The sequence below is a fragment of the Oryctolagus cuniculus genome, chromosome 4 (genome assembly GCF_051225735.1).
Source record: "Oryctolagus cuniculus isolate XC-2025 breed Fujian yellow rabbit chromosome 4, ASM5122573v1, whole genome shotgun sequence".
Lineage (NCBI taxonomy): Eukaryota > Metazoa > Chordata > Mammalia > Lagomorpha > Leporidae > Oryctolagus > Oryctolagus cuniculus.
The window spans coordinates 108,744,364-109,321,079 of NC_142870.1; the positions used below are offsets into that span (position 1 = coordinate 108,744,364).

The window sequence follows — 576,716 nt, forward strand, 5'->3', positions numbered from 1 at the left end:
GGAGCCTGTCTCTTTGTCATTGCCAGGGGCTCAGTCTTCTCTCTGAATATCCCTTTTCTCTTTCATTTCCCCAAATCACTCCATGGTTATTTGTCTATCTAAATATAGTCAAGTCTCTGTCATCCAAAAGAGACTTCATTTCTTGAGCCTATGCCCATCCTCAAGTATGTCCTGATGTCTTTCATCTTCCCAGCCAGACTCTGAGGATACTATTTCTGGAAAAAAGTTTCAAAGTCATCATCAGGCTCTTACCCCTTCACTCCCAAGAAAGACTTTTTAAAACAAAACAAAACCAAAAAAACCTCTCTTCTTGACACCATTTTCCTGGGAAATCCTTTCTATTCTTATGGCTTCAGTTTTCCTCCCTGTGCTGCTTAATCCCGATCCCTCTTTTGGGTTTCTTGGATTTCCAACTGCACAGGGAATTCAAACAGAACTTAGGCAGAACTTGTTACTCCCCCAAGCTGTGACTCATTTTCTGTCTTACTGAATCACACAAACCCTTCTCCATTGTCCAAGGCTAAGATCAGAAGGCATGATAGACTGTTCTCACACGTGCTCTCTATATCCAACCAGAACCAAGTGCCGCACAGCTCTGCTTTCTGGATATTTGTCCTATCTGCATGTTTTATCTCCATGGTGACCACCCTCATCCAGATGGCTGGGCGGCTGCAACTACCTTGTAATCAGCCCCTCTGCTTCCAGTCTTGCTCCTTGCAAGTCCATTCACCATCCTACAGACAACCATAATCTCTCTCATACACAAATCACCGGTGAAAAACCCATGAATCGTTTGCTGTTCTTAGGATAAAGTCCAAATGCTGATATGGTCAACTTGTCCCTTGGCCACTTGTCTACCTCTCCAGACCCATCCTGAGCCCTTAGTTGTTTGTAACTTAATACTCCAAACAAAAGGAACTTATTTCAAGGCCTCAAATGAGCCACATAATCTACTACCTTTCAGTCTTTTCATATCCTATTTTCTCCGCCTACTCATTCAAATCAACCACTGTCTTAGAGATTATCTGAGATATACTTCTTTGATGAGAGTAACGTATGCTACACAATAATAAGACAAAGCTGTCATAATACATAGTAAATGTTCCTTATGATATGTGTTGTGTGGTGTGTTAATTGTTATAGGAATAACATATATTCATCATACAAAATTTAGAAAAAGCAAGTATGCATGTAGCATGGGTATGTGTTATGTTAGTATTCATCTGTATGTAATATGAGCTTATAAAATACAAAGTAACATATCTTGTATGTAAATGGAAAGGATATGGTCATCTTATACATATTGCTTTTTAAAAACCAAACACAGGGGCCATTGTTGTGACATAGCAGCTTGAGCCACTGCTTGTGATGCTGCAAGCTGTATAGGAGTGCCTTTTGAGACCTGGCCACTCTGCTTCCCAATCCAGCTCCCTGGTAATTCACCCGGGAAGGTGGCAAAAGATGGCCCAAGAACTTGGGTCCTTACCACCCATGTGGGAGACCAGGATGGTGTGTCTGGCTCCTGGCTTTGGCCTGACCTAGAACTGGCAGATATGGCCATCTGGGGAGTGAATTAATGGATGGAAGATCCTCTATCTCTCCCTCTCCTTCTCCTTCTCCTTCTCCCTCTCTTTCTCTCTTCTTCTCTCTGACTTTCTAGTAAACAACTCTTTTTAAAAAAGATTTTTTATTTATTTGAAACTCAAAGCTACACAGAGAGAAGGAGAAGCAGAGAGAAAGAGAGAGAGAGGTCTTCCATCCAATGGTTCACTCCCCAAATGGCCGTAACAGCCAGAACTGCACTGATCTGAAACCAGGAGCCAGGAGCTTCTTCTGGGTCTCCCACGTGGATGCCAGGGGCCCAAGGACTTGGGCCATCTTCTACTGCTTTCTGAGGCCATAGCAGAGCTGGATTGGAAGTGGAGCAGCCGGGACTTGAACCAGCGCCCATATGGGATGCCGGCACTGCAGGCGGCAGCTTTCCCTGCTATGGCACAGCATTGGCCCCATAAACAACTCTTAAAAAATGAAAAATAAAAACCAAACACTTATTCTCGCAGTAAAAAATTCAGTAAACACTTAGTAATGCATATCCATGGTAATTCAAGCAGTCACAAAGTGTAGGAAATCACCACGGCTTCACCTGAAAATTATTTTTGACTTTACTCAGAACTTCCTACAGCCTGGCAGCCTTTTTATTTTGATGAAATATACATAAGAATCTAATATTTTAACCCTTCCTAAGTGAATGGTTCTGTGGCGTTAGGTACATTCACAATGTTACTACCTATTTCCAGGACTAACTTACTGTCACAAACAGAGACTCTGTACCCATTAAATAATAATTCCTGGGGTGGCCATTGAGACTAGTGGTTAAGATGCTAGTTAAGAAATCTGTCCCATGTCTGAGTACCTGGATTAAATCTTAGGCCCTGGCTCCTGATTCTGATTCTGGCCTCCTGTAATGCAGACCCTGGGAGGCAGGGAGAGGGTGTTTCTCTCTCTCAATCAATCAATCTCTCTCTCTCCCCCCTGTCTTTTAATAAAGAATGTTGTAAGAATAATAACTCCCTACTCCTCCCAGCCCCTGATAACCTCTGAGTACACATACTGTTTTGTAATTTTTTCACTTACTTTTCTAATACCTTTATTGTCTCACGTAATTTTTAATGGTTGCAAAGTTGCTGGTGTTACATTGTCATTTATTTAACTGAGCTCCTGTGTTTGGACATTTCGTTTAAGGCCAATTTCTAAATTTTCACTCTGAAAAACAATGCTACACATTATTTCCTTACTTTATTGTTTTGAAGCAGGTTGGGGTAGTTGGGGAGGTCAAAACTGATCATGTTAGCTCTGTATTAAGGGTGGAACTAGAGATCAAGGAGGTTATGGTTTGTCCCACGTTGCAGGGCTGGGGCTGGAGACCAGTCTCCCCCTTCCGTACTACTGTCTATCCCCTCCCGGCCACTTGCCTTCTTTCTCAGCTTAGCAGAAGATGGCAGCTGGGGCAGGAAGGAGGATCTGGGGATCATAGCCCTCATGGACAGATGACCACAGAGAGCTCCATGCCCGGTGATGTGGGAAGGCTGCAGCCTTCAGAATGGACTCGCCACTTGTGAACCACTCATGGCAGATTGGGACGTCACAATCAAAAAGGACGAGGCGCGCTGAAGCCAGGGCTGCTAACAAGCTGTGAGGGCCCTGCGTAGCTAGGTCCCAGTGGTGGGCACAGCGCCGCCTCCTGTCTCCAAAACGTCGTCCTTCGGGTGAAGAACTTGCCAGCGTAGAGTTTGTAGCCTCTGGAGTCCCCCACGGGTGTACTCAGACCAGTGTGCTGAACAACACTGTGCAGAATCAGATTCCGGACATCTGATGATTTGGGAAATCATGCTTTGAACATGTCTAATGGGACACACACATTTAGCCATGAGACTTTAAGTTAGTTAAAACTCCAGTTTCCTTTGCTTTGGTCATTTGAGGAGGGAACAAATGGATGCAAGATCTGACTTGCTCGCGCTCTCTCTCTCTGGTGTCCTTCTCTTTCCATCACCCTGCCTTTCAAGTAAATAAGTAAATCTCAAAAAAGTAATAATCTGGTCATGAAAAGGCATCAAGGACTCCTTCAGTTGAATGCTAACCATCAATATAGTAAAATGTATTAAAAAGGAAATATGAACAAAAGAAAAATCTGTGTGAAGAATTGAGGGGACATGAAGCTAAAGTCTAAAAGGTTGCACAGGAGCACTGGGGACTTCAGGTAGAGCCTTAGCCTTGGAATTAAGAATTCTATTATCAGCTCACTTTTGCTGAGCACCTGCCTGAGTAAGACACCATCCCATTTAGCCCGCATGATAATACCACCAAGTAGGTGCTGTTGTTATCCCCATTTTTCTAAATAATTTTTTAAAGATTTTATTTATTTATTTATTTGAGTTACAGACAGTGAGAGGGAGAGACAGAGAGAAATGTCTTCCATCCACTGGTTCACTCCCCAAATGGCCGCAACAGCCAGAGCTGTGCTGATCTGAAGCCAGGAACCAGGAGCTTCTTCCAGGCCTCCCATGTGGGTGCAGGGGCCCAAGGACTTGGGCCATCTTCTACTGCTTTCCCAGGCCATAGCAGAGAGCTGGATTGGAAGAGGAGCAGCTGGGACTAGAACTGACGCCCATGTGGGATGCCAGCACCACAGGCAGAGGATTAACCTACTGTGCTACAGCGCCGGCCCCTCTAAATAATTTTTTTTAATCTAATACTTAGAAGGCCTTCATCACACAACTAGAAGAGGTGATGTCACAGTGCAAACCCAAATCTGTCCAAATCCAAGCCTTTTGCTCTCTAAGGACAAGGGGTTGCCAATGAGGTGGGCTGGGGTTGGGGAGGGGATGGGGGATGAAGAGGGAGCTGAATCTTGAGGAGGACTGGGGTTAGGTGGCAGATATTCCCTTAGATGGCCTCATCCAGGGCTGTACGGTGCATCCCTCCTGACCTCATTCTCACTGTGGACAGCAACGCCAGGGACGCCATCTACAGAGAAGACACTGAGAAGGGCCACAAGCAGCTGCCGGTCTCCATCCAGTGTAAGTGGCAGCACAGGCTTGCTTACAATAAGAGTGAAAGGTGGGAGCGCCGGCGCCGCGGCTCACTAGGCTAATCCTCTGCCTTGCAGCACCGGCACACCAGGTTCTAGTCCCGGTTGGGGCGCCGGATTCTGTCCCGGTTGCCCCTCTTCCAGGCCAGCTCTCTGCTGTGGCTAGGGAGTGCAGTGGAGGATGGCCTGGGTGCTTGGGCCCTGCACCTCATGGGAGACCAGGAGAAGCACCTGGCTCCTGCCATCAGATCAGCACGGTGCGCCAGCCGCATTGCGCCGGCCGTGGCGGCCATTGGAGGGTGAACCAATGGCAAAGGAAGACCTTTCTCTCTGTCTCTGTCTCTCTCTCTCTCTCTCTCTCTCACTGTCCACTCTCTCTGCCTGTCAAAAAAAAAAAAAAAAAGTGAAATGTGGGTGTGGTGGGGGCTACTGGGAAAAGAAATGGAAGCCACTGTTGGAGAACAGGATAAGGAATGCACTAGAGATAAAGAAAGATCAGGTGCCAGCATTAGTTGAGGTCAGGAGCAAAGACAGAAAGGGGGTTGGGTCATCAGAAAGGAAAGGAAAAGATAGTTCCCACGCTGGACACATCAGGAAGGGGTGGTCCGCAGTGACAAAGAATCCCTTTGGTGTCCCAGGGCTTAGAAGACCTAGGAGGGGGTTGGGAATTCTGTGAGGTAGGAGAAGGAAGAGATGAAAAGAAGCCACAGAAAAATGTTCCCTATCTCACACTTTCACCGAAGACTCCCCCTGAGTTGTTTTTGCTGTCAGGGCTGGGGAGCCTCTGGCCCTCCAGCGGTATAAGGGCTGGTCCTGCCAAGGCGACTGTGGGCGGGGCTTGAAATTGAATATATCTATAGCAGGCTAACTTTTACATTCACAATTGGTGTGGCCTGCAAATGATCTTATAAATATCGAAATGGCCCTTGGCAGAAAAAAGGCTCCCCTGCTCTCTGATGGTGCAGATGGAAAAGAACACGGTTAGTGACTACATAACGACAGTTTTGACGATTAAGTAACCGAGTGATACTGTTCTTGAAGAGGGAAGCGTACAAGGAGAATGTTTTTGTAGTTGTTCCTTGCACTAATTTTTTTGGGGGGAAAAATTACCAATAGGAACATTTTTCTGCCTAGGAAAGATATACAGATGGCATTCAGTGTGTGGGGGACTCGGTTCTATGACCTTCCTGTGATATGGAAATCTGAGGATGTGGAAATCCCTTACCTAAAGTGGTGTAGTGTCCACATATAGCCCATATACTTTACCTCATCTCTACAGTATTTATAATTCTTAATACAATGTGAATGCTAAGTAGTTGCTATACTGTGTTGTTTCAGGAGTTACAAGAAAACAAAATCCATATGCATTCATTATACTCACAGTTTGTGTGTTCTGAATTTTTTTTTTTTTTTTTTTTTTTTTTTTTTTTTGACAGGCAGAGTTAGACAGTGAGAGAGAGAGAGACAGGGAGAAAGCTCTTCCTTTTTCTGTTGGTTCACCCCACAAGTGGCCGCTACGGCCAGGCGCGCTGCGCCGATCCGAATCCAGAAGCCAGGTGCTTCCTCCTGGTCTCCTATGTGGGTGCAGGGCCCAAGCACTTGGGCCATCCTCCACTGCACTCCTGGGCCACAGCAGAGAGCTGGACTGGAAGAGGAGCAACCGGGACAGAATCCGGCGCCCCGACCAGGACTAGAACCCTGGGGTGCTGGCGCCGCAGGCGGAGCATTAGCCTAGTGAGCCGCATTGCCGGCCCTGTTCTGAATATTTTCTATCTGCTGTTGGTGGAATCTGGTGATTTGGAAATCACAGGCAGGAGGGCTTCCATTAGTGAATGGAAGGTGGTATTTCTGTCTACAAGTCACCTTGGCAATGACACACTAGATTTCCTCTTTGATTTTGGACAGCAACCTTGAGATGTTTCCATAGTTCCTGAAGGCCGTTTTCCAGCTATACTCACTAGGCATGTGTGGTCAGACTTGCTCTCCTACCTTGCTGAATGAATCACTCCCAGGCAGGACCATGCTCACCCTGCAAGGTATGAAGATCCAGTTCTCAACTCAGGTTCTGATAGCATTTTTAATTAGTTACTTTTTAAATTAATTAATTGATTTGAAAGGCGGAGTTACAGAGAGAGAAAGAGAAAGAGAGAATCTTCCATCCACTGGTCCACTGGTTCACTTCTCAGATAGCTGCAATAGCCAGGACTGGGCCCAGACCAAAGTTAGGAGCCAGGAGCTTCTCCCAGGTCTCCCATGTGGGTACAGGGGCCCAATTTGGGCCCATCTTCAGCTGCTTTTCTCAAGCCATTGGCACAGAACTGGATCAGAAGTGAAGCAGCTGGGACATGAACTGACACCCACATAGGATGCCAGCATTGCCAGCGGTGGTTTGGCTTGCTACACCACAACACCAGCTCCCATTTTTAATTATCAGAAGCCCAGTAGTCATATCTGAAATTTCTCAGAAATTCTAAATTAGCTTTTTTAAAAAATGGAAATGGAAGGTGGACCAATTCAAATACATTTGAGAACATGTATTCATGGTAGCAAAAGCTACAATTATATATTTAATAGTATGTTAATAATTAAATATTAAAAAAATGCATTAAGACCCTATCCTTTAAATAGAGTTTTCAAATCTAAACTAATGCCCAGAACCACTTGAGGGCCAGCAGTCTCTCTCAGGTGTTGAAATATGCCTCCAAGGTTGTGGATTGATTGTAGCCAAGATTTTTTCAAAAATTGTATTTGAATAGTGGAGAGAAGTGGAGAGACAGAGATGGAGATATCTTTCATCTTTTTTTTTTTTCACTTCCCAAATGCCTGTAGTTGCCAGGGCTGGGCCAAAACAAATGTAGCAAAGATTTTTAAAGACAGAAATTGTATACTCTATTGCCACATAGTAATCACACTAACACTTTTATCCAAATAATGCTTAACCAATAGCACAGTTGTTCTACATGCATCTTCTTATTCATCTCTCACAGAATAGTAGATATTACTATATTCCTTTTATAGGTGTGGAAACAGAAGGCTAGTGAAATGCAGTGGTTTTCAAACATTTTCGCAGCTTAAGCAAATTTTTATGAAGAGTCAGACACACAAAACTGATATATATAAAGATTCTTTTTGCCTCCACACTGCTGGAGCCACTCCCTGGAGGTTGTCTTAGGCACCATTTGAAGACCACTAGTGTAATCTGAGACAAAGCACAAGTTTTAGATTTACAAGCCTCACGTTAAACCCTGGTTGAACATTTATAAATTGACTATTACTTTGGATGCATTTTATTTAACCTCTCTAATTCTCAGATTTCAAATTTGTAAAATGGAGAGGATAATATTGTAGAGTTTCTTGCATTATAAGTTCCTAACCTGAACCCTCTCTTTGGCTCCATGAAGGGCTCTTAAATGTTTACGCAAAATATTGACCTAGTAATTTGCAGAATCTAGGCCTTCTGCCACCGAATCAATGGCTTTTCCCATCATGTGTCATGGAGTATGTTCCCTCCAAGTCTGGAGGCTTTGGCAGTTCCCAGCGTCCCCTCCTCAGGAGCCGAGGCCGTGTGGATGCCCTGGAGACAGTGCCTTCTTGTGTGGGAAGAGCACCCGAGTGACAAATTGGGAAGAACCATTTAAAATGTGTGTTCCCGAGCCGGCGCCGAGGCTCACTAGGCTAATCCTCTGCCTGCACCCCGGGTGCTAGTCCCAGTCGGGGCGCCGGATTCTGTCCCGGTTGCTCCTCTTCCAGTCCAGCTCTCTGCTGTGGCCTGGGAAGGCAGTGGAGGATTGCCCAGGTCCTTGGGCCCTGCACCCCATGGGAGACCAGGAGAAGCACCTGGCTCCTGGCTTCGGATCAGTGCAGCGCACCGGCCGCAGTGGCCACTTGGGGGGTGAACCAACGGAAAAAGGAAGGCCTTTCTCTCTGTCTCTCTCTTTCTCTCATTGTCTAACACTGCCTGTTTAAAAGAAAAAGAAAGAAAAGAAAAAGAAAAAAATAAAATGTGTGTTCCTGGGCCGGTGCTGTGGCATAGCAGGTAAAGCCAACGCCTGCAGTGCTGGCATCTCATATGGGTGCCAGTTCAAGTTCTGGCTGCTCCTCTTCTGATCCAGCTCTCTGGTATGGCCTGGGAAGCAGTGGAAAATGGCCCAAGTCCTTGGGCCCCTGCACCTGCATGGGATTCCCGGAAGAGGCTCCTGGCTCCTGGCTTCGGATCGTCCAGCTCCGGCCATTGCGGCCAATTGGGGAGTGAACCAGCAGATGGAAGACCTCTCTCTCTCTCTCTTTCTCTCTCTCTCTCTCTCTCTCTGCCTCTCCTCTTTCTGTGTAACTGTGACTTTCAAGTAAAATAAATAAATCTTTTTTAAAAAAAAATGTGTTCCTAACCCAGACCCTAGCCCCTGGAGCAGACTTTGTGTCCTCCATGAATCCCTCTGTGATTACAAAAAATTTTAGATGTGTGTAGATGTGTATTTTTCTGGAGTTCATAGCTTCCAAATTATTCAAAGTGTCAACAAAACAAGAAAAGGTCGGAATCAGGGTTAAGGAGTCAGTGCCATGACAAAAAGAGAGGTCGTTAATCAGCTCCTCCAATCTCTGTCCAAGGGACCTGGGATTCCCAAACTTTGGCAAATTGAAGAATAATCTGAAGATAGCAACCAAATGCAAGTATGGCTAATAGGTGATATTTAGGACTCATTGGGATTTTTGTTAGGTACTATTAAAGAAAACTTTTCCAATAATTTAATTATGAACATAGGTGTCATAAAACTGTACCATGAAACTTTGGTATCATGCAAGGAAAGAGACGGCTAGAAGGTCCATTCAAAGATTTGTTGTTTCATTTTATGGAAAAAGGATTTGGGAAGCTAGTCACTATAGAACAGATTTCAAATGAAAGAATGTGTAAAGGTTACTTCACCCTTGAGTGGCAGCTAGTTGGGTGGGTCAGTAACTGCTTCCCAGAATAAGCCTTAATCCTATTGATGTTTATTTAAAAATTTAAAAAAATTTATCATAAGTGCAAATTTTTTTGCAAAAGGTTGTTATACACTGTATACACACTATACCAAAATGTCTGTCTTTAACCTGATTTGGGATAATTTTGCCTTTTAAGTGTGACAGTTGCATTGTGGTTATCCTGTCCCTCTATTTCTTTTTTTTTTTTTTTTTTGACAGGCAGAGTGGACAGTGAGAGAGAGAGACAGAAAGGTCTTCCTTTGCCATTGGTTCACCCTCCAATGGCTGCCACGCCCGGCGCGATGCGGCCGGCGCACTGCGCTGATCCGATGGCAGGAGCCGGGTATTTATCCTGGTCTCCCATGGGGTGCAGGGCCCAAGCACTTGGGCCATCCTCCACTGCACTCCCTGGCCACAGCAGAGAGCTGGCCTGGAAGAGGGGCAACCGGGACAGAATCCGGCGCCCCGACCGGGACTAGAACCCGGTGTGCTGGTGCCGCTAGGTGGAGGATTAGCCTAGTGAGCCGTGGCGCCGGCCAGCTGTCCCTCTATTTTTAAAATAATAAACTTAAAACAAATCTTGAATATTGAAAAGTGGCAAAGATAGTACAGAATTGCTATATTGTTCATACTAATTTCCCCCTATGGAGAACGTCTTACATGACCCCGGTACGTTTGTCACAACTAAAGAACCAATAGTCTATATTACTATCAAGTGTGTATGCAGGTTCCGCTAGCACCTTTCTCCTCACATCATATTGGGGGTGCACCCTTTCAACATGACCTTTCTGATGATGTTAACCTGACCGCCTGGCTAAGGGAGTAGATGCTGTTTGCTAGGTTTCTCTGCTCTAAGGCAATTGGCATCAACCCCCCCCCCCTTTTCCATATGTCTTGAAAGCACGTCCCTAAGCATGGCTCACACTCAAGGCCCTCCCCCTTTACTGAGATGCATACTGAAATATTTAGAGGCAAAATAACATGAAGTTAAAGACTTGTTTTAAAATAGTTTGAAAAGAAAAAAATGCATGGAGAAGGGAGATAAAAATAAATATGGTGACAGGCTGATGGCTGTTGAAGCTAGTGGTATACACAGGGAAGTTGCATATTCTCTACTTTTCCATATGATTGGAATTGTCAAATAAGACTTAAAAAAATAAAAGAGGAATTTTCTTCCCAAATTGCAGAAGGCTTTCAGACTAGGATTTCAACTCCCAGCACATATCCATCAGAGAACAAAATAACTGCCAGGTATGGCATGAGAACGGACTGATTTGTGTCAGCTGATAGAAGGACTAACCAGGGCCGGCACTGTGGCACCGGCCTGCAGTGCCAGCATCCCATATGGGCACTGGTTTGAGGGTGTTGTGGCAATTTAGGAAGCGAACCAGTGGATGGAAGACCTTTCTCTCTCTCTCTCTCTCTCTCTCTCTCTCTCTCTCTCTCTCGTAACTCTGCCTTTCAAATAAATAAAATAAATCTTAAAAAAAAAAAAAGGACTAACTAAAATGGTCCCAACAGAATGGGCTTAGTCCCCCACTTTTTTTTTTTTTTTTTTTTTTTTTTTTTGCCATTCTATGAGTAGAAGGCAGCATAGTTTCAACTTACAAATGTTCCACATTCTCAGTGGCATGTCGCAGGCAGAAGGTTCTGGTACGGCTTAAAAGGATAAAATAAAGGGAAGCCTACTTGCTGTTGAAGAGTCAAGAAATCTACTACCTCCCCAGAACACGGTTGATCTGTTGCTTTGGCTGAGCCAGGCTGCTACAACAAAAATACTATAAACAGGATGAATGTAAACAACAGAAATTTATTTCTCACAGTTCTGGAGGCTGAAATTCCCAAGACCAAGCTATCTGCAGGTATATTGTCTGGTGCGGGTCTGCTTCCATGTAGACAGTGCCTTCTTGCTGTGTCCTCATGTGGTAGAAGGGTCTTCTTTTATTTTTGTTATTGTTAAAAAAAAAAAAAGCGGCTTACTTGAAAGGCAGAGTGAGAGAGAGAGAGGGAGTGACTGGTAGAGAGAGATCTTCCATCTGCTGGGTGTCTCCCCAGCTATCCATAACAGCCAGGGCTGGGCCAGGCTGAAACCAAGAGCCAGGAATTACATCCATGTATTCCACATGGGTGGCAGGAATCCAAGCACTAGAACCATCATCTGCTGCCTTCCAGGCACATTAGCAGGTAGCTGGATCGGAAGTGGAGCAGCAAGGACTCAAATCAGCCCTCGGGTATGGGGTGTAGGCATCATCAAAATGCATGGCCCAGAAGGGGAATTTTGCTTTTTAAAGATTTATTTATTTGAAAAGCAGAGTTACAAAGATGCAGAGAGAGGAAGAGAGACAGAAGTCTTCCATCTGCTTGTTCACTTCCCAAATGGTTGCAACAGCTTGAGTGGGCCAATCTGAAGCCAGGAGCCAGGAGCTTCTTTCAGGTCTCCCACGTGGGTGCAGGGACCCAAGGTCTTTGGGCTTTCTTCTAGTGATTTCCCAGAACATAGTGGAGAGTTGGATTGGAAATGGAGCAGCTGGGTCTTGAACCAGCATCCATATGGGATGCCAGCACAGCAGGCTGTGTCTTTACCCACTTTACCAACACAGTACTGGCCCTGAGAAGGGGCATTTTTCATAAGGGCACTAATCTCTCTCATAAGGGCTCTGCTCTCACAACCTGATAACCTCCTACTACTGTCATCTTGCAGATTGGGATTTCAATGGTAGAATCTGAGTGGGACACAAACATTCAAGCCATAGTACTGCACGACAGAATCAGCCTTTTGTCTGGTTCTCTTACTTAGAGCTTCCAGGTCCGCCAGGCTGCTTCCATTGTAAGTGACAAAAACTTCTAATCAGTTTTTCATAGTCTTCATTAATAAAGGCTCACCAACATCTACAGAAGTCCAGAATGTGTGTCCAACCAGCTATATGAGCCTGTTTTTCTTCCATGACCTGAGCTCTGCTCCTGAATTCCTTCCAGCCCCTCACAGCCTCCACTGCACTTGGACCTAAGTTTCATTATGGTTATTAGAAGATTGGCTTTGTTACTCTCGATCAAACATAAAGTCCTTGCTCACCATAAGCACTCAATAAATGTTTGAGAATGAGATGAAAACCTACTGCAGGATACTTGTTCCAAAGTGAAGATTCCTGAGCCCCACCTCCCAATATCCTGAGTATACACATGTTCGTCAACCCTAACACCTCCTCCCCCACTTTTGATGTAAGTGTGCCATGGATGACAGTTTCAGAAACACTGACTAAATTGTAAGGGCAGAAGCCACCTTGATGATCCCTGTATGCAACGCATGCTTTTGATGAGTAGTTACGTGAATGAGTGAACAAATTTACATTCTTTGTAAATGGATGAGGAAGTTGGATCTTTAAGTGGTTTTGATGATCAGTTTTTGACAGTTTAGCCAGGAGATTATTGCTTTATCCTCAGAATCAGCTAGTCATGCTTAATCACAACAAATATGAAATGTGGGCCCTGAACAGGACTTAAAAGACCTGTACAGAATTTTCTGGCTTTAAGGTGGCTAGTTCTGCCCATCCAGACTTCCTCTACTGATAGATCGATTCATCTTTAAATAAGTATCACTTCCATTGCAGGTGCTTATAAAAGAATTCAACATGGCAGGTGTCTTGCTAGGCCCTAGAGAAATAGAGCTGAGTCAGTAAAGACCCTTGCAGTCAACAACTCCAAGGTAGAAGAGAAAACCAACAACGACAATACACTGTCTTGAGTGCTAGAAGAGAGAGAACTAATTTTCCAGCACATACCTTAGAATTCATGTATGTAATCATATAATGAGACTATGGTAATTCCCTGAAAAGGATTGGCCTCTACCTTCTTTAGCTAATGAACCCAACCTCTTGGTTGCTCGCTTTGTTTCCTGGTTCTCTTTCTTTAAGGACCCACTCAGGCTCCATTTTTTGGTGCTTTATCCCACACTGGAGGCAGTACAAGGCATGGCAAACAGAATCCAGTTGCTTGGAGCTCTCAGGCAGCCCATGCCCGCAGGGAAAAATGGCCAGTTATATACTTACTTTACAGTTTCCTTAAGATAAACAGCACAATGCAAGTGGATAGCACTTTAAATGTCTGGGGCACAATATGGTGGGTCAGCAAGCTGGTGGCGGAACATTAGTGACAAACACAGCCTCGCCTTTGTTCCCCACAAAGCCCTTTCCTGTGCGCACTCAGTGACACTGAGCAAGTCACAGTGTCTCTGGACCTTGCTTTCCTTATCTGGAAAATAAGGGGTTTGGACTCTGTTATCTATAGGTCCCTTCCAGCTTTAAATGCTTGATAAAAAAAAAAAAAAAGCCCTATATCTACCCTATGACATCATGTATGGATCCAGTTAGGACACCTTTCCCTTCCCTCAGCTCTGGGTAACCTGTGGCGTTATGCCATTCAAATATAGGGATATGAAATGCAAAAGATTGAAAACTATTTTTTCCAACAGTAGGCTAAGAGGAACTTTGAATCTAAAATTCAACAGGACATGGTTCTGTATTATGTGGAAAGGTAGAAACAAAGAGATAGCCAGCAGGGAGCAAAGCACCAGAAGCTTTTGATACAGCCTGGACTGGCCCTGGTGGTCAAAATAAATGTTCTTTCATCATTTCCATTACAGTGTGTTTGGTCATTGACCAGACATGTATGGAATGCTTACTGTTGCTGTAGGTCAGGCCCTAAAAATATTGAGGGAAAAGCAAATAGAAAATTCCATTATTTTGCCAGAGTACAATTCAATTGAAAACCATTTTAGGATTCATGGAGATAAAGCGACTTCCAAAAAATCATAAACAATTAAACTTTTATAATAAATGTTGAAGGATTACAGCTGCATATTAAAATTTCTATGCATATTTGTTAGGAAGTTCAGAAATAATGAAAGCAGAAAATACTGTTTTGAAAATGCTTGCCAATTTTTTTAGTAAAAATGGTTTTCTGTCTTTAGGAAAAGTGTAATACTGGTATTTTAGATAAAGTGTTGTGTTTGGGCTGACATAGTGCTAGATAATTAAGAAAAATGCTTCAAACCCATTTAATACAAAAGAAATGTAGTCATTTGACATTATTATTATTAAAAGGATAACTAGGATTTTCTAAAAAGACTATCTATGGAAAATAGGCTTGAAGATAAGTTTATTTGGCTATAAAATTTTTTTAAATCCATGCATATTTTTCATAAACACATGTTTTCAACAAACCTTTTGAAAACTTCTTTATGCATGAATTTCAAAAATGTTTCACAGCAAAGTAAATTCATCTTTCAATCCCATTTTCCAAGAACTTTTGGAAGTATGCCTTATCTATTCGAAACAAAAAATGAGTACAATAAAGCAAGTGTTTTTTGTTTTGTTTTGTTTTCTATTTTGGGACTTAACCTTGGACAGTCCAGGGCCAGACGCCATGCTATTCACTTCAGACCACACTACATGCGCTACAGAATATTGAACTTCAGGCTTCTTAACACGTTGGGGTCCAGCATGGAAAACAGAAGGAAGAAAGAGTAGTAGGGCAAACCAATCTGAAAATAATAAAGAAAGCCGCCAAGGGACAGAATAGGAGTCTCTGGGAGGCAGAAAGCCTGATCATGTCAGTGAAGGCTACCAGGAAGCTAGGACAGGGTGAGTAATGAGACAAGGAGAAATTGAAGATGTTTATTTTCTAAAGAAGGTGATGATAAATTTCTGGTTGTTCCCCTGATCATAAGTGAAAAACAAAGATTCTAGTGAGACTGTCCAAGAATTGTGAACTATGTAATTGGAAAGGTTGTTACATGAATGTTCAAATCTCCTAATAACTGTGGTCTGAGGATGTGGTATGTATAATTTCTGCTTTTAGGAAACTATCAAACCATTTTATCAGTTTTCTCTGGGAGATGTGAAAAACACATATATTCTTAATTTCCTGTAGTAGATTTGCTTTGTTTTTCCACACTCTGAGAGCTTTTGTCTTCTAATAAGGAAATTTAAATATTTCTCCCAACTCATACGTTTGTGGATATGCCTGCTTCATAATTCTTTGGTTGCAAGTAATTCAGAAACCAGCTCTGGTTACCATGGGCAAAAGGGCGGGGGCCTGAGGACAGAGAACTGATAGAAAGGCTTGAAGACGGCAGTAGGGTTTAGTTTCCAAAAATACTGCAATAATACTCCCTGTCCCACACCCTGCTCTTGAACGTGACTTAGATACTCCCACTGAGAGTCGGGCTTGATTCTTCCTCATGAATTGGGGTAGACTCGTGACGATGTTAGGCTAAGTCACTTTGCTTCTGAGGCTGGATCACAAAAGCTACTGCAGCTTCTACCCTCTTTCTCCCGAGATGTTGGTCCACACTCACATGCCACTCAGACACTGTGCCCTGACAGCCCATGGCAGAAGGAACTGTAGCCCCCAGCCATCAGCCCTGGCTGCACACTTCTCATGGGTGCTTACCTTCACCCTTGCAAGGCGTGTGAGTGAGCTGTGTTGGAAGTGGGTCCTCCATCCCTAGTTGCCGCTCCATGGAGCAAATGAGCCTTCCCCACCGGATGGTGGCCCAGATTGCAGATATTGCACTAGAGAAGTAATTGGGATTGCTTCAAGGAACAGACTTTTGAAGTGACTTATTGCACGGCAATACAGAGCATGCAGAACCAGACCTGGAACTGAGCAGGAAACACAGCCTCCCTCTCTGAGGACTAGGAAGCAGCATTGGAGCCTCATGGATGAGGCGTGGCCCTGGAATGAATTCATTCGCCATTTTCATTATACGCTTGTTGAGTTCCAGGTTTCAGTGAAAGGGTGAAGGGGCCTTCCACTGCCCCAGTCCCCTCACCCTTTGGCTACCAATATGTGGAAAACCTGAGTGATAGCCCCAATAACCTGTAATCAAGGGATGTGGGACAATTAATCAAAGGGAAATATGGATACAGGGAGTCTCTATTTTTTTTTTTTATCAGTACTGTGACAAATTATCTCAAACATAGTGGCTTTAAACAACACAGATTTATTACCTTTCTTGACTGTAGTTCAGACATTCAAAGTGGGCCTCACTGGGCAAAATTCAAGGTGTCAGCAGGACTGCATTCCTTTTGGAGGCTTGAGGAAGAATCTATTTCCTTGCCCTTTACAGCTTCCCACGGCGTATGGAGCCCTTTATTTCAAAGCCAGCGATGCTGGACTTCTCTGTGAGTTCTCCACAGCACATCTTCCTCTCACTCCTTTTCTGCAGTCCTCTTCCAGTTCTAAGGACACTTGTGATTATGCAGAAAACCAGATTGATCTCCCCATCTCAAATTCCTTGATTTAATTGCATCTGTAAAGTCCCTGTTGCCTTGTGATAACCTGATTGCAGGCTCCAGGTATTGGGAGCTAGATAATTTTGAGGGGCCAATATCCTGCCTACCACCACACACAAAAGCAGAATGGCTGCTGGTAGGTCCCACACCCTAACAGCATATCCTTGACATTCAACAATATGGTTTGTACCTTGAACATTCAATTTATATTCATTTATCTGGTGATTTTTTTAAAAAAAAGATTTATTTATTTATTTGAAAGGCTGAGCTACAGAGGATAGAGAGAGAGAGAGAGTAGAGAGAGAGAGAGAGAGAGAATCTTTCATCCATTGGTTCACTGCCCAAATGGCCACAATTGTCTGGGCCTGGCTGAGTCAGGAGCCAGGAGCTTCTTTGGGGTCTTCCATGTGGATGCAGGGGCCCAGGGACTTGGGCCATCTCCCACTGCTTTCCCAGATGGGGAAAGCAGGGAGCTGGATTGGAAGTAGAGGTGCTGGGACTTGAAGCGGCGCGCATGTGGGATGCCAGCACTGTAGGCCATGGCTTTAACCTGCTGCACCACAGTACTGGCTCCCCTGATTCTTCTATTTATTATGCATAATTGGCATACTTTTTGTGTGTTAGAGGTAGTAGCAATAGTTTTATCTTCAGGATATGATCATTTTATTTATAAATTATGATTATTTGTTTTTATGAATAGCAATGGTGAAGACCTAATTAAAACTTTTAATTAGCTGCAAATAACAGAACATTCAACTAAATGTGGTTCAAATAATGTGAAAAACTTATGTCACATGAAAGGAAATTCAAAGTTAGGTCGTTTCTGGGTTGATTTAGTAGTTCAATGATGTTATGAAGGACTCATGTACTTTTTTTTTGGAAAGATTTATTTATTTATTTGAAAGTCAGAGTTACACAGAGAGAGAAGGAGAGGCGCGGGGTGGTGGTGGTGGTGGTGGTGGTCTTCCAATTGCCGGTTCACTCCCTAATTGGCTGCAATGGCTGGAGCTGAGCCAATCTGAAGCCAGGAGCCAGGAGCTTCTTCCCGGTCTCCCATATGGGTGCAGGGGCCCAAGGACTTGGGCCATCTTCTACTGCTTTCCCAGGCCATACCAGAGAGTGGGATCAGAAGTGGAGCAGCTGGGACTTGAACTGGCAACCATATGGGATGCCAGCACTGCAGGCAGTGGCTTTACCTGCTGTGCCACAGTGCCGGCCCCTCATGTACTTTTCTTCCTTTTGCTTTTTTTTCCCTTCAAAATCTTCTTGTCCTGGTAGGAAGACAGCTGCTATATATACTTACAGAGTCCTGTCTGAAAACAGTGTATTAGCTCTTACTGAACAGCCAATCAAGCGGCATAAAACAACAGTAAGTTCTTATCTCTCCTGTTTTCTGTGGGGTGAGGATTTGGGAGCAGCCTGGTTGGGTGGTTCCAGCTCAGAATGTCTCCTGTGGTTACGTCAGTGACAGCTGGTTCTGTAGCCATCCAAAGGCTTGCTTGGAGCTAGAGGATTCATTTCAAGGGGACTCACTCACATGGCTGGGAGCCACATGCGTATCTATATGACCTATTGGCTGGCTTCTCCTAGAGTATTGGTTCTCAATAGGGGTGATTTTATCCCTAAGGAGACATTTAGCAATGTCTGGTGACACTTTGGGTTGTCATAACTGGGAAAGTGCTATCTGGTGGCATTTAGTGGATAGGGGCCAGGGACACTGTTAAACTTCCTACTTTGCACAGAAGAACTCCCCCAAATACTATCAGGCCTAAGATGTCGGGATATCCTAAAATAGTGCTAAGGTTGAGAAGCGCCGTTTCAGAGCAAGTGAGGCCAGAGAGCAAGGTCAGCGCTGCGAGGCAGCTGTGGCGTCTCTGTGTTCCATGTTGGAGGGATCTAGGATGTGAATGTCAGGCAGCGAGGCTCCCTGGCAGCCATCTTGGGGACAGCGACCATATATAGGAAGTTTCTCCTGAGCCACTTATTTCCTCTTCCCTCTTGTCCCTCTCCCTCTCCTGTCTTTTCCCTATTTTCAATTTTCAAAGAAGAAAAACATTCCGATAGCCCCCGCCAGACTTCCTTTTGCTCCTAGTTAGTCAGTGTTGCACGGTATGCTTATGTCTAAACCACTCACTACGAGACCACTTAACATACACCTTGTCCTTGGAGAATGGGGAGAGCCTATATGCTTTTATAACACACAGATGGTAAATTCTAAAAAGCAGGGTTGGGGCCGGTGCTGTGGCATAGCAGGTGAAGCCGCCGCCTGCAGTGTTGGCATCCCATATGGAAGCCGGTTCGAGTCCTAGCTGCTCTGCTTCCAATCCAGGTCTCTGCTATGGCCTGGGAAAGCAGTAGAAGATGGCCCAAGTCCTTGGGCCCCTGAACCCACATGGGAGACCTGGAGGAAGCTCCTGGCTCCTGGCTTCGGATCAGCACAGCTCCGGCCATTGTGGCCAACAGGGAGTGAACCATCGGATGGAAGACCTCTCTCTCTCTCTCTCTCTCTCTCTCTCTACTTCTCCTCTCCTTTCTCTGTGTAACTCTTTCAAGTAAATAAATAAATCTTTTTTAAAAATGGCAGTCCAGTGTAGGATGGTGCCATCTCAGGCGGTGGCTTAACCTGCTGTCCCATAATTCTGGCCCTGGAATACAATTTCTAATAATAATTTTGGAGATGATCCACTATCCGAATCCTTATTTGTCTGAAGACATCTATTGTTATTTGTTCTCTCTTAAATGTTAATTTAGTTGGGCAGAGAATTCTTGGTTAAAAAATTTCCAATTCCTTCCATTGTCTAGTAGCATCCATTGCTGCTGATGAGAAGTAGGTAATCTAGTTAGAATTTCCTTTTTATCCTTGATGCTCTGGAATTCCATCGTGATGTGTTCAAGGTGGTATTTTTACTTTTGACTTATGCATTTGGCTCAGAACTAAATGAGAGCTTTTAACTTGAAACTATTGGAACATTTTAAAATAATTTCTGTTGACAATTTCTTCCGTCTACTCTCTAGAATGATCCTTTTAATAGATGAGTGTTGAAACTTCTGAGTTTATGTTCCATGTTACTTAAATTTCTCTTGTTTTATCCTTTCTCCTGCAATCTGGGAGAAAGCTGGACCCAATCTCCTATCTCACTAATTCACCCTTCGGTTCAACCTGCGTCTGTTTAGCATGGTGACTAAGTATGGGTTTAAGCTCTGTTTCAGCTACTTAGTACTTTCTTACTTGAGTAAGTAATTAACTTTTCTTTAGTCTACTCATCTGTGTAATGGATAAGCTAACATTGCTTACTTTATAAGATTATAATAAGATTAAATATGTAAACACACAGATAATATCCTAGTCCACTCATGACGCTATACCAAAATACCTTAGGCTGGGTTTTTATAAACAGTATGTATTTACTTATTCATTTATTTTTCTTTCCTCACTCCTGATGCCCCAGCACGTTGTGACTGCCATATTACTCTTCACTTCTGCATTCAGCTTTTCCCAATTTCACATAAAAGTGAGATCAAGTAATACTTGTCTTTCTGTGCCGGGCTTACTTCACTTAATACGATGTCCTCTATTGTATGGTCTTGTTTTTTGGGTGGAATAGTATTCATTTTGGGTGGTCATCTCTTTTGGGCTGGATAGTATTACACTGTGTGTGTGTATTATATTTTTTTTATTTTTATGTTGAAGGCCACTGAGGTTAGGGTCCATCTCTTGACTGTTGTGAATAATATAGTGCAAGGAACATTAGAATGCAGATATCTCCTTGACACACTGATTTTATATCTTTGGGATAGATACTCAGAATTGGGGGTTCTGATCTGTGGTAATTTTATTAAGAAACCTCCATATTCTTATTCCATAAGTGTTGGTTTACATTCCCACCAACATGTACAAAGGTTTCCTTTTCTCTAAATCTTTGCCAACATGTGTTGTCTTTTGGCATTTTTTAAAAAAAACTTATTTATTTATTTGAAAGCAGAGTTACAGAGAGGCAGAGGCAGAGAGAGGTCTTCCATTTGCTGTCTCACCCCCCAGATGGCCTCAACGGCTGATCTGAAGCCAGGAGCTTCTTCCAGGTCTCCCACGCAGGTGCAGGGGCCCAAGGACTTGGGCCATCTTCTATGGCTTTCCTAGGCCATAGCAGAGAGCTGGGTCGGAAGTGTAGCAGCGGGACTTGAACCAGCATCCGTATGGGATGCCGACACTTCAAGGTGGCATCTTTACCTGCTACACCACAGCGCCGGCCCCATCTTTTGTCATTTTTATAATAGCCATTCTAACAGATGTGAAGTGATACCTGATTGTGATTTCGATTTGCATTCTCTTGATGATTCATTATAATAAGCATGTTTTCATGTATTTGTTGACAATTTTATGTTTTATTTGAGAACTATCTATTCATATCCTTTGCTCATTAAAAATTCTTACATGTATTTTCAACTGACATGTAGTAACTATACATATTTATGGTGTACAGAGTGGAATGTCAATACATGTACACAGTATGTAATGAACAGATCAGGGTAATTGGCATATCTATCACCTCAGACATTTATCTTTTCTCTGTGTTAACATTCAAAATTCAATTAGCTATTCTGAAGTATTCTTGGTAGGTATTTGGCATAGTAGCTGAGACGTCACATGGGTTGCCCCACCCCATAGCAGAGTGTCTGGGTTCAAGTTCTAGCTCTGCTTCTGATTGCAGCTTCCTGCTAATGCACACCTTGGGAAACAGTGGGTAATGGCTCAAGAACAAAGACCTGGATTGAGTTTGGGTACCTAGCTTCAGCCTGGCCCAACTCTGGCTTTCGTGAGCATTTGGAAGAGTGAATGAGCAGATGGAAGATCTCTCTTTCTCTCTCCTTCTCTTTCAAATAAAATTAAAGTAAATAAATTTAAATTTTAAAAAAATTATTTTCAGTCATAGTTATACTATTGTGCTGTAGAATATTAGAAGTTATTCCTGGGGTAGGCATTTATCCTTGTTGCTAAGATGCTTACATCCTGTATCAGAGTACATGAAGTTCATGCCTGGCTCTGGTTCCTGATTCCAGTTTCCTGCTAACGCAGACTCTGGCAGGAACTGATGATGGCTCAAGTAATTGGGTTCCTGCCATTCATGTGGGAGGCCTGGATTGAATTCCTGGCTGCCAGATTTGGACCTGGCCCAATCCTAGCCATTGTAAGCATTTGGGGGAATAAACAGGTAGAGTGGAACTCTATCTTTCTCTCTTTGCCTCAGAAAGGAAGGAAGGAAGGGATGGGAGGAGTGTTTTTCTCCTATCCAACTCATTAACCATCCTCTCTCCATCCCTCCCTTCTCCATACTCTTCCCAGGCTCTGGTAACCATTATTCCAATCTCTACTTCTTTGATATCAATTTTAGCTTCCACACATAAGTGACAACATGTGATATTTATCTTTTTGTGCCTGGCTTATTTCACTAAAGATAATGTCTCCAAGTTTTATCCATATGGCTCCAAATGACAGAATTTCATTATTTATTTATGACCGAATAATATTCCATTGTGTGTGTGTGTAAAATATTTTCTTTGCCCGTTATCTATTGGCAGACACCTAGGATGATTCTATCTCTTGGCTATGGTGGAAGACATGAGTGCAGATGTCCCCTCAACATACTGACTCTAATTTCTTTGGATATATACTCAGTACTTTGGATCGCTAGATCTCATGCAAGTTGTGTTTCCAATTTCTTGAGAAACCTCCACACTGTTTTCCACAATGGCTATACTGTTTTATATTCTCCCCAACACTGTATAAGAGCTTTCTTTTCTCTGCATCCTTGACAGCATTTATTATACATTTTTTGCGTTTTTAATAATATTCATTCTATCTGGGTAAGACTTCTCACTGTAGTCTTGACTTGCATGACCTTGATGATTAGTGATGCTGAGCATTTTTTCATATAGCTGCACACATTCTTTTGAGAAATGTCTATCCAGCAAATTCATCTGCTTTTAAGCTGGATTCTTTGGTTGGTTTTGTTTTCAGTTGAGCTATTTGAGTTATATTCACTTTTGTTGCCTATAGTTTTGAGATCGTATGCAAAAGAAATCTTTGCCCAGACCAATGTCTTGAAGTATTTCCCTTATAGTTTCCTTTAGTAGTTTGAAAGTTTTGAGTTTTAGGTTTAAGGCTTTGGTTCATTTTCAGTTGACTTTTGTATATGTGAGAGATAAGTATGTATATGTGTGAGAGAGTTTCATTCTTCTGTATATAGATACACATTTTCTCACCCTTTATCGAAGAACCTTTCCTTTCTCATTTACGTACATATATATGTAGATATTTACACGTACATATACTTGCTGCCTTCATCAAAAGCTAATTGCCTGCAACTACCTGGATTTGTTTCTAGGGTTCTTTGTTCTGTTCTGTTGGCCTAGGTTTTTGTTTTTATGCTAGCTTTGCTTGTTTTCAAATCAGGTTGTATGTTTCTTACTATTTTGTTGTTTGAGTTCCCTATATATTTGGGTGTGAGCCCTTCACCAGATGTGTGATTGGCAGTTATTGTCTCCCATTCTTTAGGCTGCTCTGTTGATTGTTTCCTTGGATGTACAGAAACTTGTTAGTTTGATAAAATCCCATTTGTCTGTTTCTGCTTTTGTTAACTATGCTTTTAGGGTCATACACAAGAAAAAAAATCATTTCCCAAATCAATGTTAGGACCTTTCCTCTGTTTCCTTCTAATAGTTTTTCAGTTTCAGGTCTTATGTTTAAGTCTTTAATATGTTTTAAGTCGCTTTTTGTATCTGGTGTGAGATAAGGCTCTAATTTCATCCTTCTGCATGTGAATATCGAGTTGTCTCCACAGGATTTATTGAAATGATTGTCCTTTCCTCATGGTATGTCCCTACCACCTTTGTTTAAAATCAATTGTCCGTAAATGCATGAATTCATTTCTGGGCTCTCTGTCCTGTTCCATTGGTTCACGTGTCTATCTCGATGCCAGTACCGCGTGCTTTGATTATGATCCTCTGTAGCATATTAGGTGTAGAGTAGTGTGATTCCTTTGTTTTTGTCCTTTGTGCTGAAAGTTAGTTTTGCTAGTTGTGCTTCCATACACATTTTTGAATTTTTTTTTTATTTCTGTGGAAAAAAATTTTTTTTTTTTTGACAGGCAGAGTGGACAGTGAGAGAGAGAGACAGAGAGAAAGGTCTTCCTTTGCCGTTGGTTCACCCTCCAATGGCTGCCGCGGCCGGCGCATCGCGCTGATCTGAAGCCAGGAACCAGGTGCTTCTCCTGGTCTCCCATATGGGTACAGGGCCCAAGCACTTGGGCCATCCTCCACTGCACTCCCAGGCCATAGCAGAGAGCTGGCCTGGAAGAAGAGCAACTGGGACAGAATCCGGTGCCCCGACCGGGACTAGAACCCGGTGTGCTGGCACCCCAGGTGGAGGATTAGCCTATTGAGCCGCGCCGCTGGCGAAAAATGTTGTTGAAACAACAGAAGCTCACTGCTCAGGGTTCTAGAGGCTGGAAAGGCCAAGATCAAGGCACAGGAGTAGGTGTCTGGCCTTTGCAGTTTAGCTGCCTGCATCCCGTGTCAGACCATCTGATCTGATACCCAACGCTGGCTCCTGAATTCAGCTTCCTCCTAATGCAGAATGTGCCAGGCAGCAGTGATAGGCCAAGTATCTGGGTTTATGCCATCCATGTGGGACACTTGGATTGAGTTTCCATCCCCTTGCATTGCCCTAGTCCAGCTCCTGCTGTTGCAGGTATTTGAAGAATGAACCAGTGGATAGGAGTGTGACTCTTTCTGCCTCTCAAATTTAAAAAACAACAACAACAACAACAACAAACCACAAAAAACCCACAAGGCACCACCAGAGTTGGTGTCTGTGTCTGATAAGGGTCCATTTGTCGTGAAAGATATCTTCGCTGTGTCATGTGGGAGGTGCACAGCCTCCTTAGAGGCTCCTCTTCTTCCTTCTCCTCCCATTCTTCTTCCTTTTCAAAGATTTATTTATTTGAAGGGCAGAGTTACGCAGAGAAAGGGAGAAACACACACACATACACAGACACACACAGACACACACACAGACACACACACACGCAGACAGAGACCGAGAGAAACAGATCTGCTACCCACTAATTCATTCCCAATTGGTCACAACAGCTGGGGCTGGGGTAGGGCTAGGCTGAAGCCAGCAGCCTGGAGCTTCGTCCAGGTTTCCCACATGGGTGGCAGGAGTGCGTGGGCCATCTTCTGCTGCTTCCCAGGTGCATCAGCACAGACGTGGACTGGAACTGGAGCCGCTGGAACTTCAACAGGATACTGCCGTTGCAGATGGTAGCTTAACCAAAGGCGCCACAAGGCTGGCCCCTCTAAAGACTCTATTATGAGGGCATCCATTCCACTCATGTGGATGAAGTGAACATGTCCCATTTTTCACTACCATCAGCATGGGGCTCAGCTTCCAATGTATGATTTCGCACACAAACATACAGAACACAGCAAATGACTAGAAGAATATCTGCAGCACAGCATTTATTTATTTGTTTTTTATTCTGATAATGATATTCTTAATTAGTTCTCCAGCTGGTTTATTTTTGTAATGACTTGGTTGCTTTATGGATGCAGGCTCCTTTGCTATCTCTCTGAGGATAAAAAATACATTACGAAGTTCCACTTTGCTCTATTAATAATAAGCTTTTCCCCTCTGATTTGGAACAAGACAAGGCTGTCCACTTTCGCCACTCTATTCAATACAGTACTGGAAGTTTTAGTGAGAGCAATTAGGGAGGAGAAAGAAATAAAGGGCACTGAAATTGGAACAGAAGTCACATTATCCATGTTTGCATATGGCATGATGTTGTACATGGAAAAACCAAAACACGCCACCCAAAAGCTGTTAGAATTGATAAAACAATTCAATGAAGTTGTAGGTTACAAAATAAACATACAAAAAACAGCAGCTTGTGTATGCTACTGGTGAACTAATAGAGAAAGAAATCCTATTAGTAATAGCCAAACACACACAAAAATAAAATATTTAGGAATAAATTTAACCAAAGAAGTGAAAGGTCTCTATAATGAAAGTTATTAAACATTGGTGAAAGACATCGTCAAGGACACACACAAAAAAATGGAAGAATGATAAATTTAGGCATTGATCCTGCGTGTTGAGTGAAGTTGGGGCCTCTCTTACACAGTAATAGAGTTCCATCATCAGTTGGCGATTCTGGATTGCTTGCTCTTTAGTGCTTGGAACTCTCATTTGCCTGTGGGGCCAGTAGTAATTATGACTGCTTGCTCTGCTGACTGCGGTGGGAAGGGGGCCAGGACGGGTCTTGGTGCAGGGCAGGACTCACTGTGTGTGTAGTCCCAATCCTCCTGGCAATTGGTGAGCAGCTCCTTGTGGTTCCATCCTGATTCCTTGGCCCAAGCACCTACGCTCACAGAGTGTGTGCTGGGGTTGTGGGTTGTCATGTTCACCAGCTCAGTCTCATTACCTTGCTTAATTATTTTTTTGGAAGCAGGTATTACTGTGTATATAAAATAATCTCAGGAACTGATTATTTATTTGCAAACTTACTGTTTGTATCAGCAAATGCAAGGACTTTGTGCTAACAAGCCTTTATCTCCAGGGCCTAGTATTGAGTCTTGCCCAGAATAAACAACCAATATGTTTGTGAAATGAATGAAAGAAGGAATGAATGAATGCCTTTCTTTGGTTGTTCCCTATAATAAATGTGCCTTCTCCTTATGGCCATGGCCTTGGAGTCTGAAGCTGCTTAAACTTTTACCCCTTAGAGTTCTGGTTTGTGGCTCAACCGGCAAACCAGTCCTGCCTGCTTTATATAATCTAGGAAGTTATCTGGATCTCTGGCCCATTGATGTTGCTTTTTTTTTAGGGCTCTAATGAATATTTAAAAAAATTTTAGTAATATGTAGAGATTTGTAGTGACAGAGATATGTGGAGTGTGCATTTTGAAGCTCCACAAGCAGTGTTTCTGCTTTCCAGAGTGATTTTAATTAGTATGCAGTGACATTAAATAATATTGAATTTAATGGGAACATAATCCTTTTTAGCATTTTTAATAAATATTTTTGTAAGACAAAAATTTTCAAGTATACAAATAGAAAACAATGTAAAGGATCTTCATTATTAACCACCCTGATTTAATAATTCCCAATATTTAGCAATATGAGCATTTAAAAAAAATCAATGTGGTACCATTGTTGGAGCCCCCTTCTCTTCCATCTCCTTGGCTACTACACAGAGGCCGATCTATGGGCTTCCTGCTCCTGTCCGTGCTTCCCATAGTTTATTAGAGAGTTGGGCAGACCTAGGCAACACATTGTATTGTTCTTCAGGCTTTCAAACTGCACACCAGTAGTGCCAATTCTCCCAGTTCTTCAGACTGTGCCAACAATAAAATCTCACCTTGGTCAAGTTGTTGAAGCCTTTCCTGACATTTGCTATTCTGATATTTATTTATTTTTTAAATTGTTGCTCATAAATTTTTATTTATTTAAAAGGCAGAGAGGTGGAGAGAGACAGAGATTTCTTATTTGCAGGTTCATTCTCCATAGGCCAGCAGCCAGAGAAGGGCCCTGCCAAACCAGTAGCTAGGAACTCAATCCTGTTTTCCAGTGTGGGTGGCAGGGATTCAACCAGTTTGGCCACCACCTGCTGCCTCCCAAGGTGTACGTTACAGGAAGTTGGCATGACCAGAGCCGGGACTTGAACCCAGGCCCCCCAATGTGGGATGTGAATACCCCAAATGGCAGCTTAACCATTAGGCCAAATGCCTGTATCTTGCTATTCTCCCTTTTAAGAAGCTAAGCACAGGACTGAGGCTAGAAATCTGATTTGGGCAATGGTAGCTAGCTAGAATTTAATAACACTGCTTTATTACCATTATATTTATTTTAGTAGCCTCTTTCCTTTTTACTTTGAAGCAAGTAATGCTAGCTTTCCACTTGCAGTAGTAATTTGCTTTTTCTTAAATTAAATATAACAAAAAGAGAAAATGTGTTGATTTAAAGAAAAAAATGTTAACCAAGTAGTAATAGTACAGGCAGTATGTGGACAAGGGGAAAAATTAAGAAGTTTGCACTGAAACATTTGAAACTTGATACTCACTTGACCTAAGGCAAAAGTTGAAGTTCATGGGCTTGCAAAGCTGTTGTCTGGGATAACCTCTGCCGCCTTCTCCAGTGGGAACAGTCCCCCTTGTTACTTCAGCCCCAGCGGCCTGGGTCTTCTCCTCTTCACCTTCCCTTTCCAGCTGGAGTGTCTTGGCTATTGCAATCCTTCCTTTTACTGTACTTCCGGTGGCCAGCCCTCCCGCCTTCCCCTGGCTCTCTCTTGCTCTCCCAAGCATTCCTCTGCGTGGTCCCTATCACGGACCTGCATCTACAATTTTCTAACCTAATTCTAAACCCAGGGGGTAGAATTGGATGCCAGTATCATGGCCCTCTCCTGGCCTGAACAGCTTGCTGTCATCACAAGACTCCATCTGTTTGTGATATTTCAAGTAAAACCTGGGCTATAAAGTGAAGATTTTCCATGGGAAAAAAATGTAGGTTTTCATATGTCTGAAGTTACAAACTGTAGTTGTTTATAAATATCAGTACCTGATTTGCTTTTCCTTCACCATTAAGACAATACATTAATCTGTTATCTAGCTAGAGTGTAAGAAAAGCAGGAGTAGAAGGAAAAACAAGGGTGATGATGGGCAATGACAGTATTTTTATGTCATCTTGACATCAGTTGGTGGCTTAGCGCACTGTCGTTTAGTGCATGGAACTAGAAGATTTTATTGGAAATGAGAAGTAAAATGTTTGCCATATAGCAGGTTTAAACGTTTGGCGTATAACGTTAAAAGCCAAAGCACCCAAACCGTTGCGATATTGAGTCGATTTGCAGGTTTCGGGGTGTATGATCCACAAGGCACTTCATCAGCACAGTATTATGAACACACACAGTGAAGCGTACACCGACTGTTGTTTCAAAGTCCTCTGATGCATGCAGGCAGGCGAGATGCACTAGCTGCACTGGTTTGCTTTCATTCATTCATTCATTCATTCGCCTTATTCTGAGGCTCATATTCACACTACATGACTTAGAATGGCTCAGCGCACTTGGCCAGAAGCGAATTCCTGCCTTAACAGAGGGGCTAGGAACGCTCGCGACGCCTCTGCTGTATTTAAAGGGGGCGGGGGAGAGCAAGTCAGTTTTCAACGATTTCTTGCGATGCATTTCCCGTGGCTCGGGCCGGAGAGGAAGGCTGCGCGGCGAGGGAGGCGATTTGGCACTCCCGATGACAGAATGTCACGTTCGCCACCGTAAACATCCCACCTCTGAACGAGAAAGTGGGTGCGGTGAACGCGCGCTCGCCCGCCCATCTGGCATCTCATCCGCGGGTCAAACTTTCGCCATCCACTGGGGTGGATCCCCGCGGAAACGCGGCCGGGAAGAGAAACGCCGTGGCCGCGGGCGGCGAGCTTGGCTTAAGCAGCATTGGCTTTGGAGTTACCTGATGGCTTGGAAGCTATTGCGCCCGGAGAACGAGCTTCTACGTTCCGATTCGTAGGGAACTGCGGCACGAGCTGGTCCTGGGTGTGGCGATCCGAAAGGGAGCTCTGATTCCCTAGCTTTCCCGCAGAGGGACCGGCAACTTGGGACCGGCGCAGTCCGGCATATCGGTTACTAAGGGTGGACCCGACCCCCGGGCCGCTGCAGATTACAGAAGCGCCAGGCCGGACGCGCCGTGCGTGCGCGCTTCTCCCGGGCTCGTTCCACGCCTGGAGGCGGATCCCCTTCCCTGCACACAAGTCCTTATATGCACCGGTTGCACCAGCCCGCCTTACTCGAGCCCCACAAATAATTAATGGGGGAGGGAGGGCGTCGCTGTCTTTTTTTTTTTCCCCTTTCTGCCCCCCCCCCCCCCCAGCTCTAGAGCATTTGAATCCCACCGAGAAAACCCAAGAGGCGAGGAAAGAGCCATTTTGCTGCAATGCCCGAGTTGGACACAGAAAAATAGAGCTTGAGCCCCCGCGATAAGCCCGGCAAGGGTCAGGGACTGCCCCGCCGATCCGCCCCGATTAGTCCGCAGGAGCCTGGGCGGGAGGGTGCGCGCCCCTCCCCCATCCACGCTGGTGTCGAGGGACCGGGTCAGGAAGCGCGGCCTCTCCCCAGTCGGAGACCACGCCTCCTCCGCCTCCCCCCTTTACTCCTCCCAGGAAGCGGTGATAGACAGTTCTGTGTGGTTCTCCACCCCCACCCCCCAGCTGAGTGGAGGAGTTGATGTGTCTCATTATAACAGCCAATGCAGCCGCCATCCACGCACAAGCAAAGAAGCATGTCCCATTTAAATACACCCACGCAGCTCCAGCGCCCTTAGCCGATCGGGGCGCGCAGCCCACACGCACCGCGGCTCCGGGCTTGGAGATCCGCGCAGGTTGGGCTCCCGGACCCGGCGGACCGGCGCACGGAGGCTCGAGATCGGGCGCTGAGGGGCCGGGGTGGGCGGGGGAGGCTGGGCCCGGGGCCTCTGGCTAGACACCCGCAGGAGGACGCGAGTGAAACAGACCAAGGTGGAATTTCCAAGGGAGAAGCTTTGGGGTGGCTTTGGTCCATTTCTCGGGCGAAGAAGTAGACATGGCGAGCGACTCCCCGGCTCGCAGCCTGGATGAAATCGATCTCTCGGCTCTGAGGGTGAGCAGAACGCGTTTTTCGCATTTCTTCCCAGGGGTTTGGGTCCGGGGGGCGGGGTTGGGGTGGGTGGGTGGGGGAGAATGGGGTCGGTGTGTGGTCTGGGGGCTGACGGGCAGCTGCGGGAGAATGCGACGGGGACCGACCCCGGATTCGCGCTTGGATTCGGGGTTGCCGAGGCGCTCCGGGCTGAGCCTCTATGGCAAGGGTTGTGCGGAACGTGTCCCCCCCGTTGGCTGTGGCCGACGATCCCCCGAAACAGCTCGTGGAGCTTATGGCAGTTTCATCTTAGAGCAGTGTAAGAGCATTAGAACGCGAGCCTCTGTGTGTGTGTGTGTGCGCGCGTGTGTGCGTGTGTGAGCGCGCGCGCGCGTGTGTGCACGCTCCGGGCGGTCGTCTCGTGCCAGGGCGCGGGACCCGACTGTCCCTTGCTGCAGAAACTAGAGCAGCGCGCATACAGGCGCTGGCCCCTCACGTTCGCCAGCTACCTGCGAGATGACACCCTGAGCCTGGCCGGCCCGGCGAGGCCGAGCCTGCTGCTCCACGGGGGCAGTTATTGCTATGCGGGTCTCATAGATGGCAGCGGCCGCCCCTTCCCCCCGCCCCCGCCTGGCGCGCCCGGGCTCCGGCTCCGCGCCTCCTTCCACGCCAGCCTGCCACTCACCTTTATTTATGGCTTTAACCCAGCCCTGCCTGTGCTTTCCGACTTTGTGGCTGTGGCATGTCAGCTTTATGGCTGAACTTGGGCAGGTGAAAGGGATGGGTTTGCCGCTGCTCGCAGTCGGACCGGAACTCCCTGGAGTGTGTGTGTTTTCCCCGCGTCTGCGGCCGGTCCTTTGTGGAGCACCTCCCGCCCGCAGCCCGCGGCTTGGCGTTGAACCTCCGCGTGCATTACCTCAGACGCCGTGGCATGCTGTCGACTGAGATATCGGCGATATAGAATCCATTTTGCTGTTGTTTGGAGACCACAGTTCCAGGGCAGCCTCGACGCCTCCCCCTCCCCAACCCCCAATCTCAGCACACTCCTGGGGGGGAGGGTAGGGGAGCAGAGCTTTCTTCTTGCCATTTTAATTAGATGCTGCGGGCCAGGGAGGGGTGAGGGGTGGGTGGGAAGCTGCTGGCAATCGAGGGGGCCTGAGAAGGATTGGACGCCCATTTAAGGTCCGTTTGTTCGTCTTCCGAACCAAAAATACAATTGGAGAAGAATAGCAAGTGCACGTACTTGCGTGGCCAGATAGGGTCAGGCGTGCAAGTTCACACGCCCTCCTGAGGAACACATTGTTAGGTGGATGCTACATCTCCGGCCAGGTACCTGAATCCCTAGTACGTCGGACATGGCCTCTTCCAACACGGGTATTTTTGAGAGTTCCCTCTGTGATCAAAGTGGCACTTGGGTCTCCTTGTCCCTCCCTTTCCCTACCTCTTCCCCTCCCCCCTCCTGTCCCCCGAGTCCCTGAGGTGAGGTTTCAGGGGGATGCTCTTGGAAACAGGCTGTAGCGGTAGTTAGGCAGCCACAGCTCGGGCATGCATTAGTGCACTCAGCTGCCTCTCTGGAGCTGAGAAGCCACAGGCAGGGCTTTCTGCCCCTTGGGCAGTGGGGGTGGGGACCGGGAACCGGGTGGGTGCTTGGACCCGGGCTGTGGCTTCCTGCTTTGCGGACTGTGTGTTCTGTTCCTTTGCCCTACTTTCTGCACTGGGAGTTGCTGCCAGCGAGTTAATCAGGTGGATGAATGAGGAGACCCTGGGAGGGGCCCGCCGCAAAGGAGAAAGGCATCTGAACAATGGGCCAGGCTGGGGAGCCCAAATCTTGACATTGCTCTCCTAATGGAAAATGCTCTGCTGGGATTTGAAGTTGGGTTCGGATTTGTTTCCTAGTGAAGGTTTTCTGAGATCCTGAGCCCTCCAGCTCGGAGCCTGCGGGCGAGGGAGCCACCATGAGGGCTCCCCCCGGGGGCTGATTCGCAGGGCCCCTCACACTCTGGGGAGACCCGTGCAGGTGCAATCTGGCTTCGAAAAGGAGAATTTTGCATGATTTACTGAAATTGCTCTTTGTGGCCTGGACAGCCAGCTTAGTGCTCTCTGCTTCTGTTTTTCTGCCTGCCGGAGGTATGGAAAGAGGGAGGGGAGCAGCTCTGGCTGGTGACTGGGGAGCTGCTGGCCACAGGAAGTGAATGCACAGGTGGAGACAGCTGCATCCCCAGAGGATGGGGGTCTTTGGCCAGCCTTGGGGTGGCTGAGGGGTGCTGGCCAGACTGGGTCCAGAGGCTGCAGAGGTCATCGCCACAAATCAGAGTGCAGATCAGCTCTGCCTTCCCAAATTGAGAGAGGTGGGCTCATGGACAGAAGTCTCACTTGCTCCTCTGCTCTTAGGAAAGCCTGCCTGCTGAGCGCTCCCTGGGGAATGCCTGACCCCTGAAATGCAACCAAGGTCAGTGGCTTCCAGGAGAATTTGCTGCAGCTTTACCAGTCTTTGGCTGTTTCTGTGGCTCTTTAATGTACACAATTCAAGGCTCTTTTTGTAAACCAGGGCTCAGTGCATTAAAAGCAGATCCTGTCTGGAGAGGCCTTTCTCCTTCTCACTTTGGGGGCCTATTGTTCTCAGCCAGTGATCCCAGACTGGACCCAGTCTAAGATTTCCCCAAATAGCAGCAATGCATAATTTAAACCAGAACCACCAGTGACGGTACTGATCGTTTCAGTTATACAAGGTTTGGATGGTTTCAGAAAGTAAGAGGAAGCAGGATTTTATTTGGTGAGGAAATAGGTAATCAGAATCCAGTTTATTTAGTCCTGAGTTTTAGAGTGCAAGAAGATAAATGGGATTCTGGGGGTGGGGAGGAGGTGGTTTTGTAGATTACATCTGGAAGGGGATTGTGGAACACCAAGCCACCCCTTTCACTTAACACACAGGAAGCAGAAGCCCAGAGCGGTGAAGTCCATTGCCCAAGGTCACCTTCCAAGAAGGTGGTTGGAGGAAAGAATCTGGGTTTCCTGACTCTTGATCCAGTGCTCTCTTCTCTAAGTCACATTGCCCGTGTCTGACTTAGAAATCAGTAATACCTTTTTTGCCAGAGCACAAACAAACAAACAAAAAATGGCAGAGAAGAATAATTTCAGCAAGGTCATGGGATTTTATATACTGAGAGTGAGGCAAATGCTTCATGCAAGTAAGCTCATGATACACAAAACTAAGGAGTTCTCAGGGACCTCTGGGTTCACTTTGTCCAGCTTCCCTTGAATGCCCACTTTGCAGGCAGATGGGTGAATCACGGAGGACAGATGGCTGGCCTGCACGGGTAACCTCTTTGGGTAACCCATCTCCATCTGAACCTGTCCCAGGAGATCAGTCTAGACACGCACGCTACTCAGACATCTCTGCATGTGAGGTTTATAGGGTTCTGTGGATGGTTTGTATCATCTATGTGAATGTATGGATGGAAACCCTGTCCATGTGGGTGTATGAAATGTGTATATACATACTTAGGCTACAGCAAACAATTTAGTCATTCAAGTCCAGGCCTTGAGTCATTCTTGCTTCAAGACATCACAATATTAAAAGATGAAACTTGCCACTAGCAGGCCTTATTGCATCTGAGTGAGCTCAGCTCAGAAAGCTTTTTGGAGATTAGCAGATTTCTGAACCTGAGCACCTTGGCTGTCCTTAGCTTGGCCCACAGGGTGAGGCATTCAAGGCCAGGATTTGGCCAACGCTGACCTCATGCTCTGAGCTCCTGCCAGGACTCGCACACACATTTTATTTGAGCAGAATTAGATGACCTACACTTGTCTTTTTCCTTACCAGTCACTCCACTGCTCTCTGCATCAAAACCCAGACTTGAGGATTGATTTCATCGGGAAGCCTTGCACACCTCTTTTCGTGGATGTGTTATCCTTGGCGTGTGGTCTTCTTTCGGCCTCACCAAACTGTGGGCTTCCCTGCCGTAGAGGCCAGACCTTAATTATCTTTTAGTTCAGAGTCCTCATTAGTTGAATGAGGGAATGAATGCATGAATGTATGAACATGTGAATGAACGGAGTGAATGAGCATTGGTTCCTGCGTTCTGTGTCCATGGCTTCTTAGCTCTGGGATTTGGGGGGTGCCATTTAAGTGTTGGGAATGATTACAACAATTAGCCTTCCTTACACACTGGCTGCCAAAATCGAAGTACATACGGAAATGCTTGGAAAATCATAAAGCACTATAGAAATATGCTATTCTGTGATTATCTAGCATTTTATGGGAAACCTGATTCTATCATTTGGTCCCAGTGATTGCACCTAATAGAACACTACCCTGGGGAAAAGGTAATAGAAGATCCTGCCTCTTTAATATAGAATTTTTACTTATTATGGCATGGGAGCATTGCATTTCCATCTATCAGTTCACTCCCCAAATGTGTGCAATGACTTGGCCTGGGCCAGGAACAATTCAAGAGCTGGGAAGTAGATTCAAGTCTCCTATGTGAACATTAGGGATCTGACTTCTTGAGTCATCACCTGCTGCCTCCCAGGGTGCGTGTTTAGCAGGAAGCCGGAACCAGGGGCCTGAGCCAGTTACTGCGATGGGGGAGTCGAGCATCTCAACTGCTAGGCTAAATGCCTGCTCCCTATTGTCTTTGCAGTAGGCCCTCAACAGACCTTGGCCGCCTTTCCACTTTTCTGTGTCACTGTGATCTTCTGTGTTTCTCTGATGGCCTGAGTTGAGCTTTGCTCCAGTATCAGCATTCATTACATATGAGATAAGCTTAGCCAGGAAACTTTTTGAAGATTGTCATGTTTATAAGCCAGTATCAGCTATTAGCATTATTCATTAACACTTTCCATTTTCCTTTTCTGTTTTTTTTTTTAACTTTTTCTCTTCCCTAATGGATCTCCCGTAATGGTTGATGTTTATTCAAATAGAAGCATATTCAGTGTGCGTGTGCCCTTTCACATTTTTTTAGGTGGGCTGAGCACCTAAAATAATACACAAATAGTCCAGTATTTAAAACTTTCTGGTCAGAATCTAATGGGTCTTTAAAAAAATCTTGAAACATTATTTATCCATTACTCCATACAACTTAATTAAATTTGATATAACATGAAATTTTAGTAAAATCGTAGGAATTGATAACAGAATTCTAAAATGACCATAGCATGGGAGTTTTCTCATTAGATACATTTGTTGTTTTTCAGAGATATTAAGCAGGTGTGTTCTTTGCAATGACATTGCATCATAGTAAGATAGGGTGTACTGCTGGTTATCAGAACATCAGAGAAATATGCATAGTCATTTTCGGTATTCATGATTAACAGGAATAATCTTTGGTACAAAAGCTAATATAAGTTATGGTTTGCTGTTTGCGTAATTATCTACTTAGGAGGCCATGGACTATTTTGTCCAACACTCTTCATGGAAATATCACAGTTGCCCCTTGATCTGGAAGGCACTTTGGAATCTTGTAGTTTTGAGTCTTACTGATTGGCCTTTTCTTCTTTCTGTATCTCTGCCCTAGAATTAATTTTATGTGCCCTTCTTGCTTCCAAATCATTCCTTCTTTCTGTGCTGGTGGCTTCAAAGTCCACCCAGCCTGGACCGACTGGGATTGAACCATGGTGGTCGTGTCCATTTCTGGTTGCATTTGGGATAACCCAAGTCTGAAAGATGCATTACTATCAAATTGATTTTTCCATTTCTGAGGGCTGATGGGGGGCGAGGGGGAAGAGTCACCTTCTGAGAATAGGGCTTGAGTGAGCGGTAAGCAGTGTGCTGAGAATTCTAAGAAAATCCCAACGGCAGTTTTTGAATGAAATGTTTTTCTGCGCATATAAATATAAGGCTCCTTGTGGAGGGAGAGGGAGGACTTAAGTAGAAAATGTTGGATGAATCCTGCTTGTAATTTCTTCTATTTTGGTGGGAAGTTCATTTCCCTCTAGAGAAAGATGATTCTATCTACTCCTTTTTACATACTGGGATTATCTCCATTTGTCTCTAGGAGATGTCCTTAAATGACCAAAATATGTTTTATTTTACTCCAAACTTAAGGTCTCCCGTTAATATCTCTAGCGTGAATCCCCTTCTCTCTCCCTTCCTCCCTGTGACAGCTGTAGTTACTCTTCCCTGGGCAGTACCCCTCTTTGGTCTCCACCATCAGCCTGCTCCTGCTCCTTATCAGTCTTTTTGGTGGACTGTGGCCACGTTGGTGCTGCTGTAACACAATTTCCATCTGGTGGTTTCTTATCGGGGCCAACTTTCCTCAATATACAAAGCAAAGACTCAATAGTTTAGGCCGGTGTCAAGCCCAGATGTAATTCCACTGGGCCTCCACCAGGCTCTATACCTCTGAGGGTCACTCCTCCATAGCCACAGGGAACAACTTCCTTCTAGTGGAGGCTCTCGAGGGGGCACCTGACCCTTTCTCCATTCCCACACCTGGGAGCCTAGCATGAAGCGTCACCCGCCCCCTTTCCCACACTCTTGTCCCACACTTCCTCTTGCAGAGGCTCTCACAAGTGACCTGACAGCCCTTTCCTTGTGTTCAGAGTCATCTCTCTTGGGTTATATTCACAGCTAGCTTCACAGTGTGTATATTTGGATTTTTTAGGGATCCCCACCAGTTTTTTTTTTACACAGCAGGTGTTCAATAAAGAAAAATTGAATTGATGATATATATGATGTAGAGCTCTTTTAGACAGGTAGAGGGGGTGCTGCATAGAGGGCAGATAGAAACTCCAGAAAGTGGGGGTCAGTGCTGACCATATCGCAATTCCAGGGAACATGGGTATATTGTATTCCATGTTGCAGGACTCCAGGGAACACCTTCTATGTAGAGTACACCTCCACTGGTTACTGATTATGGCAAATACAATTCCAGGGGCACTGATTATGAGAAATATAATGCCTGCTCCTGTGTAGCGATCTCTGCTTCTAGAATTTCCTTGCCATGGAAATTGCCTCTGTTTTTTCCATATTCTAAGTTTTGAGAGGTTTTAACTACCATTTTTAGAATTCCAAGGCCAGTGTGTGTGTGTGTGTGTGTGTGTGTGTGCATGTGTGCACTTGCAGGATGTTGTGATCTAATATCCTCAATGTTTATTGCTATTGTTTTTATTAAATAATAGAAGTGCGGAAGGGGTTGTGCTTCTTGGCTTGCTCACTGGAAGATGACACTGAATTTCTGTCTGGATATTGCTGGTGGTGAATGGAGAGAGTGGGAGATGGCGAGTCTGAAGGAAGAGGCTCCAACTAGGATTTAGGTGTCCAGACTCACGGTGCTGGTTCTGACACCTCACTCTGGAGCCTCCGTTCATTCACATGAAAGATGAGTGGTTTGAACTAGAACATGCTGGAAATGACCTCCAACACCGCCGATCCCCTGTGATAAATCCTGATTATGTACGGGAACTAGAGGCAGGACTAGGGGTACTTACACGGGCGTGCATTCTGACTGTAGGTCTTGGAGACACCAAGGTATTCCGAATTAAGGACCAAATTAAGTGAGCAGGGAGGTGCTGTTCAAAGTAATAGCTTCTCCTCAGTTTTAGATGAGTTTTTCCCCCAACCCTCGGGTTCTGATTTATAATCTAAAATGTGGTTTTAGGTTTTGAAGATGGAGCAATTGGATTAAGAGCTGATGGTTACTTGTGCTGGGTCCTACTTTGTGCCATTGCTGCTGGATGGATACCCTGCTATAGAATCTGAAGTAAGGGCTTCCAGGGGCTGGTTTTTAATCAGAGTCATTAGAACCTTGGTAGCAAGATATGAATATATGCTATTTATTTGATTAGAGTAATAGGGAGTACAATTTGGGTGTGGTATAAATGGGGTGTGGTCTAACATGATAGTATTTTGTGAAATGTGATTAACTATAGGGGAAGAAGCGCATATGGTATCTACATTGATTCCTCCATTCATTCTTGTATTTGTTCATCCCTCACATGCTTATTGGATGCTTCTAGTTGCTAGGGCATGGTTCCCACATCATGGCCCGATGCAGAAAGTGGTCTTACACCACTGTTCGCCTCCCTCCCTGCACTCCAGCCTCACTGGTCTTTTATGAATATCCAGGTTCCTCCTTGTTAAGTCTCCATGTCAGAAATCCTACCACCAGATTTTCTTGTGGAGGGCTGCATCTTAGAATTGAGGTCATAGGTTAAGATGTGTCATATCCTATCTATTGTTGCACAAAAAATCACCCCCACATTCAGTAACTTAAAGCAACAATAACCATTGTCTTTTATAGTTTCTGTGGGTCAGGAATTAGGAACTGGTTTGCTGGGTGGGTTGGCTTGAGGGCTCTCCTGAGGCGACAGCAAGATACTGCCAAGGTCAGCTGTCTCCTGAAGGCCTTCTTGGGGCCATGTCTTCCCTCAGTGGTTCACTCATGTGTGCCCGAGCTTGGCAGGAGCCTCAGTTCCTCCCTGTGGAGGCCTCTCCATGGGTTGCTTGAACATCCTCGTGCCATGGTGCTGGCTATCTCTGGGTAGGGCAATCCAAGAGAACGAGGCGGAACCCATCACTTGAGTCATCACCTGCTGCTTCCTAGGCTGCATTGGCAGGAAGTTGGAGTCAGGAGCTGGAGCTGGGCATTGAATTCAGGCACTGCAATGTGGGACACAGGTGTTTTACGCAGCATTTTATCTGCTACTCCCTTATTTACTTATTATACTTAATCCTCCACTCCCCAGTGAGTAGCACCAATAAAAAGGTACAAGTGGGATGGAGTCACAAAGTTACCAAGATAAGGGTAAAATAAAAAACAAAAGTGGATTCAATTTGCATGTCTGTCAATATATTTATCTATCCATCTGTCAGATCTAATAGGGTTTAGTGATCCACCTGACATCTTCTGCAGGTGGAAATTGGGGCCCAAAGAAGTCCCTTGTCTTGACTGAAGGCAAACCCCCAAATGCAGAGCTCAGCTCCATTATGCCATGCCACTTAATTGGGTTCCTGACAACCTGTACATCTTAGTGAATCATTTATTCCCACCAGACAAAAATAGACTTAACAAAGAATGGGTATGAAGATGATTATCAAGTTGCCTGCATGCACAGAACACAAAGACAGTCTGTGGTCTGTTGTGAAGTGGCCAGATCCATTTAATTAGCAGAGGAGGGCACAGTTAGGTTAAGCAGCGTAGATAATTAGCAGTGTCGTAGAGGTAGAAAATAAATAGATAAGATTCTGTATGCAAAGATTGCTCAACTGTAGGAAGTTTGTGCAGGATCCTAACTTGATTGAGGAACCAAGATGACCCTTGTGTCTCCAGGGTCTAGAAGATGCAGACTAAATGGGAGTAAAGAGTGCTGAATTGTTAAAACATTGTTTAACTGAAAGCTTTTTCTTTTTCTCATTATAAAAACAGTGCGTGGTTATTGCAGAAAATTTTGAAAATGGAAAAAATTAAAAAGAATTCCCAAACCATCCATATTCATGATTCTTTTTAAAAAGATTTATTTAATTATTTGAAAGGCAGAGTGATACACATGCAGAAAGAGAGAGGGGGGGGGGAGAGAGAGAGAGAAAGGAGAGAGATGGATAGAGATAGAGACAGAGATAGAGAGAGAGATCCATCTTCCATCTTCTGGTTTACTCTCCAAATGGTGGCAGATGGCCACAATGGCTGGGGCTGGGCCAGGCCTGGGCTGGGCCTAAACCAGAGCCAGGAGCTTCATCTGGGTCTCCCACATGGGTGCCAGAGGCCTAAAAACCTGGACCATATTCTGCCGCTTTCCCAGGCTCATTAGTAGGAAGCTGGATTAGAAGTGGAGCAGCTGGGACTCAAACTGGCGCCCATATGGGATGGTGGCACTGCAGGTGGTGGCTTTATCTGCTATGCCACACCACTGGTTCATATTCAGATTTTTATGCTAACCATATATATATACTTTGATATGTGGCTTTGGTAGTTGTTTTTTCTATGTGTCAATAGATAGCTTAAAGAATTAAGATCATATGGTATACATTATCTGCAAACTATTTTTTGAATTTAATAATCAGTCTTCCCATATTATCAATGTTTTTCTGTGGCATGATTTCAAAATTGTTTAGATGAGGGATTTACAATTTTTGTAAAAGTGGACAATATTGCAAGGCTCATACATTATTGGTGGGAATGTAGAATGATACAGAAATTTTGGAGAACAGTTTGTCAGTTCCTCAACATGGTAAAATAGATATGGTCATATGTGACCCAGTAATTCCACCTCTAGGTATATAGCAAGAGAACTGAAAAAGTACATTCATGCCAAAACTGGTACATGAGTATTTGCAGTAGCCTCCAGGAGGAAACAGTCCAAAAGCCCACCACGTGGTCAGGAATGAATAAATGAAATATAGTACATCCATAAGATAGAAAATGGTTTGGTAATCAAAGGAAGTACAGATACACCTCACATCCAGCATGAACGGTATGCTAAGTGGAAGAAGCAGACAGCCACAGCCACAGGTTGTGTGATTTCATCGATAGGTAGTTCACAACAAGCAAATTGTGGAGATGGGAAGTAGGCTAAGGGGCACTGCAAGTGGAGAGTGACTGCTGATGGCCCGACACGAGACTGTTGGGGTGGCCGCACAACTCTGAATATACTGCAGATGCTTTGTGCACTTCAAAAGAGTGAATTGTACAGACTGAATTAAATCTCCATTCAACTCTGTAAAAAAGTGGACTTCCCCTTAACAATGACCCCTTCATGACCAATCTACGTCCCTTTATACTCCTGCCCTTTCCCTCCCCCGTATGAGTATGATTTGGAAGCATTATACCATTTTATTTATATATATCTCAATATACACCTAAGAAATACTTTCTCACAAGTGCTAGAAGCATGCTTACTGAAGTTAATGTGTACTAAAATATTCAGTTAGTGTTCAGATTTCTATCACGTTTGTAGATAGCTTAACATTTTATTGTGAGGGTCTATCATAATTTCTTTAACCAGTTCCCAGTGATGGAGTTTGAGGTTATTCCCAGCCTTTCAACTCTTCTGAATGGTGCTTCAGTCCTGTCCCCCTGTGTGAGTGCTTGTGTGCCCTGTTTCCTTAGGAGAACTTCCTCTAAGTGGGATTGAGAGCACCAAGAGAGAGGAGTAAGTCCCAGCGTTCCACAGCACAGTGGGGTGACGGCAGTTCACAGTGACAAACTATATATGACACGAAGAATTGGAAGACAGGAGTGCACTAGCTCCATACACAAGGAAATGATAAGCGGAGGGAAATGCCAACTTCCTTAATTTGATCAGCACATGCTTAATACATGTCTTGAATATCATGTTCTAGGCTGGCGCCACGGCTCAATAGGCTAATCCTCCGCCTTGTGGCGCCAGCACCCTGGGTTCTAGTCCCGGTCGGGGCGCCGGATTCTGTCCTGGTTGCCCTTCTTCCAGGCCAGCTCTCTGCTGTGGCCAGTGAGTGCAGTGGAGGCTGGCCCAAGTACTTGGGCCCTGCACCCCATGGGAGACCAGGAGAAGCACCTGGCTCCTGCCTTCGGATCAGCGCGGTGCACCGGCCACAGCGTGCTGGCCGGAGGGTGAACCAATGGCAAAGGAAGACCTTTCTCTCTGTCTCTCTCTCACTGTGCACTCTGCCTGTAAAAAAAAAAAAAAAAAAAAAAAAAAAGAAATATCATGTTCTATTCTACATATGTGTATACTTATTATATGTTAATCAAAAAATTAAAATTCATGTTCATTTGAACAATACATTAATTTGTCCATAAAAATATAATAGCATAGATAATGATAACTAGGTAATTTCTACTTATTTCTTGTGTTATATTTCAAGGTCTTGGAAATATATTTAGAGGTTAAAGTTTATTTTTAATTCTTGTATTTCTTGTATTTCTTTTTTAAAAGATTTATTTACTTATTTGAAAGGCAGAGTTACAGAGAGAGTGGGAGAAGCAGAGGCAGAGAGAGAGCTTCCATCTACTGGTTCACTTTCCAGATGGCTGAAATGACCAGGGCTGGTATCCAAGCACCATCCATGTCTCCTACGTGGATGCAGAGGCTCAAATACTAGGACCATCGTTGCTTTCCCAGACACATTAGGGAGCTGGATTGGAAGTGGAGCAGTGGTGATTCCAACAAATGCCTTTATGGGATGCTGGTGCCACAGGCGGCAGTTTAACTTGCTATGCCATAGCACAGTGCCCATTCTTACACTTCTGAGAAAGTGTAAATAATTAGTAATACTGCTTAGTAGTATATATAAATATAATTGTATACAAATAATAACAAAGATTTATACAGCTATCTAGGAAAATGTAGATTCTATATGCAAGCAATTTAGAATTTTGAGAAAAATGTACAGAATAAAAGAAGTGGAATTTAGAATGAAAGTGTATGACACTTGACATTGACAAATTACCTTCAAATTTCTTGTAATGTAGGGATGTATCATTTACAGATGAATACAGAAGGCTTAGAAAATCAACTAATTTACCAAAGAACGTCATTTGACTGAACATCATTTGACTTAGGGCCCTTGTTATGACATTAGGATGAGCTGATGTGCTATCAACTAGACTTCACAGTTTCTTTACAAGACTGGCTTGGGACTTTGATGAGCTCAGTGGAATTTTAAGAGTTGTTTCAAAGATATTTCTTCCTTGTGATTTTGTTTTCTACATAATCAATGTCAGCATAGAAGGTGCTACTTTTTTTTTTCTTGCCTAAAACATAAACTATGGACTATTCTGTGATCAACAGTGATATTCTTTTTCATGTGTACAATGGATATTTGCAAGGGAAGAGGGATTGATCATCCAGCAAGTGTGTTTGGAAGATACGTGGAATCAGTCCCAAAGATTCCCATTTTTTAAGAACTGGAGATCACTGAACTTGTGATTACTACAGAAAACAAAATGACACGATGAGCCAGAAACTGATGCAGCAGGGGCCGTTCTGAAACCTTTATATGCCAGATAATTATTAAATTCAAAATTCTGAGTTCCAATTTAAGCTTTGTGCAGGGATACAGATCTTTTCAGAGCACAATGGAGGAAATAGAAGGTGAAGCTCGGGACTAAAAGAGCCCTGTGTTTTAGGCCCCAGTCTACTCTCTGCCTGGTTTCTAAGTAAGAAACTGACAAGCCCTCCCGCTCTCTGATTGGCAGCCAGGAGGAGACTGACTGCCTTGCTTTACTAGACTTTACAACCTAACCCTCCATTTAAAATGTCTATAAATTATTCATGCCTAGGGTAAAAATTCAGAAATTCACAGGGACAAGGTTTCATCATTTTTACCTCTAGGTAGTTTTTTAACTGTCTGTAATCAAATTACAAGCCGTGTGGTGGGTGGGATAAGTTGTAAGCAATAATTGCAAACTATATTTAAATAATAATAATATTTAGCATTTATAGGCACTTTATATCTTCAAAGTACTTGTAAACATTATCCAATTAAATACTCTCTCTGATTATAATCTGGATAAAAATGCACTTAAATCCAGAACAAGGTCATGCGGAAAAGAATGCCATTTGAAAGTTAATGCTCCCTGTGCTTTAAAAACCTATGCAGTGATGGGAAAGATAAGAATTTGAGATCCTGTTGGCTGTGTTTGCATTTTGGTTCAGCTTGATGGTGGGATTGGATTTTTTGGATCCCTAAGGACTGAATGTGGATCATTACTCCGGTCCTTAGAAATGCTAAAATATAAACAACAAGAATAGGCTTCATAATGGGCTCCCTCCCTACACTTCTTGGCCTGGTCTGAAAGGAAATGCTTCTTAGTGAGGGAGATGAAGTGGGTTGGTGCAGGGGAGAGTGGCTCCACACTGTGGTTTGGTATTTCTGAGAATCGGAGAAATGAAATGTCATTAGATGGACTGTACTGGCAAGTGCTTGCTGTTTTGGACATGTGTCTGTGTATCGTCCCCTGGCTCGCGTACTCTGAGATGCGGGACCTACGTGGTGTCCCAGCAAGGACCCATGTTGCTTACCCCGTAAGTAGTGGTAGGTTCTGCAGCTGACTAATTAATTCTCAGTGCTAGCTGTAAGGTGTCCGGCGCGTAACAGATCTTCCCAGGCAGACGAATCGATTAATTCACAGGCTTTTATTGGGGTTCCGCTCCCGGGCCAGGTTCCCTGGTCCCAACATAGCAACAGAGCAGGGGCCTGAGAAGTTGAGCGTCAGAGATTGGGAGAGCTCCTTTTATAGATTCAGGGCATGGGGGTTAAAGGTTGAGGTGGGTCTGATCCTCATTGTTTGACCTTTAGGCACCCGCAGGGACCTTGACAAGGACTTTCTTCCCCGGAAGTAGGCCTCTCCATTCCCGGAAGTGTAGGCCTTCCCTCCTTGCAGATCCCAAAGCCTGTGCCTTCTGGTTTCCAATTTCACTCTCTAAATCAGTGAAAGGTCCCAGGGCCAGCAGTTTAGGATCATGGTCATCTCTAGTTCCTAGTGCTCTGACCTGCCTAGTCGGAAACTCTGGGTGAGGGGTCCAAGCATCCTGTGCGTTAAGAAGCACTCCTGGTAATGAAATCGGACATGACCCCCTAAAATCCTGTGTGCCTTCTACTTCAGTAATACAGGTGCACATTAGAGACTCGGAATCATTGGCCTGTCTAAGAGATGTTTTTTTTTTTTTTTTTTTTCCTGTGTTCCTTTCATGCTGGCTCATTCATTAACTCAATAAATATTGAGCATCTGCTATGTGACTGATGCTGAGCTAGATGCTGAATGGAGAAATGTACCTTGAAAAAAATAATCATAAGAATGTAGTACTAGGGGCGGGTTCTGTGGTGTAGTGGGTAAAGCTGATGCCTGCAATACCAGCATCCCCTATGGCCACTGGTTCAAGTCCCGGCTTCTCCACTTTCAATCCAGCTCCTTATTATTGTGCCTGGGAAAGCAGCAGAAGATGGCCAAATCCTTGGGCCACTGCACCCACATGGGAGACCTGGAAGAAGCTCTGGCTCTGCTGGCTTCAGACTGGCCCAGCTTTGGCCATTTGGGGAGTCAACCAGTGGATGAAGGTCTCCTTTCTCTCTCTAACTCTGCCTATCAAATAAATAAATACATCTTTAAAAAAAGAGAATGATGTACTAAATACAGATTGCTTTTGGAAAAAAACACAGAATATATCCAGAGATATTTGAGTGTGCCTGAAAAGGTTGTATGGTAGGAAACTAATTTGTAGAAGGTGACGGAAACATTTTTTTTTTTTGTTTTTCTGAGTGGATGGCCTCAAAAAAATTCAGCACATAGCTTTAGGAATATGGAGCTTAAAAGCTCATGTTAATACGATATGTATTTGAATTTTTTGTAATAAAGCTTGAGTTACCTGAAATGGAGACTGTCTACAACTTTCAGTGGGTAATCCCAGACTCTTCTTTGCATCCTGGGTTTTTTGGTGCGTCCTTCTGATGTTAATTTCCTGTTTTCCCCCAGTGGCCTATAGTGATTCAATTGAAAGCCCCAGGAGGTGTTGCTTCCTGCTTGGAAGCTGTAAGAAAGAAGTTATATGCACCAACTCTTTGAGCCCTACTTTGGTGGGAAGCCTAAAATCCTTGGGTTGTTTATTTTTGGAGACCTAGGAAATGGAATGGATATTTGGAATCTAGACAGCAGGTTAAAGGATTTCCTTACTGAGAAATCCCACAAAATTTCTTTGTAATAACAACCCATAAACATCTCTTACTTTGCCACAAGAATGTCCCATGTCGCTATTTAATCCACAGTTCTTAGGTGAGTACACTGCTTATATCATGTGTCTACTTACTTGGGGGGGGAGGGATGTTGAGTATGGTTGTCATAGCAACTGTGTGTACAGCTTGCTAATGAGCATGTACAAGAATTCTATTTCATACTCACTGCTGGGGAGAATGCTGTGAAGAGTGAGTTCAAAGATCCCCCATCTTGGCAGACTTATTATAAAAGGAGCAGAAATGGTTAGATCATCATCCTGAGGCTAGATGTACACAGTATTGAGTTAAAGATGATCAGCTTTGTCTCAGTATTGACAACTGGAGGAGGCAGATCCAACTTGCATGGCATTCATGGGTCAGGGAGTGGCTCAGGTATTTTAGTGAGGGCTGGGACCGGGAATCGCATTCACAGTTCTGTCTGGGACTGAGTTTCAAGGTTTCTCACTGCTCTGGGTAGCATCACAGGCTCTGTCCAAGGAAGCTGTGAATTGGAAAGGCTGTCTTGGTAGCCGTTCCACTGGTGCGATGATTTACACTGCCATTTGTGGGGTCCTCTGAGTTTGGGAGGGCTGCGGTTTTCCAGTTGTGTTCTTGCAACTCTCAGAGCGCAGACATTCCGGGTGGAAGGGGAGCCCGTGATCCTGGAGCTGCTGTCTTGCCAGGAAGGAGCTGGTGAGATCCAAGCCAAGCGTTTGTGTCACAGGAAGTGACCCGCTGAGGCGGGTTGCCTTTCCTAAGGGCCATCCCTCTCCTGCTTTAAACTGGAAGCGCCAGCACCAGTTAGAGCTTTCCATGCAAATACGCAAAAGCTCTAGAACGCTGTCCTTGAGCCAATACCGGTGCTGCCGGAGGCAGGGATGCCGTGCACACACCCCTTCGTCTGCACAGGATGAAGGTGCTTTGTGAGTATTTTAAAGATGGGACTCGCTCCAGTATTGTAGTCATCATTTCTTGACTATAAACAGCTTTTATTTTGGGAGAGCAGATGTGAAAGTGTGAAGTCTACGCATGTTGGGGGAAGGGAAAAGAGAAAGGGAGCAGTGTTTCTTGGACATCATGGCCACCCAGTCTGAGTTACTCCTTTGTTTTCCTTCAGAGACTGAAAACTAGCAGGGGACATTTCCTGGAACTGGACCAGCTCCGTACTTGAACCTTTCTTTGAGCACACCAGAAACAGTACTGTTGGGTAATAGTACTAGGTCCTCCTAGCTCAGAGCGGGAGGAGCTCTATCCAGGAGCAGGACTGTGTGAAGAGAGGAGATGCCCTGTGATAGCTAAAGTCAAATCTCCGATTGGAAGCGTGTCTGAGCGGCTTTAAAGCTTGGTGTCCCTTTGGCTTTTCTGAACCAAAGCTTTTCCCAGTTCTCCCACTCATGGCTTGACTCTGCCTTACCTATTTGTCAGAGGCACCTGGGGTTTTCACAGGAGCAGGGACATTCCTGTGACTGTTACATTCTCTGTCCCCTGAGGCCAGTTTTTTTTCCCCTTTTCTGGAAGCAGGGTCTCTGTTTTCTGTCTCCTCACCTGACACAAAGCACATTGCATCAGCTTTAAAGAAATGGTCCTCTGACCTTGCTTCCTGCACGGTGCCTTCTGTAATTTGCTGCTGGTTTGCAGGATTCACAATTAGAATGTTGTCCCCATGGAGATGCTGTGTAGTGTGGCAGGCACGTTGTCATTTGTCTTGCTTGGTTTCTTGTTAATTTGACAAATGTTTCAGCCAAGTTGCCTATAACCATGAAGTTTATTTGGTTGTTTGATATTACATTTTGATATTAAATGATTTCAAAGATTTTTTAATGGATATCGCTGATTTTTTTGAAAGATTTAAGTGAAATTTGGAATGTCAATGCATTCTAAGTCCACATGAACTCCATAATTCGCAGACCTGCTAGTTAAAGCTTTATCCAGATTGCTTCATCTGCAATATGTAAATGTGAATCTGAGTTTAAAAATATACCTGGGGATGTGGGTGAACTGCAGCCTCTAAGCAGTCATAGTGGAACTGGAAAGTGCTTCCAACAGTCTGGCTCTTTCTGAGAAGGATGAACATAAATTTACTAGCCATTCCGCTTCTGAGTGTCTACCCAACAGAAACGAAAGCTTGTGCTCATACAACACTCGTACAGGACACTTGTAGCTGCATTAGTCACCACGGCCAAGGAGAGGACAGGGCCCAGGTATCTATCCTCTGGTGGGCAGGGAAGCATGTGGGCGCTCCGTGGTGCAGAATACTATTCAGCAAGGAAAAGGAGCAAAGGCTTGATACCTGCTGCAACAGGGGTGGGCCTCCAAACTGCCGTGCTGGGGCAAGTGAGCCGCTCGCACATGGTAGGATTCCATACCTGTGGACTGTGCAGAGGAGCAAACCTATGGAGACAGAGGTGCAGGAACGGTTGGCTAAGACTGGATATGCGAATGTGGGGTGACTGTGTGCATGTGTTTGTGTTCTTGAGGTGATGGAAGTACTCACAAACTGGGTGGTGGTGACGTGGATTTTGTGGCATGTAAATTACACCTCCATTGAAGTGCTGTCATACATGTACATGAGGTACCACCTCAAGGCTGGACCAGCCCCATGCACCAACGGGCAAAGTCTCCAGCCAGGTCACTCTGAGGTGTTTCTAGGAAGTCTTACCTCTTTAGTACCTGTAGGGAGGGGCCCCTGGTCCTGTCCTCAGCTTTTTACTTACCCCATGCCATCCTGTGTCCTGAAGAGCGGTCATATTCTACAAACATCATCATCATAATTTTCCTCAAGATAAAGGGGCCCACTAACCGATCTCCCCTCGAGAAAAAGGAGGGCTTTGGAGCCTGGACTGGCACAGCTGTGCTTGTCCACACCGTTCCCCACTGCCCGCTCCTCCCGCGGGTCCATGGTTCTCCTCACTCTGCGCTGGTCTGCGTTCTGGTCCCGCTGTCTGGAGCTCTTCTCCAGCCCCTGTCCTAACAGGCCATTGTTAACAGGTAATTTGTTTGTCTCCCTCCCTCCACATGCTGCCCCCTAAGCCTCCTGCCCAGGAGACTGTAAGCCCCTCACAGGCAGGATCTGGCTTTTGTCTGTGCTCGTAGCCGTGCACTAATGAAACAAGGGACTGAGTGATTGACAGTGGAAGGCCAGGCTCCTTAACTCAGCAGCGCCTTCTATGACTTCGCTGTTTTCTTACAATATCAGCAGCTATCCCCCACTTCCCTTTATACATTTTTTTTTCAAGTTGTAATGACTTGTGGAGTGAGTTTAATGTTTTGTCATCTGCTTTTGGGAAAAAAAATCTGGATACAATAGAGAAATGTCATCACTCTCATATGGTATAGGGGTGTGTATGAGGTCACAAGGTAGAATATGTTTCTTACAGAGTATGGGAGCTAAATGTTTGAAGGTCACTGCTCTAGCCCCGTCTAAAGGGCTGCATAAAGACTCAGAGAATCTTAATTTTCAAATTTGAATCCAGTCAATTAAATCTGAGGCCCACCAAACTGCCTCTGCAGGTAAGGAACTAATTTAGGCCTCTGGTTCACTTATCAAACATCTGCTACAGGGCCGGCGCCGCAGCTAACTTGGCTAATCCTCCGCCTGCGGCACCAGCACCCCAGGTTCTAGTCCCGGTTGGGATGCTGGATTCTGTCCCGGTTGCTTCTCTTTCAGTCCAGCTCTCTGCTGTGGCCCGGGAGGGCAGTGGAGGATGGCCCAAGTGCTTGGGCCCTGTACCTGCATGGGAGGCCAGGAGGAAGCGCCTGGCTCCTGGCTTCAGATCGGCGCAGCGTGCCGGCCGTATTGGCCACTTGAGGGGTGAACCAACAGAAGGAAGACCTTTCTCTGTTTTTCTCTCTCTAAATTGTCTAAATCTGCCTGTCAAAAAAACAAAAACAAAAACAAAAACAAACCAAAAACCTACTACAAGCCAGGTGCAATGCAAGGGCCCTAGGGGCAGCTGTGAACACATGACAGTGCCCGACTGGAAGACACACCGGTGCGGCTGTCGCTCCAGCTGTTGGGAACCCCTGCACTCCCATGCTCGCTGCTGCGGCTCCATGGAGCGCAGCATTCGTCCTGCAGAATCTGACATGTCTTCTGCTGCTGTTTACAAACTTCCACGGCATTGGGTATCTGTATGGAGAATCCAGGAGGATGAGATGCTACAGGGAGCTCTGACCACTTGAGAGGAGAAATTCTGCAGCTTTGTGGGAGCAGAAAAGCCAAGCCGTGGGGAAAGTAGTGGAGTAGAGAAAGGGCAGGAGTCATAGCGGAGCGAGTGGCTGGAAACTGGAACCAGCAGGAGTGCCGCAGCCGCGAAAGCTCTCTGCGAAGTGAGGAAGGAAGTGGCTTGGGCGGCTTCCAGGACAGCTACTGCAACTGGAAGGGGGCTCAGCACCAGTTAGCCTTGTGGTCGTTCTCCAGGCTGGCGTGGTCTTGGCTGTCATCAGAAACAGAGACGAACTGTGGAGTCTGTCCTATTAGGTACCGGAAAGCCGCCAGCGAACACCCTGCAGGCTTCTACGCTGTGCCTTCGTGAGGGGGAGGTGACCTTCCCCAGGGGGCAGCTGAGAGACAGGGTGGAAGGTTCATGAAACCCGTGGAGACTCAGCCCCTGCTTAGCTTGTGGGGGTCGATTGTGCCGGATGCTGGTAGGCAAATGGTGCAGGCTGGGGGCTCACGATGACCTTGGTCAGGGAAGAGCGTTCAGGGCCAACTCACAGCCCAGGATTTGGTCCTCAGCCTTGCATTTCCCAGAATGGCCCCGTACAGAGTCTCAGGTCACAGCAACACCTGGATGTACCTGCTACACATCCACGATGATAATAAGATTAAGCTGTATCTTTAACCACCACTTGCCATGAGTCAGAAACAGGGCTCGTTATTTTCGTAAGGGTCCTTAACATGAATACAGCCATGTTTTGTGATGGATACTCTTTGCTTTTGTAGATGTGGAAGCCAAAGCTTAGGTCAATTGACTTATTGAAAATGATGGAGCCTGTTTTTTAAACCTAGGTTAGTCTGGATTGTAAGATGTATGAGATGCAAGCATTTCCCAGTTTCTGATTAAATAGCAGAGTGCCTTTTTAGTGGTAGACCTACTGTCTGCTTTCCAAGGACGTGCATCCCTGATTTTGGACTCTGAAATTGTGCTCAGAAAGGTCCTTGGGTGGGGCTCGCCGGAGGCTGGGATTGAGCCTGGAACTTGAGGTCAGGGTAGGGATCCTGTCATACCAGGTTCTTACCAGGGCTGGATAAATCCCTCACTCTCCCCTCTGTGATTCGGTTCAACCCATGAAACTGAGACACTTTGTTATGAAAAGCGTGTCCTTATAGTTGGTTCCCTATCTAGATCTCCTCATTAATGTAAATCTCTTCTCCGGCTGGTTTGTTCATACTTTGTGTCACCTGCATCTCTGTTTCATTTTACAATTATGTGTTCAGACATCCTTTAAATTAGAAGCTGCCTAAGGATGGGCGCTTGAGACACATCTTCAGTGTCTTGCCCACACCGTTTCCCATAGCAGGCTTAGCAGAAAATTCACTGTGAGGTGCCTTCTTGCACTCGTCTTTCTGCTACGTGCTGTGTGGGTAGGGGACTGTCAGTTTCGTGTGTCTTTAGCCTCCAAGAGGCGGGATTGTGGTACTGGGACATCAAACCTTAAGAAAGCACAGGGACTCCTGCGAAATGGAAGGACCTGTGTCACAGGCAGCTGTGGGTCTTGATGTCGGCGTTTTCAAACCTCCTAGGTCTTATGACGTTCAATGGGAAGAAGCAGAAGGGGACCCTGAGATGGTGAATTGGTCTTTTCATCTCCCCTTTGGACTTTGGAGTGGCCCATTAACACTGCAGACTATAAACCTGTTTATGGAGGTGCAGCTCTGCATATGAGACCCGGGTCAGCTTTTACTGGTGACATGTCCCTGCGAAGGTGCCACAGTTGTGGTCCCTTCTCTGTTCCATGGAGCAGCTTCCCCAGTGGTGGCTCACGGTGTGCAGAGCAGCACCTGTCATTACTGGCACAGGGTAGGCTCTCAGATTTCTGTGGAATGACGTCATCTGGAACCTTCCAAGTTTGTTTTTGAGAATTACATGAAAGAGAAAAGTGCTCTCTCCCTAAAACAGGGCCTCAAATAAAATTCAAAGATGGCCCCGAGGTGGGGGTATGGGGGGGGCGGGGGCAGATGACAGGTGGGTTTCAGTCACCTAATAGGAGTTGGAATGACAAGCTCAGCATGGTGGCAGGCTCCGTCTCGTCTCCCGACTGCTGGGTGAGAGGGGCTTGCGCTGACCGAAGGGAAGGACTGAGAGGTTCTTCAGAAGTCAGAGTGCTCAAGCCCGCCACGTCCCGCGCTGGAAACCCAGGAGCATCTGAGAAGCGGTCGCAGGCATTAGACTGGAGAGAAGAGTTCTTGGGGGCCCAGGTAAAAGCCTCTTTCCTCTGTCTGTGCTGACATCGGTCTGTTCCTTTGCTTTATTTTTAGCTCCTCAATATTGATGTGCTTTAGGGAGTGCTCACTGGCTCCTGCGGTCTCCTTTCAGCCTGGTGAGGAGAAGGCCCAGGGCGGTTAAAAGGCATCCCAGGAACACAGCAAGGCGAGGGGAGCTTTTCTCATCAGGTCTGCGACAAAGGCTAGCATCAAGTCTCCCCTGCCCCCGGCTAGGGAGCTCCTGTTGGGTTCAGCTACTTCTTTCTCTTCAGTGCAGTGGTGTGGTAGGTTAAACCTCCTTCTGGTATCCCATATGGGCACCAGTTCAAGTCCAGGCTGTTCCACTTCCCATCTAGCTCCTGCTGATGGCCCGGGAAAACAGCAGAAGATGACCCAAATGCTTGGGCCCCTGTGCCCACCCATGTCAGGGACCCAGAAGAAGCTCCTGGCTCCTGGCTCCAGGTCCAAGAGTGAACCAGCAGATGGAAGATCTCTATCTCTGTCTCTCCCTCTCTCTCTCTGTAACTCTGTCTCAAATAAATACGTAGACAAATAAATATTTTAAAAAATAAAAACTAATGCAGGCATTTGCACTTCACACTTGCTGATAGGAATGTAATGGACGATGGCTTCCTTGGATAGGATCTTTCAAAACCAGTGCATTACATTGGCTCATCCCTTTTTGGGGTAATAAGGAGCAGAAATTGCAGCTATAACCATAGAATTGATTTCAAGCTTTTCTGGGTTGTAGCTCTTTAATAAAGAGGAGGGGGGAGCTGGCACAAATGCAGCTGCACTTGGTCTCATTCTTTTGCAGTGTTGAGATTCTAGCCAACCTGGCCAAGTGATCCCGAGGGGCCAAATGCTCGTGGGCTCTGCCTGAGGGTGCGGAGGCAGCCACCCTGCCACTGCTGATGGAGCTTTTTGCTGAAATGTTCAAATCTTCCACCTGTTCTCCGCCCTTTCAGAAGCAAGGAGTGCAAATGAATGATGATGGCCTCTGGCGACTGGTTAGCATTCTCCAGATGATATCTGGGCAGTGAATCCGGCCAGAGCATTTTTTTTTTTTTTTTGGCAGTTCCACAGAGAGTAACCTGGATGAGAGGTGACCGTGAAATAATTTGGTCTCATTTGTGAGCTTGTGGAGCATCTCATTTGTTTTCAGAGTCACAGAAAGCAGAAGGACTTAGAAGCTGTGTCAGCGGTCAGGCTCTCTGGACTTGAGTCCTGGTACCCCTGCTCGCTGGCTCTGCAGCTTGGGACCAGTTAGAGCGCTGGGCTTTTCTACACCTGTGAAAGGGAGCTGATAGGAACAGTGCGTGCAGGGCAGGTGTGGACATTAAAAAGACATTTTATATCAGGTTCTTGGGACAGTGATTGCATGTTATAGATACACAATAAATGCTTTGTACATCCAACACCAGCATCACTTTCTCAAACAGTTTGAGAGGCCCCCTGCATCTGGTACAGTGCAAGGGACGGACTGTCTGTACACTTATAAGGTTTTAGGTTCTGCCCTCAAGAAGCTCGGGGAGTAGTGGCAGAGACAGACAAAATAAATAGAAATATTCAATAAGGGGGGCTGGCGCCGTGGCGCAGTAGGTTAATCCTCCGCCTGTGGCGCTGGCATTCCATATGGGCGCCGGTTCTAGTCCTGGCTGCCCCTCTTCCAATCCAGCTCTCTGCTATGGCCTGGGAAAGCAGTAGAAGATGGCTCAAATGCTTGGGCCCTGCACCCGCATGAGAGACCAGGAAGAAGCGCCTGGCTCCTGGCTTCGCATTGGCACAGCTCTGGCTATTGCAGCCATTTGGGGAGTGAACCAATGGAAAGAAGACCTCTCTCTATGTCTCTCCCTCTCACTGTCTGTAACTCTAACTCTCAAATAAAAATCTTAAAAAAAAAAAAAAAGAAATATTCAGTAACAGCACCAGGCTAGCTGGCTAACTGTATAAAAGTGCCAGGGATGTGGGCAGGTGAACAAGGTAGGGTGTGGGGTGTGTCAGTGGGGTGTTCAGGTAAGTTAAGGCAGTTCTCAGCTATTCTCAGTGATGTGCTGGGAGCATTATACTGATGGGGATCCAGTATGAGTTGTCCTTTCTTGAGATGTAGCTTTGCCTCTCTCTTGTTCTGTCCTGCTCTGCCACCCATCTAGAACATACCAAATCACTCCATATCTGGATTGTTTTTTGTCTCTCCCACCTGCCATTGGCTGCAGTTTTACAGGAAGTGTTATTAATAAGCAACAATGTGAGTATCCTCCCTTGTATAAGAAAGTATAAAAATTGACAATGGTGAAAATCTGAAAGCCCAGAAAATGCTGTTTCAGCACCCTTGTTTCTGTATTAGGAAGTCTGTTTCCTGATATAGCACATTAGTAGGACAAAGGATGTTAACTCTGGAGTCATTTCAGTGGATGTCAGAAGGCATTGGTAAAATTGAGCAGTCCTTACTGATTAAAACAACAGAAATCAACAAAAACTGCTGTTAACAGACTACGGGCCTTCTTTCTTAACTGATAGAAAATGTGTTTAATGCTAATTGTCAGCCCCATACCTAATCTTTAGATGTCTGCGTCTCTCTGGAGTGGACTGGTTCCTCACTTATCCATCGTCCTGGTGCCCTGTCTAGCTGGCTATACCCTGCATTTATTTTGGTGTTCATCTTACCACAGTCTCACGGGAAATCAGCCCTTCCCCTCCCCCCAGCCCCAGCATTAAGGAAAGATGGAATGGATTTGACCACTTATTGGGAGTCCACTTTTCTAGTTGATGATTGGCTTAAATGGGTCATGTGACATGACCTGTCCAAGGTCAGGGGTCAGAGGGAACCTTACTGAAAGCTCCAGGGAAGATTTTTCTCCCTTTTACAAGTGGATTTTAAAAAACTGACTCACCCTGTTCCAGCCTGGGGTTTTGTCTCTAGGACTGTGAGACTTGGATTTGCTGCAGCATCTGGGAACCAGGAGAGGAAAGCCTCCAGCACCAGGTCCCTTTGCTGTTCACCCATTGAATTCACCAGCTCTGGAACTGACCAGTCACCAGCCTTCACTGTATGATGGAGGAGGCCTCTTTGCCCCAAGCCTTGGAGCTCCACAGTGAACTTGGAATATTCATATCACAATGAGGGGTCATGACAATGATAAGGAAGAACTATGAAAATGTGCAATTGCACTCTATGGCTGCTTCTGGTTGAGTCTATGGACACTTTCTACTCAACTGAAGATTCGTGTGCTTCTCCAGTTAATGATGTGGGCTAAAAGTATGCAAACAGCAGGCTTTGCTGGCGTTGTAACTGTAGAGTGCTCTGAGCATCTTCCATTCAGGTGAGGAGGCAGCCACACAGAAGGAATCCTTCAAGTTAGAAGATGACTCAGGCTGCTTGCTCTCCTGCCTGGTAGGAAAAGTGCTCTTAGAGAGAGGGAGAGAGATTTTTCCATCTGCTAGTTCGTTCCCCAGTTGGCCACAATAGCCAGGGCTGGACAAGGCAGGAACCTAGAACTCCTCTGGGTCTCCCACGTGGGTGGCAGTTGCCCAAGCACTTGGGCCATCTTCCACTACTTTCCCAGATACATTAGCAGGGAGCTGGATCAGAAGTGGACCTGCGGGGACTTCAGTGCATACTCCTATGGGATGCCAGCTTTGCAGGCAGCTGCCTAACCCATGGTGCCACAACACCAGCCCTGAGTGCTCGTTATTGAGTGAGGGCAGGGAAATATGACCAGGAGTGGGACTGGGTACTCTCAGGTTCAGTTTCCATCCCGTGAGAATGCTGGGGCAGACACTGGGCTCGGGATTTTATTTGCAGGTCTTCTGGAAGCAGTTCCTACTGGGTACCAAGGGATGTCCTGGCTGAGGACACCGGTGCTTGAGGTAACCTGGCACACTCCTGTCCATGAAGGTCTTGCCTAGCCCATGTCTAGAAAGTGGCTTGCCTGCAAGTGGTACAGAGATCCCAACCCAGATTTTAGCACTTGGGAAGACATTTTCATAGCATTTTCCTTAAAAGACTCATTCCAGTTTAGATAGCAAGAACATTCTGGAACAGGAACTGCCTCCCTAAAGAACAGACCTTTAGATAGTAATCTACTGGAACATCTTCCTTCCTTCCTTCCTTCCTTCCTTCCTTCCTTCCTTCCTTCCTCTCTCTCTCTCTCTCTCTCTTTTTCTCTCTTTCTTTTTTGTGACAGGCAGAGTGGACAGTGAGAGAGAGAGACAGAGAGAAAGGTCTTCCTTTGCCGTTGGTTCACCCTCCAATGGCCGCTGCGGCTGGCGCGCTGCAGCCGGCGCACCACGCTGATCCGAAGGCAGGAGCCAGGTGCTTTTCCTGGTCTCCCATGCAGGTACAGGACCCAAGGACTTGGGCCATCCTCCACTCACTCCCGGGCCACAGCAGAGAGCTGGACTGGAACATCTTTCTTGCTTTTAAGAAACAATGTCTTGCCTTATCTTAGAAATATACAGAACATTGTCACAACCTGTAAACTGCAATTACTGCCCAGGGAATGCCCCTTCACCTTAGCTACTAACCTATTTAACCCCAGCAAAATGCCTGATTTGCCAGATAATTGTGTCAATTTAACTATGTTGCATTGGCTGTCAACAGAGTGGTTTCCAGGCTCATAATGTATTATTACTTCATTATGTTTTATAAGCTCCCTTTTGTTCATGAATTAGTGGATATTTGCCTTACTAAAAATAATAGACGTTGTACATTTTGTAGACAGATCCATGTGTTAGAAAAAAGTAGCCACCAGAGTTGAGTGGCTGTGCCACCTTTACGTTGATAGCAGCAGTGCAACAAGGTTGATTCTTCCCAATGCTTGTTTCTGTCTTCAATTTGAAGTTATAGTCTATTCTAGATAAAAGTCCTGTACAAAAAAAAATTATGGAGGATAATATAATTTTCACATTGTGTAAGCTGTTGTAACATCCTGGATGATGTTATTAATTTTAAAGGATGATGCGAGGGTGTCAGGGTTAAGATAAAGACCAATAATAGGGGCTGGCACTGTGGTGTAGTGGGTTAAAGCCCCAACCTGCAGTGCCGGCATCCCATATGGGTGCCAGTTTGAGTTCTGGCTGCCCCACTTCCGATCAAGCTCTCTGCTATGGCCTGGGAGAGCAGTGGAAGAGGGACCAAATCCTTGGGTCCCTGTACCCATGTGGGAGACCCAGAAGAGGCTCTTGGCTCCTGGCTTTGGATCAGCTCAGCTCCAGCCGTTGCGGCCATTGGGGAATGAACCAGCAGAGGGAAGACCTCTCTCTCTGTCTCTACCTTTCTCTGTAACTCTATCTTTCAAATAAATAAAATAAATCTTAAAAAAAAAAGACCAATAATGATATGAAATGTTCTGAAACTTTAGTCATTAAAAAAAGCAAGACATACATAGGAGAACGTAGAATTATAAATATCCAATGACAAGGACAGCGTTGTCATTTTTTATAGATGATACTTTCAAACCTTAAGAGATTCAATGAAAAAACTTAATAGAACAATAGTAATTCAGTTATGTGGCTATATAAAAATATCAAGCAGGAATCAGTGTTAGAATCTGACAAAGTAACTCTAGATCCCAGGTGGAAGTATTATTGAACAAAGATAACATTCTAATCTTCTGTTGTGATTTCTGTTTTTATCATTTGTATGTGTGTGTGTATGTATGTGAGAGAGAGAGAGAGAGGAGTCTATGTTGTAACATTTACTGCATAAAAGCCTTAGGAGTTATTACTTTGTAGTAGATGCTATTTTTCATTCATATAAATACACTCTGTCTCAGGTAATGGATTTTTCTAGGAATTATGTTTGGTTTTATAAGACTGTTATGTTTATTATATTTTGTGTTGGCTGAAAATCTTTGATCTTCCTTTTATTTTTAAATTTCATCCAAATTTGTTTCTGCCATATTTCTGGAAAGCAGCATATATTTAACCATTTGGTTTTAGTGCCATAAATAATAGGCATACTCTTCTGTCATTTTGTTTATTTCCCTTTCCTTAGTGTTTCCTTTGTTTTTCTGATTAGACTGCTTTCAAAAATCCAACTTGAATTGTATTTGAATCTTTAATTCTGTAATTCTGCAAATTAATAATAAAATGCTGTCTTTTAATGTCCCCATTGCAAAATAAAAAGTTGAAAAAAACTACTTGTGCTAACTGGGTGTCATGCTTCTCCTGCACTTCCCAGGGTGTATGAATTCAGTCTGATGATATAGATTAGACATCATTTGGGAAGGTGTTTGGCCTCGTGATTGAGATGTTGGTTAAAATATTTGCATTCCACGTCCAAGTACTTGGATTTCATCTTCCCCTTCCAGCTTGGTGCTAATGTGCACCCTGAAAGGCAGGGTGATCAGGCTCCTGCCACCCACACAGGAGGCCTGGTTGGAGTTCCTAGCTCCTGGCTTCCCTCTGGTCCTACCCCAGCCATTGTGGGTATTTGGGGAATGAAGCAATGGATGGTAGCACATTTTCTCTCTCTCTTTCTCTGCACTTCTCAAATAAATGAATTTTTAAAAATTAAAAGAAGTTATTTGATATCAATTTAATAATATACTTTTAAAAATATTTATTTTATTTATTTGAAAGAGAGTTACAGAGAGAGGTAGAGACAGAGAGAGAGGTCTTCCATTTGCTGGTTCACTCCCTAGATGGCTGCAATGGGTGGAGCTGTGCAGATCCGAAGCCAGGAGCCAGGAGCCTCCTTCGGGTCTCCCACACGGGTGTAGGAGCCCAAGGACCCAGGCCATCATCCACTGCTATCCCAGGCCACAGCAGAAGGCAGGATCGGAAGAGGAGCAGCCGGGACTAGAACTGGCGCCCATATGGGATGCCGGTGCCTCAAGCCAGGGCTTCAACCCACTGCACCACAGCGCCGGCCCCAATATTATATACTTTTAAAAGATTGTTTTATCTTAAAATTTAAATATATTAAACATAATACATTGTTTCCATAATTCTTTTTGCCTTTTGTATTAAATTGGTTATTATGCAATATTAGTCACTTGCTACTCTACTCTTGAGTCTGCTATTTTGATTTTTCTTACAATCAACTGGAATGTATATTTTGAAATTTTGAATTTTGTGGGAATATTATGTATGTGTCATGTTTAATGAGTTCTTGCAGAACAAAGTTTTTTTTTTTCCTTTTCATGAACAGTAATTTGTATTGTGATATTTAAATATTGTAAAAGAGGTTTATTGATAGTTTGATCTTTATTACCCTGTGGTTAACCTAATTTTCTGCCAATTGTATGAGTTTTTTAAAAATTACTTTTGTGGGGCAAAGGTAGGGCTTGTTTTCCATCATTTTGTTGAGAATGAAATGTATTTTTGCTCCTGGAAACTGGTTCCACATAGGAACATTTACCTTTGTTACTGTTGGTGTTAATTCCTTTCTTCATTATTGAGTTTCTTCCTGTTAAGTATGATGCTGCTAAGTTGGGTCTCCGTATTTGCTGTTTATCAACTTTTCTGTCTTCAATTCTGTACTTTTTTATTTTTAAATTTTTTTAGTATTTACTCATTTATTTGAAAGGCAAAGTTAGAGAGAGAGGGAGAGAGAGAGATCTTCCACCCACTGGTTTACTCCCCAAATGGCCACAAAGGCTGGAGCTGGGCCAGTCAGGAGCCAGGAGCTTCTTCCAGGTCTCCCACTTGGGTGCAGGGGCCCAAGCACTTGGGCCATCTTCCATTGCTTTGTCAGGCACATTTTAGCAGGGAGCTGGATTGGAAGTGGAGCAGCCAGGACCCAAATAGTGCAGACCCCTATATCTGTCTTTTAAACCTGCATCTGGGAAAGCATTTCCTGTTGCTCTTTGTCAGCATGGATATTATTTCCTATCCTATACTGTCAATTCTGTTTAGGGCCTTCAGTTTTCCTTTATTGCATTTTAGGTTTCCTTGTGTTCTTTTTTTATACTGTTTCTCACCTCAGTCTTTTCTTCCCGTTTGACTCTGTGCTGTAATTTTGAGGAGGCCATCTTCTTTTATAGTTCTTTTGAGGAGAGACAGACAGACAGACACACACACACACACACACACACACACACAGAGTCTTCCATTCACTGGCTCACTTTCCAAATGGCTACAACAGCCATGGCTGGTCTAGGCAGAAGCCAGGAGCCAGGAACTCCATCCTGGTCTCAGACACGGGTGAAAGAAACCCACGCAGCTGGGCCATTTTCCACTGCTTTCCCAGGTGCAGGAAGGTGGATCAGATGCAGAGAAGCTGAGTCTTGAACCAGTTCTGGGATATGGGATGTGGGCATTCCAAGTGGTGGCTTAATCTACTGCACCACAGTGGCCTGCAGAGTTAGTTGGTTTTTTTTGTTTGTTTGTTTTTTGTTTTTTAACCAAGGTGATGCTGATGCTGCTGACCTCTGAACCACGCTTTGAGAATCCTTGTTCTAAGTTACATAGAGTGCTGTAAGCACAGTAACTTGAGGGTGTTCAGAGGGGGGAATTCTGGAAGCCAGTCTTGGTTGGAGTGTGTGTGACTGGTTGTGACTGGTTGTGACTGGCTTCTGGGCATTGAGCAGGACCTTGCTGAGTAGGCAGCACACGGTACAGGAGAGGAGCGAGGAGAGACGGCACAATGGAGGGGATGCACGAGACATGCACAGGGTGGAGAAGTCTGGAAGGAGGAAGGAGTTACTACTGCACGGTGGTGGGGGATAAGGTTGGGTAGGCCTGTTGAGACTGGCTTTTTGAAGGTCTTTAATAAGGAGTTGTACTAAGAGTTTGCCTAGGAAAGGGCATGGTTAGGGGCAGCAGGGAGGTGGTGGTATGATACATCACAATTTTGGAGGAGAAAAGTTTATTTAAAAGAAAAGCAAAAAGTGCTAAAATCAGACCCTACCTCTAATATTCTCTCTCTCCCTCCCCCTCCCCTTCTCTTTATATCCTCTTTATCAATTTCTGAAGGCAATGTGTGATGGATTAGATGAGTGTATGATTAAATGAATGTTCTGGAAAATCCAGCCGGTGGCAACATCAATGGCATTCAGTGTAGTGGTTAAGATACCCACCTTCCTTAGTGGAGCACCGGGATTCGAGTTCCAGTTGTGGCTTCATAGTCCAGCTTCCTGTTAATGCGTGCCCTGAGAAGCAGCAGATCATGGCCCAAATACTTGAATCCTTGCCACCCATGTGGGAGACCTGGATTGACTTCCCATCTCCCGGTTCCAGCCTGGCCCGTCCCCACCTGTTGCAGACACTTGGGGAGTGAATCAGCAGATGGATGATCTGTGTCTGTCTCTCTGTCCTTCAGTACATTAAAAAAAAGAAAAGAAAGTTCTCTGTGTCCTTCAGTAGATTAAAAAAAAAAGAAAAGAAAGTAAAAGAAGATTGACAAGAAAAAGAGAAATATGAGCGGAATGATCACAGCCATAGTGAATGAGGATGTCAAGTTGTGTTTCTGCAAAGAGAATTTGAGGAGGGAGCAGTTGGGCCATGCCAGATGTTGCAGCAGAGAATTGCAGCTACTGGGTTGTGTCACTGGGAGGTCCTCTTTCCCCCCAGGTGTGGTGCTTAGAGGGGAAGGAGAGGTACCGTTTGTAGTGGAGTGAGGGGAGATTCCTTGAAGAAATGAAGGCCGTCCTTACAGAGCACTGTTCAGGAAATTCAGTGTCAAACACTGGGAGAGATTAGCACTGCAGAAGGCTCACATGCTTCCTCTTCTCTTCTTAAAGTGAGAACGACCTTTGGCCCGTTGACCACAGGAGGCAGGAAGCCATGGTGGGGGAGAGATAAAGATATCGCGCTGCAGTCTTGCACATCACTGTAGTCTTGCACATCTCAGACAAGAACCGCATCATCCTTGGGAGGCGCCTTCAGCCTCCCGCTTTGTCAGCGCTGCTCAGTGGGTTCAGCAGGAAGTCCATTGGTCTGGATAGTTCCTTGAAAAATATATCCATACTCCAGCTCCTTCTCACTTCTGCTGCTCTCCGCCAGGCACTGCGCTCTTTCAGCTGAATTACTGAAGTAGCCTCCTAACTGATCTCCTTCCTCCTTCCTTGACCTTGAGTCTGTTCTCAACACCATGTCTAGAGCAATCCTACTAAAGCTCTAGTTGTGCCAGTGTCACAAAATCCACTGACTCAGTGTAGATGGTGAACTCCTCGGAGTGACCTCGGAGGCTCTCTTGGGTCTGACCTGAAGCCTCCTGCTCACCCCCAGGTCCTCCTCACTCCTCAGCGGCTCCAGGGTGCTTCTGCCTCAGCCCCCAGGAATGCTGTTCTCAAAATATGGATCTGGTGTTCTCCTCCTTTGGGTCTTTGCTCACATGTTATTTTGTAAGCGAGGCCTTCCAGGACATGTTTTATAGGTTACAGGTCTCTAGGGCTTAGTACCCTGTAATTCTATGTAATTAAAGTATTTTAGTGCTTGTTCCTGCCTACTAGACTATAAACTCCATGAGGGTAAGAATTTCGCCCTTGATTTTGTAAATTGCTCTAATCCGCGTGTTCAGTATACCTATAGAAAGTTGGCTGTAAATGAATTTCCAGTGTGAGAGAAAATGGGCTTGGTAACTGAGGGAGAAACAAGCCTTAGAGGGTGATGGTATCTACTAAGAGGTTACTTGAAGCAGTTTTTGTAAAAAAGTGGAATTAAAAAGTATGAGGTTATTTTGGTGCAAATTTTTTTCATTATATATGTGGAAATATGGTATTAAGAAAAAATGAGTGATTTCAGAAATGTTTTCCTCCATATTTTTAATTCTACTTTCCGTGAGCTTTTTAAAACACCCTGGTATTTGTCAAGCACCCTACTCTGGGGCAGACTCCTCCATCTGTTATCTTACTTAAATCTAACAACTGCCTCGCACCATCAGCAATCGCCTCCATTTTACAGCTAAGGACACTGAGTACTGGGGAGGGTAAAGCGTTCACAAGGCTATAGACTCGTGTAAGCTCTTAGATTATGGACACAGTGCAACAAAAAGGGGATCGAGGCCGAGGATTTCAGTTGGATACCAGGAAGCATTTGTAGGAAGGAAGGAAGGGAAGAAACACAGGCGCTGAGAATGGAAGGAGAATATATGGGGAATCCCTTTTTAGGTGATGTTGATTTTTCTAGTGACGAGGGAAGCTGGCTGTTAGGTTGGATGGAGAGGAGGTGATGTGATTCTAGGAAGGCAGGAAAGCATAGCATGACTTCAGGAGCCTGCTGGAGCCCCTGGGAGGAGGTGAGCAGTAGGGTTCCTGAGATGTGTCCAGGGCCCAGGCAGAATAATGAATCCACTCACAAAAGCGTGGTAGTGATGGATGGGGTCTTTGAGATTATTTAATCCAGCCCCTAAATCTTCTGCTTTGTCAGTCTGCATCCCTTGTGTCTGTCACTGACCATGACTCTGGTCATGTGCACTGGTCTTTGCAGATGTTATACCTGTTTCTGGTTTAATCGTCTTTGCCATTCTTGAGTGGATTGTGTGTCCAGGTAGATGGCCATTCAACACCTGGGTCTGACTTGTCAATGGCCTCCCTAACTCTAGGGACCATCCCCTCTCCCCTCCTCAGTCATGCATGTCTGTGGCCAGACTTCAGGAGTCTCTGGCCTCACCAGGAAAGCCATGAAGAGTTGACAGAAAGGGATGCAGTGAAAAGAGGTCAGGGATGGGTGCCAAGAGGGAGGAAGCTGTGGAAGGCGTAGGGCAGAGAAGCTCCAGTTCCAGGAGAGAGAGGATTCGGGCACTAGGCTTGTGAAACTCACTCCTGTTTAGAATAGTTTTATGCTGAAGGTTCTTCAGAAAGTTTGTGGACAATGGAGCTAAAGGATAAGTTAATTTTGGTGCAAAAATTTTTGAAATCCATGTGTGTGTTTCCCCTTTTTTGTGTATTTTTAAAAAAGATTTATTTATTTATTTGAAAGGCAGAGTTGCAGAGAGAGAAGAAGAGGCAGAGAGAGAGAGAGAGGTCGATCTCCCGTCCACTGGTTCACTCCCCAGTTGGCCGAAACGGCCGATCCGAAGCCAGAATGTAGGAGCCAGGAGCTTCTTCCACGTCTCCCACACAGGTGCAGGGGCCCAGGAACTTGGGCCATCTTCCACTGCTTTCCCAGGCCGTATCAGAGAGCTAGATTGGAATTGGAGCAGCTGGGACCCTAACCGGTGCCCATATGGGATGCTGGCACTGCAGGCGGAGGCTTTACCCGCTGTGTTACAGCGCCGGCCCCCCTTTTTTTGGTGTATTTTAAAACCTTTTATTTTCACATATTAAGTGCACATATTTATGTGCTACAGTGTAAAGTTTTGATGCATGAATATTTTGTGCAATGATTTTGACTACTATATACTTATAAGGGTCAGAGGTAGGGATCTTACAATTCTGCCTTTCAAGTAAATAAATCTAATAATAAATTACCTCTCATTTAGTATGTGACTTGATAATGTGAAATTCTTAACAAAATATTTTGGTCCCTGTTGATATTTTGTTTAACTCTCATTTTCTAACACCACTTTATTATACATTTTTTTAAAAAAAAGATTTTATTTATTTATTTGAGAGGTAGAGTTACAGGAAGAGAGAGGAAAAGACAGAGAGAGAGGTCTTCTATCTGCTGATTCACTCTTCAGATGGCTGCTATGTCTGGAACTGAGCCAATCTGAAGCCAGGAGCCAGGAGCTTCTACTGGGTCTCCCATGTGGGTGCAGGGGCCCAAGCACTTGGGCCATCTTCTACTGCTTTCCCAGGCCATCAGCAGGGAGCTGGATCAGAAGAGGAGCAGCTGAGACATGAACTCATGCCTATATGGGATGCCAGTGCCACAGGTGGAGGCTTAGCCTACTATGCCACAGTGCCAGTCCCTTATTATACATTTTTTATAACCACTTGGTCAAGTTCATGATTTTTATAAAAAATTTTCAAAAAAAATCCTGGCTATTTTTTGTTTGTTTTTACATATGTATTTTTATTCTACTTGAAAGTGGGAGAGGGAGAGAGAGAGAGAGAGAGGGAGAGAGAGAGAATCTTCCATCCACTGGTTCATTTCCCAAATGCCACAACAGCCAGGGTTGGGCCAGTCCAAAGCCAGGAGCCCGGAACTCCATCTGGTCTCCCATGTGCTTGGGCCATCATCTGCTTCCCTCTTAGACACATTAGCAGGAAGCTGGATCAGAAGCAGGGTAGCTGGGACTCAAACTGACACAACAATATTGGATGTGGGTGTCCCAGGCAGCTGCCTAACCAGCTGTGCCACAATGCCCACCCGGAAAGCATGTATTTTTACATTAATGGTGCCGTCATTTCTCCTCCTCTTCTCCCCACCCCCCTTCTTCTTTTCTTCTTCCTTCTTTTTTGACAAACAAAACTCATATTGTTCATGGTAAGTTTTTTTTAATATGGAAATTATTGTCAATAGGATGTTTGCTACATAGAGTTAAGGGTAAATAGCATGAAGTATGGGTAACAAATACAAATTATTAAAATTAGAATTTGTAGAGAGTCTAATTATGCAAACTTTTATTTATATGTACTCAAAGTGATCCTTATGGAGTTGGCCTTCCTGCTGATGGGTACTAATGCTACTACTTATGACAGGACTGGTGTCTTGCTGGGAGTTGTTTGTTTGGATACCAGTCTTTCAGTATTTGGCAAGTTGTTTTCATTGTGTTTTGTAAAGTTAGTACGTGTGTGTGTGTGTGTATGTGTGTGTATTAAAGGTTTTATTTATTTATTTGAGAGGTAGAGTCACAGTGAGAGGGAGAGGCAGAGAGAAAGGTCTTCCATCTGCTGGTTCGCTCCCTAATGGCTGGAGCTGAGCTGATCAGGAGCCAGGAGCTTCTTCTGTGTCTCCCACAGGGGTGCAGAGACCCAAGGTCTTGGGGCACCTTCGCTGCCTTCCCAGGCCATAGCAGAGAGCTGGAACAGAAGAGGAGCAGTCGGGACTAGAACTGGTACCCATATGGGATGCCGGTGCCCTAGGCAGAGGATTAACCTACTGCTCCATAGGGCCAGCCTGGTATATCTATATTTAAAAAGCTAATTTTATTGCTGTCTTCTGAAACACATATGTTAATCATATGTCAATGAATGGGAGTGTACATGGATGCCATGTGAATGCATTTATGTGAACTTGATTTTTTTAATATAAAGAGTTTGATATTAAACAGTTCAGGTAATTGAATTCATTTCCTTCATCAAGTAGCATATGCCCAAGCTGATATAGCTGTGACAATGAATATCTGTTCATATCTTGACACACTTTGACTCACTTGTATGTTGGCTAAAATGTCTGTAACTTCTGCATGGAATTGTACAAAAATGGGGGCTTACAATGGCGATTAGAGTCATGTATTTTCCTTGGAGAAGGGATGGGACAGGCTGTACATTCCAACTTTCTCATTTCTTATTTGTACAGGAGGTGAGTCCAAGGTTACAAAGACTTCTGTGGCCCAGAGCCACTGAAACTCTTAGAGCACCAAGGAAAATCTATTCCTTTAGATCAATGAAGAGAATTAGTTGATTAATTAAAAAAATTATTATCACAGTTTTAGTGGACTGTGAGTTCTTCAATTATCAGGGCTAATGTAGGGTCCCCTTATCATTTTTGAGTGCATAGCACAGTTCCCAGCAGACTTTAACAATTTGATGCATACGTGATTTCCTAAAATAAGTTTGTTTCCCCTTTCTGAAAGCATTTATTAAAAAAAGCTTTAAAAAAGGAAAAAGTAGAGTTTTTAAACAAAATTAATTGCGTTAAGACTGAAGTCATTAGTTTTAAAAACTATATAAATACTGACTTTATATTCTACTAATTCTCACAAGTAAACAGCCCATATGAAAACAGTATATATTTAAGTGCAGAATTGTGTGTGAATATTAGTGTAGGAATATTAGTAGGGAATATTAGTTGGGAATTTTGTATTTTGTTTGTGTGTCTTTTACTACTTTATTATTAATATATGTTATCTTTTACTTAACAGTTCCAGAGAATGACTTAAAGTCAATGTCCTCTAAGACTGGTAAAAAGTGTTCACTCAATGGTTCAGTCAAAGGAACTTCATAGAATGTCCTAAAGTTGACTGACACTGTGCTAGGTTCTCCTATATTAATCATGCTGTTTTAATTCAGTATCACCATAACATCGTTAGTTATTTTTATTCACAGACACAACACAAAAAAGTTGTCTTTCTCAAGAAAATGCCGCTACCAATCAGGAACAGAGCTGGATTTTCTGATTCAAGGCCCTGCTTCTATTCAGCATGCCAGGCTGTCTCCAAGCTTATAATCTTCATATGGGATGCAGTGAATGCGGTTGGGGTACAGCTGGGGATGAAGATGAACAAGTTTCAGGAATATATCCCTTTAAGGAGCTGTAGGCTGTAGAGCACCACTGTAGGCACCCAAAAGGGCTGTTGGTACTCTAGCCTCAGAAGAAAGGTTGCATCAGAGTTTGAGTCTTAGCATCCCTTACAGGCGCAGTACATGTGAGAGGTGTGTGTTTTCTAGATGCTAAGCCAATGTTGCCTATCCATTCGGAAGTTGATGGACGTTGGTCTCTCATCCTCATCCTCCCACTCCCAACTTTAAGCTACCACTAAACAGCTTTCTATCTCTATAGATTGCCCTGTTGTGAACATTTCAGAGGAGTGAAATAATACAATTTGTGAGTTTGTGACTGGCCTTTTTCATTTAGCAGTGTTATCAGGGTTCATCCATGTGGTCGTATGTATCAGTACTTCATCTGTCTTGATGGCTGAATAATATTTCATCATGTGGAGCTAGTAAAATCTGCTTATGCATTTATTAGTTGATAGACATTTGAGTTGTGTCCACCTTTTAACTATTATCAATGAATGATGCTACTATGAACAGTTGTGTACAACCTAATCTGTGTATATAAGTATTTCTAGAAGTGGAATTGCTGGTTTGGGTTATACTTTATTTATTTATTTTTAAAATTTTATCTTCCAATTGTTTCAAAACAAAACAAAACAAAACAAAACAAAACCACAATTGTTTCTTCCTATGAACTTCAATTTTAAAAATATTTTATTTAAGGGGCCAATAATGTGCCATAGTGGGTTAAGCTGCCACCTTCAGCGCCGACATCCCATATGGGCACTGGTTTGAGTGCTGGGTGCCCCATTTTTGATCTAGCTCCCTGCTAATGCGCCTGGGAAAGCAGTGGGAGATGGCCCAGGTGTTCGAGTCCCTGCACTCATGTGGGAGACACGGATGCAGCTCCTGGCTCCTTGCTTTGGCCTGGCCTATCCCTGGCCATTGCGGCCATTTGGGGAAGTGAACCAGGGGCTGGAAGATATCTCTCTCTCTCTTTCTCTCTGCCTCTCTATAACTCTGCCTTTCAAATAAATAAATAAATCTTTAAAAATTATTTGAAAGGCAGAGAGAGAGAGAGAGAGAGAGAGAGGAAGAGAGACAGAGAGCTCACATTTGCTGGTTCACTCTCCAAATGCCCTAACAGCCCCGCTGGCCAGGACCCAGGATGACAGCTGGAAACTCAATGTAGTTTTCCCATGTGGGGTAATTGGAGTTATCACCACTACTTTTCCCAGCTTCTGCATTAGCGTGCCATGGGATTCAGAAGCCAGAGCTGGGACTCAGACCCAGGCCCCATAGTGTGGGATGTGGGCTTTGAACCACTGGGCCATGTTTTAATCTCTCAGGTTTTCTCTGGGAGTTGCCAGACCATGCAAAATACACTGTGTAGCAAAAGACTGAAGAATTACCTAAGAGCTGATGCTCAGTTTTTGACATCTGATAATCATGCCTCTCCATCCACCCAGCGTAGAAATACTCCATGGGATTCTAGAACCTTAGAGCTGGAGGGCAAGGGAGAGGCGACCTAGCCCAGCCGCTTTATTTTCAAGGGAGAAGCCAGAGTTCCAGGCTGACTGCCTTGGCTAACCTGAGCAGCTGGCAGCGGCTGCGCTCAGCCCGAGCGTGTGATCGCTGGCTCAGGCAGTGCTTTCGGCTGGCCTCTCAGAGAGGAGGCTGTTCCTGGAAGTGAGGCGCAGTGGCTGAAATAACGGTGCTTCATATATTGGTCGCCACTGGCTGAAATCCATCTGGAGTGACATTCTAGAACTAGGTCAGGCAGTTCTTTGGGATATGTTCTGTGGCCTTAGAGGACACTTGCCTTTCAAAGCACTTTGATTATAGGCAAGAGGTGGAATGAGGCCCCAGCCAAGGGAGTGATCTTGGGGATTGTCATGTAAGAGTCTAACTATTAAAGAAGCTGAATAGCTGAAATTTGGTGAGCAGAGTGATTTCCATAGAGTAGAATGTGAATGTCTCAGAGCCCAGATGATCCCAGACACTGAGAAACGTCAAAATTCAGAAATGGGAATGGAAATTGAAAAAGCAAAGTATGAGATGAAAAGCAGCAAGTTAAATGGTTTCTAAATGCTGTAATAATTTTCACAATGCTGGAATCAGCTCAATAAGTTCTAAAGAAATAATCAGCTATAAAAATTGTCATTGAAGAGGGCCAGTGTAGATGCGGTTGGCACAGGTGAAAAAGTGTGTATAAATCATGATGCAGGAATGATCGGCCAAGGCACCAAGGGAATAAGCCTTGGTAGCAGAGATAGATAAGAGTATTCAAAAGACCTTTCTAGGGGCTGGTGCTGTGGCAGAGCAGGTAAAGCTGCTGCCTGCAGTCTGCAGTGCCATCATCCCTTATGGGCACTGGTTCGAGTCCCGGCTGCTCCACTTCTGATCCAGCTCTCTGCTATGACCTGGGAAAGCAGTAGAAGTCCTTGGGCCCCTGCACCCGTGTGGGAGACCCGAAAGAAGTGCCTGGCTCCTGGCTTCAGATCAGCACAGCTCCAGCTGTTGCAGCCACTTGAGGAGTGAACCAGCATATGGAAGACCTCTATCTCTGCCTCTGCTTCTTTGTAACTCTTTCAAATGAATAAATAAATCTTAAAAAAAAGACCTTACTAAAGGCTCTCCATGCCATGTCAGCCCAATGTAAGGTATGATGCGGATTCACTTACCGAACTTTTTAATACACGGGTAGAACATCTTGATTTTCCAATTTCTTTAAAAAAGATATTTTTGAGATGTGAACAGTAGATTTTTTAAAAAAAGATTTATCTATTTATTTGAAAGGCAAAGTGACAGAGAGAGAGGGAGAGACAGATGTTCCATCTGGTTCACTCCCCAAATGATCGTGGTGCTTGGGGCTGGGCCAAGCCAAAGCCAGTAGCCAGGATTCCATCTGAGTCTCCCATGTGGTGGCTGGGGTTCAGATACTCGGGTCACCTCCAGCTGCCTTCCCTGGTGCATTAGCAAGGAGCTGGATCAGAACCAGAGCACTCAGGACTTGAACTGCTGCTTGGATACAGGATCCAGAGTTGCAGGTGGCAGCTTAACCCTCTGTACCACTACACGGGCCCAGTGTAGATTTATTTTTGAACATTTCATGAAATGTAAATGAGACTTGGCAATTGAATCAAAGTTGCAAAATGTGAGAGATGTATTAGCTCTTCCATACATTTTATAATGCAGAGGGAGTCAAGATTGTTTAAAAAATCAAGAAAATAAATGGTGTTATTTGGTCTAAATTAAAGTATAGTAATTTAAAAAATTCAACAGCCATTTATGAGCTGTGTACTCTGTGTGAGCCTTTGTGTTAGCCTCTTAGGAATGCAAAGATGAATGAGGTATTTCTTCTATTGTCAAGAAATTAATAATTTAGTATTTCATACGAACTAAATATATATATATATATATGTGTGTGTGTGTGTGTGTGTGTGTGTGTAAGAGAGGGAATATGAATAAGAAGCTCAAAAAGACAGGCTTAGGAAATATAGTTTTCATAATTATCTTGTGAATAAGGATTGATAGACTCTGTCTCTTTCCATGGCCTGTTGAATTCAGGTTGCAGCCTTACTGTGATGAGATGTGTGTAACTGGAAAAGGACATGATATGCATGTGGAAAATGCACAATGATTACTTGTAGTGCTGAGTAATGATGTATTGGACCTTGGCTTTCAATGCTGTAGAGTAGTTGGGTGTAGGTGCCGAAGCTTTGTAAACTCTCCAGGCTGTAGTCAGCTTCCTCCAGTTTCTCAGTTTTGTAGCCCCTCCCTGCCTCATCCAGGACCCAGTTAGATGTTTTTTTTTTTGTTTGTTGTTTGTTTTAACTTAGAAGAGTTCTCCTTTTCTTTTTTGCTTTCTGGCATTGATATTCTGTGACGCGTCCTGGCTAGTTTTTTGTAAATGTCTTACCTTTTCGATTGTGATGCTTTCCTTGTGATTATGTTCAGGTGAAATGTTTGTAGCAAGAATATCTGGTGCTGATGTTGAGTAGTTACTGTATGAGATCAGGGCACATAATGTCAAATTCTTCTCCCAAGGAATGATGCTAACTTACTATCACATACGCAAAAATCCAGGAAATTACTCAGCCCTTCTTTCCAAAATGATGGTTTAGGTTATCTGTTATTGGTTTTCCACTTACCCTGAGGCATGTGGTAGAATTGTCCTCGCTTGTGGGTGGGAAAGGCGTGTTGATCCTCAATTTTTTTCTCATCAACTAGGCGTTTGCTCCAGTGATGTACGGAACCTATTTTAACAATTATTTGAGTTATGGTTTTTCTGGTCCCAGGGATTTTTGTTCTGTGTCTCACCCATGTGTCGATTTTTTTTTTTTTTTTTTTTTTTTTTTGCATTTGTGCTAGCTGTGATGCTTGTTTTTGCTCATTTGGTTTTATGGATAAGAATCTTTTCAGGGCCGGTGCTGTGGCTCACTTGGTTAATCCTCCGCCTGTGGGGCCGGCATCCCGGATGGGCGCCGGGTTCTAGTCCCGGCTGCTCCTCTTCCAGTCCAGCTCTCTGCTGTTGCCCGGGAGGGCAGTGGAGGATGGCCTAGGTGCTTGGGCCCCTGCACCCTCATGGGAGACCAGGAGGAAGCACCTGGCTCCTGGCTTCAGATTGGCACAGTACGCTGGTCGTGGCGGCCATTTGGGGGGTGAACCAACAGAAGGAAGACCTTTCTCTCTGTCTTTCTCTCACTGTCTAACTCTGCCTGTCAAATAATAAAAAAAAGAATCTTTTCAAATTGGAGAGAGCAGAGGTTTTGAACATGGAAATTCATAGGTTGCATTTGTTCACTTAACAGGTTATTTATTGAAACTTCCTATTGTTGGGCATTATTCTAAGCGCTAGGGATACAGCAGTGTAGATTCCAAAGCCCTGCCTTTACAGAACTTGCCTTCTTGCATGGAGACTAGTTATAAACAGGTTGAAATTTATAAAATGCCAAGTAGTGATAAATATAATGATGAAACATCAAGGAACATGGTTACAGAGGGTGTGGAGTTTGTTGATGAGAAATGATGGGGGCCGGCGCCGCGGCTCAATAGGCTAATCCTCCACCTAGCGGCGCCGGCACACCGGGTTCTAGTCCTGGTCGGAGCGCCGGATTCTGTCCAGGTTGCCCCTCTTCCAGGCCAGCTCTCTGCTGTGGCCCAGGAGTGCAGTGGAGGATGGCCCAAGTCCTTGGGCCCTGCACCCCATGGGAGACCAGGAGAAGCACCTGGCTCCTGCCATCGGATCAGCGCAGTGGGCCGGCCACAGTGTGCTGGCCGTGGCAGCCATTGGAGGGTGAACCAACGGCAAAGGAAGACCTTTCTCTCTGTCTCTCTCTCTTTCACTGTCCACTCTGCCTGTAAAAAAAAAAAAAAAAAAATGGGTAGAAGGCCTTTGTAAGCAGCTAAATATTTGTGCAGAAATGTGAGCAAAGGAAGGGAGCAGGCCACACACTGGAACAGCCCATGAACAGAACGTACTCTGTGTGACCAAAGGGGCCACGTCAGGCTGCAGGACAGTGAGGGAGCCTGCTAGAACGCTGGACGCAAGACAAGTGTTCACGTGCAGTGCAAGCTAAGCACGGTAGTGGGGAATCCCAGTCGACTGGAGCTGCTTACTCTTCCTTGACTTCAAGGAAAACCGCTATGAAAGACTCTGCAAACGGCTAGTGTAAAAATAGACCTTCACCTGTGGCCTTTCATTTAGTCTCACGTAGTATAGAACAGGAGTAAATACCACTTGCCAGATTTGCATCACATTTGTAACGACGAGATGATACTACAAGTACTTCAGCCAAAATATAAATTAGCAGTGGATTCTGCTCTTGCCAGCTGAGTTTCTCTTTGTAAAGATGTGCACATGTGGTGTAACAGGAGCACTGAAACAGGGTTGGGAGACCTGAACCAACAGTCTGGCATGTGTGTGAGAGAGAGAGAGCTCTTGTATCTTCTGCGGCCTGAGTGTTCCCGTTTATCACAGTGAGATAAGCCCTCTGGCTGGCGGGCGGGCGGAGCGTGGAAAGGATGGGCCAGCACCATGATGGGAATGCACTTTATAAACTGTGATGCGCTCCACGAGGCTAAGGTATTGTTACCATTTAGACCTTTATTATAGTTTTGCTAAACACAGGCAGTCTATTGTCTGCCTCTCATTGGAAAGGGGAGTGACGGATAGTTACTTCAAGGTAAAATGCTTCCTAAAGAGCACAATCTGATCAGTGCCTCTGAAAGGACCTGATGAATTATTCAGCTGTTCCTGAGACCAACCTCGCAGAACTAAGGGAATGATCACTTTCCACTCCCATCCCAGACTCCTAGAAATCAGCATGCTCTGTGTGAGACCCTATCTGGGGACTCTTCTTGAGCTTCAATGCCAGATTAAGAAGCTAGAAAAGCTTTGCGCTTCTTGAAGAAATAAAAATTTGAGAAGGATTGGTGCATCTAAATTAGGCGGTTGGTGAAGTTTCACTGTGTCTCTAATGTGGATGGATGGGTGGATGGGTGTAAAGGTAGATAGATTAGATAGTTGTTGCTGTGGGGGATAAAAAATGGGTGATAAATGGATATGGATAATAATTATAGCTGACATTGTTGAGCCCTTTATATGTCCCCAAAACCATGTGAGATAATTACGATTACTATTCCACTGCATGGAGGAAGAAAATGCTATTTAGAGGGGTTAAGTAGCTTACGTAGGGTCAGATAGCTAGAAGACAGCACAGCTGGGATTTGACTGCAGATCTGCCTGACTGTAAACCTATACCCTTAACCATATGCTCTCTCAAGCTGTATCCAGATACAGGGAGCTAAGATGCTTTTTCTCTAAGCAGAGTTCTACCCCAGTAATAGCTTGTTATCTTTAAATGCAGTGAAAAGAAAAAAGGCAATAAACATGGGAATTTAGAGGAAAAAAGGATGGATTCCTGGGGTCTGAATTGGTCAAAGGAGGTTTGTTGGAAGAGGAGTTCCTTAGCAGTAGTGTCTTGCAGGATCAGTAGGTGAGAGTGAGCTAGCACAATGGGGGACTTGAAAAAATCCAGGGCAAATGGAATTAAAAGACCTATCAATATGGTGCAAAAATTTTTTTTGAAATTCCTTCAAATAAAGGGTCTTCAAAAAGTTAGTGGAAAATATATAGTAAGAAAAAACTGTGTGTATTTCAAAATTCTTTTTGTACCAAAATCATGAACGTTCTGAAGTACCCTTGGATACGTTCAGGGACAAGTGGGCTGAAGGACCTTGTCTTTTGTAGAAGGAGAATTGCTAATGGGGGGTGTGTGTGAGATAGGATTAGAATGGAAGCCTGAATCTGTTGCAAGGTGAAGCAGGGCAGAAGGAAGAGACTGGATTTTATCTAAGGCATTGAAGAGCCTTAGAGGGCACTGGAGGCAGCTGGCGATTTAATCAGAGCTGTGTCTGAAGAGGACTCAATTTCCTGTCAGACTGAAGGACCTATTGGAGTTGGGAAAGATTGACTCTTAGTAAAAAATATGTATGCATGCATGCTATTATCATATATTTGTGTATCTCTAGGCAAAAGAAAATGTACGTTGATGCCTTAAGTTATGAACACAACTAGAAACTCTCTGAGACTTTTGCCCTGGGTTTAAAGCAGAATCAAGCCTTTGGAGAAGAGAGCCTGGCTGGGGTGCAGTTCTCCTGCTGGGCCGGGGATGGCTGTGCACATTCCTAACGTCAGGTTTCTGTCTCATTCTCCTGGTTCATTTTTGTTAGCTTGGCCTTGTTCCCCCTGCATACCAAAAATAGCTGCTGTTTATTGGGAACCTAGATCCTGGGGGTTCACAGCAGTGGGGAGAATTAGGTAGTATTTTATCCTTATCTTACTAGCAAGGAAACTGACGCTCAGAAAGGACTACAACCAAAATCACAGAAGTGGCACGGTCACTGGTGGAGTCAGGATTAGAAGGCAGCCATGCCTGGGTAAGAAACCCCTCTCCGTCGACACTGCATGGGAGGTAAGGGTTAAGAGTATCTGAAAAGTCACTTCAGTTTGTGCATATTAATTTAAAACCTCTAATTAGCTGTCTTTTTTTTTTCCCTGGGATTTTCTTAACCCGGTTTCCAAGTTGATGCTTTTCACCTTCTTCCTTGTTCTCTGTGCATCAGCGGTGATTGTCACCTGCTGCTCTGGGTTAGACCCCGGATACCTAAGATGGGGAAAGCCAGGAGGATGCTGACATCTACCTCATTGTCATTCTTTTCTTTTTTTTTTTTTTAAGATTTATTTATTTATTTGAAAGTCAGAGTTACACAGAGAGAGGAGAGGCAGAGAGAGAGAGAGAGAGAGAGAGAGAGAGAGAGAGAGAGAAAGAGAGAGAGAAGTCTTCCATCCACTGGTTCACTCCCCAGTTGGCTGCAGCAGCCAGAGCTGCACTGATCTGAAGCCAGGGGTCAGGAGCCAGGAGCTTCTTCTGGGCAGGCGGTGGCTTTACCTGCCATGCCACAGGGCCAGCCCTCCTCACTATGATTCTTGACTTGTCCTCACCAGGGAGGAACTGGATTACTGGACCTACCCTGCCTTTGACCTTGAGGGGCAAGGACAACTCAAGAAGGATGGTTTGAGATCCCACAGTGGAGTTGAAGCAGCCTGTTAGAAAACCAGGCAGCCTAGGCAGAAAAGCCACCTACTTCTTGCAGCTCTCAGGAAGTGGAAGAGAGGATGGAGAAACAATTCTCATGAGTTTAATAGTCTCCTTAAATGGGAAACTCCTCACTTTGTCCTTTGTGTGTTCTTCTAGGGCTAGAACACCAGAGACGCTCATTAACGAGTCGCTGGTGCGGATCAGCTCCTGTGTAATTGCCAACTTGGCCTTTCTAGGACTTACTCCTACCTTGCTTGCCCTTAACGAGCAATTGTATATGCAGATATATTCTCCAGTGCCAGCAGTATTGATTTCTGCTTCTAATTTAAAATAACCTGATGTTTTCCTGCTCATCCAAATGAATATTCACAACAGGACTTCAAACACAAGTTTACATTGCTAATGTTCTGAAAATCCGTGAGTCCAGCACTGCATAATTACCCATTTGTTTCCACTTGGAAGACTAGAGCAATAAAACAAGATGAGCAGTGAAGTCTTTTAATGAAATAAATTTGAAATTAAGCCTATGGTACCTCCATGAAAATTCTAATGGCATTTTTTTTTCACCCAGAAGACATTACAATTCATGGGCAAGAAATCTGTAAATTTGATGAGTACCAGTGATCAGAGCCACCTGTTTTATTTCTGTTTTTTCCCTAATAACTTCCTCCCTCTTAGAGGTTGGCAGTGGCATGAGAACTACCTGAATAACTAACTACATGCTTGACCAGCACCTCTTTCTACGTTCTGACATGACGCCTATCATGTCCAAGGGCAGTGGCATCTACATGTGAGCAGATCCGACCCACTGGGCTCTCTCTGCCCCTGGCTTTGTGTTTGTGATGAGACCATGCCAGGCCACCTGAGCGCAGTGTATAATGCCGGCTGGGAATCCACTTTTCCTGTTGAGAGGTGGGTCCCTACCTCCATCTACAGCGTGGCATGGGGAGTCTCGCTCAGTTGTCTGGGTAAAGTCTGTAAGAGCCTGGCGCCTTCACTTCTGTGCTCTGGGAGAAGCCAGCTGCCCCATGGGAGTCTGGCTACTCCGAGCCCGCCACGCTGGGAGGAAGCTCCAGAGCCCCGTGTGCAAAGATTGCACAGAGAGCGATGCCAGCCAAGCTTCTCAGGAAGGTGCCGGGCAGTGGGAAAGCCTTCGGATGACACCAGTGTCAGCTGTGGAGTGAGAACCCCCAGAACTGTGGAAGATAATAAGATTGCTGTCCTAAGCAACTAGGTTTTGAAGTGGGTTGTTTTTAGCATTAGCTGCTTTCGACTACTAAGAATTGCATATTTCAACTTCTATAGCCCTGAATACATTACTGCTTGCTATCTCAATTCTAATGTTTCTTTAACTTTGCTTGTTTGTACTAAGTTGTGGTGAATAAAAATTTCCATTTCTCCAGCAAAGATAGTATTCCATAGACCACAAGAAACACTGCAGGGGGGCCCAGCACAGTGGTGTAGCGGGTAAAGCCTCCACCTGCAATGCCAGCATCCCATATGGGTGCCAGTTCGAGTCCTGGCTGCTCCACTTCTGATCCAGCTCTCTGCTGTGGCCTGGGAAATCAGCAGAAGATGGCCCAAGTCCTTGGGCCCCTGCACCCATGTGTCAGACCTGGAAGAAGCTCCTGGCTCCTGGCTTTGGCTTGGCTCAGGTCTGGCTGTTGAGGCCAACTGGGGAATGAAACAGTGGATGGAAGACCTCTCTCTCTCTCTCTCTCTGCCTCTCTTTCTCTCTGTGTAACTCTGACTTTTAAATAAATAAATCTTAAAAAAAAAAAAAAAACAAGAGAAAGAGAAAGAGAGACACTGGGATAGATAAGAAGGAAGAATGTGTAGGTTGGTAGAAAGGAGCCAGTGAAGATGATTAGATGAGGAATAGAACAGTGACCAGGAATACACTGCTTGTAGTAAAAATGGAGACAGAGAGAAAGCCATGGAGTTTTTGGTCTGTTATCTAACGTGTGGCATACTGTATGAGAAGGCAGTGCAAAGTGGCCATGTGCCTGGTGTCCCTCCGATGGTCTGCACAGTGTATAGTGACTGCAGAGGGCAGGACAAGGTCCCATTCCGGGTATCATCAGTGTCTACCACACTTGTCATCCCCTCAACCACACTGGTAATGGGGGTTATGGAGACCTTTGTTTGGTATGATTCCCTCATTTATTTGTTCTTATTTGTGAGGCAGAGAGACAGAGAAAGACTTGTGGACAGACATGGAGAGAAATCCTCCCTCCGCTTGTTCACTCCCCACATCCCTTGCAATGACTTGGGCTAGGCCAGACCTCAGTTACAAGCTGGGAACTTCATCCATGCCTGCTCCATGGGTGGAAAGGACCCAACTATTTGAGCCACCACTTGCTGCCTTCCAGAGTGCACATTAGCAGGGAGCTGGAATTGGGAGTACAGCTGGGACTGCCACCCAGACATTGAGACATGGCATGTGAGTGTCCCAAGCAGCATAGTAACTGCTACACCAAATGTCCATGCCAGATCTTTTTACATTAAACAATTTGGAGTTGATGGGGCAGGTGCCGTGGCATAGCAGGTTAAGGCTCTGCCTGCATTGTTTGTATCCTATATGGGTGCCCACTCATGTCCTGGATGCTCCTCTTCCCATCCAGCTCTCTGCTTAAGGCCTGAGAAAGCAATGGATGGTGGCCCAAGTGTTTGGGCTCCCGAACCCATGTGGGAGGCCTGGAGGAAGCTCTTGGCTCCTGGCTTCGGATCAGCCCAGCTCTGATGGTTGCAGCCATTTGGGGAGTGAACCAGTGGATGGAAGACCACTCTCTCTGTCTCTGTCGCTGTCTCTCTCTCTGTAACTCTACCTCTCAAATAAATAAATAAATAAATATCTTAAAAAAAAAGAAAACCATATATACCTATGCATTAGTCCCCTCTTATCTGTGCAGCATATGTTCCAAGACCTCTAGTAGAAGTCTGAGATTGTGGATACTACTGAACCCCTATATATATTATATTTGTTTTGCTGCACATATATACTATAAATACATACCCATGATAAAGTTTAACTTATAAATTAGGTGCAGTAAGAGATGAAGGAGAGTAACTACTAAGCAATAATACCAATATACTGTAATGAAAGCTATTTAAGACTTATGAATTGTTTCTTTCTGGAATTTGCCATGTAATATGTTTGGACTGTGATTGACCACAGGCAACTGAACCATGGAAAGGGAAACTGAGGATAAGGGGGTGGGGATAAGTGCTGTCATGTACCCGTGCCTCTTCTACAGTCCAGCTCAGTCATTGCAAACAGACAGGAGCTAGAATAATAGTCACCTTTGAGATGGTGCTTTCTTCATCCTTTCATGAATGGGCAGTGATTGACAGATCGTTTATCAGGTGCCTTCCTTGTAGCCAGCTCTCCCAGATGTTGAGACTTCTAAGGCACGTTTCACCCCAGGGGAGCTCACAGGACTTTTGTCCTTGCTGAATTTCTTTCTTTTTTCCTAAGTATATGACCAAATCGGCAATTGTTTTCCAAATGGGCAAATCTTTTTGAATCTTTGATGCAAAGCTAAGCCAATGCCAAGTTGCTTGCTGCTAATAAGTGTCTTTAGCATTTCAAATTCTGGTTTTCTCAAATTTTGCCCTAGGATATAAGCACAGAAAGAGAAATATGAATTAAATGAGCAAAATGAAAAGGAAAATAACCATAAAGCATAGTTTAGTGTCCCTCAGGGGACCCTGCTATACGTGTATAGCAACGTTTAGCAGGAAACAGCTGGGCTAGAAGGAAACTTGCCTGAGAGATAGATGCCTTTTAGTCCTGTGCGGGGAATGAGGAGTACCGGTGAGGGCTAACCACTGCTGCTTCCTGCCGCTTGTGTGCTGACTGAGTGTGAAAACACTCGTTCACCCTCTGCAGCTTGCTGTCCAGGGCTGTGGTGTTTAGAGAAGCGTCCTTGCTGAAATTTTGCCCTAGGGCTGGGGCGGTGGAGGAGGAGGAGGTGGTGGTGGAGCAGAGGAGGGGGAGGGTGGATATGAGATGTATGTCCGGTGTGTGCTACAGCCTTCAACAGGTCACTGTGCCCCTGGGCAGGTACCTCATTCTCATCTGGCAGTGTGGGAGCTGGGGCTCAGGGAGAGGAAGTGATGTGGCTAAAGCAGTGCATGAGGGCCAGCACCCGATTTGGAGCCTGAGCTGTCTGCTTGCTGGTGCCTTCGTCCCAAGAGCAGAGACTCTCCGTCCTCCGACCCCATGGAAGGGTCGTTCACCGCACAGTGAATCTGTGTGCCTTGCTGCAGCCACCTGAGACGGGGCCCTTCCAGGACAATCTTGGCCTTGGCCCTTGTTACCGCTTCACTTTGTGGTAGGATGAGCTGCTGTGGTCTTTCACTTCGTAAGGATAAACGTAGGACTTCTGTAAATAAATGATCCCGTTGTGCAACATTTCCCGAATTGAGTGGGAGAAAGCGTCCTACTGTGGTATTTTAGGTCTCTGTGTAGACCCTTCCCCTCCCTTGGACTTCCTGAAGACATGGCATTGGTACAAGGCACAGGCACAGAGCAGGAGCATCAATGTGAGAGATACTAGGTTGGCGTGGGGGCCTTTTTAGAAGAAGCTGCCACCAAAGCGATTTTTCTGGCAATTGTGTCTTGTTATAATTCCCGTTTTACCGTGTTGTGATGTTTTCTTGTATCTTCAGCCTGTAATGGACGTTATTACATCAGGATGGGTGCCCCAGAGTAGAGGTACACTCACTGAGGGTTATGAAAGCTGCCTCGGAAGCGCGATTCTTGAAGGGACTGGAGACGGGAAGAGCCAGAAGGCACCTGCTCCCCTCCTTCCCGAACTGTTAAGTGATGCTTCTGCCTCCAGGGAGCCTGATGAGCTAGAAGGGCACCGTTGGCAACTCTAGACTCCCATGTGCATTTCACAGTGGGAGGTTCTGATGTGTCACTGTATAAACTTAGGGAAAACTGGCATGCAGCAAGAACCTCACAGTTCTCATTAGATAATAATGAACTAATTAATCACTTTGAGAGGCAGAGAGGAATGGAGAGGGAGAGACAGAGACAGAGATAGAGACAGAAAGAGAGATCTCCCATCTAGTGGTTCACACTCCAGATGTTGCAACGGCCAGGGCTGGGCCAGGCCAAAGCCAGGGGCCAGGAACTCCATCCAGGTCTCCCACCTGGCAGACACCCAAGTACTTGAACCATCAGCTGCTGCCTCCCAGAAAACTGGATTTGAGAGATGAACCAAGACGTGAAACCAGGCACTCCTATGCAGGGTGCAGGTGTCTCAAGCAGTGCCTTAATATCTTAGTCAAATGTCCCCTCCAGATTACACTTGAAGTCATTGAACTTCTGGATGCTGCTGTTCTGCTGGGAGATGGAGCTGTAAGTTTTGTTGTCCCCTCAAGGGCATTCGCCCACTGCCAATTTGCAAAGCGCAGAGGCCGTCTCATCGCTGCCTTTTCCTGCCTTGCCATCTTAGGGAGAGGGAGCATGTCTACCTCCAGACTGCCTACGGTGCTACGATGGGTAGACATTTGGCCTAGAGGTCAAGAAGCACCTTGGGACACTCAAATCCAAATCAGAGTGCCTGGGCTTAAGTCTTGGCTCTGCTCCCAATTCCAGCTTCCTGTTCGTGCACACCTTGGAAGGCAGCAGTTGATGGCTCAGGTTGTTGGGTCCCTGCCACCTATGTGAGAGACCTGGGTTGAGTTCCCAGCTCCTGGCTTTAGCCTTGGCCATTGAAGGCAATTGAGGAGACAACCAGTGGGTGCACTTCTTCTTGGCCTGTCTCTCTGCCTCTCAAATAAAGAAAATAAGTAAAAATTAAAGTGCTGTGAATCCAGTGAAAGCATGTTGGCTTAATAGTGGTGGCCAGTTGTCGTTCAACCCCACTCCATTTGAGATGAGAAGAAATGGACCAAGCGACAAGGCGGTTTCCACTTTACGAATAAAGGGGTTTCTAGATTTGGAAGCGGTAACTCTGGAAAGTTGCTGGACTCACAAACGTTGCAGGTCATCCAGCTGGAGGCTCACACTCTCTACGACATTTCCTGAGATTGTCATCGCTCTGTGGGTGCTCACTCTGCCCCCATTTCCGGCACAACCATCGCAGAGGGCTTCCCTGTTCCTCTTGTACTTCCTGCCTCCACCTCCTTCAGTTCACCAGCTTCTTCTCCTTTCCCTGCCTGCCGCATTCACTAATCACGCACCAGTGCCCAGTCCTGAGTTCCCTGGAGACTCTTCCTGACCTGTCATCCCCTGACTGCTTAGGGAGGGGCCTCTTCCTATCTCATTCCCTCTCTCCCTACTCCCTCCACCCGAAGCCAGCACCAGGGTAGGGCCCATTCCTCCCTTTTCCTGTTCTTCCCTTCTTTCCTCTTTCCTCTGGTAGGGTCTCACAGAATCTGTCACAGTCTTTGTCAGCAAACCACTGTGTCACCTTAGGCATTCGAGATTGACTTCGTGATTTCAGGAATGCCATACTTCTGGAAGCTTCTATCTGTGCCATCTGTCCAACGGGGACATGGCTTCTTACTTCTGGCCCGCTGATTCTGGGACCTTTACCAGGGAGTCTTTGCACACCGTGTTTGCTGTCAGTGGAGTGCTCTGCTTCAGGCTGCCTGAGCTCTGAGTTCTTTTCAATCTGACTCTGTTGATTTGGCTCTAGGGCGCCCTGCCAGGGAGCTTCTCCTGGTTTCTGTAGCATCCAGTGTCCACCATCTGGTGAGGCAGTGCTGTGAAATGGCCGTAGGGCTTTGTGATGAAGCGGTATCTTCCTGCAGTAGGCATTGCCACTGAACTTAGAACAAGCTTGTTTTTATTCTAGCCTTCTTTGGCCCTTGATCAGTGGGTATCTTAATGGGAACTTGACTCTGTGTTTGTGGTTTTGGTCCTATAGATCCAAGTGTGCCTATCGGGAGTGGGCATTGTGGTGCAGTGGATAAATCACAGCTTGGTATACCCCCATCCCATAGTGGACTGCTGGTTGGAGTCCTGGCTGTTCTTCCAGTCCAGCTTCCTGCTAATGTGCCTGGGAGGCAGCAGATGATGACTTAAGTACTTGAGTTCTTCCCACCCATGTGGGAGACCCAGTTGGAGTTCTGGGCCCCTGGCTTCAGCCTGACCCAGCCCTGGGTCTTGCAGGTATTTGGGGAGTGAACCGACATGAAATATTTCTGTCTCTGCCTCTGTGTCACTGTCTGTCATCTGCATATCAAATAAATAAAAATGAATTAATAAAACTTTTTTCAAGGTAGAACTTAGCATGCTCCGTGTAGATTTTAGAGGAGAAAATGTGCCAGTTCGGCACTGGCTGTTGCTCACAAGCCCTTCGGTCTGCCATATAGTGTAGAAGAGAGTCAGTAGCTCTGATTCTGCTTTGAAGTTGTTTGAACAAAAGTCTATCTTCTCCAGACTGTTGTTTTATTCAGTGTGTCCCCTCTATTATTTTTGTTGTGATCTTCTACCAAATTGGTATTTGGGAATTATTTGTTTATTTACTTGTGGGTTTTTTAAAAAAGATTTATTTGCTTGAAAGGCAGAGTGAAAGAGAGAGAGAGAGAGAGAGTTTCTATCCACTACACAAATGCCTACAACAGCTGAGCTGGGCCAGGCTAGGGCCAGGAGCCAGGAACTCCATCTGGGTCTCTTATGTGGGTGACAGGAATGCTAGTACTTGAGCCATCATCGGCTGCCTCCTGGGGTACACATTGGCAGAAAGCTAGATTGGAGGCAGAGTGGCCGGGACTCAAACCAGGAACTCCAATGTGGTATCTGGGCATCCCAAGTGTGGCTTAATCCTCTGTGGCACAATGCCTGCCCCTACTCTGGATTTCAAGACATAAATGAAGAGTAGAAAAATTGTAAGTCTTTTATGTTATCCATAGAAGATATCAAGAATCTTAATTTGCTTTGCCTTGTTTCCATGGAAGTATTATTATTAGATTAGAAAATTGATACCTTGTTAAATGCCCATTCCTTGAGTAATTGAAATACTGCTCAGTTTGACAAAAGGCCAGTTACTTTCATGTTCCTGCATTGGGAGGTTGCCTTTACATATCAACAAAAGAGTTATATGACAGACACTGATTTAAATGTTATTTACAGAGCTCAAAAGTACATTCCATTGTCTATCAAAAGCATTCCAATCTACCAATTTTGCAGATGAGTTTCTTTAAATTAAATCATTGGAAGTTTCCCTTACTGAGTTAGACTGCTTGCCTCCAAATTCAAATTCCCATTCTTGCCAGCCTGTGACCTTGAGAAACACATTTTTTCACCTTTCTCTGCCTCTGTTTGCTCATCTGTAGAATGGGATGATGATTGTTCTACCTCAGAAAACCTTGGGAGGGTCAAGGAAGTCCACCTGTGTCAAACACTTGGACTGCTTTATTGATTTTCAAATTGTGCCATTTTGAGGGCCATCCTATCTGACCTACTGATTTTAAGATAAAGGTGCAGGCTTTCAAATTTATAATTATTGTGTTGGAGACTTGAATTAAGCTGCTTGGCATAGATAAGATCGTATCTAGAAGGAATTTTATAGCTGAGTGAAGAAACTGCCAGACTGGCAACCAGAAATTGTGGATTGAACTCCAAGTACTGTCAATCATGAGCTTGAGGGAAAAAAAATCACTTAATTGCTCCGAGTTTTAGAATTGCTGTCTGTGAAAATGGAGAAAATAAGACTTTCTTTGCCAAGATGGCAGGACTCTTACGAGAATTAATTAGCATAATCAATGAGAATATATATATATATGAGTTTTTTTAATTATTATTAAACCACCCACTCTGCAGTTGTGAAACAGGAGTCTGACTGAAGGCTGGCACGAGTGTCAGATGCCTGAAATTTTCTCTGGTTTAGTTTTTTTTTTTTTTTTATTTAAACTCAAGGCACAAACTATCTTTAGTAACAGCAGACATTTGTAGGATCAGATTGCTTGTGATTTCTGAACGAATGTGTTAGGAAGATTCACTACACTAATGAACTGCAGGAGCCCAGTTGCAGCGCTAGGGAAAGAGTTGACAAGAGTTCATCTTTGAGTGTCTCACTTAATCCTCACAGTGGTTCTCAGTCGGGGTAGGGGCTTTTTTTTTTTTTTTTTTTTTTTTTTTTTTTTTTTTTTTTGACAGGCAGAGTGGACAGTGTGAGAGAGACAGAGAGAAAGGTCTTCCTTTGCTGTTGGTTCACCCTCCAATGGCCGCCGCCACCGGCGCGTTGTGGCCGGCGCACCGCGCTGATCCGATGGCAGGAGCCAGGAGCCAGGTGCTTCTCCTGGTCTCCCACGGGGTGCAGGGCCCAAGCACCTGGGCCATCCTCCACTGCACTCCCTGGCCACAGCAGAGGGCTGGCCTGGAAGAGGGGCAACTGGGACAGAATCCGGCGCCCCGACCGGGACTAGAACCCGGTGTGCCGGCGCCGCTAAGTGGAGGATTAGCCTAGTGAGCCGCGGCGCCGGCCCGGGGTAGGGGCTTTTGTCAATGTGAGGAGTGGGGAGACTTGATTGCCACAGTGACTAGAGAGTCACATTGGCATTTGGTGGGTGGCCAGGGACCCTAACACTTCTGAAATACAGAAGGCAGTGCAGCTGTGGGAAGGGTTACCCTGCTCAGAATTCTCATAGCGCCGCCATCCAAAGCGACTGTTGCCACGGTCGATTTCTATACATGCACCTACCTCTCACTGCAGGTGCATAGCCATACTGCTTGTATGGAGAACGAGGGGCTGTACTTTGTGTTTTGATAAATTGAAAAAGTTTCTTCCACTTCTCTCATCTGCACTGATTCCATTTTCAAGCCCCATCCTGCAGCCTCTTTGCCTTTGATTCTGAGGATGTGAACGGAACAGAAAGCAGGTGGAGGTTAACAGTTGCTGCTGTGAAAAGAACAAGTAAAGCTGCGGGCCTATCGCTATTAATAGGAAACAAAATCCTTTTATTGTTCTTAGAATTTACTTCCTTTTGTTCATTTTCGAATAGGCAGTGCCTCATATGGTTCAGAAATTAAAACATTAAATGTATTCAGACTGTCCTTGGACTGCGATTGGTCCCACTCATGATTTTTCCACTTTATGATGGTGTGAAAGGAATGCACAGTCCATGGAAACTGTATTTTGAGTTTGAATTTGACCTTCTCTTGGGCTACTGATATGGAAGAGCCATTCTGTTTTTCACTTTCAGTGCAGTGCAATTCAATAAATTATGTGAGATTTTCAATGCTTTGTTATGATAAAATGGACTTTTGCCCAACAGTAGATGAACTGTTTTGAGCATTTGGAGAGTAGGCTTAGCTATGATGTTCAGTAGGTTAGGTCTTTTAAATGCCTTTTGGATTTTGGGCATTTTCAAGTTAATGATGGGCTTACTGGTTTATATCTTGTGGGAAGTGGAAGAGCACCTGTAGTTAAAAATCCTCACATCTATTCTTTTTATTTAAGATTTATTTATTTTATTTATTTGAAAGACAGAGAGAGAGCAAGGGATGGAGAGAGAAAGAGAACTCGCATCTGCTGGTTCACTCCCCTAAATAATCACAATAACAGAGCTGCAGCTAGGAAGCTAGGAGCCTGGAGCTCCCTCGTGGGCCGAGGGACCCAAGCACTTGGGCCATCCTCCACTGCTTTCCCAGACACATTAGCAGGGAGCTGGATCAGAAGCACGGTGGTTGGACTCAGACCAGCGCTTTGATAAGGGATGTCCGTGTTGCAGGTGCACCGTGCCAGTCCCCTCACACCCTGTATTGCCCCATCTACTTACTTCTGCCTTCTATAAGCAGCTGTGCTATTAGTTTCATAGATTTGTTTCCTTGTGCAAGCAGATGGAGCTATTCGATTCACTCCCGCCCCTTGCTGACAACAAAGCTCTTACTTGTTTCTCTGTGTACTTTATTCTGTGCTCATCACTCTTTCCCAGGTGCACAGCCCTCTCACAATGTCTGTAGCAACTGCGGCTTTTTGTCTGTTTCACTGGCTTGCAGTCTTCTCTTCTGGAGCCCCTGATTAGCTCCGGTGGGAACCCCCTGTGCCCTAGGTTGGCCAAACTGGGGTTTGCTAGCTCTGTATCATCCTTTGTCACTTTTGTGTTGGCTTCTGTTTCCTGGATCCCTTATCTCCTCTTTCATTGGTTGCTTCCACATTTTCAGAAAGCCCATCTTTTAGCAGCTTTCAGAGAAGGGGTGGAAGGTTGTAGACACTACATTTCTGAACATGTCTTCAACAGGTTCTCAATATGTTCTTAGTAGCTTTGTTAGAGAATTATAGGTTGGAAGGTAAATGAGAATACTTCAAACAGTTCATGCAAAATGGAATTAAAGAGTACATTTCTTTCAGTGCCCAGAATTTCAAAATCCATGCATATGAGGGATCTTAAAATGGTTCCTGGGAAATACATACAAAAAAGCTATGTGTGGAGCTCAAAAAAATTTTTTTGCACCAAAATAAACTAATATTTGAATATCGTTTTCCCAAAGACTTTTGGAAGTACCCTTGTACTTTTTTTGTAGATGAATAATCACATAGTTCATTGTATAAGTATTTGAATTAATTTCCTCTGAAAGATGGGAACATTAATTCATTTGTACTATACATATCTCAAAATGATCTAGCTATTTTGGAACAAAATGGACTAATAAGTCATATAGAAAAAGAATCCTGGATTTTGGAGAGCTACTCTGATTCTGGGACTTTCTCTCTTCTATTAGAAATTAAGAGTGTTTTTAAAAGAGAGACAGGAGATATATTTTAGGTGATTGAGCTTTGCTATATGGATGATACGATAGTGTTCACTTACATCACTATCAATTTATGAAGAAAACATTTTCAATATAGCTTCAATAATAGCAAAACCAGTGTTTCCCTTAGTTTTGGAAGTGGTGAATTATGCTCACTCTGTCTTTCCCTGCCTTCATTGCCAGATGGCTCTCAGCTCAATTTGAGACCCACAGCTAGTATGGCTATTTGTTTCAGTACAACACCCCAAAGTGATTGGAGGTGTTGATGCAGAACCCCCAAATCCAGGTGCATTTGCCTGGTGTGCAGAAAGCCAATCACTGACATCATGGCGGTGGAAAGAAGTAGGTATTTATTGCAAAGCGCAGAGCAAGGACTGGACAACTCTTGCTTCATTCCCTGGGCTCTCTGAAGAGTTGTATGTGAAGGTTCTTGTAGATTGAAGTTGGGGCTGAGAAGTGCGTGGTCAGCTCACGTACAACTTCCTGGTTGGTCAGTGGTGCCCGTGATCTTCTTTGATTGGTCAGTGATGATGTGCTCTGTAGGGAATTGATGCTGGCCAGGTGGGCTCCAGTTGGCCTTGGGAAGGGGGAGGGGTACTTGCAAGTGGCCCAGACCTGGAATTCCCCTGCCTCAACCTGGAGTTCTCTTAAACAAAGCGCTCTGGACAATACTGGCCAACGAGGTATCAACTGTTGGAGAAGCAGATGACTTCTTCAGTCTGGTGATCAGATTCCTGTAGGGCCAGGTGAATTCCTTTTGGTAAAGGACAGGCAAGGACACCTTGGGCTAAAGGAGACAGGCAAGAGGGTGGAACATGCCATTACAGTCTAGGGTTTCAGTCTCAAATTCGTGTCCCTTAAGCACTAAGTACATTTTCCCTACGTTTTCTACGCTTTAGTTTTCCCTGGTGTTTGCCTGCTTTCCTAATTTTGTTCTGCACGTGTCTGCCAACCTCCCCAAGTCCCTTTTGGATGAGGTAGGGGCAGCAGTTCAGGCTCAGAATGTCTTACCCAGAAACACACGGGCGTGGGATTTCTAAAGTCAGCACAATTTCTCCTTCTATTTCTTTGTAGCCTTTTGTTTTTACTATATTTAGAGTAAAAATGGCACCAGCTATCTATAGTCATTACCACAAGAACGCTCAACCAGTAGCTATTCAAAGGTGAGCGAATGGAAACATATAGAAATATCTGGTCAATAGCATCTGTTGTTTGAGGGGTTTAACACCCTCCACAGCTTGTGAATTTTCCTCTGTTAATTGAAGAACAACTGCTGACTCCTATATTATAGGTCCCTGTTGTGCTCACTGCGCTTGGTTCCAGAAATAAACAAAAACAGCGGTCGCAGCTGTGACAATAGCAACTCACACGTATTGAGCGCTTACTTTGTGTCAGAGCCTGGGCCGTGTTTAAGTGTGTTATTTAATTCTTCCAGCGGCCCTGTGAGGTTGATGCTAAATTGCTTCCTTGCTCTTAGGTGCCGGTTCCCCTTGCGACTCACGCGTGTAGGTTCGGCCGAGCACCTGCTTCCCGATTGCGCTCTGCTGCTGAGGATTGCTGCTCTCCACCGTGCGCCTCGGTGCTCCTGGACGCTCCATCCAGGGACAGAGCCCCCGCGGCCCTGTCTGTGCAACTCCAGAGACTGTTCCTGACCTCACTGCTTTCTCTCTGGGCTTCCTGGTTGACAGAACCTTGAACCCTCTCCTTCCTCACTTCCTTCTCCTACGTCTAAGAAAGTTTTTCCTCCTACTCTCCATTCTTCCTCATGATTCTTAACCAGCACTCGGCATTGGCATCACCTGGGAACTTTTGCATATTTAAAATTATTTTAAAGTATATTTATTTGTATTTGAAAAGGAGGGGGAGAGAGAGGCTCCGACCTTTCATTTGCTGGTTCATTCCCTAAAGGCCAAAGCCAGGAGTTAGGAAATCAAACCAGGTCTCCCACGTGGGTGGCAGGGATCCTAGTACTTGAGTGGTCACCTGCTGCCTCCCAGGTATGCATAGAAGGACGCTGGATTGGAAGCAGAGCAGCTGGGACTCTGGTATGAGATGGGGCGTCCTAAGCAGTGGCTTAACTCGCTGTGCCACAGCAGCAGCCCCAACTGGGAACTTTTAGCAGCCACTGTGCCTGGAGGCGAGGGCTGGGCAGGTTTGTTGTGGATGTCCAGCCTGTGATGGTTGGCCTATCACCTCGGGAGAGGCCAGTGGGCCTCCTGGGTCCCATTCCAGAAGCCAGAGTTCCTCCGTTGCTCCAGGCCGGGTTCTCATTCCCAGCCCTCCCGGTTCTAGACCTGCCCCACCACTCCGCCCTTCTTTCCTGAGTCTGCGGGGACCCCCTGCACCCTGTGTCCTCACTGAGGCTCCAAATACGGACTCGGAATCTTCTCCTGACCCTGGAGCCCTGCTGGCCTCGTTCTCCTGCGGTTCTCCGAGGGGCCCCTTCACAAAGTGCTTGTTACATCTTCCCTCTGTTACTGAGGCTTCGTCCTCTGGAGCCCCTCTGGGGAGGACCCTCAGGAGGATGCCCTGGGGTGTCTCCTGTTTGCATCCTGCCAGCAGGCCATGCGCAACAAAATAGGTTTTTGCTATATTTACAAAAAAGGAGAACGTGGAAGAATATTGTTGGGAAGACCACGTCTTTCTGGCAGGGATTGGGATCCAGCATATTCGGAGAGGCAAATGAGGACAGGAGGGGATGAGTTTGACATGATTTCCTAAAACCCCTGAAAATCAAATTCAGGAAGCCAGGTTTAGGTCTTAGGTATTGTCTTAGAATGATAGGGGGATTGTGGGTCCAGGGTATGGTTTCCACTTGCTTAAAAAAACCTGCTGGCTGGGTCTTTGGCAAGTAGTTAAAATGCTGCCTGGGATGCTTGTCTCCCACATCAGAGTGCCCACATTTGAGTCCTGGATCTGTTTTTCATTCCAGCCTCCTGGGAGACAGGAGGTGATGGTTCAAATAGTTGGGTCCCTGCCACCCACATGGGAAACCTGTGTGGAGTTCCTGGCTTCAGCCTGGCCCAGCTGTGGCTGTTGCAGGCATTTGGGGAGTGAACCAATGGATGGGAGATCTCTATTTGTCTCTGTCCCTCTGCTTTTTGAATAGAATGAAAATAAATAAAAATTTAGAAAAGAAAACAAAATAAAACCCATAAATCTGTAGATCTTCTTTGAGCCTAGTAAACTTCCTGGAAGCTAGGTCAAGTTTAGGGCCCCCTGATGTGTGTCCTATTGCTGATGTGTCCTGTGACCCTGACAATGGACTCCCTTCCCAGAATCTAAGTTGACAGCTATGTGCAGCCCAGAGCACTTAGAAACTCTTTACTTCTTTCTATTTTAATTTTTAAAATTCCTCCCCTTCTCCCTTTCATATAAAAGTAGAAAACCTGGAAAATATTGAAAATGAATATAGCCTAATAAATTTTTTATTGCCCACTAGTCCATCACTCTGATATAGACACCACCAAACATCTTGGTCTATTTCCTTCCAGTCTTCTTACTTAAGCACTCACCCTTGTTTTTGTAAGTAAAATTTGGATTAAACTGTATATAGTGTTGTTTATTCAGTATTGGCTTTTTTAGGGTAATGATCTCTTATGTCATGAAAAAATCCTCATCAACGTGATTTTTTTTTGGCCGGTCTTCTAAACATGGAGATATCCATCATTTATTTAACTAATCCCCTGTTGTTGAATACGTAGACTGTTTCCAATTTGTGCCCTGATAAATAAATTATACATTTAATAGCATTGAACAAGATTGCTTGTGCATTGCTGATTATTTCTTTAGAACATATTTTGATATGCTGAATGGTGCTGGCTTTCAGGGGGAGACCAGCATTTTGGGATTGATGGGCCTCTAGCTAAAGCAGCCTATACCGGGAAGGAAGGCTCAGGGGCCAAGCGATTTGCCTGCTGCTGTTGGCATCTGCTTGAGCTCTAGACTGCATGGTGGATTTCAGCCGATGTGTTTAAAGCCTTCTGTAAGTGGGAAGCCCTGCCACAGGTGAAACTGAGCACACACCCTTCACATTCATTCTGTCTTTGATAGAGGCTGGGTCTGAATTTTCTCTGTTCTCTTCATGCTTTGGCCGAGTTCTGAATTAGCTGAAAGAGCAGCAGTGGAACACCCACTGTCAGGCATTCTGCTCACCTCTAGAGATACAAAAGTAAACCAGCCTCCGAGGGCTCATCTGCAGTGTGGGAGACAGACAGGAAGTCTTACTGTGGATGAACCATGTATGTGGGTCCATAGAAGGGAGTCCCCAATATTGGGGCTCAGGGGAAGCAGAACACCTGTGTTGCCAAGGTGATGTCTGAGCTTTGAAAACAAGGCAGGGACACAGTGCGTCAGGGGAGGGAGTAGCATGTGGACAACCATGGAATTGTGCTGGTTTTGATTTGTCAGGGGGACTGTGAATGTATTCCTGTAGGTGGCATCTATGCGGAAGTGTCCCTCCTCTGTGCCAGGTCTGCATAGACGGTGGCCCCCTGAGTTCTCATTTGAGCCCCTAGGCCCTGGGCAGATTTATCCATTTGCCCCAGTGTGCCCAAGTTCAGGTGTCATGACCTGGGGGCGTGGCTGGAGGATAATGGAGCTGAGCTGGGTAGTTGAACTGGGTGCAAGTGGTGAAGAGTTGAGTGGGCCATAGAATGAGGACCTCTTTGGCAGTTATGGAACAATGGTCCAGACTGCTTTTCCAGACTACTGCAGCGTTACAAGATAGAGGTCCCTAAGTTTCTTACAAATACGCTAAGCTAGTGTTCTTTGTGCTAGCCAAGCAATTCCACAGCATGCATTTGCCCCCCTAAATAACAATTTGATGCTATTAGCTCTGCAAGCTGACCTGTTCACACCTCTTTGGGGAAAATATTGCCATGTTGGAACTACCCAGTGAAAGCTTGCAGCTGTGAAGTCTGCAAAAGGTGACAGTCGAAGGAGGAATGATTTGAAAAGTGCTAATAGTAAAACATCATCAGTTATTTTAGTATCACCAAAAATTCTGTGCTATTTACTGTGACTAGTGTGAAAAGAATCAGTAAGTGGGAAAATTGTATTTTGGCCAACATAAGTTAAACCCCCTCATATCACCAGTGTGTTGTATTTTTTTTCCCCAGTGTTTCCTATTTATTACATCTCATTTCATTTCATATCTGAGGTCTAAGAATTCCTCAGCCATGCAGTGAAGAAAAAATGAAAATGTTTGGTTTCCTAATAGGAAATTAGGCAGAGATCTGCATTACTACTTGTTTTGTTTTTGTTTTGGTGACTATTGTAAATCTAGACCTTAAATGTAAGTGAAAAAGATAAATGTGTTTAAACTCTATATGCTGGTGTGTGTTGTATTTGAATTGTCTGAATGTATTTGAAACATATAAGTCTTTGTATATGTATTTTCTTTTACATACAAGTATCTTATATCTTTGTGTTTCAAGGGTAAACATTAATTTTGACAGGTTGTCGTTTTGCAAGTTCAGCTCTTATTACAAAGAAATATTCTACTTTTTCTCTCTGTTCTTAGCTAATTGCATGACAAAGTTAGGGGAATCTGGAGTTCATGTGGCCAGCCGAGCTGTCAGCTTCTGTTCATGGCAATCACCAAGGGGTGTTGAGAATTCTGCTTCCAGGGACCCAACCCACATCCCTCTGAGGGCTGATGCAACCTGAGTCAAAGACACGATTTCCATCCTAAAATTCATAGGCATGTCTGTGTTGGCTAACTTCTTATTACCCTCAACATGGTTAGCGTGAAGGGAACTCATGTACTCCTTGGTCTGTCACCTCACTCTGTCCATCATTCTTTCTGGGGCAAACAAAAGAGGAGAGCAACAGAGCGTGGAAAACAAGGCAGGCGTTCAGTAGGGAACTCAGAGGCAGCGGCCTGAGCATCTGGTAGCAAAGGCCTCGGAGTCAGACGCGTCAGACGTGCAGAGATTTGTGAGGGTGCGAATGGATTTCCAGAAGCCCCTGTCTGAGGCCCTCGGGTGAAGCTTCTGCACCTTCCTCTCTTCCTACCTCCCCTTGCCTACATGCTCTTGATGTCAGCATGTCCTTGGAAATGCAGACTCTTGGTGGGAAGTCGATTTCTTTTAATTTTTTATCAACATACATGCTAGAAATCATTGGTCTGGAAAAAGATTGTGGCCCAGGGGTTGATGTTTCTGCAGGTCATCAATATGGGTCCACTTTTATCTTCCACCTTTAGTAAGGTCATCACTGGAGCTGCCATTCAGAAACATTGTGGACTGTGTCTACATGAAAAATACTGTAATAATAGCATTCCTACAGTCAAAGGAGCCAACTGAAAATGGCCAGGAAGTGGGGGAAACTTGATGCTACCAAGTCCACCCCTATTAGTGCTACTAGCTTTCTTTAACTGCAGAATTTCAATCCCTACGAGATGGTCTCTGCACACAAATGGGTAATTGACAAGAAACCATCTATAAGGGCGATGGAGAATTGCTGTGGGCTTTGAGGGTCTTGATTGAATGGTTGGGTTAGCACCACAGCGCATTAGTGTACTTCTGTCTTTCTGTCTTCTGGGAATCAGTGTATTACTGGTGAGTTCACTTCCTCAAAAGATTAAACAAAGTTAGCACAAAACTGAGCAATTCCACTCCTGGGTATGCGCTCAAGAGAAATGAATGCATATGTAGATATAGAGTCCTAGACTAATTTTCATAAAGTGTTACTCATAATAGCCAAAAAGGTAGAAGCAGTCCAAAAGTCCATCAACTGACAAATACAATTTGATATTTCCAAATAGTGGAATATAACTTGGCCACAAAAAAAAAAAAAAAAAAATGAAGTGCTGTTCCATGCTATAACATGAATGAACTCTGAAAACATTATGCCATGTGAAGGAAGCCAGCCACAAAATGTAACATATTGTATGATTTCATTGGTGTGTAATTTTCAGAGTAGGGAAATCTGCAGAAGGTAGACGAGTGGTTGATTAGGGCTGGCAGGTAGGGAGAATGGCAAAATAGGAGAGTGATAGGCGATGGGGTTTTTAAAGGGTGTAGAGTTTTTCCTTGGGGTGATGACATGTTCTAAAACTGATTGTGGTGATGTTTGCATTTTCCAACATATCTTGAGTGTCTGTGTACATTCTCAGCACCCTGTGTAATGAAATGGGCCACATAGTAGTAATATTTTGGCCGTTTATTGAGGACCTGTTCAATGCCAGGTGCTGTTAGAGGAGCTTTGAACACAATCTTTGCCTTAATTCCTATAATGACCCTCTGAGATGTGTCTCATAATCCCTACTTTACTGATGACATAACTAAAGCTTGGAGAGATTAAATGAAGTGTTTGGAATCAAAGCGCTGGTTAGTAAGGGATAGAAGAGGAATTTCTCCCCACGTCTGTTTCATACCAGTGTCTGTGTTCTTAACGATTATGACTTACTAGCCTGTACTATACCTGTGTACTAACGCCCAGGCCTCTCTTTGCTAAACTTCATGAAAATATCACTTCTCCTTCCCATCTCTGAATCACACGCTTCCTTCTTTCTCCAGGAGTCACAATCACCTTGTCCAACCTTAGAGTCTTTAATTTGTAATGGAGAGACTGTGTGTGCATCAGGTGTGAAATTATACCGAATATGTGTTTCCAAGTGATGCATTTCCCATGGAGTTCTAGACGTGTTGTTCTGTCTCCCCCTGTCACGTACACACACCTTGGGAATCTTAATAAGCACTAGAAGTTTTGCCAGTCTGAAAATCCATTTTCAGAAAGGTATTTCATAGTAGAAAGCCGTATTTGATCAGGTAGCTTTCACTGGAGCATAAAAAACAGAATTGTAGGGGCCAGCGCTGTGGCACAGTGGGTTAACACCCTGGCCTGAATGCTGACATCCGTTATGGGTGCCGGTTCTAATCCTGGCTGCTCCTCTTCCAATCCAGCTCTCTGCTATGGCTTGGGAGGGCAGTAGAAGATGGCCCAAGTCCTTGGGCCCCTGCACCCGTGTGGGAGACCTGGAAGAAGCTCCTAGCTCCTGGCTTCAGATCGGTGCAGCTCCAGCCATTGTGGCCATCTGGGGAGTGTCCCAGCAGATGGAAGACCTCTCTCTCTGTCTCTACCTCTCTCTGTAATTCTGTCTTTCAAATAAATAAAAATAAATTAAAAAAAAACCCAGAATTGTATAATGGAAGGGAACTTAGGAACCATTAGTCCAGAATTCTCATTTTTTGGACAAGAGGGACCTGAGATTTAAGAGTTATCAATAAGAAGTGAAATCCTATCTTTAGAATCCAGGTAGGCCGGCGCTGCGGCTCACTAGGCTAATCCTCCGCCTAGCGGCGCCGGCACACCGGGTTCTAGTCCCGGTCGGGGCGCCGGATTCTGTCCCGGTTGCCCCTCTTCCAGGCCAGCTCTCTGCTGTGGCCAGGGAGTGCAGTGGAGGATGGCCCAGGTGCTTGGGCCCTGCACCCCATGGGAGACCAGGAAAAGCACTTGGCTCCTGGCTCCTGCCATCGGATCAGCGCGGTGCGCCGGTCGCAGCGCGCTGGCCGCGGCAGCCATTGGAGGGTGAACCAACGGCAAAGGAAGACCTTTCTCTCTGTCTCTCTCTCTCACTGTCCACTCTGCCTGTCAAAAAAAAAAAAAAAAAAAAAAAAAAAAAAAAAAAAAAAGAATCCAGGTATTTTATGGGCAGAGGAGGAGAATGTCACAATGTGCAGTCATCTGTCCTTTCATAATTGTGTCTAAGATCTCCAACTACCTGCCAGGTAGTGTCCCTGGGACTTTACTTCAACCACATACATGTTATGGGGCTCGTGGGCTGTTAGGGAAGATACAGGGCCCCCAGTCAGAGCTGCACAGTGCTAAAACAAAGCAGGGGACATGGTGGGACTGCAACTATGGGCATTTACTCTAACCTTGAGGGTGGGTATCAGAGAGAGATTTCAGGTAGTTGATGTTAGGGCTAAATCTTGACAGTTGTGTTGCGTTGAAAGAAACTTGGTATATTGAGGAACGTGTTCAGCATTCTGTAGGAGGCAAGGAGAGAGGATGCCGCAGATGTAGGCCTGGGCATGTCATGAAGGGCCTCTTACTCCAAGCCTGCCCAATGGCTGGTCTAAACACATGGCCAGATTTACCCTGCAGAGGTGCTGTAGTGGTGGTGTTCAAGGATGCCGGGGAGAGAGAAGGAGAATTATAGGGAAAAGCTGGCTCTACCCAGTTGGGAAAGTATTGAGGATTTCCTGCTTGGCATGTGCAACTGATTTTAAGATGTAGGAAGCCAGTACCTTAATTGTTAGATGCACCCCAATTCTGAAACTGTTAAAGTGTGAGAAAAGTAATACATTTTAGAATTCATGCACTGCGGTCAGTACTTACATATTTGCCCAGAGAATGAATGAATCAGTCGTTTCTACCAGGGCCCTGTGTAGATTTGGATAGAACCCACACCTGAGAAATGAATGTTACATGTGATTCCTAAACTGTGTAGGCTCCCTTAGTTTGACACATTGAACTTCTGGGAGAAGCCACAGATTATTTTTCTTGAACACTTGTCCTTTCATGGGTGCCGCAATCTCTCTTGATAGAAAGAAGTTTGGGGAAAGACGATTTGAGAAATGGCTAAATGAGGAAGCTGCCTGTGGAAGGGAGACCTTATTCCCTTTGGCTTTCAGGTCAAATATTGGATGCTGGGTTTTAGAACCCAGTGACTGCCTGTGGGCCCATCAGTTGGTTCAAGAGGTAGGGTTTAAAAATCAGTGATAAAGGGGCCGGTGTTATGGCATAGTGGGCTAAGCCACCATCTGCAACACCAGTTTCCCATATCAGAGCACTGGGTCAAGTCTCGCCTGCAGTTCTTCTGATCCAGTTCCCAGATAATGCACCTGGGAAAGCAGCAGAAGATGGCCTAAGCACTTTAGCCCCTACCACCCATGAGGAAGACCAGAATGGAGTTCCTGGCTCCTAGTTTCAGCCTGGCCCAACTCTGGCTGTTGTGGTCATTTGGGATGGCCAGTGGATGGAAGATCTCTCTTTCTCCTCTCTTTCACTCTGCCTTTCAATACGTAAAACAATTAAGAAAAATCATTTCGAGGTCTGTGCTAGGGGACACTCCTGGATGATAATTGCTTATTTTTGCAGAGTGCTCCCTCCCCTAACAGGGGTATTTTCCTGAACCTCTTGTCTACTCTTCCCCCATGTTTGCTCAGTGGGATTCTAGCCAGCAATGTCTAAGAGACAAGGGCAGCTGACCTCAAAACTGGGGCTGTTTTGCTTCAGTTCACACCATGTGGGGGCACTTCTCCAGGCAGAATGCAGCAGGCTCTGCCAAAGTCAGATACATTCTTTGCATTCTCCATGTGTTTGTACTTGTGCAATGAGAGAGAGAGAGAGAGAGAGAGTGAGCAAGAGAGGCATTGTGTCTTTTTATTCTGGTTCTTAGAAGTGTGAATTAAATGGGCATGCATTGTGAAGGTTGAAGGGAGAAGGCATAGTACTTGTTTTTCTTAGAAAATGTTACCAAAAGTTTGTGGAACTTCCTTCTATGGGGTAAACTATGATAGTTATTCTTTCTGGTGCCCAGTAACATAGTTGAAACTTTCCATTCTTAGGGGACCATAGTATTCATTGAAAAGATCCTTGAGCATGAAGGCTATATTTTTAAAAGTTTATTATGAAAGTTTATTTACAAAATAGACAGATTACAATGAGAAAAATAGAGAAATGATGTTAATTATTTCTCAAAAACTACAGTTGCCCAGATGTACTTACTAAAATGTATTACCTAAATTGCCCTTGGCTTTACTCATTTGCTTTTAGACACTTAATATTTATCTTCATATTTCTTTATATATCTAGGGTTTGGTAAGAAAATACAAAATTTAAAATTCATAATGCCAATGAGAGACTTTCTTTTCTAGCTAACACTAAGCAATGTGTAGATGTCCAGCAATTCCATGAAACAATCTCATTGAATTTGCATATACATGGACATGTCCATAGATAAAAAATGCAGTCAAGTTGTATTTTCTTTATATTTATATTTATATTTCTGAAAACTGAAGGTTGCTTTGTGTCAGTTGACCTCAGTTATCATAATACACTCTATGGAAGGAAAACCTTCTTTGTCCTTTACCATTTTAGGTTTAGTACCTGTGCAAATTAAACCGCAATAAAGAAAATTAACTAGCAGAAAGAACAAATTTAATCACATGCATGTTCAGGGGAGTTCAAAAGAAAAATAACTCAAGGAAATGGTTGGAATTTGGGGCTTGTAACGCATCATAGCGAAGAATGGTGCTTTGTAGAGCTGTGATAAGAAGAAGGGCCGGTAAACTCTAGGACACTAATGGAAGGTATGCGTTACACTGTGAGGTTTCCTTATGCAGATTCAAGTTGGTGCCATCTCCCATGGCAAGAATTCTCTCTACTTCTTGGTTTTAGAGAGGAATATGGGAGACACCTTCACAAAGAGAAATGTATGTCCCACTTGTAGCACAGGGGGCGGATAGTGATCTTTCTTTCCGTATGCTGATTCTCGGTTGCTTTTAGATCAAAATAATCCTTATTTCAAAGGGAGTATGTTTTGGAGTGGCAAATTCTGATCCCCTTCATTGCAAACTTGCCATTTCTATAAGACACACACACACACACACACACACACACACACACTCTACAGGTTGATAGGGTATACAGGGCAGATGAAAGACAAGAGAGCCTAGTCTCTAATAAAGCACACATGCACCAAACAGGGAATCTGATTTGTAGAGATTCAGACACCTGTAGGGCCAGGATAAGAACTACTGGGTCAAACAGAGCTACGGCCCCGGTGCAGAGTAAGCCAGCACACTCACCTTGTGAGCGGTGTGAGGTTCACGAGCACCCTCTCAGCTATCCAGGGGAGTAGGTGGATGGTCTTGAACGTCTCTGAAAGCTAATGTGGAAGAGATGGGATCACCACCACCATTCAGCAACGTGTTCTTGCTCTGCAAGCAAATGCTAACCACCACGGCAGTTTGTTGGCAGCTTCTGTGAGGTTGACCAAGGCATTTAGTTCCATTATTTGGGCAACTATGTGAGTGATCCAGTGTAATGAGGGTGCTTCAGAGAGGTTTGCAAACAATTCTGGCTCAGTCCACCAGGGAACCATGGTCACACTGGAAGACCCAGAAAAGAAGAGGACAGGCAGTTACTGTTTCAAAAGGCACAAAATGAGGTCCTAATCGTGCACCATTATTATGCATTATCCACTTTCACTCCTATTTGCGCTTTCACAAATGGTATGGCAGTGCTAACACTTGAGTGGAGGTCTGCAAGAGCATATTCCGTTGGGTGGCACTTTAATAGCTCAACTAGAGTCTTGAGGGCGGTTACTCAGGACCTCTACTATGCGGTTGATGTGTGCTGGAGTTTTTGGACAGAAAGAGACCTGTTGCTTCCCCTTGGTCAGTCAGTGCCAGGAAGACCTAGAGATCCTCTCCCATGTTGCCTGACAAAGGCTTTGCAGCTGATGATGCACAAGACCCACCCTGGTGCACACCTGCAGGGGTGTCTTCAGAGCGTGGTGTTGTGTGTGAATGACGCCTTGTGGGGTTGGCAGGTTGTCAGTGTCGCCCTAGAGTCGATGGGATGTTGGACACAAAGGGCTTCTCTAGGGGGAAGTTGGTGCGGCATTTGTGGTAAAGTCTGCATGATCAATGGCCTTTATGTCTCGACTCTCACGGCTTTGCTAGGTGAGAGCCATATTACCATTTCATTGGACCTGATCAGTGCCATAAGTACTCACTGGAAGGAGGCCACCTGTGGGCCGCTCCTCAATTCCAACACGAACGTTGGCGAACGGGGGACGTGACCTTCCACAAAGAGCCCTCCGTGGCCACATACAAGGCACAGAAGAGGCTGCTTATGTTCTGTTAAATGGTTTGTGGGTTCCTAATGGTGGGCTTAGTGGGTGTGCCACATCTGCCCGTGAAGAATATGTATTCTGGGGACACTCCTAAGTTGCTGTGGCAGCCACTCCAGAGACACTGGGACTGCGTGGTGTCTGCTCCTGGAGGCTGAGATTGTGACAGTACCCAGTACAGAACTCATGTAGAGCAGGAATTCAGAAAACGTTTAGGGAATAATGAATATGTGATTGAAGGAACTGCCTATGAGTGCTGATGTGGAATTTGGTGGAATGAACTCTTTGTATCAAACTTCCCAAGTACAGTGTTCACCAGCACCAGTGGACCTAGTTAGTCTCTGATACTTCTGTTAATAAAGTCACACTCCCATTACTGCTTGAGCAGAAGGAAGGAAGATGGCAATTTAGAGGATCTAGTAAGTGCCCAGGGGCTGGTGCTGTGGCATAGTGGGTAAAGCCGCTGTCTGCAGTGCTGGCATCCCATATGGGCACCGATTTGAGTCCCAGCTGCTCCACTTTCAATCCAGCTCTCTGCTATGGCCTGGGAAAGCAGTACAAGATGGCGCAAAGCCTTGGGCCCCTGCACGCACGTGGGAGACCTGGAAGAAGCTCCTGGCTCCTGGCTTCAAATTGGCGCAGCTCTGGCTGTTGCGGCCATTGGGGAGTGAACCATCAGATGGAAGACTTTTCTCTCTCTCTCTGCCTCTGCTCTCTCTGTAACTCTGCCTTTCAAATAAATAATTCTTTAAAAAAAAATGCCAGGTGTTGTGATAGATCCTTTGTTGGCCTATCGGAGGTCTGTGGATCCTGACTTAATCATTTATTTGCTATGTTTGGGCCCTGGGTTTTCCACATATAAAATTGCAATGTTAATGTCCACTTTGTAGAGTTTTTGTCAAGGTTCCAGATAATGCATACACTGCATACTGAGTGCCCAAGAAATGAACACTGCTCTTATTAATGCATGCATTCCTTTAACACTTACTGAGAACCTACTATGAGTGCTGGTGGTATTAGAAACGAGAGACACCAACTGTAGGTACTTGAAGTACCCCCTCAGTCTAGAGGGGGAGTCAGATACTTAAAAGCACAATTATGAATACATGGCAAGTGCCAGCCATTTTCTAGAACAAATACATGGAGAACACAGGCAAGGAATGATGACACTGTGCTGGGGAGATGGTAGTAAGTTGTAGGAAGGGCTTAGCCAACTTAATGCTCAATCTGATGTGAAGGTAGAAGGCAGTTGCGCATGAACAGACAGCACAGTGGAGCAGGGGTGGTGTGAGAATGAGGGTGTGTGTGTGAGCACAGAGTGGTAGCTGAGAAATCCCCCTATGAGAGATCCACCTCATTCCCAGGATGTGTTGGAACTCAACAGGGTAGAATCACATAGCTCTTGAGTGGCAGGGCCCGCATTTTGAACTGAAATGATTTCTGCAGTGCCAGTGTTCCTTCCACCTCTTTATGCTTTACTAAAAAAAAGTTCACGTTCCTACATTTTAAAGATTTTTTTTTAATCCATTTATAATTTGAAAGGCAGAGTTACACAGAGGGAGAGAGAGAGAGAAATCTTCTATACACTGGTTGACTCCCCAAATGACCACAAAAGCCAGGGCTGGGAGAGGCTGAAGGCAGGATCCTGGAACTCAGTCTGGGTCCCCCATGTGGAGTGGCTGGGGCCCAAGCACTTGGGCCATTTGCTGCTGCTTTCCCGGCAGGGAACTGGATTGGAAGTGGAGCAGCCAGGACTCACTGGTGCTTGTATGGGATGTTGGCTTCGGAAGCAGCAGCTTCGATGCACCTACTGCACCACAGCACTGGCCCCTTTAGTATGCTTTATATTGCTTTTTGGATCCTGAACCTTTCTAGAAGGGAAGTATCCTTAGGTAATAATGGGTGTCCACGGGAAGCTGTCTTGTGTTACAGAAGTGAGGTTCTGGGCCAGGCCTTTCAGCAGCAGGTGTTTTACATAAAGTGAGATCTATTTTCTCCAGCAAGATTAGAGACCTTTGCAAGCAGGAAAGGATTCCCCTGGCCTTCTGGTCAGGAGGAATGTGGTGGCACCAGGAACCATAGGCTGAGGGCAGATCTACCAGCCCTGCCTGGCTAGTGTCTGCATTGAGTACTTAAGGGGTTATAGAAAACACCAAAATGCAAAGGGCCTGGTAATCATTTTCTGTTATTCCTAGAGATGGTTAAAGTGGAAAAAAAAAAGGAAGAAGGATTCATGATCTAGGCAGTAATTCACTGGCAGGACCTTTGGACAGATCTGCACCTGCTCACCCTGTCACTGAGCTGCGTCTGTGCGAGTGCCATTATAACTGGAACTCTCTGCCGTCGGCAGCTTAGGATCTCTGAACTCGCCTTTAGGCCACTGTCAGGGGGAGAACTGGCATTCTGGTGCCAGGACTAATCAGAAACTACACTGGACTGTACCCAAAGTGCTTTGTTCTCATGGTCCTTTAGGTGGTTTTGATATGAGCCAAGTGGTTCCAATCAAGGGGAGACATTTCATGAGACAGCTTTTCCACTGCAGTTGTTGTCATTATTCCGAGTTCATTAACTTGATAATCAGCTGCATAAAATCCCAACTCTTCCTAACGGCATCTCCAGCTACTGTCTCCTCATGCTGCACGCCCTGAACATGGATGGGAGAACAGTAGCTGAGAAGGGCTGTATAAGACGGGCACGCGACTGAACTCCCCCAGATAGACGTGGAACCAAGTGGGAGCCGTGCGAGCCGATCCCAGGTTTGAGGAGGTGGCCGTCGGCTCGTCTTGGTCACTTAGTTCTTGGCAGACATAGTCATCTCAATGGACGAGATACTCTACCTACATGCATTATACGCTTTCATTGCGATGAATCGCTGCAGTACGGGCTGGAATTCAGTAAGGGCACTGTAACAAAAGACACCGACCCACTGGGTGTTAGGGAAGCCTTCATTACTGAAGGCGCTGAAACACTCTTGGGCAAGGGGCTGACATTTCAGTGGTTGGGTTGCTCATGCCTATTTCCTCATTCTTTGACATCAAAGCTCCCCTCTTACTGGTTCAATTAGTTCCCGAACCTTTTAATTGCGAAATATATACTGGAGAGTCCACAGAACAAACATGTTCAGCTCATTCTAGTGGCTCCGGTGTGACCATTTCTCTACTCAAGAGAGCATGGGTCTATGGACACACATCAAGGAACAACCTCGCTAATCCAGAGAATGGGGAGGCAGAGGGGGTGTTGCATATTGGTGACGGGAAGACTCACTGTGAATCTGCAAAGAGTCTTCTTCCCTTTTAGGTTAGACAGTAACAGAAATCCTGGGATGGCAAAGCCTGGGGAGCACTGCGGTTAGCAGGGAAGACCTGCTTTAGTAGATTTCTGATTGCAGTTAACAAGCAGTTGGATGTGATTGGTGCTTGACTGGTTGAAAAACTTTAAAAAATAAATATTCCTTTTCTTGTCTATTTCTAAAACATCACTTTTTAAAACAGATATATTTATTTATCTAAAAGGCAGAGCTGCAGAGAGGCAGAGACACCCACACACACAGCCCCCCCACCCCCCACCCCCACACAGAGAAAGGTGGGGGGGCTTCCATCTGCTGGCTCACTCCCCAATTGGCCGCAATGGCCGGAGCTGAGCCAAGCCAAAGCCAGGAGCTAGAAGCTTCCTCTGGGTCTCCCACGTGGGTGCAGGGGCCCAAGGACTTGGGCCATCTTCTACTGCTTTCCTAGACCACAGCAGAGAGCTGGATAGGAAGTGGAGCAGCTGGGACGTGAAACAGCACCCATATGGGATGTTGGCACTGCAGGCAGTGACTTTACCCGCTATGCCACAGTGCCAGCCACCAAACATTACTTTTCTTAAAAATCCATTCTGTATGGGCAATAGAAAATTAAGCTACTTCCTAGCTTTAATTTCATTAATTTCGAGTTCTGATTGGTTAGTAGAGAAATAAAGAGCATTTACTACCTTTGAAAGTTAGGAATATAAATGGTATAGGTGGAGAATTTACTTCTGAATTTTTTTTTAAAGCCAAAACATTTCCACTGGTGCGTGCAGCCTGATGGCACCTTTTAGCCAGTCAGGATGCGGTTCTGCACGGTGATACACCTGTCCGCTAGTTAGAGCAGGGATCCCGGATGCTGTCCCTTCTCCCTTCCTGAGCAGGGCTCTGGAGGATGCATCCGAGCAAGTCCTCAGCAGTTGCTCCGTCCTTGCCCCACGTCAGGGTGGCTGCCCCACGGCTCCATCCAGCCTCAGCCTGCCGCGCTGGCAGCCCGGAGCGCCCTTCCCGGTTCTCTCTTAGGCTCCGGAGCCGAGAGGGCCCAGGTCTGCGATGAATTCCCCTTCTGTGGTACCCAGGTTGGCCTCCCCTACCTAGGCCATTCCCCAACATTTTCCGAGCAGTAGATGCCTCCAGTCCTTGCCTTTCCTTGTCGGGTGACTGGGACGGCAGAGCTGGTGACCCCTTTAGCTCATCTTCATTCCTTCCCTCTAAACTCCATCCTCAAATCCCCAAATGGGGTAAGGCTGAACCTTATTCTGCAGTGGCCGCCATGTGCCCTTTTGTCCTCCGTGTCCTTCAAGGGGAGTCACCCCTGAGCGTGGTTCAGCTTCTGCTCGGCACATTGCAGTTCATGGTAATTACTGAAACTCACTCATCGCTTTGTTTTTGGCAAAATTCTGTCATCCTTTTGGCCTTTTTGTATCCGTAGCATAACTCTGGGACGCAGGCAGTCTTCTTATGTTCTTCTTGCTGCTTCATAGGAAAGAAACCAAAGGCTGGACTATTTCAGTGCATTTGCTTAATGTCACAAAAATGATAAGCAGTGGAGTCCATTTCAGCATAGGATCTTCTAAACCACAATCTTTTCACTCCTCTTCCTTTGTACGGGCTTTCTACAAATCTTTCCTCTGCCAGGTAGATTTTACCGATACCTTCTGAAACATCATAGGCGTTTGAATCATCCGGGGGTCTTCTTCCAGTGGTTATGGTGAGTCCGTAGGTCTTGGCCACCTGGTGTCTGCATTCTTAACAAGGTTCCCAGGTGACACCGTGCTGCTCAGTACAGACAGTACCATGAGTAGGGGCCTGTTGAGGGGTGAAGAAACTGTGGCTCCAAGAGCTGAAGTTCTCTCTTAGAGATCTCACACCTGAACGTGGGAAGGCCCCATGCAACCCTTGCTCTTGCTTCCTGGGGAGTTTCTTGCAGGGAAGGAAGGAGGACACAGTCAGGTACTTTAATGGCAAGTTTACTCTACTGCAATGTCACAGGAGGAAGCCTGCTAGGAAATACTGACTCAACTCGGACCTCGAGGGACTGGTGGGACTTTGACAAAGATGAGACCAGGGGACTTTCTGGGTAGCAGGGACAACAACAGCAACAAACACCTGCTGACTATAGGTGAAACACGAGAAGAGGTGCACGCTCTCCTTAAAGACAGACTGCAGTTGGGTGGTAGAGTAGAGTAGGCAGGGGGAGTGTCTGGCAGGTGTGGAGTAGGGGTCTACAGTAGCACACTGTAGGTGCCCTGAAATGAGCATCAGTAGGTGGAATGTAGTCTGGTTCCTAAAGGATCCATTGCCCACATTGTACTGCTGGCCTTGCCATAGGATTCTGTGGTCTGCAAGCAGAGAATTCCTCCATGATGACCCTTAAGGTTATTTGTAGAAGACCTGAATTCATAAAGTCTCATTGCTTGTGGCAATAAAGGCCTTATTACTTTTGCCTCTCTTTCTCGATTTTTCCAGGCTAAAAAAATGCTGTTGCTCCACGGGTCAGTAATAAATATTCTTAAAAGAAGCGTTGTTCTTCCAGTAGCAACTCACAGTGGGGAAAGTGGGATAGATACAAAGTGCAATGCTGGTCTAAATGGAGACTGGTTTTTCTTTGTGTGAGTAACCAACATTCCAGTCGGGTTGCCACGGTGATGCTGAGATTATAACTGTTCATGCCAGCAGTCGGAGAATGTTGCCAATTAGTTATTCTCAGCTGCTAGGTTACCTTGACAGTGGCTCAGAAAGCAGGTTTTGAGTTCAAAGACACTGAAATGAGCAGTCAGGGGACTTACAGTTCTGCTACCCACACTGGGGTATAAGGACTACAAGTCCCAGCATGCTCTGGTTTGGGTCATGTAGGGATATTGTCAGCCACGTGAAAGCAGGTGCCATTTTAAAATTCTGGTCTCTTTAATTTTCTGCCGGTAAAAAAAGGTTTGCAGGATTCCTGTGTCCTCAGCCAGCTTTGTCAGGGCATTCATGGTTTCCAGGGCGGCCTCAGATGCTGCAGGTTGACGGCAGAGGGGTCCATGTGCCTCCTGGCCTTGGACATGGATCTGAGGGAGGTTATTTAGCTTCAGCTTTTTCTTTTGTGAACAGTCGACCCCTCAGGACTGACGTGGAGATGAAATAGAAAACCTTTGTAAAATGCCATGCATTCTGTCTGGAGCATGGGAGATACAAGATACAGTGAAAAAGTGGCTCTTTTCCAATGTTGTTTCAGAAACCATAAAAGCATTACACAGGGTGGTGATTCTTATCACCATCGTTTGGTTACTGCTCTTCTGTCAGTTAGAATAGGTCAGGGTATGCTGAGGTAACAAATGACTGTAGAGATTTACCCAACTAAAGTTTATGACTTGACCACGTCACCGGCCCACCCAGAGTGGGTCAGGTGGAGGCCACAGATCAATGCAGGCATTGTGTTCATGCGTGCTTCCATGGGCATCAGAGGAATTTGAACTGGAAATCAGACACTCCAGCTGGACTCTTCCATTCACATCCATTGGCCGGAGTATATCAATGGCCACATCCAACTTCAAGAGAGACAGGGAAGTGTCAGCCTAGAGTGTGCCAACAGGGAAGACCTGGGATGTTTGCTGACCAGCTATCATGACCACCACCTCTCTCATGGACCAGAAGGCTGGCGGGGAAGAGTAGTCTAAAGAAGGATAGGAAATTAAATGGAAATAAGCAAAGTTAGCTGGCCATTAAACTTCAAAGTGAATCAATTAGAACGCTGCTGCATTGAATAGAAAGCCCCCAGTGTTACTAGCTTATGGAAAATACAAGTTTATTTCTCTCTCATGATAAAGAAACCCATAGATAGGCATTTCTATGGTGGTGTGGTAGTTACATGGTTATCAGAGGTTTAGGATCATTTTATTGGTGTGCTATAACAATCCTAAGCCTTCCATTCTTAAATTTGTCTCAGGATCTGAAATGACTTCAGGGTTCCAGTCATCACATGTGCATTCCATGTAGCAGGAAAGAGGAGGGGAGAGAACAAAAGGATCCTTTTTTCCAGCCAAGTCAACTCCCTTTGCGCAATCCTTCTGCATGCTTGCATATCATTGGTGAGAACTTGGTTACATATTCACTCCTAGATTCAGTGGGGCTATGGCAGGTAGCTTTGGAGCTAGGTACATTGCCTCTCTAGTAGAATTGGGGGTTTTGTTCCTAAGGAGCAAGGGAATAATGGACATTAGATGACATTAAGCAGTTCCCACTACCTTCATCTAAGAGGTACACTTTAGTAAAGGACGAATGACAAGGGACAGATTGCTCCATATGCTGTCGCTCCCCAACCTTTGCTTCACAAACCACAGTGCTTAGAAACAGGTCTGGGAGGTGTGGAAGGCTGTGCCCTCTTGGATATTCACAGGGTTCATTAACACATTAAAAGCTCCAACAAAGGGCCAGTGCTTTGGTGCAGGGGTTAATGCCCTGGCCTGAAGCGCCAGCATTCCATATGGGCATTGGTTCCACTTTGGATCCAGCTCTCTGCTATGGCCTGGGAAAGCAGTAGAAGGTGGCCTAAGTCCTTGGGCCCCTGCACCCATGTGGGAGACCTGGAAGAAGCTCCTGGCTCCTGGCGTCGGATCGGTGCAGCCCTGGACGTTGTGGCCATCTGGGGAGTGAACCATCGATGGAAAGCCTCTCTCTCTCTCTTTCTCTCTGCCTCTCCTCTCTCTCTCTGTAACTCTGACTTTCAAATAAATAAATAAATCTTTAAAAACAAACAAACAAAAAACAAAAAAAGTTCCACCAGGCCCTGCTGGAAACAAACCTCAAACCTGTTAATCTTCTGAACACAGTGTTCCCAAATTTATTAGACAGCAGAAATCCAACACCCATGGAAGCCTGGAGGGACGCAGGGATATTTAGCTTTAGCTTCTTGAATCTCCCCCAGAACTATTTAGATCCTTAAACAGATGGAATGAAGCCCCCACTCCAAAAACTATCTGTCTTCCAAGAGAAACAAATCAATAAACAAACCAACAAACTGGTATATCCTGCATGCTAGCCTGGCCATAGGGACAGAAGCCTTGGGGGAAAAAAAATAGAGCAGATGCCAATGAAGCCCTGTTATCAGCAATGTGAATAAGAGTAGTTATTAACGATCCATCTGTACCGTGAGTGGTGACACCAGGTGATGGACTGGGATTGGCTTATTCCTCTGTCTGCCAGATGACAGCCCATGGCCTAGAAAGCTGTCGATGGGCTCCTAGCTGTTCCTACATGGCTTTGGGCCATCACAGCTCTGGCCTGAACCAGAGGGAGGGGCCTGAACCCCTGGCCAACAGGCAGTGACACTGTCTCTTCCAGTGCCCTCGTTGGTGGTTTCCTGTACAAAAAGGCAAAGAAGAGAGGTCCTTGTGTGTTGGGGAGAGAGTTAGGGGTAGCCAGGCATCCAGTTAAGGGTAATCCTTAATTAGACTTAGAGTAGAGTTGGATCTCTTTAATTAGAGTAGAATTGAATCTCTTTTAGCAGTTTTACTTTTTATTTTTTTTTAAACTTGTCATCAAGTGCCCGGCTGCTTGTCGGTGTAGGAAGAACTGCTAAAAATGCTTTCAAGCAAGCACGCGTGTCGTGGGTCTGTTGTAAGCAGGTGGCAAAGGAGTAGCTCTCAGAGGAAGGTCCTGTTAAGGCTCTTTCCAAAATAGAAGCTTGGATGGTCTCCTGGTCTTTCTTCCTTAATTATTTAGGTAATCAGTTCTTGTCTTTTAAGTCCATCTGCTGCAGTTGCTATCTTTTTTCATCTAAGCATCTTTGAAAAGGCAAAGCGCCAGAATCTTTGCTAGTCTGGTTCCCATCATTTTGACCTCGTGTTGCTGGAAATACTGGAAAGTTACCCTGTCCTGACAAGTCCAGCGGCATCCAGCGCTTGCCAATCTCTGCAAACCGTGTGAGACATTGCCCCAAACAGCTGCATCATCTCGGCAGCAACCTGCTGATGAGGGGGCCCAGGACAGGGGGCCTCTGTGTACATACTGATCCTTAGAGCAACTTGCACATGACCTTGCACAGACTGTGGGCAAGTTGAGGAAAGTGCCAGATGGTGGAGATAGCCTGCACTGTCTGAAAGCTGACTTGTGGTTTCTTGTCCTGAAGAGGTTTTTTAGGCTGCTTTCTGGAGTTGGTGCTTCTTTCCTTGAGTGTAGACGTGTTGGGAACCAGCCTCTGCACACAGAGGTGGCGCTGCTGTGTTCCACGTGTGCACAGGCAGGTTTGTGGGCAAGGCTGTCAGGAAGCGTGAGACGGGCTGGCCGGGGAATCCGGCAGCTCACAATGGGTTAATGTGGTTATGCATCAGGGTCAGAAGAAAAGGCTCAAGTTGGCGTCGTCCGTTTGTTCTTCTTGAGTTGTTCTTGGGATTTCATCTTCTTCCTTGCATAGGACCATTTTACCAAGGCAAGCCAGTGGACAGCAGCTAGTTGATGTAGAATTCTTTGTTTCTGTCTGTAAGGATTCACTCTGAGGATGGATATGCAAAGTCTCATGGGTCCTCTATGTTGGTGCATACGCGTGATCTACCAAATGGACTGAATGATATCAAAGTGGCCATGTGGGATAAGTCTTGCTACATCAGCTCTGGGCATGAATAAAATCTATTTCTCAAGCACAGGGTCTGGACTTTACAACTGAATACCAACGTCTCCCATCCTCCCCTCTGCCCCTGCTTCTTTCCCTTTCAGGCCCACTGTGTAGAAGGTAGTACGTGATTCTTTGGGTCTCTCAAAGGATTTGTGGAACATACGAAAAATTTAAAGGTCCAAAGACTTGGAGTCTTGACCCTAAACTCAGCCACAAACTCTGTAACTAGGTTAGACCTTGGACAAGTCACCTGAAGTCTCTTCTTGGGAAAATCTGTGATTTTACAAGCATACAGAGCATAAATGGGCCTCATTTTGCTCTTTTGTAAAATGAGGAGAAATATCTTATTGATGAGGCCTCAGAAATCCCAGCTCTAAATGTCAAAGATCTTTCTGCATTGTGGTCATTGGTAGCAGAACTGATGACTTGGGAATTTCATTCATTCAGGCAATAGTAACTGGGAATATATAATGTCCCAGTCATGGTCTAGGCTCTAGGGACAATGCATTGGGTAAAACCATAGACTTATTCCTTCTTAAATAATTTTTAGAAAGCACTTTTTGAGTACTTACAACTTTGCCAGCTATTGCTTTCAATGTTTTCTATCCATTAATGATTTTGTTAAATACTCCTATGATGTGGATACTACTATTGCTGTTTTACAGTTGAGGAGACTGAGGCATAGAGATTAAATAACAAGGTCGCATAGCTAGTAAATGATAAAGCTGGGATCTGAATAAGGTTTTTGGGCTACAGAATCTGCAGTCTTGACTACTATGCTATACTGCTTCTCACAGTCAATCAATAGGTTAATTCAAAGTAATTCATGTCCATTCTGTGGGGAGCAATCCGGACTGGACTGAGTTACTGGAATTAAGACTTATTCTATGCATCTGCTCTCCCACAATATGGCGCTGGGAGAGAAGTAAACAGCTTTTACACAGCTGCCTCCAGTTCAACCAATAAACTGTAGGACTTGCTCCTGATTGGAGAGCAGCGTACTCGGCGTGTGGGTAGCCGAGTTGGGATTGGCAGAGGAGGACTATAAAGGAGGAGAGAGACGGCATGCACCGGGAACATCTAAGGGGAACATCTAGCTGAAGGAACACCTGTGCAGCCCCCGAGAAAGCCGGCCGGCGGTGTGCCGCTCCCCTGCGGAAGTGGGGAATGTGGCCAGGGGGAACTGCCCTTCCACGGAGGTGGAAGGGACAGTAGCCAACCCGGGAAGAACCAGCAGCAAACCCGGGGAGGGCCGAGCAGACGAAAGAACAGCGCAGGGTTTAGTGTCGTTCCTCCACGAAGAGGGGGAGCGACACATTCTACCTGGTGGCAAAGCAGGAAAAAAAAAAAAATGAAACTAGCTTCAGGTTGAAATGGGAGTGCCTGCTTGATCTCCATCCCTGGAACTCCAGGCAGTGATGAGAGACAGGGACAGAGCTACAGCTTCTGGGTTCCCAGCCATCTGGCTGCTTGGGGATCCTTGGCTCAAGGTCATCGCCCCTTCTCTGGCTCCTGTGCTAAAGCACAAGGCCTTCACCATCCTCACCAACACAAGTCAATTTCAGCATCAGTCAGTTGCAGACAGTTAATAATAATGGACTTGGATTCAAAATATCTGGATTTGAATCTTGGCTGTACTACCGATCCATGCTTTCAGCACCTTAGGGAACTTTTAATAAAAACCAGCAGCAAAAAATGATATGGCAGTAGCTATTGTTTATTAAGCACGGCTGTGCCTTGTGCTAAATGCTTTCTATAAGTTATTTCTGATCCTCAGTCCTCTGTGGGAGGTATTTTTATCCTCACCTTACATCCTCCTCTAAATACTATCTCTACAGCTTGCTACTTAACCTTGGACGAGTTACGTGATTCCTTGAAGCCTTAGTTTCATCATTAGAAAGTTGGGGTTAGTAGTATCTATTTCCCAGGGTGCCACAAAGATTAAACATGGAGCTGTGTATAAGTCACTTAGGCCATGCCTAGCCCAACGGCAGCAATAATGTCCATCGTAGCTTCTTATCTATCTTGAAGGTCTGGGAGCTATTAATCCGAGGACCTGGGTTTCAAGTGCAGTTCCAAAGGCTGCCTTTGTGAGGAGAGGCCTGAGCTATGAGGTGCTGAGTGAATCAGGGGAGTAGGACCAGGGCCTTTGGAAAGCTCTTTCATTCCTGGCTTCTGCAGGTGATCAGGTGGCATGAAACAGATAGTAAACCAAACACAAAGTGAGGAGTCCCCATGTGCCTGTCCTGAGAGCTCAAAGCCAAGTTGTAAGCTGCCAGGCTCGTCTGTGACTATGCCAGGAACATGCGGGTTATCAAGGAGCCAGGCTTGGTCCAAGGACACCAGTACCAGCCCCGTGCAGCTATACGGGGGCAGATGGGACTTGCCCTTCCCAGAAGATGTTGGAGCTGGGGAGGTGCCTAGCACATTCACACACAGGTTGCAGCCTCACAAAGAAGGCAGGCGGAGTGATATTATCCCATTGTACACAGGAGAGAGCCAGAATAGGAGCCGTCAGATAACACTGGCAAAAGAACAGGATCCAGACCTGAACTCTACCAATTGTGACCCAATCCTGATAGGTCTTCATTGTTCAATTTAGCCTACGCAGGAGGTCAAGTGAGAAAAATTCAATGTTGAGTGGCTTTTCTTCATTTCTATGTCCTATGTTTTTACTTGAATCCTCTATTCCACTTGAGATGTGAGGATTAACTATATCCTATAGTGGAAGGAAGTCCTTTAACCCCTTAGGTCCCCACCACATTGGAAGGCAAATAAAAGATTCCCTCCAGGGGACTCCGCCTGTGAGCGCAGCACGTGTGAGAATCCGGGGATGTTGAGTCAGCACAATGTTTCCTGGTGTGAACTTAACTTGGGAAGGATGACGGTATGGTATTGAAAGGCTGAAGGCTCAAGATAAATAGGGAGAGTTCTCCTACTGTTCCTGTTTTCTTTGTTCTGTTTTGCTTTTGTAAGCATATGCTTGTCAGTTCGGGCTGAAATGGAGCAAAACAGCTGCTAAATGTGGTTCTAGGAGAAATAACATTTTGGTCTGTTTAAGGCCGGTAGGTTTGGAGTAAGCGCTAGAGTAAGCACAGTCGTTTGGCAGATGTCAGTGGGGAATCCGAGGGTGGACATTCTGGGAGCCCTGTCAGCCATCCGTTTTCCGTGGGGGCTCTTTTCACCCTGCCAAAGGACTGGCGGCCTCAAGTAGAAGATTCTGTCCCAGAATGGCTACATCTTTCAGAGGAGCTTGGGAGAAGGGGTGTATGGAATCTGTTTAGGCCACTGTTCGTTCCTTCCTTCCTTCCTCCCTCCCTCCCTCCCTCCCTTCCTCCCTCCCTCCCTCCCTCCCCTTCCCTTCCTTTTCCTTTCCCTTCCTTCCTTCTTTTCTTGATTTATTTATTTAAGAGGCAGAGTTACAGACACAGAAAGAAGTCTTTCCTCCACTGGTTCACTCCCCAAATGGCCTCAATGGGGCTGGACTTGGGTTGATCTGAAGCCAGGAGTCAGGAGTCAGGAGCTTCTTCCGGGTCTCCTATGTGGATACAGGGGCCCAAACACTTAGGCCATCTTCCACTGCTTTCCCAAGCCATAGCAGAGAGCTGGATGGGGAGTGGAGCAGCCGGGACTCGAACAGGTGCCCATATGGAATGACAGTGCCACAGGCAGAGACTTAACCTGCTACTACGCCACAGTGCCCACCCAAGGGCCGCTGTTCTTGATCTCCCCAAACCCTCCCTTAAGTTCATTTTCAAAGAAGGGGGTGGAGTTGGGAAGAAGACGTAGCATCTTTTTTGATGTTCAGGAGGTTGCCATCCTAGTTATGGATTTTAGCTGGCCTTGTTCAGTCTTTGGGATTCAGTCCCGAGATGTTATTTAATGTCGATGCACTCAGTATCATTCAGGGATCTGGAAGATTGAAGTATAATTCAGTCACTGGGAATATTAGTCCCTAGATCTTACATTTCTCCACCCTGCTGTGAGTCAGCCAAGGTTGTCCAGATTCCATCAGCTGACAGGAAGAACATTTAATCCAGCTTCCCAGGAGCCTGAGCAAGTTAATGTATTGGCCGGTCAATTGTCTCGGTTATTCCTAAAGACATCTGCCAGTCCATAAACACCTAACGATGTTTGCAAAGTGTGGGGTGATATTGTTGGTTGAAAAGCGATAGGTTTTCTGTTATGGCTTTATTAGTTTTATTTTTTTTAGTTGAAAATCTATGAAATACAGACTGAATTTTACTGCTGCATGTCCCTCATTTTTTTTTTTTTTTTCAAATGAACTCTTTTCATAGAGGAACAAAAGGAAAGGCAGGAAGGAGATGAATAATTGCTGCAGTCCTCTTAGTTTTCAGGCCTGGAGCTGGTCTGGCCACCTTGAGGTCTTGTCCATGACCGTGGAGAAGGGTAATGTTGCTTCCACTTAAAGATGAAGGCGCTGAGGCTCAGAGCAGTTGAGGAGCTTGTTCGTGGTTGGAGAGCTAGCCATACCTCGAGGGCTGGGGGATTCTGACTCCATGAAGGTGGTGGTGTTGTGGTGAAGGTCTCAGAGTTTGGAATCTGTCCAGCCTGCTGTATATCCCGGCTCTGCCACTTGACGGTGGTATGGCCGTGACCAAGTGTTTAATCTCTCTGTGCCTCAGTTTCCTTACCTGTGAAACAATGGTAATAATAGCATCCACTTGATAGAGCTGTGATAATTAAATGAGCTATTCACAGCAGATGCTTAGAATCACCCATGGCACCGGGAGTGCTCGTGCTGTATAGGCTGCCATTGCGATTTTTGCTATCATAACTAATCAAATATGCTTTTACCAGCAGTAGCTGTAAAGTAACATTTTCTTTCTGGGAACAGCCTGCCTTTTGATATGTAGTTATTATATTTCATTACAAAATAATGTAAACTACTGTACCTTAGAATTTAATTCTCTTCTCAGCCTCCCAGCAAAGGTTAAGATCTGAATAAAGGTGTGTATAGCCAACAGGGATTCTTGACTTTGGTAAATGTCAATGATTTGCTCTTTTCTCCTTGGTGTATGTAACCTCCTTCCAGGCTGTCCGTCCTGGCTTTAAGAGCAGCTAAGCAAACACGAGAGGAAGAATTAAGCTGATTCTGTCTCTTAGCTTTCCTGTCTTTGTGACATGATTATTAGGTACAGCATCCTGTCTGTGTTGCGCAGTGTGTAGCCATGTCCTGACAGCCTGACTGCTCCATGCACAAGGGGCGAAGCTTACAGCAATGGGCTTTATGGATAGTTTTGCAGCTGGGAATACTGTAGGGGCTTAGGCGTGTGACAGCTTTGTGTATCTGGGCTTGGGGAAAGGGGAAGGAGAGGACAGTGACTGAAACAACTTGTCTAGATCGAAAAGAAACGATGCCAGTTTGCTAGACCTTTGGCTCTGTATTGTGATACCAATTTTTTTCAACCTCCTCTATGCATGTGGAGAATTGGGAATAGAATGGCATCAGCCTGATTCAGTAAATAGTACGGCTAGCAGTTACATGTTGGCTGCCCTGCTAAGTGCTGGGAAATACCAAGATAAATGTGTCACATTCCCTGCTCTCGGGTGTCTGTAATTCATCAAGGGAGAGAAATGTACGAGGGGCTCTAGCACTATGCAAAAGCTGTCATCCTAGAACCAGGCACAGCATGCTGTGGGTACAGGGAGAGAGATTTCACGGAGAAGGTTGCACTCCGGGTTCTCAAGGATGAGCTTGCTGAGAAAGAGTGACAGAAGGAATGACCTTGGCACATAAGCACCCTGATCTGAGTGTGGTGTATCCGAGTGTGATGTATCCAGGAGAGGAAAGCGGTTTGATGTGGTTGGTAACAACAGAAAGATGGAAGACAAGCCTGGCAATGAAAGGTGGGCCTAAAGGTGACAGGACCTTGACTTTAAATTTCAACCACATCTTACAAGATTTGAAGTCACAGGGTATCATGATTAAAACTGCCTGTTGGGGCCGGTGCTTTGGTGCACTGAATAAAGCTACCATGTGCAGTGCTGACATCTGATATGGGTGCCACCTGTTCAAGTCTCAGCTGCTCTGCTTCTGATCCAGCACCCTGCTAATATGCCTGGAAAAGCAGCAGAGGATGGCCAAAGTCCTTGGGCTCCTGCACCCACCTGGGAAACCCAGAAGAGGCTCCTGGCTCCTGGCTCAGGCCTGGCCTAGCCCTGGCTGTTATGGCCATCTGGGGAGACAAGGTCATTAGTACTTAGGGAACAAAATGGGGGTGGTGGCCAAGGATGGAACCTTGGGGGAAGCCTAGCATGATGGCCTGGGCAGAAGAAATGGAATCTGTGAGAGAGGCTAGGAGGTATGGTGGATGATGGCGGAGGGGGTATATTGCCAACAAGAGTGGTGCCCAGCAGTGTAACATCCTTCAAAGGGGACAATTAAGGACTAAAAAGAGACTCCTACACTCAAGAAATTGAGGTCATGCACAGCCCTGGGGGGGTGGGGATTACTTTAGAGGGCCTGTCAGCGTGGAGACGGTAGCCGAATGCTTGTTCTGTCCACGCTCTATCAATGTTCTGAGAGCGTAATTAGCAATGATTGGCACTGGTCTAATGGGATCACCACACACATCTAGCTCTCCAGGTACTTGGATCTAGGAACTTGGGTTGGAGGAAAGAGAAAACAGAGCTTAGGGTCCATACTGTCTTGCGCTTTCAGGGTCTCAGAGAGCCCGCTCCTTGAAAACGCCCTAATGCTAATGCTGTTCTGTCTTACTACTGTCAGTATGTTCTAGAATGTGGGTGCTTAAGGCCTTCTTTCCTTATTTCTAACCATGCTCGTGGTGGATGCTCTGGTGAGTTCCTCTCCGCTCTGAGACACCCGGTGTCCCCTGGCTGTGAGCGTAATGATAGCAGCTCTTACTGGGTATTGTCCTCAGCTGAGATCGTGACCTCTAGGATGGGGATATGGGAAGCCCCGTGCAATGACTCACCGATGGAGGCGGGGTGCAGCGGACCCTCCTTCAAGGTGTGATCATTTTGAAAGGTCACCCCAGCTCCCGAGCTCCCATGGGGTTGGGTGAAGTTTTTGTTCCCACTGCGTTCTTTCAGCTCTTCCCTCTGCCTACTCCTTCACTCCCCTGGCCTTGATTCCCGGGCAGGCCCTCATAAATTCACCCTGTATAAGTCTGTGAGCGCCTGAGTCTGTTCCCCAGGGAACCAGCCTGACACAGTGATTGTTTCCAGTGCTTTGTCTGCCCAAGGCCAGTTGCCTGTGGAACTTTTCAGTTTGTTTTCTTGTGAGCCCCAGCAAAAAGTCTCTCCCAGTAGCTGGGACTGAAGTCTTTATAGGGAGCCTCCTTGTCTGTGACTGGCTGGGCCATAAATGATAGAAGGAGAGAAAGCCTTAGAAATAACCCTTCTGAGACCCGAAGTGGGAGACCCCAAGAGGCAGAAGGTGCTCCTGCTCCTGCCTTCCCTTACACCCTGACGGACAGCCAGGCTCCTAAGGCAGCCAACAGTCGCCATGTTCTTATTCTTTCCAGTCAAGGGAAACGAATGTTGAAAATACAATTGAGGTATTTCAAGCAAATGTAGAACCTTTCTCCAAACATGTTGCAGAAACACCACTGAGCAAACGAACTACTTGGGAATCACAGCTTCGAGACAAACAGCAGCTGCCACCATTTATGGGCTTCCCTCCTCCCACTTCGGATTTCTTTCTCATTCTGTTTATAATACAACCTGCTGTTCTAATGGCCTAGGAGTTTAACAAACACAATTTTTCTTTCCCATCCTGAGGCCTCCAAGGTGGCCTTGACATTGTCATGTAGCCACGGGTATTGGTCAGCTTAGAGCTCTAGCCCCTTAATCTTGCTGCCTGTCTCATGCTCTCTCTGGAATATCCTCCGTCTCTGCCTGGACCAGGTGGGGAACAGCTAGAACTTGTAGACTTCTTGATTTGTTTTTAGGACACAGGCCTGAAATGCGATTTTTTTTTTTTTTTTTTTTTGCTCTCTGGCTCTGTATGAGTAGATAATGGTAACTCTAGTCTTTGCAGTGACTGAGTGTTTAATCTGGAGTTGTTTTTGTTTTCATTTTGCTGCTTTTCTTTGTGGAATCTTCAAAGTCACATAGCCAAGGGCTTTTTTTTGGGGGGGAGGTCTCATTTACTAAGGACTGTAACTTTAAGGAATACTAACTTGCCATGTCCCCTTGCGTGGCTGAGTAGTTGCTTCTCTTGGAGTTAGGTCTCCCCTCCCCTCATTTCAATGCCTCTTCGTGGTGTGGAATTCCTCAGTTTAAAAGGGATTACTATCAGGTGTAAATACATTACACCCTATGTGTGAGGCCTTGTGCAAGTTTCTCACAAGAGCCCTGCAAGGTTAGAAGCTCATTCCTGTCTTGTAGTCTCAGTGTTGCTCTCCCAGGATCACCCAGCCAGTCAAGGCAAAGCTGGTATTTAAAGCAGTTCTGTCTCAATCTAAAGTCAAGGCTTAGTCCCTTTGGCCTCTGAGCACCCAGTATTTGTCAGTGTTTTCATATAAATGCGACCACATTTCCGGGCAAAAGACACAGTCTTTGCTTATTTGTCACTCAGATGATTTTTTTTTAAATCAAGTATCCAACAGTTGAACTTGTAGAGATCTCACATGAAATAAAATGTTCCGTTTTCTCAAACAGTCCTTTGGCCTGGCAGTATTGTGCTTGTGTGTTGCAGGGATATAATTGGCCCCAGCTGGATAACTGCCTGGCCCCACCCTCCCAAACACACACACCTGAGCCCATGGTTTGCCCTAGGCTCCAGCTGGGCCACTGGACTTGACTGGCCTCTGCAGGTTTTTAAGTTTGTGACCCTTGCTCTCTGCTATGAAGAAATTGGCTCTAGTCTGGTTAGGAATCTGAAGGGATAGGAGTCGATTTCTGTTTCTGTTTGAGTTTTATGGGCTTTGATATATTTTTTTCTTCAACTTTTTGGAGTAGTAAGTAGTGATAGCAGTAACCACTGGACATTTTTTGAGCACTGTAACATTTCACTGACTGGAAGGTTTAGTAGACACCTGTTTGGTGGTAAGAACGCGCATAATTCTCTAATTTAGTTTTTATTCTAAGTCCTGCAATGATCCTGCAGGTATTGCAGAGGTCTATCTTGCAGTCGCAGCATTACAGAGTAGAGGTGACTCTGAAGAACATATTCAGAGAGAGGTAGCTAGGGGATTCCATTTTCTCTTGGAAACTGTTGACTTTGAGAGGTGAGATTGCCCTGCAATGCAGGAACACCCTTGACCGCCAGGTTTAACTCGGCAGCGCAGAAACTTCGAAGTACCCTACAAAGATGAGAATTTCCTCAGGATGAGCAGTGCTTCTTTTTACCTTGATGTACCTGCAAGCCTGTTCCCTTTGGAGAAATGTGTCAGTTCTTTTACATTGTTTCAGTTGAAACCTATGTTTCTGATATAAGCACATTTTACGGAGATGTAAAAATGGAAACAAGATGGGCTTTCGTAGCTGCAGGTGAATTACGTTTTGAAGTGTTGGTTGTATTTAGTATTAAACCTGAGAGTTCCGAAAGGTAAAGCCTTATATTTGCTTATTTGAAATACGTATTTGCTTTGGAGTAAGACAATGCCTGGACTGTTGTTTTGAATTTTCATTGTTTGTTTTCTTGCAGGACCCAGCAGGGATCTTTGAATTGGTGGAACTTGTTGGAAACGGGACATATGGGCAAGTTTATAAGGTCAGTGCATTGAGTCAGAGCATGGCTTCTGTGCGGTTTTGGTTCATAAATGCTGAAGAACATTGCTTTCTGTCCGTGCTCGTGCGTGCCTCATAATGGATTTCAAATGAAATAATGTGCCTGTTAATTGACTTGCCATCTTTTAAAACATTTCTGTAGTCACATTGCCGGAACTGTATATTTCTCTTCATTGTTTGCCACAGAGTTTCTCTGACACCTGAATTCTGGTTTGTGAAGCTTTTCAAATGTTTGGTTTCTGTTACTTTAAGCTCAGCCAGAACTGGCTTTCAAAGGATCCCGTTTACTTCAGAACTTTACGCTATTAAACTACTGCAGCTGGAAAAGTAGATTGGTTACTGGCGTAGGGCATGAATTCAATGAATTGGGTGAATAGTATTAGGAGAAACCTGGCTCCTTCACACAGCAAAGCCCTAACGACTATGATGAATTTTACAAATTGAGTTGAGACTGAGCTGAGGAATAAGCCCTCTTGCCCTTTAATAATTTTTATTTTCAAATTCATCCCCAAAAATGTCTTCAGAAGGTATTTTCCACTAATAAATGGTCTTAAAAATGGTTCTTTGAAAGTATGAGTTGATTCTTCTGTTTATCAAAAGGAAATGGGGATGAAGAGTTTTTGAATCAAAACTTGGAGGGTTTTGGTGAGTGAGCTATTAAAGAATTATATTACTGTTTCCTCATTATTTCTAGGGAAATCACCATTTTCCCTAATGGTAGTGATATGGGATGGTATTTCCATTATGAATTACCTGCCCCCCCCCTTTTTAATTCTGAGGCAAAAACTTCTCTCAATTGATTAAAATTATTGTAGAAATCATCTCCTTTAACATTTTTAATTCGGTAGAAGTCATCCAGTTTGTAACAGTTTTAATTCCATAGGAGTATGTCTACAGAGTGTTTTTGAGAATCAGGTTTTCAAGCACACTTGTAATAGCTACACATTTATCCCTTTACCTACCAGGAGTTATCTTTTGGGGCCACTCTAGGGGGAGAATCTCTCCCCTGCAAAAGTAGTATTTCCTGAAATGTCAGCCCTGTACAGTTGGACAGAATTTAGTCTACTCAAACTGTCACTTGATGTCGATCTCCTCTGACACAGAAAGAAATGGGTCTCAGCAAATGCTTCTAAACACTTGGACTTTCAATGAAGATAATTAGGTAGGAAGATTGTGTTACTGCATTTTGCGAAATTGGATTGAACTTGTGCAGTAACGTGGCTAATGAATTAAGCTCTGGTTTAGGTAGAAAATTACTTCTGACTTGCTGTCAGTGTGGAGGAGAAATGCCGTGGCCTGCTGTTGGTTTTATGGTGACATTTCTTCGAGCTCTTCTCCTGTAGTGTGCTTCCTGCCCATAGAGCACACATTTGGGAGAAAATTCACAGCTTCATATGCTAATCCAAGAAGTGCCACTGTACACTCTCTCCAGAGGAGATAAAGGGATGCAGTCAAGGGTGAGAATGTTTGGGAAGCTGGAATTATCCCTGGTGTCTTGTCCCCTGAAAAGGGACACGATGGCAAGAGGCCTCAGATTGTTTTTAGAGAGGGGAGGTATTTAGCCACTAGGTCATTGTCATCAGGATTCTGCAGGACTCTGTTCTCTTAGTGGTTGATACTTAGATACCTTCCAAGTCCAGGGGACAGTATATTCGTACATTGGGAAGTGTATTAGAAATACCGCATTTAAAGAATTCTAACTCCCTCCCCAGTTAAGTTTGGTTTCTAGGTGACCAGATGGTGTCAGGTGACCCTGCTTATGAAATGTCACCTTTGTTTCCCTAAACTATTAATTCAGTCCTGCTGTCTCCCTGAGTTCTGGTGGATTAACATTTAATAAAGTACCAAATTGGAACTTAGATATGTAAGCCTAAAGAAAATTAAATTAGGAAGTGACTTTTTGCATGACGTCTTATAACTTTTTATGGAATAGGTATGTTTTGAAAATATTGTAGTCTTAAATAGAAATTTTATTGCTCCAGGAGGAGGTCCTTGTACAGTAAACTTCTACAGTAAATATTTTCTTTCCATTAAGTATAAAACCATAAAATCTTAGTGTTCATGGTTCTCATAAAGTGAAGTATAATTTTATGATGTATGGATATAGCCTTTATTTTATGGGAAATTTATGAGTTTATAAGTTGCCCTAGGAAAGCCATAATAAACTTTTATTTACAAATAGTTTTTTTAAGAAACACTAATAAATAAAAACTGAATGTATGTATTCAGAGATCATTTTCTGAAGTACATCTGCAGGTGAGCCAGATGCTACATCTCGATGTAGAAATATAAATGTTCCATATAAAGGTTGTTTCATAATGTTTAGCTTTTCCAAGTTGATTCTTGTCTTACTCCTCAGTCTCACTCATGGTTACAGGTTCTTTATTATGAAAATAGTCAAGGGGCAGAGCGACAGAAAGGACGCCCTTCCTCTGATCCATTCCCTAAGTGCTCCAAGACTCAATCCAGGTGTCCCATATGGGCGCCAGGAACCCAACCCTGGAGCCATCATCAGTGCGCCCCACGGCCTGTATTTACAGGAAACTAGAATTGGAGCCAGAAGCAGAAACTGAACCCCAACATGCTGACGTTGAATATGGGTGTCTTAACCACTAGGCCAAGTGCCCACCATGGTTACTTGTTCCTCATAATGTATTTTGCTTACCTTTAGTAGAGTGATCTCAGTAGCAGTTTAATATCTTTGTTTTTACTTTATGTCCTGGACACAAGATGTAGATGGTAAAGAATGATGACTCTGTCAGAGCTTCTTCAAGCAAGTTTTAACTTGAATTAACACATAATAATTGCAAATTTTTATGAGGTACAACATGACATTTCTGTCTCATGTATGCAATGTGTACTGCATCAGGACTGTTAATGAGCAAACCACTTCCCTTGCCTGAGAACCATTAGAATATAAACCTGTAGAAGTCCACATACCTGTTGATAAAAGTCTTGGCTGTTTGTTGGCATGCCACCACCTATTTGGAACTTAATAGCATCCAAGCACATTGGTTAAAATAGAATACTTATTGGAATAAGTTGAAACAGTTACTTAATGACTATTTTAATACCACTTCAAATTAGCCACAGAGTTCAAATAGATGTTGGCCTATCCTGTTTCTTAATATGCTCGTTTGAAATAAATATCATAAAGATGAAGACCTATTTTATCCCAAGGAGACAACGTGAGTTGGGAATTAGATACCTCAGCATTTCTTAGTTTCTTAAGGTTGGGAAGTGTAGGGGCTGGCGCTGTGGCATAGTGGGTAAAGCCGCCGCCTGCAGTGCTGGCATCCCATGTGAGTGCCAGCTCAAGACCCAGCTGCCCCACTTCCCGAGTCCTTGGGCCCCTGTACCTGCGTGAGAGACCCAGAAGACGTTCCTGGCTTCAGATTGACAGTTCTGGATGTTACAGCCAATTGGGGAGTGAACCAATGGATGAAAGGCCCTCCCTCCCTGCCTTTCCTTCTCGCATATGCATATGTCTTCTAGTCTGACCATTTTTTGGCCAGCTGGCTGGGGAATTCATCCTTGAGCACCTTTAGTCATGTGGAACTCATTATCTCTCAGTCCATCCATTGGAATGTTTGTGTAACTGAGTGGAGGTTTCTGCCTTCTGAAAATGTCTGTCACTTCAACCTTGCTTTGCACCTCCAGTTATTTAAAACGTACAATTGTCCTCTTCCGCAAGAGCGTAGTCCTTCGGGTGTTTGAACAAGGTGTCCCCCTCCTTTTCCTGAGCATGTAAGGGTCCTTAGGAAAGGTCATAGAAAATGCATATTGTGAAAAAACTGCCTGAATTTTTAAACTTCTTTGCCAAAGTAAACCTCTCCTTTGATTCCATTTTCCAAAAATATTTGAAGTACTCTCATGCACATCTCCAGGCTGTATCGCCTCAGTTGCCTAATTCTTCATGTGACATAGATTGGCGCCCTTTCATCATCCCGGTTTCTGTCCTAAACTCATTCTCATGCATTACTAAATATTTTTTTACTTGGCCAAAGTTTTATGTTTCATGATATCTTTGTATATAGTATTCTATATTTCATGATACCTTTGTTTATATTCTATATTTCATGATATATTTGTATATCTTATTTCATGTCCTATTGAATGTCTATCATAACTTCATGAACACCTTGTTCTCAAGGTCTTCATGGTTATGGCTCCCTCTGCCTGGAGCACTCTCCCTCGCTCTCTCATGATCAGCCTCTTCTGCAGATCTCGGCAGTTTCCACCTCCTGCACAAAGCCACTCTCATCCCTGTTTCTACTACAGGCAGCCGCTGCTTCTGGGTCTGCCATAGACTTTATCACAGCAACCTGTTGTCTTGTCTGCAAGATGGCATTGCCACTCTGCATCTTTTTTTTTTCCCATGATTTTTTATTTACTTGAAAGAGTTAAAGAGGGAGAGACAGCAAAATAAATTTTTTATCCATTGATTCACTCTCCAAATGGCCACAATAGGAAGGGTTAGGCCAGAGCCAGGAGCTTCTTCCCAGTCTCCCATGTGGGTGAAGTGGCCCAAGCACTTGGGCCATCCTCCGCTGCTTTCCTGGGCACACTAGTAGGGAGTTGGATAGGAAGTGGAGCAGCCAGGACTCGACCTGGCACCCATATGAGATGCTGGCATTGCAGGCAGTGACTTTACCCGTTATGCCACAGCACCAGCCCCTGTCTGCATTGTCTTATGTTTATGTGTATGTTAAACAATATAAATCCATAAATGGAAAATCGGATCAGAGTTCGTCTTGTTCCTCACTGTGTTCTTAGAGGGCTGGCACATAAGTGAAGTTGACAGTTGTGGGCCCAGATTTGAGCTCCTTTCCCCTGTATAATTCCTTTTATATTGCTTCCGAGTTCTTTCAACATTTCCCATAACCAGTGGTCTACTTTGGTAAAACATTTTTGCACAAAAGTAATAAACAGAAAGGTGTACTTGCTCTTCTGCTGGGAGGTATATGTGAATTTTGTGTTAAGTGACTTGTCAGTGTATGGATGTCAACCATGCTAGAAATTCATAAAATGCACCAAATTGTGGCAAAAATAAAAAAATTCCGAGGCACAGTCTCCTGGCAGAGGTTCTCAAACTTCAATATGCAGAACGAACATTGAGGAAAGCATTACAAATATTTCCAAGCCCCAATTTTCCAATCCCTGAAATTTTCATTTAGTAGATCTGGGGCTATGGCTCAGAAATTTTTATTAATTGTGTGCATTCATTCTAATGTTCAAGGCCCTCCAGAAACTGCAGAATTAACTGTAAATGATCCTGATGTGGGATTGCTTGAGTGAATGCTAAGTCTAATACTTTCTGTAATCATTTACTTTAGGATTTCCTGGCTGACTCAAACTTGCATAAGCTGAGGAAAAAAACATACATAAAGATCTTGACCTCTGAGATGTGATACCAACCAGTTTTGACTTAGTCATTCAGATTTGACTTCCAATGTTTTTCTTTGCTATGATTTACAGTTTCAGGTTATTCCTGAATAATTCTGCTCAAGACCTGAGAATCAAATTGTCAACCCTGCCCTTGTATAAGGGGATCTGAGCTTGGTGTCTGAGATTTTCTCAGCTCTGTATGTTGTGATCTCTTCATTAAGTTTTCATTAAAAGAAAATACTTTAATAGCTTATCAGTAGTCTTGATTCTGTGACGTTACCAGGGTGCAATGTAGCTTTCACAGTCTCTTGCAAAGAATGATGCATTATACTGTTTGCTTCTTATTTGGCGAGGAGGGAGTATGGGAGAATGTTGTGTTTCTAAGATAATAGTGGTATTTGTTCTTTTTTCATCAAGAATCTCCAATAGAAAGAATACATTATTTCGCAGTTGTTGAGTGCCAGTGACAAAGCCCTGTGCTTTGTGTGGGAATAATACGAGGCTGACTGAGGTGGCTCTTTAAGGAGTATGCGATCTGATGGTCTGACCGGGGCCTGACGCTCACTGTGTTTTAAGGGTTTTCATAGACAGGGTCTGAGTTACTCATTACAGTGGTGATGGGCCGCTTTCCAGGGAGTAAGCACATTCATTTGGTCACGTGCTCATTCTAGGTAGGGTTCTTCCAGCTTGGCAACATTGAGATTTGGGATGACAACGCTTTGTTGCAGAGGCTCTGGGATGTGCTGTAGACATGTTAGCTCTGTGGAGCTGAGAACCATTGCTTTACCAATAAGACAAAAATGGCACAACTCCTAAAAGCCAGGTGCAAGCAGAGGCAATGGGTGTGTTGAATTTGGAGCAGCTAATGCTGTGGGAGCTGACTGTGCTGTGGCAGGGAGTTGGGTGGCGGTGGGGGGGAACCTTAGAGGTCTTGGCAAATACACTATATCTGGGAATGTAATTAGCATTTTCATAAGTGGGAAGGAGTGTAATAAAAGGACTTTAGAACTGGACTGAGGTGTCTGGCTCTGCCTCATTCCAGTTGCATAAAGATAGCCACCCTACTTGCCAAGTCTGAGTTTCTTCATCGGGCATTAGAGCAGGGTTGCTCTAGAAATTCACATGGAAAATATGTGAAAGCTCTCAGTGCCTGACACTTAGTAGGTACTTAATAACCTTTCCTTCTTCTGAGGACGCGTGCCAGTTCTGCTCATGGTCTTGTTTGTGTAAACGCTTTATTTGAAGGAAGCGATTGTTGGTGAATGAAGTCAAACACACAACTCTCTGCTTCACCTTCCACTTGGGATTTCTTGGTTTTTATGTATGCTCAGAATGGCACCATATGCATTAACTCCAATCCTCGATATTTCTTGAATGGCACTTGAGGATGTAATTGCCATTTTAAGACCATAGTTGGTCTTAAGTATTAAAAGAATGTCAATTTCTCTATAGTTGATAACGACAAGATAGATTACTGGATGAAATAAGCATTGGTTGAGGCACTCTGGTAGATTGACAGTGATTTTTTTTTTAAACTGTATTGTACAAATCGGGGGGCAGACAACGGTAATGTAAGAGCTAAGTAGAGCCTTTATTGTGGCATTAGTGGAGGAGTGTGGGGTATTGAAGATCTGCTGATAGTTTTGGTTCTACCTCTAGCTTGTCTTAGCTCTGCGTTTGCCATAGCTCTACTTGGGGCTTTGGTGATCCTCTGAGAATAAAAAGCTCTCTTTTTTGGATAGATCTCACCAGGTTGAGATCTCACCACGTAGAAGAGAAGTAATGCCTACGAAAGTACTGTCCAATATAAACTGCGCTGTACATGTATGGTTTGATTGTTACCGCTGTTCATTATAAGCAGGTGCCAGGTGCTGTTACAGCAGGGGACAGGGCAGGTTAGTCCTGTGGTGTTCTTTCTCTTCATCTGCAGGCTCACTATGCTGTGTGTTACCAAGTAAATGACCAGCTCTTCTGGATAGCTTGATGCCACCCACAGACCCGTTCTTCAGTCCCTTCTCTTGCCTGCGTCGGGGACTTCAGGCAAATGATGGTTATTGGATGGAGTCGGGTCTCTCAGCCTTTGCCTCTGCCTGACTTCTGGCAGCTGCTTGGAGATGTTTCCCAAAGCATGCCCAGTGGAACCCCAAGAGAAACTCTGTAAACAAAGCATCATAGCATTGACCACTCTGCCCTCTCGAAGGAAGACAGCGTTTGTATTGCTTTGTCTTACCTAGTATCTTCCAATTTATTTTTATTTTTATTTTCCATGGAATCCCTTCTCTTTTCACCACAAGCAACCCCTGCTAAGGCCTCTGGATATACTCCACTAGACATCAGGATGACTTGTTCCCCTGTACCACAGAAGTGTGGGGTCTCTGTTGCTGCAGCCTCCCTGTCATCCTATCCCTCTGGGTCCAGGGGCTGCCTTTTCTGTTGGCTCATCAGCCAGCTGTTGGGCCAGGTCTGATATGTTCACCTCCTTCACAGATAGGTTTTATACTATTTATAGTAACATATTGACTATTAACGTAAGTTAATGATATGGTCAAGGAAACTAGTTGGTTTCATTCAATTAAGGGAAAAAGTTGCAGCTGTCAAAATATCAAGCATTGTTTTTATACGAGTGTAGAAACTGATTTTTAACATCAAATAGACATTTATTTACAAAACAGCTCCAAGGTGTATAGTAAATGTGAAGCATTGTTCTTAGTCATACATTTCTTTGACTTGTAGCCAAGCTTTTGGAAGATCTAATTATTTATTATTAGTCTCAGCATGTATTTTGATTATAGTTGACAGATTATAGGTAACAGTTTCACTGCTGCTCTTATGTAGAAGGATCATTTGCTTTTGAAATGTGTTGGCCTGATGAGTTCACATCTCCAGGGTCTTTCAGCTCATTGATTGTTACAGTCTTATTTGATTCGAGACCATGCCAGCTCATGCTGTGTCTAGAAGGTTGCCGTGTGAGGATTTAGGGCAGGGTCTTTGTGAGTACCTATGTGCTGGGTGCCATATGGAAGAGTCCCCACAGTTGCCACCAAAACTTGCTAGGGGGAACCATGTGGATTTCTTGTTAGTGCTGGTTGCTCTCAGCCCCCACTGTGCATAGAAATCTACTGGATAGCTTTGAAAAACTAAGTGTCTGGATCCTTCCCTATGAATTAATTTGGTTTTGGTGGATCTGAATTAGGTTATTTTCTCCCAAACTTCCCAGATGCAGCCAGGATTGAGAGCCGCTGGGCTCAGTATGGCTTCTCAGGTGGTATACATGCTCTTTTGGGTGTCTGCCTTTAGAGATGAGACACAACCACTCTTCTCTCTGCCCTGGGATTTTGTTTACTTTTGCTTCTGTATTTAGTGTCAGCCTTCATAATCAACTAGTATCTGCTTGGCCTTGCCTTCAGGGTGTACTTATAGATAAGCATGTGGCATAACCCCAGCCCTCACATCTTTGGGTACCAAGACATGTAAATTAATCGCTTCAATAGTGTCTCACAGGTACCATAAGAGTGTACAGAGCAGAGCTAATTCTGTGGGGGTTGTGGGAAGACCAAGAAAGGCCTCATAAAGGAGCTGACTCCTGAGTTGAGTCTTGAAAGATGAACAGATGTGTGCAAAGTTAAAAGTTAAAACATTCGGAGTTGGGGGTGGAGAGTGGTGTTAGCCAAGATTCGTCCATTGTTGATATCCTGGGTCAGAGTGGATGACCTTGGGAGAAGCAGAGCTTGGAAGCAGGTAGGATTTGTGCTACACAAACAAGGACTGATGGCCCTTCTGGCTTTAAGTCTTGGCCTTGTGATTCATTAGTTGCGTGAGCTTAAGCAAGTCAATTAGCATGTCTTGGTCTTGGTTTCATGTACAGCTGATCTGATTTATGATTTTTCAACTTTATGTTGGTACAAAAGTATACCCATACAAGCATTCTGTTCTTCATTTTCAGTATAAAATTGAACAAGTTACATGAGATAACTTTGCTATAGTTATAAAATGGGTTTTATGTTAGATGATTTTGCCCAAATATAGGCTACTGTAAGTGATCTGAGCATGTTTAAGGTAGGCTAGACTAAGAGGTGATGATCCGTAGGTTAAATCTACTAAGTGCGTTTTCAACTTTTTTTTTTTTTTTTTTTTTTTTTTTGACAGGCAGAGTGGACAGTGAGAGAGAGAGACAGAGAGAGAAAGGTCTTCCTTTGCCGTTGGTTCACCCTCCAATGGCCGCCGCTGCAGCCGGCGCACCGCGCTGATCCTGGCAGGAGCCAGGAGCCAGGTGCTTTTCCTGGTCTCCCATGGGGTGCAGGGCCCAAGCACCTGGGCCATCCTCCACTGCACTCCCTGGCCATAGCAGAGAGCTGGCCTGGAAGAGGGGCAACCGGGACAGAATCCGGCGCCCCAACCGGGACTAGAACCCGGTGTGCCGGCGCCGCAAGGTGGAGGATTAGCCTATTGAGCCACGGCGCCGGCTCGTTTTCAACTTCTGATGAGTTTGTTGGAATGTATCGCATAGTAGGTGGAGGAACAGCTATATAATGAAGGGGTTGGGCATGCTCATCTTGAGGACCTGCACAAGTTGCTTGCTTGAAGCCATTGATGGCTTGTGCTTTCCCAACTGTGAAACTCTGGACAGAAATATTCCAAACCATCAGCAAGATGATTTATTTGGAATACTCGCAAATGTGACTTGATACCTGTTTGGCTGGGTGGCTTTGATGTGTCTCTGTGCTGAAGGTTGTAGATAGGTGAGCATTTTCTACCAGTTTCTCATTAACCAGACACAAGATTTTGGCAGATTCTTGCTGACTCAATGGATGATAATATAAACTTAAAAAAACCACACACACACACACACACAAAACAAAACACAAAGACTTACTTATTTGAAAGAGCATGAGAGAGTGAATGAGAAAGGGAGATCTTCCATCCACTGGTTCATTCACTAAATAAATGCAGCAAGTGGATCTAGGCCAGGCCAAAGCCAGGAGCCAGGAATTCTGCCCGGGTCCTCAGTGTGGGTGGCAGGCATCCAAGTACTTGGACCATCTTCCACTGCCTTCTGAGATGCCTTAGCAGGAAGTTGGGTGAGAAGCGGAGTAGCCTGGATTTGAATGGGCGCTCTGATATGGAATGCTGACATCATAAGTGGTAGCGTAACCCACTGGACCACAACTTCCCCGAGAAGACATATTCTTTCTAATACTGGATGACAAGGTGGCAAGATGTGGCCTGCCACTCATGTGTCTACTTCTGATTAGAAGAACTTTAGATTGCTTTAGTTCAAATGACTTTCATTCCATCTCATATCAATGAATTGTCGAATAACTTGATGCACAGCATCCTCGTGACTTGTAGGGTTTAGATCTCCTAACACCCGTAATGACTTGGTGATTATAAGGCACTTTCAAGTAATTAAGCAATCAATAGTTACTATGTAATTACCATTATTCTGGGGTTATTTGTAAGTCGTACACGGAGCCTTGCCAGGATTACAGATCCACAATTTGGGCTGCCTCACATTTTTAACTGTTTTGCACATGGGAAACATTTGAGCCCATTTAAAAAGAATAATCAGTTGGGACTTGAAGACTGAATTTCTTATCTCTGGCTTAACCTTAATTTTATTAAACCCTCTTGGATATTGTATATGAGTAAACACACACACACACACACACACACACACACACGTGTCTGCTATTTTACAAGAAGATACAGAACTCTACTAAGTAGGAGCCTTGCCTGGTGGGGAGGGTCTAAAGTGAGGGGGGAAGCCTTGCCAGGACCTGCAAGTAGGGCTGTGTATGACTCGAGTGCTGTGGCCTTGAGCATTGTTTCAGACCTTGGACCTGTCCACTTTCTGAGGCAATGCCCAGAACTTCTGTGTCTGTTCTGTTCCCAACTACAACACGAAGAAAAGGGTTGCGGCTGGCTCAGAGAGAACTCTAAATACAGAATAGTTAGCGCAGCAGTCATGGTCAGGAGGGCCTTAGTTTTGTAGACTGCAGGGAAGGGTAGAGATCGGTGGCCTTTGGCGAGAAAGCTCCGTATTGTTTTAGATGACTTGCCGTAGTTGTTTACTGTCACCCATTGGGACATAAGGTTGGAGCTGATACTTCAAAGTATTTCTGGAGAAATTCTATTTGATCCGTACATTGTACTTCTGGAAGCTGTATGAGGCTTCTAGAGGGATTTATCTTATTGGAAACTACTGTTTTTGAGTTGGGCTTCTCTCTCATTATAATAAGAAATGCATATAATAAAATTATCACTTTAGCGAGTTTAAATGCACAGTCCAGTGGCATTCAGTACACTCACAGTGCTGTGTGGCCATTACCACTATCCATATCCAAGACTTTGCCATCCCATTAAACACTAACTCATTCCCAGCTTCCCACACCAAGACCCGAGTTTTTGATCTCTTAAGAAATTCCCAGTATAAGTATGTGCAGAGATGATTGGTGCATGGATACCGTCTTGTAGCACGGGGTTTCTAACGAGCCCAGAATGGGTCTGCACCTCCATCTGTCCCTGGGTGGCCATTTTCCAGGTGACTCACAGGCAGCCCACTTCATCCTGAACCCTTGGCGCCACAGGGTTGCATTGTGTTCCTGGAAGCTGGAACTGGCTGAAACCCTTCATTTTCCTACCTGGCTTATATAGAAATAACGTGATCCCTCTCGGGTAGAAGTCAACGAGAAATGTCCCAGGATTTTGTATAAATCCTGAAAGAATGGTGTGCATATTTTCCATGTGAAAATTTTTTTGGGGTTGAGTTTTTTTTTTTTTTTTTTACCATTTTTTCCAGTGAGAGATATTTACCTTTATATCAATTATTTTTGTCTTGAGCGGTGAAGCATTCTTCCCACAGAAATGGAAATATTTTATACAAAAGCAGGATATTCTGGATATAAAATGGTTGGTCTAGCATATGCACCGATCTCCTTCCAACACACAGCTCCTGGCACTCCATGTCCTTGTCTGTGAGGAGGGTCTCCTGACTTGGGTTGAATCCAAGACTCGGGGAGCACACTTCTGTGCCCCTAATCCCAGATTCTCCTTGAGTGACCTCTGCCTCCCCCTCTAACCTCATCTCTGGCTCATCCTGATCCCCACTGTGGGGTGCAGGGAGCACATGGTTTTTTGTGCTCTCCTCTTCCTCGTCCCCAGCTTCTCTGGGCTAGCACCAGCATATCCCTGCCACATCCCTGACTAAACGAGTTTGAAGGCCTTCTCTGTACCGTGTGGCTCTCATCATTTTGTAACGTCCAGTCTGACCGTCTCTTATGCTGAACCCTGAGTTTTTTGAGATCTGGGACATCACCTTACAAGGTAGCTGGTTAAAAATATCAGCTTAAGGGGAAAGGAGGCGTGCCACTCACACTTTGCTGAATTTGGAATGCCCAGTCTCAATAGGATATGGGAGCTTTTGCTTACTTTCAGCTCTTGATATATATGAGTGTACTTCAAAAATTCATAGAAAAATGAGCTCAAAAGATTATTTGGTATTTAAGAAAATTTAATCTATGTATCATTTCTGAGCTGTGTATAGATTTTTATGAGCTTTTTGAAGATGCCTTTATATTAATCAGACTGACACTAAATGCAAAATTTAACAGCCAACAGCAATATAAGTAAAAACAGTGTTCTTCACTTGTCATCCAATACAACACATGAGGATAGGATAAAGAAAAAACTCCCCCTTCTTTCTAAAACTGTGGCTAAGCAAGAGCCACAGCTGACTTGAAGTTTTAAAGACCCTGTTACACACTTCAGGTAACAGGTGGATTTTTTTCAGACTGTTTTCCTTCACCGATGCTTTTGGACTATAAAGTCAAATATCAATATTGAAGACTGGAATTGTTTTCATAAAGGGTTCATTGTTCTGATATTTATTTGATTCATTTGAGGGAGAGAGAAATCTTCCATCTGCTAGGTTACTCTGCGAATGCCTGCAATGGCTAAGACTGGGCCACGACCAAGCCAAAAGCTGGGAGCTCCACCTGGGCTTCCTGTGGCGGTGACGGTGATCCGAGCTCTTGAGCCGTCACCTACTGCCTCCCAGAGTGGGTGTTGGCAAGAAACTGGAATTGGGATGTGGGTTTCGCCCCTGTTGATCATTTCATTTGTTTGTCACAGGTTGTGAGAGGTATGATTGTCCCTATCTCCCCAATGAAGAAACTGACGCCTCAGAGTACATAAATGATTTTCCCAAAGCCCCCAAGTATGTGACAGAGCCTCCCCAGATGAGTTAGCCTAAATTTTCTTGGCTCCATTCAAAAGTTTTCTACGAGGAAATGTGTGTTTAAAAACAAAACAAAACAAAACCTCCTTAAATGTTTGGCAAAGATCGCTTTGCCTTTCCCTTGCATTACAGGATTAGAATTCATTTCAAATAGATCTGATAATTCCAAACTTAAAATATACAGCTGTGATGCCACAACTTGTTTTAATGTATGATTCTTCTAATCTGTATATCCAGAATAATGAAGGATGATTGATGGCTAGGAATTAATTGCTAATTTCTTAATGGAAGAAAACATTGTCTTTATACAATGTACAAGAAAGATCAGAAGGGAACCCTTGTCCATCTACTGAAAGGAACTGGCATGTCTTGGGCTAGTGGCCTTTGACAATAGGAAGTTGCTCTGTGCTGACTGTTTGAGGGAGCTGGTTATTTTTTTCCTCATTTGCTTTTGGTGGGAGTGGTAAAGGAAAAGAATGAGTCTAGTCGTCTTCAAATAATCCACTCCCATAGCCAAGTGCATGATTTTTTCCCCCCAGAAAGAGTGCAGTCAGACTAGAACATAATAAATGTTTGTGGAATTAAATTGATTTATTCTCTCAGCTGTAGTTAGGTACTTCTGTGGAAAATAAAAATGGATGAATCTAACTGTTCTGGAGACCAGACAGTATTTGCCAGGTGCATAATTTATGCTTCTTTGTTCCAGGCAGGGGAAGGCCAGTTCTCTGTAAGCTGATGTTTTTGCCAGGTGCTTATTTTTTGATTTTACGTGGCTTCTTCTGAGGGGCTGTCTGGGTTTGTTTGGTTTTGAGGGTGGAGAGGAATGATGAGACCAAGGGTGGAGGGAAGGCAGTCTGGGTGGCGCACCTGACCTGGCTACCATATCGGCACCCAGATCAGTCTTTGGATCATTAGTGTGATGCGTGGTAGGAATACCTATGCAGAGACCATCCATTTCTGTCTTAACTGAGGGCCACATTCTTCAGAAATGTAGCATCAGGGACCCAGGAACACTGGAGAAGCCTCCAAAGGCTATTGTGAGATGTATCACTGGCGAATGCTGCCCACAGTCATCTCATTCTTTCTCTTTGTGAGTTGCGTCAGTGACAGTTACAGAAGCATGGGACAGTGCGTCCTCTTCTCTGGATGGAGGCAGAGTTGGCTGTCTAGTCTCATAAAAGGAGTTTTAAATTGGAGAGATTCTGATTTCTCCCAGTAAACATTCTTGTTGATTTCAGCTGGAGCGAGGTGGGGAATGTTTTGTGACCTAAGCGTTTGGTACATCTTATTCTGCTATCTTGTACACACTTATGTACACACTTGGAGAGGTACTTCCGAACTTTCATATCCTTTATTGCCCAAAGAAACCTACTACAGAGCCAATCCTCAAGCCTCCTTCTCTATGGGAATGCACCCCTGTGTGAGTGCCCTGGGGGAAGAGGCCCTGGGTACCAAGTCCTCCAAGTTACCAGGGCCTCCGTGATGTGCAGCAGGATGGGGCCGTGGAACATGCAGACTGATGAGGAGCCACTGCTGCCCTTCTCCATGGGCTCCAGTGTACCTGCTGCTCAGGACAACACTTGCCTGAACAGAACGAATGCCCACAGTCGATCATCTGGGTGAATGTGTCATACGTTACGGTGTAGCCAAGAAACAGCCTTGATAGGGGAGGGGGGAAAACACAAAACAGAAAGAGAACACACACACGCCTGCCAGCAGATCCCAAACACAACAGCCTCTAAAACAAAAAGCTCTTTGTCTGCATGCTGTTTTCCAGTCTGGGAGCATAGATTTCTAAATACCTGGTTAAGTTGATGAGTAACACCATGGTCAAATGTGCTCTTTGAAATTCGGCCTAAATCCTGTGCATTATGGTGCCAACATTCATTGCAACCCCTATTTTTGGGAGTAGAAGTAAGACACTTCTTGATAGTGTTGCTCTTTAGACCCCAGTCGCCACTTAGGTCATTTCTCTGAGCAGTCTGCAGTGTGTGTTAACAGTATTAGTCTGTGCATCAGTTGCTAGGGAGTATCTTTGTATTTCTCGCAGTCACATCTGGAGATTAGGTGGGATTTTGATCTCCATTTGCTGACTGAACAATGAATATCAGGTTTCAAAGTCTTATTCGGGATCTTGCTCCTCAATAAGCCAAAGGGTAACAACTTGGAGAACTCCTACGTTATCAGTCTTGTTCTTACCCAGTCCTGCTATGAGCTGTGCTTCGGTTCTCTTGAGGTCCTGCTTGAAACGAAGAGCGTTTTTCTTTACAAATTTCCTTGAGGAAATTTGGCTAACCCAGGTGCTCACATTCCAGTATGAGTATGTGGCACTCAGGTCAACAGTTGCTCTGTGGCTATGCGGGAGGAATCCCTGTCTTCACAGTCAGTGTTTTGGGTTAGAGCAGAAGTAGTGAAACTGCCTAATGCTGAATATCAGTAAAAGTAAATTACAAGGGTGGGGTGCAGCACTGGGGTACAGCATCGAGCTGCTGCTTGCAAGCTGCCATCCCTATCTGTGAGCTGGCTCAAGTCTTGGCTGTTCTACTCTGATCCAGCTTCCTGTGGGAGCACCTGGGAAGGCAGTGGAGGATGGTCAAGTGCGTGGGCCCCTGCCACTCATATAGGGGAGACTGAGTTGGTGTTCCTAGCTCCGGGCTTCATCCTGGCTTAGACTTAACTGTTGCAGTCATTTTGGGAGTAAACCAGTAGATGGAAGATTCTCTCTCTCTCTCTCTCTCTCTCTGCCCTCTCACTATATCACAGTGCCTTTCTAGAGGGAAAAAAAATGTAGATATACAATGTATACTTCCATTTTGTATTTATTCTGAGTTCTATACTTTATTGTTACTGAATTTCTCACTAAGATAGTAGAAGTTCAAGACAATTCTTTTCTTCGTGGCCCAAGGTCACCCCAGGATAGAAATGTGGGCTTAAAAGTTGACTTTGCTACAACAGTGGCATCTTACACTAACATTCACTTTTTGGGAGGATTTGGAAGGGAGATATTTACAAAAAATTCTCCAGAACAAAAATTCAAAGAAACAGCAAATATCAACTCTGAGGAAGAAGCAGAATTACAGACAGTACTGTCTGTTTTTACTAAGAGAAGAGAAAATGTTAACTTTTGAACCCAAGCCCAACGAGGAGCCTGAGGCCCAGGAACTGACTTGCAAGCAGAGCATGGCCCACACTGAGGGGCGTGCCCTGGGGGAAGACTGGGACTGTGTCTCAGGACTTGACCCTCAAAGGTAAGGATGAGTTCTGACCTCGTGTTCTGGTTTGTTCAACAGCCATCTCTTTGTGCTTTTTGTCCCGGGTCACCTTTGGTGGTTAGACATTTTATGGATTTTAATATGTGCTTTGGATGACAGCTGTTGACTTTTCTTCTGACCTGTGGCTCATGTGTGTCTTTAAAACTCAAGGGCTGACTTTTGTCCTGTGAACAATTAAGCAGCACTCCTATGGGAATGTGTATGTGCGGTATATGTATGAAATGCACCTGCCCATTACGTGAAAGGCTCTTTACTGGGCTTCCATTCCATAACATTGGAACGTCAATACTTCTTACGCTGCTTAATGGGTAAAGAGTCTGAACCATAGTGAGTTTGAGTTGCCCTAGGTCACGCTGACAGCCAGTGGCTCAACCCAGAGTTGAACCCACAGCCCTTTGACATTAGTGACTTAAATAGACATAACTCACTGGCATAATGAAAGCATGGCAGGACCAACTGCTCAGCTTCAATGTGTTCAGTGATCTGACCTTTAATTCAGAATTTTCTAGTTTAACAGAAAACTACTGTCTTTTTGTTCTTGGGGTCCCTTTTTAAAACAAAGCCACACTGGCCACTTTCCTTTAGTATTATTTCCATGCTTTATTGCTCTCTGGCCATTTAAAAAAGATGTACAAAAAAAGGCATCCTGCTGCTCACCAGTGACCTCGTAGTTTGACAATATGTTGAAACAAGCATTCTTCAAAATATCCCATTCAACAGAATAGGTGACTTAAAAGTAAGCACTCAGCCAAAATATGTTGCTATTCTTTAAGTTTCTTTGGCTTGGGTCAATCAAGTAACCTTGACACCACTTCTGCATTTCTGAGTACATTGAAACCTCATTAATTTTCCGAGAGGTTTAAGCTGAACTTGACCTTTTTAAAGTGCCTTGGAAGGAAGAACTTACCAACCAATTTAAGAGTCTAAACAGAAGTTGAAGTTTGTGAAAAGCCTCTGTCCTCAAGTACCCTCTGGTATCCTAAAAGGACTGCTTGTTTATTCTTATTGATATGCTAATCACAAGTCACTCTTCAATATTAAAGCCTCTCCTCCAAGGAATTTGTACATAACCTTAAGTCGGGTTACTGTAGGAACTTGGTCCATGAAACCGAACAGTGAAATAGTTCCTTATTTACAAAATGGTACCAACCCTTGCATCCAAAGCAGCCTGCTGTAGGGATTTTGCCAAGTATTAAACCTATTAGTGTCAAGGACTCCACACTGTGAAGGATTTGGTGAAATCATTAGTTCATTTGGGTAAATGAACACAAGAAAGCTTGTGGCTAAGTCTCAGAAGGGGTTCCTTTTAATTGTATGTATGGAATAGTTGTCTTCCTCCTTCCATGAAGTGAGGTAGCCTTGTGGAATCCAAAGCCTTAAAAAGTGAATAGGTGATTCTGAGGCTTGTCTAGCATTTTTAATGCCACTTGAAGATATAATGACCCTGAACTCAAACCCAAACACATACTTTTGTCTGAAGCTGTTTGACATTTGCCTAAGACCATTGTTCCTCCAGGAGGAGTAGCCTGTTGTCCAGCAGTTTGACAGTCGCCATGTGTGGAGTTGTTAGAAATGAAAACTCTCAGGCCCTCCCAAACCTACCAAATCTTGTTGCCAAGAACCCCTAGGTGAGCTGCATGCTTGCTTAAATTGTGACATGAGAGCCTGTCTTTGGTCCTGAGGACTAAAGATTGCTTAACCAGTGAAATGCTTTTGTTAGATGAAGAGACCACGGATCGAGGGTTCAGGTTGAGCAAAAAGTCCCAGCCGGACCATATTACCTTTGCATGAATGATTTGCCTGGGAACTGAGGACATGTGGCATGCAAGAGCTTGATGCCCAATGCTGGTTGGCTTGTCACACTCCACAGAGGTAAATCGCACAATCAGATAAGTGAAGAAGAAAAGGCGCAAGTTCTCAGTTCTGGCATGAATGGGGGTACATGGCGTAGGGTCCTAACACCTGAGTGGAGAGTACGTACAGTTCTGAGGCCTTCGGTCTGTACTGTGCATTGGAAATGTTCTTCCCCACCCTTAGAAGGTCACTGCTAAGCTCTGTCCTCCAGGATGTTTCCGTTTTCTGTGGTTAATATTTTTATTTCACATAATAGTGCAAAAACGAATGAGACTCAAAGAATAAGTGAATTCTGTTCTCAGAAATAAGATCCAGTAATGCTCCTCATGAAAATATGAGCAGGTCCTTGTTGTGACTGACCACATGGACTCTCTGACGGCTTTCCATCAGGGCTTTAGAGACTTGCCAAGTGTGTTTACAGGGTGCGATGGAAGACCGGTGCATTCTTATACTCATCCCTAAGCCTGTATCTGCATGCACTCAGACACACATATGAGTACACAGATTCCTGACTGGGAATAGTGAGTAAGATAGTGTGCATAAAGGATAAGTGGGACTGATTAAAGTGATCGTTTTGGGAAGAAATAGCCAAATGGTTCAGAACATATGCTTTGGAGTTGCATCCCTTGGGCCAGAATCTCGGCTTTACCACTCACTGGTCGTCTCACCTAGGGTTAATTGCTTCACCTCTCTGTACCTCGAATTTCCCTTCTGAAAACTGGAAGTAATAATAGAAGTGTTAGCTAGTGTTTAATGTAGGCTCTCGCTGTCTGGAGTCCAGTTAGGGACTGGGTTTTCCAAAAAGCAATGGGACTTTAAGCTTTTTTGTACGCAAAACTTTAACTTCCTCTTAATTATCTAATTGTTAGTAGTTCCTTTTCCTCCTCTAATTGAATTTCAACAAGGCATAGAATTAACAGAAAACATTTGCATATGACATTATTAGGTGTAGTCCTCCTGTTTGTTGAGATCTCTCGGCTAGCTCCAGGAACACTTCAGAATCCTGGGATCAAACAACTGACCAAATCTAAAGATTCAACAAGCGTGTGTTGGCCACTAGCTTTGTTCCAGGCACAGTTCTAATAAAGAGGTTAAGAGTGTGGGTTTGGATCTGAGCAGACCTGAATAATATCCCGATTCTGCTGATTACCAGCTGCAGTGTTTTGTGCAAATATTAAGTAAGGACAGTGGTATTGCCAATGGCAGAGGGGAATGAACTAATTGAGAGTCTTTGGCACCTTCCTCAAAAATGTTGACTTTTGTAACTGCCGTGATTTGAATGTTTGCGCCCTGTCTTGTGTTCGTAATTAAGTTTACCAGCATTTAGAGCTGGGCCTTCAGAGGTGACAAGTTATGAAGGTGGGATCTTCAAGTATAAGATTAGCAGCTTTATTAAAAAAAAATGCTAGAGGGAGCCAGCAAGGTCCCCTATGCCCGTGTGCTCCTTCTACCATGTGATGCCACCTAGACAGTACAACTTTGAGGAATGGGCATTCACTAGACACTGTGCCTGCAGTGTGTTTGTGTGTTTAAGGTTTGAGAGGCAGAGGTGGGTCTTCCATCTGCTGGTTCACTCCCCAAATGGCCACAATGGCCAGAGCTGGGCTGATCTGAAGCCAGGAGCTTGTTCCAGGTCTTCCAAGTGGGTATGGGGGCCCAAGCACCTGGGCCATTTGCGACTACTTTCCCAGGCCGTTAGCAGGGAGCTGGATCAGAAGAGGAGGAGCCAAGATATGAACCTGTGCCCATATGGGATGCCAGTGCCGCAGGTAGAGACTTAGCCCACTATGCCACAGTGCCGGCCCCTCCTACTGCGTCTGGACCTTGGATTTCCCAGTTTCTGGAGCTGTGACGAAGTTCTGTTTATAAGTTGCCCATCCGCAGGTATATTGTTACAGCAGTGCAAATAAACATGACAATGTCTTACTTGTCTTGTAATCCTTTTAAATGTTCTTAAGAAATATAGAGTGTTTGTTTTTGGCTGACCCGTCTTCCAGCCCTCTGGGACAGATATCAATGACTTTTAAAAACTCCAAAAGACCTCTTTGCTTTAGGAGTAGGTGTGGGGAGCAACCCGGACTAGACTGAGTTACTGGAATTAAGACTTATTCTATGCATCTGCTCTCCCACAATATGGCGCTGGGAGAGAAGAAAACAGCTTCTACACAGGTGCCTCCAGTTCAGCCAATAAACTGTAGGACTCGCTCCTGATTGGAGGAGAGCAGCGTGCTCGGCGTGTGGGCAGCCGAGTTGGGATTGGCAGAGGAGGACTATAAAGGAGGAGAGAGACGGCATGCACCAGGAACATCTAAGGGGAACATCTAAGGGGAACACCTGTGCAGCCCCCGAGAGAGCCGGCCGGCGGTGTGCCGCTCCCCTGCGGAAGTGGGGAGTGTGGCCAGGGGGAACCGCCCTTCCACGGAGGTGGAAGGGACAGTAGCCAACCCGGGAAGAACCAGCAGCACACCCGGGGAGGGCCGAGCAGACGAAAGAACAGCGCAGGGTCCTGTGTCGTTCCTCCACGAAGAGGGGGAGCGACATAATGGTGCCGTGACTCGGATAGGAAACCTAGGACGGATAGGAAACCCAGGACGGATAGGAAACCTAGGAGGGAAGAAGTGGAAAATACCAGAGAGAGAGACTAGCAAACAGCCTAGGGAAAAGCCGGACGAAAAAGGTGCCGGAAGAAGCTATTGAAAGCCTAGGCATAGACTCGGATATGGACTGTGGGAAAGAAGTTAGGATTGAAAGCGAAAGTGAAAGCTTTCATAGACTCGGATGCGGACTATGGCGGGGAAGCTAGGAGATTGAAAGCGAAAGTGAAACCTGGAGGAGGCTTGGACTCGGATACGGACTGTGGGGAGAAGCCAGGAGAAAGGAGAGGAATATTGTTGGAAGAAAATTTAAGGAAACATACCGGGTAGAGAAAAATGTTAGGGAGGATGAAGCCGCGAGTGCAGGCCAAGGCGGAAACATAAGCCACCTTGGAATTCTTCAAGTCACCCCGGGGAGCAAGAGGCGAAGATCTGGAACCAGAGGCAGAGACGTGGGCCGCCAGGTTGAAATTTGCCAGGTTAGTCCGGGGAACTTGGACTGAATGCCGGTGGTGGCGGAAACATTCGCGGAAGCCGCTGCGTGCAGAGAGAGCACGGGGCGTGAATAGATAGGGAACGCGGGGCTGGCGCGAGGCCGTGGTGCGGGCGCAAAGTGCGTGGAGACCGCGGAGCGTGCGCGCAGAGCCGGGAACCCGCCGGCGGGGCGAGGCACCGGGAAGCCGCGCAGAGCCGTGAAGCTGCCGCGGGGCGAGGTGCCGAGAAGCAGCCTCGGGGCGAGCGCCGCCGGGAAGCCGCAGGGATAAGAGAAACAGAAGCTTAGAAGTAAAATGAGAGAAATGGGAATGCTGGAAGATGGAAGTAGAATGGGAGAAATAGGAATGCCCGGACATAGAGAAATAGAGAAATAGAAAGGCCTCCCCACAACATGGCAATGAGAAAGCTTGGATTCGGTCTGCCCGATTAGTGAGGCGATAAGCACCTGCGGTGGCTAGCAGCTTATGCGCCGCAGGTCACCGAAGACAGGCACGAATTAACATCAGTAAGGCCTCCCCACAACACTGCAATGTGAGAGCTTGGATTCGGTCTGCCTGATTAAGTGAGGCGATGAGCACCTGTGGGCGGCTAGCAGCTTATGCACCGCAGGTCACCGAAGACAGGCACGAATTAACATCAGTAAGGCCTCCCCACAATACAACAATTAGGAGGCTTGGATTCGGTCTGCCTGATTAAGGCGGTAAGCACCAGCAAGCGGCTCGACCAGAGTGTGAGCTGCAGGTCACCAAACACAGGCACGCATCAGTGCCTAAAAACCTCCTCACAACATGGCGAAGAGAGGGCCCGGATTCGGTTTGCCTGATTGATAGGACTTGTAAGAACCTGTGGCAACTCTAGCAAGTAGAGCAGAGTGTGTGCTGCGGGACACCGAAGACAGGCGTGTATCAACGCCAAAAAATAAAAAGAAAGGGGGATCTGTGGGCAGCAACCCGGACTAGACTGAGTTACTGGAATTAAGACTTATTCTATGCATCTGCTCTCCCACAATATGGCGCTGGGAGAGAAGAAAACAGCTTCTACACAGGTGCCTCCAGTTCAGCCAATAAACTGTAGGACTCGCTCCTGATTGGAGGAGAGCAGCGTGCTCGGCGTGTGGGCAGCCGAGTTGGGATTGGCAGAGGAGGACTATAAAGGAGGAGAGAGACGGCATGCACCAGGAACATCTAAGGGGAACATCTAAGGGGAACACCTGTGCAGCCCCCGAGAGAGCCGGCCGGCGGTGTGCCGCTCCCCTGCGGAAGTGGGGAGTGTGGCCAGGGGGAACCGCCCTTCCACGGAGGTGGAAGGGACAGTAGCCAACCCGGGAAGAACCAGCAGCACACCCGGGGAGGGCCGAGCAGACGAAAGAACAGCGCAGGGTCCTGTGTCGTTCCTCCACGAAGAGGGGGAGCGACAGTAGGTAGACCAGTTCTCTCTTGGTTAACAACTCTAGACATCAAAGAAGGAAAACAAAATTCCTTGAATATTACTTATAGGAGATTCTGGATAATACTGGCTACTTCTCTCTCTCTCTCTCTCTCTCTCTCTTTTTTTTTTTTTTTTTTTTTTTTTAAGGAAAAGGGTTTATTGGGGAACACCCTACAGACCGGAGTGAAGGGGCGGCAAAGGAAAAAGAGAGAAAGAGAATATAAGAGAGAAACAGAGAGGAGAGGAGCTAGCAAGGAGTGAAGATAAAGCAGAGAAGAGGAGAGCAGAGCCAAGAGAGAAGAACCAAGAGCCAAGAGACCAGAGGAGGAGGCTAGAGAGAGGAACCGGGAGAGAGCAGGAGAGAAGGGCCAAGAGTGTTCAGGAACAGGCCCTCTTAAAACTTTGCCTGAGGGCGGGCAGGGAAGCAGGAGCAGCGAATCCCATTATGATGGGGGTGGAGCCTGGCTCAGGTAGCTGGGCCATGTGGCTACCTGGGCTAAAACTGTGTATAGGAGATCCTGGATAATACTGCTACTTCTCATTCAACAAAGAATCTGTCTTCTAGGGAGCTAAAGCATGCAGGAATGGATTGCTTTCAACTATTAGTGGGGAAAGTATCCTTCCCTAATCCAGAACCGGGCCAACATGGACTGATTATAGGCTTTGCAGAAATACCTGGCCAGAAAATTATTCTCACTCTCCATTGCCCTATTTTGATATGACCCCAGATGGGCAATTTTGGGAAAATGTGTCAGATTGGCAGAGTCTGGGTGAGCAATCTACACGCTTGACACCATCTCTTGTGATTCAGGAGTCGGATTCCTCTAGACCCTCAGCTGATTAGTTTAGGCCATGAGGCTGCCTGACCCGTGCAAGATTATTCCAGCTGGTGGGACTGGACTTACTGATCTCACTTGTGTGTGAATGTTTTATTCTTGTGGGGATTCTTTATCAATTATTTGCCTCCATCCGTACAATGCAAGAGTTATTCTCATGGGCTAATGAAAGGAGATGTCTTGTCCCAAGCAATGAATATCTTACTCCCTTAACAGAATAAACCACTAATTCTGAAAAATAATAATGAAAATCATGACATATGGCTTAAAATAGTGAAGGAATCAGAACATTATCCAAAAAACTAATTTTTTCCCAGTAGATTTATGATGGAGATACTAGCAATATTTTACCATCATCCTTCAAAATGAAAGTACTAAAGAATTATATGGAAGCTTTTTTGGGTGTTTTAACTAATTTTTTTAAAGATTTATATATTTATTTGAAAGTCAGACTTACATGGAGAGAGGAAAGGCAGAGAGAGAGAGAGAGAGGTCTTCCATCTGCTGGTTCACTCCCCAATTGGCCGCAACGGCCAGAGCTGAGTTGATCAGGAGCCAGGAGCTTCCTCCAGGTCTCCCACATGGGTGCAGGGGCCCAAGGCTTTGGGCTATCTTCTACTACTTTCCCAGGCCATAGCACAGCGCTGGATCAGAAGTGGAGCAGCTGGGTCTTGAACTGGCACCCATATGGAATGTTGGCACTTCAGGCCAGGGTTTGACCCTCTGTGCCACAGCACCAGCCCCTAGCTAATCGTAATATTTATCAAGCTTTAGCCATTCTCATTTTTTTTCCTGCCAGTTTTTCTAGGACCTAATAATATTTTTACTTGATATTTTTCATGATTTTACTTTTTTTTCAAAAGGGAAATATTGGTACTATAAACTGGAAACCTATTACTTTCAGCTACACTTTTATAAAATTAAAGTACACACTATATTTTAAAGATTTACTTATTTGAAAGGCAGATTTAGAGAGGCAGAGGCAGAGAGAGACAGTTCTTCCATCTGCTGGTTCACTCCTTAAATGGACACAATGGCTGGAGCTGGGCTGATCTGGGTCTCTCAGGTGCAGAGGCCCAAGGACTTGGGCCATCTTTCACTGCTTTCCCAGGCCATAGCAGAGAGCTAGATTGGAAGTGGAGCGGCCAGGACTTACACTGGTGCCCTTATGGGATGCTGGCCCTGCAGGCGGTGGATTTACCCTCTATGCCACAGCCCTGGCCCTTGCTTTTCAAATTAAAACATTTGCCTTGTCTCACCAAATCAGGGTGGTATTGGGACCACTGTATCTTAGGAAATATCAGTGTTACCTGTCTTCTGAGGTTTGCTAGCACAGCAGAGGAGAGAAATTAATCAGGGCTATATTATAAATTTTATGGGCTCTCAGCACTTTTTCCTCTAAATAATGCATCCACATATTTTATATGAATGGAGAAGAACAAGTCAATAGCTCAAAGCATCAGAATATAATTAGAAGAGCAATTAGAGTAAATCTTTGGACTTTCTAATGAAACCTGTGTTCCATAGCCGAATATTCCTCACAACTCATGAGGGTGGGGAAGGGGGAGAGGGAGGATAGGAGGGGAGGACACATTTGTTTTTATGGCTCTCTTCCTCCAGAGCAAAATTACATTAAAATTTGGATTTTGTGACTTCTGTATAAGATGAATATACTTATACTACATTTAAAAATATTTTCTTTGACCTAAGTTAATTTTTTCTTGGATTTTTAAAATTCATCGGACATTTTCATTGGCTTCACAAAGCCCTGTGGCCCTAGGCCCTGGGCCCACTGTACCTAGCAGGCAGGTCAGTTGGGAGCTACCTGATCCTCTTGGAGCTACCTAGGGGCCTCGTTGGGGTGGCTGGTAGTGAGCCAGTACATTCGCAGAAGTGAAATGTACTTGAAATCTTGTGTTTTTGTCTTAAGATCCAAATTTACTTCTATACCAGGAAATAATCATTGTTGTTTCAGTGTAAAACATGTTAATGTATTTCCTACAGAGGATAGACTTCAGAGAGAATTCTGTGGTTTCTTACTGCTTCTTGGCATAGAACTGCATACCTTGGGGAATAAATGAACTCTGCTTTAGCGGCACAGGCATGCGGCATAAAAGGCGTGGGAAGCGGTTATTATTGTTGGGATATTTTTTAACCTGTGCTCAAGGGGAGGCATTGTGTTGATGATTTTACTTGCTGTTACACAGGTGGGCGATCTTGTGATGACCGAAGTCCACTGGGGTTCTTAGAGCATAGAAGAATTCATCCAGCACTGTGTGGTTTCACGCTCACTGATAAATGTCTCTGTTCGTAGGGCCTAGTTGAGTGGTTAAACTCTCCTGGCTATTTCCAGCCAAGAAGAGCAGTCACTTGGATGACGAGAAAATCCAGCTTTTCACCTCCTTTTGAAGGAGCCACTTCCCTACGGTCTCCTTGGCATTGGGAGGATGGCTTTCCTCCCCATCCTCTCATTACTGCCTTCTCTGGGACAGGCTATTATAAAAGCTTTTTGTTTGTGAGATCAGTCCTCTGATTTCCAGCTTCCCCTCTCAAACCTAAATACCACGCTTGAAGTTCTCCCAAATTGCCATCTGCAGATGGCTGCTGGGTATTGTATGCTAAATTAGGTACCTTGCTCTCTTGAAAAGTCAGTCCTAATGAGTCATCCAATTTGCTGATTTTTTTTTTTTTTTTGGTAGGTGTGACCAGCTAAGTGCCATGAGAGAGAGGGTCTGAAACAGAAGTCATTAGGACCAGGAGTTCATTTATCCTGAGTTTCTTGTACTTGCTTTTTTGATACACTTCTCACCAAGGGTTAGCTCTGCAGGCACTTAGGACTTGCCTACTCCGGATCCAGATACCATTTAGCAGCAGAATGGCTGTTGCAGAGAGCAGAGATGCCCTGCTCTGCATGTTTGTGCCTGAGCTAGGGTGCCGTGTCCTCTTTTTTCCAGCAAATGAAGAAATGAATGAAAGGTGTTCTTAGGACTCCAGAAACGAAGTAGGAGTCCTTTATGACATGATCATCTGCTGTATCTAAATCCATCACTAAGCCTGGCTGGCTGTTTCCCAAGTGGTTCTTGAGTTCCTTCTTCTGCTTTTTGTCTCTGTCACTGTCCTTGTCCAGGTAACGGGTGCCTCTCGTGTGGGTTGTCCCCTGATGTCATCCCTGCAGCTCTGCATTCAGACGGTGGAGCTGGTGATGTCAAAATGTTTATTGGTCACGTCGCTTTCCTGCCTCAAACCTTTCAGATGGCTTCCGATTTGATCAAGAGAAGACTTGGCCCTACGTGGTCTGGCACAGTCTGACCAGAGGCTGCTTCTGCAGGCTTGTCTTGATGCTAATGTCTGTGGGACCCACACACGCTGCTTTCTTGTAACACAGTTCTATTGCACTTTCCCAACTTCCTGGAATGTTTCTTGTCTCAACTCCATGTCACTTTCTCACAAAAGCTTTCCTTAAGCCCTGTTAGGAACTCCCACAGTCCATGGCATATTCCTTCAGGATGCTAAACTCGAATCATAGTGCTGCATATTGGTTGACAAGTGCTCACATCAGACTGTAAATTCTACGAGGGCGTGGATTCTTCCACGTGGTTCCACACAGGATTCTTAGTAACTAGCACAGAGCTTAGCAAGGATGAGAAGTTCAATAAGTGAATAAGTAGAGGGTGGTGCATGGGTGACATACTTAATGTGTCTGTGGATAAATAAAAGTTGATAAATATTTCCTGATCAGTTGGATATGTAACTATGGGTCTAATCTCTATCAGAGTAGAAGGTTATGTAACACTTTCTACTACTTGTCTTCAGAAATTATAAAATAGATGTTTTGGAGCTTAGAGGGGAACATACGTACCTACTGTCACTCAGTTCTTGCAATGTTAAGCTTTTGGAGTAACTCAAACAACGAACCCTGTCAGGCACAGTCTGTCCCATCTGCCTGGAGCTGTCTTCACCAGACACCCCCAGTGCTTGACCTCTGCAGGCTCCCAGACCTGTGATCAGTGTGTGTGCTTCCCCAAGCACTTAGGTGACACCTTGCCCACCAGGTCTCCCCTCCCCTGTTCCCCTTGCCATGCTGCCTCTTCCCCCATTGTGCTTGCTACCATCTTCGATTGATTGATTGATTCATTCATTCATTCACTCATTCCCTGTCCTTTTCCACTAGATGCCCCTTGAGAATAATGGTTCCATTTCTACTTTGTCCCCCGCACCTAGAGCAATGTTAAATGCTTCGATAACCCTAGAAGCATTTTGTTTTTTGCATGTGTGAATGATCATCTTGAAGAAACACCCAATATTTTATTCTTTTGGCCCCTAAAGAATAAAGGAAAAAATAAGTTTACTTTTACCTTTTTACCTCTTCTCACCCTTCACCAAAAATTGGGTTCCTTGGTGTTTTCTCTCCTGCTGGTACAGGGCAAGCAGCTTGGGGGCAGAAGGCGTGAAGGCTGGGTTCCTCCCTTCCAGAGTGTGTGCTGTATACGAGCTCTTGACTGCCAATTAGAAATCCATGACTCTGGGCTACTTCTGCTTCTACTTTTGCTTCCGGGGCTTTCATTGTGAGCCTAAGACTTACCTACAAATACCTAGTTTGTTAGGTGGCAAAAGTTGGGGGGGTGGGGCCCAACTTAAGTTGTTTAACCTAAAAATAGCATCTGGCTCTTGGTTAAGTAGCAGCCTACTGCCTGCTCTTGCATTCAGTCCTCCTCCAGCCAAGATGTCATATAACAAAGGAAGAGGCTGGTGGTCAGAAGCCAGGACATTGCAGGGCTCATTAATTACTTGGAAAATGCTGCCTGGGTTGCAGCCAGAATCCCAGACAAAGAAAGGAAATAGCTCCTGTTCCTCAATTGACAAGTTGATGAGTGAGGTGGAATGAAAATCACTTGGGTAAGTGAAAGGGGGAAGAAATCAAATGGAAGCAGTAGTTTTGTTCAAGAACAACTATACAATTAAGACATATTCCCAGCCCTAAGGGGGTTGATTCCTTTCAGTTGAGACCATGGAAATCACTATCTGCTCCCAGCCGTGAGATGAATTCATTATCTCTAATAAAAGGATTGGGAACACCAATTTAGGAAGTGTTGATAGTGTTGGAGCCTGGGCCAAAATACATGATATGTGTACGAATGAGTTATTCATCTCAACAGCTCCCATATTGCTTGGACCTTATAACAACTGTGTGGTGAATATACAGAAGGCTAAACCTTGTCTAGAAATTAAAATCCATAGTTTTGGCCAACCTAAAAAGTCGTAAGTCATTTTAGCGAACTTTATGTATTAAACGAGGTTAGTTTCAAACAGGAAGTCAGTTAATAAAAACAAGAATTTTAATGTTGATGTGAAAAGAGATAACGTAAGAAAAAATATACTTAGTTGAATAAAGCCCTGATTAATCTCGGCATGGCTATATTTTAGGACAGAAAGTTCCCAAAACTCAGCATGTGACTTTCATGATACTGAGCTGTGCTAAATACTTAGAGAGGCCTGATCATGTAACACTTAGCTAAAATGAAGCCATCAGTAATTGCTTTCCTGTGTGAGATTTATGTTTTCAGTACCCGAGTGGCCATATGTCTCTGCCATTTAAAAACTGCATTAGGGAAAAAGGAGAGTGCAAACACACATGCTCCCTACTGCTATCCCAATAAACCTGTGTGTCAAAGAAGAAAGATGTATTGATGGCTATTCAAATAGAGAGTACTGTAAAGGGGTAGTCTGGAATTGACGATCTCAAGATGGAGCCATGTCCTTTGGGGAAGAGGTAATCAGATCTGCCCATTGAGGATTGTGTGTGTATATCTTTCCAGATGTGTGAATGCAAACTATAGTTACAGAGAGAACTGCAAGCAGAGGCAAGATCTGGACTAAAAGGAAAGCTTTTATTTTTGTTTTTATTGGAGGAGGGCATGGAGAAGATGAGGAATAAAATGGAAATAGTTCCAGGAAAAGACAGAGATGAACTGAATATAGTAATGGAGGGAGGGAAGGAAGAAACACATTCACTTGGAAATGCTGATTTCTGCTCCCAGCAGATGTGTTCAAGGCTTGGTTTGTATAAATTGGTCGAGAGGGGGTCGTGTGAAAAAGGGGCTGCCCTTTATTTTTGTTGAAGCAAGTGGGTGAGGCATCAAATTGACATGTGCGTTTTGGGTAAACCACCAAACAACTCTTTAATAATCTCAGTTGTGATGGTATCCTGGGCCTCAGGTAAAAGAATGATTAGAGAAACACCAGAACCCTGATTTTGGTATGCGACCCTAGGGGACATTTGGGGAAGGAAAAAAATGAGCTGTGGTACAAGTAATCTCTGTACAGAAACCATGCTGCGTGCTCAGGCACCGTGCCTACCAGCATCAGTTGACTCCCGAGAATCTTGAAGACCAAGGTTCCCTTTGAAACAGATTGAGAGCAGGTGCTGGGATGGTCATTAGCACTGTCCATCGAGTCATGGTGTGCTCCCTGCATTCCAGGCACATGGTGGGATCACATGTCCTTATCTCCCGGGGGTCTGTGGGGCTATGTGACTACTGAAAGCCAGTGAGTTGTAAGTCCAAGTGCTGGAGTGGGGCATTTGATGGCTGTTCCGCATCTTTCAGTCCTCTCTCTCCCTCAGTGACAGTGACCCACAGCCTGACAGATGAAGGGCTGACCAGTGAACCTAGATGTGTGTATTGCTTTGATGCATGATACTTGGTTTGGATTCCCTTTTTTTATTGTCCTTTTTCTCTTACTGGGTACCATCCAGCTACCATACTCCATTTAGTTTTCAAGTCTCCTTAGGCACCTCTTGGTAACAATAATGTCTCAGACTTTCTTTGCTTTTGATAACCATGAAAGTTTTGAGGAATCCTTATTGGGTATTTTATAGGCTGCTCCTCAATAATTAGATTTTTTTCATGATTAGACTGGTGTGTTTTTATCTTTTTCTTGGAGGGGGAGGAGGAAGACCACAGGTACAACACCATTTTCATTATATCCTGTTGAGGGTATGTATCATCAGCACCATCAACCCTGTTGACATTCACCTTGGTCCCCTGGTGGAGGCAGGACTTGCCAGTGAGGATAGTTTGCTTCCACTATAAATGTGCTCACCTGTTCTTTCTACAGTATATTCTTCGGAAGGAACCTCTATGCCCAACCCCATTGATGGAGTAGGGAGTTAGATTGGTCCTTGAGTTTTGGCCTGAATTTTCTCTGTATAGGAAATCTGGTCTCCTCCCCCATTTATTTATTCAGACCTTTCTTGAAATGTTTGCCAAAATAGGATAGTTGAGTGAATATTACCAAGCTGCTTGGATTAATATTTCAGTCTTAGTAAATATGCTTGGTGTGTGCATTCATAGTTTTAAAAATCTTGTACATTGAGTTGGACTCCTAAGATGGCCTTATTTACTTTGGTGTTCAAATTGTCCTAGCTTTGCCTGCCATGTCTCTTGGCTACAGAAGACACCCTGCCTGCCCAGTCCATTTTTGTTTGTTTTGAGCAATCCTTACCTTTGTTTTTCACTTTTATTTAATAGATATAAATTTCCAAAGTACAGTTTATGGATTACAATGGCTCCCCCCCATAACTTCCCTCCCACCTGCAACCCTCCCATCTCCTGCTCCCTCTCCTATTCCATTCACATCAAGATTAATTTTTGATTATCTTTATATACAGAAGATCAATTTAGTATATATTAAGTAAAGATTTCATCAGTTTGTCCACACACAGAACACAAAGTGCCAAATACTGTTTGAGCACTAGTCATATCATTAATTCACATTGAACTACACATTAAGGAAAGAGATCCTACATGGGGAGTAAGTGCACAGTGACTCCTGTTGTTGACTTAACAAATTGACACTCTTGTTTAAGGCGTCAGCAATCTCCCCAGGCTCTTGTCATGAGTTGCTAAGGCCATGGAAGCCCCCTGAGCTTGCCGACTTTGATCTTATTTCAAATGGAAGTTCTCTCCTCCCTTCAGAGAAAGGTACCTCCTTTGATGGCTTGTTCTTTCCACTGGAATCTCACTGGCAGAGATCTTTCATTTAAGTGTTTTTTTTTTTTTTTGCCAGGGTGTCTTGGCTTTCCATGCCTAAAATACTCTCATGGGCTCTTCAGCCAGATCTGAATGCCTTAAGGGTTATTTCTGAGGCTAGAGTGCTGTTTAGGACATCTGCCATTCTATGAGTCTGCTGTGTATCCTGCTTCCCATGTTGGATCGTTCTCTCCCTTTTTGATTCTATCAGTTAGTATTAGCTGACACTAGTCTTGTTTGTGTGATCCCTTTGACTCTTAGACCTATCAGTGTGATCAATTGTGAACTGAAATTGATGACTTGGACTAGTGAGATGGCATTGGTACATGCCACCTTGATGGGATTGAATTGGAATCCCCTGGCACATTTCTAAGTCCACCATTTGGGGCAAGTCAGCTTGAGCATGTCCCAAATCGTACATCCCCTCCCTCTCTTATTCCTGCTCTTATATTTAACAGGGATCACTTTTCAGTTAACTTTAAACACCTAAGAATAATTGTGTGTTAATTACATAGCTCAACCAATGGTATTAAGTAGAACAAACAAAAATACTAAAAGGGATAAAGTATTAAATTGTACATCAACAGTGTGCCAAGGGCTGATCAAGTCATTGTTTCTCATAGTGTCCATTTCACTTCACCAGGTTTCCTTTTTGTTTTGAGCAATCCTTACCTTTTGCCACTATGAGAAATTCCTGAACCCTGGGCTCTGAGAGATTGTGACAACAGTACCTTCCTCCCAATACAGCAGGAACTTTGTTCTAATGGGGTGAAACTCTGGTGAGCAGCCGAGCTTTTGGAGTTGTTTCTACATAGTTACTACTGGTTACTTGGTTCTCAAAGTCTGTGCCTGGGTCCAGGAGCGCATTCCTCTCCCATCCCTTTCATTACGGTGACAGAAAGATCTAATTTTGTACCAAGATGCCCTACAAATTCAGAAATAAGCCATCTCTGAGGCGTAGAACATCATTCCGAGAGCATGGGTGAAGACAGCTATTTGAGAAGCAGGTGGGGCTAGGTCTGGTATCTCACCAGCCCAGGGTATTATCAAACTGAGGGAACAAGCTCAGAAGCTTACGAATTCAGATCATGCTGCAGTGGTTCCAAGAGCTCAAGTTGACTTCCTTCATCATAACCTCTCCCTGGTCCTACCTCAACCCTACACCACTGAATGTCCTCTGTCCACTGACTTGGCAGTGAAGCATCTCCTATCGGAGTGCTGGTTACAGCCCTGGCTGCTCTTCTTCCAGTCTATCTCCCTGCTAATGTGCCAGGGAAGCAGCAGATGGTGGGTCAAATACTTGAATCTTTGCCACCCATGTAGGGGGCCTGGATGGAGTTCCAGACTCCTGGCTTCAGCTAGGCCCAGCCTTAGCTGTTGTGGCCATTTGGGGAGTCAAACAGTAGGTGGATCTCTGTCACTCTGCCTTTGAAACTAATTTTTTTAGACAGGAGAGGGACTTCAAAAGTTTGTTTTGAGAGCTGGAGAGACAGGTTGACATCTACTGGTTCACTCCCCTAGATGCCCATGATGGCTGGGGCTGGGCCACTGCTGAAGCTGGGAACCGAGAACCTAAGCCATGTTAGAACCTGACCTAATACATGGTGGCAGGGACCCAATTACTTGAGTCATCACCGCTGCTTCCTAGGGACTGCACAAGTGGGGGACTAGAATTGGGAGCCAGAGATGGCCATTGAACTTGGGCATTCTGATATCAGATGTGTGTCTTAACAATTAGGTCAGATGCCTGCTCCTTGGGAATGACCTTTTTGACCTTAGAAGAGATCAATTCTATAGGGTTGCCCGTTTGTTCCAGAATAACTTTGGAAGAAGCTGACTGCCTTGGAACCAGTTTGGCTCACTCCAAGAATTAATCTCCTCAGTAGGCATCTGTGGTCCTCCAGTCTCGTGCAGGGTTGTGTTAGGCACTCGAGGGATATCCTTAGGGAGCTAGCTAGAGCCTTGTGGGAGAAATGAATAAAGCCCATAAATAAGTGAATTAACAAGGCATGGTGTAGGGTCTTCCAGGAGACTTGAGCCATGTTCCATGTGATCAGGCTCCCTTTTAAGCTGTGGGCCTAGTCACTGCGTTGAAATAAAATGAGAGTAGCTTAAAAGTAAAGTTATGTTCATCTTGAATTTTAAATCAGGCTTCCTGATAACCATTGGCTAGTGACAGAGATCCTAATGGCCAAAAAACTTGAGGTAAGCCAGGCATAGTCATATCTGCTTTAGGAACATGTTGACAATATGGTGTGTACTAGTTTTTCTAATATTAAAGTAATATATACTTATTCTGGAAAACTTGAAATATGCAGAAAAATATAAATGAAGAAGCTTAATCGCCCTCAATTTAACTACCTAGAGACTGTTGATGGTCTTTTTAAAAAATACATTTTTCCCAATGTTAGAATCAATAAAAGTAGTCTGTTAACTTTTAAAATATAACTTTTTCTAACATCATTAAGTATTACTTAGGATATCTTCATGGCAGAATTAATGCTTGTTATGTTAAGTATATACCATACGTCACATAGCAGTTTTATTCATCCCAGTTTCTTGCTATCACATCTTTGAACCTAAAACTATATAAATTCTATATAATTTTAATATACTTGCATGAAAATATCTTCTAGATATAGCGAGACAAAGGTCAGTCAGCATGGCCAAGCAAGGCAGGCTAGGAGGGGCTGGAAACCTCCCATTAGCTGGTGGGTACCAACAAACACCTTGCAGGTAATACCAGAGGCCTGCAGCTGAACATGCCTGCATCACACTGGCTTCTGGTAGTTACTTGTCAGCAGGGACCACGGAGCTTGTGGAATATCCCAAGAATTTTGGTTAGATGGTTTTAAGACTGGGCAAAAATGGTGTGACGTACCCACAAGTCTAGAGAGAAGCAGCTTGACCATCAGCCAGTCTGAGATTGAGCTGATGGACTTCAGTCTATTCCACTGGCAAATGCTGAAGGCCTACTGTGTGCCAGGTGCCATACTGAAAGGTTGTCCTACAAAGAAATAGGCACGTGTCTCTGTCCTCGTGGAGCTTTCCTTCTAATGAGGGGCATCTTCTATGGATGGGGACCTACAAAAGCAAGGCGGACCCTCACCCTAGAGGAACTGGGTGTTAGGTGTATTCCAAGACGGACCCAAGAACAGGGAAACAAGGAGAGCCAGCCATTAGAACTGGTTTCTCTAAGGTGCTGATGGAAAGCTCAGGAACAGAGCTGTCAGACAGGCACAAAGTCAGCAAACTCCTAGCGAGAGTGACTTATCACCAAGGTTTGGAGTGGAGCGTAGAAGTGTGTCTTTCTGGTCTCAGCCAATGTTGTTTGAGGACTTGCCTCAGCCTACAGAATAAGGGATTCAAGGCTGGTACCCGGATGCTGATTCCTGGGTGTGTGAGATGGGAGGACATTTAATGCTAATGACTGAAATGGAAAAGCCAGGAATGTGTACATAGCCTCCTGTCCAGCATGGATTATAGTAGACTTCAATAGAGATTAGTGGATGAATGCATGAATTTAAAAGGGAAAGATACGTGTTATGGATTAGATGGGAGAGAGCAAAAAGTTAAGACTATGGATACAACATAGTCTTTTTGAACTTGGGCAGAGGCAGACCATTCCAGGATCAAATCTTAGCTCTTTCATTGTCTTTGTGACCTTGGACAGGATACTTAAAATCTCTGAGCCTTAGCTTCCTCACCTGTAAATGGGGCTATTCTAGTACCGACGATACTTCAGGGTGGTTTGTGCCAGGCAGTGGGCTTGGCTCTTGATTAAAAATTGCCATAGTAAGCATTCAATAGAAATTAATAGAATTAATAATTTAAATGTATGGTTTCCTGAGGGGGTATTACTAACATGCAACATGCTGTGGTGAGGCCCAGCTTTCTTTTTTATCAATATCATGACTAGATAGAAATGTTACTGCTTTCATAGAGAAGATGGAATTTTACATGCAGCAGCGATACAGGTCACCTGTTTTCTTACTGAAATAAGGGCTTAAAATGAAGCTAGAAAGAGTAGAAGGGTTAGCGTATGTAATAGAATAGTTTTTTGTTGACTAAGGATAAAAAACTTTGGGGGGGAGCTACATGATGAATAAAAGTTTTCAAACAATTCATGGAAAATGTTATAAAAAACTGCATGGCTTTCACAATTATTTTACATCAAAATAGAATTATTCTCAAAATTCCACTTCTTGAAGTCTTCTTGTATCTATCTTCCATTACCATAATAGTTACTGAAAAATAGATCCATTTAGCAGAATCTCATATAGTTAGGTCTGTGGTTGAGATTGAGATATTAAATAGCTTTATCCTCACCCCTTGTAGAAACAGCTTCTCCCCACTTATGCTCTCGCCAGTGTGGCATAGAGACATCGAAGACCCAGAGCTGGGGCTCGCTGTCCATTTCCTAATGTTTTGGCTTCTGCTCGCAGACACGATGTTGATCCCAAGGGCATTGTGATGGTCTCCCTTTGGGGAGCGTCTGGGAATCTTCTCTGGCTGCAGAAGCTCAGTTGCTTGCATGGTAGATGTTGAAGCTTCTTGTAGAAGTGACTCCTGTGTTCAGACATTGCCGTTGGGAGGATGGTCTTCCGCCTTCCTGCATGGTGGAACTCGGGCCTGGATAATGATCTGTGAAAAGAGATGCAGTCACAAAGGATACACTCAGGTGGTGAGGAAGGTATGTGGTGGATGTGGGCTTTGAGGGATAGGGAGTGTTAAGTAGTAATAAGGGAACTGAAGTTTCAAAGTCTTGCCTTCTCCAGACTCCAGAAAGAACTATGGCATAGGATATGTATCTGCCCAGATAAGATGCTCAGGACTGAGCTGTAAGAGCAGGTGTTCCTGTGTCCAGCATTACTCTTCCTTTATCATTTTGGCCTTTATGTCCCTTCCTCATCTTTGCTGGTTAGGTCCTTGGAGTTCTCCATGCATAAAACCTATTCCCTATTTGCCTTCCTATGCCTTCCGTGGTCTAGGTAGCAGGCACTGTCGCTCTGTTCGCACTGTGAGGCTCTTGTCCTCTGGGCTCGGAGGGGTATTCATGTCTGTCTGTCTTCACAGGAACTTTCTGCCTTGACATGAGATTGTTGGGAGCTCCTTGGAAGTCAGGCTTTCCTGTGAGCTGTCCTGTGTTCTCCTGGAGCGATGCCCCTCTGTGTGGAACATTCTTGGGTCCTCTTTCATGTTTGAATGGCACAAGGGCTCCGAGCTGGGCAGTGTGTCCTGTAGGACCCTCATGCTATAGAGGAGGACTCTGGCTTGCAGGGGTGAGATGCTAGCCCTGTGGGGAGGGGTGGGGCTCCCACATGCGGGAGAGGAGGCCTCCTGGTTTCATCTTGGTGATGGTCTCAGTGAGAGGCTCTGCACCCAGGGGAGTTGTGCTGTTGAAATGAACAAGCTGGGAACTCGTTTTCGGGCACTGTTTTGGATCGCTGACATACTCCTGCCCCAACTTGCTGGCCTTAAACATGACCATACTGACTTGGTATCATTTGTAGCTGAGCTGTGCAAGTGGAAAAGCTGGCGCCTCTAAGGATCCATCAGAGCTGGCTGGCTAGGTCTCCAAGAACATTCTGGTATGTCTGAAAATGCTGATAGATGTTCTCCTCAGATTCTACAGTCACCTTGACTGACTACCTGGCTTTCAAGCAGAACTGTGACCTAGAAATAAGCCAGAAAACATGTCACCAGGTCCTTCACAGGAAACGGTGGGCCTTGTTCTTAGAGAGGCTTTCAGGCCTGAACTGGGAACCTCACAGAGGCTGGGCCAGCTGGTCCTACAGCCAGGTACTGTGACTTATGGGTGGGCCATTTTAGGTAAGCCCAGAGACAACTGCCAATAGTCACGGGTAGTATGCTCTGTCATTGCAGCACAAATCAGATTTTTTGAATAAAAAGTCTTAGGTTAGCAGGAAAATGGTGAACTGTTAAAAACCTTAAGGAGTCAAAGAAGCATGAATCACTTTTGGAATTTTCCATGAAGAATGAAGGAAAATGCAATCTGTCAGCCTCAGTTGACAAGGTTACTTATATGAATATTAGTCAAAAAGGTGTTGGACAAGCCCAAAGGAGATAGACTACGCCCTGTGAGTATGATAATATCAAGTGTTGGCAATGATAATGAAGCAACTGGAATACTTATGCATTACTGGTAGGGATGTAAGAGGACACAGCCACCTTGGAAAACAATTTGATCATTCTTTATGAAGTTATTCACACATTTAGCATATGACCTGGCAAACCTACTTGTAGGTATCTACCCAGAAGAAACAAAACATGGGCCAACATGAAGATCTATGTGTGAATGTTCTCAGCAGCTTTAGTTGTAAAAGTCAAAGTTTGCAAATGATCCACATATCTGTCAGTTGGAGAATGGGAAAATACCAAATCTTGGTATATCTACAATTAAATGCTCTTCAGCTGTAAAAAAAAAAAAAGAATAAAATAAAAGAGCCACTGACACATACAAAAACATGGACAGATCTCAAAATCATTACATGGATCTCAAAATCATTATTCCAAGTTTGAAAGATGCCAGATCCTCAAAAAGTTCTGTGATTCCATTCACATTCCATTCTAGAAAAGGCAGGATTTATATGATCTCTGGACTAGGATTCTTCGAAGGGAATTTCACTACAAAGGGGCATGAGAGAATTAAGGTTGATTGTGGTAGTGCTGGTTACGTGACCATATACCTTTATCAAAATGCATCAAACCATACATTTGGAAAAATGGAATCTATCACAACAAATTATACCTTGATTTTTAAAATTCAAAGTTTTTAAATTGCATTGCTAAATTAATAAGCAACTTATGCATTTTCTTTCATTTGTCTAACCTGTAAGCAAACTTTTCTTGTCTTCCAGCAGTAGGCTAAGGCCTGTGCTCGACCCCAGGAATAGAAATATGAAAATTGGAGCCCCATTGTGGTCACTTCTAGTTCCAGACCCTTTTGTGTTTGAAAGATTCTCCAGTTCTAACCAAGCTAATACAGGGATGCAGCGGCTTTATTTTTTTGGATTTATTTTTAAGATTTTTTTATTTGAAAGGCAGAGTTATGGGACGGGAAGTGTGGAGAGGTTTACTCCTTGCATGTCCACAACAGCCTAGACTGGGCCAAGCTGAAGCCAGGAGCCAGGAACTCCTTCAGGGTCTCCTGTGTTGGTGGTAGGGGCCCAAGCATTTTATTTTTTATTTATTTGAGAAGTACAATTACAGATAGAGGGGAGGGAGAGATAAAGGGACAGGTCTTCCATCCACTGGCTGCAAGGGCCGGAGCTGTGCTGAACCGGAGCCAGGAGCTTCTTGCAGGTCTCCCACGCCAATGGAGGGAGAAAGCAACTTCTACTGCTTTCCCAGGCCATAGCAGAGAGCTGGATTGGAAGTGGAGCATCCAGAAGTCAAACCGGTGCCCAAATGGGATGCCAGCATTACAGGCAGTGGTTTACCCACTATGCTGCATTACCAACCTCTGTTAATTTGTTTTTAAGGAGGAGAAATTTTATTTTATTTTTTGGGGGCGGGAGAGGAGGGTGCAATGCTAATGATGTGTATAAGGAAAAAGACCCTGAAAGTCACTTCCAATGACAGTGATCTGTCATGAGCACCAGCAGAGTAATAGATTCTGTCATCAAGAATCTACAAGAATGCTACAGTTTACGGTAAGAAGTAGCTTATCTGCAAATATCAACTGTACAGGATTCAGGTTTTAAAATTTAATACAATCTATTCCCCTATCATACTTTGCTTTTCCCTAAGGAAACTGGCAGAGCACTGGAGGCCCAGAAACTTGCGGTTTTCCCTAGAAATATTTGGTGATGTCAGACGGGTCCGTGCACGGCACTGTTCAAAGCTTCACATACTGGTTTCTGTCCCTACTCTCACTGGCACAGCCAATGGGTGGTTAATCTTTAAAAGAAGGAAAAGAAATGGGCTGAGAGGTAGCTTGATTCAAGGCCATTTTCAGAAGGCTCTTCCACAGTGATCCTGAGTACCATTTTTAAAATCCTTGCAGGGCAAGGCCGTGTCTGGATGCTGTGGTGTGGCCACGGGATCAGGCTTAGGGGCTGATAAATCTCCAGTGCTCACAGGTCCTGCCCGAAATGGACTGTTGCAGGGCTGCCCTCTCTTCTTTGTCATTTGCCTTCACCTCCCCGTGCTCCTTTGCCAACCTTCTTTTCTCACCCTGCTTTCGCAGGGAGCGGGCATCCATCTCCTTCCGCCGCGGGGTGTGCGTGCACGTGTGCTTGGAGAGAGGGAGAGAGGGACTGTGAGAGAGTCAGCCAGTCCTCAAACAGCAAAGAGGCTGCGTGGGTAATCTTCCTAAAATCTGACAGTGTTTGCCCCGGTTCTCAAAATGCTTCTTTCCATTTCTGCTCGTGCATGGGGTAAAACCCAGGCGCCCTGCCATGAGACACGCGGTCCGTGTGGTCCGCCCCAGCTGTTTCCCCTTTCTGCCCCCTCACAGAGTTGGTCTGTTCCTGAAGCCACACCTCTTGTCTTTTCTCAGAAGCCCCGCAGGCACGTGACGCTTCCTCCAGGTTTGTTTTTGTGCACACAGGTGCTTCTGTTTACGAGGCCTCTCTTCTGTTTGTCTCCTGGGCGAATTTCCGGACGGTCTTCAAAATGTTCAGCTTCAGTCTCTGCTTTCCCTCCCAGATCTCTTGCCCTCTTGCACGTGGAGCCGTCGTGTCCATTCTCGGCTTTGTCTGCTGAGCTCCATGCTGTCTTTGAATGGGATTTGTTAGATGAAGTGCTAGGAGTGTTTTTATATGCTATGCTCTGTCACTTGTCTTGAATGTGTGTGTGTGTGTGTGTGTTTCCCCTTGGTATCCATGCACCTAGCATATTCTGGGTGTGTTACTCAGTAAGTCCATGAGTACAATGATAAAAGAAATACTCGGGTGATACCAGAAATTATAGGAAGGTGTTAGCAGTAACCCAGGTCCAGAGGCAGGTAAGGTGATTGGTATTTGTTTTTCTAGGTACAGCTGTGGAGGCAGGCAAATGTTACAGTGAGTGCAGAGGCAGCAATAGCACTATTAACTAGCTTCACATTGGGCTGTCCTTCTCCTGCCTTTCAGAACCCAGGAACAGCTTTCCCATTCAGGGTCTGGGTTGTACGTCTTGGGAAGAACGTCTTGTTGTCCCTACTTGGCAAACGAGGAACCTGGGACTAAAAGGGACAAGGTGACAGATGGGAGGATCCTGTAATATCTGTGTTCTTGGCAGGGCCCTTTTACTTTTTTTAAAGGCTTATTTTATTTGAAAGATAGTTACAGAGAGAGGGGGAGAGAGAGAAAGAGAGGTCTTCCATTTGCTGGTTCACTCCCAAAGGACTACAACAACCAAAGCTGGCCCAGGCTGAAAGCAGGAGGAGCCTGGATCTCAATCTGTGTGTGGGTCCCAAGTGCTGGGGCCATCTTCTGCTTCCCCAGCAGACTGTAGGGAGCTGGACTGGAAGTAAAGCAGCTGGGACTCGAACCCGCACTTCGATGGGCAGGCGGCGGCTTAGACCGCTTCATCACAGTGCTGGCCCAGTACAGGCTCCTTAATGTTCGTTAAGTGTTCTCTTTTTCTTGTCTCCATGCTTCCTGGAAGGTGTTTGTTTCAGGGTTTCTGACGGACTTTGGGAATTCTCTAGTTTGCGCTGGGGATTCTTTGGTGGGGTGTCTGTGGTGGTGATGGCGTTGGGGAAGAAACAGAGCATTGGCCCCAGGAAGAGGACTCCTGGGTTGTCCAAGGCGGGAGAGGAGATGGTGATTGACAAGCACACTGCTGCAGGGGGAAAGCCATCCCGGTAGCAGGGACTCTCCGGGCTGTCTCTCCAGCAGCTGAGCATGGTGGGGAACGTACTAGATGGGGCCCTGTTGGAACTAAAAGCAAAGTTGTTATTGATAGACACCTGTACTTGTATGTGTTGATTAGTTAGTGATATTTCCATCCATAGGAGCAGTGTGACGTGATCGAGTCAGGGTAATGAGCACTTTCTTCGTGTCTTTGTGTCGGGAACATTCAATGTCCTCTGCTGGCCTTTGAAATGAACAATAAAGTTTTGTTAATTCTAGTCACTCTGTTATGCTATAGCACACTGAACCTGTTCCTCCCGCCATTTTATACCCAGTAACCAACTGCTCTGAAGCCTGCCTCTTCCCACCCCACCCACCCACCCACCTCTACACTTCCCAGCCCCTGGTATCCACTCCTCCCTCAGCTTCCATGCATGAGTAAGCACCTAGAGCACTTGTTATGTGCCTGACTGCTGTTAGTATTAGGTTCACCAGGGTTGTCCTCATTCACAAGTGGCAGGGTTTTGTCCCTTTCTAATGATGACGGTTGAATAGTATTTTGTTATATGTGTATGTGTGCATATATATAAACATATAAAATCTCCTTCTCTTTATCCATCCATCAAGTGATACTCAGGTTGAGTCCATATCTTGGCTATCCTGAACAGTCTTGCAGTTAACATGGGAGTACAGGTGTCTCTTTGACAGACTGGTGTCATTTCCTTTTGATATTTACCCACTAGTGGGACTGCTGGATCATGTGCTAAATTTGGTTTTCTGAGGGACTTCCATACTATTTCCTTAATGTTGATGCAGTTTACATTTCCACCAACAGTGACTGCTAGAATTTTCTCAGTCTGTGGAGTTGGGAACATCTTTGAAAGACACTGCCACAGATGGAGGTTACAAATGTGGATGCCTCTGGGGCCAGGCAGGTGATGTTAATGAGTGCCACTGGCCCCTAGAAGATAAACATCATATGTTTCCCCTGATCTGTGGTAACTAATAGAGTACAAAAAATGTAATGTATGTGAGCAAAATTGGCACTTTGAGATTCAATGATGTTTACAGCCCTTGCATCTACTGTTTATTCCTTCTTACTGTTTGTTGAATTCTTTACTTAATGGGGGGGGGTTAAGCTTAGGATTACAAAATAAACTGAAAGTAGGCATGGTAAAAATTAAGAGGAAAAAGGAAGAGGGAGGGTAGAGTGGGAAGTATCACTACGCTCCAAATCTGTATATATATGAAATACATGAAATTTGTTCACCTTCTATAAATAAAAAAAAATTAAAAAGTGCAGCTGACTAGCTTACTTGGTTCAGGGGCCAGCCTCTACTCATTCCCCACCAGTTGTGGTCTTCAGAATTGGGGACCTCTGTGTTGCCAGGCCTTGGGCTTTTATTTTCGCAGAAGCCAGCTTTTATGTAAAATTCCCAAATTATTAAACTTGAACTTAATAGACACCAAAAGCAAACACTGTTGGGATTAAACCAGATATCTTCAAGCAGAATTTATTCTGAAGGCTATCAGTTGGGGCCTCTGCCATGGGAGTTATAAATGCGATAGCAAAGGCTGTCACTGTTCCATTCTTCTTTGAATGGAACTTGCGTTTACGCCATGGATTTCTAGTATTTCCACCTCCCAGCCTTACCTAGTATTACCTTCCATGTCCTTTACCCCTACCATGACCCTAACCATCCTGGGAAATAAAAATGCTCCCAAATTTGCAAATAACAAATAACTCCTAGGGAAACAACATTGGTACTCTGATCTGAGGTTTTTCCAGTACCAATATGGACAAGATTCAAGTGTGTCTGTGTTCCCATTGCTGGGAATAATCTTGGGCCAACATGACATCTCTAAGTCATGGTAAAACCTTTGTCTCCACCATCCTGCCTCCTACTCTGATTTCGGTGGCTTTGTTTTTGGGTAAATGCACCTGGCCTTGGCCTCTAGCAGGACCAGGAGGTGGCTGGTTGGCAGAAGGATCACTTGCAGCCATGACTATATCTCACGTTTCTTTGATGACAGCAGCCCTGACTCAGGGCAGGTATTGTGCCCCAAGGCTATTCCCAGGAAGTGCCACAATGTGCTAAACTGGCAGCACTCCAGCTGCTTTGGAAGGTTGTCATATAGGACAGTGCTTGAAGCCGAGCTTGGTGAGGCGTGCTCTTCAAGAGAAGGTTAATTTTCTGGAGAGTGGTTGGGCTGTATCTAACACTGCTCATCTGAGGCGGGGATTATGGCACAGTGTGGCTAGCCAGTTGATGCTGCCTGCATCCTACACTGCAGTGTCACTTTCAGACCGGTCTACTCTACTTCTCATGTAGTTCCTGCTGATGCAGCCGGGGAGGCAGCAGGTGATGCCTAGGGGCCGGCGCTGTGGCGTTATAGGCTGAGCCTCTGCCTGCAATGCTGGCTTCCAAGATAGGTGCCAGTTCGAGTCCCAGCTGCTCCACTTCCTATCCAGCTCTCTGCTATGGCCTGGGAAAGCAGTGGAGGATGACCCAGGTCCCTGGGCCCCTGCACCTACGTTGGGGACCAGGAAGAAGCTCCTTTCTCCTGGCTTTGGATCAGCTCAGCTCCAGCTGTTGGGGGCAGTTTGGGGAGTGAACCAGCAGATAGATGGAAGACCTGTCTGTATCTCTCCCTTTCTCTGTAACTCTACCTCTCAAAAAAAAAAAAAATGTATATATAAAAAAAAAATGATTGGGCCCCTGCCACGAACAGGGGAGACCCTGAGGGAGTTCCAGGCTCTTGGCTTCAGCTTGGCCCAGTCCAGGCCATTGTGGACATGTAAGAGTAAACCAGTCAATGGATGATAACCTCTCACTGTCACTCTGCCTTTTAAGTAGATGAAGGTAATAATTTAAAAACTTAAATAGCCCTCTCTCTCTGAGGACAATATCAGAAGTATGGAAATGCTTTGTGCAGTTAGATTATTTGTAGAACTAATTCCAATAGCCAAGAGCAGTAAAAAAGTTAATGTTCCATGGTAGGAGAATGATTAAGCAATTTTGGAGCTAGCTAGTTGATATGATAAGTGACCCTTAAAGTTTATGAAGACTTTTTCATGAGAAAACAACATATTAATTGGCAACAACATAAATACACAGCATTATAGTTACTTGTAAGCCTATTTTTGTAGTTTTTTTTCTTTTTTAAACATTTTGTTTTCATTTTATTAGACTGATCTACCTTCCATCTGCAGGTTCACTCCCCCAGTTTCCTGCGGCAGCAGGGCTGGGCCAGGTCAAAGCAAAGGACCTGGAGCTCAATCCAGTTCTCCCATGTGGTTGGCAGGAACACAAGAACTTGATTCTTTATCTTCTGCCTTTCAAGGGTGTGCATCAGCTGGATTGAAAGTAGAGGAGCCTGGGCTTGAACCTAGCACTTTGAGACACCCCCATCTCATATTAAACAGTGTCTCAACTACTGTGCAATGACACCTGCCCCTGCTTTGTTCCTGCTTACATTTTCCTATACTTTTCCAAATATTCTACACTATAAAATGAGTATTACCTTTAGGAACATGGACTTCTTATTTTCAAATAGCTTTAGATTAAAAAAATTGCAAAAGATAGTAGAGTTCCTGTGTACCTCACCCAGATACCCCTATATTTATGTTACTTTCAAAAATTAAAATAAGTTATTCTTAATATAAGCTAGAGAACTATGTTTATCACATGATGACTTCTCATAATTGTATAGATTTATTTTCAAGGAGGTTTTCAAAGGCAAAACTATGTTCTTTATAAAAATGGGTTTTCGTGACTTGTACCATCACTTATTTATTCAAAATGCTACATTTAACTGAGATCCTGAATGTTTCACATTTCCTGGAAGGAACAGTCAAAAACCCTCTTTAATTTTCCTGTTTGTCCTAAAATGATCTAAATGGATCTGTTGATCATCAGGATTTTACTTTTGGGTTTGGCTTTGAGTTAGGCTGTGTTAAAGACAAGGAAGTTACTCATCCTTCCTCTGGTGCTCAGTATTCATGATCCCTTCTTAAACTTCCTTAGCCACATAAAAGTCAGTTTTATGGGAGTCTATAATGGATCTGAGTTTAAAATGCAGTCAGCTGAAATTGAATTTACCAAGTAGATGCTATTTTTGTCCTCTATTTTGACTGATCAACTCACCAACGCTGGGAGCCAAAAATAATAAACCCTGTCATTTTCGCAAGTCAAGCCATCAAAAGAAATATTAAGAAATGGCAGCAATTGGTAATTAGGGGTTTCTGCACTACGTTGTTCCTGACTGGGAGCCCTTTGGAGAAGCGGCCATTGAGTGGCTGTGTCTCTGGAGTGCAGGATGGCTTGTTTTTGAATTTGTGCTGTGTTGGCCTCTTCCTTCCCACAGTGAGAAGAGCTGGCTCAGCAAAGGGGTAAGAACTCCCTAATGCCCTCCCTTTCCCTGACATATAGGGTAACATGTCACAAAATCATCTTCACGTCACTAGTTCAGACCACACGTCTTTAGCTTTGACCTTTTACAATGAGTGCAAACAGGCCAGCCCCGTCCTTGGTAGTGGCTCTTCTTTGGCCAGGGGCCCCTGTGGGTGGTGGTCAGTCCTAGCTCTGTAGGTAAGGGTGAGAGTGGCATACCCGACTGTGATTTGGATGACAGATCTGAAGGAAAGAGCAGTGGTTGTCATGTGAGTTTAGTTGGAAGAATGTGGTGGGAACATAGGGATCATGTGTAAGGTTGACCCACGTAGGTTTTGTCCCCTAGGGTTGCCATCAACCTGGTGAAGACTCCTCCCACAATAAAACATCCCAGCCCCCTCCAGTTTACAAGGCAGCACTTCCAGGGTGTGGAGAACAAACAGGCCAGTGTTCTACTGCTGGAATGCTGTGGCCTTCCGAGCTTAACTAAGGGAAATCTATACAGTCTACTTCTAGAAGGCCAGCCAGGGAGGGAGAAGACAGGAAAATGAAGAGACGATTCGGTGACCATTAATCCTTGGATAGCCCTGTGGCAAAATGGACCTGCTTTCTCCTGTCTTTGTTAGCAGCAGATTAAGTTGGTTAAAGAATCCCATCGTCCTCGAGAGAAAAGCCAGTGGCCTTTACGGAGATAGTCCAAAGCGACTGAAGATATTCTTTCCTTCGGCAATTTTTGCTAAGATTCAATGGCACACAACTGATTTGGGGTCAGTCCATAAGCACGTTGGCTGTCCCCAAAAGAAAGCCAGCACAGCCAGGCCTTCTCCACAGTCCACAGGTCAGCATATCTACCGGTGCTTTGCAGGAAGGGAGCTCATTTAGAATCGTTTTCTTATTTATTTGAAAGTCAGAGTTACAGAGGAAAGGCAGAGAGAGAAAGAGGTCTTCCATCAATGGTTCACTCCCCAACTGACCGCAACGGCTGGAGCTATGCCGATCCGAACCCAGGAGCTTCCTCCGGGTCCCTCACGCGGGTGCAGGGGCCCAAGGACTTGGGCCATCTTCCACTGCTTTCCCAGGCCAATAGCAGAGAGCTGGATCAGAAGAGGAGCAGCCGGGACTAGAACCGAAGCCCTTATGGGATGCTGGTGCTTCAGGCCAGGGCGTTAACTCGCCGTGCCACAGCGCTGGCCCCCAGAATCTTATTTTCACAAGGCTTCAAATGCTGAGATCTGACTCAACTCTTTAGTGCATAGCCTCATGGAGGCTGCATAGCTGAGTAGAATTAAAAACTGCTTTCCTTCACGTCTTCCTCTCCATCCTTCTTCCTGCAACAACCTTTGACCGCGTATTGATTTTTGAAAGTCGCACTGTAAGATTAGAGCCAGGGGTCTCTCCAAGGATGCTTGTACCCGAAAATCTGTTTTCTTATTCCTCAAAGCTGAAAGCCGTAAAGAAAAGAACATTCTCGTAATGAGCAGTCTAGCAGATTCAGCTCCTCGCAGTTTGAGTAGTTCATGTGAATTAGAAGCAGCCGAAAGTAGGTCATGTTGTAGGGATGAATTAGGCTTCACTGCACATGTTACTGACTTTCCTAGGCTTTTTTCATCCCGAGCAGCTGATTGGTAGCTAATGACTGGCATAAATAAAGAGGCATTGATTCTCTTATTTATTTTGCCATCCTATTCCTTTAGAATATCAGGGAGGCCCAGTATGTGCTCCAGGGTGGTGTGTGTGTGTGTGTGTGTGTGTGTGTGATCCGCACAACAACCTTGAAAGTTGGGGTGATTATCCTCATTTTAGATATGTGGGAACTGGAGTTCATAGAGTCTCGGGTACATGGCCCAAGGACACACAGCTCTTTAGTAAAGGATCTGAGATTTGGACGCATCTCTCTCTGGCAGCCCTAGTGTTTTTGGCCACATTCTCCTGATTTAATCACTTGAAATTCTTTGAAATGGATTAGTGGGAAGCAAATTGAAGTAACATTGTAAAACCTTAGTGCCTCATAAAACAATGAAAATTACTTACCATGATATTAAACACTTTTAAGATTTATTTTTATTTTGAAAGAGTTAAGGAGGAGAGAGAAAGAACTCTTCTATCCACTGTTTCACTCACCAGGGTGAGTGCAACAGCCAGTGCTGGGCCAGGCTGAAGCCAGGAACCAGAAGTTACAACTGGGTCAGCCACATGAGTGGCAGAGACCCAAACCCTTGGGCCATTTTGGGCTTCTTTTCCCCAGCTGTTGGCAGGAAGGTGGATTGGAAGTGGGACAGCTGGGATGAGAAATGACACTGGATGCGTCACAGGCAACAGTGTTATTGCTATGCCACAATGCTGACCCTGACGTTCAGCAATATTTAGAAAAGAACAGTAACACCTGATATTCATTTGATTTTAGTGCTTAGGAAGGACTAGGCGTTATGAATGGGAGAAAGCAATAATACATAAACAAGTGATATTTTACATGTCATAGTGAACCCACTACAGAAGAAAATAAGGCGTAAGGAGGGAGGTGTGTTGGGGGGGCAAGGTATTTCCTAGAGAAGCCTCATTAAGAGGGTGACATTTGGGCAGAGACATAAGGGAAATGCAGGGGCAAGGCTTTCAAATTTTCTGGAGGAATGCTGCAGAACAGGTAGCAAGTGCAAAAGCCCTGAGGTGGGGTGCTTTCCCGGATTTGAGGAAACAAGGAAGTGACCATCTGGACAGGCCCTCAGATGGGGCTTCCCCATGCCTTCCTGCTACAGCCAGGTCTGCCCTGTGGTTGCCTTCATCCTTAAGCGGCACAGAGACCCCTAAACGGGGAGTGGGGAGGGCAGGCAGAGCTGCTATAGAGCGAGCTGCAGAGAGAGCGGGGATCCAGACCATTTGCATATTTAAAGAGCTCCCTCACATGCAATAAAACTCAAATCATTTTAATTGAACATTTAAATCCTTCTCACTGATAGGTATTTTAGGCGTTCGGCTTTATGCCAATTATTGCATCATCTTAAAAGAGAAGCTTTTAAATTAATTAAACCTATTACACTTGAATATTTGATTCCTGTGAATACATCATTTAAAATCTTCACTTCAAAAATAATTTGAGGGACTAGTAAACTTTGCCAGGTGCATAGGTTAGGACATTTTGCTAAGTGGCCTCTTGAAGGGGGCTTTCCAGCATAGCCCCAGGCAAGCAGATGTGCAGGGTCTTCATCCATTTGCACCGCAAGCCTCCGGGTTCCCCAAGTTGTGTGGCTTAGACAACAGACGCTTACCTGTCACCATTCTGAAGGCCGGGGAATCCACGGTGCCTGGTGAGGACCTGCTTTCTGGTTCATAGTCCTCCTGCTGGGTTCTCTTCTATAAGCTCGCTGATCGCCTTCGTTCAAGCTCGGCCCCGTGACCTACTGGTCTCCCCCCTCCTCAACACAGGAATCTGCCGACACTGGCTCCATTACATGTGGCCTGGCTTCCTGCGGCGAGTCTGCCGGAGTGGGGCTTTGGGGTTCTTGATGAGCCAGGTTTGGGAGCCCCTGATCTGGGGCAGAGAGGATGTAGATGGAGTGGAGCCTCACTCTGATCTGGCTCAGATGATAAGGATGCCCTTCTTCTACCTGCTCACTGTTATTGTGACAGTTAAGGAAGGTAAGGCTTTGCCGTAGTGACTCAGCCCTGCCAGCCCCAGTGGTTTAGTGCTGGGCAGTCTGTCTGTCTCTTAGGCCAAATTCCAGGGCCAATGATCTGGCTGGGCAGCAGCTTTTCTCCGGTTAGTGCCACAGACATCCTGGTGAGTTTCATCCAGTCACACTGTGTTCCCCTCGCACCTCCGCAGAGATCCTGCAAAGTCAGCCCCAGAGAGGATCCATCTGGGTAGGTTGTTTTAGGGGCCAGAGCTAGCTGTATTGCACTGGGTAACACTAGTCTCTTGGTCCCTCCTAGATGCAAGGAGATCAGAAGAGGTAGCTCTCCTCTGTGCTTCGGAGGCAAAAACAGTACTTGGGAAACACACAGCATTGGCTTTCTGATCAGAATTCATGACGGACTCTCTGGGGCAATTTTCTGTAGGTTCCCAGTGGTTTTCTACCAGGTCCGCCCCATACTTCAAGGTACTCCATACTCGGGATTACTTACCAGTCTGCCTTCAATTCTAGTTCAGCTTAGCATGAGGAAGAAACCAGTCTGGTCACATAGCAGACCCCCTCACCATCCCCATAATTATTTTAGCTTAAAGTTAGAAGTCTCATCCCAAGAATAACAGCTTTTTTGCCCTCCCCCTTACCATATTCTCTAAAATTTTCACATTTTTGCAAAGCTTGTTCTGTTGTTGCCAGCATGGGTTTTAGTGGCCACAGGAGTGGAGGATCCTAGTGTTTGATCTGGGGACTTCTGGACAGTCTATAAGCAGACAAGATACAACTCCTAAGAGAGAAACACTCGGGGTTGGTGCTTTGGTGTAGCAGGTTAAGCTGCCACCTGCAATGCCAGCATCCCATATGGGTACCAGTTCAAGTCCTGGCTGGTCTCCTTCTGATTCAGCTCACTGCCTGATACTCTTGGTAAGGCAGTGGAAGATGGCCCAAGTGATTGGGCCATGCACCCACCTGGGAGACCTAGACGAAGCTCCTGGCTCCTGATTTCAGTCTGGCCCATTTCCCACCGTTGTGGCAATTTGGGGAGTGAACCATTGGATGGAAGATCTTTGTCTCTTCCTCTTTCCTGCTCTTTGTAACTCTGCCATTCATATATAAAATAAGACTTAAAAAACACACACACACACACACACCTGAAGGCAGAAGCAGTTGCCTCTGATGGGATGCAGCAATCTGTTGTTTGACAGTCCACCAGGTGGTTTTCAAAAATTGAGAGGGGAAGAAAGTTTGGAGGAAAAAAATGAGAGCGTTCTCATCAGCTGGTTCACTCCCCAAATACTCACAGTGGCCATGAAGCCAAAGCCAGGAGCCAGGGACTCATTCCAGATCTCTCCAGGTGGATGCAGGAATCAAACTACTTGAGCCATCACGTGACTTCCCAGGTTCTGTACAAGTCGGAAGCTAAAGTCGGGAGCCAGAGCTGGGAATCAAATGTAGCTACTCTAACGTGGGACCTGGGCGCTCACCTGTGCTGGGTGATTTTGATGTACACCGATGATTGAGAATGACTGACATGGATTTCCTCTCCTGATGATAGGTTTGTGTATTCCCAAGTCACTAGGGAACCTGGAATGATAATGTTTTTTTCTTGTTAGAGAAAGATCTGGATATAGCCTCTTGGGGTACTTGCTAAGGAAAACTACGATTTGTTTAGATTGGATGCCAGCTTCTTGTGTATGTGTGTTTACTCTGTAGTGAGAATCGATATCTAGAAAGCTGACCTGAGGCAGGTCAGTGTCCAAGATTGCTAGTTATTCTTCACGTGCACTATACAATACGCTGAAGAAATGGACTAACAAATCTCAAAAGCATTTTGAAGCAGTGGTTGATTGAAATGCTTTTATAGTTTGGCAGATTCTTTTTGGCCACTCTCCTCTGTGTACAGAGCTCTGGGCAGTTTGATGTTTTAGAGGCCTGAGTTGTATAATCCTAATATTAGAAACAATGCCCACTTTCCCCATAGCTCGCTATCTTAGTGAACAGTGCTAAACCAATGAAACCGGTGGGGACCAGCAGGTAGTATTAGGAACCTCACTTATGATGTTTGGAAGCTGGAGGAAGAGGGGCTTGGGAACAGAGGGGCTCAACCCCGAAGGGCTCTGGGACTTGATTTCTGTCAATAGTCCCTGAGGTGATCAAGGTTTTGTTTTGTTTTTGTTTTTTTCAAAGTGATGGAAGCATGTTCCCCTGAGTGCTCAACTTCCCAGCCCTTTTGCAAACATCAACTAATGAATCGAGCCCTAAATAAATCCCTTGCAAGCTGATCTTCTGCCATATCCAGCAGTGTTCTCTGCTCCCCAAATTCCATTTCTAGAATTTTATTTTACTTGAAATGCAGAGTCAAACAGACCTCTCATCTGCTAGTTGACTCCCCAAATGCTCAGAATGGCCAGTGTTGAGGTAGACCCAAACCAGGAGCTGGGAGCTCGGTCCAGGTCTCCCAGGTGGGTGGCGGGGACATAGTACTTGAGCCAACACCTGCCTCCCAGGGTGTGCCTCCTGTTCAGCTTCCTGCTGAGTAGCTGGAGCTCTAACCAGGCCCTCAGATATGGGCTGTAGGCTTCCCTCATGTCAGTTTAACTGCTGTAGGCCTCCCCTTGCCCAGATTCTTAAAATGTCACCAGCCTTGACTGTTCAGTTAATTTTACCTGGAAACTTTTGTTAAAACTAAGTTTAGGGGCCCGGCGCTGTGGCACAGTGGCTTAACGCCCTGGCCTGAAGCGCCGGCATCCCATATGGGCTTCGGTTCTACTCCCGGCTGCTCCTCTTCTGATCCAGCTCTCTACTATGGTCTGGGGTAGCTGTAGAAGATGGCCCAAGTCCGTGGGCCTCTGCACCCATGTGGGAGACCTGGAGGAAGCTCCTGGCTTTGGATCGGTGCAGCTCCAGCCATTGTGGACATTTGGGGAGTGAACCATTGGATGGAGGACCTCTTTTTCCCTCTCTCTCTCTCTCCCTCTCTCTCTTTGCTTCTCCTCTCTCTGTGTAGCTCTGACTTTCAAATAAATAAGTCTTTTAAAAAAAAACAACCCTGAGTTTAAATTACAGCTAAACAACAAATAGCATGGTAGGAGAAAAATGACTTTGGACTGTTAAGTATGTAATATTTGAATATACAATAAGTATAAAATCCCAGCAAGATGAACAGGGTAATTTTTAATTTATTTTTATTTTTAAAGATGGATTTATTTATAGAGTAACAGAGAGAGGGGGAGAGACACACATACAGAGAGATATTCCATCTATTGGTTTACTTTGCCAGTGACTATAATGGTCAGGGCTGGGCCATTCTGAAGTCAGGAGCCTGGAACTCCATCTGGGTCTCCCGCATGGGTGGCAGGGGCCCAGGCATTTGGGCGTCTTCTGTTGCCTTTCAGGTACATTAGCAGGGAGTTGGTTCACAAGTGGAGCAGCTGGGTCTCAAACTGGAGCCCATGTGAGATGCCAGCATTGCAGGCAGCGACTTAACTTGCTATGCCACAGTGCCAGTCTCCAGGCTAACTTTTTATTATAAGTCTATTTCATATCACATAATCTTATGATATATGAAGTTAGTTTATCTGAAAGTTAAATTTCACTGGGCATCGTGAAGTTCTGTCCAGTAACTTACTAGTCATAGCTCATTAGGACTGGCAAAGTGACACTCGGAGGCCATGAAGATGTCCAGGGCTGCTTAATCCACGGAGGTCGCCACGAATCGGCACAGGCAGTGTTTATTAAGCATTCCTGGCTTTGTTTCCAAGCTGGCTTGGGCCACTCTCTCCTCTTGTCATTCTCTTTCTGCTCTCAGCCCTTTCGTCTCTCAGCAACAACACCATCCAATCCGAGTTCTTCTCCTTCCCTACTGGCCTCTCCCTGAAGATTACGTGTATCTTTCCATTTTGGAGTCAAAAAACCTGGCATTTCTGACAAACAGCTTAGCCAACTGCAATCCTCCTGTGGAAGCTTTTTATCTTTGGGAGTTGGAGAGCGGTTTCGTGATTTACCAGAGTTCTTTGTGTAGGTAACTGTGGCTCATCTCATTAGCAACAATTAGATGAATGGGAACACCTGACCTCCACCAGCTTGGCTCTAATGAGAAGAAGGGAGCAGCCGGTGTCAGGTACAAGTAGGGGAAGGAAGCAAGCTCCCTTGGCTTCTGTGAAACGAACAGGAGCCTGGCAGCAGCAGGGGAAAGTCATTTTGTTCTTGCTGTCCTAGATTCCAGTTGTGGCCTACGGAGACCTTTTATGCTTGTTTAGTTCTCTAGGAAATCAACAGGAACATGGGACGCCGAGGCAGCCTGTCAGAGTGAGAGGAGATGACCCAATCTGAATATCCTCACTGTGCAGTTCTCAGATGGCGTTCAAGGCTTCAACACACAGGGCTTGGACGTTGACAGAGCTTCAGCCACACCCCCTATGCAGGGGGCGTGCCAAAGATGGTGGAAATCGTGCCCCTTTGCTTCTCAGGTGTATCAAAACCATAATGTTAGTTTTATGTGGGCAAAGCTCTGATTGGGAATGACCAGCTGTCACTGCCTGTGGCCACTGGGAACACATTGTACAGAGAGCTGGGTTGGTGTTCTGCTCTGTTTTGACCTGCCAATGGATGGGGTACCAGATGTGCTGTAGACACTGGTGGTCTCCGTTCTGTTTGCCATGGAGGGCTCTTGGCTGTTAGGGGTTTGATTAGAAACTTAGAATGTGAGATTTAAACTGTTAGCACTGTGCACCCTCAATAGATATGGTTTGAGAGCCCATCTTTATCAGAGGCCAGCGTTCTTTCGCTCTGAATCATGGCTTAGAAATGATCAAGTTGAAGGACGCAGGATGATGAGGCTGTGGTCATATCTTCCATTGCCACATATTTTGCCGTATCAATATGCTTCATTTCTTAAGACTTTTCCATTGATGACAGTGAAATTACTTAACCTGTCTAATCCTATCCCACTCCTCGGACCTAGTTCAGGCCCCTGATGTATGCTTTCCTGGGTTCTCACAATGGGAAGAATACCCTGGGCTGGGGGTGCTGGCGGCAAGAGATGGGCTGTCTCCATTTCCGTAACACACTGATAGATGTCCGTGGCTGTCCGTGCTCACTGGATAGATGAATGAAGTAGACTCTTGAGCATGAAATGCGTATCACCCAAAGGTCAGTAGCAGATCCTAGGGGTTCCTGGAGGTCTAAAGAAGAAGCTGGGATAAGTTACCTGTTGGTTGGATTATGTTCAGAGACCCTTTCTGGCCATGTCCCCCACATACCTCCTGTCATCCTCACCTGCTGAAAGTTGTGTCCACGTGGAATGTAAAGAAAGGTCTTGCGAGTCAGAGACCGGGGAAATAAGTACCATGTGCTAGAACAGGAGTTGGCCAGAGGAGAAGTGGTTAGGTCTTTGTCACAACTATTCAAGTGTGCCCTTGAAAAGCTGAAGCAGCTGGAGGCAGTAGGCAAGGGAAGGGACTTGACCATGTTTCCATAACACTTCATTGATGGACACAGACGTGTGCATTTCAGATAACTTGACCATATTGTGAAATGCTATTTAATACACGACGTCTCCCAAACATTTGACACAGTAAGGAAATTCTTCACTCGCTGGCTGTACAAACATCAGGTGAAGCACCAGACTTGGTCTGTTGGTTCAGTTTGGCGAGGCTTGTGCTGGAAAAGCACTCTCCTTACAGCTGGTGAAAGGGGCAGTTCGGCTTTATCTGCCTTGCAGCTTCCCTAAGCACAGAAATGAGGGACAAAGGACCTTTCCTTAGTGGCTTATCTCGACGCCAGGCTGTGTTTATGTGTAATTTGCCCTTGTGTGTCTTGTGTGTCTGTGTGCATGGTAGAACTGGGACCACAGGTTCAAGCTGCATTTGGTCTGCTTTCTTAGAAATCTGGAATGATGAGAGGGAATCGTAGAGAACCAAGTTAAAAAGCCCAGTATAGGAAAACATGATGCAGTTTATATGTGCTTCTAAAAAAGACTTTCTGGAAGGTGTTGCCTGACTGGTAACCATGGTTACCCATGAGCTTCAGGAGTAGGATTGTTAAAGGGAGGAGGTGCTTGCCTCTTCTGTGAACTATGTGATGATTTTAAAGGAGAATGATTCTGACATTAGTTGTGGACTTAAAATTAGTGGAGTATTTAATTAAAAAAGACATTCATTAAGAAGAATACAGTGAGCCTGCTTGTGTCAATCTGCAAACACGGTTCATGTGTGGTTTAACTGATGTTGTGATCTTTTCATTTTGACACTTAGTGAAATACAGCTTTTGGGAAATCCCATCCCAGGGAGAGAATTGACAAACAGACATGTTTTAGGTTTTGTAGGGGTAAGAATATGTTCTCCAGGGAGGTTTATATTTAAAATAATATGTACTTAAAATCCAGCAGTCTAAATCCAATCCACATACCCAGAGTTTGAGAATCCATTTCTCATTAAAATACAAGAAGACCTTGCAAGGCAGGTGGGGTGTTCCCAGATTCCAACGTGTTTTAATAAGTCTCCACCAGATTCTCTGTGCTTCAATTGAAAGTTCCTGCTAGATTGCTGGAGTTCAAAGTGAAACAGGTAAAACTGAATTACGGTGGGCTCCAAATGATGTTTGTTTTTAAAATGGTGGCTCTGAAAAGTCTTTGGTTCCATGCTTCAGTTATTTCCTATCTTGCGGCTTCTATCGCTGCCTCCCTGCCTGGTGCCTAATCTGGTAATCTGAAATCTATTTGTCTGCCTGGAATTCGATAGGCCATTTTGCTGTCGTCCATCTGTCTCCTACAGGAGGTGAAAGTACTTTTCAGAAATGGCTTGGGTTGATATTATTAATCTTTATAAGCAGAGAAATTCCTTGAATAATTTAAGAGCCAAATGGCATGAGGGGAACTTGGTACGAAAGTGAATTTTCCTGTCCGCTTTAACTACCACGGCATGGCCCGCCTCTGATCCACACCACTCACGTATCAAAGCATGGAATGTTGGTGTTCTTTTATACAGGTTTCTCTGTTGTGTACCACCAAAGGCAGTGAGCTAACATCTGGAAAATTCTTATTTACTTTTTCCTTTGTTTTTTTTTTAAAGTCACCCACGATGAGCTACTATCGAAAAGAAAGCCCTTCTTGTTCTGTGAAACAACAGATGCTGCCTTTGACCTTGTGGGTTCAGGGCAAACCCATCCTTGTTTACATGTCTTGAATTACCGGGATTTGCCAGTATGAAGGCAGCAGTTGGAATTGAGTGCTTTCGAAAGTACATGAATGATTTTTTTCCCCCCAAGACTGGTCTGCACAGCTGTTGCTAAAAAACTTTATTATCCTGCCTTTTTCCAGTTCACCAAAAGGTAGTCTTTACAAAATTCTCATGGTTTTGGTTTTCCTCTGACGTTTAATTGGAATTCCCCAAGTTAGGGGTGTCCCAGCTTCTGGGTGTCTGGTCTTCTATCCACACCGTACTTCATCTTGAGGGTGCCTGGGTTGGGGCAGGGTGTGTATTGTATTTGCATAAGTCAATGGTTTCTCTGGTTGGGGTAAGGAAAGGCAGCCAGTGTTGTGTTAGGTGAGTTGGCCCGAGTGGAAATATTGATATCCAACTGTGTTTGCTTTTTCTCGTTGCTACAACCTCTTTATAATGTTTGCAATTGGAAAGTTGTGAAGGTAGCAATAGCTTTCTAGGAAATGTCAGGGCTGAGGTGGGCATTGTGGCACAGCAGGTTGAGCTACGACCTAGGACACCCACCCACGTCCCATTTCAGAGTGCCTGGGCTGGGACCCAGTTCCATCTCGCCATCCAGCTTCCTGCTAATGCACTGGGAAGGCAGCAGATGATGGCCAAAGTGCTGGGGCCCCTGCTAGCCATGTGGGAGACCCAAATGGGATTTCTGGCTCTAAGCTTCAGCCTCCACACCTCTTGGCTCTTATGGTCATTTGGGAAATGACCCAGCAGATGGAAGATTATTTACTCTGTGTCCCTCTCCCTCTCAGCCTTTCAAATAAATAAGTAGGTAAGAGAGCAAAATGAAATTACCTTGCCTAGGAGTGGGTGCTTGGCACAGGCTGCAGACGCTGATTGGTATGCCCAAGTCCCATATCACTGAGCCTGGTTCAAGCCCTGGCTCCTCTCCCAAGTCCAGCTTCCTGCTCATGTGCACCCTGGAGAGGTAGATGATGATGACTCAAGTACTTGGCTCTCTGACTCATGTGAGAGTCCTGGGCTCTTGGCTTTGCCTCAGTCCAGCCCTGGCTTTGTGGGGTATTTGGGAATCAAACCAGCAGACAGAACTTTCTCTGTCTCTGGCTCTTTCTCTCTGTAGCTTTAAATTTTTTAAAAAATTAAATAGATACCATTCTTCATAAAGTAGAACCCTTTAGATATCACAAAGTACAATGGCATTTCTTCCCACATGACATCTCCAATCTGAGCAAGTTGACAGTGAGCTGATCAACTGAGTTTGTTTCCCTTCATAGGTAATTTTACTGTGTTTTTTCTTATCTTCTGGATGTAATGGGGTAAGTGTGGATCATTATAGTGAAGCTCCCTAGTAACAGTTCACATAATTTGAGTCAAGTTAGAGGCAAAAGACAGACATTCAAATGTCATCCTGGGTACTTAACAAATTTAAATCAAAACATCTTTGTTCTACATTAGCTATGCCTGCTAATTAAAGAATAGGTAAGTTGCTCAGGTTTATAATGAGTCAATGTAGAAGAAACCAGAAGGCTTACGGCAGCCCCTTTTCCCTTGATGTGATCAGCAATAAGAGAAATTAGCCCCCAGGCCGGCCAGCTTCCTCCAGGAATGTGTCCCTGTGCAAGCGCGAGCAGCTAAGGGTTTACTGCATCGCAGGAGCTGAATGTCCTCTCTTGATTCCTCCAAGGTCATCCTCCAGAGTGCTTTCAGGGCCCCTCTGAGATTTGGTGAGAGCTGATGTTTTCAATTTCAGTGTTTAGAGACTGACCCTCCCTCTCAGGAAGTAGTTATCTTGCCTTCCGTGAATACTTCTGGAAGGCATCATTGGAATACCATTGTGTTGCTTGGATATAGAACAAGATGATGATAATCTTTTGAAGAAAAATTTTCCTTATTAATTTCTGATACTTAGGTTCCAGTGCTTTCAGATAAATGCTTCGAGAAACGAAGGCTATATAGAAGTTTTCTTAAGCTTGTTTTTTTGTTAGTTGACTGCTCATAAATACCTTTGTTGGTTCAAATATCTAAGATAGATGTTTGAAATTTGTTTGTTCAGTCAACCAGTTACCCAATCAGCTAGCCAACCAACCAGACAACCAAACAACATGCCTGAATGCCTTGCTCTGGAATTCTTCTTTTCCTAAAACATTCACAAAGTGTTTTCAGAATATCAAGTAGAATGGTAAGGGCATGCTTTATAAACTGTAACAGTTAAATCTGTTAACTTATCAGATAAGGCAAAACAGCCTTCTCTGTTGTTTTAAATCCGTCTTCATAATACATTGCTCCCAGACTATAGTTGGAACTTTGTGGAATGTTTGTCCAGTAGTAGGAAGTAGCAATTTCTATAAAGTTATGGGAAGTTGCCCATTCTGGAAAACTCTAAATGAAAAGGAGAAAACATTCCTCATGGTGCAGTTGCATTCCTGATATTTTTGCTTGTAAGTTTAATGCTGTGGGGCTAATCTTTTTTACGCACTAGGGTATTTGTGGGTACATTGTGAATCTTTGGAGGCCACTGGAAAGATAGAGATTGCATTAGTCTTGGACTTTTTTTTTTTTAATTTGAGAGTTGATAAAGTTTAACCTTAATGCATTTTGGAAGTTGTTCTAATCAATTTCTTTTTTAAAAAAAAATTTGCTCTTTGGGCAAAACGATAAGGCCATAGGCCTTGTGAACATCTTCAGTTTAAAAAATTAGCCTTTGAAGACTTATTCTCTTTGTAAGAACATTCTGGAGCATTTTAGAGACTAGTTGAACAGAAGATTGCAATGTTTCCTATTGAGAGTTAGATTATACACAAAATAGGAGTTGACTTTTAAAAATTTTTGCTTTGGATTTCTCAATTTCTGAGCATCCAGGCTTCTTTAAATAAAAGTTTATCTGTAACTGCACAGCTACCTATATTTTGGAAAATGATTACTTGGACCTGACATTTGGGATGTGTTTTTGCATGTGTTTTATGCTTGTCTTTTGAGTGGGCATTAGATAATTGAAAGACTCACAGTAAATAATGATGGTGGATTGTCTATCTTAAAAGCCACAAACCAAAGATAGCAGCAAACCAAAGAGATTTCAGTCCTTTGACAAGGTTCAGACAGACTTGTATAGTAGGTCACTCCTCTGCACAGTGAAGTGTGTGGGAAAACCTCGGCATACAGAGGCCGATCTAGGCCAGTTGCAGGCCTCCTGTTTATTAGCGATCTAACTTGATGTGGGTTAGGTAAGCCCCCTGATCATTAAGACTTAGATGCTTCCTAAATGCCAGACTACATCCTAGGAATAAGCAGACGCTGCTCCTGTCCCGTGGGAGTCTCAAAGGCTGGATTTCGGTCCGGATGATGGCAATGCTCAACTCCAGAGAGCATGTTCCAGGTGCAGTGGAGTAGGGGTACTCCTGCCTGGCAGCACACCCTCGTTGGACACCTGACTCTGTCCTAGGACTTGGATCCCTGTGTGCGTAGAAAAATCAGCCCTGACCTTTCAGGTGTTTGAGTCTGAGTAAGAAAGAGACGACTGGAGGCGCGAGGTTCTGGGGCTGCCGTACAGTGCTCACAAGGATGAAATGGGCTTCCTTTCTCCTTCATGCCTTCTTCATCCTGCCCACTCAGGCTGTCTCTGAACACCCAGCCTCCTTATCGCCTAAGCAGGTACTGAGTTAGCTGTGTTTCTGGGTGAGCACTTCCATGGAATGGAATGAATTTATGTGCAGGTGGATGGCTGAGGGCTTCTTCCTAAGAATGTTTGCATTAAAGCTGAAGACACCAGGAGCCATCAGGGCCACCACGAATACCTCTCCATCGGGCTGAGCCTCAGCACCGAGTAGACCGCCGTGCGTAGCTGGATGTGCATCTGTGTGTTTCAGGGCTGGTGTAAAGATGCCTGTTCCTATCCAGCTGTGCAGGGGGAATAGTGGGAGCCCTGGTACTTCCTGGCAGGGAGAACAGGTGTTCATGTTGTTGACTTTAGACTTCTTAGACGTAAATCAAGACTGAAGACTCTGGCCTGACCCAGAAGTTAGCAAGCTTTGTTACAGGGGAAAGTCTTCCTTAATACCGTGGTGGTTAACACATCTTCTGCAGGGCTTTAGCCTCCAGGTTCTTCTCCCAGAAGAGAGTTAGGACCTGTGACATTGTCCTATTGAGGTACTCCTCTGATGTGATCTCTTAATTACCAAAAATATATAATTATGTATTTGAATTATATAAGGTGGTCACATGTGTTCCTCAACTGAATAAAGGATAGTTGTTGCCTAGGTAAATATAAAATACTCATACCCCTTATAGTAACCTAAGAACTACCTCTTAGGCAGTCGAACAAAGAGGGACTGCCTGCATAAACCATTTTTTCTTTATATTTTCCTTTTGAAACTCAGATAGGATCACTAATTTCCCTTCCCAACAAAGTTCATTGACTTCTAAAAGAACTCGGAATAGCTGAGTCCATTGGCCCCTGTGAGTTACCTGTCTTCCTCGTTTTCATCCAAAGGGTTTTACATCCCTTTAGGTCCTTTTGCTCCAGCTCAACTGATCTATTAACTGTTCCCCAAAGACCCTACTTTGTATTCCCAGGCCTTAGCTCGTACTGTGTATTCAGCAGGGAATAAATTTTGCTCCTTATTCACTTGTCAAATCCTACTGATTCTACAAGACTGAGTTCAAATAGCTCCTCTTCTATGAAACCTTCCATATTCCTACTAATCAGAATCAATTTCTTCCTCTCTCCCTCATTGTTGGCCTGTCGTGTGTACTCCTATTATCTGGATAGGCTCTTCTCATTCCTGCTCGTATCTGGTTGATTCATTCATCTATCCATACATTCACTCAACAATCATTTTCTGAAAGCTTTATCCCAGGCATTGTGCAAGAAGGTGGGGATATTATGGGGAGCCCAAAAAAAGCACACACAAAGCTGGTGTGTGAGCTCTGGGAAATTGAAGCCTTCTGTAGAAGCGGGGGACAGATACATTCAAAAAGCTACAACTTCAGCTGTGGCAAGAGCAAAGGAGACACTGTGCCTCCCTCTAGACGTAAACTCGATGCCAGTGAGAGCTTCTTGCTTGGCAGTCAAGGCAGTTGGACATACTAGCTATGACCAGAGATGATGCAATGCGCAGCATGGCTTCCGTTGAGACTTGACTTGTTCGCTCCATCCCCAAGAATATGTGGCTGTCCTAAAATGACTGTCAAGACTAAGGGAAAGGGAAGGCGGTTGTTGGAGTGAAAGATCTGCTCTTTGGGTGTGCTTTTCTTGCTGTTTAAATGTTGATCTGGGCTGGCACCATGGCTCAATAGGCTAATCCTCTGCCTTGCGGCGCAGGCACACCGGGTTCTAGCCCTGGTTGGGGCGCCAGATTCTGTCCCGGTTGCTCCTCTTACAGTCCAGCTCTCTGCTGTGTGCAGTGGAGGATGGCCCAACTCCTTGGGCCCTGCACCCGCATGGAAGACCAGGAGAAGCACCTGGCTCCTGGCTTCAGATCAGCGCGGTGCGCCAGCCGCAGTGGCCACTGGGGGGTGAACCAACAGCAAAGGAAGACCTTTCTCTCTGTCTCTCTCTCTCACTGTCCACTCTGCCTGTCAAAAAAAAAAAAAAAAAAAAAAAGTTGATCCTTGTTCTCCAACCTGTCACCCAAACAAGAACCTAGCTCTGAGGAAATATAGTCATGTGTTTTTTAAAACATTCATACATTATGAAATAACAATCGTACGTGACCTTCACATGTTAAAATTATTTCATCATAACTGAATTTCTTACTGGTGGAATTGTTTTCTACTTGTAAGAATGTTCTGTTGGGGCGATGTTGTGGTATAGTAGGTTAAGCTGCTGCTTGGAGTGGCAATCCAAGTCCTGGCAGCTCTTCTTACATCCGGTCCCCTACTAATGAGCCTGAGATGCAGTAGATGAAGGCCTGAGTACTTTGGACCCTGCCACCCACATGGGAGACTTGGATGGAGTTCTGGGCTTTTGGTTTCAGCCATGTGGCCGTTAAGGAGAGTGAATCAGCAGGTAGAAGATTGAATCTCTTTCACTCTGCTTTTCGAATTAATAAAAATCCTAAAAAAACAAAAGTGAACGTTCTTTCATAGCCATATCTAATAACGAAGGGAGCAGTTAGACTGCTTTCCAGGCCTGACAGGTAAGGAAGACAGCCCAGTGTTTCTGGGGCCCTTCACCCCTGATCACCTCCCCCATTACTCTGAGTCCTCCATGGAGTCGCCTAAACTTAACACTCACCGTTTCCCTCATTGTAAGATGGACAGGCTGAAGTTGAGGGTATTTAAATTTCCCCCCAGATCTGTATAATCCTAGCTATGTGTAATTCTAGAGCCCCTTTTCAAGATGAAAGTGAGTAAACTGTACCACGAATAACGACAAGGGTAATTTTTGCATAATAGGACAAGCTGGGTCCTTAGAGGTTTTTGAATTTATAAAGGACCTGCTGATAAAGCTCTTGAGTCTTTTCTAAACATTGGTGTTCTGACTTCATTTTCAAAATACTAGCTCCACGACTGTGAAATGATTCCTCAGCGGTGTAATCTCTCATCGGCCATAGCATGCTGGGAAGATGCGGGGCCCACGTGGAGAAGTTAAGCACACATAGATCTTGAAGGTCAGAGGCGCAGTTGATGGCACTTTATGTGGTTCAGTACCCTCCTCTTTAAATTGCTGTGACCAGTCAAGGAGCTACCCCACGTGGGAACTGCTGGGCTGGGGCGCAAACAGAATGCGGGAATATGCGTCTTGTGAAAACCAAGGTAGTTAGCTCTGTCAGACACACAGGTGACACCACTGGCTTAATGAGCTGGGTAGTGTGCCATTCCTGCCGAAGAGGGAGGCAGTTCATTACATTTCACCCCAAGAGAGGAAGGAAGCTGATGAATTCCCTGGATATATTTTGGTAACCTGGAAGTTGATGATGAAACCATCATTCTCTAGATGCTTGGCTCAAAAAGTTGAAAGTGCTCTGTGAAATACATTGGCTGACCCCTTGGATACCCACCACGAGGAAAGCGGTTTGGGCAAGCACTTGCAAAGTGGCTTTGGTAGCTGGAAGTGAAAACCTCAGTGTTGCTGTAGTCTCTGGACCTGTGGATAACAGTTGTTGGATACGCAGGCTGCTGTCGTCTTGTTCAACTACTTCAAAGGAAATATTTTAGATAATATACTATCATTTACATAGACATTTTTCTTATAAAATCATAATGTTTTGATTATTTTGGAAGAAGTAGGCACACACGGGAGGTGATTACAATTGATCATCCCACTATTCAGAGAGAACTTCTATGAAACTTTCATGGTGTATTTCTTCCTAGGCTGTTGATTTCCCCCAGGTTTTAAACATAGCACATGTGCAGTTGTGCAACTTGTTTGTAAAATCGGACATGTCAGCCAGCACCTCATGTTTTCTTGATCTGGAGCTGTTGGCTGGGGGCAGCTGAGGGAGTGCAGATCCATGTGTCCCCCGCCGCCTTTTCCTCCTCTTCATTTCTCTGCAGTGCAGAGGCCTGATGCCAGGGACAGCTGAGTGGGTGTGTCTCTGGGGAAGGCACATCAACTCCTGCGGGATTTGGCACTTCCTCACCTTGCAAAGCCATTCCCTGCCCTGCCAGTCCAGTTCTAAGAATTTAGGTGATTGAGTTTTACATGACTCATAGCAAAATTGATGGCAAAAGAGAAAAAATAGTAACAGTGGAATTTCTTCTTTAAACTTCTTTAAAGAAAAATCTTTGCCCTAATAGACCTCATTAAAATAGTGGGAAAGTTGTGGGACAAGTGCATGGAGAATTTAATTAGTACTTCTGGGGCTGCTGGGCTCAGATGATAGGCTGGCTTTTTGGGAAGGTTCTTGTAGACCAAGGGATTGCTTCCAGGAGGAAGGCAACATCCCGTGTCCTGGAGTCAGGCTGGAATTAAGTTGCTTCCTTACCCTCTTCTGTGTGGTCATGAGTGAGCGTCTGTAAGCGTCCGTGTCCTCCTCTGGACACAGGGGTGATGTACATTCCCCACGTGTTTAGGGAATGTCTGGAAATGTAGCACTTAGTGCTCATAAGTGTGTTCCTTCTGCTTTCCACAGCAGTACAGAAGGAATTCATCAGTGAGTCAGTGAATGATGATAATGATATGCTAATATTTACCCAGATAAACACTTTGCGCAGAACTATTTGTTTAATGTTAATCAGTGGGAAAGGTTCTCATCATACATTATGATTTGAATTTTTCTTCCCTCTTATTAACAAGATTTGAGTAAGAGAAATTGCTGCGTGGAAAAATGCTTCTTGCTTTGCTGTGGGGACATGCTTTGATATTTTCAAATAAATCTTGCAATGGACGTCTTTATTCGCACCACCCCAAAGAATTTTGGTGAGTAGGAGGGGTGAATGACCGGGTGTACACATTTGAGGAACAAATCATGATCTTAAGTAACTGAGTATCACACTTCCCCTTCTCTCTGCCTTCAGATCTAAGATTTTAACAGTCCCCATATTCATTGATTCAGTTATTGACCACCTTTTCTGTGCTAGTTTTGGGAAGGACAAAACTACATAGATCTCACAATGTTGGATGGGTGAAATTCTGTAAGTAAGAATCTGCCATCTACAGCTCTACTGGGGGCAGTGTTGGAGCAATATGAGCCCATCCCTCGGACTACACAGAGAAGATGTGGGTCAGACACAGCCCATGGCTTCAACCATGACGTCTGGTTTGCTGCACACACAGCTATGGGACAGACATAGGAGAGGCAGTGACGTGCATCATTTGTGATGGATCACTTCAATTCTTTCCAAGTGGGTGGGTTGTAAGTAATTATGAAAATGAGTAAGGACTGGAAGATGATGACCATGGTGGGAATCAATAGGCAAGAAAGGCTGTGATCATGGGCCTCAGTGCATGGCCCTGACCATGGGATTTCAGACCAGGGATTTCTTTGCCAAAGCAGAACAGAGGAATGGTGGATGCTGATGCAAGCCTTCTCACCGGGAGACGTGGGAAACTCAACTCCAGAAAGGAAAAGCGCAGGCTGCTGGAAGGAGTTGGGGATGGCTAGGACTCTGCTGTGTTGAGAGAAGTTTAAGGATGTCTAAGTGTTTAACTTTATGAACACCAGGCGGCTTGTGTGACGCCCTGTTAGGAAGTTATCTAGTAAGATTTGAATGAAAGGTCTTTATAAAAATTATTTACTCAAAAGGCAGAGAGGGAGAAGGAGAGTACTCCTTCACTTTCTAGTTCACTCCCCAAGTGCCCACAATGGCCAAGCGTGAAACTAGGGGCCAGGCATTCAGAGTCTTCTACATGGATGGTTGGAATCCAACTACTTGAATCATCACTGCTGCCTCCCAGGGTCTCCATTCGCACCAGGAATCGAACCCGGGTACTCTGAGCTAGGATCTGGACGTCTTAACTGCTAGGCTATTATAGCTCTTAATAAGATTCCTACTCCATACCCCTTATAAAATTTTTTTCCCAGAACTTCTTTACATTCTTAAAAGAAATGAGGGCTCCAATAAGCTTTTGCTTATGTGGGTTATATCTGTCAGGGTATGGTCCAATACCAATAGATGGGAACTTATTAAATGCAATGAAGAAAGTTTTAACTATGAGAATACATCAACACAGTTCCTTCCAGAGGCATGTGTCCTCTGGAAACCTCCACTGTATGGTTGTAGGGGATGAAGGTGTGAAAAGCATGAAACATAACATTATTACAGAGTCAGTTTGACCCCATGGGCCCACTGAAGGGCTGTCAGGACCCTCAGCCACCAAACCACTTTGAGAACCATTCTAGACCATTGATACAGATCTGGTTATACTTGGTTGGGTGATGGTGCTGATCTTTTTCACTCAGTAAACTCATTCACATCTTTTTCTCCCCAGGATGGATGAGTTTGCCCAAATGCCTGATTAAAAATAAAGGATGGTAAACTTCATAAACTGGTTGTGCTCTGGAATGGTACTGTGAGTTTTAAAAGTGAAAGAAATCTCAACAGCAACCCCAACAAAAGAGAATATTCAATTCTGATTTTTCTGTAAATTTTCTAGTTTTACTGTCATGATGTCAAAACATACCAGGTTGAAGTTATGAGTCAAATGAGTGAAGAGAATGTGTTTTAATTGTGTATCTTATAAAGAATTTCCTAACCCTTTGGAATAAACAGACATGAGTTGTGTGTGTAGTCTCCAAACTTGGAGACATTTAAGAGGCCTTCCCTTAAAATCAGTCCACGTGGGTGAGCCTGGATGTGGAGTTTGAATTTGATAACCACGGCCCTGGCGTGACTTCCAGCTCTGGAAGTTCTGTCCAGAGTGATAGCACAGAATAGCGACTCTGCCATAGCCAGCTTGTTCTCATTCCCCATCCCGCTGAAACTTAATAGAAAAGAATTAAATAGAAAACTGGTCTAGGCAACGTGGAGAGAGGACAGTGTGGTGCTGGGGTGGTTGTCTCCAAACAATCGGCCCTTTTTCCTGGTGTTAGGGCCGATCATTAGGGGGCAACCGTCCCTTTTCCCGTTGCCCCTGACCGTGGCCGTGAACCCTTTGTCTGAATCTTGTTCCTGAAGCCGCATCATGGACGTGCCTCCCTGAACCATGCAGCCTGGTGCTGATGTCCTGCCAGGGCCGGTGCCGGCCACGGCTGACTCCTTCCTTCCCAGCGCCCCCTCACAGCAGCAGAGCCTGTTTGCTTTCTCTCCCTAGCAGAGTTATTTCAGGCAGAGCCGAACAAGGCATTGCTGGGAATCGCCGCTGCTTCTGACCACCCAGCCCATTTTCCCTACCGGCTGTTTTTCTTGCCTGCTTCCTGGGGTTTTCATGGTGTTTGTATTTAGGCCCTGCCATTTCACTCTGTCATGAACATCCATTGGATTGAGATGCTTGACATCCAAATATAACTTTTTGTTATTCAAAGTGAGTCCCAGTGTTCCACAGGCTCACCACTGGTCCTTGAAATAGAAAAATTAAAAGAGTTCATTTTCTTGGTTTTTCTGCTGGAAGTCTGGGAAGAAGGCATTGTGTAAGGAGCACACTGGCCTCCACAGCTCGTCTCGTTGGTGGAAGGTGGTCGTACGTTCCGCATTTTCAGACCGGTGATGCCAAGTTGGTGAAAGAGTTCCAAATGGATTTCCGAGTGAAATCTTTTTCTTTACGGAGTGAAGAATGCTTTGAATTTACTTGTGCTCAGCATAGCCTTTTCCTTGCTGGTCTGGTTGAGGAGAAAGAAAGACAGCAAATAAGTGGCGTGTGCTGTGTAGTGGCCACATTGAAGCCTGGTTTTGCTTTGGCTGTCTGGGTTACTACTGCTGCTAAGCAGGTGTTCACTCGCATCATCCTTGAGCCCCTTTCTTATTAAAGCTTGCCCACAGACAGCCCCGTGTTTCTTAGTAGCGTCCTCATCATGACATTTTCTCTGCTTTCCTGGTGAGCTTTCCTATTACTGGCACCTGCAGCCTGGCAGCAGGTGTTCAACTCGCATCATATTGGGGTCACTCACTTTCCTGTGGACATTTCTTCTTCCTTTTTCATAAATCTGCCTGCCTCTGTGTCTCCTGCCTCCTGGTCGGTGTCAGGTTCCTCCCTGGGGCCTTTCTCAACTGATGTGGGTCTGTGTCCACCGCCTACCTGTCCATCTGCTCGGCACACTCCATGCAGTTCTTCCTCACCATAGATTGTCTTGCATGAGTTGGCTTCATGATGTCAGTTCTGGGTTGTCTTCTTTGAGGACAGGACAACGGGCTAGCAATGATGTTTTCCTTACACCAGCAGAATACTCATATGGAGGCAGGGTACCATGCATGGAGCGTTCATCCACATGTGCCAGCTTTTGAAGAAATGATCTTAGAATGAACATGTGCGTTTGAAGATGCAAAGGAAAAATGTGTGTGTTGAACCTTGGGGTGCCTTGTTTTAGACTTTGTAGGTGAAGGGTCATGCCATAGAATCTCCCAAAATCCTGCTGGAAAGCCAATCATTTGGTGATATAATCTGAATGTTTTAAAAGGTAATATTCAATTTATATACATGTATATGTAATATCTGTTTAGAAAAATAAAGGTGTGTGTAGGCTGTCCAAAAATATTTTTACTTATGTGAATCCAGAATCCAGTACTAGAACTGTTTCAAAAGGTCAAAGTTGGAATATGGAAATACCAGAGGTAATTTAAATAATGTTTACCATATATTAAACCATATAAGTCCAGAATTTGAAGTGAGAGGTTGGAAGTGCATGCTCAGATTCTCTGGAGTGTGGAAGGAGGGAGGACTAATCCCGAATTCAAGATTTTTCCCACTGGTAACTGCCTATAGATTTTGCACTATAATTGAGGGCTAAAGGAAAGGAGAAAGTCATTTTGATCCTATCTAACTTTAGCAAAAATAGTAATATTGAGCTATCTGATAAACAGAAGCTTTATTAAGTTTGGGTGTGCATTTTGTGCTGCTCAGAATTCGTTCCACCTCCTTTGTTACAAGGCATCTGTTCTAGTGCTATCACTAGACAACCTGTAAAGGGAATCTGACTTTGCATCCCATTGACACAACTGGTGGAAAGGTTGCTTGATAATGTTAGGGAATGCAGATGACGTGAGCAAGCGGGACTTGGGCTGGATGTGAAACAGATGGTGGAGGAAATAGTGACTCTCACGTGGAACCAGTTCAGTGTGTTCCACAGGTGCAAAGGGCAGACTAAGAGGGCACTGAGAGTGGAGGGGGGTTGACCCTTGAGTTCTCATTGCTTTCTGTACGTAGGACAGCTTTTGATTTATCTGTTTTGATACCCAAAGATTATTTATGAAGAACTCATGCCTTTTTTTTAAAACCTATCATCAGATTCATTCATACAGGGACTTCTGCCAGAATTTTAAGGCTGGTGCTCTTTATTCAGCAGAAAACTCATAATTCCAAAAAAAATGTTGATCTAATGCTTGACTTTCACCGGCATCAGGATCCAGTTACAACGATGCATGTGCAGGGTTGTAGGTACACTCAGATTGTGCCCATAGGTGCTGACACTGCCCCTGGAGTCTCTCATTGAGCATTTCATAGTACTTCCATCATAGATTTTGTGCTAGTTTTCATAGACCTACATAACAAACAAGAAGTTGTTTTCTAAAGCATACTTCTTTTAAGCCTGTGGGTACAGGAGAACATATGACTATCTCTGAGCATGGCCGTTGAAGCATCTTGACCCATTGCAAAATAGGAATGCACTTCCTGGACCATCCTGTCATTCTGAGGCGGCCAAGAACACGGGCTTCACCCAGCGGCCCCTCAGCATTGCTGTCCTCCATGACCCACCACTGTAACTTGAGCTGGAGCAGCTGCCAGTTTCCACACCCCATTTTTTTAATGGAATGTTTCAAATTAAGAGTTGTAAGTAGGGCAGTGCACTTCTGTCTTCATTGTCCAATTGTGGACATTCCTCCTTGTGTGCTTCGTGTCTTCCCACCTGTTTGTATGTAGGTGCTTCCATTTTTCTCCTGAATCATTTGAAAGTAAATTGCAGGCTTCCTGCTATTTCTGCCCTATGTACTTTAGCATTTTCACTTAAGAATGAAGCATTGGCCCTGCATAATCACGAAACAGTGAGTATGCAGGAATTTGACACCAATGCAATGTGCCATTTACTGTATAATCTCCATTGAGATTTCCTCAGGTCAGATAATTACGTGTACAGCTTCTTGTTTTGACCAAGGATACGGCATTCCTGTTATTTGTATGCTCTCCTCGGTCTTCTGTATTCTAGAATAGTCCCACATGGTTTGCCTGTACAGCAGTGCAGTGTGGTTGAGAGTCCAGACCTGTTGTTTGATACAGTATCCCGCAGTCTGAACTTGGTTGCTCCATTGTGCTTAGACTCTAATTCATTGTCTTTATAATTTCTTACAAAATATGATATATAAATATATAACTTAAAATGTCTTTTTAATTAGTCCAAGCCAGAGCTGTTAGGACATCAGGTTATTTCCCTCAAAATAGCACAGATGTTGGAGTGCCGCACCGGCAGCCGCCGTGGTTTTCACCAGCATGTGGCGTTTCTTCCATCCCCAGCATTCACGTTGGAAGCACAGATTTTTGCTCATAATTCGGTGCCCAGAATCATCTTTAAAACAGCATATTTCCAAGTCCTATAAGGAAATAATGTTCTGTCTTCCAGAAATAACGTCAGATGTAATATATTTTTTCCCTTTCGTCTGCCTTGAAACCATGCAAATATATTCTGATGGTTTTTACCCTCCAGAGGACATTCATACACTAGAGAGGAGCCAAGCCTACCACGAGTCTCCATGGTGCCCTGTGGCATGGCTGGGCCAGACAGTCGCCAGCAGAGAAATCCCTGTGTGGTCACGCTAACTGGGAAGCCCAGTAGGTCTACTGGTTACAGAGTTACCATTGGTCTGCTCACATCCAAAGACTTGGGGGCCAGGGTGTATTTCTACTGCTCATTGACCAGTCGGAAATGTTGCCGAACTTGGAGAACTTTTGGTTTAAGTTTAAAGGTGAAATTCCAGAGGCTGGCATTGTGGTGTAGCAGGGAAAGCCATCATCTGCAATGCCAGCATCCCATATGGGCGCCAGTTTGTGTGCTAGCTGCTCTACTTCCATTCGAGCTCTCTGCTAATGACCTGGGAAAAGCAGCGGAAGATGGCCGAAGTGTTTAGGTCCCTGCAACGCATGTGGACAACCCAGATGAAACTCCTGGCTTCGGCCTAGCCCAGCAGTAGCTGTTGCAGCCATCTGGAGAGTGAACCCAGCAGACAGAAGATTGCTCTGTCTCTCCCTTTGTAACTCTGACTTTCCAATAAAAATAAATCGTTTTAAAAAAATGAAGTGTAAATAATCTTTGTAATCTTTGTCACACAATTCCTGATGTTTAGTACTCTGTAAACATTTGTGTGCCATTTATATAAACATTTAGGAGATTTAGCATTAACATCACTATGGCTTACTTAGTTGGAAAGAAACTGTTCATGCTTGTGGTCGTGTTCCCGATTCACTGTAATTCCTGAAATGTGAACTGCCACGCGTTGTCTCTGTAAGGTAGTCTACTGACTTTTCTCTTACTGGGTCTTGGGTCCCATTGGGGTCTACAGCCATCACTCAGCACATCTCAGACTCTCTCACCAGCTGGTGCCACCAGGTATCTGAAGTGAGGCCTGGGATGTTGGAGCCTCCTCAGGTTTGTAAGCCTGCTGCTAGCTTTATTAATACGTTGAAGCCACTAAAGTGATGGAAAATCAACCTGACGTGGTGGCTCTTCACATGAAAGTTACGGTCCTACCTGGAGTCCCGTTTCCTTCCTTCAAGCGGAAGAAAGATAGCCCAGCATGGAACCATCAGGCTGGGGCAGCAGCAGGAAGCATCACCTTTGACTGTGTCCAGTGGTCAAGCAGTCCCCCAGCAGCAGTGTGGAGCAAAAGGAGAGCTACCAGGTTGCCTCTCCACGCTTCCATAGGTTTGTTGAGTAGGATGACAACAAGCCCAGATGAATGTATTGCTTCCATAGACCAGGAAAGTCACATCGTGTGTTCTTAACTCCCTGCCTCCTCAGTCCCCGGCACAAGGAAGACACCAAAGCAGAAAGACCACAAGACTGGTGACATCAGAGGTAGGTTCTTCTGCCCTACGGGAACCACCTCTAAAAACACAGCTGAGTTACCTTATAGACTCAGAAACCTGAAGCTGTGCCTTAACAGAAAGGGGGCTACAAGGTAGAGAGCTGTGCTCCACTGAGACGAGAAAGATGGGTGGGGAAGGTCTCAGGACAGCAGGGGTAGATGAGAAGCGGCCGTCTCCCCTCCTTTAGGGAGGAAGTGCAGGGATCTGCCCAAGACTCGGGTCAGACTGAGTGAGCCTTGCCTGTGTGGCCTCATTGAAGACGTGCCGGGGTGCCATGTCAAAGCCGTATTCTCCTCCTCCTGGTCCACCAGGATGGAACCGACTGGTGGAAATTTTGAGGGCGTTTGGACTGTTGTGTTCTTCAGGGAAGGATAAGTGTGCTGTAGGAGCAAAGAACCCTGTGTACTAGTGGCTTTAGACAGAAAGGTTGCCAAGGTTTCTTCCTTGGTCACTGTCTATCCCGCGAGAGTTGGTGGGGGTGGTGGTCTCCACACCGGGAGCCAGGCTGATGGCAGCTGTAACATCTGTGACTCCTGGCCCTCTTGGTTTACCATGACAAGAGAAGACACAGCCAGGAGATCATGTGCCAGCTCTCCTATGTTTGGTCCTGAGAGTGACAGAAGTTACCTTCTACCTACAGTATGTTGGTGAGAACTGTCACATGACCATCCTAACTGCAAGGGGCTGGGAAGTGTGAGGACACAGATGGAATGTAGAGCAAGCATCATTGTCTTTGCCATGAGTATCTATTTTCTCGAAGTCAGTCTCTCTCTGGCTTACTACTTTTTTTTTTACAAGTATATATTTAAAAAGTTTCCATTGCGAATGCTTTATATTTTGCAGTGTGCTTTTAGAATAGTTGCTCTTATAGGCAAACAAGTAGACTTGTAGAGGAAGGGGCTTGCCCAAGGCCAGTGTTCCAGACCTGAGGAACTGTAGTTGGTCCACGTATACCACTTGAATGGAAACCAAAACTCGCTTTAGCCTGTATTAATTTTGGTGGAGGCTGAAAAGATCATTTTGTGCTTGTTCATATTGAATGAAAGTCAATTGGCAGTTGGAACACCATCCGAAGTCATCAGTGTCACTGCTGTTGTTGAAACAGTTTGTATCTACTCTTGTGACCCATAGTCTCTGTGCAGTTGGGGGTAACGAAATGGTGTCAATAATGCAGGTGAAGATTTTAGTTCTCACATACATCTAAGTAGAGGTTTAGCTGCTGCTCTGTGGAAGTGCAAAAACAAGAGAATGTAATAGACTTGTCATATATGTAGATGCTGTTATTAACCAGTTTTAAATATATTTTAAGTTTGGCATAAATTTTGTTTAAAATTGATTTCTTTTTTTACACTTAGGATATATAAAAATAACAGCTCCATTGTAAGTTAGCTGATGAAGACATGAAAAATTAATGAAAACATGCAAATTATATATAATGAGTCTGAAAGATGTAGAGGAAAACAGTTTCTGGACTTTACATGATCTGTCATAAAAGATACATCCATATTTTGTATAGGATTTAAAGTGGATGATCTGGGGGGATAGCTTTTTAACAGCCTTTCCCCAGCCCATGAAGTTTTGGTGTTATCACAGGGATTGCCAGTAAGCGAGTTATGTTAATGTAACTTGGGCGGAGCCAGGAGCTTGTGCAGGCACTGTTGGACATCTAGCAGGAAGTCAGTTCTTCTCGATGCGCTACTTTATTGTGAAGGTTGGGGTGTAGGTGCTAAAGAAAAGTATAAGAGTACTTGAGAAAATTTGTGCCCGGACAGGTGTTATGGTGCAGCAGGTTCAGCCACTGCTTAGGATGCCTGCATCCCATATTGGAGTGCTGGGTCTAGTCTTGGATAATCCACTTCCAATCCAGTTTCCTGCTGATGCAGAGGTGCAGGAAGATTCTAGAGGCCACACATGTCTAAGTCAAGATTTGCTTGCTACTCTTGCTGTTCTTTTTTAATGTCGGAGATCAGGACAGAGTTTCTGACTCCTGGCTTGGGCCTGGCCCAGATCTGGCTGTTGCAGCCATTTGGGGAATAAACCAACAGATGAAAGAGCCCACTCCACTCCCACTCCCGCTCCTTCTCCCCTGATGCTCGGCCTTTCAAATAGGGTTTTTTATTTTTTTTGAAGAAAGTCAATTTAAAATGGAACTAAATATAAATTGAGTGCAAAGGTTTTTTTGAAATCATGTATACAGGGGGTCTTCAAAACTTTCATGGGAAATCCATATTATCAAAAAACTGCATGAATTTCAAAAATGTTTTGCACCTAAAGAAGCTTATCTTCGAATTCCATTTTTTCCATGACCTTTTTGAAGTCCCCCCGTAGGTACTGAGCCCAACACATTGCATTGTTTGTCTTCACTGTCCATGAGCATGGCAGCTGCGGTTTTGAAGAGTCAGCAGGGAGAAGAACAGTTGTGTTGATGCTTGCAATGGAAGACAGGCCATTCCCCACCCTGCTCCCGGCCTCGCCCCTTTCAGAAAGGGGAGGTATTGAGGGACTGGAATCTCGAATGAACACTGAAAATGACACCAAGTTATACCTGTGCCAAGTGTAAAGGACCTTACCTGGCATGTAGCAGGCTGGGACTACAGTAAAGTATGTTTCAGGAAATTTGATTTCTTAGGTTGGAACAGCTGAGGTCTAGAAAAGGGAAAATAAGTTCTTCCTGTTATGATTAACACGTGAGTCCAGAAAAACCGAGAGAAAATGTTCTATATAGCTGAAAATAGAATTGGATAAAATTTCCAGTGTGTTTCAGCCACTTATCTCTGAGAGGAGGAAGTTGGTTTGTGAATTGAGACCATGGAAAATTAATCTTGATAATGATAAATGCCATTCAAGATTTTCTTGTGGAAAATTTCAAACAAACATAGCAGTAGAATGAATTGTATCCGTCTTTGGGAATCCTCACTCTTTGACTATTCTGGGCTATCTCGGCTTCTTTTTTTACCACTCTTTTATTCAGTTGGAGAATTTTACAGCCAGCCTTCAACATCATGAAAGGTAATTTGCCCCAAATCTTAAGGTGGTTAATCAAGATTCAAATTCTGTAGGAATCTGGGCTCTGTGGGAATAGGACAGTGCAGCTGAGGGGGAAGGCCATCTAGGTGAACTTGTCTTAAAATTTTGATTTATTATTTGCATTCATTTTATGTGAAACACATGGAGGCAGAGAGCTTCCATGTACTGGTTCATTCCCCCAGATATCTGAAACTGCCAGGGCTGGGCCAGTTAGGAGCCTAAAACTCAGTCTGTGTCTTCCATGTGCGTAGCAGCAAACCAAGTACTTGAGCCGTCACCTGGTGCCTCTCAAGATGGGCATTAATAAGAAGCCAGACCAGAACTGGAGGAGCCGGGTCCTGAATCCAGGCACTCTGAGGTGGGTTTCAGAGATCCCCAGTGGCAACTTAAGGGCTGCTGCATTTAACGCCTGTCCTGTAGTTCTGTTCCCCTCTTTCCTCACTCTATGTTCCTAGTTAAGAATTCCACATTATGGGATACTGACAACCCTGCTTTTAAGAAAAATATACTATGAATGCATATAATATTTGCATATGAAGCAAATATGGCAAAATGTAAAAACTATTAAATCTAAACAAAGTAATTAAAAAAAAAAAAGCAGTGTAAACTAGCATACAAACACTTTAGGGGGGAGGAGGGCAGGTGGTCTCTGCTGAAAACTCTTAGAATGCAGGCATTCTACTTCATCAAGTGTGAGTGTGGGGTGCTTGGTCCAGTATCAGAAGCATTGCACTGATCCACTCATGAAACACTGGTTGTTGCAGGCGCTGCTGCTCTGCTGTTACATATTTATAGAATTTATTATCTGCCTACAGTTCAGGAACTTAAAATAGTGGGGGTCAAGCACAGGTCACGGTTGAGTGAAGGTTTGAGTCCAAGGGTATCTTCCACTGTGCTCAAAGTGTGAGGAGTTGACTCTTTAATTAGAGCATTTTAGGAATGACTGAAGATTTGGCACTTACTGTCTGTGACTTTAAAGATACACTTTTTAGAGAGTACATTGAACACAATTTGAATGACTGCTAATGTCTCAGTGGTTACTGAATCAGTCATTTGAATTCAGTTCAGTTACATCGATTCAGCCCAAGCCTAGGACCGAGACGCTGCGTTAGGTCCTCTGTAACCTCCAGAGATCACAGGTCCTGGGGAGAGATGGGTCCTGTTCTTAAAAAGACATTGTAGAAGTGGAGCTGCAGGTGCTGCGTGTGGCTGGAACAGATTCAGAAGGGCTATGTGGACTTCAGGAAGCCACCAAGTGAAATGATCTTAATTTCCCTGGGGGAAAGAGGGAAGCGTTTTCCATTAAAATTAGCACTGGTTACTTTTTCAAGTCAGCTAATTGAGCTCTCAGAAAGCAAAGACTTTGTGGAGAAGGTGAGAGGCAGGATTAATAAGTTTTGATTACAAAACTGCTAGGAAGAAAAGGGCATTTGGGGACAGGAAACTTGGAGCTGCAACTTGGAGGGAGACATTCCTGTGTGGGAAGTTGACTGAAATGGATTGACTGTCTCAGAGCTGCCTGCCTGTCTCTAATTCTTGGGTGGAGGCCTAAGCAGAGGGCTGGAAGGCAGGCATGCAGGAAAGATGTTGCCTGTACCAAGAAGGTATCGGAGATGTGGGTTCTCTAAACCTTTCATGCGGTGTCCTGAACTCCTTGCTCACAGAAACTCAAAACTCATTCTCCTGGGCTCAGGGCTAGAGGCACTTTCCTGGCCTGCTTCACAGGTAAATGTGGCCACAGACTGAGTTTCAGCTGGTGGAATGATTCGAAGAGCAAAGCTTGTTGCAAAAATCCGTGCACTCTGGCTGCCATTCTTCTTTTCCTCTGCTGGCCAGACATGATCCAAGTGGTCTTGGAATCTCTGTTGAAGAAGGCAGAGACTTTGTATCCTTGAAGTGCCTGAATGAACACAAGGCAACCTACCACAGGTAGAAACACTCAGATGGTGTGATTGACATTTTCATAAGCAAGAAATAAACTCTGTCGTGTTGAGCTGCTGAGATTTGGGATGGCTATATACCTTTTGCACCAACTAGGACTGCGCACTACAAATCGTTTCCCCATTCTTTTCTGTTTATGACTTACACTGTCATTTTCTGAAATCTATTTTTATGAACTTTGGTTTTTGTGAATTAAAGTAAACTTCATAGCACAAATGAAAATCAGTATCACTACAAATAGAAGATAGCTAAAAATAGGGTGAAAACAAAAGGATGTTACTTGTTTCTAGCCACTTTTGCTTTTACCTGCTGGCTCTATGCAGAAAGCGGGAAATGATCCGCTGTTAGGAAGGTGTTAAAGGCATATTAGCCCCAAACTGAGATGTATTCCTTGACAAAATCAGAAGAGTTAACAATAGCTTTCCACGAGTATGATCCAATGCTACTTAATGTTGCATCTCAGCCACCTGCAGTTTGCACTTGGAAAACGAAGATTTACGAAGTTGAGACCCGATGTGAATGAAGGCTTGACGATGAATTGAAATGAATGATGCGGATGCTTACTTGACATAGTAGATGCAATGCGTCTCCTGTAGGGGTTCAGCAAAGAGAGACTCCTGTAGGTCCAAATTTGGCAACTGATAATTAACCGCTTAAAGTTTGAATCTTGAGTAATATATACAAGGGGTCCTCAGAAATTCGTGGAAGATGTACATTATGAAAACTATACATGGATTTCAAAATTATTTTGCACCAAAACAAACTTATGTTTTAATCCTATTTTCCATGAACTTTTTGAAGTATTCTTGTAAATATAATCAAGATATATGTGGTTTCTGCTTGTAGTATGATAGAGTAACTTTGGAACACAGCTAACTTTTCCTTAGATAACAGCTGTAAACTTGGGACAAAATAGAAAAGGAGCTCCCTAAAGGTTTCTTTTGTTTTGTTTTACATTTTTTTGAAAGGGCTACAGTGAGAAAAGGAGATGCAGAGAGACAGATCTTCATCCATCGGTTCACTCCCCAAATGGCTCCAGTGGCCAGGCTGAGGAGGCCAAAACTGGAAGCCTAAAGCTCTGGCCTGATCTCCCATGTGCATGGTAGGAGCCAAAGTACTTGAGGCCTCTTCCATTGCTTTCCCAAGTGCATTATCGGGGCACTTGATCGGACAACATTAATTGTTGCTAAACATCACATTATCTGGAGAAATAGAATAGGATCTAGAGTCTCCACAACAGGGTATTTACAATGTTCAGGATACAATGCAGAATTACCCAACCTATGAAGAACCTGGAGAGTATGACCTGTTCTCAAGGGAAAATGCATAGAAACCAACCCATAGATGATCCAGGCATTCTAAAGCTACCATTATAATTGAGATAAAGGAAAATATTTGTGTAAAACTGAATGAAGATACTGGGAATTTCAGCAGGAAGGGAGAAAATTTCAAAGATAAAAAGGAAATGTTCAGAACTAAACAGAATATCTGGAGAAAAAATCCTTTGTATGGACTTTATAGCAGAACAGGGGAAGGAGTCAGTAAACCTAAACATGTCATGAGAGAAGATCCCTGACCTAAAGGAGGAGGAAAAGGATTTTAAAAAGTGCACAATTTCATCACCTGTGGGACACAATTAGAATCTAATGCGTGTTTAGTTTTTTCAGAAGGAAGAGAGGGAATGGAAGAATAGAAATATTGGAGAGAGAATGGCAAAAATTTTCTGAATTTCATGAAACTTCACAGGCTTAAAGCTCAATGAAACTGGAAAACACAATGAAAGCCTTTGCAAGGCACACTGTAGTTCAGTTGCTAAACATTAGAGAAAGCTCCTGAGTATTCAGAGGGAAATAGCAGACTGCATCCAGGGTAACGGAGTCAAATGGCCGTGCACTTCCCACCTGAAGCTGTGAGAGCAAGAGGAGAGTTGTGTTACCCTTAACATTCTAGAAGGGAGAAAAAGAACTCAAAGACCAGATATCTCTCATCCAGTGGAAATATTGTTTGAGGATAGAAAGATACGTTAAAAAGAAACATGAAATGTCAAGGCCATCAGATCTGCACTCGCAGAAATGCTAAAGAAAGTTCTCTAAGCTGTAGGGGGAGACTATGAAGCCTGGACATTCTCCAGTACAGAACGGAGAGCAGCATTAGTAATGGTAGATATCTGTATAAATACATTAATTAATGAAAGATTGAGTCTTCTCAGTGTGTTAAAAAATAGATGATTTTACAGCAAAAAGCATGACACTACCCTGTGGGGTGTTTTATGTATGTGGACGTAACTTACATGACAACCATAGCATAAAGGACAATGTGGGGAAGGAGAGAGGACTTTCAGTGAGATGTGTGGTTGTGAGCTTAGTGCGCGTTCTGTGGATTGGTACTCCTGTTACAAATTCAGGTGGTATGTTAGATTGTTGGGAGCAGTACTGAAGAATAGTGCCAAGAGGCATAACTAGAAAGACAACGGATAAAGAATTCTAAAGATAGAGTGTTTATGGTTTGGATAGACTAACACAGTAGGAAAGCTGATCTTTTTTGATTATGGAATTCATCCTATCTGTTATACTGTTCATTTCTCCCCACTTCTCTGGCTTTTTTCCTTGAACGAGCTCTTCTATAGTGTCCACTGTACTTTGTTGAACTGTTTTCCTGTCCTCCAATGTGTGAGCATCACACTGATAGTGCTGTCCCTGCAACAGCTGTTTAGAAGTGTCAGAGAAAAACATTGAATACCTATCCTCTGTAGAGACTCCTTACCTAAATAGCAGGTTCTGGCAAATTACATGGCAAAGATTACTGTAGGAGGCTTAAAGGTAGCCCTAATATCATTAGTAGTGGATCAATGGGATTTGATGTTCTGCCTATTTGAGTTTTCTTAAGAAAATCTATTTTTGGTATGTTGTCACGGCCATTTCTCCCATACCTGTTATGTGCTGGGCACTCTATTGGGCCCTGTCTGTCATATTTCATACCCAAAGTAGTTCAATGAAAACTGATCATTTCTCTTTTTCACCATGTGGCCAAGCGAGTTGCCTTGGGTTGGGTAACTTAGACCATGACACCGTGACATGAATGAGGGCAGGAGGATTCAAATCCAGCTTGGCGTGGATTTGAACCCTTTCCCACACACTGCAGTTCCTCCTGTTTGAAGTCTGCCATATTTAAATGTTGACACCTGCTTTGCCATCATCGTTTATCCATAGATATTTGTGAGCACCAGGGAATAACAAGCTGCAGCAGGAATACTGGACCCAGTTTTATGCCTTGCCAAGAACCCAAAGAACTAGAGAAGCTTTTTGGCCCCAGCATCCTCTACTTCTGTCTTAGAAGCATCAGTCTTTTGAAATCTGACAGCATTTGCCAACATGATGTGTTATTTTCCACTGTATAGAGTACATTGCAGAATGGTATTGGATAAGCTAGGTGTGAAGTCCTATGTCTGGGACCCAGACTAAACTGAGTTCTCCCTTACACTCTAAATCTGAATCTCTAGTCTAGAGGTAGAGCGGTAAAGCCATGTTTTTTGAAGTGTTCCAGAACTGAGCTGGCTCCTGGCAGTCGGGCTAGTGAGAGGATGGGAATAGAATATTCAGAAGCAGTCACATTTTCCCCTGTCTCATGTCTGGAATGTTGTGGCAGGATGTCAAATCAGTAGTGACATTTATAGGAGACTGAAGATTTTTTAACTGGAAAGAGAGTTCTATTTGTGTATTTATTTTTAAAAGATAAATTATCTATTTGAAAGATAGTGATGTCAATTTTCTAGCCTCGGGTTCACTCCTCAAATGGCTACAGGTTGAAGCCAGGAACCTGAAGCTCCATCTGGGTCCCCCATATGGGTGGCAGGGGCCCATGCACTTGGGCTGTTTTCCACTGGTCAGGCACAGTACCAGGAAGCTGGATCGGAAGCAGAGCAGTGAGGAACTCAAACCAGCACTCTAATGTGGGATGCTGGTGAGGCAGCAGCTTCACCTGCTCTGTACCACAATGCTGGCCCAGACGAAGAGTTTTAAAGATTTCACTAAGACCAGTCTTCAAGTCTAATTAAAGTCCTAGCCTTTTGAAGGAGTCTTGAACACCATTTTCATATTCTCTCTTCACAGGTGCTTTCAGAGCCCAAGAGGTTTCGTGTCTGCTTTGGAGGCCGGGGCTCCTAATTAGTCATCCTAGAAGCAGGTGCCCCGACTTCTAGTTTGGGGCGTTCCTTGCCACATTGATTTCTCACTTTCCCTTCGCCTACTTCTTCAGAAACTGTGGCTTTCCTTTGCCTCTTGAACTCTTCTTGAAGGGTGCTTAGAATGAAAATGCGTAATTTAAATTGTTAGCAGTCACGGAACAAGTTATCATTTGAAGGCTGCTAATGAACTTGAAAGGGGGAGGAAAAGCAAAGGAGAAAGTTCACTGACTTTGCTAATCTTCGTTTTGTCAGTACTGTGGAAACTGACCTTGAATAGAATACTAAACAGCAGTCCAGACCTTATTTGACCTGCTGTTGCACTGGATTAGATTGGAATCAAAACTTAGAATCTTTTAAAGCTGTATCACTATGAAATACAGTAAAATCCCCAGTAAAGTTCCAAAATACATGACCTAACATTACTTAGTGGAAACTTTTAGAAGAGGTCAAAGCCATTATTCCAAGGTGAAGTCCCAAGGCACGGGAATCGTGGGGTCAGGTTATATACAACGGGGTGGCTTTCTTAGATGTTCCGGAGTTTACGTTAAAGTCTAAGCTGCAATGACAATTGATCACGTATATAGCTAAGACTGTATTTTCAGTATGTTGAATTTGGAAAGAATGATAAAAATAGTATTTGGCACCATGTACTAACACAAGAATATTTTTCAACAATGAAAAGGAGAAGTTTTGCCCAGTTCCTGAGCTGGGATAGGAAAAAGCGCATTTGCAATAGTCTGTAGTACCCGGGATCATCTGTACCTGCCTCAAGAGCCATAGGTAATGTCCTGCTTTTCTGGAAACAACACCACAAAGTGACATTTTAACAAAACAGGTGTGTTTTGCTGTGAGAGCAAGATTGTGACTGCAGCAGCATTTCTGACCAGGCTTGGCATCGTGTAAACTGCCTTACCGACAACGACCCCTGAAACCGGACGTGAATACTCAGAGTGAAATTCCAGTGTCGTGAAGCTCCTACAGCAATAGGTTGTTCTAAGACATTCCCATGACAAGGAAGTTGTACACAGAGCTCTTCAAACCACAATGCTGTGTCGTAAGCGAGATGATGTGGATGGCAGTGCATAGCAAGACCCTGGCTTGGCTTTGGTACCAGTTAATCTTAATTGTATCTGAACAAATATGAGATATCTATAAACTCTCCAAGGGGATAGTTCTGCCTCTGAAATCTTGTTTTAATTTTCGACCTATACTCTTGCATTCTAGCACTATGATGGAATGGGCTAAACAGTGGAGAAGTCCTACAAGACCTAGGCTTCCTCCAGAGGTATCTGAATAGGACCTCCTCCACCTGGCTTTGAATTTGCTCCGCCCTGATTTCCTTGTAATGAGTCAAGGCACTTGTGAACTGTCCTGTTTTCAGCTTGCGTTGTGTCTGTTGTATGTGTTTTAGTGGTGGGAGGAGGGAGGAAGAGCAGGGTTTTTTTTCCTTCCTTCCTTTTTTTAAGAATAAATACCCATCTTCACTCCCTCCTTCTATCCCTTTCTCCCTTTTGGTTGATTCACATGTGCTGTTTCAGGGACTGCTCATCAGATACCATCCCTCTGTCCCCAGCGGTATCGGGGAATACGTGTTGAAGTGGGCACTTTTTTCTCCCTCATAACCACAGGGTCTGTTACCCTCCTCCCAGGAGGGCTAGGATGGGCTGAGGCTCTGTGCTACTCCTGATCTTCAGGATGGAGCCAGGCCAGTCCCCAAACGACCTCCCAGAGGAACAACCACTTTGCCTCAAATCGAAGTTCAGCGGGAGTCCTCTTGGAATAGTGTTTCTCATCCTCTCTGTGCACCAGAATCGCCAAAGCCTGGAGCCCACCCCCAGACGTGGGATCCTGTAGCTCTGTGGCTAGAGATGTTTGGTTTTCAACTCTTCAAGTGATTGTAATATTCTTCCAGCCAGGGTAGTGAACCACTAGGCTGGAGCCTGCCTTTCTGCCCTGTAGTAGAGGAATATTTTAACTTTATTAAAATCTAATGAATAGATTGGAAATAAAAATGGGTTCTGTCTAATGCTAATATTTATCCATCTAACAGACGTTGTGCACACCCAAGGACCTTTAAACATTCATTTTATGAGTGACAAGAACTAGCCCGAAGTGTCGGGTTAGCCATGATCATAGAACCGCTGCTGTGTGAATGCAGCTCTGCTTTCCACAGTCACATCACCTCTACACTCTCACCTTTGAACAAATGCAGTCAAAGGCAGGCTGACATATATTACCACTGCTTACATGTTCAGCCTGAGCATCGCTGAGGAATTCTAATGGCTGATGTTTGTCCCAGGCTTAGGGAGAAATGCTGCATTAATCAACGGCATAGAAAGAAAACAATTTTAACCAAAACTATCCACTTGAATAATAGGTGATTCCTATAGCTGATGGAAGATGGTCTGTATGTATCCTTTAAGTAACTTAAGGTGTATTTCTTGCTGGTATTCTGTGTTTGCTTATGTCTTTCATTTAAAAAATCTGATGTTTTAAAGCAGGGCTTTTACTTTAGTTCTCAAGGAAAGGTTTAAATAATTTCCTCTGCTCCTGCTTCTCTTTACTGTAAGCATGTGGCAGTGTCTTGGCATCTGCTCAGAATAAAGGTTCCATCCTTCTGTCTTGCAGCCAATGCCTGTTTTATCTGTTCCCCTCCTCCCCACCCTTTGGTAATCTACAGGAAAACAGACCCTTACTAATTTGAGCGCTTGCTCCCAGAATTACTTCTTCTTGTATTCATGAGTATTCCTGAGAGCTTGTGGAAGAGCTGCATTGCTCTAGGTATTATTAAAAAAAAAAAAGGTATAAAAGACAAGCCCCTTAAATGATGTGCCCTTTTGAGAGGCACTGCAAAGGGACTGGCTACTGGCAATTGATCACTCATTTCAAAATGCTGCTTGTGAGCGGGCACTGTCTGCAGAGGAGAACTGAATACGATAAGGTGGGAAAGGAAACTTACTGTGGTCCCGGAAGGCTTCTTCTGTCGTGGCACCTGTGTGCCCGACACCCGGATGCTGTTATCAAGACTAGTTGTTCATACAGCTGTGAGCTCCAGGTTGCTGCATGGTTCTCACACCTGAGTTTGTACCAGAGTCCCAGGAGGGTTTGAGACACAAATTGCTGGGCCCCTCCCCCAAGGTTTCAGATTCATAGGTCAGGGTCGGGGCAGAGAATTTGCACGCATGAACAAGTTTCCAGGTGGATGCTGATGTTTCTCGACTGGACAATAAGCAAAATGGTGGTGAAAGCCAGACCATTTGGGTTTCAGAGATCAGCTGCCCATTTAGCCTGTCTGCATAAAATCGCGTGCTGTGTTTAACCTTGTCTTGTGAGTCACTATGGCTCCGAGGGAAGCTTCTGGAGCTGTGAGACTGGAAGGTGGTGGAGATCTAGAGCCTTGGGGGTGGGGTAGGAGTGGGGGTTGTCCTACTTCTGCTTTCATGCAATGGCGGCTTGCCTGGCTCCCTCTGTGAATTCTCTAGGAACCAGTGGCAAAGCCCCTGCAGTTGATGCTGCCTTCCAGGACTCTTTGGGATGTGGGGGATGGGAATTCCTGTTCTTCCCCTTGCCCTCCCTTACAGCCCTGAGTTGATGAGGTTTCCCCCTGCATACGTGGAATTCTATTCTCCTTGGCTGGCAGGGCAGGAGCTGTGGATTTTCCTGACTGGCACTGAATGGCGGTCAGAGAGCCTTGCTTATGCAGAGCCCCTGACTGGTTGTCAGCCAGGCTCAAGTCCTCAGCTCCTTATGAGATGCAGCATTCGGTGATGGCGATAGGAATTATTTGGAAGCTTTAGCACCAAAGTTGGAAATTCTCTCCTGTGAGTGATTCGGGGAATCTCTGTCCCCAAGTGATGCACTTGGCTTTCTCATGTGTTCATTCAGGTTGCCAAATCTATGTAAGCCTCATCCTGCCTCGAAAAAGAAAAAAAAAAAAAAGGTAGTTCTATTTTTAACAAGAAGAAGAATCCAGGAAACATTTCTGAGGATTATGGTTCTTAGCTCCTTTTGATACGTAAGAATTTCAAGGAGAGTTTGGTCAGTTGCTAATATGAGACTTTTTAGGTTAGTACAGAATTGAACTTCTGTGCTGTCCCCCAAGAACTGTTGATAAATACCCAGTTTATGCAATTGAAGTGAAAGAGTTATTTTATAAAGGCTGTGTTTTCTTATCCTTAAGAGTTTTCACAGGAACATAGTAGACAGGTTCCTATCTGTGTACCTCCTCCCTGTGCTGGGTCCCACACTGTGCAGGTGGCAGAAGCTGGGCCCCAGCCTTGCAGGGCCAGCCTGTGTCATTCTACCTCGGTAACCAAGACCAGTAACTGTCCTCTCCTGTTGTAATATTAGGGCTCTGTCCCCCACTTCCTTGCAGTTTTGTGTTCTGGAGTTTTTCTTTGAATCTTAAGAAAATAGCTTTCATTCTCTTGAGACTCTACATCACTTATTCGTGAATTTCAGAGAATAATTCAGACTAAATGTTCTTGCTACTCTAATTTTTTTTTCATTTTCACTTGTTTTAAAAAGCTTCAAGATACTATTAGGAGGATCCACGGATAGCTCCTTTGGCAGAGAAGCTGGTTACAAAAATCCTTTGGCCATGCTCCAAGTCAGTGACCTATAAATACTCCATGCTGGCTTTTCTTTTTCCTCTTTGTGACTCACTGGAATAGAGATCTTGGACCAGTGCCTTGAGGAAAATGTTATTTTGATGATCACCAAGGATTCTAATCTGTAGTAAAATGGATGACACTGATTATGGACTGGAGAATTTCTTCTAGTCCCAAACTCACTCTGTAGATCACAGTGCCAAGTCTGTGCCATGAGAAGGGGGAGGATGGCCCATCCACATAATCAAAGGCTTTGAGGTGTGCTATTCACTCGTTGACCTTCAGGTATGGCAAGATCCAGGGGATGGTCTGAGGAGTATATAGAAGGGGTGGATGTGTGTGTGAGAGAGCAAAATGGTGCATGCTCAGAAGCTTTACTGTTACCTGTGGGGATGTCAGATGTTGGTGACATTTGGAATGTGCTGCTTATTCGTCCTGGGTGAGATTCCTTTACCCACTACATGTGCACTACCTGACTGCATCCCTCCAACAGCCCGGGGAGGTAGACTCTGCTGCTGGCCCTATTTGCAAGTGAAGAAATTGAGACTTTAAGAAAATGAGTGATTTGCTTGCCATTTCACAACTGATCAGTAGCTGCCCTAGAGTTTGTGTGTCTATGTATCTAGCTTGGAAGCAAAACTCTCATACCCCTGGGCACCTGGAGGAAACTTCTAGTTGCAGATTTGTGACTGAGTCTGGTAAGAATTTGGTCATGCCACTGCTCCTGCGGCCAAGACTGGATCTTCCCCAGGAGGAGCTGGGAGGTTTTCACCCACGCTTCTTCCCGTCCAGTCCAGTGCTTCCCCTTCAGGTTGCCTTGTTGGTTGGTTTCTAAGGCACATAGGATATAGAAGAGTACCGGGTACCTCCTATCCAAATACAATTTGGTGACTCTAGAGCTAGTCCATCTCAATTTGATCAGAATATTTCCCAGTATAACAGACATGAAAGTGCGTTTCCTCCTCTGCCATTCTGTAGGAACATTGTCGCTTTGTGGCTTCTTCAAGGGGATAGTTCCTGGAAGCCTGGCTGAGACTGTGTGTTCAGGAGGTTCCCAAGCAGCATCTGCTTTACTGCCTGTTCTGGATGCTGTCAGGTCGTTCCTATAGAGCCACAGTCAGCATTGCGATAACGTAATAGTATACATACAGAAACACACAGCAACAGATCCTTCTCTACTGTTATAGGAATATTGCACACTTAATGGTTCTAATTAATACCATTTTAACAACCCATGTCAATGTTAACAAGGACTATGTTGATATTGCTAACATATTAAGTGACAAGTAATAAAGTATTAGCTCTGATGTGTAGTAAGAGCATAGGCCTAAAGCCCATAGATGTGACATGAAGAGACTTCCATATATTACGTGAATTTGATTCCTCTTAAGATGTTTTTATTTCATTTTTTGGTCTATCTTTGAAGGGCTTTTTAAATTATGCTTTTAAAAAAAATTTTTTTTTTGATAAGCAAGATTTACTTACTTGAAAGGCAGAGTTAGAGAGAGGGAGAGACAGAGAGGTTTTAGATCCACTGATTCACTCTTCAAGTGGCTGCAATAGCTGAGGCTGGGCCAGGCTGCAGCCAGTAGCTTCTTCCAGGTCTCCCACATAGGGGACAGGGACCCAGCACTCATGTCATCTTCCGTTGCTTTCTAGTTCCATTAGCAGGGAGCTAGATTGGAAGTGGAGCAGCTGGGACTCAAGCAGACACTCAGATATGAGATGCCTGTAGGCAACGGCTTAACCCACTGTGCTACTATGCTACTACACTGGCCCCCGATTTTTGCCTCCTATTAGCTTTGTAGGTTTGGGCAGTTTACATGAGCTCTGTCTCAGCTCTTTCATCTTAAAATGGAGGTGATTCTAACATTCCTTATAAGTTGTTTTGTCAATTAAAAGAAATAATACATGTGAAATACTTAGAACAAAGATGTTCTTCTAAATGATTGTAGCTGTGTTTGCCATAATAGTCCTCCCCCTCCTCATTATTGCTGTTGTTAAAGATGGTAAGTGCATTTAACAGTTGCCTTGAATAGCTCAGGCAAAGCCATGAGCAAGCTGTTGGACCATTTTGAGAGCCGTTAAAACAGCAATATTGGAAGTGGATGCCAGAAGCCAGAGCTGGCACAGACATGGCATTTGTGACAGTCAGCTTCTAGCTTTGAGAGGGAAAATGACCATTCTTGTGAGGCTACTTAGGAGATCTGTTAGAAGAAATCCTAAAGTTACAAACTCTCTAATCTAGCAGTTCTGCCTCTAGAAACAATTTAATGAATGTCCAAACTGTATACAATGATATTTATGGAACATATTATCATAAGCTAAATGACAAAAAGCAAGCCAAAGACCCTGTGTGTAGGAGACTTGTTAAAATTAGATGTCTCTGCTCAAGCTGACTTGCCCCAAATGGTAGAGTTAGAAACATACCAGGGGACTCCAATTCAATCCCATCAAGGTGGCATGTACCAATGCCATCTCACTAGTCCCAGTGATCAATTTCTGTTCACAATTGATCATAATGATAGGACTAAGAACCAAAGGGATCACATAAACAAGAATAGTGTCTGCAAATACTAGCTGATAGAATAAAAAAGGGAGAGAACTATCCAACATGGGAAGCGAGATACACAGCAGACTCATAGAATGGCAGATGTCCTAAACAGCACTCTGGCCTCAGAATCAGTCCTTAAGGCATGTGGATCCGGCTGAAAAGCCCATGAGAGTATTTCAGGCATGGAAAGCCAAGACACTCTGGGGAAAAAAAAAAAAACCTAAATGAAAGATCTCTGTGAGTGAGATCCCAGTGGAAAGAACAGGTCATCAAAGAAGGAGGTACCTTTTTCTGAAGGGAGGAGAGAACTTCCACTTTGACTATGACCTTGTCTAAATATGATAAGAGTCGATGAACTCAAAAGGCTTTCATAGCCTTGGAAATTCATGACTGGAGCCTAGGGTGATTACTGATGCCATAAACAGGAGTGTCAATTTGTTAAGTCAACAACAGGAGTCACTGTGCACTTACTCCTCATGTAGGATCTCTGTCCTTAATGTGCTGTACATTAAGATTTAATGCTATAACTAGTACTCAAACAGTATTTTTCACTTTGTGTTTCCATGTGGGTGCGAACTGTTGAAATCTTTACTTAATATATGCTAAACTGATCTTCTGTATATAAAGAGAATTGAAAATGAAGCTTGATGTGAATGGAAGGGGAGAGGGAGAGGGAAAGGGGAAGGTTGCGGGTGGGAGGGAAGTTGTTGGGGGGGAAGCCATTGTAATCCATAAGCTGTACTTTGGAAATTTATATTCATTAAATAAAATTTAAAAAAAATTAGATGTCTCAATAGATACCATCAGTTGAGTTTCTTTTTTGGTTTATTTAAATCCAGGGATAGTAGGGTTACATCTACTTTCAATACTTGTTTAGGGTGGGCACTTGGCCTAGCTGTTGGAATGCTTACATCTCCTATTAGAGTGCCTGGGTTCAATTCCCTTTGCCAACTCTGAATTTCAGTTTCCTGCTAGTGCAGACCTTGGCAGGCAGCTGTGGTGGCTCAAGCAATTGGGCTCTTGACACTGACATAGGAGACCTGGATTGAGTTCCTGGTTTCTGGCTTTGGCACCCAGCCTGTTGCTGGCATTTGAGAGTAGACTAGCAGATGGGAGTATGCACTCAAATTTTTGCTTACATTTTGTATTTTTCTTTTGCTATTTGTACATGGCTTTGTCCATTTATGGCTACATATAAACTTTTCATGCAAATACTGAGAACTATGATATCCTGCTAGAAGCTTATTTCTGCCTCAACAGGAAGATTGTGTCCCACTACCTTCCTCATCAACATGCCTCAAGTGTACAATAGGCTCCCATTAAGAATAGTGCCCAGGATTCTGTCCTGGGAAAATATACTTAAACTCATCTTCCACCCTGAAATTTTGATACTACCCCAAAAGGCATGACCCTATACCCTCTACCATCCCATGTCCATTGAGAATCACAGATACGGAACAGAGGTTTTTGTCACAGCATATGTTCTTTTGAAGGGCAAGTGGGTTTTATGCAGAAAGGCCTCCTAAGAATTAGTTAATATGCTTCTGTTGATTCTGAATACAAAGCTTGAGCAGAGTCAGCCCCTGTCATTGGGAGGCTACTGCTGTTGTATTTAATGGTTTCCTTGGCAGACCATTCTTCCTTTCCTATTTGCTCTTCCTGCAAATTGGATTTACCTGCAGGCATTATGGCAATTTAAAGGATTGTGATGAGAAAGGCCAAAAACATGACATTCAGACTAGTGTGTCTTGTTTTTGTGCGTATGTGTGTTTTTAAACAAGTATCTGTTAATACTAGTCTTTGGCCTAAAATTCTGAGTGCGTCTGTTGGTTGATGTCAGTCAACTTCATTCTAATGCCCGTGAAATGCATGCAGAAATTCATCTTTACGTGAGCATGCAAAGGTTGCTCTTCTTTCTTGACAAGTAACGTGCAGAATGTAGCAATGAAAATACAAGTGCTAGATTCTTCCTGTCATCTGAAAGGTCAGGAGAATTACAATGTAAGGACGAATCCTTGTGTGACTGTATAGTGGAGACAGATCTTAGCTGTACCTTTTACACTTCCCAAATGAGCGAGCATTGCGCACCATATCTTGGGGCATGTTGTGTCCATTTCCATCAGGTAAGCAGCCTCCAACTTTGAAACTGGTTCTTCTATAAAGATCAACTTGACTGCAGGTACTATTTTCCTAGAAAAATCAGTGTTACAAATCAGGGATCATTAAATAGCCAAAGAGTAAATGTGTTAATTTTGTGGGCTGTTTTTGCAACTACTCAACTCTATTGTTACAGCAAAAAGCAATCCTAGACAATGGGTAAACAGATGGGTGCAACTGTGTTCCAATAAAACTTTATTTAAAAAACAGGCAGTAACCAGATTGAGTTTGTCAATCTCTGCTATAATTTTTCTTGAGCAGCCCATAGAAACTTACTTAACTGGTAAGTTGCTGATACACTGTATACTTAGAATATTATTTTACCATCTATTAATTTTTAAATCAAATTACATTAGGACATGTCTAAATGCAACAGATTCCTACTTAACATTTCCCGGGTGTGTTCCCTACAAGCTGCTACTACTTTTGTGTTTTAGCTCTTTGTTCTGGATATTGTCTTCAAATCTCAATGTAATAGGCTTCTGTTGTTGTTTCCTGATTGATGAGTTTTAGACACCTGTTGACATTCTGCTGAGATAGATGGTTGAAAATTTAATTCCCTGATACCCTCACATGCCCATTCCTTGCAATCAAATGGTATTATTATGTTTTGTTTTTCTACTGATTACTGAAATAAACATTCATAATAAGCTTACTACTTAAGCTTAGAACTTGATGAGTTTGATAAATATTTTAATAGACATGTATCTTAGATTCTCTACTTTGTAAAATTAAGCTTTTTTTTTTCTACCTCTTTTCACTATTGTATGAGAAGAGTCATAACACATTTTATTCTGGAACAGCATGTAAGTCTTTAGTGCATTGTGGAAGGATTGATTCTAAAAATGGAATTTCAATAAATAATATGTGCAACATACTATTTACAGTGGAGTTAGTGATCACCGTAATTCATTTTCATGTTTGTGTAGCTTTCTATTGTAATTTCCAAATTTCATTCTCTTTCTGCCTTCTTGGTTCTTAAATGACAACCCTAGTTTTTGACTCTTCCACACTCCTAACTCGTGCCCTTGTCTCCACGCCTTCCTTCCCAGGTGGGTCCCTATGTCTTCTGACTGCCTGGATCTGCAGCGCACCTGTCATTTAGGAAATTTCCTCTTTCGGACCCACTGATTCTCAAAAACCACCCTACCTTCATTCTACAGGCACTCCCTCATTTTGGTCGTACATACATTCAATTATCTTCCTAAGAAAGGATGGAGGGCACGAACTTTCTTAAGTCTTTGAATGTCTGAAAATGCTTACATTCTCCTCTCATACCGGATTGATGAATAGGACGACTATAGACTTCCAGGATGAAACTTTTTCCCGGAGGCCCCATTGTTAGAAGTGCGGAGGGTGAAGCGGTGGGGATGGGGTAGAAGGCCAGAGTCACTTTGCAGGAAGAGCTGTATTTGTTATCAGTCTTCCAGGCCTGCTCTTGCAGTTCTGATGCCGTTCTGCTTCCTGTTCCTTCACAGAGGACTAGCTTTTCTCTTTTTATATGGGAGCACATTTTGTGGTGACTTCAAAATTTAAGATCACATCATGACCTTGAGATATGAGAATCTTGCCTAATTTATGCTCCCATTAATTTTTAACTTTGAAGATAAATTTCAATTACCAGAACTTTTTTCTAGCTTACGAATTTTTCCTTTTTTTTTTTTTTTTTCAGAGCATTTTCTTCTTGTTGTATAGATGTAATATTTTCTTGGCTCTTTTGAGAATTCTTTGAAATTCTTTTCTATTGCCTATCTGATTTGTATCTCCTCCAGGACTGTTTATCTTGTTTATGCTCTTTCTTGTGGGCAGTTTTCCTCCTATGTCATATTTTGTAACCCATGATTGTCCATTCATAGTTAAAAATGAGGCTGTTAACCAGCTGCTTTGTGACTCTCTGTAGAAATTGTGTCATGATAATTGAATGGGTTGCATCCTGAACGTGGCATCATTTTCTTTAAGGTCTTTAATTTTCTTTAATAAAGAGTCCTTCAACTTTTTATTTTTGGAGAGGGTATCTGGGCAGAGAGAGATGATCAGGTGACACAATAGATGGGGGCGTGGGGATGGGGTCACTGGTGGGTTGCTCCTGAATTCAGATCATTTCTCTTCCCTGCCCTATCTTTCCTGCTAGCCCCTCTCTTTCTAGGAATCTCACGTGCTGCCCAGTTCAAGGCCAGATAGGTCCAATGTGGTGGAATGAGAAGACCATGCCAAGATGGCCGCTGGCAAGCGAGCATCAGTTACTCAGGAATGGCTTTGATACCCACCTGGCAATGGAGCCTGCCTGGCAACAGGCTGTGATTGGGTGGCTTTGAAACCCACATGGCAAATGGAGCCTGCCTGGCAAAAGGCTGTGATGGGATGGCTTTGAAACCCACATGGCAACAGAGCCTGCCTGGCAACAGGCTGTGATTGGATGGCTTTGGAAACTGCCTGGCAACAGGCGTGATTGGTTGGGGCATAGACCGCCCCTTGACTGGATTGGCTGGTCTTGACTATATAAGCTGTTGTACTAACCGAAATAAACGAGTCTGCAGGCTGCTTGCCTCAAGCCTGCTTTCACCTGACTCCCAGGGTCTGTGTGGTGACTCTGTGCCTCTTGCCCCCACCGTGCGCCTCCTCTCAGAAACAAATCCACTGCAACCTTGTTGAGAAATCAACTGCAACAGTCCTGCCTATGGATTTCCACATTTTTGGCTCTTCTTCCCTTGCCATTAATTGCTACCTTTCTGTCTTCTCTTTGACTTCAAGAGAAAGATTTCTTTGGACCTCCTCAGAGCCCCTTCCATGTTGGGCTTATTTTTAAAAAAATATGTTGAGTTGATGTCATTTTCAGTCTCTTAACTCTCACTTTATTATGGTCAATGGAGAGAGAAGATTACCTTGTGCGGTTAACTTAGAGTCAAACATTATTTTTGTGCCTATATTTTGAATTATTAGACTACATTTTATTTTGGTGTCCATTTTCCAACCATGCGTGGGTTTGCCTGCCAACGTAACCTTCATCTATATGAGAAATAATTGAAATTCAGGATGCTTGGGTCATATTTCCATCCTACATTTTACAGCGTTCTCACTACTGCTGTTAGTGTGATGCTTGGTGGAGACTCAGGGCATGAGGAGGGTAGCTCCCTGGTCATTAAGTGGCCAAGAGCTGTAAGTGGCTTTGGAAATGAGTTCGTGTCCTTTTGGAAGATCTCGACATTAAAAAGTTATTTGTAGACTTCTGTTTTCTCAAAGTTAGCGTTTTCCAAGCCATCTCTCAGCCGCAGAAGCAGTCAGACCTGAGACTCCCATGCCGCGGCCTCTCTGGAGTCTTGGGGGTGGCGTTTCACGTGGAAGTTGAGGCTCCTTCTGATCTCAGGAGCCCACTCCTTTGTGTGTGAGTGTGGATTGCTCATTTCTCATCTGCATCCCTGTTCTTACAGTAGCGCCATCCTGCATCCCCTGCTCAGTGCCTGTGGGTTTTCCTGGAAACTTATCCAGCCTAGACTTCAGAAACCTGGACCATATTTGCAGTTAGGAAAGAGTATCTGTTGGGGACCTGGGCCAATGTGTGATAATGCTCAGTTAGCCAGGACACTTCTCTGGGATAGGAGAGTCTCTGAGCTCTGAATATGCTATATGAAACCAAAGTACAACAGGAAATAGGTGCATGGTTAAAAGGGAGACGGCAGTTTTCAAACCAAAGTATTCTTAATTGTGTTGACCACAACCTTATCCCTGTCTTGTGATCTAGCACTCAGATATTAGAACGCTCCTGTCTCCTGTCTGCCCCAACACACAGCTTCCTGTGGCAGTCCTGGCCTTAGTAGTCCCACCTTAACAGTGAGTACCTAAACTCATATGTGGACTTGGAAGAGGGACCTTCAGACTTCTAAGTAAGAACTACTCCTAATGAAAATCTCAGTGTCTGGAAAATGCCTTTTTCCATGTATTTCCATGCACATTCTACATTGTTCTGCCAACAATAAGGTGGCACAGGGTGGGATGTCGTGGGTAGCTTAGCTGTGGGTCCCCACCACTACCCTTTAGTTCACTGATTAGCTAGTACTCTAGGCAAGACAGGTTAGGAAAATAGCTTTATAGAGTACAAATATAACAATGTTGACATTGTAACAATTATATAGAATTTAATATAGTACAAATATGATTATATAATTTCAATAGGGTGTGGACTGGGACATGCTTAAATTTGAGTAGACTCCATTTATTACTACTACTTTCTCACAATTACATTAAAAATATAAACTGGATTTTTAATAAGTTTGGCACCATCCAAAATATGACCTTTAAATACTTTGAGACTTCTATCACATGAAAATGATACAGATAGAGTTAAGATGTGTATTATTGCTTGATTTGTTTTTAGCTGTCACTCAGTATGAGTAGCTGTCCATGTGCACAAGTATCAATGTGAGTTAATTGTAAAGAACACTTTATATAATCAGCAGAGCATGGGTCATCACTCTGACTCCCTTGACCTTCTCAGAATCTTTGCTAATTTCTACTTCTCATTATCATCTCGAGTAGTCAACTTGAAAACAAAATAATAACAATAAAAAACTCTTTGTGAATGCACAAAATGCCAATCAAGATGAACAGAATGTGTTATGTAATAATTGCTTCTCAATGCTTCTTTACCATTTGCCTGGAAACTGCAAGGTTTTTCCAGAGATCCACAATCCCCAATAGGGACCCCAGGTCTTGCCAAATGTACTAGTTACCTCTAGCTACTAAAACAAATGCTCAAACTAATGAATACTAAGTTGGATCATAAATGGTAATTTTTTTTTCCTAGTATAAGGTCCCAAACAAGTGTGTGTTATAGCTTCTCATGGGACAAACAGATTTCCTTCAGTGACTCAGGAACCGGAACTTCCATCTTGTGCCTCTTCCATCTTTAAAAAACATCTTGCAACTGGTTTAATTCTGTAATTATCACACAGTTATTCTTAAGTGTTGAAAAGTAACTGAAATGTGATCCCTGTTAAACATAAGAGTGGGAATAAGAGAGGGAAGAGATGTATAATTTGGGGCATGCTCGGGCTGACTTGCCCCAATTGGTAGAGTTGGAAACATACCAGGGGATTCCAGTTCAATCCCATCAAGGTAGCATGTGCCAATGCCATCTCACTATTCTAAGTGATCAATTTCAGTTCACAATTGATCATAATGAAAGGACTAAGAGTCAAAGGGAGCACATAAGCAAGTCTAGTACCTGCTAACACTAACCGATAGAATAAATAAAGGGGAGAGTGATCCAACATGGGAAGTGAGATACTCAGCAGACTCATAGAATGGCGGATGTCCTAAATAGCACTCTGGCCTCAGAATCAGCCCTAAAGGTACTCGGATCTGGCTGAAAAGCCCATGAGAGTATTTCAGGCATAGAAAGCCAAGACACTCTGGCAAAAAGATCTCTGTGAGTGAGATCCCAGTGGAAAGAACAGGTCTTCAAAGAGGGAGGTGCCTTTCTCTGAAGGGAGGAGAGAACCTCCACTTTGACTATGACCTTGTCTAAACAAGATAAGAATCGGAGAACTCAAGGGGCTTCCATAGCCTTGGAAACTCATGACTGGAGCATAGGGAAATTACTGATGCCATAGACAGGAGTGTCAATTGGTAAAGTCAACAACAGGAGTCACTGTGCACTTACTCCTCATGTAGGATCTCTGTCCTTAATGTGCTGTACATTGAGGCTTAATGCTATAACGAGTACTCAAACAGTATATTTCACTCTGTGTTTCTATGGGGGTGCAAACGATTGAAATCTTTACTTAATGTACACTAAACTGATCTTCTGGAAAAAAAAAAAAAGAAATTATCAATTCCCAACTTGACTCTCACTGGGATTAAACATGACAATAGGTCTGATCTGATTTTATCATCATTTAAAAAAAATCATCTATTATTTTTCACTTTATGTTTCTGTGTGGGAGCAAACTGTTGAAATCCTTACTTAAGGTATACTAAGCTGATCTTCTGTATATTAAGATAATCGAAAATGAATCTTGATGTGAATGGAAGGGGAGAGGGAGTGGGAAAGGGGAGGGTTGTGGGTGGGAGGGACGGTATGGGGGGGGGAAGCCATTGTAACCCATGAGTCGTACTTTGGAAATTTATATTCATTAAATAAAAGATTAAAAAAAATTAAAAAAAAAAACATCTTGCAATACTTGTCGTCATTAAGATAGAGGAAGAGAAAAAAATACGGTGGGGTAGAGGAAACCAGATTGGTGGATGTTATTGGCTGAGCTTGGAAGTGTCGCACATTTCTTCTATTCACATTTGATTTGTCAGAGATATGTGTCCATGTCTTCCAACAAGGAGGTAGGGTGCTGCAGGCTAGCGCCTCTTGGTCTCATCAAGTCTGTGTGTTTTCAGGCTGCACAGAGCAAAGTAGATGGCTTTGAAGGTTTTGGTATTAATTCACAGCTGGCTCCCACCTCAAACTTCCTCTTCCTTTGGAATTTAGGTATGTGTGGTATAAATGTAGGCTGTCTTCTGAAATAAAAATAGAACTTCATAATACCATCAAAGGTTGTGCTAAAAGAGAATCCGTTGCTGGTGTGGGCCCTCTGATAATTGCTGCCAGTCCTTCACTGGCCTTGGACTGCTGTGGATAGCTGGGTTTTCTGAAGTCCGCTGCGACCACCTTGAGATGACTGTTTGCATCTCTTCCCAACTAGAGTTTCTTGACAGGGTATGGGCCATGGTGATTGTGTCTACACCACAGGCACTAGCACCAGAGGTGTTTTCCCCAGAAAACCCCTTGTTACCATTTACCATCACCCCCCTGGATACTTATCACCCATTGCCTCCTGGTTTGAGGCAGAGCTGGAATGGGGAAAGGACACTTTACCAAAGAGTGAAAGACCAACAAGAAACAAAATTGAAAAATATAAACTCAGGGTATAAAGCAAGAAAATTGTCTGAGTTTCCCCTCTTTATCCTGGGAAGAACTATTTCAGGGACTGCCCATCCTGGCTCCCTGGCTGTCACCACGTGCAGTGGCTATCTTGGAGAAACTCCTTAGCAACTCATCGCTGGAGAGATCTAACTCAAGACAGATGTGGAAATCTCTTTGACACCTGCTGAAGGCCTGGCTTCTGGGTTCTAGATTTTTCCAGAGAGCGACACTGCAATTACCTTCTCTGTTAGCGAATGTCTTGGTACCCCTACACCTCGCCCTACGGGCACTGGCAGTCGGACTTCAGCAGTCTCAACTCCAGTCCTGCCTCAGCAGGGAGAGATGGGAGAAAGTCAAGTACAGTCCGGGAGGTGTGTTGCCATGGTAACCAGAGCGCTGCAAAGGGAACTAGATGATCCCTTCCTTCTCGTGTGGTATTCCTACCATCACCAGGCAGTAGCTGTGATCCTGTGAACCCCCTTTTTTTCCATCTAATTTCCCAAACTTCCCACAGAGAAATAATTCAATTAAATTTAACAAATGTTTTTGGATGCCTGTTACGGGCAGGATGCTTTAGGGCTTATGTAGAGATACCGTGAGGCTTATAATTGAACAGCGAGGTATAGGCAAATATCTTAAATCTGACAATGAAACTTAATTGAAACTTAATTAAAATAAATTTAAATTTGCTGGTAAACAGATGTGAGTCCTGGCATCCATGTTGTTGATTAAATTTTTGTCAACTCAGTTTAAAAAATGATGTACAGTAATTATGGAGGCCTGCTCTAGGCACTTCTGTGTAAGGTGTGTCTTGAGACCATGTGGAAGGTTGAGCTTAATTTTGCAATGTATATTATGGTAGCTTTTTCTCCACATCCTTGCCAGAAAAGAACTTTTGTGGGGGAGATGGCATTGGGATTTGATCTTGACAAATGAATAAGATTTTATAGGTAAGCATGGCTACGGGTTCAGATTCTGCCCAGGCTCAGAAACGGGAGGTGCAAGGTATCTGGAGGGGGCTCTAGGCAGGTCATGGCAAATGGTGCTGAAAAGATCAGTCAGGATCTTGTTGTAAAGGCATCTAAGTGGCAAGAAAGGGAGCTTGAACTTTGTATTGCTGACCCTGGTGTGAAGCCAATAATTATTTTCTTTTTTTGATAAGAATATTCAGACTGAGTCTTAGATGATTCAGACAACAATGTAAGGGGATAAAGAAGGCAGTTAGATGCTGCGAATCATACCCAAGTAGGAAAGGTGGGATTTGGAAGGCGAACTGTTAAAAGATATGAGGACGGAGGCTTTGAATCCAGGCACAAGTTGCCCTTAGCAGAGGTGAGAACCGAAATTCTCCCCTATCAGTGAGCCTCTACTGTGTACCAGGCACTAGGTTCAAAACCATGCAGGCTTAGCGAGAAACAGTCTCTGAATTCAGCTTAATACCAGACAGAAGGATGAACAGAAGCACATTGTGTTAAGGGCATTTGCAGGGTTCAGCTGCGGGTTATAATAACAGGAAGGATGCCCATCACTTGAAATCTGCACATTATGTGAGAGATTCTGTTATCACTCTTTTCCATCTCTTCACTCATTCGACCTTCCCAGCCTCCTTTTGAAGCAGGAACTTTTATTATCCCTATTATGTAGATAAACTGAGGCACTGAATGTGAAGCAAGTGCCCCAGGACCACCCACCTAGGCAGTGCCAGCAATGGGATTCAAACCAGAATCCAAGCTATAACCACTCCACTTGTCAGGAGCCAGTTGGGGCATGTTTTATGGAGTGACTATTTTACAATGAGACAGAAATGGTATTTTGACTATACTTGCCCCACCCCCAGTTGATGGTATTGCGATGGATCTGTTTTGAGTGGTATCGCTGAATGAAAGCTGTCCAAGGAAATTCAATATGAAGGCGGGGGAACATTGTTGATGTATGTTGGCTGAAGTACTAAACACTCCAATATTACATCAATATACAATTTGTATGGTTACAAATATTATTGGCATAAATAATTCATGCTGGTGCTTTGTATTCACTTGATTAGCAGCGTCTTTGTCGTTTTTATCAGTCATGATGCCATTGCAATCTTGTGCATTGTGCGTGAAGAATACTCGGGGAAATGTTTCAACTGTGTCTGGATGGTATAATGTATTTATTCATTTAGTCAGATGAAATGAAATAGTGTTTAATATGCATGTCCGCATTACACTAGATACTCTCTAAATAAATTACAGACAGTATTACTCCCTTTCATTGTGACAAAAATTATAGTTTGCTGTTTTTCCCCCAAGGAGCCCAAATGCAGCCATTTTGTACTTTTAATTACAATTTTTTGAGGTTTTTCAGAGGCATTTTGAATAATCCTGAGCATTTTTGTATTGAGACATCAATATGAAAACGTTGCTGACTTGAATGAGCTGTATCGAATGAGAGTTGAACTACTCGGGAAAATAGAGTGGAACAGGCCCTGTTTATGGGGTAGAGGTGCTTGTGGAGGCTCTGGGTTGCCGTGACATAGCCACCACGCCTTTATGTTTGCATCTCTCTGAGTAGCAGTTGTTGTTTTGGCTATGGATGCCCTTCTGAGAGCAGTGGATAGAACTTGACCCCCACAGTGTGTTTTTGCCCTTCCTTTTGTCCTCTTTTCTTACTTCTGGGAGCTGAGACCTGGAGCCTGTGCAATGTCTCCCTTGTAGCACGTCACCCAGGTCTTAGGTCTTTAACTTCCCCTCCCCTTATTGCACCCCCAAACCCCAGTTCTTTCCACAGCTGGTCTCTGCTGGAAGTGAGATCCCATGGGGCGATGGAAGTGGTTTATGCTCAGGCTTAGATGAGTGTTTTCAAGGAAACCAGGGCTAGATGGGTAATAGTGCTGTTCAGGAACATTATTGTCAGGGAAAAGACTTCAGTTCAGAACTGGACTGAATTCAGAATAAAAGGGGGAACAGCAGGGATTCATAGCCAAAGAGTCGCGAGGGAGGTCAGTGGATAGAAAATGACCACTGGAGTAGGGGGAGTCTTGCTAACTGGCTTAGCAGGATTCCCCCTGGAGGCACCTAGGGTGAATACATATTACCTGGCATTAGTTACGGGTGGCCAGATATCGAGTGTGGGGGATTCTTAACAACTTGGAAGGGCTCTTGCTAAAATTGGGTGATGCAGAGACCAACATGGAAATCCAGCAATCAAGGTCTGCTTAGGAGGAGGATTCAGAGGAACCTGGCTTGAGTTGGGTCAAGACTCTGTCACTGGCAAGAATAATATTGGATTCCAAGAGTGGAGCAGGGCCTCTATTTTAAATGAGCAGCAAATCCACTCCAATTCAGGCTCGAGTTTGAGACAGTCTCCTGGGAGGTTTCCTTTGGTGGAATCATGTTGTAGTGCTGTAGAAGGGTTGGGTTGCCATGGAAACCATGCTAGGTTTCTTCCAATGACTAGGGAGAGGGAACAGGCCATCATCAAGGTTTGGAACTGGCAGAGAGGGGATGTGCTTTCAGTGTTTTTGCATACTGTTCAATCCTTGGTACAGAGCCTGGCATAAAGAGTGAGAACTCCATAAACTCAGCGAATGAATGAATGTCACAGGGAAAACACACACAGTGAGGCTGGGCAGTTTTGCTCTATTCCTTTTCATGTATCAGGTTAAAAATTTCCTTAGTTTTCACTATAGAGATACTGCTAAGTGTTATCTTCATTGAATTATACTCCTTACATCATAATATACCCTTCTTTCCTGATTTTGTGATCTTTGTCATGATTTCCACATTATATGATATTGGCATATCCATTCCTGCTTTCAAGAAAACTTTGCGTCTGTAAAGAAGCAAATATGGAAAGAAGTTAAAAATTGTTAAATCTGTGTGTGCTCATTAAACTCTCCTTTGTGCTTTCCCGTATTTTTTGAAATATCTTGTTGAAAAGATAAAGTAATTACCTTTATTTTTCTTGCCCAGTCTAAGGTTATGCCCACAAGATAATTGCCACTTCTTTACTCATGGAGTAAAGAAGTAAAAATGGTTTTATAAATGATGGAATATTACTGGTAGGATGACTCCCATATATGTGTATCATCTCTAGAATTGGAAAGATGAGGACAAGGCCCACTGCTGTCACTGGAGCATGTTGTCGCACAGTGAATTGCCACGCTCATGTCCGTCTCCCATCACTGAAACATTGGATTGTGAACCAGTGGCCAATGGTGAGAGCAGTGGGTTAGGTGTGGGAGTGTCTGTTCCGAGTAAGCTGTCTGCAGCTCTTGGTGCTGCTTTTCTAAACTGGGTATCCTCCCTTACTGGGATGTAGTTCATTTTTGGAAGAGGTTGGCCCCAGCTTACGCTCGGAACCTGCTGAGCCAGGCATTCTTTGGTTTTGTTTTGAACAAAGCCAGGTGAGGTCAGCAGCCCCTGCCTGCCCCAGCAACCTTGGCTGGGTTTCTGGGAACCTTTTGGCTCCTCTTCGATAGATGTCAGTTCTATATTTAGCACTTCTCACATCATGACTCTTGTCAGCTACATTGGGCAAATACTGCTATCACACTAAGATGGTTTGATCCAAAACTTCAATTTATACACTGAATTTTATATACATATATATTTACTATTCCATAAAAATGTATAGTTAGATGCATCCCAGTAGAACATGGATTCCTTTGTGAGCTTATCGCTAGAAAAAATCTAGTGAAGCTGAAAATGCCATTTGTCTTATCTAGACTTCTCTATATATGAGAGCTATTTTATACAGGCAGCTGAGAGTGAAATGTTTTTGGATTGTGCATTGGCCAGGCTGTTCGTAACAGACTTGGAGTGAGGGTAGTCAAATGTAATAGTCATCTGCTTTGGAGAACAGAAGGAAGCCAGTTGAACGTAAGCTGGACTGATTTTTCAACTTGGCCAACATTGGCTTCCGTTTTCTCAAGAATGACCAGAGAAACAAAGTGTTTTCAGGGCACTCTGCAGTTTCCTAAAGTTTGTTTTTCCAAATTTCTGTTTGGTTCCCTTTGTGTAAAATGTCCTCTCTTTCTGCTGAGGCACAGGTTTTCCAATGGAAGCATCCAGATTTCACAACTCGGTTGGATTAGATGTTTGGCAAATCTCACAGAAGGCTGGTGAAGCCAGGGCTGCATTCTAATCAGCAGGATGACATCGTGATGGGGACTAAGAGCCTGAAATAGGCACTTCAAAGACAGAGGGACCCAGCCCTGCTCAGGGGACAGAGCCTGGGGGGCCATGCTAAGGCACCCTCCTCCCTACTGTGGGAGAAGATGAAAGGAAACCAAGAAGTGATGCCTCCACAAACTTTATTTTTAAAAAAAACTCTAAGTGTTAGACCCTGATGTAGGCTTTTTTTGCATTAAAAAAAAAAAAAAGCCCACTCAGAGCCTTTTATCTCCTGAGCAGTTACCCATCTCTTGGAAGGCTGCTGAAGCAAGGGTTCCTGGAAATTTTGGTAGCTTATGGTACCTTTGTATTTCACCTGCTAAGGTGTGTGTTCAGGATCCCCATCAACAGTGATCTCAACTGTGGAATTAGGGGCCCTTCCTTTCCTGCACTCCCCTCTCCTTTCTCCCACCCTCTCTCCATCCTCTCCTCCTCCTAGCTTGTTCTTTCCTCTCTCCTCTTCCGTTTTCTTCCAATCCTGCCAGCTGTCTGGGCTCAGGCCTCCGTTTCCTTTGCCATCTCCTGACTCTACACTGTATCTGGTGGTCTTCTGGGCCCAGACGTTTGGCTGAATTTGAGCTGCCAGGAAAGGTTGGGTGCCTCCGGGGGCCCCAGGAGCTGCAGGTAACTCAACAGGCCGCTGTAGATTCTCACCTGGTGATTCTTGCCCTTCTTATGACTTTGCAAAGGAAAAGATGCCTATTTCAAGCAGGTACTAGTGACTAAGGCCAGTCTGTTTTTCAGGTTCCCTGTTCCTCCTGTGTCTCCAGAAACTTTGATTAAATATTGGCATATGATGTCATTGGTATGAAAATGATTTGAGTTACCTTTTTTTTTTTTGCAACCTTTAACCATTCTTACATATGTATTTGTTAGAAGCATCTGCTTGAATTGAAAATGCAAACACTTAAAACACTTAATGGGTGGCCTTCATCCACAAATTGTTTTTTCCCCTCCACTTGTTTTGAAATTTGTGTCTCCCAGAGTGAATGCAGGTCCCAGACTACACAGTTTGTGAAATACTTGTTATTCATTAAAGGCAAAAGAATCAAGTTGCACTGAGAAAGGTCTTCTAGCCTCTGGCTTTTCTGAAAAGAAGTTCATGTAGGTCTTCAAAGTGAGCATCCATGCATCCTTATTTTAATTTGAAAGTCAGTGCTATGGGAGGTGCTGGGAGAGGTCTTCCATTCACTGGTTGACTCCCCAGGAGGCTGCAATGGCTAGGACTGAGCCAGGCCGAAGCCAGGAGCTTCTTCTGGGTCTCCCATGTGGGTGCAGGGGCCAAAACACTTGGGACATCTTCTTCTTTTCCCAAGTCATTAGCAGGATCAGGAGTGGAGTGGCTGGGATTTAATGGTGCCTATACGGATGCTGGCGTCACAGGTGGCTTTATGCACTAAGCCATAGCACCAGTACCTCCATGCCTCTTTTTAAGCTGAACATTATCTGCTAAAAAATCATATCCAAACTGGTCCATGTCACAATCCTGTAGATTTTCTTCCATCATTTGAAATATTTTCAGTTTTTGGTTCTTTAAGTGGCAGGCAGCTGTGCCAGTTTTCTTGTATTTTTGACTTTTGATGGCTTTTTCTTATGAAAATATACTTCATGTACCATATTCAACTACTTAATACCGATGTGTAGAGAATACCTGAGCTCATGTTCATATTCTGAAGTCACGTGAGAAATGGCAGTAGAATTGGAACTTCCTCCAAGAAGTACTTAGCAGGCCCCATTGTTGGATAACATGCCATGCCAAGCACTTGTTTCCCTGGCTTTGTGGCACTTGTGGTCAAGGTGTCTGATAATGTGAGGGAGACTGTTCTCGGGAGTTGGTTGTCTGTCAGGCCTCACTCAACAGTCTCTGGAGGGGTCCCCACACCATCACCCGAAAAGCAGCTCCCTTTTCTCATAGCCGGGGGTGAACTTGGGGAGCATTGTGCAACATGTCCCCCAGCATCTTCTGTGACTGTGGCCTATGGCCTTTGTGTTAAGGGAAATTATCCTTCCAATACAATTGTACTTTAAGCTCAGCTTGTTCTTTGATTGTACAGTTGTCCCTCGGTATCCAGAGAGGCTTGGTTCCAGGAGCCCTGAAAATAGCTCAGATCTGCAGATGCTTGAGTCCCTAATATAAAACAGGGTAGAATTTGCATAGAACTCACACACACCTTCCTGCGCACTCTACATCACCTCTAGATTACTTACAATACCTAATGCAGTGCCAGTGTTATGTGAAGCGTCATTATACTATATTTAGGGAATAAAAAAGAAGGAAGTCTGTGCATGTTTGGTAGAGATGCAATTTTTAAAACTTTTAAAATATTTACTTATTTGAAAGGCAGAGTTACAGAGAGTCAGAGACAGAGATAGATAAGTCTTCCGTCCTCTGGTTCACTCCCCAAATGGCCACAATGGCCGGAGCTGGGCCTATCAGAAGCCAGGAGCTTCTTCTGGGTCTCCCATGTGGGTGCAGGGACCACCTTGGGCCGTCTTCTACTGATTTCCCAAGCCATAGCAGAGAGCTGGATCAGAAGTGAAGCAGCCAGGACTTGAACTGGCACCCATATGGGATGCTGGCACTGCTGGCAGTGGCTTTACCCACTATGCCACAGTGCCGTCCCTGAGATGTAATTTTTTTAAAAAATTTTTTGATCTGTGGTTGTAGCTGAGCTTTGTTAAATGGCAGAAGCAGAACCCATGGATACAGAGCGCTGGCTCTCTAAGCATAGTCTCTGTAGAAGGTGAGGGAACCGAGGGTGGGGCCTTGGAAATGGGAGGTTGGGGAATCTTCTTTTCTTAAAATTTATTTTTTATTTATTTGAAAGATAGTTACAGAGAGGCAGAGAGAGAGAGAGAGAGAGAGAGAAAGAGAGGTCTTCCATCTGCTGGTTCACTCCCCAAATGACTGTGATAGCTGGAGCTGAGCTGATCCGCAGCCAGGAGCCAGGAGCTTCTTCCAGGTCTCCCACACAGGTGCAGGGGCCTAAGGACTTGGGCCATCTTCCAGTGCTTTCCCAGGCCATAGCAGAGAGCTGGATAGGAAGTGGAGCAGCCAGGTCTAGAACTGGTGCTCATGTAGGATGCCGGCGCTTCAGGCCAGGGCTTTAACCCACTGTACCACAGCGCCGGCCCCATCTCCTTTTCTTTGTGATAGTGTTTCCAAGTACCAGCAAAAGCTCACAGACTCCTAGGGAGTCTGGCCCAGGTTTTTGCCGCCTCAGCCTCTCAGCTCCTTGCCTGGAACCCAGTGTTGACCCTTACTAAAGCAATTGTGTTTTCCTCGTGTGCTATGCCTGCTCCCACCCCACCCCCTTCGAGTCTCAGCCTAGTGTGGCCTCCAACACGAAGCCTTCCTTGGGTCACCTGCTGCAGTTCCTGTTACCTCACCTCAGGACTCACTCGGGCTGTCTTCTCATGGTGGGAAGTGTCGGAAATACTGTGATAGCTTCTCACTCCCTGTGACCTTCACGGCTCTGTTCACCCTGGAGGATGGCAACTGTGCATTTTCTATGCCATTATGTGTAAACAGGCATTGCCTGCCAAAGAGTAAGTGATCCACAAATACTTGGGAGTGGCTGAAGGAAAAGTTAATGTTATTAGAATTATTTTGAAATCCTTAAGACTTGAAAGCCCTCTTGCTGCTTTTGATTTCAGAGGTCTTCCTCTGTTAGCAGAGGCACAGTTAGTATAAACCTCATGCTTATCCCAGCAAATGCCCTTCCTCAACCTCATTGGATGATTGATTCCTTCTAGAAGTTAAATGTGAACGCATCTAGGCATAGAAAGCCTAGTTCATATCCTGCTGTGAGCAGGCACCACTAACCTCCCCACCACACACACACACACACGAGTCTCTTGTCAACCAGCAGTTTTATAGTCAACACTGGCTCTGTGATTAAAGTGTGCCTCAGTGAGTCTCTTATGCTGGTTGAGCTGGAAAGGAGCTTAAAGTAGATGTGTCCCGACTTGAGTTACTCACAGGGTTGGGGATGGTATGGTGACTTTTCAAGGTGATGGAAGTTATCTGCTACCTTTTTTTTAAAAAAAAGATTTATTTATTTGAAAGTGTTAGAGGTCTTCCATCTGCTGGTTCACTCCCCAAATGATTGCAATGCCTGGAATTGGGCTGATCCAAAGTCATGGGCCAGGAACTTCTGGGTCTCCCATGCAGACGCAGGGGCCCAAGGACTTGAGCCATCTTCCACTGCTTTCCCAGGCTGTAGGAGAGAGCTGGATTGGAAGTGGAGCAGCTGGGACTAGAATTGGCACCCATACAGGATGCCGGCGCTGCAGGCCAGGGCTTTAACCCACTGCTCCAAGTGCTGGCCCTGTTAGCTTGTCTCGAGACTGCCTTACCAGGACCTGTGGCATGGCTGGCTGAGCTCCATGAGTCAGATGCAGGTGTGATAATGCCTAGCACCGTGCAAGGGGCTGTCTCTTTCTATGGTATCTTTTTTTCTTTTAATTCACAAGGAAGCTCTCCTAGAAGGCCTCTGGCAGGTTTTACCTCTTCTTTTATCAGATAGAATGAGTTCCACCTGCGCTTAAACCAGTTGCCCGCAAGAGGGTTGAGACTGTTGGGGTAGGTCGGGATTAATAACAGAGCTGAGAATGGCGTCATTTCATGGAAGGATGGATACTAGAATAAAGCTGAGGTTCCCTTTTTGAGGAAGGAGAAAATAATTATTGGAAGGCAATTGACTGTCTTGTAGCAAAAGAACTTGAATTCCATTGCATTATAGTTTAATGCTCTTTTTAAAAAATTATTTATTTCAAAGGCAAAGTGATAGAGAAGGGGGTAGGGGTCAGGGAGAGAGTTTCGTTTTGCTGGTTCTCTCCCTAAATGGCCACAATGACTGGGGTTGTTCCTGGCCAAAGCCAGGAGCTCAGAGCTCCATCTAGGTCTCCCATGAAGGTGATGGGGGATCAAGTACTTGGGCTATCCTCTGCTGTCTTCCCAGGCATATAAGCAGGGAGCTGGATTGGAAGCAGAGCAGCAGCTGTGACAAGAACTGGCACTGTAATGCTGGTGTTGTAGGTGAAAGCTTAGCTGTGCCATAACACTGGCCCCAGTGTATAATGCTTGCAATAGTACTTTTTTTTTTTTAAGCATTATTTGGAAGAGACACAGAAAAAGAGTCCCTGTCACTGGTTCACTCCCCAAATAATTGCTATAGACAGGGCTGGGACAACCCAAAGCAGAGAGCTCAATCTGGGTCTCCCACATGGGTGGCAGAGTACTGGAGCCATCACCTGCTGCCTCCCAGGGTGCATGTTTGCAGGAAACTGGAACCGGGAACAGAGCCAGGACTTGAACTCTGATGCTCCAATTCAGGTTTGGCCGTTTGAGGCAGCATCGTAATCAGTAAGCCACACACACACCACCATGGCACTCTAATCCTGAAGCTTTGCAAGTGTGGCTTACCTTGGGGAAACAAGGGAAGTGACACTCTGGTTAGGAGTGGGTGGCGTCCATTCTCGACTGTTTGTTGTTTCCTGAATGCCTGAGAGCAGTTGCTTCCAGTCATTGATCTTTCATCTCCCGGAGTATTTTTAGGAGCTGTGAGAAGTTTTTCTTATTTATGGGCTCTAGGGGTGCAAGTAGGTAAATTGAGATGTGAAACACCAGCTTTTGTTCTTGCTGTCAATGTCCAGATGAAAGTGATGGAGAATGACATTCAGGTTCATTTCCGAGAAGAGGTAGGGTGGGGCAAGGCATGGTGGGAGGGGCACAGAGGGAGCTAAATCTGGTTGTTTTACTAAAAGGTCAGTGAAATCAAACAGCAACACAGTTTTTCTAAATGGGACTACGGAAAGGTAAGCCTCTAGGTCAGTCTGCTCTTGCTGTGGGAAGGTTAATTGGTGAGGTCACTTAAAGTACCTTAGAAAGCTCAGTGGGGGCCGGTGCCGCAGCTCACTAGGCTAATCCTCTGCCTGCAGCACCGGCACCCCAGGTTCTAGTCCCGGTCGGGGCGCTGGATTCTGTCCTGGTTGTCCCTCTTCCAGGCCAGCTCTCTGCTGTGGCCCCGGGAGTGCAGTGGAGGATGGCCCAGATCCTTGGGCCCTGCACCTTCATGGGAGACCAGAAGGAAGCACCTGGCTCCTGGCTTCGGATCAGCACAGCAGCTGGCTGTAGCGGCCACTTGCAGGGTGAACCAACAGAAAAAGGAAGACCTTTCTCTCTGTCACTCTCACTAACTCTGCCTGTCAAAAAAAAAAAAAAAAAAAAAAAAAAAAAAAAAAAAAAAAAGAAGAAAAAGCTCGGTGGGGGAACAGAGCTTGCCTTTTCCCAGGGACCCCCAGAGTGATCCATCACTGCCCCCCCCCCCCCAGTTCAGGTTAGGATTGAAAAGCTGTGTATGGCAGGACTCATATCTGACTCCCATTGCTTGTGCAACCTGACACCTTGTTTCCCAGGAATTGGCCCAATTGCTATTCCCAGAGTTTTTTCTACCCAAACCAGTCTGCAGTTCTGTGACTCCTTCGCCCAGACCATCATGCCTTCATATTTTGAGTCAAAAAAATGTTTTATTTTCTGAATGTAAACTATGGAAATGTCCTTTATTTGTGTACTCATTTAAATCTCATTAGAAGATCGGTCTTATCTGCCTTACCCACTGCTGTAGCCTGTCGCTCCCCCTCTTCATGGAGGAACGACACAGGACCCTGCGCTGTTCTTTCGTCTGCTCGGCCCTCCCCGGGTTTGCTGCTGGTTCTTCCCGGGTTGGCTACCGTCCCTTCCACCTCCGTGGAAGGGCAGTTCCCCCTGCCACTTTCCCCACTTCCGCAGGGGAGCGGCACACCGCCGGCCGGCTCTCTCGGGGGCTGCACAGGTGTTCCTTCAGATAGATGTTCCTGGTGCATGTTGTCTCTCTCCTCCTTTATAGTCCTCTTCCGCCAATCCCAACTCGGCTGCCCACACGCCGAGTACGCTGCTCTCCTCCAATCAGGAGCAGGATCAGCTCCTGGAGGTCATCACTCAAGTTGGCAAGAGGCAGCTGCGTAGAAGCTGTTTTCTCCTCTCCCAGCGCCATATTGTGGGAGAGCAGATGCATAGAATAAGTCTTAATTCCAGTAACTCAGTCCAGTCGAGTTGCTCCCCACAGTAGCCCAACACCTAGAACAATGAGTGGTAGAATAGGTGCTCAATTGTTGAAGGAGCCACACTTTATACAAATGAGACAGGAAACTAATAAAGATTTCTTTACACTTGGAAATGTGACATGGCCACTTTCCTTGATTTTAGGATATTCACTTATCTATTCATCCAATTAATTTAAGCAATTGTTATTGATTTAACAAGTTACAATGCTTGCATCTTCTAGTTCACTCTACAAATACCTGCAACAGCTGGGGCTGAATCACTCTGAAGTTGGCAGCCAGGGACTCGGTCAAGGTCTCCCATGTCAGTGTCAGGAACCCAATTGCTTGAGCTATCACTGTTGCCTCCAAGGGTAGGCATTAGCAGAAAGCTGGAGTGAGGAACTGGAGCTAGGAATCTAACTCTGAGAGGGGAAGGGATATGAGTGTTTTAATAACTACATGCTCACTCCCAACAAACATGCTTTTGATTAATTACCAGGAATTATCATTGGTTCTGGCAATCTCTACTAGAAAGCAGGTTGACATTTAGTAGGGGGACAGACAAGTAAATAAGTAAGTGTGAAGATACCATGATTAAAATTGTCCTGCTAAGGAAAGGAAGAAATGTCAAAGTCTTGTACACAGAAAGTAATGATTGGGCTGAATTGTTGGGGGTGGGGAGATATGGCTGTTGAGCAGTAAAAAAAAAAGTGGCAGGGGTCCAGGGGAAGCAGTCCTGGAAGGGAAATAAGCATGAGCAGAGGTGTGAGATGTGCCATATCATGGAATGGAGGGAGAAATGCTGTGGTCACAAATGGCCAGCAAGTGGCCTTGGAAAGGTGAAGGGTATATGTTTGTGCTACCAAAGCTGAGACTGGAAACCAGGAAAAGACCCCTTGGAGAGAGCTTTGTATTTGACCCTAAGGATTTTGACATTTTTGTGTAGAGTAACAAGAGCTATTAAGAAACTTTAGACAGTGTTCTATCAGTGTTGTTTTGGAGACATCATTAACGAAAATATGCTGGGTAGATGAGACCAGAGCTAGCTTGATTCATGACTTCTCACACACAGTCCTGTGTTGATTTATGGGCCATCATCCATCTGGTAGGAGGTTTCCAATGGCAGCTGTCCACTTCTTTAGTGCCTTTGATGAAGACATTGGGGTCCTAAGTATGGAATTTATAAATGACACTGAAATGGTAGAGATCACTAATCTATGGGTTGACAGCATCAAAATGATCTTCATGGTGTGGAAGAAAAATGAAGCAAGGTGACATTACACAAGGAAAGATAACACACTGAAACCCACTGAGCAAGCTACATACAGGAGAAAGGCAGCAACTCTCCTGATTGCCTTGTGCCATCCAGCTCAGGGGAGGGCTGCCTCTGTCCAGCACTAAGGTTGGCTTTGGGTCCAAACCGTTGCAGGAATATAGACCACATGTGGTAGTAATTTCCATGGTGGGAAATGCATGAAATGAAGAACCTTGACTCTTTCGATGTACAAGTAATAGCTATAGAAACTTGGAGTAATTATCTCGGAAAAAGAGATCTTATCTGAAACATGAGAGAAATCTTGAAGTGTTTGAATGGATGTCGGGAGGAAGAGCTTCGTAAAGAGTTAGGATGGCTCGGTGAGGCCATAGAAATGCATCAAGTGTCTGCTTGTGTCTGGTGTTCTGCTTTAGAGATGGGTGAGAATTGTCCTCTCGTGTTAAGGGACCTTATAACTATGTGGTGGTTGTTGGGGATATCAGTGGATTTCCTAGTGTCAAGGAAGGAGGTAAATGGAGATGAGAGAGGACAAACACTGGGACCACATTATATGTCTCATTATGTCACGGTGAAAGATAATCCCAAATGCCTCATATTCCACTCTCATAAATTAAGATTCCTTTGAGTGTCTACTTTTTTTTTTTACATTTTTTTATTTAGTAAATATAAATTTCCAAAGTACAGTTTACGGATTACAATGGCTCCCCCCCCATAATTTCCCTCCTACTTGCACCCCTCCCATCTCCCGCTCCCTCTCGCATTCCATTCACATCAAGGTTCATTTTCAATTATCCTTATATACAGAAGATTGATTTAGTAAATATTAAGTAAAGATTTCATCAGTTTGCACCCTGAATGTCTACTTTTGAGTGGAGTCTCACTCAGTGGGGTACTGGCAATGGGTCGAGGAACTCAGCGTTGGGAAGCAGTGTTCTATGGCTCCATAGTGCCATCCTATATTTGACATTTGTGGTATCTTCAGGTGACATTCCCTGTTGAGTGGGAAATGCAACTATTAGTGACTTCCTCATCCTCTTATTGTTAAATAGCCCCTGATTGAGACTTTGCAGTTGGAAATGATGCTGGAGGAAACACTTAATTATTTGTGATATAAGACCTTACCAGTATTTGCTGCAGAGATGGAATTCTATTTTGGTATTTGAGAGTATTTCAGAAAGGTCTAGATAATGCTTAATGTGAAAAGAAAACACAGATTCCAGAAGCTTTATCACCAAAATAAGCATCATTTAATTCTATTTTCCATGAACTTTTTGATGTTCTCTTGTATCTCTAGTCTTAGATTATGCATAAGAGATGATGTGGAAAGCTCTGGTAGTTTGCTGCTTTGTGCAAGGGTTTGTTTGTATCAGTGTTGGATGTCTCCAATATGGGTATGCTTGTTTACATATACAAGGTGAGAAAATGAAGGATTCGTTTACTCTGGATTAATTGGGTCACAAGAATAATATGTGTTTTTTGCCTAGGATAACCATGCTGCCTTTGCTACATCTAAAATCAACTAACCAACCAAAAACCTACCATTAGGCAAAATTGCCACAATTAGAAACAAATGTGGGGGGCTTTGGTAGAGTTGGTAATCATTGTGTACTTATATAACAGCTAACTTCTATAACATCTCCCTAAAATGCCCATGTCACTATCCTGGGCCCATTCTGTGTCTATACATTTCATGAATGCAGAATCCTTGAGAAATACATATAGTCATATAGATAGGATCAAGTGTTAAAGTGATCATATAAATAGAAGTAAGTGTTTGGTAATAATAATAGAATTAAAAGAGTGAATGTGCCAACATGGGAAGCAGTCCATACACCAGACTCATAGAATGATGACCACCTTAAGTAGCACTCTGACCTTAGAATCATTCCTTAAGGCATTCTAGTCTGGCTGAAAAGCCCAGGGGAGCATTTCAGGCATGGAAAGCCAAGACACTGTTGAAAAAAAAAAAAAAATTCTATATGAAGGATCTCTGTGGGTGAGACGCTAGTGGAAAGAAGTGGCCACCAAAGAAGGATGTACTTTTTTCTGAAGGGAGGAGAGAACTTCCACTTTGCTTATAGCCTTATCCAAATACCAAAGAAGTTTGTGGATCCAAAAGACTTTCATAGCCTAGGCAGCTCATGTCAAGAGCCTCAAGTGATTACTGATGTCCTACATGAGAGTGTCATTTGTTAAATAAGCAACAGGAGTCACTGTGTGCTAACTTCCCATGCAGGACCTCTGACCTCAAAGGGTTGTATTATGAGACTTAATAGTAAAACTTGTTCTCAAGGAATTACTTTGTTTTAGTGTATTAAGTGGAGGATAGTCTTATGTCTCATAAGTTATAGTTATGCGCAAGTGTTTGCAAATGCATCATTCTTGGATTCTTTAAAGATAATTAGGTTTCTTGAAAGTTAAATTACCTTCAAGATACAATGACTTTGAATGGCCCTTATCTGGTCTGTTGAGGAACAGTTTTTATTTATTTTTCTTCATACAAAGTGTTGAACTCTTTACCTAGAATAGTTAATCTTTTGTGTATAAAATTAAATGAAATTCAGATCTGGCTGAAAAGCCCATGAGAGCATTTTGGGCATGGAAAGTCAAGACACTGTGGCAAAAAATGGCCTACATGAAAGATCTCTGAGTGAGTCCCAGTGGAAAGAACGGGCCTTCAAAGGAGGAGGTACCTTTCTCTGAAGGGAGGAGAGAACTTCCACTTTAATTATGGCCCTGTCTAAATAATGATGGATTCAAAAGGCTTCCATAGCCTTGGCAGCTCATGACAAGAGCCTCAGGTGATCACTGATGTCATAAATAAGAGTGTCAATTGTCAAATCAAAAATGGGAGTTACTGTGCACTTGCTCCCCATGTAGGATCTCTGTCCTTAATGAGTTGTACTATGAGAATTAACAGTAAAATTTATCTTCAAACAGTGCTTTATACTTTGTGTGTCTGTGTGGGTGCAAACTGTTGAAATCTTTACTTAGTATAAAGTTGATCTTCTGTATACAAAGATAATTAAAAGTGAATCTTAATGAAGAATGGGATGGGAGGGGGGAAGTAGGAGGTGGGACGGGAGTGGGGGTTGGATGGTGGGTATGGGGCGAAAAACCACTATATTCCAAAAGCTGTACCGAGGAAATTTATTAAATAAAAGCTTTCTATAAATAAATCACAATAAATTTTTAAAAAATATGGAAAATAAATGAAAATAGATCTTGGTAAAAAAATAAGACTGGGAACAGGAGAAGGAAGAGGAGTAAGAGTGTGGGGGCGGGGCGGGTATGGTGGGAAGAATTACTGAGTTCCTAAAGTTGCATTTGTGATTTGCATGCAAATAAATAGTCACATTAAAAAATAACATGGAAATCTCTGCCATATCCAAATACCAAGCAAATCCTATTAGTTCATGTCTATGCTTTACCTTAAACATCAGTCCATAACATATCAACTCTTGCATTCTTGTTTTAAACGAGATCCTAAATAGAGAAACAAAAAAGATTATGTATATATGTGTGTGTGTGTGTGTGTGTATATGTTTATATTTATATGAGAGAGGGAGATGAGATGAGGATCTGAGGCTTGCAGTGGTGTAATGTCCCAGGGCCACAGGGCTTAGTAACTGGCAGACGAGGGATTTAACCCAAATCTGGGACTTCAGAGCCTTTTTAAAAAAAAAAATATTTCCAATGAAGAAAGTTTTAGGGATGTAACTATGAAGATAGACATCACAGATGGACCTATTCGGGATTCTTGGGGGTTTTAATGTTAGTGAAAAGAACAGAATTATATTCTAGAATTTCATAATTACCTACGTCTGTTCTTTGAATTATCATCCTTTTATTTATTTGACAGATAGAAAGTGAAAGAGAGACAAAGAGAAAGGTCTTCCTTCTGTTGGTTCACTCCTCAAATGGCCGCTACGGCCGGCGCTGCGCCGTTCCGAAGCCAGGAGTCAGGTGCTTCTTCCTGGTCTCCCATGGGGTGCAGGCTCCAAGCACTTGGGCCATCCTCCACTGCACTCCCGGGCCACAGCAGACTGGAAGAGGAGCAACTGGGACTAGAACCGGCGCAGCAGGCAGAGGATTAACCAAGGGAGCCACGGCGCAGGCCCGAGTTAGCATCCTTTGAAAGAGAGAAATAGATGAGTACACTAGTTCTTCCTTCCATATCTGAGGATTTCCCTTTTGTGGTTTCTTACCTGTGGTCAGTCACAGCCCAAAAAGATTTAGTGGAAGTTATAGTATTTGTCCTAGTTGTTCTATTTTAGTATTTGTTATTGCTGCTGATCTCTTACTGTGCCTAATTTATAAGCTGAATCATAGGTATGTGTGTAAAGGAAAAACCACAGTGTATATAAGGTTTGGCGCTATCTTAGGTTTCAGGCATCCATTGGGGGGTCTTGAAACATACGGCTGTGGATACAGTGGGGACCACTGTAGACAGACTTACTACATAGATGGCAGGCCCATGGATGGGTTGATGTTGAGATGGCTAAACTAATGAAGAGTTGTCCATATTAGCATTTTTAGAATGTGAAAATAAGGATAAAATTATATATGCTATCAGCCAAGCTTTGCCACTATCATTATTTCTCTTAAGCACTGGGTGAAAGGAAATTTGTGAAAAGGCTTCAACTTTTTTTGCACAGCCTGCATTCTTCTGTGGGGCTGTGTAATTAAGACATTTTTACTTAAGTCCCCTCCCTGATCCTTTATGTAATATGGTAGGCTGAGGGGCATGCTGATCATCTCCATGCAATTTTCCTTCAAAATGGTGGCATTGAGGACAGTGGTAGTAACTGATTTCCGATTCTCGGTTAAGTCGCACAACGATCCACAGGAAAGACTTGGCTTACCTTTGGCCAGTCAGTGGGCTGCATGAAGACTTACCGGTGACTGCCAAGACCCCAGACGAGGCTCTGATGCCTGGGGCTCCACTTGCTCTTCCACACCACAGTGTGGAAAGGGACAGCGTCTTCACTGCTCTGTCATCACACTTCACACCGTGCCCTGCAAATGGTGGGCTTTGGTGGAGGAAGAAAAAGCAGACAAAATCTTATATGCTTTTAAATCTATTACTAGTGGTCCTAAATTTTTATTAAAGACCTAATGTAAAATAATCCCTTAGTCTGGGAAAAGATGAAAATTAAAATCTAGTTTTCTGTAGAGAACTTATTCACAGTAACGTCTTTGAACAGTTGGCTTTGGAAAAACGAATCCATTTGACTCAAAGGAATTTTGTAAAGCATTTTAGCCATGAAAGGAAAGTTCTATTGAGCTTTTAAATGGGCTGTGTGAGCCCATTTGTGTAAACGCTGAAGTGTCTTAGGTTTTAATGAATCTAACTGAAAATTTAGCTAAAAACAACTCATTGGAAACCAGATGGTGCAGTCACCATTGTGAGCAGAGCTCAACTCTCATGTTTTCTGTAGTACATGTCAACGTAGCGCCACAGAGTTCATAGACAGCACAAAGGTGCCGTTAATTCTGGGAGTCTGTTCTCCCAGCCACCCCCCTTGCCCATCCTGGCCAAATCTACACACCTGTCTCCTCTTGGGAATGAATGTTTTCAGTAAATGTGTGTGTGTGTGTGTGTGTGTGTGCTTTGAGCAGGAGGTGAGGGGCAGGAAAGCTAAAGAAAGAGCCATTCAGTGACACTGGTGACAGTGTGGTAGGACAGCCTTTACTTGGGACCACTGCAGTGAGGTCTTCTAGTGGGGAGAGAGTTGAGCACAACTCCAAGTACAGCTTGGATAAGTGACCAGGGTAGGCATCAGTGAAAGGAAACTAATAGGAAACACCAAGGTTAAGGGAGATTCTGGGGGCTGGCGCTGTGGCACAAGTGGGTTAACGCCCTGGCCTGAAGTGCTGGCATCCCATATGGCTGCCAGTTCAAGTTCTGGCTGCTCCACTTCCTATCCAGCTCTCTGCTATGGCCTGGGAAAGCAGTGGAAGATGGCCCAAGTCCTTGGGCCCCTGCACCTGCGTGGGAGACCTGGAGGGGGCTCCTGGCTTTGGATCGGCACAGCTATGGCCATTGTGGCCAATTGGGGAGTGAACCATCAGATGGAAGACCTCTCTCTCTCTCTCTTTCTCTCTCTACCTCTCCCTCCCTCTCTCTATATCTCTCCTCTTTGTGTATAACTCTTTCAAATAAATAAATCTTTAAAAAATATATTTATAAAAAAAGGGAGATTCTGGCCAAACTGACCCGGCAGGATTCTTGCTGAAGACAGGCCAGCAGGATCAGATATTACCTAAGGGGTTGGGGATGATGGGGAATGAGGAGGATGATCAGACATTGAGGATGGGAGTTCTGGCTAACATGACTTATTAGTAGTTCTTTAGTTAAACCTGGGTTTTACAAAGAAGTACACAGATGGGTCTAGGAAAAGGTTCAAAAGGCTAACTGAAGTTTGACCAAGCAAAGAATCCTTGTCACAACCTCTTACATGGCATGAGACAGCCAAGCTCCACTCTGCACAGTAACACCTTGAGGGCTTGAGTTAATGAGGGCAAGAAGCAAGATGTAAGGTCCATCAGGAATGCGAGGCAATTCACGACTTGACTGCATCTCTCCAGTGCCCTGGGTGAGGGGCAGGGCAATGAAACCATGTCAGAGATCAGAGCTACAAGGATTCCACGCTGTTACAAGGAGAGCCTGGCTCACCACTATGAAGGCCAGTCTTTGTCCATTGTAGATACCAGTTTCCAGTTTTTCCTTAATTCCTGTGGTTCTTGACATTTAGCCATCAAGTCAGGGAATTGGTTCTCCTCTAATTATCTGTTAATCTGGTGGGTCATGGGTACTTGGGCATTTCTGGCACACGTGTGAAGCAACCTGTAAGGCACAAGAGGTCTGTCGCTCTCCTCACTGTCTGAGGCCCCGCACATCTTCAGTGCTCTTGGTTGGACTCCTGCGAAGGTTCAGCTTCTAGACTACCAGGAAGGGTTGTTTATTAACAACCACTCATTGCTTCTTAATCTTAACACTTGAGTCCTGTCCAGTCAGTCATGGGATGGGCTCCTACTGGTGCCCTCTGAGAAACTAGTATGGCTGCCTCATGATTAAATGCTATGGTTGAATGCTAGGTCTGCTATAATCTGGTGCCAGCACTCTGCCTGGGCCTAGAGATTATCCCCCACACATTTATTAAGCACCCACTATGTACCAGGTACATACACATATGCATGAGTATAGACACACACACACACACACACACACACACACATACATCCTAATATAAAACACATGGCCACTGATTTGGGGAGACATAGCTATGCATATGATAATCACAAACAATCATTACAATGCATTGCAAGGCTGACAGACCCATGGACATTTACAGGGAGAAATAAAAAATGATTGTGTGTGTGTGTGTGTGAAAGAGAGGTACATGGGGAGCTCCTCTGAGCAGTCCAATAAATGGGGCAATTAGTTGCTGAAAGTGTAATGAGATAGCCATCATTGAATTTTCACAGCTGATACTTCACCAGGAAGATAAACCCCACTCCCATAGTTTCGGAGAGGGTCAGGTGAACAGAAAGGCAAATCGTGGGAACCAGCCTGAACGGGCAAAGGGGGACAGGTCCAGGCCTGGTCTCCTGGAAGAGATTCAGAGGAGCCCTAAATTGGGCCTGACTTGGAAGAGCTTCCCTTTCATCTGTGGTAAATTGGAACTTGGCTGACCCTCACCAGAAGGTGTCAGGGCGTGGCTGTGGTTCTGGGCAGCCTGTGTGGTCACTGTGGGTAGTTGTTAGGAGTAGTTGCTGGGACCCTGTTGGCTCTTGTTTCTTTTGACTGACAGGAGCATTGGAAATAGGTGAGGGGAATTGGAAAACAGCTAGAGGCAGAAGCAAATGAGTCATCCTGTTGGCTCTTAAGCCTTATTACTTGCATCTTTTCTGAGTGTTGATTCGGGTCGGTAGGGAAATCATTAGTTGGAGAGTGTAGCTCTTTAAGGGCTCCTGATTTATTGATGCTGAAGGCTCTTAGGAATGTGCACTTGCTTTGTTCTGTTCCTCCACAGTGGTGGGAGCTCCAGATAAAATATCAATCGTGAAGTTTCTTTATCATCTCCAGTTCCACAGATATTCAGGATTAAGGCCGCCAACCTGGGCACAGCTGTAGTTTACTGCCCACGTGTCTGCCCAGCAATGACATGTGTGCTTTTCATTTCATTGCCATTATTTCTCATGGGTTCCCAGGGCATCAGTCACCGCTGTGGTAGAGGAATGAAGACTGGGAGAAAAGCTCCATTCTGCATGCACGAGACGGTATGTTTGTCTGCAGTGGCGAGGGGCAGTCTCTGGATGCAGGGACCAAACGTGGGTCTGTGACTGGTGTCCCGAGAATGAGATTCGTCAGCAAAGAACCCAGACCCCCAACCAGCAGTTGGCATTGCGTGGCACCCAGCACGTATGGAATACCATCCCCCTTGCCATGTAACACAGTCACAATCTGGGCTGGATGAAGTGGTAGGGGTGCCTGCCCTCCTGAATGTTGCGTCAAGCACTGCTTAGTTTATGGCAACGGGGAGCAGGGTGTTAATTCCCTGAGAAGAGGTGTCCCACCAGCTGGTCTCCCAGGCCTTTAGTTGTCAGAGGGAACCCTGGCTGGCTTTGCGAGGGGCATGGGTGCTCACCTGGCGTGCTTACTAAGGGGTCAGAGCACAAGGATGGGGTGCTGTGATGAGCATAAGTAAGATTCGGCGGAGCCACAGAGGTGGCGATTGTGTCACGAGCACCTGCTTTGTGTTGTACACGGACTTCCTCCCACGTGGCCATGTTCAGATGAGGAGATTGAGACCAAACATGGTTGTGGTGTCAGACACCTACCTGGCTGATGGGGGAGCTGGCATTTGGATTCCTGCAATGCTAAGTAGATCTACCTGCCACCATCCTCTAAACCTCTACTTCTGGGAAGAATGAATGCCCCCTCTAGAGCAGCACCTGCCCTGGTCATTCCAGCAGGACCCCTTGCTTCTGCCAACACCCCAGGACCTCAGCAGGGCCCCATGCCCTGCTGAGTACAGCCTGTCTTGAGGTGAAACCAGCCCAAGCTGTCTCCTTTCCAACTTGGTGCTTCCTGTGGCAGCCATCCCTGTGTAGTCCCTGGCCAAGTCAGCTCTGCTCTAGAGCTACACTGTTCCTGATGGCTCTGTCCAGCTGTAAAGGAATGGGAAAACAATGTTAAGACCTGGCAAAGGAGATGAGTCTATCTTGTTCTGGGTGCTTTTACAGCAAGCTGAAAACAGACTCCCATTCTCACCCCTGGGAAGTGTAGGGGATTCTCTCCCCGGGGAGGAGATCAAAGTTAGTGTTGTGTGTTCAGTGAACGTCTAGTTTGTTTTGTTCCCTGGCCTGGGGCTCCAGTTGTCTTCCCAACTAGGCTGCTTCCCAAAACCCCTCTGGAGTCACCAGGATGCCCAGTCATCAGGTGGGGGCAATTTGGAGCCGTTCGTTCCCACCGGGGATGATGAATGAGTTTTCTCTCAGGTCAGTAGCAAGTCAAGCAGATGAGCCCTCGGCTGTTCACCCTCTCTGAAGTTCTGTCTGACCCTGGAGCTTAGAGGAAATGGGCTGGAGGAGAAGAGACTATTTCCTGAAGTGTCAGTCAAGGAGTGCCCCGGGATTCTTCACGGCCAGATCTTCGTCCTTCGTGCCTGTGGCTTGGTTTCTTTGTGTGTTCATGAAATACTGCAGGAGAGAGTTCACCCAAACATCCCACACGCTCGAGAAGATAGTCTCCCCCATTGGACAACCTGTCTATTTCCCAGCCAAGGTTTCTGCCTCTCCCAACTCTGCCACATAGGCTAATCTCTTTAGAGATCTTCCTTCTCCTTATTTTTATTCTCTGCTGCTATTTCAATCGGCCCTGGGCCTTGCGATCTATAGAGTCATTTGTGGAACTTCTGGCAGCATGAGAATTTCTGATAGTTTGATGTCTGTTCTCATGCATAGTGAAGTAGGCTTTGGAGGCAGAGAAAATAGTAGAGGAAGAAAGCAGGACTTGAGAGAGTTCCAAAACAACAGCCATGCTCAAATGAGGCAAGGCAATGAGGCAGTGGATTCTTTTTCTGTCTGCCTTATTGGGAGTTACATTTTCCTTCTTTGCGCTCTGCGTGGCAGAGTTGTAAATGGCTGTCTAATTGGATGCCCAGAGTACTTCGTTGTCTGATTCTACCTACTCCTTTCTGTGGTTGCAGAGACCTGTCTTCCTTCTGGCCCCTCCTGGAAAACTGGATCCTGGCCCACCCCTCACCACCACCATTACCCATTCCCACCGTGACTAGGAACCCAAGGAGAAGGGCTGATTTCAAAACCACAGGACCTTAGAAAGTACAAACTCTCGTTGTAGTTACTGTTTGAGCGTCCTTCCAGTAGAAGAATCCCAACACCTGAGCAGTAGCACACCAAAAAGTGGGAGCAGATACTGCAAAAAATGCATGGAGAAATGGAATGAAAGATACATATTTTAGTGGCAAATATTTTGAAATCTGTTTTTTCATAAAATACATTTTTACAGTTAATTTCATTTATTTAAAGGCAGAGTGATGGAAAGATGGAGGGAGAGACACACAAAGATCTTCCATTCATTGGATTGATCCCCAAATGCCTGCTATGGCCAGGACTACCCCTCTTCAAAGCCAGGAGCGTGGAACTCCATCTGGGTCTCCCAAGATGGAGTCTCTCCAAGGGCCCAAGAACTTGGGTCCTCATGTGCTGCTTTCTCAGGTGTAATAGCAGGGACTCCAGCCAGTGCTGATATGGGATGTCAGATGCTGCATGCTGTGCCACCATGCCTGTCCATAGAATGCATTTGTAGTATACTTTTCAGACCTGTTGTGTGCATGGATTTCAAAATGTTTTGGTACCAAAATAAATTTACCCTTAATTCTTTTTTTTTAACTATTTTTTTTTGACAGGCAGAGTGGACAGTGAGAGAGAGAGACAGAGAGAAAGGTCTTCCTTTGCCGTTGGTCCACCCTCCAATGGCTGCTGCGGCCGGTGCACCGCGCTGATCCGATGGCAGGAGCCAGGTACTTCTCCTGGTCTCCCATGGGGTACAGGGCCCAAGCACTTGGGCCATCCTCCACTGCACTCCCTGGCCACAGCAGAGAGCTGGCCTGGAAGAGGGGCAACCGGGACAGAATCTGGTGCCCCGACTGGGACTAGAACCCGGTGTGCCGGCGCAGCAAGGCGGAGGATTAGCCTAGTGAGCCGCGGCGCCGGCCTAATTTACCCTTAATTCTATTTACTTTGGACCTTTTGCAGTACTCTAGTAGGAGCCATGACACCTAAGAATGCACCACAAAATTGGCTGCCTGCAGTGCGAAACATTTCTTGATCCACGATCAGACACCTTGCTTTATTCATCTGGTCTCCTGCCCAGACAACGTTGTACTTCTCTCTGCTGCTTTTGAAGGGGCAGTGTAGTGCATAAGTACGTAGGTTACCTGCAAAGACCTTTTCTAGAAGTTGGCCTCTGCAGGATGTTTTAAAATCCATTGAAGAGCAGGTGTGACATCTAGGTAGTGAATAGAAAAATAGCTAAAGCTCACATCCGGGGTTTGCAAAACAGGGCACTTTCAGAATGATTTGTAGCTCTGTTCTGAACGCCTCTCAGCTCCAGCTAAGCTGGGGAGCATCACTGGCGACCAGACAGCATTTGTCACCCAGACAGCTTTAGAAAAATCTACAGTTTGCTCATGGGGAACAAGGGGCAGATCTTGAGGAATCTCTTTGGTTTATTTGAACTTGGGTTTTTCCTAACCCAAAGTGATGATTGATGATTTCTTTGCCCATATCAGGTTTTGTTGGCCAGATGTTTCTTTCAAGAGCTTTGCTTCTTTATTTTCTAAATTAGTTCAGCATCAAGTAAAACACATGGTAACCTCAAAATCACTCACAATCCAGTAGAAAAGGATATGGTTTTGAACCAAAGTGCGATAATGAGGCTGGGATGGGATGGCAACTGCAAGGTCTAAGTCATTTCCAGATACGTTAAAAACGGCTTTCTCGTTTTGAATCTTTAGATTAACCACATTGTCTTTCCAAACACCGAATCCCTTTTTATTTTGCTTCTCAGAACACAATTCCCAAATCCATTATCATCCTCCAAATGAGAGCAGATTTATCTTGCTTATTTGAAAACAGTGAAAAGGCGGATGATGCTTTCTGCAAATGACTTTTCGGCATTTATATTTTGCATAGCACTTCTTTCTGATTAAGTAAGCTTAGCAGGATGTTCTGTTGTGTTGCCTGCCCACAAACTTTTTCACACAGTGATGAATAAATAAACCCTTGTAAATCAAGATTTGCATTTAGTCCGTAAATATTAGTTGTAAATGGATGAGTGGAAACACAAGGTGTCTTCAAAGTATTCATGGAAAATGTGGTTATGAAAAAACTATGCATGGATTTTAGATAATTTTTATATGAGAATAACCTTACCTTTTAAATCCCACTTCCACAGACTTCTTGAAGTCCCTGCATGTGTGTTCTCTGGCATCTGGAAATCTTTTTTGTGTAATGGTAATTTGATCAGTAATCATATCATTGTCCCAAACCTTTTGGTTGAAAACAGGCATGTGGTGCAACAGTTAATTCACCTGCTGGGACACCCACGTCCACTATTAGAGTGCCTTCCTTCTAATGCACACCCTGGGAGATAGTAAGTGATAGCTCAAGTATGTGAGCCCTTATCGCTGGTGTGGGGTTCCTGTACAGGTTCCTGGCTTCTGTATCGCCCATCCCTGGCTGTTGTAGGCATCTTGGAAGTTAAGCAATGGATGGAAGATCTCTGTCTCTCTGAATCTCTCTGCCTTTCAAATAAAATGAAAATACTTTTTGAAAGAAAAACTTATCAGAGTAGGAATTCCAACACAGTGCAAACAAATCTGGATAATATTATATTTGCTTTGATGATATATACTCAGAAACTAGAGTTACCTTTGCAGGTAAGAGATCTTGATTTACATATGAGCCTTCGTAGTTTGTATGGCGATGAGTGAGCAAATGTTGAAACCCTGAGAACTGAGTGTCCAGTAGCATAGTTGAAGCCTGAAATCCTACAAATGAGTTCAACCTCCCTGCATCTTGTGGTGGCCTGATGAGGAAGAGTTTGGAGTGGTCCTTGGGGTCAGAGGAATTCAAGTTGGTTGATCTTCCTAAGAACATGTTAGCATTTTTTTCCCTGCCTTTATGAGCTATGGGAAGTCTTTGTTAGGTTGTCCTGTAAGTTCTAGAAGTGACTATCATTTCTTGCTGAAATGAACATGTCCTTATGAAAGGGGAAAATGAAACAGAAGTTATAGTCATTTGCACTTAGGCATGAATTGGATTTAAGACCAGGTTTTTTATAACACTGAAATGCAAACAGGAGTTTAGCTGGCTGGTTGTCTGAGCCATGCCCAGAAAACCATCCCAAAAAGATAATACCCAACTCTGGCAGCTGTATGTTTCCATTTAAACTCTGGAAGACCAGCTAGTCACATTCCTTGTTCTAGTGACTTCTCAAGAGGTACTAATGCATACAATAAAGACATTTCCTCCTGTTTTCCAATCTTCAAAGACTAATGTTAACTTAATTTTATCAGTTTTGTTTAAGGAAGAGATGGACAGATTTGGTTGTTGAAGTTCCTTTGGGTCAGGCTGGTAAAGAAGGTGATATATTAGTTACTTGAGTTTACCCAAGGGCTGCTGGTTCAGGCAGCCTAAACTACTTCTTAGCTGTGACATTGCAGAGAATTTTGTATCTTCAAATAATTCTTGAAATCAGCTCTGAGAATGCAGATTAACTCAGCTGTTTCATCTCAAGCTGCAAGTGAGCGTTGAGGTGACAGAGGAGCTAGTGGAGGTCTCATCACAGCTTTTGCTCTGTAGCTGGATTTCCCATGCCAACCAAACCTGAAGGTGGACGAAGGGAGCCAGAACGAGGTGCTTGAAATCGTAGACCATCCCCCACTTGGGCTGCCAGAGGCACCCATTTGAAGTTGTGTTATGATATTCCTACCTATTCTACTCATTTCTCAAAATTGGGTAAGAGTAACTTATTTTTGTCCACTATGAATTCTAAAATATCTGAAATGCTTCTTTATGCTCCACCCTGTCGCTCCCCCACTCGCGGAGGAAGGACACCGGACCCTGCGCTGTTCTCTTTCCCCGGCCCTTCCCGGGTTTGCTGCCCCCCCCCCCCCAGCCTCTGCGGAGGGGTGGCACACCGCCGGCCAGCTCTCTCAGGGGTTCCTCTGATGTTCCTGGTGCATGTTGTCTCTCTCCTCCTTTATAGTCCTCTTCCACCAATCCCAACTCTGCTGGGGTTCTCTCCCCAGGCACTGAGCACGCTGCTCTCCTCCAATCAGGAGCAGGATCAGCTCCTGCAGCTTGTTAGTCGAATTGGTGAGGCAGCTGTGTGGAAGTTGTTTATTCCCTCTCAGCGCCATATGGTGGGAGATCAGATGCATAGAATGAGTCCTAGCAGTTCCAGTAATTTAGTCTAGTCTTGGTTGCTCCCCACACCAGCCCACTTAAATTTTCTGAAATGCCCCCCCTTTTTTTTTCCTGTGTTGGCAAAATCCTAGCTACTGATCTTCATGTCCTTTGGATCTAGATGGTGTCACAGGGACCTACTACTCTCTCCATTGCACCGTCCCTGTCCCTTTATTGCTTTTTGATGAGACCTGGGTGAATGAGTCTTTGCCTGATAAAGAGAACTAACCTGGCTACTTTCTTCCATCAACAGTATATCATGAATGTCAAAGAAGCAATTCTATGCAATGGTGTAAAATATTGCTCTATTGTTCTCACCAGCAGGCCACATGCTTGTTCTAATATTTGTACTTTAATATGCATGCTACCTGTCTTGAATTATCAGAGGAAAGTTTCTTAGTGCCTTAAAATGGAAATTTAGGACCTGTTCAGGTATGGTGTTGTGCACAAAGTGCCAGTTCTTTTGGTGACTGTGTCACATCCTCTCGCCCCCTCTGATTTTAATTATACCTGCCTACAGATGAATATGTAGATATGTTAATTTCCCACCCAGATCTTTCTGGTTTCTTAGTTTTTGTGTTCAGGACACTTATCTAGATTTATGTTTTAAAATGTAATTTATGGCGCTGGTGCCGCGGCTCAATAGGCTAATCCTCCGCCTTGCAGCACTGGCACACCGGGTTCTAGTCCCGGTCGGGGTGCTGGATTCTGTCCCGGTTGCCCCTCTTCCAGGCCAGCTCTCTGCTGTGGCCAGGGAGTGCAGTGGAGGATGGCCCAAGTGCTTGGGCCCTGCACCCCATGGGAGACCAGGAGAAGCACCTGGCTCCTGCCATCAGATCAGTGCGGTGTGCCAGCTGCAGCGCGCTGGCCACGGCGGCCATTGGAGGGTGAACCAACGGCAAAGGAAGACCTTTCTTTCTGTCTCTCTCTCTCACTGTCCACTCTGCCTGTCAAAAAAAATTTAAAAAAATGTAATTTATGGCTTACTTTGTAGTTACTATATGCCCAACACTAGGCTGAGACAACTGCTGAGCACAGGAAGTGTAGAGGCATTCTCTCCCACAGGCTGCGTGTGGTACAGATGTGCAAGGTACGTCAGAATGCTCATGGAAAATGGAACTGAAAGATAGGTTTATTACGGTGCAAAAAATTTAAACCCTTGCAATTTTCCCACAATTTGCATTTTCATGAACTTTTTGAAGACTCTTCGTAGGCATGTGTTTCAGATTTTTTGCACCAAAAGAAACCTTGCATTTCCAGTTTCCATGAACTCTTGTAGTATCCACATAGTTATGAAGGAATAAAAGAAAGGAGAAAACACACACACACACACATATCAGAATTTGTATAAATGAACGTCCTTTCCTTAAAAGTGGAGAATTGCACTTATAGGTACTTCTTTTAAATATAATTTTCCTACATAGTTGGCAACTACCTTCTTTTGGTACAAAACAAAACTACAGCGTTGCTTTGTAGACTCTTATTTTGAATTTCCAACACTGTTATCCAATATGATTTTTTCTTCTTCCTTTCTGGTATAGAATGATGGTAATTGCAAAAAAAAAAAAATCAAATATACTCTCTGACAAAGATGGGCCCTAAATCTTTTATAATATGAAAAGAGATGTGATAAAGCCAATTTCAAAAATGATTTAAATGTCAATAGCATTAGTGTCTAGAGATAAAATCTATTTTGAGTTCGAGTCTTGGAAGTTAAATAAAATCAGATTGTATGTGTGTGTGTGTGTGTGTGTAAGAGAGAGAGGGAGAGAATGCAACAGATTTATTTGTGAATGATACGTAGAGAAATAGATTGATTGATTCATGTTCTTGGTGATCTAGGCCTCAGTTCAGTTAAGTGCTCACACCCCATGGGTTTGACAGGAACATCTGCAAGAGTCTCACAGTGTCCTTCTTGGGCTGGACAAAAGCATCCCAAGACCACGGCAAGCTGCGTATAACTATCACAGCATTACCTGTTTCTCAGGTCTGGCCCTGGCTGTCAGCTCATGCCATCCCTGGTCAATCTCTAAACTTGTTCAAATGTTGTCTTGAGCCCCTACTGCCTCCAGGGTCCAGCCTCATTCTCAAACATACCAAACAAGTCCTGGTACTCTCGAAGTCCTCTTTGAATGGACTCCTCACTTCGTCCATCCTCGGCGAGTGTCTGCATGCGTGCCCTGATCTCTGCAAGTTGGTCTAGGTCTCCCCCGACTCTGCATGGTTTCTGGCTTGTGCTTTAGTTTAGTCTCATCCCCAAGAAGCTGTTGCCTACCTTTAAACCTCCTGGCGGCTGACGTAAACAGAAGCTATCATTTTGGGGGTTACAGTGGTGTTCTTGGGTTTAGATGAGCTTTGTGCATTCTTTGATCACAGGTACTTTCAGATGTACCTCAATATGTTCCGTTCATAACCATTTGTTACCCGGTGCCTTTGAACAGCCAATACCATGTTTGACAATGATCTTGGCACCATCCTTTCATGAGTGCCACAGCAGAGATGGTAAGAAAAAAAAAAATCTCTGCCACGGGAGTCAGAAATCCCAAATGAAGAGTCCTAATGGAAATTGAATGAAATTTTGGAGTGTTATACATTTTCCAAAACTTGTACATGCTAGCAGGTTATTCTTTAAGTATTATCTGTGGTTTTACTGATAGAATCCGAGACTCAGATTTGCATGATCTGTGTATGGATACAAAGCTTGTAGGTGATGGAGCCTGGTGAAGAACTGAGGGCCCCTGACAGCTGGTGTGGCAATTTCCCACCTTCCCTGGCTCCAGGAGTTGGAATCCTTGCATTCCTCTGAGTTAGTGTGCATGGCCCAGAGGAGCAGAGTGGGAGGGGTTAATATTGGTGGGTATGATGGTCTCTAACAGCCCTAAGAGTCTTTGTGTCCAGTCTTTCAAGTTCACCAGGTCTGGGCACAGGAGATTGATACAAAGGTATAATTCTGATTTCTAGCAATCCCTGCCCTTCAGCACCATGCCAGGGTTTGGATTCTGTCTTAGGATTTCTAAGGTGCTGAAGCTGTGTACCCAGCCCCACTTCTGTGAAGAAGCTGCCTCAGCCATCAACTCCAGTGTCCCTGGAGCACAAGAGCAGTTGGTCTCCTGAGGCCTGTCCGCAGGAGTGTTACAGGGTGCTGATGCTACTTCCTGAACACGTGACATCCCAGCTAGAGAGGAAGTTGGCTGCCATTTGAATGGGGAAGTAACAAGGGCAGAACCACGTGGGCAAGGCCAGCTCTGTGACTTTGTGGCTGTGCCTAGTTCTCCTCCTGGGTACGTGCCTACCTCACATGGGTGAAGTGATGAGATCCAATAGGAACCTGTGCCGGATCTTAGCTTACCAAATACATACACAAGTCAAATCCATCAAGCTGTTGGTCGCTAGGTCAGTGAGAAGCCAGAGTCGTGAGGATAGATGTTGGGTCTTGGAGGTTTGGGTGGGCCCCAGTTCGCAGAGGAGACCCTGCCTGCCTCAGGAGTAGGTCAGATCAAGAGCAATGAAGTAACTGTGTGAGACTGGGGGAAGAACCTGCTTTTCTGCAGACTCCTTATTAATACATAGTAAAGGGCAGCCATCACTAATGTCATAGGTAGCAAACTTGACATTTTTTATTTGCCTTTTTGCAGTGTGTTTTGAGGTGGGGTTATGCTGATGTGCCTCTACACCTATAGTGTCCTAAGGGCTGCCCAAGACAGGGTTAGCAGGAATGAACTGCAGTAGGCAACGCATTGGGCACCCCATCCTGTCCCCATAGATCGGCAGCAGGTACTCTGTCTTGTCTGATAATGGTAATGGAGACCCAGGGTGACTCTTAATTAAAAAAAAATGATGGCTTCATTTACATTTGAATGAATTGGATATTCACATCTGGGCGCATGTCTACACATATCTGGGTTGAAAAATGTGTAGTCTAAGCTTTCTTCATCTTCCTAAATTATTCTGCTGCAGCCTTGTATTTGATAGATGGAGAGATGCAGTAGAGAAATAATGATGGAGATGCCACTTCATGCTATATTTGTTTTATGAGATAAAATGTTTCTTAATGATTTCTGTTGCCATGTTAGATAGCTAGCTACTTTTAATGCTTCTATAATAAAATACTATGCAAAGATACATTTTAACAGAATTTTGAAAGCTTCTACACTATAGGTAATAACCAGAATACTGGGAATAAAACTGTCACTTTCAATTGCATTGTAAGTCAGGTTTATAGCTAGCTCTCATTTATGACTTGGCCCTCAAATGAAAGCAAAATCACCATTTTATTATTTCTTATTCGAAGGTTGGAAGAAAAGGTACTAAGTGATAAGATTTGATATGAAAAGATCGTAAGACTTGGCAGCAGAGTTTGGACTGAAATCTCAGTTTTGCCACCAGCTAGCTGTGACTTTGAGCAAGTCAGCTAATCTTCGACTTTTTTTTTTTTTGTCCATCCTGGAGCATTGATGCTATGGTTGCATTGCTATTACCTGGAATGACTCCTCACTCCTGTAACCTCATGCTCTGGACTTAGCATGACCCAGGTCTGTTCTGCCTTTAAGATCTTTTATTTGCAACATCCTAATCTCAGACTGCAGCCTTTGATTCTTGTAGTTTATACACCTTCGTCACCCGCACACCTGCTCTTTGATGGTGAATAAGCCCTCTGGTCTCTTTTGTCACTTCCTGTCCCTATGAAACTTTAATAACTTGTCTTTTCTTCCTTGGGCCCACGATTCCTTGATCGAATCGTTTTTAGCCCACATGCTACATGGCTTTGCCCTTTGTTCTTCCATAATATCTACCTTACAGACTCCTTACCTAAGATCAGTCTAGCCCATTGATTTCCTTTCGTGCATTTGGGCTGCACAACTCAACTTGGCACTCCTTAATCTACCTTCTGTATCCGCTCAGCTGTTCCTTCCATTTCCTGAAATAGTTACCCCAAAACTTCACATGTTCCTGAGAAATCCCTTCCTTCATTGCTGTCCATGGGTGACCTTCTTCTATGCCTTGTAGAAATGAGGAGGCATTGGACAGTATTCCACACTGAACAGACACCTCTCTACCTCTCCCACTCATGTCCTTTCCCTCCACGTGCAAGGAGTCCCTCTTCCCTCCTGTTCCTGGTGTCTCCTCCCATGCTCCCCTAGTGCTTCTCTCCTCTCAACATTCAGACCTCTGCAGTGAGAACTCAGTACCAGTTCTCTTTCCAGAACAAGCACTTTTGTTCCACCCTTTGTTTCCACCCACTTCTCCCTTCTCTCTGTACAATCTGACTTCTGTTCTCATGTTGGACTCTATGACCCCAGGGGCCAGATCGAATGAGTTCCTTCCAGTCCTTCTGCCAATGCCTCCTCCCCATTATTTGTAATTCCCCTTTCTGTAGTTTCTGGAAAATTCTAGAAGTAAACAATTGGTAATCTTTAAGTAACTTGTGTTAGAGTATGTTGTCATAATTGTTCAGTTTTTATTAGTTTTTGTTGTGAATCTTTAAGTGCCTGATTTCTAAAACTAGTTATAGGCCTGTGTGTTAAGGTAGAAAAGCATAGTAAGTATAGGATTTGGTTCTAATCACCATTTCAGGCCTGCACTGGAGGTCTTGGAACATGTCCCCTGCAGATGAGGGGAGATGATGGTATTTCATTTGGGTCTTCTATAGCATCTGACCCTGACCACACTCTCCTTTCTTAATGCCTCTTTCTGCTTGATTTTCAGTGACTTTGCTACTTTTCCCTTTGCCAGCCTTCATGTCCTGTGGCTCCTTTTGTCTTCATAACTGTAGCATGACCCCTGAGCCTTGTGGGCAGCAGGCAGCCCGGTGGAGAGGGCCATCTGTCTGGATGTCTGTCGGACCCATGGGAGGCGTGTGTGTCCTAAACTGAAGCCACCTCCTCCCCACTTCCTGTTATTTTTTATTTCTCCCTGAATTGTATGTCTGAACAAATGGTACCTTCTCTTATCCATCCAGATTACACACCCAACAAACATCTTCCTACAGTTACCTGTTTTCTGACAGCCCATCCACAGTTTGAGATACCAAGTGGTTTTGTAGTCTCTAAATCTTCATGGCAGGTGGCTAACCTGCAGCCCTGGAAGGCAGTGGGTGTGGAAGTGGGGATGGATGAGGGGATGGTGACTAGACGATCTTTCTGGAGTCCAGTCTGTCCCTCGACTCCCTCTAATGCCATGCACCTTAGCATGATGCAGGAAGCTCTTCACTGTGGGGGTCTGGTCTGCTTCTCCATCTTTAGTTCCTGCTGTTGGCTCCACCTTGTGAGGTCAGGGCCCTGCAGAGATCCAGACCTTTCCTGATGCATTGACTGGAGCCCAGCACCTGGACCCTTTCACTCAGTGCCTTGAAGCTCCCTCCCCATCTCCTCCTGAGCACTTCTGGTCACTGAGGACACAGGAAATTCTCACCTTTCTACCATTCCTGTCCCGCCCAGTCTGAACTGGCTACTCCAGCTCGGAGTCCTCTGTCCATCCTAATGTCAGTGCTGCAAGCTGTGAATTCATTTCTGAAGAACTGCTTGAGAAATCACAGCTGAAAACTCTAGATCTTGAGTGAGGAGCTAGTGCTAGAAAGACTACACTGTAAATAAACTTCTGAAAATATTTCCAATCAGATGAATGTCCAGGGAAATTTTTTGTTACTAAAATGAAGCAATAAAGAAAAAAACATAAAAAGTGAAATGGACATCAATGAGATGCTATCTATGTGTAACAATGGATATTTTGGACAAGTTGGCATCTTTGTGCCTTCGTTTCCAGATCTGTAAAGTGAAGATGATATTAACAGCTATTCAGTTTTCTATGATGAGTTAACATGTAAAATGCTCAGAAGGGGCCCTGACACATAAGAACTACTAGTAATTTTTATTAGCTGATTGCTACAGTTTATTTACAACATCCCTATTTTTAATGAGATGACTAGAATCTTCTTTAAAAGCATGTTGAACATACTTTTTTTTTTAAACTGGGTCTCTACCCAAGTGTTCAGCGAGGTCTTTTTATTACACATAGTTGTTGAATCATCTCCGTTTCCACTGTACCTTTTTATTTAACTTGGAAAGAACTTGGAGATGATGTTTATCTAAGTTCAGCTCAGGGAATTAGGTGGAACAATCTAATCTGGCTGCATTGACCTCTCTCTATTCATTCTTTGTCCTTCTACCTGAAGTTGCACAATCCAAGTTTTTCTCGCGTGTTTCTGAGGTGGCTTTCTCCAAACTTTTGCTTTGGTTCCTCTCCTACTCCTCACTCCCACTCTCTTTTTCTTACTGTTTCCAGCATGACTTGGTGTCCACTTACTTAAAATATTCATAATATCAAAAATGGTTAATGAAAGATAGCCATGACTGTAAGTTCCGGAAGAGCAAGAAATAAGATTTCATTCACATTTGCTTTGGAACTGGCATTCAGAATTTGGAAGGAATCCCTGGACAGCAGAAAGTTAATCAGAAACAAATCAGATGATCTACAGAATAGAAATGCATAAATCATGAAAATCGCTACACAAATCTTTAAAATCAAGTCTGTTTCTCTTCCACCTTGCATCACTATAGCACCTTCATCATATCAAAATGGAGAATCTAACTTTGCTTTTCTGAATTTCTTACAAGAATGTCCCAACCTTCCTAGATAATTCTCTCTATATTTGTGATGATAATTAAAGAGTAAGTTTAAATTTTTAAATTATGGTTTGAATCTATTTTTCTTAACAATTCCAGCAATTTAATGTCTATTTTCCTATTTTTCCTTCAATATATTCCTGAGGCAGTAATAACATCATTATATTTACCAAATAGCTCTGTTTAGTAAAAATTTCAACTCCCTCTCCCAATATCCTTGAAATTCTCTAATGAATTGTGAAGTTTGGGTTCATTACATCCTGAGAAAAGCACAGTGTTGAAGAGTCAAGTGCAAAGTCTTCATCTTGTAGGCCTCCGGTCCTTCCAGAGTCAGCTGCTGGACACACAATGGAAGTAGAAGTTCAACCTCCAGGAACTACTGTCCCCTTTTACAAAAAGGCAACTTCCATGCCCAAATCATTTCCAATAATACCATCTGAGAGTAATCCAAAACGTTTGTTGGAAATGGAATTAAAAGTAAGTTTATTTAGATGCCAAAACATTTGAAATTCATGTATAGGTTTTTCAAAATATGCATTTTTCTGTGAACTTCTTGAAGACCCCTTTTAGTTCCAGAGAACATCTTAGCTTATTGGCAGTCTACAAAGAAATTGTTCATAAATAATTATTAGTATACCTGAATGCCAAATAGTTAGGTAGTTGTTTTTTACTAAGTTTTTTTTTTTTTTTTTTTTTTTTTTTTTTTTTTAAGATTTATTTATTTGAAAGGCAGAGATGGAAAGAAAAGGAGACAGAGGTCTTCCACCCACTGGCACACTCTCCAAATGGCCCCAGTGGTCAAGGCTGGCCCAGGCTGAAGGCAGGAGCTAAGAGCATCATCCAGGCCTCCCACCTGGGTGCAGGGACCCAAGGACCTGAACCATTTCCCACTGCTTTTCCAGGCACATCCGCAGGACGATGGATCAGAAATGGAGCAGCCGGGACTTGAACCAGCACCCATGTGGGATGCCGACACTGCAGGCGGAAGTTTAGCCTTCTATGCCTTAGCACCAGCCCTTTTTACTAAATTTTAACAAGTCTTACTGCTTCCTTGTTCCTAATTCCATGGTAATTTCAGGTCTCTTTTTGTAAATCTAGACCAGCTCCTATTATAGATATAGGGGGGGAAAACACAGTATGGTATCATCATCTCACAATTGAATTGATGTTTTTAGTAAGTGAAGTGGGTCAAATATATGTCAATTGATGAAATACAATAATGAGGTTCATTTCCATATGAGCTTTGTAATTTAGAGGCCAGTAGATTAAACTTCAAAATGCAAAGTATGAGGATTTTCTCAGTAGTAGCTTCACCTGATGCTGTGGGAGAGGTAGTATATGACCAGACTGAAGGACGATTTTTGTGCTGCTCATATGAACTGGAATGTAGGAAGTCCCTTTTTTGGCTATCGTTTATTAAACTCTTTGAGACCAAAAATATCCTATAGGATAAATATGTATATCTGAGATGTATTAGAATGGTGACTATTTGAGGAAAAAGAGTATCTTTGTTGAAAATGGTATAACACAAAGCTTAAATTTTATCATGACCATAAAAACACAGCTTGTCCTTAAAATCTTAATCTTTTTTGATTGTTGCCTGCAATTCAATTTTTGAAAAATCTTATAAAGCACATTAGGAAGGAATATAATGGATCTGATAACAATGGTTCTTTCTCAACAAGATAATATAATAAGGTAGATTTCTTTCTTGCTGTTTTTCTTTGAGGTCACCATGATGTCTCATAAAGAACTCACATAATAGAGATTTTTAAAAAATTACTAGAGGTCCCACTTGCTGATTCACTCCCTAGATGCCCACAAATTTGAGTCAGGAACACAATCCAGGTCTCCCACATTGGAACCAGGGACCCAATGCCTGAACCATCACCGCTGCCTATCTGGGCCCAAATAAACAGACAGCTGTAATCATGAGCAGAGCTGCTAAGCACTCCAATATGGGAAACTGGTGTCCCAACCAGAGACTTAACTGCTGCCTCATGTGTAGACCCCAGAAAGCAGTGGCGAATGGCCCAAGTGCTTGGGCCCCTGTACCTGCATGGGAGACACAAAAGAAGCTCCTGGCTTTGGATTGGCCCAGCTCTAGCCGTTGTAGCCATTTGGGAAGTAAAGCAGTGGATGGAAGACCTTTCTGTCTCTCCCTTTCTCTGTAACTCTACCTCTTATATAAATAATAAAATGTTAAAAAATGCTTTTTTTGTTTAGGTATACTCCAAAGATTTTCTTTTTCATGGTACCACAATGAGATGTCACAGTTTGATGTTAGTTGTGATTGATTTTAAGAAAGCATCTAAAATTGGAATAGGAAAAGATAAAAACACTTATTTTTTTTATAAACCTTACTTTAGGAGTAAAAGCTATTAAAATGAAATTCCTTGTAGAAGAAATCTAAATAATTTTTTTTTGAGGTTCATTATGGTTTTTTTTTTTTAACTTTTATTTAATGCATATAATTTTCCAAAGTACGACTTATGGATTACAATGGCTTCCCCCCCATACCGTCCCTCCCACCCACAACCCTCCCCTTTCCCACTCCCTCTCCCCTTCCATTCACATCATGATTCATTTTCGATTATCTTAATATACAGAAGATCAGCTTAGTATACATTAAGTATGGATTTCAACAGTTTGCTCCCACACAGAAACATAAAGTGAAAAATAATAGATGATTTTTTTAAATGATGATGAAATCAGAGCAGACCTATTGTCATGTTTAATCCCAGTGAGAGTCAAGTTGGGAATTGATAATTTCTTTTTTTTTTCTTTTTTTTTTTTCTTTTTTTTACAGAGGATCAGTTTAGTATGCATTAAGTAAGGATTTCAACAGTTTGCACCCCCATAGAAACACAAAGTGAAATATATTGTTTGAGTACTCGTTATAGCATTAAATCTCAATGTACAGCACATTAAGGATAGAGATCCTACATGAGGAGTAAGTGCACAGTGACTCCTGTTGTTGACTTTACCAATTGACACTCCTGTCTATGGCATCAGTAATCTCCCTATGCTCCAGTCATGAGTTTCCAAGGCTATGGAAGCCCTCTGAGTTCTCCGACTCTTATCTTGTTTAGACAAGGTCATAGTCAAAGTGGAGGTTCTCTCCTCCCTTCAGAGAAAGGTACCTCCCTCTTTGATGACCTGTTCTTTCCACTGGGATCTCACTCGCAGAGATCTTTTGCCAGAGTGTCTTGGCTTTCCATGCCTGAAATACTCTCATGAGCTTTTCAGCCAGCTCCGAATGCCTTTAGGGCTGATTCTGAGGCCAGAGTGCTATTTAGGACATCTGCCATTCTATGAGTCTGCTGAGTATCTCACTTCCCATGTTGGATCACTCTCCCCTTTATTTACTCCATCGGTTAGCGTTAGCAGGTACTAGACTTGTTTATGTGTTCCCTTTGACTCCCAGTCCCTTCACCATGACCAACTGTGAACTGAAACTGATCACCTGGAACAGTGAGATGGCATTGGCACATGCCACCTCGATGGGATTGAATTGGAATCCCCTGGTATGCCTCCAACTCCACCACTTGGGGCAAGTCAGCCTGAGCATGTCCCAAATTATACATCTCTTCCCTCTCCCATTCCCACCACCATGTTCAACAGGGATCACATTTCAGTTAATTTTCAACACTTAAGAATAACTGTGCATCAATTACAGATCTAAACCAGTCATATTAAGTAGAACAGATAAAAAAAAACTACTAAGAGGGATAATGTATAATTTTAAGAATAGTTTTAGGCTTATGATTCAGACCCTCAGATATGAATTGAATATAATGGGTGCTCAGTAAGTAGTCTGTGAGTTCAAACTTGATTGACAGGACTGCCAGCAGGTTGTCAAACTCCAGGAGGTGCCACTCAAGTAGAAAAGACAGTCATGTAACAGTGTGGCTTGTGACTGGGCTAAGAAAGTGGGTTTTCCTTTCAATTCACTGTAAGTATTATGTTCACTTAATGTGAAATTAATATTTTCTTCCTAAGACCTTTCTTGGTAAAATTTGACCACATTCCAAATTGCACTGAAATCCATTTCCATCTGTAGAAATGATGCCCTTTTTGGAAAGGTTGTTGTTGTTGACTGGCATTTTCCTTCACAGTGTAGTAGTGTGCTGCTTGTATGTGGTATGTTGTGAATTCCCTGGCAGGAGGTGCCAGGACTAGTTAGACAGCCCCATTGGATGCTGCAAAACTGGAATGTGGGCTCCATACAGTGAGTTGCAAGAACTCACTCTTTCTGCTGGTTGCCCTGTTTGCATTGCAGCACTATAGGAAACACAGGCATAGCAAGTACTTCTGTTTTCCTTTTTTATAAAATCCACAGAAAAGTTGAGTAGATTTGCCTAAAACTTGAAAACTGATCAAATTCTGAATATAGGATATGTATTTTTGCTCCTTCAGCTCTACTACATGTGTTATCTTCTAAAGCTTTTTCATGCCTTCTGAATTTGTTCTCTAAAATGTATTTGTAAGAACATTTTTAAAAATGTATAAGTAGAAATATGAGTAATGGGTTTAATACAAGTAATCCCATCTTTTAAAGTATAATTGGTGTAATTGCTACAATTTTTCAATATTCAAGTCCATAAAGTGTTGAGTATTCATCAGCGGTTAATAAATCAATGTATTATTTCTGGTGTTCAATTACTATCACATAAGAGTTTATTACATCTAAGCAGATTTTCTGGTTAGAAGTTCTAGGATATCATTGGTTCTATTTGAATAATTAGAGACCCACAGTTGAGTTGTTTTGCTGAAATAAGCACCATTTTTATTGTTTCTCCTGAAGACAGATGCCACCAGTGAAATACACCACTGATATTGTGAACACAAGATTGCTGGGTCAAATGCTAAGGAAAATGCAGATTTGATCTTACGAATTGTAAGCAAGCATCTAAGGCCCAGAGTGATCGACATCTGGTCCTGGTAATGGGGCTGAAATTAGACTTGATATTTTCAAATAAGATTCCATTAGAGGGGGTTCTGTTTTTTCTTTTACTTTTTTTTTTTTTTTTTTAAAAGATTGATTTTATTTGAAAGGCAGAGTTAGAGAGGTCTTTCATCCGCTGGTTCACTCCCCCAGATGGCTGCAACAGCCATCAGAGCTGAGCTGATTTGAAGCCAGGAGCCAGGAGTTTCTTCTGGGTGCAGGGGCCCAAGGACTTGGTCCATCTTCCACTGCTTTCCCAGGCCACAGCAGAGAGCTGGATCGGAAGTGGAGCCCGCATGGGATGCTGGCACTGCAGGCGGCGGCTTTACCGTTATGCCACGGCGCCAGCTGTCTGTTTTTGACTCTTTGACCATAGGTACCCCCACCCACTCCACAGTTAGGGCTGAGGAAGAGGAGGAAGAAAAGGTAATTCTTCACGCTTCTGTGCAATCAGACCTTAGCTGATTGAGGTCTGGAAGATTTGGGCCAAGTTGCTAACTCTAGTTCTTTACCATTGTTTCAAGGAAAGGTTATCTTTGGCTTGGGAAGCACAGCTTCATCCTTAATTGCTACCTATAAAGTTGATGTGTTGGCTGCTGCTAGCAGACATACAATTGGGAAATGCAGTCACCTCTACTTTTATACTATAGCTTTTTAATATCCATGTTGCTAATATTTAAGTAAAAACAATCACACAAATCTTCCTGCGTGTAATATATTTTGTTTACCAAACACTTGTGTTTATAGCTCTGCCCTGTGTGCTTTGGAAAATATTTAGGATAATGATTCAGAAAAGAGAAATAGGGAAGAGGAGGGGAAGACAGAGCCCAGTCGGGTGACTGACAGGTACCACACACAGGTACATAGGAGGAATCCGTTTGCTGCTCGGCAGACCAGCAAGATGATGATAGTTCACGATAATTTAGGACTTGCTTTGTAAAGATCTAGAGGAGAGGAGTTTGAAAGTTCCCAACACAAAGGAATAATAAATGTTTAAGAAGATGGAAACTAATTACACCCTGATTTGATCATTACACATTGAACATGAATTAAATTCCACTGTATCTCCTAAATAGAAACAATTAGGTCAAAACAGAGGGCTACAGTACCTTCCGATTTCATTTACTTATACTCAAGGCCACCATGAGAAGAAAATAGGATCTGCAAAGAAACTTGCTTTTTTGGGCCTTGGATTTCTGATAACATCCGGTGTTCTATCAGAGTTGTCGTGCCCTTGAGTAGGAAAAGCTGTGATTTGTTAAAAAGGGAACAGAGGGAGTGTAGATGCAGAGCTCACTCCCACAGCACATTTTTTTTTTTTTAGATTGATTAATTTATGTGAAAGGCAGAGTTAGATCTTCCATCCGCTGGTTCACTCCCCAGATGCCCACAACACCCAGGGCTGGGCCGGGGGGAAGCCAAGAGCCTCTTCCAGGTCTCCCACATAGGTGCAGGGGCCCAAGCGCTTGGGCCATCTTCCTCCTGCTTTCCCAAGCACATTAGCAGGGAGCTGGATCAGAAGTGAGACAGCCAGGACTCGAACCACCGCCCATATGGGATGCCAGCACCACAGATGGAGCTTAGCCAGTTATACCACAGTGCCAGCTCCCAGGGTGCATCTTGTTTGCATGTCTACCTGTGGGCTACTACAGATGGAGCAGTGAACAAGACAACTTCCATCCTAGAGCAGGAAGTGCCGGGTACAGATGACAAGTACCTAAAGCGGGAAAGGAGCCGAGCAAGAGGGTGTTGAAGTTTTAGGTGCGGTGGAGGAATCAAGCCCGGTAGAAGAAAGGGCAGTGGACAGGCCCTGGGGCACACAGGAGGAGAGGGAGCAGGACCGTGGATCTGGGCTGTGTCAAGAACGAGGCGGTAGGGATAGCAGAAGAGACCAGAAATAGAACCTCATAGTAACATTCAGCCACTGCAGTATCCTTACCGTCTGCCCAGGCGCTCCACCAAGTGCTTCCACACGTATTAAACTTCCCCACAGCCTAGAGAGCGACTTATCTATCGTGAACGGAGGGAAACTGTAGAGCAAAAGTAACTGCAGACCCAGGGCATCCCCTACCTCCCCAGAGCCTTTTCTGCTCTCTCGGGGCCCGCCATGCTCAAGCTGCAGTTGGTGGGTCATCTCCTACCCGGGGTGCAACTGCTGTTCCGGAAGACAAGATAGTCCAGGTCGTCAGCAAGATGCCTCCTGCCCTCCCACCATCCTTGCTGCATCACCCCACGCCAGAGGCACGATAGGTGGTCACGGAGGAAGGAAGTTTACTGGGATCAGGAAAGCCCCACCTGCCTGGAGAGGATGCTCCCTGGCAAGCCCCAGGCCGACGGCAGCTAAGTATAGCCGCACATCCAGGCTCTGCCAGCCGGTCAGCTGCCCTCCCATCCAGGCCTGCCCAGAGCCTGAGAGCGCAGGTTCTTTCTCAGGATGTCATCATTTTCCACCCGCCTCCCCTCCCCTAAGACCTTAGCATGACTGTTTGTTCTTGGAGGGGAGGGACAGGTCGGTGAGGCCCCTGAATACCTCTCCCCAGCAACCAGCTTCCCAGGCCGGATGTGTTTGCTGGCAAACTGCTGTGGTCTGCGGTGGCCCTCGCTTCGAGAGAGTCTCAACCCAGAAGAGCCATCCTTTGTGTACAGAGCGATTCTCGGTTCTCTGATGTCCTCGGTGTCCCCTCGGCCTCCCACCCAGAGAGCAGCATGTAGGTCTTGGCTCAGATCGGAACAGTCGCTCATGCCAACAGGCAAGACTTGTCTGTCGGGAGCTGAGATGGACTCGGGCTGCTCTTGCAGGTGGAACCATTCACATGTCAACATCACTCATTCCCTAGCGGCCGAATGTTATTCTTTGATCATCTCCAAGAAATTTGAGGCCTTTAATCCTTAAAGTAGTTAAAAGATGGTGAGTGGCTATCAAATTAATAGGATAATGTTGTTCATCTTACTTTTCCAAAAAAAAGACAGAGTTTTACTTTCCTTATTTCTTGGAAATAGATCATTTTCAGCCATTCCCATATCCCTGCAATGAAGAACTTATGTTATCCTCTTATAATTGATGGCTATACTTTAAGCTTAAAAGTTCACTATGATTTATATTTTCATCGAACAAAACAATGTATTCCTGCATCAAGCTGCCCAGCGTTAAAAACCAACTTTGAGAAGGAAAGAATGCACATACAAGTTCTGAACATTTATCAAGAAGATCTAAATATTGTTGGAAAGTGAAAAATAGGACTTTTTCGAAAAGTAATATAATTAGCAAAAAATTATACCTCTGTCGTTAGACATTGTATGCATGCATTGAAATGTCACATTCTCTTCATAAATTGTACAAATATGTGTCAACTCATAAAGGCTTAGAGGGAAAAAATTCTCTCTTTGACCAGATGTCATAAATCCAACTTCATTTAGTCCTGCTACGAATATGCTGCTTACTAAGACAGTGAAGATCTTGGCGTGGGGTTCTTAATCCAGATAATAGTCTGATGCAAAGTGCTCTCAGGCCATTGGGCAGGAGAGTCTAAGGACCACAGGTGTTTTGAATTTGAGCAGCCTTCCCTTCATCAGAGAGGGTTCATTTGTAAAATTCTAAGCGAAGAACAAAATATCACCTCGATGTGCCCTGCCTGTTCCTAAAAGCAAGGCCTCATCTTTTGATCTTTTAGCAAATTAGTACCTAGTGGGGAAACTGACATTTCATGGAATTTGACATCCACTAGGCACCTATTAAATGTAGGATTCTTTTAAAATGGGGTTCCCCACCCTGGCCCGACTGACGTGTGAGGGCCAATGATTCCTAGCTGGGGGAAGCTCTGGTAGCATCTCTAGATCGCAGCAGTGGCAGGTGTGCCAATCATAAATCCTAACCACAGACATCTGCAGGCTTGGTCAGAAGTCCCTGGGGGACACAGCTGTCCTGTTGAAAAGCATCGCAGAAAGGGTGGAAGGCGGAGAGTTGGCGTACCTTTCAGATTGGGGGTAAAAATCTACTTTTTAAATCCCCTCGCCTGTCCTTCCATATATGTAATGCAGATATAACACACATGCATGTATACACAGACACACACGTTCTTCCCAAGGAGACATTTGGTAGGGAGCGCTGGCTGTTTTCTTTTTTTCTAACGTGGGAATCATTTTGACTCCAGTAAATTGCTCACTAAATCTCGTCTGTCGCCCGCGTTCCTGCTCAGATACAACTAAAGCCTATTGAAATTGATTTTTGTGTCAGCAACAGAGCAGAGATTCAGTAAGAACATGAAAGCTTCCCTTTCATTACTGTCTCTTTCTCCCCCTTGTACCTTGAGCTTTGGTGGGCCCTAATTATATTCCAGCGCGCTCTCCACCGACGTTTCTTTTGTTTTAATGAACACTGCTGGAGGTTTGAGGACGCTGTGGGGGAGGTTTATTCATCCACAGCCCCAGGAAGGAGGCAAGTGGGTCCCCACGGCTGTTCTCGGCCCAGGAACCGGAGCCAGGAGCGCTGGGGGCCTTGCTCTTTCTGAACAGCACTCACGCGCGGGTGTTGCTCGTGCTGCTACCGCGCAGTGCCGTGCTACGGCTCGGGCGGCCCCGGGGGCGGCCTGGCTTCCTCTGAAGCCATACATCTTCCTCTTTTATTATTCCTACCTATGCCTGTGATGCTTTGTGGTCCAGAGCCAGGCCGAGGTCAGCCAGACATTGGTGGGCAAGGCAGAGGTGCCCGCTAAACTGGCACGCGGACAGGGAGCGTGGACGGGAAATCTTTGAAAATGAGTGCTGTTCTCCAGGAACCCAGGGGTCCTACTCCTCCAGTTAGTGCCCTGTCTTGGGGCAAGAGGAGGCCGGAGAGGGGGCTGCGACAGGTGGCCTCTGAGGCCTTGGTGTTCACTTGGGGCTCTCTTCTCTTCCCGGACCCCTTCCCCAGGGAGTTCTGGGAGGTTATGCAGTGTGGAATGCCAATTCCTGCTCCTGCCTCCAGGGTCCCTGTCGGGTGACCTGCTCCTACTCGCTGGGTTAACACTAGGGAAAGGAAAGAGAACGGAGCCTGATGGAGACGGAGGCCGCCTGGCCTCCTGTGGCTTTTGCCTCCCGCGGCAGTGATACGCACGGGCGGTTGAGTGGCCCCTTATCCTTAGGACAAAGGCTGTGCGGCCCTCCCTCGGGGTTTCTCCCATATCAAGCCCCTGCTCTGCTCGATGGCTGTAGACCCTGTTCCTTGGGGTCTGGGGCAGTTTAGAAGCTTCACGAGGCCCAGCTCAAGCAGCTGTCTGAGCAAGGTCAGAGGGCTGAGCAGCCATTGGGCAGTTTCTGCTGTTCAGGAACTTTCTGTGGCCCTAGGGCAGTGCACCTCTGGGCCCAAAGGCTTCGGGGCCTCAAGGAACTTGGGAGAGAGCCCTTGGCTCCCAGGGGGTCTCCCGGGCCATTGTGGCTGTTACAGGCTGTGTCACACTGTCCTTCATAGCAACAGGGAAGAGAACAGTGGATGTTTGTGTCTTAGTGTTGGCTCTACATCTGAGTTTTGGAACCTGCTCCTTGGACTCTTAGATTTCATGGAATATTAAAAATTCACCTGGTCACCTGTTGCAAAAACAAAACACAACACAACAGCCACTGGGAACCAATCTAATGTTAACTTTCAAGTTTCTAAAAATTAAGGACATTTTGTTAAGGGACGTATTAGTATTCAAAAATTCTTACAAATGAAGAATCCTTAAGTTGAATACCTCATTTCCAAAAGAAAGAATTCACTGCAGAGTCCATTTCTCGTGTTACCACAGCTGGGTGCAGGTTCCAGGGCTTCTAAAGGCTGTGTAAATGCCTGTGTCCGGCCCTGCCTCAGCAGATGGGGACAGCTCTTGTGCAGGAGGGAATGGGGGACACCTGGGGAGGTGACATGTTTGGCTGCAGGTGCATGTTTGCTCTCTGCCCTCTGAACCCCATGTCTGGGCTGAGGGGTCCAGTCTCCCCAGAAATGAAGGTACAAGAGCCATGGGTGCTGTTAGCAGTGCCTGTGCTGTACATTAGAGGAGAGCTACTTGCTTTTGTGCTGGTTTTCTGGGTCGAGAGGTTACCGGGAAATGCGTTCCTGGCTCGAGGCCATGGCCCATTGACTGGGTCTGCTGCCTACTGAGCTCTCGCCACCCCTCAGCCTGTCTGCCCCATCACTGCTGTCACTTCAGCTGTGCTGCCTTCCCGGGTATAGGCTTTAGGCTCACTGCCACAGAATCTGCATACATTAACTATTGTCTGCTAAAAACTGTGACTATTGGATTTTTTCCCCCCGTAAGCATTTATTTTGATTTATCAACTGAGCTAAGCTGGCAGCCATGAAGACTGAGACATCGTAGTTTCTAACAAAGAAAAATGCAACCTGGTTTCCTCCTCCTCCTCCCCTCTGCGCTCTCAGCAAGCCTCTGCTCTCAGTCGGCCCCTCCCTGACTAGTCTAGAAAATGCTGTTGTGTGCGATGCAGAGCAATTCGTAGTGGGTGAGGCCGAGATGGAGCGCAGATGCCGGGGAACCGTGGGTAGCACCCGGCTGATACCTTGCTTCACCCTGGCCATGTGTCTGAGTAGCCGGCTCACTGAATGGCGGCTTGGAGTCTTGCAGGTGTGCTGAGTAGGGCTTTTCAGCTGCTAATGAAAACCACAGGCAGGCGGGGAGACAGAGAGGCTTGCTCTGCTTAACCTGGGGAAACCTTGGTGTGACACTGAGCCAAGGACCTGCCATGAATGTTCCTTGATCCTAAGGGTCTTTGGAGTCTGTGCCCACCTCCCTGCCGTATCCGAAGCGTAGTGTTCCTGAGGCCAGCACCAAGGCCTCTTCGTGAGGCCTTCCTCTTGTCCCACGGTGGAAACCAGAGCTCACCTTTGGCTTCCAGGCAAGGCTACAACCAGTTTCTAGTTTCTCTGTGATCTATGGAAAAGGGAAATAAATTGACTTCTCTATAGAATTTAAGAGACTCATCTGCTAAATTCACCTTCCAGCATCTCATTGATGAGCGAAGTGACTGTAACTCCTGCTTGCACCCCGCTCTATCTGGTCTCGTGCACTGTGGGGCTGGATAGCAATGTCGAGGGGGAGGGAAACTGATGTGGATGTGTGGTGGTACCAAGACCTTGAATTCAAGTCTCCCTCCCCTTGGTCCACTACTTAGCCAGTTTTTACTGAGTCCCTGCTATGCCAGGTGCCAGGGGCTATGCAGGGGACAGATGTACCCAGTCTGGTCTCAAGTCCTGCTGACTTGGCTTCCTGAATGTCCCTTGACGCTGGCCACCTCTCACGTCCTCTACCACTTCCATCCTCATCTGAGTAGCCGGCGTGTCTGAGGGTGCCTGGCCTCAGGTGACGTGGACCTTTGGGGAAAGTTCCCAGAGAGGGGCCTGGGTGAGAGATGTTAGGCTTCAGCCTATAAGAGATCAACTAGGAAGCGTTCCGCTGTACTGTGGCATCAGGGACAGATGGGTGGATGAGTGGGCTGGTGGGTGCCCGGAGGGATGGACAGATAGACAATACTAAAATAGTTGATTCACGAAACAGCAGCTGTACTTACTACATGTTCTATACTCTGACATTATTTCTGCTTGCTATATTTCCATAGTTGTCTTACAGTACATTTTGAAAAAAAAAAATCGGGGTTGGCTGTGGTCACTGGGGTTAGCATAGGATGCTTTGGAAACACAGAGGTAGGACACTCCTTTGCAACTAGAAAATTGAGTAAGCCTTTCTCCACAAATGCGAGATGGATTGTAAGCTACAGATGAAGGAGAATAAGCCAGTCTGCTCACGTATGAGGGTGTGTGTGTGGAAGGATGGAAGGGAAGAAGAGATGTACCTGGGTTTTCAACAACCCTGGTTTGCTTGCTGGAAACAAATGTATTTCCATGACCCAGAAATGAAAGACCTGTCTCTTCCAGGCTAGCCTCGGGCTGGCAGCTCCAGAGGTGTCCGGCTCTTCCTTAGAAGATGCCAGTGAGAACAGGGCAGGAGTAGGAGGCTATTTTACACAAAACCGCGTTTCCTCTTGTATGCGTTTTAGGAAGGCGGTGAAGAGGCGGGTAAAATACAGTAGTCATTGAGTGATTTGGATGTCACCTTGATGTTGAGTGATTTCACGTGGAACAGAATCAGCATCGTTGTTTATCTCAGAGTGAGGTGGCAGGAAGGATGGTCCCAGGAGCAGAAAGGGGTATGTAGCGTGAGGACCAGGTGACCCCTTGCCCTCTGCCCCAAGCGACCCCATACTCTTTGCCCTCCCCACTGTGATTCGTTGCTTCCTCCTCTCTGTGGACAGCTTGTCATGATTTAAGGATATCCTGTAACTTCAGGCTTTGGGCTCTACCAGGATATCAATTTTATTTCTCTAGATTTAGCCTGCTCACTAGCTTTTGTGAGTGTTGGTTGCTTCAGTGAAAAAAAGAACTTCTGGTTCATTCTTTTATGAAGAAATGACTCAGCAGCTACAACCTCACAGCACATTGTCTCATTTTTGTAGAGCATTTTCTAAAACTCTTTTGTCTCCTTTTAGAAGATTTTTCTCTTCAGAATTTGATTTTTAGTCCTTGGCTGAACATGCATTTTAGATCCAAAATTAGATGGCATCTATATTTATATTTTTACTTTCTCTTACAAGTGGAAATAAATTAAAACTGGAAGGAATATTAAATTTTTTACTTTCAGATTCTCTTGTGATAATAACATTATCCCTCATTGCCCTGCCCAGAAATGAAGAAAGATGAATTTAAAAAAAAAAGTGGAGAAAAGTTTTTAAGAATCCATTTTGCTTCATTTTTTAAAGTCTTATGTGAAGCAGTGACAAATAGTTCCAAGTTTAACTAAAAGCAAAATATCAAAGGGTTTGTTTAAAAAGTGATTATCAGGGTGAACATTTGGCCCAGGGGTGAGGATACCGGTGAGGATGGATTATATCCCTTAAGAGAGTACCGGGGTTCAATTCCAGACATCAACTCCTGGCTCAGCCTCGTGCTAATGTAGACCCTGGGAGGCTGCAGCTGGTGACTCGGATAATTGGGTCGCTGCCATCCACGTGGGAGACTTGGATGGAGTTCTTGGCTCCTGGCTTTGGCTGGTCCCAGCCCCAATGTCACGGACATTTGGCAAACAAACCAGCAGGTGGGAGCTCTCTCTCTTTTTCTCTCTGCCTCTCAAATAAATAATAAATACATTTTTAAAAAAAATTAAAAAGCATTTGTTATGGTTTAGTGACAGGAACATGCAGCCGAGGGGCTGAAGTCAGATGGAAGCGAATGCATCCTAGGCTAAGGCTGTCTTCAGCTGTGAGATTCCGGCCTTCTCACTAAAGAGGATGGGCTTCCGCACCTCACAGCCTCTTCAGCTCCACTTGTGTGCCATTGTGCGAAGCTGCCTCTGTCAAAGCTGCCTTCGGCACGGCTGTGCTCCTGTTTGCAGGGATCTGTAGGTCAGCTGACTCCTCACAATTCCCGGAAGGTCGGCTTAATCTGGATGCTGATTGGGTTTGACATCCTCTGGTGATGTAAAAGGCAACTCCTGCTGGGCAGGTGCCTCTGTGGCCTCCCCTGCTCCGCCGTGCTTGACAGCTCAGCAGCCTTCCTGGTGCAAAGTGCGGAGAAACCTTTGGGACTGGGCTGAGGCTGCTAATTGTTCTGCAGCCAGAATCTCAGACTGCCATCCTAAGGTGCATTATTCAGGCATCTGTCGAGCCCTTCGAGAACTGTTATTTCAGCTTGCAAGTGAAATTTAAGAGGAAAAAATAGGTTATTTTTCTTTTCCAATGTTACCTTCAGGGACAGTGATAGCATTATTTCAAAAAACAAAATATATATCCTGAGTCCAAAAAAAAATGTGGCAGACATTTTATTTCAGACCAGTAACTGCCCGGCGCCCTGTGCTCTGAGAATGTAACATGTCCTGTCTCCTGTCTGGCCTTGGCTCAGCACCATGGGCTTGGTCGGCTCAGCCCTAGGCTGCTGATGAAAAGAATTAGGTGTTGAGGTGTCTTTGGGACAAGTTACTCATTTAACAAAAGCTCCTTGCTTTCTTAAGAGCTAAAGATCTAGTGCAAAATTCCCTAAATGGCTCTGGTGGCAGAGGTGCCTTGGGGACTCCCATGGAGAATAGGGGAATGGGGGAGGGGAGCAGACTAGACTTGGATAGCGGAGCCCCTGCCTGGACTGGGGTGGGGAGTGGAGTCGGGGGAGGCGTGGGAGAGGGAGAGTTCCAGGTAAGGTTTTATTCAAGGAAAAGTTGTGCTGCAAATGAAGCCAGAAAGGAAGAGAAGAGTTGGAAATCACTGATCCTTTGAGCTCAATGCAATAATAGAAACATTTGTTGTGTTCCTTGGTAGGGTAGAGGTGACTGACAGTGAGGTATCAGAAGAGGCGATACTTGGGTTGAATCTAGAGTTTATTGGGGAGTCAGGAAGGCAGGGGGATAGCCCAGACCAAGAAAACACCTCCAGAAAAGCAGAAACAACACAGTACATTAGAGACCTGCAAGCAGTTTTGTCTACAGAGGAAGACCAGGTGGGAGCCTAGGTAATGTGGAAGGAGAATCAGCTTATAGGGGATCCTATAAGCGCTATGCCAGAGTTAGCTTTCATGATATCATTAAAAGAATTTCAAAGTAAGTCAGCTATGGAAGATTGAGCATTAGGTCTCCTGTATTTGTCAACAGTTCCCCTGCTCTTTCAATGCTTTAGTAGAGGAGCAGATATTGTTTAAGGTATGATTTATGTTCTTTAAGCTATTGATTGCAAAGCTATCGATTGCTTTGCAGAGCTCCTCATGATAGCACCACAGACTCTGCCAGGTCCCACATGACTCTGGAGGTCACTCAGTGTTGATCAACAAGGCAGCTTAGCACAGATGGGCCCCTGCGGATGCTCATTGGCTTTACAGGGCTGTAAAGCTATGTGCTGTCAGTGGAGACCCAGTATCTTGAGTTTTGATCTTTCCCAGCCTGGCAGTATGTGGTGTGATGGTATCTCGTGCTGGGCAGTGCCTGGCTAGCCACTCGGTCACATCAGGGAGCGACCCTAGTCTACAGTGTGCTGTGTTGCTAAGCTCGGATGTTCAGCAGGTTAGGTGGATTGTATGCATCTTTATTCACTTCTTGGCCTTTTGGCTAAGATCAAGCATAAAAGCATTTTTGATTTACCGTGTTTTTAACTGATGTTGGGTTTATTGGGAGGTAACCCCATTATAAGTCAAATGAACATCTGTGTTTTTGGTCCTGGGTGCTACCAAGCAGTAACACTGCTCTCCTCAGTCATTGTGAAAACAGTTTCCAAGTGTTCCTTGGGATGGAAAGAGTTGATGCTGATGCATGCTCCTCTCTCACCTCCCAACTATTGGCCCTGGCTCCCCCCATTTTGTGGATGGGGAAGCTAGTGCCTCCTGAGCCCAGATAGATGTAAGGTATAGAGTCGGAGACTGGACAAGAATCGAGCCTCTGGTCTTCTACCCCAGGGCTCTTTGCTCACTAATGCACCCAACCCCTTCCCTCAATTTTATGAAAGTTGAGGTGGGTATAAGGGGCTGAGTCTGTGACTGTGTTTGATCAGTGATTTAATGCCTCATTCCTTGTGCTCTTTCCTGAGGGAGGAGGAAGGAAGGAGAGCAGGATAGGGGCTGAAGGTGAGGGGGACGCTCCCAGAATCAGACCAAATAGGTGTTGAAAGCTGAGGGTATGAGAAGGGAAGGGACAAGCGCTGGACAAAAGTTAAGGGGTCAGGAAGAGGGGAGAATTAAGGCAGGAGGGGGAGAGAAGTAGCAGAGAAAGGGGAAGGATTCAGGAGCTTGAAGATTACAAAATCAGTCCAACACTGCTTTTTTTTTTTAATTAACTCCAATTTAAAAAATTTAAAAAATTGGGCCCAACCAAGCTACCACGTCTTCCCCCAATTCAATCTGAATCTAAATTGCAGCAAAGCAATCCCCTCTTCTTAATCTCAAGTACTGAAGTGATTGAGAAACTTACCACAGCTCCTATTCTGGGCCCTGGAAATACAACAGTGAGAGATGGATCTTGCCTTCAAGAAACAGAGCCTAGTAGGGAAGACAATATTGAATCATAAGGTAGGGCCATAAATAAATATGGCCAGTATCAGCTGACAGCACATCAGTGCCAGGCACATTGGTGGAGCATCTCTCATTTCAGCCTCGTCTCATTCTCACTGCTATCCTGAGAGCTGGGTATTCTTCTTGCTATTTTCAGATGAGGAAACTGAAGCTTAAAAGGTTAAGAGAGTTGCCTGAGGTCATGCAGCTGGCGGTTATGTTATACTGTCTGGTAGCAGCAGCAGCAGTGGTAGATCAGATGTATTTTTTTTTTTTTTTTTACAGGCAGAGTTGTACAGTGAGAGAGACAGAGAGAAAGGTCTTCCTTTTTCTGTTGGTTCACCCCGCAAGTGGCTGCCATGGCCAGTGCTGCACCAATCCGAAGCCAGGAGCCAGGTGCTTCCTCCTGGTCTCCCATGCGGGTGCAGGGCCCAAGCACTTGGGCCATCCTCCACTGCACTCCCGGGCCACAACAGAGAGCTGGACTGGAAGAGGAGCAACTAGGACAGAACTGGCGCCCCAACCGGGACTAGAACCCGGGGTGCCGGCACTGCAGGCAGAGGATTAGCCTAGTGAGCTGCGGCGCCGGCAGGACAGATGTATTTTGAAAGCCATATATAAAATGCATTTGGAAGTCCTGGGTATGACCATCTTTGCTGCTCAGAGTCGGATGCGGACATTAAGTTTTCTCAAGGAGCAAGCAAAGAATCAAGGACATTAAGGTGCCTTCACCTACCCAGTGTTTTCTGCAGAGATATGTCTGTGTCTCTTCCTTCCTGGCCTAGATCCCCTTCCACATAAATCCACCTCTCACACAAGCTGTCCCTATCGCCTTGGAGACGCAGTAGGACCACACTGTTCAACCTGCTGCTTTTTTTTTTTTTTCTAACAAGACGCCCAGTGGAAAATAAATCACAAAAATAAAGCAGTGGGAATTGTCTTACCAAACCAGCCATCATTAGAAAGGGATGTTCGGGAATGGGTGTTTGGTACAGTGGTTAAGACACCTATTAGGGTCTTGCATCCCAGATCTGAGTGTTTGGGTTTGAGCTTGACTCCACTCCTGATTCCAGCTTCCAGGGCCTGTGCACCCTGGGAGTCAGCAGGTGACGGCTGCACATGGGAAACCTGCATTGATTTCTAGCCTCCTGGCTCTAGCCTGGCCCAGTCCTGCTGTTGTGGATGTTTGGGGAGTGAACCAGATGATGAGATCTCAATCTCGCTTGCCCTCTGCCTTTCAAATAGGTAAACAAAAAATTGTACAAAGATTTTCAAAACATTTAAGGTTTCTCTGGCGTGTCTGTCTTCCCCATTGACATACTCTAACTTTGATGTGTCTAGGCATGCATTATGTATAGTGGGAACTGAATGCTAATATTGCTCATCAGAAATAAATCCCTTTTTATTATATTTTCTTTATAGGGTCGTCATGTCAAAACCGGCCAGCTTGCAGCCATTAAGGTTATGGACGTCACAGGGGTAACGTATCTTTTTCTTACCATCTTGAAAGCTATGTATTTGTAATAGGGAAGTTAGTGCTAGAAAAAATGTCTTCTTCCATAAAAAATAATCTTGCTAAATGTCTAAGCCTTTTTCTCCACTGTGCATAACATAAAGAAGCAAGAATATGCAACTGCTGAGAGGAGAATGGATAAATCATTCATTAAACTTGACACCTCTGTACTTCCTTATGTGGTTAGAGTGAATCATATGTGCCAATAATTTACATAAAACAAATATTTGCATATGAAGACAGAACAAGGATTTTAAGGTATTAGAAGAATAATACTGAGATTACATAGCAGAGAGAGGTCTTAACGGTTTCCCAGAGGTCTACCTAACACTGGAGCAGACAAGAGGATGGCAGCTCTAAAATTCCAGTAGAGTATTTAACATGAATATTTCCCCAAAACATTATGGACCAAATAATCACAATAACCATAGGTCCTTGTTATAGTAGAGCAACACTGAAACAAAATTTCTGCCTGGATGATCAAAAGCAATCTGAGGAGTAGACTTCATTTTGATTGTAAAAATCTAATGCCTTCAGTCCTTCCCTGGGTCTCTTTAAAATATTTTAATGCCTTTGCAAGAGTACAGGGCAAAAATCAGACTTGAAAGGATTCACTGGACATCAAAAGCATGTTAATAATTTTCTGTTATCTGGGGGATTTTTCTAAGATGCCTGTCCTCTGTACATGAAAGCTAAAAGACCAAAGTCTTCCATTCGGCCCGGAAGTGGATTACTCAGTGTAAATAGACATAGAATGAATGACTTACACAAAAATATCAATAATGGGTACACAAATAAGAAAGACACCCAGTAAATCTGTATGCCAAGCTTCACTTTATACTGTTTTGGATCCAGTTTGTTAGTTTTGATAAGCATATGTTTCAATGTAATTACCTACTATAGTAGCAGTTTCACTAGTTTTCATTTGTACCACACTTTGTACTATCTTTCCTTATTAATTATTTATCTGAATTCCTCTTATATTTTTTAAATACAAGTAAAAATATAATTATGGTTTAAAAAGTGTTATGTTTATTACCATGTGGATAAAGTACTATTTGTCTTAAATACATTATTGGAATTTCAGAGGTTGCAAACCAGTTCAAATATGTAATCCCAATTAGTTTGTTAGTTTACTGACCTTTTCTCCATAAGAAACTGTGCATAGATTATCTTATAGTTTAGCTTTGCCATTTGAAAGAGAAAACTCAAAATAACACAGGAATGAGCATGATAAAACTATCTTACTCTCATATTAAAGGGATCTAAGAGTCGGTAATACAGAGATTTGTGACAGTGCTATGATAAAGGATATTTTTAGCTGTCCGCCCCACTATTCTAATAAGCAGTTCAAGATGCATGTTGGATTTTCACCCATCACACTCCAGGAAGGCAAAAAAGGAAGGATATGAGCAAAAGTCTGGAGAAGGGTCTCTCACTGTGAAACCTTCTGCTTTCATACAGGATTTGTACTTGGGCTTTCATTGGCTAGCTCCAGGTGCAAGGAAAGCTGGGAAATAGCCTTTTATTCTTCCAGTGTGTCTGGTTAAGAATCTAGTTACTAATATTCAGAAATGGAGGGTGGGTATTGGCATGGGCAATTAGCAGGGACTTACACAAAACTCAAAACCAGATAATATCAGTTTCTACATAGAAACCCACTATAAAGCTCCAACACTGGAACAAATCACAATTTGTTTTGCAATTCTGCTGAACTCATACTACTTGTGTTTTCCTTGGAATGAATACAATCTCTACATAATGGGATGCACTTAGCAGTTTCACAATGAATGGTTGTGGCTGGAGTCCAGGACATTGGTACTGTAAGTTCAGTCCTGTTGTGTGGTTCCAGTTGAGTTCCACTGACATGACAAATATCAGTGCCTAAAGTTGTATGTCGTTTGCACAAGGCATGATGTGCAACATTGGTATTTTCTAGTTTCTGATTCTACTTGTGAGGCTTTACACTGTTTAGAGAACCATTCTTTCTAGACCACTTTTCTTGGAATCAAAAGTTAGTTATTTATTGGAGAGTCTATGTTCAGTTTAAGGAATGCCATTTAATCTTTCTAAACTGGGTTTTATTAAGCAACTAAGCCTTGCAGAAACAATGACCTGAGACTATTTTCTCAATTCTTCCAAGGATAGCACAGAGTTAATGTCATCTGATATGCATAGAACAGTCAGTGCATTATGTACAATGGGTGCTTTGTAGTGTTTAGGCTTAATTCTTGTGGGGAACCCCTGTTGAGAAGGGCTGGTTGGTTTTTGTGATTTAGTCACATCATTTACTACTATTTAGCCACTGACTTTTTTTTTAAGGTTTATTTTATTTTATTTGAAAGAGTTACAGAGAGAAGGGAGAGAGAGAAAGAGAAAGAGAGAAAGAGGTCTTCCACTTAGTGGTTCACTCCCCAAATAGCTGCAATGGCTGTGATGTCGGAATTTGGCCCCCTAAAATATATATGAAATATGGCCTCTTAAAGTTCCCCAAAAGTCCCACCTGGGGTACCACATGATATCGGACTTTGGGGTGCCATACGATATCATCGTATGCTTATTAATAAATCCACAATATTAATAAGCCCATGTGGGTTCTTGCCTAGTATTCAGAGAAGAATTCTGAATACCGGCATAAATGAATGAGGCAGCATGGTACATTTTAAGCTTTATTTAGTGCAAAAGATGCATAGGAGAGTGAGGCTTTATCTAAGAGAGAGGGGTAGATCTGGGTTCATACCAAGTACCAGGAACCAGCCACGTGGAAGAACATCTAGGCCAGGAAGCAAAGGGTGGGTTGGCCTGAAGGCCATGTGCCCTGGAGGCTCAGGGCTGCAGCCAGCCCCCTCCTGGCAAGAGGCCAGAGAAGGAAGGGAGGGAAAAAAAGGGCTGGACACACCATGCCCCAGGCTTTGAATCCACTTTTAAAGGGGAGTGGTTAATTAACCTGATTGGCCAGTGGGCACTCAGGTGTGGCCAGGTAGGGGCATGAGGTCACATAGGGGCGTGGCAAAGGTGTTGTCTTCCATCTCACAAACCTAATAAATTTTAGCCTGATGCCTGTCTACTTCAGCTGGAGCTAAGTCGATCCCAAGCCAGGAGCTTCTTCCTGATGTCTCACTTGGGTGCAGAGGCCCAAGGAATTGGGCCATCCTCTGCTGCTTTCCCAGGCACATTAGCAGGGAGCTGGATCGGAAGTGGAGCAGCCGGGACTTGAACCAGTACCCATATAAGATGCCGGCCATGTGGGTCGGGGCTTTAACCTGCTGTTAAACCTGCTGGCCTGGTAACCACTGACTCTTAGAACAGGCAAAACATGGCTACCTGTACGAAATGGGTTTCTCATTTCTATGGTTTGTATCATCCCCTCATACCACGGTCAGCATGAGATTTCCTTTGTGAAGCTCATGTGGCGCTTTCTGAAAAGAACCCGTTCCACTTTGCCATGTTGTCTTTTGTGTATTTTGGAATGCCAAAATAGCTTCTTACCAATTATTATAATTGTGCTCATTATAGCTGCTCTGTGAAGAATTGCAATGAATTCTCAGAGGTCGTCTTTGTTAATTGTACGCTATGACCTACTGCAAAGTTACTGCAGTTTATTGTAATGAAATTCATGGAATCATAAGCTTGAAATCAATTTTTAATTATTGTTTTTGTCCTAGACCACTTCCTTTTTACAGCAAATAGCCACAGAAAGAACCGTATGTAATGCTTCTCTCCTTCCGGTTTTCGAGCCGAGATGCGTCCAGATTTGCAGACACACGCTTCAGAATGAGTGCTTAAACTCAGCCTTTGAAGTTCTTTTAGCTCCCAAAATCATTATGGAAATTTCCCCATTTCACTGCTTTCTGGGGATTTCTTCCCAGCTGGGTTTGGGTACTCTGGATGTACCTAGAACCTCTAAGAGGAATTGAACTCTCTAGGGAAGAGTTTCTCACAGAGGACTGCCAGGGGCTGTGGGCCATCAGCACCCCTGTGGGGCTCAGGAGAAATGCAGATTCCCGGGCCAGTGGCAACCTACCTGTTCCCAAGCTCCTCAAGAGCCTCACATACACAAGTCAGAGGACCACTTTTCTAGGCCTTGTCGTTATTCTTCTCTGGTCCGCATGTGTGAAAGGGCCATGGTTCTTTTGTCGCCATGTAAAGAATCCTGCTTTCCTATGGAAAAAATTCCTGAGATGAACTAGTCCCTTTGCAGTGATACCCTAAAGTGAATGTGGGACTTAGTGAAATAATAAAAATAAAAAGACCATGTGTCTTTATGACGACTAGTTGTGATGCCATTACTCAGGACGCTAGTAGAGGCTGAGAAGGGAACTTCTGACTTGTGTGAATTAAACTTGGGAAGCCACGTGTTCTGCTTAGGAGTTTTGTCTGACCTCATCTCTGAGCTGTGCATTTTCCCCACCAGCTTCTCTAGGCTTGTGTTCTAATAACCCCGTTACCATTAGTCCTAGCAGAAGTGCTGCTCCAAACATCAGTGGCTAGGCTTGGGTCTTGGACGTGTCCCAAGTCTCTAAACTGACCCCTGAGTTTCTTCAGCCACGTCTAGGTTAGAGGCCTGCCTGGGGAATCTAACGGTAGGGGAGGGTTGATCTGCAAAGGAGAACCTCTCACAGAAAGAGATGGGGAAGGATGCTGGGTAGGCAGGAACAGAATTCTGTGACCATATCATGTCTTTATAGCGAGTGTGTCTAAAACTGATTTGCTCCTGGAGCAAAGTGCCTCTCTGGTTCTATTCCAGCCCATAATAATAATAATGGCAGCTGACATTGGAGTCGTGATCATGTGCCAAAACACCTTTGAAAACTTTGTCAATTTCTTTGATCCCTTTCTACAGCCTACAAAAGAGATTCCATTATTAGTGCATTGTAGAGATGTGAAAACTTAGCATCTTAAATATTTTGCTCAATATAGCAAGGTTATTGGGGGTGGAGTGACTAATTCAGCCTCAACAACTTAATCCCCTCTGTGGAGTCCATTCTCCTGGCCACATTACTGTAGGTCTTCAATGTGGAAGGGTGTTTGAGTGCTGAATTCAGCATGGTTCTTTTTTTAATTGATTTAACAAATGTCTTCTAAACACCTGCTTTATGACAGGCACTGGAAATAAAAATGAAGAATGCTCCTTTGCCTGAAGAGGAGGTTATGATAATACCACCTCCCTCTAACTATTTACAAATAAAGGTTACACATTTTTATAATGTGGTCATAAAATTCAAGATAAAGTTACTTGTGAGGTTTGGTGGGTCAGTGGGGGCTGGTTCCCCCTGACTGAGGCCAGAACATTTGTGGCCGGTGATATGGCGTGTGCCAGGGCTTGGAGGCTAAGAGTGTACTCTGAGCACTGTGCAGTTTCAAGGCTGAAAAGTTCCAAGAAGGATCGATGTAAGAGGACTCTGGACCAACCAGGGCCAGGCAGTGAAGGACCTGAATATCTGGACGAGGAGTTTATGGGATTTTCAAATGTTTAATTTTCCCAGTAAACACTTTGTTCAAATAATCTTAGGGAGAACCCCCCAATGTGAAAGGGATACAGTAGTCCCCCCATTTCTCTCATCCTCACCTTCTGTGGTCTCTGTTACCTCCAGCCAATTGTGTTCTGGAGATTTAAAATGAAATTCCAGAAATAATTCCCAAGTATTAGTTTGTGCACCTTCCTGAGTAGTGTGGTGAAAATCTCATGCTATTCCATTTTTATTATAGCACAGTTATAATCATTCTATTTTATTATTAAACTCTGCCTCATTTTCTAGGTTATAAATTAAACTTTATCATAGCTATATGTAGATAGGAAAAATAGCTAGTATATGTAGGTATGTAGGGTGTGGTACTACCTACAGTTTTGGGCATTCACTGGGGATATGATGCTTGTACGGTAGCCCCGGCTCTTGGATAAGGACAGGATACCATATAAGGAGATTTGCTTTGTTCACGGGGAGTGTGAGACTGTAAGTCCTGGCCCCTGGCCCCAAACCACCACCAGCACCAATGGTGGAGCCAGAAGTTGAACAGGAGAGTAGCATGTTGGGATTTGCCTGCTAGAAGGACTCAGTTAAGCCCAGCCTTACTGAATTCCTGTTTCTTTCTTGCTGAATTCTGGTAGGTGAAGCTTATGAGTGGTCTCTGTCTCTTCAAAAGCATAAGGAAGTGGTCCCTTGATAGCCGCTGGTAGAATGCTTTGCTAAAATTGGACAGAAAGAAAAAATCTTTCCATCTCGGTATGATTGGAAGAGTCAGGGGGACATCCTCCTCTCAGAAGGAGATGGTTTCTGGATACAGTGTATAATGACAATGACAAGGCCTTAACATCAGTACCAAAGTGCACTAACTCGTGTAATTCCTAAACCACCTTCTGTCAGGGGAGCACTGCTGTTACACTCATTTTACAAATGAGGACTTGCAAGCACAGAGAGCCTAAGTGACTTGCTCAGCCCCAGACAGGACGTGGTGAGGCTGGAGTTGAAATCCAGCTGGTGAGGTACACCCACACGGCCCACAGCCATCTTCTAGGGAGAGAGATGAGGGCGGGAGTATTGCCTGGGCATGGTATTCTGACTTGGATAGAGCTGGGTTCATGGCACATTCCTCTCCTTACTGATAGTGACCTTGAGCAAATTTCTTAACCATTCTGAGCCTCAGTTTTCTTTTTCCATTAGATGGGTACATAAATGTTGCCAACTTGCTTTGAGGCTGAAATGGAGTATAATATCCAATACCTGATATAGGACATGTTCTCAGTGCCTGGTTTTAATGATCAGTTCTGGGACAATACAATGAATGAGTAAATGGGACAGATAATGGGAATGAAAAGATTTCAGAGTGTATATTGAAACTCTGTGCCTGGGCTGTTAACCCGTCCTGTGACCCAGGTTCCATGCTGCTGTTGGTTTCCTTCACCACCTGTTGGAGTTGTTGCTGGTGGCCTGGAGAGTGTTCACCTGTTAAAATGGTATGCTGGAGCAAGATCCAAGTGAGGTAGAAGCTTAAGGCTCAAGTCACACAGCTCATTCATGCATAGTGAACGTGCCATGCTCTGGGTGATAGCATCCAGCAAGACCGTTATGGGCACCATCTTCCGCAGTCTTGCTCTCCAGCAGGTGTGAAAGCCCTGAACTGTTACACAGTAGCTTAACTATACTTTGGATCAGCTAAGGGTGTTCAGATTGTTTGGAGGGAAACTACAAAGAAACTCGCCTAGTTGAGTGCCCAGACCGTGTTCTCAGTAAGGGATCCACAGCCTGAGTAGACCTCGGTTATCAGGGGAGCAGATAGGTGAGGGACTGTCAGATCAGGGAGCCTGACCCTTGGGTAGGTTCAGCAGAGCCGGGAGTACCCCCCCACCCCCCGCACCAGAGGCCCCTCTGCCTCAGAGACCATTCTGGACATCAGGACTTTTCCTTGGGGCCTGTTAAGTCAATGTCTTTAGCAGACAGAACAGCCTGATAAAGCACATGGTGTTTTTACTTCTCAGAGAAAAGATGAACAGTTGTGTGTGTGTGTGTGTGTGTGTGTGTGTCTCCATCTCCATAACACCCTCCACCTTTGAGGCTATTTCCAGTGCCTCCATTCTGTATGCGGTACAGCCTGTAGAACTTGGAAAGCATCTAGAGTTCTAAAAATGAACCCACTGAGCTGCCCACCCCACGCACACTTCAGCATCTGTCTTTGTCTTCCATGCAGACGGCACCACTTCGGGTACCTTCTGTGTGTCTGGGTCCCTGCACATGTTTACACATGCAGGGTGTATGACCTGTCTGATGGGCTTGTCATGTATGGATGTGCATATGTTAGAAAGATGGTCAAAGGGCCAAAAATGGACACGGGAACTTCTGCTTATATGTCCAAATTAATAAACATGAGCACTAATTTGAATTTTTTTAAACTTTTGTTTATTTGAAAGAGAACGAGAACTCTCCCATCTGCTGTTTTACTCCCCAGATGCCTGCAAAGGCAAGAGCTGGGCAAGGCCAAGCATTTTTATATCCTAATAGTTTGTGTACAGTGGTACCTTTCATTTGTGGACCTTGTAGCATTTGATCACAATTATAATTGGTTCTATTAGCCACCTGGTGAGATTGAGACACTTATAGATGAAGGAGTAGACTGCTTGGAATCATTGACTGGGCTATTCAAACCCAGATTTGCAGGTGGGTGCCTCAACAGTAGACCACAGGGTCCCCTGTAGTATATCCTCCCCACTTTGCACTGCCACAGTTCTGTCCTTTGGCCTTTGCTAGGTTCTCACTTGTTGAACTCCATTGCTCTTTTGTAGCTAGACATCCTCATTCATATTTTGACTTTCTTCTTAAATGCCTTTTTTTTCTGCTAACCAAGCCAAAAGGGGAGATATTATTGATAACACTGTTTATAACCCCAGAAAAGATGACTCAATCTGACTTCTGGGGCTGTTACCTAAATCAAAGGTCCAGGATCCCTGAGGATATAAGCCCCCGGTCTGTGGTAGCCGCATCCCTGCTCATGTTAGAACTAGCTTCTGGCTCCCTTGAGTTTGGGTCCTCCTCTTTCGTACATGGGTTTTTGGGAGTTGAACCTCGGGCTGTGCAGGCTTGTGTATGAGAAAGCTGCACGTGGGACTCTCACTGTCTGCTCCTCTGAGGGGCCTCACTTCCTGCCCACCCTAATGCCAGCAGGTCAGCCTAACAGTACAGAAAAGCTCCACAACTGGTCCATCTTGTCTGGGGCATATCCTCACTATGACTCTCTCACCCTGGGCATATAGCTTTGCCTTCCTCATTCCACTGCTATAAATGTGGCTAATCCACTTTGACTGGTGGGGTTAATGTGAAAACTAAACATTTACTTACTTACAAGCATTTGAGAGCAGTATGTAGAACATGGTGCTTATCATGTGCTACTGTTGCAGGGTCTCTTACAGACAAGCTTGCAATTTTTTTCCCCCATGGCAACATTGAGTGCCCTGAGACAACATACATTACCCCCTCCAGCCACGGAGCCTTGTAAATTCCATTTCCCTGCCAGGAAAATTACTCCCTTCCTAATCACACCACATCATACTTTCTCTTTCTCACTCCCCAACTGGATACATTTCATGTGACCTTTAGAACTCAGCTCAGACTTGGATTTCTTGGGGCTAATTAGATCAGCTATTACATGCCATGGTAGTAATTTTGCATATATCTGTGTCATTCAGCTTGTATCTGTTATGCTCATTGTTGTTATTATTAGCATTTGGCAATATGCTTGGGATATAGCAGGTACTTCATAAATATGGATTTGTTGAATGAATTCATTTAGCTTGAACTAACATATATAGCAAATCCAGGTGCTACCTGCAGAATGGCATGGCAAAGTCCAATTCATGCTGCAGTGAAGATGTGGGATTCAGGGACTCACTGACCCACTCTGAACTGTTGCCTTAGATCTGTTAAAAAAAAAAAAAATATATATATATATATATATATATATATATATATATATATATATATATAGGTCATAGGTGCATAACCTCACCTTGAGATAATATTAGGTGATTCACAATGCTTATTTCTCATTGACTTTTTAAGAAATTTTAATATTTAATAAACCATGGTTTTAAAAAGACTTCAAACTAAGTTCCATACCAACTTTGAAAATACTAGAAAATGCAGCCTCTTAAATTTGTACTGTCAGGTTACCCCATTCATTTACAGAATGTTTTCTAGTATGAAGAGCTCACTGAAATTTCAAAGCGAGTAACTTAGGAAAGTTATTTAAATTCTCTGAGACTCGCTGTCCTCATTTGTAATATGGCATCATTGAAAACGCCTACTTCATAGGGCTGGTTTGAATAATACAGTGCACACTCAGCCCCTGGTACATAGTGAACATTACACATAATTAGCATTGGCTGTATTTCATGACCACGGTCATGAGCATGTATAATCCAGCCAAAGCTAACCTTATGTGATATCAAAGTTTGTCAATGGCTTAAACAGCATTGTCTCGAACCATCCACTTCATTGCATTTGAAAACTGCTATCTCTTTGCAGGGTTTCTTATCTCCCTCAAGTTGCTTCTTGCATGACTGTGGGTGAAAGCATTCTGTGCAAACACTTGCAGAGGACCAGTCCCTAGGCCCTTGCTGTGTCATGTTTGCTGATGTCCCATTGGCCAAAGCAAGTCATGTAGCCAAACTTTCCAAGTTGGTGACAACTTGGAACTATTACCTTTTCATTATGACCCAGTAGCCATTAGTTCTCCGTGAGCTTGATCCTCGTGCTTGATATTTAAGATATAAGAATAATACAAGGTAGATGTTTGGCGTAGCAGTTAAATCACCACTTGGGACACCCATATCTCATGTCAGAGTGCCAGGTACAAATCCGGTTGCTCTAATTCTGATGCATTTTCCTGCTAGTGCTCACCCTGGGAGGCAGCAGACCATAGTTCAAGCAGTTAATCCTTGCCACCCACATGGGAGACCCCAGTAGAATTCCAGGCTCCTGGCTTTAAATTAGCCCAAGACACACAACATTTGTGGAATGAACCAACAAATGGAGGATCTTCCTTGGTCTGTCTTGCCTACATTTAAAATGAAATGGCAATATAAAAAAAAACTTTAGACAGAGAACATCCCTGTCATAACTGCTTAGTCTAATTCTATCCTGTTATTCTCTTGGTCTTTCTGAAAGTGGTGTACCACCTCTCCTCTGGGGGTCATTGTGAGAGGCGGGACTGATTGTGGCATGATTATGTGAGCTCTTGTCATGGGCGGAGTTTATTTCACCAAATATCTGATTGCCCTCTGAACCCAAGTCTAAAATTCTGAGCAATAGTAAGTCCCTGAAGTCCTGGTGAATCACACACTCACAAGGCCATGTGACCAAGATCAAGGTTGCATATCAGACCTACAGAAAATAATTATGGCCAATGGTGGTTTCATAATTGTAGTTGGAAACGGGGTAATTTAAACCTAAAACGCAAAGGACTTACATCCCTAATCTCCTAGCCTTGTTATTGGGTTCAGAAAATTCATATAGCATTTACTTTGTATTACACTTTATAACTTTCACATACCTCGTTTAATTATTAATGGCATGTTGGGAATTACAGTATCTGTATCTCACTGTTGATGAGAAAACTTGGGTTCCCAAAAGTTAGATTTCTTGCCTTAGATCCTCCAGGCAGAAATGGGTGAAACTGTAACTCTGCACACACCTCTCCTACCTGTCCCCACTTTGCTGGCCTCAAACTCCATGCGTCGTCAACATTGGCTCCGTTTCCTTTTGCAGAGTGAGGGAGAACGTGCTGCCTTACTCCTGGCCTCCAGTACCATTTAGCCTACATTTAATTTCATACTGAATTATGCTGGTGTTGAGCTGTTTCCTAAGCTCTTACTTTCTTAATGGTATGGTTAGCTTTGGTTAAGCAGAGCTCCCACCCCCTGCCTTTCTCCCACATCACCCACCATCCTGGGGAGAGCCCAGGAGGCCGACAGTGAACACCGTAGAAACAGCTGCCTTCTCCCTGCCAACAGCTGGAGCAAAGATGGCCTATTGCAGCTGGAAACTGACCTGCGTCTTTTCTCATTGTACATGGCTGCCGTGTTAGTCGGCCAGTAGCCCATGCCCTGCTACCCACAGAAACCCTCAGACTGGTTTTATCCCCTATCTGTATACACTTCCCTCACAGTACACCTGCTTACAACGCCCAGGCAGCCACAGTTATTTAGCTCCTATGGGCAAGTGTAAAATACCTAGTAGGTCCCGTAGTCCCACCTGAGGTGCCCTGCAGGTCTCCTTGATCCAGTTGGAGGTTTGTGAAGGTCATTCTCGCCACAGGCCCATGTGAAGCCGTGGAGAGTTTCCCATGGCTGTGGGGCAGAAGGCCTGGGTCCATGTGCTGTGCCCCTGCCTCAAACCTGTCTGAGCCCCTCAACACCAACCCACCACATATACATACACACACCCACACCCACACACATTCCCTCACTGCTGTGCTCTGAGCTCAGCATGCCCATCCTATGTATGGCCTATTTGGAGATTACCTAGTCTTCAGCTTAGTTAAGTATATGTGATGTGTACTATGCTTTAGTTCTCCTAGGCTTGCAAATTCCCATTACCCCCCCCCCCCAGTTCTTTTATGTGCGGTCAGGAAATGTCATCGATTCTCCACCCTCCTCATCCTATTCTTGCCATTCCTTCTAACAGCACCAGTGCCCTCTAGGCCTTGGGACCTTTGCAAATATTTATCCTGGCACTTACGTTGATTAGTGCTGTGGGTGTTACAGAGAACAAAAGCAAGCTGGGAGCCCGTGTTCTGGACACATAGAGAAGAACGTTTTTGAGGGAATGATGAATTTGGATGCCAGTCTGAGACGTCACACGTCGGGGCTGCAGAAGGGCCCTGCAATGCAGGCCTCCTCGGTGGAAGCCATCCAGCAGAGAAGACGGGGGGGACAGAGGGGTGCTGCTCATCACGGGGCAGCAGGTCCGATAGAGCTCCTCAGGGCCAGCCTGGGGAGCTCAGGGGCCAAGTGGGATGATGAGTGTCGGCGGCAAAGGAGCCACACTAGAGCCGGGAGATCAGTCATGACTTTATTGGGAAGGGAAGAGCTTTTATAGACACAGAAAGGGCCCTTGTCCAGGGCACGAGGGAACTGAGCCAACCAGCTGAAAGGTAAGGCAGGACACGAGCCGGGCACGCTCTCAAGGGCCTATCACAGCCGAGGACACATACTGTCCACGAATACAGAAGTCTCCTGTCAGGCTAGGTGCCTCCCCCAGGGGCCATCTTGGATTGTTGGAAACGCTGAGTCACTGGGATGTGGAAGTGGGGCAAACTCAAGCAAAGGCTCAATGGCCTTGTTGAGGGAAGGCTTAGCAACTTTGTTTCCTTTTGGATTGGAGTCCCCCCACACCCCCAGCGCAGAGGGGGACACACTGTGGGTGGTCTTTCAGGTCATGGTAATGTAAACTTGTATACTCAGGGACAGTCTGTGCTTATTGGTGTGTCTAAGACAATTATCCTGGGGTAGAAACTTCCCCCACCAGCCTCAAAAATAAAACACTATTTTGCAGTCCAAAGGACGTGGACACACAGATCAAATAGTGAAGGGAGAGCACACGGCCCACCAGTTGTGGCCCAAGTGGGCAGACTACAAATTGAAACTCAGAATGAATAAAATCTGAATATCAGGAAACGAACTCCGTTGGAGAGTTTCCCCCTGTGCCTTCTTCATGCTTAGTTTCCTGGGGGTGAGCTGGGTACTCCTGCATTGTGCACTTTCTCAGATCTCCAGAACTTACCCCTGCTCCCTTTCCCATTTGGCTTTCATCCTCTTCACTCAAGCACTTCAATCAAAGTAGGTTTCAAAGGAAGGGAACCTAACAAAATTTTAATCTGAGAGCTCATGTTTTTTCTTTGCACTCTGCACAGCCTTTCCTCTGCAGGTATGACCAGTGATAGGCACTGAATGGACACAGTTCCCAGGGGCCTAGTGAGGGCTCATCTCAATAGCCTGTCCACCTTGATCTCTGCCTGGAGAAGAGTTAAGGTTTCTTTTTGTCTCAGCAGAGTGTGGGCCAGGTCTGTTTGCCATGCAAACGCCGAAGACCCTTGGACCTCCAGTGTGTTGTCTTGTAAACCTTTTCTTTGTCATTGGTTATAATTATTCCATTTCTTTATCGGTATGGAAGAAGACCCCTGAAGAAACGAATTATTACTTTGTTGGTAAGATAGTGTAGAACAGAATCTAGTAAGTCAATGGATTTTCATGACAGAATATATGTGGTTCTAATGCAGGATGAAGAGGAAGAAATCAAACAAGAAATTAACATGTTGAAGAAATATTCTCATCACCGGAATATTGCTACGTACTATGGTGCTTTTATCAAGAAGAACCCGCCGGGCATGGATGACCAGCTTTGGGTATGTAGCACTGTCCACGTTTGCTTTCCTTATGTGAAGATCAAGGCTGAGTGGTCCATTTCTTTATCCTCATTGCTAAACTTGATGAAGTAACTGCTTCTCTGAAGCTCTTGGTCCCATGATTTCTGTGACATTGTATTTTCAAGGTTTTCTTCCTTGGGATTTCTCAGATCTCAATCTTCTCAGTATCTCCAAATCTTTCTTCTCTCCTTTAACATGGGTCATCTCTAAAGCCAGTTGTTAAATTCTTTGTTTTTCCCCCCACTGATTGACAGCCATTTGTTGCATTTTTACCATATTTTAGGCAACATGCTATTTACTTTTTATGAATTATATCATTTATTACATTTTTTGAGATAGAAATTACTATCTTCATTTCTTGAATGACAGAACTAAGGTTTACAGATAAGGTAAGTAAACAAACCCAAGACCAGTTGACTTGACCTTGAAGTTTACTAGCGGTTTATGTACTTACTGGTATATAGCTAGCAGTGGTGTAGCTAGCATCTAACCAGGTTCTATCTGATTCTTTCTCCTGTCACTAATGTGTGAGTGACTGTCAAATGCAAATTCCAGCTCCATGAGTAAAACACCAAACATAGCATCTGATAGCACGTAGGCGCACTGCAAATGTTGTTTTTCTTTTTCTGCTTCCCCTCATCCACATAGCTGTGTACCTCAGTCCTTTTCCTTTAAAATCTGCTAAGACATCCCTGATTGACAGTTCCGCTCATGTTGGCTATTAATACCACTACCTTGTTCCTGCTCTGCCTACCCTAGATTGCATTTGCTGATCTTGATTTTTATCACTGGATTTTTTATTCACTTAGTATTTTTTTTTCTTAAGATGTATTTATTTATTTCAAAAGCAAAGTTACAAGAGAGGAAGGGGGAGAGACAGAGAAAGATCTTCTGTCCGCTGGTTCACTCCCCAGTTGGCCGCAATGACTGGAGCTGTGCCGATCCAAAGCCAGGAGCTTCTTCCGGGTCTCCCAGGTTGATGCAGGGGCCCAAGGACTTGGGCCATCTTCTGCTGCTTTCCCAGGCACATTAGCAGGGAGCTGGATTGGAAGTGGAACAGCTGGGATTCAAACTGGTGCCTTTATGAGATGCTGGCACTGCAGGCAGTGGCGATTACCAGCTACACCATAGCACTGGCTTAGTCCTGCAGCCCATGTAGAATACCATTATGGTTTGACGTTCCATTGACAGTTTTATAACCACCCCTGGAAATTCAGTGGAAGCCTATATCTTAGAATAGTTCGCTCTCACTTGGGCTCCTCTCTTCCCTTCCCTTTTTTTCCCTCCCCTCCTCTCTCCTCCCCTTCTCTCCTCCCCTCTCCTCTCTGTCCTCCTCTATCCTCTCCTGTACCTTCCTATATGTCTTCTTTCATTCTCTCTCAAGCTACCCTTTGTCCAACAGACACTTTGTCTTAATGTTTCTAAAAATGCTCTTTTAACCATTTATTGTCTTGCTCATTTTCTGGAGATCTTAGTATATGTCAAACATGAAAAATTCACAGAATTGTCAATGCCTATTGTATGGCAAAAACTGTGCTAAACTGTATGGCTCCAGTGATACTATTTCAAACCACCAATAAGATTTTTATGTTACTTGATATTGAATACTCAGTTTTTCAAATGAAAGGAGCTATTGAGATTTTTTTTCCCAAAATTTTCTTCTCCAGATTTAAATAAAATGGCACTTTAGGATAAATACACCTATTTTATGAGCATGTTGATATAGTATATTTTATATGATGTCTGAAAAAGTTATAGCCCTTATAATTATGGCCCTTCAATGTATAGAATGCATAAACATGAAACTTAAAACCATGAAAGTAGTAGGAGGGTCCAGTGCTGTGGCGTAGCAGGTAAAGTTGCTGCCTGCAGTGCTGGTTTGAGTCTCAGCTGCTCCCCTTCCAATCCTGCTCTCTGCTATGGCCTGGGGAAAGCAGTAGAAGATGGCCCAAGTCCTTGGGTTCCTGCACCTGTGTGGGAAGACCTGGAAGCGGCTCCTGGCTTCGGATCCATGCAGATCCGGCTATTGTGGCCATCTAGGGAGTGAACCAGCGGATGGAAGACCTCTCTCTCTCTCTCTGTCTCTGTCTCTGTCTCTCCCTCTCTCTCTCTCCCTCCCTCCCTCTCTGTAACTCTGCCTTTCAAATAAATATTTTTAAAAGGAAAGTAGTAGAAAAATAAATATGACTATGTACCTCTCAAGAGAGAGAGATCCCTATGACAACAAAAGAATAAACCGTGAAACAATTTGGATGGACTTGCCCCTGTGAATAAACATAATAAATAAAATTTTGAAGCACACTGAAAGCTGGTAAGTGCCTGTTAGAACAATGAAAGGTTACTGAGGCATGCAGGTGAGGGTTGCAATGTGCTAGACTGACTATTTCTGTTCCCCTGGCATTCGTGTGTTAAGATCCTGACCCCGTCCTGTGAGGATCCTAGGAGGCAGGGCCTTTGGGAGATGATCAGCTCATGAGAGTGGAGCTCTCATGGGTGGGTCCAGTGCCTTTATAAAGTCAAGAAGTCAATCGCTTCTCGGCCTTTTGGCTAAGATCAAGTGTAGTATCTGTTCTTATCAGTTTAATAAAGTCAAGAAGTCAACAGTGTGTACCCAGAGGATCTCACAAGAACTTGACCCTACCGGCACCCTAGTCAAAGATTTTCGGCCTCCTGATCCATGAGAAACACTAACTTGTCTATGAGCTGCTGGTCTATGGTGCTGTGTTACAGCAGCCCGAACTAAGACACAGCGATGAGTGCAGTGTTCATTAGGAGCCCTGATGACGATGACTCGGGGAAGGACATTCGAGGCCTGGTGTTCTCTGAAGGCCATGGAAAGTGGAACAGTGAGTGTGGGAGCAGATCGTACGGCCTTACAGCCATGGAGAGACCTGAGCTCTTACTGCGTGAGAGGTGGGAGAGCCATTGGAAGGCTTTGATGGTGCCGCAACGGGACCCGATCCGCAGGATGAAAAGGTCCTGGAGGCTGCTGGGTTGAGAGCAGAGTGGCTGTGGGTAAGGACAGAGCAAGGAGACCAGTGTGGAGGCTGTTTTAGTAAGTTCATGCCCTTCCTGAACTTGGTAAAGAGGCTTTGCAGGTAGTGAGCCTTCCAACCCTGCCCGCAGAGGGTGGAGCCCTGCATATCCCATTCTCCCCACTTGTAGGTGAATGCAGGGGCAAAATGTGTGGTGCTTACGGGCTGCATATTCTTCTCTGTTTGGAAGACTGAGGGCCCAGCACCTGTGAGACCCACGTCCCTGCACAGTGTCCCAACCATCCCGGTAACAGTTGTCCAGTAGCTGCTGTATCTCTAGGGATGAGACAGAAGCTATGGAAAGCATCCTCAGGATAAGAGTCTCATTTCTCTGTCCAGTTGTACTTCTATGCAATGAGAAAAGTCAGGAAGAATTTGGACAAGTAAGGGCAATACAGAAACATAATAGGAAATTAACATCAGATGGCAATATTGGAGGAGTGTGAGTATAGAGTATAATGCATACTTAACTGCAAGGCTCTGATTCACTAGTTGTAGGGCATTCTGTGTCATCAGAATAATGGTCAGCAGTATTTGTCACCTGCTTATCACATGCCAAGACTGTTTGTTTACATTGTCATATTATTTCATTAGATATTTATGGCCACTTTACAAATGAATGCGTATTATTATCCTTACTTGACATATGAGAAAATTTGGCTCAGAGAAGTTAAGTGTCCAAAAATATGACTGCTAGCCCTTGGTGAAGCCAGTGTGTGCTAGCTAACCCCATGCTGTCTGGTACCAGAATCTAGCCCTTAAACTCTGCATTCTTCTTTTGGTCATGAAAAATAGTGCTGATACCAAAGGTGGGTTCTCCAAACAGGGTTGAAGCTTTGCGTTTCAATAAGTTTACTTTGCCTTCATTTTGATCTTCATTCCTCAGTTTCTTAGTATTTGAAGAGAACAGTAGATCAGTTAGCTGCTAATAGGATTATTGTGAAATCTGAAAGATACATCTTGAAAGTGCACGAAACTTTTGGGGAATGCTTCATTAATTAATTGTAAACATCACTGATGGTTGACTATTTGAATTTTATCAGGATTACATTTATATAAAAATATCATAGACTATATGGAGACATGGCCTATGGCAGCCAAAGACATTTCCTAAAATTTATTCCCTGTATTCAGACAATGTGAGCTATTCCCCAGATGGTTCTTTTGCTGTGACTAAGGGACAGAGGTTGGCCGTATCCCTCCAGCCGGTGCATGTGCTGTTTCAGGTGTCTGATTGAATCATAAGCTGTGCGAATTCTATCAGTCTTGTAGAGATAAACTCTTGTTTAGTTCCAGCTCTTTGTGGAAATTCAACCACTTCTGATAATGGCCAAGTAATTCTCCTTTATCAACCGCTCAGGGCCTGGTCCGGAAATCAAAAAAGGGAGCTCTTTCAATAAAGATTCCAATCTTTGGGAAACAAGGCGAGCTGTGACACAACATTTCCATCTCATTCTGCTGCATCTCAGGAGCAAGAGGCTTTCAATTTTGCTGCGTGCAGTTCAGACACAGGGAGTGAGTGAGATGTCCTCTCTATTAAATGGGCTTAATTTCTCTAAAATTAGAGTGCAGAGTCACATGTGATTTGCTGTCTCTTTTGATATCGCCCTAACCATCACGGGGCTAGAATACCTTGTACAAGGAGATAATATCTGGGGCGAGCATTGTATCACTGCGGGCTGAGCTGCCCCTTACAGTGCTGGCATCCCATCTCAGAGCACGGTTGAGTCCCAGCTGCTCTGCTTCCCATACAGCTTCCTACTGATGTGCCTGGGTAGGCAACAAAAGATGGTGTAAGTAGTTGGGTCGCTGTCACCCATGTCGGAGACCTAGATAAAGTTCCTAGTTCCTGGCTTTGGCCTGCACTGGCTCCAGTGCCAGGTATTGCAGCCATTTGAGGAGTGAATCGGCAGATAGATCTCTGTTTCTCATTCTGCCTTATAGATATGTACCTACATACATAAATAAATCATTTTAAAATAGACAGTATTTTCTAGCTAGCTCCCAAAACTTGGAGTAGTCAAGTAAGACAGCAGATTATTGTACTGTAATGGCCCAATAAGCCATTCCTTAGACTATCATGCTGTAGACAGTAGAATAGGAGTTAAGAAATTATACAGTTGTCATCTTAGGGGCAAATATTCCAGCAGTTGGCGGCAACTTGACTCCGGAATCCTGAGACTAGACTTCAGTTGGCAGAGACAGTGTGCTTGCCTTTGGTTTTTACCTTATAAAAATGATCATGTTGGGCTAGGTCTGAGTTTGCATACTGGCAACCCAGAGGCTAAATATGTTCAGTTAGGTTCACATAAGGTGGTAGAGTTTTAATTATGCCAACATTAGAAAAAACAGAGCAGTTTCACATGGATTACTTGAAAAGTTTTGAGAAATCAAATGGTCTAGAAATACTGGGTCTGAAATTCCAAACAGCGGCCAAATGTTGGAGCAGGATGCCAGCTGTTTAGAGGGCCCACTCCATTTCAGTCTCCACCAGAGATCCCAGCATGCTTGTTGCTTTCCATACACACTCAGTTCCATGCATTTGCTTGGCTTCTCTGAGACCTGTGTAAGATCAGCTCCTGGGGTTGGCTTTGTGGTGCAGCAGGTTAAGGTGCTGTTTAAATGGCAGCACCCCATGTCAGAGTACTGGGTAGAGCCTTGGCTGCTCCACTTCTGATCCAGCTCCTTGCTGATGCTCTTGGGAAAGCAGCAGATGATGGCCCAAGTACTTGGACCCCTGCCACCTATAGGGGTGACCATGAAGGAGCACCCAGCCATGGCTATTTGGGGCCTTCTGGAGAAGTAAACTAGCAGATAGAAGATTTCTCTCTTCTCTGTCCCTTCTCTGTCACTCTGCCTTTCAAAGAAATAAATCTTTAAAAAAAATAAAGATCATCTCAAAGTAAAACATGAACTCACATACCAAATGAGAGTTTTTTTTAATAGAATTTTCATGTTGACCACAACCCCAGATCTGTGTCCACTAGGAGTATATTTTGGGTTTACATTGCTGTGACACCTTTGCTTGTCAAAAATCATGTCTGCTCCATGTTTGGTTATTTTATGGTTTAGGTGCTGCAGGTTATGCCATTAAAAACTCATCCATCTCGATTCTTTTGACCTGTTAATTAAAATTTCTCTTCTTAGTTCCAGGTGTTACATATAAAGGTTATTTTTATTGTTTTAATCAGTTTGTTATTTTTATAACTAAAGAACTCCCTTCCGTTATATGTAGAGGCTAGGTCATGTGTCTGGAGAAGTGATTGAATCTTGTTCCTTGTGAGTGGAAATTGCTAAAATTTCCCCTAAAAAGGGCAAGAGAAGTGTGGTAAACAGTCTCCCAGTTTCAGAGCTGCCCCGTTGCATGTCTTGGAGAGACAGAATGTAAATTACTTAGCTCTCCATCTAAAGCTACACTGAAACTAATTCCTTGTAACTGGTACTGAGTTCAACTTTTCATGGAGTCATCTTATGAATAATTGATTCTTTGCAAAAAATGTGAAATTTATTTCTTCTACACTGAAGAATTTCATTGGAACAGTTTCATTTCCTGTAAGACAAAGTTATTTTGCAAATGGTCCATGCAACCTTTCTGGGCCATTTTTTAGATGAATTTTGAGGCAAAGTGTATGATCCTGCTTAAGTTCTTCTCAGCCTCCTCAGCTGCCACGATGTTGAGTCCTGAATGCTGTAAGACTTACACTTTTTTTCTTTTCTTGTTTTTATTATGTCTGAAAACTTGCTCCCTTGGTTGCACCCCAAATTCTGTTGGAGTATAACATTCTGAGGTGCAGAGGTGTGACTTTTTAACACCTTTAGGGTTAATTTCTATGATTGAGGCTCTGGGGGAAAAAGCATGGACATGTGATGATTTACTCCTACCACACCCAGGCTGCAGAGTCTCTGTGAAGTTTGAGTCCAGGCGCTGAACACAAGCTGCAGCTCTGTTCTCCAGTGTTTTCCCTGAATGCTGTCATGCTGACTCTGAGATGTCTTGTCTGCTCCTCAGACGTAAGCAACTGGGAGAGTTTTCAGTGGGCCTGGCCTGCGGGCAGGCTTCCTAAAAATACCAGTTGGCTCAGTGGGTCCAAATACCATTGTCATTCTCAAAGTATAAAGTTGTTCATTAGCCAGACACTTTATTGACAAGGCTTGGGACACTGCACATCCTTGGGACTCTTTTTTTTTAAACTACTCAGAAAATGTAGGATTTATAGTTCAAAGATCTCTTTTTACTGCCTAAAATTCCAAAACCAAAGAGTTCTTTGCGTTTTAATTTTTTGTAATTAAAAATTTTAACTGACACATTAAAATTGTACATATTTATGGGGTACAGTGTGATGTTTTGATACACATACACATCATAAAATGTCAAATCAGGGTGAATATATCCTCAAACCTTTGCTATTTCCTTATGCTGAAAGCATTCAGAATCCTTCTGTGTTTTCGTCGGCAAGTACGCAGTAGGGTATTTCCTATACTCACCCTGCTGGGCAATGGAACACCAGAGCTGTCTAACAGTCACTTAGCCTGCCTGACTCAGCCTTTCCCCAACACACGCCTCTTGTTTCTCCCCAGATTCTGGTAATCCCCGTTCTACCCTCAACCTCATTGAGATCAAATTTTTAGATTGCACATGAGTGTGATCACGTGGGTCTTCCTGTGTGTGGCTCATTTCCCTAACATACCTGCTCATTTTTAAATGAATGCAGAAGACTGTTGTGGTTACTTTTCAAATTTGAAATTCCCCACAGTTCTACTTTTCTTCATTCACTTGATTGAAATGCTAAATATATCTGCATGTCTACCTACCAATTTTTGCATTTCGTATTTCATGTTTTTTATTGAGAGACTTAAACTACCCTTGGGGAAGAAGCCTCCTTCTGTAACCATGTTGCTGAGCTTGGGTTTTGTTTACTCTTTGCAAGTGGTGCAGAGGAGCTCTGTGGCTGTTGCTAGCCACACGTGATCAAACCGTCCTGTGCGCTTGCTGCTGTTCACTGCTGTTTCTGGACCTACTGGCTCAAAGGCATCTCCTTTGCAGAGATGCTGGTCTCTGGCTGAAGCCAGGAGCCTGGAACTCCATCTGGGTCTGTCACATGAGTTCGGGGCACAAGTATCTTCCGCTGCTTTGCCAGGCACTTCAGAGAGCAACTAGAACTTGAGGGTACCCCTATGGGATGCTGGCATCAAGACTGTGGCTCAACCCACTGCCCCCCCCCAACATTGCCAGCCCCTCTCCTGCCTTTTTTTGAGGGGCGCCTCTAACTGCTTGGTGTAGACAACCCGCTCATTGTTGGGAAGACTTTCCTGGTCCCAGTCTATCCTCCTCACCCCTGCCTCCCGCCATCCTTGCACTGCAAAATAGACAGGAACTGTTCATAGTTGTTTATTCTTATGAGTAACTGATGACTAAGGTTTGGGAGGAATGGGTGGCTGTCAGGATATTCTGGGCTAGTGCCTGCAGGTTAAAGATAATATCTTATGGCCTTATCTCTTGTAACAGCAACTTAAAACCATTTAACTAGCACGTGAGTAAGTGCTTAGGGACCCCCAAGATCATGTGAGTCTCACAGACTGCCTCTTAGGAATATGCTTTTAAAATTTGTTCAGTGAGGCGGGCATCGGCCTAGCAGTTTGAACGCCACTTGGGGTGCTCGTGGTCCGTACTGAAGTGTCCAGCTTCGAGTCCTGACTCTGCTTCCAACTCCAGCTTCCTGCGTGTGTGTATGCTGGGAAGCAGTGGTGATGGCTAGAGTGGTGGGGTCGCTGCCATCCAAGTGGGGGGATTGGATTGAGGTATTGGCTCCCAGCTTTGGCCTGCCCCAGCCCTGACTATTGACTATTGCAGGCATTGGGACATTGAACCAACTCATCAAGACCTCTCTATCTGTGTCTCTATCCCTGCTTCTCAAATCGTAAACGAAACAAATTGTTTACGAATTCTTGTTAGGGTTATTGAAGATGGGAGAGGAAGGTTAGAAGTGGCCACACTGGGTGACTTTGCTCTGAAGGCCCCTCCCCTGTGCAGGAAGAGGAGCTCGGGAGACTGGCATCTGCTGAAGCCAAAGTACTGTCCCCGAAGATGGAGAAGCCCAGGAAGGCACAAGAATACCTCTGCCTCCCCCAGCCTCCAAGAGAAAACGTCCTGCTTGTCAGAAATGTGAGACAGCTGACAAAGCTGTGTGACAGTGATCCGTGCAGATGCATGAAATATGTCAGAACTCTTTGTTTTAAAAACTCAATCTTTTTTTTTTTTTAACCTCAATAGAGATAACTGCCCATGTCTAGGTAACCAAGCAATCCCTGTCCTTAATCATTGGGTTGTGGTGCACTGCGAGCTTCTCTGAATCGCTTGGCCCCCAGCCCCCAGCCCCCAGCCCCACTGTGCCTGAGCACTTGCCCTTCCCACCCATGGCCTAGCCCTCTGTCTCCCTTCCCATGGGTGTTTGTTTCAGCTTCTGACCCAGTTGCTTTAGGTGGTGTTGAGAGAGGATTTCTTAGTGTGAAATTCCTTTTAACCTCTATCACCAATGCCTTCCAAGTAGAAGGACCCATTTTCTGGAATATTCTACCATGTCATTGTCTTGCTGTGGGATGCAGACTTGGAAAGAACGCCCATGTCCTTGATATTCTTCTGTGGATAGAGGTATTGGAGACCCGTGATCCCAGCTCCCTTTACCCCCATCCCTCAGCCCTCCTGCTTGCCCATCCAAGTGACGCAGACTTAAGGAGCCATCGGTGCTGTCTTCTGAGTTGGGAACTCTTCCTTGTTGCTTTTTAATAAATGCAAGCGAACTAACGAATGACTACATTATAAGTATTTTTTGAGATTTCTGGCTGCTGGGAGCTTTATATCCATTGGCACAATCCGTGTTTACGTCAAACCTACAGAGCTGATGTTGGAATTCTATATTTTATCGTAGTAGTTGGTAGGGAGGGAGCGTTGCTGAGCCGAGGGTGGTTAGGGAACATGCTCAAGGTCATATGGCTTACAACTGAGAGAACAAGATACTGTTAACTCTGCTCCAGTTGTTTAATGAGTGCATGTTATGAATAAAGCTGCAGACCATAACTAAGCTCTATTTCCAAATAAATAAAGATAGGGGAATTAAGGAGTGGGGGAGAAGCAGAACTAACAGAACAACAATGATAAATCACTTAACCCAGTGCCTGGCGTGTGCTAAGTTCTCAGGAAATGTTACCAAGCGCTATCGCCCCAGTATACGTTCTTTGGGAACTTGCTTTTGGGGAGAATATTAATGATCCATTATTTCTTACTTGTAAGATGTGAAATTATTGACTTCTCGCTGCTGGGCTTGGCATGTTGAGCCCTGCTGCTGTTTATTAATGTGATGGGGTTACTTAGGAGAGGGAGGGTCCCTGCTGCGTGGTGGCAGTAATTATCCGTGTTGCTGTGTGGCTGCAGGAACCCATTGCTAGCAAGCATTGGTTCCTTTATTTCTCTTTTTTTAAAATCCTATTACATAATTTAACAATCATTTTGTTCCATAGTGAGATGAAAAGAATTTAGCAGCCTTCAGCTGGAGTTGAATGGAGAAGCAAATTATAGAAATCACTGACATTAGTGCCTGGCTTCAGTAGGATTGTCTCCTACTGAATATTTGAAAGTATTTTGTCCAATCTAATTTTGAAAGACTGGAGTCACTGGGCTTCCTCCGTGTTCCTTGGGAACTGTAATTACGTGGCCTAATAGAGCTCAGTAGTGGGACATTTCTCCAGCTGATAGAGAGCAATGGATGCATTTGAAGGAGGTCTGGTCACTGTGTTTTTCAAAATGGGATTTGGAGAAAGGGCACAAAACACATTTTGCTCACTTTAGAAAATAAGTCTTTTCATTCTGTCCAAGAATATTTCTTTGGCCCATCCTGCTGGTGTTTCCCAGCTTGCTACCTGGTGGGATTTTCTTTAGCTTTGTATTTTGGAGGAGACACAAAACACATGAAAGCAGACAGAACATTTTAGTGAACACTCATTTTCCTCCAAACTAACATAAAATCCTTAATCAATGGTTAATCCCATTCCATGCACTTACTCATCTTCTTCTTCCCTTCTAGAATTATTTTGAAAGAAATTTATATGATTTTTAAAAATTCTGATGCAATACACAAAATATAAAATTTGCCTAAATTTTATTTATTTTTAAAGCTTTATTTATTTGAAAGGTGGACTTAGAGAGTAAGAGAGAGACAGATTCCATCCACAGGTTTACTCCCCAAATGCCTGCAACAACCAGGGCTGGGTCAGGCCAAAGCCAGGAACCTAGAACTTTATCTATATCTCCCACGTGGGTGGCAGCCACTCAAACACTTGGACTATCTTCTACTTCCCAGGTATATTAGCAGGGAGCTGGATCAGAAGTGGTGCAGACAGAATTTTGTTTTTCCTAAGATTTACTTATTTGAAAGGCAGAGAGAGAGAGAGGGAGAGAGGGAGGGAGGGAGAGAAAGAGGGAGGAAGGTCTTCCATCCTCTGGTTCATTCACCAAATGGCTGCAACGGCTGGAGCTGGGCTGATCCAAAGCCAGAAGCCTGGAGGTTCTTCCAGGTCTTGCAGGTGGGTGCAGGAACCCAAGGACTTGTATCATCTTCTACTGCTTTCCCAGGCCATAGCAGAGAGCTGGATCGGAAATAGAGCAGCTGGGACCCAACAAGTGCGTATATGGGATGCCAGTGCTGCAGGCAATGGTTTTACCTGCTGTGCCACAACAGAGGCTCCTGCAGCTGCGATTTTAACCAGCGTTCATGTGGGATGCCAGCATTGCATGTGGCAGCTTAACCTGCTGCACCACAGTGGGGCTCTTTACCTAACCTTTAAGTACTTTAGAAATGTTGGATTTCAGTGGCATTGAGCATATTCACAATGCTGTGCTACAAGCAGGGACAGAACCTTTCATCTCCACAAGAGGAAACTGCAGACCCATTAAGCAGTCGCTCCCATTTTCCTTAGCCTCAATGCCTAGCAGCCACTAATCTGCAATCTCCCTGGAGTTGCCTATTTGGAATATTTCATATAAATGGTGTCCTATCACATGCAGCCCTGGTTTCTAGCTGCTTTCACCGAACAGTCACCATTTAGCCACGCTGTTTTGTGCAAAGGTGCCTCTCTTTCCTGTGAGTGGATCGTATTCCATTGCATTGATATGGCATGCTTTGTTTATCCATTCATCTGTGGATGGGCATTTTGGTTATTTCTACCTTGTGTCTGTTAGGAATAGGGCTACTTTGAACGTTCATGTCCAAGTTTTATGTGAACATTTATTTTAAGCTCTTTGAATATGTATGTAGAAGTGGAATTACAAGTCCTATGTTAGTTCTATGTTTTATTTATTGAGGAACCCACAAAATGTTGCTGTAGTGACACTACCACTTTCCATTCCCATCAGGAATCTATGACGACACTGATTTCTCTATTTTAAAAAATTGTAGACATCTTAGTGGATGTAAAGTGGTTTGTTTTCATCTGTATTTTCCTAATGACTATTGACATTAGCCATGTTCTCATATGATTGTTAGACACTTGTGGATCTTTAGAGAAATAATCTATTCCAGTCCTCTGCCTGTTTTTTTCAAGTGGGTTGCTTGGCTTTCTGTTGCTGGGTTTTAAGAGTTCTTTATAAAGTGGTCATCAAAGCAGGATATACTTTCCTCCGAAGGGAGGGGAGAACTTCCACTTTTCTTATGGTGTTGCCTGAATACTGATGGAGTACGTGGATTCGAAGACTTCCATAGTCTAGGCAGCGCATGTCAAGAGCCTCGGGTGATCGCTGACATCATACATAAGATTGTTAATTGTTAAATTAACAACAGGAGTCACTGTGCAGGACTCCCCATGCAGGACCTCTGTCCTCAAAGAGTTGTATTATGAGAGTTAATAGTAAAACTTGTTCTCAGAGATTTACTTCGTTTTAGTGTATACAGTGGAGGATATTCTTATGTCTCCTAAGTTATAGTTATGGCTAAGTACTTGCAAAAGATGTGTCATTCTTGGGTTCTTTAAAGTTAATTAAGTTTCTAAAAAATGCTTCTTTAAAAAAAGTGAAATCAACTTCGAGACGCAGTGTCTTTGAACAGCCCTCCTCTCGACTGTTGAGGAGCAGTTTTTTCTTTCATACAATTTGTTGAACTCTTAGTTGCAACAGCCGGAGCTGCACCGATCCGAAGACAGGAGCTTATTCCAGGTCTCCCACGCAGGTGCAGGGGCCCAAGGACTTGGGCCATCTCTTACTGCTATCCCAGGCCATAGCAGAGAGCTGGATAGGAAGAGGAGCAGCTGGGACTCGAACTAGCACCCATATGGGATGCCGGTGCTGCAGGCAGAGCATTAACCTACTGTACCACAGTGCCGGCCCCTTCCTGTCATCATTTGTTAGGTGGCATGCCTACATTTTATGAAGAGATTTCCCTCTCTTATGATGGAATTACTCGGTGGTAAAATTCATGTAACTAAGCTAAGATACACTTCTGATTATTTCCCCTTCCTTGCCAATTATCAAAATAAGAAGTTGATTCTATTTCTAACAATGCCTTATATTATTTTTGAGGGTAACTGTGTGATTGTATTTAGTTCAGCATATTTAGTGTGTATCTGGATAGTAAAGTTATTTTTACCAATCCCACCTTTACAGTCTCATTCCTGAGGCATTTTTACATACTTCTGTTATCTTTGATGGATTCCTAGCTATTACATGTGGTAATTTTCCAACTCTTAACTGCTTGGAATGGAGTCTATTGAGGCATTTTTCCAATTCCCCCACAAAAGTGTCTTAGACTTGTGGACATGGATTTTTAAAAAAAATTTGGCACTGAAATGATCTTTTAATTCCAATTTTTCACTGACTTTGAGATGACAAGGCCTCCAGTGGCTTGCTGGAGAGACTGGGAGGGCTTCCCCTGCCCTTGTGGCATCATCAAAGTCAAGTCTGAACAGGGACTGGAAATTCATTCATAAAATGAGTTTCTGGGAGGCATATGGAAAAACAGAAAACATTTCTGCCTGAAGATTTTGCAGCCTGCTGGGTGTTTTTTTAGGACCTCTTGACGTAGTGCTGATGTCAGAAATGTACACTGGGACAAAGCCAAAACCATCACGGTGGCTTCATTATGGCTCCGTTTGAGTTCTTTCTCTTGTGTCAAGTCAGGAACTGATTGCTGGTTATTCTGAATTCTTTTCATGTAATTACAAAAAAAAAAGTGATAGAAGTACCTAATAAGGTGACTTTTATTGAAGACTATTTTTTAACAGCAGAAAAGCTGGGATTGGATTCATAGTCTGAAGCCTAGAAAATGAATGTGAAAGCGCAGATTGCTTTCCCTCTTCTAATCTCTCCTTCCCGGTTAAGTAAGGGCAGTGCTGCTTCTCTGCCTATTTTATAGAGTTGCTGAGTACTATAATGAGTTTGTATTTATAGAGTGCTTGGAGCTTTTTGGATGAAAGGTGCTAAATTAGAGTTTATTGTTTATTGAATTTATTTGATATGTTCAAACCTCCTGGGAACATTTGCTGAAGTTAATTAAAAACAGGCAGTCCCCGCTCTGACAGCTTACAGTGTAACTTGCAAACCAATAACATAAACAGTGTGCACTTGTATTGTCCTAACTTGGGATTGCCTAGAGAACTGTTGTTTTCAACTTTGTCTAAGCCATCTACTTGCTACCATTTAAAAAAAAAAAAAAAAAGACAGAATATAGAGATTCCCGCCCAACCCCATATCGAATCATAACTTCCAGGTTGAAAAACGGTCGTTTCTTTCTGTCATTTTGGAAAGAAATTAAGGTACTAGTTTCTGTTTTATATATTGATTTATGGTCACTTCTTCTTGCAGGAATGGTATGCCTAAAAGGCAGATGGAATGCTGTGTACTTTCTTATCCCAATTGTGTGGAAGCTGTCCAGTGTAATCATAATGGCTTCTTTGCTTCCTTTGCCAGCTGGTGATGGAGTTTTGCGGAGCTGGCTCTGTCACTGACCTGATTAAGAACACAAAAGGGAACACGCTGAAAGAAGAGTGGATCGCATACATCTGCAGAGAGATCTTACGGGTAGGTGACAAGTGGGGAGCGGTCCAGCTCGCAACATCTTTAGGCAACAGTGGTATCTTGGGAGGCGTTGCATTGTATTCTACTCTTCTGGTGGAAATCTGTAGTGTAGCAGAAATCTCTCCAAAGGTTTATTCTGATGGTGCTGGTGCTGGTTGGGTGTGGAGGTCTGCTCTAATAAGAGAGCTGGTCAGGGTAGACCATGCACACTTCCACGTGGAGGATGATGCTGGGCAGCTTCCCCAAACCAGAGTTTCCTTTTCCCACGTCTCCAATTAGAGATCTTGTTTAAGATCATAAAGACAAAAATCATAATGACAGTGTCCCACTTATCAAATGGGTTAAGAGATACTTTGATTGCTTACTTCATCCATTGGACAAAGTTTTTAACTTATTTGTTATAAATGACGGTGCAATTCCTTCCCATCACATAAAGTCTGTAAGGACTGTAGACTTTAGTCCTCCTTCTACTTACAACCCAGTTAACTGATTCTGCTTTAAAAAAAAATTCTTTGAGATTTAATCACTTCAGTCACTCGAATTACTGGACTCGATTATGTGCATGTGTCCAGTTTTGCCCACAAATTGCACAATCGGGCAGTCTCACAGTAGGGTTGCATTTGCTTTGCCAGCTCAGTTCAGGGAGACAGTGGTTGGGCATCTCCAGGTCACTCAGACTGATTATCTGTTGCTACTCACACGGAGCCTTCTGTGTGTCTGCTGAGCCACCTTAACTACTCTGGTCGGCAGTTATTAACTTATGAGCACTGCCGTCTGAATGGAACAAAGGTTAAAACCGTTTTTCACTGTGTGTCCAAGATATGCCTTTGAGAGCCTGCTTGTATCCCAAGTGGTAGCAGCCTTGCAGGTATGGTGACTCTCTGGAGGATGTCTGATCACCTGTAGACGTTTCAGGAAGGACCCTGCGAGCATCGTGTGAGCATGTGGAACGCAGCCTGTGGCTGCCTTACGTCTACGCTCTGTTACCTGCTTCCACCAATTCTGGTGGCGAAGGTGGCACGGGAATCCCAAGCGCCTCTGTTCAATGTTTATGGAGTGTTCCTATGTTGTGAAAAAAATGGATCTCAATTTGTTTGAGGCCTACCCAGAGCCAAATGGACAAGGCAAGAAATGCAATGGTTTAACACCCACACCCAGTGCCTTACAGTGCCCTATGTCACGGCTTCTGTTTGCTGGTGTCCTACATGGATGCATGAATGTTTTCGGATATCTGCACTCCCACATGGAATTTCTCCCACAAAGGAATTTAGATTCTTAGTTTTGTCTTTGTGCCGTGTTCCTAATTTTGTTGTAGAAATTAAAAACTGAAAATCAAAAATAATAAAATGACAATACTTGGATACCCAATACCAAGAATCAGTAAATAGTAGCATTACATAAATTGTTTGAAAGCTATAATTCTAGATTCCTTTAAGTTATAATTTATCTGAAGCATATGTGACTACCTTAGAGTAAGTCTGTACCACAATGAAACCCAAATGAGAGTAATTCATGAGAAAATGGCATGCAATCCGGTTTGGATGTGACTGATTAATTATCACATATAATCAGTGCATGCTTGGAAATATCATAAAGCATGACAAATTTCAGCGACAACTGCCAACAAAGGAAATAAAAATTGTTTTCCTTTTATGTGAGCCACATTAGCTAAAGTCAATGGAAAATTTTTTGGCTGGTCTTAGAAATACTTAATTGTGCTTAATTAAAATAGTGTAACAGAAGACAAGTTTTAACATTTAAATTCAAATATTGCCCCCCAAAGTAGGAATTCAGTTAAATTAGGTTAAGTTTTCTGGAGAGAGATTCTGTGTAGATGTTTCTGTTACATACTGGCTCATATAGGCAGTCTTTACCTTTTCATTGTGTTAACTTGTATTCTGTGAAACTTATATAGCTCTGTGGCTCCTGATATCAGCTCTGATTTGCAAATATTTTACTTAACACATCCCCTTGCACTACAAGGACATATCAGTTTATACCCATCAGTTACCTACAGGGTGGAAAGCACCATGAACATATGAAAGACACAAATGTCACTTCGGCAGTATCTCTGGGTGAATTTTAATTGTTGGAGGGATCACTTTCATTCCAAACAGTTTATTTGCACCTTGGCTTATGCTCCTGTTAACTCTCATTCCAGGGGCTGAGTCACCTGCACCAGCATAAAGTGATTCATCGAGATATTAAAGGTCAAAATGTCTTGCTGACGGAAAATGCGGAAGTTAAACTAGGTGAGAACAGGGTCCAGTGAGCCTAGGAGTTGCGAGAATTGATGGGATTATTTCAACAGCCTTTAAAACAAGGATTAGTGTAAATTTGGCACTGTGCATTTGGAAGGCATTGCCCTAAAAATGGAAAGGAAAATGTTGATCCGGTTAAATACTTCCTAGCAGCATTTCAACGAGTGAATTGTAATAGTGTGGTGAACAGAACCATGTACTTAATCCATGTGCAGAAACAACTGAATGTGAAGAAGTGACGGACTTGAAACGGTGATCTGTATCTCGCAGGTTGCTGCTCTAACGGAACACTGATGACTGAATTTTGTGTATTGACCATGTCCACAGTTAGACATACTTAGAAGAATCTCTTCCTGCTCTATTCCCATAAGCTTCAGGTACATTTACACAGGTTACATTATGACCTAGGTCACCTGTACAAAATGGATGCTCAAAATTCTACTTTAGATGCCCACTAATTACTCCACTTCACCTGCCAGAGTTACCAATGAAAGAATCTTTGTCATATCCATTGGAGCCCTCCCCACGATGAATCTGGAGTTGTCCAGATAAATCGGAGAATCCCAACATGCACGTGCCTGCGTAGCACATATAGTAAGAGCGTGAACTGACAAATATCCTATAGCATACATGATTCATGATCTAAAAGACACGTGCTGTCCATATAATTGTTTATTTTCAAAGAGATGGAAACATTTGCTCTTCCTTTTTGTTAAAATATATAACTTCCCTTTTTTCTTAGCATTTTGGGTCAAACCTTCCTCTCATGAATATTCCCTTTTAAAAAAGCAAAAGCATACATCATGTGGGAAAAGCTGTCCTGCATGTACCTTCTGGATACCTCAGAATATTCACTCATCACTAATTCACAGTGACTTGTTGAGAGCATGGTGAATGCCAGGCCCCACACGGGACACTTTGACATGGATTATCTCAGAGAAATCGGAGCAGTGCAGAGTAGATGGCGTCATCCTTATTTTTTAGAATTAGGAAAGCGAAGTGCAAAGAGGCTGATCCTTAGCCCTAAGTGGCAGAAATGGGCTGCAAAAGTAGGCAGTCTGACTCCAGGCCTTACCTCTTCATCACATTTTTTAATCCCCTATATACTATGCATTATGGTAACCCAAGTTGCCTTATATTTAACACCTATTTTTAGCACCCATGAATCCTTGGTGTATCCAAATATAACACCTCCCTCCATTTGTATGTGCACTTAAAACTGCACCTTGACAATACTGAAAAGGTATAAGCAGCCCAAATGCCCATCTGCAAGCAAATAAGTAAACAAAATGTGGTATGTGTGAGAGGTCTTTGGGAAATTCATGGACAATGCATATTATAAAAAAAAATACTTCAGATTTTTTTGCACCAAAATAGACTTTTAATTCCATTTTCCATGAAATCCTTTGGAAGTGCCTTTGTATATGTGAATATTATTCATCCTTTCTAAGCGTGGGTGACCCTTGAGGACTTTATCCAAGTGATATAAGCCAGTCACAAAAAGACAAAGGATGGGTGGCTTCACTTATATGAGATACCAGAGTAGTCAAACCATAGAGAGAGAAAATAGAATAATTGCTAGGGGGTGGGTAAAGAGGTGGTGGGGAGGGGGACAGAGTGTCAGGGGTGGGTGGGGAGGGGCACGTTCTGGTGGTGGGTGGTGGTGATGGTTGCACCAACAAAGTATACTCAATGCCAGAGAAATGCAGAGGTTTAAATGGTTAAAATGGTGGGTTTTGTGTTGTGTATATCTTACCACAATAAAATGAATGACATTCATTTTGTCACCATAGAATGCCTATCATCGTGACTTTATTCATTGGTCTTCTCTTTAAACAGTGGATTTTGGGGTGAGTGCCCAGCTTGATAGAACAGTGGGCAGGAGGAATACTTTCATTGGCACTCCCTACTGGATGGCACCTGAAGTTATTGCCTGTGATGAAAACCCAGATGCCACCTATGACTTCAAGGTATGACTTCTTCATTGTGTTCTAAACTGAGCCTTGTGGTAGAATTCCCTTGTGTCTGTGGATGTATGCTTGCTGTGACCCAAAGGGAGAACTGAAAAGCATTATCTGAATGTAACAGTGTAGGACATTCGTGCAAGTGAGAATCTTTTCAATGGTAGCCCTTTTACCCATCACACCTGGTTTGTTTAAATCACTGTCTATATTCTTTTGTATTTACTCTTACTTTGTGTTCTTAGAAGGTAGATTAGATTTCCTTTTTGGCTATAGTTTGGATTTTTGACAAAGTATATGTTCTGTCAGCTTTTTGTGTTAAATGTTTTTATGTTAAAAGAAAAACCAAGAGAGAATTTGTTGTCATGGGTCATCTTTTTCTGATTAATAATTTCTTGTTCAAAGTGTCATGATCAGTCTTCATTTCTGCAAGAGTCAAATGGGATGTTGATAGATATTTTTTGGTGTTCCTGTAGCATCATGTGATGTCTCATAGAAGTTTTGACTTGTGGCTTGTTACCTATTGAAACTGGAAATTTGCCAATAAATCAAAGCTGTGTTCAAGTCAACTTCTGCAAGAAGCCTTCCTTGTTGTATTCTGCAAGCTGATGATTATAATTTGTGGCCCTATCCCATCTGCAGCTATAGTGTCAGGTGACGTTTCTTTTACATGGATTGTGGCTAAAGCCAAGACAATAAAATTGGATGATGGACTTAGAGACTACACGTTCACTCTGTGCACTGGGTAGAGGCCCTTGTAAGGTTTTAGATCACAGGATGCCGCTGCACAAGACTTGACAGTGCCTGGGCTGGTTTTGGAAGTACATGGACTTTTCACCAAATAACTTCAGTGATTCTCTCTAAAATACCCTCATGTGGATGAGAAAACCAACATCCGAGGTCTTTTCTTTGCAAGTGCACACCTAATCAGTGACCACATCAGAGCTGGAACTTGAACCCAGGTCCCCAACTCTGTGTCCAGGGCTTTCTCCAGTGCAGTCCTCTGCCTCTCTGTGACACACTTCTGGATAAATCTCCAGCTTATAACTGAAGAGAACAGCTGAAGAATTCCCCCTTTTTTTTTTTGAGATTTACTTATTTATTTGAAAGTCAGATTTACACACAGAGAGAAGGAAAGGGAAAGGGGAGAGAGAGAGAGAGAGAGAGAGGTCTTCCATCTGCTGGTTCGCTCCCCAAATGGCCGCAACAACCGGAGCTGCACTGATCCGAAGCCAGGAGCCAGGAGCTTCTTCCGGGTCTCCCACGTGGGTGCAGGGGCCCAAGGACTTGGGCTAACTTCTGCTTTCCCAGGCCAAAAAGCAGAGAGCTGGATCCGGAAGTGCAGCAGCTGGGACTTGAACCAGCGCCCATATGGGCTGCCGGCACTGCAGGTGGTGGCTTTACCCGCTACGCCACAGCACTGGCCCTGAAGAATTCCTCTGTTGCAGAACATTTTTTGTTCTCCACATGTGGGGTTATTACAAATCAGGTCACAAAGATGCAAACCTTACCGTGTCTTTGGGACCAGTGTCTCTGGGTGTTGATACAGTTATTTGTCTCTTGGGGAGAAATGCGAGTTTGAAGATCTGAAAGCCCAATGATCTCTTGTAAATTTCCTCCTGCCTTCAAGGTCAGACACTGCAGTAACCTGCTGACAGTCTGTCTCAAAATAGCTGCCAATGTAAAAATTAATCTCCTGCCAAAATAAATGTCATTTATTTAAACTGCTAATGAGAAGCATATTTAAATAATTCCATTTGTAAATCCCATCAGAAGAGCCACTACAAGATAGATGTCCCAATCCAGATACCTGTATCATAATTGGCCATAACCAATTTGTCAAACTACAGTTATACTTAACAAGTGCTAAGTAGTTTACATCTGGGCTACAGGTATTTTAGACTTTTAAAACAAATTGTGGAAATCGCAGTGAAATCCATGCATATGAGGAGTTTTCAGAAAGCTTGTGGGAAAAAATGCATGTTATGAAAATACTGGACATTTATTTGACAGTTTTTTGCACCAACATAAGCTGACCTCTTCACTCCACTTTTCCAGGAACTTTTTGAAATAGGCTTATAGATGAGACTTTTGTTCTGTGGTACAAAATGGTTTCAGTAGGGAAACTAGAAGAAGCCTTTTTCTGGTCAAGCCAAACTTTGCTATTAAGTGACATCTTGGTCCTCTTGCTTCAGATCATGCTAAGGAATATAATTTGGGATGAGTGCAGAATTTGTGAGAACACTGCACAGTGCTAAGTGTAGGCAAAGCGTTGAGTGTGCATAGCCACAGGGTGCACTGTGAATTCAGAGAGGCCAGAAGATACACAAGAATACAGGGGTGTCCTGATACATGAAAAATTGAAGATTAATTTCTCTATTCTATTTAGAAATAAAGAATCCTGATGGGAAGAGCAGATTCAGTCATCTAGACCTTCATGTGAGTTAGTGAAGGGTGTTGCGTAAGCGGAGGAGCATGTCACGGCACGGCTGTGAGCTTCACTGGCCGCTCGTCTTGGGCAAAAGAAAGGAACATAACGAGATGAATACGAAGATCGGGCAGAAAAGTTGTGGGCATTCTTAGATTTATTTTGACTACTTCATCGTTGTACTTTGGACCAACAGAGATGCTAATTTGTATGTCATCTCTCACTTCTCTGTTGGCGCCATACCTTACCCTCGTTCCTGGTCAGTGTTCTTAGAAATGTGGTCTGTCACCAGGCGACAACTTGGCAGTATGTTGACTTTCGAAACTGTCTAGTCACTTAGTATTTATCGAGTGTCCATTGTGTGCAAGGCATAAGCCAAGCTGTATGTGTACAGTTGCTACCCGGTGAGTTCACTTGAGGGCCTGCCTCAGCCCAAGGATTTGTCACTACATGTTTGGTAGTTCACTGGACCCTACAGAATCCCAGCCTCCCAAGCTGATGTCTGCACTGCGGGCTCTTGGGTATTCTAGGTATTTTCAGCCAAGAGGGCACGCATGGAAGAAAATGTGGCTTGCAGATCCCTGGATGAAGTTCTCCTCTACAAAACCCTTGCTTTAAAATAAAGACCAAGTCCCAAAGAGAATGATTTGATTTATTATCTGCTGGTTGTTTACTGGCTATTTATCTGATGTGTCTAATATGTCTTTAAGGCTGGCTATAATTAAAAAACAACTAAAGAGGCACAGTTGTACAAAGGCCTCTGTATGGGAGTAATCCGAAGAGCTCATCCTGTGTATTACAGCCTGGTTGGGTGTGCTATCTACTGGGCACAGGAAGAAACTCACTGACAGTAGACCCTTTCCTAAGGAGGAGCACGGAATCTCATTGTCTGGTGCGCTGGCTTTCCCTGGAGACCCTTCCTTTCTTGTTTTCAGAAATTCTGTCAAAACACTTCAAGTGAAAGGAAAGCCTTCATTTCCTTGTTAAGTATGCGAGGCAATAATGAAAGCTTTCCCATTCCATAATAAGCATGCAAAAGATGTGAAATTAATAAAACCATTCAAAATTCCTCAGCCGCTTAAACTGTGATTTTTAAAACTTACTTTGAATTGCATTTTAGTTGGATGGGATCTGCCTAGCATTCTGTGGTCCTACGTATTTATTGCTTTAATAGAACCTCCCACTGAAGAAAGTTCTCTGTGGCTAATGCCCACCAACAGGAAACGGGTCCTGTAGAATACTATGTAGACACTTAAGCAATTGGGGTTGGACAAGTCCCAAGGTAGTATTAGGCACAAGAAACAACTTACAGTGCCGTGCCTGTAATATGTGTAGAGTATATATAAGTGTACCTACCCACAGACACACAGCCAGAAGATCTGGAAAAACTAGTGTTTTACCTCTGTCACATGTAGATGGAGAACTTAGATTTAGTATTTTCTTTACCAGCTTTCATTGGCTTTGTCACACACAGGCCTTGCTCCTCCACTACACTAGGGGAGTGGAAGTCCAGGGACCGACACGTCCTCTCCCCCTCCCTCCTGCCGACCTCCTGTGCTGATCCTGTCTGTGATGTACCTCAGCTCTGTTGGTGAGGCTGCACACGGCGGCAGCTGTGGGCATCCCCACCAGGGTTTGGGTGAATGCTGAGCTCTGATGCGCCTTCTCCCATGTCACAGATACATTGTTTTTTTTTCTGTTTTTTTTTTTTTTTTTTTTTTTTTGGGCGGGGGGGTGGAAATAGCTCCTCTAGGTCCGCAAGTCCTGGCCTGTGTCTCCTGAGTTTCAAACACGAGTCCTTCCCTGTTCTCTTGGAAGGAAGACGGTAGGGACACCATGTTGGTGTCTCCAGTGGGAAATGGAGACCCCTGTTCAACGTACTTCTGTGGCTCCACAGTCACACCCACCCAATGGGACTCCTTAGTCAGACCTAGCCAGCGTGACCTCCAGGCAAATGCTGACTCCCTGGTGGAAAAGCATCAGGCCTTCTTCTAATTCTTTCTCTTAGGCCAGGTGAGAAATGCACATGGACAAGGAACTGAAGGCTTCTGTCCTCTGTTTGTACATGAGGAATGGGATGATTAATAACTCCCCATCCTTGCACACCCTTGGTGATCCAGAACTTACCACCTTAGTTCTGTTTCCATCTAATGTCGTGTGTAAGCTGATGCCAGAATGAGAGCTGGTGCCAGGACCAGTCTAAAAAGCAGATTGTGTCTCCTATGTCTGTATCATGTTAGAGGAATTAGCAACCTTTCTGTGCCTGTATAAGACGACAATGAGAGATTGTTACAGGTTATAATAGAAAATATATACACACGCACATATATAGAATAGAATAGGGCCAGCACCATGGCTCATTTGGTTAATCCTCTGCCTCCGGTGCCGGCATCCCATATGGGTGCCAGGTTCCAGTCCTGGTTGCTCCTCTTCCAGTCCAGCTCTCTGCTGCGGCCCAGGAGGGCAGTGGAGGGTGGCCCAAGTGTTTGGGCTCCTGTACCCACATGGGAGACCAAGAGGAGGCTCCTGGCTTCAGATTGGCAAAGCACCAGCCATAGTGGCCATTTGGGGAGTGAACCAACGGAAGAAAGACCTTTCTGTCTCCCTCTCACTGTGACTCTGTCAAATAAAAAAAAAAAAAATAGAATAAAGTGAGTTAATATATAAGTGATTAATATAGTGCCTAATGTTTGGCAAGCATTCCATATATGGCAATTTTGTGTTTCCTCATCATATGAAAGTACTACTATTAGGGTCATTTTTATGTAAAAGCAGCAATTTCATATGGCCCGACCTTCTATTTGTATGATGCACTGTAACCGCTTATTGTGTCTCTGTTACTTCTAGCAGTAGGGTAAGAGGCTAACTTTAGGGACCACACACAGCACATATAATTTCCTTTTGCCAACTAGAACATTTCAAAAAGATTAACCACAAACGACTTATGCGATGAAACACTCTTTTCTGGCCTGTGAAATGTGGTGGAGTTCACTGTGCTGGTTGTGTGTGTGTGACTGAGCGACCCTCTGTCCACTCTAGTCTGCCATTCTGCTCTGTGTGTTGGGCTTGTCCCTCTGCCTTCTCACCGGGCTCTGTCAGGAGGGGGCGAGAGGTGGAGGGAGACTGCTAGGCTGCGGAAGGAAGGCATGCCTTTCCCTGTTTGCATTCTGTAAGGGTCTGGTTTTTGCCTGGGTGAGCCCAGTCATTTGGTTCCAGTACTGTCCTGTCACTGTGACTGGTCCTAGGGTTCTGTCTGCACTGGCATTTGTTAAATATGAGCACTGTATTGGGTTAGGCACTTGGTATGTATTGTCTTACTGAGTTCACAGACCAACCCTGCAAGGAATATGTTCACTTTACAGCTGAGAGAATGGGCTCGGAGCTGTGAAGTGCCTTGTCCCCAGTCACCAAGCTGGCTGTGTCAGAGCTGGGAGTCGACCCCAGGGCCGTGTGCCTGTACAGTGCAGCCTGCTCCTGCCTACAGTGCTCTCGGGGGTCCTTCCTGTACCACGCTGCCTCTCCTCCCTCGTGTGGCTGGTTCAGCTGTCTAAGGGTGTTTTTTCCTCACTGTGTTGGCTAGCCCAGCCCCAGAAGTAAGGCTCTCTTGTTCTGGTTAACCTTTTTTCCCTGCCAGCTGTCCCCAGTGCCTCTCGTATATGCGCGCGCACACACACACACACACACACACACACTATCACACCAGCCGGAAGTGGTGTTTCGCCGCTGCCTTCACAGAGGCACTAGAATTTGTCTCTGTTCTGTGTGTAATGCGCACAGGACTGAGCTATTAATCATGCCCCGGGCAGGCTGTACCGCACCTCTGCAATAATGAATTGCCCAGCTCTTGCCAAAATGAGTCACAGCATGGCCACAAAGGAAACTTATCTCTCCCTGACTCTCCCCATCTTGTTCCTCCTTCCTTCGGTTCTTGTCTCCTGTGATCTGTCTTGCCAGTTGTAACTGGAGCATTTTCTCCTGTATTTAATTCCAAAGTGTCTTTGGGACTCACTAATGCATCCAAAGGCTGAAACAAGGCCCATCCAGGACATTTATAGCTTCCCAGCCTGGACAGTTAAGCATAACTTACAAGCAGCCATGAGTATACATGGCCAGGAATACAAATGTTTGTTTTGGAAAACAAGAGTACCCCAGAAAAATACATATATAAAAAAATCCCAGTAATGATATCGGAGGAAGCCTCAATGAAACACCAGTCACTGGCTTGGCCGAGTGACTCATCAGAGGCTGCATGGGCAGGGTGATGTGGCCCTTATGGTATGACAGGGGTGTGACAGGTGTGACGGGGGTCTTGTGGGTAGCCTGCAGAAGAGCAATTCTGAGATGTGTATTAAACAAAAGCAATATCCCTTCTCTGACGCCTCTGCTTCCTGTGGGAGAAATCCAGGAGCACCCAACTGCTGAGACCTCTGCGGTCCCACGCTGTCCAAACATGCTTTCTCCCATGATCCTCGTGCATGTGTGTGTTCTCACTGGGGAACGTGTGTGGCTGTGCTTAGGTTTCTTCTGTCACCAGAAATCTAGAGAGCACTGCAGGGGCGATGGAGGGGCTCAGCTGATGTCTTCAGAAACCCCGGCTCCTGTCTTTCTGGCCTGACACTGTTAACTTGCTGCTTATGGCCTCATGTTTGCAAGACAGATGCTGTTGATCCAGATACCTTGTTTTTATTCAAGACACCAGGAAAACGAGGAAGAGTTGGCAAGGCACCAGGTCTATTTGTCCATTATTTCAGGAAAAACGGAAGCTCCCAGGAACTGTCTGGGTTGTGGCCAAGGCTATGTACGTCACGTCTCTAACTGCCACCTTTGCTGCCGAGGAGTTGGGAGAGGCAGGCGTTGCTTTGCCTCTACTCTGAAATGGGAACAGCAAGGGAGAAAGGGGTTGGGTCAGCCAAAAAAAAAAAAAAAAAAACAGTATCTGCCGCAACCACCTGGAGAGAAATCATAGAAAAATGAACTGGGCAGCCTAACGCAGAGGGGAGAGCCCCACGGGCTGTGAGAAGGTGGGTGAGGCAGCACCACACTGGAGTGCAGGAGTGGCACAGGATGGCTCCTGGGCGATTGAGAAGGGGAGCTCAGAGAGGAGCCTGATTGAAAAGCCTGATCTCCCGCGTCGATCTGTGTTACCTCTAGCAGCTGAGGCCGGCTTCTTCACCTGGTACTGGCCTGCCTCAGTGCGTCTCTGCCAGCACCTTTAGTTACCTGTAGACAAAGGAGGAATCTGGAATAATTGTGTTCTGGGCCTCTGATAAGGAAAGGAAAAGGATGACCACTCAAGTTCTTACACTGTGATATTTAAAGGGAACTGGCCCAGGAGACCGGAGATCTAACGCTATTGAAAAGCTAGTGCCAAGATACTCTAGGATCCTGGCTAAGTCACCTTCCCGTACCCATCAAGTGCAGGCTTGGATCAGATGATTTACAGGGACTCTACAAGCCCCAGGACACAAGTGTTACTCCTTTGTCTCTTTCACTTGTTCATTCATTCATTCAAATACTTTTTAAGGGCCTAGTATTGCCCAGTACTGTTTTAGGTGCTTGGAATATATCAATCAACAAAAGCCAGGATGCCTGCCCTCCTGTGGGTCTTAGATTCTTTGTGTGTGTGTGTGTGTGTGTGTGTGTGTGTGTGTAAGGCGAGAGGCACAACAGTAAACACAAAGCATGGGAAGGCAGCGCTGAGTAAGCACAGCGTGTTGGAAGGTGGTCACGTCTGTGGGGGACGCAGGTGCGGGGGGAGGAGGAGCCCTGGTAGTGCTGGAGGGAGGCCGCAGTGATCCTCACTGCGCAGAGGCTTCTGCCGGGGAGGGGGCAGCTTGCTCGTCACTGGGAGCTGCTGCAGGCAGTCGGAACTTGCCGGGGAGCACACACCCAAAGGCATAGGTGTGCCTGGGTCTTGTGGGCATTTCCTTCCCCCCTCTTCGTCCTGGTCTGCAACCCTTCTTACCCCAGTACTGCAGCTTCCTTTCAGCTTGTTGGTTGTCAAACCAGCTCAAAGCTCTCTGGACTCCAGGGCTATGTAAACTGGACCCTGATGTGATGGTCGGGGTCACCGAGCGTGGCTGTCGCTTTCATCCCTGTCCCTCATGCACACTAGAGGAACACGCAACTCCTAGGAATACTGGGGCAGTGGGGGTAGAACGTCCAGCTGGGAGACATTGGTGTCTTGATTACAATTGCACAGGGACCTTTGGAGCCCATCCACCAGTTCCAGACTGTCCTTACTGTTTCCTGTTTAATGTCTCCTGCACAGAGTGACTCAACATTTTCATCATGTTCCCAAACAATCGTCTTTGTCTATCAGCCATAAAACCCCAGGTACAAGAGAGCTGTGTTTTCCTCCTGTACCGTTACTGCTCCTGAGCCGGCCTGAAATATGTGGGCTGAGCTTTGCCCACTAGCTCCGGAAATGACCTCACTGGGCAAAGCAAGAGCCTGTGGGAAAACGCAGTATTTGCTGGGCTGTGCAGATAAGTGGGAGTGTGTATGCGTTTAATGACAAGCTTTGAGCACATCTTGAAACAAAACAAAAAGAAGACAAAAGGAACCTTCTTCAGCTGTGCTGTACACAGAGCAGTTCCTTGCAATCTGAGGCCAGTGGTTTTGTGAAGATGCATTGTTACCGCCCGTTGTACTGAGAACTGGTAACATTTCAAGAATCCCCTCTGGTGCTAGTGTGAAGTTGCATGTGCCCAGTCACCTGCTGCAAGGTAGATTGCTCTTTGGATAAGAAGCTAGGCCACTTAGGAAGCCCTCTCCACACTGTACAGGGCTTTGCCCAAATACCAGGCTTGGATGTCACTCGTGCGATATTCTAGGGAATGATTCAGCATAAATTTCATAGTTCTCTTCCGAGTATCTCTCTCTTTCATGTGGCCTTGACATTTGCTTGAGGAGAGTGGCAAGGAAATATCACTTGGATCCCAGTGATCTCAGGGAGGTTACAAATGAGAATTTCCAGGAATGCACAACATGCATGAGGCATATAAAATGAGAGATTGTTATGCAGTAAGGGCCTGATGTCCAGTGCACATAGAAGCTGATTGTTTGGTTCTGACTTTTGAGAGAACAAAGGTAAGGTCAATTGGCAAGGAGAAAAGGGGACATGACTCATCTGTCTCCCTACTCTGGGGTCTGGGGTGGGTTTTATGGGTTAGGGTGGACAAGCTGGGATGGGGAAGTGTTGGCAAGACAAGATCTGATTGAGAAGCTCCAGTACCAGATCTTTCTGGGCTGCAGCCCACTCTCCTCTTCAGTTCCACTCGTTCTCTGGCTCCTTGGTTCCAGAGAGCAGGAATATGGGCTCCAGGCATTAGTTAAGGTTGAAGTCTTCTTCCTCTGCGCACGCCCAGGTTACATGACTTGCATTTGCTGTATCTCAAGACAACTGGACATCCTGTTGTTGCCACAGTCAAAGCAGCTAGGTCTGGTTCTGCGGTTATTTGAGGGTGAGACTCGATCAGAATGCAGGCCATTGAACCAAATTTTGTATTAGGTTTTCTTAGCAATCTCCTGGGAAACTGAAGTGGCAAGCAGCCTTTTCGGGTTTGCTAACCTGCATTTCCCCATCTCTTGATTTGCGCCCTCCCATGCAATACTTAGATACCTCTGAGTCATAGATAGAGTGAAGGGGAATTGCATTATTGTAGACAAAGATTGCATAGGCAGAGGTGGAGGCATTGGCCTGGAAAGTGCTGATCAGAGCATAAACATCAGTCTAAGCATAAGAAAGGATATAAGGGCATAAGGATACTATGTTATTACTCCACTTGGAAGATATTTGTGGCCGGTGCCGCATCTCACTAGGCTAATCCTCTGCCTGCAGCACCGGCACACCGGGTTCTAGTCCCGGTCAGGGCGCCGGATTCTGTCCCGGTTGCTCCTCTTTCAGTCTAGCTCTCTGCTGTGGCCCAAGAGGGCAGTGGAGGATGGCCCAAGTGCTTGGGCCCTGCACCCGCATGGGAGACCAGGAGGAAGCACCTGGCTCCTGGCTTCAGATCGGCCTAGCGCGCCAGCTGCAGCGGCCATTGCTGGGTGAACCAACGGAGAAAGGAAGACCTTTCTCTTTGTCTCTCTCTCTCTCTCTCACTGTCTAACTCTGCCTATCAAAAAAGAAAGATATTTGTTCACCCACTCAACAAAATACACTAAACACCCATTACTGCACTCAACTATATTCTAAATACTGGAGATACATCAGTGAACATCACCATTGGAGAGTCTCCCTGCCTTTATCTTACTAGGATAAACCAAATGAAATTGCTGGTTGTATAGGTTGGAAATAATTGAATATACCTAGCACCCACTGTATGATCCAGCTGTCCCACTCCAAGGCGTTTATTTAAAAGAATAAAACTGCATACCCAAAGACTGTACCACTGTTCCTTGCAGTTTTATGTGCAGTAGCCTGACTTGGAGATAAGTCAAGTGTCCATCAACATGCAAATGCATGATTCAGCTGTAATGTGTCCAGATAGTGGACTACTACTCAGCAACAGAAGAGGGGGCAGTACTGATCGGTGCAACCTGGGTGGGCATTCTGCTGAGTGATGGAAATGGGATGCAAAAGACCACTTATTGCATGATTCTGCTTATATAAAACTTTAGAAGATGCAAACTAATCCATGGTGACAGATCAGTGGTTACATAGGGACAGTGGAGTTGGGGATATGGGCAAGGAGGAAAGGAGTGGGGGACTCCGAATGGACAAGTGTGATATTTTGGGGGTGGTGGGTATGTTTGCGACCTTGATGGTGGTGGGTTCACAGAAGCCTATATATGTCATACTTTACCAGTGGCATGTCTTAAATATGCTTGGTTTATTATTTGACAGCTCCAGCTCAATCAAGATGTGAAACACAGACAAATAGCAGCAGAGATATGATTCGAGTGACAGATAATTTCAATGATGAATTAATTTTTAAAGCCGTATGCTTTTTATGCATTTATTGGAAACTTACATGGCGTGTCAGGCACCATGAAAGACGTTGTCAGTGACGAGTGAGCGAGGCTGCTCCTGCCCTGCAGCTTGGTTAAAAAGGCCTTGGAGTGCAGTCCTGATGTGGTGACCAGTGGAGTCAGGCTGTCGTGCGATGCTGGAATTTACGCGTGGCTGTGCCTTCCTTGTTTTTCAGAGTGACCTGTGGTCTCTGGGAATCACCGCCATCGAGATGGCAGAAGGCGCTCCCCGTAAGTACCTTCCTCTGTGGTGAACTGTGCTGCTGGTCCGCTCTGCGGGCGCTGAGGGGTCCTTGCCAGGAGCTGCAGTGGCTTTACTTCCGCTACACTGCGCCCTGCATGCCTTTGAGCTGGCAGAGTTAGAAAGCAGAGGCTTCTGGTCAACCAGGAATCCATTCATATTAGAGCAGCCCAAGCATCTTGCCTTTACGAGAACAAAGGGACAAAGCAAACTTTGGGGAGTCCTGTTTGTTGTGCAGATCGTGTAGCTTATTCTTTGAACTGCTTTTCATCTAGCGTAGAACTGTGACCAACCCACAAAGACTGCAAAACTCCAGCATACAAACAGCCAAAGCCAATTGCTAGTGCACTGGTTCAGCAAACACACAGTCAGGAGCTGTCACTCCTCCTCCAATTCTGCTCTTCAGAAGCTGAGATCGCCCTGCTGTTCTTTGAGACAGAGTAGCCAGAGCCCTGGGGCCGTCTTGAGAAGCCCTGGGGTTCCCAGAGATCCGGGGCACTAAGCCCTGGGGTTCCCAGGGATCCGGGGCACTAAGCCCTGGGGTTCCTAGGGATCTGGGGCACTAAGCCCTGGGGTGGCCGTGAGGATGTGCTTCCCCGCAGGAAGGGGAGCTGACCACGGCCCCAGCGGCTCGGCAGCACTGCCCTCACGCCCCCCAGGGCCACGGTCCATCAGTGGCCAAGAAGGATGTGGGTACTGGGCAGAACCTTACTCGGAGGCTGCAGGGTCCTTTGCAGGCAGCCGTCTCCCTGGTAATCCCCAGGACTCTGCTGACCTTGCCTGCAGTGTGGGACACTAGGACACTTCACCTGCCCTCCCCCCCACCTCCTGTCCTAAAGACCAGACCCGCATAGTGAACTGGGGCTCTCCTACCCTTATTGGCTGTCTCTTTCCTTGGACACAGGAACATTCCCCAGGTATAGCCTACAGGCTTCACATCCCCTTGGTGTCTGCCTCTCAAAGGACCAGGACTGAAACAGGCCCTGCAGCTGCCTGACAGGTGGCCGACGCTCCCGACTTCAAGTTATCATAGTCGTCTTTTCTCTCGGTCTAGCGTTGGTAGAACTCATCAGGTGATAGACTTTGAGTGTTGACAGCTCCCCTCCATTCACACTACTCATAGGCATTTATGCATCAGAGAAATAGTCTGTTGCCATCTGAAAACCATATTATCATTCTTGATGAGTAACAGACAGGGCTAAAAATAAGCTTCTGCCCACAGACTCCCTGGGCTTTTAGGAAGCATATATTCTTATTCTAGGTACAAGGAAAAGATATCCCCAGATGTTTGAAAAGTAAGCTAATAAAATATTTCAATTAAAATAAGGTATGCCTGTTTTCTCTATTAATGAGTGTCAAGTTTGCAATAGCTTTGTTTTCTGCAGCTCTCTTTGAGTTAATCCTCTGGTCTTCCTGGGGCCAGTGAGTTTAAAGTCAAAACCCTTCGTGAAACTGAAAAATCTACTTGGGAAATCTAGAAACAGAGAGAATGTTGTTCTGGGCTAGCACTTTGGACTCCAGAAATCTGTGCAAATAACATTGCAATTGCATGGACTTTCAGTATATTGGATATAGATTGCAGGTTATCAAATATCTTTTCTTTTATGGCCTAGGCTTTTGCTAATTGAAAGGAATGCACCTGTCATTGGCGCAGTTGTCATCGGTTTCAATGTCAGATGGTTTGTTTACTGCAGAGATGGCTGGGGGCAGACCCTTTTACTCAGTTCCCTTAAATGTAAAATAAAAGCTCCGTCAGTGAAAAGACCAACAAAGCAGCAGAAACATGGTGTATTTATGGGGCTCCTACAATTAGGCATGAGCTCTTTTAAATGCTTGCCAAGTGGAAGCTTCTGGACCTTGTGAGTCAAGGCTCACTGGTCGCGTGTGGACTCATTTGGCAGCATTGTCTGCACAGCCAGGCCAGGCTCGGCCTGGGTTTGGCTCCCTAGCGAGCTGGCCCTTGTTTTGGTCTCTTGCAGCTCTCTGTGACATGCACCCCATGAGAGCCCTCTTCCTCATCCCCCGGAACCCAGCACCTCGGCTGAAGTCCAAGAAGTGGTAAGTTTGCTCTTCGGTGTTTTTGCAGCTATAAGGGTGAGATTTTTCCGATGGTTCTCTTTTGCGTTAGCTGGAATCCCAAGGCACTGCTGGCAACAGGAGACTAACATACACTAAGACTTGATTGATAGCTGGCTTTCCATATGCTGTCATTCATCTAAAGTACACACAGAGCACCTGCTATTTGTAGAGTGAGTCTTATTCCCATACCTTCAAAGTGAGGAGCTATTAGCTGCAGTGGGTAGTGGAGACCAGGTAATAACACAGTCGCTCTTTGATTTATGACCTCAAGTGTTATCTTTCCCAGCAGCATGGAGCATTGTATCAGAAGATGGCAGTTTATCGCGTCATCCGAGTAGATTGGCCGACTTGTATTCCTTAATTCCCTTAGTGCACATACACACCTGGTGCTGTTTGAAATGATATCTGCAGCATGTGCATAACCATTTGTGGATTTTTGTTTTAACTCTTGCTTACTCTGGGTTGCAGATGCTACAGCTGGCTTCTTTTGGGCAGTATTATAACGTTTCATTGTAACAGGCACACTCCCCTAAAAAGGTGACTTAATTGAAAGAAAATGACTATATGAAGGCTGCTATGATAGTGTGAGGCTGTAGCCAAATTGTGTGCGTAGGATGTGATCAACTGAAGTTGGGAAACTGAGTTCTACAGGTTGAGCCACGTGTTAGATGGTTGACTTTGTGGTGTGACTTACCTTAGGGTCTCTGTTATCAATCTGTTGCAAAAATTCATTGCTTCCTCCTTTCTCCCTGTGGAAATGGTGTATCTTTTTGATAACAGTTTTTTCTTTTTCAAAACAAATGAGAGGCAGAGAGAGGAAGAGCTTCCATCTGCTGATTCACTCCCCCAAATGCCTGCAAAGGCCACAGTTGGGGATCAGAGCTGGTGGCAGGGAAGCCAGCTTGAGCCATCGCTGCTGCTCCCGGGGTCGGCTTTAGCAGGGAGCTGGAGTCGGGAGCCGCAGCCAGGTATTGAACCCAGCCACTCTGATGTGGGCTGTGAGCGTCTTAACCACCAGGCCTGGTCTCTGCCCTGCCCCAGCCCTGATACAAATTCTTGAAACTCTGATTCTTCTTGCACTTGAGCCAATGCCTGCAGCCCTTTTTCTAGAAACAGTTCCTGGGGAGTTAGACCAGGAGGGCACAAGATGCTTCTGCCCCTTTTCATCGCCCTTGCTTGGGGGGTCCCCTGTTTCCCAACTTTGGGGTGAGCCTGCACCATACAGAGAGAAGCCTTAATGAATGCGCCACATAGAGCTGGCATAGCAACACTGGTACAACACAGAGAGGGGGAAGGAGACAGCCAGAAAAGAGGCGACAGCCTCCTGGTTGCCGGGCCGGCGGAGCAGAGCCTGAGTTGCTATTGGTGACGAGGAGCCTGAGCATTCGTCGTCTGTTCCTCCTTCCTCCGGGAGGGTCACTGTGCAGGAGCAGCCTCCTTTCCCCAGCAACAGCCTTCCACTGGGCACTGCGTGTCACGTGATCCGCAGAGCACCCCGAGGCCCTGCCCCCGCTCTCCTCCTGGGTCACACTCCCCGGGAGAGGAGCCAGCTCCACGCGCTCCCCGGAAGCCACAGAAACACTGCAGAGCCCCTGCTAGGCTGCTCCCGGTGCCGCGAGCCAAGGCTCCACGAGGAGCCTGCTGGAAGCCGAGCCGCTCCCTCCACTGCTGCTCAGCAGCTCTTTCGGGGTTTTACGTGAATGAGGACAACCGGGCCAGCTGCAGGTGTGTGTGCACTCAGGCACGACGTGGCCACACATTGTGCGTAAAATCCTTTGTGTCCATTGCCAGCACTTAACACCCCGGTGAAGGGGTGCTGCATTTAGATGTCCGCCCTTTATGTGGGCACAGCAGCACCGCCCTGCTAAGGGGTGGCTCCTACTGCCAGGGAGGTTGGTCAAGGGATTGTCCTTCTGCCCTGGTGGCCCGTGTCAGCTGGCCATTGCACTTGGGCCATTCCGAGCTTACTGTGGGGTAGGCTGCCCCTGGTCCAGCCCAAAGAAGGGAGGGTGAACGGCCCCTACATTCTTGAATGATCAGCTATGCCTGACCTTGTTTGGGGTAACACAGGCTGACTTTTCTGCCTTGAACCACTGACAAGTGTAGCTGGTTCTGATGGCATGGGGGGTGGGGGTGGGGGGGTTGCCTAAGAAGCCAGGGAGGCTGAGTCGCAGTGCCTCCTGCCCTTTGCACATCCGTTGCTGACTTGAAAGCCAAGTGGGAGCCCTATCCTGGGGGTGCCGGGGAGGGAAAGGAGCCTGACTGTGTGATCCTGAGTGGGGGCAGCCAAGCCTGACTGTGCTCTTCCCCACTTGGACCCCAGCTTTTACAAAGGAGGTGTGGCCTTGGGACATCTGACATACCACACTGCAGGTGCTCCCCACCCTCACCCTGTCCCCAGAATTCCAGTTAATTCCAGTTTTTACATGCAAATCCCTGCACACTTCAGAGTGCTTCATCTGAAAAGACCGGGTCCAGCATGAGGGGGGTGGGTTAGGTTGGCTTGGCTTTCACAGGCCCTGGTCCCTGGGAGGAAATAAAATGTCTTATGTAAAATCATTTAACATTTTCATCTTACTTGAAAGGCAGAAGGAGATAAGTGAGATCTTCCATCTGCTGGTTCACTCCCCAAATGTTCACAACAGCCAGCGCTGGGCCATACCAAAGTCATGAACTCGGAACTTGGTCTGGGTCTCCCACATGGGTGGCAGGAACCTCTCAGGGTGGCTATAAGGAGGCAGATGAATTGGAAGTGGATCCAGAACTCAAACCAGTATGGAACGCAGGCAGCCTGGGTGCGGCTTAACCACTGAGCCAAATTCTTGTGCCTTCTTTTCAATTTTTTTCTTAAAAGGGATAACCTCCCCCATACACAGCCCAAAATGGTCTCTGATTTCCAGCTGTTCTCCCCCACAAAGGGGTTGTCAAGTCGAGTGCACTGTTCCTGGTGTAGAAAACATCATGCTGAGTGAAATAAGCCAGTCCAAAAGGGACAAATATCATATGTTCTCCCTGATCGATGGCAACTAAACGAGCATCTAAAATGATACCCATTGAAGTGAAATGGACACTATGAGAGATAATGACATGATCAGCCCTTGTCTAGACTGTTGAGGAACAACTTACTATTTTATTCCTTTTAGTATTTTTGTTGTTGTTGTTGTTGCTCTGTTTGTTCTACATAAGACCACTGGTTGAACTCTGTAATCAATGCACAATCATTCTTAGGTGTTTAAAATTAACAGAAAAATGATCTCTGTTAAATATAGGAGTAGGAATAAGAGAGGGAGGAGATATATAGGTTGGCACATGCTCACTCGGACTTACCTCCAATGGTGGAACTAGAAATATGCCAGGGGATTTCAACACTGTCACCTTGGTGGAAATGGGGCTGAGCAGTTTTCAGCGTGGACATTCTGTAAAGGTCATTTCCAGCCAGCATTACTGACTGTATTCCGAGCTCTCGCTATGAACAGTTTGTTCCCTGTGCTTTTCAGGCTGGGGAGAGAAAGGATCCCAGCACCACAGCGGGAGTCTTCCTCCTCTTGCGTTAGTGCCGAGGGAGCATGGAGGCGAGGGTGCCGCCACGTGCCCAGGCAGCCAGCTGTTTGAAGGGCTGAGCAACATTGGGATCAGACCCTGTGTCTCCAGCCGCCCCGCCCTAGCCAGTGAACAGCATGGCTGGATTCCCTTTTCCCCCTTGGGGCCCCCGGGGGTGGGTGGATTTGACCCGCAGGGGCAACCCGTAGCCTGCAGAGTTTCTCTCTTCCCTTCCCTTCCATGGCTGCTTGCGTGTGCTCACCTGGCCCTGCAAGAGCACCCAGGCCCTGGCTTCCCTGTGGGGGCTCTGGAGAGGGTTGGGGATGACTCTGTAAGCAGGCGGTCAGGCGGATCCTCCCGTGTGCCCTTTCAGTGAGAAGAAAGTCGGAACTAATCAGGGACGCTGCGCCCCCTGGTCCCTGTGGGCCTGCAGGTGCAACCTGGAGCTCAGGGAGGGTGTGAGGCCTGTGCCTAGCCAGCTCCTCCCCAGGGAGCCAGCCCACACCCAGAGCTTATGCTCACCCTGTTGGTGAATGGAGCCCCAGTTCTGGCACTTGCTGGGTTGGCAGGCACTTTTAAGAAATGCCAACGCTCTTTTGTGTATGTCCTAAATAAAATAACGACAATGCTAAGCCAGGCTCAGGAAAACACTCCCAAGAGGCTGGATTGGTAGCTGTGGCCCTTATTAAGATCAAAGCAAAAACTGCTATGCACACTTTAGTTTTGCACGGTCTCCTATTGACTCTTCCTGATCTCCAGTCTAACCCAAATATGGGTCAACTAATTTCAGTAAAGGACTCCCTACAGTCAGTGCACCCCAGCGGAACATTCTGGCCTACAACAGGCCCCGCAGACTCTGGTGGGCCTGTAAGATTAGATGGCCTTGGGACGCCGCTGCCATTTGATTGGCACCAGTGAACCCTGCGATGTTTACACAGCAGTGAAATCGCCTCTCGCAGCACGATTCCCAGGGACTGAGCAGCACGGGGCCGGGTTTACTCAGCTCCACAGAAGTGGGGGAGAAGCAGCTTCAGATTCCCACGCCCCAGTCCTCCACGCTCTGTTCCTTAAGCCTGCCGATGGTCAGCGGCGCATGGTCACCACGGTTATGATAGGAATGGTAGCAAACACACAGTTAGCACTTGGGATGCCAAGCCCCATTCCCAGGCTTCTACACGAATTGCTTTCTTGGGATGGGTGCTGAGAACTCTTCACTTCTAGTCAGGGACACTGAGGCACAGAGCAGTTCAGCCACTTGCCCCTGGGGCAGGGCCAGGGTGGGTCTTGAAGGTCACGTTGCTTTTAGGGAGTCTGATGATGGCCCAGAACTTTTAGCCTGACTGCTGATCATAGCTTACTGTGACCATCTTTTAGACATTTGGAATTCCTCCAACACAATTTTACAAGATAAATCTGGGTGGTAGAATTAGTGTACCGATCTTTAACATTTCTCTTCTGGCCAGCCAACCCTCAGGAAATTAGTGCTACTGATTTTTTTTTAAGAGACCACTAAATTAGCAAAGTCATGCAATAAAGTTATACAAATGGACTTTGAACTCATTAGAACAGTTGTCAACACAGGTGACGTATTTTCCCGTTTAACTAAATGTGTGATTAAGCATATTGATTCCCCAGCCACCCTAACTTAAGGAAGAAACAAGGAATCTTTCTTGGCAAACATGTTTTAAGAAACGAAGCGTTATTTTCTCTTCAGAGGGTGCCACGTGGGGAAGATGTGGGAAGCATCCGCAGCCCCGTGGGTTTGCTTGGTGGCCCCGCGGGCCCGGCGCCAGTCTCTGGAACACTGCTCCCCCCAAGAGACGTCCTGGAGGAGGGGCTGTCCCACAGCTGCCTCTGCTAAGCTCTGAACCCTACGCCATCCTGCAGATCTGGCCACTTGTCTGCCTCCTTTCTGGATGTCAGGAACAGCTCCAAGTCGATCTCATCGCTAAATTGGATGTGATTCCTTTTATTTTCTCAACCTCTAATTAAGCCCCGCGCTTCATCAGAAAACAACAAGCTCTTTGCCTTGGTCTGCAGCAGGAAAAGGAGCACTAGCATTTGCACTCCTTGTGAATATGTAACAGCTTCCTGTCAATTCACTGTTTTCATGGTCTTAAAAAATGTGTTTACTAGGCTAATCCTCCGCCTTGCGGCGCCGGCACACCGGGTTCTAGTCCCGGTCGGGGCGCTGGGTTCTGTCCCGGTTGCCCCTCTTCCAGGCCAGCTCTCTGCTGTGGCCAGGGAGTGCACTGGAGGATGGCCCAAGTCCTTGGGCCCTGCACCCCATGGGAGACCAGGAGAAGCACCTGGCTCCTGCCATCAGATGAGCGCGGTGCGCCAGCCGCAGCGCGCCGACCGCGGCGGCCATTGGAGGGTGAACCAATGGCAAAAGGAAAACCTTTCCCTCTGTCTCTCTCTCTCACTGTCCACTCTGCTTGTCCAAAAAAAAAAAAAAATGTGTTTACGTATCTGAGAGGCAGAGAGGGGGAGCAGGAGAGAGAATCTCTTCTGTTCCCTGGTTCATTTCCCAAATGACCCCAGTAGCCTGGTGGGGCCAAGCTGAAGCCAGAAGCCTGGAACTCCACCAGGTCTCTCATCTGGGTGGCAGCGGGCCAAGCATTTAGGCCACCTGCTGCTACTTTCCCGGGAGCATTGGCAGGGAGCTGGGTCAGAAGAGGAGCAAGCAGGCGGGACTTGAACCAGCGTTCCATGGTGGGATGCTGGCATCTCCAACAGTGCTTCAACTGAACCACAAAGCCAGCCCAACCTTGTCTTTTTGATACTGGTTTCCTACCGAGAAAACCACTGTGTTTTTTGACTATTTCTTATTGCAGTTTCACTCATTCTCTTTGGTCTGCTCCTATGGAGTGGCCGTGATCTCAAGAGCTCAAGGCAGGTTTCTTGCAGGGGGTGGGAGGGGGTGGGGAGGAGGGAATACCATTTTCCACTTTTCACCGCAGCGGGACTGAGAAAGAAAATGTGGTCTCGTCTCCGAAGCTCCTTCCTGCCCCTCACATGCGTGGATTTGAAGGCAGTCCCGGTCCAGCCCTTGCCCAGAGCGCTCAGCCAGCCAGCACCCCAGGCAGGGGGAGTTCCGGTGACACAAGGATGGCTCGGGCACATCCTGACGCAGCCGTAATGCTGAGGCTGGGAGACATGGGCTCAGGGGCTGAAGTGCTGTCCCCAGTGGCCATGAACTATGTCTCGTCCACAGTGTGGCCAGTCCTGATTAATCCTGGGTAACTTCAAGCACAGTAGTTTCCTTCCCTTCTAAGTCAGATGTTGTCAAAGCTTGAACATTATCTTGGAGACTTAGGGCCAATTATTCTTGGCTTCCAAAAACATGGAATAAGGTGAGGAAGTGCTTTGACCTGGGCAGAATCAGAGCCGTGCACATGGGATTCAAGTGGGTTTGAATCTTGAGGAATGTGCTCCTGACCGTGTTCTGTGTGGTCCGGACACTTAGGGGGTCTGAAATGTGTGTGTGTGTGTGTGTGTGTGTATGCGTATGCGTGTGCGTGCACGCACCTGGATTGGTGCCTGTTGGGAAGCGTGGGAAAGCATGGGAAAGAGGATCCACTGGGATCCACTCCTGTAACTCCACAGTGCACCACACGAGGGAGACAGAGAGCACACAAAACGGATTGTCCTCTTCGCTGAGCCAGGGTCGCCTTCACTGCCCAGCTGAGGTCTTTCGGTGGGGGTGTGCAGCTCTGGGCTGTCACTGCGGCCCTTGAAAGGCATGCGGTAGTCATCAGCTTAATGATTCCACGACTCCAGACAGTTTCTCAGAACCTCCGCAGCAGCGTCCGTGCCCGAGTCATGAATGCTGGCTAAAGTCCGCTCTAGTTTCTGCCACCTTGCAGACTTGCTGCTCTGTCAGTGGGGCGGGAGCTCCCACCGGCATGCCCAGCCTCTGGGTGTCTGGCGCCTGATTTCGCTTTAGATAATAGTGTCTTCCAGAGGCAAGTTCACTGCTGGCTATGTACTTGGTCCTTGCATTTCCCACTCTGAATTGTTGACAAAGATACATGTGCATCTACAGCCTGTTCTTAGTCATTGGAAAGTGAAGTTATGGGTTAAAAAGTTCTGGTCCCAGGTCCCTTTGGCATATGACACTCTTAATCATTTTATAAAGATTTGTTTATTTGAGAGGCAGAGTTACCAAAAGAGGGAGAGAGAGAGAGAGAGAAATCTTCATCTACTGCTTCACTCCCCCATATACTAGCAGTGGCTGGAGCTGGGCCAATCTGGAGCCAGGAGCTTCCTCTGGGTCTCCATGGAGTGCAGGGGGCCATGCACTTGGGCCATCTTCTGCTTTCCCAGACCACTAGCAGGGAGCTGGATCGGAAGTGGAGCGGCCAGGACATGAACCTACACCCATATGGGATGCCAATGCTGCAGGTGGAGGATTAGCCTGCTACGCCCCAGGTGCCAGCCTCACTCTGAATCATTTTTGCAAAGAGCCCTCCGCTTACCCGTCCCGCCTTGGCTGTACTTTCTCCGTTTTGACAGTTCACTCGGCGACACCTGCTGTGCAGTGTTCTTCCCCCTCGCCTCCAACACAGGTTGCCACCTGTCAGAATTCTCCAGACCCTGGGGCATTTGCTTGTCCTTTTGAAGGCCCAGCTCTGGTTTCCGCCTTCCAGGAGCCCTTGTAGTCAGGATTCTCCCTTGAGTCTCTTCCTTTCGTTTTGGTGTTTGGTGCGATGTTGCTCGTGAACTGTGCAAAAGTACTCTCGTGGGTGCGGCTACCACGTGTTCACGGTGGTGATGGCTTTGGACGCTGTCATACCTGAGACAGCACTGGACCTATTCTCTCCTTGCTTGGTCCCTCTGCCAGAGACTGGGGCTGGGTTTTGTTTTTGATTTTAATTGTGCCACTAAAGAAAATAAAAAGCTTGCGTTTCTGTGGACTGTCATTTCAGCTGTGGCTTCACCGCTTTTGTTCGGCAGGTCCAAAAAATTCCAGTCCTTCATCGAGAGCTGCTTGGTGAAGAATCACAGCCAGCGGCCGGCCACCGAGCAGCTGATGAAGCACCCGTTTATCCGCGAGCAGCCCAACGAGCGCCAGGTCCGCATCCAGCTCAAGGACCACATCGACAGGACAAAGAAGAAGCGCGGGGAGAAAGGTCGGCCACCCGCTCGCATTGTGGAAGGGGAAGCCGAAGGCGGCTGAGTCAGGGCTCTTCCCGGGTGTGGAGGTGGCCGGGGGTTCTCGGCTGATCCTGCACCGCGCTGTACCGCGAGGGGCTGTCTCTGCGGGCATCCGTGGGGTGAGACCGCCGCAGTGGGTCGTTCAGGAAAAAGCAGAACTGCGAGGAACATGACTCTTGAGGGCACTGAGCAAAGTCCTGTTCAGTGATACTATGAAGCACTCTCACATGACAAGTGATTCTCTTAATTCAAATGAATATTCATGCATGGAAGACTAAAAAGCTGCAGACAGACAACCATTAAAAAAAAAAAAAGCATCCATCTAGTTGACATTTTTCTGTACTGACAGTCTTCAGCATTTCAGTCGGCCTGCTCTTTGGCTTCTTTCTAATTCAGCTATTTAGAAGTCAGAGGGAATTTTCTTACCGTTGCAGTGAAGGGAGAGATCATTAGGTTGCCAGGTTTGCTGTGTGCAACATCAGTTTTGGAGCCGAAGGTCAGTTAGTATACCTCTTTATTTCATGGGTGCAGACGCGTCTCTCTCTTGACTCCGGTCCTTGTACCCTGCTGTCTTGTCACTGCATTGCTGGGAAGGATATGAATCCAAACGTGCAGCCCTGGGGCTGAGTAGGGGGAGACCAGACCCGAGTAGAGCCATGTTAGCTCTTGCTTCCTCCTCTCCTGCAGCTCAGAGGGGGCAGACAGCACAACGCAGCACAGAGCTTTCCTCTTTTGTTTACATCTCCCTTCTTCTCTGCCTCTTTCACACAGTGAGGTATGAGCTGAGGCTTGGGAGGGGCAGGGGGAGCAGTGTGGGCGTTGGTGCTGGGCCAGAGGGGCCAGATCAGCAGAGGGCGCAGGTGGAAGGGGAGGTCCGGGGCAGGGCCTGTGAGGCACACCTGCGATGTGATCAGGTGTACTCCACACGGGAGGCTCTGGCCTGGGCCAGAAGGAAGCCCCTTCCAGTTGTGGGTGGGCAGACAGGGATAAGCTAGCCGTCCACCTGGGCCTGAGGACAATTAGGAAGGTCAAGGTCAAAAACTCCCAGGACTGATTTTTCAGCTGTTTTTCATCCCTGGTGGTCGTGGGTCGCTCTGTGCAAAGATTTTAAGAGAGTATTCGCTCTCTGCAGAGTGGGAGGGGAAGATGCTCAGATGTCAGCGTGTTCAGGAGTTAGGTGGTCATTTAAGGAATCCAGAATAAGAGTTGTTGCCTCATTTTTGTCTGCTCCCCAAGGAATGCTCTGATCAAATGAGATCTCAGTGCTTTGGCTCTGTTTGGTCAGATGGCTATGTTGCTTCCTCCAATCATTTTTCACTCTCTTACTAGCTGTCTCTCTGACCAACTTTGGTAGAACCAAGCAATTTTACTTTCCATTGCATTATGATTTATTTGAAAGGGAGAGACAGAGAAGGAGATCTTCCTCCATTAGCTCGCTCCCTAAATGGCCACAGCAGCCAGAGTTGGCCCAGGCTGAAGTCAAGAGCCTGGAACTCTATCTGGGTCTCCCTTGTGGGCATAAGGGCCCACAAGGCTTTTTCTTTATGCTGCTTTCCAATTAACAGGAGGCTGGACTGGAAGCAGAGTAGCCAGGACTCAAACTGGCACTCAGATGTGGGATGCCAGCGTCACAGGTGGTAGCCTAACCAGCTAAGCCATAACACTGGCCCCTACTGTATGATTTCTTAGCCTTGTATTTTTTTTTCCTTAAGATATGTTGACACATGCTAATTTAACCCAGTTATATGGAAGCAATCAGACCAAATTCTAGAGAAGTATTAAAATTGAAGAGCCTGAAATGTGAAGGTTTTTACCCTCGAGAGAAGGAGTAACAACGATGTTTATTAGGTAAAATTCTTGCATTGTGTTTTGAACTCTGTGTGTCCATTTCAGGAAAGTTTGGAGGTAAAACTGTCAGTGTAGAGTATTACAGCACTTTTATACAGGTTGTTCACGTTTTGGTAAAATAATACCTTAAAAATAAGGAGCCTAGAAACATACATATCTAAGTGAATGAAGCTAATTTGTAACTTAACGAAAAAATACTTGAACTCATCACCCTTTTGCCTATCTTTCATTATCTCTTTATTAGTGCAAAAGGCAAGGCTCCTTTATCAAACCTGAGTTACACCATGTGACTGCTGCCTCCTGGTGGTAATGTAACTAAATTGCAGTTTCAGTTGCTTTCGAGGGAGTACGTAGATGTCCTCAGGGTTGTAATTCCTAGCGTACAGCTATGGAGATGTAGGAGTGAGGTGACGTTGTCCCTTGTTTGCAAGTTCCTCGTGGTCCACAGAAAAGTCCTCAGGATGGCATATGCAAGCGTCATGAGCTATTGCACCCCTGCTGGCCTTTCTCTCTCATCTGTTTTGCCTGCATCCAGATGCGTGGCCACCCACAGCCCACTGTTTGCTGAACATGCCATGCACTGTAATACTGCCATCCTTTTTCGTGTGGGTACATGCCTTGGGATGCTATTTCCCCCACACACTTGCAGCTTCCGGCTGCCTGAGGAAGCAGTACCTTCAAAGGCCCGGCCCATTTCCTCCTCAGAGACTTCACTGTCCATTACAAAGGGTAGAACTGTCTACTTTCCTCTCTGATAGCTCATTGCTGCTTTCATGTACCACTAGTTGGGGTATAATGTGTTGGAAAGAGTACTAGTTTTTTTACAATTGGAAAAGTTCGGGATCGAATTCTGAATCCAAATGGGCCTTTATTAGTGTGATGACATTGACCAAAGCTCAAAGCTCTTAACCTCGTGTAATCTGAGTGCCCTTGCTTGCGAAGGAGCACTGTTTCAGGGGAATGTTACGTGAAATAAATGAGAAGCTATAGGTAAAGTATCTAGCATTGATACTGACCTGGGGGAGAGAGAACAAATGTTCGTTCCCGTGCTTCACAGTCATGGGGACCCTGAGTATTTACCCCTCTTGCCTGTTAGATTCTTATCTCCTCCAAGGCAAAGATTCAGTCTTACTCATTTTTACATAAGAACTTGCTTCACGTTATCCCAAATTAAATGAATGTCCCTGCTGGTCAATGAAACCAAACTGTGACTGTGTATTTTTAATAGCTGTCAGAAGTTTCTTTCCAATAGTTAGTAAGACATCAAAAGGCAATTTGTGGGCCTTTGGAAGGCATAGTAAAAACCCTGCTTTAAGAGGAAAAGTCTTTCACTGATGAGTGAGTTCTAGTAGGACAGTGAGTTAGATGCAGGTGGCTTTATAATGGGGGTTACCCCAAACAGAAAGGTCATTTCCCATTCCCTCTCTTGTCTTTCTCCTGAAGATTAGGCATTGGAGATGGACCCCTAGAGGCAGCTGGTAGGAACTGCCTGAATCCTGAGTCAGGAGGCTTGAAGTTTATCCCAGCTCAGGAATAACCACAACCCTTTGGGCCTCTGTGTGCTTATAACAGTCATACACATCACCTAACAACAGGGATACGTTCTGAGAACTGCAATGTTAGGTGATTTTGCATTGCATGTACGTCATGGGGTGCATACATGCACCCAACTAATATTAGTGAATCACTCAACAACGTGGCCTGTTGGTACAGTGAAGAGCTGTGGAAAACCCACTTTGAAAAGTTCATGGAAATTGAAACAAAATGATAAATTCATTTTGATGCAAAAAAAAATTTGTACATAGTGTTTTCATGGTATTTATTTTCCATGAACTTTTTGAAGATCCTTGGTGGGCACCAATTTCAAAATTTTTCACACTAAAATAAGCTTATCTTTTAATAAATTCTGTTTTTCTGTGAACGTGTTGAAGTTCCTTGAGATGCAGCTGCTGCTGTTGGCATAACACAGTGTCCTGTTTTACAGTAAACTTGTTCAATAAGTAGAAGTGTGTCCTAAAATAACAATAACAAAGTAGCACAGTAAACATAAGCAGTAGCACAGTCACTAATTCAGAATTGCACGTGCTTGACTCGCCTGTCAGTCCATAGGTCTGTTGGCATGGACGTCACCACACACACGTCCTAAGGGGACGGCGATTTTCAGCTCTATGGCAATAGGCGTCCGTCCCACGCGCTGTCCACCACCGAGCCAGCCACCACCCCCGGGGCCCATCAGCACACACACGGGAGGGGTTGGAGCTCACCAGGCACAGCGCTTCCTGTGCACTGACCTCCCGTGCGTCTCTCTCTAGATGAGACTGAGTACGAGTACAGCGGAAGTGAGGAAGAGGAGGAGGAGAATGACTCGGGAGAGCCCAGGTGAGGCAGCGGCCGCCAGCTCTCAGGTGCACCTTCCCAGCCGTGCGTGTGTGAGACTCGCTTCCCTTTTGATTTATAGACTTGCCTTTAAGAATCCACAGGGGTGGGAGGGGGGAGTCTTATCTAATGTATTGCCCACAAATATACTCATTAATTTGGGAAAGAGTTCTCGAGGCAGACTCTCGTGAACACAAGAAAATCAGCATATCCTTTCTCTTGTCCCCCAAGGTCAGTGGTTTCTTTGCTAAGCTGTTTGCTCACGTAGGTAACCCGTAGACTGCGTGGGAGACAGTTGTCTTGGTGATGCAGAACTACAAGTACTCCGAACTGCAACTTCCTGGAGACCTAAATGTGTTTCAGGCTTGGGTTACCCTGTCCATTTCTTCTCACCTCGGAGAAGCCCATGTAGACAGCCGTTGTCCTTGTCACATGCCGTGGTATGCTCACCACAGCCCAATCTAGGAAGAAGTGATTTCCAGAAAGTGAAATTACCCTCTAGAGGTGAACCGTTAATAGAAACTGGTGCACCATGGCTGCTGTCACATGCCACCCCCCCGGAATCCAGGGCTGCTTTTCCAGTGCCCGCCCTGCGACATGGACTTCAGTTGGCTGTGTTGAAAGAGAACTGACACCGGTGTGCCCACACTGCTGGGATTACTCCTTTGTGAGAGCACTCAGCCGGCACAGGCTGGCAAGGCAGGGGGCAGCACGCGGGCCACAGTGCTGTGCACTGGGGGTGTGACGCTGGATCAAAACGGGGAAGCATTCAGGCAGAGGATCATGGTGGGGGGGGTCTACGGGCCCTCCCCCGCCCAGCCACATGAGGGTGGCTCAGTGCCCCAGGAGAAGGACTTCCCAGAGCAAGGAAGGGGCCAGCGTAGCCACCGCTGCTAGAGTGAGCAACACCAAGCGTTCTTTCTGGAGCTAACTCAGACCCACCAATTCGGTTCTTGCTAAGCTGCCGCAAGAGGGTGGACTGAGCTTGCAGCACCATCTCGTGTTCTCTCTTCCCCTGCCACAGGATCCTTTAGTCAAAGACCAAAGGAGAATTCTTTCCTTCCATCCGATATGTACCTTGTCAGCTGCCCCCAGGTCAGCTGCGTGAAGGCGACAGCTGTCAGCAGCGGCGTGGACAGTGGGCATTCCTGTGAGGCCAGGGACAAAGGCCCTGCTGTCAGAGCTGCAGACCGTGTCCCAAGGCCGGCCGTGGCAGCCTGCAGGCCACGTTCTGTCGAGCTGAGGAATCTTGTCTTTCCAACACATGTCCAGCTGCATGTTAGCTGTCAGTAGCAGGCCAGTCTGGCCAGCCCGAACACGTGTGCCCTGATATCACACTGAAGAATAGGCGCCAAGTCCTGTTTTTATAGCCACATTGGATTAGTCTTCGTGAAACCCTGAAAACGAGAAAGGGAAAGTGGTTATCTGACTTTTTATTTATTTATTTTTTAAATTTATTTGAAAGGCAGAGATGGGCCTGTGTTGTGGCACAGTGGGTTAAGCCACTGCCTGTGATGCCAGCATCCCAAATGGGTGCTGATTCAAGGTCCCAATGGCTGCTCCACTTGTGATCCAGCTCCCTGCTAATGTGCCTGGGAAAGCAGCACAGGATGGCCAGAGTACTTGGGCCCTGCACCCATGTGGGAGACTCAGAAGAGGCTCCTGGCTTCAGATCGGCCCAGCTCCAGCCATCTGGGGAGTGAACCAACAATTGGAAAATAACTCTCACTCTCACTCTCTCTTCCTCTCCCCCCCTCATGACTCCACCCCCCTCCTCCCTTTCCCTCCTGGTTTCTCCATCCTTCTCCTTCCCCCTCTCTCTGAAACGCTGCCATTCAAATAAATAAAACAGATCTTTTTCTTTTTTTAAGTTAAGACAGCAAGAGAGGGAGAGACTGAGACAGAGACCAGAGAGAGACAGACACACCTTCTGTCCTCTGATTTCCATCCATTCCCAAATGGCCCAAAGAACCAGGTCTGAGCCAGGCTGAAGCCAGAAGCCTGTAACTCCATGCTGGTCTCCCATGTGGGTGGCAGGTGCCCCAGTACTTGGGCCATCCTATGCTGCCTTCCCAGGTCATTAGCAGGGAGCTGGATGAGACAGAGGAGTAGCTAGGACTCAAAGTGGCACACTCGTATTGGATGTCAGCATTGTAAGTGGCAGCTTAACCCACTGTGTCACAACACTGGCCCGGTTACTCCATTTCAGAGATGAGGTGACAAGTGAAGGGTGACAGCCAGGTGTCACGCAGAGTTCATGACTGAGTTACTAATGCAGCTCAGATCTGACACTGATGCCACGCCAGTTACCAGCAGTGAGCATCCTTGTGTGAGGCTGGGTTCCCCTGCCCCATCGCCTTTGCACATTGCAAGTAGGTGGGCCTGGGTGTGTTTGGGAAGTTGCCACAAAGGCAGGGCAAAAGTTCTGGAAGAGGCGCGTGACCCGGCTGTCTGTGGGACGTCACCAACAAAGCCTGTTTCCATCATTCAGTGCCAGTGCCCCATGCCCCACAGGACATGCCAGCCACACCCCAGAACCATGCTCGATCCTCTCTCCTATGGTCCACCAAACTGTCCCTCCCACACACACCCCCCCCCCCAGCACCCAGGTAGCCCTGACCTTTGCCACATGGGCATCCTGATGGCTGTCTCTGTCTGCAGCTCCATCCTGAACCTGCCAGGGGAGTCGACCCTGCGGCGGGACTTCCTGAGGCTCCAGCTGGCCAACAAGGAGCGGTCGGAGGCCCTGCGGCGGCAGCAGCTGGAGCAGCAGCAGCGGGAGAATGAGGAGCACAAGCGGCAGCTGCTGGCTGAGCGCCAGAAGCGCATCGAGGAGCAGAAGGAGCAGCGCCGGCGGCTGGAGGAGGTGAGGGCCCCTCCAGGGCCACCTCTGCACCTGTCTGTCAGCAGTGGTCACGCTGGGTGCCCACAGCGGGCCCAGACCCCACCCTGGAGCTTCTCCATAGCTCTTGCTGCTTCAAGCATGCACACTATGTTCTTTTATCTGTCTGCATCTCCCTGCTCAATGATCCATGCAGAGAACCCGGGATTTCCCTCTTGGATTCCCAGACATGTCTCCAGCATGCTAGCTAGCTTTCTGTCATGAAGCAGGTGCCTCACAAATATGAGACTTTGTGGAATGAGCAGGTCAATGATTGAGAGGTGAAATACAGGTGTTAACTAGACCACCGTGAACAGGGAAATAAGTGACACGCTAAGCATGGCCTGCTACTGGGACTCTGGTGCTCACTGGGCCTGGGGCTTCCCAAGCCTGCCTACCTACCCTACATACCTACAGCTTATCCTTTCTGGGGGCCAGGCCTGGCTTCACAGCAGGCTCAGCTGTCACCTGTGGGAGACCCCACTGGCAGCTGCATTTCCCTCTGTGGCCTCTCTTGGGTGAGGCTCTCACCTTCGTTTCCTACAGATTGTATTCATTCTTCTCTCTCTGGTTCTTGCCCTTGTCCCCAAGGCCTCCCTCCTCTGCCAGATCTATCACAGCCTCTAGATGATTAGGAACTGGGGAGTGTTGGGCAAATGGGGCAGCACAGGAAAGATTCGCTAACTGTCCAGGAACGGGGCTGTAGTCTCCCGACAGCAGCTTGCTGAATGGGTTGACAGCCGTTCACTTGCTTTGTCAGTGGCCACTGCGGAGTCACAGGGTGGTGAATCACAGGTACCAGGAGCAGGTTGCTTTCTAAATGCTACGTCAAGGTCCAGCCTGCATGCTTTAGTGCGGTGAGGGCCTCAATTCCAGTGTGCAGTAGATCCTATCAGCCTCGTTATGTTTCTGGAATATTAGCTTCAGACCAGCAACAACAAGGCCCAAGAGTTGCAGTTATTGAGTGGTTTCTGTACACCGACTACCAGGCAGGGGGCTTTGCTTATATCCAGGATCTCCTTATCTCTGTGCGGGGGCCCATTATCCCCGTGCCTCGTGCAAAGTGCATATCACGTGCCTCTCCTACCCCAGCCCACCTTTAGCAAAGAGGTTCCGGGAGGGGAAGTGACTGATGCCATGCTGCAGGGGTGCTAAGTGCAAAGCCAGGATTCATACCCAGGTCTCTCCAATCCCAATGTCCACGCAGGCCTTACTGAGACAGTGAGTTAGGGGTGCATGATGCAACCTTGAACTGTGACCCTGAACCTTCCTGCCAGCAGCAGGAAGCAAGTGAAGCACTTCCCAGCCTAAATCTGTGCTGTCAGCATGGTCAATGCTTAGCACACATCACCTCCTATCTTATGGTCTAAGGTTTACAGGGCGGTGGACAGAGATGCTGTGTGGCAGAGACTTCAAAGGCAGGCTCGAGTGACGTGTGGTGTTTGTAGGCAGCTCCTGGAAGTCTGCACAAAGTGCCATAACCTGTGGTCACCTCCCAGGCACCTCCTGACAGCCACGCAGGCCAGCTGTGGCCTCTCATACAGGCCCCAGCCCAGGGCCATGCTGTGCCCTCCTGTCTGCCAGGTCTCCTGAGGACTTGTGGCCTCTGTCTTTGGGTTCAAGGCCTACTCCTTCGGACTAAGGGTCAAACTTCTGTCCCCAGCCCAGGCGGTCCCCTCCCAGGCTCTGTCAGCAGAACACACCTTGTCTGCTTCCGCCCTGGCTGGTGGTTCCCCTCTTTCAAGAGCATCTCCCCAGGCCCCCTATCCTGAAAACCCTGACCACGTGCCTCTGCCCTGTTCAGAATAGTGCAGCCTGGGCCTGGAGATTTGTTGTGCTTGGCTGCAGGCCGCAGTCATCTACCATGTCACCTGGGGAAATTCCCACTGTCATCCCATTAAACATCTAGGGTACACACATACACACATGTCTACACATTTCCTTAAATTTCCACGCAAGAACTCTCGGCCTCTGGACCTACACCCTCCATCAGAGCGACGTCTTTTCAGAAGCTGCATTGTTTGATTTGGTTTTTAGGTTCTCTTCCCTTCATATCTGATATGATTTATCTGAGCTTAACACATGGACATCAGGTCATGAGAGCAATACTTTCAAATAGGTACGGAGCTTTTAACATGTGATAGTTACTCTCTCTGCTCAGCTCTTCCCTGAATGATCTCACTCACTCCTTGTAATAATCCCCGGTCTAACGATAAGACAGCTGAGGCCACGAGAGGTTAATGACTAGCCAAAGGTCACCCAGCTTGAGATGAAACCAAGTTTCAAACCCAGCACATGGGACTGCAGCGCCCAAGCACCAAATTGCTGTCTGCTGCAGGCACCCTGCCCCTGGGATGATGGGCCGTAGCTAGCTGGCTTTTACTCTGGACACTGGAGGATTTCTGAGCAAAGGCAGGGAAGCTGTGCCCAGCAGGTGCTTGTCTTTGAGCCGAGTTCTGTCTCATGTTCCCCGGGGGAGCTACTGCTGGAGCCTCCTATGTAACTCTTCTCTTGTAGCATTTCCTGGCATCTCATCATGGGCGTGAGTCAGGGTTCAGCTAAGTGAGGCCTGTGCGCCTGTACAGGTGCACTCTGTGGGCCCTGGCTTGCATAGAAGGTTTTGGGGGAGGACCCCTGTGCCCTGTGCAGCAGAGAGCATGAGCCCAGGCTTCTTCCTAGAAGTGGGCGTGCCAAGGTCATGGGAAGTAATAGACTGTAGCAGCTTTATCCTTTGATCCTTTATCTCACCCAATAGCTTAATGGGGAAGAAAAAGAAATACCAACTCCTTGGATGAGTGTAGATTCTGAACCCCTAAGTGCCCACATGCTGCCCTGTGGCAACCACTTGTGTTTCTGGGGTCTTGAGTAAGAACTTGGATGACATTGTCTCACAGAAACAGCTCAACGCCCGTAATTCAACTGGGAAATGTAGCTTCGCTGTGCAGGCTTTTGTGGGCGTCCTGGGAAATACATTTCCATTTGCAAACACGGGTTCTCCCACTACCCCTTAGGTAGCACAGGACCGTGTAGGTTGCAGCCTTCAAGTCTGGGGCGCTCAGAAGTCACCTTCCAGCAGAGATTCTGAGGAAGATGTCCTCTGCTATTTATGGCAGCCCTGGGGATTGGGCAAGCTCCTGAATCCCTGTCTACATGTTCTTGGAAGGACTTAGACTATACCCAAGCATAGGCATTTATCAGCTTTTTGAAAAGGGCATGGCGTCAGGCCAGTTACGTGGTGAGGACAAGACTCGGCTTTTGACCAGGGATCAAGTACAACCTATTAACTAAGTTCCAGGAACATGATTCAGCCCAGTGAAGCAACTACCTCTTCTGATGTTACTTGGTCCATTGGGCATTTCTTCTCCTTGGCTTAGAGCACAGCTGGTGCATTCTGGGTAAGTTAAGCCCTCGAGATGTGGCGACTCCTACTCTGGTAATCTCATCAGACTAAGCTGGAGCAGACGCACAGTGATGTGTGATCCTGCTCAAGACTTTTCAAATCATATCAGTGACTGATATATTCGATTCAGTGTTTGCTAAGAGCATTCTATGCCCTCAAGTCGAGGGAATGAATCAAATTGACTTCAGGAGCACCGGCCTGCTCCATAGGAGTAAATTGTATTCTCTCTAGGGAATTTTTCAACCCACCAAGGTCTCATTTAGTGCCCTTCAAGGCCATCATAGCATTGTCCAATTATCAAAGCAACCAGTTTGAGCTGGAAAACACACTGCTTTGATTCCATCACCTGAAGTTTTCAAAAATAGAACCACCGCCTGTTTCTCATTGGCCAGTAATAGTGGAGCAGTAATGCACAAAATAGAGCCTGCAGTGAAAACTGCGAATTCCCTGTGAGCCTTGAACTTTTTTTTTATTGTGAATCACTAGGGGCTTTCAAGGACGATGGGCCTATTTGCTTTGCAAAAGTGGAAGGTAGAATTAAACTCTTTTTTTATGCCCACAGGCAGTCATTCAACAACTACTTAGCAGATACCTCTGTGGTGCAGGCGCTGTACTGGACACTGGGATTGCAGTCTGCCCTGGCAGAGACAAGAGCTGTGAGGGAAAGGGGAATTCAGCAAGTCGGGGAACACAACCCCAGTCCCCATGGGTCAGAACCTGGCTGGAGGAGGGGAGAGGGGCACCTGGAGATGCTGGGTGGTGAAGCCCAGAGAAGGTTGTGCAGGGCCCTGCAGGCAAAGCGCATTACTTTGGAATCTTACTCTAAGCAGAGTGGAAAGCCGCTGGTGTGCTTCAACCACAGGACCATGCCCTGACCTACCTTTTGAAACTGGAATGTTGGCTGCTGCAAAGAAAGTGACTGCAGGCGCAGGAGTGGGTGCAGAGAGCAGTAAGGTCTGGCCCGAGTGGGTGCTGCTTGGTGTCGAGTGGGGCTTGAGAACTTGGACACAGCACAGGGAGCTCTGGCCTTTGGAAGGTGCAGGACATCAGAGATGAGGGGGAGTGGCAGTCACAGAAGCGTGCCTGATGTCACACTGGAGTGTCAGGTGGAGGACCAGCGTCAGTATGGGAGGAGAGGCTAAGGTCAACTCGGCACGAGAGGAGAGTGAGGTGACTGAGGCGGCCAGTGGTGACTGCACGTGTGTAGTAGGGTGATGTAGAAAGGGAGGATGTCATTAAGAGAAAACAATGTCTACCAGATTTCCCACGGCCAGTTAGTGGGTGAGCGTAGAGGTAAAGTACCCAGCTTTGTGGACCAGAAAGCTTAGGCTTAATCTTAGCTCTGTGGCCTTGAGCAAATTCCCTCCCCTCTGAGCCCCAGCTTCCTTATATGCACATTTGCTACAATCATATTCATCTTGCAGGAGTGTCGATGTAAATGAAACTGTAGACACAGAAGGCCTGACACACGTCTAACTCAGAAACAAGTGAGATGGTTGAGATTGTGGGGTGATTATATTGTTATTTTAGAGCAGATGTTCTCAAAGCATTTGTTTTTTATTTTAGTGGTTATATCTATGGATAGCATGCCCCTTCCCTGCCTGCCTCATTTCTCCAGCCTACCTTCCTGATTGCTATGGAGCTTGGACTAGCCCCGCTCCTGAGAAAAGCCCTTCCTTTGGGTCTTGCTGGGCTGTGTGTGGGCACTTAGCCAGCAGTCCTGGCTACACCTGCACAAGGAGGCGGAAGAGAGCGCGCTCTTCATTCTTCTGGGTGCGCCTGGCTCGCTAGGATCAGCTGCCAACTTGCGAGCTCTCCTTTTCCCAAAGCAGTCCAGAGGCCTTTCCCCTGGAGAAACCCTGCCTGCTGATGGATTCTCTCGCTGGCATTTCTTGCTGTCATGCCCAGCGCTGTATGATTATGATCCCATCTCTGCTACCGAGGGGCTGCATAAAGTCTCCTCTCTTCCCGGTCTCCAGACCAGAGCTGTCAGAAGGCGGAGCTCTTGGGATGTCTGCAGAGTAGGCCCTCGTGCGCCCGGGACACGGTACCTTAGCACTGACTCTCTGCCCGAGAAGGTGGGATCCAGACAGGCCACTCGAGAGACTGCCTGGGTTTGAATCTCATCTCTGCCACTTTCGGCTTTTGCCATGTTGAGCAAGAAGTGACTTCTGTATGCCTCAGTTTGCCCATTTATAAAACGGGATAGTAGTAGTTCTAAAGGATCGAATGAGTTAGTACATAGCACTCAGGACAGTAACCTGGCACAGAGTAAAAGCCTAAGCATTTTAAGAGGAGAGTTGTATGGAGCAAGAAACATCTTTGCTTCCCACTGCCTGCCATGTGGATGTTCCCTGCGTCGTCTCTTCAGGGTGAGCAAGCTCCGTGGGCAGATGCAGAGACAGGCAAATCAGCGTGGCCTCTCACCAGGGCCACCTCCCTGGCCACAGGCCCACGCCCCTGGGCCCCACCAGAAGCAAGCACCATCAGCAAGAGTAATTCCCGGGTTTCAGGGGCTGCAGCATGGAGTTCATTGGCACCGCTGAGAAGTGGCCTTTCATTCCCGTGCTCATTAACTACAGGCAACCCGACATGCCTGAGAGCGGTGGCTGGCTGGGGAGGGTGGAGCAGCCCTTGATTCCTAGAGGTCATTACCATCAACATCAAGACTGAATGCTTCCTGGCCGCACTGCGCTCTGCTGCGAAGCAGCTGGGGACCAGGCTGGCACATGGGATGCCACTGTCCACACAGGGCCTGCTGTGGGCTTCAGACAGCAGGCACAGACTTCTCCTGCTTTAGGAGGACGCGTGGTGTGCACAGATCTAAGGAGCCCAGCTGCTCAGTGGATCCCGGAAAGGCTGCTTATTCTCGCTTACCTGCCGTGCCACAGTGGATCTGGCTTCTCGGCTTGGACACCTGAGTCCTGAGATGAGAGGGGTTTCCTGCTCATCTGAGGCTGCTGGGCTGAAATTCCTAGACTGTAGCTTAAAACGCTACTGAGAGTTGAAATCCCTTTACCTAGACCTATTCCTTTACTTTGAAGGAGCAGGAAGAGCCCGCTAGTTTGTAAAGACAGAGCATTTCATCCTGGAGAAAGGCCAGTGCAGGGCAGCGCCCCTTGCGTGGATGGTAGAGATGGGTTCCAGTGCCTCCTGCGTGCACCTGCCTTCCACTGTCCCGGGACTTCACGGAAGCCCTTTGTACACCTGCTCTGCGTTTCTCGTGATTCGCGGTTTTCTCCGTTATTCTTCACCATAGAACCGTGACCACAAAATCGTCTCACAGAAAGCATTATCTCACGTGACACTTAAATCTCACTGTTTTCATTTCAACTCCTGGCTTCTTCAGTGGGAAGTTGTATAGAATTGTAGAGGGGCCTTGAAAATGATCGCGGCCAATTCTTCTGTCACAGCAAGCCCCTTCGATGGCCCCTTGCAGCACAGCTGTGTAACCTGTGGACTGTACAGTCTTTCCTTACATGGCCCTGGGTGTTGGCACATTCTGTTTTTGAACACTTGCTAATGTTAGAAAAGGTGTCTTGTTTTTGTTTTTGTTTTTTGGACAGACAGAGTTAGATAGTGAGAGAGACAGAGAGAAAGGCCTTCCTTCCCTTCCGTTCGTTCGCCCCTCAAATGGCCACTACGGCCAGCGTGCTGTGCCCATCTGCAGCCAGGAGCCAGGTGCCTCCTCCTGGTCTCCCATGCAGGTGCAGGGCCCAAGCCCTTGGGTCATCCTCCACTGCCTTCCCTGGCCGCAGCAGAGAGCTGGACTGGAAGAGGAGCAACCGGGACTAAAACCCGGGGTGCTGGTGCCGCAGGCGGAGGATTAGCCTAGTGAGCCACGGTGCCGGCTGGAAAAGGTGTCTTGTTACTGGTGCAAGTCCTGATACCCATGGCCTAATGCAAATTATTCCAAAAAAATGAAAATGCCTTCCATGTCGACCCCAGAAGTATTTCAAGACAATAATAATGGTCTCTGGACGTCACCGGTTCTTGCAATCCTCTTACAGCCGAGGAGGTCATTCATCTTATCTCTGCAAACACTGGAACAGTAAACTGGTCTATTTCAGGGGCTTGTTTTCATAAGATTTGATCTGAGGGTCTCAGGCTGAGGCCTTGGAACACTGACAGAAGTCATGAGCCCTTGACTTTCACACTAACATACAGAATCAGAGGGTCCAGGGATGTCCATTGGGCCATTCTTATTACTTTCCATGATATCCAGGAAAACCCAAATAGCTCCTCTCCCTGGGGGAAACTGAGGCACAAAGACAGGAGCTTGTGAATCCCCATGATGACCGGTGTCCGTTGAAGAGCATGCTTCACAAAGCCACCCTACCACTCGGTCTGTTTATGACCTTTGGCCCTTTTTCTGTGTGTTTCATCAGCTTGCACACATGTGCCCGGCAGCGCCTAGCCACGGGGCTGCTTCCTGACCAGAAGTTGCCCTGTGAGCACAAAGGAAAAGCTTCCTTAACTCAGTCCATCTTTCAGGAAAGGGCAGGTTGTTGGATCACTTATCAAACAGTATAAAATATGAAGTAGCAAGAAATGGATGGGTGGAATCTTGCCTGTCTAGCTTTCTCAGCAGATAACTATGAAGAAAAGATATGCAACAGAGTGAGGATAGAGGGGAAAAAATGGCAAAAAGCATGATATAGTATCTTCCACTTTGTGTATGTTGAAGCTTTAGGCTGCTCCTTTGGAGTCGGTAGAGGCAGCATGGCGAGAGCAAGCCAGAGTGTAAGTCCTGGCTTTGCACTTAGAGTTGAGTGAACTTGAGTGAGATATTGGCCTGGAGGTGCATCAGTTTCCTTATCTGACAAATGAGGATGATGACGGTAGCACCTGCCTCCAAGAGTTGTGGTGAGAACAAGTGAATTTATACTAGAAAAGGCTTAGAACAGGACTTCGGTGGTAGGAAACACTAGGTAGACATTTGTTCTTATTCTTAATGATATGGATTGTTGCATAGTAAATTCTGAGGTGCCAGACTGTTGCCCTGTCCCTCGCAATGTCCCTTACTATAAAATAAAAGCTTTAGCATTCCAGTTGTAATCGAAAAGAATCGTGCCCTAGCCCTGCAGTGGTTGGTTTGTGATGGTCTTTCCCAGTCTGAAACTTTGCAGGTGTTACATGGGAAATGGAATGCCCAGGAGGTTGTGAATGCCTCTCACCACAAGTCCAGTCCTGGGAAGCTTAAAGAACAGCCCTGTTTAAAGTGAGAGGCACGTGTGATGTGCAGTCGATTCAAAAGACCACACTGGGCTCTTTCATTCTGCATGGCTTTGAACAGAGAGCCCTGTGTTAGGAGACGGTTTGAGGTACTTCCCAAGGAGCCTGACTCGATTCTGCCCCAGCTGCTTTCCTGTCCCCTGGAGGCCAACTCAGGTCTTCCACAGTCACAGTGGGGTCCCCTCTTGGCACTTCCGGGAGGTCATCCGGGATAAAAAGCAAGAGGAATTCTCCAAGGGCTAACCAGAATTCTGCTTTGTGTCACTTCTCATTCTGAATTGTTAGATATTTGCTTTGCAATGTAGCATATCCTTGCTCAGACTTAGTGTGAACCAACATGTGCTAATCTGCTCCCTCTGGAAGTTTGGGCAAAGGTGACTTTTTCAAGGTCATACAACAGTCACTAAACAAGTATTCACAGGGAGCCACTCTGTGGTCTTCTGTGTTTGCGTGGGCGGCTCTACAGGATCACAGTCTAGTCTCACTGTTTCCGATTTATTGTTCTGTCCCCGTGCCCAGTTGGCTCTCCTACATCCCTGGAGCCCCCAGTGATAAGCTGCTTTGCAGCTATGGGATGTCCTCCAACGTGGACATTGCATCTGAGTCACCTAAGAGGAAGAGTGACATATGACAAAGGTGGACCCAGGGCCAAGTTTATCTATCAGTGGTTGGTTTCTATCCTTCTTTATGACTTATCTTCATTTGAAACAAAAGGCTTAAGGTGGTTTAAGTGAATACAGCTAATGCACTTTTAATCAAGTCAAATTAAGATTAGTTTAATGAATACAGTGCATAGGAGCATGATGTAGAGGAGAAAAGCGAGATGCAGGCGGGGGTGGGATCAGTGCATGGCACCCCTGTGCCACATGGCATTGAGAGTGGTGGGCTGGGGTGGGCTGCCGGCCTTGCTGTGTGAGCCCCCAAGGAGAGACCAATGCGAATGGCTGAGATGCCTGTTGGTCATCAGATGAGAGTAAAGCAGTTACTTGGGCAAGCTTTCTGAGACCGGGGGACCCCTGCGCACTTGCCTAGCAGAGGTCGATACTGCTGTGAATACCATCCGATGCAGTATGCCTCCCTTACGTGCAGTGGTTAGCTTTACTCAGCTGTTCTGATGACATTGTAAAATGCGATTTTATGCCATAACCATGTGTCAAAGTCACTTCTAGAAGAGCCACAGCTCTCTGGTGCAGGTGCACGCCTTTCTGCTGATCTAAAGTAACCTAAGAAGAGCATTTAAAGAAATGGAAGCAAAAACCAAAAAACCCAACTCCACAGCCTTTCTGATGAACATCCAGGAGGGATATATTTCTTTTGTAAATTTTTCAAGGAAGCTTTCTCTTTTTTTAAAAAAATAATCTATTTTCATTTTATTTGAAAGGCAGTTGGAAAGAGAGCATCCACCTTGCATCATTAGGGAATGAATGTATTTTCTAAGTGCCTACAACATCCAGGGTTGAGCTAGGCCAAAGGCAGGAGCCCAGAATTCCATGCGGGTGGCAGGAACCCAAGTACTTGAGCCATCACCTGCTGCCTTCCAGGATGCACGTTAGCAGGAAGCTGGATGGGAAGCAGAGGAGCCAGGTGTAGAACTGGGCATTCTGATATGGGATGCAGGGGGCTTAACCACTGCACCAGATACCACAGAAGGAATATTTCTTAGGGCCAGGCCTTTAATAAGAACTCGGTCAGGGTTGCGGTGGTATTCTCCAGCAAGAGTTTAAATAGCCGAAGTCCTGCATAGTTGCTATAGGGTCAATGTCTTACCTCTAAGGGTCCCTTGAGCAGAGGGATAGGATTACTATTTCCTCATTAAGCTGAAACCCAGTCACAACCATGCAGCCTCTGCCTGGAGATGTCCTGAGGATGGAGGGGGGACACCATGGGGAAGATAAAAATTGTCTTCTAAAAGGCCTCCTGGGCAGCGACCAACAGCAAGGACAGGCAGGTCCTGGCGAGCTCCTCCGTGGAGTAAGGCGGCAATGATTTTTGCCTTTTATACTGTTGCAGTCGGTACTGTCAATCATCCCCCAGCAAGGAAAAAAATCAAGTTTTTAGGAACCGGCAAAATGTCAAACAAATATAACTTGTAGCAAAGCCTTCACTAAAGTATGCATGAAAATATACTTCTGGGCAGTTCAATATAGGCGAAGTCTCCAGTGTTTTAGAATAGTTGGCTCAATGCATTCTTTTCTGACAGCAGGACCACCATCATTATTACGCATAATTTGAGTAAAATCTAGAAATGCGGTTTCGTTTTTCCCCTTCCCCTTCCTTCCAGCCCAGACTCTAGTTTTCTTGTTTAACTTCCACGCTTTTCTCTAAGATGACCAACAGGCACCATGCCAGGAACAGCTGTGGCTGCTGCTCTTCTCAGAAGAGCATCCTCCGGGCTGTGTTTAACAGAAAAGAATATTCTGGCCCAGCGGGATATTTTTTCACCCCTTCTATCGTTTATCCTATCTGCAGTATTCAGTGCAGCAAATATCAGTGGTGCCAGGACCTAAATAGGAAGCAATGAGAGAGAAAAACCAGTGTGGAGGGGCCGGCACTGTGGTGCAGTGGGTTAACGCCCTGGCCAGAAGCACCGGCACCCCATATGGGCGCCGGTTCTAGTCCCAGCTGCTCCACTTTGATCCAGCTCTCTGTTATGGCCTGGGAAAGCAGTAGAAGATGGCCCAAGTGCTTGGGCCCCTGCACCTACATGGGAGACCCGGAAGAAGCTCCTGGCTCCTGGCTTCGGATCGGCACAGTTCCGGCCATTGCGGCCAATTGGGGAGTGAACCATTGGATGGAAGACCTCTCTCTCTCTCTCTCTCTCTCTCTGCCTCTCTTCTCTCTGTGTAACTCTGACTTTCAAATAAATAAGTAAATTTAAAAAAAAAAAAAGAAAAACTAGTGTGGAATGGAGACTCACAAATAGCTTTCAACCTAGATTGCACAGTTGTTAGGACCCTGCTCAGTAAGTGTGGGGTGTGGGGTGATAAAAGTCATAAGTATTGATAGGAGGGCAAATGATGCAACGAAATTTAAGATGATCCTGGGTTATTTCCTTTTACCCCAGCCTTTTCACTCTGTTCATTTCAGTTAGCCCTGAGGTGCATCTTCCAAGTGCCAGGCCCTACATAGGGGGTGCAGGTACAGCAGAAGTCTAGTACAGGCCTTGCCCTCAAAGAGCTGCTTCTAGCGAGAGCCAGCAAAGCTTGCTAACAGTGTCTGCCTGAGACTGACGATGTGATCTGCCTCTGGCGTGTGTTGGTGCATCCTCTCCACAGCCCCATGCCTAGGAGGGGAGAGAGGAAACATTTCTCCAGGAAAGGCATTAGCACAGAGACAGCGCCAGCTGGAAATTGGCAGGGTGCCCTCCGAAGGTTGGAGAAGTGATTTATTTTTCCAGCCTCACCACAGGAACCAGAGCTCTGGCAGATGCCTCCATGTGTTAGCAGCGGCCGATCCGAGTGAGATCATTATTAATTATTAGTCACTTTTGCATGTCTTTCTCAAAAACTGCAAAGGACTTGGGAAGCCCAGGCTCTCTTGAGTTGCAATCAATACTGAGTATACCTTGCATGGGCACCTGAGTGGCATGTAATTATAAAACAGTATTGATTCCTAGCAAAGGGGTTGAAAATGTACAAATCCGTCACATAAAAAATTAGCTAAATCTTCAAAAGTCTCAAATTTTTTTTTCCCTCAAGAAAGAGACCAATGGTTGGAGTAAAAAACTTGAAATGTTAGCTAAATTAGGGCTATTTCCTGCCAGGAGCCAGTTCTGTACACATAATTATTTTATTCTCTGTGCTGGCACTGATTTGTTTTGGTTGCATGTTGGGAATGTCCCTGTTTTGGGTCTGTAATCCAAATATTTCAGTTGTTTCCTAAGATGAGGTTTTCTCCTCGTGTCTGTGATGTTTTTGTGTAAAATCGCAGGGCTAGGGCTGGACTTACCCTTTTTACCCCCACAGACCCCTGCCTTTGCCCTCATCTCTGTTGTACCATCAGAAGCCCCTTGGCCAGGACCTCCACCCACTCTCCACGCCCCATAGTCCCCACGTTCTGCCTGTTTATTTTGGCCTGTTGCCTGTTGCTACTTGTAAGTTGGCGCCCACTCCAGTCCCGTGAGGACGACTGAAAATCTGGATGCTCTTGAGTCCTCCTCCGTTGGCTGCATCGCCATCCCCTGCGGGGTTCACTGCCAGTCTTTGCTTATGTCACCAGTGCCCTGTCGCCCCATGCCTAGATCTGTGAAAAGTTCTTGAACCACTTTTCTGCTCTGAGTCTTGTCCCCTCCCATGGCTGCAAGGTGCAATTCTGATCACGTCCTATGACTGCATACAGCCCTTCCAGTGGCTCATCATTGCCTACCTGTATTCTAAGGTGGGCAAATAATTACTGATCTAGAAATGAGAGACACTGAGTGATCACTTTGACAGCACATATACTAGAAATGATAGGCACTGAATATAAAAAAAAAAATGTAGTTTATCACCCAGGAATCGGAAGCCACTGGAAGACAGCAGGTCCAGAGGATTGTATCCAGAGGTACAGGAGGAAGCAATTTGAAGGTCTGTGGTTGGTTCAGCTGGGCCTATGACAGAGAACTTTTGTATGGAAACTGTTCTCCTGGTTATGTGGAGCTAGCTTGTCTGTGTGATAGTCACGGTTCGTTCTATTCCAGGCACTCTGTGTTCCTCTGCCACACAGTGAAGACATGACGTGTTAAGAATGACAGAGAACAGGCCTCCTCTCAGGTTCTCTGTGAGGCTCATGTTTGAGGAAGGAGACATGCCAATGCCAGTACAGGCATCTGACATAAAAGACCTGCAATCCATCTCAGAAGGGGTGCTGATGGCATGTTGTATGGGCAACTGCTTTGTGACGTGTGACAGTCTTGCACAATGTAGGATGTCTGACGCCACTGGCCCCTTGTGCTAAGTGCCACTCATGTTCTCCAGCCATCAGGACAACTGGCAGATCCCCTCCCCTGCCCCACAGAGTTCCAAAGCCTTCCAAGACAGAGCAAGGATGCTATACCTACTTGAGAATCTATAACTGCTTGGCTTTGTTCCAACTTCTCCTGAAACATTCTCCTTTCCTGAGAGCATGATGTAGAGGATAATGAGCAGTCACACCGTTTGTGATCTCCCTGTCATTCCTATTGCCTCTTCTGTAATGATGGAGCTCAGATACTGAAATTGCATTGCCTGGCTTTGAACTCCAGCTCCACCACTTATGATGGACTGGGTATGACCTTGAATGTGAGCATGACCTTGAGCAATTAATCTCTCAGTTTTCTTATATAAAATGATCATAGTAATATCTACCTTAGAGGCTGTGGGGGATGATTAAATAAATACAATGTGTAAAGGTCCTATTAAAATGTTCACAGTCAGCAGCACATTAATTGTAGGAGGTGATGATAGTTCCCTGAGCTTAGAGGTCTTATTTGAGCAAGAAGTTAAAATTGACACCTAAAAAATGACCACTCCAGAAAGCACAGAGAAGCAGCAGAGTATACAAGAAAGACTAGTGTAACCAGTGTAGGAGTCAGCGAATTTTCTTGCAAAGTCAGCCATTATATACTGGGTAACATTGAATATGTCACATCTCTTTTGATTTCTCAGTTCTGTACATATGAAATGTTGGGGTTGTGCAGTGTCAAGATCGGATGGGGGCTGACCCTGTGGTGCAGTGGGTTAAAGCCACAGTATGCAGTGTTGGCATCCCACATGGGCACTGGTTCGAATCCCAGCTGCTCCACTTCTGATCCAGTTCTCTGCTTTGGCCTGGGAAAGCAGTAGATGATGCCACAAGTTCTTAGGCCCCTGAACCCACATGGGAGACCCGAACCCACATGGAAGACCCGGAAGAAGCTCCTGGCTTCGGATCAGCTCAGCTCTGGCAGTTGCAGTCATTTGGGGAGTGAACCACAGATGGAAGACCTTTCTTTCTCTCTGGCTCTACCTCTTTCTGTAACTCTATCGTTCAAATAAATAAATATATAAAAATTAAAAAAAAAAGATTGGGTGGCATAAGCATTGCGAAGTGATTACCTTGTGGTGCGTGATAAAGAGCCTTTATGCACTGGACTTTCCTACCTTGGTGTAAATAAAATACCCACCAGCCACTGGGACAAGGCGTTGAGCAGGAATTTCCTAGTAAGAGTCGACTTGCATGGCAAATGGCAAGTGTCCTGTGAGACCCTAAAGCGCTCTCAACCACCCTGCACCTGGTGGCCCGGGAGAGAGCATGCCCTGGTCAGTTAGGTCGCTGCCCTTAAGGGCTCACTGGAGGCAGCTCTCCCGGCTGGTTCCAACATCTGCTCCCCGGCCACTGCCTTCACTGTCGTCTACTTGTTGTCCCCGCAGCAACAAAGGCGCGAGAAGGAGCTGCGCAAGCAGCAGGAGAGGGAGCAGCGCCGCCACTACGAGGAGCAGATGCGGCGGGAGGAGGAGCGGAGGCGCGCTGAGCACGAGCAGGTACGGCCGGGCTGGGGACTCCTGCAGCTGGCTTCGAGCGCTGGTCGCCTTCTCTATGTTCTCTTATGGCAGCTTGGGGTGTGGTTTAAGCGGGTTTGCTTTCTTTCTCTTTTCTTTTTTTTTTACTAAAGCAACTATCCTGATCTATTCAAGAAGTCAAATGCACAACCTTGGCAACACTTGGCTCCTTGAGCCCGGGTTCCTACCCAGGCCAGATTCCCCTGACAAACTGGATCTTCTGACTCTCCCAACCAGGGGTGTCCAGTTCGAAGGTGGCACTGGAGCATAAGCAATGAGCCCAGCCTGCCACTTCCGTTGCTTGCAGCGGGCCTTTGTACTCACGTAGGCTCTGCGCTCTGTGGCTGTGAGTCATTGCTACAGGCCCCTCTGCTGGCGAGTCGTCTCCCATAGCACAGCCCAACTCCGCACACGGGTCTGTTACAAAGACAGCTCGCGAGGGCATCCAGCAGTTGTTTTATCCCTGCTGCTTGCATGGGAGCCTCTGTACTTTGTGGCAGTGTTAATTCCAGGGAGTCCATAAAGGGAAGAACCTGTAATGAAAAGCCTTAAAATGGAGCTGGGTCTATTAAAACCAAGTGGTAACAATCAAGCAGTGAACCCGCTTGGGGAGCTGCTGCAGGCAGTGGGCTTGTGCCTTTGGCTGCATTGAAATGCTTCGCTTTGGTGTGGCACACTCTTCCTGTTGGGTGAGGGGGTGTCTGGGTGTTTTCCCCTCCTGTGTTCTATACTCGGCAGCTCTTGTCATCTTTGAAATTACCGGTTCTCTTTCTCTTTCTCTCTTTCTATTCCTCTGAATTCTCTGCTGCCCGCCTCTCTCCAGGAATACATCAGGCGACAGTTAGAGGAGGAGCAGAGACAGTTAGAGATCTTGCAGCAGCAGCTACTGCATGAACAAGCTCTCCTTCTGGTAATGGGAAAGCCAAGAGCCAGCTGGTGTGCTCTGTGTTCATCCTGTGTGTGTGTGTGTGTGTGCGCGCGCGCGCGTGCGTGTGCGCCTTCCTCACGTGCCAGTCCAAGGCATCCTCCAAGCCTCATGAACCTCAAAAATCCCATAAAACTTAATACATTTCCTGACCCAATTTGCTGAGGCTAATACATTTAATGCAGTTGTTAGGAATTTGTGATTGAGTCCACCTATTTATGATACTTTCGCAGGAATCCAACCTTGTGATAAGTTCAGACCACTTTTGAGACTAGCGTGTTTATTGCAGAGTCATTTCTAGGGCCATTTGCAACATGCTGGAGTACAATCGCGCAGAATGCACCTCTGGCTTCAGAACGCACTCAGCTCTGCAGTCATATTTCATTTGCAGACTATTTGCTTTGCCCTTACAGTGGGAACATTTTGTGTTCCCTGCTCATGCGGCTTCCACTTGAAGTACTTTATTATTATTTCACTGCTTGCCAAGTGGGCTTCTTGGTGTATCTTCAAAAAAAAAATACTAAACTATTTATTTAATGGCATTCTGATAGTTTTTAGCCCGAATATGAGCTTGCTGAGGGCTTTTGTTTGTCCCAGTCTTATTGAACAAAATGTGGTCTCAGCACTGTCTTTGTTAGTTTTCTACTTGATTACACAGAGTTAGGTGGCCTGATTACATAATCAGAAGCGGATGGCTCCTTGGGTGTTGTATGCTGACCACCCAAATGTCCTCATCATGGCCGTTTGCCCGGGTATAAGTCACTTTGCAAGTAGAGGTGTTTGGTATAGAGTGCCATTAAGGCAATAGTGTGTTCATGAAGCGACATTCTTGCACAGATATGAACACAGGCTGTAGCTGATGTCTACAGCACATCCTGACGTCCTCCTGTCCTTCTGTTGGTGTTAAGGCCCTTTGTAAGTTAGCCTAATTTTCCCTCCATTGCATGCTTAACTGGTACTGGCCAAGAGTTTCCATGTGGTAATTTGGCCTCTCCCTGGCTCTTCTTGCCTTATCTGGACAGGAGTATAAGCGCAAACAGCTGGAAGAGCAGAGACAAGCAGAAAGGCTGCAGAGACAGCTAAAGCAGGAGAGGGACTACTTGGTTTCCCTTCAGCATCAGCGGCAGGAGCAGAGACCCGTGGAGAAGAAGCCACTGTACCATTACAAAGAAGGCATGAGTCCCAGTGAGAAGCCAGCATGGGCCAAGGAGGTAAGTGAGCAAGTGAAGCCAGGCCTCTTTGGCCAGGCCTTCGACTCCAGTGAGTTTGTCCGCTAGAAGGGGACTGCTTCCAAGGTGGAAAACAACCCATCACTTACTTGGCTTTTGGAAGAACCATGATATTCTTTCTGTAGAGAAGTGACAAGGGACCTTACCACATTCGTGGTCCTTTTTGTGTGTCTCTTCAGAAGAATTTTCCTTCTCACAAGTCGAGGTGAATTTGTGGCATGAGGGTACCTCATGATCTGTCCTTGGGAGAGTGTGATTTGGGGTGTATGGAATTCCGCCCGTCCTGGGCTCTGTGGCTGATCACAGTGTTGCTAACTCTGCCTGCGGTACCAGTGGACGTGCAGTAGACCTAAGACGCTCGGTTGTGATGCTTGCTTTCAGAATCAAAGGCCATGCGCATGTCTTTGGCACATACTTCCAAAGTGCTCATCCTTCATTGCTCAAGTAAGGGTGGGAGGAAGAAGGGTGATGACCAAATGGGTAGAGCAAACAAAATAACTGTAGCCAAGCCCAGCCCCCTTTCTGGGAGGCGCTGTGTCAGCTCCTGTACATACACCCTGGATTTCAGTTCTGTCATTATTTGGGGTTTCCATCATTTTCCAGTGAGCATAGCTAGTCATTTAAAGGGATGTTTGGATTATTTTATATTTTTATCTAATATATTTATAGACATTTCTAGCTAGAGCTGTTTTCAAGTTATCTAGACTGCAAGATTGCCAGAACCAGATGTTTTACATGAAATCTGATTTTTATAAGAATGTTTCTTTGTTTTTCTATCGTATCTTACATATGTACAGAAAATGTTTGAAATGATATTCTCCTAGTGTTAATGAAGGTGGTCTATAGGAGGTAGAATTTTAAAAATTGACTGTTTCTTAAAAAATGCACTATATATATTTAATAATCGTATACTCTAGTGAAAATGACTTTTAAGACTTAAAAAAAGTAAATCTATAAAGAAAATGTTTTGGGTTTAAGGTCAAGAACATTTTTATCACTTTCCCCTATAATCTGTAAACATGATCCATATTTACCTGTGTCTGTAATAGCTGCCTCTTTCTCTTAGATCAATAATTCAATTTTGTAATCCTACTCCCAGGTACAGCAACGACCCCTTAGTAATCCATCTGTTCTTCCAGCTAAGCAGAATCACTATGCTGTTAAACAGCAGCTGACATGCTTCCTGGCTGGCAGAGATGTGCCGCCTTCCTCCACTGCTAAGCCATTGTCTAGCCATGCCAAGTTGAAACCTTCAGCTAAGCCCGACCCTCAGCTCCTGAGCGTGGCAGGTGTTCAGAAACCTGAAAAACTAGCCTCTGCGAAGGCCATGCCGGTAGCACCTGCAGGAATCAGTGATTCCAGATCAAGACTCCTGGGTGAGCGTCACTCGCGGAAGCAAGATGGGCCAGCTCGTCCTATTAGACCTGTTTTGGACGAACAACTGAAGCCCCAGGAAACGTCAAGGACCACAGTGAGATCCCCAAAGCGATCTCGCTCGCAAGGATGTAGCCCAACTCGAGAGTTAGGATCTAAGGTCATTTGTGTGTCCTCCCCCAACATCTCCAAAGTGACGAGCCCCCAGCTGGCCCTCACTGCAGCTAAGGAGGGCCTCAGAGACTCGCGTGGCCCGCAGGACAGGAGGGGCGTAAGTTCATGCGTCTCCACAAGTACCTCACCTCTTCTAAGAAGCGCTGCGTCACTAAGTGATCTCTGCGTGGTGCCTGACCACCCGGCCTTCAGTGGTGCCAGCCCCAGGCGTGAGTTTAGAAAAGGGGCGCCTGCGGATGCCGCTGGAGAGGACCACGACTCCTTGCAAAGCATCCCAGCCATTCTTCTTTCCTCTGGGCTGCTCCCGCGTGCACACACACCCCCAAAAACGGGGGAAAGCCCGAAGCAGTGTCTGCTTCCCTCCTCCAGCCTCTGCCCAGCACGTTCCGATTGGAACTTGTCCACTTTGAATTCACTGATTTCTAGTTGCTATTTGTCCTCGTCACTCAATTTCCTGGCCTATCCTGTCTATTCAGAAGCAGTGCACAGCTCCCGAGCTTTCCGAAGCCCTGGCATCCCTGAGGGTAAATCTTTGCAGATGTCGTCCAAACAGTTTCCTAGACCACCTCCTCTGCCTCCTGGCCAGGCTCCTAGCGGTAACAGAAACGGAGCCGTTGGGCATGCAAACGACATGGCTGTGTCATCAAGCACTCCTGATGTGAGGGTCCCCGGCCACCATAAGTGTGGGCTGCCTCTGGTGGGTGACGTCTTGCGAGGTTCCTGGCTTCCTAGCAGCTGGCACTCCTTCTTTGAGCTTCATGCACTTCTACACATATGTAGGAGCCTTCTTTCACATTACATCCTCTCCTCCTGGGTGTGGTTAACAGAATCCAGCTGTGAACTAACCATCAGTGCACTCATGAAATGATTCCTAAGCCTTCGAGCGGGCGGTCATGTTTGAGAAGACAGATGAAACATGTAAATGGTAGGAGGAGTGGCAGTGCTATCTTTGGGGTTGGAGCAATTGGTGTGCTAATAAGAACAAATAATTGTCTGCCTCGATTTGATTCATCATTTTTAACACCCACTTATTAAAACAGGAACAAAAATGAATGTGAGGATCCTTATCTTCTTGTCTTTCAGTGCTTCTCATCAGCAATGTATGAACTGTTCCTCTTCTGAACCACTGTTTACAGATCTCTTAAACCAGGGAGGGTGAGGGGGCTCAGAGCAGCCAAATAGTAACATGTTTCAAGACTTTAGGTAGGAATAGAATTCCTAGCTTATCAGTCTCTTAGCTAGCAACTGCTAAGCTGGGTTAAACTCTCTGCTGGTAGAATAAAAAGGTACCATTTTCTTTTTTCAAATGTATCCTCATCGGGATGTAAGCTTGAAAATATCCTCCCCAGGGAAGAGTGGGCAGCCTGTGTCACTGTGTCCTGTGATGCAGGGTCAGGATTTTCTGCCCCAGATGCCATGGAAGATACCACCCAGCTGTCTCCCTACCCCTTGCAACGTCTTCTGGAAGCTGCTCCACCACCTGTTTTCTAACTCCGCGCTCTACCGTCTTGTCAAGATGGGGCTTTTCCCCCCTTCTTTCATTACTTTCCCAACCATTTCTCTCCCTCACTCTAAACCAGCAGTTTTTCATCAGCGAAGTGATGTTACGCTTCATCCTCTGCGTTTTGATTTCTTCATTTTGTAAACCAGAAGTGATCGTGGCGTTTCTCATTATCTTTCTCATTAATATTTGTTGGGTGCAGTAAAGACAAATGGCAATGCTCAGTCATTTGCAAATCTTGTTCAAGGCTTCCCTCCCTCCTTTTCCTGCATGTTTTTCTTCTGTCCTGAAAGTCACATTGGCTTGACTTTTCCAGGTTTCAGCTGGAAAGGAACAATAGTGTCTGCATTAAAAGGACAGACTCTGCTGCTCTTTATGTCTGCCATCTCTGGATTGGAATGGAAGTCAGATTTGCTTTGTAAAGGACCGATGGAATTTGAAAGTCCTTTTTCCCCCTCACTTTTTAAATGCTGGAAGTTCCTTTTTTTCTTTCCCCTATTACTCAAAATGGCATGTGATTATCAGGGCCTGGCATTAACTTTGTGGCCACCCCCTACTAACCCCCCACATACTTAAAAATTGTTTTGCACCAACATGCAGTAGTGACAGGATGCTCTAATGCCCTGTTTACACAAGTGTTGCATGAGACTGTGTTTTGATTTCTGTGACACCCCATCCTGTTCTCTGATGCATGCTCGTCATCTGGCCATAGTTCTAAACGATGATCTGTTCAGGGCCACAATACTTCTTTGTTTCCCATCAGCCTTTTGGATTCTAAAATCCTGCGAATAAAGACTTCTCTACTTGGATTTTTTTTTAAAGATTTATTTATTTGCTTGAAAGGCAGAGTTACAGGGTCAGGAGGTGGGGGGGGTGGGTGGGTGGGAAAGATCTTCCATCTGCTGGTTCACTCCCCTAATGACCACAATGGCTGGAGCTGGGCCAATCGGAAGCCAGTAGCACCCACATGGGTGCAGGGGCCCAAGCACTTGGGCCATTTTCCACTGCTTTCCCAGGTGTGTTAGCAGGGAGCTGGATCAGAATTAGAGCAGCCAGGAGTTGAACTGTTGCCCATATTGGATTCCAGCACTGTAGGTGGTGGCTTTACCCACAATGCCACAGCACTTGTCCTTCCACAGTGTTCTACATGTGAGTTGTTTTTTATATGAGCTACTTTATATTTGAGATTCCCAGATTATCTTTTCTTTAAAGCTCTGTTCCCATCTCTCCTCATTTTCTACTTGCTTTGCTTACGATTTAACATAGAGAGACCTGGATGGAAACAGGAAGGAGTGTGCTTGAGGTCAGGTTCTTTGACTATGTGGCCTGGGGAAAGTTGTCTCACTTTGCTGAGATGCAGCTTGTCATCTGCACTTCCTGCCTCACAATTAGGAGGACCGGGGGCAATAATGTATTGCAATGCATGTGACATTTAAACTGTGAGCACTGGACAAATGTAAATGAAATACACATATAATATTCAGCATATTCATTTTTGTTCCCAAGGCCATTATAGCTTACAGTGAGCATTTTGCCTCTGTTGTTTGTTTCTTTCATTTTTAAAAGATTTACTTGTTTATTTGAAAGTCAGTGCTACAGAGAAGGAGGGATGAGAGAGAGGTCTTCCATCTGCTGGTCCACTCCCCAGATGGCCGAAATGGCCAGGGTTGGGCCAAACCAAAGCCAGGAGCTTCATCCAGGTTTCCCACGTGGGTGGGAGGGGTCCAAACACTTGGGCAGTTTTCCACAGCTGTTCCTATGTCATTAGCAGGGAGCTAGATTGGAAGTGGAGCTGCTGACACATGAACCAGCCCCCATATTGGATGCTGGCACCGCAGGTGGTAACTTTACCTGCTTCGCCACAATACAAGCCCTGCCTCTGTTCTTTCTGACTTGGATTTCACATTAAGCAGTTCATGTTCATCTCCCGTGTCCTCATCTATCTCTCCCCAGTGATAGCCAAGCACTTCTTCATTTCCCATCTCAGCTTGCTAATAATTTGTTCCATTACTTTTAAAATGTGTGCTCTTGGGAATCTATATTTTTTCCAGGAGTACTGATTAGGAAAGGATCTTGGAAAAAGTGTCCGGGCCCTGGCTTCACACAGATCACCTTCTAAACATTCTGTATGAACAAGAGTCTCTTTTGTGCTCAAAGGTACCCCTGAGAGCCGGTGTCCCCCATCTTGCTCAATAACCATCTGCCCATGCAATTCTACCAAGACTAAATGACTCAACTCTTCATGTGCCCAGTGAGTACAGGGTAAAGCAACTAATGAGCACTTAGAAGTTACTTATTGACTCTTTCCTTTTATCCAGAATTTCCAGTGAAACAAAAATCAAACTATGTTCAATTTGGAAGAAAAACAGGAATTCCCACATGATTATGTCTAGCTCACCACATACTAGCCATTCAGTGAGGCCTTCTCAGGCCTACAAAGACCAACATCCTATAAAAGATTATTGGGATGCACTCATATAGTATATAAGAGTGTGCTTCAAAATGTTCATGGAAACTGAAGTTAAAAGATTATTTTGATGCAAAAAATTTGAAATCCTTGCATATGTGTTCTATAAAAAGTTCATGGAAAATGTATTATAAAAACTGCATGGGTTTCAAACTTCTTTGCACCCTCTCCCAAAAAAAACCTTGCTTTTAATTCCATTTTCCATCATCTTTCTGAAGCACCCTCATACTTTTTCTGTCACCAGTTCTGAAAATACTTCGATAATTTTGTTTTGAAATTCTTTCTCAGTAGCTACTCATCACTGTGAAGTGAGACGTTGTAACCTACATATTGTTTTCAAGTGTACCAAACAGTTTGACAGTTGATGTTGAGAAAGTGTTTGCCCTTATACATGTTTAAACATTCTTATCTACTTCAAATTTCTTTTGGAAATCTTGCAGTCAACAAAATTATTTTTAGATCTCCTAGATTTGCTGTAGCCTTTATCCATCTCCGAGTCCCCCAGCAGGACTCCTGTACTGCCCAGTGGATGATACAACCTCACCTGGACTTTTATTTCTGAAACAGTTATTTTCATTTTTAATTTCTCCATATAATGCTATAGGAAATAGGATAGCATTTTTGAAGGGGTGATCTAAACCTCTACAAAGTTATTTTAGTTTTCATGTTTAAAGGAGCCTTCTAATAAGAAAAAAAATGTTTTTGTAGCGAAATTGATCAATCTCTGCCATTCTTGTCCTCTGGATTCACTGATAATTCCTTCAACTCTGAAATCCTGTATCTTTTGTTCTCACTCTCAGATCTCTCCTGTTCAGTTAGTAGACCTAAGTTGTGACTCGGCACGGGACAGACCTCTGTCTGGTATCACAATAATCGGAAGGGATCACTCTGCCATGCACTATCCAGCTTTCCCTGTGTAGCGCCACATCTGTGTTTGGTTTGACATTTCTGCTCACTAGTTAAGATGACCCTTTGGTGAAAAAGCACTTGGGCAGTATTATCTTCCTAGGGTTTAATACAAGATTTTCTTGAGACAAAATATGTAGCCGGGTACTTCATTGTTACAACCTTTTCATAGATTTTTTTTCTGATTTCTTTTTCATTTGAAAGAGACAGAGTTAGGTCTTCCTTTCGCTGGTTCACTCCCCATTTGCCTCCAACAGCCAGCTCGGCCAGGCCAAAGCCAGGAGCTGAGAATTCAATCCAGGTCTCCCACGTGGGTGGCAGGGACCCGGGAATTTGAGCCGTCACCTGCTATCTCCCAGGGAATACGTTAGCAGGAAGTTGGAACTGAAAATAGAGCGAGGACTCCAGGCAAACCCAGGCACTCTAGTGTGGGGTGTGGTCATCCCAAGTTTGTGTCTCAACCACTGTCCCAGACTCCCACCCCAGATTTTCAGATTTCTTCAAACAAACTCCAATCCAGGAAATTTCAACTTTGCACCCATCTGGAAATAATTTGCAAAATATATCAAGCAGTTATTTATACTGTGTATTTTAAAATGCTGTAGACTGAAGCATACTAGTGGTAGGACTTAGTATGTAAACTGTTAGAAAGCACACACCATTTTGTGAGTATAGATGAATAACATATATAGATGACTAACCAAACCTGTTCACTGCCTGTGAAAATCGGCACTCTGCATTCTGTCTGGTTCATTTCCAATGCTAGCTTTAGGGACCTGTGTGGCCTGTGGTCCTTTTAGCCAGGGATACTGGCCTGATGGGAACCTTGTTGCTGTGAGTTGAAAATAGAATTCTTTATTTCAAAAATGGTTTCTTTGTTCCAGATGGAGTCTTTGGAGCAGACTTTTCTACTGGTCCTTTCAGGGTGCTGTTTCAATGTGTATTAAAACAATGTGTATCAAATCAATAATAATTACAAGTATTCCCCACTTTGAGTATACAAGGCTCTTCAAAAAGTTCGTGGGAAATGCATATGATGAAAAAAATATGCATGGATTTAAAAATTGGCATCAAAATGAACTTTTAATACCATTTTCCATGACCTTTTTGAAGTACCCTTGTATTTGGTTCTTGAATTTGGGATGATATGTGGCTAGAATTTAGACAGCCAGCTATCTTTATAATGATGTGTCTGAGTCTCATGGGTTCTTGATCTCAAAGAGCAATGGTTTGGATAGTGGGAGTTCGGATAGTGTAGGGTACTTGAACATGTGAGTGATCTATTCAGCGTATTCCCTGGAAATAAGAAAACTGCTTTTTTTAACAATTTCAGTGGTTTAAAACGTTCACTTTCTTTCAAAGAGTTTGGCATTTGGAAAGCAGTCTGTGGCATGCTTTGGGCTCAGTTTATTGCTGTCTTGATGGGACTTCTTCTTTGTGGTCTTATCTCAAAGTTGGGTTTGTTCTTTTGCTCAATGCAGTGGCCAAAGTATTGCTGATGAAATACTTTGCATATATGCATACACACAGCAGTAAACATGTGCCTGCTTATTTTTTCTGCCTTTTTGCTGCTACTCTTACTTGGTTTGTGGTGAGCTTCTGGGACATGGAATTTCAAAACCTAAGTCAACTGGATGCCAATTGTACGTACCCTGCACAGCCATGGTGGGAAAGATGATCACATTACCCCTCCATAGAGGCAAGAGGGCTGTTTTCGATTCTGGAGCTTATTTTACCATGTTAAAATATTTTGGACCAACATGACAGCTTTAAAACAGCCTGGTTCTATATATGAGAATGAGTCTGCCTCTAGGAAGATTCAAAATGGGGTGGAGGGATGAAAAAGATTAGCTCTTCTGGATTTGTATTTCAAATCAGCCAGGAAGATTCATAACCACTACATAAAATATGCAGACAAGAATATTGAGTCCCTACACTTGGCTCTTTCAACATTCAGTGAGTAAGAGGTCACTCTGAAGGTTCTTCTGTGTAGGGAGGACAGCACTATTGCCCTGGGGTTTGGGGAGCACAATGTCCATTTGACCCAAAAGAGAGGGCAGGATCAGATGGAGCTGAAGAAAATTCCTAGACCTTTCTGAGTTGTCTAAGATCATAACAGAATATTGTGCCGTGTACATCTTGTCTATCAAAATTTCCCTCTGAGCTAGGCCTCAGCAGCAGGGTGTCTGATGTAAATAAGCCCCAAGAGTCACCCCCACCTGTTAACAAAGGGCACTCACTGGTAACTGAGCCTTCCCTATGAAGTGCTTGGGATATGTTATCTGGTGCGGGCTGAGAGACTGAAAGAAGGGGAATGACAAGGACTGGGAGAGGAAAGGATTGGAGGGGTGGGGAAGGAGGGCTGCAAGAATGAACAGCACATAAGGATAGGTAGGGCAGGAGGGAGTAGGGGTGGGTAGGCAGTGGAGTCCAAGCTGATGTGGAAAAAATAAGGAGGAGCCATTTATTTGGGGGGGGGGGGGCGCAGAGAGAGATGAAAAGAAAGAGCCCTAAAGAGAGAAAGGAAAATGATAGAGAAAGTTAGCTTAAGACAGGCCTTGCTCATTAAGCTGGCAGCCTGGTCCACCCACTTGCCTACCTTCAGGGCCCGGAAAGGAATCGGGGCTCACACACTCAAGTTCATCCTTCTCAGCCCTCCCCAGTGCACTTCCCCTCCATGTCCCTTGAGTCAACCTAAAGCCATTTTCTTCTTTCCCCAAGCAAATTCAATGCCTACTACAGTTGCCCTGGATTAACTAAGGTGCCAGTTGACTCCCTCACTGACCACAAAGCTCTATGGTCAATCTGCCAGGTGATATTCCAGTCAATGGAAGATAGCACCTCTTAAGCAGATCCCAAATTCTCCACCAACTGAAATAACTCAGGATGATGGGTAATGGAAGAGTGGCAGCTGGGGTGTTCTGCATTTTTGTTGTTGTTATTGCCAGTGTTGGCTCCTTTAGGAAAGAGCTGTTTGCAAATTATTGATGCAGAGCAGAAAATGAGATATTTGACTCTGAATTGACCAAAGGGACACAAAAATGGCTGTGCAGGTGACTACAGAAAGTGTTTTTTAGAAAATAAATCAACTCCTATCCATTGAGGCTGTCTGTTCTTTTGACTTCCAGGTAGAAGAACGGTCAAGGCTTAACCGGCAGAGTTCACCTGCCATGCCTCACAAGGTTGCCAACAGAATATCTGACCCCAACCTGCCCCCAAGGTCGGAATCCTTCAGCATTAGTGGGGTTCAGCCTGCTCGGACACCCCCCATGCTTAGACCAGTGGATCCCCAGGTATAATCCTTTTATTTCACTTGGCAATAAGAGTATACAATAAATGCTATTAATATCCCAGAGAATGGTAACATGGATTCTGGCATAGGAACAATGAAATTATGACTCTTGATACAGAATTTACATAGAAGGCCCCAGTGAATTTTAGGGGTTAAAGAAAGAGTAAGAAAGAAAAGAGCATCACATGTAAGCTTTGAGTCAACCCAAAATGACTTCTTGGTAAACTGGCCTTTCTGAGAGCCATGGAAGCTTCTGCAGGATGAGGACAAGCATCCTTTTAGGTATGAGTACCAGACTCAAATTCCTGGAGATCTTGGCGGCATACTGTATACGTACATATATAAGCTTTTGTTCCTTGGGGTCCTGGCGTGAGCCTGAAATGAGAAAAATTCAATGGACTTGGTTAAGCACAGTTGTCTTTTGAGCCAGTGCTTCTCAAAGTGTGGTCACACAGAGCAGCAACAGCAGCAGCCAGAAATTTGGTAGGAAGACTGACTGAACACCATCCACACGCCAGACCCTGAGCCGGACTCAGAGATCCAGTGATGAGCATTGTAGATGCAGGTCCAGTCTTCAAGGAGCTTACGTTCCCCACAGCAGAGGAGACAAGCTTCAAGCAGGACTAACCAAATGTGGGCAGTGCTAGGGCAAAACGGGTACTTTGGACTCTGGGTCTTGCTGATTTGTCTCAAATGGCCACAGTTTCCCTAAAAGACTATGTGTCTTCCCTACATGGACAGTCTCATCACATGTCCAATTGTGGGGCTTATGGCTCTACAAGAAATTTCCTGGTATCAGGAGATATATAATCCCCCAGATGGTAAGCACCAGTACAACGGAAACCAGGATTTTATAGAGGTTAGTCCTATAGGCCACCAGTGTAGAATGCTAGGTCCCATTTTAGCCTCCAGCACATATTAGCTGTAAAAACTAGGGTATCTTAGGTTGCTTTTGTGTGTACAGTGTGGGAAATGGTTGTGTCCACCTCGTGGTGGACTCAGTGAATCCCTAACAAGTGAGATCTTTGGCACAGTTCTCATTTTACGGAGCAAGAGCACTCTCTAAAGCCAAGTTAAGGATTTCAAAGGAGGAAGTTTGTAATATTGGAAGGGAAGTGCTTGTAAAAGATATTGTGTTCTTGGTACGTGAATGGGCACCAAATATAGTTCTTGTTATTATCATCACACTGTTCTACGAAGTTCTTGGCAGTCCAAGTAAGCCATTTAACTTGTTGCGGGGACCCCAGTTCAGCCCTACCTGTCACTCTAGACAGAAAATTTTGAAGAGCTGTTAAAAGCATACTTGTGGTCAGCTGTGATAGAATCTCTCCAGTCCACTTCTTGTGCCCTAGAACTTTCTCTTCCCTTCACCTGATAGAGGTGGTACTGGCCTGTTTTTTTTTTTTGTTTTGTTTTGTTTTGTTTTGTTTTTTTCCCCTCCTAATAATCCTCCTCTAATGTTGGCTTGTGCTTAGATCCCTCATCTGGTAGCTGTGAAATCCCAGGGACCTGCTTTGACCGCCTCCCAGTCAGTGCATGAGCAGCCCACCAAGGGCCTGTCTGGGTTTCAGGAGGCTCTGAGCGTGACCTCTCACCGCGTGGAGATGCCGCGCCAGAACTCAGATCCCACCTCTGAAAACCCGCCTCTCCCGACGCGAATCGAAAAGTTTGACCGAAGTTCTTGGTTACGACAGGAGGAAGACATTCCACCAAAGGTAACAGTAGGGACGTTTTTGCATTGCCATCACCATTGCCATCACCGTTGTCATCACTGACCACTCTTGTGGTCACTGCGCCAGGCCTTTTGCAGCCGTGGAGAAGGTAAAGATGCCAAAGCACCTTTACTTCTCATGTTTGTCTTGGTGCCCCTTTATTCCTACACTAAAATTTGCATTGTCAGCTTTTCTAACCATCATTTTCCCTATAATTAAATCTTGGGGAGGCTGAATGACTACTAAGTATATATTCTGTGTTTAGCACCGGAACTCTCAACACTAAGCATTTCAAACTTATTATCTACAGCAAGAAGTAGAATAATGGATTTTTTAATGGATGACTTAATCTATGTCTGGGCAAATTGAAAACTTCCAGATAAAAGATAGAAAATCTATTTCTATTTTGATCAGAAAATCAGATTTCAGAGAGTCAGAAGATAGTGTTATTCTTAGGATATTTTAGTTGGCCCTATTGAAGGAAAGCTCCTTGTAGGCCAGGTTGTAATTTAATTCCAGTCTTAATCAGTTATTGTGGATAAAATTTCAGGGTCAAATGATCAGCCATCCCACTGGATAGAACATTCTTGAGTTCGGGTCTTTTTTTTTCTGTTGTTCTGAGATGTCCTAGCATGTGTCTGGGCACCTGGCTACAGACAGTCTGGAAGTATTTCAAAATACCAGAGACATGTTTACACTGGATTCTTCCTGGTTTAGCAATCTCCCTTCTCATTAGCTCAGCATAAAGGCTGTGACAAATGGGATGTTCTGTGATTTCCAGAAAGCAATGCCATTGTTGATTCCAGAAAAAAGTTTTTGATGGCTTAATTAGTATTTTTCTTTATACTCTTCTCAGGAAGGTGTTGTAACAGGAGTTCCATTATTTGAAAATGAAAGCCACTAATAGCTTGTCTTATTAATATTTTCTTCCTATAGAAGCAGAAATGCCATCAGAAGAGATTATTAGGGAGCAAAGTTCAACAGGGAGAGTAAGGTAGGCAGAGGAGCAGACACCATGCTAGAACTGAAATGGGAAGTCATTAGTCTACTTTCTGAAAACAGGCAGGCATATATTGGTAGAGCAGGGAGAAAATTTTAGATCAAATGTAAGATTTAGGTTTTAATAATTCATGAGACTCTTTCTTCCCAACTATTTGTTTACAAAAATAAAAAGGAAAAATAGAAGTGGTAATATTTAATTAGAATCGGTGGTAGAACTCATTTGGTCATTTTTGCTTCACTGACTCATCTTTACATTAAAATGAATTATAATAAAAATTTTTCAAAGTAGACAAAGGATGGCACTTAACACTGGAGATAATTTTCTGTGCTGAAATTCATCATATGATTCTTTTAAAAGAATAGACAGTTTTGGCACAGTTATAATGTTTGATTTTATTAAAAAGTCTGTATATTTTCTAAAATGAGGCTTATTGAATTCTACTTAAGGCTCTTGCCAGATAAGCTAAAATAGATTCCTACTGCACTTCACAAACAAATTGTTACCCCCATAATCTTTTTGAAACCCTTCCAGTTTTTTTAGCGTTAGTCTTGAATTAATCTTGAATCCTGAATCCTATTTGGGACTGTGCTTACTAATTGACCTTCCACTGCATAGGTGATTTGAAGTTCGGATTTTAATTACTAATTTCAGGTTAACTAGGAGGTAGAAACATTCACAATCTACTGTGGTATGTTCCCTGAAGTTCTAAGCTGACATCCTAGTTTCACTCTAGATTTTTGCCATTTCTTTATCTGCTTACTAGTTGTTATATGAGCTAAAAATGGAAGTTGGCTTGAGCTGGGTGGCTACTATCAGATCCAATGAATTAAGAGCACCCTAATGAAATTCCTGGTGTCTACCACTGTTGCCCAAACAAAAGAGGCCAATTATTTTTAGCCCAGTGAATCCAAATTTTACCGTAGTCTGTGTTTACGGTATTTTTAAGACTGAGAATGTCCCTTTCTCTGGTTGTTGATTGTGTCTTACTGCCTTTTGCTAGCAGACTCTTACTTGGTTTTGTTTAGGGAGTTAAACATTTCTGTGAAAAATACAAGACATTCCTCCTGCCCCGCCCCATTTCAGATAGTTTCTGAACTTCCTTGGAAATCGTTGAAAAGGGTAAGATTTTCAGAGACCAGCCTGTAGAAACTACTTTGTGGGAAATATTTCTGAGTTCTGGTTTTCTTCCAGGTGCCTCAAAGAACTACTTCTATATCCCCAGCGTTAGCCAGAAAGAATTCTCCTGGGAATGGTAGTGCTCTGGGACCCAGACTAGGATCTCAGCCCATCAGAGCAAGGTAAGGGAAGGAATGTGGTGACAGTGAAGGAAAAAGCCCACTCACTGTTGCCATCACTGCTTTCCTTAAAAATGGCTGTGTTCTTTTCACTGAAAGGCAGGTTGACTTGCCACCTGGACTGTGTATTTTGATGGGCCAGATACGTGCCTTTTATTTCTTCAAAAACTTTTCACACAAATCACCATACCACTGTGTGTGTGGAGGTGGGGGTGCTCAGGAATGAATGAATGAAGCAACCCAGAAACCAGTGCAGTGTACCTTAATAGTTTTTAAAATCTGGGAGTAAAATTACAAATACAAGTCTGGGTGTAATATCTCAAACCGATAATTATTTCAGAGGCCATGTTATGGAGGGAAAAAATTGGCCTATTTTGAATTGATTTTCAATATCCGGTCAAGAAGTATGCTCTACGAACCACTGAGACTTCGCAAGTATTTGCTAAGGAGATAATGACCAACTGCAGAGCATAAAATTACAGAAGAACCAGCTTTGGAGAGGAAACCACCTTATTGGTCACTGAAATAGGAGGGCATTTGAAAGATGTTATTTTAGTGCAAAAAAACTTGAAATTCATGCATAGTTTTTTCACATTAAGAATTTTCCAAGAACTTTTTTAAAGTTATTTTTATTATTATTATTAATTTGAAAGGCAGAGTTACAGAGAGAGGAGGAGACACAGAGAGGTCTTCCATCTACTGGTTCATCCCTGAGGCCAGGGCTGGGCCAGCCCAAAGCCAGAAACCCAGGCTTCTTCTGAGTCTCCTATATGGATCCTGGGGACAAGCACTTGGGCTATCTTCTGCTGCCTTCCTAGGCACATTAGCAGAGAGCTGGATTGGAAGTGGAGAAGCTGGGACTCAAACTGGTGCCCATATGGTATGCCTGCATCACAGGCAGAGGCTTAACCTGCTACACAACAATGCTGGCCCCATCTGTGAACTTCCTGAAGGCCCTTCATATAGCTTCCACTGTTGTTTTTCCAGAATTTTCCATCGATAATGTATGTTTCTACAGTGAGGAAGTTGCTCCCACTTCTACTGGTTGCTGTTGAGGTCTCAAAACTGGGAGGAAACAAGATCTCTACAGTCTCCCAGCGGATTTTTATGTGGCAACAGATGCTATTTGTTGCTGTAGTTCATCAAGCTTCCCTCAGATTTTTCATGATGAATACATCCCGTTTTAGGATTAGCAGAAATAGCAAATGGCCTCTGCCGAGGCTATAAAAAGGATGTGAGCTTGGGCAGGCTGTTTTCTTTTCCTTCATTGTGTTCATAATAAGACAAGGACCCCCCTTTCTAGTACAAGAAAGACTGCAAATGAAGCTTATGATTATTTGTACATCTCTTTAAAATGTGGAATGCTTTTGATCATAAAGCTTTCATTTTCTTTTTGACATGGAAAGCCTTGGGAAGAGGTCAGTCCATAAATAATATGCAACTATACTAAGAACACGAGTTCCTTTAGGGCAAAGATGCCGGTCCATTCCGAGTGGAACTACCAAAGGCAGGAGGCTCTGAATGAGCCATTTTTCCCCAATGACTTGTCAGACTCACACTGAGCTGGTGTTGCTAAGCTGTTCTAGGCCTGGAACGTGCTGTGACCAGGCAGCCAGAGGAAGGACAGCATCGGATTGCCTGAACTTTATCAGTCCTCCTCTTAGGCGGCAGTAAGTCCCCAATTATCAGTGCTTTTTGCTCCTTTGAACCCTGCCCTCGGGGCTCTGTTCATTGGATCACTTGCTCAGTATTTTAGTGGCTTTAGATCAAGCATTATTTCAAACTTACTTTTTTTTCCTGTCAACCAAAAAAGAGTGAGCTACCATTATGCAGTCAGACAAAAAGCAGCTTTTTGTTCCTTCTTAAGTGCTACTTTAATGGCATTGAAGCCTAAAATAATTGGTATTTGATGGTCAGTGGCTTACAAAGTATGAGCCCCTTAGAACCATTTAAATACCATACCTTGCCCAAAGAACGCAGACTTTGTGGGAGACGGCTAACATTTTTCTACTTCAGAGGTAGAGAAGAAGTGAGCAAAAAGATCTTAATGATTTTGGTACAGAGAATCCCCATGTTGTAGGCGGGACACTCCTTCAGCACACCTGCTTCTTGTCTGGCGTGACCCACACTTAAGTCATAAATCAGAGTTTACAGCTCTAATGGGATTGCCGTGTTAAAGCCTCAAGATCTAGTTTATTTCCTGTGATAAGGGTAGCTTTTGTTCACCTAATTAGCCCACCCAGTACTTAGTGGCCTGAAATATAACTGCTGCTTGCATTTCAGGATTCTGGGAGGCCACTAAGAAGTCCATCTGCTGATCTTGCCGGGGTTTGCTCGTGCAGCTGCTGGGTCCCCTGTACCTCTTGTTCCATCCTCAGGGTCTTTAACGCGGGGCTTCCTCCTCCTTTGGTGATGGCAGGAAAGCATTTTAAGAGGAAAACATGTCCCATGGCCACTGCAAGTCGAATGCTCAACCCCTGAGTCCATTGGAAGGGAGCTATGCAGGGCGTGGGCACTACGCGATGCGAGTTGGCTAGGGGCCATCGCTGTGACGCACAGCCTCCCCTACTCTTCTGGGTCTCATGAAGTCCTTTTTGTACCATTTGTCAGACAAGCAGCCATTCACAAAGCTCTTAAGAAAAGGGCTGCTTTTAAATAAGTCACACTTCACATGCTTCTGGGCTATACTTCTGTACTTGGTCAATGTTCTCTTTCTTTCCTCCTTTTCTTTGAAATAGTTCTCAAGGGCGTCTAGAAAATTAACAAAGTCGGAATGGATTGCAAACAAAATTACATAACTAATGAGGGACAGATTCAGGAAGTTTCATTATTTTTAATTCATTTGCTGAAGTCAGCAGATAAACATGAAAGGCCCACTAAATGCAGAACTGCACGTGACTGGGAGCCAGTGACTGCAACCCAGGCTGCCCGACTCCAAGGCCCATGAGTCATACTAGACCTGCTAGTCCTTAGGGCTGAAGGGCCAATATTCTTTTTCCTGTCTCACTGTTTTACTTTTGGGAGAATATATCAATTAAGGTGGAGCCTCTTTTCCCCTTTTGTGGCACATGAGGGATCCCAAATTTAAGATAATAGCATCTCAACATGGAAGGAATTTGGGTATCCAACTCACTACTTGGAGAACTATCAAGAAGAGCAGTTCCAGCTATGTGCATTATATGTGAAAACTAAATCGTTGTTGTGCTAAGTCAATAATAATAAAAAAAAGATCCAGAGCCTCGTGGATAAAAAACTCAGTTTTTCCTTTTTGCATTAGTACTCACAATGTTAGATAAATGCAGAATGTATGATTTCTTTTTTTGAAAGTTTGGGAAACATTATTTAAATGCATAAGCTCTTGAGAAGACTCCAGGTCAAATGTGTGGCATGCAAGCAGGTTCCTGTAACATGAGGAAAAAAGCAAAGCTTTGCTGGTGTGAATACTTATCCTTTTCCCCAACAAAACTGATAAGTTCCTCTTCTGTCTACACATACCACACCAAACCAAGAAGAGCCCCATCGCCAGTTGTTTGTAAATACATGCAGCATTGAGCATGCACAGCTGTGCAGCATCAGCTGGTCAAGAACGTGTTACAGAGCCACCCCTGCAGTGCCCTGCCTTCTGCTGGGCTCAGGCAATTTCTTACTGAATTGTTTAGTAAATAGTCCTGGAGTGGCATACTGTTGTTCTAAGTGCATTGCAAATATTAACTAATTTAAGCCATAAGCACTCTGTGAGGTGGTGACTATACGCGTTCCCATTTCATAGCTGGAGAAATTAAGGGAAACAGAAGTTAAGCAAGTTGACCAAGGTGACAAATTTAATTAAGTGGGAGAGCTGAGATTTGCGTGCTGGTAGACTTACACCAAAGTCTGCACTTCTCAGCACCATTCCCTGCTAGCCTGTTTAGTGTGCATTGGTGTGGTGTTTTCCCAAGGGAGATGGACCCTCCGTTCCTTGAGGGACATGGCACCATTTTGTTTCCAGCTTTCTGACCATGCGGTGTAGTGAGTCAGTGAAGATTAAGATTATTGCTCCTAATCCAGCGATATGCACCACCCTTCAAAAGTCAGCGTGCTAGGCCGGCGCCGCGGCTCACTAGGCTAATCCTCCGCCTTGCGGCGCCGGCACACCGGGTTCTAGTCCCGGTCGGGGCGCCGGATTCTGTCCCGGTTGCCCCTCTTCCAGGCCAGCCCTCTGCTGTGGCCAGGGAGTGCAGTGGAGGATGGCCCAGGTGCTTGGGCCCTGCACCCCATGGGAGACCAGGAAAAGCACCTGGCTCCTGGCTCCTGCCATCGGATCAGCGCGGTGCGCCGGCCGCAGCGCGCTGGCCGCGGCGGCCATTGGAGGGTGAACCAACGGCAAAAGGAAGACCTTTCTCTCTGTCTCTCTCTCTCACTGTCCACTCTGCCTGTCAAAAAAAAAAAAAAAAAAAAAAAAAAAAAAAGTCAGCGTGCTGCAGGACACACCTCTGAAACATCTTCCCACCCTAGATGGAACTCACGTCATCGCATGCTTTGTCTGGCTCCCTTCCTAGATGGCTAAAGTCTGGATGATAAGACGATCACCATGAGCCCTGGCAGTGGCTGCCTGCCCGCCCTTTGTGCATATACAGCTGGGCATTGCGCAGGCTGTAGAATCGATGGGGACTTCTCACCTGTTGTTTTCACTCCCAGAGGCCTTATGCACTCAAGGTGATCAGTTGAGTTTAAAAAAGATTTGATTAGATCATTGTAAGCCATTTCTTTGAAATCCCAAGCACTTTTATATTTAACTATGATTCGTGTGTGCTTTTAAAGCAAATTAAACCATGATCAAACAAGCACATCTGAAATACGGAAAGATTTAAATGAAGCCAGAAACACCCAGTGAAAACTCAGGGACTTAAATACAAACCTATCTTCCTATGGCTCGTTTGCTCTCATTGGCTGTGTTGTCAGGAACAAAGTAAAGTGAATTTTGGCAGTCACCCAGTTAATTATAGACTTGGCCCAAGTATTTGAGCCACAAAATCACTTTGTAATCCTAATTTTCCCTTTTGACTTTTCATGTGATTCAAGTTGATGGACTAATGGCCCCGTTTTTACTTGACTGCATGTTTTACAGACCAAACAGGCTTGCTGCTTGATGGTAGTTGTCTGAATTAAAAGTTAGCATTTATAGAAATCTATTTGGATGTTTCCAAGCTTTACACATTTGGATCTGAGTAGGTTCAGTTAATATGTGAACAAGGGAAATCGATCATTTAATGGAATCCTTCTGAAGTTGATCCTCTTTAAAAGCATTTCTCAGCCCCCTTTGGTCCAAGGCCAGACCATGCAGATATATAATAAGAGAAAAATGTGAACAGTAGGAAATTTTCTCGAAATACTCATATTTTATCAGTAACAATAATAATAATCTAGAACAGACATCATAAAGTTTTCGCTGTTCCTGTGAGTGGCTACAGAGAAACGTAAGCACTTCTTCGATCTCCAGCAGCAAAAATAGCAATGTATTAAGATCAGCAGCTGTGCTGGTTTGCTCCAGTGGGGAGGACTTGTGCTAATGAGGCCCTGGTCAAGGATTTAATGCCCTTGGGACCCAATTAGCTTCACACAGGAGGCTCCGAGCCCAGTCAGAGCCATGTGCTCATCCCAGCCAAGGCCTCTGCTTCTCTTTTATACTAGGACAAGCCCAGCCCAGGCCTCCTCATCCTGCTGTCTGGGCTCCCTGCCTCACACTGGGCCAGTCATTTATAAGCCTGGCAAGGGAGGTCCACATCCTGAGCCAGGTTACAAAGCCATGGCTGCACAACCAGACCTTTCCTTCTGATCACCCATTCTCACAGTGCTTCCTGATACCCCTGGGTCTCAATCTCGCTGGTGTCCTGTCCACATCCATGTGCACAAGGAAAACCTCAGTCCGCTGTCTCAGCCTTACTGCTCTACAGCCCTACTAAGTCCTGTCTTCCTCCTAACCTGTCCTCGACATGTCCAGTATGCATGAATGGTTCCCTAAACTCCGAAAATCTTACAATCACTTTCACACAACACAGAGGCCACCACTTCACTGCTGTGTCTACAGCACTTCTCTCAGCTCTGCGTTTGTGTTGTAACACGACTGCCTGCCTTGTGCCCCATCACTTGTCTTGATCCAGCCAGTCTCACAAGTAAGGGGCTTATTAGAAAGGTTTGAGTCAAATCACCAAAGGAGTGCTGCATTAGAGCAAAGAGCTAGATTCTGCTGCCACCCATCACCCCCCGAAGAAAACACCTCGGATCATCGATCACCAGCCACCCTACTCGCGAGAGACCTTTTCATTTTAATACAAAGAACACTGCGTTGCCATTCCACCACAGGAAGAGCAACACCAAGAAACAGCAATATGCCCATCACTCTTAATCTGCAGTACAGTTGGTTAGCAATCCATTTCCCGGAATACATGCTTTTGGAATTTATTATGCATAATTCTTGATCACTACTGTTAAATAAGAGAGAGGCAGTGGGGCAAATTCATTATTTATGATTTAAAGGAGATGGGAGTACGTCTTTCTGAACAATAGAAAAGTTAGTGTTTCAGAAATACCACACATGTATCATTTGCAGCATTTTCAAATTAAGGGTATTTCCAATATGGATCCTAATCATTTCAATCAACTAGATGCAAACAATTTTCACAAAAATACTTGAGACACAAAGGAGTGGCCACTACAATAGCCAGCATTTTTGAAGTTTTCTTTAAGTTTACCAATACTTAGTTACTCTGCAATTGATGCTACTAGGTTGACTTAGTAGCCCCTTTACCATAAAACCTGCAAAGATAAATATAAGTCCTACATTTACATGACAAAAAATAAATTATGAGAACATATTTATTTTTACATAGTTTTCCACTGATGTTTTCCAGGGTTACAAGCCATCTATACCAAATCAAACTTTTCTGGCTAATCTATTACCACAAAGCATGAATCTCGTATTTTGAAAGAAGGCATTTTGTTTAGTTGCTGCTTTATAAGGATGCCATTTTCTGGTGAAGTTGTGTGGACTAAGTTACTGTTAAGTGTCTCAAGGGCAGGAGCCATCTTATTTTCGAATTTGTGCCTGGTACACACTTGGGATGTTCCTGAAGTGGGCAGAGCAAGAACTAAAGCATACGATTACACTTCTCTGTGATCTTTCCTAACACCATGGGACTCTGTGAATAAGAATGTGACATTCGCTTTAGAGAACTGAAGAGTTTGGGCACGTGGTGGAGTTGTGAAGGGATGCGTTTCATCCCCTGAGCAGTAGATTGAAGCAAGAGCTTTGAGTTTCCAGTCTCGCAAAATTATCAGTGCTCAGCATTGTATAAATATAGTGAAAATGAAAATGTCTATGAGTTATAAATTTAGATTAGAAGGAGGTACTTTATAAAATTTTTCACAATGTTGCTTATACTTTTTTAGATTTTTCAGCCCACACTAATTTTTTCCCAAGATTTATTTATTTGAAAAGTTGAGTGAGGTTTTCTTTATTCATTCATGTATTAATGGACACCTGGGTTGACTCTATATCTTGACAATTGTCAATTATGCTGTAATGAATGCAGGTATCACTTCAACAAACTGATTTAAATTCCTTTTTTTTTTTTTATCCAGAGGTAGGACTGCTGAATAGTAATTCTACTTTTAATGTTTTGAAGAATCTCTACACTGCTTTCCACCATCATTGTACAAACTTGCATTCTCACTCTGCAACCCTACATTCTCACCAACATGGTTCATCTTTCTTGACAGGTGTAATGTGATGACTCCTCATTGTCATTTTAATTTGAATGTCTGATTACTGACAATGATCAGTTTGTCATACACCTACTGACTGTATGCCTTTTGAAAAAAGTCTGTTTGGGTCATTTGCCCATTTGTTAAGTGAGGCTATGTGTTTTCTTGCTATATGGACTCGTTTGAACTCCTTGTGTGTTTTGGATACGAACCCCCTTCCGAAGCAGGTGAGGTGTAAATGAGTAGGTTGTGAGAATAATCAGTATGCTCTGCTGTCCACACAGCAACCCGGATCTCCGGAGAACTGAGCCTGTCCTGGAGAGTCCCCTGCACAGGACCAGCAGTGGTAGCTCCTCCAGCTCCAGCACCCCCAGCTCCCAGCCCAGCTCGCAAGGAGGCTCCCAGCCAGGGTCACAAGCTGGGTCCAGTGAACGTACCAGAGTTCGAGGTAAAGCGCTGTGTCACCTTCCTGGGGAGGAGGCCCATAGACAGGGGAACAGGTTACTTCTTGACTCTCCTCCTGGCATGGCCACCCCTGTGGGACACTGAAGAGCCCCATAGCTGCTCTTAGCGTCTGCCTCCTCCCCAGAGTGGACTACCATCCCTAATTGTGTGTGTGTGACATCAGAGTGTGGACAAAGTCCTTTTTAATCTCAGCTAACAGTCAGTGCCTTCTGGAGACGTCAGCAAGAGTGATCTTACTTGCGAATATGGTCACGTAATGTGGGTGAACTTCCATGTCCATTTGATGGCCCGCCTTCACAGTTTCATGTACTCCCTGAGTGTCCTACTCCAATGTCCCAAAATCCCATCTGGCATCTTGAATATGGTTCATATTAGTAGGTATTTCTCAAAATTCCGTGAAGACTAAAATAGAACAAATATATTTGAGGAAAGAAATAAAATCTCTGACTTGAACAGATACATTTAACTCTTCTGGTTATTCCTATTAGATAGGTAAAAATTAGCCTCTCTAAAATATCTAATTCAAATCATTGACATTGTTTAGTTTTCACTAATGAAGAAGCCTAGGAGAAGCAGTGTTGTCCAAATTATTATGAGCATAATAATACATTGTTTCTAGCTAATCAAAATTCTCTTTTTGAATCCGCTTCTTCAGAAGGTAATTCTGCTTCCAAGTGATAAAGACCAGTACTATTGAGTGCGATTTGATGAACATTAATAACACTTGTGAATTACTCTGATGAAAACCAGCAGCTCTTTTTTTCTGAGCCTCTTCAGTAGACACAACCATAGTTTACCATCCAATATATATCCCTTTAAGGTCTTAAAGGCCCCATATGTGTGTTTTGAAAAACTGGTGTATAACCTGGGGTGTCCATGTCTCTAGGGATGTGGATTGGCCTCGGGCTGCCCTGCTTGCTGCCTTCTCTGGTCAAGGGCGTCTCCCAGAGCTACAGAAGTCTTTATTGCCAGGATCCAAATATAAATTGAATTTAGAAAATGTTTTGCCCCTGCCTTTCTTTCTAATCATATACTTAGTTACAGAAAATATCAAAGAAAACCAAATTTACACATAGCAGTTGAATTCCCTCATTCAGGCTTAATTCTTATATTCTTTCCTTTGGCCCCTAGCTCTTCTGGGTTAAAACAGATCTCTCTACTGTAGATTAGATCTTCACTCCCTGCACGCTCATCACCCTAAGAGCTGCTTGCTCACTCCTTTGCTCTATAAGTCTGGTCTAGGGCCCTTCCCCCCAGGCATACCCTCCTCCCTGCCCCCACATCATTCTTTCTACCTTAAAGGGGGCCAGACCACTTCTCACTCCGACTTAAAAACTATTCTACCAAATAAAATAGGTTTCCTTTTTTTCTTTTTCTTTTTTCCATAAAAGTTCATCAGAATAATCTGTTCTGCTGGGTAACTAGTCAAAGCAGCAGCCAAGTTGAGAAATTACACTGAGAGTTTGGGCTTGCACATGGCTTAAGAATGGGACTTGCAGAATTGAGTCAGAATCTCAGCTCTCCCCGATTTCAGCATCACCTCTGGCCAGTGGTGTCATCTTTCTAAATCTGTGCTGACAGTAAAATCAAAAAATAGCACCACCCCTTTGAGTTGGAACAGAGGATTAAGTGAGATAATTGACATAGAATGCATTTAGCACTGTGCATGCCCAATAAATGGTACTTGCTGTAGTGTTTCTGATTACTAGTAAGTTCCAGGTTAGAAGCCTAACTGCACTTGCCCAAACTTTTTTTTTTTTTTTTTTTTTTTTTTTTTTGCCATGAATGTGCTTGAGGATTTGCCGGAGTGAGTGCTGTGTCCACGGAACAACTCTGACGGCGTGACTCAATCCCAGATGACTCATCCAGAGCATGAGTCCCTACTTTTTGAGGTCTTTCCTGACCCTCTGTTTGTTCCTGCAGCCAACAGCAAGTCAGAAGGATCACCTGTGCTCCCCCATGAGCCTGCCAAGGTGAAACCAGAAGAATCCAGGGACATTACCCGGCCTGGTCGACCAGCTGTGAGTGCTTTTCTCTCTGCGTTTGTACCTCGATTAATTTACCACAGAACACACAGGTTACAGCAGTCAGGGTACACTCAGGAGTATAAACCAAAACTGTTGATTATTGAGAAGAATGAAGTCCTGAGCACCAAATAGGCAGTCATACTGATATTGGAATTTGATCCCTTAAAATTATATATGAAATGTGGCTCCTTAAAGTTCTCCAGAAGTCCCATCTGGGGTGCCACATATGTTACTGGAATTTGGGGTGCCATACGATATCACCATATGCTATTAATAAATCCCCAATATTAAGCCCATGTGGGTTCTTGCCTAGTATTCAGAGAAGAATTCTGAATACCGGCATAAATGAACGAGGCAGCATGGTACATTTTAAGCTTTTATTTAGTGCGAAAGATGCATAGGAGAGTGAGGGCTTTATCTCAGGGATAGATCTAGATTCATACTGAGTACCAGGAACCAGCCAGTGGAAGAGCAGGTAGGCCCAGAAGCCTAGGGCGGGTAGGCCAGAAAGCCACCTGCCCAGGAAGTGCAGGGCTACTGCCAGCCCCCTCCTGGCAAGAGGCCAGGGCGAGGGAGGGAGGTAAAAAAGGGCAGGACATACCCTGTCCCAGGATTTTAATCCACTCTGAAAGGGGCGTGGCTAATTAACCTGATTGGCCGGTGGGCACTCAGGTGTGGCCAGGTAGGAACAGGAGGTCACACAGGGGCATGGTGAAGGCGTGGTCTTCTAGCTCACAAACCTAATCAATTTTAGCCTGTATGCCTGTCTACTTCAATACCTGATCAGCAAAGAAATGAACCAATCTTGGAGTGCATCCTGTGCCCTCAGATGTTGCACTTAATATTAGCATGTCTTTAGAAAATGAAACAGGAGGAATAATATATCATTCTATAATTTCTATGCAACAACTTTGGCAAAAAGATGTTGAAACTAAAAGTTAAAGAGACTTGGACACTTTCTATGATTTATTTACTGTTCTACTGTGCTTTTTCCCCATATTATTTTCCATGTTTGTTACTATTACAGTTTTTCTGTTACTTTTCATGCCGCTAGGCCTGTTTTCTGGATAAAAATTGATAAGCATGGTGCAATTTAAAATTAAATCCAGCGTCACTGCTGTGACGTGATAGACCAAGACATCTTAAAGAATGAAATAAAAGCACAGAGGCTACAATTTGAAAGTTGAAAAATAATTTAGAATGAGTGACTATCAACTTTTTAAAAATTTGCGGAGAATCTTTTCTACAGAATGAATGTCGAGTCTATCTGGTTTACTCTGTTTGTTCACCTAAAAGTGAAGAAGTACACTGAGAGTAATAACCAGGGGGACTCGCACAGTTCCCGGCTGGTGTTTTCTTTGCTCTTTTGTATTATCAGCTGTTTTGGGAAATGATTCCAATGTGTCTAACTTGCTGCCTTGCCTTTCTTCTGGCTTTCTCCCCTTCTATGGATTCTTCTGGATTGGGTTCTTCTTATCTCAGAGCTATAAGAAAGCTATAGATGAGGTTAGTATTTTCTCTTCTTGATTGTATTTTCATAAGATGTAAATGTTAACCAGTTTCCTGATTTTGACATTCAGAAAGGTGGCCAATGGGATCACAGATGTAAAGTCACAGGCAGACCTGCTGGGCGAGTGCCCCTCCAATGGAAGCTACCCTCAGACCTACCCATGTGAAGCCTTTCTTTTAAACTGTCACTTTTCCAGTGTCCAGTTGGTTAATAACAAGTATCAAGGCCTTGTTAATGGGACCATTTCTCTATTCAGTATCTTCCCATAGCAAACCTGTACCTGACAGCCTTGCTAGGGGATAGCTCTCTGCAGTTTCATTAACAAAGAGACGTCAGTCCTAGGACACTGCAAATTTCTAGGGTGTGATTTTGAACAGAAAGTGACTGAGTACTGCTAGATTAATCTTATGGGACATTAACAACACCATCAACAGCAACGTTAGTTAATGAATCTTGGTGAGTGAAATGACTCTCTTATCTGTTGAGACATTTTTTCATTAGAAAAATATATGGCTTTGTCAGTCGCAGGTAGATCATTAAGAAGCCTGATTGCCTTACTGCTGTTTGTCAGGCCTGCATGAATACCATACAGCAGAGTAGATTTTTTTTTAAGAGGTAGGCCTTGCAAAGCACTCAAAATGCATGGAATCTGAGAATACTGTTATGGCTTTAAGGCTTTTCACTCTGCTGAGCACTGTTTTGGTGAGTTTACACAGAAAAGGCATGGCTTTGTGATGAGAAATCTGCATTGAGATCCCCCAGTAGACAACTGACTGGGACAAGTTTCTAACCTCTCTTGGCCAGACTTTCCTCAGCTGTCCAATGGGGATAAAAACCCTGCCCTACCCAGCTCAGTGGAGTGTTAGGCTCGCTCGAGGTCATGTGTGCAGAAGCATTTTGTGACGTGTAAAGAGCTGCAGAAAGCCAAGAGGTGATCTTGTTTGTTGAGGATGGGGCCAGAGGCATGGAGCTGGCAAGCGGGAGAAGCATGTGTCTGTGCACCTGGTCTTTACCAAAGAGCCTCACTTGTGTAGAATTATGATCCTGTCACTCTGCAGAGTAATCCAGAAAGTTACCGTAGTTAAAGAATGATTGATTGTATGAGTGAGATGCTGCATGTCTAGCGTGGGGTTGTCATGCACAGGAAGGGCAGAGGGGACCTTGTTGACTGTTGTGTGCTGTGGTCTTGCCCACTCCTTTCCCTCATGGTAGTGACAAGGACAAGGGTTATCACCATGTTCAGCAGCTTTCTGCCAGAACATTGGCTGCTAATACATACGGTTTTGTGTGTGAGCAATCCAACAGTAATTTCACCCCACCGGAAATTGGCTTGAAGATTGCTGGTTAACCTAGGACATTTTGGCCTTTGAAAACTTGCTTTGTGTACTGTGGTGTGCTCTACCACGCTGGGCAGAGTTGAAAGAGGGCCACAAAGACGTAAGCCATGATGAGCAGTTGGGGGAGTGTGAGCTGCACACTGTAATCCCTGGAGCCACGTGTGGTTGGAAGAAGCCCTGCAGGTGAATCTGATAACCCTACCCCTTGAGCATCACTGATCTAATCCAGTGCAAGTCCAGGGTTGCTTGGTTCTACCGAACCCAGTGGTTCTCCACCTGGAATGGTGCCTCTACTCCCCTTCTAGAGGACACTGGGAAAAGTCTAGAGACGGTTCAGGTTGTCACACTCAGGGCTGCCAGGGGGCGCCCCTAGTATCTTGTGCATAGAGAGTGGCTACCAAATATCACAATGCACAAGAGAGCTCCCCATGATAAAGAACTGCCTGGCCCCAAATGTCAATAGTGCCATGGCTGAGGAACCTTGAGCTTAAATCCCTCCCCCCCTTCTCCTTTCAAAAGCATGGCTATGGCTTCCCTCTCAGAGACTGCTTTTCCCTTTAGATACCCTGAGATTGCAACGAAAGTCCTAAAACGTCTTTGAAAATGTGTTGCCTGTTGATACTAATTTGATGGTTCAATTCTTCATAAAAATCTGAAGGAGTGCTCATTAATTTGGAGTTGTGGTCTAAGGAATATGAGACAATAGAGCATAGTGTGTGACTATTTAGTGCAGCCTTTGAAAATAAGTATTTGCTTTAGACAGTCAAATACGTGACATGAAGATTATGCATATAACCAAGCACTGGTTTTACCACTGTTGTTTTGTTAGTGCATGGGATTCTGGAACAAAACAAAACTTTAAGCATGCAGGCTGGTGCAAATCTGTAGACTGGCTGGAACTAGCGGCCTCAACCAGTCTGATCCCTTCTTTCCTCACTTGAGGAGGCTGAAGCTGAGTGACCTGCCTAGTGTCTTAGCTTAGGCTTCCTAACAAGAAGTAAGTTATTACATAGAGGAAAGACCAGCTCAAAACTTTTAAACAAAATAATAGTTCAAAGAGTTGAATGGAAATTTGCATAAACTATCTTGTTTCTAAAAAGAGGAAAAAGCAAGTTTTCAGACAAGGTGTGCATAATAACTGTCAGGTAACATAAGCTTTACTGAATGAAAAATTATATCAAGTTGGCTCTAAAATGGGTTAGATCACAGAAGCCTTTGGGTAAGAGCCCCTTCACTATCTTTAATTTTACTCTGTCGAAAAACCCTACTATATTGCCATATTTCTTTTTTAGTTATGTGTTCTCAAATATTTTCATGCTAAATAGCACTTTTATTCCCTTTTCTTAATACTTTTTAGCTTCAGGCTTGAGATAGCCAAGCAATAAATTAGCACAAAGGCTCATTATATGGAGAAAATTGGCATTGTCAGAGAATAAAATGTATGAAGATGGATCTGAACCCAATGGTGTCAGTTTTAGAGCATGTCTACTTATAACTTTGCTTTGATAAGTTTTTGCATAGGCAGTGAATACAAAACAAAACTTTAACTAAGCATGCAGGCTGTTGGCAATGGAAGGTTAGTTCTTCTGACTGGTAGTGCTACTTCAGAGTTCCTGATTTACCTTGGTGTTTTCATGGCATCTCACCCCACAAGCTGTTACCAATTAAAAGAAACCTGCAGTTATTTCTAATGTGTCAGGAAAGTTAGATTTTTAATAGCACCAGAAACAAAAAAATTGAAAGCAAAATCATAAAGCAGGTCAGAACGTTAAAGTGTTTCTAAATACAGTGTTTAGAAAAATGTAGGTCATTTTCAGAAGTGAAACTTGTTTTAAAATCAGTGGGCTATTGGGCTACCTAAATATTTCTAAATAACTGATTTTTAAAATCTCTAGTTTTGAAATGTCAAAAATAAGGAAAACCAAGTCCTGGGGAAAATGTATAATTAAATAAATCATAGCTAATAGTGTTATATTTTACTCATAATTATTAACAATAGAAATAAACTATTTTAAACCATATTCTCTCTTTAAATTTATGATAAAATGCAACTTTTAATGACACATAACATTTTAAATGCTAATTTTGTTCTTTAATTTAACTTAACCTGGCCTTAATTTACAGAAGTCATAAAATAATTTGTTGTTATTTTATTGGTTTGAAAGATTATAATATCCTTTTCCTTTCATAATCTTAACAAATATCTAGGTGATATTTTCTGAGAGTATTCAAGTACAGCATACACTTCACTTTCTTCTCCATTTAATAAAGATTAGCATTGGTAATTGTTAAGAGGAAATAAGTCAAAAGCTGAAATCCAGACAGTAGCTTTTCAAATTTTGAACTATTGCTAAAAAAAAAAAAAAAAAAAAAAAAAAAAAAAACAGAAAAAATCCGTAGTGTTCTAACTATGGGGTAGTTTTCCCTTTCTTTATTAGTATGCATTATATTTCAACACCATTGAGTCTTTTCAGTGCAATTCTATTTCCGCTTGCACAGGTGAGGCGACAACACCTGTTGAAGCTGAGAGCATCTGTGTGAGCAAGTGGGCCAGTGTGTAAAAGTCCTGGAAAGCATGTTTGTGTAGTGAGTGCACAGTTTGAGTTTTCAAACAATTACCTTTTCCAAGGGCTTCATGCAAGTAATTCAGGGCAAATTTCAAAGTCACTATTGCTTTCCCTCTGATTTCTATGAAATTAGAAAGAAATGAGCCCTTCACTTACACCTTGAACTTCGTAAATGTCAGATAAAATATGGGAAGCGTTAACTCGCTTAATTTTAACCAAAATAGTAATGTCTGGCATCTAGGTGTCAGTGGAGAAACACAGTAGTGTTACTGTCTTCTTAGAATAAAATCACAGTTATGATTTCACTAAACACATGTATCAGTTTTGCTTCTCACCAATTCAGATAGATTATATAACATCATCTAGATCGCCTAGATTGTGCTGATCCCGCATCAGGTAAATTGAACAAATACATTTCTGGATTGAAGTAAAGAGAGAATATGGCCTTAAGACAACTGGGATTTAGTATTTTTCAATGAGTTTCTTTCTCCCTAATCCCCTGTCTCTCACCGAATGCTCTGATTCCCACATGGGTCCCTAAATAGGGAGAAATGGTAAGACCAATGTCCAATTGCCTTGTCCTCACTTGCATGCTGTGTGCCATGGGCAGTTTAACCCATGTGAAGTAGAGCGGCCGTGCTCTCGTAGAACTGCTTCTCTCTCCCTGCATTGCTCTGAAAGCATGTGCAATCAGAGGCAGTCAGACTCTGCACAGTGCCTGCACTCTGCCTGGTGACCAGATACTGCCTCATCACATCCATAAGGCTACAGGTTTCATCATCCCCATGGACACTGGAAAGTTGTCTCTTCCTTTGGGGGTTTGCACATTTGTTGCAGTGTTCTGCACCAGGGTTTCTGATTGGGAACCGGAGTTGAAAACAAAAGAAAATGAAGCTCCTATCATTCTGGAAGAGGACTCTTTGATTTTTCTTTTTTTGTATTTTGTTTTGCTCTGTTGTTCCTCTTGATGAACTCAACTCTATGGCTGTAATTGTCAGTGGCACTAGGCTTTGGGTGGGCCATCATTTGATTCAGTGCCTCTGCTCTCCAGGGAATGATGACACACCCAATGAGTCATTGTAGTAGCTGGAACCGTGGGGATTACTCTATTCTGTGACTGATCCTAGATTTTGGTACAGTAGTGATCATAAGAAGGGAGAGGCCATTGCCATGGTATGGGCAGGAGCCCCAGAATCCTGGGGAACAGTTCCTAATCCCATGCATTTTCCCATTAACTCTGAGACTGACCAGCTTCACCTTCCCAAAGTAAAATGAGATCCCACTGTTTGCATATATGTGTATGCACACAACAGGCCTACACATACATACACATATATATTCAGAACTCAACAGTCAGTCTCGCCATGGGTTTTGAATGGAGTTTTAATGGATTTCATCTTTCTTTTCTAGCTTCTACATGCTACAAACATTGTTCCCTTCGTTCCATGCAGTAACTATGTTTGTCACAGTTGTATAGAGAGCTTCTTTTTTCTTGTTGCTTAAGCTGGAGCACTGACTTGCTGAGAGATGTAGCTTTGGTCGCATCTACAACTCCTATGCTGAGCAGGCTTTTCTTTTGTAGGATCTGACGGCATTAGCCAAAGAATTAAGAGAACTTCGGATTGAAGAAACAAACCGCCCACTGAAGAAGGTGACCGATTACTCCTCCTCCAGTGAGGAGTCGGAGAGTAGTGAAGAGGAGGAGGAAGATGGAGAGAGCGAGACCCATGATGGGACAGTGGCTGTCAGTGACATACCCAGACTGATGTAAGAGGACTGTTTTCAACATAGACGAGGATGGGCTTAGAGGTCTCTTTTTCAAAAGGGGCAAATAAGGGTTGGCTCTGTTGCTTAGATGGTTAAAGCACCTGTCTAGCAAAAGGGGCAAATAATGAGTCTAATATAAGCACCTATGTGGGTCTCAGATGGGATAAATTGGCTTTGGGGATTTGGGTTTCTGTTAGAGCAGAATACTTTCATGATGATTTTTCTCACAGACACAGCATTATAGACCATGCACTGTTTACCTGCCTCTTGCCATCGGACTGACTGTCCCTTTGGTGGCTCCGTCATGGCTCTTTACAGCTGTAGGGTGCACAGTGCCAACAGCCAGGCATGAGTAATCACAATGACATCTAAGAATGACCCTGAACTACTCATCTTGCATCATCGCCACTATCACCAAAACACTGAGCACAATGCACTTGGCAGTGTGGGTTAGCATGCCAGCCCAAGAGTCAGGTGTCAGATAGTGAGGAGGTGAAACTCTCAAGGGTCTGACTTAATACTCACTGTTGCGATTTCCTGCCTCGTCCCCTTTGTTTTGTCTCTAGTTTGATCTTTTCTTCCCCCGTAGCTTGTGTCTTGTTCTCATAATTTGTCAATGTCTGTGTATTTGCATCTATATTTATACCTACCTGTATTCCCTTAGTAGTGAATAGCCTTGACTTTTTCCTTTTCTTTTTTCTCTTACTGGAGTAGATCCTACAGAAGAACCTATCTCTATCCTTTCTGCCTTCTACCCCAGATTAGGCACAGGTGCACTGCCCTGGTTTACTGTAACCCGGACAGCATAAGATGCCAGCTTTCCAAGTCTCCTTTTTGTTCACCTCCAAGTCTTTGGCTCGGCTGCTAGTGTTGATCCCAAGACCACAACCCTGTGTATAGGGAAAATGCCATTTCAGACTGCAAAAACTGTTCAGCAGAGGTTGGAGAAGCAGGACAGGCCGGTCTGCAGGGAGTGTCATCCATTGATTAATGATCCTTACGTTGAGGCAGTTCTTAGAGGCAAATCTAATTATCATAGCAGAAATCTGTAGTTGTTAGTTTACTGATGATTTCCCAGCTATTGACACTCAGAAATGTGCTAAAATATGACATTTTGAAACAAACTGTTTTAAATTGCTCTTTTAACAGCACATAAAAATGTCCTAGAGGCAAAATCACTAACCAGAACATTTCTGCAAAAAGGCACTAGCCCTTTCAGTATTGTCTTGACTCAGCATTACCTCATTCTTCTCACAGATGTTCTGAATTCCCTCTGGGCACTGAGCACACAGCTACCAGGAGAAAGTCAATTGTGAAATTAAGATTGCTAGAACACTCACAATGTGTTAGACACCCAACCAAACGCTTTGAGAAATTTAGGAAGTACATACGTGCTTGTATTCTGCCTTCCCAAAGTTTATATCCTAGTTGGAGGAAAACAACATTACACCTGGAAAACTGCAGGCTAAAACCAGCATTTGGAAGAATAACCATTGGCAGTTTGGAGGGAACATGGCGTTTAGTTTTAAGCCCTATTGTATTTCTGCAATGGTGTTCATCCCTGTACCTCCAAAGGCAGGCATCTCTGGGCCTCTTCCCCAATGCAGAAATAATCTACTTTCCCAAGATTTCCAGAATAGACCATGCTGGACTTCACTCTACTCTGTGGCACTCTCCTGTCCCCTTAAAATTCACCTGTTCACAGCCCAGCCCATACAGGTAAAGTCTGTTCCCTCTCCTTTCCTGTCACTGTATCTTGTGTTTATTCCTGTATATTCATGAAGTATCTTGAATCGGGATTTTTATTATTATCATTATGCATTTGTCTCCCTCTGAGTTGTGAGATCCCCGAGGGTAGAGACTGTGTCTTCTACATCTCTCTACTCTCTACTTTTGCATGGTGTGGGATTAGAGTGGGTTTCAGTGACTGTGATTCACATTTAGCTGCTCCGAGCTGGGATTGCAAGTCCTGACTTTGGAAGAGTTAGTCTAATACAAGGGAAAGGTGTGCGTGCAAGTGACTGGCAGCAAGACAGGAGAACGCAGGGCGATGTTAGCATCTCAGGCAGAAGAGTTGAAGTAACGACACACAAGGTGTTTGCTGGGAATGTAGGGTGCATGAGGAGCAGAGGGGACCTGGACTTGTGAAACCAGAGAAAGAAGCGAGCGCTTCGTGGTGCAGCCGCTGGGAGCTGCTGAAGCTGCCCTGAGGTGGGGAGTGACATGATCGGGGTTGTGTTTGAGAGACTTACTTCAGCAAGATGCTTTGGGAAGGGGGCAGCCAGAGACTGGTAAAGAGATTCACAGATCTACTACTGTAATCCAGGTCAGAAACAAGGTGATCATGGAAGGCTCATCCCGGAAACTTGACACAGTTCTTGAAGAAAGGATAAATTTTAGATAGACAGACAAGATCATCCATTAAAGAACATTTAATAGAATTTATATAAGAATAACATTTAATTATATGAGATACACTCAGAAAGTGGAAGGAAGCATATGTACTTATTCCAGTCTGGTAAATACTATGCATGTGTTTTTATATGCATATAAAATGTATACAGTCTGTTTTCCAACATGACAATTGCATGCCAAACAAATTTCACACTATTAAAAATTCATTATAAAACAGTTGCTCCTTAGATACAGAGTATTTTGGCATTAGAATGTTTCTCATATACATTTTCATTACCTTTATTTTCTGTTGTTAGTGTGAACTTTATATATTGTGCTATATATTTACAGAGCAGAAAATGAAAATAAATTGTAACACATTTCAATATCATGAAATGTAAACAAAAGAGCTTCTCAGAAATGGAGTCCCAGTCACTCAGAAAAGCAGCTGTGGATTCTGATTTTCAAAGCAGTTGCTTTTTTTCTTTACACAACTTCACACTTACTGTTTAAAGTATAAGCTAAAAAAGTGCACATAACTAAGTTTGTGTTCCAAACACCAACTGCACCAATTCCCAATGCCTTTATTCATAGAAAAATTCTAAGTGGAGGGAAACTGACAAAAAACTACAAAGGTGGTAACCTCTGAACTATACAGCTATAAGGAATTTTAATTTTGTTCATATCCTCAGTTATGTGATGGGCATGTACTACTTTTCTAATTAGAGGGAAATAATAGCTTCATAGAATAGAAAGAAGGCAAGGAAAGACAGGTAAGCTGGTTTGCAGCATCTCAAGCAAACCAAAGAGGCATCCTTTTGTATTAGTAACTTTTCTCAAGTACCAGCACACGCCTTAGAACAGGCCATGTAAGGTGTGGTCTTGACTGTTGGGGTGGCTACCACTACACAGTCTTACAAACTGCCATCTGGACAACAAAAAGCCACATAGCTTTGAGTTTCCTCATTTTCATTCTTACTACAAGCCATGGTTGTGACCCCCCTGCCTGCCTCCCAGCTACCAGGGTGCTCACTGTCCTTGCCTTGGGTACTCTTGGCTCTCCCCGCTGTCGTCCAGGCTCTGGCCGGATTAATGCTAAGGAAGGGTGACTCTGGCCAGGCTCCATCCCTAGTTTCCTACAACCTTTTGCACCCCTGGAGTCCGTGATTTTCTCTAATAAATGCTCTGGCCAGACCTCCTCATCAACCTAAAAGGCCTTACCTCTGTCTAATATTACACCTTTCCTTGGAATGATCTACCCCTGTCTCATTTATTCCTTCAGTTTGCACTGTATTTCAGTACATCTGTTATGCTTTAATGTACTTATGAATCCTCACTTCCTTAGTTTTTGGAACTTTTACTCAGTTTTTATATCCACAACCCAGAGCCAAACCAAGGGCCTTCAGGTAGCAGGGGCTTGATAAATGTATAGTCAATTGAATTAAATCAATACCTCCAGGAGCACAATGACAAATCCAATTAGAGGAAATTATTGTTTTAAACCTACAGCTTAATTACAGTAAATTTACAACAGTGTTCCTTCTATTCAGTAGAGGTTTTTGTTTTGTTTTGTTTTTTATAATCTTTATAAGATTTTGGACAACTAATTTTTCCTATCCAGTTTCTGTATTGGAAAAGTAAGTTTTAGCACAAAGGATTGCTTTAATTGAAAAATGTTGTTGTTTTCCACTAATAATTAGCATCTTCCAGTCATAGGGTATATATGTCTTAAGGATTGAACAAATATTAGAATATTAACTTCCATAGTTTTTATTGTAATACTATTTTCTCTCTCCAAGGATCTCATCCCAGATACTGTATTTTTTTTTTTTTTGTTTTTTGTTTTTTGACAGGCAGAGTGGACAGTGAGAGAGAGAGACAGAGAGAAAGGTCTTCCTTTTGCCGTTGGTTCACCCTCCAATGGCCGCCGCGGCCGGCGCGCTGCGGCCGGCGCACCGCGCTGATCCGATGGCAGGAGCCAGGAGCCAGGTGCTTTTCCTGGTCTCCCATGGGGTGCAGGGCCCAAGCACCTGGGCCATCCTCCACTGCACTCCCGGGCCACAGCAGAGGGCTGGCCTGGAAGAGGGGCAACCGGGACAGAATCCGGCGCCCCGACCGGGACTAGAACCCGGTGTGCCGGCGCCGCTAGGCGGAGGATTAGCCTAGTGAGCCGCGGCGCCGGCCTGTATTGTATTATATTTAATTTTCATAGCTCCTTAGACTTCTGGCTGTGATAATTTTGAAGACCTGTCTTTTGGATGAACTTGGCAGTTTTGAATAGTCCTGAGCAGACATGTTGATAGATGCCCCTGTGTTGGAATTTTTCTGATGTTCTCATGATTACACTAGGGTTATGGGGGCCCCAGAGAAAATATGACATTTTGATCATATCATGTCAATTGCACATCCTGTTAACATGAGTAATGACTATTTAGCGTTCACCTTGATTGACTGGCCAAGGCAGTGTTGAAGTTTTCAACTGTTAAGTGACTTTTCTCAACTTCTCCTCCCTCCCATGCTATACTCCTTAGAAGAAAGCCATTACACACAGGAGTGGGGGAGTATGCTCTCCTCCTTTAAGACTGGGATATCTACATAATTTATTTGGGATTTTTCTTCATTGGAGATTTGGCTCTTTTTCATTTGTTAATTTATTCAATCTTTATATCAGTATAGACTTATGGATATTTATTTTGTACTTTGTGCTATGATCCAATATGAGGGAGCTTCTAAAAGCTCATGGAAATTGAGTTAAAATATACGATTATTTGGCTGCAAAACTTTTCCCGATCTATGAATGTGAGGGCTCCTCAAAAGGCATGTTACAAAAAAACTATTCATGGCTTTCAAAAACTTTTTGCAGCAAGATAAACTTATCTTTTAATTTTTCCACAAACATCTTGAGGTACTCTTGTACGTGGTTTGTTTGTTTTTTTTTTTTTTTTTCACAGATTGTTCCAGTTTTGACCATGAAGGGCACTTTCAGTTCTTTCCTGGCCCTCTTTGACATCCTATCATGTACATGCACACATACATGTGTGTGCATTGGGACACTTCCTTGCCTTTTTCTTTTAAAGATTTATTTATTTATTTGAGAGGCTGAGAGGCAGAGTTACAGAGGAGAGACAGAGAGGGATCTTCCACCCACTGGTTCACTCCCCAAATGGCCACAGTGACCAGAGCTGAGATGATCTGAAGCCAGGAGCCAGGAGCTTCTGAGTTTCTGAGTTTCCTATGTGAGTGCCAGGGGCCCAAGCACTTGGACCATCTTCCACTACTTTCTCAAGCACATTAGCAGAGAGCTGGATTGGAAGAGGAGCAGCTGGGCCTTGAACCAGTGCCAATATGAGATGCCAGCACCGCAGGTGGAGGCTTAGCCTACTACATCCCAGCGCCACCCCTACATTTACTGGCTTTCTGGTGCTACAAGATATTCCAGGCTCACCTTACATATTTTTTGTACCAATCTTGAAATCAATCACTTCTTCAAGGAACCCAGATGCCTTTTATTTGGAGAGCGATGGTGGAAACCAATATCTAGGGCCTTGTTGTGCTCATTGCTAGTACAGTGTCATTTCTTCCAGTCCCTCCTGAATGAAAGCAAGGAAATATGTGTACATATTAACCCATGTATATGTACATATCAACAAATATTTATGTAGCCACCTGTATCTATGTTAAGCTGAACGTGAGTTCAGTACTGACATCTCCAACACTAATCCATTACCACATGGCTCATTCTAAACCACTCACATTACTCATATGTAGATTGTGGCTCCTGCAGTGAGAAACCCACTGTTCACCTCCATTGACTTAAATTGCTCACTTCCAGTATATATATGTATAGAAATGTGGACTAATTAACCCATGCTGTCGTGGGAAGCAATTTCTCAATTATGTCCACTAAGGTTACATCTCTAAGGTTACTTAGGCCAATGCCTTTTCTCCCATTCTCTTACTGGAGCTGTGCATCCATTTCTAATACAGTCAGATTCTCTTGTCACTGTTCACTTTTCTTTCCTGAGAAATCTTCACTGATTTTTCCTTTCTAGGTTTTTAAATTTTTTATTGAATTTGTATATGTTTAAGACATACAGTATGTCTTTATACACACATATAACATGAACTTTCTTTTTAAAACTACTTTTCAGTTTTACACTTAGTGATGATTTTTGGGGTACACTGAGAACACTTAAATTCTACTCCTAGCAAATTTCAACTAGGCAATGGTACAATATTACTGTATGTGGAAAGCATTTTCCTGTCACATATATGAAGACAGTGATTTTAAAAAAGGTCCTTTCCTACTTCTGCCATTTTGAGCAACTCTTTTAAGCAATCATAGATATGATTAAGGTTTTCTTGCTTTAAAACATTGAGAGAGAATTGAGCCTGGTAGGAATAGGTCATCTTGCAGCTTCTGGAGATTGGTGTGGGTTTTACATGCACCCTGAAGTATTGTCTGCTTTCAGTGGTCTTTGCAAATTTGCCTACTCTAATGTCCCACAAAGTTCTGTGACATATCTCAACATACTTCTTGTTATCCTTTAATAACTACCTAAATTATTTTAGTATATCCTAGGGAACTCAGTGCCAAAATTATTGCTTAAATTATAAAACAGCAAAACTTAACATGAGTTGAGCCGGCGCCGTGGCTCAATAGGCTAATCCTCCACCTGCGGCGCCGGCACACCGGGTTCTAGTCCCGGTCAGGGCGCCGGATTCTGTCCCGGTTGCCCCTCTTCCAGGCCAGCTCTCTGCTGTGGCCAGGGAGTGCAGTGGAGGATGGCCCAAGTGCTTGGGTCCTGCACCCCATGGGAGACCAGGATAAGTACCTCGCTCCTGCCTTTGGATCAGTGCGGTGCGGCCATTGGAGGGTGAACCAATGGCAAAGGAAGACCTTTCTCTCTGTCTCTCTCTCTCTCACTGTCCACTCTGCCTGTCAAAAACAAACAAACAAAAACAAAAAAACATGAGTTGTAAAGGACATTTTTTACATGCTAGTAATTATCCTTGTAGCAGGTCACTCATCAATTCACAGGAGAGAGAGGTTTTGACAATCATCTTGGATGCAGTCTCTACTAGCAACCTTGAACAACAGCTTTGACTGCGCACACCTTGAATGATCTCATAAACGTTTAGTAGGTGCTCCCCACATTCCATGAACAGTGCTTGGCACTGAAGATGCCACTGTTAACACCACCTGACTGTTGCAGGGGACTGTGATGGGTTTAGAGTCCCTAACTGCAGCTTAAAGGATGAGCTGACTTGGGGATGTAGAGAATGGAAAAGAACCTTCCAGGGAGAGAAGGCAGACTAAAGTCACCAGAGTTTTTATAGTATGATGGGTATAGGAAAAAATTGTAAATTAATGCTGAAATATTAAAAATGAAAATATTCCTTTGAGTATCTTCCCCAACACATCAGTTCCACCCCATACTTAGATGTACACAGTCTACTGTTCTATTTTAGCAGTTTCAAAGTTAATGTGTTGTTGTACATTTCCTTGTGTAGATTCACCCTCTCATCTTCCTGCCTTTCTGTTTAGCATGAAAATCTTTGAACTTCTTCTTTGAAAAATATCTTCTTCCCCTGAAATATCATAAATCTTGCATATTTAACTCTTGTTTTGAATCAAGTCCTTTGATTGGTAGTATCCAAGATGTCAGAGACATTTTTTCAAATATATAAAATATACTCATAAATGAATGATATAGCCAAAGTTAAATTAACACACATAAGAAGTAACCCTTAAAACCTTTCTTTTTAAAAGCCATCCAATTACTTGAGTCATCAACATGGTCTTCCAAGGTCTGCCACCATGTGGGTGACCTGGATTGAGTTCTTGGCTCCTGGCTTCAGATCAGCCTGGCCCCAGCCATCATGAACATTGGAGGAGTGAGCCACCAGGTGGGAGCTGTGGCTCTTCCCCCTTTCTTTGCCTCTCAGACAAATTTTTTTAATTCATAGGAGGTATACTTAAAGTCACAGAAGCATACTTAAAAAATATTTAAGATAAATTTTAAGTATATTCTACCACTAACATGGTGTTCCCTAATCATACAATGGCCATGAATATTGTTCCCTCGCATCTCAGACCAACAGGCACTCCAGGGAGCAACGAGCAGTACAATGTGGGAATGGCTGGGACGCACGGGCTGGAGACCTCTCATGCGGACACCTTCAGCGGCAGCATTTCAAGAGAGGGAACCTTGATGATCAGAGAGGTGAGTTGGTGTAAAAACTGTACAGGAAGTTATGTTTCTGAAGTGGTTTTTATATCCATGCTTTCACAAAATGCTTGTGCTGTGGATTTTAAGCATGGTGAATGCGGGAGAAACCTGTGCTTCTAAATGGTTGGGTGATTTTAATTGTCTACCACCTTCTTTCTTCTATGGTTCTGCAGTATGACTTAATTACATTAATCCAAATTCTTCAGTGGGAACTATACAAATTGGAATGTAGAATTTGAGCCTGAGGATATAAAATTGTCAAACCCAGATGTTCCTGCAACAGGAAAACAGAAATGAATGGTCTCTGAATAGCATCAGTAGTTTGTTATGTCTCCCCCTGCATCATGGTTTTATCTTTGTGGATTCCGTGTAGAAAATGTTTAGTAGTTCCAAGAAATGGTGATTTCATCTAGGTGAATTAACACTAAAAAGACCCTTTCGCTGCTTTGGTAAAGTAACAAAGAAATACCCAGATCTGCTTTACATTGCACCTTAGCACGCTGGGTGAGTTGGTTGGTTTTACTCTAGGAGCATCCTTTCGTTTGGTGGGAGGCACACATTCCCTTCATCTGTCCTGCCAGCATGCAGCGACTCCCCACTTTGTCTGCCAGCTGCTTAGGTCCCTGACAAATGGGAGCCCATCTTCTTTTTTACTTTATCCTAATTATGTAAGTTTGAGAACAAGTCTTTACTTGCCTGGAAAATAATAGCTGATAACAATGGACAGATTTTACTTGCCCTCTCCTTTCATCTGCTTTATTATGCACAAAATTTTATAAATAATAATATTACACAAGTTAATAAATATAAGCATTCAATAAATGTTATGGATCTTATTTTACTTCACTCAGTAGGGCTGAAATTCTCCTTTGACTTCTAATCACTGCCCGCTCTTCCCTCTGACACATGTGTCCTCTGTAATTCTGCCTCTTCAACCAGGAGGGAGTTGGGAAACACTAATGGCAGGTTTTCTCTCCGTAAAGACAGAGGGTATCTCACTTCTGTAGGGAGGAGAGGAAGTATAGTTTTCAGATGAATAAAAGTCTTTGAAGTAATAATTGGCAATGGGACTATAACCAGAAAACTAGTTCACAAAGCAACTTAGTAGGATTTCATTTTATGGCCTGTTGAATCTTTCAAGTAGGCTTTAAAGACTCCTTCCACATACGCCTGGAATGAAAAATGGACTTGGCTACTGAAGTTGACACTGTGTATTTCTGGTGTGTAAATCTCCCACAGTGGTGAATGGATGATTTCAATGAAAGTGTAGAGGGCTTCTATCACTATAGCTTTTCACTTGGGAAAACAGGGAAAATGTTCTGGAATGAGTTACTCTTTGAAGAAAAGAGAGTCCAATTTCTAATGTGATGTAAAATTTTCTCAGGTCTTTATGACAGACTCTGTACCTCCAAGTAGACATTTGGAAGTGCATTTTCAGTTCTGTTGCCAACAACTGAATGACTCCATATTGTTTAAACCACTCCCTATTCTATGAACATAATCAAGCACTTTGAAAATAGCATTCCTCAGTGTCATACATGAATTTGGTCTATTGAGGATTCCAAAGGCTTTGTCCTCTGTTTCCAAATTGTGCCTTTTCCAAATGTGAGTTTTGAAAACAACAAACTATACTCATCAGAGTTGGCCAGAAGAATGGAATATTTACATATAGAAAGATGTTCATGTGAGGAAATGGCTCCTAGGATCAGGGAGGCTGAGAAGTCCAGTGATCTCCTATCTGCAGGAATGCTCATCACGTAAATCCCAGCTGAGAGTCTGTGTGGAGAAGAAGGGAGACAGGAAAAAGGGGGCGAATTCTGTCTCCTGAATTTTTCCATTCAGGCCCATAAAAGACTGGTTGATGCCACTTTGGAGGGGCATACTACTGAATGCACCAATTCAAGTGCTAATCCCATCCAGAAATTATGCTTAATCTGGCCATTCTATTTCCTAGTCAAACTGACATAAAATTAACCATCACACAAACCTTGAGTTGAAATTCATTAAAACTACATGTATTAAAAAGATTAACACTGGTTAAAGTATATCCCTGACAAAATAAGAAAAACTCATTATAACAAGATTTAGCTTATTGGAGGGTGCCATTAGTTCAGTGCCCTAAGATGAGCATTAAGGACTCATTCAATTCATCATTTCTATGGGACTAGATTTCATGGTTCTGTAAGACCCACTGGCTCTACTACCCATGATCTCGTCAGATGTACAAATATCCCTGCCCTCTTGTTCTACTTTTCTCTATCCTTCAGACCCACAGAACCATGCCTTACTCTAGTTCTAGAACATGCCACACTGGCTATGATCCGGCATGTTGTCCAGGGTGCCCATCTGCTGGATAAACTATTCTCCCTTCCTCACTGCTGCCCATTTTTCAGCCAGCAAATCCCTGTAGGTTTGGGTCAGTCTATTCTTATCAAAGCCTCTACTGGGACTCGATGGACCTCTGTTCATACCACCTTGCTGGTGTCAGCTGGAATCTCATCAGTGTAAGTCCATCCCACTAAGCCACAACACTAGCTTATCAGTGTTCTTTTGGTTACAAGTAATAAGAAAAAGAGCCCACTTAACACAGCTGAAGAAAAAAAAACACAGCAAGAAGTGGGCAGGAGAGGAACCATAAGAAACAGGGGAACAGAGGTCCAGAAGTATTTCATGGAAAGAACCCAAAAGTAAACATAGAGCTGGGCCCCTGTGTTGAACCGGAAACTCGGAAATGATAGTACGGGAAGTCGGGCAACTTCTGGTGTGCATGTCCTGACTTACGCTGCCTGTCTCTCCTTATGTTATCCCTGCCTGCTTCCATGTTTCTCCTCTGTTTTCTCTCCATAGAGCAGCTTTCTCTTCCTTGCCCTCCTTCCTTAATCTCTGGTTCCCCTCCCTCCATTACAGTCCAGTTGTCAGCAGAAACTGACCAGTGTATCTCAGTTCTGATTTTAAACTCCACTGGAAGCTGGTTCCACTTGGCTCAGGCATCCACTTTTAGCCAAATCCACTAGTACCACAGTGCAGCCCAGACCACATGAGCTCTGCTGCCAGATATCTTGGGTTCAAACCTGGAGTTCATCCCTTAGAAACCATGTCATTCTGAGAAAGTTAATTGAAATTTTTGTGCTGCACTTTGCATCTATCAGATGGTGATAATGAGGGCCACCTCCTGGTGTTGCTGTGAGGATCCAGTGGAATGCCATGTATAAAGTATTTAGCACGGTATCTGACATAAGGTGATGTGTAAACCATCTTTGTGCCTATCCCCATGGCAATTGCGAGTGTGTAAAGAGCAGAGATGTGATCATGTTGTTGGGTTCTGCTCGTGAGGTCCTGGAAGGCAGGGCTGATGCTCACTTAGCTCTGCATTTGGGAATACCCTGCCAGGCCAGGTGTGTTTCAGGGTGTCTGGCACACTGAAAGTGTCTGATAAGAAGGCACTGGTTGAATGAGTTGAAGGGTGCTGACTCCAAAGTGGGCAAATGCAGGGGTTAATGATGGAGGTCAGATTTTAAATTTTTTTCTCTTCCCCTCACTGGCCTCTTCACGTCTTTCTTTAACAACCAATGAGTCCAGATCAGGTTTTGCTTGGCTCGCAGCAAAATGCTGCTGATGACAGACCAAAGACTTCCAAAGAGACCATGTGTGATTTATACTGCTGGGAAGTTGAGTGAACATGTTAAAAAGCTTTATAGTATTTGAACAGGAGTTAGGAGGAAGGAAAAACTGCCCAGTCTATGTAAAATCAGGGACAGCATGATAAATGAGGCCTGAAGTCAGTGTCACTGAGATGAAATGTTCAGCTGCTAAGAAGAGGCGCCGGCATCAGCTACAGGTGAGCACTGTGGCAAAGTGAATCCAGAACAAGGACGGTTTGCAGTCTGGGAGCATGGAGCCAAAAACACAGAGGATGCCAGGCCTTCCAGTTATTTCTCAGGCTTCCTGCTAATGTCAGTTACAGGCACCCTTAGGAGCTAGTTAGTCTGTTTCATCTCACTGAAGGGGGACAGGAACAAAATGCCTCCTCTCTCTGCCAGCCAGGGGCAGATGCAGAGCTATCATTGCAAGCCGGAACAGGCTCCAGAAAGAAGACACCAGGCCAGTGAGATGGTCTGCCCATGCCAACCCCGAAGAGGGTAGGGCCATTGCCTGCCTTATTGGCAATTAGCCCATGTTCTGCAGAATGCTTTCTATTTAGTGGTCTTTAAAAATGCTGGGTCAATGAATGAATGACAAGAAAAGGCAGAGAGAGAAAGCAATACTTAATCTGAGGGAAGAGACTGCTCTAGGGTAGGGATTTCCACACTGGAAGGTCATGCAACGCTGTAGGTAAAAGTTTTAGAGCATGCCCCATGATACAGTATAGTGATTCATAAATCATGTTAGTCCCACTGCGCTAACTTATTAGATACATTATCAAATACTTCTACAAGATGTTAAAAAGGGAGGCTATAAACATTTTAGATGCTTTGCTGTTCATGATGACATTTTTTACTGCCTACATCACAAATCATCTCCGTTCCTTAGTAAAAGGTTCAACATTAATGAAAGTGGATACAAGCCAGTATCTTCAAATAGTCTTCCAGATCACGTCAGTGTTTTTTGGAACTCACGTTCGATCTGCTTAATCACTGTTTTGACCTTGTGAATAGCCTGTAAATTGAATAATGTTGCCTCTGTATTTTCTTGGAAGACTCTTGTGCATGGATTATTAGTATTTACCCGTGGCACTGCTGCTGCTTCTCAGCAATGTGTTAGTTTATGTATAGTTTTGTTTCTTCTTCTGGTATTAGGGTCTGTAAATCCAGTTAATTAATATCACCCCACACACCCATTCAGGGGAAGAGGAACTCGTAAGTGTGGGTTCTACTAAGCCTTCGCACTTTGTGCTGTCCCTCTCTCCCCAGACGGGACCCCCCCCACACCGTATGTGACCCCTGATGCCCCTCAAACAGAAGCACAAGGCCTCAGGGCCATTTCATATACTAAATATTAGCATGGCTTACTTTCTCTTGTCTTCATACGTTATCTTCCCACACCCCAGCGGGCTGATTTGGAGCCCCCTAACACCCATGCTGTGTGAAGGGTGACATCTTTCGATGGCCCTTTCCCGCCTTTCTGATGCCCCCCATGTGTTCTGCCCCCTCAGACATCTGGAGAGAAGAAGCGATCCGGCCATAGTGACAGCAATGGCTTCGCGGGTCACATCAATCTCCCAGACCTGGTGCAGCAGAGCCATTCTCCGGCTGGGACCCCGACTGAGGGCCTGGGGCGTGTGTCTACCCATTCCCAGGAGATGGACTCGGGGACTGAAGTAGGTACTGGGCAGTAGCCCCACGGTTCTGTTCTTCAGCGATTCTCAAACCTGGTTCTCTTCAAAAACGAGGTCTTGGCAAGCCCCCTTGAAACATAGATGGCTGGTTTCTACCATGCTCATGGAACTGCTCGTGTGGATATATAGAGAGAAACCATCAAAAACTCTCACATACCATCTGGACCAAAATCTGTTTTTACAGATGAGAGGACTAACACTCACAGAGGTTCAGTGACTTGCCTAAAGCAAATAGCTGTTTCGTCACAGAGCTGAGGCCAGAACTGGGACCTCCTGTTTTCCAGGACAGTGACAGAAACCTCAGGTTTTAGCAATTTCAAGGTCAACAGTTGAGGTTCATATTTATATGAATTTTGTCGAACTATGTTTTACTTGAATAAAAGGAGGTTTAAATGATTTGCTTATGAAAAATAAAAACAAATAGATGGGTTCTTAGCATATTCAAATTCCTGGACTCCAGGTAGTGTGAGAAGGGAGAAGTGAGGTGTCTTTCCTGTAAAGAACAGACACAGGAGCCAGCGCCACGGCTCACTAGGCTAATCCTCCGCCTTGTGGCGCCGGCACACTGGATTCTAGTCCCGGTCGGGGTGCCGGATTCTGTCCCGGTTGCCCCTCTTCCAGGCCAGCTCTCTGCTGTGGCCAGGGGGTGCAGTGGAGGATGGCCCAAGTACTTGGGCCCTGCACCCCGTGGGAGACCAGGATAAGCACCTGGCTCCTGCCTTCGGATCAGCGCGGTGCGCCGGCTGCAGCGCGCTGGCCACGGCGGCCATTGGAGGGCGAACCAACAGCAAAAGGAAGACCTTTCTCTCTGTCTCTCTCTCTCACTGTCCACTCTGTCTGTCAAAAAAAAAAAAAAAAATTTTAAAAATAAAAAAATTAAAAAAAAGAAATTAAAAAAAAAAAGAAAAAAAAAGAACAGACACAGGAGAAGCTATAGAGTAACCATTACCAGGAGGAGCTGGAGAGGTGCCCACAATGATTGGGGGGTTGGTGCGTGAACAGTGGAACAGACCTTGTGATCTGTTGAAAGCCCAGCAAATATTGTTACGTTGTCTGTTCCTGCAGTATTCATTTATCTGCTCTGTTTGGTCTTCCTGTTTATTGACTAGTATGGCATGGGGAGCAGCACCAAAGCCTCCTTCACCCCCTTCGTGGACCCCCGAGTATACCAGACCTCTCCCACCGATGAAGACGAAGAGGATGAGGAATCGTCAGCTGCAGGTAGGCAGAAGGCCCCAGTGTTTTAGAAACAGCTTGATTTCTTTCTGACAAAGCTCAATATAGAAATTAGTCATCAGTTCAATAATTAAGCCATTTACTGCTTGGTCCTGGTCTTAAAAAGGAAGATTTTGTGGTTATTTTTATAGAATTCCTAAAACAAAATTTTTGTTTCCTTTTTTTGTTTGTTTGTTTGCTGCTGGTAGGAAGCCAGAGGTATCCAGGAACCCTAGGAAAAGTTGTTCCTCAGAGACCTGTGAACTTACCACCTATTTCCCAAAAACAGTTTCTGGGTATAATTCTATGCACGCAGTAGACACCTAATACTAAGTGCGTGTTGAGTTGTGCTGAGTTTAAGGTGTGTGCTTCCCACCGTGAAAAGTCTGGCTGATTTTAGAGGATGGGCTTGCTTTCTAGACTTCTGCAACTAACTAATCATCAAAGTTATCTCAGGCCAGTTTTTTAAGTGATGTTGAATTTCAAAAAGCAAGATTTCTTGCATATATTACAAGAGGTAGGGAAGGTGGATTTACTTTTTTGAGATTATTATCAGTTCTCTAAACATGCCAAGTAATGCTTATGTCTATAAGCCTGTCTTGCTAGTGGATAAAATACTGCTTCAATGAATGACTTATACTTCATGCTACTAAAAATAAGTGAAAAGTAAATGTAGTCTCAGAGTGTATGTGCCTTTATTATAACACGCACTAAACAGGAGAAATAGTGTTTTGAAGCCCCTGCTCCGTTTCTCCATTGGTTATCTTTAAGATACCACTGATTTCTCTGATTCTTTTTCTCAAAGCTCTGTTTACTAGTGAACTTCTTAGGCAAGAACAGGCCAAACTTAATGAAGCAAGAAAGATCTCAGTGGTAAATGTGAACCCAACCAACATCCGGCCTCATAGCGACACACCAGAAATCAGAAAATACAAGAAACGATTCAACTCAGAAATACTCTGTGCGGCTCTGTGGGGTACGTTGGTGCTTTATTTTCTCTTATTTTACTACTCATTAATGAGCTGACTCTCAAGCATGCAGAGCCTGTGGATCTCACCATCAGAGTGACACTGGTTGAAGGGGGAGTCTTAAGGAGAGTCAAGAAAGACTTAGGCTCCTTTTGACAAGGAGTCTCTATACAGGGTAGTAAACAGCTAGAGGCAATGAAGGCTGCTACTGCTTCATTTAAAAAAACCTTGTAATGTCATTACCAGAGGGACAGTGATATAATTACTGTGCAAGAACTTCTACTTCTACACTCCCTACTGTAGCACCTGCTCGCTCATTGATTTATATTTACAAGATACAGTTTTTTATGCTTTATTGGGACCACGGAGGCAGAAGACTTAAAGCCCTTAAAAGTCAGTCTTGGGTTACTTCTTAAAATTTGCAGGTGTAAACCTTCTGGTGGGGACTGAAAATGGCCTGATGCTCTTGGACCGAAGTGGGCAAGGCAAAGTCTACAATCTGATCAACCGGAGGCGATTTCAGCAGATGGATGTGCTAGAGGGATTGAATGTCCTTGTGACAATATCAGGTATGTTACCAGGATCACCACATTCTCCAGGTTGGCATAGGTGGGCAAAGCGATCACCTTGTTTCCAAAGAAACAGGAAGCTCTTCCATTCCCAGTCAAAAAGCAACACAATAAATTATAGCAGTATAGCCAGAGTGAGAGCGCTGGAGTTTGACTTCCAAAGAGAGGTCTTACTTCTGCATTAAAGCTAAATTATGTAGAAATCTTTTACAAAGACTGTATATTTATAGGCATTTACTGTTGTCAGGATTTGGTAAGCATGACTCTACTCAGACATTGTTTCATAAGGAGGCAACACTGGGCTCCTGGGTTGAACTTTAAAGAAAGTTTAACTCCTTGAGGAGCTGTACTTCTGTTTGGAGAAAATGCCTTCACTTGATCCTATAATTCCTTTCTTATTTTTTTAAAGATTTATTTATTTATTTGAAAGGCAGAGTTAGAGAGGCAGAGAGAGAGAGAGAGAGAGAGTGAGAGAGAGAGAGAGAGGTCTTCCATCTGCTGGTTCATTCCCCAAGTGGCCACAATGGCCAGAGCTGGGCCGATCCGAAGCCAGGAACCAGTAGCTTCTTCCAGGTCTCCCATATGGATGCAGGGGCCCCAGGACATGGACCATCCTCTACTGCTTTCCCAGGCCATAGCAGAGAGCTGGATTGGAAGTGGAGCAGCCTGAACTCAATATGGGATGCCAGCACTACAGGTGGCAGCCCCAATTCCCTTTGTCTTTTAACTTTCCACGGAATGCTTAGCATTTTCAGCTCTTTTTATCCACCCCAAATAAATTCTTTTTGCATTATTATTGGAGTTCAACTCTGTATAGTCCTGCCTTCTGGTTAATTGCTGTCTTGACTGTTATAATACCAAATCAAAATTACAGCCACCGATCTGTCAGTCACCTACCAAGAGTGTAAATACTACCACAAAATTCACAGTTAGTCTTGATTATGTTGTTCGTGCCGCTTCCCCCTTCTTAAGCGTGTAACCATTTCCATTTCTTCTTACCATGAGGCACAGATGGAGAATGGAGAAAATGAAAATAAGACCAAAAGATTCTTGCACAGTACTGGCACCCCTGCCTACCTAGCTATCAGGAGCCACACATATTCTAGGCTTGCAGCCACAAAAATGAATAGTAACACAGTGATTCCCTTCATTTACATTCTGAATGTGCTCCTGTCAAATCCAATGTGCAATGCTTTAATGAATTCTTTTCTTCTGATACATGTCACATCTGTAAAATATAAAACATCTCTAAAGCTGAAGAGAAATCAAAAGACAGCAATCTTTTTTTTCTTTTTTTTTTTAAAGATTTATTTATTTTTATTTGAAAGGCAGACTTAGGAAGAGTGAGAGACAGAGAGGTATTCCATTCACTGGTTTACTCCCCAAATGGCTGCAATGGTTGGGGCTGGGCTAGGCCAAAGCCAAGAGCCAGAGCCTCATCTGAGTCTCCATGTGGAGGCAGGGGCCCATGTACTTCGACCATCTTCTGCTCCTTTCTCAGGAGCGTTAGTAGGGGACTGGATCAGAAGTGGAGTAGCCAGGGCTCTTAACTGGCACCCATATGGGTTCACAGGTGGGGCTTTACCTGGTATGCCACATTTCTCATTACTTTGGAAGAGCCACCCCAGTGGACATTTACTTTTCTGGGACTCAGACAGTCTAATGGCGTAAAGTAGCCTTTGTTCCACATATACTCTTCAGTATTATCTACATGTTTTCTTACCATCCTATGAATTATTTACATCAGGATCATGCCACCAAAGGGGACTTTTGTTTTTCAGCTTTGCATCTGTTTTCTCTGGTTGTTGTTGTTGTTATTCCTTTCAATGGTTTCAGTACCCTCACTTGTCTAGTACTGTGTTCTGAGCCCAGATTACCTTCATTGAACTTGTTTCTCTGTCTCCTTTTAAAATTGTCTTTTTGTTAGTTGAATAAAGTAAAACCACTCCAGTTGTTCTCATTATGGCAACAGAGGAAATAAGACTTTCTTCATTAACATCTGCCATTGATTTAAGGGATATTCAGGCACACAAAAGCATACAAACATGTCCAGTTCTCAACAACCCTCAGCCTCAGATGATGAGATTTGGAATGTTCTGGAACTCTGATCACTCTTTGCAGAATTAGGTCCAAGTTCAGCAGATACTTCCCTTTGTAGCAAGGAGAAAGAAGAAGAGGGGCTAAATACATACTTTAATTCTGTGACTTGTCCAAACTTTTGGAGCTGTTTTAACCTCAAGTCCTGGGAAAAGAGGCCACTATAATGAAAAATACTGCGGACACTGGTTATTATGACTTTAAAAACACACATTACCGCTTACATTCCCAAATAAGAATAAATAACATAGAGGTACAGATTGGTGAAGGGAAAGATAGTATGAGGACTTGAAATTAAAACTCTATTTTTTCAACAGGAAAGAAGAATAAGCTACGAGTTTACTATCTGTCATGGTTAAGAAACAGAATACTACACAATGACCCAGAAGTAGAAAAGAAACAAGGCTGGATCACTGTTGGGGACTTGGAAGGCTGCATACATTACAAAGTTGGTGAGTCTCGAGACACGGAAGTATAATTTTGGTGTGTCTACTAGTCAGAATCATTCAGTTAAACTTTACTCTGTTTTTTTCTGTTTGATGTATGTGTGACCAGTTTCATGTGGCTGGAATCTTAATTATACTCATGTTATTCCCAAAAAAATCAGATGATGAAGTTCAAAGAATGCATTCAGATACATCCTAGGCTCCAGTTTGAACCTTTGTATTTAATTCCTCCCAAAGACCCATTAAAATGACAGTAAAGGAATAAAAACACCATAAACCTTCAAGGACAAAGAGGCTAAGAGAAGAAAAGCCAGCAAACCAGAAATGTCAGTAAAATTGGTTAAGGGTAGCTGGGTGAGTAGGAAGCAGACATAGCAGACCAGGAAATGATGAATTCTAATCTACAATAAAGAAAATCATCAAAATCAGCCCAGTTTCTCAAAACAAAACCAGAAAAGCCCAGGATCTGAGGCCCCAAGGTAATCTAATATGGGTGTGTAGGGTGAGACTGGAGGTATAAGGACTTTCAGGCAGTTAATTGGCAGGATTCCAACGTGCTCATCACAACAGGCAGGTGTTACCCTCTCTAACTGCAATAGAGGGGGAAGGGGTTGGAAGCCAATGTGATGGTGGGAATACCCGTGAGGACACACTAGCACTCCTCCTGTCCCTATCTAGTTCCCTAAATGTTGGCAGCCATGCTACTACTTCCAAGGGAGAGATTGAAAGATTTGTCTTTAGAGAAACAAAGTGACCAGAAAGAAGAATACAGGTCCTCATATTTGAACCTCCATGAAGAAAGCTCACTGCCTAACTACTCTGGAATGAATCCCAGCAGGTAATAAGCCCACCTGTAAAGAGAACAGAGAAATCCACAAATAGGAAGGAAATGCAAACAGCACGATCAAACATTGTGGAGTGGGGGGAAGAAGTTTAAATGAAGGAGGGAGAGGAGGAAGAAAGACAATAAAATATCACAGAGACTAGAAAAATGGTTTTATAAAAGAAGCATAAGGGTATTAGTATTTTTTAACAGACATCTGAAAATCATACATACTTAGGAGGTTCTATGCAATATTTCAGTACATATACACATTATTTAATGTCCAGTCAGGGTAAATATATTTGTCCTTTCAATCATTTAATATTTCTTTATAGAGCAAACATCTAAAGTCCTATCTTCTAGGTTTTTCTTTATAGAACAAAACATTATCTATAATGACCCTCTTGTATAGTATATGATGGCCACAACTTCTCACTTCCTCCCTAGCCTGTGGTAGCCATCATCTTATTTTTAACTTCTATGGAATCGCCTATCTTTTAGACTCTATATGTGAGTGATATCATAGGATATCTGTCCTTCTGTGCCTGGCTTATTTCACTTAACATAATGAGCCCCAGTTCCATCCATGGTATAAATTTCAAGATCCCATGCTTTACATGGCTAGGTAATAGTCCATTGTGTGTATGCAGCACATGTTCTTTAGCCGTTCATGAGTGGGTGGATACTGAGGTTGTTTCCCTTTGTTAGCTGTTGTGAATAGTGGTGCAGAAAACATGGGAGTGCAGGTATCTCTTTGACAGAAGAATTTCATTTCCCTTGGATATATACCTAGGAGTGGGACTGCTGAATCATATACTAGTTCTATTTTTAGTTTTCTGAGGAACTTCCACACTGTTTTCCACAATGTCTGTACCAATTTACATTCCCACCAAGAATGTGCAACAATTCACTTTTCTCCACATCCTTGCCAACATCAGCTTTATCTGTTTATGTTTATCTTATAAGTGAGGTGATATCTCATTTGATTTACATTTCCCTGATCAGTGATGTTGAACATTTATGTACCTGTTGACCATCTATATGTCTTTGTGAAATGTCTCTTTCAATCTGCTGTCCATTTTTTAAATTGGATTTTTATTTCTTATTTCTGTTTCTTATATATTCTGGGTATGATGAACCCTTTGTCAAAAACTTAGCTTGCGGATATTTTCTCCTATTCTTAGGTTGTCTCTTCACTGTTTGTTTTGTTGTACAGAAGCCCTTTAGCCTCATGTTTATTTTTGCTTTAATATCTCAGCTTTTGGAGTATGATCCAGAAAACACTGCCTCTCTGAAGTCCTGAAATCTTTTCCCAAAAGTTTCAAAATGTCAAGTCTCACATTTGAGTCTTTAATCCACTTTGAATAGATTTTTGTCCATGGTGAGAGATAGAGGTCTAGTTTCAGGCTTCTGTATGAGGATATCCAAATTTTCCAGCACCATTTATTAAAAAACCTTTTCAAAAATCCTTTTTCCAGTGCATATTATTTTCTTCACTTGCCTAATTGTTCTAGCAAGTTCTCTGTCACTCATCAGTTGGCTGCAGGTGTATGGGTTTGCTACTAGTCACCCTGTCCCACTGATCTATGGATCTGTTTTTATGCCAATACCATATTATGTTATTACTGTAGCTTTGCAATGTATTTTAAAGGGAGGTAGTATAATGCTTCCTGCTTTGTTCTGTTTGCTCAAGACTGCTTTGGCTATTTTGGGTCGTCTATGATCTCATATGAATTTTAGTTTGTTTTTTTCTACTTCTATGAAAAATGTCATTGGGATTTAGATAGGGTTACATTGAATCTGTAAATTGCTTTGGGTAATATGCACATTTCAATGATGCTGATTCTCCAATCCATTAACATGAGGTATCTTTTAATTTATTTGTGTCTTCTTCAATTTCTTTAATCACTGATTTATCATTTTAACTGCAGAGGTCTTACACCTCTTTGGTTAAATCTATTCCTGAATGAAAGTGGCATCATTTTCTTTTTCTTGACCTTGGAGAGAAAGCTTTCAGCTTTTCCCCATTCAATATGATGTTAACTGTTAGGCTGTTATACATGTCATTTATTATGTTGAGGTATGTTCCTTCTATACCTAATTTGGTCAGTTTTTATCATGAAGAGATGCTAAACATATCAAATTCCTTTCCTGCATCTGTTGAGATGGTCATATGATTTTTTCTTTCAAACTGTTGGTGTGCTATATCACATTTATTGTTTTGCAAATGTTGAACCATCCTTGCATCCCTGGGATAAATCAAACTCAGTTGTATTTAATAATCATTTTAATATGCTGTTGGATTCGATTTGTTCATATTTTTGTTGAGGAATTTTGCATCTGTGTTCATCAAACATATTGGTCTGTGCTTTAATTTTTGTTGTGTCCTTGTCTGGTTTTATTATGAAGGGACTGTTGGTCTTATTGAATGAATTAATAATAATTCAGTTTCTATTTTTGAATTAAAAAGGGTTGGTGTTAATTATCCTTTAAATATTTAGTAGCACTGGGCAGTGAAGCCATCTGGTCTTGGGCTTTTCTTGGATGGGAATTTTTTTATTGATTTAATCTCAATACTTGTTATTGTTCTGTTTAGGTGTTATATTTCCTCATGATTCAGTCTTGGTAGTGTAAGTGTCCAAGAATTTTTCATTTCTACTGGGTTATTGAATATGTTGACATAATTTTTCCTAGTAATCTCTAAAAACCTTTAGCATTTCCATGGTGCCAATAGTAATGTCTCCATTTTCATCTTCATGTATCTGAGTCTTCTCTTTTTTTCCTGGTTAGTCTAGCTAAGGGTTTATCAATTTTGTTTATCTTTTCAAAAAACCAGCCTTTCATTCCATAGATTTTGGGAGTATTAGTCTCTATGTCGGTTGTGCTCTGAATTTTATTATTTCCTTTGTTTTTGTTTTTCTAGTTCCTTGAGGTGCACTGGTGAGCTGTTCATGTCTTTTTCTTTTTCTGATGCAAGCATTGATTGCTATAAATTTTCCTTTAGTACTGCTTATGCTGTATCTCATAGGATTTGGTGTGTTGTGTTTCCATTCTTATTTTTGGGAAATTTTTAAAATTTCCTGCTTGATCTCTTTCTTGATTCATTGGTTGTTCAGGAGCAAGTTGTTTAATTTCCAGGTAATTGTGTAGTTTCCAAAGTTTTTCTTGTTATTTATTTCTAGTTTTGTTGCATTGTCGTCAGAAAGATACTCAATATGAATTCTATTGTAAAGTATTTATGATGTGTTCTATGACCTATTGCATTATCTATCCTGGAAACTGATGCATGTGCTGTTGAAAAGAATGTGTATTCTGCGCTGTGGGATGGAAATTTCTGTAGACATCTGGTCCAGTTGATCTGGAGTGCAATTTGTTTTCTTTTTTTAAGATTGATTTTATTTATTTGAAAGAGTGATGGAGAGAGAGGTCTTCCATCCACTGGTTCACTCCCCAAATGGCCACAATGGCCGGAGCTGCGCTGATCCGGAGTCAGGAGCCAGGAGTTTCTTCTGGGTCTTTCACATGAGTGCAGGGGCCCAAAATCTTCTACTGCTATCCCAGGCCACAGCAGAGAGCTGGATCAGAAGAGGAACAGCTGAGACTAGAACCAGTGCCCATATGGGATGCCGGCGCTTCAGGCCAGGGCTTTAACCTACTGTGCCACAGTGCAGGCCTCTCTATAGTACAATTTAACTCTGCTGTTTATTTGTTGATTTTCTGTCTAGATAGTCTATTTCTGAAAATGGGATGTTAAAGTCCCTACTATTGTTATATTAGATTCTCTCTCCCATTAGTCTATTAATATTTGCTCTAAATATCTGGGTGCTGCGATATTGGGTGCAAATATATTTATAAGCAGTATTTCTTCTTGCTGGGTTGAACATTTATTTATTATATAATGATCTTCCTGGCCTCTTTTTACTGATTTTGATTTCATTCAATTATATTTGATAGAAGAATGGCTACTCCTGCTTTCTTTTGAGTTCCATAAGCATGGACTATCTTGTTCTATCCTTTACTTTTCAGTCTATGTCCTTAGGTTAGAATGAGTTTGTTGGCCGGCACCATGGCTCACGAGGCTAATCCCCCACCTGCGGTGCCAGCACACCGGGTTCTAGTCCCGGTCAGGGTGCTGGATTCTGTCCCAATCGCTCCCCTTCCTGTCCAACTCTCTGCTGTGGCCCGGAAGTGCAGTGGAGGATGGCCCAAGTCCTTGGGCCCTGCACCCCATGGGAGACGAGGAGAAACACCTGGCTCCTGGCCTCGGATCAGCACAGTGTGCCAGCCACAGCGCGCCAGCCGCAGCTGCCATTGGAGGGTGAACCAACGGTAAAGGAAGACCTTTCTCTCTGTCTCTACCTCTCTCACTGTCCATTCTGCCTGTCAAAAAATAAAAAAAAAGAGAATGAGTTTGTTTAAAGAAGCATATACTTGAATCTTATTTTTTTAATCCAATAGTCACTCTATTTTAATTGGAAAATTTATTCCATTGATAATTTAGGTAATTATTGATAGGCAAGGTCTTACTGCTACCATTTTGATACTTGTATTTTTATTGTTATTCATTCATTTCTTTCCTCCTCCATTACAATCTTCATTTGTGATTGATTTTTTTTTCTGGTTGTGTGCTTTGATTTCTTATCTTGGCTAACTCTGTCATAGGTTCTTGCTTTGTGATAATGCTTACAAAAAACTGCTGTTGGGTATAAAAATCTATCTTGAAATGATAACAATTTTTAAAAGATTTATTTATCTGAAATGAGGAGTTACAGAGAAAGAGAGAGAAAGATCTTCCATCCCTGGTTCACTCCGCAAATGGCCACAATGGCCAGAGTTGGGCCTGTCAGGAGCCAGGAACTTCTTCCAGGTCTCCCATAGGGGCCCAAGGACTTGGTCCATCCTCTACCGCTTTCCCAGGCCATAGAAGAGAGCTGGACCAGAAGTGGAGCAGCTGAGACTTGAACTGGCTCTCACCTGGGATGCCAGCACTGCAGGCAGCGGCTTCATCCACTACAGCACAGCGCCAGCCCCAACGTAGTAATTACTTTTTTTTAAATAGCCTGTCTTCAAACTCTCCGATTCTTCTATTCTTCATCTATTCAGCTACTAACAATGCCTTCTATCACCTTTTTAATTTCACTTAGTGTACTTTTCAGATGAAGGATTTCTGCTTGGTTTTGTGTAATTACTCCCATCTCTCTATTAAATCTCTCAGAACATTGACTTGTTTCTCTGTGTTCTCTTGAATCCTGTTGAGTTTCCTTAAAACAGCAATTTTGAAATCTCCATCCACAAGCACGTGGGAATTTCAATTCCTAGACGGTTAGTTTCTGGCACCTTACTTGCTCTTAATGTAAGGTTATGTTTCCCTTGAAGGTCCTTGATATGGATGTACAGCATCATCTGTATTGAAGGATTTGTTGTAGTAATCTGGCTTCATTTATGTCTGTCCTTCTAGAAATTCTGTGTTTATTTTCTCTGAACTTACAGATACTTCTGCTGTTACAGCACTAGATAGCACCCTAAGTGGTGGCTGGTTGCAGGTCACTGCTGATACGTCTTTCTGAGCCAGTCCTACAATATTCCCCAAAACTCACGTTTGTCCCAAATCTGTAGTTGGTGGGTTGTCAAGTATGAACTGGGGAAGTGCCTTGAAAGGGGTAGTCTGTCCCTATAATCCTCTTCCTGGGCCTGTGGCAGACTGAGATTCCTTGTCTGTGTATCCAAATGCTGTGATGCTAGATCACCTCTGAGGCCCGCAGCCTAGCAGGACTAGTACGGTCTGGGGGATAGACCAAAGCTCACCCCGCTACGGTCTGTGTCTGCTGCTGACGTGGACTTGTCGTTCACTGCCACACACCTAGCAGCCCCTGGGGATGCTGACTGGGATATAAGATGATTAGCTGAAACCACGGAGTTCCACTGGGCACTGAAGCCAGTCTGGAGGCACTGGCCTGGGGCCATTAGGATCTGCTCAAAGCTGAGTTTAGCAGCCCGGCCCTGAGTTGCAAAACAGTCTTGTGATTCTTTACTGACTGCCAAGGTGGTAGGAGAGCTGATAGAGGTAGCTCCTCAGCTACTGAGGCAAGCCCTGGCTGGGTCATACCCAGGTCTCAGTCACCAGGCCCTGTGCAGTTTAGGGGTGCACACCAGGCCCCTGAGCATCTGGTGGTGATAGTGGTGATACAAACCAAGGCAAGTCTGTCTCACCAGGGAGTAAGTTTGTACCTGAGACTAGGGCAGCTGTGGAGACTGTCCACAGACGTGGGGCTAGGGGTGGAAACCATTGGGATCTGCCCAACATGGGGCTTTACCAGCCCAGTACTGAGTCCCAGGGTACAGTCCTGTGGCCTTTTGCTTTCTTTCTAAGGTTGGAAAGGGCAATAAAGGCAGCCCTCTGGCTGCCCAGACTGGCCCAGGCTGCTCCTACCTGGGCCCAACAGTCACGGGTTCCTATAGAATCTGGAGAGAGTCTGCCAAGCCCCGCCCCGGGGATGGCGTGGCACACACAAGTACTGATCTCTGCCTGATGCTAGGCAAGTCTAGAGCTTAAGTATGTGAGCACCAGCGTGTGTGTTTTGTGGGGTGGCAGATACACGTGGTTAAAGCCTTAGGTCTTTATAGGTGCTGGAACTTGGCACAGCAGGTCCCGCTCTGATGTCTAAGACATGGATGCTAAACTCCCTCTCGTGGCTTCTCTGTGTGGCTGGAGGTTTGCTGTCTGCTGGCAGTTGGCAGGGGTGTGTGTGCCACAGGCCACCTGGCTGTGAAGCCTCCAAATATTCCAGAGGTAAGGGTCTGAAATTTTCACAGTGAGCCTGGCACTGGGATTGTTTGTCCTCCTTCTCCCAAGCCGGAGGTGTCTCTCCACGCCATGCTCCTTGGAGCTGGAGGTGGAAAGACACAGGCAGTTCTTTCCTTCTTGATTTCTTCAATGGGACTTTTCCCATGATTAGAGCAAAATGCGGCACTGTGGTCTCTCAGCTGGCTCTGTAGTTCTTGTCGAAGGTGACTTGCTGTGTTCACATCGGTGTCTCTGTGAGCAGGCGGTGGCCAGAGCTTCTTACTCAGCCACCATCTTACTTAGTCCCACCTTCAAGGATAAGGTGATTTTAAAAGCTGAAACAAGGGGAGGGGAGGCCACTCAGAAACCCAAGGAAAAAATCAGAAACTGTAATATTTTGACAGGAATAAAAAGTGTAACAGATGTGTTAGAAGATAAAGATGAAGAAATCTCTTAGGAAGTGGAAAAGGAAAGAAAAAAATGAAAAGAGAAGTCCAAGGGGTTCAAAAATCTAAGTTATAAGTGTTTTAGAAAAAAAGAGAAGGTAAGAACTATGAAGAGGAGGAAAGGATACGAGAAAATGTTTTTAAGAGTAAAGGGTTTTAAATCCCAGATTTAAAGGAATCTGAAGAAGTCTGAGTTAGTACTCGGGAGAGTGAGTGAAAAAACACAGAAGACTCACAATGTACATCAGCATGATAGCTGAATGCCCAGGACGGGAGGAGGTCCATAAAGCTTCCAGACTAGAAGTAAGTAGGAAACACTCTGTAAGAGACTGTCCCACGGCGGCCTGGGACTGCTCAGCAGCAACGCTAGCAGCTGAGAAGACCATGGAGGAGGCCTGTATTTCTAACACGTGAACACGTCTGTGTTAAGATTCTTCAGAGAAGTTTTATTTTAAGGACATGTACTGATAAACTTAGCTAAATGCATTTAAAACAAATTTTGGAGAAAAATCAACATTCTGTATCTGTACACGCAATCCACTGCTCTCCAGCTCAGCACAGTGCTAGGTACATATGTAACAATTAAGAAGTGTTTGTTAAGAAAGAAACCCATATTCAAAGGACACAGCAGTATTCACAAAGCAGACCACATGGGGGAGTGTTCACACAGCAAGCTGATGAAATAGAAACTGTTATCTGCTCCACTGCACATTTTTGTTTGGGAATCAGAACTGCTTGGTACTGTCTAACTGGATACTCCGCAATTCTAATGTTCTTCTTGTCTTCGTGTGATTATCTGTTAAATTATCAAACATGCATCTCATTCAGACTCGTGTGCATTGTTCGGTCTTCTTTTGGAGATAGCAGACTTCTTTAAGCAAAGGCCTTGTTTTCAGGAAAAAGCAATGTAACTTAAGAGATTTTATGGACAAACTTGAAGCTATTTCTAAACATTTCTCTGATAAAGCTTTTAAAATTTCCTGTATTTTCCATTTGGCTGCAGATATCCAGTCTGCCATTAGCTTTTCTAACATTTCTGACTTCTTTCGAATCATTCCTGTCTCTCTGCATTGTCCTGATATCAGTAGGCTGGTGTGTGTCCACACATGTAGGGTGAAATGTAACCACACAGCAATGCTTGATAATTATCATTTGGAAAATTGAAATACTGTAATCCTCAGTTATCCAAATAACTTGCAGTCACCATTTTGGTTTTTGTTGTGAATTTCCAGCCACGACAACCCTGAGATCCTCTTGTAGCACAGGATTATTCCGCATACTCAAATTCTCATGAAATTTCAAAACTATGAGAACAAAACAATCAAATTGTATATGCAAGAGCCATTTACAGTATTTATTTCACTTGAACTACAGTATGTTCTCAGAAGTTTTGATTCTCAAGGCTATTTTAAGTTTTAATTTTGAGTCTTCTCCTAGGTTTCGGGTGAGGAAATCTTAAAAGAGATCAAGTCATAAAGAGTTTATATCATGAAAATCATGAAGGCAATGATTGAAAATGTAACATGTTATCTAAATAGATTAAAATTCCTCTTACCAAATCTCTTTAGGAAGCAGACTGTTATGTTCAGAAATTATTGTGCACTGGTAGCTTCTAAATTTTCCCTTTTATTTTTTTAAAGATTTATTTACTTGAAAGTAAGAGGTACAGAGATAGAGGGAGAGACAGAGAGAGAGGTATTCCATCTGCTGGTTCACTTCCCAAATGGCCGCAATGGCTCGCACTGGGCCAGGCCAAAGTCAGGAGCCAGCAGCTTCTTCCAAGACTCCCACGTGGGTGCAGGGGCCTAAGCACTTGGCCATCGTCTGCTGCTTTCCCAGGTGCATTGTCAGGGAGTGGGATCAGAAGTAGAGCAGCCAGGATTTCAACTGGCACCCATATGGGATGCCAGTGCCACAAATGGTAGCTTTACCCACTATGCCACAGTGCCGGCCCTGGTCTCTAAAATTTCTAAGAAACATAAACAAGCAATTATTTCAATAATTAGAATTCAAACCTGAATAATAAGCAAATGGCAGTCTTTGTGTCTCTACTTGTTTCCTAATTTTTCTACCATCCTGCCAGCTCTGTTACTTACATGTCAATGAACATAAAAGCCAGGCAAACTAACATAAAGGAAATTATGTAGATTCTTATTACAATGAATATTAACATCTAGATCAAGTGGCTAAAGATAATCATAGGGTGAAGAAAAGAGCCTTTAATTAAAAGCAAAATTCCCCAGTATTCTATCAACGAAGTACACTAAATGCACACCAGTTGCATCATGTTCAGGTGTGTGTGTGTGTGTGTGTGTGTGTGTGGTTGTTGTAGCTTATACATTCATTAACACAAATAACTTGAATAAATATGGCCGTCGCCGCGGCTCACTAGACTAATCCTCCGCCTTGTGGCACCGGCACACCAGGTTCTAGTCCCGGTCGGGGCGCCGGATTCTGTCCCGGTTGCCCCTCTTCCAGGCCAGCTCTCTGCTGTGGCCAGGGAGTGCAGTGGAGGCTGGCCCAAGTGCTTGGGCCCTGCACCCCATGGGAGACCAGAATAAGTACCTGGCTCCTGCCATCGGATCAGCACGGTGTGCCAGCCGCAGCGCGCCGGCCACGGCGGCCATTGGAGGGTGAACCAACGGCAAAGGAAGACCTTTCTCTCTGTCTCTCTCTCTCACTGTCCACTCTGCCTGTCAAAAAAATAAAAAAATAAAAAAATGAATAAATGTATATACTTTTTCATAATTTTTCTATTACAGTTAAATATGAAAGGATTAAATTCTTGGTGATTGCCTTAAAGAATGCTGTGGAGATATATGCTTGGGCTCCTAAACCATATCATAAGTTCATGGCATTTAAGGTAAGCAGGCATGTGCTTATTCTTTTTATTTTCAGTTTCTACCACTTCTGTTTTCCACATAAGCCGGCACCAGTTTTCCTATGTTTAAAAGCCTGTTTTAGACATATAGGTACTCTTCATTATTTTAAAGTACTAGAAAATTCTGTAAAGTTATTCAAAATTGAAATTTGTATGCCTGCCTCTATTTGAGGTCTGTAAATCATCAACTTCAAGCGCAAATTAATATGGGATAGTTACTGGGCTAACCATTGTTAATGACAGTATTCAGTACTTGCTGTAAAGCTACCTGAACTAGGGTGCTGATATTTTGTCTGAAAAGGGCAGACCAGTGGCAGCACTCAAGGTTGAATTGAGTCTCCAAATACTGTAATCCTCCTAAATTTTTCTGGGTAAAGTCACGAAAACTCAGGATGCCCATAAATCCACACTGCTATTAGACTTCTCTGAAACGAATACTGAAGGTGGCCTAGTTTCTCTGTATTCTTCAGTTCTGATTGCCTTTTCATTTTTTACTTTGAGTCCATGGTTGGATTGGTCACTCATGAGATTCAATAGCAGCAGGATGGGGAGAGTCTAGCTCTGTTGATACCAGTTTATGAAAGCTGACCCCTAAATGCTAGGAAGACCAGTACTTGCAGGCACCTTTATGTGTTCAGTGCTGCATGGCCCATCCACAGCCCATGGGACCTAATCTGTATTCTCCACTTGCTCCATATCTCATTGCCACTCATTTTTTCTCCCTTTGGCTCGTTCCTCATTTCTTTATTCATTGTTTCTTGCCACATAGAGCACGTGAGGGCAGAAGCTGCCCTTGGAACACTACATAGATCTTCTCTGAGGCTTAATCACCCCACTTGTGTCTTGTTCCCCTAGTACAAGTAGATCATTTGTGATGTGCTCAGGAAGATCAATCCATCAATGGAAATGGGCTCACATCCATAGGCCCACTTTTATGGAATGAAATTTTGGTAATATATTTTAATAATAACACTTATGAGGTGACTCCTAAAAGCTAAAGTGCTGCTGCTGTTCTGGCAAAATCTCTATTTGCAAAAAGATTGTTAATCAAAATCCTATTCTCATTCTGGTTCTGAAGTTTGTCATTGGTGTAATAGCCAAAGCACAAAAGACTGCAGAATGCTATGTTCAGCAGACCAGACCAGGGCCTGGAAAGAGGAGAAAAAAGGCAAATGCAAGTGCTTGAATCAGGACTGCATATCTAGCAGGGGTCAAGAAGGCCAGGAGGCTACCGCTTCTGATGCTGTGAATATGATATTAGCAAAAGACAAGCAGAGAGGAGTCTGTAAGGGGTAGTGATATTATTGTCAAGGTGACTATGGTTTCTCAAATCTCCAAGATTTCAAGTCTTTTCAAATAATGGCAAAGGCAAACACTTGACATCTACTTTGGGTTGGGCCCTGGATCAAAGCACACAGAACCTTGATAAACCTGGCAAGAGCTTTCTTTGTTCTGTCTCCAGTTAAATTCTAGTAGGCAGAATAAGCCGGAGTCGTGTGACGTTCCACCTCTACCTCTTTCTGTTACCTACACCCAAGTCTCAGATTGCAACACTGAGTTTAGAGATAATAGCACTTTGACACCCACTTAATCTCTGAAGGACATAGTACCCAGAACATGCCCATTAACGCTGAGCAGGCTGCCTGCCCAGGCCTGCTGGCCACATGGGAAAAACAGCCCAGAGAGACGTCTGCACTTTGTCCAGAGGACAAACAGCAGAAATAAACAGCAGAGAACAGCTGTACCCAGTCACCATGTTTTTTTAAGTCTACAGTGACACTATCAAAATTGAGAGCTGTAAACCTTCGTCCTATCCCTAAAGAGGAAAGGAGAAAGGGGCATAAGTAGGTGCTATACTCCTTCTTCTTAGAGCCTGAATATGAATAGCCTGAAAAGCTAAAGAGAACTCTCCTAGCTTTTCAATTTAAGAAAGCCACAAATTAACTTCCTCCTGATAATGTCTAAAGGAAAAAATCCTGAAGATAACCTCTTTGAATGATGTAGATACTAATGGGGTGATTTTTAAAGTCTTTTGCAGATCTCCAGCACAAGCCTCTGCTAGTTGATCTCACCGTAGAGGAAGGTCAAAGATTAAAGGTTATTTTTGGCTCACACACTGGTTTCCATGTAATTGATGTTGATTCAGGAAACTCTTATGATATCTACATACCATCTCATGTAAGTTCCCAGAAGCCTCTGCAAAAAGATTTGTTTCTGTATAGAAATCATGCATTTACTAATCAGTAAAGCACATGGGTCTTTGGCTCTTGCTGAGTAAACAGAATGTTTTTAATACCTAAAACATGTAGATTTAACTAATTTTTACAACTTTGTAAAACTGAGTAACGTAATAGAATTACTTGATACTCTATGTGTTATCTCTTTGGATGTTAGATTAAAACCCTTTGATATTTTTCCCTCCGAGCATAAATTTTTCAAAGTAGCTCATTTTTAGTTTCTGAAGAGAGATTGGTTCTTTTTATGTGGAAGAAAGCGAATGCCCAGATAAGAATTTCTTGGAGGAAGTTCTTTATCTGCTGTTTTCACTTCAGCCTCAGAGCAGTATGATGTCCTAGCGTGAGACACAGGAGCTTATACCCTGGCTCTGTAGCATGTGTTAGCTTTGTAATGGTACATTAGGTAGCCTCTCCAACCCTCAACTTTCACGCCTTAAAATGGGGGTAAAAGGGCTATACCACAGAGTAATCATCAGCACAGAATGAGGCAATGGACCTAAAATCCTGGCAAAGGACCCTCCAGATTGCTCTTATTTACAATAGAATAGTCAAATCCCTGTAAAGGCATGTTACTTCAAACATGACTCTTAAAGGGAAATGCAGCACCTGAATCTCCTTGGAAGAACTGGTAGAGTGCATGCTGTTTGCCTTGTATGTAACCCCAATACTGAATTACAGTAGAGACTGTTTATCAGGCAAGTCTGAGGCCTAATCTATTGCTGATTGATTGGTATTTTTGAGAGTTTGAAGATTTCTCTCTAAAGAAACACGTGAATTGAAAAACCTTGTTTTAGTACATTGCACACATATGGGCACACAGAGTTGTCATTGATTGCACAGTACAGCTTTTCTGCTTGTGCATACAAGGACTCCCAGCATCCACTCTCAAGCAGCAGCTGGGCTCGGCATCACTGTGTTCATCCTCAGTGACCTCCTTCTCATCCGCACTTACACGCTGGGCTGCCATGACAGGCTCACCCAGGGGATCTCAGCACCATGCTGTTCCTCCTAGTGCAAGCCCATTGACACATACTAGTGTGATTTTGAAATGAGTGGTTCAAAACTGTTTTCTAAGAGAGCCATCAATTTGGACTATTCCGGTAGGTAGGCAACCAGATAAATAATCTGTTGTACACTCACAGCCTACTTAGTAGGAGTCCATATGGGCATCCCATTTAGGCCATCTCCCTCAGATTAGTTGATTCGTGTGTTCCTAATCATTTTAGAAGTACCTGTGCTAATGAAAAACTCATAGAATTTCACTGTGAACAATACATATGGTCAAATCTCAATTCTACCAACAAATACAAGCACAGCTTTGATCAAGTTATATAACCCTTTTGATTTTAGGAACAGGTGAATTGGATTTCCATCTAATAACTAAGTTTGTATTCACCATGGTTTTTTTGACACATCCCTGGTCAAAGTGAATTTTAAACTCTAGAATGAAAATGGAAAGCAAAACTGTTTATTGCAGTTCTTAGAGATGAATAGTCAAGATGTTATCTTATTTTTAAACAAATAATGGTTGGCCTTTCTTTGTCTTCTAGATTCAGGGCAATATCACTCCTCATGCTATTGTCATCTTGCCTAAAACAGATGGAATGGAAATGCTTGTTTGCTATGAGGATGAGGGGGTGTACGTAAACACCTATGGCCGGATAACTAAGGATGTGGTGCTGCAATGGGGAGAAATGCCCACGTCTGTGGGTAGGTTAACCATTCCTTATCTCCTTCAGCAGTTACACCCCCCAAATGAAACGAAAATCAAGAAATGTGAAACAACCATTTGATTCCACAAAAAAAAAAGTCTGTGAATAACACTTGTAAGACTTGCTTTGTCTGTTTATCTCAAATCGTTTGTCATTTTTGTGGTTAAGATGTGAACAGATGCTGTGAGTTATTGCCCATCTAATGTTTTTAATGCAGTTTTGGAAATTCCTTTTGACAGCCTACATTCATTCCAATCAGATAATGGGCTGGGGCGAGAAAGCTATTGAGATCCGGTCAGTGGAAACAGGACATTTGGATGGAGTATTTATGCATAAGCGAGCTCAAAGGTTAAAGTTTCTATGTGAAAGAAATGATAAGGTAAATCCGTTTCAACATTTGCATTAGTGTTTGCATTTTAAGAGACCACCAGGTACCTGTGAAACCTTCATTTTCCTTTATACTGATTTGAATCACATCTGTGTTAAACAATTCAGTATCTTGAAATGGCATTATTTGGTTTGATTCATGTGAACACTTGAAACATATTACTCACATATCAAAAAAAGACATGAAGATATATAGAAATTTTTTGTAAACTCTTAGCAACTTTTGTGTCCTGCAAGCCGTTTGATGACTCAGCACAAGGCCCAAATTATCTGAAGCACTTAGAGCAGCTGGCCCATCATTAATCACCTCACAGTGGGTCAACTTTCTATTCCGTGTTTAGACTTTCCACAAAGGCACTGCGGGACTACCCCATCATGTTGCATTTACCTTTCAGTGTGAAACATTTGATGTGTAGAAGTGTAAACTTTTTAAAAATGTCACCCATTCCTTAAGAAATGCACAATCGCAAACTCAACTAGTGCCATGTCCTGTGTCATTCCAGCCATGTTTCCTCTGAAATGTCGTAGGGGGACTGTGTTCCAGTGACATTGGCTGTGTCCATCTAGTGTGATCTGGCGTGATCAGTCACCTCAAGGGGTATTGTGCAGCAGTGCTGTTTCTACCCTGCCCTCTATAGCATAGCCTAGAATGTTTAGTAGCTAAGCTGTACTACATTTGTGAAGTCATCCTTTGTGGCTGTGGCCAAAATAGAAATACTGTTCCCCAAACAGCTGTACAAAGATGTGATGTGTTGAAGTACTGTACATCTCTTAGTCCATTCTAGTTCCCCAGGGGCAAGGCTGGTGGTACAGGTCTAGACTGTATGAGACTGTGGCCAACGACTCTCACCTGGTGTGGTCTGGGGTGATCAACAGTTGTGGGTTTCCAAGGTGGTTCCAGGGACTTAACAGAGCAGGTTAGAAAGTAAAACTTAGTAAAACTCCAGTACCCACTCAGCCTCAGGAATAAGAAGACTAGGAATGATCTGACTGTGGAGACCCACCCTGGCAGTCCTGATCCCAAGCTGTGCCACACCCTCAGGCATAGGCTGGGGACCACACCAGTGTCTAGAGCCCTAGGCTTAGAGCTCAGGACACACAGCTTAGAGAGAAAAGCAGCCCTTTCTTCCCCTCATTGTGGTTTTCCTTCTGTCCTTCCCGGTCTCGACGCACTGACCCTAAGAGTAGCTTTAATTTCATATGTAGCATTAGCTGACTGACAAGCATTTCCACCAGACTTCCCAACAGAGTTGTTGGAACAGAGCATTCTTCTGAAGAAGTTGTGGAGATGAAGTAGCAGAGACTTTATACTAGTGACAAAAGCAAATGCCTTGGACCAAAGTTAGATGTTGGCTGACTGAAGGGCTATGCCACAGCCCCAAATAGTTTCCGGGGCAGTGGTTCATTTACATTCAGCTCAAGTAAGCGGCAACCCAAATTCTGCTCATTTCTCTCAGTTGTTTGCTAAAATGATTTAGCAGACTCAGACCTAATGGACTGTGGTTCTCCTTATTAATGCCATTATCTCACCTGGCTTAGGATCTGCCGACATCAGCAGAGAGAGCCACATGTGAACTCTTGACATGCCAAAATGAATAGGCACTAAACACCTGATCCCAATTAAATTTAAATGCTCCCATTTAATTGTTTTATATTTAATTTTTTTTAATTGAAACTGCATTTGTATAATAGCCAGTAGGCTCAAAATTCCCGCTTGATTTTGGCAATCTGAAAGGATTCCTTTCCATGCTAAAGCCTGCCGCCTTGTCATTTATAGGGGAGAGAGGGGAACCTCTGTGCCTTTCTAGAAATTAACAAAGGACCCATTGTGTCCTAGGTCAGAAATCCAGCATGTTAATCTAGCAGGAAAACTCCCTTTTAAAATGTGAGCACCCAAAGGGATGTCGCAAATGATGATAGAGCCCCTTCAATTCCCTGGAGGCCAATACACCAGAGTGTTTACATAGGATGCACTATATCAAAAAGCACTTTACAAACACCAGCCATTGGCACATGACAAGAAATAGGACATGTGAGAGAAAATGGATGGACGGTTGAAGAAAAGAGGGGAAAAAAACATGCAGTTGAACTAACTTCTTTTTAATTTCAAACAGGTATTTTTTGCATCCGTGCGATCTGGAGGAAGTAGCCAAGTGTTTTTCATGACCCTCAACAGAAATTCCATGATGAACTGGTAACAGAAGAGCACTTGGCACTTATCTTCATGGCATTATTTCTAATTTAAAAGAACATAACTCATGCGGACTTATGCCAGTCTAGAGGCAGAATCAGAAGGCTTGATTGAACAGACAGCTTTCCCCTCTTCCTCTCCCTCCACCCCTCCCAACAGTCCGTCTTTCAGTGTTGCAGCCTGGTTGAGAAGGAGAGAAAAAGGTGGCAAGAATTTCCAGGAGATCCCCAGGAATGCGGCGTTGTCTACAAAGATGGACCATGTGCCCTTCGGAGTTAGGGGTAGAAACAAATATTGTGTGCTCTTATGATTAAGCTGTGTTAGATGGGTTTTGAATTTTTGTGTTTTTCGGTTTTGTTTTTTTACCTTTTCTTTATCCCCTTACTTTGTTAAGAATGGGGAAATGATGCATACTGAGAAAATGAGTCTGTTTTTAATTGTCTGCCTGCTAGTTTTAAGTATATGATGTTGTAAAATTTCCAATTTCCGACGGTGAGAGACAGCACAATAAATGTACCTTATCCCCTTACCCTGAAGGCCATAACTGCATAATGGGGTAACTTAAGAACTCTTGCCTTCACCAATCCAGAGGTTGCTTTTTAATAGCAACTGGCTAATGAATTTTTGAGAAGAAAAATACTAGTTTTCCCCTCTTTTGGGAAATAGATTTTAAATGGCTAAACTACTAGCCTTAATCTAATAAAAAAATCAACTGTGACTTTTCTGAGTCTGACAGGCCATACTTTTACGTGGCCCTTTATGAAATAGAGTGTGTTGAATGGGATAGTAATGGCATTGAGGTGAGTTGGCCCTAGCAATGGAGGGACTTCTAACACAACGTCACCTCAGCTAAGTGCAACAGATCAGGGAAAAAAGACGTGATGGAAGATGAGGTCAGACAGAAAGAGCGACTAGGAAACAAGCCTGCCTACACACACACCCACCCACCTACCCCCACACACACTTTTGTAAAATGCACAAAGCCTCCTGGCTAAGAAGTCACTTGGTTTGGGCTTCATTAAGATGGAGACTGTTCTGAGAATTGGGAAGGGGGGTGGGTAGGTAAGATGACATCCGGGCTCTGGACATTCCCAGCTCTCTCCTTGGGGTGCCACTTTCTCAAGATGAAAACTGTGACTGAAAAAGATGAATAAGAAATGTTTCTGAGCTGCCTGTGTTCTCCCTGGGTCGGCGAGAAAAGGGACTAGACTCCTAAGCCTGCTTCTAACACAGCAGGCAGCATTGCCTCAGATTTTAGAGAACTTGAAAGCAAGGCTTTAGCCAAAATTCTGAGACCCTAAATCACTTTACCTTCCTCCAAATTACCCGACATCCGGTAAGCGACATTTGTGCAGAGATATGTATGTATTTAGTTCAGGTTGACTCTTGTGTCCTTCTAAACTCTTACTCGGATGATTTAAACTTCTACGTGACTGTCTGGGATTTCTTTTTTCCAAAGCTACAAGCATGGCCGCCCGTGGTATCGAGGTGTTGCAAAACGATATCTGTGTTGCGCTTCCTGTTTTAACCTACCTCGTTTTGTTTGTTTTTGTTTCACTGTTCATCACAGCAGTGTTATCTCCAGGAGACATATAGAGAGCTCAAACGGCAATCTCAGGTGGTATTTCATATTTCCTTAAAAAGCAGTAGTTGGCCAAATTGTTCATAAAAAAAATTGGAAAAAAATTTCAACAATGAAAATTAATGTAGCTTGTTTCCAGAGAAAACAATTACAGTAAGTGGATCCAAAAAGATATGTGATCCTACTGATTTTGCCTAAATCCATAAGCAGCTGATGTGCTATTAATGAGAACGAAATACGTATTAGGAAAATGGAGCCATTTCAATCTGATGGTTTGGGTGAGGGTTTGGGGGCAGTGAAGGAGAAATATTCTGGTTTCTGGATTAAATATTTATGCTCCTCCTGGAAAGGTGGTTATCATTTGCATTTGTGTTAACCAGGAATCTTAGAACTGCAATTGAGGATTATTTTCAAGCTACCCCAGATGTCCTCATCATGGTCCCTTTAGCACTCAAAAGCAATGAAATCCTCCCGTTCTCATTTTTACTGCTGTGGTCGTGCTGCTGAACAATATGATCTTCACAAATTTCATGTGGCAAATTTAGCAATAACTTTCTGGATTGAACTTAGCAACTACTGTAATTGGATGCTGACGTGGACAAAACACGTTGATTTGAGTTTCATCCCCAAATGTGATTGCCACCAGCTCTTTATATTGCTGCTGTGGTATTTTAAACCAGAAGCTTCTTTAAATTATGTTGCAAACTGATCTTTTATGTTTTGTTTTGTTTTTATTTTCTAAGTGATAAGTTCGAAACACACAGCTTTAAATGATTTTTTTATTGTGGGATTTGGGTACAGTTAAGAAATAAAAGGGAATCATTGTGTTTAAACATAAGGTAGTTTGTGAATGTATTTTTTAAACTCTAGATTCATTGAAACAAAATCATAAACAATATTAATGCAGTCTTGTTTACAGTATGTACAGTGACATAACATAGAACATGAGCTTTTCTGGTGCCAACAATAAAACACAGACGTTAAACATCAAGCCATGCCTTTTATATTTTTGTACAAGTAGTTTACACTGAGCACAAAGCAAAACAAGTTTGAAAGAGTGTGTGCTCCTTGAGAGACACTTAAAGAGAGTTACTGGAAGCCTTTATCTTCCAAAACTCATTTTCCTCCATCAGGCCAGTCCCTAACCCTGACATCGTAAGGCCCAGGCCATGCAGAATATTTCAGAGTGGTGTCCTTGTGGCTCACACAATTTCCAAGTTTTTGGTTTAATTCCTTTTTTTGTTTTGCAGGTGTTGGAGGGTTGCTCTTCATCCATCTTAATAAACATGTCTTTAGTTAGTGTCCATCTTCCTCCAGGGAATTTTGTCTCTAGAAATTGGCTCATTTTATTTTCTACAAAAAGAAACCAACCCCTCTTCCCAAAGTAAGTTTCTTCCAGTCCTTACTGCTCTAAATTGATGTATATGTAGTAAAAACCCACTGGCCTGGGCATAATCTTAGTCCGGGGTCTGGTGGGTGACCTTCCTGGTACATCAGGTATATATATTCCTGGATGCTAGTCAGGGATGCTGTACTGTGAATTCCTGCATCCACTGGGTGGTAGAAATGGATGACCTGGAAGGCCTATTTAGATAATGAGACCATTATCATTGCACACAATATAAATGAAAATTTGCACTAAGTTCCACATAAAATCTAATGGCTCCATTTCCTCATTTTTTTGTAGAGGCTTTGAACCATTCTTCAGGAAGACCTAATGCTACTTACTTATTCAGCAGGATACATTAAGGTATAGGCAAAATCCCACAAGGCCACTTGACTAGGGACTCCACTTTTCTAATATTTTTGACTACTGCTTTCTCAGACACACTTCTGGTGCACCTTGCATCAAATACATGTTTTTTAAAAAAGCATATTAATTCCTGGTTGTCAACCTACTAACAGTTTTCTGTCTGCTCTGTGACTCATTGGTAACTGGCGTCTCTGCTACCTTTGCTGCCATGGATTTGAAAGGGAGTGTGAAACTCAGGACAGAGCCATTGTGGTTTCATCCATTGCCAGGCAAGGAAGTGGCTGAAATCTGGCCTCAGGTTCCATGACGTTGAAAAGGAAATGCTTTCCCTACTATTCCGTGTACAGATCGCCATCACTGTTTCCTTGAAACGTGGACAAGCTCTGTGTGTCAGTATTGTGTGCTGTCTTTGAAAGTCTGCTTGAACAGGCATCACTTGCATTTGTTCTGGTTGCTGCAAGATGTGAAATGTGCTACATTATTTTTCAGAGAAAAAATAGCTTTGGTCAAACTGGAACGTGCACAGGAAAACATGAGAAAATCCACACCATGCTGATAATTCTGAATGACCCTAAAATGCTTCCTCTATTCCAGTATCTCCTCTGAAAGGATGTTCTGACCATCACAATGGTTTTTCTTAACTTAGTTACATATTGGTTCGTTCCTTAAACATGTAAATCTAGCCAAATCAAAACATTAACCAACCAAAACCTGGCCTCCTCTGAGATGAGTTATAACACAAAATCTAAAATCCCAAAGTCTAGATTTGATGCCATTTTATTCCAATATTTCTCATAAATGCTACTGCCTTTTGGCTTTGGTCAGCAATATCAGGAACCCTAAAGTGTGCAATCCTTTTATAGGTCTCCCATAAACCAGGCATAAACTGATCTCTTTTCAGGAGCACCAGCAAAGAAGAAAATTTGAGGATTTTCAGATTTACAACTGACAACTTGTACATTTCTAACATTTTCTAGTGTTCTGACTTCTATTCTGTATCATTGTTCTGAAAATTTCCTCACAGACAACTCAAATATTCAATAATTTGCATAGCATTCAACAGTAAGTGATCATAACATTGTACTTTGGACTTGACTTTTTTCATGCAGATATACCACCCAGGAAGTTGCAGAATGCACCAAAATAAAAATCCCCACACAAGCATTTTTAAACAAAAGTTTGAGCTATCTTAAATCCAGATAAAAATCATGGATTGTATATCCAGGAAGCCAAACATTTGGATGAAAACTGTAAAATGCAGTTAAGAATAAAAGTGCTTACAGTTTCCAGATGTCTGATTTTGGGCAGATATCTTCAAACTCACTCCTTGACAGATAGGGTTTGGTTTTCACGGTTTATTTTTATCAGCACCAGGTTACATTGCATTTTGGAGGCTGAGCAAATGCTGGTGGACAGGTGAATGTTCATCTCCAGCAGTGCATCATTATTTGTACATAGCAATTACCTGTGTCCCCGTCCCTTTCCTTTATCTCTTTCGTGGGCTAAGTGTTAGGGAATGGTACTACTGCTATTGTTCAAGAAACCTCCAACATTACTGTAAATCATGATTTCAAATGATCAGTGACAGTAGTGGGGGGAAAGATGACAGACTAGATGCTGTAAAACTACTTTTATAGGTTTTGGGTGTCTTGTCTACAATGTTAATATGACTGCAGAGCTGCCAAATTCATTCTGGAGGGGAAAACTCAGTTTGCCAAGTGTTAGTGTTTATATTTTTTCAATCTCCAGTTTTCAAAAGTGTTTTAAATGGTCAAAGTTTTGCTGAAACTGGATATAGCGTCACCTGTGTGAAGATAAAATCCTAGCACATTTTCCAGTCAGAAAATTTTGATTACTTTCCAGTCATTTTTTTCCTTTATATAAAGTGCTTCAGGAAGTACTTTTCACGGTTGGTCTAAGCAGTAGTTGGAAAATGATTTAGTACATTCTAAGCTTACCCTGCCCCATAACTAGAGAAACTACTACCTTGTCCTAGAATATTATTTTCTGCTATCTCTGTCAACATGTAAATAATAAAACATCAATAGTAGTAGGCTGCCTGCTTGTTCCTCATCACAACTTCCTGACAGTGACTCCTCCCTCTTCCTAAATACCTGCTGTTTTGAAGCTCTGGCTATGAAATCCACTCACGCCCCCTCACTGCTTGAAGATTTTAGTTCTTGGCTCACTATCACTCTATCACCACCTTTTTTAATTATTGGGGATTTTGATATCCACTTCAACAATCCTACAAATAGCCTGGCATCTCAGTTTCCTGATCTTATCCAGTGAAACTATTACTACTCGGAATAATTACACTGGTTCCTTAAATGACACTGGGCCATTGTTCCCATTTGTTAGACGGCTCCCATCTGAACTCACCAAATAAAGGCATTGCCACAGCAGTTGCTCCCTATCTTCTGCATCACCAACGTTTCTCATTCTGCTCAAGGATTTCACTACATTCCTTATACCCATCCTCCTTGGCCCCTCTTGTTTATCTGCTTTCCAACACAAAATGCCCCCAGGAAGAATTTTATACACTTGCAGTATCAAATTTCTCCCCTCCCGGGGTCTTTTGAAGCAATTCAAACCAGGTCTTCATTTTCGCTACAGAGCTCTTGCTAAGGACACAAATGATCACCACACTGCGGGTTGCTGTGATCGGGTCTCGGACTTTCTGCTGTTTAACTGTGGTCTTTGACACAGTTAATATCTACTTCCTTCATGAAATTCCTGCTTGGATCTGGGACATCCTTCTCATGTTCTCTCACCTCCCTGGCCATTCCGTCTCAGTCTTCTATGACTTCCTGGATTGCCCTACTAGTAGACATCTTCTATCTAAGTGATCGCTTCCAGTCTTGGGACATTAAAAACCCTCTGTACACTAAAAACACATTTTTATTTCCAACCCTGCCCTCTTTCCTGAATACCAGATGTATGTCTAACATCCTACTTAGCATATTAATTTGGATATATAATTGGTATTTCAAACTTGACATGTCCAAAACTAATTTGCGCCCCAACCACTAATACACTCCTACTGCAGTTTTCCCTGTATCAGGAAATGGCAGCTCCATTCTTCTACACCAGAAAAGTTTGTTACCCTTAATTTTTCTCTTTCAGATATCACATATAACCCACTACATTTTAAATCCTGTTTTTCTTAGCTTCAGAATATACCAATAAACTCACCTTGGTCCAAGCCATTTGTTGATTGAGGTGAGACTTTTAAAAAACATACACCCAGGTGAGCATTTAGCTTACTGGTTAGGACACCAGTTTAGATGCCCACATGCCATAACAGAGTGCCTGGGTGTAAGACCTGGGTCTGGCTCCTGACTGTAGCTTCCTGCCAATGCAGACCCTGAAAGGCAGCAGTGAAGGCTGAAGTGGTTGGGTTCCTGCCACTCCTGCAGGAGACATGGATTGAGATTTTAGTCCCAGCCATTGTGGGCATTTGAGGAGTGAAGCAACCAATGGGAGATTCTCATTCTCTCTCTCTCTCTCTCTCTCTCTCTCTCTCTCTCGCACTCACACTCCCAACTTCTTTCCCTTCCTATTAAAAAAAAAAGTTATGCTGTTTTTCCACTAAGTTCCTCAAAATCTTCCCATCTCCTGAGCACATCACCATCCTTACAGTTTAGTCATCTGCTCCACCCCAACCACCACTACCACCTCGCTACTTCATCTATCCCCCTTGGTCACTTTACTCCAGCCAAGCTAGCTGCCTTTGCTTTACTCAAAATACTCTCGAAGCAGGCTGCTGTCTCACAGGCAATGCCTTCTCATTTACTCAGTCAAGAAACCTCTTCCCCGACTTGTCTACTTGGCTTGCTACTTCCCTTCCTTTAGGTCTCTACACAAATACTCCTTTGCTATCAAAGATATATAAAGTCACTGCCAATTCTCCACTCACTGTCTGCTTTATTGCTGTTCACTGCAATTACCACCATCCACTTTGCCATCTAGTCTTCAAAATCCTGGAGTTGGACCAAGAAACAAACAGTAGATAATAGTACTGGAAGAAAGAATGAAAATGATAGGGTTTGTAATTTAAAAAGCTTAGAAACAAATGGTTATTTTCACTTCAATATCAAAACAAAAAGGTGTCTCCAAAGTCTATATCATAAAAGCATGGGTTTGCTTTCATGTAGACAGCCCAATAGATTTTCCTTGCTGAAACGCTATTATGGATAGAGGATACCTGGCTATGACCCTGCATATACTTTCTTGCAACATAAATCATCTTAACAGACCACGCTGCAGGATTGGAAGAGCAGCTATCATACAGAACCTTGAAAACAGCATTTCAAAACTCCTATACTTACACAGACAACGACCCATTTTAAGTTACTGTCATTGCACTAAGAACAGAGTTTGGATGTGGAGAGAGGATGCTGAATTTTGCTTTCTGGTCTAAATGTTCAAAAGCTACACGAGTTTTTTGTTTTTTGAAAGAACCAAAAGAAAACAGTAGCCACCTACCAAATGCAGCTTCAAAAAGTATAATGACATTTGAGTGATTCCCAAGTGACAGTAGTCCTGAGGCTTTCCTGGGAAACCTCGAACATCTGTATATATTCAGCTCCACTGACTGTTGTTGCATGAAATTTGCTGTAGGAAATTGACACATGCCTTCTGATAACTATGTTTCACTCAGTTGTAAAGGGCACACCTGTAGTTTAAATCTGTTCAATCATGTATTTTCCTGCTCATTTAATAAAGGAAATATTTTAAAAAATAAAGATAATGAAATGATGTAATATAAATCCATATAACAATGAAAGAACTTTTTCTTCTATTTTCTGTGTCTTTTCACCCATCTGTTGAGATTTAATTTATGCTAAATAACCAGGGCCAATATCTTAATTACCCTTTTCCAGAAACAAAGCCATTTAAGGGTTCCATGGTGCTTAACTGCAGATTCGTGAAGTCCAAATATATGGAAAATAGATGAAATGGATACTAAGAAATGACCAGGGTGTCATGGCCACTGGGAGCAATCTAGACATCACAAGCTTCCATTGTTAGGATACAATACAATATGTGTTCAAAAGAGTTCTCATTTATGTGAAAACATTTTAGAATGTTTTTCTTTCAAAATTTTATCTCAATTTGAACACCTGTTTTTATATTTTCATGAGCAACTAGAAGCATGTCCTGTGACAGTAACAATTTTATATAGGATGCCTCCCTCCAAAAAGTAGTAAACTTGAATTCTAAAGTTCAAAGTTACCAAGTGCCACCATGAGGACATGGATCAGCAGCACCGTGGTTCTGACCAGTTTCCAGCCCTGCGCCCACTGCCCCATGATCTCAGGTTTTCATCTTTAACCCAGGTACCAGCACGTGGATTTAGAGCCTAAAGGCACCACTGGAGTAGAAAGAAACAACATTGCCTTGGTGTCATGCTCACGCTCTTCCTCCACCTCATCCATTCTCAACAGCAGGTGTTCACAACTGGAGACCTCCCAACCAGAACAGGCCATGGTCATCACCAGTCCAAGGCAACATGGCTAAAATCAGCAAAATAGTTTTCTATAAAGTACATGTAAAGCATCTGGAGACAGTGCATCCTCAACTTAATGTTACGATGTATTTGACAGCTGATGCTAATGACAGATGGCTATTCATTTTACCAGGTGCTCTAATTTGGCAAAATTGAAAGCTGGTAGCCGTTTTGTCAGTCTTCACAAGATTTTCAGCTAGGGGAAGGAGTGAAGACATCAGTTTAGTTTTTGGAAATTTTCTTGGCTAGTGAAATCCAAAGTACATGACATCAAGTGTTTCAGAAATTAAATATTCAGACCTTTTTTCAATACAGAAATTTACTGGGCAGGGCTGGTGTTTGGCACAGTATTTAAGGTTGCTACTTGGAATGCCTGTATCCTATATCAGGTGCCTGGTTTGAGTCCTGGCTACTGTGCTTCTGACCCAGTTTCCTGCTGATGTGTACGCTGGGAGGCGGTAGGTGATGGCTCTGTTCTTAAATCCCTTCCATCCATGTGGGAGACACAGACATAGTTCTGGATTCTAGCTTTGGCCTGGCTTAGCCCTAGCTGTTGCAGGCATTTGGGGAGTGAATCAGTGGGTGAACAATCCCTCTCTGTTTTTAAATAAAAAATGAAAATAAAAGTTTTAAAAAAGAAATCTACCTATCTCAAAAATTGATCAAACAGAATATAAAGGCAAAAGAAAAGGCGGTAACATCAACTAATATTGGAAACAAAGCAGTCAAAAGCCTGGGTTCTCAATCTTAAAATATGCTGCATTCCCATCATATCTACCTCACAAACTGAAAAGCAACAAAAAGTTCAATGACATTTAAATGAAGCTGCATTTAATAAGCCACATCCACTTATAAAACAATGTTTATACACAATTCCACACCCCATGCCGGTTGAGGTTTCAAGCTCACAGTTTGAAATATTACTGTGAACAGTAGGAGCCCCCAAGAAGTCCCAAACAGGTCATGACTGTGTTTTATGGGAGAGTGTTTAATGTGTATAATAACATTAATAGTCACGGGCTCAGCTAATTTTCACAAAGCTGCCCTTATCACCTTCAACTCTCAGAGATTCTAGCATCGTCATAGTGTTTTCTTTTACCTGTTCATATGCTGTATTATTTTTTAAAGTACTTGAGTCCACTGTGAGCTGACGTTTGATGAGTCATTAAAGCAAAGCCAGCACGTACAATGCATGTGATAGGAAATGAAGCAGCCATTCCGCAGCTGCCTTTTTTACAGGGGCCCTGAGCTGGTGCAGAAGGGATCCCCACACTTCAGGAGCTTCAGTGTCCTCAAGCTGCAGAGTACCAGAGGAAGGCAGAAGCCAGAGGTTGCTACTTGGAATGCCTGTTTCCTGTAACAGGTGCCTGGTTTGAGTCCTGGCTACCGTGCTTCTGATCCATGCACAGAGACAGTGATGAGAAAGTAGTCTACCATTTGATAGACGAATGCAGGAATTGCTCTGGGACCAAAGAGAAGACGACCTTTGCCTGGAAGGGTTCTGCAGGGTCTCCATGAGCAGGTGCCCTTTTCCTGACTGTGGGAAAGGAAGAAAAGGGTTTCTAGCCAGACGGAGAAGCTTAAGGAAAGGCCCAGTGGGGTGGAAGAGCACATGTGCGCAGATAGAGCTGAGTATAAGCAGAGCAAGTGCTGATGGTGGGGATCATTTGACCACAAGAAGCACAAGTGTACAGCATACCCTCTTAGCCCCTATACCTATCCTTCTGATACACCTAAAGGGTTCTGAAATCCTTGTCCAGCCAGCTGCATGGCCCCAGCAAGCAACATTGGTGAATGAATGCCATGCATTCAGGAAAGACTGTGATTTCCATGTGATGCTGGTGGGAGCAACACCCTGCCCTGTGGTTGAATCATTTCATGCCCAATGTTCTAGACATTCTTTTAGTTACTTCCTGTAGAATTAAGCTCCCAAATTTCCTCACTAAACCCCAGCTTTGCATCCTAAAACTGTCCTGTGATCCCATCAGCCTAAACTTTCCTGGCCCTAAGAACATCACATAGAGTGAGCATTTGGCCTAGCACTTGTGAGTACCTGGATTCAACACCCTGCTCTGGCTCCTGACTCCAGCTTCATGCCAGTGTGGACCCGGGGAGGCAGCAGTGATGGCTCAAATAATTGGTTTGCTGCCAGCACATAAGACATCTGGGTTGAGTTTCCAGCACCTGGCTTCAGCATTACCAACCACTTTGACCACTGTGGGCATTTGAAAAGTAAACCAGTGATTGGGAGTCTCAGTGTCTGTCTGTCTCTCTCAAATAAAAACAAAAGGCCTGGCTAAGGACACATTACACCTATCTGCTCTTATAAGCAGGTTATTTTTGTCTTGATTTCTAGGAGTTAATTTAGCATCTTTTTTAAAAAAATCCTTTAGAAGTAAATTTTTGCTATGATTTTTGCCTTATTTTTATATATTTACAATTTTATTATTCTTACCTATATCGCTATTAAGTTTTTCTTTTTTCATGCTTACCCTCTTCCTGATATCTGCTTTTCAGAGCTACATTTATTTTTACCTTCCTTTTTTATTACCTCTTAGTTTTAGGTTGATAGGATATTATTACTACCTTTTTTAAAAAAAAAAGATTATTTATTTATTTGAGAGGTAAAGTTACAGACAGTGAGAGGGAGAGACAGAGAGAAAGGTCTTCCATCTGCTGGTTCACTCCCCCAAATGGCCACAATGGCTGGAGCTGCGCCAATCTTAAGCCAGCAACCAGGTGCTTCTTGCCGTCTCCCACATGGGTACAGGAAGGACTTGGGCCTTCTTCCACTGCTTTCCCAGGCTATAGCAGAGAGCTGGACTGGAAGAGGAACAGCCGGGACTAGAACTGGTGCCCATATTTGATGCCGGCCCCACAGGCGGAAGATTAACCTACTGCGCCACAGTGCTGGCCTCATTACTACTTTTTAAAAATTCTTATCTGTTTTTATATACAACTGTTAATTTCTTCTGACTTAGCTATTCCCTTTTTAGCTCTGGTTTTTAATTTTGCCTTTCCCTTTTATTTAGTAGCTGTAATGATTTCTCTTTTGTGACTTTCAATTATTTTTCTCATTTGAATTTTTATATTTGAATTTCTGCACTTTGTATGTTACTTGTTTTTCATCTTATTTATAATTTTATGTATTTTAATCTATATTCATTTTTACTCAATTTCTTGCTCTCGGTTTATTGATTTTATCTATCTCATGTGTTATAATTATTTTCAATAGATTTTAAATATTTTCTCTCAAATTTTAATTTAGAACTCATCTAATTTATTGCCTCAATTTTATAAACAGGGACACAGACTCAGAGAGTCAGAAACAACTTGCTCAAGATTTTAGGGTGGGTACCTGACTCTGGAATCTAAATAAGCACCCTGCTCTTCTGATTACCAGTCTAGTCCTGTTTTTACCAAATTATTCCAATAATAATGCTTTGGAGAAGGACATGCTTCTCTTTGAACTGAAACTTGAGTAGCACCTCACCAAAGAGCATTTAGTCCCTGACACATTGGAATCAAGGCTGCAAAGGGCAGTGGCAACACCCTGGGAGCAAACTGTTCATTCTTTTTAACTAAAAGGAAACTTGAAAATAAAATGTAAAGGGGACAACTAAGAGCTGGGACATCCTAAAAAACAAGGAACAGAATTTGAAGTCAGGAGATCGTGTGCTAGCTGTGTTACCCCAAGCAAATCAATTTCTGCAAGTAGGAATGATGTCCCCGCTCCTGCCTGCCTCACAACTGTTGTTTCTACATCAGATCTCTGCAGTCTTTTTCCAGAGAGTTCTTATAATATACCCAGGAAATCCAAGAGAAGGTTTAAAGGAATAGTTACATTGTGAATGGGATGGGAGAGGGAGCGGGAGTTGGGAGGGTTGCGGGTGGGAGGGAAGTTATGGGGGGGGGGGCATTGTAATCCATAAACTGTACTTTGGAAATTTATATTTACTAAATAAAAGTTTAAAAAAAGAAATATAAAAAATGAATAGTTACATTAGAAAATAACATTTTTTAATGTGTTACATGAGCGTACTTTAAAAAGTTCATGGCAGATGGATACAAAGATAAGTTTAGTGCAAAAAAAATAAAATCTGTGCACAGTTTTCTTCATAATATGTATTTTCCATGAGCTTTCTAAAAACCATTTATGCATGAATTTCTCAATTTTTGCACCAACTTAAACTTCTCTTTTAATTAATTTCATTTTCCATAAACCTTTTGAAGTATTCTCATATATTTCTGTACTTTAAAAGGGACATATATAAGTTTATGTCTATTATCTATGCCATTGTCAGTACCAAAAACCTTATTTTTCCTTTTTCAGAAAACCAAACTGCTTTTTGTTGACTTTTATACACATTTTCATCTAGTGCTCTTTGGTTTATAATCCTGTTGTATGGATGTACTGGCTTGTTTCATTCCTTAAAGTTTAATGGTTAAAGAGTTTTTTTTTTTTTTAACTTTTATTTATTTGAAAGGCAGACTGACAGAGATAGAGCTTCCCTTGCTGATTTCACTTCTGAAATGCATGCAACAGCCAGGACTGTTGAGGCCAAAGCCAGGAGCCCAGAACTCAATCAAAGTGTCCTAAATGAGTAGCACGCACCCAAGTACTTGATCCATTACCAGCTACCAACCAGGGTTCACATTAGCAGAAAGCTGGAATGGAGAGTGGAATGGAAACTTGAACCCAGGCAATTCCTTATGGGCTGTGGGTATCTCAAACAGCATCTTAATCATTGTGCCAAATACCCAACCCAAAAGAAATTTAAAATGCTCATCTTTAGACTCCAGTTTTGCCTTATCAATCAAGCAGTAGCGTCAGAGGCAAACCCACAGTGCCTTCCAGATCTGTTTCTTCCTCTGTATTCCCAGGAACACTGCAGCCGCAATCTCAATGGAAGTTAACAGTGACAATTAGAAAAAACATTACATTGTACATCTGGCATTTGAGATGCTTTTTAATTTCATTACCCAATAAACTTTTCAAACAACAATCTTGCAGTGCCTCAGCATCTGGAACACTTATCTCTTCGGCAGAGCTGGTTCTGTAGCAGCAAATTAATGGATGTGGATCCTAAGTGAATTTTTAATTAGCAAGAAATCTGAAGGACAGGGATGTGTCAGGTTGTGTGCTTTGCAATAAGGACAAAGGGATCAGGGACGTTCTGATGTTTGCGCTGCCTCCTGGCTGGGGTCATAGTCAGCAAAAACTAAAAGAATTTGTCATTCAGGATATTTACCTGCAGAAACATTCAGAATTTCTATTTGCTCTTGAGTGCAAAGCCATCAGCAACAGAGCTAGCCCATATCCCTGCTGTGGTCTTTTATGTGTCTTGAAAGCACAGTGCTGCATTATTTATGAGGGCCCTCTCTGAGTTTACTACCCAAGTCATCATGGGCTGAAAGTGGCACGGAGAGCTGCAGCAACACTGGTATACCAAGGCTCATCTCCAGACCCCTGGGAGGGCACCCCTTACACCACACCTTACTCCTGCATTCCTTGGGTTCTTACCTGGGAAAACAGGTGGAAACTCTTGTTCTCACTGGTGGCAGAACAATGGCCTTGATGTGCAGCAACAGAACCCATGTGTAAGGCTTGGCTGGACCCTCACGATTGATCCAGGTGCCTACACTGTTGCTGCAGCAAAACATTTTCCCTTTTCAGTTCAGCATGGGCCACTTGAGGAGACGTGGAGAAGAGAGAAGACAAGAGAGTGAGGGGAAGCAGGAGAGAGGCAGGGGTGTGGGCTCAGGGCTCTCAGGCCACAAGTGGCTTCTCTGAGGAAGCTTCCATTCTGCAGCTGTCTTAGTCGTCCCTGGAAGCTCACAGAAATGCTTCTAGGAGTGTGGCAGGTGCATCAGCCATTGCACAGAAGACTGACCTCCAATTTCTTACATCCTCATTTGAATCACAGAAAAATACTGCAACACCACAAAGCATGTGACCAAATCTCTCTGCCCTTCCCCAACAAGGGCTGTCACTTCAAATTGTAAGGGTACTTGAGCTTACTTTTCCCAGTCTTGCCACTGCCTGTCAGTATCTCTGAAGAGATGCCAGCAGCCCACATGTGGCGTTGTAAGCACTGGGGCTCTTCTGGAGAGAATGGAGGTAATAGATTTCAGTTGGCTGTGCTTCCTCTGGATCCATGAGACAATGGAGTTCCTGGGTCAACAACCTTCCACCACCAATCTGCCCCCTCTGCTTGCTGCAGTATTCCTGGAACTCCCCTACGTCAGATAAATAGCTGGCATGAGAATGTTTCTCCCTGACACCACTCCTTTTATTGGTGACCAATTGGTCAACAACATGGAGCAACACTGTTTTTCAAACTGAACAGTGACCTCCTGATCTTTGTTCCCACTTTTTTATGTCAACTTCATAAGTCTCCCTTGGCATCCCCAGAATCAGCAGTAAGTGGTATCGAAGTCAGACAGAAAAAAGCACAAACGCTGTCTGAAAATGATTAACCTACTAACATTAAAGAGACATAGACTCATAACAGAAAGATGCCCTGCATATTACTGTAACCATTTAGGTATATTTGATTGAAAAACAGAGGAACACAGAGTTTTAATAGACTTGATTTAAACCGAGATGACGCAAGAATGTTCAAACAAACATTTTCTATCTGTAGCAGCACCATTAAATTTAGACCACATTGCCTGGTGTGATGGATTAATTTAGGGCAGTGCTCATTGGAAACCTGTCATTGATATACATCTGTCAAAGGCATTTGCCTGAGATTATTAAATCTTTGTGGCACAAATGACACAAATCCAGGGGCCTATCCACTCCGTATGTGGCTCCTTCATCTTTTAAATAGAACTGCTGTTGTTGACAAATGGTGCAAGCTCCAGGTTAAAAGGAGGAGCAGAGCTGACCTAGCTGGTCAACTCACCACACAATAACTTTTGGAGAGGGTGGTAAATTGAGAACAAATAATCACAAAAACCGAGAGCAGAGAATAATAGCTAACATTGATGAAAGATTACTATGTGCAACATATTGTTCTAAGCACTATTTCTATACCATCTTATTTTACCCTCATAGCAATCCCATGAGTCAATTACTTCCCTCATCTTGTATATGAAGAGACCTAAGAGATTGTCTAGTTTGGTTTACAGATGATGTCCAAGACGTTAAGCAAGACCAACCCATGGTCAATCGCCCAACAGTTGCAGAGATCTCTTGTACCTGGTCCAATGCTCCAAGCCCTTGTGGACATTAATTCCATGTTATGAGATGCCTTGGATTCAAAAGTTATGAAACCATTTGCCAGGAGGGGTTAACCATTCTTCCTGTCCAAAGCCACAGCAGGCAAGCTAAGAGGGCCAACCAGACATCATCTGGCTCAGCAGTCATGGTGACATAGCAAGTCTGTTTATCATGCTCTCCCAGTTTAGACAAACTGGGGCCTGAGTACTGGGAAAGGATCTCCAGACACCTAGGTGTGGACTGAGGGATTGAGAATCACTTGTCTACAAGATTCCATGCCATAGTTAGGACAGGAAGCTTTGATGAAGTGTCTTGAGAATTAAATTAAAATTTCATCATAGAATACAAGGAAGACGCGGTTCCAAGGTGGAGGAGTAGGGAGGGAGCTTATTGCTCTAGCTCAGGAGAAGATAGTTTAAAAAAAGTGGAGAGAGGGCCAGTGCTATGGCACAGCAGGTTAACCCCCTGGCCTGAAGTGCCAGTATCCCATATGGGTGCCAGTTCTAGTCCCAGCTGCTCCTCTTCCAATCCAGCTCTCTGCGTGGTCTGGGAAAGCAGTAGAAGATGGCCCAAGTCCTTGGGCCCCTGTACCCATGTGGGAGACCTGGAAGAAACTCCTGGCTCCTGGCTTCGGATCAGCGCAGTTCCGGCTGTTGCAAACATCTGGGGAGTGAACCAGTGGATGGAAGACCTTTCTCTGTGTCTCTACCTCTCTCTGTAACTCTGTCTTTCAAATAAATAAAATAAACTCTTTTTTAAAAAAAGTGGAGAGAGTGTAGTCTCAGAGAAGAGTTAGGGAAAAAATGGTAGAGGAAACTCTACCAAAATTAGAGGGACACAGCTGACCTATAGGGAGGGCGTGGATGCCCACAACTCAGGACTCCAGCAACCAAGAGCCTATGCACCAGCATTGGAAAGCGAGGTGAGACCAGACTGCAGCAACCCAAGCCAGTGGTGAAAAAGCTGCAGGAAGAGCCTAGAGGGAACCAGGCTTGGAGCCCTTTTGGGGAGTGTGTACCAAACCAGAGGAGGAAAAAAAAAAAAAAAAAAAGGATGGGACGGACACATTTCTCTCTCCCTGATCACTTTACCACAGTGTCCTGTAACAAGCCAATAGAGTGGGCACCTTTTTGGACATACATAATAGCTGTGCCAGCTTGTGTCTGTGCCAAGTGGAGACTCCAGGCTCTGGTGAGGAGAAATAATGGGGCTAGGAGCTTGTGACTGTGTGAGACTTCTGTACCAGGACTCTGAAAAAAATGAGGGTGCGTGGGAGGACTCATAGTGTGGCTGGGACTCTGGGCATTCATGGTGGGAGACTCCACATGTTCAGGGTTTCCTGGTTACCTGGTGAGAGACATTACTGGGGAATCTGAACTTACACTGAGGACTTTAAAAATCCTTTGTGTGGTCCTTGGGACAGAGCAGATGAATGTTAGACCACAGGGGCTAGCGCTCAGGTGCTGGTCTCTTTTGAAGGGAGGAGCTTAGCTGAGCAGAATAAATTTCCCTTCTGATTAAAAAAAGAGAGAGAGAAGATTTACCAGGCCAAGGATGTCAAAGATCTCTATGATGTGAATTACAAAATATTATACAAAGAAATAGAATATACAAAAAATGGAAAAGTCTTGCATGTTCAGGGATTAGAAGAATCAATATCATCAAAATATCCATACCACCAAAAGCAATTTATAGATTCAATGTGATACCAACCAAGATACCAAAGACATTCTTCTTAGAGCTAGAAAAAACAGTGCTAAAATTCATATGGAGGCATAGGAGACCTTGAATAGCTAAAGCAATCTTATATAACAAAAACAAAGTCGAAGGCATCACAATACCAGATTTCAATACATACTCCAAATCAGTTACAATCAAAACAGCCTGGTACTGGTATAAAAATAGATAGACGGCTGGCGCCGCGGCTCACTAGGCTAATCCTCCGCCTTGCGGCGCCGGCACACCAGGTTCTAGTCCCAGTCGGGGCGCCGGATTCTGTCCCGGTTGCCCCTCTTCCAGGCCAGCTCTCTGCTGTGGCCAGGGAGTGCAGTGGAGGATGGCCCAAGTCCTTGGGCCCTGCACCCCATGGGAGACCAGGAGAAGTACCTGGCTCCTGCCATCAGATCAGCGCGGTACGCTGGCCGCAGCGTGCTGGCCGCGGCGGCCATTGGAGGGTGAATCAACAGCAAAGGAAGACCTTTCTCTCTGTCTCTCTCACTGTCCACTCTGCCTGTCAAAAACAAATAGATAGATATAGATAGATAGATGATAGATAGATAGATAGACAGACCAACCAATGGAACAGAATAGAAATACCAGAAATCAATCCAAACATCTACAACCAACCTATATTTGACCAAGGAGCTAAAACCAATCCCTGGAGCAAGGGCACTCTCTTTAACAAATTGTGCTGAGAAAATTGAATTTTCACATGCAGAAGTATGAAGCAAGACCCCTCCCTTACACCTTACTCAGAAATCCACTCAACATGGGTTAAAGATCTAAATCTATGACCCAACACCATCAAAATATTAGAGAACTCTGCAAGACATTGGCACAGGCAAAGAGTTCTTCAAAAAGACCCCAGAGGCATAGGCAGTCAAAGCCAAAATGAACAAATGGGATTACTTCATGGCAAAAGAATGGCAAAAGAAACAGAAAAGTGAAGAGGCAACCAAAAGAATGGGAGAAATTATTTGCAAACTATGCAACTGTTAAAGGATTAATAACCAGAATATACAAAGAGATTAAGTAACTCCACAACAATAAAACAAATAAATCAGTTAAGAGATGGGCCAAGGACTTAAACAGATATTTTTCAAAAGAGGAAATCCATTTGGCCAACAGACACATGAAAAAAATGCTCAGGATCACTAGCCATCAGGGAAATGCAAATTAAAACCATGTTGAGATTTCACTTCACCCGCGTTAGAATGACTTTCATACAGAAATCAACAAACAAATGCTGGTGAGGATGTGCGGGAAAAAGTACCCTAATCCACTGTTGGTGGGAGCGTAAACTGGTAAAACCACTATGGAAGACAGTATGGTGATGCCTCAAAAATCTGAATATAGACCGAACATATGATCTATCCATCCCACTCCTGGGAATTTACCCAAGGGAAATGAAATCAGTAAATCAAAATGCTATCTGCTCCACCATAGTTATCGCAGCTCAATTCACAATAGCTAAGACATAGAATCAACCTAAATGCCCATCAACTGAAGATTGGATAAAGAAATTATGGGATATGTAAACTATGGAATACTACACAGTAGTAAAAAAATGAAATCCAGTCATTTGCAACAAAATGGATGAATCTGGAAACATCATACCTAGCGAACTAAGCCAGTCCGAAAGGGGCAAATACCACATGTTCTCCCTGATCTGTAAGAACTAATAGAGCACCTAAAATGAAATCTGTAGAAGTGAAATTGACATTTCGAGAAGGGATGACTTGATTTGCCCTTGTCTTGACTATGGAGGAACAGTTTTGTTTTCTGTTTTTTTTGTTTTGTTTTGTTTTGTTTTGTTTTCTTCATACTAATCATTGGACTCTTTACTTAACAGAGTTAATCATGTGTATATAAAGTCAATTGAAAATAGATATCAGTAAAAAATAAGAGTAGGGATAAGAGGTCCCCAGAGTAAGAGTAAGAATAAAGGTCCCCAGGCAGGACCTTTCTCCTCAATGAGTTGTATTTAGAGTAAACTGTAAAACCAGTTCTCAGGGTTGTGTGTGTGTGTGTGTGTGTATGTGTGTGTGTGCGTGTGTGTGTAAATTGTTGAAATCTTTACTTAGTATAGAACTGGTCTTCTGTGTACAAAGTTAATTGAAAATGAATCTTAATGGACAATGGGACTGGCAAGGGGAGAGGGAGGAGAAGAGGTGGGAGTGTGGGTTGATATGGTAGGAATTTGAATAACTATATTCCTAAAGTTGTAGTTATGTAATTTGCACTCTTTAATAAATAAATAAAGAAGAAAAAATATTAATGCAAAATTTCATCATAAAGAAGCTAGTAAAACAAACAAGAATAGAAAGTTCAAGGAGGATAAGGGATTGGAAAATCAACCAACCCACAAAAACACAGGAAGCTTCTGAAGAGGTATCTAGGTCGAAGCTGGTTAAGATTCTTTTTAACTATATTGTTAGCAATTTTCCCAATAGAAAGACCAAACAGAACCTCTTGTTTTAAGAAAAACAGACAAGGAGCTACCATTGTGGCATAGCATTTAAAGCCACTACCTGCAACACCAGCATCCCATATAGGCACCAGTTCAAGTCCCAGTTGTTCCACTTCAGATCCAGCTCTCTGCTAATGGTCTGGAAAAAGCAGTGGAAGATGTCCTAAGTGTTTGGGTCCTTGCCACTCACATGGGAGACCCAGAGGAAGCTGCTGGCTTTGGTCTGCCGCAACCTTGGCCGTTGTGGCCATCTGAGGAGTGAACTTGTAGATGGAAGATCGTCTGATCCCCCCCTCCTTCTCCCTGTAACTCTTTCAAATAAATAAATTTTTTTCAAAAACAGAAAAAGTATATTTCTTTGAAAAAGTAAAGAATATGTAAAATTGTTTAATATACAAAATATGAGGATTTGTGTTTGAAGAGACACAGTGCATAAACATTTTCACCTTTTACATTATTTGCCTGGCCCTGTTTACATTTAACATCCCAACATTTTTGAAGGTTCTGTGGGTGCAGAGATTATGCCTATTTTCTTCCCAGATGTCATTACAGTCTACAAGTATTAGTACCTAGGAAGCGTTCAATAAATACCAGTGACTACTATGGTTGTGGCTGTTAATTTCCCACCTAACCCCCCATAGATAGTCATCTGGGGAATGCTGAGTTGCTCTCAGGATAGGCTCTAACACAGTAGTCCTAGTGCACAAAGAATGTAAAATCCAAGAATGTTACATGATTGATTCAATGCTGGCACATAAAAGACAAATCTGTAAATGTTTGTTGAAGAGCTGAAAGAATAATCAGAGTTTTGTCACTGATTAACCATAGAACATCAAAGACCCTTAAATGCACAAAGCATTGGTCTTCTCTCTGGTAATTGGGAATAATATCTTACTTCCATATTTCAGAGATGAAGTGACAACCTGTGTGATGTTCTGAACTATGGCAAGTGTTCAACAGTTTAAAAGTAGTAACAGGAATTCAGGGACTATTTACTTTTCTAACTACTGATTCAGTTATGACTCTGTCTCTTTTCTTGCAGGCTGTTTATCAAAGGCCGAAGATAATTATCAAAAGCTTTCACTGTCAGATACATGCTGTAGTGACAGGATGCTCATGTCCTACAAGCTCTTCCATGATTCAAAGTTGCTTAACAATAACCCTACAGTGGGATTTCTATACTAATTAATCAAACTTCTTCCATTTCTTTCTCAGTTTTTGAACTGCTTCCTGAGACTAATTCCAAGTGATTAAAAAGATAATAAATAATTTTCAATGTTTTCAATGGAGTCATAGGATTTCTGAAGCGCCATCATTCCTTCACATCCATCTGCTTTCCAATCTCCTTTGTGAAAACTTTCAGAAGGAAAGTGCCCTTTAGTGAAATGTAGCCTGCATTCAGGACTAATAAAAATAGCAGCAAACAGTTATTATAGACCTGGAAGTGTTCCAAGCATTCCAGGCACTGCACATGCTCTAACTCATTTAATCCTAACTCACCATAGAAGGAAGGCAATGTTGTATTCCCCCAGGTTACAAGTGAGAAAATTATGGCATACAGATTAAGGAACCTGTCCAAGGTCATATGCAGGGACCAATTCAGAAAATGTACTCCAGAAGTAAGACAGAAAGGGATTCTAGAAAATTAAGAACATTTCCTCATGATAGTCAACAAATGTAATTCTCCCAGGAAAGTCTCAAATCAATAAATCAATGTTTTATGAGCATCTACTGTTTATATCAGTAATATTCTAGGTGACAAGAATGAATAGAGTTTTCCCTGGAAGAGCTTGTATTTTATTAGGAGACAGAATAAAACAGAAGAGAAAAAATGTTAAGTAGTAAAGATGGTGTAAATGATCTTTGGAGGTATTTTGACATGAAGAAAAACAGAGAATCCAACCACATCTAGGAGGCTAAGGGAAAATTTATTTCCCCCAGATAAGCACTCTCAAAGCACTCTACTATGAAGTAAATGATTTGGTACAAAAAAGAGAAACTGATTATTCATCTTGATTCTCAGCAGACAACAGGGTTAACTGCAGGAGTGACTTTGTTAAGAAGACAACAGGGGCTAGAACAGAAGTTCTGGCTTTGGCTTTGGAGGACAAGGACAGAGTCCTCCCCTGTAATAGAGAGGCCAAATTCGCAGGTACCAAAACAAGGACATCTTCACTTATTGATGCCACGGAGACGCTGAAGAAAGTGATAAAATTTTATCTGGTGAAGAATATTCATATACACCTACAATAAAAGTAATAATCACCTTTCCTCAGTAAAACATAAAGAAAAGATTCTAAAATGTACATGTGAGAAACACTAGATTCCTTTCAGAGGATCTCCAATTAGACTCATAGCTGACTTCACATCAGAAATCTTACAGGCTAGGAGAGAATGGTGAAATATATTCCAAATCTTAAGAGAAAAAAAAATTCAACCCAGAATACTGTACCCTCTCATTTATGAAAGACAGCAAAATAGGGGCAGAGCCAAGATGGCGGAATAGTGAGGGTCCACACTGATAGTCTGGGAAAAGATAGTTTAATAAAAGTGGAGTTACTGTAGTTTCAGGGAAAGGCTAAGGAAAAAAAATTGTAGAGGAAACTCTTCTGGATCTAGTGGATGTGACACGGAGGACCTTTGGGGAGAGCAAGGACGCCCACGGCTCAGGAGCCCAGCCGCGGAGTCTGCGCACCAGCGCTGGAAGGGGAGGTGAGACAAAAACCTCGGTAGCCCGAGACATTGGTGGGGAAATGGCAGAAAGAGCCTGGAGGGAACGAGGCTTGAAGCCCCACTGGGGAAAGTTCACCAGGCTAACTAGAGGAAAGAAAAAAATAAATAAATAAAAGGGACCGGCACAGACACGAGCCTCATTCTCCACTCACTTTACAAAGGCAAGCAAGACAAAGAGCAGGCGCCATTTTGGACATACATAAAGTGGCACCCACCATCAGCCAAGCAGAAAAACCTGACTCTGGTGGGGAGAAATAACAGGTTAGGACCTAGTGAAAGTGTGGAGCTAATGAACTGAGACTGTGAAAATCTGAGGGTGTGGGAGAGAACTCACAGAGTACACAAACTCAGTAACCTTGGCAACCCGGTTGGAGACTGCAGAGAAGTTTGAGATCACACTGAGGACTGCATAGACCTTTGTGTGGTCCTTGGGGCAGAGCAGATGAATATTATACCCACAGGGGCCAGATTTCATACATTGACTGCCCTCAATTCTGCTCAGCTGTGCAGAATTACTTCCCTTCTGAGTTAAAATAAAAGAGAGCGAGCAAGAGAGAGAGAGAACAACCTCAGTGAGTCACCTTTGGCACAACCTTAACCCTGAAAAACCAGAGCTCTCTGGCCACACCCATCACAAGCCTCTAAGGATCCATCAAAAGCAGACAGTCCACTTAATCTAGAGTCATAGTATAATGAGAAAAACCACTACAGTGAAGAAACCAAAGAATATCTCCACAATACCAAGCAACAAACGCAGAAACTGAGGAAACAAGAACAGGGAAGACACTAGGATGCCCCTAAATGACCAAGACACCCCAATTAAAGATTATGAAGATGATGAGACAGAAGAAATGCAGGAAACGGATCTCAAAAAATTGATAAGAACATTAAGAATTCTCAAAAAGAAATTATTGAACTACAGAAATTCTTACTGGACAGGATAGAAAATCTCTATTGTGAAAATGTAATATTAAGGTGGAATCAAAATGAAATGAAGCAACTAGTAGAACATGAAACTGTGATAGTGAAGAGAAATCATAATGAAATGAAGAATTCAATAAATCAAATGACAAACACATTAGAGAGCCTTAAAAACAGAATGAGTGAAGCAGAAGAGAGAATATCAGACTTAGAAGACAGAGAACAGGAAAGGATACAGTCAAACCAAAGAAGAGAAGAGGAAATTAGAAATCTAAAAAATATTGCTGGGAATCTACAGGAGACTAGTAAAAACCCTGCATTCAGGTTCTAGGAGTTACTGAAGGCATGGAGAGGGAGAAAGGATTAGAAGGCCTTTTTAATGAGATACTAGCAGAAAATTTCCCAGGTTTGGAGAAGGACAAAGACATCCTAGTACAGGAAGCTCATAGAACCCCTAATAAACATGACCAAAAGCGATCCTTACCATGATACGTAATTAAACTCACCACAGTGAAACATAAAGAAAAGATCCTAAAGTGTGCAAGAGAGAAACGTCAGATTACTCTCAGAGGATCTCCAATCAGACTCACAGCAGACTTCTCATCAGAAACCCTACAGGCTAGGAGTGAATGGCGAGATATAGCCCAGGTATTAAGAGAAAAAAACTGCTAGCCCAGAATATTATATCCTGCAAAGCTCTCATTTGTGAATGAAGGTGAAATAAAGACCTTTCATAGCAAACAGAAATTGAAAGAATTTGTCACTATTCATCAACCCTGCAAAAGATGCTTAAAGATGTGTTACACACAGAAACACAGAAACACAGTCATCAATATGAAAGAAGGTAAAGATCACAGAAAGCTCAAAGCATATACTAGAAAATATCTTTGGGAAAATGGCAGGGCAAAGTTACTACTTATCAAGAATCACATTGAACATTAATGGCCTCAAATATCCAGTTAAAAGATACAGACTGGCTGAATGGATTAAGGAACAAAACCCATCTATTTGGTGCCTACAAGAAACATATCTTTCCAACAAAGATGCATGCAGACTGAAAGCGAAAGGTTGGAAAAAGATATTCCATGCAAACAGAAACCAAAAAAAGCAGGTGTAGCCATATGAATATCAGACAACATAAAGTTGAACACAAACACTGTTAAGAGAGACAAAGAGAGGCATTATATAATGATTAAGTGCTCAATTCAACAGGAAGATGAAACTATTATAAATGTATATGTACCTAATTACAGGACATTGGTTTATTTAAAAGATATGTTAAGGGACTTAAAGAGAGACTTAGACTCCAATGCAATAGTACTAGTGGACTTCAATACTTCAATCTAAGAAGTAGGCAGATCAACTGAACAAAAGATCAGCAAGGAAACAGCAGATTTAATCGACACTATAGCCCAAATAGATCTAACAGATCTCTACAGAACTTTCAATCCTACATTTAAAGAATTACATTCTTCTCAGCAGTACATGGAACCTTCTCTAGGATTGACCACATACTAGGTCATAAAGCAAGTATCAGCAAATTGAAAAGAATTAGAATCATACCAAGCAGCTTCTCAGACCATAGGGGAATGAAGTTGGAAATTAGCAACTCAGGAATCCCTAGAGAGTATGTAAACACATGGAGACTGAAAAACATGCTCCTGAATGAACACAGGGGCATAGAAGAAATCAAAAGAGAAATCAAAAACTTTCTGGAAGTAAATGAGGATAACAAAACAACATATCAAAACTGATGGGATACAGCAAAAGCAGTGTTAAGAGGAAAGTTTATAGCAATAGGTGCCTACATCAAGAAATTGGAAAGGCACCAAATAAATGAGCTTTCAATATATCTCAAGGATCTAGAAAAACTGCAGCAAACCAGACCCAAATCTAGTAGGAGAAGAGAAATAATTAAAATCAGAGAAGAAAGAAACAGGATTGAATCCAAAAAAATTACAAAAAACAGCCAAGCGAGGAGCTAGTTTTTTGAAAAAAAAAAAAAAAGAATAAAATTGACACCCCATTGGCCCAACTAACTAAAAAAAGAAGAGGAAAGACCCAAATCAATAAAATCAGAGACGAAAAAGGAAACATAACAACAGACACCACAGAAATATAAAGATTCATCAGAAATTACTATGAGGCCTTCTATGCCAGAAAACAGGGAAACCTATCAGAGATGGTTGGATTCCTGGACACATGCAACCTACCTAAATTGAACCATGAAGACATCAAAAAACTAAATAGACCCATAACTGAGACAGAAATTGGAACAGTAATAAAGGCCCTCCCAACAAAGAAAAGCCCAGGACCAGATGGATTCACTGCTGAATTCTACCAGACATTTAAAGAAGAACTAATTCCATTTCTTCTCAAACTATTCAGAACAATCGAAAAAGAGGGAATCCTCCCAAATTCTTTCTATGAAGCCAGCATCACCTGAATTCCTAAGCTGGAAAAAGATGCAGCATTGAAAGAGAATTACAGACCAATTTCCCTGATGAACATAGACGCAAAAATCCTCAATAAAATTCTGGCCAATAGAATACAACAACACATCAGAAAAATCATCCACCCACACCAAGTGGGATTTATCCCTAGTATGCAGAGATGGTTCAATGTTCGCAAATCAATCAATGTGATACACCACATTAAAAGACTCAGAAGAAAAACCATATGATTATCTCAATAGATGCCGAGAAAGCATTTGATAAAATACAACACCCTTTCATGATGAAAACTCTAAGCAAACTGGGTGTAGAAGGAACATTCCTCAATACAGTCAAAGCAATTTATGAAAAACCCATGGCCAGCATCCTATTGAATGGGGAAAAGTTGGAAGCATTTCCACTGAGATCTGGTACCAGACAGGGATGCCCACTCTCACCAATGCTATTCAATATAGTTCTGGAAGTTTTAGCCAGAGCTATAGGGCAAGAAAAAGAAATTAAAGGAATACAAATTGAGAAGGAAGAAGTCAAACTATCCCTCTTTGCAGATGATATGATTCTTATTTGGAGATCTAAAGAACTCCACTAAGAGACAATTGGAACTCATAGAAGAGTTTGGCAAAGTGGCAGGATATAAAATCAACGCACAAAAATCAACAGCCTTTGTATACACAGGTAATGCTATGGCTGAGAAAGACTGCTAAGATCAATCCCATTCACAATAGCTACAAAAACAATCAAATACCTTGGAATAAACTTAACCAAGGACGTTAAAGATCTCTACAATGAGAATTACAAAATCTTAAAAAAAAAAGAAATAGAAGAAGATACCCAAAAATGGAAAAATCTTCCATGCTCATGGATTGGAAGAATCAATATCATCAAAATGTCCATTCTCCCAAAAGCAATTTAGATATTCAATGCAATACCAACCAAAATACCAAAGACATTCTTCTCAGATATGGAAAAAAATGATGCTGAAATTCATATGGATACAGAGCAGACCTCAAATAGCTAAAGCAATCTAGTGCAACAAAAACAAAGCCGGAGGCATCACAATACCAGATTTCAGGACATACTACAGGGCATTTGCAATTAAAACAGCATGGTACTGGTTTAGAAACAGATGGATAGACCAATGTAACAGAATTGAAACACCAGAAATCTACCCAAACATCTACAGCCAACTTATATTTGATCAGGGATCTAAAACCAATTCCTGGAGCAAGGACACTATTCAACAAATGGTGCTGGAAAAACTGGATTTCCAAGTGCAGAAGCATGAAGCAAGACCCCTACCTTACACCTTACATTAAAATCTATTCAACATGAACTGACACCATCAAATTATTAGAGAACATTGGAGAAACTCTGCAAGATATAGGCACAGGCAAAGACTTCTTGGAAAAGACCCTGGAGGCACAGGCAGTCAAAGACAAAATTAACATTTGGGATTACATCAAATTGAGAAGTTTCTGTACTGAAAAAGAAACAGTCAGGAAAGTGAAGAGGCAACCGATATAATGGGAAAAAATATTTTCAAACTATGCAACCAGTAAAGGATTAATAACCAGAATCTACAAAGAGACCAAGAACTCCACAAAAACAAGAAAACCCACTGAACAGATGAATTAAGGACCTAAATAGACATTTTTCAAAAGAGGAAATCCAAATGGCCAACAGACATATTAAAAAATATTCAAGATCACTAGCATTCAGGGAAATGCAAATCAAAACCACATGAGGTTTCACCTCACCCCGGTTAGAATGGCTCACATACAGAAATCTACCAACAACAGATGCTGGTGAGGATGTGGGGAAAAAGGTACAGGGACACTAACCCACTGTTGGTGGGAATGCAAACTGGTCAAGCCACTATGGAAGCCAGTCTGGAGATTCCTCAGAAACCTGAAGATAACCCTACCGTTCGACCCAGCCATCCCACTCCTTGGAATTTACAAAAGGAAATTAAAATGGCAAACAAAAAAGCGGTCTGCCCATTAATGTTTATTGCAGCTCAATTCACAATAGCTAAGACCTTGAATCAACCTAAATGCCCATCAACAGTAGACTGGATAAAGAAATTATGAGATATATACTCTACAGAATACTATACAGCAGTCAAAAACAATGAAATCCGGTCATTTGCAACAAAATGGAGGAATCTGGAACACATTATGCTGAGTGAAATAAGCCAGTCCCAAAAGGACAGATATCATATGTTCTCCCTGATTGGTGACAACTAACCAACCACAAAAAGGATACCTGTTGAAGTGAAATGGACACTATGAGAAACAGTGACTTGATCAGCCCTTGCCCTGACTGTTGATGATTAACTTAATACTTTATCACATTTAGTAATTTTTTTGTTCTACTTAATACTATTGGTTGAACTTTGTAATTAATACACAATTATTCTTAAGTGTTGAAACTTAACTGAAAAGTGATGCCTGTTAAATGTAAAAGTGGGAATAAGAGAAGGAAGAGATGTACAATTTGGGACATGCTCAAGCTGACTTGCCCCAAATGGTAGAGTTAGAAATGTGCCAGGGGATTCCAATTCAATCCCATCAAGGTGGCATGTACCAATGCCACCTCACTAGTCCAAGTCATCAATTTCAGTTCACAATTGATCACACTGATAGGTCTAAGAGTCAAAGGGATCACACAAACAAGACTAGTGTCTGCAAATACTAACTGATAGGATCAAAAAGGGAGAGAACGATCCAACATGGGAAGCGGGATACACAGCAGACTCATAGAATGGCAGATGTCCTAAACAGCACTCTGGCCTCAGAATCATCCCTTAACGCACTCAGATCTGGCTTAAGTGCCCATGAGAGTATTTTGGGCATGGAGAGCCAAGACACTCTGGCAAAAAAAAAAAAAAAAAAAAAAAAAACACCTAAATGAAAGATCTCTGTGAGTGAGAACCCAGTGGAAAGAACATGTCATCAAAGAAGGAGATACCTATCTCTGAAAGAAGGAGAGAACTTCCACTTTGACTATGACCTCGTCTAAATATGATCAGAGTCGGTGAACTCAAAAGGCCTCCATAGCCTTTGCAACTCATGACAAGAGCCTAGGGTGATTACTGATGCCATTAACAAGAGTGTCAAATTGTTTTTTTTTTAACTTTTATTTAATGAATATAAATTTCCAAAGTACAGCTTATGGATTACAATGGCTTCCCCCCCATAACGTCCCTCCCACCCGCAACCCTCCCCTCTCCCACTCCCTCTCCCCTTCCATTCACATCAAGATTCATTTTCGATTCTCTTTATCTACAGAAGATCAGTTTAGCATACATTAAGTAAAGATTTCAACAGTTTGCTCCCACACTGAAACATAAAGTGAAAAATAATAGATGATTTTTTAAATGATGATGAAATCAGATCAGACCTATTGTCATGTTTAATGTTTAATCCCAGTGAGAGTCAAGTTGGGAATTGATAATTTCTTCTTCTTTTTTTTTTTTTTTTACAGAAGATCAGTTTAGTATACATTAAGTAAAGCTTTCAACCGTTTGCACCCCCATAGAAACACAAAGTGAAATATACTGTTTGAGTACTCGTTATAGCATTAAGTCTCAATGTACAGCATGCTAAGGACAGAGATCCTACATGAGGAGTAAGTGCACAGTGACTCCTGTTGTTGACTTTACAAATTGAAGAGTGTCAAATTGTTAAGTCAACAACAGGAGTCACTGTGCACTTACTCCTCATGTAGGGTCTCTGTCCTTAATGTGTTGTTCAATGTGAATTAATGCTATAGCTAGTACTCAAACAGTATTTTACACTTTGTGTTTTTGTGTGGGTGCAAACTGTTGAAATCTTTACTTAATATATGCTAAATTGATCTTGTGTATATAAAGAGAATTGAAAATGAATCTTGATGTGAATGGTAGGGGAGAGGGAGTGGGAGAGGGGAGGGTTGCGGGTGGGAGGGAAGTTCTGGTGAAGGAAAAGCCATTGTAATCCATAAGCTGCATTTTGTAAATTTATATTCATTAAATAAAAGTTAAAAAAAAAGAAAATGAAATAAAGACCTTCCATAACAAACAGAAATTCAAAGAATTTGTCACCACTCATCAAGCCTTACAGAAGATGCTTAAGGATGTGCTATACACAGAAACATAGACACATATTCAATACAATGAAAGAATGTAAAGGCAGAAAATCTCCCAGTAAAAGTGCAAAGGAAATCCAAAATAAACAACATGAATATTTATGGGAAAATGGCAGGGCCATGTTGTTACTTATCAATACCAACCTTGAATGTAAATGGCCTCAACTCTCCAGTTAAAAGATACAGACTGGCTGACTGGATTAAAAAGCAAGACCCATCTATTTTCTGCCTACAAGAAACATAGTTGACTAACAAAGAAACACCCAGACTGAAAGTACAAGGATGGAAAGAGATATTCCATGCTAACAGAAACCAAAAAAGAGCTGGTGTAGCCTTCATAATATCAGACAAAATATACTTTAACATTAAAACTGTTAAAAGAGACAAAAACTGTTAGAAGTGACAATCCATGACCCAGAGAGCCCTGGACTGAGTCTGAGAGAACAGTGACTGCATAAGATGAGGCAGAGTGTGGCTAGACCTGGGTCAATTCAACAGGAAGATGTGACTATCATAAATGTATATGCACCCAAATACAGAGCACCTGGCTATTTAAAAGAAATGTTAATGGAACTCAAGGGAAACAGACTTCAATACAATAGTTATGGGGAACTTCAGTAACCCACTTTCAGTAATGGACCGATCAGCCAGACGGAAAATCAGCAAGGAAACAACAGAGTTAACTGACACACAGAACAAATGGAACTAACAGATATGTACATAACTTTTCATCATATAGCTACAGAATACACATTCTTCTCAACAGTGTGTGAAACTTCCTTTAGGGTAGACCATATGCTAGGCCAAAAAGCAAGTTCCAGAAAATTTTAAAAAATTAAAATCATACCGTGCACCTTCTCTGATCACAATGGAATGAAGCTAGAAATCAACAATCAAGAAACTTTAGAATATATGCAAATATACATGGACACTGAACAACATGCTCCTGTATGAACAGTGGGTCACAGAAGAAATCAATAAAAATTTCTGTAAATGAATTGAAGACAATAATACAACATATCAAAACTTATGGGATAAAGCAAAAGCAGTGTTAAGAGGAAAGTTTATAGAATTGATGCCTACATCAAGGAATTGGAAAGACACTAAATAAATAAGCTATCGATGCATCTCAATGACCTAGAGAAAGAACAACAAACCAAACCCAAAATTAGCAGGAGAAAAGAAATAATTCAGGGGTTCCAAGATGGCAGAATATAACAGGACAGTCCAACTTACACAGGGAAAAATGAATGTTTAAAAAGAGAAAACACACTCCTAGGATAAAACTCTGGGGGAATCCCAGCAGGAGACCCAGTGTGAGCAATAGAAACACTCCAGACCCATGTTGAGTGAGCAAATAAACAACAGAAGCTTGTATCCGAGGAGGAAGACGGCTGCCCCAGCAAACCAGGTGAGAGGGGAATCTACCGGCCCACAGCACTGCTGAAACAGATGGAGGGAGAGTTTGGTGAACTGCTTTTAAAGTTCCACACAAACCCCCATAGGACAGCAGAGGCAGGAAGAAAGAAAACAAAAGAAGAATAAAAAATAGAGACAGAGAGACTGTACATCTACCTCCCTGCTACAACAGAGACTTGCAATCAGCAGGGGAAGGGCTCATGGGCTCAAGCATTTTTTTTTGGGGGGGGGACACAGGCAGGTAGCTGCCACTCCACTTCCCATGTGTGTGCCCAACAGGGGTTGCACCACACCCAATCAATGATCAATGAGGGCCACAACAATTCAGAATTCCTTCCCCCTCTGCGCCAGTTGTCTGGTAACGGGAAGGGAGGGAAAGTGTGTACTGTGGGACTCTCCTACCTGCATAGCACTGTCGAGAAGTGAATGTCAGGTACTGTACATGCCTGTGAACCCAACCAGAGGGGAAAAAAAAACCCACCCCCACCCACACACACCAAAGCTGGTTGGGAGGACCACACACAGACAGGGGCTCCAGGAACACCTGAAATTCCTTATAGACTGGACTGGCTAGCAGGGGTGGAGTGACCCCACTGACAATCCACGACCCAGAGATCCCTGAAGCTGAGTGTGAGAAAATAATGACTGCATAAGATGAGACAGAGTGTGGCTAGACCTGGGCAACCACAGAGTGCCTCTCCACACTCCCTGAGCTCCTTAGTTATCTGTAACAGCTCATAACAGAAGGAACTGTGCTCATAGGAATGACTCTACAGATCAAATGATCAGTTCATTAAGCAGACCAACAACCAAGACAGAAATCGAGTCAGTAATAAAGACCCTTTCAACAACAACAACAAAAAAGCCCAGGACCAGACGGCTTCACTGCTGAATTCTACCAGATATTTAAAGAAGAACTAACTCCAATTCTTGACAAGACTATTCAAAACAATTGAAAGAGAGGGAATCCTCCCAAATTCTTTCTATGAAGCCAGCATCACCTTAATTCCTAACCTGAAAAAAATGCAACAGAGAAAGAGAACTACACACCAATTTCCCTGATGTGAACATAGACACAAAACTCCTCAACAAAATACTATCCAATCGAATCATCAACACATCAGATATATCATTCACCCAGATCAAGTGGAATCTATCCCTTGTATGCAGGGATGGTTTGACATTTGCAAATCTATCAATGTGATACATCAATTCAACAAACTGAAGAAGAAAACTATATGATTATCTCAATAGATGTAGAAAAAGCATTTGACAAAAGGGTACAAAAGGAACATTCCTCAGCACAATCTAGGTAATTTATAACAAACCTATGTCCAGCATCATACTGAACAGAGAAAAGTTGGAAGGATCCCCAGTGAGATTCTGAACAAGGATGCCCACTCTCACCACTGCTATTCAATATAGACCTGAAATTTTAGCCAGAGCCATTAGACAAGAAAAAGAAATCAAAAGGATACAACTTTGGAAGGAGAAAGTCAAACTATCCCTATTATCAGATGACATGATTCTATATGTAGGGAATCCAAAAGACTCTATTAAGAGATTATTGGAACTTATAGAAGAGTTTGGAAAAGTAGTGGGATATAAAATCAACATACAAAAATCAAGAGCCTTTGTATATATAGTCAATGCCATGACTAAGAAAGAACTTCTAAGATCAATCTCCTTCACAATAGCTACAAAAAAAATCAAATTCCTTGGAATAAATTTAACGAAAGATGTCAAAGATCTCTACGATGAAAATTATAAAACATTAAAGAAAGAAATAGAAGAAGACACCAAAAATGGAAAAATCTTCCATGTTCATGGATTGGAAGAATCAATATCATCAAAATGTCCATACCAACAAAAGCAATTTACAGATTCAAGGTGATACCAACCAAAATACCAAAGACATTCTTCCCAGATATAGAAAAAACAATGCCATCACTTCTCGGCTTTTTGGCTAAGATCAAGTGCAGAAAAAACAATGCTGAAATTCATATGAAACACAGGAAACCCCAAATAACTAAAGCAATCTCTTATACAACAAAAAACAAAGTCAGAGGCATCACAATACCAGATTTCAAGACATACTATAGGGAAGCTATAATCAAAACAGCTTGGTACTTGTACAAAAACAGATGGATAGATCAATGGAACAGAATAGAAATGCCAGATACCATTGCAAAAGTCTACAACCAATTTATCTTTGATAAAGGAGCTAAAATCAATCCCTGGAGTAAGGACAGCCTCTTCAACAAATGGTGCTGGGAAAACTGGATCACAGGCAGAAGTCTGAATCAAGACCCGTACCTTACACCTTTCACTCCACTCCACTAAAGACTTAAATCAATGACCTAATACCATCAAATTATTAGAGAACATTGCGGAAACTCTATAAGACATCAGCATAGACAAAGAATTCTTAGAAAAGACCCCAGAGGCACAGAAAATCAAAGCCAAAATCAACAAATGGGATTACATCAAATTGAGAAGCTTCTATACTACAAAAAAAACAATCAAGAAAGTAAAGAGACAACCAACAGAATGGGGGAAAATATTTGCAAACTATACACCTGATAAAGATTAAAAACTAGAATAAATAAAGAGATCAAGAAACTCAAGAACAACAAAACAAGCAACCCATTTAAAAAATGGGCAAAGAACTTAAACAGATGTTTTTCAAAAGTGGAAATCCAAATGGCAACAAACACATGAAAAAATGTTCAGGATTGCTAGCCATCAGAGAAGTGCAATTCAAAACCACAATGAGGTTCTACCTTACCCCAATTAGAATGGCTATCATACAGAAATCAACAAACAACAACTGCTGGCAAGGATGAGGAAAAAGGTACCCTTACCCACTGTTGGTGGGAATGTGTGCAGGTAAATCCACTATGGAAGACAAAATGGAGATACCACAGAAACCTGAATATAGACCTACCATATGACTCAGCCATTACTACTCTTAGGGATTTATCCAAGGGAAATGAAATCAGCATCTGAAAGAGCTATCTGTCCCTCCATGTTTATCACAGCTCAATTGATAACAGCAAAGACATGGAATCAACCCAAATGCCCATCAACTGAAGACTGGATAAAGAAATTATGGGACATGTATACCATGGAATACTACACAGCAGTAAAAAGAACCAAAATTCGGTCATTTGCAGCAAAATGGATGAATCTGGAAAACATCATACTTAGTGAAATAAGCCAATTCCTAAGAGATAAATCCTATACATTCTCCCTGATGTGTGGTAACTAATAGAGCACCTAAAAGACAACCTGTAGAGCGAAATTGACACTTTGAGAAGCAATGACATTGAATGGCCCAAGCTTTGACTGTTGATGAACAGTTTTGTTTTTTGTTAATATTTTATTTTTTATTTTATTTTATTTACCATTTTTTCATACTAATTGTAAAATTCTTAACATAGAGTTAACCATATGTGCATAGTTTATTGAAAATATATCTTAGTTAAAAATAAGAATAAGAGAGGGAATTGTAAGGTGGCAGGACTGTGGGTTTGGGGGCAGGGACAGAAAGAAGAATCACCATGACCTTTAAGTTGTAATTGTGAAATGTATGAAGTTTGTAACTATAAGGCAGTATAGTTCTGCATACATTCCTATGGACTTACTTCTAAGGGTACAGTTTAAAAACTTGCCATGGGACCCTAAATCACCTTAAGCTGGATGGTAAAAATAGCATTCTAAGTGTTTTAGAGATCATATGGATAGGACTAAGTGTTAAAGTGATCATATAGATAGGACTAAATGTTTGATAATAATAACAGAATGAAAAAGGAGTGAATGCTTCAACATGGGAAGTAATCCATACAGCAAAGTCACAGAATGACACCTCCCTTCCTCTGACCTCAGAATCAACCCTTAAAGCATTATGGCTTGGCTGAAAAGCCCAGGGGAGCATTTCAGGCACGGAAAGCCAAGACACTGTGGCAAAAAATGTTCTACATGAAGGACCTCTGTGGGTGAGACTCCAATGGAAAGAAGTGGCCACCAAAGAAGGATGTAGAAAGTTTCCACTTTGCCTATGGCCTTGTTGAAATACTGAAGGAGTTTGTGGATACAAAGGCTTCCATAACCTAGGAAGCTCTTGTCAAGAGCTTCGGGTGATCACTTACATCATATGAGTGTTAATTGTTAAATAAACAACCAGAGTCAGACTTAATAGTAAAACTTGTTCTCAAAGAATTACTTCATTTTAGTGTATTAAGGGGAGGATAATCTTACATCACATAAATTATAGTTATGTATAAGTGCTCACAAAAGATGTATCATTGTTGGGTACAAATTGGGAAAGAAGTCAAACTATCTTTAGTTGTAGATGATATGATTCTACATATAAGGGATCTAAAAACTCCACTAAACGACTATTAGAACTCATAAAACAGTCTGGTAAAGTGGCAGAATATAAAATTAAAACAAAAAAATATCCTTTGTATATACAGATAGTGCCATGGCTGAGAAAGAACTTCTAAAATCAATCCCATTCACAACAGCTACAAAAAAATAAAGACCTTGGAATAAATTGAACAAAGGATGTCAAAGATCTGTATGATGAGAACTACAAAACATTAAAGAAAGAAATAAAAGATAAAAAAAGAAAAATCTTCCATATTCATGGATTGAAAGAATCAATATCATCAAAATGTCCATGCTACCCAAAGCAATTTATAGGTTCAATGAGATTCCAATCAAAATACCAAAGACATTCTTCTTAGATCTAGAAAAAATGATGCTGAAATTCATATGAAAACACAGGAGGCCCAGAATGGCTAAAGCAATCTTATACAACAAAAATATTATAAAACAAACAAAAAAATCTGGTATTATGAGGCATCATAATACCATATTTCAAGACATACTACAGGGTTTTTATAATCAAAACAGCCTGGTACTGGCAAAAAAAATCAAAAAAGCCAAACAGATGGATAGACCAATGGAACAGAACAGAAACTCCAGAAATCAATCCACACATCTACAATAATTTATCTTTGGCAAAGGAACTAAAATCAATCCCTGGAGCAAGGACAGTCTCTTCAACAAATGGTGCTGGGGAAACTGGATCTCCACATGCAGAGTTCTGAGTCTGAGTTCCATTTACTGATGACAAAATTGTAATTGTACCTGTTACACATTGAAATGAATATAAGGAGTTGATGGCTGGTATCTAGTAACTGTCTAGTTTCAGGGAGACCATTCATCCAGCAGTTACAAAGAGAGAAAACTTTTATTTGCTGCTTGACTCTCCAGATTTAAAAATAGAACATCTACAGAAAACTTTCAACATTTTATTTCATTTTCAAAGACTAAAGCTTTCCCCTTAAGACTGCAAATAAGGCAAAAATGTCCACTCTCATCACTAATCCTCAACACAGTGCTAGAAGTTGTGATCAGTGTCATAAGGCAATAAAAGGAAATAAAAATTATATAAACCAGAAAGAAACAAACAAAACTCTATTTTTGATCCCTTGATTGTAAATCTGGAGTGGGGGTGGTGCAGGGGGGCAGGCATTTTGGCAGTGTGGTTTGAACTACCATTTGGAACTCTCTCATCCCAAATTAGAGCTAAGATTGCTTCTGATCCAGCTTCCTGCTGATGCACCTGGGAGGGCAGTGGTTGATGGCCCAAGCATTTGAGTTTCTGCCACCCTTGTGGGAGATTCTAAGAGAGTTCTAGGCTCTTTGCTTCCCCCTGGCCCAGCCCTGATTGTTGCAGTCATTTGGAGAGTGAATCTGCAGATGGAGGTTCTCTCACTCTCTTTCAAATAAATAAATAAATAATAATGAATGCATAAAAGAAAACCCCAAGGAATCTATCAAAAACTCTAAGAATAAGTGAGTTTAGCAAGGTTTCAGTGTATACAATTAATATACAAAAAATCAAATATACGTCCATATCCAGCAATGAATACATGGATATCAAAATTTAAAATACACCACCATTTATAATCCCTAATAAAAACAAGAGTTAAGTGCAAACTTGAAAAAACATGTATAATATCTGGTATGCTGACACTTTAGAAACATTGATCAAAAAATGATAGAAAATCTAAATAAATGAATAACATATTCATAGATTGGAAGACTCAAAATATGTAAGTCAATTCTCTCCCAAATTCATATACAGGTTTAATCCAATTCCTACCAAAATCCCATCATGTCTTACAGATATAGGCAAATTTATTCCAAAATTTATACAGAAAGGCAAACAAACTAAAATTTTCATACATAATAATAAAGTGGGAGGATCAAGTCTACTAATTTCAAGACTTATTATATATAGTTAAAATAATTAAGATTGTGGTATTGGTTGAAGGACAGACACATAGATAAATGGTAAAGAACAGGGGCTGGCACTGTGGTATAGAGGATAAAGCTGCTGCCTGCAGTGCCGGCATCCCACATGGGTGCCAGTTCGAGTTCCAGCTGTTCGACTTCTGATCCAGCTCTCTGCTATGGCCTGGGAAAGCAGTAGAAGATGGCCCAAGTCCTTAGGCCTCTGAACCCTCATGGGAGACCTGGACGAAGCTCCTGGCTCCTGACTTTGAATCAGTGCAGCTCCGGCCATTGCAGCCATCTGGGGAGTGAACCAACAGATGGAAGACCTCTCTCTTTCTCTGCCTCTGCTTCTCTGTAATTCCACTTTTCAAATAAATAAATAAAGCTTTTTTTTAAAAAAAAAAAAAGAAAGAAAGAACAGAGAACTCAGAAACAGACCCATATAAATATGCCCAACCAATTTTGACAGAAGAGCAAAGAGACTTCAATACAGGAAAAATAACCCACATGGAACAACTGGACATCCATAGGGAAAAATGAACCTAAACTGAAGTCTCACAATGATACAAAAAGTACAACAGATTCTCTTAAACAGAATACATAAAACTACTTTTTAGTAAAAAATAACAGAAAATCTCCATGAACTAGGATTAGGCAAAGAGTTCTCAGAATTAACACCAAAAGTAAAATCTGTAAAAAGAAAAAATTAATGAATTAGACTTCATCAAAACTAAAATCTTTTGCTCCATGAAAGATCCCTAGTAAGAGGATGAAAGACAAGCTGTATAGTGTGAGAAAATATTTGCCAGCTGTATAACCAACAAAAGACTACTCTAAGTTATATCAAGAACTATTAAAACTCAAAAGTAAAAAAAAAAACTCAAAAGTGCACACAAACACTAAATATTGTCACCAACAAAAATCCAACTAGAATAATAACAAAAGATATGAAACACATTTCACCAAATAGGATATATAGATGTCAAATAAGCAAATGTTCAGTATCCTTGGCCATTAAAAATGCAAATTAAAATCAAAATCAGGAGCAGGCATTTGGTGTACTAATTACTTCCCAACTTGAGACTCTGGTACCCCATCTAAGAGTAGCCTAGTTCAAGTTCCGACTCCTCAACTTTTTTTTTTTAAGATTTATTTACTTATTTGCAAGTCAGAGTTACACAGAGAGAGAAGGAGAGGCAGAGAGAGAGAGAAAGGTCTTCCATCCACTGGATCAGCCCCCAGTTGGCCACAACGGCTAGAGCTGTGCCGATCCCAAGCCAGGAGCCAGGTGATTCCTCCGGCTCTTTCCTGCAGGGGTGCAGGGGCCCAAGGACTTGGACCATCCTCCACTGCTTTCCTAGGCAAAGCAGAGAGCAGAATCAGAAGTGGAGCAGCCAGGATTTGAACCGGTGCCCATATGGGATGCCGGCACAGAAGGTGCCACAGTACTGGCCCCAAACTCCTCAACTTTAATGCAATTTCCTGCTAATGCCTACCCCAGGAGACAGCAAATGATGGCTCAAGTACCAGGGTGCCTGCCACTCTTGTGGGAGACCTGTTTTGAGTTCTGGGCGACTGGCTTGGGCCTGGGCCATAGAGAGCATGTGGGGCATAAACCAGTGGGTGGAAGGTTCTAGTCTGTCAGTCTCTTTGCCTTTCCAAACAAACAAATGAAAATCATGTTGCCCTTGCACTTACCTATAGCTGGCCCTACCAGAGAAGGCAGGATGCTGAGAAAGCTGATGTCCTTACCTCCCATTTATAGAAAAAAGCCACTCTCGTTTTACTGACGGGAAGGGTATTAAGGGGAAACAGCATAATAAAGGGTCTCTCTTCTGTCTTGGCACCACTAGGCACTACTACAATCTACTACAATCAGTAAGGGAAGCGCTCAAGTGCGATGTGAAGAGTTTGAAGCGGGAAGCCAGAACAGTCACCCAGAGCCGGGTTCACCGCCCCCAGCGGGGATCCGTGGGTGATTCTGGGCACTGGGCCACCGCACTGTGTCGCTGCCACCTAACAACAAAGCAGGAAAAGCTCTCCCTGACCCCACAGCCAAGACACTGTCCAAGACACCCGTGTAATAACGGGGCCAGCGCACGGGCCACCCATTCGGAGACCCTGAACTCGATGACCAGAGCTCCCGGGTGAAAGTAATCAGTGCGGTCAACGTGATTCAGTCCTCCCCACCCAACGCCGGGACACAGAGTTCCAGCCCACTTCCACGCGCTGCAGACGTGACTCCTTTCTGAGCAACACGTAAAACAAGAACGGTCTGGACTAAGCCAGAGTCAGCTGGTCCCGCTCAGTGAGTGGCAGCTGGCGCTTCCAATGGAAGAGGAGAGGGGCGTGGGCTCCAGAAGTTAAAGTCTCACCGGCCTCAGCCACTCTCGAAGCAAATTCCTTTTCCTAAAAGCAAGGGTTCAAAAGACAAAGGTTGGTGAACAGCCCGGGAGGAGTTGGCATTCCTGACGGAGGCACCGGGAGTCTCCAGCAGAGAACCCCGTCCCTGGGACAGAGCTGCACGGGCCGCGCCCACCTGGCTTGCGGACCGCTCTGCCCTGGGGAGCGGCAGGCGGCGGCTCCCGGCGCTTTACAACCGGGTCTCCGAGCGGCTCCTCGGAGCCTGGCTCTGCGACCTCGGAGCCTCGTGCTCTGATTAAACAAGTTTATCCTGGGACGGAGCAAGACCGTTGTACCTAAGTGACTGCTGATAACTATTAACATTCGTTCCTGCTTTTCCAGTGAGAAATGATAGCGTTGTGTGTGTGGGTTTACCCATGCCGCACGCTGTACATCAGACACACTCCGCAGGAGGGGGCTATCTCATGCATTTCGGAGCGTGGAACTGTGCTGGGCTCAATACGAGTGTGTGGTTAGGGTTAAATAATTTAGCTTCCCAAACCAACACTGCAGGTGTGTTACCTGGCAAAAGTGAAAGAAGAGAAAAGAGGGTGGCAAAATCAAAGACAAATGAAGCCTGAGTCTCCTTTGCCCCTTCACTTTCTGCTCCTTGCATTCTTCAGAGAACCTTGGATTTTGCTGCTGTCTGTTAACATTCTCTCTGCTGCGAACTGGTTCCTTTTGAGCTTCGGAGGAACCAGTTAGCCTGCTCGCCCGGCAGGCAGGGTTAAAGCTCAGTTTTGGTGTCTTCTGGACCTCCACAGGGATCGGCTATGATAGAGGATACCAGGAAGGGCACAGGCTCAAGCCACACGAAGCAGATTCATTTGAGTCCTCTACACCTCCTGCAAGTGTCCCTAGACATACACGGAGTCATTAACAATAACAGTAATAACAATAACCACCACCATTTGCTGAGCACTTATGCTAAACACTTTCATATATTGTCTCATTTCATCTGCCCAATAAAGTGTGTGTTCTGTTATTTCCATTTTATCAGATAAAAATACAAAAAACAGTATGCAGAAAAGTTACAGTTAGCCACTTGCTTAAGATCATCCATCCTCCCCTCCGCACTCCCGCCCTGGACAAAATGCTGAGATTTAAATCCAAGTCCGTAACTCTCCAAAGCTCAATCAGGTAACCATTCCAGTGCACATTCTCTGGCCACACAGCCCAGCTCTAAAACACACACACACACACACACACACACACACACACATCGCATTACTGGTTCTCTGTACGCGACACAGCAAGGCAGCCTATCTCACTTTCTGTAGAAGAGCCCATGGCTTTCTTGTTTCACCTGTCCCTGGTTACTGTCACCCTGACATGCCTTAAACTGTGACTGCCTCTGGTATGTAACTTAATGCCTAAGAGACCTCCTATGTCCCTTTCTGGTGGAACAAAGACATCGAAGCCACAGTGGGTAGGCAAAGGACTTATTGATTAGATTCCCATCAATAGTCAGCCTCTGCTGATTGGACTTCGACTCCTAGTTGATGGCAGCCGCACTCCTCCCTCTTCTCGCTCCTCCTCCTACAATATATAACCAGGTTTAGGCAGAGCTCCGAACACTCAGGCAGGGGCTCCTCAGCTGCATATGCCACACTCAGTTCAGGACCTGGAATAAGGAGGATTTCCAAGCCGCACAATGGCACAAGATAAGGTAATTCAACATTATGTTCCTTTTGAATCTGGCTTTGAGGAAATTAATCTGTTTGGGTCAGTGAATATGTAGAGATTTGAGGGACATTATGTATAACTACCACAGATCAAAACCACTTCTCTGTATGTGTCAACTGATAGCTCATTTGGCTGAAGAAAAACCTATTTCTTGTTGTCTTTTCTCACTAGTCTGAGTAACTTGTTTTCAAGTGATGCTGCATAACCATATTACTGAAGGAATGTGCCCCATCCCAAAAAAGATGGGCAGATTAACCTGAATCTAATCATGAAAATTTACCTGGAATCTTAAAAAATGTCAGTGTATTAAAAACCAGAGAGACGGAAAGACTGCTGTAGATTAAAAGGGGCTAAGAACTGACAACCAAATGCAACAAGTGAAACAAGAAGGAAACAGCTGTAACAGACAACATGGACCAGCAGTTGAGAAATTGTGAACATAGGATGCAGCCTAGTCAATATTCGCATAGCAATGTTGCATTCTTGGATGTGATAGTGGTAATTCTAATTATGTAGGAGGATGTTCTTTGGAGTGCATGTTGAAGTATTTAGGAGTGAGTGACACAGATATCCATAGCTTATTTTTAAATGGTCAACAAAACACAGTGGCACACACAGAGAATGAGAATTAAGCAAAGTGGTGAATGTTAGCCATTGGTGAATACAGTTATGGAGTGTTCACTGCACTGTTATTTCAACTTCTCTGTAGATGTGATACTTTGCAAAATAAAAAACTGTAAAAGGACATAACAGTTTTATTCCTTTAACTAAACTCACTCACTCCTGTATACAATAATACAAGTTGATGAATGTGTGCCCTGTTTAAGTAGCACCTTTAAGTCTGACCTGGACAAATGTGGTTTGCCAAAAGTTCTTTCATGTTAGTAAGCGCTGGGGAGCACAAGCTTTGGATTCAGCCAGGCTTGGACCTGGTTTCTACTGTGAAAGCCGGGTTAAATTATTCACTGAGCTGTGGGGCTTCTATATTATGATAGAATAAGAACATACTGGGATATGTTAGGGGTTATTTAGGGATTATCCTAGTACTTTAGGGTTTGGGGATAACTAAATGAAATAATATTAAAGAGGATTAGATGGCAAACATTTTATGTTAATGCTTACACATGGACATAATATATATTTAAAGAATAACAGCATGGATTTATGAACATTATACCCCAGGACAATGCTAAAACAGAACTTAAAATACAATATAAGTATGAATATTAAATTAATAACTATACAGATGGTATGTAGAGCTGGCAAAAATCATGAAGGTCGTATTTGGGTAACTAACATTGGGAAGACACTGCAAAAGGAAAGGCAATGTGCTCAACACAGAGTCTGGCATAGTTGTTCAAGCGCCATTCAGAGCTCTCATCAAATTCTCTTAGGGGCTTTAAAAATTATCCTGTAGAACTGTTCTTGAAAAACAAAGACTTGCCGTGCCGCGGCTCAATAGGCTAATCCTCCACCTGTTGCGCCGGCACACGGGGTTCTAGTCCCGGTCGGGGCGCCAGATTCTGTTCCGGTTGCTCCTCTTCCAGTCCAGCTCTCTGCTGTGGCCCGGGAGTGCAGTGGAGGATGGCCCAAATGCTTGGGCCCTGCACCTGCATGGGAGACCAGGAGAAGCACCTGGCTCCTGGCTTCGGATCAGTGCGGTACACCGGCCGCAGAGGCCACTGGGGAGTGAACCAACGGAAAAGGAAGACCTTTCTCTCTTTCACTGTCCACTCTGCCTGTCAAAAAAAGAAAAGAAAAGAAAAGAAAAGACTTGCCCAATAATGGAACCCAGAAAGAATGAGAACCAATGGAAAGTGCAGTTTTTCACCTTTGTGAGTCTATCCAGACTTCGAAAGAATTGGGATAAGCAGAAGACTGAAGCTCAGGAGACAGGGTTGTCACCCTAACTATACCTACAACATGTATAGAACTCAGACAAGGGATGTGGACCATGGACCTCAGTTTCTTCAAGTGAAAACCAAACAATCAGATGAGAATCCATTGCTCTATAAGGTCAGCTTGAATATTCTGTAGCTAAAGATTCCACTAGCCTTTTCCAAAGTTGGTTGCAAGATCACCTTTGGTTTGGCTTTTGGAAATATGTGCTTTAGAGGAAAGGGTATCATTTTTTCCTCCCAACCTAGTCAGTCAACCCTTGCTGAGAAATCTCTTTTGTTTAGCAAAAAGGACTTAAGAACATCTGCTCAAGGACCTGCATTGTGGTATTCTGGGCCAAGCTACTGCTTGCCATGCCAGTGTCTCATATCAGAATGCCAGTTTGAGTTCCAGCTGCTCAGCTTTGAATCCAGCTTCCTGCTAATATGCCTGGAAAACCCCAAGTAATTCTTGGGTCCCTGCTACCCACAAGGGACTCCCAGATAGAGCTCCTGGCTGCACCCTGGCCCAGCTCTGCTTTTGTGGTCATTTGGGGAGGGAATCAGCAGATAGCAAAGATCTCTCTCTCTCTCCCTCTCTGTCTTTCATCCCCTCTATTTCTGTCATGCTGCCTTTCAAATAAATGAAATAAATAATCTTTTTGAAAAAGAACATCAGTTCAAAGTCCCATACTAGAGCATCTGTCACTTCCTAGCTGTGTGGCACTAGGTGTGCCATGAAACTGGTTTCCTCACCTGTAAAATGGGTATAATTTTATATCTGTGTAGTATTGCTGTGAATATTATTAGAGAGGTATGAACAGTTGACACATGGTTATTTGGTAAGCAGTGATGAGAAATAATGATGTGCTTAAAGACAAATTTGTTTTAAAGCCCTTTCACTGTTTACAGGAAGACCATGTTGCTTATTTAATTTTTACTAAATAATTATATGCTTTGACTATCACCATACTCATTTTATAGGCAAAGAAATCAAGACCCAGGGATGTCAGAGGTCTAGCTAGGACTCTTCTAGGTTTCTTTTTTAAAGATTTATTTATTTATTTAAAAGGTAGAGTTACAGAGACAGGGATACGTGCATACACACACACAGGTGGGAGGGGAGGAGAGGGAGAGAGAGGGAGGAGAGGGAGAGAGAGGGAGGGAGGGAGAGAGAGAGAGAGAGAGAGAGAGAAAAGAGCTATCGGCCGGCGCCGCGGCTCACTAGGCTAATCCTCCGCCTAGCGGCGCCGGCACACCGGGTTCTAGTCCTGGTCGGGGCGCCGGATTCTATCCTGGTTGCCCCTCTTCCAGGCCAGCTCTCTGCTGTGGCCAGGGAGTGCAGTGGAGGATGGCCCAAGTGCTTGGGCCCTGCACCCGCATGGGAGACCAGGAGGAAGCACCTGGCTCCTGGCTCCTGCCATGGGATCAGCACGGTGCGCCGGCCGCAGCGCGCCGGCCGCGGCGGCCATTGGAGGGTGAACCAACGGCAAAAGGAAGACCTTTCTCTCTGTCTCTCTCTCTCACTGTCCACTCTGCCTGTCAAAAAAAAAAAGAAAAAAAAAGAAAGAAAAGAGCTATCTTCCATTTACTCGTTCACTCCCCAAATGGCCGTAGCAGTCAGTGCGCCAGAATTTCCACAGTAAGGCCACACAACAGTCTCACTGGAAAGGAATAGAGTGGGAAGCCCAGAACACTTGTCTTTGAAAATTAACTTTCATTTTTACCAAAGTAACGTAGGAACACCTAACACAGTTGTGACTTAGACTGTGTGTTTGGGGTGACGGAGGAAGGCTGATGGAGATTACGGGGAACCAAATCTGCTCCTGCCACCACCTTCATCCCCAAATTCCCTTTCTGTGGTGTCTCTGCTCACCATTGACATGGTTGCTGATTGGACTCTTAAAATAAGAAGAAAGAAACTATATGCTTCTCTGGTGGAGGCCAAGAGGAAGAGAGCCAGTGGAGAGAAGAAGCCCAGGGATGGAGTAGGAGGTGACAGTCACTAAGAGGCCAAGTGCTGCTTGGAGACTCTGCCACAGAAGAAAGAAGATGCAGGGATAAGATGGGGTGAGTGTGTTGTGGTCCTAGCTTGATGGTGGGACAGCCCTGGGGTTCCTCTTCAACTCAACCACGGATAACCAGTTGAGTGGCTTCTGCCAGTTTGGATTTTTGTCCAGAGACCTCACAAGTTTTCTCTGGGTAGGTGAGAGGGAGGAAGACAGATTTGTGTGGTGAGTGATGGAAAAATGCACTTGAGATTGGTGGGTGTTGGTGGTTCAACTTCAGCATCTGCAAAACTTAGGTATTTACATTCTTGGGTTTTTTCCCTAAATGTAGAAAGATTATGATCCTAGATTTTCAGATGTGCTTAATTTTTGAATATCTGTTTCTGCCCTATAAAGAATGCAAAAATGATCAAGAAGTTAAAAACAGGCTCTGAATCCAAGTCATTACTCTGTAATTTACCAGTTGAGATACTTTACCTCAATCTAGTCATCTATAAAATGGAGATATTAATAGCATTGCTACACTGAATGTGGTAGGCAGAATAATTCTTCTCCAAAAATGTTCACAACCTTGTCCCAGAATCTGAGAATATGTTACCTTACATGGCAAAGCAAAAAGGACATTAGCGATGTGATTAAATAAATATATATAATATAAAAGATAAATAAATCTTTATTTATCTTGACTTGAAGAGATTTTCCTGGATTATCCAGATCGGTCGAATATCCCATGCAATTTTCAAAAAGGAAGAACCTTCTCAGCTGTTGTTGGCACAAGAAAGATGCAACATGAGAAGGACTTGACCTCCCATTGCTGGCTATGAAGATGGAAGGACACCACTAGCCAAGGAGTGTGGTAGTCTCCAGAGCTGGGAATGGCCCTAAGCTTACAGCCATAACGAAAACACAGACCTTGCTCCCACAACCGTAAAGAGCTGAAACTGAATTATCAATCCAAATTTTTTCCTAGAGCCACCAGAAAGGAACCCAGACTGCCAACACCTTGACTTTAGTCCAGTGAAGCTCACATTGGACTTCTGATCTATAGAACTATAAGATCAATAAGTTTGCAACATTTAAGCCACTGAGTTGGTGGCAGCAATAAAAAACTCATATAAGAAGTAAATGAGATAATCCACATCGAGCAGTGGCAATGCATGAAGTAAGAATATGCAGGATTCGGCTTTGAAGCTCTGTTTGCATTGCTGCTCTGCATTAGACTGTCCACACTACGGTGATGGAGAGAGCACGTGGGAAGTGGAACAAAGCTCTCCCAAGGCGCCCTTCATTTGATTCCTACTCAAAAATAGGATGAAATTCCTTGTCCTTGGAAAGAGCTTGAAAGGAAAAAGGATGTGAGGAGAACACGCTAACCAAGTAAACGGAACTCCATCTTAGCACTGGCTATCTGAACCACTGAGTTTTAGGTATCTAGTTGTATTTTAGAGGATAATTCAAAATTTTCATAAGCCCATACACCAGGTACCAAATAGTTAAAAGTGATACATTTTACATATATTTACATCTAATAAATATATACAATTTTATGTAATATGTTAGTTATTTCTAGAAAATATATTATATGTTATATTTTGTATTAAGAGGGTTCTTCATAAAGTTCATGGAAAATTTTTATTATGAAAAAGCTATGCCTGGATTTCAACACTTTTTGCACCAAAATAAACTCGTCTTTTTTTTAAGATTTTATTTATTTGATTTGAGAGTTTGAATTACAGACAGTGAGAGGGAGAGACAGAGAGAAAGGTCTTCCTTCGTTGGTTCACTCCCCTAATGGCCGCAAAGCCTAGAGCTGCGCCAATCCGAAGCCAGGAGCCAGGTGCCTCCTCCTGGTCTCCCATGTGGGTGCAGGGCCCAAGCACCTGGGCCATCCTCCACTGCTTTCCCAGTCCACAGCACAGAGCTGGATGGGAAGAGGAGCAGCCAGGACTAGAACCGGCACCCTTATGGGATGCTGACTCTGCAGGCAGAGGATTACCCTACTGTGCCATGGTACTGGCCCCTACACTCATCTTTTAAATCCATTTTTCCACAAATTCTCTGACCTCCTCTCATGTTTATATATATATATATATATATATGCTTATATATGTAATGCTTATATATGATATATATGCTTAATTATAATGCTTATAAATATGTATATGTAAATATATAATAAATATTTATATATAATAAATAAATATTTATTATATATATATATATAAATTGGTCAGCTTTACAATTCTTTATTTTGGGAAAGGAAGTTACTGGGAAGGAAAAATCTACACAGATGCCATCTGTGAGAAGAGAAAGGGCTATGTAAACCTACAGATTTCCACTCCTCATCACAGAGGTCCCAATCCAGTGGAAGGTCTGGGGGAACACCAGGAAGCCACCTGTGCAACAGGCTCTCTAAGGAAGGTCTGGTTTTGGAACCACCAGACTAAATCACTACCAGCGTTCTTAGAGTGGTTACGTGAGATTATTTTGTTAATGATGACACTGAAATTTCTGATCTCCAGCTTGATGCAGGAACAAGGGATCTTGGTTAATTAGCTATTTTTTATACCACAGTAGGGATATTTACATGCATCCCACAATTTGAACAAAACTAAAGTTCCTATAGGGTAAGCAGCTTGGATCATATATATATATCATATATATATATATATATTAGCTAAAAGAGTGGAATTGAAATCCATGCTGGCATGAATCATTCATTCAACAAAATGCCTATTATATCCATGGTCTTTACTTTAAAAATTCAAATCACATAATTATATGTGCAACATTTTCCTCATAAAATGTCTAATAATACAAATAAAATATAAAACTTTATTTTACTTCCCTTCTCCAACCTCACATTCCTCCTCAAAGATAATAATTTTGTTATTTTTCAAGAAACTATTCTGTGAATTATATACAACATCTACAAATCAAAGAATATTCATGTGCAAGCCATTTTCTTAAAAAAATGAGATTAACAATTTCCTTTGCCTCTTTAAAAAAAAAAAACAAGTAATTCAATTAGTATTCTTTTTAACTTTTGCGTAGTGTGTTGTGATCTATCTGATGTATGTATTGTGATATATATGTATTGTGATATTTGAACATTTTCTATTGAATGGCATTTAGGTTCCTTCTAAAATTTTTGCTATCACACAAAATGCTGCACTGTATATCATATGCGACTCTGTGTGTATGATATGCTTTCTCTAAGATGGTTAATTTGCAATTATGAGTTGAAGAGGATGAATATTCTGAAGTCTTATCATAGCTACACAGAGGTGGGACAAAATTATGCTCCTTAATTCTCAACTCTAGATGCCACTAGAAGAAAATCCTGGAAAGTTTCCTTACTTGGATATCGATGCATCTCGTGATAAAGGCTGGTTGATGCTTTTTATAAGAGCATGGAGGTGTTTTTGTGTCATGACAATGTCCAGGAATTCTTGCTATCTCTTTGTTACCGATCCTGTACATGATTTCTCCCAATGACAAGAAAACTGCTTCTATCTTGACAGTCTCCTTCTATCAGAAGCAATTTGATTTCTGATTTCTGATTTTGAGTCTTCAAAGGATGTTTGCCTCCCCCAACTTGTCCCAAAAACCTTTTTCAATCTCATCACAATAGGGGAAGCAATGAGTGGCTCTCACATTCTCCTATGAACAGCACCTGCCTGCTGGGAGCCCAGGTAGTATACTGGGATGGACATAAAGGGAGAAGAACCAGCCGGTGGTGTCTGTAAGTGGCCCAAGAGGCAGCCTGATGAGATCAAGGATCCCTGCATTGCCTGGTGTTCCCATCTCTGTGTTTCATCCCCACAGCTCACCGGAACCTTGGTTTTCACTGTCTTCACTGCTGTGCTGAGTTCCTTCCAGTTTGGATATGACATTGGTGTGATCAACGCGCCCGAAGAGGCAAGTGAAACATGTGCAAGTTCTCTTTTTGGCAAATTTTATCAGTGACAGCTATCATACATTCCTCATACATGGAAATTAAGTGTGTCCACGTGGGGAGCACGGGGGTAATCTTGGCCTGTATGCAGTACAATGTGCATGATTCCAAAGCTGATAAGTTTGGTTTGACTCTTCAGCTAACAACGCTCAGGGGGCAAAGGAGCAATAAATAATTCTTGATCTCTGACTCAGCTGTTTGCTGAGCTCACAGAAAATTCCAGCCAGAATATCACATGCCCAAGGATGTCTCAAAAATAAAAAAAAAAAAAAAACAGCTTATTGCAGCATTCATTCAGAACAGTCACTCATGCATGAATGAAAAATGGTAGGGAATAATAGGAAACAATCTAGGACATGTTTTAGTCAATGCCCATTTATTTTTTAAAATTAATTTGAAAGGCAGAGTTACAGAAAGAGAGAGAGAGAGAGAATCTTCCATCTGCTGGTTCACTCCTCAAATGGCTGCAAAGGCTGAGCTAGGCCAGGCCAAAGCCAGGAGCTTCTTTCAGATTTTCCAAGCGGGTGGCAGGGGCTCAAGAAATTGGGCCATCTTTTGCTACTTTCCCAGGCATATTAGCAGGGAGTTGGATCAGAAGGGGAACAGCAAGGACATGAACTGGTGATCATATGGGATGCTGACATTTCAGGCTTGCCTTAACCCATTATGCCACAATGCCAGCCCCTCGATGCCCATTTATTGAGCACCTACTTATTTGCCCCAGGCACTTTAACAAATGCTCTCCCAAATTGGATTCCCTAATGACCTTAATATGCCTATTTTCAAGCCATATTAAAATCTTTAGAAGCCCTAACACTAAAAAGGTTATAGCCCTTCCCCATTCCTGTCCTCCATAGGTGATTCAAAATAAAATACTACAGAACTTTAGAATAACAGTCAAGAAGTACAAAGAAGTTTGAATTTTTTCTGTAATAACTATTTGGATGGGTATTTTTTAAAAGTATCAAATAATTTCTGTGCTGATTTATCCCATTTATTTCATGTACTCATCCCTACTCTGGTATCCAGTGAATAGACAAGAGATTCTTTCCAGTCCCCAGAGATGTAAGTGAAGGAGCCAAGACTGTACTCCCCTCTGCTCTAACTCAGACCTGTGAGATCACTGAGTGAAGCACTGATGTCTCATTGCTCTTTTTGTCACCAGTGCCAAGCATGTTGGTTAGCATAAAGGTGTTCATTATATTATCTAATGAATGAATGGTAGAGGGGTTGAGAGAGAGCAAGTGCCTGGGGAAGGAGTAGCATGTGAAGCTGCAAACGTTTTTTGGGCCCCTACTGTGAATGCATCATGTTTCATCTGCTGCCCTTATAACACTGAACTCCAAGGAAAGTGTTGGATACTGCAAGATACTGTGTGAAGTCTGTGCGGTCCACAATCCATCACCTGACAAAGGCTGCTCATTGGGCCAAGAGATGCGCTCCAACTAGGTGCCACACTTCTTTGTGAGTGTGGGAGGTGTTTATCCAGGGACTAAAGCTGGGAGTCAGGAGACCAAACTCATGTCTTTTTTCTGTGGATGACGACAACATATACCAGTTTAGTAGGTTTCCTAAAATTTAGCTCAAAATCACCATGACTTAGGGTAACTGGAGACCTTTTTAAAATTTTTTTGTAGAAGACATTTTCACAACTTTTCTTAAAGCATCCTCTCCAGTCTTGGAAATTTAGGCTGAGATATCCATTCCTTGAGTCCAAATTGCAGGGCCAGAGATGAAAACAGGGATGCCCCTACTGGTAAAGGGTTAGTGCCTTTTCTGTAGCCCTTTCCTTCTAAGCGCAAAGAGCTGAGTTAACGCCATTTAAAGAGAATGGCCATTCATACCTTTTATTTTTTATTAACTGAATGGAATTTGCAATTATTTTAAGAGATTTTGCACATACTTTTTTTAAAAATTTATTTGACAGGTAGAGTTTAGACAGAGAGAGACAGAGAGAAAGGTCTTCCTTCCGTTGGTTCACCCCCTAGATGGCTGCTACGGCCAGCGTACTGCGCCCATCTGAAGCCAGGAGCCAGGTGGTTCTTCCTGGTCTCCCATGCGGATACAGGGACCCAAGCACTTGGGCCATCCTCCACTGCCCTCCCAGGCCACAGCAGAGAGCTGGACTGGAAGAGGAGCAACCGGGAATAGAACCGGCACCCATATGGGATGCCAACGCCGTAGGTGGAGGATTAACCCAGAGAGCCACGGCACCAGACCCTGCACATACTTTTTTATGATTATGGAAATTACATGTCTATTGTAGAAAATACAAGGGAAAAAACAACCATAACTATTCTTCCACATACAGTAAACTGCTGAGAACATTTTGGACAGTTCCTTCCTGTCTTTTTTAATGCATGTTATCCATGTAAGGCAGTGTTTTAATGAGAATGTCAATTCTCCCCCTCATGCTGCTGACTTGGCTCATAACTGGTAACACAGAGCAACAGCATTCCAGGTCCTTGTCAAAAGGACCCTCCCCATAAAGTGATCAAATCATAACTGGGAAGAATGACATGGGAGAAAGATGGCCTGAAGAATGTCCTCTAATTCAGTTCTATTTGGTAGGACATTTGTCTCCACCAAAGCAAAATCTAAAAATGCTTCTGTGTGATTACAATTCTGGACATTGCTCCTTCTATTACACACTGACCTCTGTGAAGGCCTGTAGGAGAAATTACTTCTAAGTCTCCATATCTTCTCAGGAGCCATGGGACTGTTTTTATCTTTGGAATTCATCAATCACTTACATGGTTGTTTTCCTCTCTGCACTGACTACCAGGAAGTTTATTACTAAATTTATAGCATTCTTCTTGCAAGGATACAATATCCAGTGTTTGATTTTTGTATACTACTAACTTTATTTTTGACCTACATTTTATCTTTATTGAAACTTAAAGACAAATATTTATTTCCACTTCATTTGAAAAGGGGAGAGAGAGAGAGAGAGAGAGAGAGAGAGAGAATGAATGAATGACAATATGAATCTTCTATCTGCTGGTTTACTCCCCAAATGCCTGCAAGAGCCAAGGCTGTGCCAGGTCAAAGCCATGAAGCTGAACTCAAATCAGGTCTCCTTCATGCATGGCAGGAAACCTATATTTGAGCCACCATCTGCTGCCTCCAGGGTGTACATAAGCAGGAAGCTGGATTGGAGGCTGAGGAGCCAAGACCCAAACCAGGCACTCCAACATGGGTTGCCAGTGTCCCATGACACATCATAACTGCTGGTCCAAATGCCTGCCTCCCTCATCTTATCCTCTCCCAATCTTTTTCTTTTATACTTCTACTAAATATTTGTGGTGAAGCAATACTTGTGTTAACATGTATCTTTATGGCCGGTGCCGTGGCTCACTAGGCTAATCCTCCGCTTTGCGGCGCTGGCATACCGGGCCGGTCTAGTCCTGGTCGGGGCGCCGGATTCTGTCCCGGTTGCCCCTCTTCCAGGCCAGCTTTCTGCTGTGGCCCGGGAGTGCAGTGGAGGATGGCCCAAGTGCTTGGGCCCTGCACCCCATGGGAGACCAGGAGAAGCACCTGGCTCCTGCTTTCGGATCAGCGCGATGCGCCGGCCGCGGCGGCCATTGGAGGGTGGACCAACGGCAAAGGAGGACCTTTCTCTTTGTCTTTCTCTTTTACTGTCCACTCTGCCTGTCAAGGATTAAAAAAAATGTATCTTTATAACCTGCAGAACAGGTCAGATTTGTAACCTCTACTTTATAGGATATGGTCAACTAAAATAAATCTATTCCTGTTTATATGTACATGACACACATAATTAGGACAGTCTTAACTAAATATCCAACTAACATTTTAAGGGAAAAATCAACAAAAATATATAGAGTAAGTGAAATATTGGAGTAATTTTCTCTCTGTTTCCCCAGACAATAAAATCCCATTACAGACATGTTTTGGGTGTTCCACTGGATGACCGAAAGGCTATCAACAGCTATACTATCAACGATACAGAGGCACTGTCCACCACCCCTGTGTACCCAACATCACCCCCTGGGTCTGAGCAAGACACTATGACACCTGATGGCCTCATCACCATGTTCTGGTCCCTGTCTGTGTCCAGCTTTGCAGTTGGTGGAATGATTGCATCATTCTTTGGTGGGTGGCTTGGAGACAAGCTTGGAAGGTAGGCAAATTTTACAAATAAGAATTAACAGAGAAACTTTAAAATTTTGGTTTTGTTAGAATTTGTATAGAAAGATATCTCCTTTTCTTTTGTGAGATGCTCTTGGAGTTATTTTTTGCAACCCATAACCCTACCAGGCAGGTTGATGTTAGCTTAAATACGTGGAAAACGCTATTACAGCAATGTAACCAATCATGGAGGCATTGTAGCATAAGTGAATGTGGTGTGTATTTCTAGATAATTGATTTGATTCTCTGGCTTTGTAAGTTATGAAAACATTTTAGGAAGCCACCATACAAATTGTCAATCCAGAAACTCAACAGAAGAGCTTGGATTGATATTTTTAACCTAAGAATCCATTATGAGTTTCACCACAAATTACCAGTTCTCAGACTTCCAGGTTTTTCATTTTTAGATTAGAATTTGGCATTTAGATCAGTCAAGTCCTATGTCAAGTCAACATCTCCAACTCCCTGTTGTCCAGAATACTTGGCCAGCAGTTTCTAGCTGCTGCTACCATCTCAAAGGCCCAACAAGACAGGAAGTGAGTGGTATCTCCATTTGGTTTCTATTAGGCATTTTAAAGACATTAGTAAAATCCCTTTACCCTAGACTCTCATTTAGTCATATGACATGATAAATTTGTTGGGGTTTCCCATCCTATATAGCAGGGATAGGGAAATCTTTTTACTGCCAAGGGCCATTTTGGTATTTATAGCATCATTAGTACGCCATACAAAATTATCAACTTAAAAAAATTAGTCTGCTATAGATTTATTGCATTTTGAGTCCTGCCTGCAGTTGCACTGGCAAAGCCAGACTAAATGATTGCACAGTATGACCCATTGGCAGGAACCTCCCCACACCTGTTCTATAGAGAAAATAAAATCAGATATTATTTCCTGTTGTTTGAACCCAAATTTTGTGTATTCGTGACTATTTTTTCCCATAATAAAAATAATATACACCAAATATAGAAAGCAGTGGCTACCTGCAGTCCTTGGCTTGCAGCTGTTCCCCCATCTTCAAAGCACTCCAACCCAGCCTGGATTATTCTAATCACATCACCTTCTCCTCATCTGCCCTTCTCTTACAAACTACCTTAATAATCCAAGATAACCTCCTCCATCTCAAGATCCTTAATAATCACAGCTTCAAAGTCCCTTTTATCATGTACAGTAGCATTCACAGAGTCTGAGGGTCAGGATTTGGCTCCTGGGGAACATTATTCAGCTTATCAAATAGCAGTTAGGCAATCACTGCGGTATCAGATTGTATAGTTTTACTCTCCAGAAAAATAAATCTGTTTGGTGTTAAAGATACTTGCTGAGGAAAAGCTCATCTATCACAGTTTGAAACATTAGAATAAAATATAACAAGGTGCTTACACTTCTGTATGGCACAAATATGAAAATGTCCACTGAGATTATTTCATTGGCCTTAGCATCATTTACTTAACTCTGAAGAAGGTTTTGGTGTATTTCACTTTCCCACTAAATAGGAATAAAAAATAACATTGTTGCCATTATCAACTACATTGCATATTTTACATTGGTTAATATTAATTCATAGAGTCTGGAAATATACTGGCATACAATGTTAAAATAAGGTTAAGTATAATTCTGTATGGTGAGACTTAATACTATTTTTAAATTTACTTGCAACTAATTTATATGAAAAGAATTTGTTAGCAAAAGTTTCTCTCCTAATTACATCAACTAAAAACCTGTATCACTGAAAGAAAAAAAGGAAGAAACCAAATTTTAGCTTACAGCTTCAGCTATCACCAGTTATTCTTTAAAAACAATAAGCTTGTAGACTATCTAATTAGCTAACTGTTATTTTTTAAAAAGTCAGAACTGTTATCTTAAACTATTCATCCATGTAACTTAATCATCTCAATCCAAGTGTGGACAGCAGGTATATACAGCCCAGATTCTCTCATCCTACATAATACTTATTGTTAATATTTTAGCCCATGGATGAGTCAAAGTAGGAATCTTGGCTCAAGATTCCTGCACTAGCATTTATAGTAGAGTTAAAATAATTGATCTTGAGCAAAAATCTCAATATTCTCTGAAAGCAAAAAATTTCATCAAGTTTTGATGCTGAATTTATAATCCTTGCTTTTCAAAATTTCAGAATCAAATCCCTCTTGGTAGCAAACATCTTCTCATTAGTTGGAGCGCTCTTGATGGGGTGTTCAAAATTGGGACCATCTCATATACTTATAATTGCAGGAAGAGGCATATCAGGACTCTACTGTGGTAAGTCTCACACACACACACACACACACACACATACACATTTTTGTCTGAAAGTTGCTCTCAAGCCACATATGGCAACATGCTGGGATATTTTTTAGGCGATGGTGGCATGACAGAGGGAAACGGAGTAGCAAATGTAGACGTCTTGAGTGAGAGAGGTTAGGGAACAGTAAGTGTGCTATCTATCCTATGTTCTTATTCACTTCAATGATATCACCTCTAGTTGTCTGATATCTCACAAATTACTTAACTCTCTCAGTTTCTTCACCTGTTAAATGAAGAGGACTTTACTATCTATCCTACAATGTGTGTTATAGATTGAATGTGGCTTCACTTCCCAATTCATGCAGGCATTTAAGCTCCAAAGTCGTAAGTTAATGGTATTAAAGAGGGTACAGTCTTGATCCAATTACAATGTTAGGAGGTGGACTGGGTGGGAGGTCCTTAGATCACTGGGAGCACGTCCTCAAAAGGCAGATCTTGCCAGATGGTTGGTTATAGCAGCTGAGTTGGGCCTAGCCTCTCTTTCTGCTTTCTGGCTTACCATGTGATCCTCCCTCTGCACAAGCTCCACCATTGCTATCCCCTAGCATCACCACATGGCCTGAACAATAGGGCCTGCCAGATATTAGACTGTGAATCTCCAAAACCATGAACCAAAATTAACTCACTTTCTTTGTAAGTAGTCTGTGTCAGCTATTTAGTTGTAGTAACATAAAGCTAATACAGGGTGATTGTGAGAATGGACGTAAAATATTCAGAATAGATTCTAATATATAGCAAGCTGCCAATAAATGCTAGCTGTTGTTATTACTCTTGTGGTACCAGAAGACAGTGGAAGACAGCTAGATCCAGAACCTAAACTCTGCTCCTAAGCCCTACCAGACCATCACTTCTGTTTCTCATATCTAGCAAGACCTTGACGCCTGGAGCCATCTCCTAGACCACATTTCCTAGCACTGTCTGGTTCTATCCATGACTCAGCGAAGTGGTGGTGTCCATAAGAGAGAAGGAATCAGGCAGAAACAACTGGTAAAGGAGTTCAGAATAGAAGAAAGATACTCCTTCTCTCAATTTTAGGTCTGAATAGTGAGAATTACTAGTCCCTGGAAAAAGCTTTGCAAACTTACAGAGGAAGCAAATTAGCGGAGGTCTGAACAAAGAATCATTCAGTCTTTAAAACAAATGGTCAAATCTTTTAACTTCTCAAAAGCAGTGAAGCCCTGAGAATGACAGCTCTGGGCTGACATTTTAACCCATTTTTTCACAAATTGTAGTTACCCTTCAAAGCACTAACAACCAGTAGAGGGGGAAAAGAGAAGTAAGGTCTAAAACTTGTATAAAGCATTCCATTTGCAGAAAACACTTTAATTTCATGCATTTTCAATGGTCAGTTGAAGCAAAAGTCTAAAATACTCACAGGTTAATAACTCAAACATACATTTTCATTACTTTCAATGTTAATACAAATAGCTGAAGATCAGAGTAGTTTTATCAAAGTGAAAAGTCAACTAACATGGGAAAGAGCTTTGGATTCAGGGTAAATCCATTCTGGCACCGTTTCTGGATGGCCTTAGAGGTAGTAATTAAATCTGAGCCCCAGTCCCTTCTCTGTTGAGATACAAATAATAGTACTATGAAAGAAGTCTAAATCACGATTTTTCTTTTTTCTCTATTTTTAAAAATATAATATAGAAAAGACATCACGGCCGGCGCCGTGGCTCAATAGGCTAATCCTCCACCTTGCGGCGCCGGCACACCGGGTTCTAGTCCCGGTTGGGGCGCCGGATTCTGTCCCGGTTGCCCCTCTTCCAGGCCAGCTCTCTGCTATGGCCAGGGAGTGCAGTGGAGGATGGCCCAGGTGCTTGGGCCCTGCACCCCATGGGAGACCAGGAAAAGCACCTGGCTCCTGGCTCCTGCCATCAGATCAGCGCGGTGCGCCGGCTGCAGCGGCGGCCATTGGAGGGTGAACCAACGGCAAAGGAAGACCTTTCTTTCTCTGTCTCTCTCTCTCACTGTCCACTCTGCCTGTCAAAAATTAAAAAAAAAAAAAAAGACATCACAAAATATTTTTAGCAAAATGTAAAATAAATGTAATAAACATATGGTTGAGAAGCCCATAATTATCATAGCCAAGTAACTTGTGCTCTGCAGCCATCTTTCAAAATTATGCCTGACCTTATTTGGGTATTAAAGTTGCTAAAAATGTATAGGATGTATGATTATATATATATATGAGGGGAGAAACTAAAAATTGTAATTTCACTTTAGGTTCAAGTGATTTAGACCTATGATCATATCACATCATTCTGTTCTTGATTTACAAAAATAGTAGATATGACAGAAAGATAATACAACCCATAATAAGGTAAAATAAATTTTCCTTACTTAAGATCAACAGGACATACATTAGCATCATATATAAAATTCAGCAGACGTACAGATATCCTAACAACCATATAAATGTTCAGTTGAGATTTAAGAACAATTTGAAGCATTAAAAATATATATAGAAAACAGTTGCTAAAAGTATTTTTACACAAATATAATCCATTTCTATTTGATAAGTAGGTATCCTCTAAGAGAAAAATTCTGAAAAAATTTATTTTTAAATTCTTAAGAAGATGCCAAAGGCCAGCGCCGCAGCTCAATAGGCTAATCCTCCGCCTGCGGCACCGGCACACCGGGTTCTAGTCCTGGTCGGGGCACCTGATTCTGTCCCGGTTGCTCCTCTGAAGGCCAGCTCTCTGCTGTGGCCCGGGAGTGCAGTGGAGGATGGCCCAAGTCCTTGGACCCTGCACCCGCATGGGAGACCAAGAGAAGCACCTGGCTCCTGGCTTTGGATCAGCACAGTGCACTGGCCGCAGCGGCCATTGAGGGGTGAACCAATGGAAAAGGAAAACCTTTCTCTCTGTATTTCTCTCTCACTGTCCACTCTGCCTGTCAAAAAAAGAAAAAAAGAAAAAAAGAAAAAGAAAATGCCAAATATTGGATTCAGCTTTGCTTTACCGATAGTCTCTGACCTTTTGATGCAATCATCAACTGGCAGGATGCTCCACCATTTCCAAGATGACTGATTCTCTGTGTATTTAAGAAAGCTACGTAAGGCAATATGACCTAGTACTTTTCAAAATTTCTGTATTCCTATAATCATCAAAAGTCTTTCTTCAAATAAAATTTTTGAAGCCTAATATTTGGATAGAATTTGCTCTGACTGCAATAATTGGGGAAAGAGTCCTTCAATTCTTCCTTAACCTCCTCTACTTTGCATTCCCCATCATCACCCTACCAGAGGTCTTGAAACATCTCCACATTGTGGAAACACAGACAGGGCTTGTAGTTCTCATGCTAATGCTCTAGTGTACTGTGATCTTTGGCAAGTCATTTATCACCTCCATCAAGATGTTGGCCTCTATATGTCCTAATTTCCTTTAAACTCATGAGTACAGATTAAGAACATTATTAAAACATCCCTTAGTCTCCTTTCTGAAGACAGCTTAAGACATTATTGATGTAAACTAAATGTTAACATGGATATTTTTAACTAATAACACCATGAAGAATTGCCAATACATGAATAAGAATTTCTTTCTATTCATATTTCCAATCACAACTGCACTTAGCATCCTATCAACAAAAATGGCTGGGGACAAAAGCTCTCTCTTCCAATGGACTCAAAAAGGGGCTGTCAGAGTATTGACTGTACTTAAATTATTATTCTTGAAGTAGTCCTGGCTGTACTTTAACATTTGTGTTCATGTCTCATACAGGGCTCATTTCAGGCCTGGTTCCCATGTATATTGGGGAAATTGCTCCAACTACACTCAGGGGCGCCCTTGGAGCTCTTCACCAGCTGGCTCTTGTCACTGGCATTCTTATTAGTCAGGTAAAGACTTCCTGTCCCTCCCCCCTTCACATATCCTCTGCTTCATCTGTTCTCTTCCGGTGCATGCCATTTCACACGTTGACTATCCACTGTCATTGTAGACCAGGACAGAGAAGAAAGACAATTCCACCAGGAGAAGTGGCAATGTAGAGACATAGACTTTATAGTCCAAAGGTAAATTATTCCCACTTGTCCCTTTTCTCCTTAGAGTTATTGGTGGGTATGGCATCAGAGGTGAACAGGCAAGCCAAAACTTCTAGCTACTCTAGAATTAAATTGCTCCTTTTAGTTTTTATGGAGAAGATAACTTCAAATTTTTGACTGCTTGGGTTTCCTTTGAGTCTTTTACCTGGAAATCTAATGTGCAAATGGTAATCAGGTGTACTTACTCATCTGGCTCTATCAGTTTCTTTTCTACCATGTAGTCTCAAGAGGGAGTTCTTGGAACTCCATACTTCTGGCCTTCTACAAGGAAGTCCACATGTAAATAAATGCAATAAGTATCATAAAGCTGGCTTCAATCAGAGCAACTGTTCTATCTACGAAACCCCATTCTATTTAAGTTCTGGGTAATCTAAGAAGGAATGTTTAGGAAAAGATCCAAAGTTGTGTATGAGTTTAATACAGTATCATTCCATCTAGTCACCTGTTGCTTTATTTTTTATAAGCTATTTATTTATTTGAGAGGTAGAATTACAGAGAGGGGGAGAGACAGAGAGAAATGTCTTCCATCCACTTGTTCATTCCCCAAATGGCTGCAATGGCTGGAGCTAGACCAATCTGAAGCCAAGAGCCAGGAGCTTCCTCCTGGTCTCCCACACAGATGCAGGGGGTCCAAGCACTCAGGCCATCTTCTACTGTTACCCAGGCCATAGCAGAGAGCTGGATCAGAAGAGGAGCAGCCAGGACTAGAACTGGCGCCCATATGGGATGCTGGCACTGTAGGCAGAGGCTTAGCTCGCTATGCCACAGTGCCGGCCCCAGCTTTGTGTTGTTTTATATTTCAAATGTGTTTTCAAAAGTTTGCTTAATTGAAAAACAAATCTAGAATTCTTTGTCAAAAAAAAATCCTTAATTTAGTTAAAGTGAGACACACTAGTAACAGTTTCCATCTTACGCAGATGCAAAATATACGAAAAGTTTGTGGAAAAACATACTATTAAAAAATTATGCATGGGTTTAAAAAATTGTTATGCACCACAATAAACTTTATCTTTAAATTCACATTTCCACAAACATTCTGAAGTGACCTAGTACTTGAACCACGGTTATTAGGTATTTATCAAATAGCCAATGTGCTTGCTAAACAAATGCTATAGAAGGCAGACCCAGAGTACTATACAACTGATACGTTCTCTGCTTGCCCTTTCAGATTGTGGGACTTGACTCTGTCCTGGGCAATAATCATCACTGGCATATCCTGCTTGGCCTGTCTGCTGTGCCAGCCCTCCTCCAGATTCTGCTACTATTTTTCTGTCCAGAAAGTCCAAGATACCTTTACATCACGTTGGAGGAGGAAGTCAAAGCAAAGAAAAGTAAGTCTGTGGGTGAATTTTCTTTCTTCCTATTCTTTTGGAACTATCAGCTAATGCAAAGCAATGTGTATGAATGGTTACTTGTGTAATTAGTACCAGTGCCTTCCGGATAAAGTCAGTGACTGCAAGTAAGAAGATGCATGACTGGCACACATGCCATTTCACACCCATACACATTCACTCAAGTCTAATGAGAGCTTCCAGAAGACCCTCCCAGCATTATGCTTCTATGACAAACAGGAAAAGAGTTTTTACTGCCATGAGGTGAAGGCTAATGTTCTACCTTTTTTAAATCAAAGAGCAGAAGTTAACAAAAACAATTTCCAATATCCATGGTACTAAGTGAAAGAAACAGACCTGTAGAATTGTAGCTCTTTTATTAACCTAAGAATAAATTTGTTTTCCTTTTGACCTGAATTAATTAACCTGATCATATTCGGGGGCAGGCTTGAAAAGATTAAGAGGAAGTGATGATATAAGCAAAGACATTAATGAGATGAGAAAAGAAAAAGAAGAAGCATCAAGTGAGCAGAAAGTCTCTATCATTCAGCTCTTTACCAACTCCAGCTGCCGGCAGCCTATTATAGTGGCACTGATGCTGCACATGGCTCAGCAATTTTCTGGAATCAATGGGGTAAGTTTAAGAACGCCTTCTAAGTCCTGTTTAAGATTTTATTTATTTATGGACAGAGAGAAAGGTCTTCCATCTACTCGTTCACTCCCTGAAAGGCCAAAATGACCAAAGCTGAGCTGATCCAAAGCCAAGAACCAGGAGCTTCTTCCAGGTCTCCCATGGGGGTGCAGGAGCCCAGGCACTTTGACCACCTTCCACTGCTTTCCCGGGCCATAGCAGAGAGCTGGATTGGAAGAGGAGCAGCTAGGACTCGAACCGGCTTCCATCTGGGATGCTGGTGCCACAGGTAGAGGCTTAGCCTACAATGCCACAGTGCCAGCCCCCACCTTCTAATTCTTAGGAGCATAATGAATTAAGATATAGAGGGAAGGGGCCAGCGTTGTGGTATAGCAGGTTAAGCTGCTGCCTGTGATGCCCAGCATCTCGTATGAGCACTGGTTTGAGTAACTGCTGCTCCACTTATGACCTATCTCCCTGCTAATGCACCCAGGAAGGCAGAAAAGATGACTCAAGTGCTTAGGCCCCTGCCACTCATGCGCAAGACCCAGACAACTCCTGGCGTCAGCCTGGCCCAGCCCTGGCCATTGTGGCCATTCAGGGAGTGAACCAGCATATAGACGGTCTCTCTCTGTCTCACACTCACTTTGTAACTCTGCCTTCCAAATAAATAAGTATTCATATTTTTTATAAAGGTAAGACTTGTCTGAGAAACATACTGAGTATTAAACTACCTAGTTTTTAGGTTTTGCATCACTCAAACTAAAATGGTTCTACTGGCACTTAGCTACTAGAAGCGTGTGTTAAGATATAAGATAATGAAAATCACCATCCCTTTCATTGCTGTTACAGATTTGGATGGGGTTTCTGTACAATGAACCAATATCAGATCTCCAGGGTTTACTTTGGTGATAACTGATGGATGGTCAGAGCCTTGAGGGAGGAAAGGAAAGTGCTATCAGTCAAAGCAGAGGATTCCTAAAATGAATCTCACTCTATAACCTAAGTACTTCTCTATTGTGGCCTCTGTTCTTCTTTAAAGTGCCTATATTTTACTTAATACTTTGCATAACTTTGAAGCTTAGGTGCCAGATTTCTGTTCCCTCTTTTACCTCTGCTTGTATTTCCAATGGAACAGTACTTAATCTCTCTGAAACTGCTTCAGCTTCCGTCCCAGGGCCTGACTTGCAGAGGCATCCAGGCTGCTAGGATAGTGTGTAGTGTGCTCCAAGCCACTATCACAGAGCACAGTCTGCAAAGTCCTCCTGCATTAGTATTGTCTACAGAAAGAAGTGCCAGGAAAAGGACACATTATGTAGGAAAGGAATGACAGGATGAGAGAAGGCAGAATGACCTAAAAAACTATTATAAATATATAAGCATGAGTAACTTTTTTAAACTTTTATTTAGTAAATATAAATTTCCAAAGTACAGTTTATGGATTACAATGGCTTCCCCCCGCAATACCTTCCCTCCCACCTGCAACCCTCCCAACTCCTGCTCCCTCTCCCCTTCCAATCACATCAAGATTCATTTTCAATTATCTTTATATACAGAAGATTAATTTAGTATATATTAAGTAAAGATTTCAACAGTTTGCACCCACACAGAACATAAAGTGTAAAATACAGTTTGAGTACTAGTTATAGCATTAATTCACATTGGACAACACATTAAGGACAGAGATCCTACATGAGGAGTAAGTGCACAGTGACTCCTGTTGTTGATTTAACAATTTGACACTCTTGTTTATGGCATCAGTAATCTCCCTAGGCTCTTGTCATGAGTTGTCAAGGCTATGGAAGCCTTTTGAGTTCACGGACATCAATCTTATTTAGACAAGGTCATGGTCAAAGTGAAAGTTCACTCCTCCCTTCAGAGATAGGTACCTCCTTCTTTGATGGCCTGTTCTTTCTACTGAGATCTCACTCGCAGAGATTTTTAATTCATTTAGGTCCTTTTTTTTTGCCAGAGTGTCTTGCCTTTCCATGCCTAAAATACTCTAATGGGCTCTTCAGCCAGATCCAAATGCCTTAAGGGCTGATTCTCAGGCCAGAGTGCTGTTTAGGACATCTGCCATTCTGGGTCTGTGGTGTATCCTGATTCCCATGCTGGATCGTTCTCTCCCTTTTTGATTCTATCAGTTAGTATTCGCAGACGCTAGTCTTGTTTGTGTGATCCCTTTGACTCTTAGACCTATCATTATGCTCAATTGTGAATTGAAATTGATCACTTGGACTAGTAAGGTGGCATTGGTACATGCCACCTTGATGGGATTGAATTGGAATCCCCTGGCACATTTCTAACTCTACCATTTGGGGCAAGTCAGCTTGAGCATGTCCCAAATTGTACATCTCTTCCTTCTCTTATTTCCACTTTTACATTTAACAGGGATTACTTTTCAGTTAAATTTAAACACCCAAGAATAATTGTGTGTTAATTACAGAGTTCAACCAATAGTATTAAGTAGAACAAAAAAAATACTAAGAGTGATAAAGTATTAAGTTGTACATCAACAGTCAGGACAAGGGCTGATCAAGTCACTGTTTCTCATAGTGTCCCTTTCACTTCAACAGGTTTCCTTTCTGGTGATTGGTTAGTTGTCACTGATCAGGGAGAACATATGATATCAGCACCTTTGGGACTGGTTTATTTCACTCAGCATGATGTTTTCCAGATTCCTCCATTTTGTTGCAAATGACCTGATTTCATTGTTTTTGACTGCTATATAGTATTCTATAGAGTACATGTCCCAAAATTTCTTTATCCAGTGTACTGTTGATGGGCATTTGGGTTGATTCCAGGTCTTAGCTATTGTGAATTGAGCTGCAATAAACATTAATGTGCAGACTGCTTTTTTGTTTGCCAATTTAATTTTTTTTTGACAGGCAGAGTGGATAGTGAGAGAGAGAGACAGAGAGAAAGGTCTTCCTTTTTGCCGTTGGTTCACCCTCCAAAAGCCGCCACGGCTGGCGTGCTGCAGTCAGCGCACCACACTGATCTGAAGGCAGGAGCCAGGTGCTTCTCCTGGTCTCCCATGGAGTGCAGGGCCCAAGCACTTAGGCCATCCTCCACTGCCTTCCCGGCCACAGCAGAGAGCTGGCCTGGAAGAGGGGCAACCAGGAGAGAATCCAGCGCCCTGACCGGGACTAGAACCCGGTGTGCCAGCGCCGCTAGGTGGAGGATTAGCCTAGTGAGCCACGGTGCTGGCCTGCCAATTTAATTTCCTTTGGGTAAATTCCAAGGAGTGGGATGGCTGGGTCATGTGGTAGGGTTATATTCAGGTTTCTGAGGAATCTCCAAACTGACTTCCATAGTGTCTTTACCAGTTTGCATTCCCACCAACAGTGGGTTAGTGTCCCTTTTTTTCCCCACATCCTCGCCAGCATCTGTTGTTGGTAGATTTCTGCATGTGAGCCATTCTGACCGGGGTGAGGTGTAACTTCATTGTGGTTTGATTTGCATTTCCCTGATTGCTAGTGTCCTAAACATTTTTTTTTCATGTGTCTGTTGGCCATTTGGATTTCCTCTTTTGAAAAATGTCTATTGAGGTCCTTGGCCCATCTTTTAAGTGGGTTGTTTGTTTTGTTGTTGTGGGGCTTCTTGATCTCTTTGACTTTTTAAAAAGATTTACTTATTTATTTGAAATGCAGAGTTAGAGGCCGGCGCTGTGGCATAGTGGGCTAAGCTGCTGCCTGCAGTGCTGGCTTCCCATATGGGCACCAGTTCGAGTCTCTGCTATGGTCTGGGAAAGAAACTGGAATGAAATGCAGAATTAGAGAGAGAAGAGAAACAAAAAGAAATGGTTCATCCACTGGTTTACTCCCCAAATGGCCACAATGGCAGGAGCTGGGCCAACCCAAAGCCAGGAGATTCTTGTGGGTCTCCCACGGGGGTGCAGGGGCCCAAGAATTTAGGCCATTCTCTGCTGCTTTCCCAAGCACATTAGCAGGGAGCTGGATTGGAAGCAGAGCAGCCAGAACTTGAACCAGCACCATATGGAATGCCGGCACTGCTGCAGGTGGCAGGTTAACCCCTGTTAATCCACAGTGCTGGTCCTCATAAATAACTTTTGAAAGGACTATTAGGAGAGCTGTGAACCAGGTTCCTCCATCGCTATTGAGACTAGTGGACATTTTTGGGCTAAACTCAAGAGCAATCAGAAGTTGTATACATGCTGGTGAGTTTACAATTGTTGTCACTTCAGAAAACTGTTGGGCGATGTCTTTCAAGGCTGAGCATTATGCATACACGATGGCCCAGCAATTCTATTCCCAGGTATAATATATATATATATATATATATATATGTATATGTATACTACACCAAAAGGAGGGTTAGAATGTTCATAACAATACTATTTATAAGCAGCCTAAATGGCCACTACCTAAATACTCAGCGAGAGTCAAAAGAGTAACTACATTGTGGTACATCAATGAAGCAAAATAATACATAGTAATGATAAAGAATACTCTACAAGGGAAAGAAACAATAGGTATGATTCTCACAAAAGTACTAATGAACCAAAGAATCCAGACATTTATATCAAGTAGAAGACTAGAAAAAAATTTATTTATGACATCAGAAGTTGAAAAAGTAGTTTCCTTGGGAGAATGTATAAGGAGAAATTTAAGTATAGGAGGTTTCTGAAGGCTGGGACTGAGTTATTTCTTGATCTGGTCTTCTTGACTAAGGACAAACTGTTTTTACTTTGCAGATCTTTTACTACTCAACCAACATTTTTCAGAAAGCTGGAATCAGGAAACCTGTTTATGCAACCATTGGAGTAGGTGCTATCAACACAGTTTTCACTGCTCTCTCCGTAAGTCAATACCGTAAACACTCTGCTTATCTCTTGGTGCAGACATGGGGTAGAAAATTTGTGTTCTAAAAGTTATTGGATGACTTTTGTCCATGTGCCCTGGAGGTGTAGAACTAGGTGGTTCATGGGCAAAGCCCTATTTCAATAAGCAAATGCTGCATTTAGATTGACATAATTAAGAAGATAGATTACTGGCTCTCTCCACAGCGGGGGTGCCACTTAGTCACTCATTCGAGAATTAAAAACTCAGTTACAGACACAGAGAACTTTTTATTTGTGTAAATCACTGGCCTCTTCCTCTAATGCTCTATTGTTTTATTGTATTTAAACCCCTTGTGATCAGCCAATGGCTTATCATTTTTATCAATATTGGACTGTCTGCCTATGTTGTTCCCTTCCATGGTTGAAATTTTTTTCATCCTGATGTCTTTGAGAAACACTTTAAAACATAAAAAATAAGGTCCTCTCCAATAGCTGTCCAACCTGTAAGTAGAAGTAAACTGACTCAACAAATTCCTATGGTGTTAGGTCACTGGGCAGAACTTCCAGGGAGTGGTTTGTGCTGCCGCATACCAGTATGTGAGATATTGTGAGTGGATGGAGTGTAAGTGGCATTAAACTAGAAACTTTATTTTTCATTTTCTGATAAAGCAAAGAGATCATAGACTCTTCTTAAAACCAGGTATCTTAAAAATTGATTCAAGGGCCGGCGCCGTGGCTCACTAGGCTAATCCTCCGCCTTGCGGTGCTGGCACACCAGGCCGGTCTAGTCCCGGACGGGGCGCCGGATTCTGTCCCGGGTGCCCCTCTTCCAGGCCAGCTCTCTGCTATGGCCCAGGAGTGCAGTGGAGGATGGCCCAAGTGCTTGGGCCCTGCATCCCATGGGAGACCAGGAGAAGCACCTGGCTCCTGGCTTCAGATCAGTGCAGCGCACCGGCCGCAGCGGCCATTGGAGGGTGAACCGACGGAAAAGGAAGACCTTTCTCTCTGTCTCTCTCTCTCTCACTGTCCACTCTGCCTGTCAAAAAAAAAAAAAAAATGATTCAAGGCCAGCGCAGCGGCTCAATAGGCTAATCCTCCGCCTGCGGCGCCAGCACCCCAGGTTCTAGTCCCGGTCGGGGCGCTGGATTCTGTCCTGGTTGCCCCTCTTCCAGGCCAGCTTTCTGCTATGGCCTGGGAGTGCAGTGGAGGATGGCGCAAGTGCTTGGGCCCTGCATCCCATGGGAGACCAGGAGAAGCACCTGGCTCCTGGCTTCAGATCAGTGCAGCGTGCTGGCCATAGTGGCCATTGGGGGTGAACCAACGGAAAAGGAAAACCTTTCTCTCTGTCTCTCTTTCTCACTGTCCACTCTGCTTGTCAAAAAAAAAAAAAAAAAAAGATTCAGTATCTTGAAATACTAACATTTAACATAATCATCTAAGAAATAAAATAGACTACAAAAAGTACAAAAACTTCCCAACTAAGATAATTCATTCTAAAATGAGAGCAATTGGGCTCATTTTAATCTTTGAATACAGAATATTCAAAAAGCTTCTGTTTTTCAGCTTTGATTACAGTACTATACTCAGTATATTTTAGCCACGTGTTTTCAGTCTGTGCACATGGACTTTTAACTGTTACCTTAGCATGGTCAATAAATGAAAGCCTTGCTACCTAGATCAAAAGGCAGGTTTGTGCAGATCACATTCCACAGCACTAACCTAGGAGAGAGACTGAGGGATAGACAACACGGGACACCAGTGGTTCTGCAGACCTGCCTTTACAGATAATGCCTGTCCCAGTCCAAAGGGCACACTAAGTCAATGAGAGCCTCTGAGTAGGAAGCAATCCAAGGGACTACTCACCATTTGGTTCCCTGGAATAACATTTCACAAATCCCAATTTGACATATGTTTGTAAAATAGATATTATTAAAACACTGTGCATACTAAGTTGGCTATGTAAACCACCAAGTTGTCAAAACTGGGTGACCCACATTGTGAGAAAATCTAAAGAGAAAACTTGTGTAGAATTTTTTCTACCTTGCCCCTAACACCACTGGAGTTAGAAGAGTTGTTTTATTTAAAATGATGTTGTAATTATCTTGAATATACCTTTTAGGGTTCATCCTTTGGTTCTGTGAAGTTTTTGAGCAGGTGACTGACAGAATAAGAAATAAGTTCTAACAATATAATTACTCTTCTAGAACTACAGATAACATTAGGATTTTTTTTTTTTTTTGCTTTGAGAGAGAAAGGGAAAGAAACACTGAGAGATATATAGAGAGAGTTCTCTTCCACTGGCTCACTCCTCAAAAGCTGGCAGCCAGTCTAAGTGTTCTTCATGAGTAGTAAGAACCCAACCACCTGTGCCATCATCACAGCCTCCCAGGGTCTGTATCAGCAGACTGGAGCCAAGACCCAAAGGCAAGCATTGAACCTAGCCACTCCAGTATGGGACATGGGCATCTAAACCAGAGATTTAACAGCAAGGCTAAATACCAAACAACAGACAACATTTAAAAATGTTTAATTATATTCATTTTTGAAAAGCTATTTTAAAGTTCAGAAAATGCAAAAAGAATAGTAACTTACTATACTACTTTCCCCAAAATTGACCAGTGTTAACATATTCTGTGTATCCTTTCAAATAAAGATATGCAAATAGAAGTATGTATGATTAATGCTTCGCCAATTTAGAATGAACATAATCAGGTTTTTTCGCTTGTTTTCTGAATCAGTATTTGGCAGGGGGTAGAAGAGATTTTACCAATGTCACACTAAATTATGTTCCACATGCTATATTTTATTCCACACTAAGGGAATAGTAGAAGAAAGCCTGAAAACTTGAGAGGAAACAAAACAGAGGAATATAGATGGGACTGGGAGGCAGGACAGCTTTGGGGAGAAGCTATTGCTCCCAAACTCCAACCAGGCACCCAGGACGTACTCCCCCAGTCATCGACCTCGTCACATACTTCCCCAACTTCACCCCAGCTTCAAGAAGAATGTTCAACTCAATATTCCAAACATGCAGTTTTAAAGTTTATTGCCTAATAATTTTTCAGAAACAAAAGAAACATGTAGTAAGAGCTCCTTATTCATGCAGAAATGTTTATTTTCTTGGTAGGTTGATAGGGTGTCATCACGCCAACTTTGAAAGTCATAACTAAAGAGTCAAAACACACAGTTGTTCACAGAGTTCATAAAAATTCATATGATGAAGAAATTATGCACAGGCTTAAAAATTCTTTGCATCAAAATCAACTTATAATTCTATTTCCCATGGCATTATTTTGAAATTCTTCATTTGGTGAAATGCTATGAATTTGAGAAAGGTTTGCTTTTTCCCATTCTTGCTCAATAAGTAAACCTGGGCTCTTTGCTTAATACCATCCTATCTGCAGTGATTTGAAACTCTCCCATGAATGTGCTTCTGGGATGAAAGGGGCTTTCCTTGCAGAGTAAACATGCCTCAGGTATCTCCAGAGCCAGAGCTCATTATACTAAGGGTATTGGCTTGCTATTGATTTACTGATAGACTGATGAGCCTAGCCAAGAGTTACTCATTGAGATGAGAAACTATGACAGGTAGGGGTGTGTGGGGTTGGGGGGAAGAGACTGACTCAACAGCCTTAGCAGTATTCCAAGGAGCAGGCAAGAGTCTTATTCCACCAACTCTGATCTTGGCTAGTTGTAAATATTAAACATTAATGCAAAGGTCCATAGGTAGACCCAATGAAGTCAGTGACTATCTCCTCAATTAGGGTAAGAAAGTACTTTAACCTTCTGCTTTGACGTCTTATCTTTTTAAATGAACAGTCCACTCCCAGCAGCAGGTACATTTAAGTACACCAGAAAAATACAGACCTGACAATTTTAGGACAATGATCAAATTCCTTATGTTTCCAAGTGAGTAGGCAGAATTTGATTCTATTAAGCAGTGAGAAAGCTGATAAGAAGAGTTGACACCAGAGCAGTCATACTGTTTCAGGTCCCTGCGGTGCACACACTTTTGTAATTATAGCCATGGATAATTATCAGAAGTGAAATTAAAGTCACTTTAAAAGGAAGACCCTTCAGATTTCAAATGTGCAGGACATCTATTGGGAGAGGTCTAAGATGTACAGCCTCAGAATATTGTATTTAAGGTGATAATCCAAGAATGCTGGTAACACTGTGGTCTACTTCTAGAAGAGCCTTATTCAATTCAAAGTGACTAAATTAAGCAGTATTTGTTCATTAACCATTCACCGAAATGAGCTCTGTCACCTGGGGCAATAGTCTCTCCCCACCTCAGTCTCACATCTGTAAAATGGAACAACAGCACTGCCTCCTCCCTACTGTATAAATGAAAAGGACCTCTTTCATAGTAAAAATGACTTAAGTCTAAGTATAGAGCTAATATATTTCAGGTCAAAAAAACCTGATGATGTTTTTAAAAACATTCCCAGGTATTCCTTGTGGAGAAGGCTGGGCGACGTTCTCTGTTTCTGATTGGAATGGTTGGGATGTTTTTCTGTAACATCTTCATGTCCCTGGGACTCGTGCTACTGGTAAGTCAGTTGACTACTCTGATATGTGACAGAACACCTGTGCTTTAGTTTAAAGTACTTTGTATGTCAAAGCATCTGAGATGGACTTATGAGATAAATTCAGAACAGCATATAACACAAAGAATTGTGTTATAAGGAGAACTCATTTCTTGGGTTTAAACTCTGGATATCAGCATGTCAATTGTTTTTTACCCAGGGAGGCAGTAGGGCCACATCAGAGCACAGGCTGTGGGGTGGCCCCACCCGGGCTCTAATGCTAGCTCTGCCAGTATGACCTTGGGCAAGTATGTGAACTGTGCCCAGCCTGGTGTCCTCATCCACTGCTTCACAAGGAATTAGACATCTTGTCTAGTAATCTTGGTGTGAGTAGGAGCAAAGGCCACCAGATGCTTGCCTTGCCCCTTTCAGAGGAAAACAGTGACTAAGGACCCCATAAAGTCCTAATCCAGAGGATTTCCTCCGGTGGAGCTCAAAAGATGTAAGCACGATTCAGTCTAGAATAACCTGTACTTCAATGAATATAAACACATTAGGAAGAGAACTATGTCCATCTCTAAGCTCAGTGGACACCTTCTTTATAGATAAAGGAAAAAGCAGCCATGATCCTAGGCTCACTTTTGTTTCCATTTGGTTTTTCCCTCAGGATAAGTTCACGTGGATGAATTATGTGAGCATGGTAGCCATCTTCCTCAATGTCAGTTTCTTTGAAATTGGGCCAGGCCCAATCCCCTGGTTCATAGGGGCAGAGCTTTTCAGTCAAGGACCACGCCCAGCTGCCTTAGCACTCGCTGCCTTCAGCAACTGGGTCTGCAACTTCCTGGTGGCCCTGTGTTTCCCGTACTTGGCGGTAAGCAGACTGATACTGTGCAGACCCAGGAATCAGAAGACAGCCACACAGAGAATAACTGGATCTCTTTGTTCTCTCTCCAGGAATTCTGTGGGCCTTACGTGTTTTTCCTCTTCTCTGGAGTGGTCTTGGGTTTTACCCTATTCACATTTTTTAAAGTTCCAGAAACCAAAGGAAAATCTTTTGAGGAAATTGCTGCAGAATTCCGAAAGAAGGGCAGATCGGCCGAACGACCAAAGCCCACGGTTGAAATGGAATTCCTTGGTGCTACAGAGACTGCATAAAGATAACCTGCTTTTTTATATGAACAAAACAGGAAGGAAACTGTGTTTTTAAGTGATTCCTTGAGAATTTTATATCTACATCTTCAAGTATTGTTTTATTTGTTAAGAGCCTTTATGGGCTCTGATCAGAAATGTCATCAAATATTACCACAGAAAGTATTATTTTATGTTAGAGAATCTATTTTTGATGATAGATTCTATGACTAAGTAAATCAAAAAGGTCAGCTCATTTCACTGCACTAATGGGCAAACATGTTCCAATGTTCCCAGCCCTGTTTTTTATAACAAGTGTCTTCTGAAGTTTTGAAATTGAAGAAATTTTAATGTATCATATTTTTGCTTTGTTAAATACCTAAGAAATCTGAAGATACAACTAATATTTATATATTTGAATAGTATTAAATAGGACTTTTCTTACCCAAAGCTCCCAAACTAAAGGAGGTATAGCTAACAGTACTAAGATTCACATGAAAATTGAATTTTCAATTTCTCTTACTCAACTTTTTTTTTTTTTTTGACAGGCAGAGTGGACAGTGAGAGAGAGAGACAGAGAGAAAGGTCTTCCTTTGGCTGTTGGTTCACCCTCCAATGGCCGCCATGGCCAGCGCATCGCGCTGATCCGAAGGCCAGGTGCTTCTCCTGGTCTCCCATGGGGTGCAGGGCCCAAGCACTTGGGCCATCCTCCACTGGGCCATAGCAGAGAGCTGGCCTGGAAGAGGGGCAACCGGGACAGAATCCAGCGCCCTGACTGGGACTAGAACCCTGTGTGCCGGTGCCGCTAGGCGGAGGATTAACCTATTGAGCCACGGCGCCAGCTCAACTTTTTTCTTATTAGAACTTTTATGTTCTTTAAGCTTCTATTTTTATGTGGAATGTTTTATTTAATATGTTAAATATGCTTTAAAAGAAAAACTTTTTTTTGGCCGGCTTACCAAAAATCTTTAAGTACTAAGTAAAAAATATTTTAGTTCCTTTGTTGGATGAGCAAATGATTTTTGCAAGATTAAATACTAAAATGTTTGTACCTGGTCATACAGCCTGAGTTACCAGTTAATATTATATTATAATATTATATTAATATTATAAAACCATGTTAATTCCTTGCTTATTCAATCTTTTAGTTATATTTTATTTTGCTTTTTAGTTGAGCACAGCCAGGTGTTCTGAGCTGTATTATAAAATATCTAAAACAATAAAGACATTGTACATTGTCCCATGTTATATCACTCTAACTTTAGGAAATCTGAAGTAAAAGATTTCTCTCTTAAGAAAATGTTTTCTAAATTATTATTTCTCAAAACCAGTTGAAAAGGTAGGGTTGGAGGATTCCTAAAAGTGGGCTCCTAAAACTTCATGAATGTTCATTTTCAAACTAAAACAAACTCCCTATTTAATTTGCCCAGAAAGACTGCATTCCCTAATATAAAATAAGTATACCCTTTAACATTTTCTTGTAGGTCTTAATAGTACACAGATTTCGTCTGAAATGCTTTCTTGTCTAACCCCTGTACAAGTATGATTTTTCTCCTAGCTTGTTCAAAGCATAAAAATTAGACTTTTTGGTCTGGCCACTTACCTGGTACATCTAGCCATTGCTCTCAAGACATGCAAGAAGGGGACTTTTTTTATTTTTTTAAGATGTATTTTGGGGAGTGCTGTGGTATAGGGGGTAAAGCCGCCACCTGCAGTGCCAGTATCCCATATGGGCACTGGTTCAAATCCCAGCTGCTGCACTTCTGATCCAGCTCTCTGCTATGGCCTGGGAAAGCAGTAGAAAATGACCTAAGTCCTTGGGCCGCTGTACCCATGTGGAAGACCCAGAAGAAGCCCCTGGCTCCTGGCTTTGGATCAGCACAGCTCCGGCTGTTGCAGTCATCTGGGGAATGAACCAGTGTCCGGAAGACCTCTCTTTCTCCCTCTGCTTCTCTTTTTTAAGATTTATTTATTTATTTATTTGGAATGCAGAGTTACAGAGAAAGGAAAGAGAGATCTTTATCTGTTTGGTTTACTTCCTTAATTGCCATAACAGCAGAGACTTGGCCAGGCACAAGCCAGGAGCCTGAAACTCCATTGGGTCTCCAATGTTGCAGGCAGGGGCCCAAGTACTAGGGCCATCTACTGCTGCTTTTCTAGATGCATTAGCAGGGAGCTGGACCGGAAGTGGAATAGTTGGGGCTGGAAAGGGCAACCATATGGGATGCTGGTGTCTTGGCCTGTGGTTTAACCTGCTGCATTATAACACCGACCCCAGAAATTTATTTTAAGAATTAATTATTTATTTGAAAGGCAGAATTACAGAGAGGCAGAGAGAGAGAGAGAGAGAGAGAAAGGTCTTCCACCTGATGGTTCACTCCCCAGATAGCCACAACAGCTGCAGCTAACTGGATCTGAAGCCAGGAGCTTGGAGCCTCTTCTGGGTCTCCCACGTGGGTGCAGGGGCCCCAGGGGTTGTGCCATCTTCTATTGCTTTCTCAGAACACAGCAGGGAGTTAGATCAGAAGTGGAGCAGCCAGGTCTCAAACTGGTGCCCATTGTAGGCAGCGGCTTTACCCGCTACACCACAGCACTGGCCCAGGGAGATGGTTTTATCTAACTTCCTCCTCCCTACTTTCTGTGCCATGGTCTAAACCGTAATGCATGCTGACATACAGTAAGACACTGTTTCTCTCCCACCCCAACTTAGGGAAATCACAGTATAATAGAAATCGAAGACGCTTTGAGTTTTAGTATGCACCTCTGTGTCTTTTGACTTCCATAAACCTGGATTTTGGGTCCTTTCTTGTAAAATGGGCATAAAAATGTCACCTACCTCAGATCTGCTATGACTATTAAAATATTAAGCATAGTGCCTGGTACAAAGAGGTATTCAATAAATGTTACCTAGAATTACTATTCACAGAGATAGTGTTGGCATAAAGGAGTATCATATGTAATATAGTTACAAATTTTTCTTTTGAAAAAAGTAGCTTTATAAGTTCAAAATAATATTTTTTTAAGATTTAAAAGCAAGAAAGTCAGAGGCCTCCAGCCAGAGTGGCATGGAGGGGGGCTCCAAGAGAGGCAAAACCCAAAGGGGATGGTGGTATTGGGGTTTTCAAGCACAATTTTGGGGAAGAAAAAAAATTTATCAGCTAGACATTCAGTTTACAAGGTGGGAACAAACCAAAATAATATTTTCTTAATTCAGAAACAATCCCATAACATTAAGGAAATGGAAAGAACCAGGAGATATAAGACAATCTAATTCCTAAATCCAAACTTGCTATTTCTCAGTAAGTTTATTAGAATTTTTATTGTATTTTTATAACTTTTGCCTAAGTTATGTCATTTTAAGGGATCCCTATGTAATATTATTTCTTTGGATAATACTAAGTACAAATAAAATGCTGTATATCAATTTTAAATATAATTTGATATATTTTTCAGTTTGTCACAGGACAAGATCAAAGTTGTTAATAATTCTCAAAAATTGCAAAAGTGTTACATAATGTAAATCAGTGTGTATGCATAAACTGCTTCTTTTTCATAGCTTACTTGTTGCCTGTTTAGCAAATAATGCAGTGGTAAGGCAATATCTTTTTTTTTTTTTTTTTTTTTTTTAATTTTTTGACAGGCAGAGTGGACAGTGAGAGAGAGAGACAGAGAGAAAGGTCTTCCTTTGCCGTTGGTTCACCCTCCAATGGCCGCCGCTGCAGCCGGCGCACCGCGCTGATCCGATGGCAGGAGCCAGGATCCAGGTGCTTTTCCTGGTCTCCCATGGGGTGCAGGGCCCAAGCACCTGGGCCATCCTCCACTGCACTCCCTGGCCATAGCAGAGAGCTGGCCTGGAAGAGGGGCAACCGGGACAGAATCCGGCGCCCCGACCGGGACTAGAACCCGGTGTGCCGGCGCCGCAAGGTGGAGGATTAGCCTATTGAGCCACGGCGCCGGCTCGAGGCAATATCTTGTGCTTACAGCATTTAAGCAGAAGTGATAAGTTGTGTAAAAAAACTACCTATCTCTATCTTTATCTATCTATCTGTATATATCTATCTAAATTTTCCTTACAATTTTCTATTAGTGACATGGGCAGAAAAGGTTTATAGCTAACCACTCTTAGCCATCTGCTATTTGGTGCACGTTAAAAAAAGAACTATCAAGAAAAGAAACTGCTTTTATTTAAAATATATATACACTATAATTTTATGTCAATAAATGTATTTATGAATGTTTAGTGTTGCTTCATTTCATATAGAAAATCAATTTTAAAATTAATACTTCTTTATTATAGTATCATTTCCTTCTCACAGTTTTCCCTATTCTCATTTTTATTTTAAAAAATACAAATCTTTTAAGCTCAAATTTTACTCCCATCTGGCAGTTGTCTGACTATAAGTAGTAGAAAAAAACTAATCCTGGAGCTGGTACTGTGGTGCAGTGGGTTAATGCCCTGGCCTGAAGCGCCGGCATCCCACATGGGCGCCGGTTTGAGACCCGGCTTCTCTACTTCCAATCCAGCTCTCTGCTACAGACTGGGAAAGCAGTAGAAGACGGCCCAAGTCCTTGAGCCCCTGCACCCACGTGGGAGACCCAGAAGAAGGTCCTGGCTTCGAATCAGCACAGCTCTGGCCGTTGGGGCCAATTGGGGAGTGAACCATTGGATGAAAGATTCTCTCTCTCTCTCTCTCTCTCTCTCTCTCTCCTCTCCTCTCTGTGTAACTCTGACTTTCAAATAAATAAATCTTAAAAAAAAAAAAACTAATCTGATGCCTATGTAGTCACAGTTGAGGAAGAATGAATGACTCGCTCTTGTAAAAATAAAATTAATTTAGGAAATAGTTCAGTTCCTCTTAAACATGATACTTTGCTAAAGTTCTAGGAAAGATGAAAATCAATCACCTTCAATAACCTGCATTCTCAGAAAAGCAAAAATATTTGAAAATGAGTATAGTATTTAACAAATACAATGAGGGACAGAACAGAAAGAACTGTAATTAAGTAATTTTCAAATTTTTGATATCTAATATTTTCATTATATACTTAAGTATCTGTAATGATGCAGTTTTTCAGAATATAGTATATACTGGATTTAAAATTATTTTTCTGGGACTGGCATTGTGGCATAGTGGGTTAAGCTACAGCCTGTAATATCAGTATCCCACATGAGCACTGGTTGAAGTCCTGGCTGCTCCACTTCCAATCCTGCTCGGCTAAAGTATCTGGGCAAACAGCTATAGATGACCCAAGTACTTAAACCTCCGCCACCCACATGGGAGACCCGGATGGAGGTCCAGACTCCTGGACTCAACCTGGACCAGCCCTGATGTTGTGGTCATTTGGAGAATGAACCAGTGGATGGAAGATTCTCTCTCTCTCTCTCCCTACTTTCTACCTTTCAAATAAATTAATAAATTTAAAATATGCTGGTTATCAGAACCAGTGCTCTGGCGTAGTAGGTTAAGCCTCTGCCTGCAGTGCTGGCATTCCATTTGGGTGCTGGTTCTTGTCACAGCTACCCCTCTTCCCATCCAGCTCCCTGCTAATAGCCTGGGAAAGCAGTGAAAGATGGCTCAAGCGCTTGGGCCCATGCATCCATGTGGGAAACTCAGAAGAAGCTCCTGGCTTCTAGCTTCAGATCAACCCAGCTCCAGTCCTTGCAACCATTTGGAGAAAGTAAACCAGCAGATGGAAGACCTCTCTCTCCATTTCTCCTCTCTCTGTAACTCTGCTTCTCAAATAAATAAATAAATCTTTGAAAAAATATGCTGGTTGGGGCCAGTGCTGTGGCGTAGGGGGTAAAGCTGCTATATGCAGTCCAGCATCCCATATGGGCTCCAGTTCAAGACCCAGCTGCTCCAACATCCCATCCAGCTCTCTGCTATGGCATGGGAAAGCAGTAGGAGATGGCCCAAGTCCTTGGACCCCTGAACCCATGTGGGAGATCTGGAAGAAGCTTCTGGCTCCTGGCTTCAGATCAGGGCAGCTCTGGCCGTTGCAACCATCTGGGAAGTGAACCAGCAGATGGAAGACCTCTCTCTCTCTCTCTGTCTTCCTCTCCTTCTCTTTCTATATAACTGTGACATTCAAATAAATAAAATAATAAATCTTTAAAAAAATGCTGGTAATAATGCAATATATCTTAAATTCTATAGTCATTTGTTACATAAGCCATCAAAAACCAAATATATATACATATATATGTCTCATATATATATATTTCTTACATACATAACTTCATATATATTTCATAAATACACACACATATTTACAACCTTTTCTAACACTTAGAAATCTCATCATATTTTTATTCTCATATTTTTGTTCCATTTCCCCAAAGAATTTTAAATGTTTTAAAATATTTTTAAATGTTTTAAAATATTTTTGATCATTCAATTAAAAATCCCTACACCATAAATATCTTTAATTTTAACCTTAATTTTTTAAAATTTTATTTGATAAATATAAATTTCCAAAGTACAACTTTTGGATTATAGAGGCTTTTCCCCCCATAACCTTCCTCTCACCCACAACCATCCCATCTTCCGTTCCCTCTCCCATCCCATTCACATCAAAATTCATTTTCAATTATCTTTATATACAGAAAATCAATTTAATATATACTAAGCAAAGATTTCAACAGTTTGCACCCACACAGAAACACAAAATATAAAGCACTGTTTGAGTACTAGTTATACCGTTAATTCACATAATACAACACACTAAGGACAGAGATCCTACATGGGGAGTAAGTGCACAGTGACCCCTGTTGTTGATTTAACACTCTTATTTATGGCATAAGTAATCACCCGAGGCTCTTATCATGAGTTGCCAAGGCTATGGAAGCCTCTTAAGTTCACAAACTCCAATCTTATTTAGACAAGGCCATAGTCCAAGTGGAAGTTCTCTCCTCCCTTCGGAGAAGGTACCTCCTTCTTTGATGGCTTGTTCTTTCCACTGGAATCTCACTCACAGAGATCTTCTATTTAGGGTGTTTTGGTTTTTTTTTGTTTTGTTTTTGCCAGAGTGTCTTGGCTTTCCATATCTGAAATACTCTCATGGACTTTTTAGCCAGATCTGAATGCCTTAAGGGCTGATCCAGAGGCCAGAGTGCTATTTAGGACATCTGCCATTCTATGAGACTGCTGTGTATCCCACTTCCCATGTTGCATCTTTCTCTCCTTTTTAAATCTATAAGTTAGTATTAGCAGACACTAGTCTTGTTTATGTGATCCCTTTCACACTTAACCTTATCACTATGATCAATTATGAACTGAAATTGATCACTTGGACTAGTGAGATGGCATTGGTACATGCCACTTTGATGGGATTGAATTGGAATCCCCTGGTATGTTTCTAACTCTACCATTAGGGGCAAGTCCAGTTGAGCATGTCCCAAATTGTACATCTCTTCCCTCTCTTATTCCCCCTCTTATATTTAACAGAGATCACTTTTCAGTTAAACACTCTCGCCCTTCTTCCTCCTCCCTTTCCTTTTCCTATTCTTATTTTTTACTAAGATCTATTTTCAATTAACTTTATACACATAATATTAACTTTATACTAAGTAAAGAGCTCAACAAATAGTATAAAATGAAAACTGTTCCTCAATAGTCAAGACAAGGGCTGTTCCAAGTAAAGCAATGTTCAGCCTAAATTCTATTATTACTTTTTGTTATTATGACCTATTATTGAAAATGTTTTCATAAATAAGTAGAGGCCGGCGCCACAGCTCAATAGGCTAATCCTCCACCTAGCAGCACCGGCACACCGGGTTCTAGTCCTGGTCGGGGCACCGGATTCTGTCCCGGTTGCCCCTCTTCCAGGCCAGCTCTCTGCTGTGGCCTGGGAGTGCAGTGGAGGATGGCCCAAGTGCTTGGGCCCTGCACCCCATGGGAGACCAGGAGAAGCACCTAGCTCCTGCCTTCGGATCAGTGTGGTGTGCTGGCTACAGCGCGCTGGCCATGGCAGCCATTGGAGGGTGAACAACCAACAGCTAAAGGAAGACCTTTCTCTCTGTCTCTCTCTCTCACTGTGCACTCTGCCTGTAAAAAAAAAAAAAAAAAGTAGCAATGGAAGGACTATTGTCATGAAATTTCACACAACCATCTCTAAATTAAAGTGAAAAATCACATAAAAATTCATTCTCAAAGTAATTTAAAAAATATACTGGCCAATAACTATTCAATTGGGGCCTTCTTTAATTTTGCTGAATAAAAGAATTTGCTTTGCAAGAGAATTTATTATTCCATTATTGTAATCATTCTCTAATTTTCTGTACAGTATATCTAAAAGGCTTTGTTGGCCGGCGCCGTGGCTCACTAGGTTAATCCTCCACCTGCGGCACTGGCACACCCAGTTGGGACGCTGGTCCTGTCCTGGTTGCCCCTCTTCCAGTCCAGCTCTCTGCTATGGCCCGGGAGTGCAGTGGAGGATGGCCCAAGTGCTTGGGCCCTGCATCCCATGGGAGACCAGGAAAAGCACCTGGCTCCTGGCTTTGGATCAGTGCGATGCGCCGGCCGCGGCAGCTATTGGAGGGTGAACAACCAACAGCAAAAGGAAGACCTTTCTCTCTGTCTCTCTCTCTCACTGTCCACTCTGCCTGTAAAAAATAAATAAATAAATAAATAAATAAATAAATAAAAGGCTTTGTTAAACAGAATTATATTGTTTATTATTATATTGCTTATTGTTTCACTTGGAGGAATATTGTTTACCCTGGTACATACAGAATGTTTGAGAGAACAGAAATATAATATCATGCATTTTCACACACACACACACACACACACACATATATAAATTCCATATTCATTTGCTGTATTTTCATCAAAGTCCCAGAGCTGGGTTGGCTTATTAGCTTATTCAGTTCTTAGACTCACTTTTGTCTGACTTAATTTGTCAATTCCAGTAAGTAACTTACTACATATTCCTGTATGATTCCATGTCCGAATTCCCCTGCATACAGAGGGAAACACAGGCACCTGCCATCAGTCTGTCTCCTGCATTTGTTATAGACACTATATTCTCTTTACTTTTACTATGCTTTACCCCTCAGGAGCAATGCACTTTGAAAATCATTGGTTAAGGTCTACTAAACAAAAGTGGCTATTATCCATGGCACAGTGTCTGAATTCAAAATATTCTAAACCAGGACAAAAAGCACAATTTCTCATGCTTCCTTAATTAAAGTAGGCTTCATAAGTAAGATTATTCACAACTAAACATTTAAATGAAGATTTAACACTTCAAGAGGTAGGCATTTGGCACAATACTTAAGAGGCAACTTGGGACACTAGCATCCCATATGCAAGTTCTGGTTCAAGTCCTAGCTATCCCACTTCCAATCCACGTATATTTTGGGAGGCAGGACATGATAGTTCAAGTACTCATATCCTTGTCACTTACATAGGAGACCTCAATTGCGTTCTGGGCTCCTGATTTAATTAAGCCTTGCCCAGCCACCACTGGTGTGGTCATATAGGGAGTGAATCAGCAGCTGGAAGATCTCTGTCTCTCTCAAATAAAATTAAAATTAATTAAAAGAAATAATTTAAGAATTAAAAATGTATTAAAATAAATTTAAAAACAAACACTTAACACTCCGAGACAAGCTACCATGGTGAGAGTCAGTATTCAATGGGGCCTATGGCTTTAATAAAATAGGAAAGGGGTGATTGTGAATGGACTTAGAGAGATACAACAATGTCCAACTGCAGAAACATTATTGTGCATAAAATCACATATTTTTGTCCATGAACAAAGGGAATCATACCCAACTTTGAAAACTATTCACAAACTAAATGTTGTTGCAGGAGGGTAATGATACTTAAAGGATCAGCCCAGAAGAACCACGATCCAAACATTGGGTGTTTGAAAGTGAAAAAAAAAATGAAGGGAAATAACTTATAAAAGATGCATTATATCTGAACTTTACTGAACAGAAGAGTAAGACTTGGGGTTGAAAGTTCATTGTGTCCAAAGCACAATAAACAAGCACATCCCCAAATTTATCATGAAATTTCAAAATACCAGAGATTAAGAAAATACAAACATATTTCAAAATGTTTGTGGAAAATGGAAATAAAGATAAGTTTATTTTGGTGGTAAAAAATTTGAGATCCAAGCATAATTTTTTCATAATACACAACTCATGAACTTCCTGAAGACCATCATTTGCATAGATTTCAACAATTTTGCAAGTGGAGATAGTGAAGTTTCAGGGAAGAGTTAGGGAAAAAATTGTAGAGGGAACTCTTCCTGAATTAGAAGGACACAGTGGATTTATGTGGAGGACACGAGCACCCAGGGCTCGGGAGCCCAGCTGCCGAGAATCTTCTCCTCCGCACCAGCACTGGAAACAGAGGTGAGGTGAAACTGCAGTAGCCCGAGACACTTGTATAAAAGTGGCAGAAAGAGCCTAGAGGGAACAAGGCTTGAAGCCCTGTGGGAGAAAGTACATCAGCCTAACTAGAGGAGAGAAAAAAAAAAAAAACAAAAGGAATGGTACGGACACAATTCTCTCTCTCCATACACCTTACAAAGGTGTGCAAGACAATAGAGCAGGCACCATTTTGGACATACGTAACAACTGTGACAGCTCAGGCCTACGCCTGCCCTCTGCCAAACAGAAAAACTTGACTCTGTTTGGGAGTAATAACAGGAGACTAAGACCTAGTGAATGTGTGGAGCTTATGAACCGGGACTGTGAAAAAAAAAAAAATTAAGGGTGTGTGGGAGAACTGACAGTGTGGCTGAGATGTGAGTAGTCTCGGTGTGAGACGCCACAAACTTGGTAACCTTGGCTATACAGTGAGAGACATTGCAGGGGAATCTGAACTTACACCGAGGACTGCACAGATCCTTTGTGTGGTCCTTGGGACAGAGCAGACGAATATTATACCCACTGGGGCTAGCACTCAGGAACTGATTGCTTTCAAGGACAAGAGCTCAGCTAAGCAGAATTACTTCCCTTCTGAAAAAAAAAAAAAAAAAAAAAAAAAGAGGGAGAGAAGATTTACCATGCCAAACCTGGGTGTGTCACCTTTGGCACAACCTTAACCCTGAGGAACTGAATAGAGCTCTCTGGCCACACCCACCACAAGCCTCTAGAGGTCACCAAAAGCAGACAGTTCACTTAATCTAGAGTCATAGTATAATGAGAAAAGCCAGCACAGCAAGGAAAAAAAAAAAGAAGAAACCAAAGAATATCTGCACAATGCCAAGCAACAAACGCAAAAACCAAGGAAACAAGAACAAGGAAGATATGATGCTCCCAAATGTACATGACACTCCAATACAAGATTATGAAGATGATGAGACAGAAGAAATGCAAGAAGGGGAATTCAAAAATTTATGATAAGAACATTTTAAAGTTATCAAAAACAAATGCATGAACTACAGAAATCCAAACAGGACAGGAAAGAAAATCTCTCTCGTGAAAATGAAATCTTAAGGAGGAATCAAAATGAAATGAGGAATTTAGTAGAACATGAAATAGAGACATTGAAGAGAAACCAAAATTAAATGAAGAATTCAATAAAATAAATGAAAAACACATTTGAGAGCCTTAAAAACAGAGTCAGTGAGGTAGAAGAGAGAATATCGGACTTAGAAGACAGAGTACAGGAAAGTTTACAGTCAAACCAAAGAAAGAAGAAGAAATTAGAAATCTAAAAAATATTGTTGGGAATCTACAGGATACTATTAAAAAAACCAACATTCGGGTTCTAGGAGTTCCTGAAGGCATGGAGAGGGAGAAAGGATTAGAAGGCCTTTTTAGTGAGATACTTGCAGAGAACTTCCCGGGTTTGGAGAAGGAAAGAGACATCCAAGTACAGGAAGCATATAGAACCCCCAACAAACATGACCAAACGAGATCCTCACCACCACACATTGTAATCAAACTCACCACAGTGAAACATAAAGAAAAGATTCTAAAATGTGCAAGAGAGAAACATCAGATTACCCTCAGAGGATCTCCAATCAGACTCACAGCAGACTTCTCATCATAAACCCTACAGGGTAGGAGAGAATGGCGAGATATAGCCCAAGTAATAAGAGAAATAAGCTGCCAGCCAAGAATATTATATTCTGAAAAGCTCTCATTTGTGAATGAAGGTGAAATAAAGACCTTTCATAGCAAACAGAAATTGAAAGAATTTGTCACTATTCATTAACCCTGCAAAAGATGCTTAAGATGTGTTATACACAGAAACACAGAAACACGATCATCAATACAAAAGAAGGTAAAGGAAGAAAATCACCCGGTAAAGATCACAGGAAGTTCAAAGCATGTATTAGCAATATCTTTGGAAAAATGGCGGGGCAAAGTCACTACTTATCAATAGTCACATTGAATGCTAATGGCCTCAACTCTCCTGTTAGAAGACACAGACTGGCTAACTGCATTAAAAAACAAAACCCATCTATTTGATGCATACACGAAACCCATTTTTCCAACAAAGATACATACGGGTTGTAAAAGATATTCCACACCAACAGAAACAAAAAAAGAGCTGGCGTAGCCAACTTATATCAGACAAAATAAACTTTAACACAAAAACTGTTAAGAGAAACAAAGAGGGGCACTATATAATGGTTAAGGGATCAATTCAACAGGAAGATGTAACTATTTTAACCGTATATGCACCTAATTACAGGGCACTGGTTTATTTAAAAGATGTTGGCCAGCGCCATGCCTCACTAGGCTAATCCTCCACCTGCAGCGCTGGCACCCCAGGTTCGAGTTCTGATCGGGGTGCCGGATTCTGTCCCAGTTGCTCCTCTTCCAGTCCAGCTCTCTGCTGTGGCCTGAGAAGGCAGTGGAGGATGGTCCAAGTGCTTGGGTCCTGCACCCACTTGGGAGACCAGGAGGAAGCACCTGGCTCCGGGTTTCAGATCGGCGCAACTCCAGCCGTTGTGGCCAATTGGGGAGTGAACCAATGGAAAAGGAAGACCTTTCTCTTTGTCTCTCTCTCTCTCTCTCTCTCACTGTCTAACTCTGCCAGTGGGGGAAAAAAAGATATGTTAAGTAACTTAAAGGGAGATTTACACTAAATGCAATAGTATTGGGGGACTTCAATACTCCACTTTCAACAATAGACAGATCAACCAGACAGAAGATCAACAAGAAAACAGCAGATTTAATAGACACTATAGCACAAATGGATCTAACAGATATCTACAGAACTTTTCATCCTACACTTAAAGAATACACATTCTTCTCAACAGTACATGGAACCTACTCTAGGATTGACCACATACTAGGCCATAAAACAAGTCTCAGCAAATTCAAAAGATTGAAATCATATCATGCTTCTTCTCAGATCACCATGGAATGAAGCTGGAAATTAGCAACTCAGGAATCCTGAGAGTATATGCAAACACATGGAGATTGAACAGCATGCTCCTGAATGAACACTGGGTCATAGAAGAAATCAAAAGAGAAATCAAAAACTTTCTGGAATTAAATGAGGATAACAACACTACATGTCAAAACTTACAGGATACAGCAAAAACAGTGTTAAGAGGAAAGTTTATAGCAATAGGTGCCTACATCAAGAAATTGGAAAGGCACCAAATAAATAAGCTTTCAATATATCTCAAGAATCTAGAAAAACTACAGCAAACCAGACCCAAATCTAGTAGGAGAAGAGAAATACTTAAAATTAGAGAAGAAATCAATAGGATTGAATCCAAAAAAAATTACAAAAGATCAGCAAAATAAAGAGCTGGTTTTTTGAAAAAATAAACAAAATTGACACACCCTTGGCCCAACTAACTAAAAAAAGAAGAGAGAATACCCAAATAAATAAAATCAGAGATGAAATAGGGATGTAACAAAAGACACCACAGAAATGAAAAGAGTCATTAGAAATTACTACAAAGAGTTGTATGCCAGCAAACAGGGAAATTTATCAGAAATGGATAGATTCCTGAAACATACAACCTACCTAAACTGAATCATGAACACATAGAAAACCTAAACAGACCGATAACTGAGACAGAAATTTAATCAATAATAAAGGCCCTCCCAACAAAGAAAAGCCCAGGACCAGATGGATTCACTGCTGAATTCTACCAGACATTTAAAGAAGAACTAACTCAATTATTCTCAAATTATTCAGAACAATAGAAAAAGAGGGAATCCTCCCAAATTCTTTCTATGAAGCCGGCATCACCTTAATTCCTAAACCTTAAAAAGATGCAGCATTGAAAGAGAACTACAGACCAATTTCCCTGATGAACATAGATGCAAAAATCCTCAATAAAATTCTTGCCAATAGAATGCAACAACACATCAGAAATATCATCCACCCAGACCAAGTGGGATTTATCCCTGGAATGCAGAGATGGTTCAATGTTCACAAATCAATCAATGTGATACACCACATTAACAGACTGCAGAAGAAAAACCATATGATTATCTCAATAGATGCAGAGAAAGCATTTGATAAAATTCAACACTCTTTCATGATGAAAACTCTAAGCAAATTGGGTATAGAAGGAACATTCCTCAATATAATCAAAGCAATTTATGAAAAACCCACGGCCAGCATTCTATTGAATGGGGAAAAGTTGGAAGCATTTCCACTGAGATCTGGTACCAGACAGGGATGCCCACTCTCACCACTGCTATTCAATATAGTACTGGAAATTTTAGCCAGAGCCATTAGGCAAGAAAAGAAATTAAAGGGATACAAATTGGGAAGGAAGAACTCAAACTATCCCTCTTTGCAGATGAAAGATTCTATATTTAGGGGATCCAAAAAACTCTACTAAGAGACTATTCAACTCATAGAAGAGTTTGGCAAAGTAGCAGGGTATAAAATCAATGCACAAAAATCAACAGCCTTTGTATACACAGAGAATTCCTCAGCTGAGAAAGAACTTCTAAGATCAATCCCATTCACAATAGCTACAAAAACAATCAAATACCTTGGAATAAACTTAACCAAGGATGTCAAAGATCTCTACAATAAGAATTACAAAATCTTAAAGAAAGAAATAGAAGAGCATACCAAAAAATGGAAAAGTCTTCCATGCTCATGTATTGGAAGAATCAATATCATCAAAATGTCCATTCTCCCAAAAGCAATTTATAGATTCAATGCGGTACCAATCAAAATACCAAAGACCTTCTTCTCAGATCTGGAAAAAATGATGCTGAAATTCATATGGAGGCACAGGAGACCTCGAATAGCTAAAGCAATCTTGTATAACAAAAACAAAGCTGGAGGCATCATAATACCAGATTTCAGGACATACTAAAGGGCATGGTACTGGTACAGAAACAGATGGATAGACCAATGGAACAGAAAAGAAACACCAGAAATCAATCCAAACACTTACAGCCAACTTATATTTGATCAAGGATCTAAAACCAATTCCTGGAGCAAAGACAGTCTATTCAACAAATGGTGCTGGGAAAACTGGATTTCCAAGTGCAGAAGCATGAAGCAAGACCCCTACCTTACACCTTATACAAAAATCCATTCAACATGGATTAAAGATCTAAAACTATGAACTGACACCATCAAATTATTAGAGAACATCGGAGAAGCCCTGCAAGATATAGGCACAGCAAAGACTTCTTGGAAAAGACCCTGGAGGCACAGGCCGTCAAAGCCAGAATTAACATTTGGGATTGCTTCAAATTGAGAAGTTTCTGTACTGCAAAAGAAACAGTCAGGAAAGTTAAGAGGCAACCAACAGAATGAGAAAAAATTATTTGCAAACTATGCAACCGATAAAGGATTAATAACCAGAATCTACAAAGAGATCAAGAAACTCTACAACAACAAAAACCAACAACCCACTAAGAGATGGGCCAAGGACTTCAATAGACATTTTTCAAAAGAGGAAATCCAAATGGCCAACAGACACATGAAAAAATGTTCAAGATTACTAGCAGTCAGGGAAATGCAAATTAAAGACACAATGAGGTTTTACCTCACCCTGGATAGAATGGCTTACATAGAGAAATCTACCAACAACAGATGCTGGCGAGGCTGTGAGGGAAAATTGACATTAACCCACTGTTTGTGGGAATGCAAACTGGTTAAGCCACTATGGAAGTCAGTCTGGAGATTCCTCAGGAACCTAAATATAACCCTACCATACAACCCAGCCATACCAATCCTTGGAATTTACCCCAAAGAAATTAAATTGCCAAATAAAAGAGTTGTCTGCACGTTCATGTTTATTGCAGCTCAATTCACAATAGCTAAGACCTGGAATCAACCCAAATGCCCATCAACAGTAGACTGGATAAAGAAATTATGGGACATGTACTCTATAGAATACTATACAGCAGTCAAAAAAAAGTGAAATCCGGTCATTTGCAACAAAATGGAGGAATCTGGAAAACATCATGCTGAGTGAAATAAGCCAGTCCCAAAAGGACAAATATCATATGTTCTACCTGATTGGTGACAACTAACTGTGCACCTATAAGGAAACCTGTTGAAGTTTAATGGACACTATGAGAAACAATGACTCGATCAGCCCTTGTTCTGACTGTCAAGGAACTTACTACTTTATTCCTTTTAGTATTTTTTGTTCTACTTAATACTATTGGTTGAACTCTGTAATTAACACACAATTATTCTTAGGTGTTTAAATTTAACTGGAAAGTGATCCCTGTTGAATATAAGAATGGGAATAAGAGAGGGAAGAGATGTACAGTTTGGCACATGCTCAATCAGACTTACCCCTAATGGTAGAGTTAGAAACTTACCAGGGGATTCCAATTCAATCCCATCAAGGTGGCATGTACCAATGCCATGTCACTAGTCAAAGTGCTCAATTTCAGCCCATAATTGATCAGGATGATAGGATTAAGTGTCAAAGGTAATCACATAAAGAAGACTAGTGTCTGCTATACTAACTGATAGAATTAAAAAGGAGAGAATGATCCAACATGGGAAGTGGGATACACAGCAGTCTCATAGAATGGCAGATTTCCTAAACAGCACTCTTTTGGCCTCAGAATCAGCCCTTAAGGCATTCTGATCCAGCTAAAAAGCCCATGAGAGTATTTCAGGCATGAAAAGCCAAGACACTCTAGCAAAAAAAAAAAAAAAAATCTAAATGAAAGATCTCCGCGAGTGAGATTCCAGCTGAAAGAATGGGCCATCAAAGAAGGAGGTACCTTTCTCTGAAGGGAGGAGAGAGCTTCCACTTGGACTATGGCCTTTTCCTAATAAGATTGGAGTTTGTGAACTTAAGAGGCTTCCATAGCCTTTGCAGCTCATGACAAGAGCCTCAGGTGATTACTTATGCCATAAATAAGAGTGTCAATTGTTAAATCAACAACAGGGGTCACTGTGCACTTACTCCCCATGTAGGATCTCTGTCCTTAATGTGTTGTACTATGTGAATTAACAGTATAACTAGTACCCAAACAGTACTTTATATTTTGTGTTTCTGTGTGGGTGCAAACTGTTGAAATCTTTGCTTAGCATATACTAAATTGATCTTCTGTATATAAAGATAATTGAAAATGAATCTTGATGAAGAATGGTATGGGAGAGGGAATGGGAGATGGGATGGTTGCAGGTGGGAGGATGGCCATGGGGGGAAAAGCCTCTATAATCCAAAAGTTGTACTTTGGAAATTTATATTTATTAAATAAAAGTTTTTTTAAAAAAAACCTTTGCATCAAAATAATTTTTAATTCCACTTTCCATGAATTTTTTATGTTCCCTCATAAAAGATTATATAAAAGTATCTAAAAGGGAAAGCATCACATAAAAAGTAGCAAAAGTCATAACAGCGTGTAATATCTAAACAGCAACTGTAAAGGCTTAAATACTAAGGAACATTGCTTCTGAATTCCTGAAGGAAGATCATTTCCATCCTAGAATTCTATTAATTTTGCAATACAGTGCTAAAATGGAATTAAGATATTTCCAGACATGCAAGGCCTATATCATAGCTACAGTTCTTACCAGGTTCTGATAATCACTCCCCTGACAATGTCCCTGCCCCAAACTCTACCCTTTTTAAGCTTTTTCTCTATCATCATCTTTAAAAAAAATTATTTGAGAGATAAATAGAGGAAGACAGATACAAAGAGCTCCTACCTGCTGGTTCACTCCCCAGATGCCCAGAGTATATGACAATAAAGATAGGATGAATCCTGCTTAAATTGTAGGACTCTGTGACACTCAAAAATATTAGTCAAAAAATGTTTTTAACTGAAGTGTGTCATGCAATAAGCAAAGAGTTTAGCACTGAAATGCTACATTAGTGTGCTTGGGCTGCCATAACAAAATACACAGACTGAGCGGCTTAAACAATATTAATTTATTTCTCAAAGTTCTAGGGGCTGGGAAGTTCAAGATGAAGGTGCTGAACTATATTCTGTTCCTGGTGATGGATCCCTGCCTCACTTGCAGGTAGCCACATCCTTGCTGATTCTTCACATGGTAGAGAGGACAAGATATCTGGTGTCCCTTCCTTTTTGTAAAAGGGCACCAGCCTTACAAACTCATATTATCATCTCCATATAGACCCTATCTCCAAAAGCAATCAACTTAAGGGAAAATAGCCTCAGTGTATAAATTTTGGAGAGATGCAATATTCAGTCCACAGCAAATCATACAGAACTTTTTTTTTTGACAGGCAGAGTGGACAGTGAGAGAAAGAGACAGAGAGAAAGGTCTTCCTTTGCCGTTGGTTCACCCTCCAATGGCCGCCGTGGCTGGCGCGCTGTGGCCTGCGCACCGCGCTGATCCGAAGGCAGGAGCCAGGTACTTCTCCTGGTCTCCCATGGGATGCAGGACCCAAGCACTTGGGCCATCCTCCACTGCACTCCCTGGCCACAGTGGAGAACTTTTCAGGAGAGAAAAAGAGATGTGACACTCTGAAAAAGTAGGAGCAAAGAGCTAATCTGCTCTGGAGGCATATGCGTATTTCAATATGCATCTGCTTGGAAGAATGAAAAGGCTACCAATTTTGTCTTCATTTGGTGCTATAGCCATTTCCCAAAGAACCTACAAACCAGTTTTCATAGAACTTAATTAATTGATTTTATTTTTTTCCCAGAAATCTTTTAAGGTATACAAACTTCTTTCATTTCATAAATACAACTTTAGGAACATAGTGATTCTTCCCACCCTGCCCGCCCTACCACCTGCACTCCCAACCCTTCTTCCTCTTCCATCTCCTATTCCCATTCTTATTTTAACTAAGATCTATTTTCAATTAACTTCATACATATAAGATTAACTCTAAGTTAGAAAAGAGTTCAACAAATAATATAGAAAAAAACTGTTGCTCAAGAGTCAACACAAGGGATGTTCAAAGTCATCACATCTCAAAGTGTCAATTTCACTTCTACAGATGACCTTTCAGGTGCTCTATTAGTTATCATACATCAGGGAGAACATATGGCATTTGTCCTTTTAGAAACTGGCTTATTTCACTAAGTATAATATTTTCCAGTTTCATCCATTTTGTTACAAATGACTGGATTGCATTTTTTACCACTGTGTAGTATTCCATGGTGTACATATCACATAATACTTTAAACAGTCTTCAGTTGATGGATATTTAGGTTGATGCAATGTCTTAGCTATTGTGAACTGAGCTGAAATAAACATGGGAGTACAGGTAACTCTTTCATATATTGACTTCATTTCTTTTGGGTAAATTTTCAGGAATAAAATGGCTGGGTCATATGGAATGTCTACATTCAAATTTCTGAGGTATCTCCATACTGTCTTTGACAGTGACTGTACCAGTTCACATTCCCACCAACAGTGGATTAGGGTACCTTTTTCCCCACATCCTCACCAACATTTGTTGTTTGTTGACTTCTGTATGAAAGCCATTCTGATGGGGGTGTGGTGAAACCTCATTGTGATTTTGATTTGAATTTTGCTGATGGCTAGTGACCCTGAGCATTTTTTCATTATTTGTTGGCCATTTGCATTTCCTCTTTTTGAAAAATGCTTAAGCCCTTTGCCCATTTCTTAATTGGGTTGTTTGTTGAGTTTCTTAAGCTCTTTAACTATTCTGGATAGTAATCCTTTATCAGTTCATAGATTGCAAATATTTCCTCCCATTCTGTATGTTGCTTCTTCACTTTTCTGACGGTTTCTTTTGCAGTGCAGAAGCTTCTCAATTTGTTGTAATCCCATTTGTCAATTTTGGCTTTGACTGCTTGTGCCTCTGGGGTATTTTCCAAGAGCTCTTTGCCTATGCCAGTGTCTTGTAGGGTATCCCTAGTGTTCTCTAATGATTTTATGGTATTGGGTCATATAGTTGGATCTTTAATCCATTTTGAATGAATTTTTGTGTAAGGTGTAAGGTAGGGGTTTTGCTTCCTACTTCTGCATGTGGTGATCCAGTTTTACCAACACCATTTGTTTAAGAGACTGTCCTTGCTCCAGGGAATGATATTAGCTCCTTTGTCAAAGATAAGTTTGTTGTAGATGGGTGGGTTGATTTCTGGAGTTTCTATTCTGTTCCATTGGGCTATAAGTGTGTTTTTGCGCTAGTACTAGGCTCTAAAGGTTACAGATGTACTATGTCTTAAAATCTGATGTCTGACATATGTCTAATGTAGTATGTCTTGAAATCTGGTATTGTGATGCTTCCATCTTCATTGTTGCATAAGATTGCTTTACTAATTCCGGGTCTCCTGGGTTCCCAAATGAATTTCAGCATTGTTTTTTCTAGATCTGAGAAGAAAGTCCTTGGCATTTTGATTGGCATCTCACTGAATCTGTAAATTGTTTTCAGTAGTATGGACATGTCAATGATATTGATTCTTCCAACCCATGAATATGGAAGATTTTCCCATTTTTTGTGTGTCTTCTTTCTTTAAGGTTTCTAATTCTCATAATAGATATCGTTCATATGCTTGGTTAAATTTATTCCAAGGTATTTAAATTTTTTGGTAGCTCTTATGAATTGGGATTGATCCTAGAAGTTCTTTCTTACTGTGGCATTGTCTGTGTATACAAAGGCTACTGATTTTTGTGTGCTGATTTTATATCCTGCCACTTTACCAAACTCCTTTATGAGTTCTACTAGACCCTTGCTGGAGTCTTTTGTATCCCCTATATGTAGAATCGTGACATTTGCAAATAAAAATAGTTTGGCCTCTTCCTTCTTAATTTGTATCCCTTTGATTTCTTTTTCTTGCCTAATGGCTCTGACTAAAACTTCCAGGACTATATCAGATAGCAATAATGAGAGTGGGCATCCTTATGTCATTCTAAATCTCAGTGGGAGTGCTTTTAACTTTTCCCTATTCAGTAATATGTTTATAGTGTGATTGTTATAAATTGCCTGTTTGTGTTGTGGAATGTTCCTTCTATACCAAATTTGCTTAAGATTTTCATCATGATGTTGTATTTTATCAAATGCTTTCTCTTTATCTATTGAGACAACTATATGGCTTTTGTTCTTCAGTTTGTTAATGTGATGTCTCATATTGATTGACTTGCGAATATTGAGCCATCCCTACATATGACAGATAAATTCACTTGGCCTAAGTGAATTATCTTTCTGATGTGTAGTTGGATTCAATTGGCTACTATTTCACTGAGGATTTTTGCATTTATGATCATTGAGGAAATTGGTCTGTAGTTCTCTTTCTCTGTTGTCTCTTTTTCAGATTTAGGAATTAAGGTAATCCTGGATTCATAGAAGGAGTTTGGGAGGATTCACTCCCTTTCAACTGTTTTGAATAGTTTGAGAAGAATTACAGTTAGTTCTTCTTTAAATTTCTGGTAGAATTCAGCAGTGAAGCACTGTAGTCCTGGGCTTTTCTTTGTTGAGAGGGTCTTTATTAACTGATTCAATTTCCATCTTGGCTATTGGTCTGTTTAAGTTTTCTATGTCTTCAAGGCATAATTTAGGTACATTGTGTGCCTCCAGGAATGTATCTATTTCTTCTAGTTTTTCTCATTTGTTGATATACAGCTCTTTGTAGTAATTTCTGGTGATTCTTTTATTTCTGTGCTGTCCCTTGTTACATTTCCTTTTTCATCCCTAATTTTTTTTTTTTTTTTGACAGGCAGAGTGGACAGTGAGAGAGAGAGACAGAGAGAGAAAGGTCTTCCTTTGCCGTTGGTTCACCCTCCAATGGCCGCCGCTGCAGCCGGCGCACCGCGCTGATCCTGGCAGGAGCCAGGAGCCAGGTGCTTTTCCTGGTCTCCCATGGGGTGCAGGGCCCAAGCACCTGGGCCATCCTCCACTGCACTCCCTGGCCATAGCAGAGAGCTGGCCTGGAAGAGGGGCAACCGGGACAGAATCCGGCGCCCCAACCGGGACTAGAACCCGGTGTGCCGGCGCCGCAAGGTGGAGGATTAGCCTATTGAGCCACGGCGCCGGCTTTTCATCCCTAATTTTACTGATTTGTATATTTTCCCTCCTTTTTTGTTAGTTGGTCCAATGGTATGTCAATTTTGTTTATTTTTCAGCAAACCAGCTCTTCATTTTTCTTATCTGTTGTATTGTTTTATTAGTATAGGTTTCATTTATTTGCTTTCAGATTTTAATTACTTATTTTCTCCTACTAGTTTTGGGTTTGGTTTGCTGTTCTTTTTCTAGATCCTTGAGATGTGTCAATAGCTCATTTATTTGCTGCCTTTCCAATTTCTTGAGGTAAGCAGCAATTACTATAAACTTTCCTCTTAACTCTGCTTTTACTTTCCCATAAGTTTTGACATGCAGTGTTGTTATCTACATTTGTTTCAAGAAATTTTTTGATTTCTCTTTTGATTTATTCTGTGATCCACTCTTCATTCAGGAACATGTTGTTCAATCTCCATGTGTTTGCATATGCTCTAGAGATTCCTGAGTTGCTAATTTCCAGCTTCATTGCATTGTGGTCTGAGAAGAAGCATGGTATGATTTCAATTTTTTTGAATTTGCTGAGACTTGCTTTATGGCCTAGCATGTGATCAATCCTAGAGAAAGTCCTAAGGGCCAGCACTGTGGTGTAGCGAGTAAAGCTACTGCCTGCAGCAGCAGCATCCCATATGGGTGCTGGATTGATTCTTGGCTGCTCCACTTCCTATCCAGCTCTCTGCTATGGCCTGGGAAAGCAGTACATATGGTCTAAGTCCTTGGACCCCTGCATCCACGTGGGATACCCGGAAGAGGATCCTGGATCCTGCCAGTACTATACTAATGGGGAACTTCAATACCTTGCTTTCATTGTTTTCACTGAAAGAACAGACATTCCACTAAGCCACAGAGGAATAGTGCAAAACAAAAGCCATCACAGGGAAATGAACAAATAAAAAAGACAACCAATAAGTATCTCCACAAATCCCTAAAAATAAATACAGAAGTTTGAAGAAACAAGAATAAGGAAGACAACATAATGCCCCCAAAGGAACACAAAAACACTTCAATACTAGAATGTGAAGATGAAGAGATTGAAGAAATATTGGAAATGGAATTAAAAAAATGATTTGAGGATTACCTATAGGTAATCAGAAGCAAATACACAAAGCAAAGGAATTCATACATGACATGAATGAAAATTTCTCCTATGAAATTGAGATTTTAAAGAGAAAGCAAAATGAAATATTGGAAATAAAGAATTAATTCATGAAGTAAAAAATCAGTATGAAACCTTAACAAGACTAGGTGAGGCAAAAGAAAGAATATCTGAGTTAAAAGACAAAACTGAAAATTTTGAAGTCAGAGCAAAAAATAAATTAAAAAAAATAGAAAACTAAAAAACAGTGCCTGCCATGTGGGATACCCAGAAGAGGATCCTGGCTCCTGCCATAAGCCAATTGGAGAGTGAACCAGTGGATGGAGGACCTCTCTCTTCTCTCTTCTCTCTCTCTCTCTGCCTCTCTTCTCTCTGCATAACTCTGAACTTTCAAATCTGTGCACTGGCAAGAAGAATGTGTATAATGTGTATTCTGCAACTGTAGGATGAAAAACTGTGGATATCCATTAGGTCAATTTGATCTGTCAATTAACTCTAATTTTTTCCTTGCTGATTTTCTCTCTGGTTAATCTGTTCATTTCCCTGTGATAGATTTTATTTTGCACTGTTCCTCTGTGGCTTAATGGAATGTCTGTTCTTTCAGTGAATACTCAGAGACATGTGCTAGGTGTGGCTCATGAGCTCTGTTCAGTGCTCTAGCATGAGGGGAGTGTCCAAGGTGACATCCAAGTTGGGCATGGTAAATCCCTCCCCCTTTTTTATCATATGGGAGAATCTGATCAGCTTTGGTGGTGTAGTCTCACACTCACCTCTTCTCCTCCAAGGAGAATAGTGCCCGGGCGCTAGCCCCAGTAGGTATAATATTCATCCTTGCTGCCACAAGAACGACACGAAGGATCCATGCAGTCCTCATTGTGAGCACAAATCCCATAGCAGTGACTCTCACCTGGCAATCAGGGCCCTAAGCATGTGGAGCTGCCCACAATGACTTCTCAGAGACTCATCCCCACCCTGCACCCTCCCACATAGCCACAATGTTTTCATAGGCCATCCCAGCACACAAGGCTCCCAAAGTCATAAGCGCCTAGGTCCCTGCCAATTCTCCCATCCAGACTCAGGCATCTCCTCTCAGCTGGTTGCTGGGCTCACAGACAAGCTGATGCAGCTGTTACATATATCCAAAATTGCACTCACCCTCTAACAGCTAGTTACAGGATGCTGGTACTAGATCAGCAGGTACACTGTCCCCCACTGGTCTCCAAGCCAGATTCACGCAAGGCTCTTCCTGCAGCTTTACCACCAGTGGCATGGGTTGCTGCAGTCTGGTCTCACCTCACTCTTCAAAGCTGGTGCTGAGGCTCTCAGCTGCTGGGGTCCTGAGTTGTGCACCTCCACACCGTCCATGAGATCCACAGTGTCTCTCTAATTTGCATGGAGTTTCCTCTGCAGTTTTCTCCCTAACTCTTCTCTGAGATGGCACTCTTTCCATTTTTTTAACCATCTTCTCCTAGACTAGACAGTCAGCTCCCTACCTCTCCCACCATCTTGCCACATTCCCCCTAATTTATTTTTAAGTAGGGCAGTCTGGAAAAGTAAAAGGATTGAGGGCATCCATTGGAATTTAGAGTTGCCAGAAAAAATACAAGATACTCAGTTAAGTTTAAATTTTGGAAACTTATATATTCAGAACATGCGTACACTAAAAAAAGTTTTATCTGAAATTCAAATTGAATAGAATGTCAAATGTAATTCATTTGCTAAATCTGACAGCACTAACAAATTATCATTTAAAACTGTGTCACAAGGGGTCAGCTTTGTGGCACAGCAGGTTAATCTGCCACTTGAAACACCAGTTCAGGTCCCAGCTGCTCTACTTCCAATCAGCTTCCTGATAATGTGCCTAGGAAAGAAACAGAAGAAGGTCCAAGTGCTTGGGCCCTTGCTAGCTTCTGCATGACTCAGCCTTGGCTGTGGAGGCCATTTGGGGAGTAAACTAGTAGATATATAAGATTTCTCTCTCTCTTTTTCTCTCTCCCACTCTCTCTGTCACTCTGCCTTTCAAATAAATAAAATAAATAAATCTTTTATTAAAAAATATGTGGCATGGTATAATATAGATAAACTGGCATCACAGAATCAAAACCTAAGGAACAGACACAGCTATATAAAAGTAATTCAGGGTGGATATAGTAAGTATTTGAAAGAAGGGCAGAATATATATAACTATATTTATAAGTTAGAAAAAGCAAAGTTAGCAGCAAATGGAGAAAAGAGGTACATTATTTTAAAAAAAAAGCCAAAATAAAATGTGGATGAACAATTACCTGAATTTGGGGAGCACAGATTTTTCTAGCAAAGGAAAAAAAAGCAAAGGAAAAACCCAGAAAAGGAAAAAAGTCTAATTGCTCTTCCTACCTAAGAATTAAACACTTGCGTATCTTTTTGAAAATAAACAATAAGCTATATTTGGAAAAATATAACATATTACAAAATGAAAAATATTTGTAAGCTCTGAAAGAGATGCCATTTTTACCTGTCATGTGGGAAAAGCTATTACAAACCATACTACTGAGGCTGGCAAGGGTGCTAATGAAGCAGGGCTTCAGGTGCTGATGAAAGCACAAATTGGCATAGAGAGCAAAAATATCCTTCAGTAATGAATAGAAAGGAAATACCTTTTCAGACAAAGAAAAGAAAAAAGATTTTTGTTACCAGCAAGGTTTGCCCTTGAAATGATACTAAAAGAAAATTTGCAATTTTAGAAATTAAGGCAAAGTGAAAGAAATGGTAATTGTCTTGGTAATATTTTTAAGAACTATTCTAGTTTTAAGTTCTTTAAAATATGTGCAACTGTTAAAAGAACCCTTATTAATATGCTCTGTTAAAATCTTCAATGTATCTAAATTTAATACATATGCCCACTGTAACAAAAAGGCACAGGGGAAAAGTGACCTCTATGGTTTTAAGGCTTCTTCATTTCACTTGAACAGATAATCTATAAACTTTAAGAAGACTCAGTATCTAGTTATGCATATTATAATTCATAGAGCCACCACCAGAAAAATCAAGCAGAGGTATAGCCAAAAATTTTAAGATTGCATTCAAAAAAAAATTCAAAGAAGAAGAAGTGGAAATAAGAGATGGGAGAAACAAAACACAAACAATAAAAAGGTAGATCTAAATCCAGCTATAGTAACAATGATAAAAAATAAATATAAACAATCAGCTGAAATGCAGCACTTGTGAGACATATAAAAGTAAGACTTGGCTACAGCTGAACCATCTACTATAAACATAAGTTTCTAGCTCCCAGCTTCAGGGTTCTGGTTGTTGCAGGCATTTGGGAAACAAACCAGCAGATGTAGTTTCTGACTGTCTCAGCTTCTCAACTAAAATTTTTAAAAAACATATAGATTGACAAAAGCAAAAGCATAGAAAGACAAAAATGCAAACACTGGAAAATGAGGGCTATTAAAGAAACATGGCAGGGCAAAGTTGGTGCTTAACAAAGGTGACTCTGAATGTAAATTATCTCAACTCCCCAGTTAAAAGCAGACTAGCTGAATGGATTAAAAAAGAAAGCCCATCTATTTGCTACCTACAAGAAGACATCTTGCCAACGAATATGCATGAAGACTGAAAGTGAAAGGATGGAAAAGATAATCCATACTAAGAGAAGCCAGAAAAGAGCTTTTGTAGCCATCCTAGTATCAACAAAATAGACTTCAACATAAAAACAAGTAAAAGAGACAAAGAAGGACACTATATACTTATTAAAGGATCAATTCAATGGGAAGATGTGAATATTATAAATGTACATGCACCTAAATACAGGGCACCTGGTATATAAAAGAAATGTTGGGGCCACTGCTGTGGCACAGCAGGTTAACGCCGTGGCCTGAAGCGCCAGCATCCCACATGGGTGCCCGTTCAAGACCCAGCTGCTCCACTTCCAATCCAGCTCTCTGCTATGGCCTGGTAAAGCGGTAGAGAACAGCCCAAGTCCTTGGGCCCCTGAACCTGTGTGGGAGACCCAAAGGAGGCTCCTGGCACCCAGTTTTAGATTGGTGCAGCTCCAGCCATTGCAGCCATTTGGGGAGTGAACCATCAGATGGAAGACCTCTCTCTCTGTCTCCCTCTCTCACTGTCTATAACTCTGTCAAATAAAAAATAAATAAATAAATAAGAAATGATAAAGGGTTTAAAGGGATAGACTCAAATACAGTAGTAATGGGGGACTTCAATTTCCCACTTTAAGAAACAGAAAGATCAACCAGAAAGAAAACTAGCAAGTAAACAACAAAATTAATCAACACTATAGACCAAAAAGACTTAGCAGATATCTACAGAGCCTTCCACTCTACAGCCACAGAATGCATTTTTCTCACCAGTTCATGGAATTTTCTCTAGGATTCACAACATGCTAGGCCATAAAGCAAGTCTCAGCAAATTCAAAAAAAATCAAAATCATACCATGCATCTTCTTGGACCAAAATACAATGAAGCTGGAAATCAGCAACTCAGGCATCTCTAGAGCATATATAAACACATGGAGGCTGAACAACACGCTTCTGAATGAACAGTGGGTCACTGAAGAAATCAAAAGAGAAATAAAAAAATTTCTGGAAACAAATGAAGATGACAACACAACACATTGAAACTTATGGGAAACACCAAAAGCAGTGTTAAGGGGAAAGTTTATAGCAATTGGTGTCCACATCAAGAAATTGGATCCTGATGGTCGATAAACAGCTTACTATTTTATTCTTTTTAGTATTTTCTTTTTCCACTTAATATCATTGGTTGAACTCTTTACTTAACACAGAATTATTCTTAGGTGTTTAAATCCAATTGAAAATTTATCCCTGTAAAAAAATAAGAGTGGGAATAAGAGAGGGAGGAGATGTAGAGTTCAGCACATGTTCCCAGACTTACACCTAAGGGTAAAGCTAAAAATTTGCCATGAGACTCCAAATTCCATTAGGTTTGCAGGTACTAATGCCATCTTACATGTTAAAGTGATCATCTTAAGTGTGTAACTGATCATATAGATAGGATTAAGTGTCAAGTAAGACCAATTGTCTGGTAATAACGATAGAATTAAAAAGGAGAGAATGATCCAAAATGGGAAACAGCACACACAGCAGACTCATAGAATGATAAATGCCCTAAACAGCACTCTGGCCTCAGAATCAGCCCTTAATGCATTCAAATTTGGCCAAAAAGCCCATGAGAGCTTTTCAGGCATGGAAAAGCCAAAGACACTGTGGCAAAAAAAAATGATCTACATGAAGGATCTCTGTGAGTAAGGTCCCAGTGGAAAGAAGGGGCTAACAAAGAAGGATGTACTTTTCTCTGAAAGGAGGAGAGAACTTCCACTCTGTTTATGGCCCTGCCTGTATAAATGCTAACGAAGTTTGTGGACTCAAGAGACTCCCATAGCCTTGGCAGCTCATGACAAAATACTTTTGTGATCACTGATGTCATATGTAAGTGTCAATTATTAAATCAAGAACACAAGTCACTGTGCACTTGTTCCTTAATGATTTGTACTATGAGAATTAATGGTAAAATTTGTCTTCACATAGTACTTTATACCTTGTGTGTTTGTGTGGGTGCAAAGTGTTGAAATATTTACTTAGTATAGAGTTGATCTTCTGTATATAAAGATAATTAAAAATGAATCTTGGCTGGCGCTGTGGCTCACTTGGCTAATCTTCCGCCTGTGGCACTGGCACCCCAGGTTCTAGTCCCGGTTGGGGCACCAGTTACTAGTCCCGGTTGCTCCTCTTCCAGGGCCAGTTCTCTGCTGTGGCCCAGGGACCCAGTTACTTGGGTCCCTGCACCCACATGGGAGACCAGGAGGAAGCACCTGGCTCCTGGCTTTGGATCGGCGCAGCACCGGCCGTAGCGGCCATTAGGGGAGTGAACCAATGGAAGGAAGACCTTTCTCTCTGTCTCTCTCTCACAGTCTATAACTCTCTCTGTCTCTCTCACTGTCTAACTCTGCCTGTCAAAAAAAATGAATCTTAATGAAGAATGGGATGGGAGAGGTAATAGGAGGTGGGATGGTTTGGGGGTGGGAGGATGGGTATGGGGAGAAGAACCACTAAATTCTAAAAGCTGTACCTATGAAATTTATATTTATTAAATAAAAACTTTCTAAAAAATAAAGAAATTGGAAAGCCACCAAAAATGACTTATCAATACACTTCAAGAATCTAGAAAAAGAACAGCCAACGAAACCCAAAACTATCAGGAGAAAAGAAATAATTAAAATTAGAGAATAAACAAAATTAAAAGAAAAAAAGCTATACAAAAGACAAGCAAAATGAAGAGCTGATTTTTTTTGAAAAAATAAACAAAATTGACACAACATGGCCCAACTAACCAAGAAAAAAAAATCAGAGGGAGAAGACCCAAATCAATAAAATAAGAGATGAAAAAAGAAACGTAACAAAGGACACTACAGAAATAAAAATAACCATCAGAAATTACTAAAAAGAGCTGTAGGCAAACAAATTGGGAAACCTAGAAGAAATGGATAGATTCCTGGACACATACAACTTAGCTATGTTGAGCCATGAAGACACTGAAAACCTAAATAGACCCATTACCAAGAAGGGAATTGAATCAGTAATAAAGACCCTCCCAATAAAGAAAAGCCCAGGACTGGATGAATTCACTGCTAAATTCTACTAGACATTTAAAGAAAAACTAACTCCAATTCTTCTCAAGCTATTCAAAACAATTGAAAGAGAGGTAATCCTTCCAAATATTTCTATGAAGCCAGCATCACCTTAACTCCTAAACCCAGAAAAGATGCAAGAGAAAGAGAACTACAGACCAATTTTTCTAATGAACAAAGATGTAAAAATCCTCAACAGAATTCTGGCCAATTGAATCATCAACACATCAGATAGATCATTCACCCTGATCAAGTGGGATTTATCCCTGGTATGCAGGGTTGGTTCAGCATCCACAAATCAATCAATGTGATACATCACATTAACAATTGAGCACAAAAACCATATGATTATCTCAATAGAGACAGCATTTGACAAATCAGAGAAAGCATTTGACAAAATATAACACCTTTCCATGATGATAACTCTAAACAAACTGAGTATAAAAGGAACATTTCTCAATACAATCAAGGTAATTTATGACAAATCCACAGCCAGCATCCTACTGAATGGGGAAAAGTTGGAAGCTTTCCAACAAGATATGAAACCAGACAAGGACACTCACTCTCACTACTGTTATTCAATATAGTCCTGGAAGTTTTAGACAGAGCCATTAGGTAAGAAAAATAAACCAAAGCGATTCAAATCAGAAAAGAGTAAGTCAAACTATCCCTATTTGCAGATGACATGATTCTATTTATAGGAGATCCAAAAAACTCCAAAAGAGACTACTTGAATTCTCAGAAGAGTTTGGTAAAGTGGCAGGATATAAAATCAATACAGAAAAAACAACAGCCTTTGTATACACAGACAATGCTATGGCTGAGAAAGAACTCCTAAAATGAATCCTATTCACAATAACTACAAAAAAAATCAAGTACCTTGCAATAAATTTAACCAAGGATGTCAAAGATCACTACAATGAGAATTACAAAACATTAAAGAAAGGAATAGAAGAAGACACTAAAAAATGGAAAAACTTCCATGTTCATGGATTGGAATAATCAATATATCAAAATGTCCATTCTTCTGAAAGCAATTTACAGATTCAATGCAATACCAATCAAAACACCAAAGACATTCTTCTCAGATCTAGAAAAAAAGATGCTGCATTTTTTTTTTTTTTTTTTGGAATTCCAGGAGACCTCAAATAGCTAAAGCAATCATATAAAAGCCTGAGGCATCACAATGCTGGATTTCAAGACATACTACAAGGCAGTAATAATCAAAACAGCCTGAGGCCAGCACTGTGGTGCAGCATGTTAAGGCACTGGCCTGAAATGCCGGCATCCCATATGGGCACTGGTTCGAGTCCTGGCTGCTCCTCTTCCAATCCAGCTCTCTGCTATGGGCTGGGAAAGCAGTAGAAGATGGCCCAAGTCCTTGGGCCTCCACATCCGCATGGGAGACCGGGAAGAAGCTCCTGGCTCCTGGCTTCGGATTGGCACAGCTCTGGCTAGAGTGGCCATCTGGAGAGAGAACCATCGGATGGAAGACCTCGCTGTCTTTCTGCCTCTCCTCTCTCTGTGTAACTCTGACTTTCAAGTAAATAAATAAATCTTTAAAAAAAAACATCCTGGTACTGGTACAAAACCAAATCGATAGACCAATGGAACAGAATAGAAATTCCAGAAATAAATCCAAGCCTCTACAACCAACTGATCTTTGACAAAGTAGCTAACATCAATCCCTGGAGCAAGAACTTTCTCTTCAACAAATGGCACTGGGAAAACTGGATCTCCACATGCTGAAGTATGAAGCGGGCCCCTACCTAACACATTACACAAAATCCATTCAAAATAAAATAAATCTTTAAAAAAAGAGAAATTGGAAAGACACCAAATAAATGAGCTATCAATGCATGGCAAAGGCCTAGAAAAACAAAAGCAAACCAAACCCAAAACTAGTATGAGAAAACAAATAATTAAAATTAGAAAGCAAATAAATGAAATCCAAACAAATAAAACAATAAAACAGATAAGCAACATGAAGAGCTGGTTTGTTGAAAAAAATAAACAAAATTGAAACACTATTGGTCCAACTAACCAAAAAAAAAAAAAAAAGGAGAAGACCCAAATTAATAAAATTAGAGATGAAAAAGGAAATGTAACAACAGACACCACAAAAATAAAAAGAATCATCAGAAATTACTACAAAGAGCTGTATGCCAACAAAATGGGAAACCTAGAAGAAATGGATAGGTTCCTGGACACATAAGACTTACCCAAAATGAGCATGAAGACACAGAAAAGCTAAACAGACCAATAACCAAGACCAAAATCAAATCAGTAATAAAGAACCTCCCTAAAAAGAAAAGCCCAGGACCAGATGGCTTCAATGCTGCATTCTACCAGACATTAAAAGAACTAACTACACTTCTTCTCAAATTATTCAAAACAATTGAAAAGAAGGGAACCTCCTAAATTCTTCCTGTGAAGCCAGAATCATCTTAATTCCTAAACCAGATATAGATACAATAAAGAGAACTATGGACCAATTTCCCTGATGAACATAGATGCAAAAACCCTCAACAAAATACTAGAAACTCAAATGCAATAAAACATCAGAAAGATCATTCACCCAGACCAAGTGGAAACTGCCCTGGTATGTGGAGATAGTCCAACATACATAAATCAATCAATGTGATACATCACATTAACAACCTGAAGAACAAAAACATGATTATCTCAATAGATGCCAAAAAAAGATACTTGACAAAAGGCAACACCCTTTCATGATGTAAACTTTAAGCATATTGGGAATAAAAGGAACATTTCTAAACACAATCAAGACAATTTATGACAAACCCATGGCTAGCATCCTATTGAACAGGCAAAAATTGGAAGCATTCCCACTGAGATCCAGAACTCCACAATGATGCCGACTTTCACCATTTCTTTTCAATATAGTCCTAGAATTTTTAGCCAGAGCCATTATACAAGAAAAAGAAATCAAAGGGTTACAAATTGGGAAGGAGTAAATCAAACTATCCCTATTTGCAGATGACATGATCCTGTATACAGGGTATCCAACGACTCCACTAAGAGACTACTGGAACTCATAGAAGAGTTTGGAAAAGTAGCAGGATATAAAATCAACACACAAGAATCAACAGCCTTTGTATACACAGACAATGCCACAGCTAAGAACTTTTAAGATCAATCCCATTTACAATACCTACAAGAAAAATCAAATACCTCAGAATTAATTTTACCAAGGATATCAAAGATATCTGTGATGAGAATTATAAAACATTAAAGAAATAAAAGGAAGAATATATAAAAAATGAAAATATCTTCCATGTTCATGGATTAGAAGACTCAATATCATCAAAATGTCCATACTACCAAAAGTAATTTAAGATTCAAGGCAATACCAATCAAAATACCAAGAACATTCTTCTCAGATATAGAAACAATGCTGAAATTCATATGGAAACACAAGAGACTCCAAATAGCTAAAGCAATCTTATACAACAAAAACAAAGCCAAAAGCATCATAATACCAGATTTCAAGACATACTACAGGGCATTTAAAACCAAAATAGCCTGGTACTAGTACAAAAAAGGATGGAAAGGATGGACAGATCAATGAAACAGAATAGAAGTGCCAGAAATCAATCCAAGCCTCTACAAGCAACTCAGCTTTGACAAAGGAGCTAAAATCAATCCCTGGAGCAAGGACAGTCTCTTCAACAAATGGTGGTGAGAAAACTGGATTTCCTCATGTAGAAGTATAAAGCAAGACCCCTTACACCTTACACAAAAACCCACTCAAAATGGATCAAAGAACTAAATCTACAACCCAATATCAAATTGTTAGAAAACATTGAGGAAACCCTACAGGACATTGGTATAGACAAAGAGTTATTGGAAAAGACCCTGGAGACACAGGCAATCAAAGCAAAATCAACAATTAGATTACATCAAACTGAGAAGATTCTGCGTTATAAAAGAAACAGTCAGCAAAGTGAAGATGCAACTAACAGTATGGGAGAAAATATTTTCAAACTGTACAACTGATAAAGGATTAATAACCATAATATATAAAGAGATCAATAAACTCAACAACAAAAAAGCAAACAGTCAAGAAAAGAGCAAAGGACTTAGATGTTTTTCAAAAGGAGTAATTCAAATGACCAACAGACACATGAAAAAATACTCAGGATTGCTAGCCATCAGAGAAAATGCAAATTAACACCACAATGAGGTTTTTTTTTTAAGATTTTTTTTGAAAGTCGGAGTTACACATAGGAGAGGCAGAGAGAGAGGTCTTCATCTGCTGGTTCACTTCCCACTTGGCCGTAATGGCTGGAGGTGTGCTGATCCTAAGACAGGAGCTTCTGGGTCTCCCACATGGTTGCAGGGGCCCAAGTGTTTGGGCCATCTCTTACTGATTTCTCAGGCCATAGCAGAGAACTGGATTGGAAGGGGAGCAGTCGGGACTTGAACTGGCACCCAAATGGGATGCCAGCACTGCAGGTGGTAGCTTTACCCGCTACACAACAGTGTTGGCCCCCACAATGAGGTTTCACCTCATCTCCATAGAATGGGATTCATACAGAAATCAACAAACAACAAATGCTAGAGAGGATGTGGGGAAAAGGGCATCCTAACTCCCTGTTGGTGGGAATGTAAATTGGTAAAGCTACTATGAAAGACAGTATGGAGATACCTCAGAAATCTGAATATAGACCTATAATATGACCCAGTCATTACACTCCTGGGAATCAACCCAAGGGAAATGAAATAAGCATATGAAAGAGCTATATGTACATCCATGTTTTTCACAGCTGATTTCACAATACAAAGAGATAGAATAAACCTAAATGCCCATCAACTGAAAAATAGATAAGAAATTATGGGATATGTACACCATGGAATACTACAGAGCAGTTAAAAGAAATGAAATCTGGTCATTGGCAACAAAATGGATGAAACTGGAAAACACTATACTTAGTGAAATAAGCCAGTTCAAAGGGACAAATTATATATACTTCCTGATCTGTGATAACTAATATAACACCTAAAAGGCAACCTGTAGAAGTGAAATTGACACTTTGAAAAGCAATGACTTTTAACAGTCCTTCACTTGACTGCTCAGCAACAGTTTTTCTTTTGTTTTTGTTTTTCTTTTCTTTTCCTTTATCATATTTTACTTATCTTTTTTTCTTTCATATGAATTATTGAACTTTTTACTTAACATAGAGTTAACCATATGTGTATAAAGTTAATTGAAAATAGATCTTAGTAAAAAATAAGAGTGAGAATAAGAAAGGGAAAAGGAAGGAGGGTGGGAGTGAGTGTGGGAGGGTGGGCACGATGGGAAGAATCACCATGTTCTTAAACTTGTGATGGTGAAATGTATGAAGTTTGTAACTGTAAAGCAGTATAGTTCTGCATACATTCCTGTGGACTTATTAGGGTACAGCTTAAAAATTTGCTTTGGGACCCCAAATACCCTTAATCTGGGTGGTAAAAATAGCACCTTAAGTGTTATAGAGATCATAATGATAGCATTAAGTGGTAAAATGATCATATAGATAGGATCAAGTGTTAAAGTGATCTTATAAATAGGACTAAATGTTTAAAAATAATAATATACAATTAAAAAGGAGTGAATGCTCCAACATGGGAAGCAGTCCATATAGCAGACTCATAGAATGACAATCACCTTAAGTAGAACTCTGACCTCAGAATAAGCCCTTAAGGTATTCTGGTCCAGCTGAAAATCTCAGGGGAACATTTCAGGCATGGAAAGCCAAGACACTGTGGCAAAAAATGTTACATGAACGACCTCTATGGGTGAGACTCCAGTGGAAAGAAGCGGCCACCAAAGAAGGAATGTACTTTTCTCTGAAGGGAGGAGAGAACTTCCACTTTGCTTATGGCTTTGCCAAGTAAGTGAATCCAAAAGGCTTCCATAACTTAGGCAGCTCATGGCAAGAGCCTTGGGTGATCACTGACATCATACATAATAGTGTTAATTGATAAATAAACAACAGGAGTCACTGTGCACTAACTTCCAATGTAGGACCTCTGTCCTCAAAGAGTTATATTATGAGACTTAATAGTAAAACTTGTTCTCAAAGAATTATTTATTTTTAGTTTATTAAGTGGAGGATATTCTTACATCTCATAAGTCTAAGTGCTTACAAAAGATGTATCATTCTTGGGTTCTTCTTTAAAGGTAATTAAGTTTATAAAAGGAAAGAAGAGGGGGAAAGGGAAGAAAAAATTGAAATTACCTTCGAGATGCAATAACTTTGAACAGCCCGTGGTATGGACTATTTAGGAACAGTTTTTGTTGTTGTTTTTCCTTTTCTTTTTCTTTCTCATACAAAGTGTTGATCTCTTTACCTAGAATAGAGTTAATCTTCTGTATATAAAGTTAAATGAAAAAGATCTTAGTGAAAAACAGGAAAAAAGAGAGGGAAGAGGAAGAGGGGTGGGAGAGTGAGTGGGAGGGTGGATACAGTGGGAATAATTACTATGTTCCTAATGTATTTATGAAATGCATATAAGTAAATAAATAGATTCATGAATTCATGTTGAATTTTGTCAAATGCCTTTTATTCAGCAATTGAATAAGGAGTTCATGGAAATTCACATTATCTTTCAATGCCATTGTCCATGAACTTTTTGAAGCCCCCTTATATTTATGTAAACTCATAGAACTATACACCAAAAAAGAATAATTTTTGTATGTAAATTTTAAAAGTAAGTTTAAATATTTTTGTAGAATTGTTATAAAATGAAAGGCAATGACATCTCAGGTCACTTGAGGAAAGCATTTTCTACATGTTTTCTGCCTTCAGTCAACAAAATGCGAATCAAAATCGAGTCAATTAAGTCTTGTTTATTCTGTCAGGTCTGGTGATATGCAGTAGAAGAGGAATATATGGTTCATCAAAATCCAGGCGTAATCCTAAAGAACAATATGAGCTTCTGTTAACAGCCTATAGGCTGACACTCAAAACCTCTTTCCACACCGGACAAGGAAGCTTGATTTTCAGCATCACTTCTAGACATCCCTGAGTGTAGCCACTAATCAGGGAAATGGCCCAAAAAATAAAATGTGGAAAGAACATGAGTTTCAAAAGCTGTTACTGCAGTATAAATTTCTGAATGACTGAAAGCTGAATACAAAGCCCATGGTAGCACATCCCCTGCCTCACATCCTGTCACAGCTCTGAAGCAGAAATCAAACCCATTAACAATGATCTCAGTGTAGTGTATACCCCTGAAGAGGTCAGCCTGAGGTTGGCTGGGTCTGGAGCAGTGCAGTCATCCATCAATCTACACAGTCAGGAACATATGTCCTCAAAGCCTCTGACAGCCAAGTCCAGTTTAAACTGGTTCCCAAGTGACAGTGGTGATTATTTTTATCTCCTAATGTTATAGTTTAACTACTCCACTAATGATTAAGGCAATTTTAAAGACTGAACAGGCCCCACTAGCTAAATGGTCATTGCCCTTTAGTTAACATGCAAAGGATGTTGGCTGCCCTCAGTTAGTTAATAACGCATGATAATTAATAGTAGCAGGGAAAAGTGTCCTGTCAGCGGGAGCCCTGAGGTTGTTTTCCTAATGCGCCAAAATGATCTCCTCCATCAGGCCTCTTCTATTTCATCAAATAAATAACCGGTGCTGGCTCTACTCTTATTCTTTTAATTCTGAAAGTAATTTGGGCTCTAATTCCAAAATGCACAGCACTTTTCCTTCATTTGCATTTTGTTGAACTGACATGCAGGGTGCTGTGGTGATAAAAGTGAACAACTCCCTTCTTACCTACTCACATCCAATTCTGCCTTGCGAAAGCACATCTACCTCAGTAGGAGGGCAGCAGCAGAGACCCCTGGGAGTCAACACAGTGATTCATCTACCCCAGGAGAGCTGTCTTCATTTGTGTGCATTACTTCAGGCTCATCTCACTGATTGTTCTGGTTGTTTTTAATATAATTTTTTGTTTCCCTATGTATAGCATCTAGTTATCCCAATATTTTTAACTGGTGCTGAATAGCCTATTTTTTGTTGGCAAAACAACCTGGATATTGTCCACAATTAACTATTACATCACTTAAATGCCACTTTGCTGCATTAACAAACAGGTGATGAGAGTAGTTTGGAGAAAGCAAAGTAAAGTAACAGCAAATAATAGCACAACATAATCAAAGGTCTATCTCTTCTCCCACATTATATTACTGTCAAATAAGAACATACAAAGAAACATTTTTGAAAGTTCAATGCCCATTCTCAAATTCACCTTCCCATCTCTGTCATCCACCTCCACAGTCCCACAAAAGAATAAAGCAAGATGAATGAGGTACATGTCATTCACTCAAAGGGAGAATATGTCTGAATAATGTATCATGGAGTTATCAAAAGGGAAAAAAATGCAAGATGAGCTGTAAATATTATTCATTTGACAGTAGAATTACAGACAGTGAGAGAGAGAGACAGAGAGAAAGGTCTTCCCTCCGTTGGTTCACTCCCCAAATGGCCGCAATGGCCAGCGCTGCGCCGATCAGAAGCCAGGACCTAGGTGCTTCTTCCTTGTCATGTGGGTGCAGGGCCCAAGCACTTGGTTCATCCTCTACTGCCCTCTGGGGCCACAGCAGAGAGCTGGACTGGAAGAGGAGCAACTGGGACTAGGACCAGTGCCTATATGGGATGCTGGTGCCACAGGTGGAGGATTAGCCTAGAGCGCCATGGTGCCGGCTCCAAAATTTAATTTGTCAAGTTAGAAATTAGATACCAAGAGAAATTCTAAAAGCACTGGCCCTGGATCATCCAGTGGAGAGTCTAGTTGTGCGTCTATCAATGTCAGTCAGGTCAGCTCAGGTGATGATTTCATTCAAGTGTCCTAAACCCTTCCCCATGATTTTTTTCATCTACACATTCCATCAATTAGTGGGAGAGAAGTGAAGTCTCCAACTGTAAATGTGGATTTGTTTGTGTATTCTGTGCTACTTATTATACCTCCTTAAATCTTTTACATTTTAAAAGGCGCTATTATAATCTTCCACGTCTTTAAAATGAGGGAACTGGGAGCTGGCACTGTGGCATAGTAGGTTAAGCATCTGTCTGTGGTGCCAGCATCCCATTTGGGCACTGGTTCAAGTCCTCGCTGAGAGAATCTTCTATTGGCTGGTTTATTCCCCATATCACTCCCTCTCTCTGTAACTCTTTCAAATAAATAAATCTTTGAAAAATGCAGACAGGGAGACATGGGGAGTAGAGGTAGCTTGCAGCTGGTAAAGGGTAGACCCTTGCTTCAAACTGCTCTTCACCTCCACATCTGCTGCATACTTGAAGCAAGGCAGCTCTCGCCTACCATACTGACTTCTAAGACTATAAGGCAAAGATCAGACCCTGGACCATGATTTAAAAAAAGATAAACAGGCCAGTGCCGCGGCTCACTAGGCTAATCCTCCGCCTTGCGGCGCCAGCACACTGGGTTCTAGTCCCAGTCGGGGTGCCGGATTCTGTCCCGGTTGCCTCTCTTCCAGGCCAGCTCTCTGCTGTGGCCAGGGAGTACAGTGGAAGATGGCCCAAGTGCTTGGGCCCTGCACCCCATGGGAGACCAGGAGAAGTACCTGGCTCCTGCCATCGGATCAGCGCGGTGTGCCGGCCGCAGCACGTCAGCCGCGGCAGCCATTGGAGGGTGAACCAATGGCAAAGGAAAACCTTTCTCTCTGTCTCTCTCTCTCACTGTCCACTCTGCCTGTCAAAAAAAATTTAAAAAAAAAAGATAATCAGCACTTTGCTGGGGCTTTTCTGGCTGCCCTTGGGAACTGGACTTCCAGAGTGCTAGAGAATCAGCCTTGCATTTGGTCCTCCCAGTCTTCAACAGACTGGAGAAAATGGTGGGTCAACTCCTGCTTTCAAGTTACTCAATGGACAGGGATGGTCCAGGCCAAAGCCAGGAGCCAGGAGCTTCATCTGGGTCTCCCATGTGGGTGGCAAGAACCCAAGGACTTGGGCTATCTTCCACTGCTTTCCCAGGCCTTTGGCAGGGAGCTGGATCAGAAGTGGAGCAGCAGGGACAAAAACTGGCACCCATAAAGAATGCTGGTGTTGCAGGCAGCAGCTTTACCCCACTACACCACAATGTTGGTCCCCATGTCTGCATTTTTAAAATGACAAGATTTTAATCCCTAAAGTATTTGGACAGCCCATAAGACTATGCTGTTTGTATTTTTTACCAAAGAAGGTACGAGAATTCACTTTAAAGCAGTAAAATATTACCAACATAATGAATCATGATTTAGAATTCTTTTTTAAAATTGGAGAATCAGAGACACATATAGACAGAGCTTCTATCTACTGGCTTACACCCCAAGTGTCCACAATATGTGGTACTAGGCCAGGCTGAAGCCAGGAGCCAGGAGCCAGGAATTCAATAGATGTCTCCCACATGGCTGGTAAGACCGAATTACTTGAGCCATCATCACTGCTTCCAGGAGTATGCACTGGTGAGAAGCTAGAATCAGGAACAAACCCAGGAACTGAACCTGGGTACGCTAGTGTAGGATGGCAGTGTCTTAACTGCTAGGATAAATGTCAGATCCCTAGTAATTTTTAAACATTTGTTTTTTTTGTCTTCCTAAAGGATTATAAGCTCTCTGAAGGCAAGAGCAGCAGTCTTTATTTTGTATTTCTTTAAGTGTCAGATACAATAGTTAATTAAAATAAGTGCTAGATAAGCAAATGAATACATAATAATAATTTTAAATGGTGATGGTAATAATACCTGACTGTTGGATTATGAGAATTAAATGAGTTAATGATTGAGCCATATTACGATCAGGGTCTGACACACAGTGCTACATGGGTGTTATTACAAAACTGATAAGAGATTGGTCTTAATGCCAGAGTGGTAAAGTATTATGCAATGAGGAAATAGAATTGTTGAGACTCAGGTTGATCTGAATTGACCCATGGGAAATCAAATCAAAAGTGTTCTTGGTGAACATGAAATGTCAGCAAGAGGAGTTATTATTATTTAAGTATCTATAAGCATTAAGCTCGACAGTTTAAGATTGGATATTCCTTCAAAAGATATGTTAGTCTATTTGTCAGGAAAGAATTGTGGGGTTGAGGAGTCATCTGGTTCTATAGAGTCATTGTACTTATGTTTGCACTATTATAACAGTTATAATAATAATGTCATAATAATTTTAGCACTTCTATGTCTATTGTAAACATAAATATTCTCTGATTTATTCCTCGAAACACTAATATAAAGTAAATACTATTACAGAAAAGAAAACCAAGATTAAGAAACATGGTCCCTTCAGGGTTTTCCTTTGCTATTTCCTTGCCTGAATTACACGTTTGCCAATCACCCAGATCACTCCTGTTCATCCTTCTGGGCACAATTCAAGCGTTTCCTCCCCTGGAAGGAAGGTTCCAGCTTTCCTTCCCTGAAAACTCTTGGAGCCAGGTCCCCTACCTCTTTCCCTCCCCCTCCCCAGTCTTCTGCATTACCTCTACAAAGAACTAAGCACAACAAACCAAACATTCTAAATTGTCTCCTCCATTATCCCAGACTGTCTGTCATGACTAAATCTCGCTTTCCTGCAGGTGCTCAATTAGACAGAAATTATCATTCAGTAGAATGAACATAGTGCCTATTATTGAATAGGTGTTCAAATACTTGGAGAACCACAAACTATCCAATAGATTCCAATAGATTCAATGTAAATATTCAATGTAAATATTCAATCTAAATATTAAAGACATTCTCCTCAAATCTGGAAAAAATGATGCTGAAATTCATATGGAGGCACAGGAGACCTCGAATAGCTAAAGCAATCTTGCACAACAAAAACAAAGCTGGAGGCATCACAACACCAGATTTCAGGACATACTACAGGGCAGTTATAATCAAAACAGCATGGTACTGGTACAGAAACAGATGGATAGACCAATGAAACAGAATAGAAACACCAGAAATTGATCCAAACATCTACAGCCAATTTATATTTGATCAAGGATCTAAAACCAATTCCTGGACTAAGGACACTCTGTTCAACAAATGGTGCTGGGAAAACTGGATTTCCACATGCAGAAGCATGAAGCAAGACCCCTACCTTACACCTTACACAAAAAGCCACTCAACATGGATTAAAGACCTAAATATACGACCTAACACTATCAAATTATTAGAGAACATCGGAGAAACCCTACAAGATATAGGCACAGGCAAAGACTTCTGGGAAAAGACCCCGGAGGCACAGGCAGTCAAAGCCAAAATTAACAATTGGGATTACATCAAATTGAGAAGTTTCTGTACTGCAAAAGAAACAGTCAGGAAAGGGAAGAGACAACCGACAGAATGGGAAAAAATATTTGCTAACTATGTAACAGATAAAGGTTTAATAACCAAAACTACAGAGAGATCAAGAAACTCCACAACATCAATACAAACAACTCACTTAAGAGATGGGCCAAGGACCTCAATAGACATTTTTCAAAAGAGGAAATCCAAATGGCCAACAGACACATGAAAAAATGTTCAGCATCACTAGCCATCAGGGAAATGCAAATCAAAGCCACAATGAGGTTTCACCTCACCCCGGTCAGAATGGCTCACATGCAGAAATCTACCAACAACAGATGCTGGTGAGGATGTGGGGAAAAAGGGACACTAACCCACTGTTGGTGGGAATGCAAACTGGTAAAGCCACTATGGAAGTCAATTTGGAGATTCCTCAGAAGCCTGAATATAACCCTACCACATGACCCAGCCATCCCACTCCTTGGAATTTACCCAAAGGAACTTAAATTGGCAAATAAAAGAGCTCCTACACCTCCATGTTTATTGCAGCTCAATTCACAATAGCTAAGACCTGGAATCAACCCAAATGCCCATCAACAGTAGACTGGATAAAGAAATTATGGGGTATGTACTCTATAGAATACTATACAGCAGTCAAAAACAATGAAATCCGGTCATTTGCAACAAGATGGAGGAATTTGGAAAACATCATGCTGAGTGAATAAAGCCATTCCCAAAGGGACAGATATCATGTGTTCTCCCTGATTGGTGACAACTAACTGTGCACCAAAAGGAAACGTGATGAAGTGAAATGGACACTATGAGAAACAATGACATGATCAGCCCTTGTCCTGACTGTCAAGGAACAACTTACTACTTTATTCCTTTTAGTATTTTTTTGTTCTTCTTATTACCATTGATTGAACCATTTAATTAACACACAATTATTCTTAAGTGTTTAAATTTAACTGGAAAGTGATCCCTGTTGAATATAAGAGTGGGAATAAGAGAGGGAAGAGATGTACAGTTTGGCATATGCTCAATCAGACTTACCCCTAATGGTAGAGTTAGAAACATGCCAGGGGACTCCAATTCAATCCCATCAAGGTGGCATGTACCAATGCCATCTCACTAGTCCAAGTGATCAATTTCAGCTCATAATTGATCAGAATGATAGGATTAAGTGTCAAAGGGATCACATAAACAATAATACTAATTAATGCTAATACTAACTGATAGAATTAAAAAGGAGAGAATGATCCAACATGGGAAGTGGGATACACAGTGCACTCATTTAGGGAGATGTCCTAAACAGCACTCTAGCCTCAGAATTAGCTCTTAAAGCATTCTGATCTGACTAAAAAGCCCATGAGAGCATTTCAGGCATGGAAAGCCAAGACACTGTGGCAAAAAAAAAAAACAAAAAAAAAAAACAAAAAAAAAAAACAAACCCACACCTAAATGAACGCTCTCTGTGAGTGAGATCCCAGTGGAAAGAACAGGCCATCAAAGAAGGAGGTGCCTTTCTCTGAAGGGAGGAGAGAGCTTCCACTTTGACTACGACCTTGTCTAAATAAGATCAGAGTTGGCAAACTCAAGAGGCTTCCTTAGCCTTTGCAGCTCATAACAAGAGCCTTGGTTGATTACTTACGCCATAAATAAAAGTGTCAATTGTTAAATCAACAACAGGGGTCACTGTGCACTTACTCCCCATGTAGGATCTCTGTCCTTAATGTGTGAATTAATGGTATAACTAGTACTCAAACAGTGCTTTATATTTTGTGTTTTTGTGTGGGTGCAAACTGTTGAAATCTTTACTTAGTATATACTAAATTGATCTTCTGTATATAAAGAAAATTGAAAATGAATTTTGATGTGTATGGGATGGGAGAGGGAGTGGGAGATTGATGGTTGCAGTTGGGAGAGAGGTTATTGGGGGGAAAAGCCAGTGTAATCCAAAAGTTGTACTTTGGAAATTTATATTTATTAAATAAAAGTTTTCAAAAAAAAGGCAAAAATATGGCTCAAGTATCAAACAGCTGATGGGACTAAGGACTTATTCATGTTCCTTCCAACCTTGACACACCAGGATTCTGAGACTGAGGTTTGAGCCTAAATGGCTTAAATAATGACGCTGACTGACCAATACTGAGAAAACAGAAGTGGTTTCAAGAGGAAGATAAAAGTCGGTCAGTTCTGAGTTAAATGAGCCAAACTAATCAGAAAGTGAAGGACTCAAATTTTTTTTAAAAGGAAAATAAGCCCCAAGATAGAATAATATTCTATATTACACCACTTTCAATTTTTTCCATGTAAGGTATTCTATTAATTTATTGTAAGTAATCCAATTTGAGCAATACCCACTAATAATAAACTCGGTTTATAACTTCAAGGGCATGAAAATACCATGTAGGAAAATATAAGAGACAAGCAATAGGGCCAGTCTCTCTTTGTTACCAAATGGTCATGATAGCAAGAGCAAAGGATTCCTACCAGGCTCTGTTCCTAGCCTTGATATACTGTTGCCCTCTATTGATTATCCCTGTGACATTCACCAAGCTGTCTCACTCAGGAGTTATTTTTTTCTGCCATCTAAGAGCTTCATGAATTGTAATTCAATTCAAAACTGATCAGCACACAAACAATTCTCACTTAAAATGTGCTCCAAAGCATAGTTATTTTCCATTAGTCCACAATATGCCAAAAATCTTTCACACTAGGAAACCCACGGTGGCAATCTCGCTCAATAGCACACGTATTTATTTCACTTAAACCTTAGAAACAAGCTTAACAAAAAGTAGCATGGTTCCTTTCATCTTGTTTTCAATGTGTTTCTATTGAAGGAAAAAATATTTTGAGGGTTCGTGGGTGGAAAGCTAGTTTTGATTGCCAGTGTCACAATCTAAACTTCACCAAAAATTCTGATCAATACAAGGGTAACAAAGGAGAGTGATATCCTAATTAATTATACAACCAAATTTAATCTGAATGGGGCGGGGGGCGGTTTCAGTGCAAGATAATGTGCTTGTGCTTTTGATGCAAATGTTTAATTTTGAATTTCTTGATGACAGTGTCACTATAGTACACAATCAAAGTTGAATATCCTTTTTCATAGGTCTTCCAAATGCATTCCAGAGTCTTACTTGTGGCACAGATAAGTTCTGAAATCTGCAATTGTGTAGTTTATCCAAGAAAAGTGCAACCAAGGAAATGTTTGTTTATTTTAACTTGTGAAAATCATCCTATCTCACAGAGAACTTTTAGGACAGTGAAATTACTCTACATGATAGTATACTCATGGGTACATGTCATTATCAATTTGCCGAAAGCCATAGAATGTACTGAGATGTAAACTATGGACTTTGAGTAATAATTACTTGTTATATAAGTTATATATATAATTATATAAATATTAGTAAATACAAGTTCATTGCTTATAGCAAATATACTACTTTGGTAGAGAATGCTAACACCAGTGCATATGTAGGAACAAGGGCTATATGGCAAATGGGAACTCTCTGCACCTTCCTCTCAATTTTGTCATGAACATAAAACTGTTGTAAAATGAAACCTATTTTAAAAATTATCCCTCCTGAGGCTGTTCATTTTAGATAGTTCTAAATGTTAAAATTACTTCGAGGTCCAGAGCTGTGGCCTAGCGGGTGAAGTCACCACTTGCAGTGCATCATAACATATGGGTGCTGGTTCGAGCCCCAGCTCCTCCACTACCAATCCAGCTCTCTGCTAGGGCCTTGGAAAGCAGTGGAAGACAGCCCAAGTCCTTGGACCCCTGCGCCTGCATGGGAGACCCAGAAGAAATTCCTGGCTCCTGGCTCCCGGCTTTGGATAAGCCCAGCTCCAGCCATTGCAGCCATTTGGGGAATGCACCAGTGGATGAAAGACTTCTCTCCCTGCCTCTGCCTCTCTGTAACTCTACCTTTCAAATAAATAAATAAAATCTTTTTTAAAAATTGACTTTATCAAATTGAAACAAAATCTACCCCCACTGAAATCTCTTTCATTTTCAGGAGGGAACATCTTCCAGGTAAAATCCCCAGGGACTGGGTGTCAGAAAGACTGTGTAACAATCCAAATGAATGGGTCAATGGTAAGTCCCCACCAATAGAACCATGGCATGAGTTAAGTGTATATTATGTGCCATACACTCTTTTAAGTGCCTTACCTATAATCACCTTCATGTGGGTACTATCCCTATGCCATCATGAGACACTTGTGGTACAAGAATTCTTATGGCTTTCATGACATTTCTGTCAGAACCAGTCCTTTCCCTTTTCTCAGTCCCCTGAGCACCCTTCCAAATGTTTGTTCTGTCTCCTAGAAAGGTTAGCAGGTATGCACAGCAAAGTTCTGGAGCCCAGAGAAACCAGGGTTTCAATCTTGCTCTTACCACATGAACAGCTTTCAGAACTTGGATGCCTTCTACATATCTTGGTTTCCTCATCTGTAGATGAAATGCTAAAATGGAAAGTACATGGCATATTGACAGCTTAATAAATGCTCACTCCTTATGTCCTGTTTCTCCTCCAGGAAGTGTGGAGGATTTCGGGATGTGAACACAAATTATTCTGGTCACTGCTGAGTGTTCTCTTCCTGTGAATAATACATTAGCTTTATTATATGCAGCTGTCCTGAAAGCTGATTGTCTATGGGAGAGAACGGACAGATCCCATCCCAGGATGTAAAAGTTAAGAGCAGGGGCTGGCACTGTGGTACAGCAGGTTAAGCTGTGGCCTGCAGTGCCGGCATCTGATATGGGCACCAGTTCAAGTCCCAGTAGCTCCACTTCTGATCCAGCTCCCTGCTAATGCACCTGGGAAAGAAGCAGAAGAGGTCAAAATGCCTGAGCCCCTGCACACATGTGGGAGACCAGGAAGAAGCTCCTGGTTGCTGGCTTTGGCTTGGCCTCACCCTGGTCATTGCAGCCATTAGGGGAGTAAACCAGCAGATGGAAGACCTCTCCCTCTCTCTTCTTTCTCTATAACTCTGCCTTTCAAATAAGTAAATAAATGTTTTTTAAAAAAGTTAGGGGCACACCCCACTATAATGAATGCAGCTCATCAAACTCAATAGAGCAATCAACCTGCCTCATTCCCACTGTCTCCTCTTTCTACAGGGAACAGCAGGATGGGCAGCCTTTCTTCGGTGATTGGTGCTTATTTTAATCTGACCTGCAGTGCATTTTATCCGTACAAGTTTCCTTGCCATTTGTGCAATAGATCTCTAGAGCCCATGATGAACTTGGCTTACTAGGGCCAGGGTAGAGCAACCCACACCCAGCCACACATTCCAAGCACTCAGATCACTTGGAATTCTTTTAACAAAGCTCACCAGGCAATTTGAAGTATATATTCAAAGATGACACTCTGATGACAAATTCTGGCATTTTTATCATTTAAATTAAGAAGAAGGGCTCCAGGCAAGATGGCGGAATAGGAAGGGAGCACACTGATAGTCTGGGAATAGATAGTTTAATAAAAGTGGAGATACTGCAGGTTTAAAGAAGAGTTGGGGAAGAAACAACAGAGGAAACACTTCCAGAACTAGTGATTCACGGTGGACCTGTGTGGAGGGTGTGGGAGCCCATGGCTCCAGACACCAGCGGCAGAATCTATGCACCAACGCTGGAACGCGAGGTGAGCCAAACCTCAATAGCCTGAGACAGCAGCAGGAAAGTGGAAGGAGGAGCCTAGAGGGAACGAGGCTTGAAGCCCCGTGGGGGAAAGTTCACCAGGCTAACTAGAAGAGAGAGGAAAAAATAATGGACACGAGTTTCTCTCTCTCCGCTCACCTCTCAAAGGTGAGCAACACAAAGAGCAGACACCATTTTGGACATACGTAAAAGTGGCACAAACTCAGGGCTGCACCCACCCTCAGCCAAGCAGAAAAACCTGACTCTGGGCGGGGGTGGTGGTGGTGGTGGTGGTGAAATAACAGATTAGGACCTAGTGAATGTGTGGAGCTAATGAACTGAGACTTTGGAAAAAAAGACGGTGGGTGAAAGAACTCACAGAGTTCACGTGGGTACTCTCCAGAGACGCTACAATTCGGTAACGTTGGCAACCCAGTGGGAGACTGCAGGAGAATTTGAGCCCACATTGAGGGCAGAACAGATTCCCTGTGTGGACCTTGGGAAAGAGCAGGTGAATGTTATACCCACAGGTATAACAGAGATCAGAAGCTAACTACCTTCAATTCCACTCAGCTGTGTGGAATTACATCCCTTCTGAATCAAAGAGAGAGAGAGAGAGAGAGAGAGAGAGAGAGAGAGAGAGATTTGCCACGCCTAACCTGGGAGTGTCACCTTTGGCACACCTTTAACCCTGAGGAACCAAGCAGAGCTCTCTGGCCACACCCATCTCAAGCCTCTAAGGCTCCATCAAAAGCAGACAGTCCACTTAATACAGTCATAGTATAACAAGAAAAAAACACCACAGCGAGGGAAGAAGAATCCAAAGAATATCTCCACAATGCCAAGCAACAAATGCAGAAACCAAGGAAATAAGAACAAGGAAGACATTATGACACCCCCGAATGAACAAGACACCCCAGGCCAATATTATGAAGATGATGAAATGGAAGAAATGCAAGATAAGGATTTCAAAAAATTTATGATAAAAACATTTAGAAGTTTTCAAAAACAAATTCTTTTTTTTTTATCTTTTATTTAATGAATATAAATTTCCAAAGTACGTCTCATGGGTTACAATGGCTTTCCCCCCCATACCGTCCCTCCCACCCACCACCCTCCCCTTTCCCACTCCCTCTCCCCTTCCATTCACATCAAGATTCATTTTCGATTATCTTAGTATACAGAAGATCAGCTTATTATACCTTAAGTAAGGATTTCAACAGTTTGTTCCCACACAGAAACATAAAGTGAAAAATAATAGATGATTTTTTTTTAAATGATGATGAAATCAGATCAGACCTATTGTCATGTTTAATCCCAGTGAGAGTCAAGTTGGGAATTGATAGTTTCTTTTTTTTTTTTTTTTTTAACAGAAGATCAGTTTAGTGTACATTAAGTAAAGATTTCAACAGTTTGCACCCCCATAGAAACACAAAGTGAAATATACTGTTTGAGTACTCGTTATAGCATTAAGCCTCAGTGTACAGCACATTAAGGGCAGAGATCCTACATGAGGAGTAAGTGCACAGTGACTCCTGTTGTTGACTTTACAAATTGACACTCCTGTTTATGGCATCAGTAATCTCCCTATGCACCAGTCATGAGTTTCCAAGGCTATGGAAGCCCCTTGAGTTCTCCAACTCTTATCTTGTTTAGACAAGGTCATAGTCAAAGTGGAGGTTCTCTCCTCCCTTCAGAGAAAGGCACCTCCCTCTTTGAAGACCTGTTCTTTCCACTGGGATCTCACTCACAGAGATCTTCAAAAACAAATTCTTGAGCTACAGAAATCATTACTGGACAGGATAGAAAATCTCTCTCAACTGTTCAGTTAAAAGACATAGATTGGCTGATTAGGTTAAGGAACAAAACCCATCTATTGCAGCTTTCAAGAAACACATCTTTCCAACAAAGATGCATACAGACTGAAAGTGAAAGGCTGGAAAAAGATATACCATGCCAACAGAAATGAAAAAAAGAGTGGGCATAGCCATCTTAATATCAGACAAAATAAACTTTAACACAAAAACTGTTAAGAGAGACAAAGAGGGACACTATATAATGATTAAGGGATCAATTCAACAGGAAGATATAACAATTATCAATGTATATGCACCTAATTACAGGGCACCAGTTTATTTAAAAGATTTGTTAAGGGACTTAGAGGGAGACTTAGACTCCAATGCAACAGTACTAGGGGACTTTAATAGTCCACTCGCAGAAATAGACAGATCAACCGGACAGAAGATCAACAAGGAGACAGTAGATTTAAACGACACTATAACCCAAATGGATCTAACAGATATCTACAGAACTTTTCATCCTACACACAAAAGAATTTACATTCTTCTCAGCAGTACGTGGAACCTTCTCTAGGATTGATCACATACTAGGCCATAAAGCAAGTCTCAGCAAATTCAAAAGAATTAGAATCATACCAAGCAGCTTCTCAGACCATAGGGGAATGAAGTTGGAAATTAGCAACTCAGGAATCCCTAGAGCATATGCAAACACATGGAGATTGAACAGCATGATCCAGAATGAACACTGGGTCATAGAAGAAATCAAAAGAGAAATCAAAAACTTTCAGGAAGTAAATAAGAATAACAGCACAACATACCAAAACTTATGGGATACAGCAAAAGCAGTGTTAAGAAGAAAGTTTATAGCAATAGGTTACTACATCAAGAAATTGGAAAGGCACCAAATAGATGAGCTTTCAATTCCTCTCAAGAATCTAGAAAAACTGCACCAAACCAGACTCAAATCTAGTAGGAGAAGAGAAATAATTAAAACCAGAGAAGAAACCAATAGGATTGAATCCAAAAAAAAAAAAAATTACAAAAAATCAGCCAAACAAGGAGCTGGTTTTTTGAAAAAATAAACAAAATTGACACCCCATTGGCCCAACTAACTAAAAAAAAGAAGAGAAAAGACCCAAATCAATAAAATCAGAGATGAAAAAGGAAATGTAACAACAGACACCACAGAAATAAAAAGAATCATCAGAAATTACTACAAGGACTTGTATGCCAGCAAACAGGAAAGTATAGCAGAAATGGATAGAATCCTGGACGCATGCAACCTACCTAAATTGAACCAGGAAGACATCGAAAACCTAAACAGACCCATAACTGAGACGGAAATTGAAACAGTAATAAAAGCCCTCCCAACAAAGAAAAGCCCAGGACCAGATGGATTCACTGCTGAATTCTACCAGACATTTAAAGAAGAACTGACTCCAATTCTTCTCAAACTATTCAGAACAATCGAAAAAGATGGAATCCTCCCAAATTCTTTCTATGAAGCCAGCAACACCTTAATCCCTAAGCCAGAGAAAGATGCAGCATTGAAAGAGAATTACAGACCAATTTCCCTGATGAACATAGACGCAAAAATCCTCAATAAAATTCTCGCAATAGAATGCAACAACACATCAGAAAGAACATCCACCCAGACCAAGTGGGATTTATCCGTGGTATGCAGGGATGGTTCAATGTTTGCAAAACAATCAACGTGATATACCACATTAACAGACTGCAGAAGAAAAACCATATGATTATCTCAATAGATGCAGAGAAAGCATTCGATAAGATTCAACACCCTTTCATGATGAAAACTTTAAACAAACTAGGTACAGAAGGAACATTCCTCAATACAGTCAAAGCAATTTATGAAAAACCCATGGGCAGCATCCTATTGAATGGGGAAAAGTTGGAAGCATTTCCACTGAGAACTGGTACCAGACAGGGATGCCCACCCTCACCACTGCCATTCAGTACAGTTCTGGAAGTTTTAGCCAGAGCTATTAGGCAAGAAAAGAAATTAAAGGGATACAAATTGGGAAGGAAGAACTCAAACTATCCCTCTTTGCAGATGATAAGATTCTATATTTAGGGGATCCAAAGAACTCTGCTAAGAGACTATTGGAACACATAGAAGAGTTTGGGAAAGTAGCAGGATATAAAATCAATGCACAAAAATCAATAGCCTTTGTATACACAGGCAATGCACGGCTGAGAAAGAACTTCTAAATCAATCTCATTCACAATAGCTACAAAAACAACCAAATACCTTGGAATAAACTTAACCAAGGATGTCAAAGATCTCTACAATGAGAATTACAAAATCTTAAAGAAAGAAATAGAAGAGCATACCAAAAAATGGAAAAGTCTTCCATGCTCATGGATTGGAAGAATAATCAATATCATCAAAATGTCGTTCTCACAAAAGCAATTTAGAGATTCAATGTGATACCAATCAAAATACCAAAGACCTTCTTCTCAGATCTGGAAAAAATGATGTTGAAATTCATATGGAGACACAGGAGACCTCAAATAGCTAAAGCAATCTTGTACAATAAAAACAAAGCTGGAGGCATCACAATACCAGATTTCAGGACATACTACAGGGCAGTTATAATCAAAACAGCATGGTACTGGTACAGAAACAGATGGATAGACCAATGAAACAGAATAGAAACACCAGAAATCAATCCAAACATCTACAGCCAACTCATATTTGATCAAGGATCCAAAACCAATCTCTGGAGTAAGGACAGTCTATTCAACAAATGGTGCTGGGAAAACTGGATTTCCACATGCAGAAGCATGAAGCAAGACCCCTACCTTACACCTTACACAAAAAGCCACTCAACATGGATTAAAGACAAATGTACGACCTGACACCATCAAATTATTAGAGAACATCGGAGAAACCCTACAAGATATAGGTACCGGCAAAGACTTCTGGGAAAAGACCCCGGAGGCACAGGCAGTCAAAGCCAGAATTAACATTTGGGTTTTCATCAAATTGAGAAGTTTCTGTACTTCAAAAGAAACAGTCAGGAAACGGAAGAGGCAACCGACAGAATGGGAAAAGATATTTGCTAACTGTGCAACCAATAAAGGGTTAATAACCAAAACTACAGAGAGATCAAGAAACTCCACAACATCAAAACAAACAACCCATTTAAGAGATGGGCCAAGGACCTCAATAGACATTTTTCAAAAGAGGAAATCCAAAGGGCCAACAGACACATGAAAAAATGTTCAGCATCACTAGCCATCAGGGAAATGCAAATCAAAGCCACAATGAGCTTTCACCTCACCCCAGTGAGAATGGCTCACATTCAGAAATCTACCAACAACAGATGTTGGTGAGGATGTGGGGAAAAAGGGACACTAACCCACTGTTGGTGGGAATGCAAACTGGTAAAGCCACTATGGAAGTCAGTCTGGAGATTCCTCAGAAACCTGAATATAGCCCTACCACATGACCCAGCCATCCCACTCCTTGGAATTTACCCAAAGGAAATGAAATTGGCAAACAAAAAAGATGTCTGCACATTAATGTTTATTGCAGCTCAATTCACAATAGCTAAGACCTGGAATCAACCCAAATGCCCATCAACAGTAGACTGGATAAAGAAATTATGGGGTATGTACTCTATAGAATACTATACAGCAGTCAAAAACAATGAAATCCAGTCATTTGCAACAAAATGGAGGAATCTGGAAAACATCATGCTGAGTGAATTAAGCCAGTCCCAAAGGGACAAATATCATGTGTTCTCCCTGATTGGTGACAACTAACCAACCACAAAAAGGAAACCTGTTGAAGTGAAAGGGACACTATGAGAAACAGTGACTTGATCAGCCCTTGTCCTGACTGTTGATGTACAACTTAATACTTTATCCCTTTTAGTATTTTTTTTGTTCTACTTAATACTATTGGTTGAACTCTGTAATTATATACAATTATTCTTAGGTGTTTAAATTTAACTGAAAAGTGATCTCTGTTAAATATAAGAGTGGGAATAAGAGAGGGAGGAGATGTACAATTTGGGACATGCTCAATCGGACTTGCCCCAAATGGTGGAGTTAGAAATGTGCCAGGGAATTCCAGTACAATCCCATCAAGGTGGCATGTACCAATGCCATCTCACTAGTCCAAGTGATCAATTTCAGGTCACAATTGATCACACTGATAGGTCTAAGAGTCAAAGGGATCACACAAACAAGACTAGTGTCTGCGAATACTAACTGATAGAATCAAAAAGGGAGAGAACGATCCAACATGGGAAGCGGTATACACTGCAGACTCATAGAATGGCAGATGTCCTAAACAGCATTCTGGCCTCAGAATCAGCCCTTAAGGTATTTGGATCTGGCTGAAGAGCCCATTAGAGTATTTTAGGCGTGGAAAGCCAAGACACTCTGGCAAAAAAACAAAAAACAAACAAACAAAAAAAAACAAAAAAAACCTAAATGAATGAAAAATCTCTGCAAGATCCCAGTGGAAAGAACAGGCCATCAAAGAAGGAGGTTCCTTTCTCTGAAGGGAGGAGAGAACTTTCACTTTGACTATGGCCTTTTCTAAATAAGATCAATGCCTGTGAACTCTAAAGGCTTCCATCGCCTTAGCAACTTGACTATAGCCTAGGGACATTACTGAGGCCATAAACAAGAGTGTCAATTTGTTAAGTCAACAACATGAGTCACTGTGTACTTACTCCTCATGTGGAATCTCTGTCCTTAATGTGTTGTGCAATGTGAAGTAATGCTATAACTAGTACTGAAACAGTATTTTATACTTTATGTTCTGTGTGGGTGCAAACTGTTGAAATCTTTACTTAATATATACTAAATCGATCTTCTGTATATAAAGATAATTGAAAATTAATCTTGATGTGAATGGAATGGGAGAGGGAGAGGGAGCGGGAGATGGGAGGGGTGCAGGTGAGAGGGAAATTATGGGGTGGGGGAAGCCATTGTGATCCATAAACTGTACTTTGGAAATTTATATTTACTAAATAAAAGTTAAAAAAAGAAATAAATAAATCTTTTAAACAAGAAAAAAAAAAAAGAAAGCAACTGGCAGTTTTTGTGAGTGTGTTCGACAGCCTGCTATTTATTGAGTATCTACAGCTATAGCTGCCCAAGTAATGTTTAGCCCAGACCGCAGTGGTATGGCTTGGACAGCTCCAGGCCACTAAGCATTGACATTTGCCTAGTGGTTTCTTCCTCTAATACTCTCATTTCCTAGTTGACAAAGTTCTGCAGGGCTGTAGTTACCAGCATTTTTCTTTATTTTGGATGAGTATGGCTTATCTTTTTCAGCTAGAGACAGTATCAATAATCTGTCTGAATAGGAAAATAACCTATGAAGCTTAAAAAAAGGGGGGCTTGGCTCTGTCCCCTAGATATCCTGCTTTAATTGTTTTGGAATGAGACTGGTGGTCATGGTTTTATTTGAAAAATCTTTCAGGTGACTCTAATGTGCAGACTGGGTTCAGATAAGAAGTGTGAATGGAAATACCCCAAAATAGTAATATTGGGCTTATGTGGGTCATAGAATCACATATGAATTCTGTTCTTTTTTGTTGCTGTTGCTAGTGTTTACTGTGTTTTCTAATATTTGAAAAGTATGAAAATGCTTAAATTACACATCAAAAATTTTTGTCAGAAAATAAATCCTCAAGTTAAATGAAGCATGAAATTAAATTCTTATTCCCACTCTTATTCAATTCATATCCTCACTGTGGAACAAATCTGTGAATTGTGGAAGTAATAATAAGTGACAGTTTTCTTAAAAAGCAAAATAAATGGGACCAATACAAACTACATATACTCCAAATTTGGGAAGCTTTAATATGCTATCATTATTTTTTAAAGATTTATTTATTTTATTTGAAAGTCAGAGTTACACAGAGAGAGGAAAGGCAGAGAGAGAGAGGTCTTCCATCCGATGGTTCACTCCCCAGTTGGCTGCAATGGCCGGAGCTGCACCAATCCAAAGCCAGGAGCCAAGAGCGTCTTCCCAGTCTCCCATGTGGGTAAAGGGGCCTTAGGACTTGGGCCATCTTCTACTGCTTTCCCAAGCCATAGCAGAGAGCTGGATTGGAAGTGGAGAAGCCGGAACTCGAACCGGTGCCCATATGGGATGCCGGCATTTCAGGCCAGGGCATTAACCCTCTGCCACAGCGCTGGCCCCTGCTATCATTATTTTCTTAAAGATTTATTTATTTATTTGAAAAGCAGAGTATAAGAGAGGGTGGCAGAAACACAGATTTCCATCTGCTGGTTCACTCCCTCAATGCCGGGGCTGAGTCAGGGCAAAACCAGGAGCCAAGAACTCCATTCGAGTCTCCCACACGCACGGCAGGAAACCAAGCACTTGGGTCATTATCTGCTGCCTCCTGGGAACATTAGCAGGAATGCTGGATTGGGAGAGTGGACTAGCTGGGATTCAAATCAGCCACTCCAATATGGCAACCCTACTCCTTAACTCCTGCTTCTTCTGCCTGGATTTCTCACCTTTTCTCATGTCAAATACTGTCTTCCCCTGTGTTATTGCTTGACTTTTCCTGTCCTTTGGCTGTCTATTAGGCTCAAGAACTAGTATTAGAGCCTAAAATTCCTTCCTGCATTGTCATATTTTATGCATACAACAGACTGTTAAGGCTATAAATCATTTCTTAAATTGATTTTTATTGTTGTCTTAATATTACTGCTTATAGCTCAAAGATAATAGGGAAACTTTTTTTTTTTGGACAGGCAGAGTTAGTGAGAGAGAGAGACAGAGAGAAAGGTCTTCCTTTTCCGTTGGTTCACCCCCCAAATGGTCGCTACAGCCGGCGCGCAACGCCGATCCGAAGCCAGGAGCCAGGTGCTTCCTCCTGGTCTCCCATGCGGGTGCAGGGCCCAAGCACTTGGGCCATCTCCACTGCCTTCCCGGGCCACAGCAGAGAGCTGGACTGGAAGAGGAGCAACCGGGACAGAATCCAGCACCCTGACTGGGACTAGTACCCAGTGTGCCGGTGCTGCAGGCGGAGGATTAGCATAGTGAGCTGTGGCACTGGCCAATAGGGAAACTTTTAAACTAAATTTCTGAATCTAGAACTCTCTCTCCATCACTTTTGTTATTTTTCTTTATGCATGCATATTCTTTCTTCCATTGGAATTATTATGCTGCCAATATTATTCAGTCATTTTTCCATGTAACAATATTTTAGAGACCTCTTTTCTATGTTCATAAATGTTACTCTCTAGCACCATCTTTAATGCTCCGTTGTAATCCATTATACCGGATATTAGAATTTCTTTAGCCAACACCAGATTGTTAGGTAATTAGGCTGCTTCCAGTTTTTAGCATTATAATCATATCCTGTCAAATACTCTAAAAGCAATTCTAGGAGCATCCTTATGTTCTTCTCTAGAACTTGACTAAACACATCAATAACAAGCAAAAAAAAAAAAAAGCTAAGGGTTTTGATAATGTCAAATTAAACTGGAATTTTACTTCAAATCCACAAAGTTTTTCATAGGTGGGGCCTGCTAAGCCATAGATGGCCTTCATTCAGGCTGATTTCTCACTATCATGGCCCCTCTTTCCTTATCTGTGACATGAACACCCACTGAAAGCTGGCAACTGGTGGTAGTTAGTCAGCTTTGAATAACCTTGAAATTCAATTCCATTGTAACAAATGTCATAGGGTATTAAACACAATGTGGAGACTACAAAGGCGAACTGGCAGCACTGAGAGTGTTTGAATTCACCCATAATTATTACATTAAAAATGTGATTCACAGAAATTATATTTAATCTCTGCTTTGACGATACACAGTTATAGTATGGTCACATTTTTGACTGGCAGTAGGCAAGCATTGGGGGTATGCAGACATGTAAAGCAACGCTGGGGTAAGAAAGTGTGCGACATTCATTTAAATTAGGACAAATGAGGTATCCACGAATCGGGTTAAGGCAAGGCGACACGGGGTGATAACACTGGGAAAGTAGATTGGTATCAAACTTCAAACACTTTGCTGAGGAGTAGAAATTATCTGGAGGGAAAGAGGGAGTTGACCAAGGGGAGACAAATGCTACAGGGGGTTACACTGTCAGATCACAGTGGCATCTAGTGTTACCATATTAACCCTTGTGAGAAGGACAGGGCCAGGACTGAAAACGATAGGGGAGGATAGACTGAGAGAGAAAATGTATAGCTGGATTCTTCAAGTGGTGAAGAACATAAGAACACAAGTAAGACTGAAATGAAAATGCCCGATTTATGGACTTTGTTCCTTCCCACCCAAAGCTTTCCGAAATCAGTGGAAAACGGTCAACATAAAGTTTACCTGGTTTTCTAGCTTTATTTGAAAAGCAGTAGCACCACCTGGTGGCAGAATCTCAGATGGACACCCAACAGTCCTAAATTTATTTTTTTCTATTTTGAAAAAACTTTGAAATATATATAAAAATAAAAAATACTATAACATATACTTACCGAGTGTTAATGTATTGTCATACACACAAACACACATATATGCCAATTTGCTAAAAAATATCTTGTAGACACCAAAACACTTCAATACTAACATTTTCATCATAAACTTCCTAATAGGATACCCTCTGCATAACCACAATACCATCACCCTATCTGAAAAATTAATAATTTTACATCAACACCTAACATGCTATACATATTCAAATTTCCCTAGTTGACAAAAAAGTTTTTAAATATATATATATATTTTTAATCCAGGATATAATCAGTCCTTATGCACTGCACTTGACTGATAAGTTTCAGAGGTCTCTGTATTCTAAAACAATTCTCATCACTTCTTTGTTTTTTGGCTCCCAAGACATGGCCATTTTTGAAGCACCCAGGTGAGTTATCTTGAGGAAAGATGTCCCACATATGGTATTTGCCTAATTATTTATTGCCTCATGACTACTTACAGATGAAATACGTTGGCAGCAGTACTTCATAAGTAACTCTGTGTACTTGTTTCTGCATCATTTCAGGAAACATAATGTCAGGCTATCCCATGATCAGTGTTGTTAAGTTTGGTCACTTAGTTAAGGTGATGACCTCAAGATTTACCCCTGGTAACTGATGGCATGAGTATGATGCTACCTTGAGAATTTGAAAATCTTATCCTATAACAAATTTTTACCCAAAAGCCTTTTTTTAAAGATTTATTTATTTCAAACTCAGAGCTACTGAGTGAGAGGGAGAAACAGAGAGGGAAATACATCTGCTGGTTCATTTCCTGGATGGCCACAACTGCCTAGGCTACGCCAGGCCGAAGCCGGGAGCCAGGCACCTCATCCAGGTCTCCCCCAATACGTGGCAGGGACCCAAGTACTAGGGCCATCCTCCGCTGCTTTCCCAGGCACATTAGCAGGGAGCTGGACAGGAAGTGGAGCAGGATGGACAAGAACTGCCATCCATACAGGATACCAGCAAAACAGGCAGCGGCTTTACCTACTATGTCACAATGCCAGCCCTCTACTCAAAAGTTTTAACATAAATTGATAATACTTTCATTACTTACTACATTGAGAACTGCAAAATAATGATTTTATATTACTGACATTCCTGTGTGATTTATTTTTAAATAGAAACAGAAAAAAATAGCCTTACTGCAAATCAAACTGATAAGATAACAAAAGAGAAAACTGTTGAGTTTTAAGTAGATTTTGTCCACTCTTAGTGAAATACATTTAAAAAAAATAACTGAAAAATCCTAAAACTTAGGGGGCTGGCGTTGTGGTGCGATGGGTTACACTGCCACTTTTAAGTCCCAGCTACTCTTTTCCAACGCAGCTTTCTGCTAATGTGACAGGCAAGGCAGCAGCAGATGGCCCTCATGGTTGGGCCCCTGCCACCGATGTAGGACAGCAGGGTGGATTTCCTGGCTCCTGGCTTTGATCTGGCCCAGATTTGGCTATAGTAGCCACAGGGGGAATAAACCAGTGGGTGGAAGACATGTATGTGTGTGTGTCTGTGTATGTGTGTGTGTCCTTCCCTCTTTTACTGTGACTGTCTTTCAAATAAATATTTTTTAAAAACTTGGTTGATGTATTACCATTAATCATATCAATATTATAATTCTTTTTTTTTTTTTTGACAGGCAGAGTTAGACAGTGAGAGAGAGAGAGAGAGAAAGGTCTTCCTTTACCGTTGGTTCACCCCCAAAGTGGCTGCTACAGCCAGCATGTTGCGGCCAGTGCGCTGTGCCGATCCAAAGCCAGGAGCCAGGTGCTTCCTCCTGGTCTCCCATGTGGGTGCAGGGCCCAAGCACTTGGGGCATCCTCCACTGCACTCCAGGGCCACAGCAGAGAGCTGGCCTGGAAGAGGGGCAACAGGGACAGAATCCAGCGCCCCCACCGGGACTAGAACCTGGGGTGCCAGCGCCGCAGGTGGAGGATTAGCCTAGTGAGCCACAATATTATAATTCTTAAGCAATTTGATGTTGCAGATAAAGCAAATAAGTAGGGACCAGCATTGTGGCGTAGTGGGTAAAAGCCACCCAGGCGCTGGCTTCCCAAATGGGTGCCAGTTCGTGTCCCCATGGCTACACTTCCAATCCAACACCCTGCTAATGTGCCTGGAAAAGCAGCAGAAGATGGCTCAAGTCATTGGGCCCCTGTACCCACCTGGGAGATGCAGAAAAAGCTCCTGGTTTCCACCTGGCCCAGCTCTGGCTGTTGCGGCCATTTGGGGAGTGAAACAGGGGATGCAAGATTTCTCTTCTCTTTCTCTGCCTTTCAAACAAATAAAAATCTTTATAAACATTTTTTAAATATAAAGCAAGTAAGTATATATATTCATAAAATTAGGTACAAAGAACTCACTGTAAAAGGGGTATACTTAAATTAAATAAGGTAACAGAAAAATTTTATAATATTATGTTTGAATTAAAAATATAGATATGAAATTATGACTTAAGAAGAAAGTACTTCTTGGTTATATCCATTTACCATTTAAGCAAAGGTATTTGAGCATACCTAGCATTTGGCTCTTAGTTTTGCATATGTTATCTTCCTTCATATAGTGTCTACTCAAATATTTTGCCAATTTCTACTGGGTTATTTCTGTTCCTTATTATTGAGTTGAAGTTATTTCTGTATTCTGCATGACAATTCACTATCAGACATGTTTTATAGATATTTTCTCACATTCTATATTATTTATTTACTTAATGAGTCTGATAAATTTTAATTGTGATGAAGTCCAATTTACCCAATTTTTATGGCCATTGCATTTTTGTGAACTCTCAAAAACCAAGCCACAAAGATATTTTTAAGTGTTTAGTCTAAAATCCTTACAATCCACCATTGATCTAAAATAAATTTGCATATGTGATTTGGGGGGACTGAAGTTAATATTTTTCCTATATGGATATCCAGTTATTCCAGAAATATTTATTGAAAAGATTTTACCCCTCAGACTGCTTTGGCATCTATATTTAAAATCTAATGATCTTATAAGTGAGGGTCTAATTCTTTCCATTCTGTTCTATTAACTTATTTGTCAATACTTATGTCAATGTGATACTGTTTTGATTACTCTTAAATAGGAAAATCTTTTCCAAATGTGTTCTTTTTCAAGATATGCATGCTATTCTAGGTCTTTTTCATTTCCAAAAAAATTTTAGAAAAAGCTTGTGTCCGGCTGGCACCACAGCTCACTAGGCTAATCCTCCACCTGCAGCACTGGCACTGCAAGTTCTAGTCCGAGTTGGGGCACCAGATTCTGTCCTGGTTGCTCCTCTTTCGGTCCAGCTCTCTGCTGTGGCCCAGGAAGGCAGTGGAGAATGGCCCAAGCCCTTGGGCCCTGCACCCACATGGGAGACCAGGAGGAAGCACCTGGCTCCTGGCTTTGGATCAGCGCAGTGCGGCCACTTGGGGGGTGAACCAATGGAAGGAAGACCTTTCTCTGTCTCTCTCTCTCTCACTGTCTAACTCTGCCTGGCAAAGAAAAAAAAAAGCTTGTGTCAATTTCTACAAAAACCTTAGTGGAACTGTGACTGACACTGTGTTGGATCTGTTACCAGTTTTGCTATAATTGATATTTTAATAATATTTTCTTCTAATCCATAAGCATAATTTGTATAGTATGTATATATATAATGCTTTAATTTCTCTCAGCAATACTTATTTACTTATTTATTTACGGGGGGAGGCAGAGTCACAGAGAGAGGGACACATCTTCCATCCGCTGGTTCACTCCCCAAATGGCCACAATGGCTGGAGCTGGGCCAATCTGAAGTCAGCAGCCAGGAGCCTCTCCAGGTATCCCACACGGGTGCAGGGGCCCAAGCACTTGGGCCATCTTCCACTGCTTTCCCAGGTCATTACTCGAGAGCTGGACAGGAACAGGAGCAGCTGGGACAGGAAGCAGGGCCCACATGGGATGCCGGTGCTGCAGGCAGAGAGGCTCAACCTACTATGCTACAGTGCTGGTCTCTGGGCAATACTTTATACTTTTGAAGGCAAAGGTCTCATGTGTCTTTTAAATTAATTTAATTCCTAAATATTTTATGTTTTTCATAAATGGAATTAACTCCAATTTTCTTCTATAGTAGTTGAATATTCATACATAAAAATTTATTGTGTGTCAACTTTAGGAAGAATGAACAAAAGTAATCAAAGAGGATATACTTGCCTAGTTCTCTACTTTGGGGAAAACATTCAATATTTCGCCATTAAACAGGATTATCTATAAGACTTTCATCATACCATTTTTTTCGTATTTACCACTTTCTGAGAGCTTTTAATTACAAAGAAACTTGTCAAATGTTTTTCTCTGCATCTCATAGTTTGTTCCACTATCTTAACATGGTAAATTACACTGATTTTTCAAATATTAAACCAATCTTTCACTTCTGAAATAAAATTGACTTGTTAAGGAGGTGAAACAAGACGGTGGATGAGTAAGACATTCAGTGATCATTGTCTCCCCACAGAAACACCAACCTGACAACTTCTGATGCACCAACTCACCTTCACAACAGCTAAGGAAGCAAAGTGAGAGGCCACCGTGCCTGATTTAGTACAATAATAAGAGATGACAATACATTGGAGAATATGAGAAGAAAAGATTTGCCACATTATCCCTCCCTCAGCGTCATAGTGTATTGTCAAGAGACATGTCCCATTTGAGGAAGAGAGAGGGAATTAAGGTCAAACCTTGGGCTTGAAACCCAGTATCAGGCCTGCTACACTGAAGCCTAGAGTTATATAGGACCCCAAGGCCTCAGCCCTGAGATCAGTATCTACAGACTGAGTTTGGGACCCTAAGCCAGGTGGCCAAGTGACCAGTTCTACCATTCCTCCCCCAACCTCTACAGACAATGGAATAAAACTCTAACCACTAAGGAGCAGGGCTGGAAAGTGAGTTAGGACTTTGTGTTTTGAAGCTCAGTACTAGGCATCCAGTGGTGAGATCCAGCACCCAATAAAGCACAGAGACTTCTATTTTCCATGCCAGTGCTAGCACACAGAACCTCTAGACTGGCCCCAGACAGACTCATTTTGGCCTATATCACAACCAGCATCACAAAGGCCTGGCATAAACCCCAAAACTGCATGGGGACCAGTGATTGTGAGACTCAGATAAGCGTCACCATAAGAAGCCTCCACCACCTCTCCCCCAGTCTCAGGTGAACAGCACAGAATAATGCTTCAACCACAGGAAGACTAGGACATGAAAGTGAGCTTTGGTGTCAATCCCACTGCAGTGAGACTGAACACCGAATAGAGATCAGAAGTCCCTACCCCCAGACCAGTCCTCACACATGGAGCCTCTAAACCTGCCGTGGCAACAGGTAGAGACCAGTGCCTCAATAGGACAGATGAGTGTTTCAGCCTGCATCACTCTCAGCCTTGTATGGTTTTGGTGTAGATCCTCAAAATAGCGCAGGACTCTGTGACTACAAGACTCATGTGCAACTCTGTTTGGGATCAGCCTGGAAGACCTAAGGACCTTAACCATCCTTACCACAAACATGAGCACATAGCAAATTAATGATCCCCCAGCCTCTTGGGAATAAGGCACCAAAATGAACCGAGGACTACAACTTGAACTGGTGAAACCATTACACAGCAGATACTAATAGTTTATGTCCACATGCCAGTGACTACAAATGGAGCCTCTGGACTTACCCCAGTCCCAAGTGGAGACCTATGACTCAAGCTAATTGGACTTATATCCCTGTCAGTATCACCTGTGGTTGGTTGCAACAGGCTCAGGCCACAAGTTTATCTCAGCAGCAGACAGCCCATAGCAAAGTGGGCCTTGATCCTATCCCACACTTCACTGATCTTGACCAATGGTGGGCCCTAGGTGTGATCTAGCATCATGGTGTAGGTAGCCACAGGATTTCTCACTCCATTCCTTCCCTAACCCCTGGAAGCATAACATGGAGAGAGTAATTATTTGGAAGAGGAAGTTAGTGGGTGCCATGATATTTACAGAAACCTGGGGCTGGCATTGCGGAGACCCATGTACCCCTGTGGAATTCAGCAAGCCATTGTCATGACCTCAGCCATGCCCCTGCCAGTAAAGGTACCTAAGCAACCTTTCCAGGGTGGATTGAGTTCAGACACACCCATAACACTAGACCATGTCCTATTGGCCACTGCCAAGATCCATGCACCCCAGCTGGAACTGGGAGCAGTAACCCCTACCACTACTGTCACTGTCATCAATCACTGTGAAAGAAGATATAGGGAGATTATATTACAGCATCCAACTGAAATTAAAACAAAAACAGCCTACCAAATTCATACACAAAGACACATCTTCAGGAAACATCATTTTACTACAAAAACCACTCATTAAAAGTGACAGGAAGAGGTCATGTGCCAGACATAGAAATATCAATGTTTGGATACAGAAAGTATAAAAAAGTAAGGCAATACCTAAGATGACAGAATAGTGAGGGAGCTTACTGCTCTAGTCTAGGAGAAGATAGTTTTTAAAAAGTGGAGAGAGTACAGTCTCAGGGAAGAGGTAGAGAGAAAACATGAAAGGAAATTTCACACAAATAAGACAGATACTGTGGACCTATGTGGCAGGGTTAGACATGCACAACTCAGGATCCCAGAAGCTGAGAAACTCAGCACCAGCTTTGGAGTGAGGTGAGATCAGTCTGCAGCAACCCAAGCCACTGGCGATAAAGCTGCAGGAAGAGCCTGGCAGGAATCCGACTTGAAGTCCTGCGGGGGACAGCATACATGCCAAACTAGAGAAGAAAAAAAGGGGGCACATTTCTCTCTCCCTGACCACCCTGTATTGGCATCCTGTAACAAGCCGAGAGAGGGCGGGCACCATTTTGGACACAATAACAGCCATGCCAGCTCGTGTCCATGCAGCCAGCAATCAGCCAAGCGGTTGATGCCTGAGTTGGGCTGGGTGCTCATGATTGTGGGAGATTTATGTGCTGGGATTGTGAAAACACTGTGGCTCCATGGAAGGGCTCAGGGTGAGTGGTTGGGATTTTGGGCAGTCACTGTGGGAGACTCCACATGCTCGAAGCTCCCTGATTCCCTGGTGAGGGCATTTCCTGCAGAATCCACTGAGGACTGCATGAATATTTTGTGTGGTTCTTGTGGTAGTGTGGACATATATTATACCCACTGTGACTATAATAAATGTATATGTACCCAATTACAGGGCACCAGGCTATATAAAAGAAATATTAATGGACATCAAGGGAGACACAGACTCCATTACAGTAATAATGCAGGATTTCAATACCCCACTTTCATCAATAGACAGATCAACCTGATAGAAAATCAGAAAGAAAACAACAGAGTTAATCAACAGAACAAATAGAACTAACAGATATCGACAGAACTTTCTATCTTACAGTTGCAGAAAACACATTCGTCTCACCCATGCATGGAACTTTCTCTATGACTGACTGCAAGTTAGGCCACAAAACAAGTCTCAGCAAATTGAAAAAATTGGAATCAAAATATGCATCTTCACTGACTATGACAGAATGAAGTTGAGAATCAACAACTAGAGAATCTCCAGAACATATGCAAACACATGGAGACTGAACAACATGCTCCTGAATGAACAGTGGGTCATTGAAGAAATCAAAAGAGAAATCAAAAAACTTCTGGAAACAAATGAAGACAACAACACAACATCTCAAAATTTAGCTGATATAGCAAAAGCAGTGCTGAAAGGAAACTTAATAGCAATTGGTGACTACATCAAGAAATCGGGAAGGCACCAAATAAGTTATCAATGCATCTCAAGGTTGCAGAAAAATAACAGCAAACCAAACATAAAACTAGTAGGAGGAAACATTAACTAAAATTAGAGAATAAATCAACAAAATAAAAAAATACAACAGATAAACAAACAAAGAACTGGTTTTTTGAAAAAATAAACAGAATTGACACACCATTGGCTCAACTGAAAATGTACAGGGAAGACCTAAATCAATAAAATTAGAGATGAAAGGGGAAATATAAAAACAGATGCCACAGAAAAAGAATCATCAGAAATTACTACAAAGAGCTATATGCCAACAAACTGGGAAACCTAGAAGAAATGGCTAGATTCCTGGACAAATACAACCTACCTGAAATGAGCCATGAAGACACAGAAAAACAAAACAGACCAATAATGAAGAGGGAGATGAATCAGTAATAAAGATCCTCCGAACAAAGAAAAGCCCAGGTCCTGATGGCTTCAATGCTGGATTCTACCAGACATTTAAAGAAGAAATAACTCAAATTATTCTCAAGCTATTTAAAACAATTTAAAGGGAGAGAATCCTCCCAAACTCCTTCTATGAAGCCAGCATCCCCTTAGTTCCTAAACCTGAAAAAGATACAACAGAGAAAGAGAATTATAGACTAATAAGACTGATGAACATAGACACAAAAATCCTAAACAAATACTAGCCAATCAAATCCAACAATACCTCAGAAAAATCATCACCTGGACCTAATGAAATTTACCTCTGGTATGCAGGGATGAGTCAATGTCGCTCCCCATCTTCGTGGAGGAACGACACAGGACCCTGCGCTGTTCTTTTGTCTGCTCGGCCCTTCCCGGGTTTGCTGCTGGTTCTTCCCAGGTTGGCTACCGACCCTTCCACCTCCATGGAAGGGCGGTTCCCCCTGCCACTTTCCCCACTTCCGCAGGGGAGCGGCACACCGCCGGCTGGCTCTCTCGGGGGCTGCACAGGTGTTCCTTCAGATAGATGTTCCTCATGCATGTTGTCTCTCTCCTCCTATATAGTCCTCTCAACCAATCCGTGCTCTGCTACCCACACACTGAGCACGCTGCTCTCCTCCAATCAGGAGCAGCTCCTGCAGCTTGTCAAGTTGGTGAGAGGCAGCTGGGTAGAAGCTGTTTGCTCCTCTCCCAGCGCCATATTGTGGGAGAGCAGATGCATAGAATAAGTCTTAATTCCAGTAACAGTATAGTCCGAGTTGCTCCCCACAAGTCAACATTTGAATAAATGTGATATATCACATTAACAAACTGAAGAACAAAAACTATATGGTTATCTCAATAGATGGAGAGAAAGAATTTGATAAAATACAACATCATGATGAAAACCTTATGCAAATTGGGTATAGAAGGAACATTCCCCAATACAATTGAGGAAATTTATGACGAATCTCATGGTCTGCATCCTGCTGGATGGGGAAAAGTTGGAAGCACTCCTACTGAGATCCATAATGACACAAAGATGCCCACTCTCATTATTGCTATCAAATATAGTCTTGGAAGTTTTAGCAGGAGCCAGTAGGCAACAAAAAGAAATCAAAAGGATACAAATTAGAAAGGAGGAAATCAAAATATCCCTATTTGCAGATGGCATGATTCTATATATATAGGATCAAAAGACTCCAATAAGAGACTACTGAAACTCATTGAACAGTTTGATAAAGTAGCAGGATATAAAATTAACACAAAAAAATCAATAGCATTTGTATTCACATACAATGCCATGGCTGAGAAAGAACTACTAAGATCAATCACATTCACAATAGCTACAAAAAAAATCAAGCACCTTGGAATAAATTTAACCAAGAATGTCAAAGATCTCTACAATGAGAATTATAAAACATTAAAGAAAGAAATAAAAAAACAACACAAAAAATGGGAAAATCTTCCATGTTCATGGATTGGAAGAATCAATATCATCAAAATGTCCATATTATCATTTACATATTAGATGGGATGCCGATCAAAATATGAAGAACATTCTTCTCAGATATAGGAAAAATGATGCTGAAATTCACCTGTAAACACAGGAGATCTCAAATACCTAAAGCAATATTATACAACCAAAACAAAGCCGGAAGTATCACAATACAAGATTTCAAGATATACTACTACAGGGCAGTTATAATAAAAACAGCCTGGTACTGGTACAAAAACAGATTAATAGACCAATGGAACAGAACAGAAATGTCAGAAATTAACCCAAGATTCTACAACCAACTTATCTTTGACAAAGGAGCTAAAATCAATCCCTGGAGGAAGGACTGTCTCTTCAATAAAAGGTGCTAGGAAGACTGGATTTCCACATGCAGAAGTGTGAAGCAAGACTCCTACCTTATACCTTACACAAAAATCCACTCAAATGGATTAAAGACCTAACTCTATGACCCAATATCATCAAATTATTAGAGAACATTGGAGAAACTCTGCAACACATTGGCATAGGCAAAGAGCTCTTGGAAAAGACCCCAGAGGCACAGGAAATCAAAGCCAAAATTGACAAATGGGATTACAACAAATGAGAAGCTTCTGTATTGCAAAGAAACACTCAGCAAAGTGAAGAGGCAACTGACAGAGGGAGAACTTATTTGCAAACTATGCAACTGATAAAGGATTAATAACCAGGTTATATAAAGAGATCAAGAAATTCCACAACAACAAAACAACCCAGTTAAGAAATGGGCAAAGGACTTAAACAGGTATTTTTCAAAAGAGGAAATCCAAGGGGCCGGCGCCATGGTGCACTTGGTTAATCCTCTTCCTGCGGTGCTGGCATCCCACATGGGTGCCAGGTACTAGTCACAGTTGCTGCTCTTCCAGTCCAGCTCTCTGCTTTGGCCCTGGAGGGCAGTTGAGGATGGCCCAAGTGCTTGGGCCACTGCACCTGCATGGGAGACCAGGAAGAAACACCTGGCTCCCAGCTTCAGATCAGCACAGCGCCGGCCATGGTGGCTATTTGGGGAGTAAAGCAATGGAAGGAAGACCTTTCTCTCTGTCTCTCTCTCTCTCACTGTCTATAACTCTACCTGTCAAATAAAAAATAAATAAATAAATAAATAAGAGGAAATCCAAATGGACAACAGATACATTAAAGATGCTCAAGATCACTAGCTGTCAGGGAAATACAAATCAATACCACAATGAGGTTTCACATCACCCCATCATAATGGCTTTCATACAGAAATCAACAAACAACAAATGCTGGCAAGGATGTGGGGAAAAAAGGTACTCTAATCCATTGTTGGTGGGAATGTAAATTGGTAAAGCCACTATGGAAGACAATATGAAGATACCTCAGAAGTCTGAATATAGACCTACCATATGACCCAGCCATCCCATTCCTGAGAATTTACCCAAAAGAAATGAAATCAGCATATGAGAGAGTTATCTGTACCCCCATGTTTATTGCAGCTCAATTCACAATAGCTAAGATATGGAATCAACCCAAATGCCCATCAACTGAAGACTGCATAAAGAAATTATGGGATATGTATACCATGGAATATACAGTGGTTAAAAAAAATGAAATCTGGTCATTAGCAACAAAATGGATGAAACTGGAAAACAACATAAAAAGTGAAATAAGCCAGTTCTAAAGGGACAAATACCATATGTTCTCCCTGACCTGTGATAACTAATAGAGCACCTAAAAGGCAATCTGTAGAAGTGCAGTTGACACTTTGAGAATCAATGCCTTGGAACGGCCATTCTCTTGACTGTTGAGGAACAGTTGTTTTTTCATGTTATTTGTTGAACTATTTACTTAACATAATCATATGTGTATAAAATTAATTGAAAATAGATCTTAGTAAAAAATAAGAGTGGGAGGAGGAAAGGGCTGGGATTGTGGGTTGGAGAGCAGGTACAGTGGAAAGAATCACCATGTTCCTAAAGTTGTGATGGTGAAATGTATGAAGTTTGTAACTGTAGAGCAGTATAGTTCTGCATGCATTCCTACAGATTTACTTCTAGGGTACAGTTTAAAAATTTGCCATGGGATCCCAAATCCCCTTAAGCTGGGTGATAAAAACAGCAGCTTAAGTTTTATAGAAATCATATGGATAGGATTAAGTGGTAAAGTCAAGTGTTGAAGAGATCATATAATAGAATTAAGTATTTGGTAATGATAACAGAATTAAAAAGGAGGGAATGTTCCAACATGGAAAGCAGTCCATACAGCAGGCTCACAGAATGACAATCACTTTAAGTAGCACTCTAACCTCAGAATCAGCCCTTAAGGCATCTGGTCTGGCTGAAAAACCCATGAGAGCATTTCAGGCTTGGAAAGCCAAAACACTGTGGCAAAAAGTGTCCTACATGAAGGAACTCTTTGGTTGAGACCCCCGTGGAAAGAAGTGGTCATCAAAAAAGGATGTACTTTTCTCTGAAGGGAGGAGAAAACTTCCACTCTGCTTATGGCCTTGTCTAAAGGAGTTTGTGGACTAAAAAGGCTTCCATAGCCTAGGAAGCTCATGTCAAGAGACTCAGGAGAATACTGATGTCATATATAAGAGTGTTAATTGTTAAATTAACAACAGGATTCTCTGTGCACTAACTTCTCATGCAGGACCACTGCAGTGGAGAGGTTTCTTCCATGGCAAGGAACACTCACCAGAATTTAGGTACTCAATGTCCCCAGCTTCCTCAAAGTTTTCATGTATCTCCTCATTCCAACTTAAGGGAACCTCTTCCTTCCCAACTAAATTCCTTACTTTAATAGTAGACATCCTTTGAGTCTGAGAGTTCAACTCATCTTGTAATTCAGCCAGTCACAAAATGTGATTCTGAATTTGATTTTCAGCAACCTCAGCTCTGTGGCTTCAAGAGGTAAATGTCCTCCTATGGCACACATAGTTTTCAGGTCATTGACACAAGGTTTAAGCTGGGAATTAGAATCTCTGAACTCATTCTTTCTCCCTAACCACTTTTTTTTTTTGAGAGGCACAGTTAGTGAGAGAGAGAGACAGAGAAAGGTCTTTCTTCCGTTGGTTCACCTCCCAAATGGCTGCTACAGTTGGGGCGCTGTGCCAATCCAAAGCCAGGAGCCAGGTGCTTCCTCCTGGTCTCCCATGCGGGTGCAGGGCCCAAGCACTTGGGCCATCCTCAACTGCTCTTCAGGGCCACAGCAGAGAGCTGAACTGGAAGAGGAGCAACCAGGACAAAATCTGGCACCCTAACTGGGACTAGAACCCGTAGTGCTGGTGCCGCAGGTGGAGAATTAGCCAAGTGAGTCATGGTACAGGCTTCCCTCACCACTTTGTGACATTAAGGGTAACCAGGCCAGCGCCGCGGCTCAATAGGCTAATCCTCCACCTAGCAGCGCTGGCACACTGGGTTCTAGTCCTGGTCCGGGGGCCGGATTCTTTCCCGGTTGCCCCTCTTCCAGGCCAGCTCTCTGTTGTGGCCCAGGAAGGCAATGGAGGATGGCCCAAGTGCTTGGGCCCTGCACCCCATGGGAGACCAGGAGAAGCACCTGGCTCCTGCCTTCGGATCAGTGCGGTGCGCCGGCTGCAGTGCGCCAGCCGTGGCGGCCACTGGAGGGTGAACCAATGGCAAAAAGTAAGACCTTTCTCTGTGTGTCTCTCTCTCACTGTCCACTCTACCTGTCAAAAAAAAAAAAAAAAAAAAAAAAAAACGGTAACCAATCAGGAGCCGGTGCTGTGGTGTAGTGGGCTAGGCCTCTGCCTGCGACACAAGCATCCCAAATGGGCACCAGTTAAAATCCTGATCCAGCTCTCTGCTATGGCCTGAGAAAGCAGTGGAAGATGATCAGAGTCCTTGGGCCCCTGCACCAATGTGGGAGACTCAGAAGAAGTTCGTACCTCTTGTCTTTGGATAGGCCAGCTCTGGCTAATTGTGGACATTTGGGGACTCAACCAGTGGATGGAAGACCTTGCTCTCTCTGTCTCCCCTCTCTGTAGGTAACTCTGTCTCTCAAATAAATAAAATCTTTTTAAAAAAGAGCAACCAACAAATATTCTTATATTCAAAAACTTTCCAAAACATTTTTTAACTTTTATTTAATAAATATAAATTTCCAAAGTACAGTTTATGGATTACAATGGGCAGTGAGGTGTGGATAGAAGAGGGTGTCATAGATTCTACTTTTCCAAATGGGTCCAAGGGAGCCATCACTGATTTTTCCTTGTTCAAGTAGCAAGAAGACTTGGCAATGGAGGAAACAGTAATTCAGGAGACTGCAGATCCAATTTTTCATTTCAGTTCAGCCATCAAGTTGCTACATGGTCCTGTCAACAATGACAGAGGCAAACATTTTTGTAGTATTTTTTATGAGCCAGGTGCTGTTTAAGCATGCAAACTTCTCTCAAAGAAAAACTAATGTAATAGAATTATTATTAGTTCTGTTTTCAATAGGCAAACATTGAAGAACAAAAGGATGAAACAATACAAGCCCAGAACTCACATTTGTAAAGTCATGGAGCTATGCCTCAAATCCAGGCAGTCTGGTTCCAGGTTCTTTACCTGGACCACTTTATTGCTCTGAGTTATCCAAACCAGTTGGATTGTGTCCCCTTGTTACAAAATCTAGCTAACAGTATCTGTTCTGTCTACCTTATAAGATTGCAATAAGGATCAGAAGATGACATGATAACCATAGAGGGTACAAATGTAAGGTGGCATAAGCTTGTGAAAGGAAACCACATTGAAAAGCTTCCCACCTATAAACATATTAAGATCCAGACTTGGTTCTTTCATGCAGTGCCTTCCCAGGTGCCCCCAAATAGAATCAATTATTTCCTCTCCCTGTGCTCCATAGCATTCTGTGAGCCATTCCAGTCCCTCAGGCATCTTACCTTTCATTGCCTGTGTCTTTCCTTTTCCTCCATTAAACTGTGGGTTTCTTAAAGGAAGACTGGAAAATCAGTACCTCTCAAGTGGAGGTGACTTGATCCCAAGGGGACATTTGGCATTGTCTGCAGATCTACTTGATTGTCTTATTGAAAATTGATTCTGGTAAGAAATAAGAGTGGGAATAATAGAGGGAGGAGATGCATAGTTCAGCACACATTCCCTCGGACTTACCCCTAATGGTAAAGCTAAAAACTTGCCATGGGACTCCAAATCCCATTAAGCTGGGAGGTACCAATGCCATCTTACTAGTTAAAGTGATCAGCTTAAGTTCATAACTGATCATAAAGATAGGATTCAGTGTCAAAAGGATCACATAAATAAGACCAAGTGTCTGCTAATAATGATTGATATAATTAAAAAGGAAAGAACAATCCAACATGAGAAGCAGGACACACAACAAACTCATAGAATGACAAATGTCCTAAACAGCACTCTGGCCTCAGAATCAGCCTTTAAGGCATTCAGATCTGGATAAAAAGCCCATGAGAGTGTTTCAGGCATGGAAGAAAGCCAAGACTATGGCAAAAAATGACCTACATGAAAGATCTCTGTGAGTGAGATCTGGTGAAAAGAAGAGGCCATCAAAGAAGGGAAGGAGAGAACTTCCACTTTGATTATGGCCCTGTCTAAATAATGTCGGAGTTTGTGGACTCAAAAGGCTTCCATAGCCTTGGCAGCTCATGACAAGAGCCTCGGGTGATTACTGACATCATAAATAAGAGTGCCAACTGTTAAATCAACAACAGGAGTCACTGTGCACTTGCTCCCCTCTGAACTTAATGTGTTGTACTATGAGAATTAATGGTAAAACTCGTCTTCAAATAGTACTTTATACTTTGTGTGTCTGTGTGGGTGCAAAGTGTTGAAATCTTTACTTAGTATAGAGTTGACCTTCTGTATATAAGATAATTAAAAAAGAATATTAGGGGCCGGCGCTGTGGCATAGCAGGTTAATGCCCTGGCCTCAAGTGCTGGCATCCCATATGGGCGCCGATTCTAGTCCCGGCTGCTCCTCTTCCAATCCAGCTCTCTGCTATGGCCTGGAAAGGCAGTAGAAGATGGCCCAAGTCCTTCTCCTGCGAAAGTGGAAACAACCACCAAGAAGGTGGCTGGAAAGGATAGGTCGTGGGACAAAAATGTGCAAGCAGAGTGTAAGAGGAGAGCAAAGGAAAAACAGGTTGAGGTGGCTCACCAAGAAACTAAACATTTACCTACCAAAAATGGAAACTAAAAACAAGTAGAGTCCAGCCTCTGATGAAACAAGAGAAAGAAGCCAAGTCTGAATAATACAACATACCACATCGTATCAGTGTTCCCTGTCTCCATTCCTGCACAATCCAGAGAAATATTTTTATCAACTACTTTGCAAATACAAGCTTTTTGGCGGCTCTAGAAGCATTTTTTAAAAGGAGGGAAAGGGATGGCACCATGGCACAATAGGTTAATCCTCCACCTGTGTTGCCAGCATCTGATATGGGCGTCAGTTCTAGTCCCAGTTGCTCCTCTTCCAATCCAGCTCTCTGTTGTGGGCTGGGAAAGCAGAAGAAGATGGTCCAAGTACTTGGACCCCTGCACGCATGTGGGAGACTTGGAAGAAACTCCTGGCTCCTGGCATCAGATTGGCCTGGCTCTGACTGTTGTATCTATTTGGGGAGTGAATCAGTGGTTGCAAAGTGAATGGAAGGCCTTTCTCTCTGTCTCGCCCTCTCACTGTTTGTAACTTTACCTCTAAAATAAATAATAAATGTTTTAAAAAAAGGAGAGAAGCTCACCTCACCCCATTTTTAAAATGTAATTGATTTTTAAGAGGTTAAATCATTTGCTGGTTATTTATTTTTTGGTAAAACCAGAAATAGTGGGATATTGAATTATGGGAGACTTTGACTGTCTTGGGTGCCAGCTTAACATTCCGTAGGTAGGAGGTGGTTTTTGTATCCTATAATACAAAGCCTACTAAATGGCAATTTGGAATCACAACTGTGCATTTAATCTGTTTTGAATATTTTCAATTGTTTCTCCCATGTTTAGTAGAATTGATGTTCCCTACAGAAAACTACTCCTATTACTCTATCAGAAGCAGGTACTCTTTGTAACTTCTTTTGTTGTGGTAGTCCAGCTTCCCTAATAGTTTTGTGAATGTGTTGTGGAAGATTGAAACTTTAAGTATGATGTGTATATGATATTAAATTGTGAATTAGTGAGGTTTACGTAACAGCAACCTTTGGGAACACTGGTACTTGATGGCCTGTTATGGAAGAGTTACCTCCAAATCTGAAGCTGGAAATTCACAGTAATAACTTTTAAAAAAGAATGCAAATGCATGGCTTTTTAGATTTTTGATACGTTATGTACAGAATTATATATGGATTGAAATGTGTGTGTACTGATTCTCAACACCAGTAAAATTTCAATTTTAATTGAAAAATAAAAAAGAAAATTCAAAATCTCAATTAGGAGCAAATTAAAGATATCTACTCTCACAATTCCTATTCAACGTAGTACTGGATGCCCTAGATAAAGCAACTACATAAGAAAAAGAAATAACCACATTCAAATCAGAGAAGTAAAATTGTCTCTATTTATAGGTGATATGATCTCACATACAGTAAGACCTAAAGATTCTACTCAAAAAATACTTAATAAACAAATTCTATAAAGTTTCAGGATATCAAATAAATAGAAAAATATAAATTACATTTCTTTTAAAAAGTTTTTATCTATTTATTTGGGAGGCAGAAAGGCAGAAAGAACTCCCAACCACTGGTTCACTACCTACATGCCCACAATGGCTGTGACTGGACTGAACCAAAACTAGGAGACAGGAACTCAATTTAGGTCTCTTATGTGGGTAGCAGGAACCCAACTACTTGAATTACCTGCTGCCTCCAAGAGTCCACATTAGCGGAAAGCTGGAATTCAGAGCCAGAGCTGAGAATTGAATCCAGGCTCTCCAATCTGACACACAGGCACCCTATCTGGTATATTAACAGCTTGGGCTAAACATGTGCCCCCAACATCATTTCTCAGTGCTAAAAATAAACTTTCTTAAATGGAATTAAGAAAACAATTCCATTTACAACAGCCTTAAAAAGAAGTAAATACTTGGGAATAAATTTAATCAAGTATGTGAAAGAGCTATACACTGAAAACTATAAAGTGTTGAAAGAAGTTAAAGAAAACAAGAATTGAAAAATGTTATATGTTCAAACACTGTAAGAATAAATATTGTCAAAAATATAGTCCATACTACTCAAATAAATCTACATATTGATGTAATACCTATTAAAATTTAATGACACTTCCTACAGAAATAGAAAACACCCTAAAATTCACATGGAAACAAAAAAGATCCCAAATATTAAAGCAATATTTAGCAAAAAGAACAAAGCTGGAAGCATCATACTTTCTGATTTCTAATTATATTATACTACAGTATAATTATATTATACTAATTATATTATTCTATATTATACTAAGTATATATTATACTAATTATATTATTCTAATTATATTATACTACAGTAATCAAAATAGTAGGATGTTGGTGTAAAAAGACTTTTAGAGCAATGGAATTGAAAAGAAATAAAACCATGCATATATTGTCAACTAATTGTTAGCAAAGCCATCAAAAATGCAAAACAAATAAGAGTAACCATCTCAATAATTGATGTTAGAAAAACTGGATATCCTTATATCACACACCCAAAAAAAATCAAATCAAAATAAATTAAAGATTTAAATGTAAGAACTGAATCTGAAAAGTTCCTAAAGGACAACATGGAGGAAGAGCTCCACAATAATATCTTGGCAAGGATTTTTTTTTTTTTAATTCACAGGCTTTTATTAGGGTTCTGCTCCCGGGCGAGGTCTCCAGGTCCCAACAGAGCAACAGAGCGTGGGCCGGGGAAGTCACACGGGATTTTTTTTTTATTTAACACTAAAACACAGGCAATGAAATCCAATATAGCAACAAAACTCCATTAAGCTAAAAAGTCTCTGCACAACAAAGCAAATAAATGCAAACTGATAAGGCAACCCAAGGAATAGGAGAAAATATTTGCAAACCCTATTCTGCTAAGGACTAATATCCAAAATATGTAAATAACTCATACAACTCAGTAGCAAAATAAAAGAACAAACAACTGAATTTGAAAATAGATAAAAGATGTGAATAGATATTTTCTCAAAGAAGACACACAAATGGCCTACAGGTATATGATCAACATCATTAATCATCAGGAAAACACAAATCAAAACCACAATGACTTGTCATCTCACACCTGTTGCAATGGCTATTATCAAAAAGTCAAAAGAGAGGCCAGTGCTATGGCATAGCAGGTAAAGCTACTGCTTCCATTGCCAGCATCCCATAGGGGTGCTGGTTCAATCCCACCTGCTCCACTTCCAATTCAGCTCCCTGCTAATGCGCCCAGGAAAGCAGCGGAAGATGGCCTAGGTCCTTGGACCCCTGCACCCACGTGGAGACCCAGAAAAAACTCCTGGCTTCAGACTAGTCCAGCTCTGGCTGTTGCAGCCACTTGGGGAGTGAACCAGAGGATGGAAAATAGTTCTCTCCCTTCTCTCCCTCTCTCCCCTTCATCCTCTCTCCTCCTCCCCCTCCGCCTCCTCCCTCTCCCTCTCTGTAACTCTGCCTTTCAAATAAATAAATAAATCTTTAAAAATTATTTTTAAAAAGTCAAAAGATAACAACTGTTAGCAAAGATGTGGAGAAAAGGGAACCCTCACACACTGTTGGTAGTAATGCAAATTATTATAGCTAATATGGAAAATCCTCAAATTGATTCATCAATCCCACATCCAGGTACATAGCCAAAGGAAATATTAACTACCATCTCAAACAGATAATTGCATTCCCATGCTCACTGCAGCATTATGTACAATATCCAAGATATGGAAACAATCTAAGTGGCTGTAAATGGATACATGAAGAATTTAGATAATATTTTATACTATATATTTAATATACAATAATTTATATATAAATATCTGATAAACATATAATGGAATATTATTCAGCCTTTAAAAAGGCAGAAATTCTGCCAATTGAGACATGGTATTTTGAGAGCCCCCAACTAAATTAGGGCTCCAGTGATACAGTAGCTAGCAATGCTGCCCTTACATGAAATAAAGGGAACTAGACATGAAAGTATGACTTTCTTGAGAGTTTTTTTAACCTGGCATGGAGCCCAACACCTAGTTGCACAGTTAGGAGGTCTCTCACACAAGAAATATGTTTACATTATTTATACTGCCAGATACCCTTGTGACTTTTGTTGGACCCATATCCAGTTTATACCTGCCTAACCATTGCTGTAGCACTGACAGCATAACGTGTGTACATGTGTTCTTTCCAGTGCCCCAGGGAAAGCCTGACTGGGGTATTCCCTGGTTCCTCAGATAGAAAGTACAAATTCTATATACCACCATAATAGCAAACATTTTGAAAGATTCTTACAGATCATGGGAAGATGGCAGAGTGAGTCACAAGGGAAGTCCTTCATCCCCAGATGATGCAAGACAAGAATGAAGAGTTGTGCAGAGAAGGCAGGAGAGTATTGCAACTATCACTCTATATAAAGAAATGTGGTATGGTCCCTTCAAGTTAGAAGGCAAATCCTAGAGAGTATATTGAAAGCAAGTGGCAGGAAAGCAGGGAGCCAAGGAGCTCATTCTTCTAATAGTCTGGAGATCTTCTAAGTTCGTACCTCTGGCCTCTGGCTTGAACCATCTGAGTGTGATAAAGAGCTGGAGATTGTGTCCAGTGCAACAGAGTTCTGATGCCTGCATAAGAAAGTTAAGTTTGTATTTAAAACAGATGCCAAGGCAACATAATATTTTAAGCATAAACTATAATCCACCTCTCTTACATGTACATCATACTTTAGATATAAAACAGTTGTAGTTGGAGTGACAGAAATCCATTAACTGGAAGAGGAAGGGGTGGTTGTGGTGGTTAGGTTCAGAGTTACAAAGAGACTGTGTTGGGAAGCTGGAGGGCGGAAGCAGGAAAGGACACCAGGCCATCAGTGGTCCTCTCTTCAAGGGCTCAAAGAGTTGGCTCTATGAGCCTCCTAGAGGAACAAATAATCCTCATTCATTTTAGCAGCCTGTATCAGAGTTCCCTTTAGGTGTGAAGTGTGGAGGGTGTAAGTTTGAGCAAAAGAGCAAGGAGTAAACCACAATCATGGACTAAGTAGAAAGTAATACCAGAAAGAAAAGGGAAAATATCCTGTGTCCATTTTTGCTTTAATAGAGGCAATCCATTGTTGTCACTGGAGTAGAGGTTTTGTGTAAGGGATGGAACTGTCCTGTCCACTGCCTAGGACGGGGGGAGTCATCTCCAATGTCAATATTTTGGGTTGGGGCAATGCTTGGGTTGGGGCAATGTTGTCTAAGGTAATGCATCTCCAGCTGTGAGATTTTGAGTTCAAGTTATGTCATCTGTAATGCGGAACTGCATTATCCTATTCACGTGAGGAACCACTTGAGCGGATGTGGGCCTCACCGTGTGCCACAATAGGTTTTAACAGTGGGCTGCTGGAAGGTTTGAACTTATGGTTGTAAACCAGTGAGAGTTCCCAAATGAATATCAAAAATCAACAAGGTAAGTGTGAAGATTCACCTGGCTGAGTTTTGTTTTGGGTGGGCATTTAAGTTCAAATGTGTCCCATATCAGATACGTAGCTGACTGTCCCTATAAGCTTCCCAGATTTGATAACAGGAAAAAGTGGACTAGTAAACAGATAAGCAGTGGGAACAATCATCTTGCAGCTCTAAGAAGCAGTCAGATAGCCTTTAGAAACCCCAAAATAAAACCACATGTGTAGCCCTTGAACCCTGTGGTGCGACCCTACCCCTGTGTGATCCTCAGACACTGACAAGTGTACCACACTGCTACTAGGCATGCTGTGCCACACCTGCTCAGGCCTACTGGAATGGCTTTACTCCCACAAGCCCCTTGAAAAGTAACAAGGGCCACTGTCCTGCTGCACTTCGCCTTCATAAGCCCATTAAAGAGGCCTTACTTACAGCTAGTTAATCACAGAAACCAATGGGTTCCCCACACCAACAGTCAGCCACATAATGCCCAGAGCCACAAGCAAACCTGTCCCACCTAAGAGAACTGAACCCAGGAGTGTGAAATCCATAATATATGCAACCTAGGCAACTAAACCATCCACAGACAGCACCAATATGGATTACAGCTGAGAAGCTACAATGGATACTACATGAAAGTGCCTACCTAGAACTGAAGCCAACAGAACCTACTCAGCCAGTACCTTAAAACATATCCCAGGATAAATTCGTTTACTACAGAAGCCACCTGTAAAATTGGTGGAGCCATCTAATCTGTCAGATGCACAAATACCAACATAGGAACAAAGAAGTATAAAAAAGTCAAAGTTATAAGAACTCCTTAGCAAAAGACCTCAAAGAAAAGAAAATTGATGAATTGCCTGATATGATGCTGCATCCCATATGAGTGCCAGTGTGTGTCCCAGCTGTTCTACTTCCAACCCAGCCCCTTGCTAATATGCCTAGGAAAGCAGAAGATGGACTAAGGACTTGGGTCCCTGCACACACATGGAAGATCTGGATGAAGCTCCTGGCTCCTGCCTTTGGCTTGGTCCAGCCCTGACCATTGTGACCATTTGGGGAGTGAACCAGCAGATGGAATATTCTCTCTGTCTCTCTCTCAGCCTTTCAAATAAATAAATCTTTTTTTAAATGCAAAAGAGTTGCCTTTTTGAAAAGAAACAAAATTGACAAACCTTTAGCTAGACTTACCAAAAAAAGATCCAAACAAAATCAGAGATAAAAAAGGAGACACTACAACTGATACTACAGAAATACAAGGGATCATTAGATACTTCTGTGAACAACTACTTACCCAACACATTGGAAAAGCTACAAAAATGGACACATTTCTGGACAAAATCTTCCAAAATGGAACCATAAAGACACAGGAAATCCCAGTAAACTCATAACAAATAATGACATTGAGTTACTAATGAAATGTCTAACAGAAAGAAAAGCCCAGAACTAGGGCTGGTGCTGTGGCATAGTGGGCTAAGCATCCACCTGCAGTGCCAGCATCCCATATGGGCACTGGTTCTAGTCCCAGCTGCTCTTCCAATCTAGGTCTCTGCTTATGGCCTGGGAAAGCAGTAGAAGACAGCCGAAGTGGGAGACCTGGAAGAAGTCTCCTGACTTCGGAGGGCCCAGCTCTGGCCACTGCACCTATCTGGGGAGCGAAGCAGTGGATAGAAATCCTTTCTATCTGACTCTTCTGTTCTCTCTTTCTGTAACTCTACCTTTCAAATAAATAACTAAAATCTTTAAAAAGGGGAGGGAGGGAGGGAAGGAGGGGGGAAGGAGAGGAAAGGAGGGAGGGAAGGAAGAAATCCAAAACTATATGGCTGACTTTTACCAAACCTGTGAATTAGAATTCACACTAATTCTTCTCAATGGATTTTAAAGAATTGAAAGAGAATGAACTCTTTCAAATTCATTCTACAAGGTCAACATTAACTGAAGATGAAAAACAGACAAGGATAAAACCAAAACCAGAAAATTATAGACCAATATCACTGACGAAAATGGATGCAAAAATACTCAACAAAGCACTAGCAAAATCAAATCCAGTACATCAAAAGTATAATATGCCATGATCAAGTGGTATTCCTGGGATGCAAAAATGGTTCAATGCATGCAAAGTGAGAAATGTAATATCTCACATTAACAGAATGAAAGCCAAAACCACATGATCACTTTAATCGACATAGAAAAAGCATTCAATAAGAGTCAATATCTATTTGTGATTTTAAAAAAAAGGACCTCAAAAATTAGGCTTAGAAGGAATGTACCTCAACACAACAAAGATTATATAGGACAATCCCACAGCCAACATCACACTGAACGAGGGAAAACGGAAATCACTTCATCAAGGTTCAAGTACAAAATAAGATGTCCACTTTTACCACTCTTATTTAATCCAGTACTGGAAGTCTTAGCCAGAGCAATAAGGTAACTGAAAGAAACACAGGGCATCCAAGGTAAGAAATAAAAAGTTAAAATATGCCTATTGGCAGATAATATTATTTTATATACAGAAAACAAAGAATCCACTGAAAGACTATTAGAACTGATAAAAGAATTTTAATAAGGTTGCATAATATAAAGTTGACATGTAAAAAATAGTTTTTTATAAATCAATAGTGAAAATGCTAAGAAAGAAATCAAGGAAGCATTTCAATTCATAATAGCTACAAAAAATATATGTATGAATATATTTAATCAAGAATATTGATTACAAAATCCTGATGAAAGAAACTGAAGATAACACAGGAAAAATTGAAACATATCATATGTTCCTAATCAAAAGAATGAACATTCTTGGGGCTGGTGCTGTGGTGCAGTGGGTTAACGCCCTGGCCTGAAGTGCCGGCATCCCATATGGGCACCAGTTTGAGAGCTAGCTGCTCCACTTCTGATCCAGCTCTCTGCTATGGTCTGGGATAGAAGTAGAAGATATCCCAAGTCCTTGGGCCCCTGCACCTGTGTGGGAGACCCAGAGGAAGCTCCTGGCTTCAGATTGGCGCAGCTCCGGCCGTTGGGGCCAATTGGGGAGTGAACCATAGGATGGAAGACCTCTCTCTCTCTCTCTCTCTCTCTGCCTCTCCTCTCTCTATGTAACTCTTTCAAATAAAAATAAATCAATCTTTTTTTAAAAAAAAAAAGAAAGAATGTTCTTTTTTAAAGATTTGTGTATATATTTGCTTATGTATTCAAAAGGCAGAGTGACAGAGACAG

The 576,716-nt window shown here is 43.4% G+C and overlaps 2 protein-coding genes and 1 pseudogene across 15 annotated transcripts; all 3 read left to right on the forward strand.

Moving 5' to 3' along the window:
• The first annotated feature begins 30,081 nt into the window (after positions 1-30,081).
• TNIK (TRAF2 and NCK interacting kinase) lies at positions 30,082-423,238 on the forward strand. 14 transcript variants are annotated; one of them, XM_017346916.4, is made up of 35 exons: positions 30,082-30,541; positions 120,562-120,627; positions 272,823-272,879; positions 286,684-286,809; positions 301,816-301,926; positions 304,085-304,175; positions 306,024-306,154; positions 317,726-317,780; positions 319,770-319,848; positions 328,369-328,544; positions 332,730-332,796; positions 335,455-335,659; positions 350,678-350,788; positions 351,630-351,716; positions 352,754-352,942; positions 354,060-355,205; positions 362,511-362,675; positions 364,150-364,389; positions 366,581-366,687; positions 374,712-374,875; positions 376,816-376,913; positions 378,402-378,425; positions 383,916-384,100; positions 392,592-392,721; positions 397,880-398,044; positions 399,172-399,283; positions 399,487-399,573; positions 400,083-400,253; positions 400,671-400,814; positions 403,229-403,363; positions 414,173-414,273; positions 416,320-416,469; positions 418,079-418,238; positions 418,480-418,619; positions 420,742-423,238. In XM_017346916.4, the coding sequence occupies exons 1-35, from the start codon at positions 30,485-30,487 to the stop codon at positions 420,823-420,825; spliced, it is 5,316 nt and encodes a 1,771-aa protein (XP_017202405.3). In that variant the 5' UTR covers positions 30,082-30,484; the 3' UTR covers positions 420,826-423,238. The 14 variants fall into 14 exon arrangements, with proteins under 14 accessions (XP_017202405.3, XP_017202408.3, XP_017202406.3 ...); XM_017346919.4 differs by lacking the exon at positions 399,487-399,573; XM_017346917.4 differs by lacking the exon at positions 378,402-378,425.
• On the forward strand, positions 289,358-289,471 carry LOC127483118 (U2 spliceosomal RNA; annotated as a pseudogene).
• Positions 423,239-463,025: 39,787 nt separating the features above from the next.
• SLC2A2 (solute carrier family 2 member 2) lies at positions 463,026-494,747 on the forward strand. The gene is made up of 11 exons (XM_051818782.3): positions 463,026-463,120; positions 470,852-470,944; positions 474,866-475,122; positions 477,265-477,389; positions 481,160-481,275; positions 482,648-482,810; positions 483,257-483,444; positions 488,159-488,263; positions 492,697-492,798; positions 493,442-493,645; positions 493,729-494,747. Exons 1-11 carry the CDS (start codon positions 463,106-463,108, stop codon positions 493,927-493,929), a joined length of 1,569 nt encoding a protein of 522 aa, XP_051674742.2. The 5' UTR covers positions 463,026-463,105; the 3' UTR covers positions 493,930-494,747.
• The last annotated feature ends 81,969 nt before the right edge of the window (positions 494,748-576,716 follow it).

Excerpts from the sequence above, each read along its gene's own strand:
- TNIK (XM_017346916.4), top strand. The coding sequence starts at position 30,485 with ATGGCGAGCGACTCCCCGGCTCGCAGCCTGGATGAAATCGATCTCTCG. Across the intron at positions 30,542-120,561 it reads TCGATCTCTCGGCTCTGAGG|GACCCAGCAGGGATCTTTGA; the intron begins GTGAGCAGAACG and ends GTTTTCTTGCAG. Across the intron at positions 364,390-366,580 it reads AGGAAGACATTCCACCAAAG|GTGCCTCAAAGAACTACTTC; the intron begins GTAACAGTAGGG and ends GTTTTCTTCCAG.
- SLC2A2 (XM_051818782.3), top strand. Across the intron at positions 482,811-483,256 it reads GGAAGTCAAAGCAAAGAAAA|GCTTGAAAAGATTAAGAGGA; the intron begins GTAAGTCTGTGG and ends ATTCGGGGGCAG. Across the intron at positions 483,445-488,158 it reads AATTTTCTGGAATCAATGGG|ATCTTTTACTACTCAACCAA; the intron begins GTAAGTTTAAGA and ends TTTACTTTGCAG.